The sequence below is a fragment of the Pinus tabuliformis genome, chromosome 4_2, assembly GCF_031772625.1.
Source record: "Pinus tabuliformis cultivar Carrire ecotype Pingquan chromosome 4_2, CPIR1, whole genome shotgun sequence".
Taxonomy (NCBI): Eukaryota; Viridiplantae; Streptophyta; class Pinopsida; order Pinales; family Pinaceae; genus Pinus; species Pinus tabuliformis.
Window position 1 is genome coordinate 499136228 of NC_142304.1, and position 576716 is coordinate 499712943.

General features: G+C 39.0%; 2 protein-coding genes across 3 annotated transcripts; both read left to right on the forward strand.

Annotated features, from left to right (window-relative positions):
- The first annotated feature begins 72039 nt into the window (after positions 1–72039).
- On the forward strand, positions 72040–452814 carry LOC149170175 (putative uncharacterized protein YDL057W). Of its 2 annotated transcripts, XM_089428931.1 has the most exons (7): positions 72042–72412; positions 173494–173601; positions 258136–258218; positions 270865–270986; positions 339426–339590; positions 364472–364565; positions 452314–452814. In XM_089428931.1, exons 1-7 carry the CDS (start codon positions 72407–72409, stop codon positions 452561–452563), a joined length of 828 nt encoding a protein of 275 aa, XP_089285057.1. In that variant the 5' UTR covers positions 72042–72406; the 3' UTR covers positions 452564–452814. The 2 variants fall into 2 exon arrangements, with proteins under 2 accessions (XP_089285058.1, XP_089285057.1); XM_089428932.1 differs by lacking the exon at positions 173494–173601 and having other exon boundaries at positions 72040–72412.
- On the forward strand, positions 253193–255259 carry LOC149170176 (uncharacterized). Its single transcript, XM_089428072.1, has 2 exons — positions 253193–254345; positions 254537–255259. The coding sequence occupies exons 1-2, from the start codon at positions 253206–253208 to the stop codon at positions 255257–255259; spliced, it is 1863 nt and encodes a 620-aa protein (XP_089284198.1). The 5' UTR covers positions 253193–253205.
- Positions 452815–576716: the final 123902 nt, after the last annotated feature.

Below are 576716 nucleotides of genomic sequence, written 5' to 3' on the forward strand. Positions count from 1 at the left end.
TGGAAATGGGGTGTCTTGTCCTGACATTATCATGTGTTATCTTGCAATACATCTCCAAAATGTCTAAACCCATGAATCTGCTCAAGTCGGGTGACATGTGCATCCCTTTTTCATACCCTTCCTCATCTGGAGGACGGTTTGAGGTCTGTGATAATTCATATCCTAAATTGGTTGGAGATCGGCTGACTGGCCCTTTCATCCCAACAAAACCTTCCATTTGTCTCAACTCTCCACATGTAGTCCTTTCTCCTACAAACTCAGTGGGAAGAGACCTTGACTTTTTGGTCTACAATCCCAATATTGATTTGGTCCCACTCACCATCCACAGGGTGATGGAGTCCCCTAATGGTATTTCCATTAACTTGAGTTGTACATGAATATCATTGTTAAGGGGGAGGGATATGGGTGAGGAAGATACAAAAATACAACCAAAACGAGGACCTACATGATTTTCTATTTCAGATGTTGTTAATACTCAAGATCTTAGAGGGGACATTGCCAATTCAGGTGCCACATGATGAAGATTCTATCTATTAACATACGTGGGTTGAGGGATCCTTCTAAAAGAATTTCCCTTCTGTAACTTATCATAATGATGGGACCTGTTTTTGTACTAATACAGGAGGCCATCGTTAAGGGGGACAAGGCTCGAAAGTTTTTTACATCCATTTTCCTTGGGTGGTCAATCGTTTCGATAGACTTGATCAGACTTATGCTTACAAATGCTTTCCATGTATTTTTATGATTGGTTTCCCCCAGGGTATGCCCACCATATACACATTCTAAACATTTACATGTCATACCATGATAGAAAGTAATTCTTAGATCGTATGGATGCATGCGGTATTTTGAAGATGGGTTCCCTCATATTGGCAGGGGATATGAATCTCACTGTCTCTGGGGTAGAAATTTGGGGGTCTAATTGCAGATTGGACCCTTTGGGAGACATTAGTATTTTCTTTGAGAACAACCCGGTGGATATTTTCCCTAATCCCATTAAGTCGACATGGAATAATGGTAGGGTGCATCAACACAATATCATGAAGCATTTAGACTACTTTCTATTGAGAAATCTATGCTAGTAGAGTTAGGGTTAGATTTCTCTTTCTTGATAATTACTTGTGAATTATGTTGGCTTTTTTTTCTTCTTTCTTATATTATATTTCATAGAGAAATTACCAAATTATGTGTGTATTAAGATCACAAAAACACAAGACATAAGATGTAGGCACTATGTTAGGGAAAAACCCCTATTTAGGGGAAAACCCAGTCAAAATGTCTTCCTTCAATAGTTTTCTTGAGACTCTTCAACCTAGAAATAGACCTCCTCAAACCACCAAGTCAGCCTCCCCTTCCAACAACTTCGACCTTGAAGTAACAACACTTTGACCCAGCAAATGAAAGCAATAACAGTAGCAGTAACTCCGAATAGACAAGAACAAAATTCAATCTCCAAGAGGAATCCAAATGAGAGAGAGATAAATATCCCAAAATTTTGATTTTCTTTTTTTCTCCCTGTTTCTCCAACTTCTCACTTCTTTTAGCCTCCTTTCCTTCTTCGCACTTTCCAACTCTTTCTTCTGGATATCGAACTTATGAGTCAGTGAAACAATGCTTCAAATGAATTCAATTTGCTTGTATATATAGGCTTGAGGTGATGTTGAATTTCCCTGTTTAAGGCCAACTTGATCTCCTTGAGGCTGACTTGGTGTGGAGGTGTGAAATACCTAATTTGACTCAATAATAAATATTTTTGCATGATTCAAATGCTCAAAAAGGGTCTCATAAAATGCACAATGACTCTGTTGACTCAATATAAATCTTAGGAGTCCACAATGGGGACTTTGACTAATAAAGATGACCCAAGCATGAAACCCATGCTTTAATAAGTCATAGTAGTAATAATAATAATAAATATTTTTCATTCTTTTAACAAGTACATTACATAATGACTCAAAAAAAAATATGACAACCGAACCTAGTTACATTTTTCAACACTCCCTCTTAACTAGGGAGGTATTCATAATAACATATACAATTACAAGGAAGATCTCAAAACATATAAACTATGAAGAGTTTAGACACTGAAATGTCATGGAATAGATTCCTGACCAGGGTAATCTATCCAAGTTCCTCCAACAGTTTAGGCACTCACAATGTTATGGACTACACTCTTGACCAGGGCATCTATCTGGGTGGGACGAAGATGGACTAAAGCTTTCAGCCTCTCTAGGTACCATCAGGTCTACTTGCTAGCCATCAACCCAGGGATCCGGTGCATAGTTGAGGTCAGAGCTTCATGACCAGTGCCGCCCTCCCTACTTCGGTATCCATACAACAACACATAGTGTCGGCCATATGTCCTCCCAGGCAATGTGTCTCACACATAAAGCCTCGACAAATCTCTTCCAAACTTTTATCATCAGCAACGAGATCAATAATATCTACTAAACCAAGCATGTTTCTAAGATATTCAAATTTCTTATTAGGAAGAGACTTTGTTAGTATATCAACTACCTGATCGTCGATCAAGACATATTGTAGCTTCATAATCCCATCCTGCACCAAGTTCCTAATGTAGTGGAACTTATTGTTGATATGCTTCGTCCTAGCATGAAACACGGGATCTTCAGACATCTTGATGCAACTTTGATTATCATAGTTTATCACAGTAGGACCCAAAGGCTTCTCAAACAAATCTGTCAGAAGCTTCCTCAACCATACAACGTCCTTTCCTACTTCCCATGCAACCACATACTGTGCTTCAACATTACTCAAAGCAAGGAGATCTTGTTTTCTACTAATCCATGAGATCATGGCAGATCCAAAACTAAAGCATCCACCTGTATTGATTCTTCCATCGGTCTCACTACCACCCCGATTAGAATCTATGAAGCCAATCAGCTTGACTTCCTTGTTATCATACTTTAGGCAGTGATGTATAGTTTCATGAAGATATCTCAATATATGCTTGACAGCTATCTAGTGATCATGACGAGGCTCCAACTGAAACTGACTAAGAATATTCATAGAAAAACATATTTCCGCCCTAGTATTTACCAGATACATCATAGAACCCACCAACATGTGATAGGAGGTAGGATCTACGAGACTTGAGTTAGATCTCCTCAACTTCTTGAGATTGGTGATCATAGGAGTAGTCATGGACTTGGAATCCATCATCCCAAATTTCTACAACAACTTGATGATATACTTTCCTTGGCCCAAATATATCTCCCCGGGATTTTATCATACTTCCAGACCTAGGTAATAGTGCATCAATCCCAGATCCTTCATCTCAAATTCGGTTGTGAGCATATTCTTGCATTCTTGTATCCTTCGCTCCACACTTGTAATGAATAGATCATCCACATATAGTAGAAGAATGGATGGCTCATCATCCACAACCTTGTTGTAGCGATTGGGACTAGCAGAACTCTTCACGAACCCAATTCTTAGAAGGTATGAATCCATTCTTGCATACCATGCCCTAGGATCTTGCTTCAAACCATATAGGGCCTTCTTGAGTCTACAAGTGAGTATATTTGCTATTTACATCAAAGCCTTTGGGTTGTTGAATGTATACTTCCTCATCAATGTTCCAATTCAGAAATGTTGTCTTCACATCCATTTGATGGATATTCCATCCCATTCTAGCAACCAATGAAACCAAAGATCTAATGGTAGTATGCCTTGAGTGGGTGCAAAGGTTTCTTCATAATCTATGCCTTCCTTTTGAGAGAAACCCCTTGCAAAAAATCTAGCTTTGTATTTTTCTATACTTCCATCAACAACGTGCTTGATCTTGTAGATCCATTTGGAGGTGACAACTGATTTGTCACTAGGTCTAGGAACGATTTCCCAAACCCCATTCTTCATGATGGATTGATATTCTTTCTACATTGCCTTCTTCCATACTTCTTGATGAGCAACTTCTTCAAATGTAGATGGTTCAGCTTCAATCAATTTTGTCATATATGCAGCATATCCAGAATATCTTTTCGGCCTTTTACTTTCTCTAAAGGTTCCTTTCGTAGCTCCATGTCCTCAGGATCTTCAAGAGTAACTTTTAACCAATTTTTCCTCTTCCTTGTGTTTGGTGTGATCACAGGTTGAATAGGATCACTTGGTACTTCTTCTTCTTCTCTAATTCTAGATGAATTGTCGTGACGTAATTCTTCTTCTTCGAATATAGGTCTATCTTCATCGTCAAAAGCAATAGGAATATCCTTGGATATTTTATAGGCATGATTTTCATCAAATATAATGTCCCTGCTTACTTCAATATGTCTTCCTTCCTTGATGTAGATTATATATGCCTTTGAGGAGAGACTATAGTCAATGAAGATCCCTTTGATTCTTGTAGAATCTAACTTCTTTTGTTTGTCCTTTGGAATGTGGATATAGGCAGGACTCCCAAGGATTCGAAGATGGTCCACACTTGGTTTCTTCCCTGTGAATGCTTCCTCAGGTGTCATATTCTCAAGAATTCTACAAGGACTTTTATGTTGAATATATATCGCTATCATTGTTGCTTCTCCCCATAGAAATTTTTGGTAAGCCTTGATCAAGGAGCATTGTTCGAATACCTTCTTCAATTGTCCTATTCTTTCTTTCGACCACTCCATTTTGTTCGGGATAGCAGGGAACACTAAGCTCCCTCTTAATTCCTGCTTCTTTACAATATGCAATCAATTCTTTAGAAGTGTCTTCCCCACCATTGTTGGATCTCAAAGTCTTTATTTTTCTTTCGGTTAGGGTTTCCACTTCAGATCTAAACTCCTTGAATTTTTCAAATACTTCATCCTTTTTCTTGAGAAAGTAGATCCATGTCTTTATAGAATGATCATCAATGAATGTTACATAGTAAAGATGGCCTCCAAATGATTTGTCAGACATAGGCCCACACACAGCAAAATTAATGAGGTCTAATATTTATTTAGTCATCGTTTCACTATTTGAACATGGTTTTCTTGTAGTTTACCCAAAGAACATCCCTTGCAAACTCCTTCACAGCCTTATTTGATATTGGGGATGCCATGAACTAGTTGATTAAGAGAAGGAATAACCTTGTAGTGAAGATAGCCATATCTTCTATTCCATAGCTCAATGGGGTTGACTTCAATAGGAACTAGGGCTTGAGGGGGTGGTGTAATGACTCTATATAAGCTTCCTTCACGAACTTCAATAACCATAGATTTATCAATACTTGAATATTTTCCCTAAACCAAGACCTTTCCATCGACAAAAGCAACTTTATCCCCTTTATCTTCTAAGCAAGAAATTGAAAGCAAATTATTTTCAAACTTGGAACATATAGTATATTGTTGAGGCCTATTTTAGCTCCATTCTCCAGCTTCAAAGATGTTGATCCTAGGCCTCTAACAACATAGCTTTAGTTGTCTCCCAATTCCACTACATGAAAAGATGGTTTCTTTGATAGAGTTTGAAGTTGTTTACTTTCCCATATCATATGCCTTGATGCTCCATTGTCAATGATAAATGCATTATCATCATTAAGTGACCCTGTAAGTGTAGCTAAGAACCCCTAACTTTTGACCTTGTTGAATAAGTCACTTGAAGATCTTCTTGATCCAAATTCCTGCGATATTGAATCCCATTCTTATCATAGAGGGAGTAATCATTTCCTTCAAGCCAACAAAGTGATCTTCAATCTTATTTGACCTTAGCTTTGATACCATGTTGAGTTATTAATGCTAGTAGAGTTAGCGTTAGATTTCTCTTTCTTGATAAATTACTTGTGAATTATGTTGGCTTATTTTACTTCTTTGTTATATTATCTTCCATCAAGCAATTACCAAATTATGTGTGTATGAATATCACAAAAACACAAGACACAAGATGTAAGCACTCTGCTAGGGCAAAACTCCTATATAGGGGAAAACCCAGTCAAAATTTCTCCCTTCAATAGTTTTCTTGAGACTCTTCAACCTAGACAAAGACCTCCTCCAACCACCAAGTAAGCCTCCTCTTCCATAGTTTCGACCTCGAAGCAACAACACTTCAACCCAGCAAATGTCAGTAGCAGTAGCTTCGACTAGACAAGAAAAACTTCAATCTCCCAGAGGAATCCAAATGAGAGAGAGAGAGATAGCCCAAAATTTCAATTTTCTCTTTTTCTTCCTCTTTCTCCAACTTTGCACTTATTTTAACTTCATTTCCTTCTGCGCACTTTTACAACTCTTTCTTTTGGATATCGAACTTATGAGTGAGTAAGAGAGTGCTCCAAATGAATTCGATCTGCTTGTATATATAGGCTTTACGTGAGGTCGAATTGCCCTGTTTGAGGCCGACTTGATCTCCTTGAGGCTGACTTGGTGTGGAGGTGTCAAATACCTAATTTCACTCAATAATAAATCTTTTTACATGATTCAAAATCCCAAGAAGGGTCTCATAAAATGTACAATGACTCTATTGACTCAATATAAATCATAGGAGTCCAAAATGGGGACTTTGACTAATAAAAGATGACCCAAGCATGAAACTCGTGCTTTAATAAGTCATTGTAGTAATCATAAAAAAAAATAAAAAAAAATCATTCTTTTAACAAGTACATTACATAATGACTCAAAAAAATTTATGAAGACTAAACCCAGATACATTTTTAAACACTTTATTCTACATGATAATTTGCTGGAACTTTTGGGGTTTGTCAGATCTTGGGTCTATTTTCTTCAATGGTAGGGGGAAATATCCCAGTCTGGTCTTCCCTTTAAATTTAACCATTCTTGGTTAGAAGATCCGAGATTAAATTGATTATTAATACATGGACTAACTACTTGGTGTCTCTAGACAAATCTAGCATTTCACTTTGTAACATTGAGTGCAAATTGATCTCAAAAACTATTGCAAACAGTGTCAGGATGTGTCACTCGACCCACATATCCATTGAGTAATTTGGTTTTCCTAAGAACAAACAAATACAAGAAGCAATTGCTATTACTCAGGAAGCTTTGCACTCCATTAAAATATGCAACAAGGATGTAACGCCCCCCACCCCACATTTACCTAATTTCACTAGTCTGTTAGGGTAAACATGAGACGAAGATTTAATATGTCATGACCCACCCTCCAATATTTAGTTATGGAAGCGGGGCTGACAATTGACAACTCGCAGACATTCCTCAAGGCTTACAGGACACTTAAGGGCCAAAGAACCACCCCAAGTGGCCTAACCCTGAGTTGGATAGCTTTTTCAGTGACCTGGGCCCACAACCACATACACAAGCCTGCAAGGGTGTGATTATGACCCTCCAATAACATGCACAAGCCTGTAAGAGTGTGGTTATAGCCTAAAATCCTTAGTTCAAAGGGTGCGGTCCTGAGATCTAAACCACAATTCCAGGCCAACCTCGAGACCACTGCCCAGAAATTCCTGAGACTTTCCAAAATGATACCTAACCATGACAATCATTTTTTCAAACATATGGTGAACATGTAAACTACAAGTCATGAATGCATATATTATCATAGGAGTCTGAAACTTATCTGAGAATCACCAAGAAGGTCTAATTCCCTCTCATAAAAGTTGCAATAAAACTTGTTATCCCATGCATTCATTAACCATCAAATACTTATAAAAACCCGAACAAGTCATAGCTAGAGTACATTACAAATCCTTGCTTATAACCAACATATAACCAGATTATTAACCATGACATAACAACCATCCAATCATCACAACAACAAGTACAAATCCTTATAGATTACAATAGGAAAAAATCTCTTATTAACTTATGCAAATGCCCACCAAGTCAGAGACTTCCACGTATCACCCGACCATAGATTGGGCTAAACCAAATTTTTATTCCAATCAATCACCCCTGTGCCATATTCCAAGCATGAATGTGGGATCTCAAGACATAAACAACTAGGGATTCCTGGAGATTAAACCATCTCCACCCTTAGGCTATCGTGATCCCGCCAAAACCGGTCAAGAGATCACAAATCCAAAACAAGCTTGGATGCCTCATAGTTTCTTTACCATTACCTTGAGGAATTTGCATGTCACCACCCACATGTCGAGGGCTTCCTGAAGATTAAACCACCTCCACCCCTATCCCTTGGGAATTTTCCTGAGACCACCTCACTTGGTTCCAAAACCTTCTGAAAATTCAAAGCTCAATCGAGAAAAAAATCCCATCATGCCAAGGTTATCCAAGAAATGGAAAGGCAAGGCTGAAACCACTATCAAACCCAGAAAAACCCATGCCAATGATAGAAAATGAACCAAATACACACATGCATGTACCATGCATTCACACCTCAGCTAGGAAATCACATGTGCAAGTTGTTACCTACAAAATCCTCCTATTGAAGATGCTTGATCTAACCTTCCTTGCTTGTCCTTTGCTTTCCTTGTCCTTCCTTTACCTTCCTTTGATTACTTTCTACTCTTGGTGATCTTCTCTCTCTGAAACTAATTCCAAGCCTAAATGACAAAAAGCTAAACCAACAAAAGCTGTGAATTGATCCTCATAAGCCCTTTTATCGTTGAGGTCTCTATTTTTCTTCATTTTCCCTCTCATGCAAATATGTAACTTTTCATCTCCCTTTTATCGTATTTTACTTTATTTTCATAATTAAATGTCAATTAATGCTTCTTTTCTTTTCCAATTTCCTTAGCCATAAATAAACTGCAGTGACACTAGGATGTTTTGCCCAACATTCAGCTTAGAATGTGTGTCCCATGACCTTGGTATTATCCTTTTGCCTTTATTAACTTTAATACATGAAATTTTAACTCATGGTTGTTACAAACCCATCACCCTTAGGGGAACATCATCCTCATTATTCTATGACACCTATAACCAGCAAGACCACTGAAAACCACAACACATGGTGCTTTATAACTTATCTTGATGCAATATTTACCATAAACAACTGCTAAAAACCATGACCAGCATCATAAACATGACAATCATACCGCTTATTAGAGCTTTATAACATAGCTCATCGCAATATTTACAATAACAATCATACATAAATATGTACATATACCAAAACTCATTTTCCTCAACCGAAAAATAATGAAGGATACATAGCCCACATTTGATCGACCATCTCCCATGTAGCTTCTTCGGGCCCAAAGTGATTCCATTGCACTTTAACCTGCTAAATTGCTTTGCTTCAAAGCATCAGTTGTTTCAGTTGTAATATGCATTGAAGTTCTGACTGGAATTCTCCTTTTGGATCCACCTGCAATAGTGACCAGTTAATCACATGATCAACATGCTTCATGTATCTTTTAGGCAATGAAACATGGAAAACATACATCATGGACTTTCACTATTAGCGGTAGTGCAAGTTTGTAGGCCACTAGTCGAATCCTCTCAAGGATCTCAAAAGGACCACAATATTGAGGTGGAAACTTTGCACATGATCCAATCCTCAAGGAGCTCTTCTTGGGTTTGATGCACAAGTATACATGCAACCTAACCTAAACCTCCTTAAATGCCTTGTGTTGATCTGAATAACTCTTTTGCCTATCTTATGTTGCCTTTAGATTCTTCTTGATAACTTGTTGTGAGCCCTTGTATTGCACCAAGAGTGTTGCAACTCCCAGGGGCTCTTCAACTCTATTTATCAACCCAGGGTTCGTACAAACTTCAAGGTGACAGTGTTATATGCGCAATAGATGGGGTTCCACTCATGCCACCCTCAACTAGGACATTTGATCAATAGTGCTCCAACACCATTCCTCCTACTGAATTAGAATGAAAACGAGCTAATTAAGGTGAAATTTAGAAGCTACCTCTAACTATGAAAAGGGAAATGTTATTAACTTCAACTTGCAAATGTTATTTAATCAATTCATAAAGAGTCGAGAGCTACACTACTTGCAGAAAGGAAACTACATTATCTTGCAATCAACCATCTAGGTATCAAATCTACTTGCAGACAAGAAGCTAACCTATCAACTCATAACTCAAGATTCTATGTATCATCTATCTAGCTCACACTTTCATATCAATCAATGTTCTATTTGTGCCAAATCTATGATAAGGGAACTAACGCTATTATGTTTTGCAGTGAAGGGAAAGGAGGGTTTGGAGTGGCCTAGGAGCTGACCTTGATCATGGAGTCATAGTTGGGGGTTAACATCCTTCTAAACTGAGTTCAAATTCCAAAAAATGTAAACAATGGTGAAGAAACAGGCTGCTACAGCTGTGTTACAAGAGGCTGCTACATGTGCCCTGTATTGCTACAGGAAGGTTGCCGTGAAGGTTTAGGAGGTGGAAATGATGGGTTTAGGGTATGGAAAGGTCAATGGAGGTTGAGGTAAATTAATGAAGAGTGGCCAAAGCCCCTAGACAAGCTCAGAGCCTTTTGAAGGCTTGTTTTGCACTAGGAGAGATGCTCACAGTGGTCTCTGAAAATGATCTCATGAACAAAACTCTTAGGATATAATTTGGGATTCATAAGAGAAGGTGAGGAAGTACAAGATGGAGGCAATGAAGGTGCCTTTGTGTGCAGATCCAAATGGCCATGCAATCATCACATGCATATGCCCATTTATCATTGACAAAATGAAACAACTAATAGTGGAAAATATGAGTTGAATTTAAATGCTATCTAATCTATGCCAAAACTCTGATCTAATCAATAAATGAAATCCTAAGCTACAACAAGCACATGCAAACAAGATAACCAACATCAATCTTCATCTTAGAAATCATAAACATAATAATTTTGGACTGTGGTTGTAAATCCTTCTATTCATGCTCCCGTGAGAGATAAAGGTTGCAATCACAGATTTTTGATGATGAAATGAAAGAAACTAATAAGCACTCTAAACTAAAAAGGGATACAAATATACAAGAGGGACCTATGACGTTGGGGTTGGGCCCAAACCCAAGAGACTCGACACTCTGGAACTAACTCAGTGATGAACCAATAAGAAACTTCTCATTATCATTGCATCAATGTATAATACATCACATAGAAGTAAAAAATAACAGTGCCAAGTACTTGAGCTCAATAGCTATCTAGATGAAAACAAAACTCCCATCCTATTGAGCTCTTTTACATGTTTATTTATACAAGAGGGTAGCTACTAGCAGCTCCCTAAAAAATAAGAATATTTGTCTCCCACAACTCGAGAATGGTGGATCTTGTTCCTCGTTAATTACACTTTCTTAGCTTCCAATGACCTCATCTTGCTTGGATGTCAATGACCTCGAGTTGATGAGAGAGAGTGTTGTAAGCTTGGACTGATTGAAGGAATTAAAGAGGTGGACAATCCCCTGTAATCTCTTTTTGTTGTCCACTCTGAGCCCCTACATAGAAATCATCTAAAAAATGCTCAATTTCCTGCAATTAAACCATATTAGGCCACATGACATAGAAAACATCTTTTACCCTTCTCACTAAGCATAATATAACAAAAATTGTAAATAAATGTGAGAAAGAGATAGTTCTAAAGTTGGAGGATGGCATCATGACCCTTATAATGTACTTATTGATGAGCCTCATCATCACCCCTACTGAAATTGTTTCTCATCCTCTGAGAAACTCAGTCATCTATGTGCATCTCTTTCATGGCCCTAGTGGCCTCCCTGACATCCCAGGGTTCCTCAGATGGTTTGCCTTCTTGTGGATAGAAACCTGCATTCTTTTCTATTTTTCCCACTCCTTCTACTCTTCTGCTTCATCTCTTCCTTCCTGTAGGCCTAGCAGCAAGGGTGGACTGAGATTGAGTCCTATCCACTTAACTTTTAATCTTTGCATGATCCTCTTGTACAGGGGTGTCCTCTCCAAGGCATTCCTTAGCCTTTCAGGAGAGTGATATTCTCTGATCTGGAGGTTGTGGGGTAAGGCATGCCATCTCCTCTGGAAGGCTTTTTGTTCCCAACAACCTAAATGTGTCTTCAAAATGTAAGATGGCTTTTTCTTGGTTGGAAAGGTATTTAGGTGCTAAGTCGGCATCATTGGAGATGATGTTATGATTACCAATGACATTCATTTGGCTCATTAAATCTTCCCTGATATATAATGGATCCTTTTCCATGGCTCTCTTCACTTCCTCAGCTCTTGTCTCCTCATGAGTCATCCAAGATGCTAAGGCCATCAATTGTGTGTTCCCCAGTCTTGCATTGGGATCCCAAAAATTCATGTCAGTCAGAGTGAGGTTGTGTATGTAAAACTCAACCAATTTTGCTTTGTCCTCCATGCTAGCTTGGTTGAAAAATTCAATGAACTATTTGTAATCCTAAAAGGGTGTAGATCCATGTTATGCTAAGGTTTTGATCTGTAATTGTAGCCACTGCTATTTGAGAAAGAGTGCATAAGACTTGGATGGCTTTCTGCACTGTAATGCCTCCATGGAGAGGCTTGCCATGGTGGCAAGTTGGGTTTCTTTCTCCTGCAACTTCTCTCTCAACCACATATTTTCTGCCTGTAGCTGCTCCTTCATTGTGGACTCCCTCATTCTCAGCTCACTTAATTATTTTCTCATTTCAAGGACTTTTTCTTCCATGAGGCCCACATCCTCTACCTTCTTAGACTTAGCAATTTTCATCCACCTGTGGGTTCTTCCTCTTTCTATTTCTAGCTCATAAAAAAATGGAACTACAAATTTTTGGGGAATAATCCTCCCTCCTTCAATGAATTTGTAATATGAGATTAGGCTAGGTTGTGTACTAAGCTTCTGAAGTTCTGGGAAGTCCTCAAATTTTTGTAGGGAGGCTGCTACCTCCTGTAGCTATTGTGTCACATTTTTCCCCTCCTGTAGCATCCTTTGTCCCTCCTGTAGCATACTATGTTCCTCCTATAGCATGCTCTGCCCCTCTTGTAGCTTCCCTTTTTTTTCTTGTTAGAGGGTTGTTGGTGTCTTGGGTTGTTTGAAGGAGGTTGATCTCGTGGTGGACCTCCTTATATATGTTATAGGAATCTTTGTTGTGGGTTTCCAAGAGGTGACCTCTTTGATTTTTCCTTTAGTTGGACCCACCTCCTCTTTCTTGCTTTGGGAATCCTCAATTGTGATGGGGACCTTTATCAAAAATTGTGGCCTCCCTTGCTTGATACTTGTGCTTTTCCTGGGCTTAAAATATAGGGGGGCTTGCCTCTGTCTCTTATTTTTAGGTTTGACTGGGGTGCTTAAGGTAGCTAAAGTTGCAGCTACCTCCTGTTCAATGGTTCCTAGAGACAAACTTGTTTGTTTTGGGGGTATCTCTATTTATCTGGGATCAATAGCCCTCTCAGGACTTGATTTTTCCTGTTTCTTCCCCTATTTTTTTCATCTTGTTCTCCTCCGACCTCTACCTTTGGTTCTTATTCCTCCTCTGTTTTCATCTCTACTTATTTTACTGTCCCTCCTTCTTCTGTTTCTATTTCCTTTTCTTCTGACCCTACTACTTCTTCCCCTTCTGTCCTCGCCCCTTCTTCTTCCTCCTCTTTTTTTCCCTCTCTTTATCCAATACTAGAGGTTGGGGTCTCACCTGGTGTGAGGGTATGTGTCTCAATGAAGGCTTCTCTATCCATCTCTATGAATTTGGACCAAAGGACAGGGATTCTCAAATTTCTCAAGGCATCCACCACTATCAGTTTAATGAGGCCATGGTGGCCTAAATGTTGGTGTTTGCCCTCTCTCACTTTTGGATTCATGTCACTGATGCACTGCAAGAGGAAGTATGGCACACTAAGTCTTTGAGCAAGAGGCAATTCTTCCTGGAACCCGAGTTCATGAAGTAATATAAAGTGGTAAGCATATACCACACTCATTCTTCCCTCACAAGATATGTATTTCAGAATATGGTAGGCCACCTCATCCCAAGGATAAGGTAGGCTTTCCCTCCTAACTCCATTCTTTTCCTCAATAGGATTTTCATTGGCAGTGAAGAAATTATTTTTAGCAGTGACACTGGTGGCTTTGTCTTCTTTGCTCCACTTGATTCCTAGAGGTAGGGTTGTTACTCTGCTAATTATTTCAGGGTTGAGAGAGATAACCAACCCCCTCACCACAGTGGTGGCACTGTCCTCTGTTTGTGAATTCAGAGCCATGGAAAATTCAAAGGCAAGGTCATCATCATACCCTTTCAACAACTTGAAGAATCCTAGCCACTTGTGTCTTCTAAAAATGTCTACCACATGAGGGTATAGTTGGATTCTCTTGGTATATGAGGTTCCCTTCTATGCTCCACACCATCTCTTCTCTATGTTTTTAATTAAGTGGGGGAGAGATACTTCTTTTATAGCTTTAGTGTGTAATTCAATGGCAGCAATGAGTTAAAAATTCCTTGTTAATGACAATTGCTTACATTCCCATTACTCTAGTACTCGATAATACCTTTTAATTTCACAATTAGATTAACACTACCTGTATAATTTGAAGTGAAATTTGCATGCAATCTGATGGATGGATGAAATAGATGGTAGCACTTACTTTTTTTCAAGTAGTATGGGATGAAGGTGGTAATTCAGAGATCAATTTGAATCTCTGTGGCTTTACTCCACCTTCTCAACCTTCCTGTAGTAGTCTCTCGACCCTCCTATAGCAGTTGCAGGCTTGCTTGTAGCTCCTTCCTGTAGCAATTGCAGAACAGGGTTTGAAACTCCTTGATGGCACCCCAATCTTGTCCTCTCCCTAATTGTTTTTGAAATGAGCGATTATGCAAAATAAACCAAGCCAAGTACATAATATGCCATTTTTGGTTTAGGCTTGGAGCGTTGTGGTGACTTGGTAGTCACATGGGGTTTCCTCTTTTGGATCGTTGTCCCCACTTTGAGTAATTATTTCTCCTTTTCTCATAATCACCACCCACTATTTTTTATCCCAACTCAGCTGATGTGACATCTCCACATTGCATGAGTGCTTACCATCACTTTTAGTTTACTAGCTGAGGGTGGCCAAGTTAACTGGCCACCTCCAGCTTATTAAAACATCCCCTCTTGACATTTACACATTTTTGTTATTCACACATAGGGAGGAGGTAAGAGTTTTCCATACCTGTGCCTACCTCATGATTGAATTGCTGCAAGGATTTGCATGCTGAATCTAGACCATATCATTGGCATCAAGGGAGTTGACTTGTTGGCTTATTTCATGTGTATTTCTTTATTTCCCCTCATGATACTTGATTTTTGTGTTTGTTGTGTGTGCGGGTACCTTGTTAATGTTCAAGCTATTGCTGCTAGTGGAAATTCCTCCTGGGAGTGATATGAATACTTTAAAGTGGTCTCATAAATCTCCATAGCCCCTCTTATTGATGAGAAAAAAACAAGATCAGTTCTTTCTGTGATGTGTACATATGCTGCTACAGGAGGAGGTTTTCTTCCTATAGCAGGCCTTTCCTTTTCTAGTGGGGAATTCAATCTGCATCTAGGTGATGAGAGAAGTTGTAACAAGTCTTGAGGATAATGCTAAGACCATGAGGAAGTAGTTTAGACTTGTATAAATTAAGATGATGGCTTCTCTGTGTGTGTGTTTTTTTTCTAATTTTTAACAGGGGTAAGACAAAGTGAGTGAATAGTTAGTGTATTTTTGTGAAATGGGATGGATGAGTGATAGATGGATGATTAACCATGAGGGGGGAACCTTATTCATCATTTTCAAGTTCCACTTGAGGTTGTAGAGGCATTTCATCCCTAGGTGTGGGTTTCCCCATCCTCTGGCACCTTCACATCACAACTGTTGATATACCTTCTTGCATCTTGGTGGAGAATGGGCCAATATTAGCCAACTTGAAAAGCTTTGAAATTTGATATATTGGCAACAAAATTACCCCCACAGGGCCCATCATGGCAGGCTAAGAGGATGTCAAAGACTTCCTCTTCCTTGACACGTCTCCTTAAAATCTAATCTGGTCCTAGCTTGAAAATATTGCCCCCAATCTAAGCGAAAGGGGCACTTTTCCTTACAATTCTTCTCCTCTCTCTGCATGACATATTTGAAGGAAATCTCCTAGCAACTAGGTAGTTGGCTATGTAAGAAAACCAGGGAGAGAGCAATAAGATAGCAAATAGGTGCTCATCTGGAAGTTGATCGTCGACCATCCCTTCATCACGTGCAGGCAAAGTAAGTCTATACAAAAAATATGCAACTACATTTTCTTTTCCTGGCTTGTCCATGATAGTCAAATCAAATTGTTGTAACAATAACAACCATCTAATGATTCTAGCATTCACATCAGGCTTATTCATCAAATATTTAATAACTACAAGATAAGTATGCACAAAATTTTGTATCCAGTGATGTAGCGCGTAAATTTGTTTAAGGAGTGTACAACATCTAAGAGATCTTTTTCAATGACAGTGTAGTTCAATTCCGCCTTAACAAATTTTTACTAATGAAGTAAATGGCATAGGGTAACTTATCATCTATTTGCCCCAAGGTTGCCCCCACAACTTTGTCTGATGCATCAGTATGGATATGGAAAGGCAAGGCCCAATTGGGGCCCTTAAGTATGGGTGTAGTGGTCAATTTCTCTTTTAATATCTCAAGGGCCTCTTCGTAGCTACTTTTCCAACATAATTTTGAGTCCTTGGCCATCAATCGAAACAATGGTGAAGTTGCTTTATTGAAATCCTTTATAAACCTCCTATAATAGCCAGCTAAGCCCAAGAAACTCCTAACATCCCTCTACTTTTGAGGAGTAGGGACCCTTTTTATGATGGCAATCTTGTTTGGGTCCACTTGTATCCCTTCTTAAGATATTGAATGGCCAAGGACAATCCCTGCATTCATTAAGAATTCACATTTCTCAAGACTCAACAAGAGGTTCATTTCAATGCACTTTCTCAGGACTTTACCCAAATTAGAGAGAGCCTCCAGGAGGTCACACCCATAGGGATTGAAATCATCCATGTAGATCTCCACAAATTCATGGACAAGCTCAGCAAAGATGCTCAAAACTACCCTTTGAAAAGTGGCAGGGGCATTGCATAGAATGAATGGGAGGACCCTATAAGAAAAGGTACCCCAAGGACATGTGAATGTAGTCTTGTCTTGGTCCTCAGGGCTGATCTGGATCTAATTGTAACCATTGAATCCATCCAGGAAAGAGAATAAATTCTTCCCTACAAGACCATCTAAAACTTTATCAATGAAAGGAAAAGGGAAATGGTCTTTCTTTGTGGACTTGTTCAATTCTCTGTTATCCACACAGATCCTTCATTTCCCATTCTTCTTTGGGACTAAGACTAGAGGGCACAACCATTCACTATTTGGGATAAGGTATATGAACCCTGCATCCAAGAAATTTTGTAACTCTTCCTTAACTATGTCCTTGAGGGCTGGGTTCATTATCCTCTGAGGTTGGCACACAAGTTTTCATCCCTCCTTGATGTAGATGTGATGAGTACAAACTGAGGGATGCACCCCCTTCATTTCTTTATAGTTCCAAGCAAAGGAATCTAAGTGTTCTCAACATATTGCACAATTGCTCTTCCTAGTTGGCTGAGAGAGGGGTTAATCTTCAAGGTTTTAGATGGGACAAATTATACAAATTTGACATGGGCAGGACTTGGGTCAACTGAGCATAATTCAGTCCAAAGACTACTCTTAGATTCTTTCACTAGCTCATCAAGAGGCATGGTATTGGGGAGTTGGTTCTAAACGATCTGGTCAATGAGGTCATATTCATCAAGTTCCTACCTCCTATAACAACATCTAGGGTACAGATTGGGTAGGATGTTGTATGATACACTTCATCTTCCTTCTCCTCTTCTAGCCACAAGGGTAAGTCATGCTCAATGGATGGTTGAGCAGGTGGATATAATACCAATTATTTAGACAAATGTCCATTCTTAATGGTCATGTTCCCAACCCTTCAACTAATGTAAGCATTAGTAATGGTTAACCATGGCCTTCCCAATATGAGAGGATAGCCATTGAAATTGGTTTTTAATTGGAGAACCAAGAAGTCAGTAGGATACTCCCAAGAGTTGATGGAGTCCATGACATCGTCAACAACTCCCTCAGGAGCTACTATAGATCTATCTACGAGTTGCATCATTGTAGTGGTCTTCCTCAATGTTCCTTGGAGGTTTAGCTTTAACATGGTGTCTTTAGTCATCACATTGATGGCAGCCCCAAGATCAATCAAGGTATGAGGTACAATGATGCCATCAATGTGCACATCTACTATTGGACTCCTCTGGTCTAAATATTTTGGACAAATCACTCTCCCCAACATGAAATCATATAATTGACAAATAACATTGATGGTGGGGGTTGTCTCCTTTTCTTCTCCCAAGGTGTTTGAAAAAATTATCCTTGATGAGATTACTATAGATGGGAGCATCCTCAATATCCTGGAGAAGGGGTATTTTAACACACAAATTCTTCAATTCTCCCAAAAGTTCAATCTCTTCTGGGGTGTGTTGGCTAGGGTGGATCAATCTCTTAGGAAAAGGAGGTGGATTTACTTGAGGGGTACTCTCTTCCTTTTCCTCTTCAATTTCTTCAGGTGGAGATGGTGGATGGTTATCTGGAAGCACTCTTCCAAACCTAAGGTTGATCTCTTGGATCTCCACAACATAGGCAGGGTAAGATGTCTCTCCATTGTAGACCTATTGTGCTTGCTTGTTATTCAGGTTCGGATTGGGTTGAGCAGGCATCTGAGGTTGCTTGGGTGGAGTAGGATGAGTGAGTTGTGGTTGAGGTTGAGGTGGAGGTAGTAGAGCAGGAGGTTGGTTGAGTTGAGGCCTCCACCCTTGTGATGGGTTGTTCCATTGAGGAGGTTGGGGAGCATATGGCTGAAATGGTTGATTGACAGGTTGAGGAGGATATTGAGGAGCATAAGGCCAAGAAGGAGGTGTGGACCATGATGGATGAGTGGAAGAGTACCAGGGTGGAAAGGGTGCATTCTGGTTGGGATGGTAATAAGAGTAAGATACACCTTGCATGCCTTGTTGGTATGGCTGAGGTCCTTGAGGCCTCCTTTGATTTATAAAGTAGAGTTGCTCAGCCCCACCTTCTGCCCCTTGGTATATAGCTTTTAACCCAGGCAAATAAGGGAATTTATTTGTGGCATGGTTTTCCTCACAGATTGAGCAGACCTCTATGACATTTAATGGCAATTCATTTCTAGGGTGCCTTCTAGTGCATTTAGGGCAGAAAATGGCTAGGGCTCTCTCTGCTTCCTCTTGTTTCCTCTTGATTTTCACGGTATCCATTTGCAAAGAAAATGTATGCAACATTTCACTTTTAAATTCCTCCAACATGTTCCCAATATCATTCTTGATGGATGTTGTAGAAGGAGAGAAATTGGCCAAGCCTTGATTAGCCCTACCCTTCTTTCTAGCATCCCTAGAGTGATTCTTGAACACAGTTTTAATGTCATCATAGGATAACTGATAGATATATCCCCAGACAACATGTTGAGGGTCTCCAATATGTCTTCCCTAATCCCTTGGAGAAGAACTAGTTTGAGTGATTCAGGATCAAGGGTTCTTCTAGCCCTCCTATAACTGAGTTGAAATCTCTCCTTATAGTCTTCTAGGGATTCATCAAGTCCAAGAGTGATTCTAAATATTTCTTCCTTGGTTTCTTTGGACCTACAATAGTCCATGTACTTGCCATTAAAGGCTTGTTTCATTTGAGTCCAAGTAGTGATGTTACCCCCAGGCAGACCCATAAACCAACACAAGGTTGCATCCTTAAGGGTAGAGAGGAATAACTTCATCTTTTGGTCATCAAAAGCATTGTCATAGGTCCTACAAACAACAAAATATTCAAACATGAAGGTATCAAGATCCTCAAAGGTTAAGCCTATGAAGTGTGGAAGGGAAATAGGGCTTATATTCTTCATTCTAGCCTCTCCATTAGTCTCTTTGATAAGGAAAACCTCATTGTTCCTGTTTTCAACCATAGGTTGGGTAGGTGAAGTGGGTTCTTCTTCTTCCCTAATAGGTTCTTCAAATATTTCAGGTTGCTCACCTAGAGGGTCTTCTAACTCCCCTGTAGTTAGAGAGGGAAGCTGACAGTCACCGAAGAAGAGTGAAGGTTGACTTCTTGAGGGTGTGGGGGTGTTTGGTAAGAATTTTCCTTGAGTATCTCTACTCCTATGAGGCATGAAAGAAAAATTTATCTTTTTCTTTTATGTTACTTTTTCAAAACTGTATGAAAAACAGAAAACAATGCTTAAGTAGAAATAACATCTACCTAGACACCTCCCCAACAACAACGCCAAAAAGTGGTGAGCCCTGGTATTGCACCAAGAGTGTTGCAACTCCCAAGGGCTCCTCAACTCTATTTATCAACCTGGGGTTCATACAAACTTCGAGGTGACAGTTCTATATGCACAATAGATGGGATTCCACTCATGCCTCAACTAGGACATTTCATCATTAGTGCTCCAAGACCATTCCTCCTACTGAATTATAATGAAAACTAGCTAATGAAGGTGAAATTTAGAAGCTACCTCTAACTATGAAAAGGGAAATTCTATTTGCTTCAACTTGCAAATGATATTGAATCAATTCATGAATAGGCAAGAGCTACATTACTTGTAGAAAGGAAACCACATTATCTTGCAATCAACCATCTAGGTATCAAATCTACTTGCAGACGAGAAGCTAACCTATCAGCTCATAACTCAAGATTCTATGTATCATTTGTCTAGCTCACACTTGCATATCAATCAATGTTCTATTTGTGCCAAATATTTGATAAGGGAACTAACGCTATTATGTTTTGCAGTGAAGGGAAAAGAGGGTTTGGAGCGGCCTAGAAGTTTTCCTTAATCATGGAATCATAGTTGGCGGTCAACATCCTTCTAAACTGAGTCCAACTTGTAGCAAAGGTCAAAACTGGTGAAGAAATAGGCTGCTATAGGTGTGCTACAAGAGGCTACTATAAGTGCCATGTATTGCTACAGGAAGGTTCCCGGGAAGGTTTAGGAGGTGGAAATGATGGGTTCAGGGTATGGAAAGGTGGATGGAGGTTGAGGTAAATTAATGAAGGGTTTCCAAAGCCCCTATCCAAGCTCAAAGCCTTTTGAAGGCATGTTTTTCACTAGGAGAGATGCTCACAATGGTCTAGGAAAATGATCTCATGAACAAAACTTTTAGGAAAGAATTTGGGATTCATAAGAGAAGGTGAGGAAGTCCAAGATGGAGGTGGTGAAGGTGCCCTTGCCTGCAGATCCAAACATCCTTGCAATCATCACATGCATATACCCATTTATCATTGACAAAATGAAACAACTAATAGTGGAAAAGATGAGTTGAATTTAAATGTTATCTAATCTATGCCAAAACTATGATCTAATCAATAAATCAACTCCTAAGATACAACAAGCACATGCAAACAAGGTAACCAACATCAATCTTCTTCCAAGAAATCATAAACATAATATTTTTGGACTGTGGTTGTAAATCCTTCTATTCATGCTCCCATGAGAGAGATGAGGTAGAGGTTGCAATCACATATTTTTGATGGATTATTCTCTAATGAAATGCAAGAAACTAATAAGCACTTTGAACTAAAAAGAGATACAAATACACAAGAGGGACCTAAGCCACTGGGGTTGGGCCCAAACCCAAGAGCCTCAACCCTCTAGAACTAACTCAATGATGAACCAATAAGCAACTTCTCATTATCATTGCATCAATGTCTAATACATCACATAAAAGTAAAAAATAACAGTGCTAAGTACTTGAGCTCAATAGCTACCTAGCTGGGAAAAAAATCCAATCCTAATGAGCTCTTTTACATCTTTATTTATACAAGAGTAGCTACTAGCGACTCCCTAGAAAATAGGAATATTTGTCTCCCACAACTCTAGAATGGTGGATCTTGTTCCTCATTAACTGCACTTTCTTGGATAACAATGACCTCGAGCTGATGAGAGAGAGTGTTGTGATCTTGGGCTGATTGAAGAAGTTAAAGAGGTGGACAAACCCATAGAATCTCTCCCTATTGTCTACTCTGAGCCCCTACATAGAAATCATCTAAAAAAGCTCCATTTCCTGCAATTAAACCATATTAGGCCACATGACATATAAAACATCTTTTACCCTTCTCACAAAGCACAGTATAACAAAAATTGTAAATAAATGTGAGAAAGAGATCGTTCTAAAGCTGGAGGATGGCATCATGACATTTATAATTTACCTATTGATGAACCTAATCACCTAAATTTCCTATTCCATATCTTCCAAGATGCCCAGTCCAATCAGTACCATGTTCACCGAATCACTCCAATTGATGGTAGTATTACAACTCCACCCATAATAGCCTTAAACAGACTCGTCCTCAAGGACTCTTGATACTTGTTATTATATTCAAACTCAACTAGTGGAAGATACCCCTCCCACCTCCTCTGTTGGTGCATAACATGCATCCTCAACATGTCCTCAAGAATCCTATTAACCATCTTTGTTTGTCCATATGTTTGTGGAAGAAAAGTTGTACTAAAGGCTAACTTTGTCCCCAAACCTACAAACAACTCCTTACAAAATATGGAAGTGAACTTGGCACCTCTATCGGATACATTCTTCTTCAAAACACCATGCAATCTCACTATCTCCCTAATGAATACTCTAGCTACGTCACTAGCTAAATTAGTAGACTTCACTAGAGTGAAGTGAGCTACCTTGGTTAACCTAACAACCACAACCATGATGGAGTCGTGATGTCTATATTTCCTCGGTAAACATGTGATGAAATCCATGGAAATCACCTCCCATTTCCATTCCAAAATCAGATTCAGTTGCAATAAACCACCTGGATGCTTGCACTCTGCTTTTACCTGTTAATAATCCAAACACCTTGCGATGAACTAATCTACCTCTTTCTTCAAATTCAGCCAATAGTAGAATTTCTTCTTAGTTGTCAAAGTCTTTTGATATCCTGGGTGACCTGAATACGGTTTGACATGAAAGTCCCTCAAGATAAGATTCTTGAGTAAACTGTTGTCCGACACATAGATCTTGTCCCTAATTCTCACCAAACCATTTGTCATAAGATGATAATCCACAGCGTGATCACTTGTACTTTGTTGTTGTAACCTATGCTTAAGCTACTAGTATCTATAATCCTGGTGCCTCGCTTGCAAAATTTGTTCTTGCAAATTTGTCCCATATGAACTCATAGTTGTAATGTGATTTACCTACACTCTTATGCTAAGAGCATTTGCAACCCTATTCTCTTTATCCTTGATATACGTGATCTCAAATTCAAACTCACTAAGCATGGCGGACCATCTAGCTTGCTTGGCATTCAAATTAGGTTGGTCAAATAAGTATCTCATCCCATTATGATCACTCATCAAAACAACCCTCTTGCCAAGGAGATAGTGCCTCCACATATTCAATGCATGAATAATTGTTGCCAACTTAATATCATAAGTCACATAATTCTTCTCATGCTCATTTGGTTTCCTTTACTCATAGCATACTACTTGTCCCTCTTGCATCAAGACTCCACCAAGTCCTCTCTTTCAAGCATCTGTACACACCACAAAATCTTTATCTGGATCAACAATCTTCAACACCGGAGTATTTGTAAGCAATTTCTTCAACTGCTCAAAACAAGCTCAACATTCCTCTGTACATTCAATTTTATTTCCTTTCCTCTGTAAATATGTAATAGGATAGGAAATCCATGAGAAGTTACTGATGAAACTCCTGTAATAACTTGCTAACCCCATGAATGATTTTACTTCATCCACATTTCTAGGAGCTTCCAATTTCATGATAGCTCTGATCTTTTCTTGTTCCATTGCTATACCTTCTTTGGAAACAACATGTCATAACTAATGAACTTATGTCTGGAAGAAACTGCACTTACTAAGCTTGGCATATAATTAATGCTCTCTCAACAGTCTTAACATTTGATGCCTGGTATTTTGCATGCTCTTCCTCGTTCTTAGAATATATCAATATATGATCAATGAATACTATCACAAACTTGTCTAGATAAGGATGTAACACATTATTCATCAAACACATGAAAGTAGCTAAAGCATTAGTAAGACCAAAAGGAAATACTACAAAATCATAATGCCCATACCTAGTTCAAAATGCAGTTGTGTAAGTGTCCTCTTCTTTCATGTGTACCTGATGATATCTTGATCTCAAATTAAATTCAAGAACATTGTTTCTCCATTCAACTGATCAAACAAGTCATCAATCCGCAACAAAGGGTACCTATTCTTGATCGTCACTTTTTTCAACTGCCTATAATCAATGCACATTATGAGAGCATTGTCCTTCTTCTTTACGAACAACAGTAGTGCACCCCAAGGTAACACACTTGACCTAATGTATCCATTGTCAAGCATTTCCTTCAACTGCAACTTCAGTTCCATTAAATCTGGAGTGCTCATCTTGTAAGGTGCCTTTGATTCTGGTGTTTCTCCTGGTATTAACTCAATAAAGAAATCCACTTCCTTGTGAGGCGACAACTTTGAAATCTCTGCTTGAAATACATCCTCAAACTGCTGCAAAACTGGATACCTCTTCAAGACTTCTACATCCTCAATATCCTTACCTTTGTCACTGGAAATATGAACTACAAACAATACACACCCTTTCCTGCAATTGTGCTTAGCTTTCATAGCTATAACCATTCTCATTGATGTAGGATTCTTCTTTCCCTGCAAGATTATCTTCTCTCCATCATCATCCAAGCACTTGATAACCTTCTCATAACAATCTACCTTAGTCATGTGAAAGTGCAACCAATCCATACCTAGAAGCAAACTATATGATCCCAGTGGAAGCACATTTATATTTGGTGATGTATGCATACCATTCATATCAAATGCACAAGCTCTCACCCAATCATAAACTCTTTTCTTACTACCTGTAGCCAACTGCATCAATCAAGACTCAACATGCACTTCTTTTTCTCAAACCACAGTTATCCACCAGGTCAGGATTAACATAACTATAATTAGATCAAGGGTCAATCAAAATGGAAACAACTCGATAACAAAATTTACCTTCCATCTCGATAATGGATGCCTGGTGATCCAACTGCTTGTTATCAAATGTTGCATAGATTTAAGGAATGCTTTAGACCACATCCCCAACTATCTACACCTCCTTAGCACTGTAGATCTGAGGTCTTCCACCCTGATACAACGAACAATCCTTCTTGCGATGGTCTTCGCCATAAATACAACACTACAAAGGTTCTCTGCCACTACCTTTATTCTGCTTCTCTCCAAGCTGATGTCCATGTCCCTTCTCTACCGCATTAAATTTCTTGTAAGCATAAACATTTTCTTTCTCACCTCCATCATGAGGTCTTCCCTTCTTTGATGGCCACTTTCCTTTAGTCTTATCATTCCCTTTCCAACCCTACTTAGACTCAAACTAACGCTTTGATTGCTCATAACAGTGCTTCAAATTTCTAATGAATTCCTCTAGCGACCGAGGCTCATCGTACTCAATTTGATCCTTGAATGTTAATGGTAGTCCATTGATGAACCTTTGAAATTTTTTCTTATTATCCTTGAGGTAAGGCACATACCTCAACAACTCTAGAAACTTAGTCGTGTACTCTTCATTTTTCATAGATCCCATCTTCAACTCATATAACTCCTTGGCCTTACCATCATAGTATCTCTGAGACAAGTACATATTTACGAAGAGTCTTTTAAACTCATGCCAACTCAATTACTCTGTCCTAATGCCTCTGATACACTTCACATCTTCCCACCAAATGTTTGGTTTCCCTTTAAGGCTGAAAATAACTATCTTGGATTTCTTTTTCTCTGTATAATCATGTAGCTCAAAGAACTTCTTCATCCCAAGCAACCATGCCTCTTCATTGTCTGGTTTCTTCAAATCTCCATCGAATGTAGGTGGCTTGGATTTCTTAAACTCATCTGCCAGCAAGTATCCCTTCTCACTCCTCCTGTAAGAATGATAGTGATGATGACCATGATACTTGTTTAAACCAAAGATAGAATAGAACCCGTAACCACTGCCTCTCATGTCAAGTGTATCCAAGAACCTACCATCTATGTCTGTGTCATCCCTTTCCTTCATGTACCATCTATGAGACCTACTACTATATCCCCTATTGGTATTTTCCTCTTGTCCATAATTGATCCATGGCTATCTCTGTCTCTCCAAATCTAACAAACTCTGAAGGATCACTTCATTAACCTCCGCTTGCTTTTCATGTGCCCTGGCAAGTCTTTCCTGTGACTAAATTATTTTGTCATTATCAGCCTTGCAACTTATGATTTTTGCCTTTAGAATTCTCAAGGTATCTGTTATGTCAGGAGAGTACTCATCTCTTGGCATCTCATCTGATCTATAAGGAGATCCTCGTAAACTGTAATCCACCATTTTGCTAGTCATCTATGCTTTTCTTCTTCCTGCAAACATACCATGTCAGATAACCAAATATAAACATAATCAACATACCTCGGTAAAGTTCAGGGGAGGCTATCTTGTTTTCAAAATCAATCCAGATTAGCATGATGCATATATATACATAATCATATCAATGTATCGACATCGTGCATGATAACACTAACTGCATACAATGACCTCATGCACGATAACCATAACCATGACAATACACACATGACAACATTCATCTATCCCATCCAGTGCAAGTAATTGAACCATGCTCTAATACCAATCTGTGGTATCAGATATCACCCAAAGAGAGTGGAACCCGCTCTGATACCAATATGTAACGCCCCCACCCCACATTTACCTAATTTCACTGCCCTGCCAGGGTAAACATGAGATGAAGAGTTATTATGACATGACAAGGCCTCCAATCTCCAGTTATGAAAGTGGGGCTGACAAATGACAACTCGCATACATTCCTCAAGGCTTACAGGACACTCAGGGGCCAAAAAACCACCCTAGATGACCAAACCCTGAGTTGGATAGCTTTTTTAGTGACGTGGGCCCACAACTGCATGCACAAGCTTGCAAGGGTGCAGTTATGACCCTCCAACCGCATGCACAAGCCTGTAAGAGTGTGGTTATAGCCCAAAATCCTGAGTTCAAATGATGAGGTCTCGATATTTAAGCCACAATTCCAAGCTAGCCTCCAGACCACTACCTAGAATTTTCTAAGACTTTCCAGAATGATAAATGACTTAATGACAATGATATTCATACAAAACTTGAACAAGAACTTGACCTAACCAGGCCTAACCATGACAATCATTTCATTAAACATATTGTGAACATGTAAATTACAAGTCATGAATGCATATCTTATTATGGGAGTCTGAAACTAATCTGTGAATCACCAAGAAGGTCTAATGCCCTCTCATAATAGTTGCAATAAAACTTGTTAGCCTATGCATTCATTAACCATCAAATACTTATCAAATCCCGAGAAAGTCATAGCTAGAGTAAATCACAAATCCTTGTTTATAACCAGCATATATATAGATTATCAACCATGACATAACATCGATCAAATCATCACAATAACAAGTATAAGTGCTCATAGATTACAATAGGAAAATAGTTCTTATTAACTTCTACAAATTCCAACCAAGTCAATGATTTCCACGTATCACCCGATCATAGATTGGGCTTAACCAAATCTTTATTTCATCCAATCACCCCTGTGCCATATTCCAAGCATGAATGTGGGATCTCAAGACATAAACAACTAGGGCTTCCCAAAGATTAAACCACCTCCACCCTCAGGCTATCACGATCCTGCAAAAACCAATCAAGAGATCACAAAGCCAAAACAAGCTTGGATGCCTCAGAGTTTCTTCACCATTACCTTGAGGAATTTTCCGGTTGTTAACCACACTTTGTCAACAGTTCAAAAAGCAGGGTACAAATCAATGGGCAAATTTTTTTTAAGATCAATGTCATCATTCAACGTCAATTTTATCATTGTAAACCCAAATTTTGCATTTATTGTAAATGATGTTATTGCGACCATTTAATTATGTAACAACACCTAAGTAAGCCTCTAATTTTGGCAAAGGATTTCATCATAGGAATTTTTTTAAGCTCACCGAATTATGTGTCTTTCTAAACACAAATAATTGTCAGAATTTTTCTTCCAGCTTAAATCCCATAGCTAGGGTGGAATTTGTTGACAAGCTCTTAGGTGAGTCCTAGTGTTATACTGAGTCATTTGTCAAAGTGTTTTTGAGAATAATTTAAGCACATTTGGCTAAATTATTTTATTACAAACATACTTGGTCTAGACTAGATCATATTGTGTTGTAGAATTGGGTAAATTATTACGAGTCTATGTCTAAAGGTATTTTTCCCTTTCAAGCGTTGAATTAATTAAAATATCTTGATGTGAAAATATTTTGGTGCATGTTCGCTCATATTTAGACACCGCGGCTAAAATATTTCATGGTGGAAAAAAAATATTAGTCCCCTCTAGTGTCAATTAATTAAATTGTCTGGCTAAATTAAATTAAAAGCTTAATTAATTTTGAGTCAAAAAATAATTATAGAGAAAATAAATTTCTCTCAAAGTGGAAAAACGAATTTTAGAAAAAGTGGTCATTCCCAAGGAAGAATTAAATTGACAAACCCAATTCCAAGGTAGAAAAATCACAAGAAATTCTTTGGGGCAATATATATATATATATATATATTTTAAGAAAAATATTTCTTCTGGTCCAATTAGTTGAAGAAAATTCATGGGTCCAAAAAAAGTCAAAATTTCAAGGTCCTTTATCAAGGAAAAAAACATTTTTTTAGTAAAAATTGAGCTTATGGACCGAGATGATTAAGTCAAAAATGATTTTTTGAGGAAAAAATGTCAAAATTATATTTTTTTGACCATGAAAAAAGGAATTATTATGGAATTGGAATTTCTTCATCAAGATCAAGGGATGAGATTAATTTTTGGCATGGATCAAGAACTAAGTAGTTGTTATTATCCAGGATTAAGTAAAAAATGTGCAACTTCTTGGACCTAGTCGTTTTCCACTTGGAGGGGGATCTAGATCTCTCTATTTTCTATATAAGGAAGCTATTTACTCCTCATTTGCGACAGGAAATTTTGTAATCAAGCTCTGCTAGTTGTAATACTTTTTTTTATCAATAAAGCAAAAAGTCTTTGGGGTTTACTCTTGATGGTGTTCCTCTTCAACTTTCTTGTGATAATGTTTTATGGATCATGTGCTTAATACTCTATTGAAAGAATTTTATAAATTATTATTTCCTTAGCCATTTGTTTGATGAATTATTTACACATGTATCTTGTATTAGTTGATGGGTTTTGGAAAAACATTTTAACTTTATCTATCTAGTAGGTATCTCTAAATTTCGAAGGTTATTATGTTAGCTACACCTCTATTGATCTAATAATTTGATTTTAAGTGTGTAGAGACTTCAAGTATTCAGATCTTGGGTGCAAGGGGAAGACTTCGACTATACCAACCCACTCTCAAGTCAAGAAAACTCAAGATCCCATTTGATTAAATTTCATGATTGATCTAACAATTTGATTTGCATGGATTTTGGCTATTGCTCACCCATAAAAAAATAAACAAATAAATAAATAAATTTTCTCGTATCTGCTTAAATTTATTTGTGCATTAAAGAATAGATATGCTTATGAGAGCCATAAGTCATTGTGAATATTATAGATTATTCTTATAAACAAATTTTTATCTAACCATTATTTTCTTTTCTTTTTTTTGTATATAATTGTTGGGGTTTTGTTCCTTTATTTGAATTTTCCTATAAATCTAGAGGAAAACCTTGGGTTTATTTATTTTGCAGGTCCCTTCACTTTGAATTTTTGAAGGACTGGCCCTCATAAACTCTAGACGGCTAAGAATTTAGCAGTATCACATCCTTGGGAAGACGTCCAACAGATTTGATAAAGTCACAATGGTTTTCAGCCTTAGGCTAGCTCCTCAAGGGGTTTATCCACAAGTTTGTAGCCTTTTTTCCTCAATGCATTCCCTATTCTGAAGGCCACAAGCCTTAGAAGGGCCTATTATGTTACAAAATCAAAATTTTAACAAGGGTTTGATCGATAAAAATCTTGCATATAATTTCTAATTTTTATTTCATCAATTGTGGCATCAAATTTGACCTTTGCATGCTCGTTCACTGATTTCTAAAGACTGAATGTTTCATTATAAAATCATTAAGGGCAACCGTTATGGTTCAATCCCATCCAAAGGCCTTGAGGGGGTTCAATCCCTCATTCTGTGGTTGATTTACATCAAGATAAGCTTTTTTAAAGGCAGTTGCAGGCCTTCTGAATCCTTAGAGGTTGAAAATTTGTTTGTATACATTATACTAAGGCTCCTGAAAAAAATTTGGAGGTTGATTTACCCTAGTTGTAGGGTTTTGGAGGGCCCATTTTCACCTTTTTTTATTTTCATCCCTCTGACCTTAATTTTGCAAGAAGATATGATTCATCTCTTAAATTTTTCTTTAAATGTTTGAAGAGAAAATACCATTTGCAAACCTTGAATTCATTGCAATTTTTTTAAGGCCTCAAAATATTTTGTAAGGGCCACTTTACCTAGGTCGCAAGCCTAGGGGGTGTCTAATTTTCCTTTATGTATTGATCCCTCTGATCCTCTTTTTGCAGTAAGATCTAACACTTGTTTGTAGGGGTCACTTTTATCTCTTTAAAGGATTTTTGCATAAATTTGTGGTTTGAGATTAACCCTATTAATATTTCACTGCCTCACACATTCTTGAAGGATACCGTGGGCCTAGAAAGCCTCGAGTCACAGTGGTCATAAGCCTCAAACATGGTGAAGCTTTCTCACACTTGAAACATACACTTATTAAGGGTCTATGCATAAATAATTAAAGGTTTGAAAGCATTGCAGGTATAGTGTGGCTTTTGTGGTGTAAACATTGTGATTTCAGTGCTTGTTTTGATAAACCAGCCTTTAAGGAAGGACACAAGGATTTGAATCCTCAATCCTCTCCTTAGATTGACATATTTCCTTATTACAATATGTTTCAGATCTGAACATTTTATTGCAGTGTGCAATCTCAAGAAACATAACAATAAAAATATCCTAAAAACACTCTAAATCAACACATAATAATCACAGGAATAATCTAAAGTGTTTGGCTCTTATTCCTTGACTCATCTTGTTTATTTGAGGACTGTTTGATTCTACAACTGGTTGGTTTTTAAGCTACAATGGTATTTCAATGGAAACTTTACATTGATTCTAGCATCAAATTTAGTTATTAAGCATTGGATATTGTTCCTTGCATTTGGTGGTTAATTTTGAACTGATCCTGTTGATTGATATATACTTATAGTGGATTGTAGTAAAATTATATGTGTTGAAAGTGGTATTTTTCAGGTCTGTTTCACTTGTTCTAAACATTAGAGTTTATTAGTGTGCCTGAAGTGTAGTAGATCAATATTGGCATTAAGTTTTCCCTCGTTATCTTATTAAATCATCATGGATAACATTTTCTTCTAGTTAGATTACTAATCAACTCAATTTAGGGCCATTTCTCCTCTACCCTTGAGTTTTTTTTCTTCAGAACTGTGATTTCATTATCTTGTAGGAGTAAGCTACTAATACTTTTTTGCAGGACCTTTGGAGGAATGTTGTTGGCCTATTTCGTTTTTCCACTCAGAAAAACCCTTGGGAATTGAATCACCGGTATAAGGTGATTGTCTAACTTTAATGTCATTATATTGCAAGACCCTTTGTCACAAGATTTCAAGTTCCTCTTGCAACAAGGACCTGGCATTCTCATCATCTTTTGAATTTGAAGATCTTGCTCCTTAGGCCAAGAAATTTATTGTTGTCATCATCTTGTTGGAAGGTTGAAGTCATTCATAGTTTTATCCTTGAAGCAATTTTGAACTATTTTAAGTGGATCTTTTGAGAGAATTTTTGTTTGAAAGGTTATGATCTTGTTGTAAATTTCCTTGAAGAAAATCCTTTCTTCTCTATATAAAGGGCATATTCTTTGTAATTCTCATTAATAAACGATAATTTTTTCTCTTGGGGAGCTTGGGACTTATATCCCTTGGCATCCTCCATCTCCTTGTTTCACAAGGAGAACGAACATACTAACTCACTTCTGCCTACTAACTTGCTCTTTTGCATTTGCATTCTAACTCCATTGCATTGCATCCTACATTCTAGTTCTTTAAATTGCATTTCTACTTGATCTAAGTGCCTTTGAGTATCTTGCCTCTTAAATATTAAGTAGTAGTTTCATTTATAGCTTGTTAGAAATCTCATTTGCCATCTTATAAGTTGTGGAATTTCTTAAAATTCTTGCTTGTTCAATTGTCTAATAAGTAAGAACTAATAATCACACTATTTTCTAATAAGGCATTTGTGGTTTTGCTCTAACATCTAACATCATTGTTTCATTGAGTTGTTTTGGAACACTGTCATAAGCTAGTAATCTTGTTCTTTTGAAGTACATCTCATTGTGATTACAAGCATATTGGAAAATTTTCATTTGGAAACACCTTGATACTAGTGTCTCTCATTGAAGCATTGATATCTCATTTTTGCATTTTGCATCTCATGTGCATCCTCAAAATTTACCTCCAAGCCTAAACTTGGTTGAAAGAAAATTAGGACCACCCCTCTCACTTAGCTTGCAAAGGATAAAGCCTCTTTAGTGGTTAACACAATGACCTTGCAGTCATCAGAGCCATAGTATCTGCAACGCCGAAGGCATTGAGTGGTTAGATCTCAAGGGGGGGGATCGTTAATCAAGCCTCAACTTGTTTCCCCTTGCTTTCTCTCCAAAACTTACTTTTGAGACTACCCTCAAAATAGTTGGGATAAGTGATTTGCCTTGTTAGGCATATTATTTAAAATCAACCAATATTTTGCACTCCACTTAGTTTAGTTTTGCATTTCATCCTTCTAATTTTTCATCTCTTGTGGTATAAATATCATTGTGGGCATTATATCTTCTTTACAATACTGTATTGTGGTCCTGTAATCATCTTTTAATCATATTTCTCACTGTCTATTTACATTGTCATTTTTACCTTGAGCATTTTCTTGAAAGTACAAGTTATTTCTATTATGCAAGTTATTTTTATTTGCTCATATTTGATATTGTGCCATCTCTAACTCTTCTCGCAACATTGTTGATATTATAACTTGAACACTTGTTTACTTGCTAGTATCTAAATTTCCATTGAGCATTGTAAAGGCATTGGTATGTTACGTTTATATCTTATATTTGCCTTATTGATCCCAATTGAGCTTATCTTAATATACATTGCTCATAAACTCTCATACTTGCTTTAATTAATCATCAAGTTACACTAATGATAATTTCCTTGCCCTTAATCTCCTAGACTTGTTGTTTCAACAAGTTTCCATTCATTGTCATCCTTAGGGACTACCCCCTTAACTTAGCTAGGAGAGAATCTAAACGGAGTGAATAGGGATTTAGAGTGATGTCCCATGTTCTCAGCATTGTGCCTTAGGTGTACACTTCAGGTGACAACACATGTCTCCACCCACTTGTTGAGGCCCTCCAGGAGATTAAATCACCTCCACCCCCAACCCTTGGGAATTTTTCTAAGACCACCTCACTCGGTTCCAAAACCTTTTGGCAATCCAAAGCTCAACTGATAAAAGAATCCCATCACACCATGACTATCTAGGAAATGGAAAGGCAAGGTTGAAACCACTGATAAACCCGACAAAACCCATGCCAATCACAACAAATGAACCAAATACACAAATGAGTGTACCATGCATTCACACCTCAGTTAGGAAACAACACATGCAACCTATTACCTGCAACATCCTCCTATTGAAGCTACTTGATCCAACATTCCTTGCTTGTCCTTTTCATTCCTTCTCCTTCCTTTGCCTTCCTTTGCTTGCTTGTTTGATTTCTCCTCTTAGTGCTCTTCTCTCTCTAAAACCAATTCTACGCCAAACTGACAAAAAGCTAAACCAACAAAAGCTGTGAACTGGTCCTCAAAATCCTTTTTATAGTTGAGGCCTCTATTTTTCTTCATTTTTCTTTTAATTTCCCTCTCATGCAAATATGTGACCTTTCATCTCCCTTTTCTCCTATTTCCTTTATTTTCACAATCAAATGCCAATTAATGCCTTTTGCCTTTGCCATAAATAAATCGAAGTGACACCCATTAGGATGTTTTGCCTAACATACAGCTTGGAATACGCATCCCATGACCTTGGTCTTATTCTTTTGCCTTTATTAACTTTATTACATGAACTTTTAACCTGAGGTTCTTACAAAGGATGCCATCATTTTAAAGCTTGATCTACACCGAACATATGATAGTGTGGATTGGACCTATCTATGGTTGATTTTACTTAGAATTGGACTCACTGTGAAGGTGGCAAAATGGATTATGGCTTGCATCACATCAATGTCATTTGATGTTATGGTAAATGGTATTCCATCTATTTTCTTTCGTGCATTCAGAGGTCTTAGGAAGGGTTTCTTGTTATCTCCATTGTTGTTCTTACTAGTCATTAAGGGCTTGTTACTGCTCAAACTAGCAGGGGTCCTAGGAGGGGATCCTATAGAGCAACTACTAGGTCAAGTGGAAACAATGGAGCAATAGTCAATTGTCACCTTAGCTATAGCTCCTTGCTCTTTACAGACTTTCATCGATGAGAGGAGACCTGATATAAGAGGAATCACAAGGATGAATATGTCAATAAATGGATGGAGAGTGATTCATAGAGCCTATTCACAAGAGAGGCTCAATTAAATGGTTTACTTGCTTAAGAAGCAAGGTGATGGGATCTCTAAGAAGGGCTAAGAGGATACTTAAGCTTGGTTTTGGAGAATATTCCTTGACAAGAGGTGTCCTAGACCTAAGAATCCTTAAGCAAAAGTGACTTCTATGTGATCCTTGTAGAATTTGAGTTGTGAGGTTGCGGGACCACAAAGAAACCAAGTGGACCCAAACGAGGTCAAGGGTGTGGAGTTAATAAACAAAAGAGGAGCTTGACCTGGTTAGGGAGGAGAATAGGATCAAAGAACTATTTTTCTTTTGAAATTTGAATGCAATGATCAAAATGAAGACACTAGTTCAAATCAACCTAGGGAGAGAAATGATCCTCGAGCTAGAGCTTGCGATATCTCAAGATTCCACTGTCAGATTGTGCTCAAACTTGGAGGAACCCTTAAGAAGACCCCAACGCAGTTGTGGACCAATTTTCAAGGTGTTTGAATAGCTACAAAATATTTTGCTCGATGCCCTAGGTGACTTACTAGGATTAGGCATAGAAAGAGAAGAAAAGGTGTAAAATAATGTTATTTTGTGATCACCTTTGGACTATATCAATGCTTAGACTATTGGGAGAATGTAGTCTAATGGAAACAGTGTTTAAAGATGCTTAATTCCAATCAAGGAGTTCCCCAACAACTTTGCATGACAAAAGCAGAAACCAGGTTACAAGGGAAACTTTATACTTCTAATGATTTGCAAATGATGACTTATTAAGATAATGCATGAGAAATCATGTATCCCTAGGACAATAATCCATCATACATTTCAACAATCAATATGAAAAATCCATCACAAAGACAAGGTCAACAACTTCACATAATCCCAAGAGTAGCTACACTAACTCCATGAATGAAAATATTCCATAGATCATTTTATGAGACAAAATTACAAGACAAGCATGAAAGTAATACTCACAGCGTACAATGAAATTATTCCAATCACCGAGTGCAAGAAAAACAAAGCTCTAAGATAGAAAAATCAAGATCTTCCAAAGATCAAAATGCATTAGTTCTCCATTTCTTCCATAAAAAGGACCAACAAAAACTCTAAAAGAAACAAATGATCCAAATTCAAGTGATGATGAGAGAAATGAATGAGCCTCTCATCTATTTATACAATCCATAAGGGGGTTCGAATAGCCTAATTCACCGAATAATGCCCCAAATAATAAAATAATGTACAATAACGATATAACTTGGTGACAAGCCCACCGAGATAGCTCCAAAATAAAAAGATAAGCCTCTCAAGAGGGAAAATTAGTAAACATAATGAGTCGTTGGGCAGTTGAGAAGGCCTAGTGGAGTCCAAAGTGTGCCAATGTGTGATAATAGAACACAAACAAACTGATTGAGGGGTTGGCCCCTTAATATCCAATCAAGTCACATGTGGTGTCCCCAAGTGGGTGCGGAGGCACAATGACATCCTCCTGGGTCTCCAAGTGGATCGATAATGCCTGTAAACCATCTACAAGGGCTAATATGATGACATAAGCCCTCCCTTTGTCTCTCGTAGAGAGACACGTCCTCATTTGGACCTTGGAAACTCTGCCAAGTGTGTGGTACAAGTGTGAAGTCAGTTGGGCATCGTGATCAAGGTGCAACATCTTCATCCAAAAGGTGGAACACGAGCAATCATTGAATGGTGCAGGGGATCCATGAAGTGCTCCCTACTATGGTGGAGGCCCATGGATCTCTATGTTGCTAATGTGACCCTCTAGAGGGCTTGGACCCTGTATAGGGAGACCAAACCCCAAATGGAGACCCACCTACAATCTTGCATAAGATCAAATACATATCCTCGCCTTCCAGTACAACAAATCATTAGAGTAATCAAGTAAAATAGCTTACAAATCATGAAACACAAGTGGACACTTCATAATGCCATGCCCTTCCATAAGTGGGCTTTGGCATGTACATGTGTCTCCAAGCTCAAAGGGGGTTAACCAAAGACCCTATTAGGTGGTTTTAGCCTCTAAAAGGGGTGAAATGTCCATGGTACATCGATCCAATAGTAGGTGGCATGTGATATAGTGATGGAATGAAATGGGGGTGAAGGGGAAGCTCTAAGCCACATGCCATGGTACAAGGATAGCTAATATGGGGAAACCCACACTTGAGTATATGAGTGTAGGAGGGAGAAATAATGGTACATGAGTTAGCCTCACCTTTGTTTTTCCACCCTTCTTCATATGGCTTTTGCCTTTTATTGATTTTTCCTTATAATTACTATGAGGCTTAAGGGGATGAGAGCAAAATGTGTAGGATACAACAATAGATACCCCACTTTAGGTGGGGTAGTTCGTTTCCCACAAGGGGTTGGGACAATCATGGGTTCCTTAATGATGAAGGGGGCTCATCTAGGGCCCATAGGAACCAGGGTGATGACCATGGATAAGGGGTAGAGCTCATGTTTGGCTTTTGCCCACATGCTAAATTTGTATGTCCCGACCATCTTCTACATTTTGTGGTACATCTCCGATTGAGAGTGGCCAAATTATGCTTTTTCTTTTCTTTTTAAATGCATCAACTTCTGGGGCATCTTTCTAGCCCCGACCCAAGGTGTGGACAAGGGGAGGGGGAGGCTAACCCTATGTGGACTAGTGGACCTAGATGAGAAAATAAATGAATAGGGCTAAAATGAGTGGAATGAAAGTGATGTAGGTGGTATCAGGATGTAAGACCACACAAACAGAATCAAGATTTCCCATGTAGTGCCAACCCAAAAGCCAAATGGTCAGTAAAGGAGATCGCACGGGACTAGGATACAAGGGTAACCACGAAATCGGGCAATGGAGACAAGCATACAAGCCTAACGCATTCTTTCCTCCGAATCCCCCCACCAATTCATGCCAAAAAAAGTGCCCATGACAAGTAAGGAAAATTACTCAACTATTCCAATGAAAATCCATACCCTTGGGGTCGGGAGGCCGACCATCTTTTTCATTTATGGTACAATTCCTATTTAGAGTGGCAAAATATGTTTTTTACTTTCTTTTTAGCTGCATCAATCTTCGAGGCATCGTTCCAGGCCTGACCCAAGGTGTGGACACGGAGAGGGGGAGGCTAATTCCTTGTGGACCCAGTGGACAAAATGCGCACCCAAATGGGAAAAATGATGAATGGGGTCATAATGAGCGGAAGGGGAGCAATGTATATGGTATCGTGAAGTGGTACTACGCGACCAAAATCAAGGTTTACCATGTAATGCCATCCCTAAAACGTAGTGGCCAATAAAGGAGATCCCACAAGACTAGAATACAAGGTTAACCCTGAAAAGGGCAGAGGAGACAAGAGTACAGACCTAGTCCACTCTTTTTGCCAAATCCCCCCATTAATACCTACCCAAAGTGTCCACGATAAGTAAAAAAAATACTCAATCACAAAATGATAAGCCATACCTTCGGGTTTGTAAGGCCCACCTTCAAGCATACAATCATAACAGATGGGCGAGGGATCACATGACTGGCTCAGGTGGTGGAGAAAATGGCAAATTGAACTATTTGGTATCTGCAAGGAGCTGTTGGCTGTCGGCTAAGGACCATCTAGGATAAAATTTTCTCCTCTGGGTGTCACCCACTAAGTGGTGGGTAACTAGGCCTTAGTAGGAGGATTTTAATGGATAAATAATGAGTTCTTTTTCAAGGGCTTTGACTTACGAGACAAGTATCTATTACATACCTAATGTTTGTGGATAATGTTTTACTTTTTGGAGAGCTATCGGTTGATCATTAGACCCACTTACAACTTATCATATCCACCTTTGGTGTTGCCTCTGGTTTGAGAATGAACTTCTCCAAATCAGAGCTCATATATGATTCTACAAAGCTGGAACGAGTAATGGGGATTTATGATATTTTAGGTGTTAAGTCACAATTTATGGAATAGGGTTTCAAATATTTGGGGTTAAGGATGAAACCAAACCGATACCTCCTAGCATACTAGCAATGGCTCAGCAACAAATTCAATGTTAGATTAAATAAGTGGACTCACAGATGGTTGTCTCTTGGTGGCAAATTAGTGCTTGTCCAATTGGTTCTGCAAAAATTCTCGGTTTACTAGATGCACATGTGCAGACTTCCTAAAGCGACTACCAAGCATATTGATTCAATAATTACACACTCCATTTGGTGAGGGCCTATGGAGTGAAAGAAGATTTATTTGGTTAGCTTTGATATTATTTCTAGAAGGAAATAAGATGGAGGGTGGGGTATCAAAAGGATTGAATATTTCATATGCGCTTTGTTGGCGAAAAGATTTTGGAGGGCTATCTCTGGATCTGGTATTTGGCACGAGATTATAAAAGGCAAATATATGAAAAATAGGAGGCCTCACGATTGGTTGAGAAAGGGTGCTTTTGACACTAGGCAGTGATCAAGCACTAGGAAAGGCTTAATGTCGACCAGGCGGTGGACAATTGAGAATATTCGGTGTTACATAGGACCAGGTGAGGAAGCGGTGATAAGCATAGACCCAGTATATAATATGCTGAACACAGATATGCTACCTCTTCAAATCATAAATTTTTTTTTACATGAGAAGGGCATATTTAACATTGCACATATTCTTTCCCCACCGCAGGTGATACATAGGACCAGGCGAGGAAGCGGTGATAAGCATAGATCCAGTATATAATATGCTGAACACAGATATGCTACCTCTTCAAATCATAAAAAAAAATTAGATGAGAAGGGCATATTTAACATTGCACATATTCTTTCCCCACCGCAGGTGATTATGCTCTGTGACGTAATGCATATTTTTACAACTGCTGAAAGGGAATGCCACCTGGCCTCCCATCTACCCTCGTTAAGTCGACATGACATCACATTTAACTACTAAGTGATGCGAGCATCAATGGCAATCGATTGGTAGTATGCCTGGTTTAATCTCAACATGATGTATTGGTATAATTATCTGGAATGGTCGTCCACGTGAGTGGCAGGGTTCATCACCCTGCGTGAGCACATGCCTTTTAAAGAAATGCCTCAATCTCAATCCAATTCCATCACCCTGCAAGTGAATTTAGGTATGACAGGCGTAATTCTCCATAGCAATCGCGGTTTCATTGGTGGTTTTATCGCACCCTATACCGACATTGAGCATAGAATGGGTAACTCAAGCATGGTGTTTAAGGGCTATGTTGCGACTCTCCAAGGATTCCTCTCTGTTGGTCTCCCATTCATGGAAATTCCAGAGCTCTCTCCAACCCATGTGGTTATGGCTAGTTTAATGGCTCACATCACACAACTCTCTCACACAATTTTTGTCTGTCAAGTGATATGAGGTTCATTCTCCAACAAGGTCTTATCTATATCAACTATTTTCTCTCTTGAAATGAAGATGGCCCGGTTGAGATTTGTATGCAGTGTTCTCTTTTCACACAGGGATCTTTTCGTGGCTCCATCCCTGAAATTGAGCGCATGGTGGAAATTTTGTATATGGTGAAGGTGTACCCAGTTCTTAGAAGCATTATCAACTTGGTGGCAACGACACACTTTCTTGGTAAGGTATTCTGGTCCTAAGCCTATGCGGAGTGTGCTGGTAATTGGATGTGTCCGACTAAGGAAATTACGTGGCTGGCTAGACTCACCAGCATGTCGTGGCTGGGTGATGGGTTCGGTGGTTGTAACTGGGTGACGGGACCTGCGTTCGTGGCGGCAATTCCTATTTCCACCCCCATTGAAACATAAATGCAGCCTGACATGCAAGGGATATAGCAGTTCTCTTGTATTTATGTTTCAATGGGGTTGACTTTGGCATTTTAGCAACAAAGCAACTGCTATATCCCTTGCATGTCAGGCTGCATTTATGTTTCAATGGGGTTGGAAATAGGAATTGCCCGTTCGTGGCTATGGAGCATCGTGTTCTGGCCTCGAGGCTTCATACTGTAGTTGGTCAGCATAACATGCATCATAGTCAACACCACAATAATTGCAAAGGATCTGTGAAGGGTCGCAGGTAGAACACTTGCTCCGGGGTCGAGAATCAGTGGAGCCAGGTAACCTGTCTCCTTAAAGATGAGCTTGGCCTCACATTGATTAATTCGTAGTCTTGTGCCTAGAAAATTTCGTTGTTATATCGAACTGCTCTAAATGTATACTCTGTATTCCTGGAACTTCGACAGTTGGCAAATAGTTAGCGAAGGCCTGCGTGCTTGTCACCCGTGAATACCATTAGCATAATTGTTGTAATGTCTGATGATCTGATTAGGAATAACCTTAGCAATCTTAAGACATTAAATTTGTGTTACTGGTCTGGTTTCCCATCGGGCATACCAGTAACACAAAGCCACATCCGACGTAATACTTTCTTGACATAATGACTAGGCAAAGCTTTACAAAAAAATGCACATATTTTTTAAGGGATGTGATCCTTCACACCTATATCCCATTTGCATTCAAATGAATGCAGAGGATCTAGGCATGGGAAATGAATCCTCTAATCATTGGAACAGATATGTTCAACTTTAATCCATGTCGGGCATTTCATTAAATCTAGACAATGATAAACTATGTTGGCAGGTTGGCTCAAGGAATGAAAAAAACATCGGCAATGGTATTTACAATCACATCTCAGACACTCTTTCCTTATTGGCCATCAATGGGGCAACCCAGAATCACAGTTGCAGTTGTGGCAGTTGTGGCGCATGCCTTGCGATTAATACAGACCTCATTTACCATTTTAGTTGGAATGACGGACATGGCACTAATAATAGAGCAAAGATTATTGCTTTATGGGGTTTATTGTAATGGGTTAGGTGTCTTAATCTTGATGTCATGCACATTTTTGGCCATTTTCATGTAACCATAGATTGGATTAATAATAGGTCTACATTCACCCCTCCACATGTGGTCATTGGATGTAAAGGATCTTGATGCAGGAGCATCCGAGTGAAGAGGCGACAGTTGGGAGATGTTTTTTATTTTCGTTTTATTTTGACAGATAGAGAGGAAAACACTTCAAGTTTTTGTTTCATTTAGTTTCATTTTGTGTCATTTTAAATTAAGGCTGAATCAACCATTGTTAGTTTTTAAATTAGACAAAATAGGATTAGTTAGGAACTTGTTTGAAGAAATTGTTTAGTAACTGAAAAGTAACTGAGGAACAGTTCCTCAAACTGTAAAGGAACTGTTGATAATGTATTGAAAAGGAAAAATCAGAGATGATGGAAGGGCTGCCATCCAGAGAGGAGAGAGAGCCCAGAAGTTGTAACCCAAAATTATTTGAACTTCTATGATAGCTAACAATTCAAAATCTGTCATTTAATAAAGTAGATTAAATTTCATTACGTTCTCTGTGCATAGATGTCTCAGGCATCAAAATGAAAGCAAGACAGTGAAACCATTTCTTTTCAAAGATTCGAACAAGCATCGACAAGCATATAGTAACAAGCAACGTTTCAAGACCGAGAATCAAACAGAGGTACACCAACACATAGATTTCATTTCTCAACAAAACAAACCCCAGGTACTATTACATTCCCTGTACATGGCATTTTCATTTTTTTCGTTCAATAAAAATTCACTGTACAAAATCGTGAAGGGTTCCAAACCCATGAAACCAAAACACATTACAGTCCACAGGCTATGCCTAAATCTTCTAGCGAGGGCATGAACACCTCAAAGATCACATACAGATACAAAGGACCCAAAACATCAAGGGTATAGCCGAGTCACAACAAGAGCAAGCGACATAACAACTGCTGCAAAACTAGACACACAACAAAGCAAGCAAGAAACCGCTATAGCTACGGAAAGACCCTACCCGGGTTTCCCTAAGCCCGCAAACAGTCCCCAGGACGAAGCTGTGGAGCAGCGCTTCCCTGGAAGGGCCTGCACACCACCACAGAGCAGGGCAGCGGTTAGTATTGAGCCACAAAAATAAAAAAGATAACAGTGAATAGCTAACTGGAAGGAGAACGAGGACCTTACCTGGAGAAGAACTGTTTCGAGATGAAGGACGAGAGCCGAGACCCACAACAGAGGGTTTCCACCAGTGAATGAGCCATGAACATGTTCTACCTGCTCACCAAGGAGCCAGAGCGTTAGGACCTTTAAAAATAGGGAATGAAATTGAAACCAGAAGGAGGAGCTTACCAGGGACCTGAGATTTGCAAAGCTGAACCATAACCAGACCCCACATCAACAAACAAATCACCACAAAACGAACAGAAACGAGCTCGAAGCAAATAACAGAGACAAACAGACTTGCGAGAGGAAGAGGACCTGAAACCCTCCAAACACCAGAGCAATGAGTCACTACAGAGAATGAGCAGAGGCATAGCAATGACAGACCACGGAGAACAAGCAGAGGCATAGCAACGACAAACCACGGAGAACGAGTAGAGGCATAGCACCAATAAACCACAGAGAACCAACAAAACACATTAAACCGCCATACGGAGCAAACAGGGCACAATACTTACCATCCATCGCGAATACCAGGCGAGAACACAGAGCACCTGCAGAGCAAAACCATCGCACAGGAGAAATGACCTCCAAAACCCCTCGGTGAAAATGATAACCCTTAGTCGCAAGCCGAGGTCAGTACAGAGGGCGGGCAACAAACATTAAACCGCAATAAAGACACACACCAAAAACCCTGCCACCAAACTTAACTCGAGACCGAAGAATTAAACGGTCAATAGCCACGCGTCCCTCCTTGGGATCGCCACCAAATCCACTCGATTCTGGGACTTTTCCTACAGTTTAATTTTACCCATTTGCATAGGGCATTCAAGAGTGTTGCTAATAGATTGTCAAAGGAAGAACTTGCAATGAATCTGAGCTTCATCCAATTCACTGTCTACTAGTAGAGATGCCACATAAATTGCAGTTTCTTCCCTTTGAGCTAATGGATCGATCCACTCTTTTGTTTTTGTTTTGTTTTGTTTCGTGACACAATTGTATGGTTTTCCGTCCCACATTTGTTGGGCCTTATTGTAATGCCTACTTAATGTTGGTATTGTTAGTAGAATTGTTGTATTGTTCTTTTTTATGAGTCTCCTGACCATCTGAACTGGTGGTTTTTTGACATATAGTAAATATTGACATGTGCAAGTTTATTTGTGTAGATGGACTCAGTTGATCTATGCTTAGACACCATGAGGCAGAATGCTTGGAGGTGCATATGTCTAGCAGTATACATGTAAACATGATTTGATTTTTTCTTAATGAAAACATGTTCGATTTTTTATTTTTTTGGTAAAAAAAGTCTTATATGATTAAAGCAAAGAAAGTTGGAAGTTATGACCTATTTCATCCACACATTCTAATTTTCCAATCTATCGATGTATCTAAAGTAGTTAGTTCTATATGACTAAAGCAAGGAAAGTTGGAATTTATGACCTATTTCATCCATAAATTATATTATTCTTAATTTTCTAGTTATATCTTGGTATTTCAGAATATTTTCTTGTTACAATAAAATCTCATTATAGTTCAAAATCAACATATAGAATAAGTGTAATATGCAGATGCAAAAAGTAGTTGATAATTTTAAAGTATAGATATATATATATGAAACATACATCTAAATTAAACATACTTTAACATAATTTTAAATTAATATATATTAAAAATTAATATAAAAATTTAACACAACAAGAATTTCTTCATAAAATTAAAATAAAATATTTTGATTTTAAAGTGAGTTATAATTTTTGGGCAAGTAGTATTGATAAACCATGATATTGTAACAAAGCTTATTTATTAGCAATTGCACTAAATGTTGCAAAGGAAACGTCATAAGGCAGTAGCATAGGAAATAGTAGCATTAAATTGTTACTCTTCCATGATAACAGTGATGTGAGTAGAATTTTGGATCTTAGTTAAAGAGATGGGTCTCAGGAATTTCATCATTGACATTATAAGAGTATCCACAATATCAGGTTCTCTCTTTTTGGTTATTTAGTGTAGTTGCCAAAGAATGCACTGTAGAGATAGCAAAGATCTTTATCCTTAGCAATTATTGACCATAAGACCCTGATTTAGTTTTTTGGTTAAACATCCATATGTATTTGCACTTGCAACACTTGTGTTTGAAGTATTTGCCTACTTGAATGGTTGGAATTTATCCACACCCTATTTATATATGCCAACCTTATTTGGGATTCAAGATTTCTTGCAATTGATATAGCTCTCTTGTGTTTCATTCAAATCCATTTACATTGTTCCCCAATTCAAACTCTAGGGATAAATTATAAGAAGATCAAGTTGAAGCCAAATATGAAACTTTGAATTGAAGGATGTTGAAAATCTCAAATTACCATACTCTACCAAAGTATGGTAAATTGAATAATGAATAGCAACATATTTGGTCTTTGAATCCTAGAAATAACTATGAGCGTAGACTAGGATACCAAAGCCCTTTTAATTGATGTTATCAAGAGCCCACAAACAAGTGATTAAAGTTTCTTTGGAAATTCAAATGCATATCCAAATAAAAATCTTCATGAGTTCACTTTTAACCATGGTTACTAAGTTTGGCCGTACTGCCGAAAAAAATTCAAAAATTTGCCAGTTTGATTCGATTTGCGAATTAATACATCAATTCAAGTTCGGTACGGTGTATTAGATATTTAGTTCACAATTATATGTTCACGGATTAAAGGATTAACGATTAATATATGAAGGCCATTGCAGAGTTCTAATCGTAATTAGAGATTTAGCTATCCATTTACGGTTCAAAACCTTTTCAGATCTATGAAATGGCAAAGATTATGGTTAACATGTCATTTTATGTAGTAAGAATTTTACAGGAAATTCCTCAGCAGCGTCGTAATTAGAGATTTAGATTTTCATATACAGTTCAAAACCCTTTCGAATCTATGAAATGGCATAAGATTATGGTTAATAAATGATAATGCGAGATGTCATTTTATGCAATAAGAATTTTACAGGAAAATCTTTAATGAAGTATTTAAAAATCTATGATTAATAATGTATGTGGTAATTATTTGTTCATAAAATAAAGTAATATAAATTTGTAGATTTATCAAATTTAAACAAATATATTTTAATAAGTAGAAATATTGCATGCATTATATTAGTGAATGAAATTTTGTTTTTAAAATGGATTTTTTTTATTGAGATTTTGAATAAGTATTAAACTACACATATTAACATTTTATATTATTTTGAGTAAGTATTAAATTACATAGATTAACATTTTGTATTATATAAAATAATAAATGTTGTTACTATAAATTATAAATTAGAAGTGGATTTGGTTTGATAAATGAATAATTAGTAATTGATAATATAAGTGTATATTTTTAAAGAATGTTTGCACACACTTAATATACCATTTCATTATGAACATAAAATACTTGATAATGTGGAATTTATGTGGTTCATTGTAATATAGGATATCTTGGAAATTCACTTTATATTAAATATCATATAATTTATGGTGTAGGTGGATGAATGTATTAATACAAAAATCCTTAAAACCTATTATCTTACTTGCTATTTTAAATATAAAATTAAGTTAATTGGTCTAATATATAATTTTATTTGCAATATTTATAATTGAAATAATTTTAAAAGAGGTTTTGTTGTTTTCAATGTTATAATTCCATATTGAATTTTAAGTAACCAAATTTTTTTCGTACGGAATCGAATTCGAACTCAAACTTAGTAACTATGCTTTTAATTAATAAAGTTTTAACACGTAACATCCTTCATAAAAGAAACTAATTAGTTAGTTCATGCTCCTTGGTTCTAATTTTCTTTTCAAAGAACTCCACGTAAAAATAAAGGTAATTTCAAAATTATTGAATGAATTTAAAGAGAAACACTTCTTTGAAAAAATTGATGAGATTTGTAAAAATGGACTTTAATACTTTCTCAACCTCTACCTTTTTTTGAAAACTATTTATATTACTTTAAATTTTTCAATATTTGATGGAATTAAATTTAAATTTTATATTAAAACTAAAGTTATAATTAATTTGGGAATTTGAAATTCAAATATAAAATGAATCATATATATTGTATTTAGCTAAAACTTTATTTCAAAAATAATTATGATTCCAAGTTGAACCAAACAAATTTGAAATGATAAAATTGAAAGTATTCAAATTTAAATTTCTCTTAATGAATATAGATGACACTTAAAACAAAAATTCTAAGAGAAAGACAAAGCATTATTCATATAAAAATTACAAAAGCTCTTGTGTGGTGTGAATTCATGTTATCGCACAAGAGTATATAATCTCAGACATCACAAAATACTAAATTAAAGAATAATTTAGTATTTTAGATTACTTTTTGACAGTATAAAGAATAATAAAAAACAAAAAACAATGCATTGATGAAAATGGGATTGGAAAGTGTTATAAAAAATAATCTAAGGAGTTGCAAGTGGTATGAAAATAATTTAAAAACGGTGAAGATGTACATTTCAACAAAAATGAAAAGTTGATAAAGATGGAGTTGGCTATGTGCAAATGGGATTGGTAATGTGAACTTGCATCAATGTGAATATAAGATGAAGTGTATCCATATCAAAGAAGATAGAGGTAAACCACACCTCTACCTAAACCAATGAACAAGGTCAAGGGGAACCTCACCTCTACTTAAACCAATGAACATGATGGTCAAGGTGGGTGCAACTTAAAATTTGATGGGATATGTGTTACCTGCAATCTACACCCCACAAAAAAGAAATAAAAGTTAGAAACACTAATTGCATATAAAATTATATGTCCATGTGTTTTATAGTCTCATCGATAAGGCGTGCATTAGTTGTAATTTACAATTCAAACACTATAAGTCAAAAGTAGAAAAACTAATGATATGCTAAAATGTAAATGTATTTTATGTTTTTTATAGTCTCTCATTTATATAGGTATTTACCTTAATTACTATATTAGTATAAACACACACACACACACATATATCAAAAGGAATTGACAAAAACTTCCAAAATTTTCCTTGATGTATTAGACATTAAACTCGTCAATTGTCTCCACAAACAAAAGTTAACATAACTTTATTTGTATAAATACAATAATTTGACTTAACTTGACTTTTCTTTGATTAAAAACTCACTAGCATAGAATATCTGGCACTTTTAAATAATTCAAATGGAATGTAAGAAAGTCTGGTACTTTTAACTAATTCTCAAAGTTAACAAGGAATCTTCTCTTGTAGTATTTGACTAGATAAACTACTGCTACTTTGAATGGGGTCAACACGAATCCACTATCTCCATAAATTTTCCAATAGTATATCTACTCTGACTTCTTATAAGGAGATATTTGTATTCAACTAATATCACTACTTTTGGAGAGAGATCAACACGAATCAAATGTTGACAAATTCCCCTCAACTAATTCCACTATTGGAGAGGGATGGTCACAAATCAAATGTCAACAAATTCCCCAAAGGAACAGACGCATCTGTTGAATATTTGTACACATCTGGAAAAATATAACTATTAAATACCAAATTTCAATATAAATATGTACTTTATAGGCATAATTTGTTGCTTTGATTTACAAGAAATTGTATGTGCATATACAAGAAGATGTATGTGCATATTGACTGATTTAAATAAATTCCATTATTGGAGAGAGATTGACATGAATCAAATGTCAAAAAATTCCCCAAAGGAACATAAGCATTTGTTGAATATTTGTAAACAGGTGGAAAAATATAACTATTAAATACCAAATTTCAATATAAATATATAATTTATAGGCACAATTTGTGGCTTTGATTTACAAGAAATTGTATCTGCATATGAATTGATTTAAATAATAAATCATCGATATGTTTATACTAAATTAAAACCCTTACTAAGCGTGGAACATGGGCGTTGAAATCTGCACTTTCACCCATTTCCTCAAATATTTATCAAACCTTTTTAAAAGCAGAGAGATCAAATAAAAATTCATACAACTTGTATACACTCATGGAACATTTCAACCACTCCCTTGAATATTTATCAAGCCTTTTAAAGTAGATAGATCTGATAAAAATCCATACAACTTGGATACACTCATGGAACATGGAGGGATTGTCCTGAAACCTGCAATTTCCACCATTCCCTTGAGATTTATCAAGCCTTCTAAAACAGATGCTAGAGGTTAGATAAACAAATACAGTTTGAGCACATTCAACATGTGGACTAGTTTTCTCATAAATAATTAATATGCTTCAGTCAAATGTTCAACCTTGGAAGAAAATCACATCAAGGCTCCAGGTAGGTGCATATCGCTAGTAGCTACGGTTTCTGAATAACATAGTTGAAATTTCATGGGCCATCCAAAACAGGTGTGAAATCTTCCTATGTAAACTTAGAAATAACGTGAAAGAGATTTCAATGCCCTGAGATATGTGATTACCATGAATTGAGGCAACAAACAACCTAACGATTTGTATCACTGCCATTTTTCATCGTACAACTAGAGTGTACATTCATCTGAACCGTAACTGGAGTGAGCACAGTTGATCATGTGATGTCACACCAATGTTGGTGGTCAATACCAGTCTTTGGAAGTGAAAGGCACAACAAAATACGGGGAAATATATCTCGCCAATCTAGATTAAAAGGGCTTAACCCATCAAAATACACGAGTAAAATTTAGCCTACTGAAGCTGAGAATAGATCTCACATGTAAGGGAGAGATAAGTGAGGACTATACGATTTTGGAGTCTTTCACTAATGAATTATTTTTTTTTGCCAAATCGTGGTCTTTATTATTTAAAATGTGTTTTTAACTACATGTATGGATTCAACAACATGAAAAACCCTTGGAGAACTCTAACTTGTGATTGAAACAAATACTTTTCGATTCTGGGCAAATTAGACCGAAAAATACATTAAAAAACCCTCTGAAACATATGACATAAATATCACTCTTATTGACCAAAAAATTAGTTTTTAAGTTATGAATATAAATGCATAATCACTCCAGTACAATATTTCTATTCAAATTCTAGATGCAAAGAATTTACATTCTCTTAATAAACATTTTATGCCATTGTTGAACTCTTTGCAATAGAGTCTACACAAATTTGGTCGTTTTCTCTATAAGAAATTTACACTTCACATGAAATAATAAGTCCACATTATTGGGGTCATACACAGAGTAGCTAACAAATGTTTTTTCTTTTGTTTGCATATGCACAATGTGGGTCTTCGAATTTGTGGTGAGCCTGCATATGAAATCTTCTAAATGGCTCTGCATGTTGATAAAGGCGAAGAGGGTATCAAAACAAACAAAAAGTTAAAACAAACCCTACGCAACATTTATCTTCAACAATCCATATTCTTAGTCGATTGATAATTCTCAAGACTTATGAGGAAACAATAAATTTCAAACTAAAACCCAACACAAAGCCCTAGTTATTCCTGCCCTACTATTAAAGGGAAATCATGAAAGGTACCTACTGGCATGGGTAGGCATGGTGTAAATCTGGAAAAAATTCTGATAGTGATCACATTATGATTATCCCAAACAGGAATAACTTAAATAATTTGTTTAACCACAAGCTAGCACTACTTTGTTATTGTTGGCCGGAAGAGAATAGATCAACGTTGATGTCATTGTTGAACTCTTTGCAATAGATTATGCACAAGTTTTGGCAATTTTTCTATAACCAATTTACAGTTCATGGGAAATAAAAAGGCCACATTATTGGGGTCATACATAAAGTAGCTAACATACATTCCTACTTTTGTTTGCATATGCACAATGTGGGGCTTCTAATGGATGGTGAGCCTGCATATGAAATCTCATGGTGTCCACAATCTTCTAAATGGCTTTGCATGTTGATAAAGGCGAAGAGGGTACGAAAACAAACAAAAAGTTAAAACAAACCCTACGCAACATTTATCTCCAACAATCCATATTCTTAGTCGATTGATAATTCTCAGGACTTTTGAGGCAGCAATGTGGCCTTCATCCTTGGTTTCCATGCTATGTAAGGACTATAATATTCTTCTTGTTATCCCGGGCAGCATTACAAGCAAGTTCCAAAACCTCAGAAGTAATATATTCAAAAACAATAGTGAGGTACACCAGAACACCAACCCTGACACACTCTACATACTTTTATCCAGAAGGAACCTGGAAATTCTTCCTACCGAGAATTGCAAGCCATCCTTCTGCGACTTGGACACAAACTTTGTAGACTTGGCCTTCCCACGACTACCTTTTGCAACAGAAGAACTCATTTTGCAGGGATTTAGACTCAGGAACCAAACCTCATATTTTGTGTTTCCTTATTGGATTGGCACTAATCTCTATTTCCTTCCATCACCTCTTTGATATCCTAAAATAGTGAAAAAGTTGTTTCACTAAAGCTACATTCACATCACCTTATGCCTCATTAGTAATCCTACTAAGGATAACCTTATTGAGCCATAGGAGAGTTAGTTAGTGAAGATATGTTTCTTAAGTGACAATGGTGATTGTCATAGTATTTCCCTATGGGGTTGTGCCTTGTGGATTAGAGCTTTTATCATCCAATACAATTTGAAGTGTAATAGGCTTGAATCAAGATGAAGAATGCATACCACATGGAGCAATAACCTATGTGTAATTGTTGGCTTTTAGGTTGGTCTGACCAAAGTTCGATCCTTTACTGCGCAACAACAAAACCCTCAATCATTGGCCCTTTCGAAAACAACCTGCAAGCATATCGCAATCTCACCCGAAGTGACTATGGGAGGATGCAGAACCAAGTTTTTGTAGCCTTGAGGGATAATGCGATGTGGTATTTTTATGTTTTTTGATACTTAACATCCATAGATTACTTCACATTCATACATTACTTCACCACATTACATTCATCACTTAAAACATATCATATAAACCGTTAATCATTACTGCGTTGTAATAAAATGCAATTGTAATAAAACTATTATGCTACAATAGATAATAAGCAAAGATACAAATGAAGTCATTGATTTTACTGTGGTTCATCCCAATGAGGGACTACATCCAAAAGAAATGATGCTTATAATAAAAAATTTGTATAACAAATAGTTCTTAGCCTGTGCACTCAGCTGTAGGCAATCCACACACTCAGTGATGGACTTAGGCCTTTGCGCACTCAGTCGCAGAGCCTCACCTTCCTTCCAAAGTACATATCAACAAGATACAACCATAACACAGATCTGGATCATAAGATGATATATCATGATTCTCATCTTTATTATTCATCCCTATATACTATTACATCGAGGAATATATCATTCCAATACCACAGTCCATATGCTATGGACTCCCCTTATATAAGCTACTATGGTCCTAAAACCATTCATCATATACAAAATAGTATTATTTTACAAAAAGGGAGGGGCGTCGACTTGCTCCGAAGCCCATATACTGCACGGTATATCTACTACGTGGTCCATTTTGGCGCTCCGCTGCTTTACTGCACGATATATCTACTACGCGGTCCATTTTGGCACTCTGCTGCTCTACTGCGCGGTCCACTTCGTGCTTCGCTGCATCTTTTACTTCACACTCTGCTCCCCAAATGCGGAGTCTTCATCAAAATCTAGGCGAAGTTGGGTTGCGCCCAAAAGGCCCCCAACACTCACAGGTGACTCGTCCCAAGTCACTCAGCTGCTTTGCCTCCTATTTTTGCTGCAATGTTGTTGTAGGCTTGATTGAACTGTTGCAGAGATTCTGTCACCTACTTTTTCTCGTTGTGTGCTTTCTCCAACAGTGTCGTTGTCACATGTTCTACAACCTTCTGGACCAACATTGTTTCCCTTTGTCGAAGCTCCTGAAGCTTCTCATCCACTGCTTATGATTACTGGAGAGCCTCATCCTACCAAGGCTGTGTCTTGTTTATCAAAATATGCTCCTCCTACTTTAGTTCCTTAATGTTCTTCTGCAGGGCCTTACTCTCATTGATTTTCACGAGCCTTCGTGAGATTGGTAAGGTCTTCGCAGATGCCAAAATCTCTTCTAACTGATGTTGCTTCTGCTGCATTTCTTCCTGTAGTTTCTGTACATTTGGATCTTCCTACAACAAAGTCCAAACTTGCAAATTTTCATCTAACAACTTCCCATAGTCTGCCAATGTTGCAGAGATGTTGGTCATTGCAGTCTTTAGGTCAGTCTCCCTTTGATCTCTTACTTCCTATGGCGTAGTTGGCTGCAGCTTCATTTTTAGCTCACTAATATGCATTTCATACTTAAATTGCACTTCGGCAATTTTGTCCTTATACCCCTTCACTGCAAGGTCGAGATTTGTGACCTTTTCTTCCACTGGCTCTTTATCTTAGACATCAAGGTCCATAATCTCTTTACATGTGGCTTCGACCACCTCCTTAATCTTCTGGCATTCCTATGCCATTTGATCCTTTTCTTGCATCACCAACTTGAGTTTTTGCCACAATGTAGCGTGCTATTTCTCTACCTGTATATTCAACTGCGACATATGTTGTTCCCGCAGCTTCAGTTCTTCAATTATCTCCATGTGCAGCTTGTGTAGTCTTGGCAGCAACATTGTTGTGATGTTCATGTTGATGTGCTTCCATTCTTTAGCCCGTCGTTGCAGTTCAACAGATTCAAGCTATAAGGCTCCGACAAGTATCTGTGCTAGCCTCGCTGCAAGCGTAGGCTCTATCTGCCTTTCTGCTCCAATCCCTTCCTCTATCTGTGCGGGCTACCTGATCGCCTGTGACAATATCTTCAATTCTGCGATGCGCTCTACAACACTGGTCAGAAGTGCGTCGTAACGATATTCTACTCTGTTCCAGGATTTTGTTATTGCTTCCTGTATCTTGCCCTCAATTTGATCTAAGTCATCTTTAATAAGGACCATGAGATCATTCGTCTTATCGGCCTTCTGCTTTTTCTTTTTCTTTGAGGCAACTTCTCCCTATGCCTTCCTCTTTTTCTTTGAGGCAACTTCGCCCTCTGCCTTCCTCTTTTCTAAGGTAGTTTTTTTTTTTTTGCCTTTTCTGTCTCCTTAGTCTACTCATCTCCCTCAAGAGGATCTTGTTGACCCTCATCATGTAGCTCTTCCTCCTCTGACTCATGTTCATCTTGCTCCTTATCTTTGCCACTGGATTCGCCATGTTGCGAAGTGTCCACCTCTTCTCCTTTTGTCTCACTGTCTCTTATTACCTCCAGTAGGGTCATCCATTCTTCGAGCCATTCCTATATCTGCACCACAAGATCGTATTCAGTCACCATATATGGTAAGGCATGCCATTTATTCTTTGTATCCCTCCGCGCATGTATGTTTACTTTGTGAAAATATGCTTTGAACTTCGCCACAGATCTATATTGCTCGTATAAGCTTGGCGAGAGTCGGGATGTTGGTTCACTAGCATATGTAAATCCATGTCGTATAGTACAAAAAATATTATTTTTCTTATGCACACGACGCGTTGGTGGTAAACCACAACGAAGCATACCTCGCGACTTCACAGGTATCTGTAGGCACCTGAGGGAACTACGACTCCTCTGGTTCTCTCCATGCCAACATAGCAATAATCAAGATCAACCAAGCATAGTGGAAAGTTGTACCTTTCTCCTAGACCTCGTGACAGTCGTCCAAGAACTCCTTGCATAGGTATCCGACCTAGTTATACTGAACCTCATTGGCACACTGCATGACTAACGACACCACCAACGTAGGAACTTCGTTCGCGCGACATTTCCTCATAATCTTCTTGGCCAATATGTGCGTCGTGAAGTGAACTACTTGGTCGCTGATCGAATTTATGTCATATCCCCTTTTTCCTTTGACTAACCCAAACTTTTTCTTCATATTTTCCACTACAGCACAGTCCTGATCCTTTCCAACGAACTCCTCCACGGGGTTTTGTCCTTGGTATGGCAATCTTGTGATCCTCCAAATCAGCATAGCGTTTATGGGGATCTTATTATCGAACCATAAATTTCCATCGTGCACCAGCACGAGCAACTGCCTCACACACATTGTGCTCCCCGCACTTCTACCAAAGTGCGACACGTTCAACATATTTAGCAGTCCTGACTGTGTTAACCTGTTCGCCCATTGTTGTGGCTCTAACCTCGTCACTCCGTTGTCCCGGTAATGCACCTATTTCAAATATCGATCTAGTGCAAACTAAGGGTACTTCTTCCTATCGTTAAAATCGTAATCCGCAAGCTTCAGCTGCAGAATTTTTCCTAAAACTTCTCCTTTAAAGGGTACTACTTCCAGCAAGAAGGGTGTAAATGTGCCATACTTTGCATCCTTTGATTATTTTACTGGTTTGGCATTTGGTTTCCTTGGCAGGATGTATGGTGGTAGGGGTGATAAAAATATTGTGCCACCTTCCTCCGCCTATATCTCCTCCACTTCTTCGTCACTGTCTTTGACTAGCTCGGGTTTTTGCTGAGGTTTAGCGAGTTTCTTATCTTGTTTCTTCTTGCTCCTCACTTCCTTAGTCAGATTCTTTATCGACAATCTCCTCTGTTTCTGCGGTGATGGTGATGCTACTTCAAGCATATGAGCTAGCGTTGCAGGCGTACCAACGATTGCTGCAACGACTGCTTCCATGACTCCTTCTATGCCTCTTTCGTCGAATATATGCACAAATTCTTCAGTTGACAAAATGTTCATGCATAAATTCTCTGCAATTTCTTCGCACTATGAACACTCGAGCTCTCAATTCAACAAATGTCTTGACTGGGTGAGAGGCAGCTTATTTATAACAATTCTGAAATTCAAACCCCATCATTAGATTTTATTTTTGTCCAGATTGTGTTCATATTTACTCATTAATTGCATATCTATCCTTAGATTTTGCCAATTTGTCCTCATAAATGCAAGTTTCTGTGTATTTTTCCCTTTTAACGGTCATATTTCTATTTTCCGACGAACTTCGACGCATTCCACATTGTCGCACACATCCCATTTTCCGTCGCGGCTCCTACGAACTTCAACATACTCCAGACTATAGCGAAGAAACTTCCTACATCGAAGCTCTTAGTAGCGTAGTTTATAGTCCAATGGCCACTTTCAACTGCAGTTGGCACTAAGACTTTTCTTCTTTCTTCCTCAAGGCGAAGCCGTAGGGACAGGGTTGTCCATATGCAACTTTAATCTACTACCATTTACTCTTCCTTGAATCAACTCTCCATTTAACTTCGCTAACTAAACTACGCCTCCATCAGTAATATACTTGATAACATATGGGCCTAACCAATGCATTTTGAATTTTCCTGGGAACTTCACAAACTTACTATCATAGAGGAAAACAAGGTCTCCTATCCAGAACTTCTTTTGCTTAATATGCCTATCATGCTAGGCCTTTTATCTTGCTTTTTGTACTTTTTGATGGAATCCTACTATAAATCTATCTTCTTCCAAAACAATCAACTGCGACATTCTTTCCTCCATTATGTCAGGGTCTGCCATATTTGTAAAAGTTGTAATCCTTAGGCTAGGCACAATGTATTCCATGGGAATCACATCTTCTTGCCCATAAACTAATCTGAAGGGTGTCTGACCTGTTAACTTCTTGCATGTAGTTCTATAAGCCCAAAATATTGTTGGAATCCTAAGGTCTCAATCATCTCGGTTTACATTGCATACCTTAGTCAGTGCATTTTCCAAAATCTTGTTAAATGCTTCCACAGTTCCATTGGCTTGAGGGTGATAAGGAGTAATTTTTTGGTGATAAACTTGGAATTCCCCAGTCAATGCTTCAATGGTTTTATTCAGAAAGTGGGGACCTTGGTCACTCATCAAGATCTTTGGACACCCAAATATAGACATTATGATTAAAGAATGAACTTCGCAGCAGTCTTTGCGCTGCAATCTCTTACTGGTTGTGCTTCGACCCATATTTTCAAATAATTAGTTGCAATAACTATGTACCTCACACCAGTCCTCTTTCTAGGTGGATTGATAGGTCCAACAAAATCAATAACCCATTTATCAAAAGCCTATAATGTAACCTATGGTACCAGTGGCATCTCATCCCTTCTTGAAGGTTTTCTTGTTCTTTGACATATATCACAAGCTCTGCAATACTCCTTTGCATCTCTATGTAGTATAGGCCACCGCAATCCTGCTCTTAAAATCTTCTGCGCAGTAGCTTCTCCTACATAATGTCCACCAATTGCGCCTTCATGAGCCACTAATTCTTTCTTCTGCTTCGTAGTATATTCTGAAGGAGCCATTTGTCTGTTCAAAAACTGAATAATGTCTGCAAAATGATCACCTGCAACTCTAATTGCAAATAACCACACATTAGGGAGATTATCTTCTATGCTGGTTGGTTCTTCACATGTTTCCAATCTTGACAAATGGTCAAGTCTTGCATTCAATCTTCCTGGCTTAACAATAATTTCAAAGTCATATCCTTAGAACAACAATAACCATTTGCAAATATTCCCTCCTAAAACAGGCTTATTAACCAAATACTTTAATGCAAAATGATTTGTAAACATCTTGGAATGTGACCCTAGCAAATGATGTCTAAACTTTTGCAAGGAATATACCATTGCCAATCCTTCCCTTTATGTGGTTGTGTAATTCTTCTCTGCCTTAGATAGTTTCCTACTTGCAAAAGCTATAGGATGATCAATTTCTCCTACACCAAGTTGTGTTGTATCACTCCTAAAGCTATACAAGAAACATCCACATGTACACGAAATTCCTTATTCCAATAAGGAAATACTAGTATAGGAGCAACTACCATATTTTCCTTCAATATGTGAAGGCTCTTTTGACATTATTCATCACATTGAAAAGTGACATCTTTCTTCAACAATTTTTCCATAGGCACAGTAATCTGAGCATATCCTTTGATAAACTTTATGTAATATCCTGTATGTCCCAATGTAGTGCGAAGTTGTCTTACTGTCTTTGGTGGAGGTAAGTTCACAATGATAGCAATTTTCACAAGGTCCACCATCAATCCTTGCTTGCAAACAATATGTCCCAACAATATACCAAAATGTACACAAAATATGCACTTCTTTAAGTTCAAGGAGATCTGATATTGTCTACATGTATCAAGCATAAGTCTTAAACTTCCAGTATGTTTGCTTAACAACCCAAATATTTTCCAATCATCAAAGTATACCTCTAGAAACTTGTGGATATATTATTTGAAAGTTGCGACCACCACTCTTGAAAATATAGTAGGGGCATTCTTCAGTCCAAAAGGCATCATTGTGTATTGATATGAACCCCATTTTGTAGCAAAGGTGGTCTTATGTTGATCTTCAAGTGCAATTCTAATATGATGATATCCTGAAAATCCATCTGTAAATGAATAAACTTCCTAACCTCCTACATTGTCTAATACTTCATTTGTGAAGGGGGTAGGGAAAGGATCATGTAAGCATGCATCATTTAACTTCCTCAAATCAACACAGATCTTGATTTCTCCTTGAGTTTTCTTTTCTTGTACCACCATAGGACTTACCCATTTTGATTCTTCCACGGGTTTATCCAACTCAATTTTTACTTTCTCCTTATATTTCAAATTCAATCTGTAAGGTCTTTGCTTAACTGGCTTCGCTTCAGGCTTAAGTGGGATCTTCATAACTCCTAAATCTCCTATTATACCCTTAATTTATGAAAACTTGGTGGGAAACAATGCCTGATATTCATGAAGTTATTCTGTCACTTTTCTGACGGTTTCTTCATCCCAATAATCTCCTATAGTTGCAAACTTTGATTCCTCTTCTGATCCTATATTTACCTTTTTTGTCTTTACTGGCTTTGTTATATCTTGTATCTCTGGCTCAAGTCCATTTACTTCGCGGTGTCCTTCTGATTCTACTATGTTAATGTTGCGAGGATCTTCTTCTTCTTATGTAATAAGGTTGTAGCATTCTAGTGCATGTTCTATCTATGCAGCCTAATCAGGTTGCTGCCATGTCCTTGGAAATGAATTCTCAAAGATCTTCTTCTTAACTGTCTGAAGAGTTGAATCTATATATGGACAATCATGTTCAAAGCTAAATGTCAATATAAATCCATCAACCATATCTTCCCAACTTTCATTACCATGTCGAAGCTTAGTTTCTAAGTATCAGTTCTGAGGAATTGTCTCCAATGTATGAATGAACCCATGTACCCATTCTTGTTGTGGAATCTCCTTCCATGTTGTAGTACATAGCCGGATATGCTTCCTAGTACTGGTTTCACCATCATATTTCAACTCCATTTCTATGTTTATATGACCAATTCTTATCCACATCAGTCTTCAACATTCCTGCCAACCTTCTATATTCTTCTTATGTGTACCCCACAATCTAGTAGGAGTAGCTTTTAGGGCTATATCCAAAGCTAACAATCTTTGACTTTTTGGAATATGTTCCTCATAATCATCAAGAAAAACATTCACATCACCTAAGCCATCATAAGAAGGCAGGTTACATACCTCATATGTCATGCATCGAAGTCATTTAGTAACTCTTGCACAACGCCTTGTAGATACTTCATGTAGCCCGTTCTGCTAATTCTCCAATTCTTCTTCCGAGTCTAATGCATAAGAACTATCATGCACCCAAGTTAACTTGCCCTCTGTAGTAGGGTTAACAAAGTCATGTTCCTTTTCTGTCAATTGATAAATATTATCTATATCATTTGCGCAATACTCTTCTCTAACTGGCTCTGTATACCTTGTTCCTTCTGATGGATCGAAGGGAACAATTACCCTCATATTATTCCATTCAAATATCATTTGTCTCCTCTTTAGATTAGTTATAGCCATGTTATCAAATGCCCAATCAAGTCCAAGTAATGTAGGATAGAGGTTACTATCATCCACAATTTATATTACTTCAAAGTCAGTAGTAGTGCGAACTCCTTCAATGTCCACCGTCGCACCTGATAATCTTCCTAAGGGAAAGATATTTTGTTGATTTTCCATCCTTAGCTGAATAGGTGACCATTATAGCTTCGAATTACCCATTAAATCCCATGTCTGCTTCATCACAACATTAGCTTTAGATCCCAGATCTAAAATAACTTGATCCATCTCATAATCTCCTATTTGCGCACTAAGCCTCACTTCTCTTCATATTCTCTTCTACTGATGCAAATTGTTAGCTATGCACAACTCACTTTGCGGTATTTCTTTAGATGCACATGAATCTATCGATTCCTGAAGTCCTTCTCCAGCTTTTTGATCTCTTAATAACTTCATACAAGTTTGCAGTAAAGAGTTTTAAATGCCTTCTTGGTTCTTTGACTCTTGATCTTGTGTCAAAGCTTGTTTTTGTGTCGAAGATGATGCTATGTTGCAGTTACTTTTCTATTTCGGTTGTGCACTAGATGTCAAAGCTCCAACATCCATAAAGCTTCGCTTAGCTTCCATAAACACTTCTTTTTCCTTCCAAATATCAAAGACAAGAGCTTTTTCAATAGTCTTTCTAACCCACACAGTTTCATTTACTTTGTCATCACCGGTTGCAGTTCCACTTCTAGTAACAATATTGATTCAGGGATCATTAGTTCTTCTTTCGACAGTCATCATCTGGATATTCTGTGTCAATGGTTGGTTTCTCTTTTCTTGCATTTTTTCCATAAGTACCGGACATTTTTCGATTACATAGTCAAATGCTTTACAAATACTTACATGTCGTAGTGGGATTCTGACAGTCTCTTGCAAAGTGTCACAACTGGCCGTAGTTATAGCAAATAATCTGTCCACATCCTCGACCAGCTCCGCCACCTCGACCTCTTCCTTTATAACTGCCTCGACCATTGCGCTATCCATTATCCTCATGTCCATGTTCTTCTACTTACATTCTATAAGTGTCAGCATCGAGCTCCATCATTAGCTCACAAGCTTGACAGTGGTTCTCATCATGTCCTACCGATTTACAGAGCTTGCAATACAAGTTCCTGGAAGTCTTCACATATTTTTGCAACAAATAACAACCTTTTGATCTATGTTCGCTTCTAATTTTACATATCTCACACCCTAGGATGGATCTGACATTCAAAGGATTCAGTGCTCCACTAGCCATGTAGTTTCTGAAGAGAGGGCATTGTTCTTTAGAGTGGCCTTCTGATTTGCACTTCGTACACCACACTTATTCTCTGAATTCTTTGCTTTTCTTCATATCTTGTAACTGTAGAGTCAAATTTGCCAGTTGACTCTGAATTTGTTGCATACCTGCATTGGTATCTCCTATAGGCGAAGCTTCTAATTTCATTGTCAGTTCTAGAGCTTTGGCTTGAGTTTCTATCTTCTGTTGTGTCAAAGGCAATCTGATATGTGGCAACAACGCATCTATGAGCCATTCCTTATGTTGTTACGGAGCTATGTTGAAGCTCACCTGATCCAATAATACTTTGAATCTCTGTTCAAATTCCCGAACAAACTCAGTAGGCCTTTGTTTGATTTATTTTAACTCTGTGATACATTGCGATTTAGGCTTTGATTTCTTGAATTCTTTTACCAACTCTGTTTCCATGTCTGCGAATGATCTGCTCTGATTGCTTGAATACTTCATGTACCTTGTCAATGATATATCTCAGAATGTCATGATGAGTTGCACCTTTTTTATATTTTCATCATGGACCTGCTTCACTGTCCATACTGCTTCGCATAAAAACCAGAATTGTTCCGGATCTTGTGATCCAGTTCCTTTAAAAACAGGTAGCTTAATATCATCGACCATATTTATTTTCGGAGGGGGAGGGGGAGGGGGATTCATAAGGGTGGGGGGGCAGGGAAAACCAAAATCACCTTGATTATTATTTGATTATGGCTTCGACGAACTTTCAGGCTGGAAGGGTGAATACTGCGGTGTTACTTCAGGATTTTCAATGAGGCTTTCTTCATTTTCAGTTTCACTTAAAAGAGGTCTATAGTAATTTTCTATGAAAGTCTTAGGATCTTGGCCATGATATCTCTTTCTAGTGCCTATTCTATATCTTTTACCACTTTTCATTGTTCCAGTCTCTTCTTCAGATCTTCTCCCAAACATAAGTAAACTAATAATCTGACTGCATTCATAAAACTCCCTTTTCACACAAAAGCATCTTAACTTGGAGTTTGAAAGATCTCAAGTAGTTACCTCACAGTCCTTTGAAAAATTGTTGTTCTACTTCATTGTAGGACATAGCCAAGTCTACCTTGAACTCAGTAATGAATCCTCCCAAGATGTTATCAATCCATAAATCAACATCTCTTGAAATCCTATTGTCGGTGTTCTTGAGTCGCTGTATCAATTCAGGAGTCCACTCCTTAGGTTCATCTCCTTTAAAACAATCTTTTCTTTCGGTCAACCTTGATATCCACTCATACAACTCCACATAAAACGAACCAAAGAAAATTTCGTATTGATCTTCGAAAATATACTTTTGTAACCACCTTTCAGATGATAAACGAGGGTTTCTATTCTCTTGATCTACAAATTCTCGTTCCTTCTGTTCTACCCAATCTTGAATTTATTTCTTCGATGGATGCCACATAAATATATCCATCAAATAGATCCCGACCTAAAAACGAAACCATTTGATGGCTTTTAGGTTGGGCTGACCCAAGTTTGATCCCTTACTTCACACCATCAAAACCCTCAATCACTAGCCCTTTCAGTAACAACTTGCGAGCAGATCACAGTCTTGCCCGAAGTGACTATGGGAGGATGCAGAACCAGGTTTTTGCAGCCTTGAGGGATAACGTGATGTGGTATTTTAATGTTTTATGATACTTAACATGCATACATTACTTCGCATTCATACATTACTTTGCCACATTACATTCATCACTTAAAACATATCATATAAACCCTTAATCGTTATTGCGTTGTAATAAAATGCAACTGTAATAAAATTGTTATGCTACAATAGATAATAAGAAAATATACACATGAAGACACATATTTTACCGTGGTTCATCCCAATGTGGGACTATGTCCACAAGAATTGTTGCTTATAATAGAGAATTTGTACAACAAACAATTTTTAGCCTGCGCACTCAGTTGTGGGTTGTTTGTGTGCTCAGCTGCTGACTCAGGCCTCTGCGCACTCAACTACGGAGCCTCGCCTTACTTCCAAAGTAAATATAACAAGATACAACCATAACACAGATTTGGATCATAAGATGATATATGATGATTCTCTTCTTTATTATTCACCCCTATATACTATTACATTGAGGGATATATCATCTCAATACCACAGTCCATATACTATGGACTTCCCTAATACAAGTTATTATGGTCTGAAAACCATTCATCATATACAAAATAGTATTCTTTTACGGAAAGGGAGGGCCTTCGAACGACTCCAAAGCCCATATATCGCGCTGTATATCTACTGTGCAGGCCATTTTGGTGCTCCACTGCTCTACTTCGTGGTCCACTTCGCGCTCTACTGGATCCTTTACTTTGCAAAATGCAAAGTCTTTATCAAAATCTATGCCAAGTTGGGTTGCGTCCAACAATAATAGTTTGACATTGTGATAAAATATAAAACAAGGAACCATAAAACAAGTTATGGATTGCTTAAGATACCTTGCAAGAAAATGATTTAGCATGGTAGGCTATATAATTCTTCTTAGATAGAGTTTTGCATCCAATTTGATCCTCCAAAAAGCATCTATAACCAAAACATTTCTACTTTTGTTTGCATATGCACAATGTGGGGCTTCTAATGGATGGTGAGCCTGCATATGAAATCTTATAAATGGCTCTGCATGTTGATAAAGGTGAAGAGGGTACCAAAACAAACAAACAGTTAAAACAAACCCTATGCAACATTTATCTTCAACAATCCATATTCTCAGTCAATTGATAATTCTCAAGACTTATGAGGAAACAATAAATTTCAAACTAAAACCCAACACAAAACCCTAGTTATTCTTGCCCTGCTATTAAAGGGAAATCATGAAAGGTACCTATCGGCATGGATAAGCATGGTGTAAATCTGGCAAAAATTCTGATAGTGATCGCATTATGATTATCCCAAACACGAATAGGTTAAATGGTTTGTTTAACCACAAGCTAGCACTACTTTTGTTATTATTGGTCGGAGGAGAATAGATCGACGTTGATGTCATTGTTGAACTCTTTGCAATAGATTCTGCACAAGTTTTGGCATTTTGTCTATAACCAATTTACAATTCACGGGAAATAAAAAGGCCACATTATTGGGGTCATACATAGAGTAGCTAACAATCATTCCTACTTATGTTTTCATATGCACAATGATGGGCTTCTAATGGATGGTGAGCCTGCATATGAAATCTCATGGTGTCCACAATCTTCTAAATGGCTCTGCATGTTGATAAAGGAGAAGAGGGTACGAAAACAAAAAAAGAAGAAGGTTAAAACAAACCCTATGCAAAATTTATCTCCAACAATCCATGTTCTCAATCGATTGATAATTCTCATGACTTTTGAGGCAACAATGTGGCCTTCATCCTTGGTTTCCGTGCTATGTGAGGACTATATTATTCTTCTTGTTATCCCGGGTAGCATTACTAGCAAGTTCCAAAACCTCACCAACGATATATTCAAAACAATAGTGAGGTACGCTAGAGCACCAACCCTGACACACTCTGCATACTTTTGGCTAGAAGGAACCTGGAAATTCTTCCTACCGAGAATTGCAAGCCATCCTTCTGTGACTTGGACACAAACTTTGTAGACTTGGCCTTCTTGCGACTCCCTTTTGCAACAGAAGAACTCATTTTTGTAGTGATTTAGACTCAGGAACCAAACCTCATATTTTGCGTTTCCTAATTAAATTGGCACTAATCTCTATTTCCTTCCATCAACTCTTTGATATCCTAAAATAGCGAAAGTTTTTTCACTAAAGTTACATTCAAATCACCTTATGCCTCATTAGTAATCCTACTAAGGATAACCTTATTGAGCCATAGGAGAGTTAGTCAGTGAAGATATGTTTCTTAAGTGACAATGGTGATTGTCATAGTATTTCCCTATGGGGTTGTGCCTTGTGGATTAGAGCTTTTATCATCCAATACAATTTGAAGTGTAATAGGCTTGAATCAAGATGAAGAATGCATACCACATGGAGCAATAACCTATGTGTAATAGTTTGACATTGTGATAAAATATCAAAAAGGAACCACAAAACAATTTATGGATTGCTTAGGATACCTTGCAAGAAAATGATTTAGCATGGTAGGCTATGTAATTCTTCTTAGATAGAGTTTTGCATCCAATTTGATCCTCCAAAAATCATCTATAACCAAAACAATAAATTTCTCTACTACTTTTGGCAATTGTTATGGAATTGGTTTATACCAAACAAAGGGAAGTATTTCCTTCCATTCACATGATAATGAATCAATTGAGGTAGCAAATTGCACTATGATTCAATCATTATGTATATTCAATTAGAAACATTCAAAAATATAGAACGTCAACATCCCATGTCTACAACATAATTACAATCATGAAATACACAATGATATACACGAAGTGATAAGCACTTCATCTTTTGAAGCATGTCTTGGATTCTTGTTCAATAATGCATTATCTATTTTGGAACTTTGGGTTCATATTGGAGGTGATAAGGATGAAAGAGGTCATTGCAAAATAATATGTAATAAAGTTCCTTGCCCACATCTAAAAGATTCATAATCAAATTCAAAAAGCTTAATATAATAACATTCATTAAATTTACCCAAAAAAATGAACTACTCATCTCCTCAACTAAGAGTTACATTAAAAATGAATACAATAATAACCCATGATGATGTAATGATTCTCCCTATGATCTCCTTGAATGATGAATCACTTTTCTAACCTACTCATATTATTTATATAATTATGATTATATACACTTATTATTACAATATCATATATTTTTTAAAAGAAAATTTCACTTTAAAAACAAAACAAAAGCATGAGCATAAATCAGGTCAAAGCAACCTAACCCTATGGATTTTAATAACTTTTCCATTAGTTTGCTTGTACTTCTCACGCATGCAAAGTCCAATATATCTGATAAATGTAAATACATGAAGTTGTTGTTGTGGGAATTTTATACAGAGAACAATGCTAAGATGCTTAAAGGAGAGGGGCCCGTACCTGGGCTACAAAGGATAAAGTGTCTATTTCGTTCTTCCTCGTGCACATTTTGACAATAGAATTCTATGGAAATTCTGGTATTTTGGAAAAATGTAACAACCCTGGTGAAAATTCCATGTAATAAAAGTAAATAAAGTTAAAAATAATAACCACGGTTGATGAGACACTTATTCCAAGCTGAATGTTGGGCAAGACATCCTAGTGGGTGTTCATTTGGTTTATTATGGCTAAGGAAATTGGCAAAGGTAATAGCTACGGCTTTGGGAAGGAAAAATGACATTTTTGGCACATTTATTTATGAAAATAAAGGAAATTAGGAGAAAAGGAAGGTGAAAGGTCACACACTGCATGTGAGGAGGAAATTGAAGGAAAATAATGGAAAATGAAGAAAATAGATGCCTATTCATAAAAAGGCTTCAAAGGATCAGTTGGCAACCTTTTCTCAGTTCAGTTTTGGAGCTCTCTCATTATTCTCTCTCTCTCTCTCTCACTCTTGGACACTTAGAGTTTTCTTGGAGCATTTTTGCATTGGATCAAGAAAGGCAAAGAAGGCAAGAGGAAGCAAAGATCAAGCAGGGAAAGGCAAGATCAAACAGTTACAACGTGATTCATTGCAGGTATCGATTTGCATGTGCATTTTCCTTTCTAGATTTGTCATGCATGGTATTGCATGTGGTTCTTTTGCTACTGTGGCATGGGTTTTGCCAGGTGTAACAATGTTTCAACCTAGCCTTTCCATTTTCAGATAGCCATGGTGTGATGGGGTTCTCATGTTTTAGTTGAGTTGGATTGCCAGATGGATTCAAAGCTGAGTGAGTTAGATCTTTGAAATGATAGAACACATGGCCTAGTAACCCCTGAACCAGACTGTGGGTTGCTCTAAAGTCGAATTTTGTGTTGCCCAGATGGCTTAGGAATACTTGCCGGTGAATGGAAAGATATACGGTAAAGCTAAGAAGTGGTTTGCTCTTCGTTGGGCCTAGTAATCCCGGGTTTGGGATATGCGATAAAGCCTGGAGAGTGGGTCTCGGTTTAGGGCCTAGTGATCCAAGTTTGGATTGCGGTAAAGCCTGAGAGACTAGGAGGCAGGAAAATTCCTCACGGTGTAGGTGGAGAAATCCGATGGCATCCATTCTTGTTTGGCCTAGTGATCGGGTGGAGATCACGATAAAGCCTATTATGATGTGTTCATTGTGTTGGCCTAGTGATCTGGGATGGATTACGGTAAAACATGGTTTCTATTGATGAGGGTGAGGTAGTTTAACCTCGATATGCCTTGGTTGGTTCTTTTGGTTTGAGTCCCACATTCATGCTTGGAATATGGCATGGGGGTGAATGGCTGAAGAGAGATTTGGCTCAGCCATTCTATGGTCGGGTGGAATGTGGAAGTCCCATCTCGAGTTTGTTTTTTGCATCATTAATGAAAAGTTATTCCTCCTTGTATTTTTATGAGTATTTTGATGGATTATATGTGGTCTATATGGCTATACTTTCATGAGTGCTTCTGTTTTTATTACGCTGGTTATATGTGTGTTTTATGACAACAACTATTTATGGCTCTCAACATGTTTTTACTTGTAAATGAATGGATAATGTATCTATGGTCTAATAGATGGTAAAGCATAAAATGACATGAGGGAACAATGGTTCTTAGCAATTCTCAGATAAGTACAAGATCCCTATGTCTAATTCTATTGGTTACAACTGTAGATTACATGCTTGCTACATGTTTGATGAAATGCCCGTCATGGCTAGTAGGGGTATGATTAAGGTCTTGTTTAAATGATTACTTTTGCATCATTGTTTCCCTGTTCTTTTACTGCTCTTAAGTTATCATTCCATTCTTGGTAGTGACCTAAGCTCTGGGCCTAAAAAAGTGGCTGAAATCCTGGGGACATTGGCATAGAACTGACAAAATGAGTCTCTGGATGCTGGCAGGCAAGCCTGTGAGAGTGATTGTGGGTTTCTGGTTGCTGTCATGCCTATAGCATTAGAGTGACTAAGTCTTAAGTTGGTCAAAACTTCAGTAGGACCTAAGGGCAAGCCGTCTGAAGTGTTGGATTGGTTCTTGAGGGACTTGAAGATGATGTTGAATGTCTGCGTGTTATGGTTCCATCGATTCCACTTCCTTAAGGTCACATAGGAGGTCAAATCCAATCAAGTAAACTCTTGTCGCATGTGTTACCCTGGTTGGCATGGTTACTTGGGTAGATGTGTGAGGAGGGTGTTACAGAAAAATTGGAGAAATTTTCAACTCCAATCGATTCTATAAGGCACCACTTCCATGTTATTTGTCATTATGATAGTGTGCATTCTCTAAAACATGAAAACACTAAGCAATTACAAGGGAATGTTTCCTATAGCAATCCAAAAAATCAAATAACAAAAATAAAACGCAATTGGCTACCTCTTAAGTCAATTTTGGAAGCTTTTCCTTTGGCACAAAGCTTGAATCTTGCTTCTCTAAGTCCACATCGATATCCTTAGTATCCAATTTCTTTTCTTGAGGCCTCGTTGCACTTGTCTAGTAGTATTCTGAAGTTGTGAGGAGAGATGCATGGCTTAGAAACCTTGGAGTGTTGATAACCTTATGCATATTGCCTTTTTAAAATGAAGGCACGACCATTGCTGCCACCCACCAAGTTTATCAAAGCAAACCTGCAATGACTTGGATAACCAATTATTCTTAATCTATTGTATTTTTACTTAACCAGTAGAAGTATTCGTAACTAACAAGCAAAAGTATTTATTGTAATCCATCCATCCTCCGTAGCAGCAAAGCTATCAATCCTCCCAACAAAGCTATCAGTGGCAATTCCTTAGTCTAGTGGTAGTTGAAGAGTGTAGAGAGCTACATATTTATTTTTCCAACGAGTGAAGCCACTATTTGGCCTTAAGAAAGAGCATTATTTCTGTGGCCAGGCACATTCATGAATCGACTGCATAAGTGGGACATGATAATAGCATAAATGAGTGCATAGCTTGTTGTATTAATAATTGGACGATTATTCAAATGAATAAAGTCGGGTGTAAAGTATAATATAATAATGTGACATCATGATTGATAATGTTTATAACAATGTGAATAAAACATTGAGTATCTATTTCCATTATACCTTACTTCACCTAGATCGATTAAATGTTTCTTATGTTGGTGGTATTCTTCTCTCCAAACCCTAGTGGCTGGCTAGCCATTGCTTCCTCCAAATACAATGAGACTTTGACTTTAGTATCTTTGTTGAAAAAATGCAATATATTAGGATATTTGTGTTCTATATCTTTTGTGAAAGTGATGACCATTCATAAACACCATACAATAATTTCTCTGTCAGTGTCTCATCTCTTTAGATGTGATAATCTAATCACCAATGACACTACAGGGTGATTAGACATCACAATTGAAGTGCACATTGCTTTATTTTTGTGCCTCTTTATTATCATCATTATCAATTTTTGTGCCACTAATTTAAATATTTTATGTTAATATGGAATTATTATGTGAGTGGCTTTACTTCATGTCATGCTTTAAAGAATCTATTCTCACAAGTATTATCATGTCAGTGGTTTTAAGAATATATTAAAGGAAAAGTAAATGAATCATTTTGAAATCATAAAAAAAAGATAAATTCAATGAAGATATTATTTGCATGCATATTTGATTGTCTATTTGTATGGAATTTTTCAAAATAGTGACTAAATCATTTAATTTGTGTTATAGTATGATAAATTAAAAAAATAAAATTATTGTATATTTTTATGGTGTTGTCAAAACACTGATTACTTAGTTTAATCCGTGTTGTAATACAATAAATTAAAAAAAGAAGAAGTAATTTTGAATAATTAATCATTTAAATTGTAATTTTAATATTTTTTAGGTTCAAAAATTTAAATATTTTTATAGTTTTAGATTTAAATCAATGAAATTATAATATATGATGATAAACTTGTAAAATTTATTTTTTTAATAATAAAAAATTATGTCATATATGCAATAAAATAATAAAAAAATGTACAAAAATGAAAATAACCATATAAATAAATAAAAAACTACAATACAATTCAACCAAAAAAATTGGAAAATATTGCTCCAAAACCTTTTAATATTTCTTTTTGCTTTGCAGAAAACAATATGTAAGGTTGCAAACTATTGATTACATGTAACTAATTCACAATTTGTCTCTTACATATACCCAATTTTGTTTATATGATTTGACAACCATATACTTCCTTGATAGTTTCGCACTCTCATGCGACCAGTCATTCATCATATTTTTCAAGACTTGCAAGTAGAAACTCTGATTAAAAATAAATAAATTTTAATAACTATACGACAGTTAATCTTATTTTTACTGAGTAAGCCTATTTATATATAAATGTCTTTCGAATTAATCACATCATTATAATTTGGTCGACGTTTCAAACCAACTAATGTGGTTCATCCAGGACAAGGTATAATATATATTATATATGATATATTACAGAAGGTACAATTTTCAAAATACTGAGCGAAATGTAAACAAAACAAGAAAATGGTTAAATTTTAGTAATTATATTGCAGCTAAGTCTATTTATATCGTATATAGGAATTTTTTTATTTTCAACATTATACCATCTGCCATATAAAATTATTAAAAATGTGTTCACATGCATTCTCAATCCTTTGATTTATTAAAATTTACATTTTTCAAACATATAAATGTATCACTATTATATATCACCATTTTGAAATTAGAAAGTTATCACCAATGCTCAAACAACATAACTCTAATTACATTATCATTAGTCCGAGAGTTTGATAAGATGGTAGTGAGGTTAGCTCTCAGAATTACCCAGAACAGAGAGGATCTCTCAGATGGGTCTGGCAACCAACAACCATATGAGTGGTGGTATTTCCTTCATGACACCATATTAGGCATCAATAATTGATTGAACCTGCACTCCTACACTGGAGCCAACTCTACACTTTTCGCTTCCGAAAATGACAACAATGGGTGGCGTTGGAGCGACCCCAAGATTTCGTAATTGATCACTTACATTTTGCAGACCGGAGAGCAAGACAATGATTCATAGATGTAATTTCAAGAATGAGAAAATCAATCATATACATGATCAGAGGGATCAAAGAGATTCATTTCGTCAACGATCAGAAATAAATTCAGCGAATCCATTATTCACCCCACAAAAGATAGGCTGCTAAGACAATACATTTGTGCAGTTATTAACAGAGGCATTCACGCGTGGGCACAATTACTACTTACATAGCACATGAGGAGCTCCATTGGTTCCCTTTCAACGAGGGGCTCAGATCTGACGTCTACTTTGTCGGAGCTTGACGGAGCAACCTTGAAGGATTTATGAATAGATAGATCTTTATCATGTGAACTGGGGACTAAGAAGACTTCCCGGCAACCCCGGGAAGGATGCTAGTATAGCGATAGTCACACTTGTAAAGCGTGATCCCATCGGCTAAAATCCAGATGCAACAATCAAAAGAAACAATTGGCCTTGGCAAGAAGCGGTGCATGGTCACGTTCATCCTCTCTCTACAATCGAGCACCTTGAATAACAACAACTCCTTTGTTAACTTCTCTCTGGGCACAGATGATATGGGAAAATAGAATATATCCATGGGCACATATGATGAAGCCCAAGGAGCCGGTTCCAAGCATGCCTGAATCGCCGGTTGAAGAAAAAGTGGAAACCCCGACGGTTGAAGAAGTTGAAAAGCCAGAGGAGCATGAAATCGGTTGATAACTGCCGAACACAAGTAGTCGGTTCACAATTTAATTAGGAGTCGGTGGTAGAATCCAATGGCTAACATTTTTCAATCGTCTAACACTCAATCCAACGTTGCAGACGAGTACAGAGTGGTAGCTGGGGGAGTTCTTCTCAGAGGGGAACGCCTTATGACGTAACAAGTTAATAATATCCATGGTAAAATGGAGATAAATATCCATAATTAGGAATCTTGTTATATTGTAAATATTAAATTTCCATTTAAAAATATTATAAAATAAAATATTTTGATTTTAAAATAAGTTATAATTTTTTAGCATATAGCCATAATATTATAACAAAACTTAACTATTATAATACATTATTACAATTCAATTTAAAACTAGGAAAAAAAACAAAATACAGTAATCAACTCATTAAAAAAAATAATTTACATTTTAAAAATTAAAAATTATTTTTTAATTTTCAAAATATTTTATTAAATTACATATAATCTATTTAATGTTTGAGAATAATGTTTTTTAACCCAAATAAAAAAGGATATAATTTATTTAAATTTTGTAAATATAGGTTTTTAACCCAAATAAAAAACAATATAATTTACAAAAACATAGAATTCAGAACTCTAAATTTAAGAAATTCTCCATATAAATAATTTAATTCCAAACATAGATAAAACACCAAAACTCAAGAGAGATATTTGACCTTAGAGTTTGTTTCGATATTGAAAAGGGGAAATTTGTTTTCCATCCAGTTTTTAAAATTCGGACGCTTTCGACTGCATTACGCGGTTCGCGCCCCACTCATCTGTTGCTGCCTACAGGAATTAGGATTTTAAATTTCGCCATCAAATCCTGCAAAGGGTTCAATTCGAACTGTTCGCGGTGTATTACGTGGTTCGCGCCTATTCATTGGTTGCTACCTACAAGAATTAGGATTTTATCTTCTGCCATCAAATCCTGCAAAGGGTTCAATTCAAAAGAGATGAAGGATTAGAATTTATCTTCCGCCATCTAATCCTGAACAGGGTTTAATTCAAAGAAAATGAAGGTAAAAACGCCATATAACTATATTTCTGTGCATATTTCAATTCCATTGCAAGTGCTGAATTTACAACTTTGTTTGCTTTATTGTTAGAAACATTTCTCAGATTGTCGAACGTCTTAACAATTTGAAACGATTGACTGCAATTATTTAATTGTTTTTCCTTAAAATCGGGTTAATTATGGGAGTTTATCGTTATTAAATTATTTTATTCCGTTAGGAGGTACTCAATTAATCAGGCGAAGGGAATAATATATGGTTTTCAGTCAGACTAAGTGTTCTGTCAACTTAGCTTTTATTTCCCTCCGAATACAATTCGTCCACTCTCAATGCCCTAAGTGAGTGAGAGAGTGTGAAATTGCTCTCAATCCCCCAAGTGAGTGAGAGAGTGTGAAAGTGCTGGTACCTTGCCATCTTATCAATAATTTGCTCACAAAGAGCCAACATATCAGAAGGGGAATTTAAACCTAGAGAGGGTAACAATTTTTCCTATCAATCATTCACACTAACCCGATTGACAGCCTTTTTGGAGGAAAAAACGCAATTAAAAAGAGTGGGAAACACTCTCCTTAGATATATAGATGGTTGCTATGCTGCCCAGTACAATCTCAAGAATTCACCTTCGCAATCGATATACAAGATACGATGCATCTTAGAGACAACTACTCACCCCGGGTACCCTTGTCTTTTGAATCCTCAAGTACTTGTTCTCTGAAGTTACACATGAAGAATTTCAAACAAAACAGAAAAAATATACTCACCCCCATATACTTGTAAAACCCTCGGGAAGACTAAATGTCATCGGTTCAAATTCAATTGAGACTCTCAGGTTTACGAGTTATTATTGTTCTCGTAGTTGTGCCGCCCTACATTTGGAGATTCGTGGGAAGAGAGTCATCCCGTGAGGTAAAATCCTTGGGAGAAAAGAAAGATCATGGCTGACCCTGCATACAAATACTATAACAGTCACAAACAGACTTGTAGGTCTTAAAATGGGTGGATTCCATGGATTGTCGTTAATAATTCACGACCATTGACTTGTATGGTTAAGCTTACCCAAATGGATGTATAGTACTCAATAAAGTGGCTGTCTTCTATGTCATGCATGCTATTTTGTTCTAAGAGCACAACGTACCCTCCCTTCTTAAGAGATTCAGCCTCAAAGCATGGTGATCTATTATTGCTTTCGAAGGAAAGCTTTGATCTTCCATGTTGTTTGCTCCTCTGACAAGCCCTTTTGTTTGAGTCTATATTTTATAATTTTTCTTCTTATATCCTTTATGTATATTTCTTGTATATTTTTTGGTTCCATGGTAATACAACCTTTCTCATCTATCGTTGGTGACTCTTTCTAGCTAGTTGCCTCGTTCCAATTTCATTTTTATACATGAAACATGGGTGACATCATGCATCAACCCTTTGTTTGTTGGCAATGACTTGAATCTAATAAAGTTCAAAGAACTTTGGTTGGAGCTTGATCTTCCCTTTGTTATTTGGTGACATTGTTGTATATGACCATACTTTGGATGAAGACCATGATTCCCACTTCAAAGTTTCTCTTGCTACACCATTGGTTTGCTCGCTACTTCATGTGCTTTATTGCTATGCTAAGTTTGTCCTTTAAGACATTAACAATTTCTTGCCTTCTTTTGATTGAGTCATAAGTTGTTACTAGTTAGTACTCGAGATTCTTCAATGATTATGCATTTTATAGAGGAGGCTTATACTCATACAAGGCTCTAGATGCGCCAAGTTTGCGGTGGTGCGGCCCCCCCTCGAATTTGCTCATGAAGCATGCTCCGAGCAGGAGCGACCCCGGGAGCGCCCTCCTAAAAAAACTTGCACTCCTTGCCAATTCGGGAGCAATAGAGGTAGCTATTGAAGATTGGAAACATGAATTTTTTAGTGGGGCAACCTAATGTCAAAGCGTATGGCCCTAGCACTGATATGCAATTCATGGTAATGTTAAATTCTTAAAGTAAAAGTGACATTCTACTTTATCTTTTATTTTCATATTTTTACTTAAATTTTTAACATTACCATGAAATGACTTAGGATGTTTGAGAGTGTGGTTCCGACCTCATTAGATTTCATATGGAGAAAGTAGAAATTTAGATCTCAATCAAAATCCAGCAGAGTTATTAGTTTTTCAGGATTTTAGGATTGGGGGGATTGCAATGTTTCCATTGGTTTTTGTCATGTACTAGGGTATGGAACTCAGCACATGACTACTCAGATAAGTTTAAGACCGACATCAACATTGCAGAACCATTAATTCAAACAATTGAAAGTATTGGGCCATGCAATGTCATCCAAGTCATCACCAATAATGCTTCTAATTGTAAGGCAATGGGAGCAATTATTGATGATAGATACCCCAACATTTTTTGGTCTGGCTGTTTGGTTCACACAATGAACCTTTTGATGCATGATATTATTAAGATAAAGGAACCTTAATACAAATGGATTGGTTCATTGTACAAGAAAGGCAAGAAAATGATAATATTCGTTACCGATCATAAGAATACCCATGGCCTTTTCCGTTGTCACTCAAGGTTGGAGCTATTGAAGATAGCAAAGACTAGATCTGCTAACTATTACCTCACCTTTAGGTGCCTTTTGAAGGTAAGAGGGGCATTGGCTAGCATGTTATCAAGTAAATCATGGCATATATTAAAGGACAAGGCTGCAACGAATTTGACAATGAAGATTTTCAAGAGATGGAGGACACCGTTCTTGATGGTCACTTTTGGACAGGTGTGAGGAATGTTTTGCAGTTCTCCAAGCTCATTTATAACATGATCCGTTTTGCAAATACAAATGTGCCAGTGATTGGGGAGGTGTATGAGCAGATAGATAAAGTGCTAGGGAAAATAAAAGATATTGTTGGGCCGAAAGATCCCATCTTGTATGATCATATGCACAAACATGTGGTCAAAAGGTGTTCTACTCCATGCTTTGGCGTATGTCCTTACGCCAAATTACTACTCTCCATCTTGGTTGGCCCAACTTGCACCTGGGGGTGGGGTTAGGAGAAAATCCCATATAGATCTAGAGGCACAAAATGGGTATTGATCGCATTAGACAAGCTAGTGCCTGACATGGATGAGTGTGCCAGATTGCGTGGATAATTAGGCAAATACTTTAGTCGAACTGGAGTGTTTGGTTCTTTGCACGTTATTGATGATAGAGATAGAATGGATCCTATTGAGTGGCGGAACATGTATGGCTCTGGGGGACCTTTGGTAAAATTGGCAGTTAAAGTGCTTGCACAAGTAGTTAATACTTCTTTTGCAGAGAGGTGTTGGAGCACCTATAGCTTCATCCACAATGATAAAAGAAACCGCCTCAGTGAAAACCAAGCAAAACAATTGGTTTATGTACACTACAACTTGAGGTTGTTGACACATTATAGTGACCAAGCTCGATATGATAGAGCATATGTCACTTGGGATAACAACGCGGACAAGGACAATTTGGAGGATGAAACCTTAATTTGTAACAAGTGGAAGCAGAACTTATGAAAGATGATGATGAAGCAACAACAACAATATCAACAACCATGCCACCCCCATCATCCACTAGCAGTGCTTTAGTTGCACCAGCGTTGCCGCCACCTCCATCTGCAGCCTCATATGGAGGTCATGTGCCTTCTAGTTTTGGACGTGGGCATTCGAATATGCGGGAGGAGACTCCCAATAAACCACGAGAAAATAAATTAGAAATTTCTTGTGGCAAGAGGAAAATGTAGTAGATAATAGATTTACTTGTCTTTTATAGTTTCTAGTACTTTTTATAACTATTGAGTCTTTCATATTTATTATGGTATTTTTTATAAACAACATATGACAATTCAAAGTTCGAAGTTGGCAATTATAACTCATTGGTAATGAATTATGAATCTGATGCTTCGTGAAAGTTGAAACGTTTCATTTCATGTTTGATATTCTTTGTTATAGTTTGGTAATGGTTACAAGTACAAGTTTAGTGATGCCAGATGTTATATTTTGAATTTTGAAAATTTGAAACTTTAAGATTGATGAATCATGAGAATCGATATGTTGTAACTTGTGGACACGTGGTTGATGAAGATTATAAGTACTAAATGATTGATGTTATATGGTTTGGTCCATGATTTTATGTGTTTTAGATCTAATTCATCATTCTACATGCTTTTGTTGACATATATGTATCAAAATATATAAAAATATACATTATATAAAATTCGCTCCTGACCCGGAAGCTTCTGAAAATTGTCACTCCTCACTCCTGCTTCCAAGCAGCCTTGAGATGGGCACATCCTTGTTATTGAGGTTTATGCCACATTGTACTAGTATTTCTCCAAGTGCAACCATTTTTACTATCTACTTTTTTTTATCTCTTACATAAATTCTCAAGTTACCCCTCTAGGCATTTGTTGACTACTTTTGTTTGCTCATCAATTTGTTGGGTGTAGGCCATGCTTATGTTAGATGTTGTTCCTTGCAAATGGAAGGGTTCTTGTCAAAGGCCACTAGTAAATATTGAGTCCCAATCACATGCTATTATTTTTGGAAGCTAATAAAAATTGACGTATATTCTTTATAAACACTAGAGGACAAGCTTAGAGCCCTCTAGGTTAAGAGATGACCAACTTCACTCCCACCCACACAGAATATTACTTGATGGTAGCCTTACCAAATTCCAATAGGTAGAACTCAAGTTGTCCAGGGATTGGGACACAACGACATAGAAAGAAGGAAACTAGGTAGTGATTTGAGATCTCAAAGTCATCGTCTGTGATTTGGCCCCTCTGGGATACTCTTGCCCTTGGGCCAAATGATGGTCTTGCTCAGCTGGGGGACAAGTTAGGGAGAGTAAGCCCACCATCTCTATTGGTTGATAGAATTGTAATGATGTGCTTTGGTCTTCTCCAGGTACGCTTTGTGATGCAGTGGGGTCTTCTGACCTCCTTTTCCTCGCAGTGATGCATGCGAGCCCCATGCAGACACCACCCCCAGTCCATGGTACCATTGGGCATGGTCTTGTCGATAGGAGACAAGATTTAACAATGTCAAAGGATCCAGGGGGTTTCTTATCTAATATGGGTTCCCTCTAGCGCTAGGTCATTATGTTGTCATCAAATGAACATGTCAGATTGTTGTGGGTCCAATTCCATCATAATAGACCCCTCCTTTGAGACATCTACATTGCAGTTTGCTACTTCGCCCTAGACTCATTGCACTTCTTAGGGAGTTTGAGGGAGACCCTTTCCTTGATCTCCACATTGACATCTACCACTACACTTTTGGAGAACTCGTTCTTCTAGGTGACTTCAATGCTTGTATCGAAAATCTATAGGTATCCCTTCATGATAGAGCCAAGGATGCAATTTGTCTCTAGGAGTTAGAGCCATAGTCCGTGGGGCTTCATAAAAGTTCAAAGGACATTAATGGGCCCCTCACACATTATGCAAGACACCTTTTGCAACTAGATGAATCCCACAGGTTATTGATCTCGAATGGGCTCCCTTATTTTTTGGGTTTAGGAGATTTTACTTGCTTCCTCCATAGTGGGAGAGCCAGTGTGGTTGATTATGCCTTGGCCAACTAGGATCTTCTTCCATGTATCTGTCACTTTTTGGAATCCCACCTCTCTCTGGCATACCACACCCTTCTGACCTTCTCTCTCTGTACACACCTCCCCTTCCTCCCACCCCACCACTGCCCCATACCACCTTCCTTTTTGATAGAGATTACACCAACTCCTACAACACCTACCTTAAGGAGTTGCTCCCCCCATTTTCCACTTCAGATTACTTGACACAATCACAACCAAATGCAAGATACTTTCCATGGTCTTCATGGAGGTAATCCTTGAATGTTACTCCCACTTTACTCATCATCAAACCCATAAGCCTACCCCTGGATATTTTACACAATATTTTCGGGATTATGCATCACTAGGAGAAGATGTCCAAACAACCATGAGCTTTAATGAGTTTAGTAGCATTAAGTACATAAATAGGCCCAGGAGAACAAAACAAAACCATGATCTATTGCGCAATGTTGGGAAACTATCCATTCCCTCTTTCGATGGGTCATCCAAGTGTTTGACAAGGGTTTGGGTACAAAAGTTAGACATATACTTCCAACTTAACCCAATGTTGGAAGCAAAGGCTATCAAATTTGCCACCTTGCATTTGGAAGGGGAAGCGCATGAATGGTGGTACCATGGATTGGTCACCCTAGCACATTCTAGAATCACTTCCTACGAGGACTTCACACAAAGTGTGATAGATTGGTTTGATAGGAAGGATCTGAAGATACACTTTAGAGAGCTGGCACAACTCATGTAGACTGGGACACCAGAGTCCTACATTTCAGAACTTCAGTGGGTAGTGGTCATGGTGATAGAAATATTTGAGCAAAGATCGATCATGCTCTTCATGAAAGGTTTAACCGAACCCCTACATGGTTGGGTTGAGGCTTTCAAGCCCACTACCCTACAGGATGCCATCACCAAGACACGAGACATGGGAGATGCAGTACCTAAAGCTAAAATTCCATCCAAACCATTCATCCCTCAAAAGAAAAAATATAAGAATCCATTTCAAAGACAGTGGACTGGGAAGGATAGGTTGGATGATGAGACTAGGAGTGAACTGAGAAGGAAGAAACTCTACTTCACTTGCAAGGAACCCTGGGAACCAGGGCACAGATGCTTGGGCAAGGGGAAGGTCCACTTTATTGAAGTGGTCTTAGGCAACGATGATGAAGAGGATACAACACCAACACCAAGCAATGAGCTTAGCAGTTATGAAGAAGAGCAGTCCCTTGAGGACGTTAAAGGAGATGAGAAACCTTGGACAAGAATCAAAGGTGGTACTATCACCACTTTTTTTGGCATCCCTAGATATTACACATTCAGGATTAGGGGGGTCATATAGGGGCAACGAATCACAATTCTGGTCAATGGTGGAACTCTGCACAATTTCATCGATGCAACTTTGGTGGCAAGGAGAGGTATTCCTATAGAGGAGTTTGAGGGCTTCAATTTTGTGGTATTTGGTGGGTACAACATGACATGCATGCAGGTGATCCCACGTTTGAGCGTGACACTAGGTAACTATACATTCACCGATGATTTATATGTAGTAGATCTTGCAGAGATCAATGTCGTATTGGGGGTGCAATGGTTATACTCGTTGGGAAAATTCTCAATGAACTACCAGGTAATTGAGATGGAATTGAAGGTAACGAATGGTAGCAAGGTAGTATTGAGAGTTATGTCCAATGGCAGTCCTCGAATTGTATAAGCTAAGAGAATGGAGGCTATATTATGAGCCAAAAGTCATCCAATAGCAAGGTTATATTCAACTATTGTGGAATGGGCATGACTAGGTTTTTAGAGAGATTCCCCTAGGGATACCTCTTGATAGGGGCTTTGAGCACACCATAGAGCTAGAGGAGGGGTCCAAACCTATGATCACCACACCGTACAGGCACCTGAAGAAATTCAAGGATGAGATAGAGAAGGCCATCAAAGAATTGCTAGCTATGGCTCACATCAGACCTAGCTCGAGTCCATTTGCCTCATTAGTAGTTCTGGTGAAGAAAGATGGCACACGTAGGATGTGCATCGACTACTAAGCGATGAATAAGAAGACCATCAAAAATAGGTACCCCATCCCTAGAATCGATGATCTGCTCGATGAGTTGCATGGAGCAATATATTTCTCAAAGATTGATCTGCGGTTAGGTTATCATCAGATCCAAGTTCAAGAGCAACATGTGCTTAAGGCAACTTTCAAGCGCCACTATAGGCATTTTGAATTCTTGGTCATGCCATTTGGGTTGACTAATGCACTGACCTCTTTCCAGTCATGTATGAATCACATCTTCAACAAGTAGTTGAGGAAGTTATTATTGGTATTCTTTGATGACATCTTCATATACAACAAAACATGGAAGGAGCACTTGGGACATTTGGATGAGATTTTGGGTGTTTTGAAGGAACAATCACTTTATGGCAAGTTATGCCAAGGCATCAAAATGCGAGTTCGGGATGACCCAAATCCTTTATTTGGGACATATAAATAGTGCACGAGGAGTACAGGTGCATCAGGAGAAGACATGCCATACTGGATTAGCCCACACTTAGGAATCTTTCCTAGTTACGAGGATTCTTTGGGATTTGCAGCTATTACAAGCGGTTTGTCAAAGGATTCTCTCAATTAGGCGCACCATTGACAACCTTGACAAAGAAAGGGGCGTTTAGAGGGACATAAGAGTCGTATAGAGCATTTAACAAGCTCAAGGAGGTGTTGAGATCATGCTTGGTGTTGGCACTTCCCGACTTCAGCCAACCCTTTGTATTGGAGCGTGATGCTTCGGGTGAAGGGATAAGAGACGTGCTGATGCAGAATAAACACCCAATAGCTTTCAAGAGTCAGAAACTTAGGGATCCAAAGAGAGTTTATTCCATCTACGACAAAGAGATTCTCACCATTATGCACGCCTTGACGAAATTCAGACAATACTTGGTAGGGGGCATATTTGTGGTCAAAACATATTACAATAACTTACGACACTTCTTGGAGCAAAAGGACTTGAATGCAAGATAATAGAAATGGGTAAGTAAGATCCAGGCCTATGATTTTGACGTTGAGTATGTGAAAGGCAAGAAGAATGTTGTGGCCGATGTACTTTCTAAGAAAGTAGCCACATGTTCACTCATGGAGATACATAGGATTGGAAGGCCCACCACTTGGTGGAATATTCCAAAAACAAGTTTGCTTGTGATCTAATGGACAACCTAATCCAGGATGATAGGTACAAAATAGTATATGAAATCGTTTTCTCTAAAGACAAGGTATATTTGGTCCTTGAATTCATATCATTAAATCAATATAAATATGCCTGCCTATATGATTATTCATGTAGCAAATCCCAAAGCGAATGCAAACCCAATCACATGGAGGATAATGAGGGCAGAAGGTGGGAAAATATGGTTTCCATGCGAGGTAAGAGGAATCTCTAAGAGAAGGAACACGAGTCAATCTAGAAGTGTGGGCCCTTCCCTCTAAGTACACAATAGTGGAACGAATGATTGCCCTTAAGAACTTATCACAATCATTGCTTATAATATTGTGCTTTGTAGATGCCACAAGGTCATGATGAGAAGGGAACGAAGGGTGAGGGAAAGGAGTGCAACAAATAGGTTGCTCAATAGAGGGGAGGTCATGGAGTGATCACAACCCTGAGGGTGTGTCCAAGGAGATAAAGTATAGTTAATGAGGGGCTCCTTCGTGACACTATACTCAGAAGGGGGAAAGGGCTCATGGTCACTTGAGATCATATGACAGGGAGTGAGGGAATCACTCATGAATGACTCAAAATGATGAACAAGAAGGAAAGGTGTTGGAGGAGGTGAGGTATTGTGTTCAATGGGACTCATTTCCTGAAAATCATATCCTAAAGGCTCAAGTGATTTGGATATATTTCCAGAATCACGAGGAAGGTAGGTAGGAGCAAGGGACTTATCAATTCCCTCATCATTAGTATCAAAGATAAGGTTTTCCCAAAAAGGAGAATCAATTATTTCCAACTGCCCTCTTTTATGCAAGGGTAAATAATGATCCTCCTTTCTAAGGGTATCGATGGATATGCTATCATAAATAAAGGGCAAATCAATCCCAACTTCATCCTCCCTGTCGGTGTCATAAATGGGAGCACAATCAAATTGAGGACCAACAATTTCCCATTTCTCCTTTTCAATGTGGAGGTAATCTCCAATGTCATCTTCCAAGGAGCTCATGGGACCACCTTCCTCAAGGTTCTCAAAAGGAGAGTCATCAAGAGTAATATCTTTGATAAAGGTAAGGTCAGCCTCAATTTTACTTTCCATAGCCTCATCTTCCCTAATGCACGTGTTCACAAAATCATCCCCCTTTTTGTCATGCAGACCCAAGGGGGACTCATCTTTTTGTACATTATTTAGGTTCCCAAGGTCCTCTCCAACTTCTTTAGATTGATTCCATTCCTCACTTTAATGATGATCCTGCACACTTGAACTTTCTTCAATGTCACCTTAACCATCTAATTAATTACCTTTTGTGGGGCTTTGTGACTGATTAAAATATTTGTCATTGATTAGACCAGTCAGAATATTCAAAGCACAAGTTAGGCCAACAAAGTCAAGGAGACGACTAGGATCCTTCTCATAGGCACACCTCACTATGTCGAATTGCACTTGTGTTGACCTATGAAACTTGAGCACGAGTTCCTTATCCATATCTTCCAATAAATCTTGATAAAATTCTTTATATTTATCCACATTCTTTTGCAGTTCCTGAATGTCTTGGTCATTGAGTTATGCAAATCAAAATGTAGGACCAAGTTCAATCTCTCTTTTACAATAGTCCATATTTCATGATTTTGCATATAGGATTAAAAATGAAGTCGCTAGGGTGAATTAACGTGCTTTGATATATGCTTGCTTCACCCTACAAGCATTAACTTTGAAGCTCAATGAAGAACTAGGGCTTCGTTCTTCCAATGGTGTCGCTAATAATGATATGTCAATGTGTCGTATGGGGAACAAAACACACATTTCGTGTCCCCGACAACGACACCAAAATGTTACTGCTCAAACTAGAAGGGGTCTTAGGAGGTGATCCTAAATGGCAGCTGCTAGGTCAGGGGCAACAATGGAGTGATAACCCACTGTCACCTCAACTAAGGCTCCTAGCTCTTTACGGACTTTCACTGATGGGAGGAGACTCAGTATTAAGGGAATCACTAGATGAATGAGTTAATGAAAGGATGAGGAGTGATTCCTAAGGCCTATTCACAAGAGAGACTCAATTGTATGGTTTGCTTGCTTGAGAAGCAAGGTATAAGGCTCCCTAGGAAGGGCCAAGGGGATTTCAAGGGCTAGGGTTTGAGGATAATACTTGTAAGGAAGATACCTAGTCCTAGAAATCCTTGTGAAAACTTGGTTTCCAAGTGGTCTTTGTGAAATTAACTTCAATAGGTTGTGGGACCACACAGGACCAAGTGGACCCAAATTTAGGTCAAGGGGATGGAATTGATCAACCAAGGGTGTGCTTGACCTAATTGAGGGGGAGAAGTGGATCAAAGGAAAATTTTTCTTTGATTTTGATGCAATGATCCAAATGAGGTCACTAGCCAAGGGAAACCTAGGGCAAGAAATAGTCCTTGAGCTAGGGCTTGCTATATCTCGAGATCCCATCATCGGATTTGCTTCAAATTTGGAGGGCCTCTAGAGCAAACATCAACGTAGTTGTGGACCAAAAATCGAAGTGTTTGGATGGCTAGATTGTGAGATAATCGATGCCCTATGTGATCTATGTAGGCTAGGCCTAGAAAAAAAGGGATGTGAAAATAATAAGCGTTGAAAATGATCATCAATGGGGGATTAATGCCTTGTCCTTTGGGAGAGATGGAGTCAAGGAGAATTTGTAGTTTGGAATAGATTTCACATGGTCAAGGAGGCCTTCAAAAGAACTTCGCATGGCATGAGGGCATGAGGGAAGCAACTTCAAGGTCTTTGCACTTTGACTTGCAATATTTGATGACTTATCAAGATAAATTTTGACACAAATTATCTCTAGGAACATTCACTCATTCATGCATGACCCATGACATGATGCAACAGTATAAAAGATGAAATTCCCACAATTTTGTATAAGAAAAGCAGTAAATTCTGGCCTAGTATAGTGAAGATCCCAACAACATGCATGTGACAAAAGTAAATAACAAGAATAAAATTAAAAGAGCACTTTCATGTAAGAAAGAGTATATCCAATCATCAAGATATGCCAATAGAGAAGCTCCAAGACAAAATGAAAGAGATCCAAACATCAAAACTCATCTATTCATCCAAATTCGTCCTTCAAGAAGGATAGCGAAATTCTCACAAGAGGAGATAACCCAATCCAAGTGATGATGATCAAAATGAATCATTTCACTTCTATTTATACACTCTCTAATGAATTCGATTTAGCTAAATTGGCCTAATTGAGCCCCTAAAATAAAATAATGTGCATAATAACAATACTTTTGGTGACAAGCCCACCAAATAGCTCCATAATAAGAATAATTGGCCTCTCAAGAGTGTTGAATGATAAATAAAGTGAGTCGTTGGGCCTTTGAGGAGGCCTAATGAAGTCGAAGGGGTGCAATGATGTAGCAATGGACTCCCAACATAGTGGACAAGGGGTTGGCCCCTTGTTTTCCAAGCAAGAAACTGTGGTGCTCCCAAGTGGGTGTGAGGGAACAAGGACATCCTCATGGGTCTCCAAGTGGATCAAAAATGCTTGTAGACCATCTGTAAGGGCTAGGATGGTGATGTAAGCCCTCCCTCTGCAACAGGAGACATCCTCTAGACCTTAGAATGCCTACCAAGTGTATGGTGCAAGTGTGGAGTTGACTGGACATGGTGAATCAGGTGCATCATCCTCATCCGAAAAGGTGGAACACGAGCAATCAATGATCGATGCTGGGGATCCATGAAGTAATATTTGCTATGGTGGAGTTCCATGGCTCTCAATGCTCACCTTAAAAGTGCCAATGTGGTCCTTTGGGGGGTTAGGATCCCGTATAGGGAGACAAAGCCCCAAATGAAGACCCACCTGCAATCCTGCATAAGATCCAATACATCCCCTTGCCCTCTAATACCACAAGACATTAGAATACTCAAGTAATAAAGCTTACAAGTCGTGGGATCAATGGGCTAGTTCATGGTGGCATGCCCTTCCATAGTGGGCTTTGGCATGTATAAGTGTGTCCAAGCTCAATAGGGGGTTAGTCAAGGACCCTATTAGGTGTTTTCAACCTGTAAAGTGGGTGTCATGTCCATGATACATCCTTTAAATTGGTAGGTGGCAAATGATATAATAATGTAATGGAGTGGGGATTAGGGGAATCATCCTGACCACATGTCAAGGTTCATGGGTAGCTATAATAAGGGAAGCCCACACTTGGGTATGTGAGTTTAGGAGGGACAAAATTGTGGTACATGAGTTACCCTGACCTTTGTTTTTCCACCCTTCTTCGTAAGCCTTTTGCCTTTTATTGATTTTTCTTCATAACTGCTCGGGCCTCCTGGGGATGAAAGCATGATGTGTAATATGTAGCAATGGATACCCTCTTAACATGGGGCGGTTCATCGCCTACCAGGGGTTGGGGACAATCATGGGTTCCTTAATGATAGAGGGGGCTCATCTATGGCCCATAGGAACTAGGGTGATGGCCATGGATAAGGGATAGAGCTCATGTTTGCCTTTTGTCCACTTGCTAAATTTGTATGTCCCGACCATCTTTTGCATTTTGTGGTACATTTCCTATTGTGTTAATTTTAGGCATGTTCTATGCTTAGAGCAATTTACTTCAATTTTCACAGTTAGCTCAATATCTTTTCCAGATTAGCAATCACATCAACATTAAAGTAAACTGCAGATAGAACATGAACATAAATTGCAAAAGACAAGCCAAGACAAGAGGACACAAGATGTGGCGCTAGCCAGGGACAAACCCCAATGTGAGGAAACCCTTGATCAATTCTTCCTATATGTTCTTCAATAGTTCAGTAGAGAGAGAGAGAGAGAGAGAGATAGTACATTTACAACAGAAGTCAACACTTTGACTTATCTAGATAAGAGCATAGATTATCTCTAAGAAGATGATACATGAGATTAATTGAAGACATGCTGCTTCAACTGATTCTCCAAGGTGACTCCTTCACCTATCATTGTGCTGCATCTCGTCATCATGCTGCCCCTCACCGTGCTGCACCATGCTGCACCCATCATCACAATGTTGGACCTCATGATCACGCTGTACACATCATACTGCTGCACTGTTGTCCCATGTGTCATAACCATGTTGTCATACAACATGTCTCATGAGCTTGCAGCACCATGCTTGCCACTGCTTGCCACGCTGTCCATGCTGTACCATGCTTGCCACGCTGTCCATGCTGCACCATGCTCCTTTGTTACCATATCACAGTTGTCCCATGTATCTATACAACACTATGTACTTGCTGTCCATGCATCTTGGCAGCACCATGTAGCCCAGCTGTCCCATTGACTTTGCTGCACTAGTTAGTAGCACCATGTAGCCTTAGCATTGCTGTACTAGTCGCCTTGCTTGTTGCTGTCCATACTTGCTGCTGAGTAGCACCATGTACCCTTGCTGCTAAGTAGCACCATGTACCCTTGCTGCCATGTGTTGTTTCACCACGCTGCACTACTGCACTGCATCATTGGTTAGGGCATCACGCTACAACCCATCCTCTAGCAAAACAACCCCCTTATCTTGTAGCAAAACAACCTTTTAAAGACTGCGGTTCTCCAAGGGAATAACCCTCCACACCTGCGCTATTCCTTTTGGCTTTGTTTAACCCCAAATGCAGCACCAAGAAGTAGCCTAGTTGTTGGCTATGGCTTATGGCTTAACACAACAGCTGTTGTAGCTTTCTGCCTCCCTCCAATTCTTCACGACATTGCCCTAAAACAACATCAGTCTGTCCTTAAGCCTTGTGGCCCTAAAACCCTTCAATCCAGCCCTAGAACAGATCCGATGTACCTACAACAACTTGACTTCTCCTCCAGAATTGCCACGCTGCTCCTCGGCCTCCACACTTGCTGTTCCTTGGCCTAATCTGCCCAGCTATATACACTTGGAACAACCCTTAACTTACCCTCAAAACAACCCTTTCTCACCACGCTGTCAACAACAAACCCTCACTGCGGCCCATAAACAAAGATCCTTCTAGACTGCATAGATACCAACATTAGGGCTTCTCATTTGACTGCGTTAGGGCTTCTCACTTGACTGCGTTAGGGCTTCTCACTCCTAGATTTCTCTTCCACTAAAACCCAAGACATGGTGAGAAATCAAGATAGAAGTGTGTGTATGAAATGACTCTTAAGTTATCTCCTTTTATACTAAAGCGTTGAACACATGTGGAGTTTATTTGGTTGCTGGCTGACCTTGACGAATTGTCCTATAACACAAATAAATTCATAACTCCATGAATACTTATCGGAATTGGATGATCTTTAAATCAATCCTACACCTCTCGATGAGAGGGATCCAAGAAAATGATCAGCTGCCATAAATAAGATGAACCACATGGAGTTTGGCCCTAGTTGCCAATTTTAACACTCCCTCTCAACTAGGGAGAACTCCATTTGCAGATCCATTTGTCCGACTGTACTATCTCTACCATCAGTGCCCTGCACTGCTCTGCTTTGCTTTGTGGAGCCATGAAGAAGAAGAATTGATCGAGAATGTCTCATACCATTCTCTAATGACCTGAAGTCAGTTCCATATGAAGAGAGTGTGTCATACCACTCTTACTGATCCCAGATCAGTTCCAAGAGAGTGAGTCATATCACTCTTACTGACCCGAAGTGAGTTTTATTGATCCTAGATCAATATCACAAGAGAGTGTCTCAAACCACTCATACTGATCCCAGATCAGTTTCATTGATCCTAGATCAATGGAGGTCATCTTAGCATAGGGAGTATGATAGATACAACGATGCGTCCATCGATAGTACTACTATGGTCCCTAACCCCATTCTGGTCTGGTCTGGCTCAGTCAGCCTATCGGGTCTGGCAACCCCTTCCCTCTGGCATCCCCTTTCCCTTTACCTTGCTCATTGGCCAAATGAGAGGTACTTCCCATGAGTCCCAGATTGCATGGATAGGATGCCTCGATAGGAGAACCGCTCATCCTATCCCTAAGTTGCCACGGGGTATCATAGGGGAACGCTGAGCCATTCACCCTGTACATAGCGCACCATTAGGGGAGGGTGAGTTGCCCTATGGTCGCTTGTTGCTCCAATAAGCATCCCAAGCCCCCCGGAGCTCCCAGAGCTCAATGCATGCAACATGCAGGACCCTCATAAGAAGGTCTCTCAACGACTCCAAGTCGTTTGGGAAAGTCACAAATTTGACCTTTCCCTGGGGCTTTGACAGAATGTTTGTGAGCTGTACATCAGTCTCAATGCGATAGAGCCTCCTCGCTCATTGACGTACCATATCCCAGATAAGGTAGTATCTGATGTCTATATACTGGAGCAATCATAGAATACGAGATTCCTCAACAGTCGAATCCCTCCTTGGTTGACAAAGAAGATCATGGTGATATCCATCACGTGTACAAACAACTCACTGAAGAGCTTCCACAACCAGGGAACTTCACACGAGATCATACTCGTAGCTATGTATTCTGTCTAAGTGGTGCTCAAAAGAAACCATCTTCTGCTTCTTGCTCATCCAGGATATCGAGCAGAGCCCAAAGAGAACCAACACCCAAAAGTGTTCTTGCGATCCTCCACACTGCTTGCCTAGTTAGCATTCGGACAATCATGCAGCTTCATATTTCCGGCAGTGTATCTCGATCCATGAGAGATTGTGCCCTGAAGATATCTCAGAAGATTCTTGGCACCAATCCAGTGAGGCTCAATCATATATGAGCTCATCATACTAACTGCAAAACATATATTCAGACGGAAGTTCACCAAGAACATCAATGCGAATGAGTTTATGGAACTCAGAGGCATTTCCCAAATCAGGTCTGGTATCCCTACCACATAACCTCTGAAAGTTAAGCTTCATCGAGGTAGTTGCGGGCTTGTTGTTCACCATTTCAAATCCGGAATCCAACTCCCTCTTACTTCTGCAAATGAGAGGGTCTACACCTATCAGAAATAGGTTGTCCTTAGAAGGTGCCGGTATGAGAGGTCTATCATCCACAACCTTCGAGCAATGATTTGGATCGGCTTCACTCCTAGTGAATCTCAGCTTCATCAGACAGCTATCAATCCTCTCATACTAAGCCCAGGGTGTCTTGCTTCAAGCCATAGAGGGCTTTCTTCCAACTGCACACATGAGATTCCCGATCATGAATCTCAAACCCCTCGGGTTGTTCCAAACTTGTGGACCTGCTATATGAGGGGAATGTTCCTCTTGTAAGATTTTCCTTTGATACATCTCAAACATGTACCTTCATGCTCTTCTTGAATTCAGGCATTTCTGTCACCATTTGACTCACATCGGGTAGGGCCCCACAATAAGTAGACCTCCGGTGCTATAGATGAGATGGTCCCCAATGGACTTCATGCAACATGATACAAATTGCCAACCCTGAACTAAAAGATAAAAGCATCTTTGAAAATTCTATTTTCAAACACGTACCTTTCCATTGATGAATGCCACCCTGAAACCTTTGACTTCCATTGCCGAAATGGACACTAGGTTCTTCTTGCGATCAGGTACACAAAAGAGATTCTTGTAAATGAATTGAGTTACCCTGATTCAATTGAGGGGTAACATTCCCTACACCTTTTCCGGGATAGGTGGCATTGGCTCCAAGTATAATCCCACGATTGTTTCCATCTCTACCAAATTAAAGAGAGCACCCTTCTATTCGATGGAGTGCCTTGAAGCACTACAATCAATAAGCCAGATTCCCAAAGAATCTGAAGGAGAGGGCCAATAAGATAATGCTTCTTTATCTTATCAGAAACAACATTTGATTCTTCATACTTGGGGTTCCTTGCTTTCTTTGAAGAGTCGACTATCTTCTTGATGACCTGCATTACCTGTCATTCCTCCGATCATTGAAGATGTCCCTGGAATGATTGTTATCATCATCAAGTGATGTGTCCCTGCCATTCAGACACTCCTTCGCTTAATGGTCAAACTTATTACAAACAAGGCATTTGCCTTTGCTTCTATCCTTAGTGATCCGAATTTAAACAAGAACGCAACAAATTATAGAGATAACCATAAATACAGAGATGCAGTGGAAATAATACTTCATTTCATTACTGTGAATACTGAAATATGCTTATAACCAGAAATGAAAATAAGCCAGCTAGGGCGATGGTAGCTTATCTCTGAGAAGAGATGTGGCGGCTACATGCCTCTCAATTGTGTTACAATGAGGCTCGAAGGCCTATTTATTGTTGAGAAACAATGGAAAACCCTTAACATCCCAAAACCTAACCCTAGAAGATGAAACGCCAAATTGTGGGCCCTGTTTGGGTAAATTGGTACATCAATTCCCCGGGGTCGTAACTTTGGCATACGATTTTTGTTTGAGGCGTACAATAGCTCGTTAGAAAGATCTATCCGAGCACTACAACTTTGGGAAGAGCAACATTGGTCCATGGACCCATGTTGCTCCTAGATTTGCCAAAAAATGTCGTTTAGGGCCTCAAAACGGCTCCGGAAGTTTAGGACTCGAAAAACTGCTAAAAATAGTAAACTGTGCTACAATTTAGGAAATTGAAAAACTGAAAGAGACAGTTGTGGGGGTCCAAATGGGATAGGTGGGTGGCCACCAACATCCACCTGGATCATTCCCCCCCCAGGAAGCAATGGTCCCCATTGCGTTGAGTTTCTCCCTGAGATGAGGAAGCTTCTGCTGAGCTGGGTCTCTAGTGAGCTGTTCTGCAATCTCTGATGTGTCCAGTAATGGTGGGAAGCATGGTCGGTGATGGTCCACATTGAACACTCGGTGCAAGCGAAGGAATGGAGGAATGTTGTGCTCCAAAGCATTATTTCCCACAACCTTGGTAATGGTGTAAGGACCATGTCGGTGTGGTCAGAGCTTCTAATGGGCTCTTGTAAGGTGTTTTTTCTGCAGATGTAACCAGACTTTATTGCCCACTTGAAGCTTGTGTGGTACCCTTGTAGGTGAGGAGAAGTTGTTCCTGTGTTCTTTCATGACCGTATCCCTCTGTTGCTGCTGCTGCGTGGAGGAACCCTTCGCGGGGGTCATGGATGTGGTGACGATCTTCCCCTTACTTTGGGAGCGAACCAGACAGATGAATTTCCTAGTTTGGGAGATGAGCTTGCTGCCTTTCTTAGCAGTGATCAAAGAGGTGGCGGTAGGTGGGGCTACCTCCAGTATCCTGTATAATGAATCACCCAAAGAAATAATGACAGTGCGAGGCCTTGACTCATACATAGCATGTCACCTCCACAAGTATGGCTGGCCTAATAGTACATCACAAACATCCAGAGGTGTAACATCACACAATACCTCGTATGTGAAGGGCTTGATGCTGTAGGGAAGGCGACACTGCTGGCAGACTTTGAGATCTCGTCCTTCATGAAGCCACCCAATACTGTACGGTTGCGGGTGTGGTGTAGTCGGTAGGGCTAACCGCTTCACGACCTCTACTGAAATGAGGTTCTTTTGGCTGCCACTGTCGACAATGAATTGCAGTGGCGAACCCTTCACCCACATCTGTGAGTGGAAAATACGCTGTCCCTCCTCTGGATCTTCGGGTTCATTCTTTTGGATCTTGGCGGTGGCAACAGTGGCGCTGGGCTCCGCATCAATGATCTGCGTCCCTTTGCCATTCCCCTTGTGACTTGTCGGGTTCTGGCTCAGGGTTGGAACATGCATCTGATTCGGAAGCCTTCAACTCGGCTACCAGTGACTGCTTGGTCTGACACTCACTTGTGTTATGAGTGGGACTCTTGTGGAACTCACATCACTTTCCTGTGTCCTTCTTCGACTTCGGGGTGTTGTTCTTTTCTTGCGGCTTTGACAGGTTGTCTTGGGTCACCCCACCTTGGCTTTGTCCTTTGGTCTTCGGATTTGCAGATCCAAAGTCTCGCTTCTTCTGTTTGAACTTTTGCTCAATTTTGACAGCGTATCGGTATGTCGTGCCGAGTGAGGAGATGTTTAGGAACTCCATCTCTTCCTGGATGTATCTATGTAGGCAGCTGCGGTATTTGAGTACCAAATGCAGCTCAGAATCTTTAATACCCAATTGTGTGTGAAGGGTATGAAAAATGTTTGTGAACTCTGACACATCTTGGTCTCGTCCCTGCCATAGTGTGGTCCATCTGATGTATTTGTCCTCATAGCTTTTGACAGGGTAGTAATGCTCCTTGATGGCATCTCGGAATGAATCCCAAGTGGGTGCGGCTGAAAATAGTGAGTCTATACTTTCATTCTTTTGCTCACAGTAGGTTTCCCACCAGTCCTTGACGTAGGGGGTTGCTTTGAGAAGAGCGAAAACAATCTTTTCCTGACTCGAAAATTCATGAACAAAAAAATACCCATCTAGCAGATTTAACCATTATCTACGACATTTGCGTCTATTTGACCCTTGAAGATGGGGATTTCAAAATTAACTTGTACCTTAAACGGTGTGGCGTTTCCATAGTAGCTGTTGGAAGCCAATGCGTCGCCTCTGGGTAGTCGCTGAAGGATCTGAGCAAGGCTGTCCATCATCGCGTTCCTTTGTTGCTCGAGTGCTTCTTCGAGCAAGATTTTGATAGGATCTCCTGCCCACTCGTCTTTCTTCTCATCTGCCATAGGAGGCCGTCGGGGTTTGCGGGGCTGGTCTTGCAAAGGTTCGACTAGTTCAAGCCCTAACTCCTTATATCCCGACCTCGTTGGGGACATGCAAAGAAAAATAGAGAAAAAAAGTAGACCGCTCTAATACCACTGATTCGGATTTAAACAGGTACGCAACAAACTACAGAGATAACCATAAATACAGAGATGCAACGGAAATAATACTTCATTTCATTACTGTAAATACTGAAATATGCTTACAACCAGAAATGGAAATAAACCAGCTAGGGCGATGGTAGCTTATCTCTGAGAAGAGATGTGGCGGCTACATGCCTCTGAACTGTGTTACAATGAGGCTCGAAGGCCTATTTATTGTTGAGAAACAATGGAAAGCCCTTAACATCCCAAAACCTAACCCTAGAAGATGAAACGCCAAATTGTGGGCCCCATTTGGGTAAATTGGTACATCAATTCCCTGGGGTTGTAACTTTGGCATACGATCTCCATTTGACGCGTACAATAGCTCGTTAGAAAGATCTATTCGAGCACTACAACTTTGGGAAGAGCAACATCGGTCCATGGACCGATGTTGCTCCCAGATTTCCCAAAAAGCGTCGTTTAGGGCCTCAAAACGGCTCCGGAAGTTCAGGACCCGAAAAATTGCTAAAAATAGTAAACTGTGCTGCAATTTAGGAAACTGAAAAACTAAAAGAGATAGTTGTGGGGGTCCAAATGGGATAGGTGGGTGGCCACCAACATCCACCTGGATCACTTAGATCTAGACTTCCCACTGAAGTGATTTGAAGGCCATCAGAAACTTCCGTTGTGCCATTCTGGTAATATTCTTTGCTTTGACTTCACCTTGGGTGAATTTGAAGAGGGATGAGGAATCTATTGATCCTTTTGTCCTTTCCCAACTGTCTTCGGTGATTGCTCTTTCACTCTTGCTTGGGCTTTGTCTTCACCTCAACTCTTATACCATGTTAAGTTTAGGTATGTTCTATGCTTAGAGCAATTTACTTCAATTTTCACAGTTAGCTCAATATCTTTTCTAGATTAGCAATCACATCAGCATTAAAGTAAACTGCAGATAGAACATAAACATAAATCGCAGAAGACAAGCCAAGACAAGAGGACACAAGATGTGGCGCTAGCCAAGGACAAACCCCAATGTGGGGAAACCCTTGATCAATTCTTTTTATATGTTCTTCAATAGTTCAACAGAGAGAGAGAGAGATAGTACATTTACAACAGAAGTCAACCCTTTGACTTATCTAGATAAGAGCATAGATTATCTCTAAGAAGATGATACACGAGATCAGTTGAAGACACGCTGCTTCAACTGATTCTCCAAGGTGACTCCATCACCTATCATTGTGTTGCATCTCGTCATCATGCTGCACACATCATCACAATGCTGGACCTCATGACCATGCTGTACACATCATACTGCTGCACCTTATGCTGCACTGTTGTCCCATGTGTCATAACCATGTTGTCATACAACATGTCTCATGTGCTTGCAGCACCATGCTTGCCACTGCTATCCATGCTGTCCATGCTTGCCATGCTGTACCATGCTCCTTTGCTGCCATGTCACAACTGTCCCATGTATCTATACAACACTATGTACCTTGTTGTCCCATGCATCTTGATAGCACCATGTAGCCCAGATGTCCCATTTACTTTGCCGCACTAGTTAGCATCACCGTGTAGCCTTAGCACTGCTGTACTAGTCGCTTTGCTTGCTGCTGAGCAACACCATGTACCCTTGCTGCCATGTGTTGTTTCACCACGCTGCACTACTGCACTACATCACTGGTTAGGGCATCACCCTTCAACCCTTATCCTCTAGTAAAACAGCCTTCTAAAGACTACGGTTCTCCAAGGGAATAACCCTCCACACCTACGCTATTCCTTTTGGCTTTGTTTAACCCCAAACGCAGCACCAAGATGTAGCCTGGTTGTTGGCTATGGCTTATGGCTTAACGTAATAGCTGCTGTAGCTTTTGGCCTCCCTCCAATTCTTCACCACACTGCCCTAAAACAACATCAGTCTATCCTTAAGCCTTGTGGCCCTACAACCCTTCAATCCAGCCCTAGAACAGATTCGATGTACCTATAGCAACTCGGCTTCTCCTCCAAAAATGCCACGCTGCTCCTCGACCTCCACACTTGTTGTTCCTCGGCCTAATCTACCCAACTATACGCACTTGGAACAACCCTTAAGTTACCCTCAAAACAACCCTTTCTCACCACGCTGTCACCTACAACAAACCCTCACTGCGGCCCATAAATAAAGATCCTTCTAGAATGCGTAGATACCAGCATCAGGGCTTCTTCCTTGATAGCGTTAGGGCTTCTCATTTGACTGCGTTAGGGCTTTTGACTTGATTGCATTAGGTCTTCTCACTCCTAGATTTCTTTTCCATTAAAACCCAAGACAGGTGGAGAGAAATCAAGATAGAAGTGTGTATATGAAATGACTCTCAAGTCATCTCCTTTTATACTAAAACGTTGAGCACATGTGGAGTTTATTTGGTTGTTGGCCGACCTTGACGAATTGTTTTATAACACAAATAAATTCATAACTCCATGAATACTTATCGGAATCAGATGATCTTTAGATCAATCCTACACCTCTCGATGAGAGGGATCCAAGAAAAATATCAGCTGCCATATATAAGATGACCCACATGGAGTTTGGCCCTAGTTGTCAATTTTAACATATTGAGAGTGGCCAAATTATGCTTTTTCTTTTCTTTTTAGCTGCATCAACCTCTGGGGAATTGTTCTAGGCCTGATTCAGGGTGTGGACAAGGGGAGGGGGAGGCTAACCCCCTATGTGGACCTGTGGACACATGTGTACCCAGATGGGAAAATAAATGAATGTGGCTAAAATGAGTGGAACCAGAGTGATGTAGGTGGTATCTGGAAGTGAGACCACGCAACCAAAATCGAGGTTTCCCATGTAGTGCCAACACAAAAGCCAAATGGTCAGTAAAGGAGATCCCACGAGACTAGGATACAAGGGTAATCGTGAAATCGGGTAGTGGAGACAGGCATACAAGCCTAACCTGCTCTTTCTGCCAAATCCCCCTACCAATTCATGCCCAAAAGTGCCCATGACTAGTAAGGAATATTACTCAACTATTCCAATGAAAAGCCATACCTTTGAGGTCGGGAGGCCCAACTTCAAACATACATTCATAACAAATGGGTGGGGGACCAGATGGCTGAGAATCTAGTACATCGATCTATCTGGGGGCTGCAAGGGGTTGCCGGTTGAGGACCATGTAGGAGAGGTCTTTTCTCCTACATACACTACCCACAGGTGGTGGGTAACATTTGGCTCCAACTGGGACATGAGCTCTCGGGAAAGTGCGCTAAGCTATTCGTGCGGAAGGTCATGAGAACCCCAACAATCTCTTGTTTCTGCAGACCTGTTGCCTACACATATCAAAGACCAAGCATTGGGGCCACATGTTTTTGTGGTGTCTTATGATCACCCATGCTTAGTTTTAGGCCGGAAAAATAAAAAAGAAATTAACGTGCAAATATAATCTAAATGCAACTAATCTATCATGAGAATATCATATGATGTTAGTTCTAATGAGAAAATAAGCATGAAATGCATCCTACCCTAACATGCATATGACAAAGCTAATATTAAGTGTAATCATAAAGCAAGTGCAATCAACATATCATTAAATCAATATAAATATGCTTGCCTATATAATTACTCATGCAACAAATCCCAAAGCGAATGCAAACCCAATCACATGGAGGATGATGCGGGCGAGAGGTGGGAAAATATGGTTTCCATGCGAGGTAAGAGGAATCCCTAAGAGAAGGAACATGAGTCAATCTAGAAGTGTGGGGCCTTCCCTCTAAGTACACAATGGTGGAATGAATGATTGCCCTTAAGAACTTCTTATCACAATCATTGCTTATAATATTGTGCTTTGTAGATGCCACATCATGATGAGAGGGGAACGAAGGGTGAGGGAAAGGAGGAGTGCAACAAATAGGTTGGTTAAAGCGATGGTCACATTGGAGAGGGGAGCTCTTTGGATAGTTAATACAAAAAGACATTGATGTATTCAATCATATATATATTTAGTCAGATGATAAGATGATATTACGAGGCTATGGTGGCTCTCCTCTACAAGAGTTGACTAGCCATGAGCCCAAAAGACACGTCCCTTGGGGGTTGATGTCTATTCAAAATTAAATGACCTGTCTTAATTTAATTTACTAATTTATTAATGATTTTATTAATTTATTGTCACTATACATTATTTAATTTATATATTTGAGTTATGAATTTTAATTCATAACATTGCCTCTCCCTTAAAATTGCTTTGTCCTCAAAGCATAGGTAAAGTTGGGTGTTGTTGAACAAAGCACTCTGTCTCCCATGATGAGTCTTCCTTTGGTAGTTTCTTCCATTTGATGAGGTACTCTTAAATAGTCTTGGACCATAATACCTTCTCTCTGGTAGCGAGTATACCTTCAAGTTCTAAGATGATTCTTCCTTCTTCATCAGTCTCGGGTGTCTCTGTTTGAGCTATTTGATTTTGCGCCGTACTTTTTTGAGACTTGATACATGGATCGTGTTGTGGATTCGACAACTGCTTGGTAGCTTCAGTCCATAAGCCACGCTACTTATATTTTTGATTATTCGGTATAGGCCATAATATTTAGGTGATAGCTTATTTTTCCCTTGTTGTTTTAATGACAATTTCTTATAAGGTTGAAGCCTAACAAAGACCCAATCTCATTTTTTGAACTCTCTTTTTGTGCGATGTTGGTCGGCTTGTTGTTTCATTCTATTACGTGCCACGGTTAGATTTTCTTTCAGCAAGTTAATAATTCTTTGGTTTTCTTCTAAGTGGTCTTTTACTGCTTGTACCTTAGAATCGAGTAGTGCAAAATCCTTCCACCTGGGTGGTTCATATCCATATAAGGCTTGGAAAGGTGTCATCTTAGTTGAAGTATGATAGGTGGTATTATACCACCATTTTGCCAGGTGTAGCCACTGGGTCCATTTGTTTTGTTTGTCGGTGACGAAACAACGAAGATATGTTTCCAAACATTTATTTATGACTTTAGTTTGACCATCTGTCTGGGGGTGATAGGCTGAACTCATGTTGAGAGATATTCTTGCTTAGTGGCAGAAATTCTTCCAAAATTTGCCTTCAAATTTTGCGTCTCTATCACTAACAATGACCTTGGAAAACCCATGGAGTTTGTAAATGTTTTTACAAAACACATCCACAATTTGCTTAGTTGTGTTAGTTTTTTTTATTGCCATGAAATGGGCATATTTAGTGAGTCTGTCGACTACGACAAATATCTTGTCCTTACCGTCAGACACAGGTAGCCCTTCAATGAAGTCCATCGAAATTTCCTCCCATTTTTGATTTGGAATATGTAGTGGGTGTAGTAAACCAGGGGTTGGGATATTTTCACTCTTATTCCTTTGACAAACATCACATTCCGCAATATATTTTTGGAATTCCTTACTCATACCCTTCTAATAGAATGATTGACGAATGTTGTAGTAAGTTTTGAAGAATCCGACATGCCCAACTGCAGGAGAACTGTGAGATTCCCTTAGAATTTTCATTCTAAATTTGGATGTTGGGGTTAGGTAAATCCTACCTTTGTACCATAGTATGTCATTTTTCCATTCAAAATTGGCATATTGACTGATGTTTTCAATCATAGAACCGCAATTTGAATCCTTGGCATACTCGGCTCGTATTTCGTCTAACCATTCAGGAACAACTACCAAGGTGGCGCATATTGTGTTGTCTTCATCCTTACGTGAGAGTGCATCAACTACAACATTTTCTCTTCCCTTTTTGTGCAGTATTTCTAGGTCGAACGCTGAAAGTTTCTCCATCCACTTTTGTTGTTTTGTTGACAATGTTTTTTGTTGAAGTAGAAATTGAAGACTATTGTGATCAGTTCGGATTGAGAACTTACTTCTGAGCAGGTACTGTCGCCATTTCATTAAAGCATGTATGATGGCAAGCATCTCCTTTTGGTAAGTTGATTTCAAGCTTTCTCGTTTGTTAAGTTTCCTGCTCTCGAATGCTATAGGGTGGTTGTCTTGCATTAATACGGCTCCAATTCTGAACCCTGAAGCATCACATTCGACTATGAATGGTTTGGAGAAGTCTGGAGTTGCCAGTACCAGTGTGGTTGACATCACTTCCTTTAGATTCTCGAAGCATTCGTCTGCTTGGTTATTCCATTGAAAAGCGTTCTTTTTTAACAAGTTGGTCAGGGGTGTCATTAAATGTGCATAGTTTTTTATGAACCTTTTGTAATACCCAGTTAGACCTAAAAATCCTCTTAGTTTTGATACGTCCTTAGGTTTGGGCCATTCTTTGATTGCTTTGATTTTGGTGGGGTCCACTTTGACTCCTTCCCTGGATATAACGTGTCCTAGGTACTCAACTTCTTTTTGCCCAAAGGTACATTTTGATAACTTGGCATAAAATTGATTCTTCTCTAACACGGACAATACTTCCTCTAGATGTTTGAGGTGCTCCTTCCATGTCTTACTATAAACAAGAATATCGTCGAAAGAGACTAGCACAAACTTTTGCAAGTATGGGTGGAAAAATTCATTCATGGTTGCTTGGAAGGTGGCTGGTGCATTTGTTAATCCAAATGGCATAACCTTAAACTCATAGTGCCATTCGTGAGTTCTGAATGCTGTCTTTTTGACGTCTTCTATTCTCACTCGAATTTGATAGTAACTTGATCTTATATCTAATTTCGAGAAATATTCTGCGCCATGGAGCTCATCTAGCATCTCATCAATGAATGGAATCAGAACTTTATGTTTAATAGTAATTTTGTTTAACCCTCTGTAATCTATACACAACCGAAAAGATCCATCTTTCTTTCTGACCAATACCACTGGTGCTGCGTATGGACTTTTACTTTTCGTAATGATTCCATGCTTTAGCAGATCTTGGATTAGTCGTTCTATTCTGTTTCATGATGATGGGGGTAATGATACGACTTTACATTCATTGGTGTTGAATTTGGTTTGACTTCAATGATATGTTCAATTTTCCTTTCAGGGGGTAATTTCATCGGCAAATCTTGAAAAACCTTCTCGTATTTCTGGATTAGGGATGAAACTTTTGATTGTTGGTGAGTCCCTTATATCGATAATAACTATAACTATTGACATTGTGCAAGGAATACTAGGGCTCCCTTGCGAATAAGTTTTTTCATTTGTTGAGTAGAGATGACTTGGGTAGGTGGAGCTGGGAACCCAAACAACTTATACTTCCTCCCATCCGTTTTGAATTTAATGAACTGCTTTTGGTGATTTGTTGAATGTGTTCCTAGTGTTTGCAACCATTGTACTCCTAAAACGGCGTCTACTCCTCCTAGGGGAATTGTATAAAAACTGGACTCCATTTCGTATTCATTTAGTTGCATTTTGACTTTATGGCACTTTTCTACTCCATCTATTCGTTTATTTGCCACCATGACTTTTAAACCTACTATCCGGTAGGCGAAAATGTTCAGTCTTTTTGCAACATTGACATCTATAAAGTTGTGCATACTGCCTGAGTCTATTAGGACGATAACGTTTTGTTTCTTGATATAGCCTTTAAGCTTCAGTGTCTGTGTTTGCGCTGTCCATGTGATGGCTGCCAGAGAAATTTGTGGCATATCTTCTTCTGAATCTGAATTGGGGTTCTCATTTTCTTCACTGTTCTCTTCGTTGGAGCTATCTTCTGAAGATTCTTCTTCTTGTTTTGCTTCGCAGTTGTAAAGTTTTTGCGTCATGCATTTGTGCCTCGGGGAATACTTGTCTCCGCATGTCCAACACTTGCCATTCCTTTTTCTTTCAACATTAGACTGTTGCTTTCCTCCATTGCGCATTGGTGGTGGAACGTACTTACCATTGCTTTTTGACGATGGTTTACTTGACTTCCCTTGGAGTAGTTGTTTGATTTTTCATTACTGGCATATGGTGCTTTATGGAGTTTATATTCCTGTTCAATAATTATGGCTGTGTGTTTAGCATCTTCAATGGTTTGGGGTTTATATAATTTTAATTCTTCTCGAATGTAATCCTTAAGGCCACAACGATACATTTTTGATAGCTCTTTGTCTGAGATCCCCTTTGCCTTATCGCTAACACTTCCCATTCATGCATGTATTCACTTACCGATCCCTTCTGTTTGAGGTGAACGAATGTTTCATAAACATCATCCTCTTCTTCATTGTGAAATCATTTTAACAGGGCGTTTTTAAAATTTTGTCAATTGAACGAGCGAGCTGCACATTTGTTAGACCACCATAGGAACTAGTCATACGCTTCTGCTTCCAGATAGTTGGATGCGTTCATGACCCTTTCTTGTTCACCTATTGGCGGGTTTGCTCCGAAAATGGCGTCCATCTTATTTACCCATACAATGGTGCCTTTATGGTCCTTACCATCATCGTATTTGGGTAATTCTCTTTTAATTTTGAGGTAGTCTTTGTCGGAGAACTTCGTATGGCATTGACTTCCTTCAAACTGCACATGCAGTATTCGTGGCTTTTCGTGCATTGAAAATTCATGATTTGAAAAAAATCCGCCTTTCGGAGATTTTGGACTTTGTGTTTCTGAGTGATTAAAAGGTGGATTAGCTCCTCCCGTAGATTGGCTCATCATGCTCCTTATTGCTTTGATATTCTCTGCCATTTCGTTTTGACGAACCCCGAAATCATCTTGCTTCCTTTCGACCTCGTCAAGGCGCCTGCGTACTCTGTCGATTTCTTCTTGAAATTTCTTCGAATTATCGTCATTATCATTGCTTCCCATTTTGTTTTTCTTTTTCCTAGTGGACCTATTTTTTTTGTTTTGTTTTGTTTTAATTATTATTATTATTAAATAATTTAATTAATTAAATATCTTTAATTAATTAAATTAATTGAATTAAGTTAATAGATAATATAACTATACTATATGTTGACTGATACTTATAACGTGATACGACCAACCTTTTAACGTCTATTATGTATGTCTTGAGCTTGACCACGAACCGATATATCGAACATGAATTGACCCGACATATTATTCTGGTGTATCGAACCACCAATTTATACGCACAGAGCCACATACGAATCGGTGCCAGGACTCACACCTCTTGACCGTTGACCGAGGCACGATGCTTGGTGGCGGACGACACTTCTTTTTAACGGTTATGTGGATTCTTTATCGGTAGCAGGGACAGCGCCCACAGTTTGCAGCTTCCTTGTCGCTGGCGGAACAGTGGCCCGGCCTGATTGCTCAGTGGACTATATGTGGGGAGGTCCAGTGCTTGTATGTGGTATGTGATGGGAGTGGAGGCCGAGGCCAGTAGAACAATGGGAGTGCGGTGTACGTACGACACATGTGTCTATGATGTTCGGGAAGTAATGAGATTTGTCAGAGGCCCCAGAGGCTCTGATACCAATGTAGCACCAAGTTTGCTCTTTGCATAGTTAATACACAAAGATGTTGATGTATTCAATCAAATATATATATATATATTTAGTCAGATGATATTACGAGGCTATGGAAGTTCTCCTTTATAGGAGTTGACTGGCCATGAGCCCAAAAGACACGTCCCTTGGGGTTTGATGTCTATTCAAAACTAAATGACTTGTCTTAATTTAATTTACTAATCTATTAATGAATTTATTAATTTATTGTCACTATACATTATTTAATTTATATATTTGAGTTATGAATTTTAATTCATAATAGTTAGCCTCAATTTTACTTTCCATAGCCTCATCTTCCCTAATGCATGTGTTCACAAAATCATCCTACTTTTCGTTATACGGACCCAAGGAGGACTCATCTTTTTGTTCATTATTTAGGTTCCCAAGGTCCTCTCCAACTTCTTTAGATTGATTCCATTCCTCACTTTGATGATGATCCTGCACACTTGAACTCTTTTCAGTGTTACCTTGACCATCCGATTGATTAGCTTTTGTGGGGCTTTGCGATTGATTAAAATATTTGTCATTGATTAGGTTAGTCAGAATATTCAAAGCACAAGTTAGGCCAACAAAGTCAAGGAGACGGCTAGAATCCTTCTCATAGGCACGCCTCACTATGTCGAGTTGCACTTGTGGTGACCTATGAAACTTGAGCACGAGTTCCTTATCCATATCTTCCAATAAATCTTGATAAAATTCTGAATATTCATCCACATTCTTTTGCATTTCTTGAATGTCTTGGTCATTGAGTTTTGCAAATGTAGGACCAAGTTCAATCTCTCTTTCACAATAGTCAATTTTTGATGATTTTTGCATATTAGGATTAAAAATTGTAGGTTTTAACCCTGTACAGAAATTACCTGCATACGAATTCTTAAACAAAGAAAATAAACAATGCGAGAGCATAACCCATAAAACACATATGCACAGAGATTTTTCCCTGGATCCCAAAATCGGGACTACCAGCTTGATTTTTCATTATATTTCTTTCAATGTTACAATACATATTTATACATGCCGAAGCATCCAATACCATGGACCGAAAACCATCGCGTCCAATACCATGGACCGAAAACCATCGCGTCCAAAAAACATGTGCGAAAATCATGCACAAAACCATAGGTGGGTCTGCCCAACCTAACATATGGTCCAAAACCAAAATTTTTCGGGGCGCTGCCCCAGACCCCATAAAGTGGGGTTACGGGTGCCCTTCAAACCCCCTATTAACTACGTGGAAAGAATATAACACAACCCAACAATCTCCCACTTGTTGTTTTCTTTCCACAGGGGGCCACAGGAGAGCTTAGTCATTTTTTCAGCCCTGAGATTCCCATTGCTTCTCTACACCAAGAGAACTTCTCAGAGCTCACAGATTTTGTCAATGCATCTGCAGTATTCTTCAAAGTGTCCACCTTTACCAGCAACACCTTTCTGTCTTCTATCATATCCCTCACAAAGTGATACTGAACATCAATGTGCTTTGTCTTTGAATGATAAGCAGGGTTCTTTGCCAAGAAAATTGCACTTTGGCTGTCACAGTCTATTCTTATAGCTCCCTGTACTAACCCCATACTTGAACACAATCTCTGCAACCAAACTGCTTCCTTGCTTGCATGAGTGGCTGCCATGTATTCTGCCTCTGTAGTTGATAGTGCCACTACAGATTGTTTCTTACTCATCCAACTGACTGCACCTCCAAATAGGTTAAACACATACCCACTTGTAGATCTTCTCTGATCCAGATCTCCAGCCCAGTATGCATCAACAAAGCCATGAATATCCAACACTCTGTCCAATCCTGGTCTTCCTTGGTAGCACAAACCATAATCACTAGTGCCACGCAAATACTTGAAAACCCGCTTCACTGCTGTCCAGTGCTCCTTCCCAGGTTTTGACATAAACCTGCTCAATACTCCCACTGCATGTGCAATGTCTGGTCTAGTACAGACCATTGCATACATCAGGCTACCCACTGCACTTGCATATGGAACACCGGACATGTCCTCTTCCTCTTCTTGTGTCTTGGGACACTGTTCAGCAGATAACCTCACACCTACAGGAATAGGAACCTTCACCGGTTTACTATCCTGCATATTAAACCTCTGGAGTATTGTCTCGACATACTTCCTCTGGTTTAACCAGAGCTTCCTCTTTGACCGATCTCTTTTAATTTCCATGCCCAAAATATAGTTTGCAGCACCAAGATCTTTCATGTCGAATTTGGAGGACAATTGGGTCTTCAAATCCTGGATAATTTCTTTGTTATTTCCAACCAGCAACATATCATCCACATACAGGACCAGATAAATAATACGGTCCCAATTAATTTAAAATACACACAATGATCTGCTTTGCTTCTGGTGAAGCCAAGTCCCCGTATAAATGTATCAAATTTTTGATACCACATCCTTGGTGACTATTTTAACCCATACAGAGACTTCTTTAACTTGCATACCAGTTCTTTCTTACCCTTCACCGCAAAGCCTTCAGGTTGCTTCATGTAGATTTCCTCTTCCAAATCCCCGTGAAGAAATGCTGTCTTCACATCCATCTGTTCTATCTCAAAATCAAAAGCAGCAGCAACAGATAAAAGTAATCTAATAGAAGTTACCTTGGCAACATGAGAAAAAATATCACCAAAATCAATTCCCGGCACTTGGGAATAACCTTTTGCTACCAACCGAGCTTTGTATTTCTCCACCTTTCTTTCTGCATTTGTCTTCTTCTTGAACACCCATTTGCTGCCAATGGGTTTCCTTCCAGCCGGCAACTCCACCAGATCCCAAGCCTCATTTTTGTGCAAAGATGCCATTTCATCGACCATGGCCTCTTTCCAGAGTTTTCCATCCTCTGAATCCACTGCTTCCTTCACAGTTCTGGGATCATTATCAGTAACAGACAAAGCAAAATTTGAACTGAAAGCAGATGGACTATACCTTTTTGGCTGCCTTCTTTCTCGAACTGATCTTCTCACAGCCGGAGTTTGTGGCTCTTCATCTTCTGATTCCTCCTCTGCTGCAGAGTCTGATTCTTCCTCCTTTGGCTCAAACTCTATCTTCTCAGGTTCCTTTGGTTGGACTTCATGTTGAATAACATCTTTTACCTCTTTGAACAACACATCTCGGCTGTACACAACCTTCCGTGTGACTGGGTTCCAAAGCTTATAACCCTTTAAACCATCCTTATACCCAATAAAGATGCACTTTTCAGATTTACTATCCAACTTGGTTCGTTTCTCCTTTGGAACATGTACATATGCATCACATCCAAATACCCTTAGATGTGAAAGAGAGAGTTTCTTACCAGTCCATACTTCTTGTGGAGTCTTATCCTCCAACGCTGATGAAGGTGATCTGTTGATCAGGTAACATGCAGTATCCACTGCCTCTGCCCAGAATTCTTGTCCTAACCCGGCACCACTGAGCATGCTTCTTGCCCTTTCCATCAACGTCTTGTTCATTCTTTCTGCGACTCCATTTTGCTGAGGTGTATATGGAGTAGTCTTTTGCCGTGCTATACCACACTTCTTACAAAATTCTTCAAATTCCTTGCTGCAAAATTCTCCACCATTATCTGTCCTCAGCACCTTTATCTTCTTCTCTGTCTGATTTTCCACCAGAGCCTTAAATTCTTTAAACCTGTCAAAGATTTCAGATTTCTTCTTAAGAAAATATATCCATGTATTCCTTGAGAAGTCATCTATGAATGATACATAGTACACAGACTTACCCAGTGATGGAACCTTCACAGGTCCAAACACATCACTGTGCACAAGCTCTAATATCTGTTTCGTCCTCTTACCCCTAGAGGGGAAACTCACCCAATTCTGCTTCCCATATACACAATTTTCACAGAAATCAAAATCCAGAGAGCTATTATTCATACCTTCTACCATACCTTTACCATGAAGTATTCGAAGGCCCTTCTCTCCAATATGTCCAAGCCTTTGATGCCACAACATGGTCTTCTCTCTAGAGACCACTAGATTCTCTACTCCATTTTCAAGAACCATAGAACTATTGCACCCATCAACAACAGTGCTACCTTGCAGCTTGTACAGAGTTCCAATCCGAACTCCCCGCATTAATATCAATGCTCCTCGAACCATCTTGCATGTATCTTTCTCGAACACCGTCTTTACACCTGCATCATCCAACTTGCTTACAGAAATCAGATTTCTGGCCAATGCAGGAATATGTAGAACACCCGGAAGTGTTCTAACCCTTCCACCTTGCAACTTCAACTTTACTTTTCCCCGACCAATGATTCTAGCCTTCCTATCATCTCCTAAGAAGACATCACCACCATCATATTTCTCATACTCGCAAAACCACTCTCTATGGGGAGTGAAGTGAAAGGATGCACCTGAGTCAATCAACCATGCCTCATGATCTACATGTGTACTTGAAGAAGCCAGGTACACATCCCCACCTTCATCTGAGGTGGTTTTCGCCTCTGCAGAAGGAGCATCATCAGATCCCTTTCCTTTATCAGGAGCTTTAGATTTACAATCCCTTCTGAAGTGCCCTTCCTTTCCGCATTTCCAGCACACCACCTTTGTAGGTTTTCCTGGAGATTTAGATCTCCCACTCGATGACTTATTTTTGTTTCTGTTCTGGGACCGTCCTCGTACAGACAAGGCATCACCATTCTGGTTGTCCATATTTTTCCGTCTCATCTCCTCTGTCAGCAAGGCTGAGACTATTTCATCAAACTGCAAAGCAGTTGCATTGCTACCTATTGCAATAACCAGACTATCCCACGAATCTGGTAGAGAACACAACAGACTGATGCACTTATCTTCATCTGAAATTTTAATATCAACAGATAATAACTGACTTACCACAGTATTAAACGCATTCAGATGCTCTGTCACCGAGTCTCCATCTTTCATCCTCAGGTTATACAACTTTTTCCGCAGGAGCAGTTTATTCACCAGAGACTTAGATTGGTACAAAGTCCCTAACTTGACCCACAAAGCCTTTGCCGTAGCTTCCCCTGATACATTCAACAATACTGAATCCGAGACACACAATCGTATTGTGCTCTTTGCCTTCCGATCCAACTTCTTCCATTCTTCATCGGTCACTCCCGATGGTTTAGTGCCCGGATCTACCGCGATCCACTGATCTTTATCCACCAACAGATCCTCCATCTTGAGTTTCCACAACTCAAAATTCTGACCATTGAACTTCTCAATCTCCATCTTTCCACTGCTCGCCATCTTCTTTCACCACCAGAATCGATCTCGCAGACCTCCCACTGAACAGGGTCTACCACAGGCCCGAGCGAAACCCCTTAGCAACAAAGGCGTCCCCTTGAAGCCAAAACAACTCTGATACCAAATGTAGGTTTTAACCCTGTACAGAAATTACCTGCATACGAATTCTTAAACAAAGAAAATAAACAATGCGAGAGCGTAACCCATAAAACACATATGCACAGAGATTTTTCCCTGGATCCCAAAACCGGGACTACCAGCTTGATTTTTCATTATATTCCTTTCAATGTTACAATACATATTTATACATGACGAAGCATCCAATACCATGGACCGAAAACCATCGCGTCCAATACCATGGACCGAAAACCATCGCGTCCAAAAAACATGTGCGAAAATTATGCACAAAACCATAGGTGGATCCCCGGACCCCATAAAGTGGGGTTATGGGTGCCCTTCAAACCCCCTATTAACTACGTGGAAAGAATATAACACAACCCAACAAAAATGGAGTTGCCAGGGTGAATAAAAGTGCCTCGATAGATGCTAGCTTCACCCTACAAGCATTAACTTTGAAGCTCAATGAAGAATTGGGGCTTCGTTCTTCCAATGGTGTTGCCAACAATGATATGTCAATGTGTCGTATGGGGAACAAAACACATGTTTTGTGTCCCCAACAACGGCGCCAAAATGTTACTGCTCAAACTAGCAATGGTCCTAGGAGGGGATCCTAAAAGGGCAGCTGTTAGGTCAAGGGAAACAATGGAACAATAGCCCATTGTTACCTCAGCTAAGGCTCCCAAATCCTTACATACTTTCACCGATGGGAGGACACCCGGTATAAAGGGAATCACTAGATGAATGAGTTAATGAAAGGATGAGGAGTGATGGGAGGCCTATTCACAAGAGAGACTCAATTGTATGGGTTGCTTGCTTGAGCAAGGTATAAGGCTCCCTAGAAAGGGCCAAGGGGATTTCAAGGGCTAGGGTTTGAGGATAAGACTTGTAAGTGATCCGAATTGGATCCATGAAGATTATCACAGTACTATGACTGTATCAAATTAGGACAACAACTTCGAATTCAAGAGCACAGAGCGATCAAGAAGACCTTTAGACAGTAATAGTTGGCAGCCAGTGAGGAACGATGAGGACCTCGGTCAAAGCACGCTAACAGAGGCCCATGGAGACCGCGCAGGAGGCGAAACTGGCACTTGGGAAGTCCAGATCGGGAAAAGGAGGCCTCGCGCATCGCTGGGCAAAACCCCTCGAGAAGGAAAGGCCCTGAGTGCTTGGTCACATAGAAGCCGAGAAAACCGTGGGGAAAGCGCTAAAGGCTAAAGGCGGGACCCGTGCTCCAAAACCAGCAATATATTGGGGGCGCCCTTGGGCGGTAAGTGGATTTGGAGAAAAACAAGCGATTCCATTCAGCGCCTGATGCGTGGCAGGCGGATGAGAGAGAAAACCATCGCTCATCGCACGCTAACGGTTGAGCAAGTCAACCGCGCGAAATGAGCGAATAACGTCGGATCTGGGGGCTCCAGATCTAACGGCGGAGATCGTGCCTGATGGAGGAACCAGATTTAACAGGGGATTAAGCCGCGACAGAGAGAAGCTTGACGTCCGATTTGACCGCCGAGTTGGCGGATGACTCATTCCACGGTGTAACCAAAAAAAACCGAACCAACGAAGAAGAGCTGTCGTAGTTCGCAAGAGGACAAGTGGCTACTCCCTGTGAGCCGTTAATGATGACGCAGAGATAGGGAGCCCCAAGCGAGCAGTAGCAGGTGATCCGACGGGGGCGGAAGAGGAAGTGAGCAGTGATGAGATCAATTGGCTTTAAGCCCTGAAAAAACACAGAACAGAACACATAGAGAAGAGAACGAAGATAGAGAGCGAGAGCGAAGAAAAGACAGTGAAGCAAGAAGCAGAAAGACAGAGAGCCGAGCTGACTTGCAACATAAGGCAACATTGAGCAATCCCTGAGAGGATCTGTCAGGAATTGAGCACCACATTGGGCTCCTCCCATTAAAGACTAGAGAGGTCAAGACTTGGATAGGAAAAGAGTCTGTGCACTCTAGTGGCTTGGGGAATCCAAGAACCACCCTGCCAAGCAATTTTGTTTCAGGAGATTCAAATTGAGCTCCTCTTTGTAATTCTCTGCTTCAAAGACACAATAAAAGAAAGCCACCACTGAAAACTGGACCGGAGACGTACCCTTGGAGGATAGGGTGAACTCCTTATTAATTGTTGTGTTCTTGTATTTGCTTACTGTGTTTCTGTTGTTGTTTTCCATTTTCCAGTATCTGTGTATTTTGCAATTTGATCAATTCGTTGCCTAAAATAACATAGACACACACTAGCACATGAGTCTGTAATACCTTCATTCATAATAACTTAACTGAGGTCACTCAAGGGTGATTTTCAGATCAAGTGGTATCAGAGCTTTAGGCTGTTAAGGTTAAACAAGCTTGTGTTGGTTTAGCTGTTGAATGCTCACTAGATCAAAGCTCAAATTAGGAGAAGGAGAGTTGGTCAAAACTAATATGAAATTGGGAGAGTCTATCCTCGGAAGACAATGTCAGAGGAAGGTTCTATGGGGCCAGACCCTCAATTCATAGAAAGTTTCTTAGCCATAAAGTCCATGGTAGAAGAGATGTATAGGGACTTTAGAAAACACAAGGATGAAGATTCATCAGACTCTAAACAAGACAAAGGAGAAGATGAATCACATTTCCATGACCACTCAAAGGGAAAAGAGAAAGAGGAAAGCTTTCTCACACCTCCTAATAGCCCTGTACATAACAAGAAATCATCTTTGATCAAGCTAGATGTTAAATTTGATTTGCCTATATATGATGGAGAGTTAAATGCAGAAAAGTTGGACAATTGGATTAGACAAATTGATGTGTATTGCAGAGTGCAGAACATCGACTCAGACAAGAGCAAGATTCAGCTAGCAAGCCTATGCCTTGGAGGCACTGCCTTGGTTTGGTGGGAAGGCAGAACCCAAGCTGACATGAAAAGACATGGTAAGACCATCTCTGTCTGGAGTGAATTTGTTTCTGCAATCAAAAAGCAGTTCTATCCATTGGCCTACATGCAACAAGCCATGATGAGTTGGCAAACTCTTCGACAGTTGAAAGGGCAAAGTGTACAAGGGTACACTGAAGAATTTAGAAAGAGAGCATTGATTCTAGGAATCTCATTAGACTCACCAGAGACTCTGTTGAAGTACATTGGTGGTCTACACAGCTACATGAGGCATACCATCCTCATGTTTAATCCCACTAGTATAGATGAGGTATCTGTACAAGCTACTCATCTAGAAGCTAGAGGAAATAATGGAAATCCAGAAGTTGGGGGACCATCCCAACCCATTGCAAGCAAGAGCAAGGAGAAAAGAAAGCAGAAGTGGAAAGCAAAGAAGGCTAACACTGCACAAAAAAGCAAAGCCTCATGCACTCACTGTAAAAAGGATGGGCATGATGATGAGCACTGTTGGATTCTGCATCCAGAGCTGAGGCCTAAGAAGTTTGAGGGCAAGAAGAAGAAGACCACTGCAACTATTCAGAAAGATTTGGGGTCAGACTCGGGAGATGAAACAACCATTGTAGCCACAGGGATAAAAGGTAAGAATTCTGAAGCATCTACTAGTACTTCTACACAATCTGTTATTGATGAAGAAAATGAGAGAAAAAGACATGAGCTTTTCCATATTCGAGTTATTTCCAAACATCAAAAGATTGATACTTTGTTTGATAGTGGTTCACAAGTAAATTTAATCTCTAAAGCAATTGTAGAGAAATTGGGATTAGCAAATACACCTCACATGAAACCATACCTATTAGAATGGTTGAATGATAAAGCACAACTACAAGTGACTAGATAGTGCAAACTCAAATTTTCTTTTGGGTCAGCATTTGTAGATGAGGTTGAGTTAGACATAATTCCTCTGGATATATGTGGAATTGTTTTAGGAATTCCTTACTTGTATGATAGAAAAGCTATTTTCTATAGAGCTGAGAACAAGTATCTACTTGTCAAAGATGGAATCAAATACTTTGTAAGAGCTCATAAGCTCAAGAATAATTATACTCTCATAAACTCAGGGCAGATGAAAAGAATGATAAATTCATGCAAACAATTCTTACTGATGGTTGTAAAGGAAAAGAAACCTGATAAAACCAATGTATTTGAGGGCTGTAATGCTAAACAGCAAGCTGATTTAGAAAAGGTTGTTTCAGAGTATGATATCTTGTTTCAAGAACCTAAAGGTCTGCCACCCAAAAAGGAAATAGTACATGATATTATTTTGCAGCAAGATGCTCCTTTGCCTAACATTGGAATGTACAGGTTGTCTGCTTTAGAGAATGCTGAAATCAAGAAGCAGGTGCAAGAGTTGCTCGAGAAGGGGTTCATCAGGCTTAGCACATCACCATGTGCGTCACCAATCGTTCTGGTGAGAAAGAAAGATGGCTCATGGAGAATGTGCATTGATTACCGAGCACTGAATAAGATAACAATAAAAATCGTTATCCCCTTCCTCGCACAGATGATCTTTTAGATCAATTGAAAGAAGTTGTTTATTTCACCAAGCTAGACTTGCACAGTGGATACCATCAGGTCAGAGTTGCAGAACAAGATGCATGGAAGACTGCTTTCAAAACAAAGCAAGGATTATATGAATGGTTGGTTATGCCTTTTGGCTTAACTAATGCTCCTGCTACTTTCATGAGATTAATGAATGATGTACTCGGACCTTGTCATGATGATTTTGTTTTGTGTATCTAGATGACATTTTGATTTTTTGTAAAACGTGGGAAGAACACTTAAAGCATGTTAAGCAGACATTAGATGTTTTGAAAAGAGAAGAACTTCATGTTAAACTATCAAAATGTGAATTTGGCAAAACATCTCTAAATTATTTGGGTCATATAGTAGGGGGTGGTGACTTGAAAATAGATCCCTCTAAGGTGGCAGTCACTGTAAACTGGCCTAAACCCAAATCTACTACAGAAGTGAGAAGCTTCTTAGGGGCAACACAATATTGGAGGAAGTTCATTTCTAACTTTTCCTCAATTGCAGCTCCCTTACATGCTTTAACAGGATTGAACAAGGTGTTTCAGTGGGGAGGCAAACATCATAAAGCCTTCGACACCTTGAAAGAAAGGATAGTACAACACCTGTACTAGCACTGCTTGATCTGCAAAGACCATTCGAGATCCAAACAGATGCCAGTGACTATGCCATGGGAGTAGTGTTGACACAGCGTGGTAAACCCATATGTTATCATTCTAAGACTTTTAATCCTGCAGTAGTTAACTATCCTACATATGACAAAGAATTGTATGCATTAGTTCAGAGTGTGGAAAAGTGGAAACATTACTTAATGGGCAAAGAGACAGTGATACATACTGATTATCAACCACTTCAATATCTACACTCCCAAACTAAGTTGCAGCAATCAAGACACTACAGATGGATGGGTTTTCTACAACAATTTCATTTAGTCATCAGATATAAAAAGGGCATACACAATAAAGTTGCAGACATGTTATCTTGACCTATTATAAATGCATCTACTGTACTTAAGCATAATTCTGTTCTAAATGAAAGTTACATTGAACAATATGCTCAAGATATAGACTTTAAAGATGTATATGCAACTTTGAGTCAAGGCAAACGGGTAGAAGCATTGGATTATCATGTGAAGGACCTACTCTTATACCATTGTGGAAAGTTATGCATTCCACAAACTGAAAGAGTAAATATAATTAGAGAAGCACACACTTCTCTGATATCAGGTCACTTTGGGGTAAGTAAAATAGTTGCACAGCTGCAAAGATTTTGTTATTGGCCGAAAATGAACGAGACAGTTTCTAGATATGTAAGAGGGTGTGCTATGTGTGCTAAAAGCAAGTCCAACAATAGAAAACTAGGCTTGTACTCTCCATTACCAGTTCCTTCTCACCCTTGGGAAAGTGTTTCCATAGATTTTGTTGGAGGACTGCTTAAATCTAGGAAAGGTCATGATTATCTATATGTTGTTGTGGATAGGTTCAGCAAAATGTGCATTTTGATACCTTGTAATAAACAGATTACAGCTGAACAAACTACAAAACTGTTCTTTGAACATGTATGGGTTCATTTTGGATTACTCACTTCCATTGTATCTGATCGAGACACCCGATTTGTGGGGAAGTTTTGGTTGAGTCTGTGGGAACTGATGGACACCAAACTGAAGAAAAGCACAACTTTTCATCCACAAACTGATGGCCAAACAGAAGTAGTTAACAGGATAGTGATCCCGTTACTCAGAGGATATTGCAGCAAACATCCTAAGCTTTGGGATGAACATTTGTGTTATGTGCAGCATGCTTACAACAGAGTAAAACATTCTTCTACACAGAGATCTCTTTTTGAGACCTGTTTTGGTTTCACCCCAAGGTCTCCTTTGGATTTTGTCTTTGGTAAATATACCACAGTTGATGGACACAGTGATGTGGACAGGGCAAGTAGGTTCATTGAACGAATCCAAGAGATCCACCAGGCAGTACAGGAACAGCTGGAAAAGAGCCAAGCCAAATACAAGGCAAGGCATGACAAGCATCGGATGGAGCATAGTTTCCAAGTTGTTGACCAGGTCTGGTTGTATATTAGCAAGGACAGGATGCAAGGTGAAGGTAAAAAGCTAAAGCCCATTAGGTATGGACCTTTCAAAATACTTGAGAAAATTGGTGAAAATGCTTTTCGCCTTGATCTACCAACTTACATGCACATCTACTCAGTCGTAAATGCAGATTGCTTGAGATTGTTTGAACCCTCACTAATTGAGGATCCCGAAGAGCAGAGTCAATTGCCTTCTATTGATGACCTGCTACCTGAATATCTTAATGAATTGCAGGAAGACACAGTTTTGGACAGGAAGGTGAGGATGACGCGCAGAGGAGATGTTGAGTACCTTAGAGTAGGGCTCAAGGGTTCAAAGTCGAGCAGTGCAAAGTGGATCGAGATTGGACAAGTGAGACAACAGTACCCTCACTTAGTCGATGCTTGAAAACCAACTTTTGGTGGTCCAAAAGCTTTTTCAGTGGGAAGGCCGTGATCCGAATTGGATCCATGAAGATTATCACAGTACCATGATTATATCAAATCAGGACAAAAACTTCGAATTCAAGAGCACAGAGTGATCAGGAAGACCTCTGGACAGTAACAGTTGGCAGCCAGCGAGGAACGACGAGGACCTCGGTCAAAGCGCGTTGACCGAGGCCCATGGAGACCGCGCAAGAGGCGAAACTGGCACTTGGGAAGCCCGGATCGGGAAAAGGAGGCCTCGCGCATCGCTAGGCAAAACCCCTCGAGAAGGAAAGGCCCCAAGCACTCGGTTGCATGGAAGCTGGGAAAACCGTGTGGAAAGCGCTAAAGGCTAAAGGCGGGACCTGCGCTCCAAAATCGGCAGTATATCGGGGGCGCCCTTGGGCGGTAAGCGGATTTGGAGAAAAACGAGCGATTCCATTCAGAGCCCGACGTGTGGCAGGTTGACGAGAGAGAAAACCACCGCTCATCGCACGCTAACGGTCGAGCAAGTCAACCGCGCAAAATGAGCGAATAACGTCGGATCTGGGGGCTCCAGATCTAACGGCAGAGATCGCGCCCGATGGAGGAACCGGATTTAACAGGGGATTAAGCCGTGACAAAGAGAAGCTTGACGTCCAATTTGACCGCTGAGTTGGCGGATGACTCATTCCACGGTGTAACCGAAAAAAACCGAATCGACGAAGAAGAGCTGGCGCAGTTCGCAAGAGGACAAGTGGCCACTCCCTGTGAGCCGTTGATGATGACGCAGAGACAGGGAACCCCAAGCGAGCAGCAGTAGGTGATCCGACGGGGGCGGAAGAGGAAGCGAGCAGTCATGAGATCAATTGGCTTTAAGCCATGAACAAACACAAAACACACAAAGAAGAGAAAACACAGAGAGAAGAGAACGAAGACAGAGAGAGTGAGAGCGAAGAAAAGACAGTGAAGCAAGAAGCAGAAAGACAGAGAGCTGAGCTGACCTGCAACATAAGGTAGCATCGAGCAATCCCTGAGAGGATCTGTCGGGAATTGAGCACCACATTGGGCTCCTCCCATTAAAGACCAGAGAGGTCAAGACTTGGATAGGAAAAGAGTCTGTGCACTCTAGTGGCTTGGGGAATCCAAGAACCACCCTGCCAAGCAATTCTGTTTCAGGAGACTCAAATTGAGCTCCTCATTGTAATTCTCTGCTTTAAAGACACAATAAAAGAAGGCCACCACTGAAAGCTGGACTGGAGACGTAGCCCTGGAGGATAGGGTGAACTCCTTATTAATTGTTGTGTTTTTGTATTTGCTTACTGTGTTTCTCTTGTTGTTTTCCTTTTTCCAGTATCTGTGTATTTTGCAATCTGAACGATCCGTTGCCTAAAATAACATAGATACACACCAACACATGAGTTTGTAATACCTTCATTCATAATAACTTAACCGAGGTCACTCAAGGGTGATTTTCAGATTAGTAAGGAAGATGCCTACTCTTAGAAATCCTTGTGAAAATCTTGGTTTCCAAGTGGTATTTTTGAAATTAACTTCAATAGGCTGTTGGACCACACGGGACCAAGTGGACCCAAATTTAGGACAAGGGGATGGAATTGATCAACCAAAGGTGTGCTTGACCTAATTGAGGGGGAGAAGTGGATCAAAGGAAAATTTTTATTTGATTTTGATGCAATGATCCAAATGAGGTCACTAGCCAAGGGAAACTTAGGGCAAGCAACGATCTTTGAGCTAGGGCTTGCTATTTCTCGAGATCCCATTGTCAGATTTGCTTCAAACTTGGAGGGCCTCTAGAGCAAACATCAACATAGTTGTGGACCAAAAATCGAATTGTTTGGATAACTGGATTGTGAGATAATTGATGTCCTAGGTGACCTATGTAGGCTAGGCTTATAAAAAGTGGGAAGTGAAAAGAATAAGCGTTGAAAATGATCACCAATGGGGGATTAATGCCTTGTCCTTTGGGAGAGATGGAGTCAAGGAGAATTTGTTTGGAATAGATTTCACTTGTTCAAGAAGTCCTTGAAAACAACTTCGCATGGCATTAGGGCATGAGGGAAGGAACTTCAAGGTCTTTGCACTTCGACTTGCAATATTTGATGACTTATCAAGATAAATTTTGACATAAATTATCTCTAGGAACATTCACTCATTCATACATGGCCCATGACATGATGCAATGCTATAAAAGATCAAATTCCCACAATTTTGCATAAGAAAAGCAGTAAATTTCAGCCTAGTATAGCGAAAATCCCAGCAACATGCATGTGACAAAAGTAAATAACAAGAATAGCATTAAAAGAGAACTTACATGTAAGAAAGAGTATATCCAATCATCAAGATATGCTAATAGAGAAGCTCCAAGACAAAATGAAAGATATCCAAACATCAAAATTCATCCATTCATCCAAACTCGTCCTCCAAGAAGGATAGCGAAATTCTCACAAGAGGAGATAACCCAATCCAAGTGATGATTGTCAAAATGAATCATCTCACTTCTATTTATACACTCTACTGAATTCGATTAAGCAAAATTGGCCTATTTGAGCCCCTAAAATAAAATAATGTGCATAATAACAATACTTTTGGTGACAAGCGCACCAAATAGCTCCATAATAAGAATAATTAGCCTCCCAAGTAGGTCGAATGATAAAAAAATGAGTCATTGGGCCTTTGAGGAGGCCTAATGAAGTCCAAGGGGTGCCATGATGTAGAAATGGACTCCCAACATAGTGGACAAAGGGTTGGCCCGTTGTTTTCCAAGCAAGAACTTGTGGTGCTCCCAAGTGGGTGTGGGGGCACAAGGATATCCTCATGGGTCTCCAAGTGGATCGAAAATTCCTTTAGACCATCTGTAAGGGCTAAGATGGTGATGTAAGCCCTCCCTCTGCAACGAGAGACATCTTCTAGACCTTGGAACATTTGCCAAGTATGTGGTACAAGTGAGGAGCCGACTAAACATGGTGAACCAGGTGCATCACCCTCATCCAAAAAGGTGGAACACGAGCAATCAATGATTGGTGCTGGGGATCCATGAAGTAATATCTGCTATGGTGGAGGCCCATGGCTCTCAACGCTCACCCTACAAGTGCCAATGTGGCCCTCTGGGGGCTAGGACCTTGAATAGGGAGACCAAGCCCCAAACGAAGACCCACCTGCAATCTTTCTTAAGATCCAATGCATCCCCTTGTCCTCCAATACAAAAAGACATTAGAGTATTCAAGTAATAAAGCTTACAAGTTGTGGGATCAATGGGCACTTGATGTTGGCATGCCCTTCCATAGTGGGCTTTGGTATGTATTAGTGTGTCCAAGCTCAATAGGGGGTTAACCAAGGACCCTATTAGGTGGTTTCAACCTCTAAAGGGGGTGACATGTCCATGGTACATCTTTTAAGTGGTAGGTGGCAAATGATATATAATAATGGAATGGAGTGGGGATCAGGGGAATAATAAGGGAAGCCCACACTTGGGTATGTGAGTGTAGGAGGGAGCAAATCGTGGTACATGAGTTACCCTGACCTTTGTTTTTCCACCCTTCTTCATATGCCTTTTACCTTGTATTGATTTTTCTTCATAACTGCTCGGGATAATATATAATATGTAACAGTGGATACCCCCTTAAGGTGGGGTGGTTCATCGCCAGCCTGGGGTTGGGACAAGCATGGGTTCCTTAATGATAGATGGGGCTCATCTAGGGCCCATAGGAATCGGGGTGATGGCCATGGATAAGGGGTAGAACTCATGTTTGGCTTTTGCCCACGTGCTAAATTTGTATGTCCCGATCATCTTCTACATTTTGTGGTACATCTCCGATTGAGAGTGGCCAAATTATGCTTTTTCTTTTCTTTTTAAATGCATCAACTTCTGGGGCATCTTTCTAGCCCCGACCCAAGGTGTGGACAAGGGGAGGGGGAGGCTAACCCTATGTGGACTAGTGGACCTAGATGAGAAAATAAATGAATAGGGCTAAAATGAGTGGAATGAAAGTGATGTAGGTGGTATCAGGATGTAAGACCACACAAACAGAATCAAGATTTCCCATGTAGTGCTAACCCAAAAGCCAAATGGTCAGTAAAGGAGATCGCACGGGACTAGGATACAAGGGTAACCACGAAATCGGGCAATGGAGACAAGCATACAAGCCTAACGCATTCTTTCCTCCGAATCCCCCCACCAATTCATGCCAAAAAAAGTGCCCATGACAAGTAAGGAAAATTACTCAACTATTCCAATGAAAAGCCATACCCTTGGGGTCGGGAGGCCCACCTTCAAACATACATTCATAACAGATGGGCGAGGGACCAGATGGCTGGCTCAGGTGGCAGAGAAAATGGCACATTGAGCTATCTGGGGGCTGCTGGCTGGCGGCTGAGGACCATCTAGGAGAAAATTTTTCTCCTACATACACTACCCATAAGTGGTGGGTAACAGGGACAATAGAGCACAAATTTGAGGTGGGAGACTTAGTTTTCCTAAGATTGCAGCCATATAGACAATCTTCACTCAAGAAAAGCAAAGCAGAGAGACTAAAATCAAGATTTTATGGGCCTCACACAGTATCCTGATGGATTGGTGAAGTAGCATATGAGTTGGCATTGCTAGAAGGAAGCAACATCCACAATGTCTTCCATGTATTATTCCTCAAGAAGGTCATCGGTCATTAGGTTACTACTTTAGTTGAGCTACCCCCCTTAGACAAGGAGGGGTACTTATAATTGATTCCAGAAGCTGTCATTGTTGTTCGAGAGAGACGATTGAGAGGTAGAATGATCTCAAAATATCTCATTAGGTGGAAGGACTTACCTGAAGAAAACGCTACGTGGGAAGGAGAATAGATCTTGCAACACCCGAATTTGCAATTGCTTGAGGGCAAGCAATGTCGGGAAGGGGGTACTGTAATGTCTTCTAATTAATTGGCCCAAAGGGAGGACGAAGTAGCCTATATAACCCCATAGGCTATAGTCATTTGTAAAGTGGGAAACCCCTTATTTGATGTTATTGGGGTAACATTAGATAATTTGGGGTAAATGGATGAAAACTTGTAATAAAAGCCAAATTTGGGTCAAAATGGAGGAGAACTTGTTAGCCCCTCAAATTAAAATTAGGAGGTGTTGTATCTATTTCTTGAAGATAGTTTTTGGCTGGGAAACTATGCCAAGAAATCAACTCAACCTACTTTAGGCTCAAGCTGGCCCTTGAACCAGAGGGGCTCCCTCAAATGTTACGAGGCTAAGTGATTGTTCATGGCAATGAATAGTAGCCTTTTAAGCACAATGACCAGATTTAGGGGTTTGTTGAGAGGTGGTTGCCTAGGGTTTCAGATCTTTGCTTAAAATAAATAAAACTTTCCCTTTTAGAGGTTTAACTAGCAGGCCCTGGATTCAACCTTGTCAGATACCATTGAATTGAAAGTGATGAAAAGAAGATTGCAGAAGAATAACCAACAACCAGACACCCATCCTAAGTATATTAACTATCTGCTATAAAAGAAAAGTGCATAGAATATCATTCAATGGCTCAATAACAATACAGTTTGGAATTCCATAGAAAGCAACAATCTTCAGATGCAGAGGAACTAATATAGACAAATTGTCTATTTAGTTTGCTCAGTTATGAATATAACTTTGTGAGGGGAACCAAGGGAGGCTGATATTTAGCCTAACCTATCTTTATGATCCACACAATTCAAAATTTATTAAGAAAAGATTATGGAAAATACAAGAAATTACATTCAGAGAGAAAACACACTGCCATAAGCTGAAAAAAGGAATCTTCGTATTAAGCTTGCAGAAAAGGAAAGTCTTCAAATATGGATTACAAATTTTCTGAGCCCAAAATCCAACCCTTATTACATTCCAAATGATAATACTTATAGAAAAATAAAGCTACTAATTGTTACTAGCCTTTAGGAAATTAATCCTATCAATAAACTAAAATAAAAATAAATCCTAATTTGTAACAGGAATTCTGGAAAACCCTTGATTGCTAAATGACTGCCTGTATATGCTCATTTAATCTCTTCGACTTGCTGATCCTTTGCCATTTAAAACTGAAGTTGTTGAAGCTGTTCCCTAAAAACCTGAAGCTGTTATGTAGCTGTCTCCTGAAATTCTGTTAATCTTCCTTAAAAAAGGTCAACTCTGCCACCTGTCTCACCAGCTGTCACACAACACCTTTTTTCTCTTACCAGAAAGAGTATCCTCATTTGAGGAAGAATAACTCAAATCAAGATCTCAAGCATTCTGCTTGTCTTCAGCATCTCTTCCATCATCTAATTCGAGAGAACAACATGTGCATTTCTGAACACTTGGTTTTTTAGCCCTCCCCAATACATTTGTGGATGTAGATTCTTCATATAATTTCAAGCTAATAACTTCTATCACAGAGAAATTCTTAACAATCCACAATTTCCACCATCGGATATGAGAATAAAGAAAACTCTTCCCCAGTAAGATGGATTCAGGTATCTTTCATCTCTTTAAGTACATCAGGGCTGCTTCTTTCAACAAATCTCTCAGCAATTTGACAAATGAATTCTCCAAGAATAAACCTTCAAGTATGTTTCGCAACTCCTAGATCCATGGTTTTGCTCCTGTAGATAATAACAAAATATGTATAGACCCATCAACTAAACTTCTTCAAGCTGGCTGCTACTCTTCTTTGCAAAATGTGCTTTTCCCTGTTACCAATATAACAACACTTTGCTAAAACTTTTCATCAATGTTTGCCAGTTCACTAGATGTAGGAAGATCCCCAAGTTTAATTTCTATTTCAAAAGAATCTTTGCAGCTTGACAAGAACATTTCATCTTGCACCTATGCTGTGGTGAATTGCAGTTGTGAAAACTTGCATAGAAAGCACTTCCAGTATAACTAGAACTCTCCTTGATTAGCTGAGGGTCTGTAATAGTTAGTCTTGCAGTAGAGCCAAACCAGATAAGAAAAGGGCTACTTGCTTGATGCACCATTTTCACCATATCTTGGCATTTCCAAGAAATAGCTTATACTGAGAGCCTCTATTCCTTGTGATTCGAAATGTTTCCGTATTTGGAGAGGCTTTCACCATACAAATTGTATAACTTTCATGATTTTTGTAAAAACAAGTACAACGGAAGCTACTAAACAATAAATCCACAGATTTCCCTTCTTTATTTGAATAAGTCTTCGTGCATCCACAATTTTAACAGCCATTGGATTACATAATGTTCTCAGGGCAGAACATGATATATGTCATTCACCTTCGAGTGAATTGGATAGGTAAACAGTGCGTCATTGTGTTTCTGTGCACAGAGCCATGATGAGCAATTTCGCTCTGGCATTTCCATTTGTAGCCCCATGTTTTATTGGTAGAGTGGTTTTCATAAGCGAAATGCGGAAGGGGGTGTAGTGTTATCCAATTTAATGCAAGGGGGGTCTGCTATTCACTTGAATGCGCCACATATCCTTTGTTGGTTTGGAGAAACAACTTATCGTGGAACCCCCCTCAGCCCCCCCACCCTCCCGACCTTATTGTTAAATTTTGGATGGGCAAGAGGATCTGCTTTTAAACGCCAACCATCGATCTTCGAGTGCCAACACCCACCTTTGAAAGCTGTAAGCGTTCTATTGAAAAATTTAAAATTGTTCAGCTCTTTCATACTGAGCTTCACCAATGCACAATAGACACCTGGTTGACTTGAAACCCATCAAGAGCTCCACAACAAATTGACACAGCTATAATATGCTCAAAGGCGACAACATATATCTACCATCCTCATCGAACAAGGCCTTTCCTTACTCTTCCTTTTACACAGTAAAAACTATTAGATCTGGATCACCATCGTTGCTCTTTGTAACTGTGATTTTGTAAGCAGATCATCGCTTTCAATGCTCACTTTCAAAACTTGAAATGCCAATGAAACCCAAATAAACCATAAACCAAATTGACTTGAACAAAATTTCATATTTCTGGCACATTTCTGATCCTCTTAGATTAGCCATTTTCTTGGCTATTTTCGTACTCAAATTTTACTTGTGCTTCTCCTGGTTTTCTCTGCAAATCATTGCACAAACCACTACCATTTAATGGCCTCTCAAATAGCAGATTCAATGAACCTTTTACCAAGTGAAATCATACCATTTTCCATGGCCAATTCATGCTAATATTTACTGTGTTTTGTTTGCTACTTCCCCAATGAAATCGTGCTTCTGTCAACTGCTTTTTGTGGCCCTTCAATACAATGATTTGATGGGTGTCTTACCAACTAAAAATATGCTCCCTTCTGCTGTGACTTGGTTGGTAAATTCTCATGGATCCAATGCTAGTGAATTCATTCACCTCAGTGCTGTGGGGGAGTGCCCTCCCCCCTGAATCTGCTCCGGAAGCACGCTCTGAGCGAGAGAGCATCGAGAGCGTGCTCTCGCAAAAAATATTCACTCCCAAGCTTTTTTTGCAAACTTTTTCGTAAAGACGTTCCAAAAGATTTTTTTTTTTCAAAGAAACAAGAATTTGTTAGTGGGACAGCCTAATATTCAAGCCTATGGCCCTAGTATTGATATTTAATTCATGGTAATGTTAAATTCTTAAAGTAAAAGGATGAAAAAATTTCATCATTTTACTTAAATTTTTAACATTACCGTGAAATGGCTCAGGATCTTTGAGAGTGGTTTCGACCTCATTGGATTTCATACGGAGAAAGTAGAATTTTAGATCTCACTCAAAATCTAATAGACTTATCAGTTTTTCAAAATTTCAAGATTGGGGGATTGCGATGTTTCCATTGGATTTTGTCATGATCTAGGGTATGGAACTTGTATTTAATCAAGAGCACCAAGCCCTCTATGTACCTTTGATGTTAGTGACATTGGTTGTCGAACTCCTTTATCATGACCATACTAAAAATGTACCCATCACTCAAACAAAATCTTGACTTGACATGCCACATTTTTTCTATCTTATGTTAATGCTTAGAGGGTGATATTAATGACAAGGATCCCAAGATAGGCAATGATTTTGATGATATGTAGGTATTTGTTGTAGCATGATTTTTTTGGATGCTAGAGGCCATGTAGAGCCTATTTGCTGATGTATTTTTGGTTCAAAGATGGATTGTTGACGTATGAGGTTGACGAAATGGGGTGGTAGTCTGGAATTCGACTACCGGTTAGCTTTAGAGCCAATCAGCTGTGCACTAACAAATTCTGTACGTGGATTTTCCCCCTGAGGGTCTCGCTTATCTAACCAATCACTGTCGGTCCCTCTTTGACTTTTCCCTTTGTCAGGCGCTTCAATCTATGCCGTTGATTTCACTTCTCCAATACCAACGGATATCGCGTCGTTTGCTCACCAACTAACCCGGACAATCTCCACCATCGATGTGACCCGTCCAATCGAACGGTTGTCGTGCAATCTGGCGCAAATTCTTGCAAGACCAATATCAGGTCGAGAGTGCGCGAGAAAAGTAGTTTTCTCGTGCTATGTGTCACCCACTTAGGCTAATCGCGTGAAATATAGGAATACTGCTTACCACCTTTATGGCGCACGAGATACCGCTTACCACTTTCCAAATACTACACACGTGCTTAATTCATATTTTAAAAAAGGCGCTTTAAGGAAAGGTTTAGCGCTTAAGTACAATATTAACTCTTAACACTAGTCGACTGTGATTTATAAATTAATTGTTTAAACAGGGAAATATACCCGATTAGGGTCTAGAATGCCGATACACAGCTACAAATGAATTTCTGCACCAGAACAGTGCGTCCACACCACACTTCAATCAATTATTCAATAAAATGGAAATTACAGAGTCTTGGCTCTCTCGACTCAATTACAACAGTTTGTCTGACTTCTGTTTCAATTTCAAACCCTATCTCTCATTCAAACTCTCGCTTACTCACTTTGTTCTTGATCATCTAATCTCGCCGCCATTACATTCTTTCCTCATTTATGAATGAAATCCTATCCTAACTGCATTGACAACTCAATCTCTATTTTTATCAACTCAACCATTAAATCCCTATTCTCAAGCTCTGATACACACCTATACTAACAACTTATCTCCTATTCTAAAAATAATACAATATTCTAATTATTACAATAATTGGAGTAAAGATAATTTTCGAGAGATCCAACCCTCTCTACTAAGAATTGATTTTGACCACTCAGGTCAATGAAATTCATCTCTTGTTAGCCACAACATGTGAACATACAATCACATTGTTGGCTAAGTCCGGATGCTCCTGCATCAGACTCCCGGGGAAAAAAATATCTTTATCAAACTTTCAGGATTTACTCCATACTTTTGTAATTCTGCTGTTGTTATCCAACTAGCATCTTCCACTGGCTGTCCCTTCCATTTGACTAAATACTGAAAATAAACTTGTCCTCTGGTTCTTTTGGATACTCTTTTCTCCAAAACAGCTTCCACCTCTTTCTTGACTATCGTTGGCATTTGTTCTTCCGAATTTAAAGTTTGAACTTCATCTCCTGCAGGTTCCTTCTGTAGCTCTGACTCTGTCTCCTTGTATGGATACAAATCTGCAACATTGAAGATAGGTGATATTCCAATCCCTTCTGGCAATTCAATTTCATAAGCATTAGTTGAAAACTTCCTCACAATTTTGCATGGCCCTATCTTTTTCATCTTTAGTTTATTATAAGTCCCAACAGGAAATCTTTCTTTTCTCAAGTATACCATCACTAGATCTCCCACTTGGAATTCTTTTTCTCTCCTCCTCATATCAGCTCTCTGTTTGTATTTTCCACTGCTTTCCTGCAATCTGTCTTTGACATCTTCTTGTAGTCTCTGCATCTGCTCTGCAAACTCTTCAACTTTTGCACTTCTTGTCTCCTGTTTACCCAAATTTCTGAGTTCATACACACCTCTTGGATTCATTCCAAAAACAATCTGAAATGGACTCATCCCAGTACTTCGGTTTGGAGTGTCATTATAAGCAAACTCAGCTTGAGCAAGTGCTAAATCCCACTACTTAGGATTGTTATACACTAAACTTCTCAATATGTTTCCCAAGCTTCTGTTTACCACTTCGGTTTGTCCATCTGTTTGAGGGTGATATGTTGAACTAAAACTAAGGTTGGCACCTAGTTTCTTCCAAAGAGTTCTCCAGAAATGCCCAACAAACTTTGTATCCCTATCAGACACAATACTTACAGGCAATCCATGTAACCTTACAACCTCTGAAAAAAACAGATTAGCAATATGTGTTGCATCACTAGTCTTTTTACATGCAATGAAATGTGCCATTTTGGAAAATCTATCTACCACAACATAAATGGAATCATTCCCTCTTTGAGTTCTAGGTAACCCCAAAACAAAGTCCATACTAATTGCATCCCATGGTCGGTCTGGTATTGGTAATGGCTGGTACAATCCTGTATTTTGGCTTCTCCCTTTAGCATGTTGACAGATTCTGCACTTCTCAACAAATTTCTTAACATCAGTTTGCATCTTTGGCCAATAGTAAAAAGCATTTACCTGAGCAAAGGTTTTATCTTGTCCAAAGTGACCAGATAATCCTCCACTATGGTTTTTCTTGATTATGTTTTCCCTCATAGAACATTTGGGAATGCACAATTTGTTACCTTTAAACAGTAAACCTCCTTGGATAAGATAATCTAACCACTGACTTCTATTATGAACTATTGGATTTTGTACAACTGCATAAATATCTTTGAATTCTGCATCATCTTTATACATATCAACCATTTCTTCAAATCCTACAACACCAACTCTTAATTCTTGTACAATGAAATTTACCTTGCTCAAAGCATCAACAACTTTGTTCAACTTACCACTTGTGTGTTTTATCACAAAAGTAAAACTCTGTAAAAACTCTACCCACTTGGCATGTTTCTGGTTCAATTTTCGCTGGTTGTTTATGAACTGTAATGCATGATTGTCAGAATATAATACAAACTCCTTTGGTAGCAAATAATGTCTCCATTTTTTTAAAGCTTGCACAATAGCATAAAATTCTTTATCATAAGAAGAATACTTCTTCTTAGCTTCATTTAGTTTCTCACTAAAGTAGGCTATTGGTCTCTGTTCCTGACTTAAAACTGCTCCAATTGCAACTCCACTAGCATCAGTTTCAACTTGGAAAACTTTCCCAAAATCAGGTAAAGCTAAAATTGGTTTCTTTGTAATTTTCTTCTTCAGCGACTTAAGTTTTCGGTCTGCTGCTTCTGTCCACTTGAATGGCTGATTAGTCTCTTTGATTGTTTCAATAATTGGTGCACAAATTTGACTAAAACTTCTGATAAATTTTCTATAAAAACTTGCAAGACCATGAAAGCTTCTTACCTCAAATATGTTTCTTGGAGTAGGCTAGTTCCAAATTGCTTGGACTTTCTCTGGATCCATTTTCAAACCTTCTTTAGAAACTACAAATCCCAAATAGATTAATTCTTCTTTCATGAAACTACATTTCTTCAGATTTATCAGTAGTTTCTCTTTCTGCAGAGTTCTTAAAACCAACTTAAGATGCTCTAGATGTTCTTCTTTGCTTCTATTGAAAACTAGAATATCATCAAGATAAACAATGACAAACTTGCCTGCATATTCCTTCAAGACTTCATTCATTAATCTCATGAATGTGCTAGGTGCATTAGTGAGTCCAAAAGGCATCACTAACCATTCATACAACCCACTATTTGTTTTAAATGCAGTCTTCCATTCATCTCCTTCTCTAATCCTTATTTGATGATATCCACTCTTCAGATCTATTTTAGAAAAATACTTTGACCCACTCAAACAATCCATCAAATCATCCATGCGTGGTAAAGGAAATCTATACCTGATAGTAATCTTGTTTATGGCTCTGGAATTTGTACACATACGTCATTCACCACCTTTCTTTGGACTGAGCACTGTTGGTACATCACATGGACTAAGATTCTCTGATTAATCCCTTATCCATCAGTTCTTGTACTTGTCTTCCAACTTTTGCATTTTCTTGAGGAGTTAACCTGTATGTTGCTTTGTTTGGCAAACTTGCTCCAGGTATTAGATCAATATGATGACTAATACTCCTGATGGGTGGTAATGCATTTGGCAACTCATCCACAATAATATCAACAAAATCATTCAACAGAGTTTTGATTTCTTCAGATAAATCATCTAAGTTTGTGGAAGTTAAAATTACCTTAGGTCTCCTTATGACAACAAAATGCATCTGTTCATCCTTCTTGACTTCTTGCAACAATTCTTTCCCACTCATCAGCATAACATTGTTTCTAGGCGCTTCTTTGCTTGCTTCATTCTTCAATGGCAGTAACATGTGTTTACTTCCATCCTTTTCCAGAGTGTAAGTATTTCTTCTCCCATCATGAATAGCTTTCCGATCAAACTGCCAAGGTCTTCCCAACAACACATGGCATACATCCATTGGCATTACATCACACAATATCACATCCTTATAAGTACCAATTTGTGTCTCTACCTTGCATTGTTTGCAGCCATGATACTTTGTAAGGAGTAGGGTGTACTATTTTCACTAGTCCTAACTTGTCCACCATTTCTGTAGAAACAAGGTTATCAGTGCTTCCACTATTAATTATTACTTTACAACATTTTCCTTTGGACTTGCATGTAGTTCTGAATAAACTCTTTCTCTGAGCTGCTTCTCCTGTCTCTTTCTCTGCCTTAAGCAATACCCTTTTGAACAACAAGGATTCTCCTACTTCAGGTGATTCTTCCCTGTTTGCAATTTAAGGTTTCTCTTCCCTTGCCTCAGCCACATTCACATTCCTCTGATTTGTTACTTTATTATGAGGATAGTCCCATGATCCATGTCCCCATTCTCCACATGTGTAACACCGAATTTCTCTTCCTCGGCCTCTTCCTCTACTAAATTCTCCTCTCTGTGGTCGTCTACTACTTTAACCTCCTGCTTCACCCTGAGGGTGCTGAAATCTTGATCTGGTAGCTCCTCTACCTCTCGCTGAACTTTTTCCTCTATTCCTTTGATTTTGCTTCCTCAACATCTTCTCTTCTGCCTTCAAACTTGCTGGATAGGTATTTTCAATTGTCTTCAGACTCAACAAGCTGATTTTATCCTGTATGTCATATCTCAAGCCATTGATGTACCTGGCTACCTTTTCTACATCATCCTCTGCATGTCCTATTCTAATGCTCAGCTTATAAAACTCTTCTGTGTATTCTTTAACAGTCATTCCTTTTTGCCTCAAATTTTGTAACTGTCTGAAAAGATTTAACTGATAATCTTTTGGCATAAATTTAGCTTTCAATCTACTTACCATTTTATCCCATTGTTTGATCTTGGACTTCCCTTTTCTTGCTCTGGATGTTTGTAATTCATTCCACCAAATAGCTACATGACCCTTCAATCTGGTAACTGCAAATTTCACCTTCTTTTTGTCATCAACTTCCTCGTAGTCAAAATACCTGTCTAATGAACTGATCCAGTGAATCAACTCTTCTACATTGAGATTCCCGTCATACAAAGGTATTTCTACCTTTGGTCTTCCACTTGCTTTGGCCAATATCTTGATAACTTTGGCAACTTCACTTTCATCCTCTTCTTCTTCCTTAGAAGATTCTTCTGCAGCATTGGTATCTCCTTCATTAGGTGCTCTCCTTTGAGCAATCTCCATTGTCTCCATCTTTGTATGCAGATTTCAGATCTCATCCAGCAGAACTGCATTTGCTACAGGTCTCCCCCGACCTATTCCTCCTCTCCTTGATGGCATGTTTACTGTAGCAAAACTTAATCTCTGTGTTGATGAAATGGAGTGGTAGTCTGGAATTCGACTACTGGGTAGCTTTAGAGCCAATCAGTTGCGCACTAATAGATTCTGTACGTGGATTTTCCCCCTGAGGGTCACGCTTATCTGACCAATTACTGTCGGTCCCTCTTTGACTTTTCCCTTTGTTAGGCGCTTCAATCTACGCCGTTGATTTCACTTCTCCAGATCCAACAAATATCGCGTCGTCCGCTCACCAACTAACTCGGACGATCTCCACCGTCGATGTGACCCGTCCAATTGAACGACTGTCGCGCAATCTCGCACAGATGCTTGCACGATCAATATCAGGTCGAGAGTGCGCGAGAAAAATAGTTTTCTCGTGCTACGTGTCACCCACTTAGGCTAATCGCGTGAAATTTAGGAATACCGCTTACCACCTTTAGGGCGCGCGAGATACCGCTTACCACTTTCCAAATACTACCCACGTGCTTAATTCATATTTTAAGAAAGGCGCTTTAAGGAAAGGTTTAGCGCTTAAGTACAATATTAACCCTTAACACTAATCAACTGTGATTTATAAATAAAGTGTTTAAACATAGAAAAATACCTGATTAGGGTTCAGAACGCCGATACACAGCTACAAATGAATTTCTGCACCAGAACAGTGCGTCCACACCACACTTCAATCAATTATTCAACAAAATGGAAATTACAGTCTTGGCCCTCTCGGCTCGATTACAACAGTTTGTCTGACCTCCGTTTCAATCTCAAACCCTATCTCTCACTCAAACTCTTGCTTACTCACTCTGTTCTCGATCATCTAATCTCTCCGTCATTACATTCTTTCCTCTTTTATGAATCAAATCCTATCCTAACTTGCATTGACAACTCAATCTCTATTTTTATCAACTCAACCATTAAATCCCTATTCTCAAGCTCTGATACACACCTATACTAACAACTTATCTCCTATTCTAAAAATAATACAATATTCTAATTATTACAATAATTGGAGTAAAGATAATTTTCGAGAGATCCAACTCTCTCTACTAAGAATTGATTTTGACCACTCAGGTCAATGAAATTCATCCCTTGTTAGCCACAACATGTGAACATACAATCACATTGTTAACTAAGTCCGGATGCTCTTGCATCAATTGCACTTGATGCTGTTTTGCTTATGTGCACTGTTACATGCTATATAAATGAGAATTTGTAATTTGTGGACCCGTGGTTGATGAAGATTATAACTACTAGATGAATGATGTTATATTTGTTTAATCCATGTTTTTTTTTTCACTAATTCATCATTCTACATGCTTTTGTTAACATATATGCATCAAAATTTATACAAATATATATTATATAAAACTCCCTCCCAAAATCGCTCCTGGCTTGGGAGCTTTTGAAAATGTTGCTCCCTGCTCTTGCTTCCACTCCTGCTTCCGCAACCACTCCCAAGCAGCCATGGTCGTCCTTTTATATTGTATTTTGGTGGACAAATCACCTAGCAATAACGAACGTCTTGGCTCTGCCATTGGTGTCTATAATTGCAAATTAGTGATATTACCTCTTTGCCTTTACAAATTGGATTCTTTCTTCAACCTTCACTAATTTCATCTTACTGGACCCTTTAAAAAACTCCAACAACTTTTGAGAATTAAAGTAAAGTATCCTGTTGTGTTTTGCCCAAAATGGTGGAATATTGCTTAAAGAGTTGTATTGGATGACCGTAGTTGTCCATACATTTGCCTATGTTCTTTCTTTCTTTGGGTCAAGAAGCGTGCTCATAATGGGTTTGTCATTAGTATCCCAGGAGATGAGAACACCCAATAAGGAAGAAGCTGGCAAAGCTAAAAAATTTTAATGAGTCATTTTGCCAAGAAAATGTTACTACAGGGAAGACCGCAAAGGGAATCTATAAAAAGGAGAGAGGAGAATCATTTTAATCATCATGGGTTTTTGATATTTTTGATTTTTGGGCTGAGGCTCTTGGTGGGTTTTAAGACCCCCTTTTCTCTAGTTGGTTTCGGTGGTGAAAGATTCGACCCTAGACAATCCATCTCTCTTTGCTATACTTAGCATAATTTCTTAGGTACCGTTCATTTGTTTGTGGCAACAAGGGTTTGAGGGAATGATTCTGTGGCAACGGGGTTGTGGGGCATTGTTTTGGGCAAGTAAATTATCACTTAGACATCATCTGAGGCAGCGACCCATCTTCAAGTGCTCATCTGTGGTAGTGCAAGAATTTTGAGGCTCATTTGGACAACAAATCATCTCGCAGGATCCCTCTATGACAACGAGGACTGGATTAAACTCTACTGTAGCTGCGGGCTACCCTTGAAGGATTCTTTATGGCAGTGGGTCATCCTTAAAGGTCAAATTTGAGGAGGCAAAATCATTTCTGAGGTTATGTTGAGGACAAGGGATCTGCCTGAGGTGGAAACTGTGGCAACAAAACCCTTCTAAGGTCTAGTCTGGGCAGTGTGGTACTTCTAAGGGTCGGAATTTCCCTTTGAGAGGTAGTGAGATGGTATGTCACAAGGTTCGACAGACTTCAAAACCATGAGGTTTGGAATTCGATGAACCTAAAAAAGTATGTTGAAATTCTTTATGGCAGTGGGTCATCCTTAAAGGTCAAATTTGAGGAGGCGAAATCATTTATGAGGTTATGTTGAGGACAACGGATTTGCTTGAGGTGGAAACTGTGGCAACAAAACCCTTCTAAGGTCTAGTCTGGGCAGTGTGGTACTTCTAAGGGTCGGAATTTCCCTTTGAGAGGTAGTGAGATGCTATGTCACAGGGTTCGACAGACTTCAACCATGAGGTTTGGAATTCGGTGAACCTAAAAAAGTATGTTGAAATTTGTTCAGGTTTGTTCAAGTTCGATTTAAGTATTCTCTTCCTGCGACTAAAGCTCGTGCTCCACGATGATGGTTGGGGTTCATATGTGACATGAAATAAAGCGCTTAATAGCAACAATAATGGCCATGTGCAGTCAATGGTCGATTTGTGGTTTTGCGCTGGTGGTCTGTTTGTGGTCACTAGCATTCCCTCTCGAGACGACACTTTAATTTCTTGAAATTGATTCCGGTTTCATTGTCTATTTAGAAAAAAGCTATTTTTCCTGAGTCGATGTAGGGGGTCATCTTCCCTGTATGTTGGTTTCTCTGAAAGCCCCACAGTAGGGATAGTACTCTTACTTTAGATCTCTTCTTGAATGGTTCATGACGCACAATACTTGCTAAGGTTTTGCAAATGGGTAGCAAGCTAAGTGGGCTTGATTGTGGGGAAAAACTCCATAGTTAAGCACGCTTGAGCCAGAGGCGATCTAGGATGGGTGACCTCCCGGGAAGTCCTGGTTATCGGGTGCAAGCCTCGGAAGTGATGATTGACGCTATGTGATTCATTTCACTAGTTTCAATCCCATTTCTTCACCCCGGTGAGCATCACCCAATGCAATGAGTGCTAAGTGAACTATTCAAAAATCATGTCAAATTAGTTAGTTACGACTACCTCTCATGGAAATGGTCATATGTGAATGACTTACTTAACGCAGTTGAATCCCAAAAATGATATCTAAGATAAAAATGATTTGTGAACCTGTGCAACACGTTCGTTCTTTATGGTGAAGCAGATAAGCCAACAAGTTAAGCTACACATAGGTATAAGGTAAGTTATATATATATATATATATATATCTATTAAATATTATATATTAATTATACATACTGCAAATAATTTTATATATGATATAAAGTAATTTACATTAAAAATATATTTACGGATAATTATATATCTACATTAGTTAATACATTATATAATTATTAAAAATTTAATACACACACACACACAAAAATCTAATGACAAATATCATTCGAACTTTATTGAGAAATTTGAATTTGAATCGAACTTTATCGTTGTCGAACTCGAATTCGAACCCGAATCATGTGACATTAGAAAGATGGTATATTTGAGAAGCAAGGAAACGTAGGAAAACTTGCCCTGTAGTAGCACAATTGGGATCACCGTTTGAGACAACAAGGAAGCACTTAGGGCAGCGAAGGAACCTACAATCCTGTGGCAGCCAAGGTCGAGGTGTTAGCAAAATAAATAGAGTTCGCGTGGAATGGGACAAATTGGCTGAGTGAGACTAAACAACAAGGTCAAATGCAAGGCAGAACCCTAGCTGGCTATAAGGTTAGATCAATAGTATAGAGGTAGCAAGAGCTTATACAAGTAGTACTAGATGGTGAATTAACTATAGTATGTTGTTGTAAGGGATCATGAACTTGTAACTTTTGAATTGGTTTGTTTGTATGAGTTGTTAGTGGAATCAATATTGGCTACACTGTTTATTGCATTCAATACTATCTCTGTTTGCAAAAATTGAAAGAATACTGTTATACTAGAACACAATTTTTGTCCTGTGCTCTTTTCAACCCTAAGGGTAATTTTCCACTAAGGGACACTATAGAGCCATTATTTAGAAGTCTTGTCATTGCTCTCCAAAGGTTTATAGTTGCTTTGTAGACTTCCAGAAAGGGTTTGACACAGTTCCGAGGGAGGCATTATTCTAGAGGCTCTGTGACATTGGCATATTTGAGACTCCTGGTAGCCATCGTGAGACTGTACAAGTCAATTTTTGACACCTCAGGATGGCACATGACATTTTTGACTTATTCTAGAGTACTATCGGGGTAAAATATGGGTACATTCACATCACTTGGACCTCACCTCTGATGAGCCTGGGATTGAAGATGTCCTTCTACCAAGAACAATTATAGGACTTGTGGGATGGGATCATTGTTCGCCCCCCATATATGTATAGACATTGGATGCACTCGCTCAAAATCCCTTTGGGATAGCCCCGAGTCGGTTCTCATTGACTTTGGAATGAGATGGACCATAACCTATCTAATTGGGTTTTGAACCGACCCCCAGTTTAAGTGTCAAAAAAGTTTCCAACCCCACAAGGTATAAACTTTAAGGCACAATGCTCAGAGCAAGGGATGCCATCTATTCCCCACTCTTTCCTTTTAAGCTCTTTCCTAGGTAAGCTAAGGGGGGTAGTCTCTAAAGAATGGAAAACTTTTTTGAAACAACAAGTCAAGGAGATCTAAGGCAAGGCAATTATTCTATAGATAACTTAATTTAAGATTAATTAACAAGTAATATTATTATTGAGCAATGTGGATGTAAAGGTAGATTCAGTTAGATCAATGTGACACTTATTGAGATGAAAAGAGGAAGCCTTAATGCCTTAATGCTCAAATATAAATTATAGTACTCGCACAATAAATAATATATCAAGTTAGAAGATAGCAATGCTGTAAGGTAAGGTTAGTACAAAATTATGAGCAATTAGAAATATGAACAATGAGATATAACTTGCAAGGAAAGAAAGCCTATACCTAAAAAATGCTTCAATGATATTTGAAAGAGAACAAGCATGAAATTAACAAGTACAAGGATACAAGATAGAGATTGCAAGTAAATTAATTATCCCACGATTCCAATTACAAATAGTCGATGCAAAAATGAAGATGCTAAATGAATGAGTGCAAGACTAGTCTATATGTGATGCGAGAGTCTTGCTTAATTTTAAGTTATATGCCTAAGGTGAAGGCCTTCGCCTCAATTGTTAATACTTGTCTTAGAACAAGATTGTTGGAAGAAGTGCTGGGGAAGGAGGCTAAGGCCTCATTAACGATACCTACCCAGGGCTTCTAGCAACCCAAGTGACTCCATTCCTATAAGGGACTCAGCCATAAGAGAACTGCAAGGTCACTCAATTTAACTATTGTTTAAGGGTCAAGCTCCTCAAATTGAATAGTGGAGAAGGTTGCCCTAACTTTCTATTCAACCAAGCTTATGCTTGGAGGTAGATTTTAAAGATGCAAAAATAAATCTAAGATGCAAACTAAATGCAAATGCAATGTTTCAATGAGATTGTAATATCCCGTTTCCGGGATATCCCTCAAACCCAAGCAAACTCCAACCAAACACGTCCAAATGATATAGTAACCGGGAAGCTCAACCTGATAAAAATAACAGTGGTGCAATATATAATAATGTAAACATGAAATATAAGCAGATACTCAAGAAATGCAGAGAGAAATGCTAAGCCATTTTATTATACTGAGTAATGGAATGAGTACAGGAGGTGATCAGAAAGATGGCACCTCGACTTGCACAAGGCAAGTGAAGAAATACACTCAGAATAGCAAAGGAATGGCCTCTCTCTGAACTGCGTCCAAGCTGCTGGAGAACTGCCGTGCTGCTGCTACTGCTAGAAATCAAATGAGGATTTGGGGTTGTTCCCCTCCTCAGAAAATGCTGAAACTCTAGAATCAGACTCTACTCAAGAAACCCAAAAAAACCCAGAAAGCTTTTCTGAAATAGCCGACCCCCGAAAATCACCCCCTTGGGGATCTACGCTATCCCTCAAGGCTCTGCGCTGCCACTGAATAGAATCCACCAAAACTCAGCCTGAAACTCTGCCAAAATCCTCCAATATGCAAGAGCTGATCCTTTGCTCAATCTCCCAGCTCAAATCCTCCACCAAACCCCCAATCCGGAACTCACACCAAAGGAACCGCGTCCCTCTCTCTCAAGACCGCACAGTCCTCAAATGCTCAGCTCCTCCACAACTCCAAAGATCAATCCTACTGCAAAAGACTGCTGAAAACTACCTTGCCCGAGTAGGCACTCGAAGTCCCCCGGGGCTAAGGGTGAGATCTCCGAACGGAGACACTCAATGCACTAAACAGTGTTGCAGATAGGCTAAACAGCCAGCGTGCTCCAAGTCGAAGTGACTAGCTCAAATGCACATAACCAAATGACAAAATGAGGAGGCTCCTCTCTCTTTTATAGCGTTTACCTCTCTCAATCCCAAGGCCTACCTCCTTCAACGTAATCCCTCTCTTGCCACGTGTTCCTTTCCATCTGCGCAGTCCCTCCAAGTGTCTGTGTGGGCTCCATTTCTGCGTGGTCTTTTGGCCCCCTTGGCTCCCCTTTAAGTCACAACGTTGTGCTACTAGGGAGTGACTTTATTCTAAAAATGAGTTATGTCCCCTTTTCATCACCTTTTTATTTATAAATAACTATAGAAGGCAAAATTGAGCAAAATCGAATATTCCAATTAGCCATGGCTAATTAGGAATATTACAGTCTCCCCCGGCAAAATGTTGCTTGTCCTCAAGCAACTGAAGTGATGGATGCTGCAAAATTTTCTCACTCTCCCAAGTGGCATCCTCATCCGGTAAATTCTTCCACCTCACCAAGAATTCCCGGACCGTCCTGCTCCGCAGCTGCCTCTCCCTGGTATCAATAATAGCCTCTGGCTGCAACACCAAATAGCTCATCTGTCACTGTCACATGCTGCCCCAATACCTTTTTCAGGCATGATACATGAAAGACGTTATGAATCTCGCTGCCTTGGGGCAACTCCAACTCATACGCAACCTGTCCAATCCTGCGTATCACCCTGTATGGCCCATAAAAGCGGGGCTTGAGCTTCTCAGCCCCCTTCTGCTTCAGTGACGACTGTCGGTATGGCTGTAATCGTAGGTAGACCAAGTCCCCTACCTCAAACTGTCTCTCCACCCGACCCCTGTCGGCATACAACTTCTGCTGGTTCTGCGTTGTAGCCATATTATCCTTGAGAGCTCGGAGAATATCTTGACTCTCTTGGATCCAAATCTTGGCTCTCGGAGCCTTGCTAGCACCAAACATCATGTCAGCAAAAGATAAGGGATGATATCCATACAAAGCATAGAATGGTGACATACCAATGGACATGTGATGTGTAGTGTTGTCGCAGTACTCCCCCAGATGTAGCCACTTCAGGCATGCTCGCTACTGCCCATTGGCATAGTTACGCAAGTAGCCCTCCAGCCACTTGTTAACTATCTCTGTCTGCCCGTCCGTCTGTGGGTGATAACTGGTACTCGGTGTCAACTCCGTGCCCACCAACCGGAGAAGCTCTTGCCAAAACCCGCCCAAGAAACAGTTGTCCCTCTCACTGGTGATGGTCTTAGGAAGACCATGTAGCCTGAAGACCTCTCTGAAGAACAGCTCGGCCACTTGCGCTGCTGTGTAGTGTGCGGATATGGCGAAAAAATGAGCATACTTTGTCAGTCGGTCAACGACGACAAAGATGCAATCCTTGCCATGTACCATGGGCAACTCTGTGATGAAGTCCATCGAGATACACTCCCATTTCCCCTTCGGAATGCGAAGAGGTTGTAATAATCCTGCGGGATGGCTCATCTCCCCTTTGTTCCTCTGGCAAACATCGCACTCCCGGACATGTTGGAGTACATCCTCCTTGAGGCCCTTCCATGAGAACCTCTCTCTAGTGGCCTTGTAGGTTTTAGTAAACCCTTGATGGCCGGCCAATGGTGAGTCATGTGATGCCTGAAGTATCTTCTTCTTGAGTTGAGATCCCTCAGTCAAGAAGATCCGGTCCCTGTAGTAGATGATCTCATCGACCACCCTGTACCTGTCATCTGCCACCTGCCCATCCAGAACCTCAGATGCAAATCTGTCCTTGGAGTATTCTACTAAGAGTCGAGCCCTTCAGTTTGCGTCCAAGCTCATAGAGACAACGTGGCTGGTCTACGTGAAAGGGCATCTGCTACCACGTTGTTCTTACCCTTGACATACTCAATATCAAAGTCATATGCTTGGATCTTACTGATCTACTTCTGCTGCCTCTCCTGTGGCTGTTTCTGCTCCAAAAAGAACTTGAGGCTGTTGTGATCAGTCCTCACCCTGAACCTGTTACCCACTAAATACTGCCGGAACTTGGCCAATGCATGCATGATGGCCAGCATCTCCTTGTCATATATAGAATACAACGTCTCGTGCGGAAGGAGCTTCCGGCTCTCAAAGGCTATAGAGTGACCTCCCTGCATCAAAACTGCGCCGATCCCCTCCCACGACACATCACACTCCAAAACAAATGACTGCGTAAAATCTGGCAATGCAAGCACTGGGCAGCTGCTCATAACCTCCTTGACCCTGTCAAAGGCTCGCTGTGCTGTATCTGACCAACTGAATGCCCCCTTCCTCGTCAGATCTGTCAGGGGTGCAACAAGCTATGAGAAACTCTTGACGAACTTCTGATGGTAAGTACAAATGCCAATGTATCCTCGAAGTTCTGTCACGTTCCTTGGCTCCGACCAATCTCTGATGGCCCTGATCTTCTCCTCGTGGACCCTCACTCCGTCCACCCCTATGATGTGTCCCAAGTATAACATCTCCGTCAACCCAAACTCACACTTGGAGAGCTTGGCATAGAATTGTTGCTCCTCCAAGATGCGCAATACCGTCTCAATGTGCTGGAGATGCTCCCCCAAGTCCTGCTGTAAATGAGGATATCATCAAAGAACACCAACACAAACTTCCTTAAGTGACTGCAGAAGATGTGATTCATGCAAGACTGTAATGTAGCTGGGGCATTGGTTAGCCCGAAGGGCATCACCAAAAACTCAAAGTGCCCATAGTGACACCTGAAGGCGGTCTTGGGAATGTCCTGTTCCCTCACGTGAATTTGATGGTACCCAGATCTCAAATCAATCTTTGAGAAGAACCATGCTCCTCTCAACTCATCCATCAACTCATTGATCCTGGGCATGGGGTACCTGTTCTTCAGTGTCTTCTTATTCAGGGCCCTGTAGTCAATGCACATCCTCAATGTGCCGTCCTTCTTCACCAACACCAGGGAAGAAGCAAAAGGACTCGTGTTCGGCCGAATGTGCCCAAGAGCTAGCAACTCCTGAATGGCCTGCTCAATCTCATCCTGATAGGCCTTGGGATGCCTATAGGGGGTAGTAATCACTGCTTGTATGCCCTGCTCAAGCTCAATGGTGTGCTCAAACCCCCGGTCCGGTGGCTATCCTGGCGGAATCTCCCCAAATACTGTGGCATACCGGTCAAGGATGGACTGTATCTCTGGGTGCACTGTCTGCCCTGTAGTCCCTGCCTCTGATGCACGCAGCTCCACTGCCCACTCTATGTCTCCCTTCCGGAAGACTGCCTCCATTCGATGAGCCGAAACAGTTTGAGGCGGATATGTGTGCTGTCCTCGTATCTTCTCATGCCTCCCTGTCTTCTCATCATCCCACTCCATCTCTAGGGCCTTCCAATCTGTCGTGACCTTCCCTAGAGTGATAAGCCACTGAACACCCAGTACTACGTTGGTGTCCGAAATATTGACCACGAAAAAGTGGTCAGTCAGTGTGTAGGTGCCCATCGTCACTGATAACTCTGGAACATAACGAGCACACAACATGGTCTGATCTCCTGTGATCAAGACTGAAAATCCATGAAAGCTCTCTGTCTGTATACCTCTCCGCTCAACCATCTGTGCATTGATGAAGTTGTGGGTTGCCCCACTGTTAACCAAAACTGATACTCGCTGGCCACGTACTGCCCCCCATACGCGCAATGTCAAATACTTGGGAACTCCTCGCAGTGTTGCAAGGGCTCCTCCGGTAGGTGCAAAAGCTGCACCACCTGCTGCTGGTGGTGGAGGCGGCAAGGGACCATGCATGACATGACTATCTCCTGCCTCCACATCATCCTCCTCATCCTCTTCCCTGCTTTTCTCGGAGAAACCTCAATAAAATGTCCTTTGCCAGCAGCACATCTATGCCCCGGTGCCCACGGCTCCTGACAGGTAAAGCACAACCGCTTCTTATTTAACTCCGTCCTGGCATCATCATCAATCTGTGCCCGTCCTAGATTCCCCTTTGGAGGCGGAATCCTCACGTCCTTCCCCTTAGGCTGGAAAGCCTGTCTTTGGGGGTAAGGTGTCTAGGTCCTGGGTAAGGCATCCTGTAAGCCTCGGGTCCTGCTGATAGCATCCTGGAGTGTGGCTGGTCTAGTGGACCTGACTAGGCCCCGAAGTGGCTCTGCTAACCCCTCAACAAACATGTAGATCCTCCGTGCCGTGGATAGATCTGGCACCATCATCGAAATCCTCAAGAAGTTTGCAATGTAGGTCTCTGGGCTCCCTGTTTGTTTGAGCCTCGTCAACTCAACAAAGTGCTGCTTTGGATCCCTCCGGTCAAATCTCTCCATCAATCTCCTGGTGAACTCCGCATATGTCGTCACTGTGGAGTGTCCGAGTGTAACCATCCCATGGAACCACCAATCCTGGGACTCACCATCCAAATGTAATGTCGCCACCTTGATGGCTTCTGCCTCCGACATCTGGTTAAGCTGGAAATAGATGTCCAGCTTCTCTACGCAAGACCTTGCCGAACTGTTTGATGAACCATCAAACGTGGGCAAGTGGAATCTACTAGCTGTGCGGTGGGTGTCTCCATCGTGATAATGTCGATGTCCTCTGTGATGGTCGCGAGGTCTACTATCCCGCTGGAGCTGAATAAAGTCTCTGAATGAGAGAGCATCCTTGAATTCCTGCCCATATGCCTGGTACTCTGCAAAATAATTGCCCATATGACCGGGCTCTGCCTCCTGCTGGGCTCCAGCTCCCATGTCTGCTCCTAGGAAAGTGGGCATGGTAGAGCATGTAGGGGCATGTGAGGCCATCTGCTGAGTAGTGTCACGCTGAGTGGCACCTTGCTCTGGAAAATGGTGGGATGTACCTGATCCCTCACCAACCTGGAAAACCTGTGGGTTCTCACGCTGTCTAGCCTCCACCGCCGTGAATCTCTGTCCCATCACCTCGATCTACCTCAACAGATCCTGCACTGATTTGAGGAGCATGTTCGCAAATCTCTTCCTGTCCTCATTTGCCATCGGATCCTCCTGCGTTGCGTCCACCATAGGCTCCTCCTGTTCTGCGTTCACCACAGGCTCCTCCTGTTCTGTGTCCACCACCCGAACACAGTCTCCCTCTCCGTAGGTGTTCTCCAACCTACGCTCAGTGTCTCTGTATCTCCTACCTCTGTAACAGATGTAGGGCTTTTCCCTTGGTGTCATAGATTGCTAGCTCCACAGGCTGAGTCAGATCTATGCTCTGATACCGCTGTAATATCTCGTTTCCGGGATATCCCTCAAACCCAAGCAAACTGCAACCAAACACGTCCAAATGATATAGTAACTGGGAAGCTCAACGTGATAAAAATAACAGTGGTGCAATATATAATAATGTAAACATGAAATATAAGTAGATACTCAAGAAATGCAGAGAGAAATGCTAAGCCATTTTATTATATTGAGTAATGGAATGAGTACGGGAGGTGATCAGAAAGATGGCACCTCGACTTGCACAAGCAAGTGAAGAAATACACTCAGAATAGCAAAGGAATGGCCTCTCTCTGAACTGCGTTCAAGCTGCTGGAGAACTGCCATGCTACTGTTACTGCTGGAAATCAAATGAGGATTTGGGGTTGTTCCCCTCCTCAGAAAATGCTGAAACTCTGGAATCAGACTCTACGCAAGAAACCCTGAAAAACCTAGAAAGCCTTTCTGAAATAGCCGACCCTCGAAAATCACCCTCTTGGGGATCTACGCTATCCCTCAAGGCTCTGCGCTGCCACTGAATAGAATCCACCAAAACCCAGCCTGAAACTCTGCCAAAATCCTCCAATATGCAAGAGCTGATCCCTTGCTCAATCTCCCAGCTCAAATCCTCCACCAAACCCCTAATCCGGAACTCACACCAAAGGAATTGCGTCCCTCTCTCTCAAGACTGCGTAGTCCTCAAATGCTCAGCTCCTCCACAACGCCAAAGATCAATCCTACTGCAAAAGATTGCTGAAAACTACCTTGCTTGAGTAGGCACTCGAAGTCCCCCGGGGCTAAGGGTGAGATCTCCGAACGGAGACACTCAATGCACTAAACAGTGCTGCAGACAGGCTAAACAGCCAGCGTGCTCCAAGTCGAAGTGACTAGCTCAAATGCACATATTCGAATGACAAAATGAGGAGGTTCCTCTCTCCTTTATAGCATTGGCCTCTCTCAATCCCAAGGCCCACCTCCTCCAACGTAATTCCTCTCTTGCCACGTGTTCCTTTCCATCTGCGTAGTCCCTCCAAGTCTCTGCATGGGCCCCATTTCTGCGTGTCCTTTGGCTCCCTTGGCTCCCTTTTAAGTCACAACGTTGTGCTACTAGGGAGTGACTTTTTTCTAAAAGTGAGTTATGTCCCCTTTTCTTCACCTTTTTATTTATAAATAACTATAGAAGGCAAAATTGAGCAAAATCGAATATTCCAATTAGCCATGGCTAATTAGGAATATTACAGAGATAGTATTAGAACAATAGGCTTCAAAAAAATGTCTTCAAGAATTGTAGCAATCCCCTTATGATTAAGATAATGAGCACAAAGTTACGATGAGACTCTAATCAATGAAGCAAGTCGATATCCACTCAATGAAATAAAGAAAGACAATTATATCTAAACGAAATAACACAAGTGCTTCAATAGAGGTTAATATGCTCAAAGATGAAATGTATTATTGATATGTTGATAAAGAGTATCACTTCACTTATATTATATTTTTAAAGAGTGTTTTAGAGTAACAGAGAAAATGTAACTTATACAATGAAACACGATTATATATGATGAAATTACTTATTAGATATAATTGCAAAAATGACTTTAATCTAGGATGCAAATAAGATTAGGATACTCAATGTAAATGAGGTCAAGTAATGAAATGAGAACAAGACAATTAAAATCTAATGCTAATGACAACTAGATCTAAGAATTAAGCAAGTTAATTAATTAGATGAAGTAACGTAAAGGATTAGTGACTAAAACCAAATGCGAAATGGTGAATTCTAATCTAAATCTAAACTAGCCGCTTGGAAAAGGAAATACTTTGTGTAAGAAAGGAAAAACCCTCAAACACTCACAACCTGGAAAATAAGGTATTGAAATGCGCACGACTTCCTCAAAGATGTAGATCAGATTTGCTTTGAAACCTCAAGCAACGTTACCCTTTAGATTAGACTTTGCAAATTCAAAAATTTTATTGAAACCCATCAAAGGATCTTGTCAAAACCCTGGTTGCTTGGGAAAGAGGGATACTCTTGTGCAAATGAGAAAGACAACCTCCAATAGCTCACAACCAATTGAGAAAAGCCCACGAAAAATTTAAGATAAATTCCAATTTTTTTGTTTTGTTTTGTTTTTGTTATGAGTGAAATCTCAATTCATTTCTTCTTAAAAAATTAATCGATCCAAAGGCTAAACGTTAGGGTTTATATGCAGAGAAAAATAGGAGATTTCTCCTACTTGCGGCTAGGAGAAAAAGCCTCAAGAATCCAAAGACGACTCCTCAAAAGATTTTGATCCAACAAAAAATGCCCAAGCCAAAAAAAATGCCCTAAAAAAGTTGGTCATAAACCCTAGCCATCCAAACCCTAGCGCAGATGGAGGGTTTTGACTTTGAACAAATATTTGGCTTCCAAAAATTTATTTCTCTTCAGATCCAAGAGCCTCCACCTACAAACAAAATGATTATAAAGCAAATTGAGATAAAACCCTCGCTCTTCAGCTAGATCTGCAAAAAACTTCAAAAGACATGTATATACAAGAAGAATGGATCTATAATGGTTAGAAAATATTTACAAAATAATTAGAGAATATTTACAAAGTAAATTTACAAGATTTACAAGCAATAAGCTCTAAATTAGCAGATTTATTCATTTAAAGCGCAATATAGAGAGGAAAGATCAAGATAAATAAGTTTTGATTTAGAGCAAATGGCAAGAAAACCCCTTCTTATTTTGAATGATAAGTCTTCCGGTGATCCCACTATGGGTTCCTCAGCTTCTATGCCCTGAATAGTTGGTTAATTCAACTGAGAATGTCCCCAGTTATCCAAGATCTGATCAACACAGTTATTTTCTACACACTTGAAAAGATTTTTGTTAGATCCATAGAGATTTGAATAACACAGTGATAGAGGAGTCTAAGGGTTTAACCGAAAACCAATAAATCTATTCTATCTAAAGTGTTTCTCCAAATCTAAACAATGATGCAAGATAATACAAATAACAATAGTTAATGGAAATAACAATATTAAAACATTAGTACAACATGAAGCACAATAGTGCAGAGAGATATTACCATATAACTAAAGAATAATGCCATAGCTTTGCCCCCAAAGACTTTATTTTATTGCTCAGAAAATATATTACAAAAGTATCTGAGCTTCACTTAACCAAGAGCTCAAGATTTTTCATGTTACAAATGAGGAGCTTAGAGCTCAATTTATAGAAACAATGAGAGATCTAGATCTCTGTCCAAGTGAAAACGACTAGGTCCAATGAGTTGCACAAAGTTGACTCAATCCCAGAATAAAATGGCTAGTTGAATGCTTGATCCATGTCAAAATAATCTCGTCCCTTGATTAAATTCGTTGATCTTGATGGAGGAACTCGATCTCCCTTGAAAAGTGAGCTGGTTTGACCAAATATTTGATCGTGGTCCAAAAATATTTTTTCCAATTCTTTTTCTCGAAAATCCCTTGTTCAATTTAACCACCCTAGTCCAGAAATTTGATTTTGCTTGAAAATATACTTTTTTATGGACCAATCAAATTTTTGTGGGATTTTTCTCTTTGGTAATGAGACCTTCACTTTTATTTTTCCTCGGGAAAGTTCACTTTCTCCAAAAATTCGTTTTTCCACTTGGAGAGAATTTTATCTCACTTTTTTTTTTTGGCTATTTTCTGGCTAATTATTTGCCTTCTTTTGCTGGAAAATAAAAAATATGACTTGAGATGGTTATAAACATGCTTTTCCACCCTTAAGGTGTGTCTAGATAGAAATTTTAGGAGTTGAGGTATAATTTTAAGTATCATATCCCCTAGACTCTTAATAGACATCACTTTTTTACATAAAAAATTACATAAAATCCCATTTAGAGGGGGGATTTTGACAGTTAAAAAATGACTTCTAGACTCAACCAAATTCTGCAAGACTTTAGATATGATATAGTAAGGCAATTTACATGGACTCTATGCACTAGGATTTACCTAAGACATCACAACCAAGCCTCGACTCTAGCTTTGGGGAATGTGTGGCAGAAAAAACTCAACCAATTATTTGCAATTGAAAAACACAAAGCCTCGACTCTAGCTTTGGGGAATGTGTGGCAGAAAAAACTCAACAAATTATTTGCAATTGAAAAACACAAATAATTAGTTGAGGGAAAAAATTCCCTAGAGTGAAACTCTTTGGTAAAAATTATAGGCTTACCTAGATGTGTTACATGGCTTTATAAACATGCTAGAATCATTTTTACATCATGGCCCACAATGCTACAGAATTTGGATTACAACTGAAGACCAAAAGCTGCAATGCTGATGATTATTTTTGAAAAAATTGACTGCTCTAAACTATACTCTGCTCATGGGGTAGTTGACACTTGAGTGGTCAACACCTTCAAATCAAATTCTCAAAACCCCAGAAAATATACTATTGGAAAAAATAATAGTTTGCTGCTGCAAACCTTGTGGCAAAACTATCTTTCCCTCAAAGTTTCTTGTACTCTGATACTATGTTAATTTTTAATACCATGTTTGATTTATTTTCCTTCCACAATTATTTTATGCCTAGAAATTATTTTACTCAAATAAGATTATGAAAATTGTTGGAAAATAAACATTGGTATTTTTAACTTTTAGAAATAAATTGTAGTAGAAATAAAATGGGAAAATCAACCACAAGAACAACAAAAAATTCCGCCTAAACAAATCTTCCTTTACTTTATTAACTTTGGAAAATTAGGGCCTTGACCCATAAAGAAATACGCTAAAAAGGCCACATTTTGAACCTGGATTTTGGCCCATTGGATTTTTTGCCTCTAGAGAAATTCAGCCTTTGGAAATTTGACCCTTCTTAAAAACACTCAGCCCTAGCAAATCTCGGCTTTCACTTGTAAAAAATCGGCCTCCACTTATATGACTTGCGCATTGGGAAACTTGGTCTCCATTCCTCGATGCGGATATGGCTGGAAAACTAGGCCTCTTTTCACAATCTCTTCTTGCACAGAAAACTCGGCCTCTCTCTCCCAAGTCTCAGCCTTTCTCTCCAAAGTCTTGGCCTCTCTCTCCCAAGTCTCAACCTTTCTCTCCAAAGTCTCGGCCTCAACAAATTTCTCTTTTGGAAAACCCTTGCTGCTTCTCTTCAATTGTTGAGCATCTTACTCCTTGAGGAAATGGCTTTCTCTGTTACAATGTGTCTTTCACCTCTCCCTTAGGCTTATTTTATAATTTCGTTACGCCAAATGCCTAACCCTAATCTCCTAAATGATCAATGGCTATGATTAGATGTTATTCCTTACTTGAGATCAATGGTAGAGATTAGATCTAAGTCAGTTAAATAATTTAATTATTTATCCTTAGAAACTTGACTTAATAGTCGACATTAATAAATTAGATAATTAATTTACTTTTCCCGAGTTAAACTTAGGAAAAAAATCATAAGAATCACCTACTCCTCTCAGAGCAAGCATCTTAAGAGGTAATCTAACATCTTTTGCATGCTAGACACTGAGCTATGCAGAAGCACCTGTCTGAGCTAATAACATCAACACTAACCCAAAACCTCAATTTACTACTTCAATATATTATTTGTAATGATATCAAAATAATTATTATCATTTTACCAGTATAATCTTCTATGTTTTCACTTTCTAATTGTTGTTGAGTCACCTCAATCAGAGATCTTGATCAAATATATGATAGTTTTAAATTAACATACCTTTTAAAACCTTGTTCTGGAGTCTGTCCTTTTGGCTGACCTTTCTTATGGTGTATCCTTGAAATTTTGCCCTTATGAGTCTAAAATTCTAGCATGTAGTAGTATGATATTTGTCTCTCCAATTGCACAGGTCTAACCAAAATTTGATGTGCCAAGTGAAAGTTATGATGAATTTACCAAAACTTGTTGATTTTTGGCCTCTTCTTGAGAGTGAACTTGTATATCGTGTTCTGTGTCCACTTTTTCACATATGATTATGAAATTTTTACTAGGATGACTCATTTGAAATTGTTTTTTTGGATTATCCACAAATCCTAACTTCCACAAGGTATATCTTAAAAGATATAATGAATTAGAATCTAAAATTTTAATCACTTGTACTTCACTATTTCTCCACAATATCCTCAAAATTTCGTGGTCTAAAACTTTCTATAATGAAAATTGTAGCGAAAATTCCAAGATAACTTGTTTGAAGTAGCAAAACCCAAGGATCGTATGCCCTGATACCAAATGTTATGATCCAAATACTCAAAATAGCATAATAGACCATAAGTACACACCATGTACGCCAATGTGAGTGTGGAACACAACTCTTGGATATACAAGAGAGATAAGCTACACAATAACTCCTTAAATAATTGGAGAACTTCTTCCAAATACCCAAATACTTGATACATCCGAATCACATGTTCTCAATAGTGACTACATGATCCCTATATATACCTATTCACACATTGCACATGTGGCCCCTTTATTATTAAGCCAACCTTATTACATATACATTTACATATTATATGCACATTTAACTGTGAAAATTCGGAATCCCCGAATTACCACTGCAGCAACTGATTAAGTTCCATCTATTAATTACTGAAAAAATTATTTATTGTTTCCTATAGTAAACACCGAAACTAAGACACTGCAGTCTTCACCAATTTAAATTATAAGTGGAAACAAGAAAATGAGCAAGAAGGAAATACACAACACATTACACCGTTGCTTTTGGACAAATGTCCCCGAAAATCCCCAATGCGGGAAAATCGGTGTAGCAGTTGAAGGTTTTATCATTAAGCATTAGTAATTTTGAGTACAATTCATTGGATGCCCAACTGGCTTATTCAATACAGAGAGAAACTGGGCAAAACAAATAGTGAGATGATCTCACCCTGTCACTAGAAGAACTGACTCTGATCTCACTGGAATTGAGCCTCTACGTCCCTTCTGCATCAGCCTCTGTGCAAAACTCCGTCAACCCCACGCAGTCTCTGCGTCACCTCTGCTGGGATTGCACTGCCCCTCCTTCTGATCCTTTGCTGGCTGGAAACTTCAGCTCTCAGCCTCCCGGTCTCACACCCTGACTCCCGGCTTTTGAAACTCGATTTCCTCAGCAGGAATTTGATCTCCCTCTCAGGCTCTGTGCTGCCACAACGTAGCTTTGCGTGGCCCAACGTCAGCCTCTCTAGACGTCATTCTGCCCTCTCTGCCTTGTACTCTCTGACCAAGGAAAAACTTTCATCTGAATACTATCTTTGCCCCTCACTGCAAAAGATCACTTCGAATTCCTTTTCTGACAACTGCTGTGCTTCAGAAATTCGATCTTCTGATCTCCACTCGACGTGTTTTCCAAATGCCCCTCAGGCCTCCTCTTATAATCCTTCTGTTGAGAACCAACAACCCAGATTAGATTCTAATCAATGGCTCATATCATTTTGGCTTGGTCCTCGTCTTCTTCTAGAAGTTTCACCCACAGTTATATTAATACCCTTTAATTATTTTAATTTCCTAAGTTTAGGCTTAGTCATTCATTAAAAATAATTAATTATTTTAATAAAACTGATTCCGGTTTGAATTTTCCAAAACGATTTCTGGGTATTGTGGAATACATGTGTCCAAGCCTCCCTGCAAATTTTGAGGCTTAGAGCACATCTGATGCTACTAGAAATCAACACTCCCTCTTAACGATGAATGTGCTCTAGTAATGCAACCTGTTGAAGCATTACTTTGACTCTAAAACATCTCCCTCTGGGCTGCTTATTGCTGCCCATCAACTACTGCGCAAATGCTACATTTGTACTGCTGCTGACACTGCATCTGTACTCAACTCCCTCTCAATTTCTGCATTTGTGCTACTGCTGGCCTTGCCACTGCCAACACTGCAACCTTCTCCAACCACTGTTGCTACTGCATCAGCAACGGAAAAACATCCAAAATTACTGAATGTGTGTTCAATATGATGCATCTTGTTGTTGGAGTTCTGACTACTGCTAGTCTCTGTGCTGACCTTCTGAAGCTTCTGCGTTGCCACTGACTCTGCTCTGTGCCAATTACACTGCTACCAACTCTAGCTTTGTGCTGCTCAGTTTGTGGCGCTCCTAGCCACTGCAACTGTCACTCCAGCACCCCTCTGCACCAATTAACATTGATCCATACTGCTACTTCTGATCTAGGCTCCTGTAGCAAGGTATTGATCCAAGAGGTGGACTCCTCAAGGATCCTGCTCATCTGCAGTTCTTTCGAACTACAGTTCTATATCACCCCACCTTTGGGCGATTGGCAAACTCCTCCTCGATCTATGCAGATGCAGCCTTCGGATCATGCTTCTCGTCCTTCTTCTTGAGAGGTCACTGTGTAGCGTAGTGACCAAGTTCGCCACACCGGAAGCACTTGACCTTCGAAATATCTTTCTTCTTCTTCCGCTGCTCTTGCTGCCCCTTATATGTGAGGGCTGCGTTTTCATCCTCCTCCTTCAACTTCATCCCACTACTGCTGCTGCTACTGTCAAGTTTGCACTTGACTAAGTCTCTCCTCATCTATTCTTGTTGAAGAGCGGCCCACATCCCTTCTCAATTTGACAATCTTTCTCTGCCCAGCATGCTCTAGACAAACACTTGCCATTCTTCTAAGACTGAATTTAGAGCCATCCTCACCATCTCGGTAGGCTGAGGTGTTGACACCACAATTGCCAACTCGTCTCGGGTTTCTTGAAGCTTTGCAAGGAATGGATCAATGCGTTCCCCCTTCTGCATCTGCGTGGATCTCATCTTCTGCTTCAAGTACATCTCTTGTTGCTCGGAAGATCCCTGATATAGCGCGGACAAGGCATCCCACATCTCCTTGGCAGTCCCTTTGCCTGAGATGTGACATACTACATGATCCTTCACTCTGTTGAGGATCATCCGCTTGGCATTCATCATCTCTCCCTTGTACTTTTTGAGCGGATCTGGATCCGTGGGCTCAACTACCACACTGTCGACGTAGATCTTGAGAAAATGTTCATGTAGAAGGCATGACATCCTCGCCTTCCAGATCACATAGTTGGATGCACCATCCAACCGATCCCAATCTCGCAATCCACTATCTGCCACGTTTGCCAATGAAAGAGTTGAACTGCTTCCTCTCTCCTCTGTGCAACACTGGGCTAGCCTATAGACTCCCTGTTGGAGTTAGTAGATCTGCTCCTCTTTGTTGTTGATCAGCAATAGAGAAATCGAATTCCTTGGCTAGGGATTCTCCGAGGAAGAAATTCCCTCAACAATATCTCCCTTCTTCGTTCTGAATATTTTCTGCGCCAACAATTGCTGCAGAAAACTGCGTTGCACCAGAAAACCGCCTCTCCGCTGAAGCTGCTGCGCTGCTCCCTCTGACACTGGCAAAACTTCGATCTGGAAGCCTTACCTCTTTGTCGACTCACTCAGAGTGAGACCTTCCTCGAAAATCTTTGCCCTCTTGGCCTGGAGTGCGCAATCCCTTCAGGGATTTGATTTGCTGCTCATGTAGCATTTCGCCCATCCTCTTCAGCGTTGGGCTTTTCTAGCTATGTTCTCTTGTTTCACCTGCAGCTCTAATACCATGTGAAAATTCGGAATCTGCGAATCAACACTGCAACAACTGATTAAGTTCCTTCTATCTGTTAATTACTGAACAAATTATTTACTGTTTCCTACAGTAAACACCTAAACTAATACACTGCAGTCTTCACCAATTTAAATTATGAGCGGAAACAAGAAACTTAGTAAGGAGGAAATACACAACACATTACACCGTTGTTTTTGGACAAATGTCCCTGGAAAAACCCAATGCGGGAAAACCGATGCAACAGTTGAGGGTTTTATTATTAAGCAATAGTAATTTTGAGTACAATTCGTTGGATGCCCAACTAGTTATCCGATACAAAGAGAAACTGGGCAAAACAAATAGTGAGACGATCTCACCCTTTCACTGGAAGAACCGGCTCTGGTCTCGCTGGAATTGAGCCTCTGCGTCTCTTCTTTGTCAGCCTCTGCGTAGAACTGTGTCAACCCCACGCAGTCTTTGCGTAACCTCTACTGGGACTACACTGCCCCTCCTTCTGATCCTTTGCTGGCTGGAAACTTCAAGTCTCACCCTCCCGGTCTCACACCTCGGCTCCCGGCTTTTGAAACTTGATTTCCTCAACAGGAATTCAATCTCCCTCTCAGGCTCTGCGCTGCCACAACATAGCTCTGCGTGGCCCAGTGTCAGCCTCTTTGGACGTCATTCTGCGCTCTCTGCCTTGTACTCTCTGGCCCAGGAAAAACTTCCCTTCGGATACTATCTTTGCCCCTCATTGCAAAAGATCATTTCAAATTCCTCTTTCGGCCACTGTTGTGCTTCAGAAATTTGATCTTTTGATCTCCACTCGGTGTGTTTTCCAATTGCCCCTCAAGCCTCCTGTTATAATCCTTCTGTTGAGAACCAACGACCTAGATTAGATTCTAATCAATGACTCAGAACATTTTGGCTTGATCCTCGTCTTCTTCTAGAAGTTTCACCCACTGTTAGATTAATACCCTTTAATTATTTTAATTTCCTAAGTTTAGATTTAGGTCTTCATTAAAAATAATTAATTATTTTAATAAAACTGTTTCCAGGTGGTATCCCAAAACGATTTTTGGGTATTGTGGAATACATGTGTCCAAGCCTCCCTGCAAATTTTGAGTCTTAGAGCACATTCGATGCTACCATAAATCAACATTAACCCCATATATGCTCCCATTTTGGGTAATATCATATACAATTAACCTCATATATGTCCCCCTTAGGGTGATATCACATCTCATGCATAAAATAACAATACATAGAGACAACTCCTCAACATGCGTGCAAAGCAGTGGAGTGCCCTAAGGAAATAGCTCAATCCAAGCTCAAGAAACTCATCTCCAATGTGAACCTTAGCCTACAAACCCATGTGTTCTAGTAGAGTGGCTACCATGTGGTCAAACTGCCATTGTATAATGAAATCATTATGAACATATTTGCATAAAGGGTGGTGCTCCATCTAGACGAAGATATATATCATAATAATGTGAAATAAACAACAAATATAACCTCATGAGCTAGGGTGCTATCACTAGTCTAGGAGGATCTATCCACATCAAATGCACCAATAATTACCTTTAGAAGCATGTAAATGGGGTCAATAAGATAAGTACTTGAATAAAATAATGTCAACCGTAAAGATTTGCCATCATCATGTGAAATAGAATCCCATGTACTAGAAAGACCACCCCCAAGACCAATTTGTACCACATTATCATATGCATCATATCAAACCATATTATTCATCTTGGAACCATTTGAAAAATGATACCTCATGCTAGAGATGTCATCATGCCATTGAAACACATCAAGGTGCGACTAGTGCTCTTTAAGTAATATATCTCTAGTCAATCAATGGTGCTCTTGCTAGGTTGTAGAGGCATATGTAAACCACTTTGCAAAATCCACTCACCTCTCGACATCACTCAGCTAATTGTAGAGGCAGTTAGTTAATAGAACCATAAGGGTAATGCTAGAGAATGTGTGTGCATCCATAGCATAACTTCTATAACTACTATCTAATAGTCAATCAATGCCATCAAAAGGTCTATCCTGTGCAACTAAATTGTGATAAAAGTCACGAATATGACCTCATACAATATGAGGGATAATAGGATGCATCCCTAGGACAAGGATATGTTTCCCATCCTCAAAATGACAAAAACATTCCCATTTTTGGTGGATGTCCCTTGACCCATCAAGGGATGTCTCTAGTACAAGTCTCAAAAAAACATCCGAAATCCCTATATATAATATATATATAAAGTAGATCAATAACTTTTTTTTATTTTTTTATTTTTTATGTGAGACCAACAAGAAAACTCGAGGCGCATCTCTGCAACGTCCAATAAGAAACTCTAGTTATCACTACTGTGCCCATTATATTTGCCCCATTCATATTTCCTTGTCATTTTGTAGCTTGTCTCTCACCTCTTGTGAGTAGCATAAGCGAAAAATATTGAGCTCTATTGTGAAACTTTTTTTATTGGTGCTCAAAAAAAACTATTTTGAGAAAAACTCTTCCATCCAGGTTCTTTTTTTTAACTTACGAGTTACAAAGCCCAGGTAAAATCCCCAAGTACTTCCCTTCATTTTGAGAATGATGCCTATTAGCCATCCATATGCATGGGTAACCCTAGGAGAATCTTTTCTCCTATGATGGAGTTTTCCCCCAACAACCCCTACCATGATCCACAAAATAACAACCTCATATGCCTCATGCCCACTCTTTGGTCAGTTCTTCCACTTGACTAGCCTATTCATTCAACGAAGAGGGGGTCATCTCTTGTGAGGCACATTAACCATTTTCTCATGAAAGTTATTTCATTTAATGTTTTTGGCATTCTCGTATGGATCATGGATTGAAATTGGATCATAGACCTTGATGCTTGGGGTGTATACTTGTTCGTTTATTTCACCTGGGTGGTAATCATTTGTCTCTAGTTCGATGTGACCTTAGGGATTTTTTCTTTCACTATCTAGGAGGGGCATAAATAGGAGACTCTGATTACAATAGTCGTCCATGTTGCTCATACCTAATATTTGTCATGTTTTCCTTATTTGTCCTCCCATCTTTTGACTGGTCGTTGTCAGTCGCTTGTGCTGGTTCCTTGTATGCATTATCTTATGAGAAGGGGTTGTAAGTGTTCGAGGTTGATTCCCTTGTAAAAAGGAAAAAATAGGAAAAAGAAAAGAAAAAGCATAAGCCAAATGTGGAAATGCGTAAAGCAAATGAAAAGCCAATTTAGCTTGAGCTCTATCACTTCTTATATAGCCACTCGCCTATAGAGTTCCATGCATTTTTCATGTCTATCAAAGTAAAAGGAACTCTCAAAGGGCATCCCGCCCTCGATGAAGTGGTAAATTGTCCATCATTAAAGGAGGATTATATTTTCTTTAGATATACATTTAATCTTGTTAAACAGGCCAATGAAAGCAAAGGAAAGGGCAAATAAGGGGCTTCAGAAAGCAAAGGTGAGGGAAGGTAACTCAAGCAACTAAGTGCTCCCTTTTGTAGGGTGCTCATGGATGATTGTTTTACATAACCTAGTATAAGAATATGGCACCTTTAATGAAGTAAAGCTCAAGCCATAACATCTATCGATTGAAAGGGTCACCCTAGGAATTGTTCTTTCCCATAGGATTGGAAGCACCTAATAGGGGCATATGATAACCCTCCCATACTTAAATTTAGCAACTTGTATACTGTCACTGTGAAAATTTCTAAACTGAAATTCTACTGCAGCAACTGATTTATTTCACCTACTTATTATTCACAATAAGTTATTTACGAAATCCCTTCAACAAATATTAAAATAAATTCTACTGCAGTTATCACACAATTACCTAGAGAAAAATACATGCACAAGAACCAATCACATCAACACAGTTGTTTTTGGACAATTGTCCCCGGAAAAACCCAATGCGGGAAAACCAATGCAACAGATGAAGGCTTTATTAATATTCAATAGCAATTGCTTTTACAAGGAATGATTTTACAGAGAAACTGAAAGAAAACACCTGAGACTTTCCCTTTGAGACTTTCTGACACTTTGGAGACCCTGCTCCCACTCCTGCGTCACCTCTGTGTCACTCTGCATGGCTCAGCGTGGCTCTGAGTGGCTCTGCGTCCCTCTGTGTTAGCCTGCGTGAGGGCTATGTCTCTCCTTTGGACTGCGTCTCTCTCTGCGCTGTCTCCCACTGTCCTTGCGTCACCTCCTCCTCAGTCACTGCCTGCTGTTGATGCCCTCCTCTTCCTCCACCCTGCAACTCTCCCTCTGAAATCGATCTCCTTTACTTGAGAATCGATTTTCCTTGAGATACTAAGTATTTGCCGGTGTGTCTCCAAATGATCCTTAAGTCTTCTCTTATACTTTTCCTGCTGATGAATCAATGACTGAGATGAAGTCTCTAATCAATGGCTAAGATTAAAACAGACTTGATCTCGTCTCTTAGAAGCTTCTCACCGTTATTTTATTAATACCCATTAATATTTTTATTTTCCTAAGTTTAGACTTAGGAATCCATTAAAAATATTAATTATTTTAATAACTCCTCATCCGGATGGAATTTCTCAAAACGATTTCTGGGTCTTGGAGACCTCATGTGCCTTAGCCTCTCCAAATTTCAAGGGTAGATCACATCCGATGCTACCAAAAATCAACACTCCCTCTTAGTGAATGTGCTCTAGCAATGCTTCACCATAGAAGCATCACACTGATCCTCTGCATCGGTCCTTTGTGCTGATGCCTAGCATGCTGCCCCACATCGACTGCACTATTGCTTCTTGTATTGTTGCCCATGACATTGCCACTACCACTGCTGCATCTGTACTACAACTCCCTCTCAACATGCCACCAATCATAGACTATACCAGTCATGCGTTTTTCCGCTGGGACCATATTGGATAAATTATCCAATTTTGTTGTAATCTGCATCTGATACAGAGCACCTATCCAAATCCAGATTGATTCTCCAGGGTTTGAAGAATTATCCAAATCTAGAATATAGCCACTTGTATTGGCAGCATACAGATCTTCTTCAACACGTGGATACTTATTCACTTCTTTCAGGATATGAGCCTTGTTCTGGTTATTTATGGATGGCAAGATAAAAGAAGGAAATTTGGAGGCAGCTTGATCAAGGGTCATCACTTCTTTCTTTGAAACAAAAGGTTTATCTGTTTTATATAGTTCCTTTTTTTCACTGGTTAGTTTTCCAGTGTTCTTTGAAGTGGACTCTTCTGTACTAGTCACAGTTACTGCTTCTTTTGATTCTTGTTCTTCCTGATCCCAATAATTGGGTGCACTCATATCTATTTGAAACTTAGGGATTTCTTTAGCCCTTTTCTTCTGTCTCCTTCTTCTTCTTTCTTCCTTTTTTGATTTTTCTAGTTGTTGCTCATCATGAAGCAATTTAAGGTTGGCATTTATTAAATCAGCTTGTCTACCCAAATTATCTAGAACATCTTCAGCATGTGAACACTAGGTGGTTAGATAGTTTCTTATCTGGTAGACCTGTTCTAAATCGTTTGGATTTTGTGAATTTTGTTCTAGTAAAGGGGCGCAGTCAGCTCTTGTTGCTGGCTGTCTGGCATTGGATGAAGAAGTACAGAATTTTGTCTTGGGTGGCCATTTCCCTCCTTTGATAAATCTACGATTTGCAAACTGAAATTCTTCTACAGGTGGTGTATGACTAACATATGTACGAAACATCTTATTTACAACAAAGAAAGGTTTTTCTTCTGGTATGTACAATTGGTTTGTAGACAGCGGTGTACTAGTGGAAGAACTGGCTTTGTCTAGTGAAGGAATATGACGGTAAAATGATTTTCTACCACTGACAAGAGGTTGTTCATTTTCTTGAATTGCTGGTAACACATGTTTTTTTGACATGACTATAAGCCGAGGTACTTTTGGTCTATCTGAAAGAATTCTAACACGACCATCTGATATAGACATTCTTTTAATATTGCTCTTCGAACTGTCTGTGGTTGCTAGAGATTTATATTGTATATAGTATATACCAGTCATTAGGCAAAGCTTCTTTGTCATAATGAATACCTTCTACTTGAGCATTGCTCACACCTACAGCAACACAATCTTTTAAAACTGGCTGTCTTAGTTTAGGATGTACAGTATTGGTCAGCTGGAAAGAGGTTTGGATTAACACAGATAAATATTCACTGTCTTGAACCATTTATAGACCTTGTACTCCCACTAAAGCTTTCCAACAATCTTTTAAGTGAACATTAGACAAACTAATGGCATAATCTGGATAGATCGTGCCATATTGACATCCCGAGGATAGATTTCCAAGTATTGTTCCGATCTGGTTATCATCATATATGTTATGTTTGGTGTCGAAGACTTTTGCTATACAAGGAGTATTGAGACCATGACAGAATAATGGAGCTAATCCAATTCTAATTCCCTCGAAATGCAAATAGGAGAATTTCTTTTCAGCAACATATCTTCGGAATTTTTTAATTTCATCTTCAGAAAACAAATTGAGACCAACAATTTGTACAGATGGACTTGATATTTTTATCTTTAGTTCAACTTCTTTTAGCCAAACTTTTTTGGATAGACTAAACAAAGATGGAACAGGATAAACTTCTTTAGAGCTCAAAACTAGTGGGTTCCAACTTTCTGGTTCTTCAACCTTTTCATGTTCTACACTGTCAGATTCAAGGGATCTACAATCTACTTCAGATACATATTGTCTATCGATATTTGAGAATGATCTTAAGAAATTGGCCATGTTGAACTTTTACAATCTATTTCAGAGATTGACTGAAGCAGCTTTTATCTACACAACACTTGTATTACAAATGCTTTTCGAAGGCTTCTTGGCTAACTTCAGACTCTGTCTATAGAATGTATCGTGTCCAAGGAATGAGCTATGGCTCTGATACCAAGATAGACAAAAGAAGAGGCAAAATGGGGTGATTGACAGACGAAGAGCGCGCGGAGCGCGCAGCACTGTAGCAAGCTTTACTAAACTGAGCACAAAGAGACAATGTAACAAAAGCCTCGATATAAGAAACTTACTTTTGATCAATTTCGAAGATGATTGAAAGAGGCGACAACAAATCTAAGTGGGTTACTTCTCCTCAACCGAACATGTGCGCGGAGGGTCGACTCCGACTCGGTATCGACTCGGCCGGCTCGATTTCAATGACTCGGTCGTTGTAAAAAATACATTAAATATTTATTTTTTATAAAAGCACATAATTTTAAAAATTTTCATTCATGTTTCCAAACACACAGCATTAGAATATAGATAGAAGACAACATATGATCAAAGTAGGCTTATGAATATATCCATTATATCAAAATGGCACCTAGTGCACTGTCCAATACATACACGATGATGATATAGAGATCAAAACAAAAACACATAACCAAGGAGGCTAGAAATGGCCTCTACAACAAAAGTCTGTGACTAGTACTACTGGCTACTGCTAGAGTTGCTAACATCATCTGGCTTAGTGTTAGTTGGGAGCGGGAGCGAAAGCGGGGAGTGGGAGCAAAAACGGGAGCGGGAGCGACATTTTCAGAAGCTCCCGGTTTGGGAGCGAATCCCGGAGGAGTTCGACAACCAATGTCACTAACAGCAAGGTACATAGAGGGATTGGTGCTCTTGATTAAATACGAGTTCCATACCCTACTACATGATAAAATTCAATGGAAACATTGTAATCCTCCAACCCTGAAATCCTGAAAAACTGATAAGTCTGCTGGATTCTGAATGAAATCTAAAATTCTACTTTCTCCATATGAAATCCAATGAGGCCGGAACCACTCTCAAACATCCTGAGTCATTTCATGGTAATGTTAAAAATTTAAGCAAAAGGATGAAAATGAAGATTAAGGAGAATGTCACTTTTACTTTAAGAATTTAACATTACCATGAATAGCATATCAATACTAGGGATCAGAGTCAGATAGGGAAACCCATGAGTCAGACAGGGAAGCCCAGGGAGTCCCCAAAAATTAAAAAAAATGAAAAAAAGCCTTTTTTTGGGTTCACTGGCCGCTGTATGTAACCCAACTGGGTTGATATGGACTCGGCGGAGTCTGCCAGGTTAATACCGAGCCGGTCGAGTTGTGTAACAACTCAGCCGGCTCAGTATTAACCCGACCGGCCAAACCGGTTCAATGGCTGGGTCAAATTTTTTTTGACCGACTCAGACCAACTCGGCCGAGTCGGTTCCAAGCCGACCGGGTTTAAAAACACTGGTCCAGATTGGGCAGACGATGGGGTTGCAGGAACAGTTTTGTGCTGAGGAGCTGCCGGAAGGGTTTTCTAGGGTGGTTTCAGCCAGGAGATTTCTCTCAAACTGTGAGGTATAGCTGCTAAGGAAATTCTTTGTTGGGTAGGCTAGTTACGGCACCCAGATTGTACTTTGATATTGCTTAATAAGAAAGCCCTCAGATAGCTGCTTCGATTTTCCCGCATTGGGTTTTTCCGGGGACATTGGTCCAAAAATAATGGTGTCATGTGGTGTGTTTGTTCTTGTTTCTTTTAGTTGCTGATTTGTAATATGTTGAGCATGAATTGGTGTAAATTTCCAATATTTACTTTATAAATAACTTGTTAAAGAAAAATTAACAAGTAGGTAGGAATAAATCAGGAAAAGCGCATGAAGGGTTTCTAAATTAAGTAAACTTAGAAACTTCAATAACTGTGGCTTAGAGACAAATGTAGTTGTGTATGCTTTGGAGGTCCATATCTAAGGTTTATATTGCAATGAGCTCATATTCATACATATGCTAAGTATAGTTTGATGAACCAAGCTATTGAGACAAGGTTGTATTTGACAAAGTTATGCGATGCTTGCAAATCAGAGTTTGTATGCTTATAGCGACCAAAGTTTGAGGTAATTGGCTTGGCGCCATATCGTATTGTGTTTCCTAAAGCAGAAGTTGCGATAGATTAAGGCTGGGCATAGGACATATTTATGGCAAATTGGATTGTGCATGTGGGCATGAGTCAGCAGTGACAGTAGAGACATTGACAAGCAATATATTAACAGTATCGGTCGGTGACTATTGGGCAGAAGCCGAGATAGTGCAGTGACAGTGTGTGTTTTGACAACAGTGATACAACGACTATTGATATTTTTCAGAGCAGTTGATTACATACTAGTTTTTTTGTGTCAAGCAGGGGAGCCTCATTGGGTTCGAATATTGTATGCATACTACTGTCATTGGTGCCAAAGCCTCAGAATGTTGAGTAAGGATAGAGTATGATTTAATGAATTGATAAGTAAACAAGTGATAAGTGAAAACTTTAGAAATTCTCACTGTAGATTAAACTGATTATGCAATGTACTAAAGCAAAATACTTAATCTACTTCTACAATCAAACTTGCGGAAGCTTAATCGATTTTCAGCAAGATCAAATAGAACACATATAACAGAGAAGAAGATTCAATCACACATGAAACATAGAAGAATACTCTGGGGAAAGCCTCAGTGAAAAACCCCACTATCTGTATTATCATACAAGTGGAAATATCTCAGGATTACACAAAACTTTAGCTCTCAAGCTATCTAGCTCTCAATACAATCCCTCACTACTGCTCATAGACAGAATAGACAACACATATGCCTTCTCCTCTGTCCTCCAAGCCTCCCATTTCTTCGCGTAGTTTCTCTTGGGTCCTCCAGCTGTAACCTGTGTGTTTCTCACCTCACACATTGCTCTGACCTTTGTAGTAACTGTGCAATCTTCAAGGAATGAATTCCTTTTGCATGCAAGAGGTATTCTCATAGGAATATTCTAGCAACTGATAATACACTGTCCTTGCCTTTAATCTCAACTGGGTCTTTGTTTGAACTGGCATGCATGAGTTATTTATGAGAGAATATTCAGTTATCTGGAGAACATTAGTTGCATGCATGCATGCATTAACTGATTGAACTCACAATTAGTTCCTTCAATTGTTTGGAACTAATTTAACTGGACTTAACTCAGTTAACTGAGTTAACTAATTACAACTCAAATACAACTCATCCTTATCTTCTTAATTAAGGGATAACTTCCTCAATCAAAGGGATAACTGTTGCATGTCTTCACAAAGACTTCATGTTTGATTTTCACTAACTAATCTACTTAAGATGAATTAATTAATTATTTCTTCAAACAGCTGGTGAGACTAATTTGAATTTTAATTCTCAATTTTAATTAAAGGACAAATTAAAATTGGAATATATGCTGGAATGCTATCTATGGAAATGCTATATTTACCATTTCTATTTTTAGCATTTCTTGTTGCTATTTTCAACACTCCCTCTCAACAAGAAAGGGATTATCTGCCACCCTGATCCTGTTTCTGTGAAACTCGAATTTACACTTTGACAATGCCTTAGTCAAAATGTTAGCATCTTGCTCCTCGGTTGAAATATATTGCAACAACATGATCCTCCTCGCCATACAGTGTCTGAGATGATGATACCGAATGTTGATATGCTTGGACCTGTCATGAAATACTGGATTCTCAGAGAGTTTGATACAACTCTGATTATCACAATAGATCACAGTTGGATCCATTCTCTGATCAAACAAATCAACTAGAATTTTCCGCATCCAAATGGCCTCACATGCTGCTTGGCTTGTAGCCATGTATTCAACCTCTGCTGAGCTAAGTGCAACTGACCTCTGTTTCCTGTTGTACCAAGAAACTACAGTTGAACCAAGGTTGAAAATTCCTCTTGATGTGCTCTTCCGATTTGATGGACTCCCTGCCCAATCTGCATCTGTGAAGCCCTGTAGCTTCACTCTCTCTGACCGTCTATACCATAATCCATACTGAGATGTGCCTCTGAGGTATCTCAAAACATGCTTAGCTGCCTTCCAAAACAGCTTGGTAGGCTGAACCATAGCTTGACTCACTTGGTTCACCACATAGCACATATCTGGTCATGTGTTCACTAAGTACATTAGTGAACTCACAGGTTGCCGATACATAGTAGCTTCTACTACTTCTCCTGAAGTAGCTTCTATTTATAGCAATGCTATTTTTAGCATTTCTTGTTGCTATTTTCAACACTCCCTCTCAACAAGAAAGGGATTATCTGCCACCTCGATCCTGTCTCTATGAAACTCGAATTTACACTTTGACAATGCCTTAGTCAAAATGTTAGCATCTTGCTACTCGGTCGAAATATACTGCAACAACATGATCCTCCTCGCCACATAGTCCCTGAGATGATAATACCGAATGTCGATATGCTAGGACTTGTCATGAAATACTGGATTCTTAGAGAGTTTGATACAACTCTGATTATCACAATAGATCACAGTTGGATCCATCCTATGATCAAACAAACCACTAGAATTTTCCGCATCCAAATGGCCTCACATGTTGCCTGGCTTGTAGCCATGTATTCAACCTCTGCTGAGCTAAGTGCAACTGACCTCTATTTCTTGTTGTACCAAGAAACTGCAGTTGAACCAAGGTTGAAAATTCCTTCGGATGTGCTCTTCCAATTTGATGGATTCCCTGCCCAATGTGCATTTGTGAAGCCCTGTAGCTTCACTCCCTCTGACCGTCTATACCATAATCCATACTGAGATGTGCCTCTGAGGTATCTCAAAACATGCTTAGTTGCCTTCCAAAACAACTTGGTAGGCTGAACCATAGCTTGACTCAGTTGGTTCACCGCATAGCACATATCTGGTCGTGTGTTCACTAAGTATATCAGTGAACCCACAAGTTGCCGATACACAGTAGCTTCTACTACTTCTCCTGAAGTAGCATCCTCCTTCCTCCAGTTACTTGCTAGAGGAATCTGCATGGGCTTGCACTTCTCCATATGGAATCTCCCGAGTATCTCATTAGCATACTTGCCTTGAGACACAAACACTTCCCCATCCTTTTCCCACACTTCCATGCCTAGAAAGTAGTGCATGAGACCCATGTCTTTCATCTCGAACTCTCTTGCAAGGTCCTCCTTGCAAGACATGATCAACTGATCATCACTTGTCAATATCAGATCATCAACATAAAGGACAATGATCAGCTGCTTACCTTCCACCATGATGTGGTACAAGTTCGCATCCGCTTCACTCTTTGTGAAGCCCAACCCGGTGAAGTAGTTGTTGATACTGGTGTATCAAGCACGAGGTGCTTGCTTCAGCCCATAATGCTCTCTTAAGCCGGCACACATGCGACTCACGATCGAAGGTCTCAAAACCTTCTGGCTGCTCTATGTACACCTCTTCCTGCATCCGTGCTGCTGCTTGTCCTTTCTCCCAGGACTCCATCCGCACTACAACTCTCATCAGGTTGCATCGTGCTGCCCACTGCTGCACTGCAACTCAGTTACTGAGAAGTAAGTAACTGATCTCCCAACTGACCTCCCTGTTAGGCTAGAAACACCCTCTGATGCTGAAGTTCCCTTTGCCGCTCCATCCGCATCTCTCTCTACCGACTTAGCCAGTCCTGCTACTTCTCGTCGGGGCTCCTGTAGCAAGGTCTAATCAAAGAGGCTGGGTACCTCAAGGATCCTGCCTCTATTTCAGCCTTCTTGGGACTATCACTTCACATCGCCCCACCTCCCACCTGGAGGTATGGCTGCATGTGATCCCTTTGCTTACTTCTCCAATTGTGGCTCCTCTACAATTGTCCGAGACTTCTTCTGGGGTTGCATGTTGAGAGGTAATGTACTCTCCCTCTCAACCACCAAGTCTCTAACCTTTGCCTTGCTCCTCAAGGCTTTGCATGCATCTTGAACCTCAAGAGCATATAGGTTCTTGACTCGTGAACCGATCTGCTTCACTTGTCTTGTGGTGATGTGTCTAAGGAAAACTTTTCCCTTACTGAAGACAACATCGTAGCCTTTGTCCTCCAACATCGCGATTGATACCAAATTCTTATTCAGTCCAGGCACATACTTCACATCTGTCAAAGTAATAAGAGCTCCATGCTCCCTTTGAAAAGCAACCGTGCCTACTCCTGAAACACTATAGTTTTCATCATTACCCATCTCTATGCGCATCTGGAGGTCTTTCTCCTCCAAGGTACTGAACAAACTCTTATCACAGGTCATGTGGAATGAGGGCTCCACTGTCAGGAAAGCAACCACAACCCATCATCGATGAAACCATGCATGCGATGAGGGTAAAATGCAATTTGAACTGAGAGGCCAATGCCTCACCTTCAGATCCTTCCAAGGATCCCTTTTTGGACTTCTTCAATGGACAATTAGTTGCATAATGGCCCACCTCATGACAATTATAGCATCTCACTTTAGATTTGTCAATCTTCTTCCCACCATGGGAAGAATTTGATTTGGAATGAGAATCCTTCTCCTTCCCTTTACTTGCCTTACTCGCTAAGGCCAGATTTTCTTCATCCTCTTTGGATGAAGAACCATCTCGAGTTCTCGTCTTGATCTCCTCCTGCATGAGATCTGACCACGGTTGTTCCCAATCCGGTTCTCTCTTCCATTCACTGAGTCCTGGTAGCTATGCCAACTCTTAGGAAGATTGAGGAGGAAGACTCACCATATCATCATCGACTGTCGTGATTCCTACACTTCCAAGCTCATCTTTGCAGGTGGTGAGCTTGTTTAGTAGAAATTGTGTTGCCCTTTTCACACTTGATTTTCCGAAGCTTGTCCTTCAGCGCCATCTTCCTCTGATCGCTGCTGTTCTGATATAGGTCCTTCAATGTCTTCCACATTGAAAACAGAGTCTCCTTCCCATGGAGACTCGAGACAATATGGTCTCAAACTCCCTCGAGAAGAATCCTCCTCACTCTCGCCACACATTTCTTCCATTCCGCCAATTCTTGGGCATTAGCTGCTGCTGGCTTTGGGACTTCCTGATCAATGAAGTCCTTCAAACCATTGTCCTCTAATATCGCTTCCATGCGATCCTTCCATGCTATGTAATTCGAGCTGCCATATAGGGCATACTCGAGTCTCAAGCTATTGAATGCGATTGGTGAATTTTGAGACGTGATAAGAAATCAATTTTGTACCTACATTCAAGAACTTCAAACTTCTCCCTTCTCCCTTCTTTGTATACTGTTCTCCGCTTTGATCACCTTTGCTCTGATACCATGTAGAAATTCTCACTGTAGATTAAACTGATTATGCAATGTACTAAAGCAAAATACTTAATCTACTTCTACAATCAAACTTGCGGAAGCTTAATCGATTTTGAGCAAGATCAAAGAGAACACATATAACAGAGAAGAAGATTCAATCACACATGAAACAAAGAAGAATACCCTATGGAAAGCCTCAGCTAAAACCCCCACTATCTGTATTATCATACAAGTGGAAATATTTCAAGATTACGGAAAGCTTTAGCTCTCAAGCTATCTAGCTCTCAATACAATCCCTCACTACTGCTCATAGACAGAATAGACAACACATATGCCTTCTCCTCTGTTCTCCAAGCGTCCTATTTCCTTGTGCAGTTTCTCCTGGGTCCCCCAGCTGTAACCTGTGTGTTTCTCGCCTCACACACTGCTCTGACATCTGTAGTAATTGCGCAATCCTCAAGGAATTAATTCCTTCTGCATGCAAGAGATATTCTCATAGGAATATTCTAGCAATTGATAGTACACTGTCCCTGCCTTTAATCTCAACTGGGTCTTTGTCTGAATTGACATGCATGGGTTATTTATGAGAGAATATTCAGTTATCTGGAGAACACTAGTTGCATGCATACATGCATTAACTGACTGAACTCACAATTAGTTCCTCCAACTGTTTGGAGCTAATTTAACTGGACTTAACTCAGTTAAATGAGCTAACTAATTACAACTCAAATACAACTCATCCTTATCTCTTTAATTAAGGGATAACTTCTTCAATCAAAGGGATAACTGTTGCATGTCTTCACAAAGACTTCATGTTTGATGTTCACTAACTAATTAACTCAAGATGAATTAATTAATTATTTTTTCAAACAACTGGTGAGACTAAATTCGAATTTTAATTCTCAATATTAATTAAAGGACAAATTAAAATTGGAATATATCCTGAAATGCTATCTATAGCAATGCTAGTTTTAGCATTTCTTGTTGCTATTTTCAACACTCCCTTTCAACAAGAAAGGGATTATTTGCCACCTCGATCTTGTCTCTGTGAAACTCGAATTTACACTTTGACAATGCCTTAGTCAAAATGTCAGCATCTTGCTCCTCGGTCGAAATATATTGCAACAACATGATCCTCCTCGCCACACAGTCCCTGAGATGATGATACCGAATGTCGATATGCTTGGACCTGTCATGAAATACTAGATTCTCAGAGAGTTTGATACAACTCTGATTATCACAATAGATCACAGTTGGATCCATCCTCTGATCAAACAAACCAACTAGAATTTTCCGCATCCAAATGGCCTCACATGCTGCCTGGCTTGCAGCCATGTATTTAACCTCTGCTGAGCTAAGTGCAACTGACCTCTATTTCTTGTTGTACCAAGAAACTGCAGTTGAACCAAGGTTGAAAATTCCTCCTGATGTGCTCTTCCGATTTGATGGACTCCCTGCCCAATCTGCATCTGTGAAGCCCTGTAGCTTCACTCCCTCTGACCGTCTATACCATAATCCATACTGAGATGTGCCTCTGAGGTATCTCAAAACATGCTTAGCTGCCTTCCAAAACAGCTTGGTAGGCTGAACCATAGCTTGACTCAGTTGGTTCATCACATAGCACAAATCTGGTCGTGTGTTCACTAAGTACATCAGTGAACCCACAAGTTGCCGATACACAGTAGCTTCTACTACTTCTCTTGAAGTAGCATCCTCCTTCCTCCAGTTACCTGCTAGAGGAGTCTGCATGGGCTTGCACTTCTCCATATGGAATCTCCTGAGTATCTCATTGGCATACTTGCCTTGAGACACAAACACTTCCCCATCCTTTTGCCACACTTCCATGCCTAGAAAGTAGTGCATGAGACCCATGTCTTTCATCTCGAACTCTCTTGCAAGGTCCTCCTTGCAAGACATGATCAATTGATCATCACCTGTCAATATCAGATCATCAACATAAAGAACAAGGATCAACTGCTTACCTTCCACAATGATGTGGTACAAGTTCGCATCCGCTTCACTCTTTGTGAAGCCCAACCCGGTGAAGTAGTTGTCGATCCTGGTGTATCAAGCACGAGGTGCTTACTTCAGCCCATACAAAGCTCTCTTAAGCCGGCACACATGCGACTCACGATCAAAGGTCTCAAAACCTTCTGGCTGCTCTATGTACACCTCTTCCTGCATTCGTGCTGCTGCTTGTCCTTTCTCCCAGGACTCCATTCGCACTACACCAACTCTCATCAGGTTGCATCGTGCTGCCCGCTGCTGCACTGCAACTCAGTGACTGAGAAGTAAGTAACTGATCTCCCAACTGACCTCCCTGTTGGGCTAGAAACACCCTTTGATGCTGAAGTTCCCTCTGCCGCTCCATCTGCATCTCTCTTTACCGACTTAGCCAGTCCTACTACTTCTCGTCGGGGCTCCCGTAGCAAGGTCTAATCAAAGAGGCTGGGTACCTCAAGGATCCTGCCCTTATTTCAGCCTTCTTGGGACTATCACTTCACATCGCCCCACCTACCACCTGGAGGTATGGCTGCATGTGATCCCTTTGCTTACTTCTCCAATTGTGGCTCCTCTACAATTCTCTAAGACTTCTTCTGGGGCTGCATGTTGAGAGGTAATGTACTTTCCCTCTCAACCACCAAGTCTCTAACCGTTGCTTTGCTCCTCAAGGCTTTGCATGCATCTTGAACCTCAAGAGCATACAGGTTCTTGACTCGTGAACCGATCTGCTTCACCTGTCTCGTGGTGATGTGTCTAAGGAAAACTTTTCCCTTACTGAAGACAACATCGTAGCCTTTGTCCTCCAACATTGCGATTGATACCAAATTCTTATTCAGTCCAGGCACATACTTCACATCTGTCAAAATAATAAGAGCTCCATGCTCCCTCTTAAAAGCAACCGTGCCTGCTCTTGAAACACTATAGTTTTATCATTACCCATCTCTATGCACATCTGGAGGTCTTTCTCCTCCAAGGTATTGAACACACTCTTATCGCCGGTCATGTGGAATGAGGGCTCCACTGTCAGGAAAACAACCACAACCCATCATCAATGAAACCATGCATGCGATGAGGGTAAAATCCAATTCGAACTGAGAGGCCAATGCCTCACCTTCAGATGCTTCCAAGGATCCCTTCTTGGACTTCTTCAATGGACAATTAGTTGCATAATGGCCCACCTCATGACAATTATAGCATCTCACTTTAGATTTGTCAATCTTCTTCCCACCATGGGAAGAATTTGATTTGGAATGAGAATCCTTCTCCTTCCCTTTACTTGCCTTACTCGCTAAGGCCAGATTTTCTTCATCCTCTTTGGATGAAGAACCATCTCGAGTTCTCGTCTTGATCTCCTCCTGCATGAGATCCGACCACAGTTGTTCCCAATCTGGCAGTTTCTCTCTTCCATTCACTGAGTCCTGGTAGCTATGCCAGCTCTTAGGAAGACCGAGGAGAGCAAGACTCACCATATCATCATCGGCTGTCATGATTCCTACACTTCCAAGCTTATCTTTGCAGGGGGTGAGCTTGTTCAGATATGTAGAAATTGTGTCGCCCTTTTCACACGTGATTTTCCGAAGCTTGTCCTTCAGCGCCATCTTCCTCTGATCGCTACTATTTTGATATAGGTCCTTCAATGTCTTCCACATTGAAAACAGAGTCTCCTTCCCATGGAGACTCAAGACAATATGGTCTCAAACTCCCTCGAGAAGAATCCTCCTCACTCTCGCCACACATTTCTTCCATTCCGCCAATTCTTGGGCATTAGCTGCTGCTGGCTTTGGGACTTCTTGATCAATGAAGTCCTTCAAACCATTGTCCTTTAATACCGCTTCCATGCGATCCTTCCATGCTATGTAATTCGAGCTGCCATCTAGGGCATACTCGAGTCTCAAGCTATTGAACGCGATTGGTGAATTTTGAGACATGATAAAAAATCGATTTTGTACCTACAATCAAGAACTTCAAACTTCTCCCTTCTCCCTTATTTGTATACTGTTCTCCGCTTTGATCACCTTTGCTCTGATACCATGTAGAAATTTTCACTGTAGATTAAACTGATTATGCAATGTACTAAAGCAAAATACTTAATCTACTTCTACAATCAAACTTGTGGAAGCTTAATCGATTTTGAGCAAGATCAAACAACACACATATAACAGAGAAGAAGATTCAATCACACATGAAACAAAGAAGAATTATGGAAAGCCTCAACTAGAAATCCCACTATCTGTATTATCATACAAGTGAAAATATTTCAGGATTACACAAAGCTTTAGCTCTCAAGCTATTTAGCTCTTAGTACAATCCCTCACTACTGCTCATAGACAGAATAGACAACACATATGCCTTCTCCTCTGTTCTCCAAGCGTCCTATTTCCCTGTGCAGTTTCTCTTGGGTCCTCCAGCTGTAACCTGTGTGTTTCTCACCTCACACGCTGCTCTGACCTCTGTAGTAATTGCGCAATCCTCAAGGAATGAATTCCTTTTGCATGCAAGAGATATTCTCATAGGAATATTCTAGCAATTGATAGGACACTGTCCCTGCCTTTAATCTCAATTGGGTCTTTGTCTGAACTGACATGCATGGGTTATTTATGAGAGAATATTTAGTTATCTGGAGAACACTAGTTGCATGAATGCATGCATTAACTGATTGAACTCACAATTAGTTCCTCCAACTGTTTGGAACTAATTTAACTAGACTTAACTCAGTTAACTGAGCTAACTAATTACAACTCAAATACAACTCATCCTTATCTCTTTAATTAAGGGATAACTTCCTCAATCAAAGGGATAACTGTTGCATGTCTTACAAAGACTTCATGTTTGATTTTCACTAACTAATTAACTCAAGATGAATTAATTAATTATTTTTTCAAATAGCTAGTGAGACTAAATTTGAATTTTAATTCTCAATTTTAATTCAAGGACAAATTAAAATTGGAATATATTGTGAAATGCTATCTATAGCAATGCTATTTTTAACATTTCTTGTTGCTATTTTCAACAAAAACTAGGGTTTGACAATGTATATGATGTAAGCAACGCTATTGTGGTAGTAGACTTGACAAAATTATATATGTTGCTAGGGTATGATCTTTTGAGCAAAGGAAGTTATTATTACTTTTGACGACCTAGTTTCAATGTTGCAGATCAACAAAGTCAACAAATTGTTTTGATACTTATTATTTTTGAGCATAGGTGGATCCAATCTGAAAATTGTGAAATATGGTTTGCCATAGTGAGCTGAAGGTTGGAGCCTTCAGGGCAAGTGACAGCTTGTTAAGCAGCGTAGCACGGTGGTGCAAGGCAGGAGAGTGGAGTCTTCTTTAGGTTAGAGCCTGAGAATACTTCAGGGTGGTAGGTTGGTGCTAGAGCAGGTTGGATCCTACACATGGTGTCAAAGCATCCTTCCAGTTGGAGCTGGTATGCCAAGGTGTTCGAATGCCCTTTAGGTTGGAGCTTGTAAACCAGGGCTTTGGAGCGTCCTTCCAGTTGGAGCTCGTAAACAGGGTGTTGGAGCATCCTTCCAGCTGGAGCTGGTAAACAGGGTGTTGGAGCATCCTTTCAGTTGGAGCTGAAAAAATTGGAAGTTAGAGCTTCCCTTTGATGTAATGTTTTGAAGACCAATATTAAGAAGCGTTTGGTGGTTTTTCTCCCATAAGGGTTTCCACCTAAAAATTTCTAGTGTATTGTCTTGATGTTGTGCATTGTTGAATGGTGTTGTTTACTGTTCATGTGATGTGATGTTGGTTTATATTTGAACTAATGCTAATGTTAATTTAATGCTTTGAAGATTAAAACTTAACTATTTGAAGAGAAATACTGATTCACCCCGCTCAGTGTTTCCAACAAGATGTTAAAAATTGTTTTTGATAAGTAAAAAGATTGTTTTACGTGCATTTTGCAGCCATCTTCTAGGGCTGATGTCATGGGTTTTATTGTTGTTATATGCATTATTAACTGTCAAATATTGCTGCAATTTATTTCCTAAATTGTTTTTATATTTGGCCTTCATTTTACATTTGTTTATCATAGTTTCAAGGGCTTAACTTGTTTCTGTTATAACTTATATACTGTTGTATTGCTGTTAATCACCGATCTTAAACCCTAGTTTATAGCAGCTTTGAGTACTTTGTTGTTTTGTGTGTTTGGGAACCCTGTTTGAGCCTCCTAGGTCAACCAGAGCCTATAGATTGAGACATAGCTATCTTGAATCCAAATCTGGAATTTACTTCTTCATCCATCTCAAACCCTAGCTTGTTATACCCATTTCTGGTAGATATTCATTGTAGGATCTTTAGGGGGCACTTAACTTAATTTCCTTGGGTTACTTTATCCCTGAGCCCTACCAAGGAAACTTCCCTTCTGTTGGATTGTGCCCATCACTAAAACTGGGGGAGTAGTTAGTGAGGTGACAATGGTGACACTCTTGTGTGTTGCATATTGTCTAGGTGTTTTAGTGAGGCTTTGCAGTCTGTGCTAGAGTTTGCTGTAACAGTACCCAAGGTAAACTTTATAATTTTCAGGGTGCAAGGGCAATCGACAATAAGGCTTGAAGCCATTACAACAATATACTTGTTATGAGCTCAACATGTCACTTGTGGGAATTGAACTTGAGTGAGGAGGATAACATTTCTCCCAACCACCCGAGATAAACCCAAGTCACACCATTGAAGTGATTTATCTCAGTTGGGAACATATTTTCTACTATGGCAGCAAAGATAGAGAGGATTAAACGGATTAACAACTTCAAATTTTCAGATTTCTGATTATCAGTCTTATTAAGATTTTCTGACTTGTGCTTTTCAAATTTCAGATTTTTCATTTTTCTTTACTCCAATTTTCACATGATGTCTTCAAGGAATGCTCTCAATCCCTTGTGGAAATACAAGATGGTAACAGGGCCGAAGAGTGGAGGGGGACAACAAAAATTCAGTGGTTACTTTCAATTGATGAATTTGAATCCTGATTTAAGTTTAATGTTCATTGTTGAGTCTTGAATCGTTTTATATGATAGAGAATTAATTTTCAATCATAATATTTCATGTTTTAATTTTTTTATTTGTTGTAAGGTTTAGTTCCAATTCTTTGAATTTTAAATTATTTTCACATATATAAAATTTCATATGTGAAGCACCTCGATGCCCCCCAGCACTGTTATTTCAAAATATGGCATCCCCATCTCTGTTGGCATGGCTGCAGCTGCTTTCTTTATTGCTCACTGGCCGAAGGGTTGCAATGTTGTTACAATGATGTTGGTTGACTGCCACAATGGACAGTTCATATAGGACAAGTTTTAATAATAAAATATGCAAAACCTATGAAAAGTTTACTCCTAGATATTTCTGGAATTCAATATTAGACCGGGATTTAAGAATGGAAGGATGCAGGGATAACTTTTCTGTATGGCTAGGAACTAGGTCAATTTTTAGGGGATGAAAAAATAGTGATTTTAGGAGACAATACAAGAGACAAAATCCATAAGTCACAAACATAAGTTTTTTTATTGTTTTGTGTTCAGGGGGACGTTTTTATGTTGGTTTAAGGTTAGACTTAGTTATGGGTAGGTTAGTAGAAATAGTTAATTGTTAGTTTTAGTTTTTGGGAAACTTTCACCCTTAAATCTTTGCAACTTTGTGAGGCTGTCAAGGACATATTCAGGTCATTGACATCCCTTGTATTGTCTGGGGATTGCCCTTTTTCAATACGTGATGTTCTTCTTGCCTCTCCATCACTGGCTATGGAAAACAGTGGGAACAGTTCTACACCTCTAGAGAGGCATCCCTATATTTCACTGATAAAGAGAGCACTATGCATTTACTCACTTCAAATCTACAAGAAGGTCCTCACAAAATCCAAAGACAACATTGGTAAGATGAAATCATGCAAATATCTTTTGATGCAAAGTAACCTCCTATACATTTTCAACAAATATAACAAGTCACAATAGCGATAATAGCTGGGTGTAAGGCATGAAAGCAGATATATATTGTACTATAAGTACAAAATTCCAATGGAATGATAAAATATTAAAATGTTCTTGCTTTATTAGGAATTTAGGATTTAATGTGGCTGGGTCCGCTTGCACTAGCCTTTACTATTATTATTACTTTACGCCTTGATGATCATGGTCAGACTGCCACTCTTGGCTACAAAATATACTTGTTTGTATGAGGAAACATAAATGACTTAGAAAAGTATAACATTTTGATCACAGAGGACACCTTGGTTCCTTGATACATTTTGAATGCAGTTAAAAATAAGCTCAATGCATAGATATAGATTTGAGAGCATCAACTCATAATTTTTCATTGGATCTACTTGGCCAAGAACTAGAAGTCAGTGATTATTATTGGTCCACTCTTACTATGCAATGAAAACATGAATACTTTAACCTGGAAAGGTAGTTTGCTAGATGAGGTGGTTGCAAAGAAAGCATATTTTGGATCTTTCTTAATAAAGACTTGATATGGTTCTTATGATAGATATCGTATAAGATAAGATTTGATATTGCGGGAGATGTTGATATCCATTATTGATGTGAGATTTACGATAACTATTTATTTTGGTTCTTTCTTCTAAACTTAGAATTCATTGTTTGGGAGTGCTTGTTTAGGAGAGAGTGATAGTTACAAATAATCATGGGGAGAAATTGGTTGGAGTATTGGACAATGTTGGTTCGACTCAACTTGTAGTCCTTTGCCATGGATTTAGATCCTCCAAGGTAATAAACTATGATTTTTCTTGGTATCTAATGTACGATGTTTCCTACCAAATGTCATAGTTAATGGTTATACAGTCTACTCTCACATCCCAATCATGATGTATTGTCTTTTAGTTTCTGAAAGGTCTAAATGAAATCTATGTTGAAGGACATTGACTAAAACTCACAGACTTATTTTGAGAACAAATTGGAGCCCTTGGTTCAACTTATGTATTTTTAGTTAATGTGAAAAGACAGACAATCTTTACTATGGTTTCAATATGTAGTTGCACATGAAAATTAAAGTTTCATGATTCATTAATTCAATAAACGATGGTGAAGGTTGTTGAGGCAATAGATACATCATCCAAGACACTCATTGACATTCGGTAATCTCACTTTATTTTAACCATATTTTTATACTATGCCAACTCCTGAATAATCTTCGTGATTAGCTATTGTTATATTTTATTGATTACATTTTCATTTGCTATAATAATATTGACAGTGATGCTTTTCATTTTGGTTTCATATTGTATATTATTTGTTTGCTTCATGATCAAGGGTGTATGCTGTGATCATCATATGCCAAGCTAAGTGTCAGAACATTGATAATAGAGTAGAATTTTGTCCATGTGGGTGAATCACGGAAGTATCCAATTATCTGGTTGTAAGAATCATAGGTGGCAGCATTTTTTGGTATTAGTATAGTGACCAAAAGAGTACAAGGTTTTGCATGAACCAACAACAACTATTGAAGTGCAAATCAACTATCATACTGTTATAAAGGCCAAAAGACAGGATCTCCAACCAAGGACTCGTACTGATACTTTAATGTTTAAACATTAAACTAAAGTGGACGTATATATATTATAATTAGAAAGTTAAGAGGCTATTCGATTAGAAATTGTATTGCATCAATGTCACTTTATGTTGTTTTTCTTACTCCATCACTACTGTTTTATCGTATATGTTACTTAATCCTAGAAGCCTTCCTTAAATACAGGCTTATTTACTTATGTTTAGGTAATTTTCACAAGTTAGTCAGTAGTCATGCCATTTTATGGATTCATTAAGCATCATTACTCTAAATATTGTCGAAGCTAGAACAAGATTTGTGTTAAGGGCCAAGGCTATTAGATAGCTGACTGAGGCGATAAAACTCATATCATATGATGAGAAAATGTCCATGTATCAAGTGACAACCAAGATTATTCATTGAACCGAAGAGAATGGTTTTTCAAATACTGGTTTCATCAATGCATCCATTGTAATTACCATTGTTTTTAACAAAATTTCATCTTCTCAATCACCATTCCTTATATAGAGGGTTCAAGGAATTGACCAACAATAAAATTTGATTCAGGTATTACAAAACTCACTGCAATTTATTTCACATTAGTTTCTTGTAGGTTCATTTTCCTTTTCCCTTTGTCTCAAACTACTAGTGATCCTTTTGTCGACCAAAAACTTTGATTCCTTTGTCATTTGCCTCTAAATGATGCTTGTTAAATCTCCTAACCCTAGTGCATGGTTTATTACTTCCTAGTAGATCAGATCTACTGAATAAAAACATGGCTAGAGATTTAACTTAAACATTCAGCAGAAACAAATTAAATCAACCAATCTCAATCATACATTAGCACACACAAATTTTTTCCCAATCAAACAAGTTTTCATTAATAACTCAAAACCTACTCAAGCTCCCTTGCTGGGAAAATGGCCCTTTGAGGAAATTACATATACAACAATATCCAGCTGATTAAGCCCTAGATTTGTCATTTGATCTTCTTTGGTTGATTTGGATCTCCCTTCTTACTCCTTGCACCTTCCCCTGATCGCGCACACTTGAATGGAAGTACTCCACCCAAGCACTAAGATCTCACTCTCATTGTGTCTTGTGCTCAAGATGTCATTTGTGTCTTCTCCCTTAGCCTAGCCCTTCTTTTATAAGCTTGATTTATGACATAATCCACAACCCTAGTGTCCAAAGTGATTGATGGTTGAGATTAGATCACAACATCACTTGAGATTTGCAGTTGAGATTCATCTAATTCACTAATGGAAAAACCTTTGCAGTGTTGAATGGTGTTGTCATTGATGTCGACATTTGTTAATGAGCACACTTAATATTTGTCTGAATTACATCAAGTTGGAAGCTCCACTGAAGGATGGCTGGAAACCCTAGCTCTAGGGTTTGGGTTCCCTACATTAAGGACGTACCCCACACTTGTTGATTTTTTGAAGAAGCAGATCACCAAGTTTTCCTTGGAGATCCTCGTCCTTGGATTCTCCTTGTCGAGTTGTTTCCAGTGGCATGTGGCACATCTCAAGTAGCCTCACGGTTTGAGAGATATTCTCATTTGAAGCACCTAGCTTCTAGGCAAAAACCCCAGAGGCACACCTCTGTTGGACTAATATCTAGGGTCGACATCTAGCACACCTCTAGTGATTAAATCTAGCACACCTCTGTTGGACTAATATCTAGTTGTGGCACTGAGCTGTGACTATATGCTATACACAGATACACAGTGAAATCCCAATATAACTACGCTAATCTCATAGAAACAAGTTGAAGGATATATGACAAACAAAGTCATAGTTGTTTGGCATCTAGCATAAAGCTTGTAGATGTGTTAACATTAGATATAAGATTTGCCAACATTACAAAGTGTATGGGATATATTTGTTCACTTAAGATCTCAAGTTTGAGGGTCCCGCCGGAATGATTGAATTGTATTTTGACTATTTTCTATCGCATAATTAGGAGCCAAGAAAAGTTCACTTTATGGCTATATGAGAACGAAATGACTCAAAAATGAAGGTTTTGGTATGGTTTGGATGATGAGACATCAATATTTTATATGTGAAGTCCCATAAAATTTTATTTAAGTTCGACTTTACATTCTATTGAATGATTAAGTCTAATTTGTAGTATTGTTATTGAAAAATTGCACATTTTGTAGAAGAATACCTTGATGTGAACAATTTGTAGAACATCTAGTTTAATGCATGGTTATGAATGATTTTGGGCCAAACAAAATTATGAAAGAAGAGTCTCAAAATATGTGTCGAACAAAAGGGAAGGATTGTTTTGACAATGCCTAGGGTTTGAGATAGAAGAAGAGGTTTTCATGTTTTTGTTGGGACAATGTAAGGCTGGGCACAGGACAGAATGGTGGCACCTAAGATTGTGCTTGTGGACACAATTTAGCTATGTCAGCGGTGGCATTGTTACAGGATTGTGATGTCAAAAGCAAAGACAGTGCAGGTCATCATGTTAGTGGATTGGACATACTTTTGCTAGAGTTATTGATAGATAATCTATACGACGAGTAGTGTTGGTTATAATTGTGGAGCTATGGTTTCAACTGCGCATTGACATTTACAACTAGGGTTTGATATACAACTTGAACAGAGATAGTAGTAGTTGATATTGACAACTAGAGTTTGATGTATAGAGGCAGATTTGATTGACAAAGTTCGTGTTGCAGTTCTCTTGTTTACTTATATTAATTTAGAGCATAGGTGGATCCAGTATGGAAATTGTGAAGCGTGGTCCGCCCACTGATCAGGGTGGCAGGGTGGTGCAAGGCAGGAGAGTGGAGTCTGGGCTGTAGGGTGGTGCAAGGGCAGGTTGGAGTTTGCATAGAGCATTGGAGTGTCCGACCAGTTGCAGCTAGTGAACAGGGTGTTGTAGCATCCATCAAGTTGGAGCCTGTAAACTAGGGCGTTGGAGTGTCCTCCCAATTGTAGCTAGTAAACAGGCCATTGGAGTGTCGTACAGGTTGGAGCATGAAATCAAGGGGTTGGAGCCTCTTTTAGTTGGAGTTGAAAACTTGATGTAAATCTTTTTAAAGACAAATATTAAGAAGTGTTCGGTGGTTTTTGTCCCAGAGGGATTTCCACCTAAAATTTGTTGTCTACTATCTTGATGGTTATGCATTGTTGAATGGTGTTGATCATTGTTTATATGCTATTGATTTATGTTGATGAAATGATAAAGATAATTAATGCTCTGTGAAGTTAAAAATACTAATTGATAAGAAATATTGATTCACCCTCCTCTCAATATTTCCGACATGCATTTCATTAGATTAAGTCACTTTATCTTATAAAATGACATTACTTTAATCACTGAAGTAATTGCTAAGGTCAAGGGTGTATTAGGAGACTTTTGCACACCCAGACACTTAGGCTTGTGCATAAGTACTTGACTGAGTTACAAACATGAAAACTCCCTCTTAGCGAGGGAGGTATTTCCTAAAAAGCCACTCGAAACTGGCTATCCCTCCAGTCCTAGCACAATGTGCTTCTTCATAGGCTTGATCTCCTTGATTGTGCTCCTAAGAGCCTCCACATGCTCTTGAGCATTCCTCAATTTTTAAACATGTTTTCCTGTCAATTTGTATAAGTTGCTCTCTTTAACCTCGATAACAACTATTGTGTCTAGGCTAGACTTCTCTATACAAATGAACACCTGCCCATTCCTAAATCTAACCTCAAATTATCTATCCTCCATGACTAATACCGAGAGCATGTTTTTCTTTAGTCCTAGCATGAATAACACACCATTGGCTTCCAATACCCCTCCCAACTCTTGTCAAAACTTAACTGTTCCAACCCTTTTGCATTGCATACTTGGCATCATTACCAAGCTCCACATGTAAATTTGGCACAGTCCTTGTTAGATTACTAAATAGCTCTCGTGCCTCTATTATATGGCGTGGCACCACTATATAGGTACCAAGTACTCTTGGTGTTGGTGTTGGTAGATAGACAAGAGATAAATGGGAGGTCCTTCTTGAACTTTGCTGCAAATTCAAGCTAAACTTCTTTTGATATTGCTTCCTGTTGCAACTTCCCTTTTCCCTTCTTCTCCGAACACTCTGATGCATAGTGCCCACTCTTGTGGCAATTGACGTGCATGATCTTACTCAAGTCCTCCTTTCTTGGTTGAGAGGTTGCCCCTTTACTGTTACCCCTGGAACCTTTTTCTTTGCTTTTATGGGCCATATCGGCCAAGGTCAAGTTCTCCTCTTCATGTTCTTGCTTGGCAACGTTAGAGTCCTCTTGAGTATCTTCCTGGATGCAGTTGTCCCAAAGCCTCTCCTAATTAGAAAGGTGCTTCGGGGTGTAGATTCCTTTGACAAATGGTTCCTATGACTTGGGAAGACCATTTAGTGCCATATTCACTAGCTTTATGCCCTCCAGCTTCTCCCTAATGACTGTAAGGTAATCCCATGTTTGGGTGATCCTCATGAGGTATGTTGACCACTATGTGTCAACGACCCATAGCAGTACACTCCATTTTTCGCAAAAGGGATAGTGCCTGATCGATGTGTTCCTGCCATCCAGCTAACGTCATCAGCATGAGGATCATCTTATAATGTAAACCCCGTCTGCATGTGTATAATGTAAATAATCTCAGCAGGTCCGTGTCGTGTATGTAATCACCTAGGTAAACCTACTTTTCTGGTGACGATCTACATTCTTGGAGGTTTTTTGTCTCACTGATCCATTCTTGGGTGGTCGGCAGAGTTTTCCTTCAGCCTTACCCAAAGCCGGAGTGGATTTTGTCCCTAGGATCTTAGGAGAGTCCTAGTGTTTTAGATCGAGTCTAAGTAAAAGTGATTTGAGAATAATCCTAACTATTTGGTTAGGTTATTTTATTACAAATTGCTTGATTTGCTAGATTATATTTGTCGCAGAATTGGGTATTCTGTGAGGGTCATTTTCAGATGGGTTTTCCCCCTTGTAATGTAAAAAATGTGAAAATCATGATGTAAAGTGTCCTGAGGGTTGGAAAAATAATTTATCCCTTCATAGGTTAATTAATTAAATTTTTTGGCCAAAATTAATTAAAATCCTAAGCCAGAAATTTAATTAATTCTAGGTCTTAGGTAAATTTAAATTCTCCAGGGCAAAATTCGTTGGTCCTTAAAAAATTAAATTTTAAGAGGTCCAAGGACTGAGGTAAATTAATTATTTTACTAAATTTTTAAGCCTTTGCTCCTTGGGGTTAAGTCAAAGTCAAAATTTTGAAGAAATTAATTAAAAAATTTAATTTTTGAATTAATTAAAATTCATTTAATTGAAAAATTCGAATTTCCTCAATAAATTAAAATTTCGACGGATGGGATTAAAAGAAATTTTAATCCTCATCAACGGTCGAGATTGCTTCGGCGAGGATCACTTGAAGTAGCCGTTGGAGGATTTATCTTTAAATAGGAGGTCATTTTGTCAGTCAGGATTATCCTATCTCTAGATCGTGTACTAAGCGACAAGCTCTCTTGTAATCTTTTTATGAGCAATAAAGAAAGACTTTGGGGTTAATTTATGCTGGTGTTACTCTTCGTGGAAATATTGTAAGATGTGTCATTTTCATGCATAGATTTCTTTTTAGCCATTGATGTAGCTTTCTGAAGAGTGATTTGAGTACAGGTATCTTGCTTAGTCGCTAGGGTTTGAATGATAATTTAAGTTTTGAATATAATAGCAGGCATCTCTATTAAATCTGAATTTTATTATTGTTTTCTCGCTCTATGTTGACGGTTGAATTGAGTTTTGCAGGGAAATCCTTGATTATTAGATCATCAGGCGTTCGGGGAAGTTCTTGGCTGAACCAGCCAACTCCCAATCCGTGTTTTCTGAAGAGCCCAACTTAGATTTGATTCTGGGCTTATCATAAGATATTTTTTATGGGTGATGCATAAAGGGTTTTGAGCTTAGTACTTCCTCTAAAATAAATTTAGTGCTAAATCGATAGATCAGGCTATTGAGAGCCTCTGATTATCAGATCTGGAAGCGCAGTTGGACCCACACTCCCTAGATCTGATAGATCTGCCATTCATGTACAGAGATCTGTAATTAATTTTCTTCAGTTTTATGACTTGGGTTTTAGTTTTTTGGGTGATTGTCTATATCGTTTGGGTGTTTTATTGTTGTCCTGCAGCTACAGATCTGAAAAAGAAAATTGTGCAAAGTCCAGATCTAGGCCCTGGAGGGTAAGATCTGGATCTGTGAGGTTCATCAACATAATTCTGCAGGGAGATTATTCAAGTAATTTTACAGTCTAAGGGTTTTAAGAGCTTCAAATCTGAAAAATTTTGTAAGATCTGGGAATTTCGTAGCAGGTGAATTCAAAATTTTAATTAAAATTTCCAGAAAGATTTCAAAGGGTTTCTGGGATTTGTTCCTTGGTTTTTGGGTTTCATTGAGCAAAGTTGATTTTTTTTAAAAACCCTCTTAGCCATAGAACTTCTGCCTGCGTTTGGGGTTTCTCCTCATTTCTGCACTTGTACGCTGCCGCCAACCCTACAATAAAAAAAAAACCCATAGTCCATACGCTGCTCCTTCCCATCTCTCCTTGCCTTACGTTGCTGCCATTGCTCCCTTTGTCCAACTATCCCATCGCTGCAGTCTTTCCCTGCCATTGATATCCTTTCCTTGCTTCAACCTCCGTCTACCCTCAGCCCTCTTCGCGTTGCCTGCCCTTCACGCATTCTGCTCCATTGTTGCCTTATCCCTCCACGAAATACCCTCAACCTGCCTCGTTCTGCTATCCATCTGCACGCTGCCTCCTTACCTGCAGCCTCTCCTTTCCACCTGCTCCTTCCTCCGTTGCCATTGACTTGCACCTGCACAACAGCAATAAACTTTCGACTTTCATTCCATGTATGCGATCTCATTTGTATTTTCATTTAGAGTTGGGGTTAGATTTACATTTACGTTTTCCTTTTTTTTCTTACTTTGTGCATTCATAGGGTTGGGTTAGGTGTGATGTATTATAGCTTTATGAATTTTATTTTGTTTTGAATTATTTTGATTTTGTTTTTTTATTTGATCTTTTTATTTAGTTTGTATATGGTTAGGGTTACTTTACTTTTATTTTCATTGTGAGATATGCATTTGGTTTAGTTTTAGGTTAGTAAATAGCTAGGGTGTGTATATTTTTTTTTAGTTTCATTAAAATTTTAACTTAGGACTTTAACAAATAAAATAAAAAAATCATTTTTTTTTTTCATTTAAAAAATCTAAAAACTTTTAAAAAATTAACCTTTTCACATTTTATTTTTCTTTCTTTTATTTCTGATTTAAAAAATTCAATAAGTCCTAAAAAATAAAAAATAAAAAATTCCAAAATTTAAAAGAATTTCTAAAATAAATATAAAAATGAAATAAATTACGGGGTTTTCGCTTAAACATTAAAATTTTTAATGTGGCCTATGGCCCATTAAAAATTTCGATTTTTTTAACCCGTTGTTTGTTTTTTTTTAGTTATCGCCTAAGGAATAATTAAAATTTAAATTTGAAGTTCCTTAGTGTTATTAAATGTATTTTTCTATGGTCAACGTGCAATAAACGTTTTAAATCATGTTTGGCTATTGTAGAAAGTTAATTGAATCTAGATCTAGGCAGTTAATGAAAATAATTTTAGATCTGGAACCATCTTGCATGTTAAAGTTTTGGGCATTTATATTGATTATTCATGATTGTCATTATTCGTCACATATTGGAAAATTGTTCTGGATAACTTGTTTTACTTAATCTATGGTTAATCGAACATAATGCACTGGTCTATAATTGTTTCTGTCTTGTGGTCGTGTCTTGGTTACATTAACGTTTAATCTGTTCATTTGAATTTATCGACATTCGTTTACAGTTCATCAAGTTCTCCATCATTAAAATCTCCTAGAGTCTGTTTTTCATAGGCTATTCTCATCCATTTGCCTAGGGACTACCCCCCTTGACTTGCCTAGGAGAGAGTCTAAATGGAGTGAGTGAGGATCGAGAGTGACAACCCTTACTCTGAGTGTTGTCACGGTGCCTAGACACTTTGTGCGACAACAAGGTAATTGGTAACATTATCTGATTTGAACATCTGAATGAATTGACCTATTTCTCAAGATCATCCTTCTGTTCATATGATTGCTCAGGAACATGTCCATTAGAGCTTTGTACATCTCCCTTTCCATTTTCTTTTTTTCCAAATGAGCAATCAGGCGATCTTTCACAATGCCCATGATGACACACTGAGCTCTAATGTCCTTTTTGGGGGTTGTCAACTATGCTTGATCTATTGGCGATTAGATCTCCTTATCCACAATCTCCCAAAGATCATTCTCCTTCACCGACAAGGTAACCCTTACCTTCAAGGGTAGGAAATTTGATGCTCCATCCCATTGGTCCTCAAATCTAAGAATAGTAGCTACCGTCTTTGATTTGATTGAGTGTAGTGTGCTTAGTCCTTCAAGCACCCATAAGAATAAATCACTAGTTTATAGATCCCTAAGATCTCCTTCATGGATTTGTGTTTTGGTCCTTTGAAACACCCATGAAAAGATTTGTTTCCAAACACTCCACTAGTACGATAACCCTATCTCCTTGTGAAATGTGAACTCCATTAATCGTCGCGGGTTGCACTGGCACTGTCCTTTGTACCAGTTGTCAAATCTGGTCCCTGCTATCCACCATGATGCTATAACACTTGTATCATTGATTTCTAGGGGCTTTTGTACTTGTACGGTCACTTACGATCTGTATGACCAACTCTTCTTTCCTCATGGCACGATACTTTGTGCTGTCTCCTTGCAGCACCAATGGTTCTTTCTCTAGAACTTGTACATGCAGCTTGGATGTTGTTGATCTCTCGTGAGTGGCCTATCAACGATTGGATGGAAACACGTTGGACATGTCTCAACCCATCTACCCTCCAATGCGCACTATTCCTCTTCTCTTTGCGACTGTTGTATTACTGTGGCTTAGACCTTCATGCCCTGCAACTTGGTGGCTAACTCGACGGTGTTTTTTGTGATCGTGTTTGCGATTGTTGGCGGTGTCTCTTGGTGTTTGTTTGGATAACGACGATTTTGGTGTTTATTTGGTTGGAAGCTGTCAGTTAGAGCTACCAGTTGGTTGTTGGCAACAACTTTTGCACATAGCACCATTTGACAGACCATGGCCCTAGCTGTCCTGCTTGTCGGAAATCTTGGACTTTGACTTGTGTGTGATTGATGTTGTTCCTCACACTTGCCAACTGTCTTCCGATCGCTGCTCAACGTCATGGCCCCTGTGGACAATTATACTTCGACACTCTACCTGATCCTAGCTGTTGCTCAACTATTCCTTGTTGGTAATTGTTGCTGCCTCGATAACCCTGCCTCGCTGGTCATGGCTCTTATGAATTGTCAACATTGACTGATAATGGCGGCTAGTGACAGTTGTGGCTGGCTAGGTGGCGACAAGGCTTGACACCTTGTTGAACCTGTTTGGTTCTTGTTTTTTTATTTTTATTTTTATTTTTTAAAACCTTTATCTTCAACCTGGATCTCTACCCCATACCCCCCTTGCATAGGAAAAGTTTTTTAATTTCTCTTCACCTGCTTTTGTGTCGTACCACCATTCTGCCTGATTCCCCAACTTGCAAAATAAAAATTGTGTCTTGTACAATTGTTGGCCCAAACCAGCCTCTCAATGTTTGTATGAACCTTGCACTTGGTGATTCTGAGATTCGCTTCCTTCAGAGTTGATGCTGTGATACCATGTTAAATTTCCTAATCCTAGTGCCTAGTTTATTATTTCGTAGTAGATCAGATCAACAGAATAAAAACATGGCTAGAGTTTTAACTTGAACATTTAGCAGAAGCAAAATCTCAATCACAAATTAATACAGAAATTTTTTGCCCAATCAAACAGTTCGTTAATAACTCATAACCTACTCAAGCTCCCTTACTGGGAAAATAGCCCTACGAGGAAATTACATATACAACAATGAACCTGCATTTGATCCAACTAATCAAGCCCTAGATTTGTCCTTCTTTTTGTCTGGCTGATTTAGATCTCCCTTGCTGCTCCTTGCACCTTCCTCGGACCCAACACACTTGAATGGATGTCTTTCTCCACCCAAGCACTGAGATCTTACTCTCACTTTGCCTTGTGTGTCTACTCCTTTAGCCTAGCCTTTCTTTTATAAGCGTGAGTTATGACTAAATCCACAACCCTATTCTCCAAAGTGATTGACTATTGAGATTAGATTTCAACATCACTTGAGATTGATGCTTGAGATTCATCTAATTCACTAATACAAAAACCTTTGCATTTCATTAAATTAACTCATTTTATCTTATAAATGAAATTATTTTAATCACTAAAGTAATTTCTAAGGTTAAGGGTGTATTAGGTGACTTTTGCATGTTCAGACACTTGGGTGTGTGTAGAAGTATCTGCTTGAGCTACAAACATCAACAATGGCCATTTATTGAACTATCTTTTATAGGGGCTGATAAAAGGAACCTTATTATATGCTTAGTATTCACCTATATCCCAAACCATATTCAATTGCATATCATAAAGTCTATCATTTTTTACTAGTTCACAAGACGCCAATCTAAGTGGGCTTTAATCCCTTGACATAATACAAGATGTAATCCTAAATTTCTTAAACATAATATAAGTGGTGCCTTTTTTCCAAAAAATGTCTAGCAATTTTTTTATACTGTTGATTTAGAAGGTTCCTATTAATTTGAAGATTTCCCATTATACAAAAACAATAGGAATTTAATGACATAAAATCACTTGTTTGTAATTTAATTCCACATTATTAACAATTAAGCTTGATCAATTTTTAAACTGAATTGAAATATTGCAACGAGCATAGATGTCGATGATGTATATAATAAAAGTTTTGGATTATTAAATCTTATTGCATGCGAAGAGTCTCAAAATGGATGATTCGAACTGGAAAAAATGGAGCGAAATTTATAGAGATAATAGGGCATATAACTCGAGTATAAAAATCTTCAAGCTATGAGGGCTGCATAAACTTTGAAGTATTAGAAGATTTGAGTATGGAGCAAGCCCTTGTTTTGAATTGTTGGCATGGTTTGACCATGCTATGGCACATGTTCTCTTGTAGGAATAAAAGAGTGAATAATTAATGAACGTCATCTAAGTGTGTTACTGAATAAATTCCACAATATTGATTAAAAGGTACAATATGGATATGTATGTTGCTCAATTTATCTTTTAACATTATTAATGGAAGTCTAAATAAGCAAAGGAGAGGTTGCTTAATTCAAAGAAAGATAAAAACCATTGGAAACCTCTCAATTTAGCTATTGGATTAGAAAAATAGGCCTTGGATGAATTTGCTGGTCCTAACAGGAGATATTGTTTTTTTGCGAGTTTAAATTTATCATTATTATAAGCTTTCTATGAAAAACCGAAACATCGATAATGGCAAAAATGGGTGATGTTGTAGGCTTGTAGAACTAGAGCTCTAGAAATAAATCCCATAACAAGGGAATTTCTCTTATAAAAGGGCATCAATATTTGTTCACTGACACAGAGCTAGGATTTGCGTTAAGGAACAAGTCAGATTAGTTGTAGGGTTATTGCAAAGAAGAATTAGAGGGTCTAACGACCTTTGATCGCTATTGTTGACTAGTGACTTCCATGTGGACCTCTAGAAGGTTACGATGAACAAAGTTGAGGTTATTGCAGATTTTGTGTCACCCCAGGGATGAGTGCTTTGACACTAAATTTATAGTTACATAGTTTTAATCAAGGTTTTGTATGCTGGAAAAGGGCAACCACATGTTTAATTTTGGATTATTTGTCCTTGTGACTTCACAAATTAGCAATTTAAAGTGAAATTTAAAAAGAGTATTGCTTGCCTATAGTAAAGCAAAGAGAGAGGCCATTGTCTCCTCATCAACCTCTTCACACTTTAGACCAGCTCTCCTTCGGCATGAAGGGGGGCCTCCCTATGGTAGGATTGCTAAAGCTTAAACAATAAGAGCTCAAGGCGTGACAAGTGGGGATGTAACAAAACACTTATTGTAATATAGGAAAATGAAAATATGATGGGTAGATCAAGCCTAGGGGCTATCCATTGGTCATGTAGGATCCAACTATCAATGATGCTCTTAGTTTTGATTAAGGCATAGAAGCTTTGAATTAGACCAATGTACAATTTTCCTTAATTTATTAATATGAGATATGAAATATTCTTGGAGAAATCATTTAAGAAGAACCATTGAAGATAATTTGGGGGTGAGCTTATCAAATGGAGAAAGTAAATTCCAACGAACTTGAATTGAGAAATTTGGCATTCACAATGACATTTCCATGAGGTAAAATCAAAAGTATTGATGAGTATTAATATTAAACTGGGTTAGAAGGTTCCAAAAGTCATGTATCAAGCCAAATCTAATCTTAGCCGTTGATTAGAGATTTAATCTCGGTCGTTGAAGGACCAACAGGAAAAGTATAAGAGGAGGCTTGAGGGTCAGTTGGAAGATACACCGAGTTGATCAGTTAGTTTGATTTCTGGAGCGGGTTAGCTGAGAAATTCGAACTAGTGGTCTGGAGAGAAGCAGGAGGCAGCAAGTACGGAACAGAGATTCAGGATCAGCAACAAAAGACCAACACAGAAGCAGGAGAGGTAGACGGAGAGCCTTTCAGGCAGACGCAGAGGCAGCAAGAGACTGTGCAGTCACTAGAGGGCCTGCGTGGGTGACGCAGAGAGGCCCAGGGCTGACGCAGTCACGCAGGGGCTGACGCAAACTGTTTGGGAGCTACACAGAGGTCAGGCAGGCTGACGCTAGGATTGGGAGAATTGCTAGGGAATTTCTCTCTGTTGGGTAAGCCAGTTTGGCACCCTATTGTACTGATGAATTGCTCAATAATAAAATCCTCCCTTGCTACATCGATTTTCCCACATTAGGGTTTTCTGGGGAATGTTGTCCAAAATATCTGTGTCGATGTGTTGATTCTTGTGCATGTGTTTGTTTCTGTATTATGCTGTGATGTCTGCAACATAATTTATTTTAATGTTTATTGAAGGAATTTTATAAATAAGTTATTGAAAATAAGTAGGCAAAGTAAATCAGATGCTGCAGTGATAGAATTTTCACATGGTATCAGAGCAAGTAATTAGAGACAGGAAGGGAAAATCAGTTATTGGTTGAGACCATGATGCAAAGGTATCCATGTCAGGGGACTCACACAGGTTTTTAGAAATTGCACAAGAGAAAGAGATTTTGATTTCTCTATGTTGGCTTCCAGGCTAGAAGAAGAAGTGGCTTGTATGACTAGTTTTGCATCATCAGAAGTATGGTATATAGACAGTGGAGCCTCTTGGCATATGACGAGAATCAGGGAATGTTTCTTAGAATATCGAGAAGAGAAGATGAACTTTCAGATCACCATGGGGAACAAGGCAAAGTGTACTCCAGTAGGGAAGGGTACCATAGTTTTTCAAACAGAATCGGGAGAACAGTTTCGTGCTACAAATGTGGTGCATGTACCAGGATTGGGGATGAACTTACTTTCCGTGTTGCAACTTCAAGGCAAGGGCTATGATATCTACTTCATTAAGGAGAAGGTATACATCAAACACCCAAGCTGGAAAAAGAAAGTACAAATCAGGATTAAAAGTAACAGGTTGTATAGATTACAACTAAAATCACCAACAACACTAATAGGCAGTCATGGAGACAAGGACTTGAACGAACTATGGCACAGAAGAATGGGACATTTGCACCATGGAGCTCTTAGAATTCTCAGGAGCACTGTAACAGAAGTTCCGGATCTTAGTACGGAACGAGATGATGTATGCAGAGGATGTGCTCTAGGAAAGTATGCCAAGGCAGCATTTCCTAGGAGTAGACACAGGGCCAAGAGTGTACTAGGATTAATACACTCAGATATCTACGGACCTATGTCCGTCAAAGCTCTTAGTGGTGCCAAGTATTTCCTTACCTTCATTGATGACCACTCAAGGAAAACTTGGATTTATTTTCTGGAAACCAAGGACGAGGTTTTCTATCGATTCAAAGAGTTCAAGGCTCTGGTGGAGAATCTGGCTGGGAAGAAAATAAAAGTTTTGCGGTCAGATAATGTTGGAGAGTATGTCGATAAGGACTTCACTAATTTTTGCGCTAAGGAGGGCATCAGAAGAGAGTGGACAACTCCCTACAATCCGGGGCAGAATGGAGTAGTAGAAAGGAAGAACAAGGCTATTGTAGAAGTAGCTAGGGCCATGATGTATGATCAGGATATGCCAAAATTCCTGTGGGCAGAAGCATGCAACACAACAGTCTATGTTCAGAACAGGACTCCTCATCGGGCGTTAGGCAAGATTACTCCAGAGAAATTTTTTACAGGGAAGACACTTGAAGTCAGTCATTTCAGGATATTTGGGAGTTTAGCATATTGCAGCATGCCCGAGGAAAAGAGGAAAAAGTTGGATCAAACTGCGGAAAAGGGATATCTAGTGGGATATAGCGAGAATGCTAAGGCATACAGAATCTATCTTCCAGGGAGCATGAAGGTGGTAGTTCGACGAGATGTAAAGTTCATGGAGGACAAGGCTTTCAAAAAATCTCGTGAGATGCCTTCCGAGGAGCAGTCAAAAGAGGAGCCATTTTTTAAACCTCTTCAAGCAATGAAAGTAAAGAATTCTTCCTCGGGTCAGGAAGATTCACAAGATGAGGAGGAGGAGCTAACAGAAGCACCTGTTGGCAGAGGAAGAACTAGCAAGGAACTTCGTCAGATTCTGTGAGATGCAGAGGACTTCATCGGTGCACCAAGAAACAGTAAGAGGGAGCGAAAACAACCAGAAAGATATCAGGCATTAGTAGCTCAGGATGGGGAGCCTGCCAGTTTCCAGGAGGCAGCTCAACATCAGATTTGGCTGGATGCGATGGTAGAGGAGTACAACTCCATTATGGTGGACGATGTTTGGGAGGTAGTGCCAAGGCCTCAAGACAGATCAGTGGTAGGTTCGAGATGGATCTACAAGATCAAATATGCTATGGACGGCAACGTTGAGAAATATAAGGCCAGGTTTGTGGCTAAGGGGTCTGCTCAAAGGAAGCAATTGACTACGAAGAGACTTTTGCCCCGGTAGCCAGGTATACATCTATTAGAACCGTGATATCTCTTGCAGCTTAGGTGGTGTGGGAGATTCATCAGATGGATGTCAAAATAACTTTTTTGAACAGAGTAATAGAAGAAGAGGTATACATTGAACAACCAGAGGGATTTGAGACACATGAGAAGAAGTCTCATGTATGCAGGTTGAAGAAAGCCATGTATAGGCTGAAACAGGCACCCAGAGCATGGTATGGTAGAATTGATGGCTACTTGCAGAAGATGGGATTTGTCAAGAGTGACGCGGATCCAAATCTCTAATATCTAGTTGTAGGGAATGAGCTGCTGATCTTAGTATTGTATGTGGATGATCTCTTTCTGACAGGATCATCCAGGCTCATTAGGGATTGCAAGATGAATCTAGCCACAGAATTCGATATGAAGGATTTGGGACGAATGCATTATTTCTCGGGGTTGGAAGTTTGGCAGCAAGAGGGAAAGATATTCCTTGGGCAACGGAGGTATACTACAGAAATCCTGAAAAGATTCAAGATGGAGGACTATAGATCCATGGCTACTCCAATGATCACCAACTCGAAGAGGATTGATGCATCAGAAGACAAGGATGTTGATCCCACCTTATACAGGCAGCTCATAGGGTCCCTGATGTATCTGGTCAATACCAGGCCAGACATTTGTTATGCTGTCAACACCCTTAGCAATTTCATGGTGGAACCAAAGAGGGCGCACTGGGCAACAACTAAATATGTTCTCAGGTATTTACAGGGAACAGTCGATTATGGACTCTTGTACACTAGGAGTAAGGATATCAGATTGAGTGGATTTATTGATGCAAATTGGGCAGGAAGCTCAGTGGATTGGAAAAGTACTTCTGGGCACTGTTTCAACATTGGATCAGGAATAACTTCCTGGCGCAGTAGGAAACAGAAGTCCGTGGCACTGAGCTCATTCGAGGCAGAATATATGGCAGCAAGCACAGCTTCATGTGAGGCCATATGGCTTAGAAAACTGCTTGTGAACCTATTAAGAAGGAAAATGGAGGCGACTAGGATCATGTGCGATAATCAGAGTTGCATCAAGCTATTTGAGAATCCAGTGTTTCATGATCGGTCAAAGCATATTGATATCCGGTGTCATTTTGTCAAAGACTGTGTCCAACGAGGAGCTGTACAGTTGAGCTACACTCCTACAGGAGAACAGGTGGTAGACATCCTTACTAAGGCCCTTGGAAGAACCAAGTTTGATTATTTCAGGGAGAAGATGGGGATGATAAAGAATCCATTTCAGTAGCAGAAATGGGTATGATGTTGTAGTGCAGATGCAGTGTTGGGAAGATGGACCAGCAACAACACGGATGTAGAGGGAGCAACAATACAGGATGCAGCAGTGCAGAGGATGTTGGGCAGAGAGGCTTAACATCAGCACATGTACGGATGCCGTATGATCAGAGTAATGCTCAGTGTGGAGTATTACTAGAGCACAGTCGTCGCTAAGAGGGAGTGTTGATTTGGGGTAGCATCGGATGTGCTCTAGCCATGAAAATTGGTAGAGAGGCTAAAGCACGTGAGATCTCCAAGACCAGAAATGGTTTGGGTAGATTCTAATCGGTTTGGGAGATATTAAAATAATTAAAATTTTTAATGGAGTTCCTAAGTCTAAACTTAGGAAAAATAAAATATTAATGAGTATTAATATTAAACAGGGTTAGAAGGTTCCAAAAGTCATGGATCAAGCCAAATCTAATCTTAGCCATTGATTAGAGATTTAATCTTGGCCGTAAAAAGACCAATAGGAAAAGTATAAGAGGAGGCTTGAGGGTCAGTTGGAAGACACACTGGGGGAGATCAGTCAATTCGATTTCTGGAGCGGGGTTAGCTGAGAAATTCGAACTAGTGGTCTGGAGAGCAACAGGAGGCAACAAGTACGAAACAAAGAGTCGGGATGAATAACAGAAGACCAGTGCAGAGACAGAAGAGGCAAACGCAGAGCCTTTTAGGCAGGCATAGAGGCAGCAGGAGACTGCATAGTCACTAGAGAGCCTACGTGGGTGACGCAAAGAGGCCCAGGGCTATAGCAGAGTGTCTGGGAGCTACGCAGAGGTCAGCCAGGCTGACGCTAGGACTGGGAGAATTGCTGGGGAATTTTTCTCTTTGTTGGGTAAGCCAGTTTGGCACCCTGTTGTACTGATGAATTGTTGAATAATAAAATCCTCCCTTGCTGCACCGTTTTCCCACATTGGGTTCTTCCGGGGACTGTTGTCCAAAAGATCTATGTCGATGTGTTGATTCTTGTGCATGTGTTTGTTTCTATATAATGGTGTGATATTTGCAGCAAAATTTATTTTAATGTTTACTGAAGGAATTTCATAAATAACTTATTGAAAATAAGTAGGCAAAGTAAATAAGATGCTGCAGTGATAGAATTTTCACAAATAGGGTAGTGTGGGAGGGGAATGATGCTCATCCCTGCCCCCTCCTCAGGGATCATGACAGGGGAATGACTGCCTCGGGAAGGAAACAAATGGAAAGAGAAGGCACGACCTTTAGAGAATGACAGAAGTGATAGAACAAAGTGCACGCGAGGAAGCTTTGTGAATGGAGAGAGCAAAGTGTTTCCAGAGCTAAGTTGATCCACTAAGCTGGTCTGGAATGTCTGAGGGCCAATGTACAGAAACTTAGAGTGTTATTCCTCATATCTCTAGTACCGAGGCTACTGGATGATGAAGTCTAAGCTTGAATGGTGAGAGGGAAGCTCATGACACTTGAACTACTTGGTGCTTGCTGTTGGCTGAGGAACCACTTGATAGGGCAATCCAACCAGTGCATTGATTGCAGGGGAACCTATAAAAACACCTGTTCAGTGGACTACATATTGCTGCAATGCTTGCTAAGAAAGAACAACTGAGGAACCACCTATATAGTAGCTTCAACCTCTTGAAGTTGCGCAGTGGCCATTTGAGCCTTAGGTCAAGCCTTGCGTTTTAGCCAGAGAGCAAGTGAGTCATTGTGGTGCTTGCCTTGGGGTTGTGAAACCCCCTGGAGAATGGACTTCTTCTCCTGGGTATGTGACTTAGCCTTGGGTTTGAATTTTCCTAAGCAAGCATCCCCTTAGACTTTGGATTTGGCTCCGGGGTGGTCAACAACAAGGAGAATTGCAGTGCAGCTGGCCTATGGTTGGGTGGAGAGTTGAAGTCCTTTCTTCAGTTGCCAACCATCTTTAAACGCATAGATAAGTGTAAATTACTTGTGTATATTGTCTAATGGATTGTATCAATTATTATCATATGTGAATGATGAAATGCTTTATGAGTTTATAACTGTAAATGAAAGCCTATGCAGTGAAGCCCACTGTTGTGCTCATGATTCAAATATTATTATTCTGTGTATTCAAGAATCTGATGTATGTTGGCACTGTGTTGTGCATGGTTATATTCATGCTGAATGCAATACCATGGGTTTATGAAACATTGTGAAAGATTACATATATGTAATTCAACCTGTTTCGTATTGGTTGTTCTGTCTACGTTAAGTGTTTGTAGCTTCATACTCCTTAGGACTTCAAGTTGCTAGTGGAAGCGAGGCAGTTGTCATATTGCTCGTAGACATTACCTTGTATATCTTCTATGTTTTATGCGTATGTTGGCAGATCTAGGAGGTGACGAAGTGTAGGCTTGTTTTATGTGGGTGAGAGACCTAGTGGTGGGGTTCAAAGGTATCCCTAAGGGGAACTTACCTTACTACCCTCCGCTCTTCGCTTGTTGCTACTCATGGCACGGTGCATCCTATAAGAGCACACCGACGGGTTAAATCAATGCTATCAGAGTTCTAAAGTTGAACCACGAGGCTGCCTTACCACTCATCGCCCACCGTTACTAGCATCTTGTTTGATGATGACTGTCACAACAGTGAGATTTGTGGCGGTGTAACATGTTACATGGGTCTAACTGCAGGACCCACTAAATTGATTTGTCAGGACCGTGTGGGCTCCACATGACCGTTTTAATGACATTTGCCTTTGTTGATGGGCCAAAACTTCAATTTAGTATAACTTCTTATTTGGGGCTCATATCGAAGTAAGAGTGACAGCGCCGGAAAGCTCTCGATGAGCTGAACACGACGATGGCATTAAGAGTGAATTCCACAGACTTGTAAGAATGAGGTTTTTGCTAACCCCATCTTTATAACAAATCTTGGAGGTTGGTTTAAGTTACCAAGTAACATCTCTCACATCCTGAGGGTGGTGTTACTCTAAGAGGGGTGGCGTTTGGTTGCATAGTGGTATTAGAGAAAATGTTCAACACTCGACCTGAATAGGCTCACACACACAATATAAACATTTAATTGCTTTATACAGGTATAGTTGATATGATTGTTGGCTAGCAAATTGTCGATATGTTGTTTTATTTCAAATCGACATGCTAACTTGGGATTTGAGTTTTTTTTTCTAGCCAGTTCAAATCAACATGATTATTGCCATTATACCAAGGTGATGAGTAAATTTACTGCTTTTGTGCTTGGTTTGACTAATAGTCATGTGTGTGCAACAACAGAGAGAGAGATATAAGAAGATACAAAATTCCAACAAGAAATAAAGGAAGGAGCAGGAGAAGGAGCTCTATCTCAAGCTTAGGAAGTCAAAATTCTCTCTCTCACACATGTGTGAAGCTGCTAAACTGCTAGAAGGGTCGAAACTTCAATTCTGTCGCTGGGCCGGAATTTTGCTACTGGGGTTCAAAATTCTGTAGCTGGGAAGTTGAATTTATGATTGTTGCTGCGCTAAAGTTGTTGGATAATAAGAGACTACTAAATCATCTTGGAAGGTTGACTTGGTGGAGGAGGAAGGTCTGTTGGTCTAAGGTCTTAGTCTATCTCATTTTGAATTACTGAAGAAAGAGCTCTTGACTGGGTTTTCCCCTATATAGGGGTTTTAGCCCTGGCTGAGTGCCTACATTTGGTGTCCTTAATCTTTGTGTTTTGGTTTTGGTAATTGCTTGATGAACTAAGATGAAAAAAGAACATAAGAAAGAACATAAGAATTGAAAGATATCACAAGTAATTATCATCATAAAAAAATCTTTTTGCCTTTCCGATTTTCTAACATCGTATCAGAGCCAAGGTGAAGAAGAAAGAAAAAGGCGGGTTGAAGATCTATTGAGGAAAAAGGATCATATAAGGAGATAAGCCTCCAATCTACAGGAACTATGTCAAACTCAATGAAGGGAGAAAACAAACTAGATGGTTCCTCCAACTACAGGGCTTGGAAAAAGAGGATAGATCTCATTCTCGAAAAGAACAAAGTTTTGGATCCTGTTCAAGGAAAAATCAAGAAGCCTACAGATCGCAGAAAAAACAAAATTTAGAGAAATCAAAATCTTGGCTATGAGCCTAATAGTGGATGGAGTTAAAGACAGCCTAATTTTGTACATATCCAACATAAATTTTGCTCAAGAAATGTATGAGGGTCTCTCCAAATTGTTCATCATCAAGAATATTGGTCAAATAACAAGCCTCAAGAACGAATTAAAGACTATTAAGATGACAAAATATGATACTATATCATCCTACTTTATAAGGATATCTAGAATTAGAGATGAACTCCAAGCAATAGATGAAGTTGTCCCAGAAAAGGAGCTCGTACTTACTACTCTTTTAGGACTAGCAAAACCTTGGAGTGCCTTTGCATTAGGTCTTAACAGTTGGAAGGATACTCCAACATTTGAACAAATGTGGAATGCATGCAGTCAAGAAGAAGCTCGAGTATCATTAGTAAATAGCAAGGAGGAGGATGAAGAAGAAAATACTTCCAATGCTTATTCCGCTCATCACAAAAAGAAAGTAACATTCAAAAAGTACAAAGGACCAAAGAAGAAAGTTGACTTATCCAAGATTGAATGTTACAATCGTCACAAGATGGGTTGCTACAAAAGCCATTGTCCAGAGAATCCAAGTAATAAGAAGAGAGAAAGGGAACATGCGAATGTTGCTGATGAAGCTCCACCTAAGAAGAACAAGACTGAAGAATCAAAAGTCAAGGACTTATACTACTAAGTCCTCTCTCTCACTTATCCCTCTTTGTCTTCTATTTTTAGTTTTGAATTGTTTTCCTTTATGTTTTGATGTCTAGAGTTTGTAGGTTTAACATATCTTGTTAGAATATTTTCTGAATTATTTTGATGAATTATAGGTATCCCTCGAGATTGGATGAAGAGGGAGCCTTCACCATTTTACAAAATATAAGTATTTTTGTTCCTTGCATCATCTTTTCATGTTTGGTTTCCTCCTCACATCAAGACTTGTTTATATTATATGCTAATAACCTTTCTCTTTATATTTTCCTTGGTTAGGAAAGCTTGCTGAATACTCAAGGGTTATGGAGGAGACTTCAAAGGATAAACTTGAAGCATGGAAGAAGTTCTATTGAAGCTCGTCAAGAATTGATGTCCTACAAGGTTTGTTAAGGAAGAACTTAAGGCATGTCTTAGACTATAAGCTTTGTTATAAAGTTCTCTTCATGTAAAAAGTACGATCATTCTTTTGAAATTTACTTTACATTACTGACATCGTTATGTCTAGGGTTTTGAATCACAAAGATTCTTGTTTGGGTGATTAATCATTAGATTGAATTTGCCCTCATTATATTATCATTTGATCATTCTTATGGAACCCTAAAAGGTTCACTATAAAACGCTAACCTAAGGGTGTGTCAATTTGGATTATGAACCTTAGTCTACTCAGGGTTAATGAAATCTAGAAAACCTATTCATTCTATGTTTATGGTTTTTGGTATTGTTATAGAAACCCCGATTCTTTAGGGTTTGCTATTAATGTCTAAGTTATGTATTGTAACCCTGGATCTTTAGGGTTTGGTAAATTAAGGTTTATGAACAAAACCCCAGTAATGACTATAGTAAGATCCTAGGAATGAAACCCTAGGTACATATTTCTTTGTCTATTCGAAACCTTATGTTGATTTGGGCTAGCATCAGATATGCTCTAGCCATGAAAATTGGTGGAGAGGCTAAGGCACATCAGAACTCCAATACCCAGAAAGGGTTTGGGCAGATTCTAAACAGTTTGGAAGATATTAAAATAATTAATATCTTTAATGGAGTCCCTAAGTCTAAACTTAGGGAAAATAAAATATTAATGTGAATTAATATAAAACTGTGTTAGAATGGTCCAAAAGGCATGGATCAAGCCAGATCTAATCTTAGCCGTTGATTAGGGATTTAATCTCGGCCGTTGATTTGTCAACAACAAAAGTATAAGAGGAGGCTTGAGGGTCACTTGGAGAACACACCAAGAGATCAAGATTTTGACTTTTTGGGGCTGGGTTTGCTGAGAAAGTTGAGAGAGTGATCAGAGTTGCAGCTGAGGGGCAGTGAATACAAAAGCAGAGAGGCAGAGATAGCACTGAGAGGATCAACGCAGTCGCTGGAGAGAGGGACGCAGAAGCAGCCAAGGGTTCACGCAGAGCCAGCGAGGAGCTGTGCAGTGCCTCAGAGGGCCAGCGTGGGTGACGCAGAGGGCTACAGGGTCAACGCAATGCCTCCAGAGGTTGACGCAGGGCAAGCCGAAGTGACGTTGGGCTAACGCTGGGCCAGAGAGAGGCTGACGTTGGGGTTTTGTGGGGCAGATTGGAGTTGTGGAGCTGCCGGAGTGTTTATCTGGGGTTTCAACCGAAATATTTGCTTTCGAGTAGAGAGGTACTACTGCCGAGATTTTTCTCTGTTGGGTGAGCCGAATTTGGCACCCAGATTGTATTTTGAAACTGCTTAATAAATCAAACCCTCAGATAGCTGCACCGGTTTTCCCACATTTGGTTTTTTCGGGGACATTAGTCCAAAAACAAGGTGTCACTTGTGTGCTTGTTTCTAGTTCCTTCAATTGATGACCTGTGATGTGTTAAGCATGCATTTGTATTTATTTCCAGTATTTACATGGTAAATAACTTGTTAATTAACAGAACAAGTAGGTAGGAATAAATTAGTAAAGTGCATGAAGGGTTTCTAACGTGTCAGACTTAGAAATTCCAACACCCTAGTCTGGTCAAAATTGTTTTATATCTAACATTGATGTATTAATGTTTGTGTATTGGATTTATTTAGTAGATATTGTTGTGAGATGATAATGCATGGTTATGAAATCCTAGATATATTCAAATATGCTAACTTAATTGTTGATACTCAAGTTCTGATATGTAAAATCTAGGGTTTGTAACAAAACCCTTGTAGAGACTGATATTCTAAGAGATAATAATATTGTTTTCAATTGTTGATATGAATTTGGTTTGATGATAAAATCTAGGGTTTGCAACAAACCCTAATAGAGTCTGTCATACAATTCTAAAAGTAATATTGAAGCCCTAGATGTATAATACTATGAGTGGATTGTAATTGGATTAAATTGCCGATATCTAAGGCTTTGTGTCTCGACAATAAAGTCTAGGGCTTTGTGACAAAACCCTAGCTAGAAATTGAAGTTCAATATGTCTCTTGAATACTTCCATTATAGTAATATGATTTAGTTAACTTCACACTTTCGTATATTTGTACTTTGTTGTACTTGCTATTAAAGTTTTGCAAGTACATGGTCTTCAAGATGTGGAAGATGTTCGTGATTGAAGATGTTCATAATAATGAGCCTGATGAAAGGAAGCTATAAGAATGATGATGATCAAGATGACTTTCATGCCATAAGAAAGAAGAAGCCTTGAAAGAATGAAGTTTCTTTAAAGTTATGAAGCTGATCAATCTCCCCAAGTTGAGAGGGAGTCTGGATAGAAGAAAGGGTAGATCTCCCCAATTAAGAGGGAGGACATATTATGACAGTGAACACCTTAAAGTAAACAAAAGTACTATAGACAAAAGACTTGAGAAGATATGAAGATATATTTGGTGCTGCTGATGAAATAAAAGAAGGAGAAAGCCTTTGACAAATTATATGTTGATATAAGCAACATCTGAATGAATGAGGATCCCGAAGGTTTGTGTTTACTTGTATGTATATTTGAAAGTTTATTGCTGATTGGGTTTGTGTTTGAACGGATAAATCTCTCCATAAAAGGATGAATGTTGATTTCTGTAGCATCGGATGTGCTCTTGCCTCGAGATTTTGCAGAGAGGCTAAGCCACATGCATTCTCCAATACCCAGAAATCGTTTGGGAAAATTCCATCTAGAGATGATTTAATTAAGATAATTAACTTTTCAAAATGGTTCCCTAAGTCTAAACTGAGGAAATTTGGTTAATTAAAGGGTATTAATTAAATCAGGTGTGAATCTTCTAGAAGAAGACGAGGATCAACTCCTAGTTAATCTTAGCCATTGATTATGTTTTAATCTTGGCCGTTGGTGCTCCAACGAGACATTATAAGTACGAGTTCGATGGGAACTTGGAGAACACACTTGTGCAGCTTGATTTTGTTGGGAAGTCGATTTCTTGAGTAACAACTGTGAGTTGCCGGAAGTGACTTAGTAAAGTCGAAGCAGTGAGAGAGGGGCTGACATAGTAGACCGGAGGAGAGTTTTCCAGATCTGAGGAGTGCAAGGCAGAGAAGACAGAGAGAGGTTCAAACAGGCAACGAAGAGTTTTAGAGGGAGTCCGAGATTCAGCTGGGAAAGTCGAATTCCAAAGCCAGAAGCCGGGGTGTGAGACCATAGGGCTAGAGGATTGAAGCTAAGTTACCAGAAAACGGATACGGGTACGGGGTTTGAAACGGATACGGCAAATTTTCAAAAAATCTGGATACGATACTGCAGGAAACGACACATAATATATATATATTAAAAATAAAAAAATTCATATTACCATTCATATTTCAGAATCTAAATTATCATCTATGATCTATCATGATTCATGATTCATCATCATCAATTCAAGTTTCAACTTTCAAAGTTTCAACATATGCCATATGGCATAAACATTCAACATTGCCATCATCATTAACGATTATTATAACATTCATGATTCAAGTTTCAAGTTTCAACATATCATCAAGTTTTTGTTTCAAATTTCAAACATCAAGTTATCTAATATCAAGTTTCAAACTTTCAACATGACAAGTTACACAAACACCATCATTACCAAGGTCCAAAACTAATAATGCATACTAATTACTACATACTATGAAAGTACAAAATGAACTATGACTGGCACTGGGCAGTCTACTATCATTACTCATAATTCATATGATTGTTCAAAAGTTTAAAAGTTAAAAGTTAAAACACCATCATAAATTACATTTACATATCATCAAATATGTCTTCATTCATGCCACTATAATGTTCCACTTCCACATCCTCTCTAGAAGTGGCATTGGGAATATTGCTGCCATGTCCACTTGAAGATGCACCTATTCCCAGTGATGGCTCCGAATCAAACAAACTCATGTGAGACATGGCATTCAATGTCATATCCAAGTCGGGCAACTCTGGTTCCACGTCCCATAATTTGTTGGGCCCAAATTTGTATTCATCTCTCTTGTGTGATAGAAGGCGAAGGTTTGAATGAACATACACTAGTTCCTCAGCCTTCTTAGAGCCCAATCTGTTTCGCTTCACTGAATGGATGAAGCCATATGTACTCCAGTTCCTTTCTGCTGAAGAAGAACTAGCAACCTGTGACAAGACCTTGATGGCCAATTTTTGGATATGTGGAAGTGCCCCACCATAGAAGTTCCACCACTCAATTGGACTTAATCTGCTTTTGTCCCGCATACACTCAATATCACAACCCCAACCCTCTGATCCCACAAAATGAGAAAACTGTGCACGAATCCGAAGCCCAATTTCAGGATCTACAAAAAGCTTTCTAAAAGCATTTTTAAATCCTTCTGCGACTTCTGGGTCTTTGTTTGGTGCGCTTCTTTCTGGATCATGTAGCAACTCTGCAGCATAATATTTTGGATTCAGTGCATAGGCTAAAAGGTGCAATGGGGTGGTCATCTTGTTCCACCTTTTGGTCAATATATCTTTTACTTCTCCGTAAAAGATTTCATCTGGGTCATTCTCCTTGGCATTTATAACCAACCTTATCTTCTCTATCATGGAATCAATGCCCTCATACACCTCTCCCAGATTAGGCATATCTGTGTCAAACATACGGAAAATCCACAATTGGCTTAGTAAATGCCAAGAGGTACTCCACCTTATCCCACCATTCATCATAACAACCAACCGTTTCATTGCTTGTGCTCTATCAGATTGGGATTGCTTCCATTGATTCCAAAGAGAACTGCATACCATTGATTGTAATGCATCTTTCACCTGCATGAGCCTTGTTAAGACTATGATGTGAGAAGCAAATCGAGTCTTAGCAACCTGCGGGTGTCAAATTGCCAATGTTTCAAATTTCAATCAATTTGAAAAATCATAATTTGATTGAATATTAATAACCTATTATGATTCACGAATCATGACATTTGAGAATCCAATTTAGATATTTGAATTTAGAGTCACAAATTAGAATTTATGAAATATTTAATAAACTTTAAACTTTAAAGTTTAAAGTATATGTACCTTAAGGAGCTCCAACTTAGCAAATTCCCTGTAGATGCCTTGGGACATGTGGTGGTTTGTGATAAAGGCTTGAATTTCTTTTGCCTCTTCAAATATTTTTCGAATCCACTCAATTTGCTTCCCCAACTTGCTCAACATGAGGTTCAATGAATGCACAGCACAAGGGGTCCAAAAAATGTGTTGATATTTGCCTTCAACAATTAGGCCTGCTGCTCTACACACCGTTGCATTGTCAGTTATTACCTGGACAACATTTTCAGGCCCCACCAATTCAATTGCTTCAATCAAGATGTTAGCAATGAATTGAGAATCTTTCATCTGCCCTTCACAATCCACTGCCTTCAAAAACATTGCCCCATGTGGGCTTTGAGCAATCACATTGATCAAAGGCCTATTTCTTTGATCTTTCCATCCATCAGAAATGATGGACACCCCTGAAATGAGCCATGAATCACGAATGGGGGCTAATTTAGCCTCCAAATCTAACTTTTGAGCACTCAACAATGTGGTGCGTATCTTCTCATATCCAGGGCTCTTGTACCCTCTTGGGGCTTCATTCAAACATTTTACCATCTTTGCCCAGTAAGGAGATCGCACAAGGTTAAAGGGAAGGCCATTTGCATAAATGCATTGGGCTACAGCTGCATCTGCTATCTCTCGAGCATCATTATTAAAACTCTTCTCAAGCGGTCCCAAATTTGACCGCTTTGACCGAACAATTCCATGAGAATAGAGTGGAGGCTTTGATGAAGATGCTCCCAACCTTGTTGGGTGTTTTAAATGGGAGGCAGGATTTGCTTCATTTGCTTTAGCATCTGCCTCGTCTTGTTCTCTCTGATATTTTGCAATTTTTACCTTGCTTAAACCATTTCCATCTTTCCCATTCTCTTTATGTGGGCCACTACATATTCGAACCCCATTGTTTCTTAACCCAAGCAAATGTGCTTTAACCCGTGTGTATGACCCCTTAAACTCCTTTTTACACTCACTGCAAACCCATGCCAATGATCCACCTCCTTGGATCTTCCCAACAGTAGTGACATATTTCCAAAGTGGTGACTTTGGATCAACTTTCTGGGTTGATTCAGTTTCCTATGCCACTTCCTCTGCCTCAGTCATGGCTGAACTTGAAGTTGCCATGAATGATGATGACATTTACTGAAACTGAAAAAAGAAAATTGACAAATATCAGATATGTATTTTACTATTTAAAAAAAATTTACTTGGTCATTTCTGGATGTGACAGTGAACTGTGACAAGTGAAACTGAAAACTGAAAAAAGTGAACAGTGACAGTGAACTGTGAGTCTGTGACAAGTGAAAACTTTTCACTGAAAACTTAAAAGTAAAACTGAAAACTGAAAAAGTTAAAACTTTAAATTTACAAGGCTTGTAGCCTGTAGGTTTACATTTTCTAATCTTCTTTATAATATATATCACTGATTACCTACAGCAGTAATCACAATTGTTAATGAAGATAAAAACTGTTGTTCAGTGTTACTGTTCACTCATTTTTAATCACTGTTTGCTGCTCTTTTTACTTTGACGGTTATATCATATGCTGGTTGATTTTGAGTAGAGGATGAAATGGCATTGTTAAGATCTTTTCGCTGGTTCTATGCATCAATGTGGTAGGTTGGAATGGTAATGTTTATCACTAGCTGACTTTTGCTTTGCATTCCAAGCTTCTTCATCAAGTTAGGTTTCAACTTTCGACTCTATTTGCCAAAAGGATATGCCACTTCGTCTTTCTTATCTTTTCATCTGTTACTCTAAAGAAAAATCATTAAACACACAAATCATTATTCTGATTTGCAAATCTGTGCTACTAAACAAATTAGTGATTTGATCTTATGGAAACCCTCCTTGTGCTGAAGAACAGTCTGCCTAAAATGAAGGGAGGTTCTATTGAAATGACAGCAGGTTGAACTTCCAAGAGTTTTCCTAAATTCCTTGGGTTTGTACCCAAAAGATTGGACTTATCATGTGTGCAAATCCAAGAGGTAACAAGGTTGAAACTTGAGACTCTAAAGTTAAAACTACCAGTTGTAAATGTTTCTTAATTGACAGCAAAGCAATAACATTAATTAGGGATCACTACATGGCTTTCACACTTCAGCAAATAAACCATTGGTTCTATGAAATTCTGTTAGTTGATCTTGACAAAGGAATTATGATATTATCTGATGATTATGATGGTCTGAGACTCGAGTGTTCACTTACATTGTTTGACAGCAATGATATACGGTATACCACAGAATTGGCAATATTATTATTCAGAGCATTTGGTCATTTTGTGAGGACGTTTGATGGATTATAGCCAGCTACAGCTTACGATATTTGCAGACCTCTCCTTCATATACAGCTGAACAATCATGTAAATCTGGAACTCTCACAACAGTTTGTGGTGATGACATTTCAATGTGGTCTAATATTTCATTGAGCATTTGAGAGTCTCACCCTGTCATTAAAATTTTAAATGAAACAAGACGATGGAAACAAATCTAAGATTCTAAACAGCTTTGAACTTTGAAGTCGAAGGAATGTGGTACTAGTTACACCGTTACGGTTACGTTACATAGATATTATGTCACCAGTGACCAAAGTAAAGCTATAGAAGTAACATACGTATTACTATTAAGTAGTGACTTCAACGAATCAACAGCAGTAAGTAATCTGAAATCTCACGTGATATGAAGTAACAGGCTACAGCAGTAAGTAATCTCCCGTGCGGCGTGAACAAAAACTGAAGTCTGAAACTTGAAAGTTGTTACAGTGATCCAACGAACTCAGCGGCGGCAACGAACTCAGCTCTTGTCGTTTAGGGTTTAGAATGAATCGTTTAAAGTTAAAAAGTAACTTCAAGTCTTCAAAATCTAAAACGCTAAATCGGAAATCCATAAAATCTGTTCCCGGCAGGCGCCCAAGTTATCAGCATGAAACGTATTGATTTTTTTTAAAAACGTTTTACGATTTTCTGGAACATTTTACGATTTGTTAAATACGTATCAAAAATGGCTGAAACGTATCGTTTTTTTTTAAACGGGAGGGTTTTCCCATGAAAACGCCTGAAAAACGGCTTTAAAAAATCCGAAACGTTTTGGAATCAACAAAAACGTATTTCAGCCGTTTTTTTGCCGTTTCTGGGGTGAAAACGTATTAGAAACGGAAAACGGCGTTTTGGCCCTTCAGGGAGCCGTTTCCGGTAACTTAGGATTGAAGTTCCAGCCAACAGGAGATCAGAGGAGGAGGTGACGCAGAGGTCAGAGACAGTATGCAGATTTGCGTAGGTTGACGCAGAGGTAGTGTGGGGCCAACCGTCCAGAGTCGGGATCAGATTTGGATCAACAGTGACAGTGTGAGATTTTTCTCACTATCTTCTTGTCAGTATTTATTTGTATGAGATTGCCAGTTTGGGCATCTAATGATTTGTACTCGGATTACTACTACATAATAAATAAAACCCTCAGCTACTGCACCGATTTTCCCACATTGGGTTTTTCCAGGGACATTTGTCCCAAAACAACAATGTATATGTGTGTGTTTATTTCTCTCTAGTGCAGTATTTAGTTTCCACCGTATTTTATTTTGTGTAGGCTGCAATGTATGTATTTTAATATTTCCCGTAGAAATCTGCAAGTAATTTGTTCAAGTCATTTAACAAGTAGGAGAAATATCATCAGTTTGCTGCAGTAGGAAAGTTGAAGTTTAATATGTCTCTTATCGATTATGAATCTAACTAGGCTTAGGTATTTGGTGTATAAAGTTTGAATGCTTGAATACTACCATTATAGTAATATGATTTTGTTAACTTCATGCTTTCATATATTAGTACTTTGTTGTACTTGCTAATAAGGTTGTGCGGTTACATATCTTCAAGAAATGGAAGATGTTCGTGATTAAAGATGTTCAAAATAATGAGCATGATGAAAGGAGTTATAAGAATGATGATGATCAAGATGACCTTGATGCCATAAGAAAGATGAAGCCTTGAAAGAATGAAGTTTCTCTGAAGTTATGAAGATGATAAATCTCCCCAAGTTGAGAGGGAGTAGGGATAGAAGATGTTGAAGGAAATATAACTAGGTTTGGTCTTCATAAATGTACTTTTGATATTTGTACTTATTCAAGGAAAGAAATATTAATTTTATAATATATGTCAATGAGTTTCTTGCTCATTGAAATAGGTCTAGTACATGTTAAGTGCTATAGGTGAGTCAAGGAGTCAAAACAAATTGATTGAAGACCTTAAGGGCATGTTACTCCATGTATATGTTTGTATAAGAGTCAAAGGATAACCCTCCAAGCAAGGTCAAGTCTCCTCCAAAGCAAAGACACCCCCAAAGAAGCAATCCAAGCTATATATGTCAACTCGGCCAACAGTCTTTTAGTCGGCCTAAAAGGAGGGACAATCCTCTATATATAGAGGCTGTCAACTCCATTATAACGTCAACCAAGCATCTCTGAAATCAGCGAAGGATAGAAGCTGAGAAGAGAGAGGAAAAGACAAGTCTAAAGGGTCTCCTAACTGCAGCGAAGAAAGGAGAAGATAAAGCAAAGGTGTAGGACTGTTTCTAGGGCCAGAAACATTCACACGTGCGAAGAAAGGGAGGGTAAATCTGCGGGTATAACAACAGCTAGAGAATAGTCCAAGAATCATTATTGGTTGGGCTAGAAATTAGGCCTATAAGACCACCCAAGTCAAGCGAAGAAGTCTCTCTCTCGAATGAAGGTGAAAGGACCCTAAACTACAAGGATCCCTGCCACACGTGCGAAGAATTTAGGGCTGTTGTATAGTCGTATTGAGTCTGCTCCAACATCTCAAGAAACATCTCGTTTGGTCAAAGAAGGAAGAAGTCTACTTGAGAAAAGGGCATCACTAAGTCTAGAAGAGTAACATCTCATATAAAGCTCTCTCAAGAAAGGTCTATCTCTAAACAAGCAGCAAAGGAGGAGGACGAAGTGCTAGGGAGAAGAGCCTTGGAAGAAGGAAGTCTATGTGCGGGGAACAAAGTGTAGAAAAGAGGAGAGAACTTGACTTGTGCTTGGAGGACATCCTAGTCAAGGGTCAAGGGTTTGACATTGATCAATAAGAAGCTTCAATAAGAGAAACTTACCGAAGGGTTTTCCTCTCTAAGAGAGAGGTTTTGGCCCTGGCAGAGAGCCAAAATTTGTGTTCTTGTCTTTATGTTTTTGGTAGCAGTTTGATGAAACACGCACACTAATACTAAGAAGAAGTTCAAGCTAAGATAATTGTAAAAGTGCTTCAGAAATTGTTGTCAACTGGACAAGAATCCTAATACACACTAGTGCCCTTGATTCTTCAACATGGTCTCAGAGGTAAGGTGACACATCAAGGAAAGGGCATCTCAAGAACACTCATCAAGGAAAGTGATCTACATAAGTTGAAGCATCTAGCCAAGAAGTCTCAATCACTTCAAGGACAATAAGGTCTACCATCTATCATTCATCAAGGAAGACTACAAAGCAAGAAGAAGAGCCTTACACAAAGGCACCTACAAGAAGAGAAAATCAAAGAAGGACCTACATCAAGCTACAAGTCATCAAGCAAATCTTATCATCAAGTCAAGTCCACTTGGAGAAAGCAACTTGAAGAACATCAAGATCTAAGGAAGGCAAGCCATCAAACCTTCAAGGAGAAAGCAAGTCTACTACATCTCAAAATCTATCAAGTAAGTATATGCCCCCTTCTGAATATACAACAATGTCTTTTTGCAAGGAGAGCAACAAATTGGTAGGGACCAATAACTTTCTTGCATGAAAGAAGAGGACTGATTTACTTCTCAAGGAGAATGAACTCCTAGAACACATCAAAGGGAATATTAATATTCTTGCTAATGAACAAACTCAAGGCTTAGCCAAGTACAATAAGGATGAGACAAGAGCTCAAAGGATTCTAATAGAATCCATCAAAGACTCTCTCATTCCTTATGTCTCCAAACTTGAAACATCAAAAGAAATCTATGATAAACTAGTAAAGCTATTCTTAGTAACCACAGCTGGAGAACTGATATCTCTACGAAATGAATTGTACAAGATAAAGATATCAAAGGAAGGAATAGCTCTCTACTTCATGAAGATCTGTGAGATGAGGGATCAACTTCAAGAGCTAGGGGATGTCATGTTTGATAGAGAAATGACAACCTTAGTACTCAATGCTCTACCTGAGGATTGGGGCAACTTCGCATCAAGCATATATGCCAAGAAGGAAGCCACCCCACTAAGTGAAATGTGGTCTCTATGCAAGATAGAGGAAACAAGACTTAAAGTAAAGGAAGATGTGGGATCAAAGGAGAAAGCATTTGCTACCATGGCCAAGAGAAAGGGAAAATTTGGCAAATTTGGTCCACGAAGAACAAACAACAAAGATATGTCCAAAATCCAATGCTATGGATGCCAAGAATATGGACACTACAAAAGGAATTTTCCTAAACTAAAGAAGGACAACAACAACAAAAGAAAAAGAGAAGAAGCTCACATGACTCAAGAGGTGAAATAAGAAGAAAAGAAGCAAAAGAAGGAAGATCTTCCAGATCTCTACTATGACTAAGTCTACTTCTTTACCTAAAGTCTTCTTTCAAAACCTTGAGTAGGATAGGAGCATGTAGGAATAGAATAAAATTGCATGGCTAGAAACATCTTCTAGAATCTAGAAGCATGAAGTAGATAAAGTTATAGATACTCATGTAGAAAGAGCATTTATAAATGAGAACAAAATTCATGGTTAGAAATATCTTCTAGAATATAGGAGCATGGTAGATATTGCTCAAGATATTCATGTAGAAGGAGCATACCTAGAATAGGACCTCATCCACAATGAAAGAAAATTGATCATGATTAAGAATCTTAGAATACCTCCATCATCAAAAGGAAAGAAACATTTGTAGGGTAAGGGTCTTCAAGATCCTCTGATGGAATCTTCAAAAGAAGATTCATAAACAAAAGCAGATGTCTCATCGGGAATCCCATTCATGGGATTCAAGAAAAGGATGATATGCAGGCAAGCTAAGATGAAGCAAGAAGAGCCACACCAAGGACAACCAAATAAAGCTATGATGATCAAAGGAGAATCAAGATGAAGCATGTATGCATCAAAGTTTAGTCATGTTATCATTTGTATATTATTGAGTCGTGGGAATAGTTCTATAACATGATCAAGTAGGAAAGAATCTCTTTCACCAATGACATGCTCGAAGGCATGTACTACAATACAACGAAGGTCAACAAAAGAAAATACTCACATAAGGAGTATAAGATTGTTGACTGAGAAGCAGGTAAAGAAGAAACGCTGACTAGTCCTAGAAGCAAGCAATGAAGAAGTGCTCTCACAAGGAGCAAAAGGTGGTTGACCAATCTATCCAAGAAGAAGCGAGGAAAGAGATCAAGCGTGTGAAGAACATCATGATCATCAAGAATCACTATCTGACAAGATATTTTGAAGACATCTCTCGAAAGAAGGAATGACAACTCTGACAAAGGAAGAGAAAGATCAAAGGAACCTTGACCCCTGTGAAGGCCTTGGAGATATGAAAGGTGCAGATAATAGATAACTGATTCTACTCTACGAAGATGTCATGATGAAGAAGCCATCTAGCAAAAGAACCATTTAATGTTGAAGCAATATCAGGATGAAGTCATGAAGGACTACTAGATCAAAGCATGGGAACAAGCAAGTTCAAAGAAGAATCCATCTGAAGAGTAGTCCGAAGCATAAATAAGATGACAAGGAATAATCAGATGACAAGACAACCTGATATGTGATAAGAAGGCCACTTTCCACGAAGGAAACAATGACATGACAAAGAAGGAAGGAATGTGATCGATGGATGGTGCCCTACCAAGAAGAAGTTTGAACAAAGACTTCATGACATCGAAGGAAGGAAGGAGTTCAAGCAGTTAGAGGACCCATGAAGAAGGAGTTGCTGATGTGTGGACAAGTCCCTAGCTAAGAGGGAGTTATAACAAGTTCCCAATTACAAAGGAACTTGGACAAGTACCTTGTCAGAGGATACTTGGACATGTCTTCCTCAATTGAGAGGAAGTGATAGATGCAACATTCTTGTCTTCACTTGGGAAGAAAGAATGGGAGGATTGGGTAATCATCTGGCATTCGATACTCTTTGAGGATGTGTAGGGAATCCGAGACAAGAGTATGCACGAGGACTGATATTCTTTGAGGGTTGGGAATGCAAGATAAGAATTGTCCTAGAAGGTCATACTTAGTGAACACCCGGGTGGGTATGTACCTTGAGAGACAATGACTAAGGTGTCTATAAGTCATTTGTCTCGCCAACATTGTGCTTTGATCTATTGAGAGATAAAGCTGTCAGTCAAGGCCTTGCTGTGGAAGCAATGTTGGTCACTATGATGCTATAACAGATGGATTGCCAATCCGGTTTCTCTTATGTGAATTCTTCAAGATTGAAACATAGCCAAACACCTTGTAATGTTGTATGAATACCTCCCTAGTTAAGAGGGAGTGTTGAAGGAAATGTAACTAGGTTCGGTCTTCATAAATGTACTTTTGATATTTTGTACTTATTCAAGAAAATAATAATGTTCCACCAAGACTTCGGGATGGGGAGACGCGGGTGCGGGGAAAACAAGTACCCCTTACCCCGGATCGATGAGATTTTTGATCAAGTCAAAGGGGCAACAGTATTTTCTAAGATTGATTTGCGATCTAGTTACCATCAGATCAGAATTAAAGAGGAGGATATCGCAAAAAGAGCTTTCAGAACCCGGTATGGACACTACGAATTTGTAGTGTTACCTTTCGGGTTGACTGATAAGGACCCTTTAGGGGGCTCGACTGTTAAGGAGAGGAGAGGAGGCGGAGGTTTTGATAAGTAAGAGTTCAAGTTCTAGGTCTAGTTTGAGGTTCTAGGGCTGGTTTCAATGAGCTGCTATGGGTAATGCCAACTAATATGTTAGGGAATGAATAGTACAAGGGGGACGTGTGGGAGTACCCTCAAATTTTAGGGAAATTTAGGGGGGACGGGGGGACGTCAGGGTATAGATATATTTTTCCTTTTTAATATATGTATATATATATATATATATATATATATATATTTCAAATTCATATTCAATAATGAAAGCATAAATACAATGATACATACATAATTGAATTAAATAATGAAATACATTGATCCATACTTATCATCCTTACTAATACATAAATGATTCATCCATAGACCACGAGATTCAATAATGAAATACTCTAATCCATATTCATTATTCATTATTCACCATTCTGGAATCTACATTGATTTAAAAATTAAATTCATCATTCATAATTCTAGATTCTAAATTGATTTAATATTAGAATTCATCATTTATCATTCTAGAATCTAATTAGTACTAAGCAAAATAGACTATAATAGATACTGAAATCTGAATACTGGAATAGTAAATTGATATAACTAAAACTCAAAAACAGTGGAGTGATGGGTCTAAAAGTCACTCTAAAGTACAAAGAGGGCTTGGTGCTCTTGATTAAATACAAATTCCATACCTTTGTACATGACAAAATGCAATGGAAACATTGCAATCCATCGAATCCTGAATTCCTGAAAAACTGTTAAGTCTGCTGGATTTTGAGTGAAATCTAAAATTCTACTTTCTCCATATGAAATCCAATGAGGTCAGAACCACTCTCAAACATCCTGAGTCATTTCATGGTAATGTTAAAAATTCAAGTAAAAGGATGAAAATGAAAGATAAAGGAGAATGTCACTTTTACTTTAAGAATTTAATATTACCATGAATTGCATAGCATCAGTAGGGAAATATGGTCAAATACTAGGTTTTCCCTGTCATAAATCATTGTTTACAAGCAAATTTAATGGGGGGCGCATAGCCCATATTGAGGGGCGTCCCCCACACTGGGGAAACGTCCCCCCTTGCGTCTCCCCGCGTCCCCCCAAATGGGGGACGTGGGGAAACGTTTCCCCAGACATCCCCCCGTCCCGGGTGCGTGGGGTGCGAGGGGTGCGCACACTCGACCCTGGGGGACGCGTTCCCGTGGAACACTGGAAAATAAATATTATTTTTATAATATATGTCAATAAGTTTCTTGCTCATTGAAATTGGTCTAGCACATGTTAAGTGCTATAGGTGAGTCAAGGAGTCAAAAGAAAATGACTGAAGACCTTAAGGGCATGTTACTCCATGTATATGTTTGTATAAGAGTCAAAGGATAACCTTCCAAGCAAAGTCAAGTCTCCTCCAAAGCAAAGACACCTCCAAAGAAGCAATCCGAGCTATATATGTCAAGTCGGCCAACAATCTTCTAGTCTGCCTAAAAGGAGGGATAGTCCTCTATATATAGAGGTTTTCCACTCCATTATAATGTCAACCAAGCATCTTTGAAATTAGCTAAGGATAGAAGCCAAGAAGAGAGAGGAAAAGACAATTCTAAAGGGTCTCCTAAGTGCAGCGAAGAAAGGAGAAGATAAAGTGAATTTGTAGCACTATTTATAGGGATAGAAACAATCACACGTGCGAAGAAAGGGAGGGTAAATTTGCTGGTATAACAACAGCTAGAGAACAATCACACGTGCGAAGAAAGGGAGGGTAAATTTGCAGGTATAACGACAACTAGAGAACAATCCAAGAATCATTATTGGTTGGGCTAGAAATTAGGCCTACAAGGCCTCCCAAGTCAAGCGGAGAAGCCTCTCTCTCAAACGAAGGTGAAAGGACCCTAAACTACTTGAGAAGGAAAGTTAAAGAAGGAAGAAGTCTACTTGAGAAAAGGACATCACTAAGTATAGAAGAGGAATATCTCATATAAAGCTTTCTCAAGAAAGGTCTATCTCTAGACAAGCAACAAAGAAGGATGATGAAGTGTTGGGGAGTAAAGTGTCAGAAGAAGGAATTTTATGTGTCGGGAACAAAGTGCAAAATAGAGGAGAGAACTTGACTTGTGCGTGCGAAGAATTTAGGGCTGTTGTACAATCATATCGAGTCTGCTCCTACATCTCAAGAAACATCTCGTTTAGTCAAAGAAGGAAGAGGTCTACTTGAGAAAAGGACATCACTAAGTATAGAAGAGGGACATCTCATATAAATCTCTCTTAAGAAAGGTCTATCTCTAGACAAGCAACAAAGAAGGAGGACGAAGTGCTAGTGAGCAAAGTGTCGGAAGAATGAAATCTATGTGCCGCGAGCAAAGTGCAAAAAAGAGGAGAGAACTTGACTTATGCGTGGAGGACATCCTAGTCAAGTGTTTAGGGTTTGGCATTGATCAATAATAAGCTTCAATAAGAAGAGAGGTTTTGGCCTTGACAGAGAGCCAACATTTGTGTTCTTGTCTTTATGCTTTTGGTAGCAGTTTGATGAAACATACACACTAATAATAAGATGAAGATCAAGCAAAGATAATTGTAAAAGTGCTTCACAAATTGTTATCAACTGGAGAAGAATCCTAATACATACTAGTGCCCTTGATTCTTCAACAAAGGAAAGGGTATATCTCCCCAGTTAAGCGGGAGGACATATTATGATAGTGAATACCTTAAAGTGAGCAAAAGTACTATAAACAAAAGACTTGAGAAGATCTGAAGATATATTTGGTGCCGCTGAAGAAATAAAAGAAGAAGAAAGCCTTTGACAAATTATATGTTGATATAATCAGCATCTGAATGAATGATGATCCCGTGATGAAGGAAATGTAACTAGGTTTGGTCTTCATAAACGTACTTTTGATATATGTTATTTAAGAAAAGAAATATTATTTTTATAATATATGTCAATGAGTTTCTTGCTCATTGAAATAGGTCTAGCACATGTTAAAGTGCTATAGGTGAGTCAAAGAGTCAAAAGAATTATGGTTAAGACCTTAAGGACATGTTACACTAGGTATACTTATGTATTAGAGTCAAAGAAGACACCTCCAAGCAAAGTCAAGTCTCCTGCAAGCATGTGGCACCATCAAAAGAAGCCATGCGAAGCAAAGAAGTCTAGTCAGCGTGATGGTCACTACGTGTCAATGACCCATAGCAGTAAACCCCCTTTCTTTCGCAGAAGGGATAACACTTGATCGACGTGTCCATGCCATTCAGCTATCATCATCGGCCTGATTTCCAATATGTTATAATGTAAACCCATTCTGCATGTATATGATGTAAATAATCTCAGCAGATCCGTGTCATGTATGTAACAACCTAGGTAAACCTACTTTTTTAGTGACGATCTACATTCTGGGAGGTTTTTGGTCTAGACTTTCACCGATCCATTCTCGCATGGTCGGCAGAGTTTTTCTCCATTCTTACCCCAAAGCTGGAATGGATTTTGTCGCTATGATCTTAGGTGAGTCCTAGTGTTCTAGATCGAGTTTATGTAAAATTGATTTTGGAATAATCCTAACTATTTGGTTAGGTTATTTTATTACAAATTGCTTGGTCTACTGGCTTATATTTGTGTCGCAGAAATGGGTAGTCTTTGAGGATCTATTACAAATGGATTTTCCCCCTTATGATGTCAAAAATATGAAAATCATGATGTAAAGTGTCATGAGGGTTGGAAAATAATTTTTCCCCTCATAGTTTAATTAATTAAATTTTCTGGCCAAAAAATTAATTAAAATCCTAAGCCAGAAATTTAATTAATTCTAGGTTCTAGGTAAACTTAAACTTTTCAAAGGCAAAATTCGTCGGTCCTAAAAAATTAAAGTTTAAAAGGTCACAGAACTAAGGTAAATTAATTATTTTGCCAAATTTTAAACCTTTGATCCCTGGGGGTTAAATCAAAGTCAAATTTTTGGGGAAATTAACTCAAAATTTTAATTTTTGAGTTAATTAAAATGCATTTAATTAAAATTTTCGATTTTCCCCAAATATTTAAATATTTCGACGGATGAGATTAAAAGAGATTTTAATCTTCAACAATGGTCGAGATTGCTTTGACGATGATCACTCGAACTAGCCGTTGGAGGATTTATCTTTAAATAGGAAGTCATTTGTCAGTTGATCCATCCGATGTTTGAGTCGTGTGCTAAGCAAAAAGCTCATGTGTAATCTTTTTTTGGATAATAAATGAATTCTTTGGGGTTAAATTCTGCTGGTGTTACTCTTCATGGGAATACTGTAAGATGTGTTGTTTTCATGCATAATTTTTTTTAAAGCCATTGATGATTGCTTTTGAAGAGTGGTTTGGGTACAGGTATCTTGCTCAGTCGCTGGGGTTTGAATAATAATCTAAATTTTGAACATAATAGCAAGTATCTCTATTTGTCTGAATTTTATTTTATTTTCTCACTCTATTTTGATGGCTAGATTGAGTTTTGCAGGGAAATTTTGATTGTAGATCCTCGGGCGTTAGGGAAAGTTTTCAGTTGGACTAGCCAACTCCCAATCCGTGTTTTCTAAAGAGCGCAACGAAATTAATCCCTGGCTTATCATAAGAATTTTGCTTTATTAATGCATGGGGGTTTCAAGTTAACACCTTTAAAATTTAAAATATTTTAATTTACATGCAACATAATGGATGGTAGATATCGCTGATTAGAGCCTGTAGTTTGTAAAATTTGTAATTATTTTTCTAACATGGGTTTCTCTGGGTTTTAGTTTTTATCATTGTATATATCGTTTGGGTGTTTTATTGTTGTCGTGCAGCTACAGATCTGAGGAAGAAATTTATGTAGAGTCCAGATCTAGGCCCTAGAGGGTAAGATTTGGATCTCTGGGGTTTATTCACATAATTTTCCAGGGATATTATTCAAATTTTTGTAGTCCAAGGGTTTAAAATTTCTTGGATCTGGAATTTTTCATAGGGGTTTCAGGGATGAATCTGAAGCAAAAGGATTTAACATTTTAATCAGAATTTTTGGAAATAATTTAAAGGGTTTTCTGGCTACCATTTAGCTGAGTTTTCCGATCTGCTCGCTGGGTTTTCAATTTCGCTGCAAAATTTCGATTTTTTATAAAGAAAACCCTTTCTTTTTCTTCCCTTTGCTGCTGCTTGCACTTTCCATCTGCTACCCAAGCTTCCTTCTCTTCTCCGTCCCTCAAACCCTGCTCGCAGCCGTGCCATCCTACTCGCACCTTCATCAACATGTCCATCTTTAAGTCTCCTAGAGCTTGTGCTTCACAGGCTATCTTCATTCATTCATCCCAAGGACTACCCCCCTTGACTTGTCTAGGAGAGAGTTTAAATGGAGTGAGTAAGCATTAGAGTGACAACCCTTACTCTAAGCGTTGTCACAGTGCCTAGACACTTTGTGCAAAAACATTTGTTGGCGCCATTGTCGGGGACAAAGTTTTCTGTCCTTGGTCCTCTCAATCTCTTCTCATCATCTGATCCATTCATCTTCATCTCATTTTCATCATATCGTCTTTTGTGTCTAAGTTAGATTTCTCTCCGAGTGGCAACTCCACTTCCTTCATTTCATGCAGGGGCGTGTACTAGGAGGAACCCAAGCAACTTGGCTAATCTTGCTCCAGATCTTGAAAGGGCTCTCAGAGCTTGATTAAACAAGCTCTCTTCTCGTACACTCCTTGATAATCTTGGCTAGGAAGCTCTCTGTGACATCCATTCACTCTTCTTGAATCCTCCTGTTCCAGACATCATGGATATCTATGAGCCTCTTAACTTTGCTAACATCCAGGGTTATCCCCATAACTTTCCTAATAATGGTCTAGACAAGCTACCTGCTTTCCAAGGAAATAATGCAATCACTGTTAAAAATCATTTATATGCTTTTCATACTTGGTGGGCTAAATTTGCTCATGCTCATAATTATGAGGATGTGCAAATGAAATGCTTCGTCTTGACCCTTGAGCAGGATGCTATGGATTGGTTTAGGAATAGGCCTGATCATAGCATTGATTCATTTAATTCCCTCCTTAATGCTTTTAGAGAGATTTGGTGACAAGAAAGAAGATCGATTTCTAGCAAAAGCCATTCGGGTCATTAAAAAGAAAGAAAATGAAACTTGTGAAGAATTTAATAAAAGGTTTAATTGTATGCTTAAAGAGATATCTACTGATTACAAGCCAACTGAGAAAACGCTTCTAGAATATTATCTCGATGCTTTCAATCCTGACACTTCTTATGAGCTAAGAAGGACCAATCCTGGTGACTACAAGGCTTGTCAAATCACAACTAAAGAGCTGGAAAGAGATAAGAAGGCTTTTGGAAAATCTGAAATTCCTGGGTTTGATAGATCCGCTGTTAAATTAGAAGAACCTAAAGGAAAAGAAAAGGAATTTGAAGAAGAACCTATGCAAAAATTGCTTAATAAGCTAGGAAATATGGAGTTAAATCAAGCTAGGATGATTGCTGATCATGCTAAGGAGATAACTACATTACAATCTAGGTTGATTCAAATGGAAAGAGCTCAAATGCATCAACCTAGGGGTCATAATAATAATAATAATAATCGAAATAATTGGTAGAAGAAAGGTCAATCTAGTGAGCAGAGGCCTCCTCACCCTCTCGAAACGAATAATCTTGTGGAGGAGACCCTGCCTTATTGTTGAGCATGTGATGAGCTTCATGAAGAAGCCACTTGTCCTATTATCAAGAGAATCATGCATCATGAGATCCCTGGGACAAGCAACTAGATAAATGTGGTTGGTAAAGAATATTGTTTGTCGCAGAAAAATTGGGAAGAGGTCAAGGGAAATAGTTAATCCATTAGACCTTTCACATCTTCGTATAGTATCAATAATTTTGGTCAAGAAACTGATGTCTTAGTTAAACTCTTTGGTGACAAACCTCCACCTGAGCGAGTCCTTGAAATCGCTAAGGACAAGGGGTTAATTTATCGAAGGAGAAATAAAAATGATAATCCGGTTAATGCTCGAAGTCTTAACTTTGGATTAGCTTCTGGAATGAATATTGATCTAGGAGGTTGGTTTAATAACTCTAAAGTTTTGGTCCCTGTCATTGAAATAGTAAAGATCCCCTCCCAAAGGACTAAGTTATTGAATGCTATTAGTAGCACCCAAGTAAATGCAACTCAAGAGAAACCTCCTGAGTCTTTCTATTAGGATGCTCCCATATACTTCAAGAGTATGGATTTTGATAATAAAGAGCAGTCTCCATTTTTTATTATTTTGCTTGTGAACAGTTATCACTTATGCAATCGTATGCTTGACTCTGGTGCTTCTGCTTGTGTGATGACTAAGAGAGTCATGGAACAACTTAAGGATATCTAGGCTGTACTATAACATATGTGCCATGGATTCGAAGAAAATTGAAGTTCATGGGTTGATTAAGGACTTAGAAGTCCATCTGTCTATCTACGCCGATATCATGATTGTCATGGACATACTTGTGGTTTATGTGCCTAATGCTTGGGGTATGCTGTTGTCTAGGAAATTGGCCTCTGTTTTAGGAGGAAGCATACAAATGAACTGGTCATATGCTATGATTCCTTGCCCTAATGGTCAAAGATATCTTAAGTTGAACAAAGAGCCTAAAAGGAGATTCCATGTGGAAGATCCTAAAAGTCCCCACAATGAAATCATAAGTGAACAACCTAGCCTGGGGAATCATGCTATCCTGTCTAATTCTATCATTCCCTTGGAGGCCAAGGTTGAAGAAAAAATGGGTAATTTAAAAGATAAGGTTTGGTATTTATACTTTGATAGTGCAACATCTAGGCATGGTAAAGGTGCGGGGATTGCCTTAAAATCTCCCCTTGGTCATATTTTCAAATTTGCCTATCGATTAGAATTTGAAGCGACCAACAATGTGGTTGAATATGAAGCCTTATTGTTGGGTATTGAATTGGCAAAAGCTTTAAAAGTCAAATGGATAAGTATTGAAGGTGATTCAGATTTAGTTATGATGCAAATTAAAAATAAATTCACATGTAAAAATCAGAGATTAAAAAATTATAGGAATGCTGTGTGGGATACCATGGAGTATTTTGATGCCATTAACCTTGAATCTATCCCAAGGGAACAAAATAGTTTGGCCGATGAGTTAGCTGTCATTGCTTCCATCTGATAATTTAATCGAAGATAAAATTAAGATGGAAATTGTTTTTAGACCTTCTGTCCCAGATAATTCTGAGCATTAGCAAGTCTTTGATGATGAAAGACAAATGATTCCCTTCTTGGACAATTTGGATGAGTTTCAAGGTTTTCAAGTAAATTACAAGGAGGATGGACCTGATATCGATGAAGATATTTTAAATCCTGCTCCTCGGAATGTTGTTTCTGTTGAGCAACACTTTGATCGGCATGATGCTGTTAAGAAGAAAGAGGGAAATAAAATTGATCCTAGAGAGTTTGTTGAAGTAAACATTGTTGATTTGGGGTAGCATGGGATGTGCTCTAGCAATGAAAATTGGTGGAGAGTCTAAAGAACATGAGATATCTAAGACCCAGAAATGGTTTGGGGAAATTCAACCTAGTGAAGCAGATATTAAAATAATTAAGATTTTTAATGGGTTGTGTTGACCACTACGTGTCAACGACCCATAGCAGTACAACCCCTTTTTTTGCAAAAGGGATAGCGCTTGATCAATGTGTCCGTGCTGTTCGACTATCATCATCAGCTTGATCATGCTATATTGTAAACCCAGTCTGCATGTGTAACTTGTAAATAATCTTAGAAGATCTGTGTCATGTATGTAGTCGCTTAGGTAAACCTAATTTTCTGGTGATGATCTACATTCCGGAAGGTTTTTTGTCTCACTGATCTATGATCGGCAGAGTGTTCCTTTAGCCTTACCCCAAAGCCGGAATGAATTTTGTCACTAGAATGTTAGGGGAGTTCTAGTGTGCTAGATCGAATCTATGTAAAAGTGATTTGGGAGTAATCCTAACTATTTGGTTAGGTTATTTTATTACAAATTGCTTAATCTGCTAGATTATGTTTGTGTCATAGAACTGGGTAGTCTATGAGGGTTTATATCAAATGGGTTTTCCCCCTTGAGATGTAAAAATGTAAAAATCATGACGTAAAATGTCTTGAGGGTTAGAAAAATAATTTATTCACTCATAAGTCCTAGGTCTTAGATAATTTTAAATTTTCCAAAGGCTAAATTCGAGGGTCTTTTAAAAAATTAAATTTTAAAAGGTCCAGGGACTAAGGTTAATTGATTATTTTGCTAAAATGTTATGTCCTTGGTCCTTAGGGTTAAGTGAAAGTCAAAATTTTGAAGAAATTAATTCAAAAATTTAATTTTTTGAATTAATTAAAATGCATTTAATTGATAATTTCGAATTTCCTTAATAATTTAAAATTTCGACGGATGAGATTAAAAGAAATTTTGATACTCATCAACGGTCGAGATCACTTTGACAAGGATCACTCGAACTAGCCGTTGGAAGATTTGTCTTTAAATGGGAGGTCAGTTTTCAGTTGAGATCATTTGATCTTGGAGTCGTGTGCTAAGTGAAAGCTCTTTTGTAATCGTTTTTCATGTGCAATAAAGAAAGACTTTGGGGTTAATTTCTGCCGGTGTTACTCTTCGTGGAAATGCTGTAAGATGTTTTATTTTCATGCATAGATTTCCTTTTCAGCCATTGATAGTAGCTTTCTAAAGATTGGTTTAAGCACAAGTATCTTGTTTGATCACTGGGGTTTGAATGGTAGTTTAAATTCTAAATATAATGGCAGGTATCTCCATTAAATCTGAATTTTATTGTCGTTTTTCTCTCTACGTTAATGGTTGAATTGAGTTGTTGAGGAATTTTTTTGATTTTGGGATCATTGGGCGTTCGGGGAAGTTTTCAGTTGGACTAGCCAACTCCCGATCAACATTTTCTAAAGGGCCCAGCTTGATTGAATCCCAGGCTTGTCATTAGAACTTCCATTGTTGATGCATGAAGGGTTTTCTCTGAAGCACCTCACTTTAAACTTAAAATAAAAAAAAAAAATATGTGTGGCATAATGATAGATCTGGCTACTTAGAGCTTTTAGCTTGTAATTACTGTAATTATTTAACTGGGTTTTGGGGTTTTAATTTCATCATTGTATATTTTGTTTTTGGGTGTTTTGTTTTTGTCATCACAGGTTGCAGATCTGAAGGAGAATTCTTGTTTGAAGCCAGATCTAGGCCTTGGAGGGTAAGATCTGGCCTCAGAATCAGCTCTTGCAGGGGTATTTATTTCAGATCTGGAAAAATTTTGCGGGGTTTCATCAGACAAATCTGAAACAAGATGATTTAAAATTTTTATTAAGATTTCTGGTGATTTTAAAGGGTTTTTCGGGGTCATCTGTCCGCTGCTGCCAAAATCCTCGCATCCACAGACCCTCTCCTGCGTTCCAATGCCATTTCTCCGTGCTGCCATCACAACCTTTGAAACCCCTCTGCTGCCAACACTCTTCCAGATCTGCGTCCATTTGCCGTCCAACCTGCAAAATAAACCTCAACTCCCCTCCACACAGTGATCTCCTCCACCTCCGTGCTGTCCGATTGACTCCGTCCAGCTCCCTGCACGCAATCACCTAACTCGTTGTCAGCGCATCCATCTGCACGCTGCCATCCCTGCGTTGACCCTTCCTTCTTCCCTTTCCATCGAGCTTCCTCACTGCTCGCAAACCCGCATTCCCCGTTGCTCACCCTTCATTCACGCCGTCGAAGTTCTCTCATGCCTTTGTCATGACTTGCACACACCATGAAACAATAAAAATTCGATTTCTTTGCTATTATGTGTGGTGAAATTTAGATTTAGCTTCATTCCGCGTTTTTGTGTTACATATAGTTTGGTATAGGGTCCATGTATTTCATTTTTTGATTCTACCATTTTTCATTTTTAAAGCCCCGATTTTAATTTTTCTAAATTCAAAGGGTCCTAAAAAATAAAAGAAAAGGGGAATTAGGTTTGGAGTTTGTTTTAATTTTGTTTCTTTTATTTTGATATATTTTTGACTTTGATGTTTATTTAAAATCACAAAAAATAAAATAAAATTAAAAAGTAAAAATAAAGGTTTGATTTTTGGTTTCATTTAAATTTATTTGTTTTAACTTTGATAAAAAATTCTAAAATTAAAAATATAAAAATTCCTTAAAAAAAATAAAAATTTAGCTTAGCACATATTGAGAAATTCACCTAGGGGATAATTAAGCTATCAAATTTAAATCTCCTTCTGGGTGTCTTATTGTGTTAAAGCTGTTGTGGTATCAGTATTTATCATTTTACTATAGTTAAATGTGCTTAAATTTCTATATTTGAGGATTAACTATTTGAAAGTGGTAAATAATTCTAGGACCTGAACTGGTTAGCTTTAAAAAATTTCATGGTTGATCAAGGTATTTGTATCTCTTGAATTTTAATTGCTGAAGCATTGTGCATCTGTTGAATATCTTACATCTATCTATCGTCATTGCTTGGATTATTTAATGCTCATTATATGCTAGACATTTTGGCAAATATTTTCAAGCAATTGTTAAAGAGTTTTTCATATTTCTATTTCCTAAGCAATAGTAGCTAATCAATTACTTGGTTTTCATTAACTCCATAAGGCACTGGTATTAATCATTTAAAATTTAATCTAAATCATCGCTAAGCCTTAATCAAGTATTTGATTGCCTCACTGTGTCTCCCGAGCCGGTTGATTCCCAGCTGGTTCTCCTTCATCCTGTAGGGTCTACCCCCCTTAGCTTGCTGTAGGGAGACAGCTTAAATAGAGAGATCGGGGATCAGGGTGACAACCCCCGATCTAAGCATTGTCGTGGTGCCTAGACACTCTGTGCGACAACAGGTTCCTAAGTCTAAACTTAGGAAAATAAAAATATTAATGGGTATTAATATAAAATTGGGTTAGAAGGTTCTAAATGACATGGATCAAGCCAAATCTAATCTTAGTTGTTGATTAGAGATATAATCTTGGTCGTTGAAGACTCAACAAAAAAGTATAAGAGGAGGCTTGAGGGTCAGTTGGAGATACACTAGAGTGATTAGTCAGTTCGATTTTCTAGAGCGGGGTTTGCTAAGAGAAATCGAACCAGTGATCAGAGTTGCAGCGAGCGCAAGGTAGAGATAGTGTCGGAAGACTAGCGTAGAGGCAGAGAGGTAGACGCAGAGCCAAAGGAAGCTATGTAGAGGCCAACAGTAACTGCGCAAAGGCTGCAAAAGTGATGCAGAGGGCTAGAGAGGCTGTGCAAAGCCTCAGAGGGCTGACGCAGAGGGTTTCAGGCTGATGCAGTGCTTTAGAGTGGGTTGGAGAGGGTTTCATGGAGAAGAATTTCAAAATATCTTCTTCCGAAGAGAGGTATTACTGCCATATTATTTATCTCTGTCGGGTGAGCCAGTTTGGCACCCAGTGTACTAAAGAGAAGCTGCTTAATAATAAAACCCTCAGACCTGCTGCACCGGTTTTCCCAAGTTGGGTTTTTCTGGGGACGATTGTCCAAAAATAATGGTGGTCCCTTGTGTGTTTGTCTATTTCTTTCAGCTGTTGATTTGTTGACACTGTATTGTGTTTATTTCAGTGTTTATATGGTTAAATAACTTGTTAGTAATTAAACAAGTAGGCAAATAAATCAGAGAATACAGATAAAATTTCTAACGGGTAATACTTAGAAATTTCAACAAACATTGGTACATATAAAGATCCTAGAATTATTAAAATTGGTAAAGGTACTAATGAAGATGAAAGAAAGAAATTAATAAATTTACTTCACAAGTATAGGGATGTTTTAGCTTTTTCTTACGATGAATTAAAAGGCTATAGGGAAGATGTTATGGAACATATTATTCCATTAAAGGATGAAAATGCTAATAAGTCATTTCATCAGAAACTTAGACAAATAAATCCTAAATTGGCCCCTTAGTCCAAAAGGAGCTCACAAAGATGCTCGCTGTTGGAATTATTGCTCAAAGTAGACATTCTACATGGTGCTCAAATTTGGTGATCGTTAGGAAAAAGAATGGTACAATCAGATTGTGTGTCAATTTCAGAAACCTTGATTTAGCCTGTAAAAAGGATAATTACCCTTTGCCTAATATGGAGACCATGTTGCAAAGAGTGACGAGATCCAGGATGATGTCATTGTTAGATGGTTTTTCCGGATATAATCAAGTCTGGGTAAAAAAGGAGGATCGACATAAAACGACTTCACCACACCATGGGGACATTTGAATACATAAGAATGCCTTTTGGTTTAACGAATGTTGGGGCTACTTTCCAAAGGGCTATGGACTATGCTTTTAAGGGTTTAATTGGAAAATTCATTGAAATATATCAGGGTGATCTTACTGTTTTTTCTAAGAATTGTATTGATCATATACGTCATCTTAGGCAAGCTTTTGACAAATGTAGGGAGTTTGGCATTTCCTGAAATCCTGCTAAGTCTATCTTTGGGGTAATTGAAGGGAAGTTACTTGGTCACATAATTTCAAAGGATGGGATCAAGATTGATTTTGAAAGGGTTGAGGCAATTCAAAAGATTCCTATCTTAAATCCCTCCAGTCCTTCCTAGGAAAAATAAATTTCCTTAGAAGATGTATTCCGAATTACGCAAAATTAGCAAAGCCTATTCAAAACGCAAAATTTCTGTGGAAAGAAGACAATAGAAAGGCTTTTCAAGAAATAAAGAATGTTGTAGCCAAAGCTCCTGTTTTAATCAATCCCGATTATTCCAAGGATTTCATGATTTTCTCTTTTGCTTCCCAGGATGCCATTGTTGGTGTCTTACTTTAGAAAAATAAGGATGGGCAAGAACAACCTATTGCTTTGATTCCGCTGTCAAAGATATATTAACTCAAACTGATTGCTTAGGAACCCGTGCTAGGTGGGTAACGAAAATTCAAGAATATGATTTGGAAATTAAACCCACCAAGTTGGTCAAGGGTCAAGGTTTAGCAGAGATGTTAACTGAAAATAACGAGAAAGCTCTTGGTTTGATTTGTCTTAACGATTCATCTTCACCTGAGCTGCAAAGGTTAGGAGAGCATGAATGGTACAAGGATATTATATATTACCTATTGAATCTTACATGTCCTAGCCATTTAGTTGCTCATAAAAGAAGGGCTCTTAGATTAAAGGCTTCTAAGTATTACCTCATGAAGGATGGCCTAGGGTGGCGAAATCCAGAGGGCATTATACTTGGATGTGTTGATGAAATTGAGTCTAAAAAGTTGATTTCCAAGTTCCACTCTGGATTTTGTGGAGGGCATTACATTGCCAGAACTACTACCCACAAAATCCTTAGAGCTGGATATTACTAGCCTTCAATTTTTACTGATGTGTACAAATTAGTAGGAAGTTGCTAGTCCTGTCAACTATTCACTGGGAAGCAGAGCTAGCTGCCCTACCCCTTCAACCTGCGGTTGTTGAGGCTCCTTTTCAACATTGGGGTTTGGATTTCATAGGGAAATTCCATGAAAATTCTAGCAGAGGCTACTCATGGATTTTGATCGCTACTGATTATTTTACAAAATGGGTAGAAGCCATTCCAGTTAAGAATGCCACTGAAAAGGTTATTATGGACTTTCTTGAAAATCAAATAATTACTAGATTTGGTGTCCCTGCCAAGATCACTATTGACAATGCTAAGGCTTTCAGTTCTATAGAAATTTCATCTCTCTGTTTTAAGTACAACATTGTGTTATCTCATTCATCAAACTATTATCCTCAGGGTAATGGCCTGGCTGAGTCAAGTAATAAAAATCTTATAACCATTATCAAGAAAATAGTGGGAGATAACAAGCGATCTTGGGACAGTAAAATCAAGTATGCTTTGTGGGCAGATAGGATAACAAAAAAGAAAGCTACTGGTAAAAGCCCCTTTGAATTAGTCTATGGTCTGGATGCAACTTGGCTAGTGCACCTTAAGTTGCCAGCTTAACAACTCCTTCAACACTTTACTAACGATAAAACTGCTGTCCAGAATAGAATTGATCAGCTTGTAGAGTTGGATGAAACTCGTAGGAAGGCTTTTGATAATATGTATAAGAATCAATCTAACATCAAGAAAAGATTTGACAAAAATCTTGTCCTAGATCTTTGCAGGTTGGAGATATGGTCTTGTTGTGGGATCGAAAGAATGAAAAACTAGGAAAGCATAACAAATTTGATAGTTTGTGGCTGGGACCATACATCATTCGAGGCATTGTTGGACCCAACTCATTCCATTTGAGCACGTTGGAAGGCGAACCACTGGATTTACCCGCGAATGGCCAAATGCTCAAATTGTACTTCAGAGAGGACATCTGATGCCACTGGGCATCCTTTGTATTGTATTCCTAACCCTACACCCTTTCATTTCAGCATTTCATTTTGTAGTTATGTCAGATTTATGTTTTTCATGTTATTAAGATAGTTAATAAATGAAGAGCTTATATCTTTCTTGTGCTTAATATTATATGATGATTTTTGGATGGATGCTACTTATGTTATCTTGTGTGTTGCATGGATGCAGATTTTGGATTTTCACATTTCTCCGGTGCAGCAATGTGTCCCCAAGTAGAGCTAGATATTGACCACTATGTGTCAACGACCCATAGCAGTACAACCCCTTTGTTTTGCAAAAGGATAGCGCCTGATCGATGTGTCCATGCCATTCAACTATCATCATTGGCTTGATTTCCAAGATGTTATAATCTAAACCCATTTTGCATGTATATGATGTAAATAATCTCAGTATATCTATGTCATGTATGTAACAACCTAGGTAAACCTACTTTTCTAGTGACGATCTACATTCTGGGAGGTTTTTTGTTTCACCGATCTATTCTCGAATGGTCGGTAGAGTTTTTCCCCAGTCTTACCCCAAAGCTGGAATGGATTTTGTCGCTAGGATTTTAGGCGAGTGCTAGTGTTCTAGATCGTGTCTATGTAAAAGTGATTTGGGAATAATCCTAACTATTTGGTTTGGTTATTTTATTACAAATCATTTGGTTTGTTGGCTTATATTTGTGTCACAAAAATGGGTAGTATGTGAGGGTCTATTACAAATGGGTTTTCCCCTTTATGATGTAAAAAATATGAAAATCATGATGTAAAGTGTCTTGAGGGTTGGAAAAATAATTTATTCTTTTATAGGTTAATTAATTAAATTTTCTGGCCAAAAGATTAATTAAAATCCTAAGCCAGAAATTTAATTAATTCTAGGTCCTATGTAAATTTAAATTCTCCAAAGGCAAAATTCGCCGGTCTTAAAAAATTAAATTTTAAAAGGTCTCGGGGCTAAGGTAAATTAATTATATTTCCCAATTTTAAACCTTTGATTCCTGGGGGTTAAATCAAAGTCAAATTTTTGGGGAAATTAACTCAAAATTTTAATTTTTGAGTTAATTAGAATGCATTTAATTAAAATTTTCGATTTTCCCCAAATATTTAAATATTTCGACTGATGAGATTAAAAGAAATTTTAATCTTCATCAACGGCCGAGATTGATTTGACGAGGATCACTCGAACTAGTCATTGGAGGATTTATCTTTAAATAGGAAGTCATTTGTCAGTTGATCCATCTGATATCTGAGTCGTGTGCTATAAGCAAAAAGCTCTTGTGTAACCTTTTTGTGGATAATAAAGGAAGACTTTGGGGTTAAATTCTGTTGGTGTTACTTTTCATGGGAATACTGTAAGATGTGTTGTTTTCATGCATAATCTTTTCTTAAATTCATTGATGATAGCTTTTGAAGAGTGATTTGAGTACATGTATTTTGCTCAGTCACTGGGGTTTGAATAATAATCTAAATTTTGAACATAATAGCAGGTATCTCTATTTGTCTGAATTTTACTATTATTTTCTCACTCTATTTGATGGCTAGATTGAGTTTTGTAGAGAAATTTTGATTGTAGATCCGCGGGCGTTAGGGGAAGTTTTCAGTTGGACCAACCAACTCCCGATCCGTGTTTCCTGAAGAGCCCATCGAAATTAATCCCGGGCTTATCATAAGAATTTTGCTCTATTGATGCATGAGGGTTTCGAGTTAGCACCTTTAAAATTTAAAGTCTTTTAATTTACGTGCAACATTATGGTAGATCTCGCTGATTAGAGCCTGCAATTTGTAAATTTTGTAATTACTTTTCTAACATGGGTTTTTCTGGGTTTTAGTTTTTATCATTGTATATATCGTTTGGGTGTTTTCTTGTTGTCGTGTAGCTACAAATCTGAGGAATAAATTTGTGTAGAGTCCAGATCTAGGCCCTGGAGGGTAAGATTTGGATCTCTGGGGTTTATTCACATAATTTTCCAAGGATATTATTCAAATTTTTGTAATCCAAGAGTTTAAAATTTCTTCGATTTGGAAATTTTCATAGGGGTTTCAGAGATGAATCTAAAGCGTAAGGATTTAACATTTTATTCAAAATTTTTGGAAGTATTTTAAAGGTTTTCTGGCTACCATTTAGCCGAGTTTTTTGATATGCTGGCTAGGTTTTCGATTTCACTACAAAATTTTGATTTTTTTTAGAGAAAACCCTTTCTTTGTCTTGCCTCTGCTGCTGCGTGCGCTTTCGATCTGCTATCAAAGATTCCTGCTCTTCTACGTCCCTTGGACCCTCCTCGCAGCCCTGCCATCCTGTTCGCAGCCTCAACGCTATAGCTTCATCGCCCATGCAACCTTTTTCTAGCTCTCCTCACCTATTCGAGCCCCTCTACCACCTTTGCTGCACCTGCAAAAAACTCTTGCATGATAAATTATTCTAAGATCTAGGATTTAATTGCTAGAAACTCTTGCATGATAAAGTTTTGGACTATTTGTCACATCTATAAACTGCTTTGGATAACTTGTTTTTATATAGTCTATGGTTAATTGAATATAAAGGCACTGGTCTATAATCATTTCTATCTTGTGGTTGTGTCTTGGTCGTATTAGTGTTTGATCTATTCCTCTTAGTTAGCCAGGAGTCATTTGCATTCGTCAAGTTGTCTATCTTTAAGGCTCCTAGAGACTGTGTTTCACAGGCTATACTCATTCATTCACCTCACGGACTACCCCCCTTGACTTCTTTAGGAGAGAGTTTAAACGGAGTGAGTAAGGATTAGAGTGACAACCCTTACTCTGAGCGTTGTCGCCGTGCTTAGACACTTTGTGCCACAACATGGCCTATAGTCAGCGAGTTGGCCTTCAAGTCGGCCTTATGGAGGGACAATCCTCTATATATAGAAGCTGCCCACTCCCTCATAACATCATAACTCATCTTGAAATTAGGGAGGTAAAGGAAGCCAAGAAAAGGGTAAACGAAGGACGAAGAAGGGGTCTCCAAGTGCAACGAAGAAGAAGGGTACACAACTGAGTTTAAGAGGACTGTTTCTAGGGCAAGCTGCAACTGCATGTGCAAAGATAAAGAGGGTATCTTTGCTGTCATAGCAGCCCTCCACCACAGTGATATATATCTCATTGGTTGGGCTAGAAAAGTAGGCTTATAAGGCCTCTCACTCAAGCAAAAAGGAAGCTCACTCAAGCGAAGAAGAAAAGAGGACCTCCACATAAGAATCTTGAAGGAATCCCCTCACACATGCGAAGAAACAATGATACATTGCTGTCATATCAGACCTGCAACTATATCTCAAGAAAGAGCTCGGTTGGAGGAAGGATAAAGTACTCTTCATATGTAAAGGAATCTACCAAGGAACAAAGAGGAATATCTCTTATAGAAGAAACATAACAAGGACTACTATCAGTTGTTGGAAGAAGGATGAAGTGCCGAGGAGCAAAGTGCCGGAAGAAGGAAGACTAAGTGTCGGGGAACAAAGTGCAGAAAGGAGGAAGGACTTGACTTGTGGTTGGAGGATATTCTTGTCAAGGGTCTAGGGTTTGGCATTGATCAATAAGAAGCTTCAGTAAGAGAAATTTACTGAAGGTTTTTCCTCTCTAGATAAGAGAGGTTTTGGCCCTGGCAGAGAGCCAACATCACATGTTCTTGTTCTTATGTTTTTGGTAGCAGTTTGATGAAGTACACAAACATGCATTAATAATAAGAAGAAGGTTAAGCTAACAAGAAAAAGTAAAAAAACTCCACAAATTGTTATCAAGTCAAGAAGAATCACACTACACCTAATTGCCCTTGATTCTTCAACATGGTATTAGAGCTAAGGTGACACATCAAGGAAAGGGCATCTCAAGAACACTCATCAAGGAAGGACATTAAAAAAGTTGAAGCATCAAGCTAAGAAGTCTCAATCACTTCAACGACAAAAAGGTCTACCATCTATCATTCATCAAGGAAGACTACAAAGCAAGAAGAAGAGCCTTATATAAAGGCACCTACAAGAGGAGCAAATCAAAGAAGGACCTACATCATCTACAAGCCATCAAGCACATCTCATCATCAAGCAAGTCCATTTGGAGAAAGCAACTTGAAGAACATCAAGATCTAAGGAAGGCAAGCCATCAAGTCTTCAAGGAGAAAGCAAGTCCACTACATCTCAAAATCTATCAACTATATGTCCCCTTCTGAATATACATCAATGTCTTTTTGCAAGGAAAGCGACAAATTGGTAGGTAGCAATAACTTTCTTGCATGGAAGAAGAGGACTCATTTACTTCTCAAGGAGAATGAACTTCTAGAACACATCAAAGGGAATATCACTATTCTTGCTAAGGAACAAACTTAATCCTTAGCCAAGTATAATAAGGATGAGACAAGAGCTTAAAGGATTCTAATAGAATCCATAAAAAACTCTCTCATTCCTTATGTCTCCAAACTTGAAACATCAAAAGAAATCTATGAAAAACTAGTAGAGCTATTCTCGGTAACCACAACTAGAGAAGTGATATCTCTACGAAATGAATTGTACAAAATGAAGATATCAAAGGAAGGAATAGCTCCCTACTTCATGAAGATCTGTGAGATGAGGGATCAACTTCAAGAGTTAGGTGAAGTCATGTCTGACAGAGAAATGACAACCTTAGTACTGAATGCTCATCTGAGGATTGGGGCAACTTCACATCAAGCATATATGCCAGGAAGGAAGCTACCCCACTAAGTGAAATGTGGTCTCTATGCAAGATAAAGGAAATGAGACACAAAGCAAAAGAGGATGTGGGATGAAAGGAGCAAGCATTTGCAACCACGGCCAAGAAAAAGGAAAAATTTGGCAAATTTGGTCCACGAAAAACAAACAGTAGAGATATCCAAAATCTAATGCTTTGGATGCCAAGAATATGGACACTACAAAAGGAATTGTCCAAAACTTAAGAATGACAACAACAAGAAAAGAAAAAGGGAAGAAGCTCACATGACTCAAGAACTGAAAGAAGAAGCAAAAGAAGGAAGATCCTTCGGATCTCTACTATGACTAAGTCTACTTCTTTACTTAAAGTCTTCTTTCAAAGTTTTGAGTAGTATAGGAGCGTGAAGAATAGAATCAAATTGCATGGCTAGAAACATCTTCTAGAATCTAGAAGCATGATGTACATAGAGTTAAAAAATACTCAGGTAGAAGGAGCATTTTTAAATAGAACAAAATGCATGGTTAGAAATATCTTCTAGAATATAGGAGCATAGTAGATATAGCTCAAGATATTCATGTAGAAGGAGCATAGCTATTATAGGACCTCATCCACTATGAAAGAAAATTGATCATAATTAGAATCTTAGAAGATCTCCATCATCAAAAAGAATGAAATATTTGCAGGGTAAGGGTATTCAAGATCCTCTGATGGAATCTTCAAAAGAAGATTCATAAACAAAAGCAGATGTCTCATTGGGAGTCCCATTCATGAGATTCAAGAAATGGATGATATGAAAGGAAGCTAAGATGAAGCAAGAAGGGCCACACCAAGGACAATCAAATGAAGCTAAGATGATCACAGGAGAATCAAGATGAGGTATGTATGCATCAAAGTTTAGTCATGTTATCATATGTATATTATTGAGTCATAGGATTAGTTCTATGACACGGTCAAGTATGAAAGAATCTCTTTCACCAATGACATGCTTGAAGGCATGTACTACAATGCGATGAAGGTCAACAAATGGAAATACTCACATAAGGAGTATAAGATTGCTGACGAAGAAGCAAGAAGAAATGCTGACTAGTCCAAGAGGCAAGCAATGAAGAAGTTCTCGCACAATTAGTAGAAGGTGGTTGACCAATCTATCCAAGAAGAATTTAGTGAAGAAAGAGATCAAGCATGTGAAGAACAACATGATCATCAAGAATCACTACTTGACAAGATACTTTGAAGACATCTCCCGAACGAAGGCATGACAACTTTGACAAAGGAAGAGAAGGATAAAAGGACCCTTGATACCTGTGAAGGCCTTGGAGATATGAAAGGTGCAGACAACTGATTCTACTCTATGAAGATGTCATCGTGAAGAAGCCATCCAACAAAAGCACCATTTAATGTTGAAGCAATATCAGGATGAAGTCATGAAGGACTAGTAGATCAAAGCATGGGAACAAGCAAGTACAAAGAAGCATCCATGTGAAGAGTAGTCCGAAGCCTAGACATGATGACAAGGAATAATCATCTGACAAGAGAACTTGATATGTGACACGAAGGCCACTTTCCATGAAGGAAGCGATGATTGTTGATTTGGGGTAGCATTGGATGTGCTCTAGCCATGAAAATTGGTGGAGAGGCTAAAGCACATGAGATCTCCAAGACCCAGAAATGGTTTGGGCAGATTCTAACCAGTTTGGGAGATATTAAAATAATTAATATTTTTAATGGAGTTCCTAAGTCTAAACTTAGGAAAAATAAAATATTAATGGGTATTAATATAAAACTGGGTTAGAAGGTTCCAAAAGTCATGGATCAAGCCAAATCTAATCTTAGCTGTTGATTAGAGATGTAATCTCGGCCGTTGAAGGACCAACAGGAAAAGTATAAGAAGAGGCTTGAGGATCAGTTGGAGAACACACTGAGGGAGACCAGTCAGTTCGATTTCTGGAGCGAGGTTAGCTAAGAAATTCGAACTAGTGGTCTAGAGAGCAGCAAGAGGCAGCGGGTACGGAACAGAGAGTCAAGAACAACACCAGAGGACCAATGCAGAGGTTAGAGAGGCAGACGCCGAGGCAACAAAACTGCGCAGTCATTGGAGGGCTTGCGTGGGTCTGGGAGCTGACACAGAGGGACTGGGAGCTGCACAGAGGCCAGCAAGCCTGATGCTGAGACTGGGAGGGGCCGATGCAGAGAGTCTGGGAGCTGCGCAGACGCCAGCAAGCCTGACGCTGAGAGTGGGAGAAGTGCTGGAAAATTTTTCTCTGTTGGGTAAGCCAGTTTGGCACCCAGTTGTACTGAACAATTGCTGAATAATAAAAATCCTCCTCTGCTGCACCGATTTTCCCGCATTGGGTTTTTCCGGGGACAATTGTCCAAAATATCTGTGTTGATGTGTCTGATTCTTGTGCATGTATTTGTTTTTGTATTATGGTGTGATATCTACAACATAATTTATTTTAATGTTTACTGAAGGGTTTTCATAAATAACTTATTGGGAAATAAGTAGGTAAAATAAATCAGTTGCTGTAGTGATAGAATTTTCACATGGTATCAGAGCAAGTAATCAGAGACAGGAAGGGAAAATCAATTATGGGTTGAGACCATGATGCAGAGGCATCTACGTCAGGAGACTCGCACAAATTTTCAGAAAATTGCACAAGAGACAGTAATTTCGATTTCTCTATGTTGGCTTCCAAATTGGAAGAAGAAGTGGCTTGTGTGACTAGCTCTGCATCATCAGAGGTATGGTATATAGACAGTGGAGCCTCTTGGCATATGACGAGAATCCGGGAATGTTTCTTAGATTATCAGGAGGAAAGGATGAATTTTCAGATCACCATGGGGAATAAGGCAAAGTGTACTCCAGTAGGGAAGGGTACCATAGTTTTTCAAACAGAAACGGGAGAGCAGTTCCGTGCTACCAATGTGTTGCATGTACTAGGATTGGGGATGAACTTACTTTCCGTGTCGCAACTTCAAGGCAAGGGCTATGACGTTTTCTTCATCAAGGAGAAAGTATACGTCAAACACCCGAGCTGGAAAAAGAAAGTGCAGATTGGGATCAGAAGTAACAGGTTGTACAGACTACAACTAGAATCACCAATGGCACTAATAGGCAGTAACGGAGACAAGGATTTGAACGAACTACAGCACAGCAGAATGGGACATTTGCACCATGGGGCTCTAAGAATTCTTAGGAACTCTATAACAAGAGTTCCGAATCTTAGTACAGAATGAGATGATGTATGCAGAGGATGTGCTCTAGGAAAGTATGCCAAAGCAACATTTCCTAGAAGTAAAAACAGGGCGAAGAGTGTACTAGGATTGATACACTCAGATATTTGTGGACTTATGTCCACTAAAGTTCTTAGTGATGCTGAGTACTTCGTCACCTTCATTGATGACCACTCAAGGAAAACTTGGATTTATTTTTTGAAAACCAAGGACGAGGTTTTTTGTCGATTCAAAGAGTTCAAGGCTTTGGTGGAGAATCTGACTCGGAAGAAAATAAAAGTTTTGCGCTTAGATAATGGTGGAGAGTATGTCGATAAGGACTTCACTGTTTTTTGTGCTAAGGAGGGCATCAGAAGAGAGTGGACAACTCCTTACAATCCAGAGCAAAATGGAGTAGCAGAAAGGAAGAATAGGACTATCGTAGAAGCAGTTAGGGCCATGATGTATGATCAGGATATGCCAAATACTCGTGGGCAGAAGCATGCAACACGGCAGTCTATGTTCAGAATAGAACTCCTCATCAAGCATTGGGCAAGATTACTCCAGAGAAAGTCTTCGCAAGGAAGACGCCTGAAGTTAGTCATTTCAGGATATTTGGGAGCTTAGCATATTGCCGCATACTCGAGGAAAAGAGGAAGAAGCTGGTTCAAACTGTAGAGAAATGATATCTAGTGGGATATAGCGGGAACGCTAAGGCATACAAAATCTATCTTCCAGGGAGTAGGAAGGTAGTAGTTCAACGAGATGTGAAGTTCATGGAGGACAGGACTTCCAGAAAATCTCGAGAAATCACTTCTGAGGAGCAGTCAAAAGAGGAACTGTTGTTCAAACCTCTTCAACCAACGGAAGTAAAGAATTCTTCCTTGGATTAGGAGAATCATAGGAGGAGGAGCTAACAGAAGCACTTGCTGGCAGAGAAAGAACGAGTAGGGAACTTCGTTAGATTCTGCGAGATGCAGAGGATTTCATCGATGCACCAAGGAACAATAAGAGGGAGCGAAAACAACCAGATAGATATCATGCATTAGTAGCTTAGGATGGGGAGCTTGTTAGTTTTCAGGAGGCTGCTCAACACCAGGTTTGGTTGGATGCGATGGTAGAGGAGTACAACTCCACAATGGTGAACAATGTCTGGGAGGTAGTGCCAAGGTGTCAAGACAGATCGATGGTAGGTTCAAGATGGATCTACAAGATTAAATACGCTATAGACGACAATGTGGAAAAATACAAAGGCAGGTTTGTGGCTAAGGGGTATGCTTAGAAGGAAGGAATTGACTATGAAGAGACCTTCGCCCTAGAAGCCAGTTATACATCTATTAGAATCGTGATATCTCTTGCAACATAGACGGGATGGGAGATTCATCAGATGGATTTCAAAAAGGCATTTCTGAACGGGGTGATAGAAGAAGAGGTATACATTGAACAACTAGAAGGCTTTGAGACACATGAGAAGAAGTTTCATGTATGTAGATTGAAGAAAGCCTTGTATGGGCTGAAGCAGGCACCTAGAGATGGTATGGTCAAAATGTCGAATTGATGGCTACTTGCAGAAGATGGGATTTGTCAAGAGTGACGCAGATCCAAATCTCTAACTATTTGGTTGTAGAGAATGTGCCTCTAATCCTAGTCTTATATGTGGATGATCTCTTTCTGACAAGATCATCCAGGCTCATCGCGGACTGCAAGAAGAATCTAGCCACAAAATTTGACATGAAGGATTTGGGATAGATGCATTATTTCCTGGGGTTGGAAGTTTGGCAGCAATAGGGGGAGATCTTCTTTGGACAAGGGAGATATGCTACAGAAATTATGAAGAGATTCAAGATGGAGGATTGTATACCCATGGCTACTCCAATGATTACCAACTGGAAGAAAAATGATGCATCAGAAGACAAGGATGTTGATCCCACCTTATACAGGCAGCTCATAGGGTCCCTGATGTATCTGGTCAATACTAGGCCAGACATTTGTTACGTTGTCAACACCCTCAGTCAGTTCATGGTGGAGTCAAAGAGGGCGCACTAGGCAGCAACCAAACATGTTCTTAGATATTTATAGGGAGCAGTCGATTATGGACTCTTGTACACCAGGAGTAAGGATATCAGATTGAGTGGATTTACTGATGCAGATTGGGCTGGAAGTTCAGTGGATCAGAAAAGTACCTCTGGGTACTGTTTCAACATTGGATCAAGAGTGACCTCCTGGTGCAGTAGGAAATAGAAATCCGTAGCTTTGAGCTCAGCTGAGGCAGAATATATGGTTACGAGCACGACTTCGTGTGAGGCTATATGGCTTAGAAAATTGCTTGTGAACCTATTAAGAAGAAAGATGGAGGCGACTAGGATCATGTGTGATAATCAGAGTTGCGTCAAGCTCCCTGAGAATCCAATATTTTACGATCGGTTAAAGCATATTGATATCTGGTGTCACTTTTTCAGTGGCTGTGTCCAACAAGGAGTTGTACAGTTGAACTACATTGCTATAGGAGAATAGGTGGCAGGCATCCTCACCAAGGCCCTTGGAAGAACAAAGTTCGATTATTTCAGGGAAAAAATGGGGATGATAAAGAATCCATTTCAGTAGCAGAAATGGGGGTGATGTTGCAGTGCAGTAGTAGTCAGCAGTAGCACGATGCAGCATGATGAGAAGAGGTTGCAGTGTAGATGCAGTGTTGGGAAGAAGGACCAACAACAACACGGATGCAGAGGGAGTTGCAGTGCAGATGCAGCGTTGGGAGAATGGACCAGCAACAACACATGCAGAGGGAGCTGCTGTACGGATGCAACAGTGGCAGAGGCAGAGCCATGGGCAACAATATAGGATGCAACAATCTAGAGGATGTTGGGCGGGGAGGCCTAGCATCAACACAGGTACCAATGCCGTATAGTTAGAGTGATGCTCAGTATGGAGTATTACTAGGGCACAATCCTCGCTAAGAGGGAGTGTTGATTTGGGGTAGCATCGGATGTGCTTTAGCCATGAAAATTAGTGGAGAGGCTAAAGCACATGAGATCTCCAAGACCGTGAGATGGTTTGGGCAGATTCTAACCAGTTTGGGAGATATTAAGATAATTAATATTTTTAATGGAGTTCCTAAGTCTAAACTTAGGAGAAATAAAATATTAATGGGTATTAATATAAAACTGGGTTAGAAGGTTTCAAAAGTCATGGATCAAGCCAAATCTAATCTTAGCTGTTGATTAGAGATGTAATCTTGGCCATTGAATGACCAATAGGAAAAAGTATAAGAAGAGGCTTGAGGGTCAGTTGGAGAACACACTGAGGGAGACCAGTCAGTTCGATTTCTGGAGCGGGGTTAGGTGAGAAATTCGAACTAGTGGTCTGGAAAGCAACAAGAGGCAGCGGGTATAGAACAGAGATTCATGAACAGCACCAGAGGACCAGCGCAGAGGTTAGTGAGGCAGACGCAGAGCCTCTTAGGCAAACACTGAGGCAGTAGAACTGCGTAGTCACTGGAGGGTCTGCGTGCGTGATGCAGAGAGGCAAGTGCTGGCGCAGAGGTCTGGGAGCTGCGCAGAGGCTAGCAAGCCTGACGTTGAGACTGGGAGAAGTGTTGGAGAATTTTTCTCTGTTGGGTAAGCCAGTTTGGCACCTAGTTGTACTGAAGAATTGTTGAATAATAAAAATCCTCCTCTGCTGCACTGGTTTTCCCGCATTGGGTTTTTTCGGGGACAATTTTCCAAATTATCTGTGTTGATGTGTCTGATTCTTGTGGATGTATTTGTTTCTGTATTATGGTGTGATATCTGCAGCATAATTTATTTTAATGTTTATTGAAGGGTTTTCGTAAATAACTTATTGGGAAATAAGTAGGTAAAATAAATTAGTTACTGTAGTGATAGAATTTTCACAATGACATGACAAAGAAGGAAGGAAAGTGATCGATGGATGGTGCCCTACCAAGAAGAAGTTCAAATGAAGACTTCATGACATCAAAGGAAGGAAGGAGATCAAGCAACTAGAGGACCCAAGACGAAGAAGTTGCTGATGAATGGACAAGTCCCTAGCTAAGAGAGAGTTATAACAAGTTCCCATTTGCAAAGGAACTTGGACAAGTACCTTATCAGAGGATACTTGGGCATGTCTTCTTCAATTGAGAGGAAGTGGTAGACACAACATTCTTGTCTTCACTTGGGAAGAAAGAATGAGAGGATTGGGTAATCATTTGGCATCCGATATGTTGATTTGGGGTAGCATCGGATGTGCTCTAGCGATGAAAATTGGTGGAGAGGCTAAAGCACATGAGATCTCCAAGACCTAGAAATGGTTTGGACAGATTGTACCCGGTTTGGGAGATATTAAAATAATTAATATTTTTAATGGAGTTCCTAAGTTTAAACTTAGGAAAAATAAAATATTAATGGGCATTAATATAAAACTGGGTTAGAATGTTCCAAAAGTCACGGGTCAAGCCAAATCTAATCTTAGTCATTGATTAGAGATTTAATCTCGGCTGTTGAAGGACCAACGAGAAAAGTATAAGAGGAGGCTTGAGGATCAGTTGGAGAATACACCAGAGTGATCAATCATTCTATTCTCTAGAGTGGGGTTTTCTAAGAAAGATAGAATCAGTGATCAGCAGCGAGGGGCAGTGAATACGTAGCAGAGAGGCATAGTTGGTACCAGAGAGACAGTGCAGAGCCGGGAGAGGTTGACGTAGAGGCAGCTGGGTGCTACACAGAGGCAGCCAGGAGCTGCGTAGAGCTAGGAGAGGCCAGCGTGTGAGACTTAGAGGGTCTAGGGGCCGACACAAAAGCTCCAGAAGCTGACGCAAAGGCTAGTAGAGCTGACGCAAGGCCAAGAGGCAGTGCTGGAAGGATTTTGTGACACAGACTGGGTGCTGGTGAGTCGGGTAGGGTGATGTAATCCCTATCAGAGTGACGTAGAGCAATAGAAGCTGCAAATTGTTGCTGTGGGATCGTTCATCCAGTTTATTTCGTCCGAATATCTATCTCCGAGGAGAGCTACTACTGCCAAGGGCATTCTCTGTTGGGTGAGCCATTTTTGACACCTTGGTTGTATTCTGAAAACTGCATAATAATAAACCCCTCTGAATAGTTGCACCGGTTTTCCTGCATTGGGTTTTTCCGAGGGCAGTGGTCCAAAATAATAGTGTCACTTGTGTGCTTGTTTTCCTTCAGTTGATGTTGATACTGTACTTGTGTTCATTTTTAGTATTTACATGGTAAATAACTTGTTAAGTAATTAAACAAGTAGGAAGAAATAAACTAGATAGTACAGGAAGAATTTCTAACGGGTTAAACTTAGAAATTCCAACATGGTATCAGAGCGTGGTTGCAGATCACAAGATAACTGAAGGCATCAACTAGAAGAGCAGTAGCAGCAGATTTAGTTGTCCCGAGTGACAGAGCTGATCTGTGCAGAAGGCGACAGAGGAAGGAGTGACACAGAGAGACTGCGTCATCATTCTAGGCCAGAGAAAGGCAACACAGAGGCTAAGGGAGGCAGAATCAGGCTCACGCAGAGGCCAGGAGGGCTGACGCAGTTGGCTAGGGGAGTTGATTTGCCGGTGCCGGGATTGCGCAGAGCCAAGTGGCTCAATCCTTCAGTTGTTGGGGCATAGGAGGCTGTGGGTAATTTGTGGAGCGAAGCTAGTGCGGTACTATGGTCAGAACAATACCTAAAAGGGCAAGACCAAGGAGGAAGGATTTCCAGAAGAGAAATCAAGACTCAGAGGGCGTCAAACCAAGAACTTTCAAACGAGAAGTTGAGAGACTCAGTAGGAGTCGAACAAAGGACTTCCAGGGGGGAAGTTAAGAGACTCGGAGGAGTCGAACAAAGCACTTCCAAGAGGGAAGTTTAGAGACTCGGAGGAGTCAACAGAAGAGCAACATCATGGCCGTGAATGGACTGAGAGATCAGGATAGGTTGGACAGAGCATCCAACTTCGTGGTTTGGAAGGCTAAGATCTTGTCCATTCTAGACAGATATCGCATCGAGTAGTTCGCCTTGAAAACAATAGCGATCTCAGTTGACCCAGCTGAAAATGAGAAGTACGAGGAGGCAATGGCCAGGGTGAAGTGCATGATCCTTGACTTGGTCAAGGATCATGTTGTGCCACATATTGTCGAGAAGGACACGACAAATGAGATGTGGGATGCCCTGAAGAAATTGTACCAACATACTTCCGTGCAGAGGAAGATGTTACTTGAAAATCAACTGCGGTCATACCAGATGCAGAAGGGAGAGCAAATAGATGTCTTCCTCGGTCGATTGAAGGAGATCCGTGACCAGCTAACTTCCATAGGGGCCACGCCAGATCAGGAATTGATGGTGAGGACCGCATTGAATGTAGTCTCAGAGGATTGGGAGGTATTTGTCCAGAGCATATTAGGCAGGTCGAGCCTTCCAGATTGGGAGGAACTGTGGGAGGCTCTTCGTCAAGAAGAAATCAGACAGGCGACCGAGGCAGGGAATAGCGGAAAAGGGGTCAGAATCAAGGAGGAAGAAGAGGATGCAACTCTAGCATCTGCGGGAAAGTAGGAGACGAGAAAGAAGAAGTACCTCCCCAAGGTCAAATGCTCCCATTGTGGGGAACTGGGTCATTTTGCGAAGCAGTGTCCTAGGAAGAAGAGTAAGGGAGAGGCTTCTGAGACGAAGGCAACACCAGCGAGGGCAGAGAATGAAGTCGAGGAGGATGACAATTGTGCCATGAGTGCTCATGTGCCACTTGAGAGAAAGTGGGGAGACATCGAGCTGTAGTCAGACGGACTACAGGCGATGAGGGGTAGGATCCTCGAGGTACCCAACCTCTTGGATTATACCTTGCTACGGGAACCCTGAAGAGGAGTAGCAGGACTGGCAGATGTCGGTAGAGACGGATGCGGATGAAGCGACAGAGAGTGATACAGTGTAGGAGTCCCGGGATAGCGCAAAGGCTAGCATGATGCAATAGTGCGAGATGCATGAAGTTGTTGCAGCAGTGCAGAGGTCAGTTGATGGAGCAGTTGTTAGTGGCAGAGGGAGCTTCAACATCGGGAGTGTTTCTAGCCTGATAGGGATGTTAGATGTTGGTTGGATCAGTTACTTACTTCTGAGTGACTGAGTTGAAGTACAGTAGCATGATGTAGCATGATGAGAGGGGGATGCAGAGCAGATGCAGTGCTGGGAGGATGGACCAGCAGCAGCATGAATGTAGAGGGAGCTGCCGTATGGATGTAGTAGTGGCAGTGGCAGGGCCATGGGCAGCAATATAGGATGCAACAGTGTAGAGGATGTTGGGCGGAGAGGCCTAGCATCAGCACAGGGACCAGTGCCGGATAATCAGTGTGATACTTAGTATGGAGTATTACTAGAGCATAGTCCTCGCTAAGAGGGAGTGTTGATTTGGGGTAGCAATGGACGTGCTCTAGCACATGAGATCTCCAAGATCCAGAAATGGTTTGGACAGATTGTACTCGGTTTGGGAGATATTAAAATAATTAATATTTTTAATGGAGTTCCTAAGTCTAAACTTGTATTTATATGCAACATTGTGGGCTTGAGGGTGCAAATTAGATGGCTGGCCGACCTTGACAATTTGTCCATAATCAAAATAAATTTATAATTCTATTTGTACATGTCAAAATGAGATGATCTTTAGATCAATCCTACACCTCTCGGAGAGAGGAATCCAATAAAAATATCAGCTGCATCATATGAGTTGTCCAAGGTGAAGTTTGGCCCTAGTTGACAAATTTAATACTCCCTCTCAACTAGGGAGAACTTCACCTGCTAACCTATCTGACAATCTGTACCATCCTTGTCTCTTCTCTCCTTTGCTCTGCTGAACCATGAAGAAAGAAGAAATGATCGAGAATGTATCATACCATTCTCCACTGACCCAAAGTCAGTCTCCAATAATAAAGAGTGTCATACCACTTTTAACTGACCCGAAGTCAGTTTCAATTATCTTAGATCAATATCAACATCCTAGCATAGGGAGTACGGTAGTACACGATGCGTCCATCGGTAGTACTATGGTCACTATCCTCATTTCCCTACTCATTGTCCAGATGAGAGGTACTTCCCATGAGTCCCAGATTGCATGGGTAGGATGTGCCGACAGGAGAAGGTGAACCACTCATCTTGCTCATATGCCATAGGTGAAGGTGAATCACTCATCCTATGCATGTCTCAACATGGGGTATCACAAGGGAAGGTGAACCACTCATCCTGTACATCGCGCACCATTAGGGTAGGTGAACCACTCACTCTATCGTCGCTCATCGCTTCAAAAAGTACCCCAAACTCCCCAGAGCTCCCAGAGCTCAACATCCATCTCACATGGGACCTTCATAAGAGGTTTGTCCACGACTCCAAGTCGTTCATGGAAGGTTAAGAATTTGACCTTCCCCAGGGGCTTCGTAAGAATATCAACGACCTGATCATCAGTCTCAATGTGATGGAGCCTTATTGCTCCTCGTTGTACCATATCTTGGATAAAGTGGTACCTGATATCAATATTCTTGGAGCGGTCATGAAACACGGGATTCTCAGAAAGACGAATCCCACTTTGGTTGTCGCAAAAGATCAAGGTGGTATCCAACACATGTCCAAACAGCTCACTAAAGAGCTTCCTCAACCAAACAGCTTCACAAGAGTTCATACTAGTGACAATGTATTCAGCCTCAGTGGTGCTGAAGGCAATCGACTTATGCTTCTTGCTCATACATGATATTGAAGCAGAACCCAGAGAGAAGCAACATCCAGATGTGCTTTTACGATCCACCACACTACCAACCTAGTTTGTATCAGAGTAACCATGGAGCTTCACATTCCCGGCAATGTATCTCAGTCCATAAGTGATTGTGTCCTGAAGATATCTCAAGAGATTCTTGGCAGCAATCCAATGTATGTGATGAGGCTCGACCATAAGCTAACTCAATGTATTCACTGCAAAACATATGTCTGGACAGAAGTTCACCAATAACATCAAGGCCCCCACGAGTCAACGATACTCAAAAGGATTTCCCAAATCGGGCCTAATAGCGCTTCCGCATAACTTCTTGAAGTTAAGTTCCATCGGAGTAGTCACGGACTTGCAGTCCACCATCCCAAATCTTTAAAGTAGCTTCACAATATATTTTCCTTGAGAAAGGAAAATCTCACCGGATTTTCCCTGACCTGTAACCCTAGGAGATAATGCATCAGTCTTAGGTTCTTCATTTCAAATTTGGAAGCCAACACCCTCTTACATTGATGAATAAGAGGGTATTCACCTGTCAGAAAGAGATCGTCCACATAGAATACCAAGATGTAAATCCCAGCTTCATTAGACAGCTATCGATCCTCTCATACCAAGCTCGGGGTGCTTGCTTCAACCCATAGATGGATTTCTTCAACCTGCATACATGTGTCTGATGATCTTGAACTTGAAACACCTCAGGTTTTTCTACATAGACTTCCTCTTTAAGTGAACCATGCAAGAAGGCAGTCTTGACATCCATCTAGTGTAGATTCTATCCTTGCGAGGTAGCAAGGGCTATAATCGAACCTATGGTGGTGTAGCGGGCAACTGGTGCAAATATCTCATCATAATCCATACCTTCATTTTGAGAGAAGCCTCAAGCAACAAATCTGGCCTTGAACTTTTCAGCACTTCCATCAGCTCCATGCTTGACCTTGTAGAGCCATTTCGAGGTGACAATAGATTTGTCCTTGGGTCTAGGGACCACATCCTAGACATCATTCTTCATAATCAACTCATACTCTTTGTTCATTGCATCCTTCCAAACTTGGTGCTTTGCAGCTTCTTCGAATGTGCAAGGCTCAGATTGAACAATGGTGCTCATTGTTGAAGAATCTAGGGCAATTAGGTGTGAAAATTTCTGAATCTAACACATCAGAAACACCTACTACAATATCTGGTTTATTATCTCGTATTTGTTCTTTACATTAACAAGTTATTCATATGCATAAATATTGAAATAAACACAATTGTAGCCTTCACAAACATACAGATCAACATCTGAAATAAATTGAGAGAACACAAGGGACACCATTATTTTTGGATAATCGTTCTCGAAAAAACCCAATACAAGAAAACCAGTGCAACAGATATGAGGGTTTTATTATTATGCAGATTTCTGAATACAAATAGGGTGCCAAAAATGGCTCACCCTTCAGAGATTATCCTCGGTAGTAGTACCTTTCTCCGGAGACAGATATTTCGGCTAATCAGCAATCGGATGATTGGCCCCACAGTAACTTTGACTGTTCCTCAACTGGACAACAAAAGCTGCTCCAAGCTATCTTTTGGAACTGCATCACCCTCTACGGGCTGCGTCACCCTCGTACGGCTCTGCGTCAGCTGATCAGCTCCCAGTCTGTCCCACAGAATCACCTCAACGTAGCCTCTTCAGCCGAGCGTCAGCCTTGCAACCCTCTGCGTTGCTTGCGTCAGCTTTACGACTTTCTGCGTCCTTTGTGCTGCTTGTGTCAGCGTTACGGCCTTCTGTGTCCTCTGCGCTGACCTCCTTAACCTCTGCGTTAGTCGTGGCTGCCTATGCGTTAGCCTTCCTAGGCTCTGTGCTGTCTCTCTGGCACTTTCTCTGCGTCTCTGATATGTATTTTCGGCTTCCTGTCGAATTGCCCCTCGCTGCAACAGGTCACTAACTTGATTTCTTAGCAAACCTTGATCCAGAAATCGAATTGACTGATCAACTTGGTGTATCTCCAGTTGACCCTCAAGCCTTCTCTTATACTTTTCTTGTTTTTGATTCAACGGTCGAGATTAAGTCCCTAATCAATAGCTAAGAGTAGATTTGGCTTGATCCTCATTATTTAGAACTTTCTCACCCATATTATATTAATACACATTAATATTTTAATTTTCCTTAGTTTAGACTTAGGGTCTCATTAAAAATATTAATTATTTTATTCTCTCTCCATCCAGGTGGAATTTCCCCAAATGATTTCTTGGTCTTGGAGATCTCATGTGCTTTAGCCTCTCCACCAATTTTCATGGCTAGAGCACATTCAATGCTACCAAAAATCAACATTAGGTATAGTAGGATTTTTCTAGACTTGATAACAATTTGTGAAGCTCTTTTACAATTTATCTTGTTAGCTTAACCTTATTTTGTTCTTATTAATGCATGTGTGTTTACTTCATCAAACTGCTACCAAAAACATAAGAACAAGAACACAAGATATTGGCTCTCTGCGAGGGAAAAACCTCTCTCTTAGAGAGAAAAACCCTTTCGTAAATTTCTCTTATTGAAGCTTCTTATTGATCAATGCCAAACCCTAGACCCTTGACAAGAATATCCTCCAAGCACAAGTCAAGTCTTTCCTCCTTTCGGCACTTCGTCCTCCTTTCGACACTTCGTTCTTCTTACAATTGTTGATAGTCCTTGTTGCACTTGCTCTAGAAGAGACACTTATCCTTGATCTTTAGTGATACCCTTTACTTGTGATGGTCCCTACCTTCTTCTTGACCAACTGAGCTCCTTCTTCAAGGTGTAGATGCAAACTTGATATGACTGTCCTGCAACCCTAAATTCTCCCACGCGTGGGAGGTTTCCTTGAGTATTTGGTTCCTTTCTTCTTCAATTGAGAGAGTCTCTTCTTCGCTCTAGTGAGAGGCCTTATAGGCCCAAGTTTCAAGCCCAAACAATGAGAAGTATGAGATTGTTACGTTGCTTCTGTTATGAATGCAAAGATGCCTCCTTCTCTTGTACGTGTGACTGTGTTTTACCCTAGAAACAGTCCTTCAACCATCAGTGATGACTTCTCCTTCTTTGCTGCACTAGAGGCTCCTTATACTCGTCCTTTTTCACCCTTTTCTCGGTCTTCCTTGCTCGCTGATTTTAGAGGTGGATTGCTTTTTGTTTGAGGGAGTGGACAACCTCTATATATAGAGGACTGTCCCTCCTTTAGGCAGACTTGAGGCCGACATGATGAATGTACGCTGACTTGAGTTTCCTTCATCATCTTTGCTCCTTTGATGATGTCGTTGCATGGAGAGGACTTGTCTTTGCTTGGAGGGATATTCTTTGACTCCTATACAAATATGTACATGGTGTAACATGCCCTTAACGATCTTCTTTTGACTTTTTGACTTCCCTATATCATTTTAACATGTGCTAGACCTATTTCAATGAGTAAGAAACTCATTGATGAATATAACAAAAGTAATATTTCTTTTCTTGAATAAATACAAATATCAAATGTACATTTATGACAACTATACCTAGTTACACTTTCTTCAACACCCATTGCAGTTAAGTACCCTTGGTACCTATTTGGCTTCTTGCTTTTACGAAATGTCCCCCTAGGTGCAACATGTCTCTCGACATCTTTGATGGTCTCCCTAAGCCATGAGGGTCTCCTTTTTGAGGAGGGCTCATGAGGGGGTGGATCAATGGGATCCATTAGTCCTTCAGTATTAGGCATTGGCTCATCCTGCGGTTGTCCCTGCTTTCCTGAATCTGTTTCTTTGTCCTTCCTTGGAAGAGGAAGGTTACTAATCTTCCCAAGGGTAGCATCCTCATTGAATGTGACATCATGACTTATCTCCACTTCTCTTTGACCAGGCACATAGATTCTATATGCCTTAAAAGTTTCACTGTAGCCCACAAATGTTCCTTTCTTTCCAGAAGCATCCAATTTGCTTCTCTTTTCTTTCGGCACATGAAAATATACGGGACTACCAAAATTTCTAAAGTGAGAAACATTGGGTTTCTTCCCGGTGAAACTTCTTTGGGAGTTTTGGAGTCCAATGCTTGATGAGGGCATCTATTTTGAACATACACGGCGGTGTTTGTAGTTTCGACCCATAAGAACTTCAGAAGGCTTTGATCATGAAGCATGGCACGAGTGGCTTCTATTATTGAACGGTTCTTCCTTTCAACAACACCATTTTTCTCAGGGGTATATGCAGTAGTAGTCTCCCTCTTAATGTCATCTTCTCTACAATAATTATTGAACTGATTTGATTCATATTCGGTTCTATTATCGGTCCTCAATATTTTGATCTTTTTCTCGGTTTGATTTTCGACCAAAGCTTTGAAAGAACGGAACCATGAGAATACTTTGTCCTTCTTCTTCAAGAAATATATCCAAGTCTTGCGAGAGAAATCATCCATAAAGATAGCATAATATAAATATCCTCCTAATGAGTTCACGGGCATCATACCAGATAGATCAGAATGAACCAATTGCAATATGTCGGTAGTCTTGCTATCACTTGAGGGGAATGGTCCCCTTGTATGCTTTCCTTCGGCACACCCCTGACAAACACCTTCATGTTCTACTTTAAATTCGGGCATACCTGTCACCATCTTCCTCACATCAGGTAGAGCCTTATAATGTAGATGAGCAAACCTCCGATGCCATAATTCAGATTGAAGTGATGTGTCACAAGACATAGCTCCCAATGGACTTCCTCCAACTTGATATAGGCTATCAACCTTGAATCCAAGTGTAAATGCATCTTTGAAATTTTTATTCCACACACGTACCTTTCCATCGATGAATGCCACCTTGAATCCTTTGTCCTCCATCGCCGAGATAGATACCAGGTTCTTCTTTAGATCGGGTACATATAGTACTTCTTGTAGATGAATGGTGTTACCTTGATTCAATTGAAGAGTAACATTCCCAACTCTCTTTACAGGATAGGTAGCATTGTCTCCCATGATAATTTCTAAATTTGTATCCTTTTCATTCAAATTTGAAAGAGCTTCCTTATACCCAATGAAGTGCCTTGAGGCACCATTATCAATCAACCAATTTCCCAAAGTGTCCGAAGGAGATGCAGTGGAGAGGGAAGATATAAGATAAAATTCTTTTTGCTTGCTATCAACAACATTAGATTCATCATACTTGGTGTGTTATGAATAAATATATAGGAAATAATGTAAATGATAATAATTAATAATGATTAGTTAATTAGTAATGAGGTTGAAGAGTCATGCCTGATGAGAGATGACTCTCCATGAAGAGGCACTTGCACAGTATATAAGCAGACCACTCGCTCTCATTTGTATCATCATTCTTATTCATACATTTAATATATAATATTTGTATTTTCACGGATATCTTTATATTCCAAGCCTTTTGGAGTAATTAATCTAAAGAAGGAACTTTGTTCGCTTCATTTGGTATAAGAGTTGTTTGATGTTTTGGCGCTTAACCACTGCATAGAGAGCCAGTCTGATCCGACTCTTGGCCATCAACATTCGTCAATGTTGTTTCCGTATAGTTGAAGCGTTTTTGCTCAGAGTTGGAGTTTCTCCGTTTCTCAAGCCCTTAGCCAATTAAAAAAGAAAAAAAAGTCGATATATATATATATATACATATATCTATATATATATATATAGAGTAAAAAGAAAATATATATATATATATATATAGATATATAAAAGATATTAAAAAAATTATATAGAAAAAAATATATATTAAAAAGAAACCACTTACCTTCGGTCACTGTAGCGATACATTCGCAGCAACGAACAACCTGCTTCACCTGTTCCCAGCTGTTGCCACTGCTATCAAATGGTGAACCCCATCGTTGCAGTCCAGCCCAACAATCACCGTGATAGCAACCCTCCTTCACCAATTCCACTGGACACCCTGAGCCGTCACTGAACCTTTCGCAGCTCCATTGAACTCGACTTTCCCTCCGTTCGCTCAGCTATCATCCCATCATACACGCACAACCATCAATCTTCGTTCACTCTTCCACAACGTAAGTTTGCATTCCCTATTGCCAACGATCGCCTAACAAGCCCGACACAACGCTACACCGGTTCCCTGTTGCTTTACCCAATGCCATCTAATTTGGCCACCATCTGAACAAGCCACATCAGAAACTGATTGAAAACACCATTGACATGACCATTGGCCTATAACATGACTACGACTCCTCGTTAGCCATCTTTCTGCCACTGATCGCCATCACTGTCGTCTCACATTTTTCCTTCTGCCTTGTTAATTCGTGTTTCCAGCGCCATTTGACCAGTCCATCCTTCAATTCGGATATGTTGCCACCATTTCCAAACAATCACCACCTTTTAAATTAATTGAATCTGAAGGTTATACAAGTGATTACATATATTTAACCCAAGGATATTAAAAAAAAAGAGGGGAGAAATATTATATATAAAAGGAATTATTAAAAAAAAAGTCACTATATATTGAGAAGAAATAAAAAGTTAAAAATACAAAAATAAAAATAAAAAATAAAAAAGCAAAAACAAAAAAAAGAGAGGAAAAATATTATATATAAAAGGAATTATTAAAAAGAAAAGTCACTATATATTGAGAAGAAATAAAAAGTTAAAAATACAAAAATAAAAATAAAAAATAAAAAAGCAAAAACAAAAAAATAATATTGTTATCTATATATATATATATATATATATAAACATTGTTGAAAAAATAATAAAAAATAAAAAGTATTTATAAAGATAAAAGATTACCAAGGGAGAAATTGTTGATAAAGTCAAATTATTATACTCCTAAGATCATAAAGGGGTATTTGTGAAAGTATGAAGGGAGGAATATATTATTTTTCAAGTCAATTCAAGTCAATCATTTATTTCAAAAAAAAAAAAATGTAATAAGGATTTAACGTTGAGGTTCGAAGGAACAATAAAGTTTTGAAGAAAAAAATATGGATTTTTTTTCAAAATTCTGTTCTGTTCAGAGGGATATTCTAATTGTCGAGAGCCATTCCGAAGTCAAAATGTGGTTTGTAGAAATTGTTACAAAACTTTTACCTTAGTCGAATATCTAAGTGATGCACAAAAACAATCAATTGCAAGAGATATAGAAGAATTAATGGCAACATGTAAGCGATAACATGCTGATTTTAACAAGGAAATGAAGAAAACAAAATCTACATTGCAAGTTGAAAGCCCATCATCACTCCTACCAAACGATGTAATCCAGTGTACCAAGAAATTGCAGCTAGAAGATCAAGAGAAAAGCAAAATAGCCAAACTTCGGCAAAACAAGAAAGCGTTACAACACGAACATAAAAATCTCGTGGATATGCATTACAAGGAAGTAATGTAAAAGGATGAAGAAATCTCTTGCCTCAAGGACCACGTGGAAAATTACTTTCACAAGTGAAGAAGACTAAGGTCACAACGAAAGAACTCAAGAAACACTTATTAGAACAAGAAGATGAAACTTTACGCTTAAAGAACCTTAATAATAATTTATTAGAACAAATCAGAGATCTAAAAGACGAAAAACTTAAAAGTCAAAACATTGAAAATAAGGTTGATGAATCAGAAACCAAAGAACTTTTACGTCTGAGAAACCATAATCAAAGTCTACTCACTCAAATTAATAAACTTAAGGATGATAAGAAAGTATTAAATGACAAGTTAGAACAATTTACTCAAGAAGAAGTATCGAAATCTCCTGTCGTAATTGTCCAAGTTGAAGATAAGGGAACTAATACCGATCCAGTGAATATCATAACTCAAGAAGAATGAAAACTAGTTGAAGAAAAGACACACTTAGATGTTGCAGTTCAGATGATAAACACCCCAAGTGAAGGTTCTGTAGCCAACTCAACAACATTGTCACCTGAAGGAAATAAAAAAATTTGCACACACTTAATAAGGGAAAGTCAAACCAAAAAAGTTCCCTATCAACATCCAAATCATGAGAGTAGACAACTCAACCATGCTACGTATCGAGACCATTTAGAACAAAAACAACAAACTGATGTTCCGAAGAATATTGATGTAACCTCAATCTAGTCCTATGATGACAAGTCGTTACAAAATTCCAGTGATCAGAATATTGCACAGAAGATTAATCTAGGATGGTCTGATCCCTTCTTAGTGCGACACTTTTGTTTATCACTTAGAAGATCATATCAACTTGTATTGACGAAGATGATTGTTCCAAGACGAGAAGACATTCGAACTCAAAAAAGAGATCAAGCCTTTTTCATCGACAAGCTTTGAGGACAAAGCTTTTTGAGGAGGAAAGAAATGTTATGAATAAATATATAGGAAATAATGTAAATGATAATAATAAATATTGATTAGTTAATTAGTAATTAGGTTGAAGAGTCATGTCTAATGAGACATGACTCTCCATGAAGCGGCACCTGCATAGTATATAAGCAGACCTCTCGCTCTCATTTGTATCATCATTCTTATTCATACATTTAATATATAATATTTGTATCGTCATGGATATCTTTATATTTCAAGTCTTCTGGAGTAATTAATCTGAAGAAGGAACTTTGTTCGCTTCATGGTGTTTCTTAATCTCTTGGGAGGGTGTCCATTTCCTTGATAAGGAGTAGGAGCATTCCTTTTTCCTCAGTTGTTGAATTTGCCATTCCTTTGATTGTTGTTGCCCTTGAAATTGTTGTTGTTGTGGTTGTCATCATCATGTGGTGTATCCCTTCTATTAGGACACTCCCTAGCAAAGTGGCTAAACTTGTTGCAAATAAAGCATCTTCCCTTCCTTCCATTTTTGAAACCTGATCTTCCTTGACATTGCTTGTTTGAACATGCATTGTTCTTCTTTTTAGCATGAGTGGAGAATGCAGTAGGATCATTCCTATTTGAAGGCATATCTAGTTCCATCATCCTTGTTTCTTCTTGAGAACATCTAGTCAGCAATTCTTGAAAATCTGGAATTCTATTGTTGTTAAGAATGGTGGTGTTGAACATGTGCCATTCACGAGGAAGTCCTCCAAGGGCAATGAGAGTAAGCTCCCTATCAGCAATAGCTTCTCCAATCAAAAGAAGATCATTTTTGATCTCAGTACTCCTCATGAAGTAGGATTGAATGTCTTCGTTTCTTCCCTTCTTTATATCCTTCAGCGTGTTCTTGAGGAAAAGAACTTGGTTTGCATTGCTAGATTTGAACATGCCAACCAACCTGTCATATATCTCCTTTGATGTGTTCAATTTGGAGATGTAAGCAACTAAATGCTTATGAATAGAATCCCTGGACCCTGATGATCTTCTTGGCTTTGACTTCACCTTTCTTGTACTTTGTCCTAAGTTACCGGAAACGGCTCCCTGAAGGGCCAAAACGCCGTTTTCCGTTTCTGATACGTTTTCACCCCAGAAACGGCAAAAAAACGGCTGAAATACGTTTTTGTTGATTCCAAAACGTTTCGGATTTTTTTAAGCCGTTTTTCAGGCGTTTTCATGGGAAAACCCTCCCGTTTAAAAAAAAACGATACGTTTCAGCCATTTTTGATACGTATTTAACAAATCGTAAAACGTTCCAGAAAATCGTAAAACGTTTTTAAAAAAAATCAAAACGTTTCATGCCTGATAACTTGGGCGCCACCGGGAACAGATTTTATGGATTTCCGATTTAGCGTTTTAGGTTTTGAAGTTACTTTTTAACTTTAAACGATTCATTCCAAATTCATATTATTCATTCTAAACCCTAAACGACAAGAGCTGAGTTCGTTGCCGCCGAGTTCGCTGCCGCCGCTGAGTGCTGCCGCCGCTGAGTTCGTTGGATCACTGTAACAGCTTTCAAGTTTCAGACTTCAGTTTCTGTTCACGCCGCACGGGAGATTACTTACTGCTGTAGCCTGTTACTTCATATCACGTGAGATTTCAGATTACTTACTGCTGTTGATTTGTTGAAGTCACTACTTAATAGTAATACGTATGTTACTTCTATAGCTTTACTTTGGTCACTGGTGACATAATATCTATGTAACGTAACCGTAACGGTGTAACCAGTAGCACATTCCTTCGACTTCAAAGTTCAAAGCTGTTTAGAATCTTAGATTTGTTTCCATCGTCTTGTTTCATTTAAAATTTTAATGACAGGGTGAGACTCTCAAATGCTCAATGAAATATTAGACCACATTGAAATGTCATCACCGCAAACTGTTGTGAGAGTTCCAGATTTACATGATTGTTCAGCTGTATATGAAGGAGAGGTCTGCAAATATCGTAGGCTGTAGCTGGCTATAATCCATCAAACGTCCTCACAAAATGACCAAATGCTCTGAATAATAATATTGCCAATTCTGTGGTATACCGTATATCATTGCTGTCAAACAATGTAAGTGAACACTCAAGTCTCAGACCATCATAATCATCAGATAATATCATAATTCCTTTGTCAAGATCAACTAACAGAATTTCATAGAACCAATGGTTTATTTGCTGAAGTGTGAAAGCCATGTAGTGATCCCTAATTAATGTTATTGCATTGCTATCAATTAAGAAACATTTACAACTGGTAGTTTTAACTTTAGAGTCTCAAGTTTCAACCTTGTTACCTCTTGGATTTGCACACATGATAAGTCCAATCTTCTGGGTACAAACCCAAGGAATTTAGGAAAACTCTTGGAAGTTCAACCTGCTGTCATTTCAATAGAACCTCCCTTCATTTTAGGCAGACTGTTCTTCAGCACAAGGAGGGTTTCCATAAGATCAAATCACTAATTTGTTTAGTAGCACAGATTTGCAAATCAGATTAATGATTTGTGTGTTTAATGATTTTTCTTTAGAGTAACAGATGAAAAGATAAGAAAGACGAAGTGGCATATCCTTTTGGCAAATAGAGTCGAAAGTTGAAACCTAACTTGATGAAGAAGCTTGGAATGCAAAGCAAAAGTCAGCTAGTGATAAACATTACCATTCCAACCTACCACATTGATGCATAGAACCAGCGAAAAGATCTTAACAATGCCATTTCATCCTCTACTCAAAATCAACCAGCATATGATATAACCGTCAAAGTAAAAAGAGCAGCAAACAGTGATTAAAAATGAGTGAACAATAACACTGAACAACAATTTTTATCTTCATTAACAATTGTGGTTACTGCTGTAGGTAATCAGTGATATATATTATAAAGAAGATTAGAAAATGTAAACCTACAGGCTACAAGCCTTGTAAATTTAAAGTTTTAACTTTTTCAGTTTTCAGTTTTACTTTTAAGTTTTCAGTGAAAAGTTTTCACTTGTCACAGACTCACAGTTCACAGTCACAGTTCACTGTCACTGTTCACTTTTTTCAGTTTTCAGTTTCACTTGTCACAGTTCACTGTCACATCCAGAAATGACCAAGTAATTTTTTTTTAAATAGTAAAATACATATCTGATATTTGTCAATTTTCTTTTTTCAGTTTCAGTAAATGTCATCATCATTCATGGCAACTTCAAGTTCAGCCATGAATGAGGCAGAGGAAGTGGCACAGGAAATTGAATCAACCCAGAAAGTTGATCCAAAGTCACCACTTTGGAAATATGTCACTACTGTTGGGAAGATCCAAGGAGGTGGATCATTGGCATGGGTTTGCAGTGAGTGTAAAAAGGAGTTTAAGGGGTCATACACACGGGTTAAAGCACATTTGCTTGGGTTAAGAAACAATGGGGTTCGAATATGTAGTGGCCCACCTAAAGAGAATGGGAAAGATGGAAATGGTTTAAGCAAGGTAAAAATTGCAAAATATCAGAGAGAACAAGACGAGGCAGATGCTAAAGCAAATGAAGCAAATCCTGCCTCCCATTTAAAACACCCAACAAGGTTGGGAGCATCTTCATCAAAGCCTCCACTTTATTCTCATGGAATTGTTGGGTCAAAGCGGTCAAATTTGGGACCGCTTGAGAAGAGTTTTAATAATGATGCTCGAGAGATAGCAGATGCAGCTGTAGCCCAATGCATTTATGCAAATGGCCTTCCCTTTAACCTTGTGCGATCTCCTTACTGGGCAAAGATGGTAAAATGTTTGAATGAAGCCCCAAGAGGGTACAAGAGCCCTGGATATGAGAAGATACGCACCACATTGTTGAGTGCTCAAAAGTTAGATTTGGAGGCTAAATTAGCCCCCATTCGTGATTCATGGCTCATTTCAGGGGTGTCCATCATTTCTGATGGATGGAAAGATCAAAGAAATAGGCCTTTGATCAATGTGATTGCTCAGAGCCCACATGGGGCAATGTTTTTGAAGGTAGTGGATTGTGAAGGGCAGATGAAAGATTCTCAATTCATTGCTAACATCTTGATTGAAGCAATTGAATTGGTGGGGCCTGAAAATGTTGTCCAGGTAATAACTGACAATGCAATGGTGTGTAGAGCAGCAGGCCTAATTGTTGAAGGCAAATATCAACATATTTTTTGGACCTCTTGTGCTGTGCATTCATTGAACCTCATGTTGAGCAAGTTGGGGAAGCAAATTGAGTGGATTCGAAAAATATTTGAAGAGGCAAAAGAAATTCAAGCCTTTATCACAAACCACCACATGTCCCAAGGCATCTACAGGGAATTTGCTAAGTTGGAGCTCCTTAAGGTACATATACTTTAAACTTTAAAGTTTATTAAATATTTCATAAATTCTAATTTGTGACTCTAAATTCAAATATCTAAATTGGATTCTCAAATGTCATGATTCGTGAATCATAATAGGTTATTAATATTCAATCAAATTATGATTTTTCAAATTGATTGAAATTTGAAACATTGGCAATTTGACACCTGCAGGTTGCTGAGACTCGATTTGCTTCTCACATCATAGTCTTAACAAGGCTCATGCAGGTGAAAGATGCATTACAATCAATGGTATGCAGTTCTCTTTGGAATCAATGGAGGCAATCCCAATCTGATAGAGCACAAGCAATGAAACGGTTGGTTGTTGATGATGAATGGTGGGATAAGGTGGAGTACCTCTTGGCATTTACTAAGCCAATTGTGGATTTGCTCCGTATGTTTGACACAGATATGCCTAATCTGGGAGAGGTGTATGAGGGCATTGATTCCATGATAGAGAAGATAAGGTTGGTTATAAATGCCAAAGAGAATGACCCAGATGAAATCTTTTACGGAGAAGTAAAAGATATATTGACCAAAAGGTGGAACAAGATGACCACCCCATTGCACCTTTTAGCCTATGCACTGAATCCAAAATATTATGCTGCAGAGTTGCTACATGATCCAGAAAGAAGCGCACCAAACAAAGACCCAGAAGTCGCAGAAGGATTTAAAAATGCTTTTAGAAAGCGTTTTGTAGATCCTGAAATTGGGCTTCGGATTCGTGCACAGTTTTCTCATTTTGTGGGATCAGAGGGTTGGGGTTGTGATATTGAGTGTATGCGGGACAAAAGCAGATTAAGTCCAATTGAGTGGCGGAACTTCTATGGTGGGGCACTTCCACATATCCAAAAGTTGGCCATCAAGGTCTTGTCACAGGTTGCTAGTTCTTCTTGAGCAGAAAGGAACTGGAGTACATATGGCTTCATCCATTCAGTGAAGCGAAACAGATTGGGCTCTAAGAAGGCTGAGGAACTAGTGTATGTTCATTCAAACCTTCGCCTTCTGTCACACAAGAGAGATGAATACAAATTTGGGCCCAACAAATTATGGGACGTGGAACAAGAGTTGCCTGACTTGGATATGACATTGAATGCCATGTCTCACATGAGTTTGTTTGATTTGGAGCCATCACTGGGAATAGGTGCATCTTCAAGTGGACATGGCAGCAATGTTCTCAGTGCCACTTCTAGAGAGGATGTGGAAGTGGAACATTATAGTGGCATGAATGAAGACATATTTGATGATATGTAAATGTAATTTATGATGGTGTTTTAACTTTTAACTTTTAAACTTTTGAACAATCATATGATTATGAGTAATGATAGTAGACTGCCTAGTGCCAGTCATAGTTCATTTTGTACTTTCATAGTATGTAGTAATTAGTATGCATTATTAGTTTTGGACCTTGGTAATGATGGTGTTTGTGTAACTTGTCATGTTGAAAGTTTGAAACTTGATATTAGATAACTTGATGTTTGAAATTTGAAACAAAAACTTGATGATATGTTGAAACTTGAAACTTGAATCATGAATGTTATAATAATCGTTAATGATGATGGCAATGTTGAATGTTTATGCCATATGGCATATGTTAAAACTTTGAAAGTTGAAATTTGAATTGATGATGATGAATCATGAATCATGATAGATCATAGATGATAATTTAGATTCTGATATGAATGGTAATATGAATTTTTTATTTTTAATATATATATATATCTATATATATATATATATTTATTATGTGCCGTTTCCTGCCGTATCGTATCCATATTTTTTGAAAATTTGCCGTATCCGTTTCAAACCCCGTACCCGTATCCGTTCCCATATCCGTTTTCTGGTAACTTAGACTTTGTCTTAGCAGCAGCAGGTGCATTTGAAGGAGGTTTTGAAATCTTTCCCTGCCCATAATCCATAACATCTTGCTCTTCTAAAGTCAAATCAAGAGACATCTTCCATGCATGATAATCAGACTTATCATGAAGCTTATCATCAGACTTGAAGTAGGATGTGGAGGCCATTGAATCTTGTCCTTGATCAGTGATTGCTCTTCTTAGTGATTGCTCTTCTCACTCTTGCTTGTGCTTTGTCTTCACCTCAGCCATGTTAAATTTAGATAACAATGGTATGTTCTATGCTTAAGAGCAATTTTACTTCAATTTTCTTATTAGCCCAATATCAATATCCAGTTTAGCAATCACATCAACATGATAGTAAAATGTAGATAGAACATAAACAATAACAGTAGAAGACAAGCCAAGACAAGAGGACACAAGATATGGCACCAGCCAGGGACAAACCCCAATGTGGGGAAACCTTTGATCAATTCTTCTTATAATTTTTCAAAAGTTCAGCAGAGAGAGTACAATATACAATTTTCACTTTCCCAATCAAAGTGAAATCTGACCAGTCAAACAACAGTAATAGAAAGCCCTAACCAGAAAGTCAATGCTGGTCAACAGGGCAGATTTTGACCTCCAAAATAGCTTGGTCAAACTCGGTCAACTCAGCCTCCAACAGCTAGTCAAATCAGCCCAAAAACAGTCCGAAAAAGTCCAGTCAAATCTGGTCAACGAAAGTCAACACTGCAGCAAACCCTTCTGCAGTCAACACTGGTCAAACAATGGTCAAACAGCCTCGATTTCTGTGCCCAGAAATGCGGCCTACCCAAACAGAGATCCCCCACACAAAACCAGTCAAAACAGGTCAACGCTGGTCAATGCAAGTCAAAACAACCCTCCTGCAATTTCAGTCAACACTGGTCAACGCAGGGACAGAAAACCCTTCTCTTCTTTGCACGTGTGGAGAGCTGCCTCTGAAATTCGTACCCAATCAATGAAGGAGAGAGAAGAATGAGTGTGGGATGAGATGACAAGATGAGGAGGCTCCTTGTATTTATATGCAACGTTGTGGGCTTGAGGGTGCAAATTAGATGGCTGGCCGACCTTGAAAATTTGTCCATAATCAAAATAAATTCATAATTCCATTTGTACATGTCAGAATGAGATGATTTTAGATCAATCCTACACCTCGGTGAGAGGAATCCAATAAAAATATCAGCTGCATCATATGAGCTGTCCAAGGTGAAGTTTGGCCCTAGTTGCCAAATTTAACAAAGTCCTACTTCTAAAACATTGGATCTATGCCCACTCTATCACCATCCTGCTTGGCTATTTAAACTCTCCTCCAAAATTCATTTAATAGTTGTGAGAGACTAGGCGACTACAACAATTAAGTTTGTCGAATAAGACCCTTCTGGGTTTACACAGAACACTAACCTCATACTGTTTCAGCAAGCAAAACTGTCATCCAACAACATTGAACAAGTGAATCATGTCTACTGTCTATCAAGGGGCCACTTCACACGCAAACCTTCCTCTCCCCCCTCACAAGTGGTATGTCTAAACTCACCCTAACAGCATTTGTTGATTAAGGATCTAAACCAAAATCTAACGGTTTTGACTTTCTATGGGAAGAGGATATCTGGTTTGATCACCTAGTTAACATTCCAAATAAGGCCTTGCCTTTGATTTCATGGGTGCCTCTAAATTTTCTATGAGTAGTTCAGAAGTGAGGGTAGTAAGATTGCTGATTTGTTTCTTATTAATGCTATTCTGCTATGGTTACTTGCATCCATCTTCTTATTCTTCTAAATTATAATGGTTATACTTTGCATGAGATTACTATATGTTTGATCTTGTTTGTAGCTTGCTCTGTGAATATGCTAGTTTAAATGTTTTAAAAGATCTGGGAGTTTGTGATTTTCTCAGGACGATGGCACTTTGGTTAGCCTGGCATCTTCATTATCAAGTGAAGGAATTAGCACCTTCCGTTTTGACTTTTCTGGAAATGGGTAAGATTTGTGGTTCAGCTAGTTTCCATGGTATTTAAGGTTCAATTGAATGCCCTTCTGTTATTCAATTTCTATGGCAATGTGAAGTCCATCCTACTTTCTCTCCTTGAGAAACAAAGAGATTTATTTTCTCCTGCCTTGGTACTTATGATCTGGATAAGGCATCTTTTTAGTTTTATTACTCATGATCATGAAAATACCTTTGGCGATTCCTTTGAAAGTAGATTCTGTTTTTTTTTTTTCCTCTGAAAAAAAATGTAATTTCACTACTAAAAACAAAATTACATTATGTAGATTCGTAAATACAATATTGGTATCTAAAAGTTCAATGTATATAAGGATCCAAGGAATCTGCCTTAAGCTTATTACATCTAACCAGTGACCACAGTAATCCACTTAGGAAAAACTTCAAAAGTTGTCTATTCTTTTCGAAAACTGAATCCAGTAAAGTTCAAAGACATATCCCAATGTGGTCTAAATGCAGCCCTGACTTATTACATTCTTTCTCATAGTCATAGAAAAAATAGACAGTCATCAGTCACCCTCTAGGGTGTTTGAGCCATAGTATATAAATAAAACCATTAGGTGAAGAGTCCCAAGGCATGGTCTGCAAAAGTAAGGGATCGGGATCATGTTTATATACTTGCCCATCTTTGATGTTCTCACAGATGCCAAGTACCTAGAATAAACTGCAGACCATCTTTACATAAGGCATCTGCTTCAGTATTTCGCTCCCTGTAGACATGAATGAAAGAGAGTTCACCAATATCTAATGTGTAATTCATAATTTGTTCATAGATTGGGTGGAGTAGAAAATTTCTCGAAGTGTATTCCCTTCTCATCCATTTTATGACCACTTGAGTATCTGCCATCACTTGGAGATTTTGAACCCCCTTCTGAATAACCAACACTAAAACCAGTTTAAGAGTCTTTGGTTCTGCCTTGTTGTTTTCGCACAGCCCAAGTCCAGCTTCTTTTTTCTTGTTGGCTTGACCCATAGGGATATGCAGAGGCCAAGTCCAGCGCATCTGTGGAGATACACTGAAGCTTAACTGCTCCCTTCTAGATTGTGTCTCTGTTGAAGTGACACTTGATATCAATATGCTTGGACTTGTCATGGAACATTGGATTCTGAAAGAGTTTGATAAAACTCTAATTATCATAGTAGATCACCATTCGATTCAACTCTTGATCAAATATCCCTGTAAGCAATTTGTGAAGCCAAATGACTCCACAAATCGCCATACTCACTACCATATACTCTTCCTTGGTTAAGTTGAGTGGTATTGAAGTCAGCTTCCTATTGACCTAGGATATTAGTGTTGATCCCATGTTGCAGCACCCTGAGGTGCTTTTCTAGTCTGTGGCACTACCTGACCAATATGAGTCTGTATATCCTTGCAGCTTCACTCCATCACTTCTAAGATACCTCCATACTCCACTGTACCTGTCAAGTAGCTGAGCACATGCTTTGCTGCTACCTATTGCACCTTCCTTTTCTCTACCATAAGTTGGCTCAAGGTGTTCACAACAAAACATATATCTGGCCCGGTGTTTACTTAAATACATCATGGAACCACCTATTTGTTGCCTGTACGACTTGAGAGCCACCTGAATGAATCTGAAGCCACTACCTTTCTTCAGAATGCTGGTCACATGTGTAGCCATAGGACTATAGTCCTGCATCTGGAATTTGTTGAAAAATGTGTAACTAGGTTCTGTCTTCATAAATATGAAATGTACTTTTGATTTTTGTATTTTGTAAAATAAAAGAAAAAATATTATTGTTATTGGAGCATGGGTTTTATGCTCAAGGTCTTTTATTTTAGAGGTCATAGAGGTCAAGCACCCATTGAGTGCTTGTAGGGTTTGTTGTAGGTCAAGAAGTCAACAGAGTCATTGTCATAAGTTGAAGACCCCATCGGGCACATTGTAACTTGTAAAGAAAATTATTTTTGTAATTAAAAGTGTCAAAATACCCTTCAAGGCCAAGTCGGCCTGGCAGCTAAGAAGTCGACCTATTTTGAGGAGCCACATCCACCTTGAGAAGCCTATATAAAGGAGGGAACTCGACCTCCTTGAGACACATTCATCTCACATCTCATTCAAGCGAAGGAGGAGCAGAAAAAAGGCTAGCGAAGAAGGAAGAGGACAAAGGAAGAAGTTTCTAGGCTAATTCTATCTCACACGTGTGAAGAAGGAAGGCTAGGGTTTGTTGCTTCAAGGTCGAGATTCTCTATTTGTTGAAAGAGGATCAAAGTTGCTGGAAGAAGGGCCTACTAGGTCACATTCTAGCCCTAGACAAGGAAGCAAAGCAAGCGAAGTTGTTGGGAGGCCTTGGAAGGCTAAATCGATCTCACATGTGTGGATACAACAATAGTTGTTGGGGGCCAAAAATTTCAGACCTGCAATAGAGGCCAAAATTTTGAACACGACTCCAACTGCTCTCTAGATGATCGTTAGTCCTTCAACACATCAACACATCAAGACTCCTATAGAGTTGCTCACAACTTAGCTTGCGAAAAACTCTCATCTGCGCACAACCATTCCTCAGCTCCTTTCGGACTTCTTGCCCATTAGCTGCTCCTTAGTCCTTCAAGGACACAACTCTTAGGGACTTCTTCCCACTAGTGCCTTCTTGTGTTACCTGATGAAGACACACTTGGGGCATGGAGGGTTGCCACCTATCACTGTCAAACGTCCTTCTCCAACAATGAACTTGGGTTGATGTAATATGCTCCCTTGACCTCCTTCCTTCGTCCTTCAAGGATCAATCTTGAGCTTACAAATCTTCACCCTTCTTACAACTACCAAAGTCCTTGTCCCTTGATCTAGGGCTACTAAGACCATCTACTTGCTGCCCTCCTTACAGCCTTAGCATGACCTTCCAATTCTGTCCAAACTAGGGCCCTAATCCTGCACCTTTCCTCCTTGAAGACGACACCTTCTGCTCACCAAAACACCTTGGAATCTGAGCTGTACCTTCATGTGGAACTTGAATTTGGTTAGGGCATACTTTCCCCTGAATAAGACACAAAATCTTCGGATATACATGCCTCCTCTTGCTACGCTCTTGTTGGAGATGACTGTAACGTTGTTAAGGAAGCCTAGTAGGTCACTTGGCCTCCCTAAACAAGCCTTCTTCCCACCTGCACTCACAACAACAAACCTCGGCCTACAACAAAGAACCTACCTCTGATTTTTATGCCCAAAACAATCCCAAATAGACTCGGCCTAGTCTCCCACAGACCCTCCTTTCCTCGTTGCATTTCTCTGCCCAAAATGTAGCCCAAACAATCATGAAAACATGCCCTAAACTTCTTCCTATTCCCTCCTTAGTTCAGGCATCTAGGGTTGCGGCTTGTTGAGTGTTTCAGCCTCTAATTTCAAACTTCACATGAAATAAAGAATGCTATGACTGGTGAGGAATGAGTCTTCTCCTCGCTCCTTTTATATCTTTTCTTAGGGTGACGTCCAGTTTATCAAGAGGGACACCTCATGCTAGGGCCGACTTGATTTTGAGACAAATTCACCCACATAAAACATTAAAAAATTAATATCTTCACGTCTAGATGGACTCTCACAATGCTTGAAGTTGCCCCTTCCTCCTCTAAGTGTGCACTATCATCTCCAAGTGCCATGTCACCATATCTCCTCATGGTTTTGGCCCACACCTCTGGGTACAAAACCTCCACTTTGGGTTGTAAACCCACAAAACACTTTTGTGTTCCCATTCCTTCAAAACCCTAAAGCCTATGTTTGGAGTACCTCCAAAGATGCAAATCTCAACACTCCCTCTTAGCAAGGGAGGTACTTCCAACACTAGGAAGTCTCCATTAATATCACTGACGACACTAGCCCATCTGGCGTCCATCACTGCAACATACTCTTTAGAATGAACCATGCTATCTCGATAGTGCCTTTTCCTCATCTCATCTGAACTTGAAGACCTCAACACTTCGATAGGGATGCTCCCAATGAAGCTAGACTCCCTTTGAGTCTACATGATCTCCACTGGCTCAACCTGATACTGATCTCGTGTCCTACAAGGTTACTCCGAGCTGTGGCCAAACATAGGCCATCATCACCGCAACCTAGTCTTGCAAGCACTCATCCTCCTGGATCAAACACAACATGTGCACATCCCTCCAATCTTGGATATGCAACATCATGATCCAATGAAGAAACTAGCCTGCCAACATCCAGTCCATCACATGAAGCAATCTCTATCATACCTATCTCATCCCTGCCGAAGCAATCGTTGAGTTGTCCTAACGATCCTTGGCAAATCATAGGAAGTTCATGATCAACAATCTGCCCTACAACAAACTGTTGTTCACTAGACTCACCACCAATGCACTAGAACTCCCATCCAATCTCCCTGCCAAGCCAGTGAAGACCATATCTCCATGTCTTTAGTTGAACTCTTTGCTCCGTGGTCTAGATTATCTCAGCTCCCTCTGAGCTGCTTCACTGTGCACATTCTGATTCATTGGCCCTTCATAGTATCTCTGATACCATGTTGTTTTTCCACAATACTGGAATCTAGGTTAGGGTCTTAGAATCACTGGCACTACCAATCCAAATATCACAACAGATTACTTTGCACAGCGGAACAATAAATAGTAGTAAATCAACACGTGCACAAATATAGACAACTTTTTACAATTTTTCAATGCCCAACTTTGTTATATTAACAAACTTATAATACAATTGTCTAGGGCTCACGTACTAGGGATAATGGCCCTCATACATCCAGTGATACAAGGTAACTAGGACTTGGTGTCAACAACTATGGCAACCAAACTGCCCGAACAAGATACACTAACCCTCTGTCTAATGTAGCGCGCTCTCTCAGCTCCTCTTGGTCGTATCTTGAACACATCTGCCTTGTCCTTTGGCTTCGATTTGCAGCAACTCCAACCTACCTCTATCAATGAACCATCTCCATTAGGTCATTGAACACGACTCCCACTGCTCTCTAGCTGATCGTTAATCCTTCAATGCATCAACACATCGAGACTCCTGTCGAGTTGCTCATAACTTCGTTTGTGAACAACTCTCATTTGCCCATTGTTGTTCCTCAGCTCCTTTGGGACTTCTTGCCCACTAGCTGTTCCTTAGTCCTTCAAGGACACAACTCTTATGGATTTCTTCCCACTAGTGCCTTCCTGTGCTGCCCGATGAAGACAGACTTAGGGCATGGAGGGTTGCCACCTATCACGGTCAAATGCCCTTCTCCAACAATGAACTTGGGCCGATGTAATCTGCTCCCTTGAATTCCTTCCTTTATCCTTCAAGGATCAATTCTGAGCTTACAAATCTTCACTGTTCTTACAGCTGCCAAAGTCCTTCTTGTCAACTGATCTAGGGCTATTAGGACAATCCACTTGCTACCCTCCTTACAGTCTTAGGATGACCTCCTTCCAATTCTGTCCAAACTAGGACCACAATCTTGCACCTTCCCTCCTTGAAGACGACATCTTTTGCCAACCAAAACACCTTGGAATTTGAGCTGTACCTTCCTTTGGAACTCGACCTTGGTTAGGGCATACTTTCCCTGCATAAGACACAAAATCTTCCCATGTACAGGCCTCCTCTTGTTGGAGATGACTGCAGCCTTGTTTAGGGAGCCTAGTAGGCTACTCGACCTCCCTAAACAGGCCTTCTTCCCACTTGCACTCACAACAACAGACCTTGGTTTGCAACAAAGAACCTAGCTCTGATTTTTATGCCCAAAACAACCCCAAATAGACTCAGCCTATTATCCCACAGACTGTCCTTTCCTTGTTGCATTTCCCTACCCAAAACGCAGCCCAAACAGTGATGAAAACATGCCCTAAACTTCGTCCTATTCCCTCCTTCGTTCAGGCATCTAGGGCTGTGGCTCCTTCAATATTTCGGCCTCCAATTTCAAACTTCACATGAGAGAAAGGATGCTATGATTGGTGAGGAATGAGGCTCCTCCTCACTCCTTTTATATCTTTTCTTAGGGTGATGTCCAACCTATGAAGAGGGACACCTTATGCTAGGGCTGACTTGATTTTAAGACAAATTCACCCACATAGAAAAATAAAAATTAATATCTTCACTTCTACATGGGCTCTCTCAGTGTTTGAAGTTGCCCCTTGCTCCTCTAAGGGTGCACTACTAGGTTGCACGAAACGGGGAAATAGGTACGAGTTTCCGAAACGGGAACCGATACGAAACGCGACCTCCCCAAATTTTGGAAACGGGGAAACGCGAATATATATATATATATATATATATATATATCTATCTATCTATATATATATATATATATATATATATATATATATTAGGACATTTAAGAAATATGTGCAATCACAAAGCATATGTGATACATTCTAATTTATGACATTATGATAAAATTGTCAATTGTCAATGCATAAACTATAAGTCTCTAAATTTACCTCACTTTTACTCATGAATGATCACATAATGAAAATAGAAATATCCAAAATTAGTCACGAGAAATTTCTAATTTCTTGTCTTGTGCTTGATTGGGAGTCTCCTCCTACATAGTCAAACAACCTTAGTGCTCTTGATTAAATACAAGTTTCATACCCTAGTACCCTACATGCTCTTCATTATTGGGAGGCTCCCCTGCATAGAGGGCTTGGTTCTCTTGATTAAATACAAGTTCCATACCCTAGTACATGATAAAATCCAATGGAAACATGGCAATCTCCCCAATCCTGAAATCTTGAAAAACAGATAAGTCTGCTGGATTTTGAGTGAGATCTAAAATTCTACTTTCTCCATATGAAATCCAATGAGGGCGAAACCACTCTCAAACATCCTGAGTCATTTCATGGTAATGTTAAAAATTTAAGTAAAAGTGATATTCTCCTGTAAAAGTGATATTCTCCTTTATTTTTCAATTTCATCCCGTTACTTTAAGAATTTAACATTACCATGAACTGCATATCAACACTAGGGCAAAAGTCCACTTTTATAACTTTAGACAGGCATCTAGAAGCAACTAGAAGTCACTAGGATAACCTAAAAATAAATTAGAAAACAAATTAAAAAAAATAAAAAATAAAAAAAACACTAGTAAAAAGCTGAAACGTGAGTCGTACGGCCCTTAAACGCGTTTCAGGCTGTACTGGCCATGTTTCAATTTCGTGAAACGTGGCAGTACAGCCTCAAACGCGTTTCATGGCCGTACCATACACGTTTCAACATTTCGTACCCGTTTCCATACGGAAACACCCCCTTGCCCTACGTTTCCTGCAACATAGGTGCACTATCATCTCCAAGTGCCATGTCACCATTTCTCCTCATGGTTTTGGCCCCACACCTTCGGGTACAAAATCCCCACTTTGGTTTCTAAGCTCACAAAACACTTTTGTGTGCCCATTCCTCCAAAACCCTCAAGCCTAGGGTTTGGACTCTGCAGTACTTCCTAAGCTGCAAATCTCAACAATTGCTAGTTCACAAAAAGGCCAAAATTATTGTCTTCATGGAGGCCGAATTGAAAATTTTAGTGGGAGGCTGAATTGCATTTTCTAGGGGGCGGAATTGGTATCTCCAAGGAGGCGGAATTGACAAGTCCAGGAGGAGGCCAAATTGCATTAATTTTCCAGAGGGCTGAGATCATCTTTTCTTGGAGGCCGAATTGGTTGCTGAAGCCGAGTTTATTGCCAGTGTTGAGTTTCCTTTTGCTAGAGTTTCAGGAGGGCCAAGCCCATCGTTTCTTGAAGGTTGAATTCTTGTTAAGACCAAATTTATTTACCAAGACATGAGTTTAATTTGCTGGAGCAGAGTTTAATTATTGGAGGCGGAGATTATTGCTAAAGGCTGAAATTCAATTGTTGAGGTCAAATTTTCATTGCAGAGGCCAAGCTATTCTTCTAGGCCGAAATACTGACTGTCAGAAGGCTGAGTTGTTGCTGCTGGGGACGAGTTTCAGGAGCTGAGTTAATTAGGAAGCATTACCTAGGATTATATTGCCAGGTTCCTTACAATTTTGTGTTATAATTTCAGAAAAGAGTTTTAGATCTTTAAACTCTCCTTTGGTGAATGCAATAAAGATAGGTTTTCCCCAAATTGTTATTACACTGTTTTATTGAAAAATGAAGATTTTGTGCATGGTTGTAGCATTTATCGATTTTATTCGTACTTATTAATATAGTTTGCTAAGACATTTGTTGTTTTTCTAGTATATCTTTGTTATCGCTAGTAAATTTCCGAAAAGGAATATTACAATTTTTTTGCTGTTATACGCTATTGCATGATGTAATGCATATCATTAAAATCATAACTTATAACAACATTTCTTTTGTTTATTAGGGTTGGTGGAAATTGTATTTGAACATCTGTAAAATCTTATCTTGGCCTCCAAGGCTTCATCGATAGCTTCTTCCATAATCGTTAAACCCCTATCACCCTTGAGCCTTCCTTTATTGAAGATCTTTCTAGGTGATTTTATTTGCGAGATTTTAGAGAGCCATTTGGCTTGGAAACCATAGGTCATGTAACTCCCAAGTGTTGGTAGGGAAGCCTCCCTTGTTGGGATAACATGTGACCACAAAACAACAGGAGAGAGTTCACTAAGGTGATAATGGTGGTTGACCTCTTTCTGTTGAAGTTTCTAAGTCTAATAGTTAGAAACCCTCCATGCACTTTACTCATTTATTCCTACCTACTTGTTCTGTTAATTAACAAGTTGTTTACCATGTAAACACTGAAAATAGATACAAGTGCATGCTCAACACATTATAGATCATCAACTGAAGGAAACAAAAACAAACACACAAATGACACCATTATTTTTGGACTAATGCCCCCGGAAAAACCCAATGCGGGAAAACCAGTGCAGCTATCTGAGGGTTTTATTATTAAGCAGCGCTTTTTTGAGTACACTGGGTGCCAAACTGGCTAACCCGACAGAGATAAAAAAATTTGGCAGCAATACCTTTCTTCGGAAACAGGTATTTGGAAAGCTTGCTCCACGAAATCCCTCTCCAGCACAATCTGAAGCTCAGCGTCAGCCTTGCTGGGCTCTGCGTCAGCCTACTGAGGCTCTGCGCAGCCTCTCTGGCTCTCTGCGTCACTCCTACAACCTCTGCATGGATGACGCAGGCCCTTCTCGCTCTGCACAGTCTCTGCTGCCTCTACGTGGCTCCCTTTGGCTCTGCGTCCGCCTCTCTCTGCTTCTGCGCTGGTCTATCAGCATTGTCCCTGCCTCTCTGCCTTGTACTCACTGCCCTTCACTGCAACTGATCACTGATTCTATCTCTCTTAGCAAACCCCGCTCTAGAGAATAGAATGACTGATCAGTCTGGTGTGTTCTCCAAGTGACCCTCAAGCCTCCTCTTATATTTTTCTCGATGACGAATCAACAGTCGAGAGTAAGTCCCTAATCGACGGCTAAGATTGGATCTGGCTTGATCCATGTCTTTTGGACCATTCTAACACAATTTTATATTAATTCACATTAATATTTTAATTACCCTAAGTTTAGACTTAGGGACTCCATTAAAAATATTAATTATTTTAATATCTCACTAACTGTTTAGAATCTGCCCAAATCCTTTCTGGTTATTGGAGATCTCATGTGCCCTAACCTCTCCACCAAATTTCGTGGCTAGAGCACATCTGATGCTACCCCAAATCAACAGTTGCCATAAGGCCTAAGTTGCCTAGTTAGGCTTTGGACTAGGCTACTAGATGTTGCTGTAATAGGTTGTATGAGATTGTCAACTCCGTCTTGATCCCTGCTCCCTTGCAGAAATCCTTGAAGCCACTGGAAGTGTATTTACCCCCATTGTTGGACCTTAAGACCTTGTTCTTCCCTTCCGCTTGATTTTTCACAAGAGCCTTACACTCCTGAAACCAACCAAAGACCTCATCCTTGCTCTTAATAATGTAGATCTAGGTTTTCCTAGAAAAGTTATCGATGAATGTCACATGGTACAAGGCTTCTTGTACTAATGTCATTGACATCGGTCCACACACATATAAATGAATTAGATCCAAGATCCCCTTGGAGTTGTGCTTGCTGCTTGGGAAAGCAACCTTGGCGTTCTTGACACACCCTTCGCACTCTCCTTGTTGCTCGATGCTGAGATTTGGAAGACTAGTGACAATTTCCCTTAGAATTGGCAGTGTCCTATAGTGCAGGTGTCCCATCCTCTTATGCCACAACTCACACTGGTTGTCATAGTTACACACTAAGGCTTGCACTAGTTTACCTTGTAACTTGTATAGATTGCCCTCTCTAACCCCAATGGCCTCTGTTGTGTCAAGGCTAGATGCCTTCGTACAAATGAGTACTTTCCCTTTCTGAAACATAATAACCAAACCCCTGTCCTCCATAACTGGGACTGAGAACATATTCTTCCCAAGGTTTGGTACATATAACACATCCTTGGCTTCCAACGAACCACCTGACCTGAGTTGGAACAAAATTGTTCCCACCCCCTTCATTACATACTTAGCATCATTTCCAAGCTCCACATGAATATCTGACTCCTTTTCTGTCAGACTGGTAAATAGCTCCTGTGCTGTTGTCATGTTATGAGATGCACCCCTGTGCAAGTACCATGCATTCCTAGTGATTGTGCTAGTAGAAAGGCAAGAGACTAGTGATAAGTTCTTTTCAAACTTTGCAGCAAACTCATTGAACTGAGTTTTTGTTGATAAAATGGTGCTGCTAATTACTGCAATTTTCGCTTATCCTTCTTCTCTGGATACTGCGATGCATAATGTCCATTTTTGTGGCATGTGAAGCACTTGATCTTACTCAAGTCCTCCTTCCTCGAATGTGAGGTTGACCCGTCACTTTTACCCTTTTCGCTGGAACCCTTTCCTTCGTCCTCTTTCCCTTGAATAACAAGGGCAAGTCCTCTTCTCCTCCTTGCCTCTTGGATTTGGACTCCTCCTGAGTTTGTTCCTGGATGCAGTCATCCCAAAGCCTCTCAAAAGTGTGAAGTTTCTCTCGGTCACTGATACCCTTAATGAATACTTGTGCTCACAAAGTTCCACAAACCATTCATTTTTAAAACTATGGTTATTCACTCCTTTTGGGGATTGAAGTTAGCCACCCCATCCAACCTGTCTTCATACTGCAAACTACTTAGTGATGCCATCTCACAAATCAACTTAGTAAGTTGGCTAGAAAACCCAGCTGGAAAATTTTAAAATAATTCTGCCGCCTTAAAAAAGAAGAAATTTGTTGCTGCTAACCATAGTGATGTCAGATCTCTCCTTCAGAGTTTTCTAGAGCTCTGATACCATGTTAAATCTCGTAATACTAGCCAAGATTTATTTTCTTGCAATGATAATTTATTCTCAGAAATTTATTTTATTATCCAAATAAATTCTAAATTATTGAAAAATAAACTAGTATTTTAACTTCCAAAAATTAATATGCAGCAAAAATAAAACTAGAGAGAGATCAATCACATTACAACAGTTAAACACCCACAACAATTCTCCTTCATTAACTAATCTCAGTAAAATCAGGGTTTGCAAAAAGAAATTACAAGGAAATATGCATTTCCTGGAATCTGTAACTTGGCCACATTGGATGGTTTGGTGCTAGTAATTTCGGTCCACTGGAAATCAATTGCTAAGGAAATTCGGCCTAGAGAATTGGCCCACCTCTTCACCAGCAACTCGGCCCTGCTGTTAGCCCCTCGCACAACCTCTGTGCCTTAGGAAATTCAGCCTGACAATTTGGCCTTGCAATCTCCAATAATTCTGCCTCTCGGAAATGCTCTTCAATCCACCTGCACTCTTCCTCCTCCCCGCTACAGAGTAGCTGAGTCACTCACTCTAGAGAAAATCGCTTTCTTTCCTTGTGTGTCTTCACCTCTCCCTTAGGCTTATTTTATAATCTTTGTGAAGTGATAGGTCCAAATCCCTAACCCTAATCTCCCTTCTAGAAGATCTAGGAGGTCAATGGTTGAGATCATTTCTAAGGCACTTAGATATTTTAATTATTTATCCTTAGAAATTGGCCTTATAGTGCAAAATAGTTAATTGACTTTAATTATTGTACTTTCCTAAGTTATACTTCGAAAAGAAGTCAAAAATCACTTACTCCACCAGTCAAGCTCCTAAAGAGGCAATAAATCATCTTCTACATGCTGAGACACCAAGCCTATGCGGAAGACCTTCCAAAGCTACCACAAGTTTCAACATTTACCTTGCAAGTAGGCGCCATAAGTCAATATGATTTTCATGGAACACTTAAGACATTGCACTGTCTCCTTAAGTTTCCAGATTGTGGAAGGTTAGCCTTCACGCCAAGTCCTCTTTTTAATGGCATCTTTGGCGATGAGCATTATTCCTGTTCTGCGGTGATAAATACTGATAGTCTCTAAACATAACCTGTTAAACATAGTTCTATGAGTTGCTTGATTTCAACAGAAAGACAACTTTTGTTATGTCCTGTTAGTCACAAGTGATTTTTGTTTTGTTCTACCTTTGTGTCTATTTGCACTTGTAATTTTCCTTTAACAATTCTTAAAAACTTCAGTTTTTTGCTTTCAGCAGTAGGTAGGCACATATTAAATTTCTTTAATTTTGAAGTAGTTTTGTGGTTCTGAATTATTTTTATTATTACTTATCTCTAAAGCCAACTGGATTATTGAACAATGTTACTTTACAGGGAAAGTGAAGGCCAGTTTTTATATGGAAACTATTGGAAGGATGCTGAAGATCTACGAGTTGTAGTTCTCTATTTTAGGGGGAAGGGACATAAAGTTAACACTGTCATTGGGCACAGCAAAGGTAATGCTTTCTAGCTGATGATTGGAGCTATTCTTTTTAGATATTTTAGATAGTAAAATTAATTTCAGAAGCTTTGCTGGTTGTCATTTTTGTTCATGGTAAATCGATAAGTGGATGATAAGCAGATAGGATAAGCTGATGTTGTCAATCGCTAATGACCTTCTCTTCCCTCCTACTATTTTTAAACCTGCAAGAAAATCACTATTCCATCTCTCTAGTTGCCAAATTAATAAAAGTCATTATGTTAAAGCTGAGTTAACTAACTCATTTCTTAGCGAGATAGACATATCAGACTCAAAAGTTTCATGGACCATACCTTTTGCTGCCTGTTACTGCCTAAACTAGCATCTAAGTGGAAAAGCTTGATGCACAGACGCAACCTTGGGAGAATGCATAGGAGTTGTATGATGCATCACTATCACCTCAATACAACCTCCTCTACACTTTTGGTTGGCTCTCAAGAGGCCAAGGGTGGTATCCCTTAGATATACATTTGATTATAATGAGAGCCCAAGGAAATCGGGAGAACGGATGGGAGTTTTATGATGTATCACTATCAGCTCAACACAACTTCCTCTACACTATTGGTTGGATCTCAAGAAGGCCAAGGGAGGTATCCCTCAGATATACAGTTGAGTATAATGGGAGCCCAAGTAAATCGTCAATATGATTGGACTAAGAGATGCAAAGAATTACTTTCGTTAATGAAATAAATGGATCCCACAACAATATAACAATCTAAACATAAAGGATCCAATTACTCAGTGGTATAATGCTTTAAATTGATTAATCCTTAGTGAAGTAAGCATATATCATATCTATCCATTTAGATGCGAAAATGATCAAGGAATTAGTGGATTAACTCAAAATCTGATTTATGATATATAGTAAAGGTAAATTTCCTGATTTTGAGCCTAAGTGGCAAAAACCACTTGCTCAATTTCTTTAATGATGCAATGCTAAGCTTGAAGAGATGAATTACAACTCTATTTGATCATATGCAAGGGAAGTGTCAGATTTCTAAGAGATCTATTAATAACCCAAGTTAATAGTAAATCCTGAAGCAATGAACTTGGGTTCATTAAGAAGTCTACAACTTGCAATAAACCTAAACTATGCTTTAAGGACAACTTTAAGTGAAAGATAAACCATGAGAGATGCAAACTTGAAGCAAGACAAATTTTATCTTAATGTGTGAAGCTTCAAAATAAATTCCAGTTTCTGTTTAGATAAAGACTAGTCTATGTTGATTTTTGTAGCATCGGAAGGTATTCCCACATGCCTAAGTCGGCCGGAAAATCAAAATCAAAATTGTTTTTGGAGCATGCAGTTGGCCTGGGAAGACAAGTCGGCCTAGCCACATGAAAGGGTGTGTCTCTTGGGGTATTTTACCCCCGTTCGACTAGTATATATAAATGATGTGACATTTCATTTTTTACACCAAAAATGAAGAGCAAGAAGGACTATTCTCATGTGGAAGAGGGCAACAAGGAGCCATAGCCATGCATGAAGGAGGTCGAGTTAAAGGGAAGCAAGAGAGAGGCCATAGGTTGCAGGAGCTGTAGGGTCTGCCACAAACTTTGAAGAGGACAGGCCGAGGCCTATTGGATGTTGAAGGTGGCCATGGTTTGACTAATATTTTGACCTGGATATTGGCACATATTCTAGACAAATTGTTGATTTGTAAAGCTCATTGAAGAATAACTTCCCCTAAAGAAAAATTGTTGGGTTTTCTTCCAAGGTTGGGTTTCCCAGGGTATCTTTCTATGATTTTTATTGTTTCCGCTGCATTTACTGTTGAGAATTTATGAAGTGTAAATAATTAGGAAGTAATTATCTGGCAGAAATTGTATTCTATTGTACATCTTGTAGAAAAATTCAACATGGTATCAGAGCTTTGTTGAAAGAGCAACCATTGAAGTCAGCGTTAGAGACAAGTCTTCAACAACTTGATTGGATGGTTGCAAGTCTCAAAATGGAAGACGGGTTGAATGGTGTTACAAATCTCCAGAAGGAAGTTATTTTAGAGTCAGAGGGAGCTGAGGAGAAAGTTCTTGTTTCTGCTCTTTTAGATTCCATTACAAATAGTGATATTTGGTTGGTGGATAGTGGTGCTTCTAGACACATGACAAGTTTTTAAGATTCTCTCACCTATCTAACTGAGAGGGTGGACTATACAGATTATTAGAACAACTAGCCTAGGCATTGGTGCCCAAGGAGAAGAAGAAAAAGGATATGTCAAAGGTCAAGTGCTTCATTTGCCATAATTTTGGACACTATGCCTCCTAGTGTGTTGAGAAGAAAAGGAAGAGAAAGAAGAATGTATCAACAATCAACGTTGATGATGATGATGATGATGAGCACCCACCTCAAAAGAAGTCACAGATTTGTTAGAAGAGGAGTTGACAATCCTTGACAGTTTCTCCTTTAATCAAGAGATAAGTACTTCCTATCATATTTTTTTCTCCCTTTATTATTGTTATTATTATTATTATTTTTTGTTTTTGGTTAGCCTCTTGTCCTTGTATTCTTTGTTCGGTGATAATTTTTCTTCCATGACCTCCTGAATGGAGTTTGCAAAAAGGAAGAATAGGTAGGGTGTGGAGATTGCTAATGCAATGATTTATGCAACAAATGGCAATGTCGAGAAGTAGAAAACAAGGTTTGTGGCAAGAGGGTTCTCCCAGAAAGAGGCGCTGGACTTTAAGGATTTTTTTTACTTTAGTTAATGTGAAAATTCCGTAAACCGGAATCCCTACTACAACAACTGATTAAACTTCTCCTATTTGTTAATTTTTGAAACAAATTATTTACTGCTTCGTACAACAAATATCGAAGATAATACACTGCAACCTACACCATTTAAATAATATGTCCAAAACAAGAACAAAACAATAGAGAAAGATACAACACAAATGACATAGTATTTTTTGGACAAATGTCCTCGGAAAAACCCAATGCAGAAAAACCAGTGCAACAGATTTGAGGGTTTTTATTACTATGTAGAAGTATTTTGAATACAATCTCTGGATCACCTCCTGACAATCCAATTACAGAGAAAATCACTTGGCAGAAAACACTGGTGAGATTACCTCACTCAACACTGCTAGTCCCGGCTGATCTGGCAGCTGAACTGCGAGTTCCCTGGCTACTTCTACGCTGCCCCTGCGTGGGCCCTGCGTCAGCCTCTAAGCCATTGTGTCAGCTCAACTGAGAATTGATCTTCCTTTAGAAGCCTTTTCCAGGCCTCCCAACTCAGAGACGTTAACTCCTTCAACAAATTTGGACCTCTGCACTGCTCTGCGTGGGCCCTGCATGAGCCCTTCCTGGATCTACGTCACCCTCTTTGCCCTTTGCGTTGCCTCCTCTGTGTGTCTCTCTGCCTCTTTGCTGAGTATTCTTGGCTCTGGAGAAGATCCTCTAGCCAAACTTCCTCTGCCCCTCTCTGCACAAGCTCACTATCGAAATTCTCCCGGCAGCTGCTCTGCTTTAGAAAATCGAACTTTTGAACTCACTCTGTGTATCTTTTCAAGTGACCCTCAAGCCTCCTTAAATAATCTCCTCATTGACATTCAACGACCCAAATTAAAAGCTAATCAATGGCTAAGATCATTTCTGCTTGATCCTCGTCTTGTTCTAGAAGTTACACACAAAATTTATAGTAATACCCTTTAATTATTTTATTTTCCTAAGTTTAGACTTAGGGTCATGTTGACCACTACGTGTCAACTTCCCATAGCAGTACACCCCCTTTTCTTCGCTTGATTGACGTGTCCGTGCCATTCGACAGTCATCGATAGCTTGATCATATTATGTTGTAAACCCAGTCTGCATGTGTGAATTGTAAATAATCTTAGCAGAGCTGAGTCATGTATGTAAATTGCCTAGGTGGACCTAATTTTCTAGTGATAATCTACGTTCTGGAAGGTTTTTTGTCTCACTGATCCATGATCGGCAGAGTTTTCCTTCAACCTAACCCCAAAGCCAGAATGAATTTTGTCATTAGAATCTTAGGGGAATCCTAGAGCGTTGATCTGCTAGATTATAGTTGTGTCGTAGAACTGGGTGGTCTATGAGGGTCTATGTCAAATGGGTTTTCCCCTTAAGATGTAAAATTGTAAAAGTCATGATGTAAAGTGTCTTGAGGGTTAGAAAATGTTTTAATCCCCTCATAAGTCCTAAGTCCTAGGTCCTAGGTGATTTTTCCAAAGGCTAAGTTCGAGGATCCATTTAAAAATAATAAAAAAATAAAATTAAAAAAATTAAACAATAACTAAAAAAATGAAAAATAAAATTTAAAAAAAAATAATAAATTAAAAAAATAATAAAAAATAAAATAAAATAAAATTTAAAAAATAAATTAAAAAATAAACAAAAACTTGAAAAATAAAATAAAATAATAAAATAATAATAAGTCAAATTTTTGAGTAAATAAATGCAAAATTTTAATTGTTTAATATATTAAAATGCATTTAAAAATTCGACAGACGAGATTAAAAGAAATCTTGATCCTCATTGACGGTCGAGATTAGTTTGACATGGATCAGTCGAACTAGCCGTTGGGAATTTTTCCTTTAAATAGGGTGCTAGGGGTCATTTGAGATGAGATTTGATCTGAGAGTCTGGTGCTAAAGAAAGCTCTCTTGTAGTTATTTTTTGTGCAATAAAGAAAGACTTTGGGGTTGAAAATCTTGCTAGTGTTACTCTTCTGGAAATGTTGTAAGATGATTTATTTTTCTGCATAATTTTATTTTCAGCCATTGATAATAGCTTGATGAAGATTGATTTAGGCACAGGTATCTTGTCTAATCTCTGGGGTTTGAATGATAGTTTAGATTTCTGAAATATAATGGCAGGTATCTCCATTTGATCTGGATTCCACTATTGTTTTCTCCCTCTATGTTAATGGTTGATTGTAAGCTGTGCAGGAAATCCTTTTTTTAGATCACCGAGCGTTAGGGGAAGTTCTCGGCTAAATCAGCCAACTCCCTGGTTGTGTTTTCTGAAAGAGCCCAGCCAGTTCTTGATCCCGAGCCTATCAATTGAAATTTTTTTTATGAATGCATGAAGGGTTTTTCTAAAGCATCTCACATTAAATTAAAATTCTGAAAATATTTGTGGCATAATGAGAAATCTAGCTATTTTAGAGCTTGCAGTTTGTGAATATTGTAATTATTTAGTTAGGGTTTTCAGTTTCGTTTCTTGCACATATTATTTTTGGGTTTTCTTTTTTTTTTTTTGGCAGGTTGCAGGTACAGGTTTTGAGAAATATTTCAGGGTTTCATTCAGACAATCTGGAGCAGCTGATTCAAAACTTCATTAAGATTCCTGGAAAATATTTAGAGGTTCTGGTGGAAGTTCTGCAGATTGATTGCTTGGTTTCTTCTGAGCAGGAAGATTTCGATTTTGTTTCGAAATTTTCTTTTGTGATCTGGGTTCGAATTTTAAAATCTGGAAAATTTCTGGGTTACTTCCTGCTGCTCCAAACCTCTTCCAAACAGTTATTGAATCCCGCAGTCATCTTCACGCCCTCCATTCTGCTACCCAAACACTGCATTAAAAATAAAAATAATAAAAAAATAAAAAAAGACTCCGTCCATCCCTCAGTCATCTCCCTCCTCACGCAGCTCTTTTCTCCCTCCTTGCTGCTGCGGCTTCATTCCATTTCCACGCATTCATGCAACAACAAGCTTCCTCTGCTCATTAGCCCATCCGTTGCCACTTTCCGTCCCACGCTGCTCCAATTATCTGCTCGGCTCCCTGCAGCGGCATTCCTTTTCCTCACTGCATCTTCTACTTCTAAACTCGACCTTGCTCGAATTTCTTTCCTCCACGGGTTTGCTGCCAAACATGCGTGCTGCCCACAGCTCCAACGCTGCATTCTCAACCTATTTTCTTCTCCGTACAACCCTCTCCACGCAGCTATAACCTGCAAAGCCATTTTCTGAGTTGCCTCATTGAACCAGCATCGCTGTCCTCTGTCTGCTGTCAAAAACTCTCCGCCGTCACAAACCTGCAGAGACAATAAGAGCACGTTTCGATTTTTTTGTATATACGGGCGAGGGTTATACATTTAGTTTTATTATATGCGTAGGGTTATGTTAAATCCCTTATGCGTTTAATTTAGTTTTTTGTTCTCCATACGTTAGGTTTATTATCTTTTATTTGGTGTGATTTTATTTTAAAGTTTGGCTTTTCATTTGAGTCTTATGTTATGATTTAAATGAAAAAATAAAAAAAAAATAAAAATAAAAAGTGAAAAATAAAAAGCTCCTATAGATTAGTTTTAGATTTATTAAATTGTTTAGTTTTTTTTAGATTTACTTTTCTTTTAGATTTAGCTTTTGTTTAGATTTTAATTTTAAAAAATGATATCAAAAAAGTTAAAAAAGGGTTAGGTTTTTTTTGAGGATTTGTTTGGATTTAAATCAGATTTAATTTTTATTGATTGATTTTAAATAAAAAAAAAAAAAAATCAAAATCAATAAAAGAGATAAATAAATAAAAAATTTCATAAAAAGTTAAAAATTTTCTTTTTACTTTTTAGAGTTTAGTTTAGATTAGATTATATTTTTTATTTATTTAGGATTTTAGTTTTGACTTAAAATTTTATAATATATATATATATATATTAAAAAATATTTTGAAAAAGCTTACCAAAAAATTTGAAAATTCATTTTTTGGAGTTTCTTATGGTATTTATGTTCCATTTCTCTATAGCTAAATGCATTTAAATGTTTATTTATAAGTTGGCTATATGAAAGTGGTCGCTGGTCAGCGTTTAAATTTTATGATCATTTAAAGCATTTATTTTTTCATGAAGTTTAATCGCTGGATCATCGTTAAAGCGTTGTGCATTTGTTGAATATCTTACATCGCTTGGGTTATTTGATGATAAATGATTGTTTTACATGGTTTATACTTCTGCAACATTAAATAAATAATCATTTAATCATTAACTCCATAAGGCACTGTCCTTTTAACTTAGTAAAATCAAATAAGTGCTTGTTTTCCCTCATGTCTCCCAACCCAACTGGTCCACAGTTGGTCATCCATTGTCCCATAGGGTCTACCCCCCTTAGCCGTGCGAGACAGACTTAAACGGAGAGATCGGGGATCAGGGTGACAGCGCCCTGTTTGAGCGTTGTCGTGACAATCTGTGCGACAACATTTTTTGGTGCCGTTGCCGGGGACAGAGTTTTTTTTTTCCTTGGTTTATTCGACATTCATCATTATTTATTCTTTCTTATTTTTCATTTTGAGCTGGCAGAGTCAAAATTTTTTGGCATCATCTCATCTTTTACGCCATTCATTAGCTTGTCAAACGGCCAACATTCTTTTGCGTCTTTTGATCTTTTCATCACCTTATCTTTCGTCATATCAACAACTTCTCTTGTTTGGGTGGCGACTCCATTTTCTTATTTTTCCCAGACAAGAAGCCTCCCTCATATCTGCTTGTTGGTTGCTTTTTGGATCCTAGAATTAGATTCATTGTTCAAGTGGCGACTCCACTTCTTTCATCTATTGATTTTCTTGAGCAGAGATCTCGTTCTATCATCCATTTGGTCCCTCGTTATTCATCATGGATTATTCGTTTAAACCATGTCATTTCACTGATGACCTCCATGATATTTCGGAATTGGCCATTTCTAAATTACCTTTGTTCTCAAGTGGTGATTCAGTTGCTGTTAAAAGGCATCTAGGCGTGTTTACTCATATAATGATCATATATTGTAGAACCCCTCAGTATAATCATGAAGATGCGTCTTTTTGTCCTTCCTTTAGAGGGTGATGCTTTGAATTGGTTTAACAATTGTCCTAAGGATTCTTTCACTTCTTTACAAGACATTGTCAATGCTTTTAAAGATAGATATGGTGATCCAGACAGCTCGCCTTGTGCCCCTAAAATTGTGGAAAAGAATGAAAGTAATCTTATAAAAGGTCCAGCTGTCGACGAAAGATTTCAAGACAATTCTTCATATCAGAATGTGCCATCCACCTGTACCATTGCAGATCAAATCCATGATAGTGGAAAAGCAGGGACAAATGACAATGAAAAGGAAGATCAAAGGCAAATTATACAAGAACTAATGCTGCTAGTAAAAAATATGGAGATCAATCAAACTAATTATGCCAATGATGTGAGAACTTTATGCACCCACCTGGAAAAACGTAATAGGGAGATGGAGATCATGCAAAATCAGCATACTAAGGAAATTGAGGCCATGAAGATTAATCATGACACAGAAATTAGTTTTATGCAAAGCAAGTTGTCAGGCTTAGAGGAAAATATAATGACCATGAAAGCTAATCATGATAGAGAAATTAATTCTATGCAAAACAAGTTATTAACTATGGATGAAGAAATGACTATCATGACGTTCGATCATAATAATCAGTTAGCTACCATGCAAGCAAATCATAAGGAAGAGATAAACTCTATGCAGCATTGCTTGATGACCATAAAGGAAAAAGACGATATATTAATAAAAGATATGGAAGCTAATCAGGTATGTCTTTAGAAAAAGTTATTGACCATGGAAGAAGACCATGCCAGGGAAATCAGTGCTATAAAGGTTGAGCACTCTAGTCAGATGGATGCCATTAAAATACAGTTTCAGAAATTTCAACAGCAATTGGAAGATGAAAGAAACCAGGGAACGTCAATAGATCAGGAGCCTCCTTATCTATTACAACAAGCTCCATCTTGTTATGAGGTCCTTTGTTCCATTGAAAAGTGGATAAATGAAGGTGACCTGGATAAAAGGGAAATTAATAATCATGTTGATGCTCACACGGTTAATCCACCAGTCATTGAAGATCAAGTTATAACTCATGGCACCTGTGAGATTGATCCATCATCCTTGGCAGGGCAAATGCAGAATGAAGAAAGACATGTCACGCATATCTTACATACTTCATCTGAGAGCTTTGAAGCAGAAAGTTCCACGTCATCAGTGATACAGCTTGCCACGAAGAAAAAGCCCAAGAAAAAGAAAACGAGAAGAAGATTTGATACATGAGACGGCCGTGAGCAGCATGATTTTCGGATAGGAAAAAGTCCTACCATATGCCGAATTGGACATGGCACATCCGACAAGCAACCGACAGATTTGCCTGAAAGCAGGGAAATGCTTAGTATACACTATATTGAACACATCTGATGCCATGGGGCATCTTCTGTATTTCTAACCCTACTCCTTGTTTTTTCAGCATTTTCATTTCTGTTTTAGGATTGGATTTACTTTTCATGTTGTTAGACTAGTTAATAAATGAAGAGCTTATATCTTTCCTGTGCTTAATGTTATATGATGATTCTTGAATGGACACTACTTATATCTGTTGTGTGTTGCGTTGATGCAGATTCTGGATTCTCACATTCCTACAGTGCAGCAACATGTCCCCAAGTGGAGCTAGATGTTGACCACTACGTGTCAACTTCCCATAGCAGTACACCCCCTTTTCTTTGCAAAAGGGATAACGCTTGATTGACGTGTCTGTGCCATTCGACAGTCATCGACAACTTGATCATATTATGTTGTAAACCCAGTCTGCATCTGTGAATTGTAAATAATCTTAGCAGAGCTGAGTCATGTATGTAAATTGCCTAGGTGGACCTAATTTTCTAGTGATAATCTACGTTCCGGAAGGTTTTTTGTCTCACCGATCCATGATTGGCAGAGTTTTCCCTCAGTGTAACCCCAATGCCGGAATGAATTTTGTCATTAGAATCTTAGGGGAATCCTAGAGCGTTGATCTGCTAGATTATAGTTGTGTCGCAGAACTGGGTGGTTTATGAGGGTCTATGTCAAATGGGTTTTCCCCCTTGAGATGTAAAATTGTAAAAGTCATGATGTAAAGTGTCTTGAGGGTTAGAAAATGTTTTAATCCCCTCATAAGTCCTAAGTCCTAGGTCCTAGGTGATTTTTCCAAAGGCTAAGTTCGAGGATCCATTTAAAAATAATAAAAAATTAAAATTAAAAAAACTTAAAAAATAACTAAAAAAAAAAAAAAAAAAAAAAAAATTTAAAAAAAAATTAAAAAATAAACAAAAACTTGAAAAATAAAATAAAATAATAAAATAATAATAAGTCAAATTTTTGAGTAAATAAATGCAGAATTTTAATTGTTTAATATATTAAAATGCATTTAAAAATTCAACAGATGAGATTAAAAGAAATCTTGATCCTCATCGACGGTCGAGATTAGTTTGACATGGATCACTCGAACTAGCCGTTGGGAATTTTTCCTTTAAATAGGGTGCTAGGGGTCATTTGAGATGAGATTTGATCTGAGAGTCTGGTGCTAAAGAAAGCTCTCTTGTAGTCAGTTTTTTGTGCAATAAAGAAAGACTTTGGGGTTGAAAATCTTGCTGGTGTTACTCTTTTGGAAATGCTGTAAGATGATTTATTTTTCTGCATAATTTTATTTTCATCCATTGATAATAGCTTGATGAAGATTGATTTAGGCACAGGTATCTTGTCTAATCTTTGGGGTTTGAATAATAGATTAGATTTCTGAAATATAATGGCAGGTATCTCCATTTGATCTGGATTCCACTATTGTTTTCTCTCTCTATGTTAATGGTTGATTGTAAGCTGTGCAGGAAATCTTTTTTTTAGATTACCGGGTGTTAGGGGAAGTTTTCGGCTGAACCAGCCAACTCTCTGGTTGTGTTTTTTGAAAGAGCCCAGCAAGTTCTTGATCCCGGGCTTATCATTTGAATTTTTTTTTTTATGAATGCGTGAAGGGTTTTTCTAAAGCATCTCATATTAAATTAAGATTCTGAAAATATTTATGTGGCATAACGAGAAATCTGGCTATTTTAGAGCCTGCAGTTTGTGAATATTGTAATTATTTAGTTAGGGTTTTCAGTTTCGTTTCTTGCACATATTATTTTTGGGTTTTCCTTTTTTTTTGGCAGGTTGCAGGTATAGGTTTTGAGAAATATTTCAGGGTTTCATTCAGACAATCTGGAGCAGCTGATTCAAAACTTCATTAAGATTCCTGGAAAATATTTAGAGGTTCTGGTGGAAGTTCTGCAGATTGACTGCCTGGTTTCTTCTGCGCAAGAAGATTTCGATTTTGTTTCGAAATTTTCTTTTGTGATTTGGGTTCGAATTTTAAAATCTGGAAAATTTCTGGGTTACTTCCTGCTGCTCCAAACCCCTTCCAAACAGTTATCGAATCCCGCAATCATCTTCACGCCCTCCATTCTGCTACCCAAACGCTGCATAAAAAAAAAAAAAAAAAAAAAAAAAAAAAAAAATAAAAAAATTGCATCCATCCCTCAATCATCTCCCTCCTCACGCAACTCTTTTCTCCCTCCTTGCTGCTGCGGCTTCATTCCATTTCCACGCATTCACGCAGCAACAAGCTTCCTCTGCTCATCAGCCCATCCGCTGCCACTTTCCGTCCCACGCAGCTCCAATTATCTGCTCGGCTCCCTGCAGCGGCATTCCTTTTCCTCACTGCATCTTCTACTTCTAAACTCGACCTTGCTCGAATTTCTTTCCTCCACGGGTTTGCTGCCAAACTTGCGTGCTGCCCACAACTCCAACCCTGCATTCTCAACCTATTTTCTTCTCCGTACAACCCTCTCCACGCAGCTATAACCTGCAAAGCCATTTTCTGTCGCTGCCTCATCGAACCAGCATCACTGTCCTCTGTCTGCTGTCAAAAACTCTCCGCCGTCACAAACCTGCAGAGACAATAAGAGCACGTTTCGATTTTTTTGTATATATGGGCAAGGGTTATACATTTAGTTTTATTATATGCGTACGGTTATGTTAAATCCCTTATGCGTTTAATTTAGTTTTTTTTCTCCATACGTTAGGTTTATTATCTTTTATTTGGTGTGATTTTATTTTAAAGTTTGGCTTTTCATTTGAGTCTTATGTTATGATTTAAATAAAAAAAATAAAAATAAAAAAAAAAAATAAAAAAAAAAAAACATAAAAAGTGAAAAGTAAAAAGCTCCTATAGATTAGTTTTGGATTTATTAAATTGTTTATATTTTTTTAGATTTACTTTTCTTTTAGATTTAGCTTTTGTTTAGATTTTAATTTTAAAAAATGATATCAAAAAAGTTAAAAAAGGGTTAGGTTTTTTTTTAGGATTTGTTTGGATTTAAATTCAGATTTAATTTTTATACATTGATTTTAAATAAAAAAAAAATCAAAATCAATAAAATAAATAAATAAATAAAAAATTTCATAAAAAGTTAAAAATTTTCTTTTTACTTTTTAGACTTTAGTTTAGATTAGATTTTATTTTTTATTTAGGATTTTAGTTTTGACTTAAAATTTAATATATATATAAATTAAAAAATATTTTGAAAAAGCTTACCAAAAAATTCGAAAATTCATTTTTTGGAGTTTCTTATGGTATTTATGTTCCATTTCTCTATAGCTAAATGCATTTAAATGTTTATTTATAAGTTGGCTATATGAAAGTGGTAGCTGGTCAACATTTAAATTTTATGATCATTTAAAGCATTTATTTTTTCTTGAAGTTTAATTGCTGGATCATCGTTAAGGCGTTGTGCATTTGTTGAATATCTTACATCGCTTGGGTTATTTGATGATAAATGATTGTTTTACATGGTTTATACTTCTGCAACATTTAATAAATAATCATTTAATCATTAACTCCATAAGGCACTGGTCTATTAACTTAATAAAATCAAATAAGTGCTTGTTTTCCCTCGTGTCTCCCAACCCAACTGGTCCACAGTTGGTCATCCATTGTCCCATAGGGTCTACCCCCCTTAGCCGTGGGAGACAGACTTAAACGGACAGATCGGGGATCAGGGTGATAGCCCCCGGTCTGAGCATTGTCGTGACAATCTGTGCGACAACAGGTCACATTAAAAATAATTAATTATTTTAATAAAACTATTTCTAGGTGGAATTTCCCAAAACACTTTCTGGTTTCTTTGGAATACATGCGCCCAAGCCTCCATGCAAAATTTGAGACTTAGAGCACATCCGATGCGACCAGAAATCAACACTCCCTCTTAGAGAGGAATGTGCTCTAGCAATGCAACATGTTGAAGCATTACTCTGTTATGTAACATCTCCCTTTGCGTTGTTGATGTCTTACATGCGGTCCACTAACCACTGCACAAATGCTAGATATGGATTGTTGCTGACCCTGCCACTGTCGACATTGCGTTCGTACTGCAACTCCCTCTGAATATTTGCATCCGTGTTGTTGCTGGCACTGACACTGCCAACTGCCTTTGCACTGCAAACTGCTGTTGCTACTGCATTAGCAATGACAAAACATCCCAAATTACTGAACTAATTGTGTTTAGTATGATACCATGTGAATGCTGGAACGTGACTGCTACTAGTGTCTGTGCTGACCCTATGAATCTTTAGCACTGCTGCTGACCTCTGCTTTGTGCCATCTGCACTATTGCCAACTTTACTCTGCGCTGTTCAGTTTCTAGCTGTCCTAGTCACTGCAACTGTCTCTCCGACACTCCTCGGCACTGTCCGACACTAGTCCATCCTGCTACTTCTGATCTGGGCTTCTATAGCAAGGGATTGATCCGAGAGGTGGGATCCTCAAGGATCCTGCCCATTTGTAGGTCCTTCAAACTACAGCTCCAAATCAGGCCACCTCCCCCCTTGGGGTATCTCGACTGTCATGGCGAACCCCTCCTCCTCGATCTTTGCGGGGCAGCCTTCGGATCGTGCTTCTCATCTTTGTCCTTCTTTCTGAGAGGACACTAAGTTGCGTAGTGACCCATCTCACCACACCTGAAGCAATTTATCTTCGAGATGTCCTTCTTACGTCTCTGCTGCTCCTGCTGCCCCTTCGATGCAAGGGCTGCATTCTCCTCCTCCTCCTTGGGCTTTGACCCACTACTGCTGCTTCCGTCAAGCTTACACTTGACCAAGTCTCTCCTCACCTCCTCTTGCTTGAGAGTTGCCCACATGTCATCCCAATTCGGCAAAGTCGCCCTGCCCAGGATACTCTGGATAAAGACTTGCCACACATTTGAGACAGAATTGAGAGCTAGTCTAACCAACTCAGAATCTTGAGGTGTAGACCCCACAACTGATAACTCATCATGGGTCTCTTGAAGCTTCGTGAGGAATGGATCCACACGCTTCCCCTTCTGCATCTGTGTAGATCTCAGTTTCTGCTCAAGGTAGATCTTCTACTGCTCGGAAGATCCCTGATACAACATAGACAACGCATCCCACTTCTCGTTAGCAATCCCTCTACTAGCGATGTGACAGACTACATGATCCTTGACTCCGTTGAGGATCATTCTCTTTGCCTTCGCCATTTATGACTTGTACTTCTTCAATGGATCTGCATCTGCAGGCACAACCACCACACTGTCGACATGGCTTGAGAGCATGCTCATCTAGAAGGAATGAAATTCTTGCCTTCCAATTGACATAGTTGGATGTTTCTTCCAATCTATCCTGATCCCTCAATCCACTGGTTGCCATCTCTGCCACAAATGTCGAAAATCTCCTCTCTGCTTCTTATTGTTGTTGCTTAGCCAATGAGAAAACAAACTTCTTGGCGGGAAGTCTTATTGAGGAAAAGTTCTCTGACTGTGCTTCTCTTCTCTTCTGACATCTTTCTGTCCAACAAAACGACTTGCAGAGAAATTGCGTCCCACCAGCTCCTCACGCCGAGGCTTCAGCGCTTCTCCCTCTGCCACGACAAGTTTTCGATCGGGTAGCCCTTCTCTCTGTCGACTCACTTAGAGAGAGACTGTCTCGAAAATCAGCCCTCCGGCTAGGACTACGCAAACCCTCAGGGGTTTTGAATCATTGCCTCCTGCAGCTTTTTCGACCTCCCTTTCCTGCTCAGCGTTGGGTTCTCTAGCACTGTTCTTCTTGCTTCACTTGCACTAGCTCTGATACCATGTGAAAATTCCGTAAACCGAAATCCCTACTGCAACAATTGATTAAACTTCTCCTATTTGTTAATTTCTGAAAAAAATTATTTACTGCTTCCTACAACAAATATCGAAGCTAGTACATTGCAACTTACACCAATTAAATAATATGCCCAAAACAAGAACAAAACAATAGAGAAAGATACAACACAAATGACACAATATTTTTTGGACAAGTGTCCCCGGAAAAACCCAATGCGGGAAAACCGGTGCAACAAATATGAGGGTTTTTATTATTATGCAAAAGTATTCTGAATACAATCTCTGGATTCCGTCTCGACAATCCAGTTATAGAGAAAATCACTTGGCAGAAAAGTTTGGTGAGATTACCTCACTCAACATTGCTAGTCCTGACTGACCGGACAACTGAACTGCGAGTTCCCCGACTACTTCTGCGTTGCCCCTACGTGGGCCTTGCAGTGGCTTAGACCCTGCATTAGCTTCTAAGCCACTGCATCGGCTCAACTGAGAATCAATTTGCCTTCAGAAGGCTTTTCTAGCCCTCCCGGCTCAGAAACGTCAACTCCTTCAACAAATTCGGACCTCTGCGTTGCTCTGCGTGGGACCTACGTGAGCCCTTCTTGGCTCTGCATCACCCTCTCTGCCCTTTGCGCTGCCTCCTTTGTGTGTCTCTCTATTTCTCTGCTAAGTATTCTTGGCTCCGAAGAAGATCCTCTAGCCAAACTTCCTCTACCGCTCTTTGCACAAGCTCACTATCAAAATTCTCCCGGCAGCTGCTCTGCTTCAGAAAATCGAACTTATGAACTCACTCTATCTATCTTTCCAAGTGACCCTCAAGCCTCCTTAAATAATCTCCTCGTTGACATTCAACGACCCAGATTAAAAGCTAATCAATGGCTAAGATCATTTCTTCTTGATCCTCGTCTTGTTCTAGAAGTTACACCCACAATTTATATTAATACCATTTAATTATTTTATTTTTCTAAGTTTAGACTTAGGGTCTCATTAAAAATAATTAATTATTTTAATAAAACTGTTTCTGGGTGGAATTTCCCAAAACGCTTTCTGGGTTCTTTGGAATACATGTGCCTAAGCCGCCCGACAAAATTTGAGACTTAGAGCACATTCGATGCTACCAGAAATTAACAGTCATTGGATGGTCAATATTTAAAGAAGGAAATTGTATAGATTGTTCAAACATCCAGAATTGTGCCATATGACCAAAAGAGCTTCTAGTTCTAATGGAGTAGAAAATTAGGTAGAATGGAAGGAGCAACCTTCTAAGAGGATATCATGAGTTGAGATTGTCAGATGCTCATAGACGGGATGTCTCTAGGAGCTGTATGCCTTCTATGAAGGGACCATGTTAGGCAAAAGAGTATGCTTCAGACACAGAGGGAGCAACTGTGGCAGAAGGAGTTGCTTATGTGACAAAGGTAACAACCTTGATTAACCACGGATCTGCTTCAGTGTCTGAGAGAGTTGACATTGGAGTTTAAGATGAAGGATCTTGGCCTGATGCATTGTTTCTTTGGATTGGGAGTGCGGCAAAGACCAAATGAAATCTTCCTTGGAGAAGGGAAGTACATTGTCTAGATTTTGGGGAAATTCCATGTGATGGACTGCAAGTCCATGGCTACACCTATGGTGACCAATATGAAAAAGCTGAGTGATTCTACTTCAGATTCAAATTTGGTGGATCCCACGATGTACAGGCAGTTGATTGAATCCTTGTTGTACTTGGTTAACAGTTGGTTGTATATTTGGTCTATAGTAGACACCTTGAGCTGATATATGGTTAAGCCGGGGTAGACATATTGGGTTGTGACAAAGCATGTGTTGAGTTACTTGCGTGGTACAGTTGCATATGGTTTGAGATGTGTCCTATGTGGTGAAGTGAGGTTGCATGGCTATACGGATTTAAATTCGGCTGGGAGTGCAGAGGACAGAAAGAGCACCTTAAGGTGCTGGGTCAGCTTGAGATCAACTATGATATCCTAGTTTAGTAGGAAGCAAATCTCTGTCGCAACTCAGTACAACAAAGACAAAGTATATCACAACTAGTGCCACAAGTCATGAAGTAGTGTGGCTTTAGAAGCTACTTGCAAGGCTATTTGATCAAGAGTTGGAGACGACCTTAATATTTTGTGATAATCAAAGCTGTGTTAAGCTTTCGGAGAATCCAATTTTCTATGACAGGTCTAAGCATATTGAGATCAAATACCATTTCATCTGAGACATGGTGCATAGAGGAGTAGTGAAGATCCAAATATCCACAAACAAACAGATTGCGGACATTCTCACCAAGCCTTTTTCTAGAGCAAAGTTTGGATACCTCAAAGACATGCTTGGCGTGATGTCGACCTTGTTGAGAGGGAGTGTTGATGTCTTTGTAAGATCGGGTAGACCATCTTCTGATGGGCCAAGACTTGGCTGGGTCATGCTAATTTGACTAGGGGAGATGGATAAATTCACTTGCGAAGCTAGAAGGACTTGGCTGGGTCATTTGACCAGGGGTGAATGGCGTAGGGCAACTACAAGCTTGGACAAATATTCTCCTGTGAAGCTAGAAAGACTTGGATGGTGTTGACCACTTTGTGTCAGCCACCCTATAGCAACATACATTTTTTTAGAAGGACTCCATCATGTTCGAGCAGTCAAACATCCAGATATCATCATTTATCTTTCAACATTTTATCAGAGTTGTAATTCCAAATTTTGTAGCCCTGTGGGCCTTATTGTAAAAATGTTTCTAGTATGCTTATAGAGCCTTGTACAAACATCTAGGTAGCCTATGACCCTTAGCAAAGAGTTTCCTCTAGGGAGTTTTTAACCCTCCGCTAATTATTTGCGTTTCCGAACCCAAATAATTTACAGAGTTTTTCTCCCATGCATCCCCCAAAGCTAGAGTGGGGCTCGATGGTAAGGTCTTAGGTGAGTCCTAGTGTTATCAAGTCTATGTATAATTATCATACTAGATCATGTATCTTGTGTCGCAAAATTTGGTTAAGTCTAAGTTTTTATTTTAATTATCAAAATTTCCATTTGGTCAGAAATTTAATAATTATCTGGATGTAAATTGTGAAATCAAAGGTTTGTAAAAGTCGAAGGGGGTAAGTACTCATAATTAGAACCTCCATTCCTCAACTTGGTGTTTAGACACCTTTGAGGGTTGAATTATGTCTTTCCCCTCAAATTATTTTTATTTTTGGTTTTCTTGCAAAAAGAGGTGAAATATTAGCCAGAAAATGGTAAAAAAAAAATTACAATTGAGAGAAAATAAAATTCTCTCCAAGTGGAAAAACGAATTTTTGGAGAAAGTGGTCTTTTCCGAGGAAGAATTAAATTTGACAAACTCAATTCCAAGGCAGAAAAACCCACAAGAAATTCGATGGGGCCAGAAAAGAATTATTTTTCAAGAAAATTAATTTTCTGGGTTTAGTTGGTTGAAGAAAATTCATGGGTCCAAAAGAAATTATTTTTTCAAGGTCCTCCATCTAAGAAAAATTGAACTTATGGACCAAGGTGGTTAAGTCAAAAGTGATTTTTTGAGGAAAAAAGTTCAAAATAATATTTTTTGGACTAGGAAAAAGGGGTTTATTATGGAATTCGAATTTCTTCATCCAAATCAAGGGACAAGATTTAATTTTGGCATGGATCAAGCATCAACTAACTGTTATTCTCCAAGATCAAGTCAAATTTGTGCACATCTTTGGACCTAGCCGTTTTCCACTTGGAGGGGGATCTAGATCTCTCTATTTTCTATAAATTGAGCCTGAGGCTCCTCATTGTAACATCTTAGGATGGTGTAACTGGCTTTGAAGCTCTGTAATATTTTTGGATAATAATATCGAAGTCTTTGGGGGTAAAAGCTACGTGTGTATGTCTTCATCATGCCATGGTAAATTTATTTTAATGATGTGTATTTAAATTTCTACTGGGTTTTAATTTGTTATTTCAATAGCCATCTGGATTTGTTGTAGCTTGTTTGCTCGTGCATTTGGATTGGGAAACACATTTGATTAGGCGGATCTAGTGGATCCTTATTTGGATACTAGACTTCCTTTTAGTTGTGCTAACCCATCCCTATTGAAGGTAACAAAATCTTTGGAAGTTGTGTAGAAAATCTTTTTTGATCAGGTATCGAGGACTTGGGGAAATTCTTGCTTGAATCAACCAATGTTACTTGGGAGTGGGAGCGAAAGCGGGGAGCGGGAACGACATTTTCAGAAGCTCCTAGTTTGGGAGCGAATCCCGGAGCGTTTTTTTATATAATATATATATTTTTTATATTTTGATACAAATATGTCAATAAAAACTGGTAGAATAATGAATTAGATATAAAAAACATAAAAAAACATAGATTGAACCATACAACAACAATCATCTAGAAGTTATAACCTTCATCAACTACGTCCACAAGTTAGTTACAGAGTAACATACAACATATTGAGTCTCATGATTCATCAATCATAAAGTTTCAAGCTTTCAAAATTCAATATATAACATTTATCATCATTGATCACCAAAGTTGTACTTGTAAGCTAAGTGTAACCATTACAACAAATAATATCTAACATGAAATGAAATGTTATAAAATGAAATGAAATGAAACAACCTTCAACTTTCATGAAGCATCATATTCATAATTCATTACTAATGAGTTATAATTGCCAACTTCAAACTTAAATTGTCATATATTGTTTAAAAAAATATCATAATAAATATGAAAGAGTCAATAGTTATAAAAGTTACTAGAAACTAGAAAAGATAAGTAAATCTATTATCTATTTCTTATGCTTGGGCCTCTTGCCACCTTGAGAAATGTCTAATTTTTTAGTCTTGTTGGAAAATCAGGGTCTTTGTCATTAATATCACCCTCTAAGGATTAATATCCAGAGGTATCTTTGTCATTACCTCTGTATCTGTATAGGGATCTTTGTCATTAATATCACCCTCTAAGCATTAACATAAGATAGAACAAGCATAGCATGTCAAGTCAAGATTTTGTTTGAGTGATGCGTACATTTTTTGTAGGAATTTACAGGGTAAGTTCCTCAGACAGAACACCAAAGGACACCGCTCACACACAGATCACAGATCAATACACCAGTGTTTTGACGTGGTTAAAACCCTCAAAGAGGGAAACAGTCCACGGCCTGAGCCAACGCGGCCACTTCAGGCAATTTATTAATAAAAAAATGAAATTTTACATAAGCTTCTCTCATGAACGGTTACCCTACAAATGACCCTCCATGCTCTTTAAATAGAGATCATGGACCAATCGGGTGTTAAGCCACGGATCAAGTGTCGGTAATACCAAGGAGAGAATGAACCGTCGGATCACTACATATCGTGACCGTCGGATTGTAAGTTACAAAATGTACATAGTAAAGAAACACACTTTACCTAACTCTATACTAGACCAAGTTATACTTAACTATTTCCTATGTGTCGGAATATCCTAACATCCCCCCTTAAGAACAACTTGGGATAGGATTGAAGGATTTACAAGTATGACACAATAGGAGAAGGAAGGAGGCACTAGAGCCTATCCCCCCTTAGTGACAACTTCCTGAACTTCAACCATAAACCGAAGTTTAGTAAACTTCGCCTCTGTGAGAGCCTTTGTAAAGATATCTGCAACTTGATCATCTGTTGAACAATATTGCACTTCAAGAACATGGTCGTGAATGAGCTTTCTGATGAAGTGCATGTGCAGTTCAATGTGTTTGCTGCGCTGATGTTGGACTGGGTCTTTGCATAGTTGAATGGCACTTTGATTATTATACCAAAGTTTAGTTGGATGTTGCTGCTGAAAGCCAAACTCTGACAGGATTTGACGAAGCCACAAGGCTTCCTTACTAGCTTCTACGGCACCACGATACTCTGCTTCTGCTGAAGAAAGAGAAATGGCACCTTGTTTCTTGCAAGCCCATGTAATAGGTCCTGAACCAAGAGTGAATACATAACCTGCAGTAGACTTCTAATCATCAGGGTCACCAGCCCAATCGGAATCAGTGAAACCAACCAATAGAGGAGATGCTTCGGCACTGTAATGAATCCCAAACTGAACTGTACCTCGAACATAACGAAGTATTCTTTTAGTTGCTTTCCAATGACTTTCATGTGGGTTTTTCATAAACCGAGCAACAAGGCCAACAACAAAGGAAAGGTTAGGACGAGTATGGGTTAGATACAAAAGTTTTCCTACAAGCTTATGGTATAAGGTAGCATCAACTTCAGGAGAAGTACAAGTGACTGAAAGTTTGACTCCAGACTGAAAGGGAGAAGGGGCTGGCTTACAGTCTTCCATGTGAAAATGGCGTAGAATATCACAGGCATACTTGGACTGGGAAAGGGAAATACCTTCCTTGGATTGCAAGACTTGAAGACCAAGAAAATAATGTAAGTGTCCTAAGTCTGTCATTTCAAACTTCCTTTTAAGGCTAGACTTCACATGGTTTATAAGGTTGGGATCACTACCAGTCAGGATAAGATTATCAACATAAAGAACAAGAATGATAAGAGACTTGCCCACTTTCTTGGTGTAGACAGTATTTTCAGAATGACACCTAGAAAAGCCATTTTCTAAAAGAAAGTTATCCATTTTGGCATACCAAGCTCGAGGAGTTTGCTTGAGGCCATAACGGGATTTCTTAAGTCGACATACAAGGCTGGAGTCTGTTTGTATAAAGCCAATAGGTTGTTCCATATAGATTTCTTCATGCAAGTCCCCATGCAAGAAGGCAGATTTAACATCCATCTGATGGACTTCCCATTTGAAAGAGGCAGCAAGGGAAAGAACAAGGCAGATAGAGTTCATTTTGGCAACAGGGGAGAAGGTTTTAGTGTAGTCAATGCCTTCAACTTGTGAAAAACCCTTAGCAACAAGACGAGCTTTATGTTTATCAACGTTCCCATCTGGTCCATACTTGGTTCTGTAAACCCATTTGCATCTAACAAGTTTTCGTCCCTTTGGTAGAGGAACAAGATCCCATGTATCATTTGCCAATAATGAATGATATTCTTCATTCATAGTTGCTTCCCAATCTGGATGGCCTGAAGCTTCTGCAAAGGTGTTAGGATCATAATTCACTGAAGCTTGAGCCAGTAAAGAAGAGGCTCTATCAAACTGAGAACGTGTACGTCGCTGATCTGTAGGATCACCAGCAAGATCACCTGCTGCATCCCGAGTAGCACGGACCCATTTTGGAAGCTGAGGAGCTGAAGGAGGATCTTAAGAAGGTGGGGGAGGATTTTCATCCTCGCTTTCATCATCTGAAGAAGAAATATTTTCAAAAGTAGAAGAGATAGGGAGAGGTGGCACATCCGCCGAACTAGGTTCGTAGGCCGATATATTTTCAGCAAACTTTACATCTCTTCTAATGATAACATTTTTGGACTTAAGTGGAATAAGTCTATATCCTTTGACATCTTCAGAATATCCAACAAAAATACATTTTTCACTCTTAGGTTCTAAAGCTTTATGTTTCTCATCTGGAATATGGGCCCATGCTTCACTTCCAAAAACACGAAAGTGACTTACATCTGGTTTAATTGAGCTCCATGCTTCTTCTGGAGTGATATTCTTTAAAACCTTAGTAGGAGTGCAATTTATTATGTAATTTGCACAGTTAATTGCTTCTGCCCAATAATTAAGACTAAGTCCTTTAGATTGAAGCATACAATTAGCCATTTCGTTTAAGGTGTGTTAAGTTATGGTATGTTCTATGCTTATAACAGTTTACTTCTTTTTCTTATTATATTCCACCGATTAGCAATCACATGTACATAAAGTAAAGTGCAGATAGAACATTAAACGATCGACAGAAAACAAGCCAAGACAAGAGACACAAGATGTGGCGGCTAGCCAGGGACAAACCTCACAATGTGTGGGGAAACCTTTTGATCAAATCTTCTTTTATCTTCAATAATTCAGCAGAGAGAAATAGTACAATAAATCTGATTCATATCAGCAGTAGCAAACCCTAGATCAGTAGCATCAGCATTAGCGGTTTCATTATCAAACTAGGGCAGACCATATCTCACAAACCGACAGTCAGATTGACTTCATTCCACCACCAAAAGTTTCGGCTTCCAGAGGAGGTTCAGATGAACCTACAGCGCAGTTCAGATGAGGAGATCTTCTAGGCCACGCAAGTCAATCTTTACTTCTGCAGTTGCAGCTTCAGTTTCAGTAGTTTCCGGCTTAAAACTAGGGCAGTCGATATCTTGCAAACCGTTCGTCGGATTGACTTCATTCCACCACCAAAAGTTGCGGCTTTCAAAGGAGGTTCAGATGAACCTACAGCGCAGTTCCAAAGAGGAGATCTTCTAGGCCACGCAAGTCAATCTTTACTTTTGCAGTTGCAGCTTCAGTTTCAACAGTTTCCGGCTTCAAACTAGGGCAGTCGATATCTTGCAAACCGTTCGTCGGATTGACTTCATTCCACCACCAAAAGTTGCGGCTTTCAAAGGAGGTTCAGATTAACCTACAACGCAGTTCCAAAGAGGAGATCTTCTAGGCCACACAAGTCAATCTTTACTTCTGCAGTTGCAGCTTCAAATTCAACAGCTTCCGGCTTCACATGTGTGAGAGAGAGAGACCCATTTTAGCGCAGTAGAGAAGAGACTCATATCTACGCAGTAGAGAGAGTGAGATGTGATGAGATGAGTGAGTCCAAATGAGGAAAAGTCCTCTTATATTTATACACAACGTTGGTGGGTGAATGGATGCGACTGTTGGGCTTCTAAGCCTACATGAGTTGTAGGTCGGCTTGATAATAATTCCATAATCAAAATAAATTCATATCTCCATGAATACTTATCGGAATTGGATGATCTTTATATCAATCCTACACCTCTCGACGAGAGGAATCTAATAAAAATATTATTAGCCATGAATAAGATGACCCACATGAAGTTTTGCCCTGGTTGCCAATTTTAACACTCCCTCTCAACCATGGAGAACTTCATCTGCAATTTGTCTATCGGTCGTTACTATTCATCCATCAAATGCACTGCCTTGTACAGCTTGACCCTTGCCCTGCTCTGCTCTATTTTGCCTGTTCTGCTTTGTCTTGTTCTGCCCTGCACTGATCTGTACTGTTTTGTTCTGTTCTGCTCTTCTCTTGCATTGTTCTGTTCTACTCTGCTTTTGTCCGAATTATGAAGAAGAAGAAATGATCGAGGATGTATCATATTGACTCAAAGTCAGTCTCAGAGTATGTACCACTGGTCCCAGACCAGTCTCAACCAACCCAAAGTCAGCGTCATAGTGAGTACAACTCCAATGGTCCCAGACCAATATCATCCTCCACTGACTCAAAGTCAGTCTCAGAGTATGTACCACTGATCCCAGACTAGTCTCAACCGACCCGAAGTCAGCGTCATAGTATGGTACAACTCCTACCACTGGTCCCAGACCAGTATCATTGATCCCAGATCAATGGAGGTCATCCTAGCGTAGGGAGTACGGTAGTTACAACGATGCGTCCATCGGTACTACTATGGTCCCTAACTTCATTTCCCTGCTCATTGATCAGATGAGAGGTACTTCCCATGAGTCCCAGACTGCATGGGTAGGATGCCTCGACAGGAGAACTAATCAATCCTGTCCTCACAGGAGAACACATCAATCCTGCTACAATTGCCATGGAGAACACATCAATCCAGGCCTCACAGGAGAACACATCAATCCTGCTACAATTGCCATGGAGAACACATCAATCCAGGCCGCCATGGAGAACACATCAATCCAGGCCTCACAGGAGAACACATCAATCCTGCTACAATCGCCATGGAGAACACATCAATCCAGGCCTCACAGGAGAACTAATCATCCTGCTACACAGGAGAGCAAATCATCCTGTTCCACAAGAGAGCGAATCATCTTGTCCCACAAGAGAGCGAATCATCTTGTTCCAGTGTGCACCACCAGGGGAGGGTGAGTCACCCTGTGGTCGTATGTTGCTCCAGTAATAACCGCAAGCCCTCAGAGCTCCCAGAGCTCCCAGAGCTCAATGTATGCAACATGCAGGACCCTTGTACAAGGGTTTCTTACCGACTCCAAGTCGTTTGGGAAAATCACAGATTAGATCTTTCCTCGGGGCTTTGACAAGGTGTATCAACTTGTACATCATCTTAATGTGATGGAGCTTCCTTGCTCATCGACTTACCATATCCCAGATGATGTCTATCTGCTGAAGCAATTGACGAATACGGGATTCCTCAATAATCGAATCCCACCTCTGGTTGTTACAGAGAATCACAGTGGTATCCAATGTAAATCCAAACAGCTCACTGAAGAGCTTTCGCAACCAGACTGCCTCACACGAGGTTATGCTAGCAACAATATATCCTGCTTCGACGGTGCTCAAAGCCACCGACTTCTGCTTCTTGCTCATCCAGGATATCGAAGCAGATCCCAAGGTGAAACAGTACTCGGAAGTGCTCTTACGGTCCACCACACTGCCTGCCCAATCAACATCAGTATATCCAAGTAGTCTCACATCTCCGGCAGTGTATCTTAATCCATGAGAGATTGTGTCCTGAAGACATCTCAGAATATTCCTGGCATCAATCCAGTGAGGCTCAACCAAATATGAGCTCACAATGCTAACTGCAAAACATATGTTCGGACGGAGGTTCACCAAGAACATCAATGCAAATGAGTTTTTGAAACTCAGAGGCATTTCCCAAGTCTGGTCCGACATCACTACCATATAACTTCTAAAAGTTAAGATCTTCGAGGTAGTCACAGGCTTGCAGTCCATCATACTGAATCTTTCCAATATATTTACCACATATTTTCCTCGAGATAGGAAAATTTCCCTTGGCTTTTGCCACACTTCAAGTCCTTGGTCCTTCATTTCAAATTCAGAAGCCATCTCCCTCTTACATTTGTGAATGAGAGGGTTTGCACTTGTTAGAAAGAGGTCATCCACATACAACACCAGTATGAGAGGCTTGTCATCTTCAACCTTAAAGTAAAGGTTAGGACCAGCTTCACTCCTAGTGAATCCCAGCTTCATCAAGTAGCTATCGATCCTCTCATACTATGCTCGGGGTGCTTGCTTCAGCCCATAGAGAGCCTTCTTCAACCTGCATACATGAGATTTTCAATCATAAATCTCAAATCTTTCAGGTTGCTCCACATAGACCTCTTCTTTGATAGAACCATGCAAGAACGCGGTCTTAACATCCATCTGATGTAGGTTCCATCCTTGTGAAGCCACAAGGGCTATGATCAAGCGGATGGTCGTATATCTGGCAACAGGTGCAAATATCATAGTCTATACCTCCCTTCTGGGATAAACCACGAGCAACAAAACGAGCCTTATACTTTTCCGTGCTTCCATCTGCTGCATGCTTTATCTTGTAAAGCCATTTGGAAGTAACAACAGTCTTGTCCTGGGGTCTGGGAACTACTTCCCAAACATCATTCTTTATGATAGACTCATATTCTTCGGTCATAACATCCTTCCATACTTGATGCTTGACGGCATCTGAGAATGACGAAGGCTCATTTTGTATGATCGTGCTCATGATGGTCAGGTATCCTTGATACCTATTAAGTTTCTTACTTTGATGGAAGGTTCCTCAGGGTGTAGCATGTCCTTCAGCATCATCAAGTATCCCCCTAAGCCATGAAGGCCTCTTCCTAGAAGAGGAAGGCTCATGAGGATGGGGATCAATCGGATCCATGGGTTCTTCTACATCAGGCATTGATTCATCAGCCTTTTCTTTCGGTTCCCTGCTGTCGGCTTCTTGAGAGCTCCTCAAATTCGGAAGATTGTTCACCTTGCTGAGAGCCATATCTTCGTCAAAGGTGACATCATGAGTAATTACGACTTCCCTTTGACTGGTTACATAGATTCTATAGCCTTTAGTATTTTCACCATAGCCCACGAAAATTCCCTTCTTTCCAGATGCACCCAATTTATTTCTTTTCTCTTTCGGCACATGAAAATATACAGGGCTTCCAAAAATTCTGAAATGAGAAACATCAGGTTTCTTACCAGTGAACTTTTCTTCAGGAGTCTTGGAACCCAATGCTTGATGAGGGCATCGAATTTTGTACATATACGGCAGTGTTTGTAGTTTCAGCCCATAGAAACATCAGAAGTCTTTGATCATGTAGCGTGGCCCAGACAGTTTCCATCATCGTGCGGTTCTTCCTTCCCACCACACCATTCTGCTCAGGAGTATGTGGTGTAGTAGTCTCCCTCTTAATGCCAACCTCAGGTATGCCTGAGTGAACCAATTGTAATATATCAGAGGTCTTGCTTTGGCTTGAGGGGGAATGGTCCCCTTTTGAGCTTTCCTTCAGCACATCCTGGACATACACCTTCATTCTCTATTCAGAATTCGGGCATCCCTATCACCATTTGTCTTACACCGAGTATAGTTTTATAATGAAGGAGGGCAAACCTCTGATGCCAAAGTTTGGACTGAAGAGATGTGTCATAAGACATGACACCTAGCAGACTTCCATAGACCTGATATAATGAATCAACACTAAACCCAAGAGTAAAGGCATCTTTAACATTATTTTTCCATATACATACCTTGCCATCGCTGAAGGTTACCTTGTAGCCTTTGTCTTCCGTTCCCGAGATGGACACTAGGTTCTTTTTGAGGTCAGGTGCATTTAATACATCCTGGAATTTCTGGCCTTCTTGAATGCTTGTCCTCTTCCTTGATTCGCAGCTCTCCTCTTACCTTTGCTGTTGAATTTGTCATTCCTTTGATTGCCATCAGAGGGATTTTGATCATCGTCCTAGAGTGAGTCCTTTCTATCAGGGCACTCCCTTGCATAGTGACTTGCTTTATCGCAAATGTAACATCGTCATTTTCTTCTAGCCTTAGGTCCAGCCTTTCCTTTTGATTTAGTCCTGGAATTATTTATTTTCTTTGCATGAAAAGAAAAGGCAGCAGGAGGACCTTTAGGCAAGGGCATTTCCTGCTCTTCTACCCTTGTTTGTTCTTGAATGCATCTAGCCATTAATTCCTCGAAACTAGGAATTACATTATTGTTCAGAAGAGTAGTCCTGAACACATACCATTCAGATGGTAATCCTCTGAGAGTTGTGAGTGCCATTTCTCTGTCAGTAATGGTTTCCCCAATAGATAGGAGATCGTTGTTGATCTCGGTGATTCTTAAGAAGTATGCTTGCATACTTTCATCTTTACCCTTCTTGATTTCCCTCAACTTATTTCTAAGAAACAAAACTTGATTTGCATCATTAACATTAAATAAACTCACCAGTCTGTCGTATATTTCCTTGGAGGTGTCTAGATCAGAGATGTAGGCCACCAAGCGCTTGTCGATAAAGTCTCGGATGATCTTCTTTGTTTTGACTTCTCCATTTTTTCATTTGTTCCAGGCAGCAGCGGATGCATTTGATGGAGGCTCAACAATATTGCCCCTCACATGATCCAACACTCCTTGATTCTCGAGGGTTAGATCGATAGACATCTTCCATCTGTGATAGTCAGCTTTCTCACAGAGCTTGTTTTCAGCAGGAAAGAGTGTTGAGGACCCCATAGTTCTTTTAGGATAGCCTTGCCAATATTCTCTTCGATGATTGCTCTTGCTCTTGCTCGGGCTTTGTCTTCACCTCAGCTTTGATACCATGTTAAGTTATGGTATGTTCTATTCTTATAACAGTTTACTTCTTTTTCTTGTTATATTCCACGGATTAGCAATCACATGTACATAAAGTAAAGTGCAGATAGAACATTAAGCGATCGACAGAAAACAAGCCAAGACAAGAGACACAAGATGTGGCGGCTAGCCAGGGACAAACCCCACAATGTGTGGGGAAACCCTTTGATCAAATCTTCTTTTATCTTCAATAATTCAGCAGAGAGAAATAGTACAATAAATCTGATTCATATCAGCAGTAGCAAACCCTAGATCAGTAGCATCAACATTAGCGGTTTCATTATCAAACTAGGGCAGACCATATCTCACAAACCGACAGTTAGATTGACTTCATTCCACCACCAAAAGTTTCGGCTTCCAGAGGAGGTTCAGATGAACCTACAGCGCAGTTCAAATGAGGAGATCTTCTAGGCCACGCAAGTCAATCTTTACTTCTGCAGTTGCAGCTTCAGTTTCAGCAGTTTCCGGCTTCAAACTAGGGCAGTCGATATCTTGCAAACCATTCGTCGGATTGACTTCATTCCACCATCAAAAGTTGCGGCTTTCAAAGGAGGTTCAGATGAACCTACAGCGCAGTTCCAAAGAGGAGATCTTCTAGGCCACGCAAGTCAATCTTTACTTTTGCAGTTGCAGCTTCAGTTTCAACAATTTCCGGCTTCAAACTAGGGCAGTCGATATCTTGCAAACCGTTCGTCGGATTGACTTCATTCCACCACCAAAAGTTGTGGCTTTCAAAGGAGGTTCAGATTAACCTACAGCGCAGTTCCAAAGAGGAGATATTCTAGGCCACGCAAGTCAATCTTTACTTCTGCAGTTGCAGCTTCAAATTCAACAGCTTCCGGCTTCACATGTGTGAGAGAGAGAGACCCATTTCAGCGTAGTAGAGAAGAGACTCATATCTGCGCAGTAGAGAGAGAGAGATGTGATGAGATGAGTGAGTCCAAATGAGGAAAAGTCCTCTTATATTTATACACAATGTTGGTGGGTGAATAGATGCGACTGTTGGGCTTCTGAGCCTACATGAGTTGTAGGTCGGCTTGATAATAATTCCATAATCAAAATAAATTCATATCTCCATGAATACTTATCGGAATTGGATGATCTTTATATCAATCCTACACCTCTCGACGAGAGGAATCTAATAAAAATATTATTAGCCATGAATAAGATGACCCACATGAAGTTTTGCCCTGGTTGCCAATTTTAACAAGGTGCGATTCTTCCTTTCAGCTACACCATTTTGTTGTGGAGTATATGGAACAATACGTTGCATTTGAATTCCATTCTCAGTGCAAAAGTTGATGAATTTGTTGTTAACATATTCTCTGCCATTATCAGATCTTAGCTTAAGAATTTGATGTCCAGATTGTTTTTGAACAAAGGCCTTAAAGGCCAAGAACATGTTAAATACTTCATTCTTGAGTTTTAAGAAGTATACCCAAGTGCGTTTGAAGAAATCATCAATGAAAGTTAAGAAATACTTGTAGTCGGAGAATGAAACAATTGGAAGTGGACCACATAAATCAATACGGACGAGCTGTAAAGGGGCTGAGGCATGCCAAGAGGCACGTTTTTCAAAACTATCCTGATGATGTTTTCCAAGTACACATCCGGAACAAACACCATCTCTGCAAGATACCATTGGAAGACCTGTCACCATATTTTCTTTACATAGATTCTGAAGAGAGCGATAGTTTAAGTGACCAAATCTCTCATGCCAAAGTTTGCTCACTTCATCATTATGAGCAACAAATACCGAGGGAAGATTTGATGACCCAAAGTTGTGAAACTTATACAACCTTGTAGAATTATCAGCAATGCCAGTAGCTAAAATCTGTCTAGGATCTCTCAGGTCCTTAATTACAACATCGTGAGGTGAAAATTCAACGATTTTACCTTCACCTGAATGAGTTATCTAATATACAGATAGAAGGTTGCAGGATAAGGTTGGAACACATAATACATCATTAAATTGACCATTGTCTATATGAATAGTTCCAGTCCCTACAACACTAAGAGATCTATCATCACCAACATATATATTTTTGGTGTTACAATCATTTAAAGAAGAAAACATGGCTTTGTTTTTGGCCATGTGATAAGAAGCTCCAGAATCAATGAGCCACTCATGAGAATGAGAAGAAGAAGATACATTTAGTGCATAGCCAGACCGAGATGCTTGACAACCACATGCAGAAAGTGCCATTCCTGAAGATGAAGTTGAAGTTGAAGAGTGCTCCAAATGGATATTATGCTTCTTCATTGCTGCTTCCAAGGCTTCCATCTTCGTAAAGCATTTGGATTCTAAGTGGCCATCTCGATTACAAAAGTTGCAATGTCTATCAGTCTTCTTCCCTTTGTTTTATTTGTCTTATCATTTTGTTGAAATGATTTTTCATTTTGAGGCTGAAATTGCTTAGGACCCTTGTTTGGTTTATGACCATTCCTTTTAGGATACAACTTTTTATGATTCTTTGAATTTGGTTACTGCTGGGTGGGTAACGCTTTCTTAGAAGAGTTTCCAAGATGAAGAATACCAAGATGTAAGAGTTTTTCTTGTTCTCTTATTAAAGAATCACAAAAGGAATCAAAGGAAGGGGACTTGTAGGCTTGTCCTTGAGAAATGAAGGCTTCTCTTGTAGAATGGAAGGTGGAAACAAAAACAGAATAGGCTGGTCCCAACTTAGTAAGAATGGAGCAGATAAGGCTACTATTTTATTTCTTAACCTTTACACCTTCCAAGAGAAGTCTAAGGGTCTTGAACTTGGACAAAAAATCTTCAATGCAAGAAAAATTATTGGGGTCCAATGTAAGCAACTCATTTTCAAGTTGATGGGCTTTAAGTTCATTTTTAATTCCAAAAACTTTAGTGATCTGTTTCATTGCTTCCTCAGGAGTATCAAGTTCTGCAATATGGAATCTAAGATCGGGAGAAATAGACATCCCTATCAACCCAGGTGTTTGATCTTGCCTATTTTCCCATTTAGCTGCCTTATTTTCATCTTTCGGTTTGGTTTCTTGGCCTGAGGCTATTCTATAGAGACCTTTATTTCTAAGTAAATCCACAATGTAGGACCACCATTGAAAGTAGTTGGTGCTGTCAAGATTAACTTGGCATGGACTTTCCATTTTAACAGAAACTGAAGCTATAGATGCTGAAACTAAGTGTTCCAATGGAAAGATCTCGAAAAATTAGGCTGGTTCAAAAAAAAGGGCTCTGAAAACGGTTTCCGGATGAAGAAGTTATGGCTTTTTGAAGAAAATTTGATGAAGATGCCGACGAAGTGCGGGAATGTGCGGAAATGAAAAATCCGCCCCCACAAAAAGGAGACTTGAACTCAAGACGTCTACTCTCATAAATTAGCTTTGGACCAAGTGAGCTAAACTAAAAGTTTGAGAGAGAGAGAGAGGGGGGAGGGGGCGTTCTTTTTAGTCACTGAAGCTTTGGGTTGCGTGCTTACTTTGAGAAAGCTTTTTTTTCCTACAAAACATAAAACACAAAACCCAACACGGACATACAAAAAAAAACGAACCTCACGGCTCGAAGTTAGCTTTAGCCGGAAACTAAATATTTTCCTCAATGTTTCTGATTTTCCGAGATCACACTAAGGCGTAGCGGAAAAGAGCATACGCATGAGAAAAATCCTTCCTTTCTGTTTCTGATTTGCCCAGATCGCACAGAGTCGCGGGGCAAAGAGCATACGCAGAAATGAAAGGTATAGATCCGGTAATAAAAAAAGCTAAATAAACCGAAACCGAAATAAACAGAGAAAATAACTGTAAACTGCAAATAAACACTGTATACCTCCAGATCTTAAAAATGACGTAATTAGGGCTACCGGAAACCTTTTCGCGTGAAACAAAAGGGGTTCCTCACTGAAACAGATGCTCCCAACACAATAGAGTAGTCCTCTCGGCCCGAAAGTAGTCAGAAACAGTAGATCTAGGAAACGACAGTCGGACGCAGTTCTACCGGCTTCAGATTTGGATCACCAACGGACGCGGCCTTCAAATAGCTCTGATACCATGTAGGATTTACAGAGTAAGTTCCTCAGACAGAACACCAAAGGACACCGCTCACACACATATCACAGATCAATACACCAGTATTTTGACGTGGTTAAAACCCTCAAAGAGGGAAACAGTCCACAGCCTGAGCCAACACGGCCACTTCAGGCAATTTATTAATAAAAGAATGAAATTTTACATAAGCTTCTCTCATGAACGGTTACCCTACAAATGACCCTCCATGCTCTTTAAATAGAGATCATGGACCAATCGGGTGTTAAGCCACGGATTAAGTGTCGGTAATATCGAGGAGAGAATGAATCGTCGGATAACTACATATCGTGACCGTCGGATTGTAAGTTACAAAATGTACATAGTAAAGAAACACACTTTACCTAGCTCTATACTAGACCAAGTTATACTTAAGTATTTCCTCTGTGTTGGAATATCCTAACATTTTTAGGAGGGTCATGATAGAGGAGTTCGACAACCAATGTCACTAACATCAAGGTACATAGAGGGATTGGTGCTCTTGATTAAATACGAGTTCCATACCCTAATACATGACAAAATTCAATGGAAACATTGTAATCCCCCAATCCTGAAATCCTGAAAAACTGATAAGTCTGCTGGATTTTGAATGAAATCTAAAATTCTACTTACTCCATATGAAATCCAATGAGGCCGGAACCACTCTCAAACATCCTGAGTCATTTCATGGAAATTGAAAAAAATATAAGTAAAAGGATGAAACTTTAAGAATTTAACATTACCATGAATAGCATATCAATACTAGGGCCTAGACTTGATCATTAAGCTGCCCCACTCAAAAATTATTTGTTTCTTTTAAAAGAAATTGCATCTCAAACATTACTACAAAAAAAATTGCAAAAAAGGCAAAACTCTCCCGAAATCGCTCTGGAAAAGGCAGGGAGCGAAATTTTTTTTAGGGAGCGCGCTCTCGAGTCGCTCCCGCCTGGAGCGTGGATTGGGAGCGGGAGCGGGGGGGGGGGGGGGAGCGCTCCCCCGCAACTCTGGGATCAACTAAGTAGTTGAGTCAAGCATTTGAAGTAATTCTTGTTTGGATCTTCATCTCCTTGGCCCATAGCAACTAAGAATCCATAGTGGGACATTTCAAAGGCTCATCATAAGATCTGTGAAGGGCATTTCTTGTCTTTTACGCTACCAATATCACTCATTTTAAAATTAAACCTTTCACTTATTCTAAAGCACTTTCATTGATCTATCTGCTATTCCTAGAGCTATATTATCTGATCTATGGGTGGAGGTGTCCTCGTGCCCATAGATTAGACTTGTATATTATTTGTAAATTACTTGTAAATATTTGTAAATAAATTTAACCATTGTATATACTCTAGATTTAGTTTGTGTGTACATATTTGTGTTGGATTTTATTTTGATTTGCAGATTTAAGAACTAATGTGCAAATGTTTTGGCCTCTTGGACAAAGGAAGATAAAATACTTGAGGGCCAACCATTCCTCCCTCCTTGTGATCCGGGTTATTAATCTTCTTGTGAAATTTTGAGAGCCGCAATCCATATTCTAGTTCCTTCTTGAAACCACAAGCTTCCCTTCATTCCTAAATTAAAAAATGATTGAAGGGTTTGAGGCATATAATTTTCATGAATTATTTATAAGGGTTTTGTTTTGACTTGGTTTCTTTTTGCAGGCCTTGGAGAAGTTTTAGGGAGGCTGCATGCTTTTCCAACCTCTAAAATCGAAATTTATTGGCATACTTTGAAGGGTTTCAATTTTTTTTTTGTTGTTTTGACTTATTTTATTATAACCACAAGGGGTTTGTTATTTACATATTTAATTTTTCTAACCCTTATTCCACTTTGAAATGGTTAGCGAATTATTTTAAGTCCTTGATTTGTCGACAAAAGTCTTCAACTTGGATATTGTAGGGATCTATTTTTTAAGGTCTTCAAATTATTCCTAAATTTGTATGCAGGCTGCAAATATATTTTCAGCATAAACCTACATAGATGCAAGGCCTAGAGGGTTTGATCTCCATTGCTAACAAATCTAATTAGCCCTTGATATGCTTTGCAGAGAAAGACGAGGTTTTTTGTATTGATTTGGAGGAGCTTTACAACCTAGAAGGGATGATATAATTATAAAATTTTTAAGGGGGATGCTAACATTTTTTGAGGGCTTTCTCTGGAGACCGCTAACTTTCTGAAGGTTGCTATATACCCCTAGAGAGGAAGTGATTCCTAGCTTGAGCGTTTTGCAAAAGGGTTAAAATTTTTTGAGTGTTTGAACCTTTCATTGTTAAGAAATGAACCATTAAAATTATTTTAGTCTTTTTCTGCCTAACCATGAACTTTTGGGAAGTCGTCTACATTCTCTGAAGATTTCCCTTTTTCTTGAAGTCGTCTGCAATTTTTCTAAGGTCGGTTTGCCATTTGGGCTTTGTGAAATTTCAGAGCTGAGATTTTTACTGCCTTCAAATTCTTTCAAAGAGCAAAATCGATTTGAGGAACCGTCGTCATTTTGGGAGTCATTCATCTTTGCCACAAGCCTGGAAGATGCTGTTCTCTCTCTCTTGCACAAGTTTCCTTGAACATCCTTTAGTTTGAGCGAGAACCCTGGCACCTTTACAAAGAAAGTGAAATAATAAATTTTTGTGACAGAAAATTGATTTAAGCTTAGGAATTTATCATTCTAATTTTTCCTATTTGCAAGGTTTATTAATACCTAAAATTTGACGTCAAAATTTAAATTTATGTGGACTTCATTTTGGGGAAGTTGATTTCCTTAATGGGACAAATATTTCTCTTTATAAAGTGGTTAAATTATTATTATTATTATTTTTTAAACCATATTAAAATTTATCCCATATTCAACCATATGAAATTTCTCCTTAGTGGAAAAAACCATATTAATTTTTTTTATCTCCATTCCACTTTGAAGAAAAGTTGCTCGCTTTTTATTTGAGAGGAATATTCTCATTTTAATCTTCAAAAAGTTATCATTAATGTTTTGAGGAGTGACCTTAAATTTCTATTTGTAAGTCACCCTTAAACATTCAAAGGGGGGTTTCTTATTTGTAATTTTAATAAAATCATTTTTTTTAGAGGGAGCTTGGGGTCCCCACCCCTTGGTATCCTTGTCTCCTCTTTGGAGGAGACATTTCTTGTGTTGGTGACTAACTCCTTTCTTTATTACATTTGTCTAGAGTAGTTTTCACTAACTTGTATCATTGTTTTTAATTTGCATTAATTAAAGCACTTTATTTAATTATCACCCTTTTGGTCTAAATAACCTTGTTTATCATTGAATAATTTCCATTTGGCTAATAGATCTAAGCTACAATTCTATTGAAGTTGCTTATCATCAATTGGAATAACTATTAGTGCCCTATCATTCATATATGCTCTTAAAATTATTAAAAGACATATCATAAGTGAAGTGAATTAATAAACCTAATCAATAATCATTTCGCAATAAGAGCAACCTCTATTTAAAAACACTTGTGTTATTTCCCTAACCCATTGAGTAGTCTTAAGAATTGCTTCATTTAAATCATAAACCAGTAATCTTGTGCTCTTAAGTAATTATTCTAAATATTGGTTACAAGTTTTCCCTATTGAAGCATCTTGTTGTAATTTAATCGCATTGAAGCATTTGCATTTTTACGTACATCTTAGACTTAGATTTGCACCCTAAAATTTACCTCCAAGCATAAGCTTGGTTGATAGATAGTTAGGAACACCTTCTCCACCCAATTTGTGACAGTTGACCCTTGTATAACAGTTAAAACAAGTGACCTTGCAGTTCTCTTCTGGGCAATCCCTTGTAGGAATGGAGGCGCTTGGGTCATTACAACCCCCCTGGAGGTATCGTTAATGAGGCCTTAGCCTCCTTCCTATGGACTTCTTTCTACAACCTTGTGTCAGACTTGCTTGAAAACAATTGAGGATAAGGGTCTCATCTAGATTAGGCATTTAACTAAAAATAACCAAGATCTTGCATCTCACATTAGATTAGATCTTCAATCTCATCTTGCATTTGATCATTTGATAATTGGAACTCTAAGCTAAATCTTATAATTGCAATCTTGTAATCCTTTTGAATATCATATGAAAGCATAAGTTTTCTTGCAATCGTTCTTAAGTTGTTTAATGCTCATATTTCTTGTTATCTTGATCTTTGATACTAACATCCTTATTGCAGCACTGCTTAGCTAGTACTTGAGATCTTTTGTGCGAGTGATATAATTTGTGTTGAGCATCATTCATTAGGCGCTGGTCTCTATTTCATAATCTTGATATTGCCTCATTGATCTCAATTGTTTCATCTTGTTAAGATATACTTTGTTCACTTAATAATAACACTTGCTAATCTAAATTCAAGTTGTCTAGAGAGGGTAGTGGTCTTGCCCTTAGTCTCCTAGGACTTGTTGTTCCAACAAGTTTTCCCCTCGTCATCATCCTTAGAGACTACCCCCCTTGACTTAGCTAGGAGAGAGTCTAAACGAAGTGAGTAGGGATCAAAGTGACAACCCCTACTCTGAGCAATGTGCCTTAGGTGTAAACTTTAGGTGAGAAGGGCTGGGGCATGCTGATTTGAGTAGAGGGGATAAATGAAATTCACCTAAGAAGCCAGAAGGACTTCGTTGGGCCATGCTGATTTGGCTAGGGGTGAATGGTCCAAGGGCAGATCCTCTCCTGAGAAGCTAGATGGACTTGGCTGGGCCATGCTGATTTTACTAGAGGAGATTGATATATTTACCTGAGAAGCCATGAAGGGCATTGGCTGAGGAAAAGCTGAGAATGATGTTGTTGCTTGAGGAAGTTGAGGTGTGGGAAATTGTAGAGAGTGCAATAGAACTTCCCACTGATCCAGTTCAGTTGGCACACTTCAACAAGCAGAATGTGAAGGCAAGGAGAATCATTCTTGATGCTATTAAAGACCACCTATTCCCTCATGTGACAGGGAAGAAGTTTGCCCATGAGATGTGGGATTCCCTATTAAAATTTCACCAGAGCTCCAATGAGAATAGGAAGATGGTGTTGCGTCAGAAGTTAAGAAACACCAGGATTGTTGGAAAATGTAACTAGGTTTGGTCTTCATGATTGTACTTGAAGTCAAATTTTAATGAGAAGAATTTTATTATTAATTTAATTGACTTATTAAAGCATGGGTTTCATGCTTGGGTCAATGGTTATAGGTCAAGCCTCCATTGTAGGCTATAGGATTGAGTCAAAGTCAATTTAATGTTTGTACTCCTCCATCAAGTCATCCTCTCCAGCAAATTCTTCAAGTCGGCCTCAAATAAGTTATCTACAAGTCGATTTCCCTCAATATATTCATGTTGGCCTAATATAATAGACACATCTCTTCATATAAGTCATGTCGGCCCATTAATGATGGATGAACCACTATATATACCCAACTAAGCTTGTTGCATTTGATCATCTGTGGAGCTCGCATTTCAGAGTTAGTTTTGGAGGTCTCTGTGGAACAGTTCAGTGGTCTCTGTGGAATAGTTTCGGAGGCCTCTATGGAACAGTTTGGTGGTCTCTGTGGAATAGTTTCGGAGGTCACTGTGGAACAGTTCGATGGTCTCTGTGGAATAGTTTTGAAGGTCTCTGTGGAATAGTTTGGTGGTCTCTGTGGAATAGTTTTGGAGGTCTTTGTGGAACAGATATTCAGTACCTTGCATTGCAGAGAAGTTTCGGTGACATCACAGTTATGTGAGAAAGATGACATTTCAGATTGATGGTATCACAGTTCGGTGACCTTACAGTGATAAGGTTTCAAAGTGATGATGTCTCAGCATGACAAGAATTTGGTGCTCACACAGTGACGTAAATCTTGTGAAAGGAAGAACAAGGATGACTTGATGGAGGAGTCTCTAGTCTAGTTTGTAATGGTCTTGGTCATCTCATCTTGAATCTACTGAAGAAAGAATTTATGACTGGGTTTTCCCCTTGAGGGGGGTTTTGCCTTGGCAGCATGCCTATATCCTGTGTTTTTTCCTATTTGTTGCTTGGCATTAATCTTGATGATAAGAAAAGGTAATTAAGAGAACGAATACTAATAAGGAAAATATCACAAGTTAATGTCATTAAGAGGAAAATCGTTTAAACTGCCTAACCTATGGATTTTGCAGCATGGTATCGGAGCTATGGTATTGGTCAAAGGCAGTTTTGGGCTAATGAAACTAAAGAAATCACTTGGAGCACGGAGATCATCCGAGCTCCTGTAGTGAATTCCATTAGTTTCAATGCTGCTACACAAGTGAAAAAAAAATTCGGATATCACAAGTGTGCTCTCGGCATAATCATAGGCAGAAGAAGAAGGGTCTCAGTGTCATCTCAATGACCATATCAACACAGTCTCGGTGCTTCCACAATATTATGATCTTGTGACCTCAACTCGATGCTATTTCAGTAATGATAATACAATATATGAGACTCGGTTCTATCACAGTGGTGATATCACAGTAAGAAAGGCTCAATGCTATTTCAAAGAGGTCACAATACCACTACAATAATAAGGGTTCGATTCCATCACCATGAGAAGGTTTCACTGTCAACACAGTGAGAAGGTCTAGATGCATAACAATGATGCTATTACAGTAATACTCTCATAGTGAATTGATGCTAGTACAAGGATTTCATATTTCCACAGTTTAGTACCTCCACAGTGACCACAGTTTCGGTGAAGTTACAGTCATAAAAGAATTCAAGTTCTATGATATGTGGTCAAAGTTTTGATATGATCATAAGCTGGAGCATAATTAAGAAGCAGTAATATTTATAAGAACTGAAACAGTGATAAGGGTTCACCACAGCAAGAATCTTTCGCTACCACCACATTGTCATCATTAATGATACTACGCCACTCCTTCTACAACAACGAAGATTAGGATGATGGATATTATTAGTGTGTAAGAAGTATGCAACTTTTTAATGGACTGTATCATCACATGAACTATCTGAAGTCTGTCCTTACAAACTCAAGCACAAAGGAAGCACTCTTTTAGGATCTGAGTATAAGGAAGAAAGTAAGTATTGTTACTACAACAAGGTTAATAAGCTCTCAGGAATCAGAGGTATGTAAAATACAAGGTAAGTATAATCATAAAGATTTTCAAATATATCTGACTTCAAATGGTACATATCTAGTCCAGGATGAAATTGTAATCCCTAGATAACATGCATCCTTATCTTCTAGAGTTTACAAATAATCTAGGATTTCAAGACTGAAAGAAGGAATAACCTTTTTATAGGATTCCGTCCTCCATGGTTATCTAGAAGATCTAACTTGAGAGATTAAATCATGTTCTTGGTATCACGTGTTTCGCTTGAAAGTATGTATTACAGGTATAGAAGAGCATGACTTGCTGAATGATCAAGGAGTATGAAAGAAGCCCTCACAAGGCAAAGTATTGGAGATAAAAAGGTTTGTCAAAAAAAACAAAGGTATGCCTTAAATTATGAATCATTGATCTTTTCACAATAAAGGTTTATACATTTGATATTCTACATTACTAACATTGATATGACTAGCTGTATTGAATCATAATGATTCTTGTTTAGGGTGATTCATCTCATGATAAATCTACCCTCCTCATATCTTTGATTATCTGTATAGAACCCTAGATTGGTTCTGTGAAAAACCCTAAGTTAAGGGTATGTTACTATTAATGTGTGAAACCCCTAAAACTACTTCGGGTTATTGATGGAGAAATTGCTATTATGATTTGATATGTTTGGGGTTTGTGGTATGATCATGGAAGCCCTAACTTATTAGGGTTGAAAAGATGTTGTGTGAATTGCTGAACCTTCGAAGTTTTGATATTGTAGGGTTTTCTTTACTTTGCTATGAAACCCTAGATCCTTAGGGTTTGATTGCGCAAAACCCTTGTTATGTATTTAAGGTCCTAGGAATGAAACCCTAGGTATATGTCCTCTTGGTTGAATCCCTAGCTTGGTCTAGATCGGTACATGTCTAATATGTTAATATTGCTCGCCATGTGTTATGCCTATAATTGACATATGATGAACTTATGATGTGTTGATGAATTCCTTGACATATGTGGTGACCTAAGTGTTAATGGTCATGAGTACTAGGGTTTGGAAGCAAGCCCTAGTCAAAGTTTGATGATCTAGGATGATGTTGTTTGGAAAATCTAGGGTTTAGTAACTAAACCCTAGTAGTAGTTAAAATTATCTAGTCTGGAATTTATGAGTCTATATAGTGATTGCTGAAAATTTGAAGATAGAAATCTAGGGTTTACATCAAACCCTAGTAGATGCTAGTCATGATGTTGATTAAGTTGTGATTGGTTTTGTTTGTTGAAGCTCATGTATGAAGTCTTAGTGAGGAGTCTAACATATGAATTCTGAAGGTTGTTAGATTCATTGATCTGATTTGTTTCTAGGGTTTGCTATATAAAGAAACTTGTCATTAAAAGAATATTGAAACCCTAGATATAATGAGTTTGATATCTTGATGAGCTATGAATGTGATTTAGGGTTTGTAACTAAACCTGGGCAAGAAGTTGAAGTATAGTCTCTTGTTGATTATGTTTGTAAAGTCTAAATGCTTCCGTTGTTATAAGTTTTTGATATGGCTAACTTCATGCTTCTATAATTTTGGTTGTACTTGCTATCTAAGTTGTGCAGGTACATCATCTTCAAGTTGGTGAAGATGATCGTAAAGTAAAATTGATGTGATAAGCATGATATATGAATGACTCTGATAAGAAGGATGGAAGCCATGAAAGATTTTCTGATGTCGTAAAGAAGAAACATAACTCCCTAAGTTAAGAGGGAGCTTGGATGAAATCTCCCTAGGATAAGAGGATGGTTGCAAATATTCCTTGTATAGAACTGATTAGATCCTCTCCATTTAAGAGGGAGTGACAGGTATGATTCTTTGCTTCGCGTGTCATGCACTAGACCAGGACTAACAACCGTAAGTTTTAGTGAAGGCTAGGAGTAGGAGAAGGAAATTTGAGAATGCATTTTGTAGCACTGTTCAAAGAAGGAAAGCAAGATCTAATTGAAGAATATGTTGCTGCATATGAAGTAGGAAGGAAAGTGTATGATTGAGGAATCTTTTGTCAAAGATCAGTTGATAGTCCTACTATGAAAAGTTGAGAAGCAACATCAAGTTGTCTCGAAGACCCCAAAGGTTTATATTTGATTATGTACATATGAAAGTATATTATTGATTAGGGTTGTGTTTGTACAGGTGAATCTCTCGAAGGTTTTGATAGCATGCTGGTTACCAATCAGTTTGATTGGGAGAGATTGGTTATCCTTGATCTGTTGGATCTAGGAGTGTTGAGGCTTTGTGAGTGAAGCATTGCCTGGGAGGACATCTGGCTGGCACTTTGTGTTGATGTCTAGGTTCCAAAGTTGGTAAAGGCAGTGTTGATTATAGAGCTCTGTTTTTGCATACACACCTGGATTTCTGGGTTGGTGGTTAGCAAGTAAGCCTGATGGTACCTAGAGAGGCTGAAAGCTTGAGTCCATCTTAGTTCCACCTGGATAGATTGCCCTGGTGAGGAATCTAGTTCGTGGCATTGCGGTGCCTAAATTGTTGAGAGACTAATGGATAGATCGCCCTAGTCAAGAATCTAGTCCATGGCATTGCGGTGCCTAAACTTCTTCATAGATGATGTGGTTTGAGATCTTCCATGTACGTCTCTGGTTATATGTAAATATGGATACCTCCCTAGTTAAGAGGGAGTGTTGGAAAATGTAACTAGGTTTGGTCTTCATGATTGTACTTGAAGTCAAAATGTAATGAAAATAATTTTATTATTAATTTAATTGACTTATTAAAGCGTGGGTTTCATGCTTGGGTCAATGGTTATAGGTCAAGCCTCCATTGTAGGCTATAGGATTGAGTCAAAGTCAATTTAATGCTTGTACTCTTCCATCTAGTCATCCTCTCTAGAAAATTCTTCAAGTCGGCCTAAAATAAGTTATCTACAAGTCGGTTCCCCTCATTATATTCATGTCGGTCTTATATAATAGACACATCTTTTCATATATGTCATGTCAACCCATTAGTGATGGATAGACCACTATATAAACCCAGCTAAGTTTGGCATTTGATTGCCTGTGGAGCTCGCATTTCAGAGGTAGTTTCGGAGGTCTCTATGGAACAATTCAATGGTCTCTGTGGAATAGTTTCGGAAGTCTCTGTGGAACAGTTCGATGGTCTCTGTGGAATAGTTTCAGAGGTCTCTGTGTAACAGTTCAGTGGTCGCTGTGGAATAGTTTCGGAGGTCTCTGTGGAATACTTCGGTGATGTCAGGACAGATATTCAGAACCTCGCATTTCAAAGAAGTTTTGGTGACATCACAGTTAGGTGAAAAAGATGACATTTCATATTGATTGTATCACAATTCAGTGACTTTATAGTGATAAGGTCTCACAGTGATGATGTCTCAGCGTGACAAGAATTTGGTGCTCACACAGTGACGTAAATCTTGTGAAAGGAATCACAAGGATGACTAGATGGAGGAGTCTCTAGTCTAGTTTGTAATGGTCTTGGTCGTCTGATCTTGAATCTACTGAAGAAAGAATTTATGACTGGGTTTTCCCCTTGAAGGGGGTTTTGCCCTGGAAGTGTGCCTATATCCTGTGTTCTTTTCTATTTGTTGCTTGGCATTAATCTTGATGATAAGAAAAGATAATTAAGAGAACAAATACTAATAATAAAAATATCACAAGTTAATGCCATTAAGAGGAAAACCGTTTAAACTGCCTAACCTATAGATTTTCCAACAAAGATGACCAACACTGACATGGTGACCTCATAACTCTCCAAGATCACACAGGTGAGATATGAGTTGGTTGCAGTTGGAGAGATTATCCTTGAGGACTCGTTGGTTTGGATGACATTGGATGGTTTTCCCAGGTAGTGGGTGTGATTCATAGATGTCATGGTTGCCAAAGAGCATTTTCATGATTGGAGGAGGATGTGGGATGATTTCATCTAGGGGGAGACCGAGAGGAGTGCTAAGAGTGGCAACCAGTGTGCTGGGGTAGGTGAGGACGAGAATGTTGTCCTCGCAGCTAAGGGCAAGCAAAAGGCCAAGAAGAGGTCTTCTAGTGGGGCCAAGCAATAGACGGGGAAGCAAAAGGCCAAAGAGAGCATGGGCAAAGTGAGATGCTTTGCTTGTAAGAAGATGGGTCACTATGTTTTTCAGTGTCCCAACAAGAGTGGGAAAAGGAAGTGCGTAGCAACTTCAATAGAGGTGGATAAGTTTTTTGCCAGGTTTGACACAGAGTTTTCTTTAGTGGTGAGTCTTGCCACTAGTGTCACATCTTCTAGTGTTTGGTTTGTGGACAGTGAAGCTTTGTGTCATATGACTATTTTGAGGGATCACTTTACAAATCTTATTGAGGATGATATAGACTTGGAAGTGGTGCTAGGAGATAACTCCAAGGTAAGCGCTGTAGGAGTTGGGACTGTATCCTTTTAGAGGGAGTTGTCGCCTCCCTTGAAAGTGATAGAGTTATCATATGTTCTAGGGCTAAAGAAGAACTTGATTCAATCTTGAGTATTGAGGATAGGTGATATGTAGTGGTTTTTCGGGATGGACAGGAGCTTATGTGTCCCAAGGGATCCAATATCACTTGTGTTAGACTGATTAGAGTCCACACTGGGAGACTTTATAGGTTCATGTTTCAGCCTACTAGGGCCTTGGTGGCACAAACCAACAACAGTGAGTTGTGCGAGATATGGCACAAGAGGATGGCCCTCTTGTGTTGGAATTTCTAAGTTTAACCTGTTAGAAATTCTTCCTGTACTATCTGGTTTATTTCTTCCTACTTGTTTAATTACTTAACAAGTTATTTACCATGTAAATATTGAAAATAAACACAAGTACAATATCAACTTCTACAGATCATCAACTGAAAGAAAACAAGCACACAAGTGACACGGTTATTTTTGGACCAACGTCCCTGGAAAAACGCAAATCGGGAAAACTAGTGCAGCTATTCAGAGGGTTATATAGTTATGCAGTTTATCTGAGTACATCTAGGTGCCTAAACCGACTCACCCGACGGAGAAAAAAATACGGCAACAATACCTCTATATTTAGAAACAGGTATTCAGAAAACCTGTCCCATGAAACCCTCTCTGACACAACTGAAGCTTAGACTTGGCCCTTCTAGCCTTTGCGTCAGCCTCTTGCTGATCGGCGTTAGCCCCAGGACCCTCTGCATCAGCCTTTTGAGGCATTGCGCAGCCTCTGGGAGTCTCTGCATCACTTCCTCTGCCCTCTGCGTGGATGACGCAGTCTCTGTGGGCTCTGCGCTGCCTGGACTGACTACTGCTCTCGCTCTCTCTGCTTTTGTGTTAGTCTCCCAGTATTGTCCCTGCCTCTCTACCTCGTACTCACTGCCCCTCGTTGTTGATCACTGATTCAACTTTGCTTAGCAACCCTGCTCTAGCAAAATGAATGACTGATTACTCTAGTGTGTTCTCCAACTGACCCTCAAGCCTCTTCTTATACTTTTCTCGTTGGTCCTTCAATGGTCAAGATTAAATCTCTAATCAATCGCTAAGATTAGATTTGGCTTGATCCATGACTTTTGGAACCTTCTAACCCAATTTTGTATTAATACCCATTAATATTTTATTTTTCCTAAGTTTAGACTTAGGAACTCCACTAAAATATTAATTATTTTAATATCTCCCAAATCGGTTAGAATTTGCCCAAACCATTTTTGGGTCTTGGGGATTTCATTTGCTTTAGCCTCTCCACCAATTTTCATGGCTAGAGCACATCCGATGCTACCTCAAGTCAACACTCCCTCTTAGCGAGGACTGTGCTCTAGTAATACTCCACATTGAGCATCACCCTGATTATCCAGCATCAGTCCCTTTGCTGATGCTAGGCCTTCCCGCCCAACATCCTCCGCACTGCTGCATCTTGTACTGCAGCCCATGGCCCTGCCACTGCCACTGTTACATCTGTACGGCAACTCCCTCTGCATCTGTGCTGCTGTTGGTCGATCCTCCCAGCACTGCAATTGCAATGCATCGCCTCTCATCATGCTGCTTTGTGTTACTGCATACTGCTACTGCACTGCAACTCAGTTATTGAGAAGTAAGTAATTGATCCACCCAACTCTGACATCCTTGTCAGGCTAGAGACACTCCCGATGCTGAAGCTCCCTCTGCCGCTAACAAGTGCTCCCTCTACTGACCTCTGCGCTGCTGCAACAACTCCATGCATCTCGCACCGTTGCACACCTCTCTATGCCATCCCGCATTGCTACAACTCTCGCGTTCCTCTAGTACTGTTGCAGCCTGCTAGCCTCGCGCTATCCCGGGACTCTTGCACTGTAGCACTCTCTGTCGCTCCATCGCATCTGACTCTACCGACATTCGCCAGTCCTGCTACTCCTCTTTGGGGCTCCGGTAGGAAGGTATAATCCAAGAGGTTGGGTACCTTACGGATCCTGCCCCTCATTGCCTATAGTCCTCCTGAATACAGCTCGATGTCTCCCCACTTTTTCTCAAGTGGAACATGAGCACTCATGGCACAGTCATCATCCTCCTCGACTTCTTTCTCCACCTTTGCAGGTGCGGCCTTCGAGTCCAAAGCCTCTCCTTTGCTCTTCTTCCCAAGACACTGGTTCACAAAATGACCCAGTTCCCCACAATGGAAGCACTTGACCTTGGAGAGGTCCTTCTTCTTCCTCTTCTCCTGCTTTCTCGCAGATGCTAGAGTCACATCCTCTTATTCCTCCTTCTTGATTCAAGGCCTAAACACACTTAAAATAATTCTAATCTCACTAACAATTCACCTAAGGAATTAAATATTAATTTTATGGTTGAATTAATTGCACATAAGAGAAATTTGGAGGATTGTTGGGTAATTTCCAGATCTGATATGTTTGCTACAGCCATCTAAAATCACCTACAAGAGTGGTAAAATAACATAACAGTGTCGTATAGGCAAGCTAGCAGTCATATTTTATCATTGATTTATCATTTGCACTCATTGGGCTTGCATTACTTGCCATATCTTGTAATTTCTTGAGGGCTGTTATAATAATGAGAGGTCTGATATATGTTGCATAAGGTCTGATATAAGCATTACAATGGTATCAAAAGTTGATGACAGTATATTAGTTTCATTTGGCATTGGTTCCTTGCAACCTTGTGCATCTTAAGTGAGTGTTTGCTAGTGAAATCGATTGTTTTCCTTATGGCTGCTTGTGCAATCATTATCTCTTGGCTGCCATCTCTTGCATTCCATTGCATTTGCATTCTTGCACTCAAGCTTAACATTGTTTTCATCCTCATTAATATAAATAAGTGCTTTAAAAGGCTAAAGTGAATTGGTGATTGTTGCATAAGATTGGTTTATTGCTCTAGAAAATAATATAGATGATCAATGCTCTCTTCTCTAATTGATAGCTAGCATCACTGTGATATTGTTTCCAAAAGAATATCTCTAATTGTCATTGCTAAAAAGGTAGATAATTGGATGATTGGTCATATTGCTTCTTGTGGACATACTAACATTGTGTATTGCAAGTGAGCTTCATCTCTAAGTTTGTAATCTTGCAAATCTAATCACTATTAAAGCACTACAATTGGCAATCTTAATCATGATAAGAGTAACCATCTAAATAATCTCATGAAGTTGCTAATTGTGTTTAAAGATCACCATCATCTAATTGGCATTGTTGAAGAGACATTGAAATTTTATGGTCATTTCATGAGCAATTGCCAATTGTGATCTTGACAACATTTTTGGTGACATCTATTTTGTTCATTGAGAACTTTCTTGTGGTGAAGATTTTCATTATACATTGTTAAATACTTCATTGTTATAAATTGAATATCATTGTAATTTGTCTCTAAGTACTTAAATAATTTAACAAATTCACCTTAATAGTAGTCACTCATTTTTGCACTTGCATTCTAGGTTTAGGCTTGAATTAATTAATTTACCTCCAATCATAAGCTTGGTGGAAAGACTCTAGAACCACCTTTCTCATAGAGCTTGTGAAGTCTAGACCCTCTTTAGTTTTTAACACGGTGACCTTGCAGTTGTCACTAGTCAGAGCCATAGTCTTTGTAGCGTTAGAGATATAGGGTGGTTAGATTTCCAGGGGAGGTGTCGTAATATAGCCATTGCTATCTTTCCCTGGGCTTCTCTCCGCAACCTACTCTACAGACTAGTTTCAAAATAACTAAGGGAAATGATTCATCTAGTTAGGCATCTAACTTAAAATTAACCAAGATCTTGCATATCACTTAATTTTAGGTGTTGCATTCCATATAGGATAGTGAAGCATCCTAAAGAAACAACTGTTCATCCGGTGATGTTAATTCTAGGTATGTTCTATGCTTAGCGCAATTTACTTCAATTTTTCATATTATTCCAATGACAATATTCAGATTAGCAATCACATTAGCATGATAGTAAAGTGTAGATAGAACATAAACATAAATCGCAGAAAACAAGCCAAGACAAGAGGACACAAGATGTGGCGCCATCCAGGGACAAACCCCAATGTGGTGAAACCCTTGATCAATTCTTCTTATATTCTTCAATAGTTCAGCAAAGAGAGATAGTACATATACATCAGAAGTCAACACCTTGACTTGTCAAAATGAGAGCAAAGATCTTCACCATGAAGATGACATAATGAGGTTGCAGATCTGAGGACATGGACTGCAGTTCTGAACTTGGGTGAAGGCAAACATTCTTCCAAGGTGATTCCATCACCATGCTGCACTTCATTACACTATGCTGCACTTCATTATACTACATCCATCATCACTATGCTGCACCCATCATCACTATGCTACACTTCATTACACTATGATGCACTTCATTACACTATGCTGCACTTCATTACACTATGTTGCACTTCATTATACTGCATTCATCATGCTGTCATCTACACTCAATGCATACTGGAATGGAACAACCTTAGTTGCTTGCTATGGCTTGCAACCTAGCAAAGCAGCTGGCTATAGCAATAGCTTCTTCCAACAAGTCTCATGAACCCTTAATTCATGCCCAGACATAATCCTGATAGAACGTTGTCTCCTTCACTAATTCAAGCTGCATTTAGGGCTCCATTGGTATGCTTAGAGTTTCCTTTAACTGTGATTAGAGACCTCTCTGTTGACTGCAATATTAGGGCCTCTTTCTAGCTGAGAATTCAAACCATACTTGTTGAGGAAAGGCCTTCTCTGGACAACGTACAAACACAGTGATAGGAGACCTTCATTGGCAGTAGATAAGGGCTACATCTGTCAGCGTATGGGAGTCTAACTGCTGCATAGATTGGGGCCTTCATGAGCTAAGAACAGATCCTTTAGACAGCGTGAAAGGGGCACCCTTAACTGCGGATTAGAACACCCTTGAGGACTGCGGCTAAGGTAAGGTTAGATCATACATATACTGCGTATAGGAGCCCTTTCTTGACAACGTTTAGGGCCTGTCTTCCATAGCTGATTAGACCTTCTTTCTACAGTCATTTAATAGCATCTATAGGGCTACATCAGTCCCTCTATTCTCTGCGGCTAGGGCAAATAGGAGCCTCATCAATCTGCGGATTAGGGCTCCCAGATTAGGCTGTGTATGAGTGCCTCTTGACTGCGTTTAGACTGCAGATTGGATCCCTTCCTTAGACAGCATATAAATCTCTTCCTTGACAGCGTTAGAACTTCTCCTTGCTGCACTTATAGAAGCCTCCTCCATGACTGCGTTGAGGTCTTTCTTTCATGAATGCTAGGGCAGCGTTAGGGCTTCTTCATTAGGGCAACGTTAGAGCCTCTCCATTAGGGCAGCGTAGAGCCTAGGGCACTCCCTCTAGATCTGTCCTTCATCAAAACCCAAAACAAAAATGAAGGGAGATCCCAAGAGCATGTGTGAAAATGACTTGAAGGCCACCTCTATTTATAGTAAAATGTTGAGGACAGGTGGGGGCAATTTGGTTGCTGGCTGACCTTGACGAATTGTCACATAACACAAATGAATTCATATCTCCATGAATACATGTCGAAATCAGATGATCTTTAGATCAATCCTACACCTCTTGACGAGAGGAATCCAAGAAAAATATTAGTTGCCATAAATAAGAAGATCCACATGGGGTTTGGCCCTAGTTGCCAATTTTAACAGGGGACTTGGTAAATAATTTATATTAAGCAAGCATTTTGACTCCATTAAGGCACTGGTCTCTCAAAGTAATCTAATCTGATCATTGAACTTGCTAAATTAACTAAGTTGCTAGGCCATTCAGTTGTGTTTCTTGTGAAAATTCCTAATCCTCAAGGAACCCCTATTGCAGCAAATCTGAATCTACTTCACCTACTTGATTTTTAACATACATTAACCAAGTTATTCTTTCTGAATACTGAAGCAAATTACTTTTGCATCCTACACTTAATTAAATATTTGATCTCATCAAACAAAAAACAAAGCAAAGAACAACATACATAGGACACACTTATTTTTGGACACAATAGTCCACGGAAAAGCCCAATGCGGGAACACTGGTGCAGTAGTTCTGAAGGTTTATTATTATGCAGGAGAAATATCTAAATACAAATCTAGGATGCTCATCTAGCAATCCTTTACAGAGAAAATACTAGCGGAAAAATATGAGTGAGTTTTACCTCACTTCACCTGACAGAATTCCGACTGATCTGGCACAAGATTGGCTAACCCCGACTATTTCTGCGCTGGCCCTACGTAGGCCCTACATCAGTCTTTAGGCTCTGCGTCAGCCCTGCATCAACGCCTCTTCCCTTTGCGACATCTATCCCGATTGTTTCGGCAATTCTCGACAGTTCTGGTTGTTCCTGACAGTTTTGGATTCTGGGTGACAGGCAACTTTTCTGCTCTGTGCTGGCCCTTCTGGCACTTCGTCAGGACTGCGTGGGCCCGGACTAGCCCAGTGTCAGCTCTTGCGACTTTTGTGCTACCTTTCTGCAAGCTCTCTCTGCCTCTCTGTTAGTATTCTCCAGAAAGTCCTTCTACCGGATTCTCACTGCCCCTCTGCTACTGAATGATCACTTAGTTCGAATTCTCAGCTTCCTAGCCCCAGAAGTCAAACTATAGATGAATTCTCTCTCTCCATGTCTTTCCAAATGAACCCCAAGACTCCATTTTATACTTTTCCTATTGAGTCTTCAACGACCAAGATTAAGTCTCTAATCAACGGCTAAGATTAAAACATGACTTGATCCACCTTCTAGATCATTCTCACCCATATTTTGATTAATACCCTTAATATTTTAATTTCCCTAAGATTAGACTTAGGAACTCCGTTAAAAATATTAATTATTTTAATAAAATACAATCCGGGTGGAATTTCACCAAACTGTTTCTGGGTTCTTTAGAACTCATGTGCCTTAGCGTTTCCACCAATTTTCAAGGCTAGAGCACTTCAGATGCTACCAAAAACGAACACTTCCTCTTAGCGAGGAAAGTGCTCTAGCAACAATGTCCACCTGCATGCTGCTCTGTTTCTGAAGCACCTCCTCTCTGCACTGCTGCTGCCACCAACACTGTGCTGCTGCTGCTTCTGTACTATTGCCCATGACATTGCCACTGCCACTGTTGAATCCATACTACCGTTCCCTCTCAAACGCTGCATCTGCTATGCTGCTAGCACTACCGCTGCTAACATTGCATTCGTACTGTTGCTCAATTGCTAAGAGAAGCAACTGAAAAACATCCAAAATTTGCTGAACTTAACTGTGTTCAGCATCATATAATAAATGTTGGTATCTGACTGCTGCTGATTCTGACCCTCTGAATCTTATGTGCTGCTGCTGACTCCTGCACTGTGCCAACTGCACTGCTGCCAACCTTGCTCTGCGCTGATTAGTCTTTGATCCTCAACCACTGCATATGTCCTCCAAACACTCCACTGCATCATCTGACATTGTGTCCATCTCGTTACTGCTGAATCTTGGGCTCCCGTAGCAAGGAATTGATCCAAGAGGTGGACTCCTCAAGGCTCTTGTCCACATGTAGTCCTCCCGACTACAGCTCAATATTGCTTGATCTCCCTCCTGGAGATGCGTGGGCACGCATGGAAAACTCATCCTTGTCAATATTTGCTGAAGTAGCCTTAGGATCATGTTTCTCATCCTTATCCTTTTTCTTCAAAAGACACTGGGATGCATAGTGGCCCATCTTGCTACAACTGAAACATTTCACCTTCGAAATGTCCTTATTTCGCTTCGACTTCTGCTCTCCCTTAGATGCTAGAGTTGTGTTCTCCTCCTTCTTCGTCTTTGTGCCACTCCCATTGCTGCCACTGAGGTTGATCTTCACTAGGTCCCTCCTTAACTCTTCCTGTTGAAGAGCCGCCCACATCTCCTCCCATGAAGGTACTTTTTTTCTGCCCAGTATGCTTTGGACGAAAACTTGCCATTCATCCGAGACCCCATTTAGGGCTATCCTCACCATCACGGTTGGCTGAGGAGTGGACCCCACTGTAGCAAGCTGGTCTCTAGTGCCATGAAGATGCTGAAGATAGAGGTTCAACCCTTCTCCTTTGTACATCAAAGTCCGCTGCAACTTCTGCTCCAAATACATCTTCCTCTGTTCAGAAGAGCCTTCATACAGAGAAGACAAGGCTTCCCACATCTCTTGGGCTGTATCCTTGCGTTGCAAGTGTGGGACCACATGATCTTGAACTCCATTGAGAATGAGCCTCATCGCCTTCCCTGCTCGGCTTTGTACTTCTTCTTTTGATCGTTGTCAGCAGGAACAACTACACCACTTTTGGTGTAAGCCTTGAGATCATATTCCTCCAGAACAGCTAAGATTTTGGTCTTCCATATGACATAGTTGGAAGCACCTTCCAACCTGTCCTGATCTCTGAGTCCATGTGATGCCATCTTACCCAACTGTCGAACTAACTCCTCTAGTCACTGTTTAGCACTGCTCAATTGCTCAACAAGTGAGAAATTCGAACTTTCTGGCAGAAAGTTCTTTGAGGAGAAAATTCCCCTTCTATGTGTCTTCGTTCTTTTCCAGCGGATTTCTGCCTCGGCAGAAACTGCGCCCTTCAAGTACTGCGTTGAGGCTCTGCGTCACTCCCTCTGCTTTTGCAAACTCATGAACTGGAAATCGTATCTCTCCGTCGTCTCACTCGGAAAGAGATTTCCTCGGATCTGCTTCCTGACAAGGACTGCACAATCCCTTCAAGGGGATTCGAATTGCTACCAAGTGCAACTCTTGGCATCACTTCTCAGCACCGAATCTACTCTTCTTGTTTCAAAATCAATGGCTTTAATACCATGTGAAAATTCCTAATCCTCAAGGAACCCCTACTGCAACAAATCTGAATCTTCTTCACCTACTTGATTTTTAACATACCTTAACCAAGTTATTCTTTCTGAATACTGAAGCAAATTACTTTTGCAACCTACACTTAATCAAATATTCGATCTCATGAAACAAAAAACAGAACAAAGAACAAGATACATAGTACACACTTATTTTTGGACACAATAGTCCCCGGAGAAACCAAATGTGGGAAACCGGTGCAACAGTTACGAGTGTTTATTATTATGTAGGAGAAATATCTGAATACAAATCTAGGATGCTCATCTAGAAATCCTTTATAGAGAAACCACTGACGTAAAAATCTGAGTGAGTTTTACCTCACTTCACCCGACAAAATTCTCGCTGATCTGGCACAAGACTGGCTAACCCCGACTATTTTTGCACTGGCCCTGTGTCAACCTTGCGTCAGCTCCTCTGCCCTCTGCGTCAGCCTTGCATCGGCTCCTCTGCGCTCTGCGTCAGCTATCTCGGCTGTTCCGGCAGTTCCCGACAATTCCTGACAGTTTTGGATTTTGCGTGACAGGCAAATTTTTTGCTCTGCGCTGGCCTTTCTAGTTCTGCGTCAGGACTGCATGGGCTCAGACTGGCCCAACATCAGTTCTCCTAGCTTCTGCGCTGCCTCTCTGCAAGCTCTCTCCACCTCTCTGTCAGTATTCTCTGGAAAGTCCCTCTTTGATTCTCACTGCCCCTCCACTGCTGAATGATCACTTAGTTCGAATTCTCAGCTTCCTAGCCCCAGAAATCGAACTCTAGATGAATTCTGTCTCTCTCTCTCTGTGCATCTTTCCAAATGAACCCCAAGCCTCCATTTTATACTTTTCCTGTTGAGTTTTCAACGATCGAGATTAAGTCTCTAATCAACGGCTAAGATTAAAACATGACTTGATCCGCCTTCTAGATCATTCTCACCCATATTTTAATTAATACCCATTAATATTTTAATCTCACTAAGTTTAGACTTAGGAACTACATTAAAAATATTAATTATTTTAATAAAATACAATCCGGGTGAAATTTCACCAAACGGTTTTTGGGTTTTTTAGAACTCATGTGCCTTAGCTTTTCCACCAATTTTCAATGCTAGAGCACTTCCGATGCTACCAAAAACTAACATTCAGAATCGGGAGGGTTTCTAACCTGACAAGGATATCAGTAGTTGGGTAGATCAGTTACTTAATTCTCAGTAACTGAGTTGTAGTGCAGTAGTAGCAGTGGTAGTGCTATAGGCAGCACGATGCAGCATGATGAGAGAGAACTGCAGTGTAGATGCAGTGTTGGGAGGAAGGACCAGCAGCAACCTAGATGCAGAGGGAGCTGTCGTACAGATGTAGTAGTGGCAGTGGTAGAGCCATGGGCAGCAATACAGGATGCAACAGTGCAGAGGATGTTGGGCAGGAAGGCCTAGCATCAACACAGGTATTGGTGCCGTATAATCAGGGTGATGCTCAGTGGTGGAGTATTACTAGAGCACATTCTTCGCTAAGAGGGAGTGTTGATTTGGGGTAGCATTGGATGTGCTCTAGCCATGAAAATTGGTGGAGAGGCTAAAGCACATGAGATCTCCAAGACCAAGAAATGGTTTGGGGAAATTCTGCCAGGTGAAGGAGATATTAAAATAATTAATATTTTTAATGGGTTCCTAAGTCTAAACTTATAAGAATAGAAATATTAATGGCTATTATTATAAAACTGGGTTAGAAGGTTTTAAATGACATGGATCAAGGCAAATCTAGTCTTAATCGTTGATTAGAGATGTAATCTCGGCTGTTGAAGACTCAACAGAAAATGTATAAGAGGAGGCTTGAGGGTTAGTTGGAGATACACCAGAGTGATCAGTGAGTTCGATTTTCTAGAGGGGGGTTTGCTAAGAGAAATCGAACCAGTGATCAGAGTTGTAACAAGGGGCAGTGAGTGCAAGGTAGAGGCAAAGATAGTGCCAGAAGACCAATGTAGAGGTAGAGAGGCAGACGTAGTGCCGGAGGAAGCTACGCAGAGGCCAGCAGTGACTGCGCAGAGGCTAGAAGTGCCTGCGTGAATGATGTAGAGGCTGCAGAAGTGATGCAAAGGGCCAGAGAGGTTTCGCAGAGCCTCAGAGGGTTGACGCAGAGGCCAAGAGGGCTAGCGCAGTGCTTCAGAGTGGGCTGGAGAGGGTTTCGTGGAGCAGATTTTTAGAATATCTGCTTCCGAAGAGAGCTATTACTGCTAGATTATTTCTCTGTCGGGTGAGCTAGTTTGGCACCTAGTGTACTCAAGGAAAGCTGCTTAATAATAAAACCCTCAGAACTGTTGCACATGTTTTCCCAAGTTGGGATTTTCCTAGGACGATTGTCCAAAAATAACGGTGTCCCTTGTGTGTTTGTCTATTTCTTTCAGTTGTTGATCTGTAGATGGTTGAGACTCTATCGTGTTTATTTCAGTGTTTATATGGTTAAATAACTTGTTAGTAATTAAACAAGTAAGCGAAATAAACTAGAGAATACAGATAAAATTTCTAATGGGTGATACTTAGAAATTTCAACATCATTTAGAGTAAACAAGATAGCTGAAATACAATAACGACATATGCATCAAACATGCTGGCTCTGTTATATTAAGAAGTGAAAGTTCCAATCATACAGTACAACCATGACCGACCACTAGTCCTGATAGCGGAATGTTACAGTCACTGCCACTTGCTCCTCCAAAGAGATGTACTAGCTCTGCACTGTGGAGAAGCCAAGGCTCATTACAATACTCTCCAAGCTTTCTCTAAGATAATCCTATCGGAAGCTTGGCTGACCAAAAGCCCTTACAATGAGTTATGAGGGACTATATATAGCAAAGGGTGGGGTGACCCTTGACATTCCCCCTTTGTGACTATTTATCTACCCTCATTACTCTTCAACTACTCTGACTGTTACATTCAGCTATTGACACTTGAACTTCCACTTGACAAGACGTTACATACAATCTGCACATGTACCCATGTGAGACAAAATAGGCTTGAGCAAGCCATGCAAGCTATCACTAACACTCGGACAGTTGTGGTGAGACCAACTCTTTGACATACTTGCGATGATCAACGCTGGCGAACTGATGCCAAGCTTGGTCGTCTGTGATGGTGTCCGTGCGCTCAATGGTGACATCTTGCTGAAAGCGAACTCTTGCCTCCGTTGCATCCGGGTACACTGATATGGCTCCTTTGTCCAACTCGTCTGATAACATGCGCATCATCGTCTTGAGTGCAGCTGGACCAACAACATACTGATGCATAGTGTCTGTGCTAATCTCCAAGTGTGTACTGGTGACCATGCACATCAACTTGTCAAAATACATGTTCAACGCCAATCGGACTTGCTTCTTGTCTTCGCCTCGGTGAGTGTGCCAAATGGGTGGAATCGCATGCGTGCGCACAATGACATCCATACTCTTGAATACCCTTGCATGCTGTCGACAACACTGCTCACCCTGTCTGCTCCATGTCAGCTACTAGATGGGTCTATAACCTGCATGGGCGTAGTGTCATCAGTTTGTGCATGTTGCGCCTCCTGCTGTACAAGTTCCCACAACAACTTCTCTTGTCGGTGCAACTCTTGTTCTTCTTTGAGTTGCTGCTTCAACACTTGCAACTCCTTTTCTGTTTCTCTCTCTGCCTTCGTGCGATCCTCTTGTCGCACCGTCGCCTCATAGCCTTAATCTCCAAAGCTGCTTTCATCACATGTGGGTCTGCTTGAGCTTGCAACTTTGTTCCGCCTCTGCGCTGTCGACAACCTTCCTATTGCATTTGTCACATGCAGGTGTGCTACCTTCTGCTTCTGCTGATGGTGTTGCTTGTTGTGACACCGTTGCTATTTCATCTAGATATCCTTGCCCATGAACAACTTGATGTCTTCATAGATAGGCAAGTTCATAGACACTTGATCGACTGCATCCCCAATTGCGCTCTGAACGGTGTGTTTGACTTTGCTCTTTTGGAAGCCATTGTACCTGTGCTGCTGAGAGGCAGACGAACACCTGTGATACTTGGAGACATAGCAACACTCATGGCAAGGAATCTATCAGTTGAAAACCAAAACAAACTGAAGGATTGGCATGCAACATACCTGTGTGACTATTTGTGAAGATTGCGCAATTTTCACCGGGGTGCTGGGAGACTGACTACCAAAACTATGCAAGGCACAGTTCGGGCTATCAGGAGGCTGAATGACTGCTGGAACTATGCAATGCACAGTCCGGCTTGGCCTGCTGAGGACTGAAACTACACAATGCGCAATTTTAGTCAGCAGTGACATGCAAACCAGTAAACTGCATTCCACAGCTTTTGGGGCCAGCAAGGCACTGCCTCCCAGAATTGCACAATGCAAGCCTAGAGGTCAGCGCTGGGCCAAATTTGCGCAATTTCTAGAGGGAAGTCAAAGCCTTCACTTCTAGAAATGCGCAATGCTAGCCAGGTAAGGCAATGTTCGGGCCAAGGCAGCGCAGACTCATTGACGGGCAACTGAAAACATGAGAAGTTTGAATGCATTGTGATACTGAGTGTAAAAAAGAGTGAATGATCATGCATGCAAACAGTAGGTGCAGGATTCAAAAAATGGGAAAGCATGCATGTGTGTGAAGTGAGTCACCGCAATGGTGACCGTCGGTGCAAAAGTAGTGTCATGCATGCGACAGCAGTGAGATGTGAACAAAAATTGAAACGGTGCTTCTACAAGCTAACATACATCAAAATGACAACAAGCGCTTATTGAAATCAAACAAACAACACTCACACAAAGCGAAACACAAAAAGCGACAGAAATGCAGCGCAAGACATGAAAAGTAGACTTCCCATGAAACTGTTAAGCTGAAAGTGCCAAAGATTCCTGGATGCAATGTGGGATGTCAGAGCTGCAAGATCGATGTGAGGAATAAACTCTGCAGTGTCCGATTGATGAGTTTTGATAAGATTGAGGTTATGATGCGCATGCCACAAATGTAGGAAAAAAACGACGCTTGGCGAGAGGTTTCTAAAATGAGCTTTGCATCTAACCTCCAACTGCTAAGAATAAAACCCTAGATCTAGGGATGCCTTTTGCATGCTGCCTTTTGCTATTTTGGGAAGAGCAACCCATGCATACAAATCAGTTTTGCTCGGTCCTGGAGGGAACCGATCAACTTGAAGGCACATGCAATAGCCTGCTTGACTGAGAGAGGGATTTGCACAATTTCTGAGAGGAACTGGGCTGGCTGTCCCAGAGGGATTGCGCAATTTTTGGGAGGAGCAGGTGACTGCTGCCCAAAATTGTGCAATTTCTGGGCTGAGCTGCAGTGCTAGCTAGATTGCGCAGTTTTTCCAAGGAAGCTTGTCTGACTGCTCTGCGCAATTTTGGAGCTCAGCAGTCTGCCCAACTGATTTTCACAATTTTTGGGCTGAGCTGCAGTGCTAGGCTAGATTGCACAATTTTCCCAAGGAAGATTGTTTGACTGCATTGCGCAATTTCTGAGCCCAGCAGGCTGCCCAACAGATTTACGCAATTTCTGGAGGGAAGGTTGGTTCCCCTCCAGGATTACTCAATTTTCGGAGGGAGTTGCTTAGCGAGCAACTAGCCCAAGTCTGGAGTGGCAGCTTGTAAGGGGAGTGAAGCAAACTAATATGCATGGGCTGGCAAGTAGCTAAAAAACCAATGAAGCCTATGTACTTGACAGTGCAAGACATGCTGCGAAGATGGTTGGTAGGGAGGCTCCAAAATGAAGTTAAAGCAAAATTTTGGAGGGTGACTGTAGCCGCTACAATAGTACCTCCGGTTACTGCTTCAGTGTTGGATCAGGGATGGTCTCTTGGTGCTGCAGGAAGTAGAATTTAGTAGCATTGAGCTCAGCAGAAGCTGAATATATGGCATCCAACACAATGACGTGCGAAGCTATATGGCTTAGGAAGTTGCTCGTGAGTTTGTTTAGAAGAAGATGGGGGCGACCAGTGTTTACTGTGACAATTAGAGTTGCATAAATCTCTTTATGAATCCAGTATTTGATGATAGGCCGAGGCACATTGATATCAGATCTCATTTCATCAGAGATTGCGGTTAGCGTGGGGCAATCTTGCTGCAGTATGTTCCCACAGGACATCATGTAGTAGACTGTTGATTTGGGGTAGCGTCGGATGTGCTCTAGCCATGGAAATTGGTGGAGAGGCTAAAGCACATGAGATCTCCAAGACCCAGAAATGGTTTGGGGAAATTCTACCTGGTGAAGGCGATATTAAAATAATTAATATTTTTAATGGGTTCCTAAGTCTAAACTTAGGAAAATAAAAATATTAATGGGTATTATTATAAAACTGGGTTAGAAGGTTCTAAATTACATGGATCAAGCCAAATCTAATCTTAGTCGTTGATTAGAGATTTAATCTCAGCCCTTGAAGACTCAACATAAAAGGTATAAGAGGAGGTTTGAGAGTCAGTTGGAGATACAATAGATTGATTAGTCAGTTCGATTTTCTAGAGCGAGGTTTGCTAAGAGAAATCGAACAAGTGATCAGTGTTGCAGTGAGGGGCAGTGAGTGCATAACAGAGAGGTAGAGATAGTGCCGGAAGGCCAGCGCAGAGGCAGAGAGGCAGATGCACAGCCAGGAGGAGCCATGCAGAGGCTAGAGTGACTGCGCAGAGAGGTAGAGGGCCTGCGTGAATGACGCAAAGGCTGCAGAGGTGACGCAGAGGCCCAGAAAGGCTACGCAAAGCATCAGAGGGCTGACGCAAAGGGTTTCAGGCTGACGCAGAGGCTAGGAGGGTTCATGCAGTGCCTCAGAGAGGCGTTGGAGAGAGTTTCATGGAGTAGACTTTCAGAATATCTGCTTCTGAAGAGAGGTATTACTGCCAGATAGATTTCTCTATTGGGTGAGCTAGCTTGGCACCCAATTGTACTCAAGAAAAGCTGCTTAATAATAAAACCCTCAGAACTGCTGCATCGGTTTTCCCAAGTTGGGTTTTTCTAGGGACTATTATCCAAAAATAACAGTGTCCCTTGTGTGTTCGTATATTTCTTTCAATTGATGATCTGTAGATGGTTGAGACTGCATTGTGTTTATTTCATTATTTATATGGTTAAATAACTTGTTCAATAGTTAAACAAGTAGGTGAAATACACCAGATAGTGCAGGAAAATTTCAACGGGATAGACTTAGAAATTTTAACATGGTATCAGAGCACTGCAGATCACAGGAGAGCTGAAGGCACTAGCGGAATCAGAGAATTTGCACCAGAAACAATTGTCCCGAGTGACAGAAGTTGTTCCTAAGCAGAAAGCAACAGAGAAGGGGTGACACAGAGGGCTTGCGTCACCAGTTCGAGTCAGAGAAGGGGCCAACGCAGAAGCGGTGAGAGGCAGAAGAGGCTCACAAAGAGCCACGTCATCCTGCTCAGCCAAGTAGGAGTGACGAAGTTGGCTAGTGGAGCGATTCAACCACTGCCAGGATTGCGCAGAGCCTAGAGGCTCAGATCTTCAGTTGCAGTGGCATGGGAAGTTGTGGGTGGATTGTGGAGTGTGAAGCTGGTGGGGTGTTGTTGCTGTTGAGGCAGAACAATACCTAACGGGACAGAAGCAAGGTCGAGGGAGTCACTACCTAAGCGGATTTCTAGCCAAGAAATCTAGATCAGTGTCATAGGAGCAAAGGAGATCGGAGAGGTACGATTCGACTGTGGGCAGAAGGATTTTCAGGAGGGAAATTGAGACTCAAAGGGAGTCTAGAAGAGAACTTCTAGGAGGGAAGTAGAGACTCAAAGGGAGTTGAAGAGAGAACTTTCAGGAGGGAAGTAGAGACTCAAAGGAGTCTAAAGGAAGAGCAGAGATGGCCATGAACGGACTGATTGATCAGAGTAGGCTGGACGGGGCGTCCAACTTTGTCATCTAGAAGGCTAGGATCCTGTATGTTCTAGATATACATCGCATCAAGGCTTTCGCCTTGAGAACCGTGGCTATTCCAGTCGACCCAGTTGATAATGAAAAGTATGAGGATGCGATGGCCAAGGCCAAGTGCATAATCCTTGATGGGGTCAAGGATCATGTAGTTTAGCATATTGCTGAGAAGAATATGGAAAAGGAGATGTGGGACACCTTGACGACATTGTATCAGGGCACTTCCGTGCAGAGGAAGATGCTACTGGAGAATCAACTGCAGTTGTATCAGATGCAGAAGGGGGAGCAGGTAGATCACTTCCTCAGTAGGTTGCAGGAGATTCAAGACCAACTGACTTCCATAGGGGCCACGCCGATCAAGAGTTAATGGTGAGGACCGCCCTGAACGCAGTCTCCTAGGAGTGGGAGACATTTGTCCAAAGCATTTTGGGTAGAGCGAATCAATCTTCCATATTGGGAAGAACTGTGGGTAGCTCTTCGCCAAGAAGAGATCAGACGACTGACCAAGGCGGGAAGTAGTGGCAAAGAAGCCTGGGTCAAGAAAGAGGAGGAAGAGGATGCGGCTCTGGCATTTGCGGGGTAGCAAGGGAAGAGGAAGAAAAAGGACCGCTCCAAGATTAAGTGCTTGAACTGTGGGGAGCAGGGCCATTATGCAACCCAGTCTCCTAGGAAGAAGAATAAGGGAGAGGCGTCTGACTCTAAGGCAACACCGGCTAAGGCGGAAAAGGAGGTAGAGGATGATGACGATTGTGCCATGAGTGCTCATGTACCTCTAGAGAAGAGGTGGGGAGACATCGAGATGTAATCAGGAGGACTACAGGAAATGAGGGGTAGGATCCTTGAGGTACCCAAACTCTTGGATCATATCCGGCTACGAGAGCCCCGAAGTGACAGTAGCGGGATGGTGGATGTCGGTAGAAGCGGATGTGGATGGAGCGGCAGAAAGTGATAGAGTGTAGTAGTCCCTGACAACGAAGAGAGGGTTGCAGCAGTGCGAGAGGTACAAAGGTGGTTGCAGCAGTGCAAGAAGGCACATAGGTGTTTGCAACAGTGCGAGAGGCACAAAGTTGTTGCGGCAGCGCAAAGGGAGCACAGGATAGTAGCAGAGAGAGCTTCAACATCAGGAGGGTTTCTAGCTTGACAAGGATGTCGGTATTTGGGTAGATCAGTTACCATCGTCTTAGTAAGTGAGTTGTAGTGCAACAATAGTAGTGGTAGTGCTATGGGCATCACGATGCAACATGATGAGAGAGGGCTGTAGTGTAGATGCAGTGTTGGGAGGAAGGACCAGCAGTAGCACGGATGCAGAGGAGCTGCCGTACAGATGTAGCAGTGACAGTGGCAGAGCCATGTGCAGCTGTACATGACGCAACAATGCAGAGGATGTTGGGCAGCGAGGCCAAACATCAGCACAGTTACTAGTGCCAGATGATCAGAGTGATGTTCAGTGATGGAGCATTACTAGATCCCATTCCTCGCTAAGAGGGAGTGTTGATTTGGGGTAAGATTGGATGTGATCTAGCCATGAAAATTAGTGGGGAGGCTAAAGCACATGAGATCTCTAGGACCCAGAAATGGTTTGGGCAGATTCTACCCGGTTAAGGAGATATTAAAATAATTAATATTTTTAATGGAGTTCCTAAGTCTAAACTTAGGAAAATAAAAATATTAATGGGTATTAATATAAAACAGGGTTAGAAGGTTCTAAATGACATGGATCAAGCCAAATCTAATCTTAGCCGTTGATTAGAGATGTAATCTCACCTGTTGAAGACTCAACAGAAAAGGTATAAGAGGAGGTTTGAGGGTCAGTTGGAGATACACCAGAGTGATCAGTCAGTTCGATTTTCTAGAGCGGGGTTTGCTAAGAGAAATCAAACCAGTGATCAGAGTTGCAGGGAGGGGGCAGTGAGTGCAAGGTAGAGAGATAGTGCTGGAAGACCGGTGCAGAGGCAGAGAGGCAGATGCAGAGCCAGGAGGAGCCACGTAGAGGCCAAAGTGACTGCGCAGAGAGCTAGAGGGCTTGCATGAATGACGCAGAGGCTGCAGACGTGACGCAGAGGCCCAGAAAGGCTACACAGAGCATTAGAGGGTTGACGCAGAGGGTTTCAGGTTGACGCAGAGGCCAAGAGGTCTAATGCAGTGCCTCAGAGAGACGCTAGAGAGAGTTTCGTGGAGCAGAGTTTCAAAATATCTGCTTCCGAAGAGAGGTATTACTGCTAGATAGAATTCTCTGTTGGGTGAGCCATTTTGGCACCCAGTTGTACTCAAGAAAAGATGCTTAATAATAATATCCTCAAAACTGCTGCACCGGTTTTCCCAAGTTGGGTCTTTTGGGTGATGATAGTCCAAAAATAACGGTGTCTGTTGTGTGTTTGTCTATTTCTTTCAGTTGATGATCTGTAGATGGTTGAGACTACATTGTGTTTATTTCAATATTTATATGGTTAAATAACTTGTTTAGTAATTAAACAAGTAGGTGAAATATACTAGATAGTGTAGGAAAATTTCTAACAGGTTTGACTTAGAAATTTCAACACAAACATACTCACGAAAGCTCTAGGGAGAGCTAAGTTCATCCAGTTCAGGGAACAAATGGGTATGGTGGAGAACCTGTTTCAATAGCAGAAACAGATGGATTCTTAGTTGCAGCAACAACAAATGAGAGGGAGTTGCAGTGCAGATGCAGTAGTTGGCAACAACACAACAAGGTCAGTAGCAACACAGAAGCAACAAATATCAGAGTTGCACAGTAGATGGTGGGCAGCAGTAGCCAGACATCAGCAGCGTGATAGGATACGGTGCAGAGACAAAATGTTGTGGCAACAATTGTAACACTAGAATACTTTCCTTGCTAAGAGGGAGTGTTAGTTTTTGTAGCATCGGATGAGTTTTAGCCACGACATTTGGTGTAGAGGCTAGAATATATGTATTCTCCATTACTCATAAATCGTTTCTAGAACTTCCACCTAGAGATGACTTAATTAGATTTATTAATCAAATTTTAATATTTCCTAAGTCTAAACTTAGGAAATATGATTAATTAATCAGAATTAATTAAGTCATGGTGTGAATGTTCTAGAAACTCACACAGATCAACACGGAAAGAATTTGGGCCATCGATTATCTTTTAATCTTGGCCGTTGGTTCTCCAACAGAGGATTATAAGAAGAAGTCGATGGGTAGATGGTGAACACACTAGTGCAGTTACTCAGTTGCCTAGGCTGAGTGATTTTCTCAGTGGCTGAAGTTCAGCAGAGGAGATAGAGCCAGCGGGTGAGTTGTAGGGGAGAGAGAGAGGGTATCAGCAGTGGTCCGGGAAGTGCAGGACGAATTCAAAAAGAGACAATGTGAGGAGAGACGCAATCCACTAGAGCACTCCACAGTCACTGCGCAGAGGGTGATGCAGAGATACCAACATATGGGCAGAGGGTCCATCTCGGGGTCAGGGAGTCGCTGTGGAGAGTGAGAAATTTGTTACTAAATTTCTCTTAGTATTTTTCCTCTGTTTTGCTGTTTGAATTCTTGTACTTGAATTACTGTTGAAAAATTAATAAAGAAGCCCTCAACTGCTGCACTGGTTTTCCTGCATTGGGTTTTTTCGGGGACAATTGTTCAAAAATAACTGTGTCAATATCTTGATGTGTGTGCTAGAATTTCTCTAATTTTCTAGCATTTATTTTTCTTCTATAGTATTTGTTTTGTGAAGGCTGCAATGTATATGTTTCAATATTTACCATAGGAAACTGCAAATAGTTTGTTTAATTAATTTAACATATAGAAGAAATATTATCAATTGTTGCAGTAAGATTTCGGTTTTCGGAATTTTCACATAGAAAGGTCCTCACTGTCCCTTAGATATCTCTTCAATCTCCATCCAAGCTTACCTCCTTTCTATGGTCTGAATTTCAGAGCAATCTGAGCTTGATCATTGATCTAATGCGAAGAGCCTACACACGTATTTATAGTGGTTGCCCTCTATAAATAAGCCGTCCTGAACTTGTCGAATAGGTGTGTCTATTTGAGGTGAGCCAACATGAGTTCTTCCATACAGTTTGGAGGCCGACTTTGAAGAGGAGGACTATGCTTGTCTTTGGAGGGCTTCTAAACACTTTCATAGACTCATAAACATTTGACACATGCTCAAGAAGAGCTCTTCATACATGACATTAATTCTTTGACTCTAAAGATAAATCCTAAGGCTCTCAATGGGAGCCATCTAAAATAAACCTCTTTCTCATGAAACCCATGAAGCAAGACATTACAAAAATAATTTTATTTTCTTCTTTACATCATTTACAAAAGTCACAATTACATGTCATTATGAAGACTGAATCTAGTTACACTTTTCAACAAATTTCACCCTAACTTTGGGGTTTACGCTGGAGGGAAAAAAATCTTCCGATTAGCCGTGTTTAGAAACACAGGTAATCAATGAGGTTAAAATCCTCCTAGGATAAAATTCGTGATCAAAATTATAGGCTTACCTAGGTTGTTACATATACTGAAGGTCTTATTAGGATCATTTACATCATACAACTTGCAGAATGGGTTTACAATGACATGTACATTGTTGATAGATGACCTGATCATGTTGAAAAAATGGGCACTTCCACTTCCTTGGAACTTTGACAAAATGTGTGCAACAAACAACAACAACACCAAAGCGAACGCCACATATAGATTCAATGACACACATAACCATGCGATAAAACATAGGTGCACCTTGACGTGGGTTGGATTGGCCCATACACCGGTGATCACCCCTACATAACCAAGGCTCCTCCAAATCATGAATCCTCTTGAGGTCCATTTGGAATCTCTCAATGCTATAGAGGATAGGCCATGGCCTACCATCACAAGGCCTAGGATACCTAAATACAAAAACTTACATGGTTTTCTCAAGGCTTTTGACTTGTGACCTTGGGCTTACAATGGTGATAAATGCAATGTGAAAATATATGTACCCTTGTTGACATGAATTGTAAGAATTGGCTCCAATTGTGGGACACATGCTCTACTCGAGAGGATGTGAGAACCCTGTAATATTCCACTTGTCACCTGAAACAATATCACAAGATAGGCATAAATTATTGGGAGGGAGTCAAACCGAAGTCTTATCCCTTCCTAACATGGCAATAACTCAAATGAAATCATAACAAACTAGTAAAAAACTGCTTAACTGATGTAATGGCAATAACATAAAGCAAAATATGCAACTAATCTAGCAAATGTAAATAGCATCGCATCAATGAAATGAAATCATACGAGCATCACTTATGCCTTAAACCCTAGGCCATAAGTATCTTTGATAGCCCTCTTGAAGAGCACGATATTCCTTGTCTTCTTCGATGGAAATTTTGTCCTTAGTTTGAGTGCCCTTACTCAGCTTATCCATTTGTCACCTTCGAAGCATAGCATTAGAATACCTATTAGGTGACTTATACTGAGAAGCCTCCTTTGTGGTGAAAATCTACTAAAGAGCAAGAGGTGGAGTGCTATGGTGAGAGTGGGCCTCCGCGTCATTGTTGCTCTTTGGTCTGGCTTCTCATCTTGTGAGGCCTCTCACAAGACCTGTTAGATTTTGAGGCAACAGGTCCCATGGAGGATCACCCTTCAAAGGCCTTGTTGGTACAACACAGTCCTAATAATTAGTAGCATTTCCTTCTTCAGTGGGGCTTGACAGAGAGTGTCAAGCTGGAATGTGGCTTTGGTGCAGAAAAACCTTTTGCCGAGGTCACTAACTCTACTTGGACCAAGCATACCTTGAACCGGGGTACCAAATATGGGATAGAAGTACCTACTGGTCCATGAAAGCGAAAATATGGAAGTAAGCACTAAACTGGCGAGATTGAGGAAGCCTTCGGGGCACTCTCAACGTGTTCACTTGAATCAGCAGAAGAAAAATTCATCTCCGTGGAAGAGCAATCTGCTCCTACATCCCTAAACAAAGATACAAACTAATCTGTCAGTGTAAATCACAGGTCTTCGTGGTGTATTATATCTGCAGTTGGGTAAGTTCTTTCTCGGAGATATCTCCATCTTTAGTAGGATGAATATTACTAGCTTTGTCCTTTCGCTGAATCCAAATGTGGGGCACCTCCAAAACATACTTTGAGAGCTTCTCCTGCAGGTTCCGTGGTTTCAGTCACATCATGGCCACTTTTTACTGCTGACAGATCCACTGCTTGTACCTCCGTGTAGGATGTCTCTTTCAAAAATATAGCATAAACCAATTGCCTTGATACCTACAAGGAATCAATTGTCATCTTTGGATTTAGATCAAATGTTCAACTCAAGGACAAGAAAATGGCAAATATGATTTAATTTGTAACTTGCTAAATTATAATCTTGTAGTTTTTTTTAAACCTTTGCATTGCGAAAATTGTAATCTTTGTTTTTTTTATAACAGCATATTGGTGGATAAATTGTGGCTTTGAATCACCAAAGCTATGAGAATTTCCCATTAGAGTTTTGAGTCATCCTTATAGTGCTTCAAGTTGTGACTGAAATTTGTCAATATTTGAGCACATCCACACCAAGACGCAGAATAGGTTGGAGCATGAGCAGTTGGAGAAAACTGGTTTTCATATACTACTGCCTACGCTTACAAAACAATTATGACTGAAGGACATGGATCCAATTGTACTTAGATAAGATTGATTTAGAAGCTGATGGGGTCATGGAGGATTTTTATCTTGATTATTTGAGTTGGCTTGACAAAGAGGACGATGATATTTCCTGCACACTGATATTTGAGCACTTGACACATCGACATCATAGTTTCCACATGAGACAATTAGTTTAGGAGCAACTAGGACTACATGGCCTAGCTATTTGAGGGCATACGCTATGCATTTTCGTAGATGAGACTCAAGAGGTGAGACTCGAGATTTTGGCTGTGTTAAATTTGTGATTGTCTTGATTCATGTGGTTGAACTGTTGAACTTGGTACTATTTGAGGGATTGCAATCTATTTGATTTTTTTAAAAATTTTTGTTTGACAATTGTCAACTGTCAAATTTTATATTATCTTATTTGATGAGATGAATTGATGGATAAATTGTTGTTTTACAGATTAAATGGATTGGAAATGTTATTATTTTTCTGCACAATGTTTGCTGTATTTTGGGATTTCTTTTTCAATTTGCTGAGTTTCATGGAGTATTTAACTGTGTTTTTCCTAGCCCCATGCTGGCCAACTTTTACAGTGTACAAGTCTCAACTTTGATAAGAACACAAAACATACAGCCTTCAAAGGTTTGATGATGGAACAAAAGTATCACATAAATTCCTGGATTTCAGCAACATATTTTCATTTGAGAGATTTTTGTTAGAAAACTGCAAACATGGAAGATTGATAACAGGGCTTTACAAAACATTCATGTCAACATAAATTTACTTCTGTTCTCATGAGCCAGGATTTTGTTGTACAGCCAAGAACTAAGTCCTTGTCTTACATGAAATGTCATGTCGGTTCATTACATTACAAGTGCTTTGGTGTGAGTGAAAAATGAAAGAGCTAATGTTTTTCTGTGCATGCTTATGGTCTCACCATTAATTTACAGAATTTTAAATATTTTAGATGCATGTAATGGAAATTTACGGAATTAAACTTTATTTATGACCACATTTATTTGCAGGTGGCAATGCCGTGTTGCTTTATGCTTCCAAGTATCAGGATATTAGCACTGCAATCAATATCAGTGGACGATTTGATTTGGATAAAGGCATAGAGGGTCGCTTGGGTAAAGATTTCAAGCATAGGATCAATCAATATGGATTTATTGATGTAAAGGACAAGTCTGGTAAAGAATCCTACACTTTTGTTAGAACAGTCAATAGGGTTGGAAAATAGCCTCAGTTGATTAAAACATTTGGTGAGTTTTGAGATTGGTATCAGTATTCATTGAATTCAATTATATATATATATATACAATGAGTGCATTGTCAATGTATTCAATTCTATATATAATATGTGCAATGACCGCATTGTCAATGTGATGGCCTGAATGTCTGTAGTGTACAATAGTCCTTTTGAGTATGGAAATGAATGATGTCATTCACAACAGATAATAGTGCTAATATGATCTTGTCAAACCTGAATTTTGACTGGTGCATGTCAACATTGAAAGTTGAAGCAAACAAAGTTCCTTCTACAAATTAATTACTCCAGAAGACTTGGAAAATGAAATTATCCATTGAGGATATAAATATTATATTAAATATATGAATAAGAATAAGAATGATAATGATTTACAAATGAGAACGAGAGGCTTGCTTATATATTAGGCAAGTGTCTCTTCATGAAGAGTCATGTCCTATTAGACATGCCTCTTCAACCTAATTACTAGCTTAACTAACTATTATTTATGATTATTATCTTTTACATTATATTTATATTATTTATATATTTTATTCGTTACATTGCCTTCTTCCTCAAAAAGCTTTGTCCTCAAAGCTTGTCGATGAAAAAGGCTTGATCTCTTTTTTGGCTTTGAACGTCTTTCTCTTTCGGAATAGTCATCCTCGTCGATACAAGTTGATATGATCTTCTTAGTGACAAACAAAATTGTCGCACTGAGAAGGGATTGGACCATCCCAGATTAATCTTCTGTATAGCATTCTAATCATTGGAATTTTGTAACGACTTGTCCTCGTAGCACTGGGTTGAGGTTACATTACTCTTCTCTGGAACATCAGTTTGTTGTTTCAGTTCTGACTGGTTCAAATATGTAGCATGGTTGATTCGTCTGTTCTCATGATTTGGATGCCAATATAAAGTTTTTAGATTTTCTTCTAGGGAAGATGTTGTTGAATTGGTTATGGAACATTTACTTGGGATGTCCATTGTCTGAACTGCAACATCTACGTGTGTCATTTCTTCAACTGACTTGTCTTCTTGAGTTGTCATATTCATTGGATCGGTATTCGTTCCTTTATTTTCAACTTGAACTGTTGTGACTGGAGATTTCGATACTTCTTCTTGAGTGACTTGTTCCAACTTATCTTTTAATGCTTTCTTATCCTCCTTAAGTTTCTTAGTTTGATTGAGCAGACTTTGATTATGATTTCTCAGACGTAAAAGTTCTTTGGTTTTTGATTCATCAACCTTATTTTCAGTGTTTTGAATTTTAAGTTTTTCATCTTTTAGATCTCTGATTTGTTCTAATAAATTTTTATTAAGGTTCTTTAAATGTAAATTTTCCTCTTCTTGTTCTGATAAATGCTGCTTGAGTTCTTTCTTTGAGACTTTAGTCTTCTTCACTTGTGCCAGTAATTTTTCGACGTGGTCCTTGAGACGAGAAATTTCTTCGTCCTTTTCCATTATTTCTTTGTAATGTATATTCACAAGATTTTTATGTTCGCATTCTAGCACTTCCTTGCTTTGTTGAATTTTGGCTATTTTTTCATTCTCTTGATCTTTTAGCTGCACTTTCTCGGTACACTGGATAACATTATTTTGTGGAAGTGATGATGGATGTAGAGAATCAAAGAAGGAATCCATTCTTTAGAGAATCGAAGAAGGAATCCATTCTCTTTCTCTTCTCAATCTGTCGCTCAATTATTGTAATTAATTGTTCTATATCTCTTGTGATTGATTGTCTTTGTTCCTTACTCATGGATTCTATATTTTTCTTTTTCTTCACTTCTTTTATCTTTTTTTTTTCAACAATTTATTTATTTCTATTTTTTTTTTTTTTAATTTTTATATGATATATTCTCTCTCCTTTTTTTTTACTCTCTTTTTATATAATTTCTCTTTTTTTTGTATATATTCTTTTAATCTATAAAATATATTTCCACTTCTCTCTTATAAAATCTAATATATATATATATATATATTTCAAATATTTTCTTCTTCTTCTTCTTCTTTTTTTGTTCACTCTTTTAATAAATTTTTTATATAATAATAATTGTTTTTGAATATATATAATTGTAAATTATATATATTATATAATTTTAATTTATATATATTATAAAATTATAATTATATAAAATTTATATACTTTTTTGAGACCCGCTTTTCCTTTTATATGTAACTATATAAGGCTTATATAGTATCCCTTTTTATAATTATAATAATATTTTTTTCTCAGAAAATTTGGATGAGACGTGACTCTTGGTACGGTCACAATCTTTAGATTTGAACGATTAAAATTATTTAGATCACACCTTTTTTCTCCAATGTTATCAAAATATCTTTTACTTTTAAAATACCATGGGCAATTACCATGGGTTGTTTCTAAAACCTCGGTTAATGTTCTCCACGTAAAATGTAAAACTTACCACTGGTTTCTAAAACCACAGGCAATTACCATTGGTTTCTAAAATACCATGGGCAATTACCATGGGTTGTTTCTAAAACCTTGATTAATGTTCTCCACGTAAAATGTAAAACTTACCACCCGTTTCTAAAACCACAGGCTTCTCCATGTAAAAAGTCTTAAATATACTTGAAAAGGTTCCCGCTTATCTTTATTATGCACTTTTTATCAATAATGTAAAACCTTTTATATATATATATATATATTTTTTTTTCACTTCTTTTTTGTTTGTTTAGAATATATTATTTCCTTTCCTATTTTTTTTATATACCCTTCTTCTTTATTCTTTATTATTTTAATTTATATTTTTAAATAGTAGGAAATGGCCAAAGACCTAAAAAATGGAGAATCTCCCAATGTGTGGCAAAACGCTTCAATTATGACAACGACAAGGTTGATGATAGGTTGATAGCCAAAGGCCTGGTGATCAGCCAAACGTAGCTCTGATACCAAATGAAGCGAACAAAGTTCCTTCTACAAATTAATTACTCCAGAAGACTTGGAAAATGAAATTATCCATGGAGGATATAAATATTATATTAAATATATGAATAAGAATAAGAATGATAATGATTTACAAATGAGGACGAGAGGCTTGCTTATATATTAGGCAAGCGTCTTTTCAGGAAGAGTCATGTCTTATTAGACATGCCTCTTCAACCTAATTACTAGCTTAACTAACTATTATTTACGGTTATTATCTTTTACATTATATTTATATTATTTATATATTTTATTCGTTACAAAAATGGTGATTGTTGGTGCAAAATCTAGCGGCCTTGGAGAGAGGCACCCTACAAGGTTAACACTAGACCAAGTGACAACAATGGGGTGATGGTTCACTGTCACCGCAGCCAAACCCTTCTGCGCGTTGTAGATTTGCACTGATGGGAGGAGTCCTGGTATGTGTGAAGGTCACCTAATGGGAATTCTAAGGTTAGGGTACAAGGTGATGCAATGAGGGCTTCTATAAGAAAGTCACAATTTAGGCTAAAGGATCCAATAAGAGGCAATTCAGTTTCTTGATAGAGGTCTATTAGATGAGGCATAAGATCTAGGGCTTGATTAGTAGGTTGAGTGTTGGGATGGCCAAAGGTCAAGGCAAGGAGAAAGGGCTTCCAACAATGTATATGAACAAGATCAAAACACATGAAACCCTCAAACAAGCCCTTATGTTGAAGCAAGACCAAACTAGGGTTTACCCTAGGGCAAAGGAGTTTATGGACAAAATTGAAGGGATGGCCACCAAAAGAAGACATTTTCTGGTAAATGCAATCTTCTTGATGTTTAGGCTTTTCAATTCCACAAATGCACCTTGCCTAGGAATTCACACCAAGCCCTAGTTGGTGTGTTTGGCCTTAAAGGGGCTTGTTGCCTCCTGTCACACACACCTAAGTTAGTGAGAAAAGCCGTTAACCCCACAATGTGTGGTTGATGGCAAATTTAAGTGATGGGGTTGTCACCCATTCCCAACTCTTTCTCCGTTTAAGCTCTCTCCTAGGTAAGCTAAGGGGGGTGGTCCCTAAATGGAAAACTAAGTTAAAAGGGGGGATGTGAGGTTTCTAGGAGATGTCAAATTTGGATTACTTGAGATTATGAGCAAATATAATGAGCAATATGAAATGAAATATACTTAAATAATCATCAACACATGAATCAAAGATTAGCATACATAAAACCAGTGCCTTCAATATTGCTTAAAAATAAATAATACTTGCTCAAGAAAAATGAAGTGTTTCAAATTGAAACACAAGTAACCCTGTCAATCAAACAAAAGATGTTAGCAAGATATGATATCACATGCAAGATATAAAATTTTCTTTCAAGAAATGCTTTCAAAATATATAATCATTCACAAATCCAAAGCATGTAAGGAAGCAATATAGAATGACTTGCAAAGGAAACAAGTTAAAAATTTACTTGCAAAAATAAACAAGATGATACTTGCCTAAATAAGATAATCAATTCAAAACATTTTCATCAATGACAAGTACATGAATAATTTGCAAGTAAAATAATAAAATGTGTTAGCATGAAATGCACTTAAACTAAGATTAAATGCAATTATCTTGGTTAATTTTAATTTAAATGTCTAGTCTAGGTGTGACCTTTTTTTCGACTGTTTTGAAACAATTCTCTTGTGTAAGTTGTGGAAGGGATCCAAGGAAAAACAACCAAGCTATATTAACGATACCTCCCTTGGACTATCCAACACACCCGATGCCTCCAACGTTGTAGAGACTGTGGTATTGATGACTGCAAGGTCACTGTGTTAACTGCATAAGAGGGTCTATGTCCCTTAAGTTGATGAAAGAAAGGGGTCCCTAAGAGATGTATTTCAACCAAGCTTATGCTTGGAGGTAAATTTTTAGTAAAGATGCAAGCTATGCTAATATTAAAGAGAAGAGTTTATGGATAAGACATGTATTTGATCACTTACAAAATGGACTAGTGCCTCATTCCTTTGGAGTATGGAGTCTATGATTTGATCGGACAACTAAAAAGTTTCTAAGGAGGACGAAATCTTGATGCCCTAGCACCAAAACTCAAGCAATTATCTATGCAATGGGTTAAGGAATTTCCATGGGAGAGCTAGTGAAGGTTCACCACTAGGATATTCATTCACATGTCATTCATGAGTAATGCATGCAATAGTGACATCTAGATAACATTTAATAAATTTTCAACAAATTAGGGCACAATAGCAAACTCTCGATTCAACATATTCCATACATTAGACATATAGAAGAATAATATTCAACAATAGGTACACTTATAAGATAACGTGGAAATAAATTCCATTCGTTTGATCGAAAGAATAGCTCCAAAGATGAACAAATCAGCTCCAAATGTCAAAATACATTCATAGATCCAAATTCTCCACAAGATAAGAAGGTTGAATTAACTCAAGAGATCGAATTCTTTAAGTGTGTGATGATGATTTACAACAAATGTTCTCTCCTCTACTTATATGAGGAATCACAAAGTTAATTTTAGCCCAATGCCCCCCAAAACAATAAAATAATGATGCAACAACAAGTTAGGTCACAAGCCGAACTAATAACCAATGACAAAACACAAATGATTTCTCACACATGTGAGTTGTAGGGAAGAATGTGTTAACGTCATCCATGTGTAGCCCCCTTTAGGGCATGCATTGAGGGGTAAGGATGCCAAGTGAAGTATAGAAGCCCTCTAAAGTCGAGATGTGAAAGTTGGCCTTTACATTTTTGTCATTCTCTCTTTATGGCTCCCAAATTTCATCTTGGGTCAAAATGTGGTCTCATGGGTCTCCAGGTGGCCAAAATGCTTGTCTCTTCTCCAACATTTGGGGCTTTCATGGTGGTGCTGGCCATCCCGTGTCTGAAAGTGTGAGACCATCCTCCTCTGGGTCTTAGATCAAATGCCATCCTCTAATAGCGCTAAGCCAACTGGGGGCATGCTGGGTCACGATGCATTAGCCCAAAAAAGTCATCAATGTAGGGAAAAGTGTTGGAATGTTGTGGGTGCTGGAGGTGCCCTTGGGTATGTAGATGCTCTGCTACTTCTTGGAGTCCCATGGCTCTCAACACCTCACCTGTGGGTGTCAATATGCTCCTCTGGAAGACCTGGGCCCTAGTTAAGTTACCCAAGCATGGCTGTGGAGCCACCTGACAATTACACACAATATCTAGTGCTAGCAGCTACATCATTTGGTACATTTAATCATTTTTTCATCTAAGTGGACCAATCTTGAAAATAATGGGCAATTTGACATTTCAAATAAGGCTTCTCTTCCACAATAAGGCTTTGAAAATGGTGTTACCTCCCTAGGTAAGAGTGGTTAATTTTTTGCTTATGGCCATCATATGCTTTTTCTTGTTATTTTCGCTGCATCAACTATTGATTTTTGGTAGCATCGGATGTGCTCTAGCCTTGAAATTTGAAGGAGAGGCTAAGGCACATGAGATCTCCAAGACCCAGAAATCGTTTTGAGAAATTCCACCTGGATGAGGAGTTATTAAAATACTTAATATTTTTAATGGGTTCTTAAGTTTAAACTTAGGAAAATAAAAATATTAATGGGTATTAATAAAGATAACGGTGAGAAACTTCTAAGAGACGAGGATCAAGTCTATTTTAATCTTAGTCGTTGATTAGAGACTTAATCTCGACTGTTGATTCATCAACAGGAAAAGCATAAGAGAAGACTTGAGGATCATTTGGAGACACACCAATAGATACTCGGTATCTCAAGGAAAATCGATTCTCAAGAGAAGGAGATCGATTTCAGAGGAGAGTTGTAGGGTGGAGGAAGAGGATGGCATCAGTAGCAGTCCGTGACTGAGGAGGAGGTGACGCAGGGACAATGAGAGACAACGCAGAGAGAGACCCAGTCTAGAGGAGAGATGACCCTCATGCAGGTTGATGCAGAGGGACGCAGAGCCACTCAGAGCCACGCTGAGCCACACAGAGTGACGTAGAGGTGATGTAGGAGTGAGAGAAGGGTCTCCAAAGTGTCAGAATGTCAGAAAGGGGAAGTCTCAGGTGTTTTCTTTTAGTTTCTCTGTAAAATCATCCCCTGTAAAGCGATTGTTGCTGAAGATTGATAAACCCTCATTTGCTGCACCGGTTTTCCCGCATTGGGTTTTTCTGGGGACAATTGTCCGAAAACCACTGTGTTGATGTGATTGGTTCTTGTGCATGTATTTTCTTTGTGTAATTATGTGATAACTGCAGTAGAATTTATTTTAATATTTGCTGAAGGGATTTCGTAAATAACTTATTGTGAATAATAAGTAGGTGAAATAAACCAGTTGCTGCAGTAGAATTCCAGTTCAGAAATTTTCAAATCGACCTCCCAAGGCAAAGTTTTGAGCCCTACCCAGGTATGAGGGTGTATGGTACCAAATCCTAGAGAACCAATGGTTAGTTGAAGCTGAAGAAGGGAGGTAGACTATAGGGTTTATAATGTAAGATGGAGAGTGGTAAGTATGAAATAGGAAGAGATGGAACTACACTATCTCAATCAATGTTACTTGGGAGCGGGAGCGAAAGCGGGGAGTGGGAGCGAAAACGGGAGCGGGAGTGACATTTTCAGAAGCTCCTGGTTTGGGAGCGAATCCTGGAGCGTTTTTTATATAATATATATATTTTTTATATTTTGATACATATATGTCAACAAAAACATGTAGAATAATGAATTAGATATAAAAAACATAAAAAAACATAGATTGAACCATACAACAACAATCATCTAGAAGTTATAATCTTCATCAACCACGTCCACAAGTTAGTTACATAGTAACATACAACATATTGAGTCTCATGATTCATCAATCATAAAGTTTCAAGCTTTCAAAATTCAATATATAACATTTATCATCATTGATCACCAAAGATGTACTTGTCAGCTAAGTGTAACCATTACAACAAATAATATTTAACGTGAAATTAAATGTTATAAAATGAAATGAAATGAAACAACTTTCAACTTTCATGAAGCATCATATTCATAATTCATTACTAATGAGTTATAATTGCCAACTTCAAACTTAAATTGTCATATATTGTTTAAAAAAATATCATAATAAATATGAAAGAGTCAATAGTTATAAAAGTTACTAGAAACTAGAAAAGAGAAGTAAATCTATTATCTATTTCTTATGCTTGGGCCTCTTGCCACCACAAGAAATGTCTAATTTTTTAGTCTTGTTGGAAAATCAGGGTCTTTGTCATTAATATCACCCTCTAAGCATTAATATGCAGAGGTATCTTTGTCATTACCTCTGTATCTGTATAGGGATCTTTGTCATTAATATCACCCTCTAAGCATTAACATAAGATAGAACAAGCATAGCATGTCAAGTCAAGATTTTGTTTGAGTGATGCGTACATTTTTAGGAGGGTCATGATAGAGGAGTTCGACAACCAATGTCACTAACATCAAGGTACATAGAGGGATTGGTGCTCTTGATTAAATACAAGTTCCATACCCTAATACATGACAAAATTCAATGGAAACGTTGCAATCCCTCAATCCCTCAATCCTGAAAAACTGATAAGTCTGCTAGATTTTGAATGAAATCTAAAATTCTGCTTTCTCCATATGAAATCCAATGAGGCCGGAACCACTCTCAAACATCCTGAGTCATTTCATGGTAAAAGGATGAAAATGAATATTAAGGAGAATTTCACTTTTACTTTAAGAATTTAACATTGCCATGAATAGCATATCAATACTAGGGCCTAGACTTGATCATTAAGCTGCCCCTCTCAAAAATTATTTGTTTCTTTCAAAAAAAATTGCATTTCAAAGATTACTACAAAAAAAAAATTGCAAAAAAGGCAAAACGCTCCCGAAATCGCTCCCAAAATGGCAGGGAGCGAAATTTTTTTTCGGGAGCGCGCTCCCGACCCGCTCCCGAGTTGCTCCCACCTGGAGCGCGGATTGCGAGTTGGAGCGAGGGGGGGGGGGAGCGCTCCCCGCAACATATATCTCAATCAAGGTTTCCCAAGTAGTGCCCATCCTATACCCATTGGGCCATTAGGTGAGGTCCCACTAGACTAGGATGAAAGATTAACCCCCCCATTTAAGGTGAGGAAACAAAATCACAATCAATGCTGATTTGGGGCAGCATTGGATGTGCTCTAGCCATGAAAATTGGTGGAGAGGCTAAGGCTAAAGCACATGAGATCTTCAAAACCCATAAATGGTTTGGGCAGATTCTACTCGGTTAAGGAGATATTAAAATAATTAATATTTTTAATGGAGACTTAGGAAAATAAAAATATTAATGGGTATTAATATAAAACAGGGTTAGAAGTTTCTAAATGACATGGATCAATCCAAATCTAATCTTAGCCGTTGATTAGAGATGTAATCTCGGCCGTTGAAGGATCAACAAAAAAAGTATAAGAGGAGGCTTGAGGGAGTGTGTTGGAAATAACACTGAGAGGGGGGGGGGGGTGAATCAGTGTTATCAAATCTATAACTTTTTCATTTCCGTAGTCAGATTTATATACGCTACTTCATTGAAGGTAACTCGCGTACACGCAACTGTATTAAAGGCAACCAACGTATATCTGACAGACTTATGATTCAGTTAATTCATCATATGTTGATCTTTAATCAGTGCATGAGTATTTCATTAACCATATAAACAATAACTATGTGTAGTAATAACAAAACAAACCATCACACATAAGAAACACACATGAACACCAAGATTAAAGGTGGAAACCCAATGTGGGTGAAAACCACCTGCTGCTGTCGTCTCTGTCTTCTTTTAATAATAAGAATATTTGTTTACAATCTTGTATTGGTGCAGACTCATACCAGTACGCAGGCTTCTATCTGCAGAAGGTTGCAACCTTCTCTCATTTTCCAGCTTCTACTAGAAGGGAGCTACAACCCCCTAGCTCTTGTACTAGGCAATATGTTTACTAGTACGTAGGTGCCAGCCTACATAAAACTTCACTCTTTCACTAGGGACCACGTTTCATGAATTTTCAGACTGGATACTCCTGGCCCATATCAAAACATATGAAGACCTTGACTCATCAATAACCCATCATAAATTTAGAAATTCAAACTTCATCAACCAACATGCAGTTAATCTGAAACAATCAGATCACTGTCATTAGGACACTGTGTTGAACCCAGAAACCTGCACCAACATTCGGAACTAACTGAAAACCTCAAAAATTCATGTGTTAGATTGTATACGTTGCTTCAATGAAGAAAACCTGCGTGTATACGCCACTTCCTTCTGCCCAACCTGTGTATACCTCTAAAGATTCTGAATCATAAAGTCTTTGAATCACAAACTTACCAACCAACAGTATATTGAACAACAACTATCAACTTACAGAACTTTGCACAGGCAGGCAACAGAGAACACATTTTCTCATTTGTACAATCAATCAAATATCAACCTCCTTATGCATTCAGATTTACATTCAGATCTAAGAAGACTTCATTGACAGACAAAAATAGCAGGAGCAATAAATCAACAATACTGATCTGATAGATCAGTCATCTCTGAACATCATGCCTTTCTTTGGTATACGCTACTTGAAAGAACAGATCCTGTGTGTATACGCTCTTTGGCCGAGACGAACATGCTTACAGATCTGTAAATACTAAATATTGACTTAGAACTTTGCTGCAATTCCAGACTTCAGACAAACCTAGATCATGATAGATAACGAATAAAACAGGCTCAAAACATCAGATCTAGCCTCAACCAATATCAGATCATTCAAGAATAAGTCATTTCAAGTCTCATGATCTTGATCCAATATTGAACTTTAGGGTGCACATAAATATTTCAGATCTAGTTCCAAACATAACCCTACAACAAAAAATATATTTCAGATAGAAGTACTCCTTAGAATCTTATTCACTTGCACCCTTTGGTCTAATGATCTTCTCCTCCTTATATAGTTTTAGGTTTTTCTCAATACCTTGGAACAAAACCACTTAAGACCAATACCTTGGACCAAATACCTAGGGTCAATACTGTGGAGCAAATACCTAGGGTCAATACCTCAGATCAAATACCTTGGATCAATACCTTGGACCAAAATACCTTGTTTTTCAACATGTACGCGCTTTTCCTTCTGTGAAAGTGTGTCTACGCATACGCTTTTTTTGTTCTGTGTTCCTGTGTGTATACGCTACTTTGACAAAGTGAACCAACATATACCTCTCTTTCTTCAATCTTTGAAGTTTGATCTGTAATCCTTTGTTGTTAACCTATTGCACTGTGAACTGTCATCTGTGTGAGTTGCCATCAAGGACAACACTTGTATCATAATGCCAACAGAGTGATCAGTCATTCGATTTTCTAGAGCGGGCTTTGCTAAGAGAAATCGATTCAGTGATTAGATTGCAACTAGGGGCAGTGAGTACGAGGCAGAGAGGCAAAGATAGTGCCCAAAGACCAGTGCAAAGGCAGAGAGGCAGACATAGAGCTAGAGGGAGCCATGCAGAGGCTAGCAGGGACTGTGCAGAGGCCAGAAGGGCCTGTGTCATCCACGCACAGGCAACAGAAGTGACGTAGAGGGCCAGAGAGGCTACACAGAGCCTCAAAAGGCTGACGCAGAGGGTTCTAGGCTGACGCAAAGGCCAGGGCTGAGCTTCAGATTGTATTGGAGAGGGTTTTGTGGGGAAGACTTTTTGAATATCTACATCCGAATAAAGAGGTATTACTGTCGAATTATTTTCTCTGTCGGGTGAGCCAGTTTGGCACCCAATTGTACTCAAAAAAACTGCATAATAATATAACCCTCAGAATTGCTGCACCGGTTTTCCCAAGTTGGGTTTTTCCAGGGACAATTGTCCAAAAATAATGGTGTCACTTGCGTGTTTGTCTATTTCTTTCAGCTGTTGATTTGTAGATGGTTGGGACTATATTGTGTTTATTTCAGTTTTTATATGGTTAAATAACTTGTTAGTAATTAAACAAGTAGGCGAAATAAACCAGAGAATACAGATAAAATTTCTAACGGGTAATACTTAGAAATTTCAACAGTCAAAAACCATTTTCCTTATAGGTTACCCAATGATCCATGTCAAATGCCCAAATACAAACAAGCATAAGCACCTGATTGCAAAATGAATAAAGTACCTTTTGATCACAAGGCCACCTTTCGACATGTACTCTTGCCAAATGGGCGAGGAAACTTATGACTGATGCAGGTGGCATAGATATGAATGGAACATCATCATTGGCTATAGTGGCTGTGAAGGGTTACTGGCTAGGTGACTAGAAGAGATGCTGGGAGAAGAATTGCTCCTATGGGGTCGCCCAATATTTATGGGTAATAGTGATATCATAAGATTGGGTATAAAGATGCCTATTTCAAAATGTGAGACTTTATGATTATAGAAAAGGATATCAAAGCCTTTACTTGCATAATGATCACATCAATGAGTCGATAGAATGTTAGATAAAGGGGATTAGGCCTTAGGATTTGGTCAAGTATGAGATCTGTTGGTATAGTGGGCTATGCCAATTCTTGGATGCCATGTGTGTGATTCGTAATGAAGATCTAGATAATGGTCCACTATCATGCCTACTTGTAAACAAAGGTTGGACTTCACCCCTTCTAATCATCCCAAACAACTTTTTAGTTGAGCCACATGACACGGGACACAGAAGACATGAAGTTACAAGTATTTGAGACATGACACAATGAGCCCCCCATAACATAGACAAGGAGGACAAATTCTATATTATATATTAAAAAATATAAAAAATTAGTGAATTACACATTATGAAATATATAAAACCTTTACATGATGATGATACAATTTCAATCATGCAACTAATGCATATAATCAAAATAACATTGAGTGCAATCCATCTCTGAACCAAAAATATGTCAACAAAGAGGCCCTAAATGGTTTGTAGAGTCCAGAAAAAATAATGCTACAACAAATAACTAGTACCGCATATCATCAAATCATTGCCTATATTGGGATCCTCATCATCAATATCACCCTCTATGCATTAAATTAATATAGAAAAATCTTAGCATGTCAAGTTGAGACTCTGTTTGAGTGATGGGTACATTTTTACTATGGTCATGACCAAGGAGTTCAACAATGAATGCCACCAACTACAACATTGAGGTACATAGAGGGCTTGGCCTTCTTAAATACTTTCATACCCTCATACATGATAATCTCCAATGGAAATTTTGTAATCCTTCCAATCTTGAAATCTTGAAAACTGTTAAGTATGTTGGATTTTGAGTGGGATGTAAAATTCTATTTTCTCCATGTGAAATCCAATGAGCTTGAAACCACTCTCAAACATCTTGAGTCAATTAATGGTAATGTTAAAGATTTAAGTAGAAGGATGAAAATGAGAAACCTGAAATCCCCTCTAACATTGCTTAATTACCCTTAGTCGCACTCCAAACCTTTGAGAGCTCCAAAGTTGTGACTGAATTGCATGAGAATGAGGTAATAATTGATTTTAAGATGATTTTTTCACCAGACCCATGTCAAAGTTTTGGGACACCTGTAGGGCTCGTGTTCAACATTAGTCAAACTCGTTTCCTACGAACAGGAGATGAGTCAAACTCATGTCCTATGAACATGACACGAGTCAAACTCATGTCAGATACGGGTCAACCATGTGTTGTGCTCGACACGTGAAATGCTGAGAAATTGTAGCTGTGGTCGGTATTTTCATCGTCAAAATCAAAGGAGAAATAATTATCTTCTAGTTATCCAAGTTGGCCCTAGCTTGACAGGTGGGCCCCACCTCATGAAGGGCTTTGACCCAAGGTCAAAACCCACTTGATTGGTCTACTATGTATTGGCAACTCGACTCACCTCATTTAGAATCATCACAAGATCAATTTGGATTTGTTCTACAAGAAAACATTTGCTCACACATGCAAGGAAGAAGAAGCTAATTTGATTGGCGAGTTTGACTTTCTATTCTCTGTGTTGACCAATGTTGACTTGGATTCTTCTCTTGTTGTTTGACTAAATTTTTGAATAAGGTTGGAGGCCACATATTCTTGGTATCTTTGACCAACTGTTGATCGAGTTCTTGGAGTTGTTTCTGGGCATTGTTTGAGGTTTGACCGTAGGTCAAACTATGTGGTTTGATTGAGATTCTTTGAGCTACTTGTTGACATGGCAAATTTTCGCTAGGCCAACAAAGGGGAACCAACCCGATCGCAGACCCCGATTAGATCTACTTTCGTTTGGAATGGCTAGTTCCAACGGGTTTCAAAGGATCCCGTAAATTGTTATAGGTGATGAAAGATTGCTCTTTGGAGGAAGACTTCCATTAAATCAACAAAAGAAACAACTAACCTATATGTATCAAGTCCTATCTACATCGATTCTACCTACTTATGCTAGTCCTAACTATTATAATCTACCTTGCAAGAGCATAATAAAAGAGATTAAGCATCATATATAGATTCCAAGTCCAAATAAATCAATTACTGAGTTCACCGATGAACAAGGCTGTATTTAAGCTTAATTGCAATCTAATTATTCATACAAGAATACACATTCCTGTTTCTACAAATAAAACTTGCAATTGATGTTTAATGGAGCTTCGAATTAGAGACCGCTCATGAGTTAACCATGATAATGAATTATATTCAAATAACTAAGACTAGTCATAAGCTGTTTGTTATCACTGTGCACAAAAACAAAACATATATATCCTCATGCCAGTCACAACACCCTGATTCCAAACATAAAAAAAAAGGAAAATGAATCTGAAAAAAGGCTTCTTCTTGACCCAAACAGTCTTCTTTATTAGCAAAATAAATCAAACCCTGTTCTGCCCCTCAAAAAGCCCTTTTTCCATCTCTGGAGGTAATACTTATGCAGAAAGAAACTGACCCTCCGTCTTCCCCTGACTTTCCACCTTCCTGCCCTTTTCAATATACAAATTAAAATATACAGACGTAGAACGGTTGGTGAAACTGCTGACATGTCGAGGCCACATTTGCTGGAGCGTTTTATTTCCTGGGGGAAATGAATGGATGCCGATGGAAAGGAGAATGACTGCGTGTCATCTCTTCATGATAAACCCCAAGACAACATAACTTTCGGAATACACAGGCAACACATGGAAACCTGACCGTGAACGCCTAAGGCTGGATCTTAAATAGAATACACCCGTATATATAAACTCTTCGGATCCGCTCATGCATCCTTTACCCACAGCCATTCCTGATGCTTACGCGTCTGCTCTTCGATCTCGCTTTTCTTCTCTTGATCCTCGCCTGTAGAAATAATTAACATTAGCTATGATTATGAAAAATATGAAAGAAATGCCCAAAAGACAAATCTTGCCCTCATTAAAACTTTTATAAAGAGATGGACTATGTAACTGGGAGCTCTGTGTATAGTATCAAGCATTTTCGTTGTCTATAATATTCAATTTTTATTTAAGAATCACTTGATGGTATAAAAAGAGGTAAAAGCAAGAGGGAGATACGATAAAGGCATCTCGAAATAAAAAAGGAGCAAGTGTGAAAGGATTGGCCCCTGGTTCAGCCAAGGTTGCGATGCGATCAAGTCGCAATCACACATCGCAATGGGCAGTCACATGCAACATCACCCCTGGTTCTGCCGATTGCGATTTGCGATGGGTCGGACCCGAAAAATATATGCGTTGCGTTTAATAATCCTTGCGGGTCTGCCATATCGTGGAATGTTGAAGCTTGGGTTGATACACTGGTTAAGAGTGCTGATTGCGAGGTCTGGTGTGATCGGAGGCCTGATCGCATTGTAATTATTCATTGGAGATAGACCTTAGCCCTTACCCAATGCAAAATGCGATATGCGATGTAACAACAGACCCGATAGGATATGGACGCGATTAATTGCATTTGAAGTCCAGGAGGTCATCGCATATCGGATGCAAAAGAGGAATGTATAGTGCGATCGCGGAAATTGCGAGATTGCGACAACGATAGAGGCATGGTTGAGTCCAAATACAACCATAGTAGAGAGTGGGGGTTGGTTATATGTGTGGGTATAGAGTACCATGAAGGTTTATGAGGATTGAATAAGTCCCGATGAAAGGATATGAATGAAGGGCTAGACTGAGTTATAAATAAATCATTCCGCAGAGATTTATTAAGGGGGCCTTAACCATTCAGCTTTGAGGACATAATCCCATATGGCAACTCCCGTAAGAAACGAAAGATCAAACGTCTAGGGGACCCATTCAAATTTGCCACCAGAGCAGGTTTTAATAGGGTGGTGGTTGTGGCCACAACACTATTGTAGGACCGAATTTCGACCCCTTTGATCCTTTGTTGCAGGCCGAAATTCAGCCCCCTTTGACTAGACTTGACTGTGAGCAGAAGATGACTTTTTCCTCTCTTTTGACTGATTTGAAATGGCATTTATTGTGGTCAAAGGTTGATATTTTGATTGGAAAATTAGATGTACAAATTGGATGAATTGAACAATTTCTCATAAGGAAAGATTATTGGGATTTCCCCCTTGTGGGATTTTGCTGCAAGTAATTTTGGTGTCTCTTGTCTCATTGTTTCATTGTGATTTCTACTACTCTACTGAATTTTATGGTTGAAATTTTCTAAGTATAACTACTTGATGATTTGAATGCTCTAAGAAGAAAAATTGTATCATTGGAAGTAGTTATCAGATTGAAAATTATTCTAGTTTGTCTTGTTACTAGAAAATCAACATGGTATCAGAGGTTTGGTGAAGGAAAAGAGCATTGCGATCACTTTGAAGAAACCCTATCCTACATCTTCTTTCTTGATTGATCATCTGCATCATGAATTCCTTCATAAAGGCAAAAAAGAAAACTTGAAGGAGCTACATACTTCAGAGCATGGAAGACTAGAATTGACCTTGTTCTTGCAAGGATAAGGTCTTGGATATTGTGAAAGGAAAAGTTACTAAACCAATTATTGAAGCAGGAAAAGCCAAGTTCAAAGAAGATGACATCTCGACCATAATCTGTTAGAGATCATCTAATTCCTTATATTGCTGATCATGAATCTTCCAAGCAAATGTATGATGCTCTCATTGTATTATACACCATCAACAACATTAGACAATCTATGAGTTTAAGAAATTAACTTTGTGATGTTAAGATGACACAGAGTGATATAGTGGCATTAGACTTCATAAGGATCTCTCAATTGAGAGGTCAATTCAAGGCTATTGATGAAATTGTTCCCGATAAGGAACTTGTATCTACAATGCACGATGGTCTACCTGACTCCAGAGATTCTTTTGCATCAAGTATCAGTGGCCGAGAAAATACACCCACCTTTGAAAAACTATGGGTTGCTTTCACTCAAGAAGAATCTAGGCTCATGTCTAAAGGAAAAATTCCAAATCCAGGTGAAGATTCTCAAGCTTTTGCAGCTCACTCAAAGAATAAGAAAGGAAGAAGAAATTTTGGAATATTTCAAAGAAGCATAGGAAGAGGACTTGCTCCAAGAACTACTCTAGTTATAGGACATGGTCCACAAAGAATAACTCCTCCTCCCTCTCAAGAAAGAAGGGACATGTCAACTATTCAATGTTTTTGTTGCCAAGCATATGGTCACTATCAAAATAGGTGTCCTCAAAAGTATAATGATCGAAAAAGGAAAGGGAAGAAACATGCTTCAATAGCTGATCTTAATGAACCTTCATACAAGAGGAGGCCTAGGAATAAAAATATTGATGATGATAATTATTCCTTTTATTTTGCTCTCACAGGATCTATTGTAGGTCATGAAGAAATTTGGTTGGTGGACAGTGGTGCCTCTAGGCACATGACTGGAAGTTGTGATAATCTCTCTGAATTAGTTGAAAAGAAGATATCTCAAAGGGTGGAGCTTGGAGACAATGGCAAGTATGAAGTCAAAGGCATTGGTTCATCATCCTTCCAATTGGAATCAGGAGGTAATGTTTCTATTAACAATATTTTATACGTTCTTGGTTTGCAGAAGAATTTGTTATCCATTTCATCTGTTGAAGACAAAGGATATAAAATTGCCTTTGTTGATGGTCAAGTTCTAGTATGGAAGAAAGACTCCTCCTTTGAATTTGATAGAGTAATTAGTGTACAAATAGGAGGCCTATATCGTCTCGTTGGACGCTCATTTCAAGCTTTGGTACATAACACCTTCGATCTTTGTGAACTATGGCATTGAAGGTACACTCATTTCATTATAATGCTTTGACTAGAATGAATGATTTCGTTAAGGTGCACCTGAAATCAAGATTGAACATGATGGAGTTTGCAAAGGATGTGCCCTTGGGAAAAATGTCAAAGGACGATTTACTAGCAGTGATAGTAGGTCCAAAGAAATCTTGGAACTTATACATTATGATCTTTGTGGACGTATGTCTAACAAATCCTTGGGTGGTCATTTGTACTATGTCACTTTCATTGATGATTACTCTTGTAAAACATGGATTTATTTCTTAAAGACCAAGGATGAAGTGTTTGAAAAGTTTTAGGAATTCAAGGCACAAGTTGAAAATGCTACAGGAAGAAGGATCAAGACATTAAGATTTGACAATGGAGGAGAATACATATCCAAGGAGCTCATTGCTTTCTGCAAGGATGTTGGAATTAAGAGGGAGATGATAGTTCCCTACAATCCTCAACATAATGGAATTATCGAAAGGAAAAATAGAACTATTATGGAAGCTGCCAAAGCCATGCTTCATGATCAAGAGCTGCCTATATTTCTATGGGAAGAAGCTTCAAAGACAATTGTTTATGTTCAAAATAGATGTCCACACCGAATCTTGGAATATAAGACTCCTGAAGAAGTCTTCACAGGTGAGAAGCCCAATGTTGAACATTTAAGAATTTTTGGTTGTCTTGTTTATATTCATGTGCCCAAGGAGAAAAGGACAAAGTTGGAACCTTCTGAGAAGAAGGGAACTTTTGTTGGCTACTGTGAAAATTCAAAAGCCTTCAGAATCAATGTACCTGGACAACGATCAATTGAAACTAATAGGGTTGTCATTTTTGATAAGGATGCTACTTTGTGGAAGTCCAAAGTATCACAGTTGGACTGTGATGATGAGATGCAGGTGGCTCCTAAGAATGTGGAATCAAAACCTAAAGAGCCTGAACCTATTGAACAAGATCCTGTAGAAGACTCAAATGAACCACGTAAATCTATTGATCCACCAAGAGTCGTTGTACCTGAGACTAGAAAATGACCAACTTGGCTTGAAAGAACTTTAAAAGAAGAAGAAAGACATGCAGCACCTTATGGCACCTTCAGAGAAAGCAAGAGGCCAAAGAAGTATCCAGGTTATGCAACATTGTTATGTTAGATCATTGAGTCTAAGCCATCCACCTATGAAGATGTAACTGAACAACAAGTTTGGAGAGATGCTATGCTTGTAGAGTACCAATCCATTTTGAAGAACAGTGTATGGGAAATTGTGCCAAGACCTAAAGGAAATTTTGTTGTCTCTTCCAAATGGATCTACAAAATCAAGCATGTAGCTAATGGAAGCATTGAGAAGTAGAAAGCAAGATTTGTGGCCCATGGATTCTCCTAGAAAGAGGGAGAAGATTATGAAGACACATTTGCTCCTATTGTTAGGTACTCTTCTATTAGATCTATTATTGCTCTTGCTTCTATTACAGGTTGGAAACTACATCAAATGGATGTTAAAACTGCTTTTCTTAATGGAGTCACTGAAGAGGAAGTATATATTGAACAACCTCAAGGCTTTGAGATACATAATATAGAGACACATGTTTGTAAATTGAAGAAAGTGTTGTATGGGCTTAAGCAGACTCATTATGCATGTTAATCTTGAATCAATGGCTATTTGTTGAGTCTTGGTTTCACAAAGTGCAATGCTAATCCAAATCCTTACTTCAAAGTTGTTGAAGGTGAGCCCTTGATTTTTCTATTGTATGTCGATGACCTATCTCTGACAGGGGATGAGAATCTCATTGTCTAGTGTAAGAGAGAGCTGATTTCTGAATTTGAGATGAAGGATCTTGGTCTTATGCATTACTATTTGGGATTAGAAATATGGCAATAGCCTGGTGAAATCTTTGTTGGGAAAGGAAAGTAAATCATTAAGATCCTTAAGAAATTTGGCATGATGGATTGTATGTCCATGGATACTCCCATGGTGACAAATCTGAAGAAGTTGCGAAAGTCTGATTCTGATTTGGTTGATCCCTCTATGTATCGTAAATTGATTGGCTCATTGAACTATTTGGTTAACACTAGGCTTGATATTTTCTATTCTGTGAACACATTGAGCCAATTCTTGGTTGAGCCCTGTTGCTGCCTCAATTGCACACCTAGTTAATGTGGGAAAAATCCTCAACCCCACAAGGTGTGACTTGGTGGCAAACTAAGAGATGGGGCTGTCACCTATTCCCAACTCTCTCTTAGTTAAAATTAAGGGGGGTGGTCCCTAATGAAGGTTAGTGGATGAAATGTAAGTCTCTAGGAGATTAAATTAAATGGAAAGCTTATCAACAATAGTAAATTGATCCCACAATATGTAGAAGTAAAGAGATTTATGAGCAACTTTCAATAATTCATTTAAGAAAAAAAGGACATCATAGACTAGTGCTTAAATGATTAATTGCTCAAAGAAAATAATATATACTTGCTCAAATGAAAATGTAATTACAAACAATCCTACAAAAGAGAACAATGTTAGATGGAATATGGAATATCACTGCAAGATACCAATGGAATATTGTACTTGTAAAGAAATGTTCAAGTAAAAAAAATAATATCATTCCATGATCATAAGCATAAACATCAAGTACATGTGATAGCAATTTGGCAAGTAAAGTAAAGATTTCCAAGATGAAAGATCCATACTACTTTCAAAAGGCTACTTGAAAGAAGATAACTTGCAAATGAATTTCAATAAACGCAAAGTATATTACTTGCAATATATGAATAAAGATTGTACTTGGGAAAGAAAAGTGTTCAAATGACAAGAGATAACATCAATAAACAATGAGGCCATTCATCATGACAAGTACATGAGATAAATAGTATTGCAAGTAAATTTAAATGTATTCCAAGATGAGTTAATTAGCATGAAATGCAGATCTATCTAATGTGAAGTGCAATTATCATGGTAAATTTTAAGCTAAATGGCTATTTAGATGTAGCCTCTGTCTCAACTTTTTTGAAACAATTCTCTAGTGTGAATTGTGGATGGATACCCAGGAAAAGACATCGGAGTTGCTATTAATGATACAACCCGTGGAATATCCAACCACTCGATGCCTCCAATGCTGCAGAGACTGTGGCTTTGACGACTGCAAGGTCACCGTGTTAACCACAAAAGAGGGTCTATGTTCCTCATGTTGGATGAGAGAGAGGGGGTTCTAAATGTCTTTCAACCAAGTTTATGCTTGGAGGTAAATTAATTAGAGATGCAAATTAACACTATTGATGCCTAAATGAGATGCATGTGAACATTAGTGTCTCCAAGAAAGTGTAATGAGAGGATAACTTTCAAATGAAAATGAAATAAGAATAATTAACTTGATGTAAAGATGTAAAATCACAAGTTCTAAATGTGTTGCTTGCAATGAATTAAATTTGCTCAAAATGGAATAGCACAAGAAAATATTTCAAGAAATATTAATGACCAAAGTGCCATATGAACATGAATGATAATATTTGAAGCAATACTCATGAACTTGTAAATCAAAGTGAAATAGTTTAAATTTGCCACAATAAAATATTTGCTTGCTCAAACAAAACTTGCATGTATTGTGAGTGAGTTGTGCAAGTAAATGGAAATGGAAAAATGTAAACTAATATCAAACATGTGCTAGGTGAAAGAATGAAAATGCTATATTAATCATGCATGAAATGAAATCAGAAAATTAGAGCGACTATATAAAAGATTAGCCAATCCACACACCAAGTTTCTCCCTCTAAATGGAGAGAAGGGCTACCATGGGAAAAATTCCCAAGCTCCTACAAAAGAAATCAACCTTTTTATTGGATTAGTTACAAAGAGACAAGGGCAAAAGCTTAATGATACTATTTACTTGCCTTTTATCCATTTTATTTTTTTGATTACAAGACATGCTCTTCACGTGCAATGAAATACTAGATGTGCTAACAATCTAGACAAACCCTTTTCTAACACAAGAGAGCAACTCATTCATGAACTAAGAGACTTGACATTATATGTACTAAAGTTAGCATAGCTCATTAGTTGCAAAGAATATACATACCATATTTAACATCACCCGTCCTTCCCTTCGGAGATCTTGTCTTTGACATGTGTCCTTTTCTTTCGGCAGAGATACAAGGAAATCCCTTTTGGGTTGACTTCTTTGACAAACTTCACAGATAGGTTGACCTCATTGATATAGTAGGCCCTTCTTATATGTTTAGGAAAAGTATGATTTCTCCAAAGTTACAGAGAATATTGTAAACTTCAGTGTTGTAGAGAGCTTCAGATATCTTGTTGTTTTATGATAACTTGCATCATAATGTCTTTCTTGAATAATTTTTATACTTCTGAAATTTTTATGTTATTCTGGTCATGCTTCAGAGATGCATATACAATGAATTGTCTTGGGAATATCTATAACAAGATTCTTCCTTTTGAGCGAGGATATTTTAACCAGATTATATATCAACGATAGATAATTCAAATACCTTTTAAGAGACGAGTAATTTCATTTTTTCTTTTGATCTCATAACTGTTGATTTGTGGTAGCATCGGATGTGGTCTAGCCATGAAAATTGGTGGAGAGGCTAAAGCACATGAGATCTCCAAGACCCATAAATGGTTTGGGGAAATTCCACCCGGTTAGAGAGATATTAAAATAATTAATATTTTTAATGGAGTTCCTAAATTTAAACTTAGGAAAATTAAAATATCAATGGGTATTAATATAAAACTGGGTGAGAATGTTCTAAATGACATGGATCAAGCCAAATCTAATCTTAGCCATTAATTAGAGACTTAATCTCGGCCATTGAAGACTCAACAAGAAAAGTATAAGAGGAGGCTTGAGGGTCAGTTGGAGATATACCAAGATTGATCAGTCAGTTCGATTTTCTGGAGCAGGGTTTGCTGAGAAAATTCGAACAAGTGATCTGAGTTGCAGTGAGGGGTAGTGAGTACATAGCAGAGAGGCAGAGATAGTGCCAGAGGGCCAACGCAGTGATTGAGGAGGCTAAGCAAAGCCAGTAGGAGCCACGCAAAAGGCCAGAGAGACCGCGCAGAGGCTAGCAGGGCCTGCATGGGTGGCGCAAAGGGCCAGAGAGCTGATGCAAAGAGGCAGGGCGCTGACGCAGGAGGTTCCAGAGCTACGTAGAGGCTAGCAGGGCTGACGCAGAGCCTTGGAGAAGCACTGGAAGGATTTTCGTGGGGCAAACTTGCTGAATATATGCTTCCAAAGAGAGGTATTACCGCCAAATAGAAATCTCTGTTGGGTGAGCTAGTTTGGCACCCTAGTTGTACTCAAGAAAGCTACTTAATAATAAAACCCTCAGAACTGCTACGCCGGTTTTCCCAAGTTGGGTTTTTCCGGGGACAATTGTCCAAAAATAACGGTTTCCCTTGTTTGTTTGTCTATTATTTCAGTTGATGATTTGCGTATGACTTGAGATTGCATTTGTGTTTATTTTCAGTATTTATATGGTTAAATAACTTGTTAAGGAATAAACAAGTAGGTGAAATAAACTAGATAATGCAAGAAGAATTTCTAATGTGTTAGAATTAGAAATTTCAACAATAACATATATCTCTTTTCTAGGTCTCAGCCTAGATTCCTTTGTAAAACTTCTTATAATTTTTCACCACCATAAATTATTTACAAATGCAACCACAGGTTTGGATCTTCTATCTATGGTTACCACAAATTCTTTTCTTGTCACAACTAAAGCTATAGAGACTTTGCATATTACAGGACTTTGGATCCTTTGCATACCGTAGGAAATGCCCACAAAAGCTCGAGTTATCAAGACTCGCGTTGTTTTATGGTAACTTGCATCATAATGTCTCTCTTGTGCCTTGCATTATAGTTTTGAATAATTTTTATACTTCTGAAATTTTTATTTTATTCTGGTCATGCTTCAGAGATGCATATACAATGAACTGTCTTGGGAATATCTATAACGAGCTTCTTCCTTTTGAGCGAGGGCATTTTAACCAGATTATATCTCAGTGATAGATGATTCGGATACCTTTTCAGAAACGAGTAATTTCATTTTTTCTTTTGATCTCATAACATAGATCTCTTTTCTAGGTCTCGGCCTAGATTCCTTAGTAAAACTTCTTCTAATCTTCACCACCATAAATTATTTACAAATGCAACCACAGGTTCGGATCTTCTGTCTATGGTTACCACAGATTCTTTTCTTGTCACAACTAAAGCTATAGAGACCTTGCATATTACAGGAGTTTGGATCCTTTGCATAACTGAGGAAATGTCCACAAGAGCTCGAGTTATCAAGACTTGCATTGTATCTCCACAGGAACAGAAACTTCGCAGAACTAGCATCATATATATGCTTCAGAATCTTTGATATTCCTCATATGCTTTTTCACGATAGTTCTTCCTTAAAGGAGATAAGATACGATAGTACCTAGGAGAAGCTGAATAGATGCTTCTTCACGTAGAGACTGATCTTCTTACATATTATAAGAAATAAGACTGAACATTCACAAGCAGTCATCATAACGGCTGCATTGCAAGGATAAACCCATCGCTTGCTAAGCATTTTCAATCGAGGAGATTTTGTTGTCATTTTGAGATGTTCATACTATTGTTGTTCTGGTTTTTAGACAATGCTAAAGCATGGAAGTGTAAACCATAACAAACGTTTTCTGAACTTAATTATTCTCCATCGTTTTCTTGCATTTGTAGGGAATGTGTTATACCGTGTGACAAAAGAGAGTTTAATGGATCGGTTACTTACTGATACAAAATCAGCAGTACTTTCTATCCCTAAAAGTTGCAGGTTTGTAATGTTTTCTTTCATTTCAGTTTCAATAACTTCTCATCTTATTTGTGATTATCTGATTCCAGTTAAGATATTTTCAGTTGAATCAGCTCTTTTTATATTTTCAACTTAAAACGATTGAACTGTCTACCTGAATTCTTCAGATATTTAATTTAATCGAAAGCTGTTAGTTGACCTAAACTTTAAATTGAAAAAGGCCATATGAACTTGTCATGAAGGTCAAAATATCATTGTGTATTTCAAAAATCTTCGGTGTCTGGAATCTGTGAGAAAATTGTGGTTCGTTTGAAGAGGGAATAAAGTTTGGATTCTCTCAAAATCCATGTATATTGTTTATTATTCAATCACTTTTATAACCTTATTAGCCATCATATGCAGCCCAATATAAGATTACTTAGATCGTCAATTGTCATTCTCAAATAGTGATAGAATAATGTGCTTATGTTTCACCCTGCCCTTTCTGCCAGATCAATGACCTCAGATAATCTGGTTCAATGTCCCCCTTCTGCAAAGAATGCTCACGATTTTATAATAGCTTCTCCATATGTGAAATACCCCATCCACTCAGCAAATTGCAGTCAAACATATATATTTCCTTGGTTGGGTTATAGCAAGGTAGAAACACAGTATTTACTGCATGAGGGTTTGCCTTCAATAATGTAAGTGATGTATAGGTTTTCTGCTATCTAGGTTATGAAACGACAAATATGAACAGAAATACCATCTTCTATATATTGTGGATCAGACAGTTATGCAGTTTGCAACAGACTATTATCTGTACAGTTTTGTTTTACTTGGTTTCTGCATGCATCCATTGTTTCTTTGTGTTAATTTCTGTGTGCTATCATTATACCAATTCCGCTGCTTCATATCATTGTCTTGAGTTTATTATTTAAATTATCGAAAAGGTTAATCCCTTGTTTGTAGGGTTGATGGCATGGTCAGAAACGTTGTAGACCAATTCTCTTTGTATGTAGCAACCTGCAAACAATGTGCTAAAACAAACATGTGGTGAACAAAATTAGAACACAAACTATTCAAAACTACATAATACAGACATTGGCAAAATTGACCTTCCTTTAGATGGCATGGCAGAGTACACCATAAGGACGTAGGTTACACTTTTCAATATGTCATTGAGAAAACCCGCGTTATGCACTCTTGCTCGCTCTCATCTTACCTTTGGTTGCTTGCCTATCCTCTCCTCTTTTCTCTTATCCTTCTCACCCTCTTGACTCTACAGTCTATGCTATTTATTTATCTGGTGTTCTTTTCTTATTGTTGGTCTTCAACTGCCGTGTCTATGTTTCTTCAGCTTCCTGTCTTTTGTATTAATTTAGTTCTGCATGCCTGTTCATCTTCCAATCTCACATTACTTTTCACTCTGTAACTGCTCGCTTCATCTTGGATTCCAAGTGTGTGCTGTCAGAGTTGTGTTGCTTGTTTGTGACTTCTCCATCACTTTATCCTGTCTATGTTTCTCAGACCTGCACACTGCTTGTTTCCAACTTCTCTATCACTCTGCACAATTCTTGTTTCCAACTTCTCTATCACTCTGTGCAGTGGTCCCTGTGCACTTATCCATCTCCTTGCACATTCTTGCAGTGTCACATCCATGCATTTTCTTTTCCAACTTGGTGTTGTTCAGTCCTTTGGTGCACTTTGTTTCTTGTCGATTTCTACACAAGCCATCTACACTGAAATTGGGTCCTTGTTTACTCAGCATGCTTTATTACTCTACCTCAATTTTTATCTTGTAGTTTTGCACATTCCCGTCTGATGCTCCATTAGTTGATAATTATTAAACTCTGTTATAGGATTCCTGTTTACCTTTATTAATACTCTGTGGTTCTCTACCAATTCTCTAGACCATCCCCATAAGGGATATTGATATCAACAGTCATGAATACTAATTACATATGCTAAAACACATTTATCAGAGGTGTGTTGTGTTCTAGTATGTCAAATCAATTTCAAAGGCTTAAAATATTAATGAAACCTGTTACCCACCACCTGTGGGTGACACCCAAAGGAGAATTTTTTCTCTTACATTGTCTTCAGGCAGCAGCCAACAGCCCCTTGCAGCCACCAGATAGCTCGATGTGCCATCATCTCGACCATTTGAGCCAGCCATTATGCACCCTTGCCCATCTGTGATGATCATATGTTTGAAGGTAGGCCTTCCAACCCCGAAGGTATGACTTGCTGAGAAATCTAAGGGCTTGATATGATAATGATTTCTCTATCTTAGATAACTGCTTGTGAAGTATTTGTATCTTTTTCCTTAAGCAAGATCTTTTCATATGTGTATGTTTATTAACTTCATCAACCAGCTATCATGCATAATAAACAAAAGAACAATAACACAAGATATAGGCAGCAGCCAGGGAAAAACCTCTCCAACCTGAGAGGAAAACCCATGGTAATTCTTCTTATAGAATCTTCGCTTGACAAAATTTCCAAGACCCATACAAAGACCCTTTGACCAAAGTGTCTCCAAGATCAAGGCTAGAACCTTCTGCTACTGCTGTCCTCTGACCTGCTGTTCCATGGATCAGATCTGCAACTATAGATGGATGAATTAGCTTCCCTCTTCCTTCCTCCTTCCTCCAAGCTTCACTTGTCCAGCTGTTGTCCTCAACGCTTGCCTTGAAACAAGATGATCAGCTTCCTTGATGTGGACTGATCAGCAACCCTTGCAGCAGACCTGAAGATGTCACTGTCTTCCCACGTGTGAGTGAGCTACTTGATCTTGTAGCCTCCTCCTTGCCTCGCTATGCTTGGAGCTTCCTTCTAGACCAACAACCGAACTCTTTAGGCCTCAAATCAACCCTTATCATGAAGATGACCTAGGACTGTAATGCAGCCCTAATTGTGACCTGTTCCTTCGCATGTGTGAGAGGTTTAGGGCTCTTCTAGCCCTCCTAAACCTTCGCTCTACTTGTCTCTGCTCTTCAAACAAATCTGCCCTTCAAATGGACCCAAGATCGAACTCTTTCCTTGATGATGAGAGCACATAGGATGATGCCCTAGCCTCGCACATGTGGACAGAATTCCTGTGGTTATAGATGGCAGAACAGACCTTCTTCTTGTTGACCTGCAGCTCCTTGTGTTGACCCTTTCTTCGCACCCTTAGGCAGACTTCTTCGCATAGGGGGCAGACCAAATTGATGTGTTGTGAGTGTGTTCAAATGAGGGAGGATAGGCCCTTATTTATAGTCTTCTTAATGCTGCTTATGTAGGAATTTACAGGGTAAGTTCCTCAGACAGAACACCAAAGGACACCGCTCAGATCATAGATCAATACACCAGTACTTTTGACGTGGTTAAAACCGTCAAAGAGGGAAATAGTCAACGGCCTGAGCCAACGTGGCCACTTCAGACAATTTATTAATAAAAGAATGAAAATTTACATAAGCTTCTCTCATGGACGGTTAACCTACAAATGACCCTCCATGCTCTTTAAATAGAGATCATGGACCAATCGGGTGTTAAGCCACGGATCAAGTGTCGGTAATACCGAGGAGAGAATGAACCATCGGATCACTACATATCGTGACTATCGGATTGTAAGTTACAAAATGTACATAGTAAAGAAACACACTTTACCTAACTCTATACTAGACCAAGTTATACTTAACTATTTCCTATGTGTCGGAATATCCTAACATCCCCCCTTAAGAACAACTTGGGATAGGATTGAAGGATTTACAAATATGACACAATAGGAGAAGGAAGGAGGCACTATAGCCTATCCCCCCTTAGTGACAACTTCCTGAACTCCAACCATAAATCGAAGTTTAGTGAACTTCGCCTCTGTGAGAGCCTTTGTAAAGATGTCTGCAACTTGATCATCTGTTGAACAATATTGCACTTCAAGAACATGGTCGTGAAGGAGCTTTCTGATGAAGTGCATGTGCAATTCAATGTGTTTGCTGCGCTGATGTTGGATTGGATCTTTGCATAGTTGAATGGCACTTTGATTATCACACCAAAGTGTAGTCGGATGCTGCTGCTGAAAGCCAAACTCTGACAAGATCTGACGAAGCCACAAGGCTTCCTTACTAGCTTCTATGGCACCATGATACTCTGCTTTTGTTGAAGAAAGAGAAATGGCACCTTGTTTCTTGCAAGCCCATGTAATAGGTCCTGAACCAAGAGTGAACACATAACCTGCAGTAGACTTCCGATCATCAGGGTCACCAACCCAATCGGAATCAGTGAAACCAACCAATAGAGGAGCTGCTTCGGCACTGTAATGAATCCCAAACTGAACTGTACCTCGAACATAACGAAGTATTCTTTTAGTTGCTTTCCAATGATTTTCATGTGGGTTTTGCATAAACCGAGCAACAAGGCCAACAACAAAGGAAAGGTCAGGACGAGTATGGGTTAGATAAAAAAGTTTTCCTACAAGTTGACGGTATAAGGTAGCATCAACTTCAGGAGAAGTACAAGTGACTGAAAGTTTGACTCCAGACTGAAAGGGAGAAGGGGCTGGCTTACAGTCTTCCATGTGAAAATGGCGTAGAATATCACAGGCATACTTGGACTGGGAAAGGGAAATACCTTCCTTGGATTGCAAGACTTGAAGACCAAGAAAATAATGTAAGTGTCCTAAGTCTGTCATTTCAAACTTCCTTTTAAGGCTAGACTTCACATGGTTTATAAGGTTGGGATCACTACTAGTCAGGATAAGATCATCAACATAAAGAACAAGAATGATAAGAGACTTGCCCACTTTCTTGGTGTAGACAGTATTGTCAGAATGACACCTAGAAAAGCCATTTTCTAAAAGAAATTTATCCATTTTGGCATACCAAGCTCAAGGAGCTTGCTTGAGACCATAAAGGGATTTCTTAAGCCGACATACAAGGCTGGAGTCTGTTTGTATAAAGCCAATAGGTTGTTCCATATAGATTTCTTCATGCCAGTCCCCATGCAAGAAGGCAGATTTAACATCCATCTGATGGACTTCCCATTTGAAAGAGGCAGCAAGGGAAAGAACAAGGCGGATAGAGTTCATTTTGGCAACAGGGGAGAAGGTTTCAGTGTAGTCAATGCCTTCAACTTGTGAAAAACCCTTAGCAACAAGACGAGCTTTATGTTTATCAACTTTCCCATCTGGTCCATACTTGGTTTTGTAAACCCATTTGCATCTAACAAGTTTTCGTCCCTTTGGTAGAGGAACAAGATCCCATGTACCATTTGCCAATAATGAATGATATTCTTCATTCATAGCTGCTTCCCAATCTGGATGGCCTGAAGCTTTTGCAAAGGTGTCAGGATCATAATTCACTGAAGCTTGAGCCAGTAAAGAAGAGGCTCTATCAAACTGAGAACGTGTACGTCGCTGATCTGTAGGATCACCGACAAGATCACCTGCTGCATCCCGAGTAGCACGGACCCATTTTGGAAGCTGAGGAGCTGAAGGAGGATCCTGAGAAGGTGGGGGAGGATTTTCATCCTCGCTTTCATCATTTGAAGAAGAAATATTTTCAAAAGTAGAAGAGATAGGGAGAGGTGGCACATCTGTTGAACTAGGCTCGTAGGCCGATATATTTTCAGCAAACTTTACATCTCTTCTAATGATAACATTTTTGGACTTAAGTGGAATAAGTCTATATCCTTTGACATTTTCAGAATATCCAACAAAAATACACTTTTCACTCTTAGGTTCTAAAGCTTTATGTTTCTCATCTGGAATATGGGCCCATGCTTCACTTCCAAAAACACGAAAGTGACTTAAATCTGGTTTAATTGAGCTCCATGCTTCTTCTGGAGTGATATTCTTTAAAACCTTAGTAGGAGTGCGATTTATTATGTAATTTGCACAGTTAATTGCTTCTGCCCGATAATTAAGGCTAAGTCCTTTAGATTGAAGCATACAATTAGCCATTTCCTTTAAGGTGCGATTCTTCCTTTCAGCTACACCATTTTGTTGTGGAGTATATGGAACAGTATGTTGCATTTGAATTCCATTCTTAGTGCAAAAGTTGATGAATTTGTTGTTAACATATTCTCCGCCATTATCAGATCTTAGCTTAAGAATTTGATGTCCAGATTGTTTTTCAACAAAGGCCTTAAAGGCCAAGAACATGTTAAATACTTCACTCTTGAGTTTTAAGAAGTATACCCAAGTGTGTCTGGAGAAATCATCAATGAAAGTTAAGAAATACTTGTAGCCAGAGAATGAAACAACTGGAAGTGGACCACATAAATCACTATGCACGAGCTGTAAAGGGGCTGAGGCGTGCCAAGAGGCACGTTTTTCAAAACTGTCCCGATGATGTTTTTCGAGTACATGTCCGGAACAAACACCATCTCTGCAAGATACCATTGGAAGACCTGTCACCATATTTTCTTTACATAGATTCTAAAGAGAGTGATAGTTTAAGTGACCAAATCGCTCATGCCAAAGTTTGCTCACTTCATCATTATGAGCAACAAATACCGAGGGAAGATTTGATGACCCAAAGTTGTGAAACTTATACAACCTTGTAGAATCATCAGCAATGGCAGTAGCTAAAATCTGTGTAGGATCTCTTAGGTCCTTAATTACAACATCGTGAGGTGAAAATTCGACGATTTTACCTTCACCTGAATGAGTTATCTGATATACAGATAGAAGGTTGCAGGATAAGGTTGGAACACATAATACATCATTAAATTTACCATTGTCTATATGAACAGTTCCAGTCCCTACAACACTAAGAGATCTATCATCACCAACATATATATTTTTGGTGGTACAATCATTTAAAGAAGAAAACATGGCTTTGTTTTTGGCCATGTGATAAGAAGCTCCAGAATCAATGAGCCACTCATGAGAATGAGAAGAAGAAGATACATTTAGTGCATAGCCAGACCGAGATGCTTGACAACCACATGCAGAAAGTGCCATTCCTGAAGATGAAGTTGAAGTTGAAGAGTGCTCCAAATGGATATTATGCTTCTTCATTGCTGCTTCCAAGGCTTCCATCTTCTTAAAGCATTTGGATTCTAAGTGGCCATCTCGATTACAAAAGTTGCAATGTCTATCAGTCTTCTTCCCTTTGTTTTTATTTGTCTTATCATTTTGTTGAAATGATTTTTCATTTTGAGGCTGAAATTGCTTAGGACCCTTGTTTGGTTTAGGACCATTCCTTTTAGGATACAACTTTTTAGGATTCTTTGAATTTGGTTGCTGCTGGGCGGCTAACGCTTTCTTAGAAGAGTTTCCAAGATGAAGAAGACCAAGGTGTAAGAGTTTTTATTGTTCTCTTATTAAAGAATCACAAAAGGAATCAAAGGAAGGGGACTTGTAGGCTTGTCCTTGAGAAATGAAGGCTTCTCTTGTAGAATGGAAGGTGGAAACAAAAACAGAATACGCTGGTCCCAACTTAGTAAGAATGGAGTAGATAAGGCTACTATCTTCTTTCTTAACCTTAACACCTTCCAAGAGAAGTCTAAGGGTCTTGAACTTGGACAAAAAATCTTCAATTCAAGAAAAATTATTGGGGTCCAATGTAAGCAACTCATTTTCAAGTTGATGGGCTTTAAGTTCATTTTTACTTCCAAAAACTTTAGTGATCTGTTTCATTGCTTCTTCAGGAGTATCAAGTTCTGCAATATGGAATCCAAGATCTGGAGAAATAGACATCCCTATCAACCCACGTGCTTGATCTTGCCTATTTTCCCATTTAGCTGCCTTATCTTCATCTTTCGGTTTGGTTTCTTGGCCTGAGACTATTCTGTAGAGACCTTTACTTCTAAGTAAATCCACAATGTAGGACCACCATTGAAAGTAGTTGGTGCTGTCAAGAATGACTTGGCATGGACTTTCCATTTTAATAGAAATTGAAGCTATAGATGCTGAAACTAAGTGTTCCAATGGAAAGATCTCGAAAAATTAGGCTGGTTCAAAAAAAACGGCTCTGAAAACGGCTTTCAGATGAAGAAGTTATGGCTTTTTGAAGAAAATTTGATGAAGATGCCGACGAAGTGCGGGAATGTGCAGAAATGAAAAATCCGCCCCCACAAAAAGGAGGCTTGAACTCAAGACCTCTACTCTCATAAATTAGCTTTGGACCAAGTGAGCTAAACAAAAAGTTTGAGAGAGAGAGAGAGGGGTGGGTTGAAGCTTTGGGTTGCGTGCTTGCTTTGAGAAAGCTCTTTTTCCCTACAAAACAAAAAACACAAAACCCAACACAGACATACAAAAAAAAATAAACCTTACGGCTTGAAGTTAGCTTTAGCCAGAAACTAAATATTTTCCTCTATGTTTCTGATTTTTCGAGATCACACTAAGGAGCAGCGGAAAAGAGCATACGCATGAGAAAAAAACCTTCCTTTCTGTTTCTGATTTTCCCAGATCGCACATAGTCGCGGGGCAAAGAGAATACGCAGAAATGAAAGGTATAGATCTGGTAATAAAAAATACAAAAAGCTAAATAAACCGAAACCAAAATAAACAGAGAGAAAATAACTGTAAACTGCAAATAAACATTGTATACCTCTAGATCTTAAAAATGACGTAGCTAGGGCTACCGGAAACCTTTTCGCGTGAAACGAAAAGGGTTCCTCACTGGAACAGATGCTCCCAACGCAATAGAGCAGTCCTCTCGGCCCGAAAGTAGTCAGAAACAGTAGATCTAGGAAACGAAAGTCGGATGCAGTTCTACCAGCTTCAGATTTGGATCACCAACGGACGCGGCCCTCAAATAGCTCTGATACCATGTAGGAATTTACAGGGTAAGTTCCTTAGACAGAACACCAAAGGACACCGCTCACAAACAGATCACAGATCAATACACCAGTACTTTTGACGTGGTTAAAACCCTCAAAGAGGGAAACAGTGCACGGCCTGAGCCAGCGTGGCCACTTCAGGCAATTCATTAATAAAAGAATGAAAATCTACATAAGCTTCTCTCATGGACGGTTAACCTACAAATGACCCTCCATGCTCTTTAAATAGAGATCATGGACCAATCAGGTGTTAAGCCACGGATCAAGTGTCGGTAATACCGAGGAGAGAATGAACTGTTGGATCACTACATATCGTGACCGTCGGATTGTAAGTTACAAAATGTACATAGTAAAGAAACACACTTTACCTAACTCTATACTAGACCAAGTTATACTTAACTATTTCCTATGTGTCGGAATATCCTAACAGCTTATTAGGCCGACATGACTTGTCTTTAGGCCGACTTTACATAATGATTTAGCCGACATGAATATAACACATTTTTGCCGAAATTACAATGTCATTTTGATCTTCGCTTGGAGGATACTTTTACTAGCCATTTTTGTTAAAATTGGCAACTAGGGCCAAACTCCATGTGGATCTACTTATTCATGGCAGCTGATATTTTTCTTGGATTCCTTTCGTCGAGAGGTGTGGGATTGATCTAAAGATCGTCCGATTCTGACATGTATTCATGGAGATATTAATTTATTTGTGTTATGGGACAATTCGTCAAGGTTGACAAGCAACCAAATTGCCCCCACTTGTGCTCAACGTTTTACTATAAATAGAGGTGGCCTTCAAGTCATTTAGTCATTCATCTCTTGTGATCTTCTTCTCCACTCGTTTGGGTTTTGGTGGAAGGAGAAGACCCTAAGAGAATACGTTGGCCTAATGATGCCCTAATGCTTTCATGGAAAGCCCTAATTACAGTCAGGGATAAGCCCTAGGCGAGGAAGAGAAAAGGTCTTCTACAGTGCCTACGCTGCCCTATATTACAGTGAATGAAGCCAGCCCTATAGACACTGTCTTAGAGAAGGTATAGCCATGCACTAGCTACAGAGAAAAGAAGGATCTGGCCGTAGTCTTAGAAGGGAGCTCAAGCCCTAAACGCAATTTGTGTTCCATTGATTGGTTTGCATATCTACTAGTTCGTGGAATATAGAAGTTCGCAGGTGGCTTAATAACTCTGTATCAAACGCTGTCGCATCTCTGTTAACATATGGTATGACCGCAATCCCTTTTCGCATATGGTATGATCGAGTTCATTATGATCTCTAGTTCGCATAAGGTATATCCGTGTATGTCATAATCTCTGGCCTGCATATGGAATAATCGATGACTCGCTGAAAAGCACAGTCACGCTAGCATCAAATTTCCGTAGAACGTATGTAATTACAACACACTGTAATACATGTATGGTATACTCTGTGATTTGTAATTAACATCGCACTCATTGTATAAACTCGCATTGCACTCTGTTTGCATTATATATTATCACCACACTGTGTATGGCATGGTATGGCAAACAACATATGGTAGACAATGTTTCTTTGACATGGCAGACAATGTCATGGTATGGAAAACAACATGTATATACATGATATGGAAGGCAGTGCTTTGACATGGCAGATAGTGAACAACATGTATATACATGGTATGGCTGACGGGATTTTGGTATGGCAGACAATATATATATTATATGACATGGCAAACATAGTATCCATGACAGGGTAGTCTCCCCAGTGACATGATATACTAGACGTGGCAGACAACTTGATGTATCACGATCCACAATATGTATTCTTTGTTTCTCTTGATCGATACACTTTGTTTCTCTATAATATGATTGGCATCAAGATGCTTTGGTTTTCTTTAGGATATGACATCAACTCACATTGCTTCTCTGTATGGGAAGCATCATTGTATGGAGAGACCTATTTGCAGTTCACTGCTGCGCTAGGCCACAGGGCATAGGCAGCAGTGGAGACCTTTTTAGGAGATGTGTTCATAAGCAATCCTATAGTGCAACATGGTGATAAGTGCAACATAGTGAATGGTGCAACATAGTGCATAGTGACAGTGGTGCGGCATAGTGTAGCATGATGAATGGTGCAACGTAGTGCACAGTGACAGTGGTGCAACATAGTGCAGCATGATAAATGGTGCAGCATAGTGCACAGTGACAGTGGTGTAGCATGTTGAGATGCAACACAGTGATGAGAACAACTCTGTGATGGGTGCAACATGGTGATGGAATCACCTTGGAAAATCAGTTGAAGCAGTATGCCTTCACCTGAATTCAGATCAGCTACCTCATGTGGTATCTTCTTAGTGAAGATCTCTGCTCTTATTTTGATAAGTCAAAATGTTGACTTTTGATGTATATGTACTATCTCTTTCTTTGTTGAACTATTGAAGAACATAAGAAGAATTGATCAAGGGTTTCCCCACATTGGGGTTTGTCCATGGCTAGCGCCACATCTTGTGTCCTCTTGTCTTGGCTTGTTTTTTGCGATTTATGTTTATGTTCTATCTACATTTTACTATCATGCTAAATGTGATTGCTAATTTGGAATAGATATTGAGCTAATATGGAAAATTGAAGTAAATTTTCTCTCAGTGTAAAACATACCTAAACGTAACAATTTTTTTATTTGAACTTGCAGGAGACATTCCACGTGGTACTGCCCTTGAACTTGGAGACACAAACTATATGCTTTACAAGTGTAATTAGTTACATTAATGACACAAACCTATCACCTATGCTAGAGCTCTCAATGGGAGCTACTACAAACAAATTTTGAGTATGAAACCCATGACTCAAATTTTCAAAATATTTTGCTAGATATAATTTACATCATTTACAATGGAATGTGTCATTATGAAGACCGAACCTGGTTACACCTTCGTCAACACTCCCTCTTAACTAGTGATCCAAGAGGATCTTATCAGATCAGTTACAAAGGTTCATCGTCAGTGTATAGTGTCATCGTCAGCAATTCAGTCCGGTGTCGTTCAGTTTCGACAGTGTTGATTATGGTTCAGGTTATCGAGGTGATATTTATGGGTTTTCATGGTGTTCAGTTGATATGGTTTTGTACCTGGCTGTCGACATATGGTTGTCATTAGTTCTACCAGGATTTGGGTCGTCAATATGGGTTGACCATTCACCTCGCAGGAATTGGTGTCGACGTGGATTTGTCGTCATGTGATCGCAAATGCAACTTGTTGTAGAACATATGTGTGTGGGTGAATGCCACTTTGTGACAAATGATGTAAATGGTTTCTTTCCGATGTAAGGACAAAAACATAACCTAAAGACCTAAAACCCTAATACACATAAACCTAAGTCTACACCATACCTTACCCTAAGTCCTAACCTATCTGACCATATGGCAATACAAACCATGTATTATAAATATAAATCAAAACCTAAACCTATGTTCTAACCTATCGGGCCATATTACAACATTTCTATGTATTAAAACAATTCAAAACAATACATAAAACCCTATGTATAAACCATCGGCCTTATGTAATGAACATACAACATTATAAATTGTATAACAATCCTAAACCGCCAAATATAACCGCCCAGCGGGATCGTTATCCATGTGAGCAAGTGGTGTTAAGTTATGGTATGTTCTATGCTTATAACAATTTGCTTCTTTTTCTTATTATATTCCACAGGTTAGCAATCACATGTACATAAAGTAAAGTTCAGATAGAACATTAAACGATCGACAGAAAACAAGCCAAGACAAGAGACACAAGATGTGGTGGCTAGCCAGGGACAAACCCCACAATGCATGGGGAAACCCTTTGATCAAATCTTCTTTTATCTTCAATAATTCAACAAAGAGAAATAGTACAATAAATCTGATTTATATCAGCAGTAGCAAACCCTAGATCAGCAACATCAGCATTAGTGGCTTCATCATCAAAAATAGGGCAGTCGATATCTCACAAACCGACCGTCGGATCAGCTTGATTCCACCACCAAAAGTTGCAGCCTTCAAAGGAGGTTCAGATGAACCTACAACGTAGTTCAGATGAGGAGATCTTCTGGTTCATTTTGGTCAAACTTCACTTCTGTAGTTGCAGCTTTAGTTTTAGCAGCTTCCTTCAAACTAGGGCAGTCGATATCTCGCAAACCGTCCGTTAGATCGACTTGATTCCACCACCAAAAGTTGTAGCCTTCAGAGGAGGTTCAGATGAACCTACAACGCAGATCAAAAGAGGAGGTTTGATGGTCCATGCTGGTCAAAGTTTGGATCTGCAGTTGCAGCTTCAGTTTCAGCAGCTTCCGGCTTCACATGTGTGAGAGAGAGACCCTTTTCTGCGCAGTAGAGAAGAGACTCTTTTCTACGCAGTAGAGAGAGAGATGTGATGAGATGAGTGAGTGCAAATGAGGAAAAGTCCTTCTGTATTTATACACAACTGTTGATGTTTGAATAGATGTGACTGTTGGGCTTCTGAGCCTACATGAGTTGTAGGTTGGCTTGATAATAATTCCATAATCAAAATAAATTCATATCTCCATGAATACTTATCGGAATTGGATAATCAATAGATCAATCCTACACCTCTCGACGAGAGGAACCTAATGAACATATTTTCAGCCATGAGTAAGATGACCCACATGAAGTTTGGCCCTAGTTTCCAATTTAACACTCCCTCTCAACTAGGTTGAACTTCATCTGCAATCTTTCTATCGGTCGCTACTATTCATCCATCAAATGCACTGCCCTATACAGCCTGACCCTTGCCCTGCTCTGCTCTATTCCGCCTGTGCTGCTTTGTCTTCTTCTGCCCTGTACTGATTTGTACTGCTCTGCTTTGTTCTGTTCTACTCTGATTTTGTCCGAATTATGAAGAAGAAGAAATGATCGAGGATGTATCATACTAACTCAAAGTTAGTATCAGAGTATGTACCACTGGTCCCAGACCAGTCTCAACCAACCCGAAGTCAGCATCATAGTGAGTACAACTCCTACCACTGGTCCCAGACCAGTAACATCCTCCACTGACTCAAGGTCAGTCTCAGAGTGCGTAACACTGGTCCTAGACCAGTAATAACCGACCCGAAGTTAGTGTCATAGAATGTACCACTCCTACCACTGGTCCCAGGCCAGTATCATTGATCCCAGATCAATGGAGGTCATCCTCATGTAGGTAGCACAGTAGATACAACGATGCGTCCATCGGTACTACTATGGTCCCTAACTTCATTTCCCTGCTCATTGATTAGATGAGAGGTAATTCCCATGAGTCCTAGACTGCATGGGTAGGATGCCTCGACAGGAGAACTAATCAATCCTGTCCTCACAGGAGAACACATCAATCCTGCTACAATCGCCATGGAGAACACATAAATCCAGGCCTCATAGGAGAACACATCAATCCTGCTACAATCGCCATGGAGAACACATCAATCCAGGCCTCACAGGAGAACACACCAATCCTGCTACATAGTCGCCACGGGGTGTACATGTATACCACCAGGGGATAGTGAATCATCCTGTGGTCATATGTTGCTCCTAGAAGTACCCCGCATCCCCCCGGAGCTCCCAGAGCTCAATGCATCATACAGGACCCTCATCAGAGGGTCTTTGAACCCCTCCAAGTTGTTCTCGGAAAGTCAGGAATTTTACTTTCCAAAGGGGCTTTGTCAGAATGTCGGCGACCTGTTCATTTGTACCGATATGTTGGATCCTTATAGCTCCCCGCTGCACCATATCTTGAATATAGTGGTACTTGATATCGATATGCTTGGAGCAATCATGAAATATGAGATTCTCTGACAAACGAATCCCACTCTGGTTGTCACATAGGATCACGGTGGTATCCAATGTAAATCCAAACAGCTCACTGAAGAGCTTTCTCAACCAGACTGCCTCATAGGAGGCCATGCTAGCAGCAATATACTCTGCTTCAGCGGTGCTCAAGGCCACCGAATTTGGTTCCTACTCATCCAGGATAACGAAGCAGATCCCAAGGAGAAACAACATCCGGAAGTGCTCTTACGGCCCTCCACATTGCCTGCCCAATCAGCATCTGTGTATCCAAGTAGTCTCACATCTTCGGCAGTGTATCTTAACCCATAAGTGATTGTGCCACGAAGACATCTCAGAAGATTCTTGGCATCAATCCAGTGAGGCTCAACCAAATATGAGCTCACAATGTTGACCGCAAAACATATGTTCGGACGGAGGTTCACCAAGAACATCAATGTGAATGAGTTTATGAAACTCAGAGGCATTTCCCAAATCTGGTCCGACATCACTACCATATAACTTCTAAAAGTTAAGATCCTCAAGGTAGTCACAGGCTTGCAGTCCATCATACTGAATCTTTCCAATATCTTTACCACATATTTTCCTTGAGATCGGAAAATTTCCCCTGGCTTCTGCCACACTTCAAGTCCTAGGAAATAGTGCATCGGTCCTAGGTCCTTCATTTCAAATTCAGAAGCCAACTCCCTCTTACATTTGTGAATGAGAGGGTCTGCACTTGTTAGAAAGAGGTCGTCCACATACAGCACCAGTATGAGAGGTTTGTCATTTTCAACCTTAAAATAAAGGTTAGGATCGACTTCACTCCTAGTGAATCCCAGCTTCATCAAGTAGCTATCGATCCTCTCATACCATGCTCGAGGTGCTTGCTTCAGCCCATTGAGAGCTTTCTTCAACCTGCATACATGAGATTTTCGATCATAAATCTCAACTCCTTCGGGTTGCTCCATGTAGACCTCTTCTTTGATCGAACCATGCAAGAATGCAGTCTTGACATCCATCTGATGTAGGTTCCATCCTTGTGAAGCCGCAAGGGCTATGATCGAGCAGATGGTTGTATATCTGGCAATAGGTGCAAATATCTCATCATAATCTATACCTTCCTTTTGGGAGAAACCACGAGCAAAAATACGAGCCTTATACTTTTCCATACTTCCATTTGCTGCATGCTTTATCTTGTAAAGCCATTTTGACGTGACAACTGTCTTGTCCTGGGGTGTGGGAACTACTTCCCAGACATCATTCTTCATAATAGACTCATATTCTTTGGTCATAGCATCCTTCCTTACTTGATGCTTGACGACATCTGAGAATGATGAAGGCTCATTTTGTATAATCGTGCTCATGATGGTCAGGTATCCCTGATACCTATTAGGTTTCTTATTTTCACGGAAGGTTCCTCGGGGTGTAGCATGTCCTTCAGCATCATCGAGTACCCCCGTAAGCCATGAAGGCCTCTTCCTAGAAGAGGAAGGCTCAGGTGGATAAATAGGATCCATGGGTTCCTCCACATCAGGCATTGTTACATTATCTACCCATAGAAACTCCAGAAGTCTCTAGACAGCTTCCACAATCATACTATTCTTCCTTTCCGCAACACCATTCTGCTCAGGAGTATGTGGAGTAGTAGTCTCCCTCTTAATGCGAGCCTCAGGTATGCCTGAGTGAACCAGCTGTAATATATCGGAGGTTTTTCTTTGGCTTGAGGGGAATGGTCCCCTTTTGAGCTTTCCTTCAGCACATCTTGGACATACACCTTCTTTTTCTATTCGGAATTCGGGCATCCCTGTTACCATTTGTCGTACATTGGGTAGAGCTTTATAATGAAGGTGGGCAAACCTCTGATGCCAAAGTTCGGACTGAAGAGTTGTGTCACAAGACATGACACCTAGCGGACTTCCACCGACCTGATATAATGAATCAACTCGAAACCCAAGAGTGAAGGCATCTTTAACATTATTTTTCCATATAAGTACCTTGCTATCGCTGAAGGTTACCTTGTAGCCTTTGTCTTCCATTGCCGAGATGGACACCAGGTTCTTTTTGAGGTCAGGTACATATAATACATCCTGTAGGTGGATCATATTTCCTTGATTCAATTTGAGAGAGACATTTCCTACACCTCTTATGGGATATTTCATATTGTCTCCAAGAACAATTTCCAGGTTCGTTTCTCTCTATTAGATTATAGAGAACTTCTTTGTAACTAGTGAAGTGCCTTGAGGCACCACTATCAATGAGCCAAATTCCCATTGAGTCCGTAGGAGCAGAGGTAGATAGAGTAGCTGGTAGATAATATTCATCCTGCTTATTATCTACAGTATTAGATTCATACCTGGAATTTCTTGCCCTCTTGAATGGTTGACCTCTTCCTTGATTTCCGGCGCTCCTTTTACCTTTGCTATTGAATTTTCCATTCCTTTGATTGCCATGAGAGGGATTTTGATCATCGTCTCGGTGTGAGTCCTTTCTATCAGGGCACTCCCTTGCATAGTGACCTGCTTTATCGCAAATATAACATCGTCCTTTTCTTCCACCCTTAGGTCCAGCCTTTCCTTTTGATTTAGACCCGGAATTCTTTCTTTTCTTAGCATGAGAAGAAAAGGCAGCAGGAGGACCTTTAGGTAAGGGCATTTCTTGCTCTTCTACCCTTGTTTCTTCTTGAATGCATCTGGCCATTAATTCCTCGAAACCAGGAATTACATTATTGTTCAGAAGAGTAGTCCTGAACACGTACCATTCGGATGGTAATCCTCCAAGAGTCGTGAGTGCCATTTCCCTGTCAGTAATAGTCTCCCCAATAGATAGGAGATCATTCTTGATCTCAGTGATTCTTAAGAAGTATGCTTGCATACTCTCATCTTTACCCTTCTTGATTTCCCTCTGCTTATTCTAAGAAACAAAACTTGATTTGCATCATTAACTTTAAATAAACTCACCAGTCTATCGTAGATTTCCTTGGAGGTGTCCAGTTTAGAGATGTAGGCCACCAAGTGCTTGTCGATAGAGTCTCGGATGATTTTCTTTGTTTTGACTTCTCCGTTTTTCCATTTATTCCAGGCAGCAGCGGATGCATTTGATGGAGGCTCAACAATACTGCCTCTTACATGGTCCAACACTCCTTGATCTTCTAGGGTTAGATCGATAGACATCTTCCATCCATGATAGTCAACTTTCTCACAGAGCTTGTCTTTGGTAGGAAAGAGTGTTGAGGACCCCATAGTTCTTTTAGGATAGCTTTGCCAATCTTCTCTTCGATGATTGCTCTTGCTCTTGCTCGTGCTTTGTCTTCACCTCAGCTCCGATACCATGTTAAGTTATGGTATGTTCTATGCTTATAACAATTTACTTATTTTTCTTATTATATTCCACAAGGTTAGCAATCATATGTACATAAAGTAAAGTGTAGATAGAATATTAAACGATCGACAGAAAACAAGCCAAGACAAGAGACACAAGATGTGGCGGCTAGCTAGGGACAAACCCCACAATGTGTGGGGAAACCCTTTGATCAAATCTTCTTTTATCTTCAATAATTCAGCAGGGAGAAATAGTACAATAAATCTGATTTATATCAGTAGTGGCAAACCCTAGATCAACAGCATCAACATTAGTGGCTTCATCATCAAAACTAGAGCAGTCGATATCTCACAAACCGATTGTCAGATCGGCTTGACTCCACCACCAAAAGTTGTAGCCTTCAGAGGAGGTTCAGATGAACCTACAACGTAGTTTAGATGAGGAGATCTTTTGGTCCACGCAGGTCAAACTTCACTTTTGCAGTTGCAGCTTCAGTTTCAACAGCTTCCTTCAAACTAGGGCAGTTGATATCTCGCAAACCGTCCGTTGGATCGACTTGATTCCACCACCAAAAGTTGCAGCCTTCAAAGGAGGTTCAGATGAACCTACAGCGTAGATCAGAAGAGGAGGTTTGATGGTCCACGCTGGTCAATGTTTGGATCTGCAGTTGCAGCTTCAGTTTTAGCAGCTTCTGGCTTCACATGTGTGAGAGAGACCCTTTTTTGCGCAGTAGAGAAGAGACTCTTTTCTGCGCAGTAGAGAGAGAGATGTGATGAGATGAGTGAGTGCAAATGAGGAGAAGGCCTCCTATATTTATACACAACTGTTGATGTTTGAATAGATGCGACTGTTGGGCTTCTGAGCCTACATGAGTTGTAGGTTGGCTTGATAATAATTCCATAATCAAAATAAATTCATATCTCCATGAATACTTATCGGAATCGGATGATCTTTAGATCAATCCTACACCTCTCGATGAGAGGAATCCAATGAACATATTTTCAGCCATGAGTAAGATGACCCACATGAAGTTAGGCCCTAGTTGCCAATTTAACAAGTGGGATGTCAGAGCCTAACTGCAATCATATAACCGCAGGCCTAAAACCACGCGGGGACCATGTCCATGTGAGCAGTCGGAGTGGGGCGGTTGGAGAAGCCGCAACCTTGACCACATTGGAACCGTCAACATCAACTGTGGCCATGTGAACAGAGGAACCGCCGGAGTTCACCGCAGAGTTTAATGTAACCGCAGTGGAATCGCCAGGCTATAACCGCGGGTTAGCAACGACAATCACATGTGCTGTCAGCGCTTCCTCCGCCTGGTGACATGACAACTAACGGTTTTGGCTTTAATATATGGTTGTATTTGGGTTTTGTTGTGAAGTTTGTTTAAAACATTAATTCGAGGACCATGGTGTTATCCTAAGGAGTCAAGACATGAATGGACCGAGGCCCAAGAGCCCAAATTAGACCAAATGCATTCCTAAACTCATTGGAGGAAGTTCGAGTGCACCTGGTGGGTTTTAAAAGGCAGTTTGTTCATTGAAGGAAGAGAGAGAGTGGTTTTGGATTTTGTATGCAGGTTCTGGAGGTCATAGTCGTTTTTGTTTTCAGTGTAACAGGAGCATCCGGGATCGGAATTGGAAACTGTGACATGCATTGGAAAGCTGGTTCAGAGAGCTATCCTTTGACACTGACCAGAAGTGCCTGCATGCACATTTAGTTTGGTCAAATATCTGTGTAATCAACCTCTTCTGTTTCAATCCTAATAAAGCGGTCGCCCATCTTGAAAGCAGATCCGGAGACGTAGTCCATCAGGGACGAACTCCGTAATCAATCTTGCTGTTTGGTATCGCTGTGTATTTGCTATTTTCATTATTGTTTGCATCTTACTTAAGTTTTATTAGTTGTCGTAAAGTCTTTCTTCTCAAGCAGTTCTCTCGGTTTCCGCACTTTCAATTAACATTCAATTCATTAATGGCTAATAAATTCTACATCAGTTTTAACTTATGATTATTTTAGTTCAACTAGGGAGGTATTCATACATACATGGTACTTGGATAATTTTTCAAGTTCAGAGAAGAATTCCCATAAGAAGATCGGATTTGCAATCCATCTGTTATAACATCATTTCACCCAACATTGTTTTCATATAGCAAGGCCTTGACTAATAGCTCTATCTCTCACTTAGATCAAAGCACAATGTTGGCGAGACCAATCACTGATATACACACATCATCATTTTCTCTCTTAGGGTCATACCCACCCGGGTGTTCTCCGAGTATGCCCTACTAGGACTATTCTCATCTTGGATTCCCAACCCTCAAGAATATCGGTCCTCTTGCCCACTCTTATCTTGGATGCCCTACCACATCCTTAAAGAGTGTCAAATGCTGGATGATTACACAATCTTCCATTCTTTCTTCCAAACTGAAGACAAGAATATCGTGTCTAACTCTCCCTATTGATCAGGGATGAGTTCCAAGTTTCTCTTTACTCAGAAACTTTCTCAAGTTCCTTTACTCATAGGAACCTTCAAGAGCTCCCTCTTAAGCAAGGACTCTATCATCAGTACTTTATAGGCTCTTCTCATTGACTGATGATCCAAGACCTCGATGTCATCAATTTCTTCATGTGTAGGGTTCAACCATCCAACACTTTCCTCCATCATGTCATTCCTTCTTTCCTGGAAAGTATCCTCCTTGGATTTGCATTTGGAGCTTCCTTCATAGGGCCATCTATCTCCACCTTTCTTTCAACGGTGATTGCTTTAGATCATAAGGTACATAGTTGTGACATCCTTCACAACTCTTCTTACCATGGCCCTGCACACATACCCAGACTTATCCCAAAAGGTCAGAAATAAAAAACAAATCACATATTACCTTTTTGTTGATGGCCTTTTCCAGTGACATCTTCTTGTAGGTATCAACACCCTGCATACACATTGACATATCTCCCAAGGGTATCTGTAGTCAAGGGTCTTCATCTTTTCAGACTTCCATCAAAGTCTTCATATCTTTCTGGGAGATTTCCTAGTCAAATCTTCCTATTTCTCTGGATGTTGAATGCCTTCATCATGGTTGCATACTTCACGATCTCGAGCATCCTCATACCTTTTATTCCCAGGAGCTTCCAATCAGAGTTCCTTAATTGTAGTCAACTACCTCATACTCCATATGAGGACATATTATGTTGATTTTATTTGGTGTGACTTAAGCCTTCTTGCATCCTTTCAGAGGAGGAGATCCTTTTCCTCTTGATCATGCTTGATCCATGTTACCTGCAACCATATGACATGATATTATAATATTAAACACAAGTATACATACCTCATTTGTCTTGAATCATACTATGATTCTTGCAGCGGACTTCTTGAGGGATCTTTGACCTGTAACCGAGTTGACTTGATCCTTACAAGTTCTCTTGGTACCATCGTTTTGACTTAAATGAACTCGGATTCTTCACAGAGGATATTTTCCTGTAAAAACTCTTCAAAGATTCAGAGAACCAAAGTGTTCTCATCTTAGAATTTCCTACATATAGCAATCACATTCCTTCCTAGAATCCTTACATAAAGAAAATCAATATAATTTAATCATAACCATTAACAGTATTTCCAGAGGATTCAACATGTCCTCATACACCAATTGTTCATCCAAGGATGGTACGGAATACATAATCAGTTCATTCTTAAAAAGAAGTTACTTAGACAACACACAAGAATGTTCATGTATCACAACATGTCACTAAATGCTATGCAATCTGCTAACTAAGACCTATGAAAGAAAACAGGAGGTGATCTTTTAATCATAGTAAAGATCTTGTGGCTCCTCCTTCTTCGGCTTCTTTTCATTGTCTTGGATTTCTTGAGCGACATGAGCTGTTTCATGTTTCCTCTTGCCATTCTTCTTTTGCTTGGGACAATCTCTTCGGTAGTGTCCATATTCGTGACATTCAAAACATTGAATCTTTGACATGTCTTTCTTGGGATGTTGCTGGTGACCAGATCTCTCAAACTTTCCGAACTTTCCTTTTCTCTTGAACCTGGCAGCAAATGCTTGCTCCTTGGATCCAACTGCAATATCTTCCTTGGCCTTTAATGTAGCTTCTTCCACTTTGCATATTTCCCACAGATCATTGAGTTAAGATGCCTCCTTAGGCCATATGTTGGCTGTAAAGTTTCCCATTCCTCAGGTAGTGCATTCAGCACTATAGTAGTCATCTCTTGATCAGACATGATTTCTCCTCGTTCCTGCAACTGATCTCTTATTTCAGAAACCCTTATGAAGTATGGAGCTATACCTTCTTCTTTGTTGATCTTCATCTTGTATAACTCATTCCTTAAAGAGATTCCTTCTCCTGTAGTGCCAATGGAGAATAAATCTATCATTTTGTCATAGATTTCCTTGGCTGTTTCAAGCTTGGATACATAAGGAATTAGAGAGTCCTTGATAGATTCTATGAGAATCTTTTGAGCTCTAACTTCGTTCTTGTTATACTTAGCCAATTCTTGACTATCAGTAGGAGCAACAATTTTCTTTTGTACATGATCAATAACTTCTTGTTCTTTCAAATTGAGGTCAGTTCTCTTCTTCCAAGCAAGGAAGTTGGCAACTCCAACTAATTTATTGCTTTCCTTGCAAGAAGACATCTTTTCCAAGACTAGTTTTGCTCAAATAAATAAGATACTTACTTGATGTGATGATCCTTGAAGCTTGTCTTTTGATGGCTGCCTTGTATGAGCTTGAGGAAGCTTGTCTATCCTTGAATGCTAGGGAACCTGATATTTTATCCTTGAGGATCTGCTCTTCAATTGAAGTGAGAGGATTCTTGATACCTTCCTTGTATAGATCTACCGAAATAATAGATCTTGTCTTCTCTTTGATAGATCTTGGAGTTTCAGAATGTGCATCTGAGTCTAGCTTTTCCCTCAACTTCAACTGCCTCTTCTTTAATGTTCTTTATCAGCCCGCCCTTGATGTTCTACCAACCCTTTGATACCATGTTGAGAAACCTAAGGGCTTGATATGATAATGATTTCTCTATCTTAGATAACTGCTTGTGAAGTATTTTTTATCTTTTTCCTTAAACAAGATCTTTTCATATGTGTATGTTTATTAACTTCATCAGCCAGCTATCATGCATAATATGCAAAAAAACAATAACACAAGATATAGGCAGCAGCCAAGGCAAAATCTCTCCAACCAATGAGAGGAAAACCCACGGTAATTCTTCTTATAGAATCTTCACTTGAAAAAATTTCCAAGACCCATACAAAGACCCTTTGACCAAAGTGTCTCCAAGATCAAGGCTAGAACCTTCTGCTACTGCTGTCCTCTGACTTGCTGTTCCATGGATCAGATCTGCAACTATAGATGGATGAATTAGCTTCCCTCTTCCTTCCTCCTTCCTCCAAGCTTCACTTGTCCAAAATAGTTCACTTGTCCAGTTGTTGTCCTCAACGCTTGCCTTGAAACAAGATGATCAACTTCCTTGATGTGGATTGATCAGCAACCCTTGCAGCAGACTTGAAGATGTCATTGTCTTCCCACGTGTGAGTGAGCTACTTGATCTTGTAGCCTCCTCCTTGCCTCGGTATGCTTGGAGCTTCCTTCTAGACCAACAACCGAACTCTTTAGGCCTCAAATCAACCCTTATCATGAAGATGACCTAGGATTGTAATGCAGCCCTAATTGTGACCTGTTCCTTTGCACGCGTGAGAGGTTTAGGGCTGTTCTGGCCCTCATAAACCTTTGCTCTACTTGTCTCTGCTCTTCAAATAAATCTACCCTTCAAATGGACCTAAGATCGAACTCTTTCCTTGATGATGAGAGAACATAGGATGATGCCCTAGCCTCGCACATGTGGACATAATTCCTGTGGTTATAGATGGAAGAACAAACCTTCTTCTTGTTGACCTGCGGCTCCTTGTGTTGACCCTTTCTTCGCACCCTTAGACAGACTTCTTCGCATAGGAGAGAGACCGAATTGATGTGTTGTGAGTGTGTTCAAATGAGGGAGGAGAGGCCCTTATTTATAGTCTTCTTAACGCTGCTCATTAGGCTGACATGACTTGTCTTTAGGCCAACTTTACATAATGATTTAGCCGACATGAATATAATACATTTTTGCCAAAATTACAATGTCATTTTGATCTTCGTTTGGAGGATACTTTTACTAGCCATTTTTTTACTTGAACTTGGAGGAGACATTCCACATGGTTCTTTCCTTGATGTTGGAGACACAAACTATATACCTTACAAGTGTAATTGTTTACGTTAATGACACAAATCTATCACCTAGCCTAAAGCTCTCAATGGGAGCTACTACAAACAAATTTTGAGCATGAAACCCATGACTCAAATTTACAAAATATTTTGCTAGATATAATTTACATCATTTACAATGGAATGTGTCATTATGAAGACCGAACCTAGTTACACTTTCTTCAACATGACTTTCATTATGTAGTTGGGTATTTTTGCTTACTTGTCATGGACACTTCTGGGCATGGATTTGTGGGGGCATTTGGTGGAAAGAATGGGCTTGGTTTGTACTCTTGTTCCCTTGTCCAACTTGGGGGTTAACCTTGCATCCTCGTCCCAAGGGATTTACTCTTTTGACTACTAGCTTTAGGAGTGGAATTACATGGGAAACCCGATTTTGGTTGCGTGGTCTCGCTTCTTGACATCACATATATCACTCCCCTCTGCTCATTATAACCCCTTTTCACATATTTCCCATCTGGGTCCACATTTGTCCATTGGATCCACGACGAGTTAGCCTCCCCCTCCCCTTGTCCACACTTTGGGTTGACCCTGGAACGATGCCCTGGATATTGATGTAGCTAAAGAGAGTAAAAAGCATAATTTGGCCACTCTCAATAGGAAATGTACTATAAAATGCAAAAGATGGCCAAGACATACAAATTTAGCTCGTGGGAAAAAGCCAACATGAGTTCTACCCCTATCATCATGGCCATCACCATGGTTCCTAGGGCCCCTTATATTGGCCCCTTGCATCATTAAGGAACCCATGATTGTCCCAACCCCTGGTGGGTGATGAGCTGCCCCACATTAAGCAATATTCACTGCTATATCATTCACATCATGCACTTATTCCCTGGAGCCCTAAACAATTATAAAAGAAAAATCAATAAAAGGCAAGAGGCATATGAAGAAGCGTGGAAAAACAAAGGCTGGGGTAACTCATGTACCACGATTGCTCCCTCCTACACTTATACCCCCAAGTTTGGGCTCCCCTCATCATAGCTACCCTTGTACAATGGCATGTGGCTTGGAGCCTTCCTCGATGCCTCACTCCGTTCCATCATTATATCACATGACACCCGCCATATGACAAATGTACCATGGACCTATCACTCCCTTAGAGGTTGAAACCACTTAATAGGTTCCTTGATTAACCTCTTTTTTGAACTTGTAGACACCTGTACACTCTAAATCCCATTATGGAAAGGCATGCCACTATGAAGTGCCCATTTTGTTCCATGACTTGTAAGCTCATTTGCTCAATTACACTAATGATTTGTTGTACTGAAGTATGAAAGGTGAGGAGATGCATTGGATTTTATATATGATTGCATGTGGGTCTTCATCTTGGGGTTTGGTCTCCCCATACGGGGTCCAAGCTCTTCAAAGGGTCATATTGACATTTTTAGGGTGTTTGCTGAGAGCCATGGGCCTCTACTATAGTAGAGAGTAGATAGCCATGCCATGGGATCCTTCAGCACCATTCGTTGCTCGCTCGTGTTCGACATATTTGATGATGATGATGATGCACCTGGACCACCTTGCCCAGCTAGCTACACATTTGCACCACACACTTGGCAGTTGATCCAAGGCCCAGATGGGGTTTTGTCTCCCATTGTGAGACAAGGGAGGGCTTGCATCGTTGTTGTATCCCTTTGCATATGGGATACATACTTGTTTGATTCAATTGGAGATCCATGAGGATGCTTTTGTTTGGGATCCTCCTTGGAAGAAGCACTACAGGAGGATGTTTTAGTTTGGGATCATCCTTGAGCTCATGGATGAGTAGAAAGAAAGATACGATTGCTTTGAGTAGTGTTGAGGTTGAGTACATTGCAGCTTGTGAAGTAAGGAGAGAAGTTGTCTGGTTAAGGATGCTGCTATCGAACCTATTTGAAGGACCAATGGACCCTACAGTGATACATTGTGATAACACTACTTGTATATGATTGTCTGAAGACCCAGTATTTCATGGAAAGACAAAGCATATCAACAAGAAGTATCACTACATTCGGAAGCTAGTACAAGATGGTGTGTTGCAGCTACAGTATATCTCCATCGATGAGCAAGTAGCTGACATATTGACGAAATCTCTTCCTAATAAGAAGCTTGTGTATTTGAGAGATAAGCTTGGTTTGGTTGATGTATCCTCCCTAGTTGAGAGGGAGAGATTGGCACATCGTTCTTGCCTTCACTTGGGAAGACAAAATGGAAAATTGGGTAAGCATCTGGCATTCGATACTCTTTGAGGATGAGGCAAGGCATCCAAGATAAGAGTAGTCATGGACCGATATTCTTTGAGGACTAACTATCCAAGATAAGAATAGTCCAAAGAAGATCATACTTTGTGAACACCCAGTTGGGGTATGTACCTTGAGAGACAATGATGATGGTGTCTATAAATCATTGGTCTCGCCAGCATTGTGCTCTGACATTGTGGGGAGATAGAGCTATTAGTTAAGGCCTTGCTATATGACAATGATGTTTGTTATGATGCTAAACAGATGGGTTACCAATTCGACTCTTCTTATGAGATCTCTTCAGATTGAGAATGTCCATGTACCATTTATGAATACCTCCCTAGTTAAGAGGGAGTGTTGGAAAATGTCTAACTAGGTTTGGTCTTCATAAATATGAAATGTACTTTTGATTCGTGTAAATTGTAAAATAAAAGAAAATTAGTATTATTATTTTTGGAGCATGGGTTTCACTCTCAAGGTCTTTTATTTTATGGGTCAAGCACCCATTGAGTGCTTTTATCATTGGTCCTAGGTCAAGAAGTCAAAAGAGTCATTGTCATAAGTTGAAGAACCCATTGGGCACATTGTAACTTGTAAAGAAAATTATTTTTGTCCTTAAAAGTGTCAAAATACCCTTCAAGGTGAAGTCGGCCTAATTTGAGGAGCAACATCCACCTTGAGAAGTCTATATAAAGGAGGAAACTCGACCTCCTTGGATCACATTCATCACTCAATCATTCAAGAGAAGAAGGAAGAAGAAAAGGCAACAAAGGAGGACGACAAAAGAGACTTGTCTTTGGGCTATTTCTCTCTCACACATGCGAAGGAAGGCTAGGGTTTTTGCAATAGATCTAGGGTTTTTCCTCTACAGGTTCCATCTCAAAGAAGGAAAGTGTTGGAATTTCTAAGTCTGACACGTTAGAAACCCTTCATGCACTTTACTGATTTATTCCTACCTACTTGTTCTGTTAATGAACAAGTTATTTACCATGTAAATACCAGAAATAAATACAAGTACATGCTCAACACATTACAGATCATCAATTGAAGGAAATAGAAACAAGCACACAAGTGACACCGTTGTTTTTGGACTAATGTCCTCGGAAAAACCCAATGCGGGAAAATTGGTGCAACTATCTGAAGGTTTGATTTATTAAGCAGTTTCAGAATATAATCTGGGTGCCAAATCCGACTCATCCAACAGAGAAAAATCTCGGCAGTAGTACCTCTACTCGGAAGTAGATACTTTGGCCGAAACCCCAGATAAACACTTCGGCAGCTCCACAGCTCCAATCTGCCCCATGAAACCTCAGCATCAGCCTCTAGGCACTGCGTCAGCCTCTCTTTGGCCCAACGTTAGCCCAACATCACTCTGGATTGGCCTGTGTCAGCCTCTAGAGGCACTGCGTTAGCCCTCTGGCCCTCTGCGTCACCCACGCTGGCCCTCTAAGGTACTGCGCAACTCCTGGTTGGCTCTGTGTGAACCCTTGGTTGCTTCTGCGTTCCTCTCTCCGGCTACTGCGTTGATCTTTCCAGTGCTATCTCTGCCTCTCTGCTTCTGTATTTACTGCCCCTCAGCTGCAACTCTGATCACTCTCTCAACTTTCTCAACAAACCTAGCCCCAGAAAGTCGAAATCTTGATCTCTTGGTGTGTTCTCCAAGTGACCCTCAAGCCTCCTCTTATACTTTTCTCGTTGACAAATCAACGACTGAGATTAAGTCTCTAATCAACGTCTAAGATTAGGTCGGGCTTGATCCATGACTTTTGGACCAGTGTAACATAGTTTTATATTAATTCACATTAACATTTTATTTTCCCTAAGTTTAGACTTAGGGACTCCATTAAAAATATTAATTATTTCAGTATCTCCTAAACTATTTAGAATTTGCCCAAACCTTTTCTGGTATTGGAGATCTCATGTGTCTTAGCCTCTCCACCAATTTTCGTGGCTAGAGCACATCCGATGCTACCCCAAATCAATAGAAAGAAGGTCAAGCAAAGGTCACAAGAAGCCATCCTCAAGCTCTAGGAGGAAGAGAAATCGAAGCGAAAGTCTAAGGATGCCTTGGGAGGCTAAAAGAAGCTCACATGTGTGGCAACAACCACTGTAGGAGGGTCAAAAATTTCAGGTTTGCAATGAAGGTCGAAATTCTGCAGCTAGGGGTCGAAGTTGTGCTACTAGAAGAGATTTGACTGGGTTTGACTTGGACAAGGAAAGCACATCATCTAGAAGCGTTGTACTGGGTCTTGGAGGGTATTGGTCTTAGTATAGAGGTCTTGGAATTTGTCAAATGAAGAATCTATAAGGAAGAGAAGAGATTTGCGGGTTTTCCTCTCAAGTGGAGAGGTTTTGGCCTTGGCTTGCAGCCTATATTTTGTGTTCTTGTTCTTCTTGTTTTTGGTAGCTGTTTGATGATATACAAACATAATAATAAGTAAAGAAGCTAACAAGTAAGAAAAAAGGAAAAAAGCATCACAAACAGTTATCAAGAAAAGAGAAATCACTCTAATCATTGCCCTATAGATTTCTCAACACTCCCTTGGCAAGAAAGGTGTGCTAGTGATGAGCTACTCCAACACCCTGTCTCTGCATCACTCTCTGTATATGCTACTGATGTCTGATGACTGTGACTGCTTTTCACTGCCCACCAACCACTGTGCAACTTTGATGCTGCATTTGTGTTGCTGCTAACACTACTATGTTGTTGCGAACTCTACATCTGCACTGCAACTCCCTCTCATCTTTTGCTGCTGCTACTGCAACTACTATAGCTGAGAAGTGTCTGAAATATTGAATCAACTGTGTCTTTGTGCTGCATCTGTCTCTTGAGCATTTGACTGCTAGTAGTCTTGCACTATCTTCTGAAGAATCTGTGTTGCTGTTGACTCTGCCACTGAGCCTCTTGCTCTACTGTCAACACTGCTCTGTGCTCCTCAACACTCGACGGCAACTAGTCTGCAACTGTCACTCCAGAACTGACTGCATCAATTGACACTGATCCATCCTGCTACTGAATACTGTGGGTGTTGAGAAATATATAGGGCAATGATTACAGTGATTTCTCTTTCCTTGATAACTACTTGAGATGTATTTTAAGTTTTTCTTATTATTATGTTTGTATATCATCAAACAACTACCAAAACAGAAGAACAAGAACACAAAATATAGGTTGCAAGCCAGGGCCAAAACCTCTCCAATTGAGAGGAAAACCTGCAAATCTCTTCTCTTATAGATTCTTCAATTGACGAATTCCAAGACCTCTAAACCAAGACCAATACCCTCCAAGATCAAGTCCAACCTTTTTGGATGACGTGCTTTCCTTGAACTAGTCAAACCCAGTCAAAATCTCTTCTAGTAGCACAACTTCGAACCCCAACTGCAAAATTTCAGCCTCCACTGCAGACCTGAAATTTTCGGCCCTCTTGTAGTTACTGCTGCCACACATGTGAGCTTCGTTTTAGCCTTCCAAGGCTTCCTTAGATCTTCAGTTGGCTTTCTCTGACTTCTAGAGCTTGAGGATGGCTTCTTGTGACCTTCACTTGACCTTCTTGACTACCCTTCTTCAAGGTCGAACTTGTAGAGGAAAACGCTAGATTTGATGCGAAAACCCTAGCCTGCCTTCGTACGTGTGAGAGAGAAAAATACTAAATAGAGCAAAACCAACTCTTGTTCGTCCTCTTCCTTCTTTGCTTTCTTCTTCCTCTTCCTTCGATTGAATGAGTGAGAGATGAATGTGCTTCAAGGAGGTCGAGTTTCCTCCTTTATATAGGCTCTTCATGGTGGGCGTGGCTCCTAATTTGAGGCTAACTTGCCAACTACCAGGCCAACTTGGTTTTGAAGGGTATTTTGACACTTTTAAAGACAAACTCTTTTTTCTTTACAAGTTACAATGTGCCCGAAGGGGTCTTCAACTTGTGACAATGACTCGTTTGACTTCTTGACCTAGGACAAACCCTAGAAGCATTCAGTGGGTGCTTGACCTATAAAATAAAAGACCTTGAGCATTAAACCCCTACTTCAATAATAACAATATTATTTTATTTCCTTTTACAATTTACAAGAATCAAAAAGTACATTTCATATTTATGAAGACTGAACCTAGTTACACATTTTTCAACACTCACTCCTAACTAGTGAGGTATTCGTAAATGGGACATGGACATTCTCAATATGAAGAGACCTTCATAAGAAGATTCAGATTGGTAACCCATTTGTTTAGCATCATATCAACCAGCGTTGTCACATAGCAAGGCCTTGACTAACAACTATATCTCTCCACAAGATCAAAGCACAATGTTGGCGAGACCAATGATTTATAGACACCATCATCATTGTTTCTCAAGGTACATACCCCACTTAGGTGTTCACGGAGTATGACCTTCTTTGGACTATTCTTATCTTGGATAGTTAGTCCTTGAAGAATATCGGTCCACGACTACTCTTATCTTGGATGCCTTGCCTCATCCTCAAAGAGTATCGGATGCCATATGCTTACCCAATTTCCCATTTTGTCTTCCCAAGTGAAGAAAAGAATGATGTGCCTATCTCTCCCTCTCAACTAGGGAGGATACATCAACCAAACCAAGCTCTTCTCTCAAATACACAAGCTTCTTATTAGAAAGAGATTTCATCAATATGTCAGCTACCTGCTCATCGGTGGAGATATACTGTAGTTGCAACACACCATCTTGTACTAGCTTCCGAATGTAGTGATACTTCTTGTTGATATGCTTTGTCTTTCCATGAACTACTGGGTCTTCAAACAATCATATACAAGTAGTGTTATCACAATGTATCACTGTAGGCTCTATTGGTCCTTAAAATAGGTCTGATAGCAGCGTCCTTAACTAGACAACTTCTCTGCTTACTTCACAAGCTGCAATGTGCTCAGCCTCAAAACTACTCAAAGCAACCGTATTTTGCTTTCTTCTCATCCATGAGATCATGGAGGATCCAAAACTAAAACATCCTTCTGTAGTGCTTCTTCCGTCTTGCTCATTGCCTTCCCAGTTAGAATTTGTATATCCAATCCAATGTTATCAGAACCAAACCAGTGATTGAACCAAAAAACCTTGTGGACCAAGAAATGGTTGGAATTGGAGCGAAATCGGAAAAAACCGTAAAAAATACCGGTTTACCAAAAACAAAGAAAATATTCATATTTGAAAGAAAAAACAGATATATTCATGTGCGTCCGTATGAATCCAAAACATTTATACACAAATATGCAAAAGTTCTGATTTATATAACATGAAAAAAATCATTGAACGAAAAAATTACAAGCATCAAGAAGCAGGCTCTAAGAGGCCTTTATAGTCCAAAATAACATGATAGTATAATACTACAGTCTACAATACTACATGCGATAACTACAACAAGTCAATGATCAATCATTGTCAAAATCATCATCCTGATCATCCTCCTCATCCTCATTTGAAGAATGAGTAGCATCCAAGTGTGCAATGGGATTATGGCTTGATTCCCATATCCCTGACGCTGCTATTTGTGCTTCTAATGCATCTGCCTCTGCAACCTGTGGAGGTAGGTCCAAGTCCAACCAAGAAAGGTCATCATTGTCAAATGCTAGTGCTTGACTCTCCACAACCCATTTTGATGTTGGATCAAAGTTAGCCAAGACAATGTTGCTTGATTTAGGGGTTTTATTCAACAATTGTTTGTACCTCAACCTAAGGTTGTTTTGAACAAAAACCATGTCATTCAACCGCTTTTGTTCCAAACGGTTCCTCTTTTTAGTGTGTATACACTCAAACACACTTCAATTCTATTCACACCCTGAAGCACTACATGTCTTGCTCAATATTCGAATTGCAATTTTTTGCAATTGAGGGCATTCACCACCAAATTGTTGCCACCAATAGGCTGCAAAAAGAGTGGAAGGAAAAAAAGTATTAGCAAATGAATTTAAAAGTTGAAACAAATAATATAAGAATTTGCAAATTTTTATAGTTCTTACCTTGGGGACTCTTTGCTCTATTTCTTTCAGCCACAAAAATTCCAAAGGTACCGATATTCTCACTGAATTTCAAGATCTTGTTATGAATTTGATCTTGAGTCTTGGAATTTGAGACCATGTGCTCAATGAATTTATATAATCTCCCTAATACCTCCCCATCAGTGCCAAAATTTGTAGTGTAATGGTACCTTCAAAATTTAGAAAACAAAAACATATTCATCAAGTCAACAAAACTTAAAAGTTAAAACTTATAACTTACAAGCCATGAGGATTGAAATCCAAAATTACATACCTTGGATTTAAGTAGCCAACTGCATGTAAAGTTCTATGGAGTTGTTTGTTCTATTTTTCATTAATGATTCTCCATAGAGGAATGTACTTTTGTTTTTTATCCCCATATGCTGTCTTTATTTGTTCCTTGGCCTGATCCATGGCCTCGTAAACAAAACCCATGGCAGGTTTATCACTCTTCACCATCCACAAGACTCTAACAAGAGGCTCACTAAATAGCACAATCTCGTCTTCCTTTGACCAGTATCTTTTGTCAAATACTTGGTCAACCATCTGTTTCCCTTCAGCCTTTTTGCTCTACTGAGATGAGTTCCATTCATCACATCAAAACATCTTCCTCAAGTTTGATTTTTGTTAAAAAAGGGATCACAAAGAAAGAAAGTTTGTTGCAAATCGTGTGATGGCTGATCGAACAAGCTCTTTACCCGCTGTATGCTTTCTCATAAGGTTCAAAATCCATGAGTGGTTGTAAATGTACTTGGTTATGGATTTTGCTTCATCCAGACACTTGTTCACCCTCTCAATTTTGCCAATATCTTCAAGCATGAGGTCCAAACAATGGGCTGCACATGGAGACCAACAAATGGTGGGGTGTTTTTCCTCCAACATTTTTCCCGTTGCAGCATAGTTAGAGGAATTATCTTGTGATCACTTGTACAACATTTTCAACTCCTAATTCCATAACTACTTCATCTGAAAGACGAAATAGCAATTGTGCATCCTTCACTTGATCAGATGCATCAATAGATTTGAGAAACATGGTACTTTTTGGACAAGAAATTAAGAAATTTAGTATGGTGCGAGATCTACCATCTGTTCATCCATTAGACATAATTGTGCATCTTGTTTTGGTCCATGATTGCTTGAACTCTATAAGCTATTCTTGTATTCTTTGGACCTCATTTTGTAAAAGTGGCCCCTTGATATCATGAAAGCTAGGGCCTTTGAAGCATGCTCCACATGAAGCTATAACATCAATCATGGGCTGTTATTATGAAGAATTAGTATCATTAAAAGGTATGTTTACGTCATACCACCATATAGCAATGCATTCATATGCAACCTCCTTCTCTATCTTCTTCCATTTAATATCATGGGTTGGTTGATAACCAGGGGTGGTGCAGGGTACAAAGGAGTCAATCCATTTATGGGTTGTTGTTCTCTTCAAGTTAAAAGCATTTGAACTACCCTCTCCAACTCTAGTAGGGAAACTAGAGGAATCTTCAAAACTAGGCATATATTTTTCAAAATCAGGGTCACTAAGCATAACATCATCCTTTTGACTTTTGCCTATATATTTTTTAATTCTTTTGTTTTTCCCCTTTTCTTCGTTGTAGGCTTCAATTAGACTTTGCATCTCTCCTTTAAGATTACCAGAAACATTTTCACAATGTTTTACTTGCCCAATCCAATGTGCTAGGTGTTTTTTAATTCTATGGATCTCCCCACCCTTAAATTTCTTCCCACAATAGTTGCAAATTTTTATCTCTTGTTCATTTAAATGGCAGTGAACCCAAGTTGGATCATTCTTGTTTTTGGGGGCCATGACAACTTCTATAGGAAGAAATGAAAAATCTGCATAGAAAACCCTATGGTGTTTAGAATTATATGGATTTTTTTTTTAAGAGAAAAATAAAACATGAAGAAAAGCAATGAAATACTTGGAGAAGATTTGTAAATTTTGAGAAGAGAAAAAACTCCAACCAATCAGAAAATAAACTCTTCAATCAGTGCCAAAACTTCCCTCACAAATTTGCTAACAAAATCCCTCAAAATAACTCTGCAAATTTTAACAATTGTTGAGAAAAAATAGTAGAAAATAACAACCACAATTGTTTTTCCAAAAAAAGTTACAAACCTGGATTATGCATAAAAACACTAGGGTTTAAAATTTTTAGGGAAAAAAGAACAAATATTTGGAGAAAAATAGAAGAATAATGGTTGCAAAAATACCTTGATTTGCCCTCTTCATTTTCTAAAGAAAATAAATTCCAAAATCCTCCCAAATCAGCTCTAGAGCAAACCCGATAAATCTGCATAAAAACACTGGGTTTTTAATTTTTTTCGGAAAACAAGAACTATTTTTTTGGAGAAAAATGGAACAAAAATAGATGGTAAAAATTAGCTTGATTTACCCTTTAAATTTTTTAGATAAAATCAACTCCAAAATCCTATGAAATTGGCTAAAATCAGGCCTCTTTTAGGATTTAAATCTTGAAACCTAGTCTTGTGGGATCTTTTTTACTGACCTATTGGTTTTAGGGATGGTACTAAATGGGAAACCCTAATTTTGGTTGCGTGGTCCTGCTCCTCGATTCACATATATTACTCCATTTCCGCACATTACACCGCCAATCATCTCTCCTCCCACCTGGGTCCACATTCCTCCACCGGGTCCAGACAGGGTCAGCCACCCCCTCCCCTTGCCCCACATCTTGGGTCGAACCTGGACTGATGCCCGAAGTTTGATGCAGCTAAAAGAAAAAGAAAAACATAATTGGCCACATTCAACAAGAAATTGTACCACAAAATGCAAACGTTGGCCAAGACAAAAGCATTTAGCACGTGGGCAAAAGCCATGACATGAACTCTACCCCATTGCATGGCCATCACCTTGGTTCTTACATGGCCCTTGATGAGCCTCCTTTATCATTAAGGAACCCATGATTGTCCCAACCCCCGGTGGGTGATGAACTGCCCCACCTTATAAGGGGGTATCCACTGCTATACTTTATGCATCATGCTCTCATTACCTAGAGCCTCGAGCAATTAACCAAAGAAAATCATACAAAGGAAAAAAACATATGAGGAAGGGTGGAAAAATCAAGGCCAGGGCAACTCATGCACCACGATTCTCCTTCCTACACATTATTTACCCAAGTGTGGGCTTCCCTTTTATTAGCTACCCTTCTACCATGGCATGTGATCTAGGTTGCCCCTTTCCATTCGCTACTCCATTCCATCATTATGCCACATGACACCACCATTTGAAGGATGTACCATAGACATATCACCCCTTTTAGAGGTAGAAACCACCTAATATGATGTCTAGTTAGCCCTATTTGGAGCTGGGAGACATTAGCACATGCCAAAGCTCACTATGGAAGGACAGGCCATTATGAAGTGCTCTCTTGTTATCCATGGTTTATAAACTCTTGTACTTGATTTCATTAATGACTTGGTGTGCTGGAAGGCATGGGGACGCATTGGATCTTATGCAGGATTGTGTTGGAATTTCGAAGTCTAATTGTTAGAAATCCTTCCTATACTTTCTAATTTATTTCTTCCTACTTTTCTGCTAATTAACAAGTTATTTACCATGTAAATACTGAAAATAAATACAAGTACAGTCTCAACACACACAAATCATCAATTGAAGGAAAAACAAGCACACAAGTGACATCGTTATTTTTGGACTAATGTCCCAAGAAAACCCAATGTGGGAAAACTGGTGCAACTATCTGAGGGTTTTATTATTAAGCAGTTTCAGAATACAATCTGGGTGCCATAAATGGCTCACCCAATAGAGAATGCCCTTGGCAGTAGTACCTTAGTCGGAGACAGATATCAGGCCCGATCTGCCCCATGAAATCTCCCAGTGTCAGCCTCTAGGGTCTGCGTCAGCCTCTTTGGCCTAGCATCAACCTCTCTGGCCCAGCGTCAGCCTCTTGGGGCTCTGCGTTAGCCTTTGGAGCCTTTACATATCCCACGTTGGCCCTACTTAGGCTCTGCGCAACTCCGGGCTACCTCTATGTGGCCTCTGGCTGCTTCTGCGTGGCCTCTGGCTGCTTCTGTGTGGCTTCTGGTGGCCTCTAGCTAGCTCTGCGTCAACCCTCTCCTTGCTTCTGCGCTGATGCTCCCGGTACTATCTCTGCATCTTTGCTACTGCATTCACTGTCCCTCAGCTGCAACTCTGATCATTCCGGCGATTTCCTCATTAAGCCTCCTACCCCAGAAAATCGAATTCTTAATCAACTCGGTGTGTTCTCTAAGTGACCCTCAAGCCTTCTCTTATACTTTTCTTGTTGACAATTCAACGACTAAGATTAAGTCCCTAATCAACAACTAAGATTAGATTTGGCTTGATCCATGACTTTTGGACAATTCTAACTCAATTTTATATTAATTCAGCTTAATATTTTATTTTCCCTAAGTTTAGACTTAGGGGCTCCATTAAAAATATTAATTATTTTAATATCTCCCAAACTGGTTAGATTTTGTCCAAACCATTTATGGGTATTGGAGATTTTATGTGCTTTAGCTTCTCCACCAATTTTCATGGTTAGAGCACATCCGATGCTACCCCAAATCAATAGATTGTAGGTGGTTTCCATTTGGGTTTGGTCTCCTTATACGGGGTCTTGACTCCAAAGGGCTACATTGGCACATGTAGGGTATATGTAGAGAACCATGGGCCTCCACAACTGCAAACAACACTCGATGGATCCCCACAACCATTCAGAGATTGCTCGTGGTTCACCTATTGGACGATGAAGATACACCTGATCTGTCATGCCCAGCTGGTCCCAAAGTTGCACCATACACTTAGCAGATGATCCAGTATTGATTTGGGGTAGCATTAGATGTGCTCTAGGCCTCAAATTTTGGAGGGAGGCTTGGGCACATGTATTTCAAAAAACCCAGAAAGTGTTTTGGGAAATTCCAACCAGAGACAATTTTATTAAAATAATTAATATTTTTTAATGGAACCCTAAGTTTAAACTAGGAAATTAAAAATATTAATGGGTATTAATCTAATTGTGGGTGTAACTTCTAGAAGAAGACAAGGATCAAGCTAAAATGATCTTAGCGATTGATTAACTTTTAATCTCGGCCGTTGAATGTCAAGGAGAAGATTATTTAAGGGAGTTTGAGGGTCATTTGGATGACACGCCGAGAGATCAAGAAATCGAATTTCTGAAGTGAGAAGTTCTAAGGAGAAATTTCTGATTGAGTAGATTTTTTGCAGTTGAGGGGCAGGGATAGTTGTGTTGGAGTATCTTCTCCAAAGCGTAGGATACGCATCAGAGAGAGGCAGAGAGATACCAAAGGGGTTGATGCTAAGCTAGAAGGACCGACACAAAGCTTGACGCTGAGCCAGAAGGGCTCATGCAGAGGCAACTTAGTCACCCACACAGAAGTCCGAGTTTTGAAGAGGAGCTGACATTCCTGAACCGGGAGGGCTAGAAACTACTCCAGAAGGCAAGACGTTTCCCAGTTGAGCTGATGCAGAGTCTCAGAGAGCTCCACACATGCCCACGCAGTTATTGTGCAGGGGAAGCATAGTTGTAGCTGATGAAAGTTGATTCAGCTATCGGAACAACCGAGATTTGCTGGGAAGAGTGAGGTAATCTCACAATTCTTGTCTGCCAGTTGTATTTCTCTGTAACTGGATTGCTGGGAGGGCATCCAGAGTTGTATTCAGAAACTACTGCTTAATAATATAAAACCCTCAGAGCTGCTGCACCTGTTTTCCCGCATTGGGTTTTTCCGGGGACATTTGTCCAAAAGTAACGATGTCTATTGTGTTGTATTTTCTTTCTTGCTCAGTGTCTTGTTTCTACATATAATTTAATTAAGTGAAGTTTGCAGTGTATCTATTACGATATTTGTAGTATGAAACTGCAAGTAATTTGTTTAAAGGAATTTAACAAATAGGAATAATATCATCAGTTGCTGCTGTAGGGATACTGTTTAGGAATTTTCACATCCAGGACTTGCACGATGGTGTGGCATCACCTACACCATCATCCTAGCCCTTGCAGGCGATCTATAGGCATCTTCGATTTGTTTGGAGACCCATGAGGACACTTGTGTGACCCCACATGTCATTTGGAGCACCACGGGTTATTACAAGGGTCCAACCCCTTGTCCGCTGCTTTTGGGAGTTCAACTACACATTATGGCACATATGGACTCGACTAGGCCTCCTCCAAGGCCCAACGACATGCACTATTCATTATTCAACCTCTTGAGAGGCTTATTCTTTTGTTTATGAACTAGTTTGGTGGGCTTGTCACCAAAAGTTGGTTATTTTGCACATTATTTTATTGTAGGGGCTAATGTAGTCCTGATTAGCTAAATCAAACTCATTAGAAGTGTATAAATACAAGTGATGTGAATTCATTTTAGCATTATCACTTGGTTGAACTTGTATCTCTTTAGAGAAATTCACTATCCTTCTTGGTGGACGAAATTTTGGAGCATAGAATGAATTTTGATGTTTGGATCATTTGCTCTTGAATTGGAACTTTTTGTTTGGCAAATTTTTGATGGTTGGATATACTACATTTAAGTGCAATTTTAATGTTATTCTTTGCTCCATTTTTGTCATACATTGTTGCTGGGATTTCGCTATTCTAGGGCTAATTTGCTGCATCTATTATTGCGAAGTTGTGGAAATTTTGTTTCTAGGTAGTGATGCTTCATGTATGGGTCATGGATGATGAGTGAATGTTCCTAGAGATATTTCATGGTTGAAATTTATCTTGATAAGCCATCTATTTTGCAAAACGAAGTATAAAGTCTTTGACATTGCTCTCCTTTGCGCTAGTGCTAAGTGAAGCTAACTTTAAGGCCTCCTTCACTAAGAAAATCAAATCCGAATTCATCATCATTCTTGACTCTAATCTCCCCAAAGGATTAGGCACTGGTCTACCATAGATGATCACCCTAAAACTTATTTTTCTTCACCTTCTCCTCTTCTTTCTAGGTCTAGTCCCATAAGTCACCTAGGGTATCAAATATCTCACAATCTTGCCATCCAAATACTTCGATTTTTGGTCCACAATTGTGTTAGTGTGTCCTCAAGAAGCCCTCCAAATTTCATGAGATTCTGACAGTGGGATCTTGAGATATCGCAAGCCCTAGCTCAAAGACCAATTCTTGCCCTTGGTTTTCCTTAAGCTAGTTACCTCATAGGGATCATTGTGCCACCTTTCATTGAAATTTTTTTCTTTGATCCCCTTCTCTTCCCTGATTAGGTCAAGCTCATCATTGGTTGCTAAACCCTCCTCCCCTTGACCTAACCTGGGGTCCATTTGGTCTCATGTGGTCCCATTTCCTATCAAAGCTAACTTTTCAAGGATCACTTAGGAATCCAAGTTCCATAAGGATTTTGAGGAATAGGAAGCTCCATTGCATGACATACTCCCTAAACCTAACCCTCAAATCCTCATCAACCTTTCCTAGAAAAACCCTACACCTTGCTTACAAAGCAAGCAAGCCCTCATTTTGAGCTTCTCCTTGGAAATGGCAATTGGAATCATTTCTTATCCATTGCATTGATATATTCTTTGTAAGTGAGTCCTCATACCGGGTCTCCTCCCATTAGTGAAAGTCCGTAAAAAGTAGGGAGCCTTAGCTGAGGTGATAGTGGGCTAAGTCTCCATTGTTGCCCTTGTCCTAGCAGTTGCCCCTTTAAGATTCCATTTAGGATCCCTGTTAGTTTGAGCTGTAACAGAGCCCAAACTGAAGCAACCTCCAGATGTACTCTTTCTGTCTTCCACACTCCCTTTCCAATTTGAATCTGTATATCCCTGCAGTTGTATATCATTGTTTGAGAGATATCTCAAGCCACAATCAACTGTACCACGTAAATACCTCAAAATATGCTTTACTGCAAGCCAATGATCATGTCTTGGTTCCACCTGGAACTGGGTCAGAGTGTTTATTGCAAAGCAAATATCCGGCTTGGTATTAACCAAATACATCAAGGAGCTAATCAAGTTCCGGTGCATGGATGAATCTACCAAATTTGACTCAGAGTCTCTCAACTTTCTTAGATTAGTCACCATGATAGTTGCCATGGATTTACAATACATCATTCCAAACCTTTGCAGGATCTTGATAATATGTTTTCCTTGACCAAGGAAGATTTCACTAGCCTTCTGGCATACCTCTATCCTCAAATAGTAGTTCATCAACCCGAGATCCTTCGTATCGAATTCAAAGGCCAACTCTCTCTTAAATTGAATAATGAGATGCTCTACACTGTAAGAAATAAGCCATCAACAACAAATAATAAAATTGTAGGTTCATTCTTCTCAACCTTGATATATAGGTTTGGATCAACATCACTTTTGGAGAAACCAAGTCTTGTTAGGTAACCATCAATTTGGGAATGCCAGGTTCGAGGTGCTTGCTTAAGTCCATACAAGGCTTTCTTCAATCTACAAATGTGAGACTATTTCCCATGAACCTCAAAACCTTGAGGTTGTTCTATGTGCACTTCTTCCTCAATCACACCATTGAGGAATGTAGTCTTTATATCCATTTGATGTAAATTAGAATCCATAGAAAAAGAAATAGAAATAATAGATATAATGGTAGTGTAGCTGGCAATTGGAGCAAAGGTCTCATTGTAATCTTCTCTCTCTTTCTGGGAGAATCCTCTAGCCATAAATCTCACCTTGTATTTTTCAATATTGCCATCCACTGCATGCTTGGTCTTGTATATCGATTTGGAGGTCACCATTGACTTCCCTTCAGGTCGAGGCACAACTTCTCATACATCATTCTTCATAATAGATTGGTATTCTTCCATCATCGCATCCTTTCCAAACTTGTTGGCTAGCCGCCTCTTCATAGGTGGAAGGTTCAAAATCAATGAGATTAGTCATTAATGTTGGATATCTAGAGTACCTCTTATGTCTCTTGCTTTCCCTGAAGGTGCCACGTGGTGCTGCATGTCCTTATAGTTCTTGCAAGGTAGATCTAAGCCACGTTGGCCTCTTCTGTTGAAGGAAATGTAACTAGGTTCGGTCTTCATAAATCTACTTTCGATATTTGTATTTATTCAAGAAAAGAAATATTATTTTTATAATATATGTCAATGAGTTTCTTGCTCACTGAAGTAGGTCTAGGACATGTTAAAGTGCTACAGATGAGTCAAAGAGTCAAAAAAATTATGTTGAAGAGGTTAAGGGTATGCTACATTATGTATATTTATGTATAAGAGTCAAAGAAGACACCTCCAAGCAAAGTCAAGTCTCCTCCTAGCAAAGACACCATCAAAAGAAGCAATGGCACCATTAAAAGCACCCATCGAAGCAAAGGAAGTCAAGTCAGCCTCAAGGCAGCAAGTTGGCCTACAAGTCGGCCTAAAGGAGGGACAGTCCTCTATATATAGAGGTTGTCCACTCCCTCAAACGACAAGCAACTCACTCTGAAATCAGCGAAGATAGAGGACCGAAAAAGAAGTCGAGAAAGGGATGAAGAAGGAGCCTCTAGTGCAATGAAGAAGCAAGAAGGAAGAGCGAAGGTTTTGGGACTGTTTTAGGGCCAATACCAACCACACGTGCGAAGAAAAGGAAGGGCTATTTGTGGTTAGGACAACAAGAAGTCACCTCCCAACATACCTCATCGTTTGGGCTACAAATTGTTGATTTTTGGTAGCATCGGATGTGCTCTAGCCATGAAAATTGGTGGAGAGGCTAAGGCACATGAGATCTCCAAAACCCAGAAATCGCTTGGGAAAATTCCACACGGATTGAGAGATATTAAAATAATTAATGTTTTTAATGAGACCCTAAGTCTAAACTTAGGAAAATTAAAATATTAATGTGTATTAATATAATATGGGTGAGAAAGTTCTAAATAATGAGGATCAAGACAAATTTAATCTTAGCCGTTAATTAGGGACTTAATCTCGGTCGTTGACCCATCAACAGGAAAAGTATAAGAGGAGGCTTGAGGGTCAGTTGGAGATACACCAAGTTGATTAGTCAATTCGATTTTCTGGGGCCGGGCTTGTTGAGAAATCGAGTTAGTGATCTGTTGCAATGAGGGGTAGTTCGACAGGAGGCCGAGAATACATATCAGAGAGGCAGAGAAAGTGCCAGAGAGACAGCGCAGAGCCTAGGAAGGCTGACGCAGAGGCAACAAGGACTAATGCAAAGGCTAAGGAGGACAGCGCAAAGGACACAAAAGGCCGTAAAACTGATGTAGAGGTTGACGCAGGCAACACAGAGGGTTGCAGGGCTGACGCTGGGCTGAAGAGGTTGCGCTGAGGTGATTCTGTGGGGCACTGGGAGGTGATCAGCTGATGCAGAGCCATAGGAGGGTGACGCAGTTCCAGAAGATAGCTTGGAGCAGCGTTCGTTGTCCAGCTAAGGAATAGTTGAAGTCACTGTGGGGCCAATTATTCAGTTGTTGATTAGCCAGAATATCTGTCTCCGGAGAAAGGTACTACTGTCGAGGATAATTGATCCGGATTTAAACAAGAACGCAACAAATTATAGATATAACCATACATACAGAGATGCAACAAAAATAATACTTCATTTCATTACTGTAAAATACTGAAATATGCTTACAAACAGAAATGGAAATAAACTAGCTAGGGCGATGGTAGCTTATCTCTGAGAAGAGATGTGGCGGCTACATGCCTCTGAATTATGTTACAATGAGGCTCGAAGGCCTATTTATTGTTGAGAAACAATGGAAAATCATAAACATCCAAAAACCTAACCCTAGCAGTTGAAACGCCAAACTATGGGCCCCGTTTGGATAAATTGGTACATCAACTTCCCGGGGTTGTAACTTTGGCATACGATCTCCGTTTGATGTGCACAATAGCTCGTTAGAAAGATCTATCTGAGGACTACAACTTTGGAAATAACATTGGTCAATGGACCCATGTTGCTTCTAGATTTCCCAAAAAACGTCGTTTAGGGCCTCAAAATGGCTCCGGAAGTTCAAGACCCAAAAAATTGCTAAAAATAGTAAATTGTGCTACAATTAAGGAAACTGAAAATCTGAAAAAGACAGTTGTGGGGGTCCAAGTGGGATAGGTGGGTGGCCACCAACATCCATCTGATCATTCCTCGCCCCTTAGGACGCAATGGTCCCCATTGCGTTTAGTTCCTCCATTTGCTGAACTTGGTCCCTGGGGAGCTGTTCTGCAATCTCTGATGTGTCCAGTAATGGTGGGAAGCATGGTTAAGGGATGTCCAGATTGAACACTCGGTGCAAGTGAAGGAATGGGGGAATGTTGTGCTCCAAAGCATTGTTTCCCACGGCCTTGGTATTGGTGTGAGGACCATATCAGAGTGGTCTGAGCTTCTGATGGGCTCTTGTAAGGCGTTCTTTCTGCAGATGCAACTAGACTTTGTCGCCCACTGGAAACTTGTATGGTACCTGATAGTGCAATGATGTCCCTGTGGGTGAGGAGAAGATGTTCTTGTTTGCTTTCATGACCATATCCATCTGCTGTTGCTGTTGCGTGGAGGAACCCTTCGCGGGGGTCATGGGTGTGGTGTTCATCTTCCCTTTACTTTGGGAGCGAACCAGATAGAAAATGAATTTCCTAGTTTGGGAAATGAGCTTGCTACATTTCTCAGCAGTGATTAAAGAGGTAGCGGTAGGTGGGGCTAGCCCCGGTATCCTGTATAATGAATTACCCAAAGAAATAATAACAGAGCGAGGCCTTGACTCATACAAAGCATGTCGCCTCCACAAGTATGGTTGGCCTAATAATTCATCACAAACATCAAGCAGTACAACATCACACAATACCTCATCTGTGAAGGGCTTGATGCTATAGGGAAGGTGGCACTGCTGGCAGACTCAGAGATCTCGTCCTTGGTGAAGCCACCCGATGCTGTACGGTTGCGGGTGTGGTATGGTTGGTAGTCCTAGATGCTTCACAACCTCTGCTGAAATGAGGTTCTTTTGGCTGCCACTGTCGACAATGAATTGCAGCGGCGAACCTTTCACCCACATCTGTGAGTGGAAAAGAAGCTCCCCCTCCTTTGGATCTTCGGGCTCATTCTTCGGGATCTTGGCGGTGGCAACAGTGGCGCTGGGCTCCGCGTCAATGATCTGCTTCCCTTTGCCATTCCCCTTGTCGGGTTCTGACTCAGGGTCAGAACATACATTTGATTCTAAAGCCTTTAACTTGGCCACCAACAACTGCTTGGTCCGACACTCACTTGTGTTGTGAGTGGGGCTCTTACGGAACTCACACCAGTTTCCTGTGTCCTTCTTTGACTTCGTGGTGTTGTTCTTTTTTTGTAGCTTCGATGGGTTGTCTTGGGTCAGCCTGCCTTGGTTTGTCCTTTGTTCTTCGGATTCACAGATCCAAAGTCTCGCTTCTTTTGTTTAAACTTCTACTCGATTTTGATAGAATATCGATACGTTGTGCCGAGCGAGGAGATGTTCAGGAACTCCATCTCATCCTGGATGTATTTGTGTAGGCAGCCATTGTATTTGAGTACCAAATGTAGCTCAAAATCCTTGATACTCAACTGTGTGCGAAGGGTATGAAAAATGTTTGTGAACTCCGACACATCTTGGTCCCTTCCCTGCTGCAGTGTGGTCCACTTTATGTATTTGTCCTTATAGCTTTTGACAGGGTAGTACTGCTCCTTTATGGCATCCCGGAATGAATTCCAATTGGGTGTGGTTGAAAATAGTGAGCCTGTACTTTCATCCTTTTGCTCGTAGTAGGTTTCTTACCAGTGCTTGACATGGGGGGCTGCTTTGAGAAGAGTGAAAATAATCTTTTCCCAACTGGAAAATCATGAACAGAAAAATAACCTTTTAGCAGATTTAACCATTTATCTACGACATCTGCGTCTATCTATCCCTCGAATATGGGGATTTCAAAATTAACTTGTACCTTAAAGAATGTGGCACTTCCAGAGTAGCTGCTGGAAGTAGATGTGACGCCCCTGGGTAGCCGCTGAAGGATCTGGGCAAAGTTGTCCATCATCGCATTCCTTTGTCGCTCGAGGGCCTCTTCGAGCAAGATTTTGATAGGATCTCGTGCCCCCTCGTCTTTATTTTCATCCGCCATGGGAGGCTTTCGGGATTTGCACGGCTGATCTTGCAAAAGTTCGACCAGTTCAAGCCCTAACTCCTTATATCTCGACCTCGTTGGGGACATGCAAAGAAAAACACAGAAAGAGCAGACTGCTCTGATATCATTGATTTGGATTTAAACAGGAACGCAACAAATTATAGATATAACCATACATACAAAGATGCAGCAAAAATAATACTTCATCTCATTACTGTAAAATACTGAAATATGCTTACAAACAGAAATGGAAATAAACTAGCTAGGGCGATGGTAGCTTATCTTTGAGAAGAGAAGTGGCGGCTACATGCCTCTGAACTGTGTTACAATGAGGCTCGAAGGTCTATTTATTGTTTAGAAACAATGGAAAACCCTAAACATCCAAAACCTAACCCTAGGAGATGAAACGCCAAACTGTGGGCCCTGTTTGGGTAAATTGGTACATCAAATTCTTGGGGTCGTAACTTTGGCATACGATCTCTGTTTGACGCGCACAATAGCTCGTTAGAAAGATCTATCCGAGGACTACAACTTTGGGAAGAGAAACATGTTGCTCCCAGATTTCCCAAAAAACATCGTTTAGGGCCTCAAAATGGCTCCGAAAGTTCAGGACTCGAAAAACTGCTAAAACTAGTAATTGTGCTACAATTAAGGAAACTAAAAAATTGAAAGAGACTGTTGTGGGGGTTGAAGTGGGATAGGTGTGTGGCCACCAACATCCACCTGAATCAATAATCTCTGAAGGGTGAGCCATTTCTGGCACCCTAGTTGTATTAAGAAATCTGCATAATAATAAAACTCCCATATTTGCTGCACCGGTTTTCCCGCATTGGGTTTTTTCGGGGACGATTGTCCAAAAATAAAGGTGTCCCTTGTGTTGTCTCAATTTATTTCAGTTGCTGATGTGTATGTTTGTGAAGGCTGCAATTGTGTTTATTTCGATATTTATGCGTATGAATAACTTGTTAATGTAAAGAACAAGTAAGAGATAATAAACTAGATATTGCAGTAGGGGTTTCTGATGTGTTAGATTTAGAAATTTTCACATGGTATCAGAGGGATTGCAGATCATAGGAGGACTGAAGATACCAGCAGAAGAAATTTGAAAAATTTGTAGTAGAGGCAGGTGTCCCAAGAGACAACGTTGTTCCAGAGCTGAAGCAGCAAGCGAAGAGGTGATGCAGTGCTTAGAGGGTGATGCAAAGCTTGCGTCAGCATTTCGAGCCAAGGGAAGGGCCAACGCAGAGGCAGAGAGAGGCAGAAGACGCTCACGCAAAGCCACATCATCCTTCTCAGCTAGGTAGGATTGACGCAGTTGGCTAAAGGAGCAGATCCAACCTTCGCCGTGATTGCGCAGAGATTGAAGGACTCAAATTCTTCAGTTGTCGGGGCTAAGGAAGTTGTGTAGATTGTGATTTGAGGCGCTGGTGGGATGTTGTTTCTATTGGTGTAGAACAATGTCTAAGGAGACAAAACCAAGGTAGAGGGAATCACTACCTCGACGGATTTCAAGCCAAGAAATCCAGATCCGAGTTGCAGTTGCAAAGGAGGCTTGGAGAGGAACGGTTTGACAGTTGGCCAAAGGATTTCCAGGAGGGAAATCAGGACTTAGAGGAGCAGAGATGGAAGTAAACGGATTGAGGGATCAGGACAGATTGGATGGTGCTTCCAATTTTGTCATCTAGAAGGCCAGGATCTTGCCAATCTTGGATAAACATCGCATCAAGGACCATGCCTTGAAAACTGTAGCTATCCCAGTTGAGCCGAATGCTAATGAGAAGTATGAGGAGGCCGAGGCAAAAGCGAAATGCATGATCCTAGATGGGGTCAAAGATCATGTCATACCACATATTGCTGAGAAGAACACAAGAAGGGAGATGTGGGAGGCGTTGACCACCCTATACTAGGGATATTCCGTGCAGCGGAAGATGCTATTTGAGATTAGCTGAGGTCATATGAGATGTAGAAAGGAGAGGAGATAGATCACTTCCTCATCAGGTTGCAAGGAATTCACGACCAGCGTACTTCTGTGGGGTCTACACTAGATCCAAAATTTATGGTCAGGATTGCTTTGAATGTAGTCTTCGAGGACTGGGAGACGTTTCTCCAAGGCATCTTGGGCAGAGCGACTCTCGCTAGTTGGGAAGAGATATGGACAACTCTTCAACATGAAGAGATCAGGAGGTTGACCAAGGCAGGGAGTAGTGGTAAGGAAGTTCGAGTCAAGTAAGAGGAGGAGGAGGATGCGGCTCTAGCATCTGCGGGACAACAAGGGAAGAGGAAGAAGAAGGACATATCCAAGGTCAAGTGCTTCAACTATTGAGCGCTGGGAGATTATGCATCTCAGTGCCCCAGGAAGAAAGGAAAGGGAGAAGCTTCTGATTCAAAGGTAGCTCCAGCAAAGGCAGAGAAGGATGCCAAGACTGATGACGATTGTGCCATGAGTGCTCATGCGCCTCCTAGAGAAGAGGTGGGGTGACATAGAATTATAGTCGAAAGACTATAGAAGGGGGGTACGATCCTTAAGGTACCCAAACTCTTGGATCACATTTGGCTACGGAAGCCCTTAACGACGGTAGCATGATGATAGGTGTTGGATGGAGCAAAGTGGTGGAGTAGCAAGGCAAGGCTAGTGTACAAAAGTCTGTAACGGCGCGGCAGAGTTTACAGCAGTGCGAGAGGCACTGAGGTGTTTGCAGTAGCGCAGTGGTAGCTTCAGCAACATGAGGCTTCTAGACTGACCGGGATGTCAGTGTTTGGGGGAAGTCAGTTACCTACTTCTCCGTAATTGAGTTGTAGTGCAGCAGTTAACAGTGGCAGTGCTATGGGCAGCATGATGCAACATGTTGAGAGGGAGCTGCAGTATAGATGTAGCAGTGGCAGTGTCATGGGCAACAATACAGGAAGCAACAGTGCAGGGGATGTGAGGCAACAGGCCAAGCATTAGCACAGGTACCGATGTGGAGGATCAGTGTGATGTTTCTACAGTGAAGCATTACTAGAGCACATTCCTAGCTAAGAGGGAGTGTTGATTTTTGGTACCGTCAGATGTGCTCTATCCATGAAAATTGGTGGAGAGGCTAAGGCACATGAGATCTCCAAGACCCAGAAATCGTTTGGGGAAATTCAACACGGATGGAGAGATATTAAAATAATTAATATTTTTAATGAGACCCTAAGTCTAAACATAGAAAAATTAAAATATTAATGTGCATTAATATAATATGGGTGAGAAAGTTCTAAATAATGAGGATCAAGCCAGATTTAATCTTGGTCATTGATTAGGGACCTAATCTCGATCAATGAATCGTTAACAGGAAATGTATAAGAGGAGGATTAAGGGTCAGTTAGAGATACACCAAGTTGATCAATCAATTTGATTTTCTAAGGCGGGGTTTGCTGAGAAATCGAGTTAGTGATCTGTTGCAGTGAGGGGCAGTTCGGCAAGAGGCCGAGAATACATATCAGAGAGGCAGAGAAAGTGCCAAAGAGACAGCACAAAGCATAGGAAGGTTGATGCAGAGGCTGAGGAGACCAGTGCAGAGGACGTAGAACGCTATAAATCTAATGCCGAGGCTAACACATGCAACATAGAGGGTTGCAGGTTTGACATTGGGCTGAAGAGGCTACGCTGAGGTGAGTCTATGGGGGAGACAGGGAGCTGATCAACAGACGCAGAGTTGTAGGATGGTGATGCATTTCCAGAAGATAGCTTGGAGCATTTTTCTCTGTCCCGCTAAGGAACAATCGAAGTTACTGTGGGGCCAATCATCTAGTTGCTGATTAGCGAAATATTTGTCTCTGGAGAGAGGTGCTACTGCCGAGGATAATCTCTGAAGAGTGGGCCATTTCTGGCACCCTAGTTGTATTCAGAAATCTGCATAATAATACAACCCTCATATCTGTTGCACCAGTTTTCTCACATTGGGTTTTTCCGGGGACGATTGTCCAAAAATAACAGTGCCACTTGTGTTGTCTTAGTTTATTTCAGTTTCTGATCTGTATGTTTGTGAAGGCTGCAATTGTGTGTATTTCGATTTTATGCATATAAATAACTTGTTAATATAAAGAACAAGTAAGAGATAATAAACCAAATATTGCAGTAGGGGTTTCTGATGTGTTAGATTCAGAAATTTTCACACAAACTAGGCCTACTAGGCCTCATATCCAAGCGAAGAAGGAAGGATCTCAAGTGAAGGAAAGAGGAGCCATCTAACATTAAAAAGACCTCTCACACGTGCAAGAATTAGGGTTGCAGTGCTGTCACACAAAGCCTACAACTATACATCAAGAAGGAACTCTCTTAGTCTAGAGAAGGAAGGAGTATCCTTAGGTGAAGGATCTCACTAAGTACAAAAGATAAGTGTCTCTTCTAGAAGGACTACTAACAGTGGAAGGAAGAACGAAGTGTCGAAAGGAGGACGAAGTGTCGAGGAATGAAGTGCCGGAAGAAGGTGGACAAAGTGCCAGGGAAACATAGTGTAGAGAAAAGATATGACTTGACTTGTGCTTGGAGGATCTTCTAGTCAAGGGTCTAGGGTTTGGCATTGATCAAGAAAGAAGCTTCAATAAGAGAAAACTTACCGAAGGGTTTTCCTCTCAAGAGAAGAGAGGTTTTGGCCCTGGCAGAGAGCCAATATCTTGTGTTCTTGTTTTATGTTTTTGATAGCAATTTGATGAAGTACACACACATGCATTAATAAGAGAAGAAGAAGATTAAGCTAACAAAGACAAATTGTAAAAAGACTTCACAAATTGTTATCTAGTCCCGAAGAATCACTCTACATCACATTGCCCTAGATTCTTCAACATCTTCTTGATTTTAGGAACAACAACTGGATCCATTAGTTAACTAGGCCCTTCTGGCTCTTGTTGATGATCTACAGGATGTTCTGAAGTATTGGATGGACCTAAAACTTCTTCCTTGGAAGCTTCATGAAACTGGACAACCAAATATTCCCGAATGTCCAACCTTTGGTTTTTGTCCGGTGAACACTTCTTCAGGAGTCTTATCTTCCAAGAGTCGATGATGACTTCTATTTTGAATATGGACTGTTGTCGTGGATGCTTCACTCCGTAAGAACATGGGCAAGTCTTGATCATACATCATTGCCTTAACGAATTCTTCAATGGACCTATTCTTTCTTTCAGTAACTCCATTTTGTTGTGGATTGTAAGAGACTATCAACTCCCTCTTAATCCTAGCTTCTTTACAAGAGGCAATAAGTTCCTTGGAAGTGTATTCTCCTTCATTATCTAATCTCAGAATCTTTATTTTCTCTCCTGTCAAGATTTCTGCTTCAGCCCTAAATTCTTGAAACTTGTTGAAGGCTTCATCCTTGGTCTTCATGATGTAAATCCATGTCTTGCGAGAGAAGTCATCAATAAAAGCTACATAGTGTAGATCCTCCAAGATATTTTACTGGGATTGGACCACATATATCAGAATGAACTAGATCCAAAATTTCCTTGGACCTACTTTCATTGTTTGGAAAAGACTTCTTGACATTCTTCCCATGTGCACAAACTTTACATACTCCTTCATGCTCTATCTGCAATTCTGGAACATTTGAAACCATTTGATTTAAAGTTGGCAAAGCTCTATAGTGAAAATTAACATAACTTCTATGCCATAGTTCACATGGATTGATATCTTATGCACTAATGCTTGAGCTGTTTGTTTCAAGAGTTTGTACAGCCTTCCTTCACGAACTCCAATTACTCTTGCAGAGTTTATACTTCAGTCCTTTGTTCATACCATAGTTATCAGAACTGGACTGGTCATTGAACCAGTAGATCCCCCAGTCTAGGAACTAGTCAAAGATGTACGGAAACCGGTAAAAAAACCAGATGAAAAAACCCGTCAACCAAAAATACATAAAATATTCAAATTTTAAAGAAAAACATATATATTCATGTGCAGCCATATGAATCCAAATCATTTATACAAAAATAAGCAAAAGTTCTCATTCATATAGCATGTAAGGGTGCACACAACCAAAATAACACCTGGTGCAATCCATCTTTAAACAGAAAATACATCAACAAACAAGCTCCACATGGCCTCTAACACCCAAAAAAAAAAATATGCTATAGCAAATATGTTGAATTTTAGGTATGTTCTATGCTTAGAGCAGTTTATTTCAATTTTCATAGTTAGTTCAATATCTTTTCCAGATTAGCAATCACATCAGCATTAAAGTAAACTGCAGATAGAACATAAGCATAAATCGCAGAAGACAAGCCAAGACAAGAGGACACAAGATGTTGCGCTAGCCAAGGACAAACCCTAATGTGGGGAAACCCTTGATCAATTTTTCTTATATGTTCTTCATTAGTTTAGCAAAGAGAGAGAGAGATGGTACGTTTACAACAGAAGTCAACACTTTGACTTATCTAGATAAGAGCATAGATCATCTCTAAGAAGTTGATACATGAGATCAGTTGAAGACATGCTTCTTTCACTGATTCTCCAAGGTGACTCCTTCACCTATCGTTCTGCTGCATTTCGTCATCATGCTGCACTTCACCGTGCTGCACCATGTTGCACACATCATCACTATGCTGCATCTCATCATGCTTCATTAATCATGACTGTACCCATCATTGTACTGCATTATGTGCCATTGTTGCACCATGTTGCCATACTGACCTATGTGATGGCTGCATCTTGCTTGCTTGTTGTCCTTTGCACGCTTGCTGTTGCATGCTAGTTGTCCCTTGCATGCTAGCTGTAACATTGCATGCCCGGTGTATTTGCTGCTAAGTTGTTAAAATTGGCAAATAGGGCAAAACTTCATGTGGGTCATCTTATTCATGGTTGATAATATGTTCATTAGATTCCTCTCGTCGAGAGGTGTAGGATTGATATAAAGATCATCCAATTCCGATAAGTATTCATGGAGATATGAATTTATTTTGATTATGGAATTATTATCAAGCCGACCTACAACTCATGTAGGCTTAGAAGCCCAACAGTCGTATCTATGCAAACACTAATGTTGTGTATAAATATAGGACTTTTCTTCATTTGGACTTACTCATCTCATCACATCTCTCTCTCTCTACTATGCAGAAAAGAGTCTCTTCTCTACTGCACATAAAAGGGTCTCTCCCTCGCACATGTGAAGCCGAAAGTTGTTGAAACTGAAGCTGCAACTACAGAAGTAAAGTTTGACCTGCGTGGGCTAGAATATCTCCTCATCTGAACTGCTGCGCTGTAGGTTCATCTGAACCTCCTTTGAAAGCCGCATCTTTTGGTGGTGGAATCAAATCAATCCGATGGACGGTTTGCAAGATATCGACTGCCCTTGTTTGAAGGAAGCTGTTGAAATTGACGCTGCAACTGCAGAAGTAAATTTTAACCTGTGTACTAGAAGATCTCCTCATCTGAACTGCACTGTAGGTTCATCTGAACCTCCTCTGAAAGCTGCAACTTTTGGTGGTGGAATCAAGTCAATTTGACAGACGGTTTGCAAGATATCGACTGCCCTAGTTTGAAGGAAGCTGCTGAAACTGAACCTGCAACTGCAGAAGTGAAGTTTGAACTGCGCAGACTAGAAGATCTCCTCATCTGAACCACACTGTAGGTTCATCTGAACCTCGTCTGAAAGTCGCAACTTTTGGTGGTGGAATCAAGCCGATCCGATGGTTGGTTTGTGAGATGTCGTCTGCCCTAGTTTGATGACGAAGCCGCTAATGCTGATGCTGCTGATCTAGGGTTTGCTACTGCTGATATAAATCAGATTTATTGTACTATCTCTCTGTTGAATTATTGAAGATAAAAGAAGATTGGATCAAAGGGTTTCCCCACAGATTGTGGGGTTTGTCCTTGGCTAGTCGCCACATCTTGCGTCTCTTGTCTTGGCTTGTTTTCTGTCGATCGTTTAATGTTCTATCTGCATTTTACTTTAGGTACATGTGATTGCTAATCTGTGGAATATAATAAGAAAAGAAGTAAACTGTTATAAGCATAGAACATACCATAACTTAACATGGTATCAGAGCTGAGGTGAAGACAAACCCCAAGCAAGAGCAAGAGCAATCACCGAAGAGAAGATTGGCAAGGCTATCCAAAAAGAACTATGGGGTCCTCAACACTCTTTCCTACCAAAGACAAGCTCTATGAGAAAGCTAACTATCACGGATGGATGATGTCTATCGATCTAACCCTAGAAGATCAAGGAGTGTTGGACCATGTAAGAGGCAATATTGTTGAGCCTCCATCAAATGCATCCACTGCTGCCTAGAACAAATGGAAAAATGGAGAAGTCAAAACAAAGAAGATCATCCGGGACTCTATCGACAAGCACTTGGTGGCCTACATCTTTGAACTGGACACCTCTAAGGAAATCTACGATAGACTGGTGAGTTTAATTAAAGTTAATGATGCAAATCAAGTTTTGTTTCTTAGAAATAAACTGAGGAAAATCAATAAGGGTAAAAATGAGAGTATGCAAGCATACTTCTTAAGAATCACCGAGATCAAGAACGATCTCCTATCTATTGGGGAGACTATTACTGACAGAGAAATGGCACTCACGACTCTTGGAGGATTACCATCCGAATGGTACGTGTTCAGGACTACTCTTCTGAACAATAATATAATTCCTGGTTTCGAGGAATTAATGGCTAGATGCATTCAAGAAGAAACAAGGGTAGAAGAGAAAGAAATGCCCATGCCTAAATGTCCTCCTGCGGCCTTTTCTTCTCATGCTAAGAAAATAAATAATCCCGGGACTAAATCAAAAGGAAAGGCTGGACCTAAGGGGGGAAGAAAAGGACGATGTTACATCTGCGATAAAATAGGTCACTATGCAAGGGAATGCCCTGATAGAAAGGACTCACACCGGGATGATGATCAAAATCCCTCTGATGGCAGTCAAAGGAATGACAAATTCAATAGCAAAGGTAAGAGGAGAGCTGGGAATCAAGGAAGAGAACAACCATTCAAGAAGGCTAGAAATTCCAGGATGTATTAAATGCACCTGACCTCCGAAAGAACTTGGTGTCCATCTCGACAATGGAAGACAAAGGCTACAAGGTAACCTTCAACGATGGCAAGGTACATATATGGAAAAATAATGTTAAAGATGTCCTTACTCTTGGGTTTCGTTTTGATTCATTATATCAGGTCGATGGAAGTCCGCTAGGTGTCATATATTATGACACATCTCTTCAGTTCGAACTTTGGCATCATAGGTTTGCCCACCTTCATTATAAAGCTCTACTTGGTGTAAGACAAATGGTGACAAGGATGCCCGAATTCCAAGTAGAGAAAGAAGGTGTATGTCCAGGATGTGCTGAAAGAAAGTTCAAAAGGGGACCGTTCCCCTCAAGCCAAAGCAAGAGCTCCGATATATTACAGTTGGTTCACTTAGGCATATCTGAGGCTGGCATTAAGAGGGAGACTACTACACCACATACTCCTGAGCAGAATGGTGTGGCGGAAAGGAAGAACTGTATGATTGTGGAAGTTGTCTCTATGGGTAGATGATGTAAGAATGCCTGATTTGGCGGAACCCATGGATCCCATTTATCCACCTGAGCCTTCCTCTTCTAGGAAGAGGCCTTCATTGCTTAGGGGGATACTTGATGATGCTGAAAGACATGCTGCACCTCGAGGAACCTTTCGTGAAAGTAAGAAACCTAACAGGTATCAGGGATACCTGACCATCATGAGCACGATCATACAAAATGAGTCTTCATCATTCTCAGATGTCGTCAAGCATCAAGTATGGAAGGATGTTATGACCAAAGAATATGAGTCTATTATGGAGAATGATGTCTGGGAAGTAGTTCCTAGACCCCAGGACAAGACAATTGTCACTTCTAAATGGCTTTACAAGATAAAGCATGCAGTAGATGAAAGTACAAAAAAGTATAAGGCTCGTTTTGTTGCTCGTGGTTTCTCTCAGAAGGAAGGTATAGACTATGATGTGATATTTGCACCTGTTACCAGATATACAACCATCCGCTTGATCATAGCCCTTGTGGCTTCACAAGGATGGAACCTACATCAGATGGATGTCAAGACTGCGTTCTTGCACGGTTCGATCAGAGAAGAGGTCTATGTGGAGCAACCCGAAGGATTTGAGATTTATGACCGAAAATCTCGTGTATGCAGGTTGAAGAAGGCTCTCTATGGTCTGAAGCAAGCACCCGGAGCATGGTATGAGAGGATCGACAACTACTTGATGAAGCTGGGATTCGCTAGGAGTGAAGCCGATCCTAACCTTTACTTTAAGGTCGAACATGACAAGCCTCTCATACTGGTGTTGTATGTGGATGACCTCTTTATAACAGGTGCATATCCTCTCATTCACAAATGTAAGAGGTAGTTGGCTTCTGAATTTGAAATGAAACAGGGACTTGAAGTGTGGCAAAAGCCAAGGGAAATTTTCCTATCTCAAGGAAATATGTGGTGAAGATTCTGAAAAGATTTGGTATGGTGGGCTGCAAGCCTGTGACTACCTCGAGGATCTTAACTTTTAGAAGTTATACGGTAGTGATGTCGGACCAGATTTGGGAAATGCCTCTGAGTTTCATAAATTCATTTGCATTGATGTTCTTGGTTAACCTCCGTCCGAACATATGTTTTGCAGTTAGCATTGTGAGCTCATATTTGGTTGAGCCTCACTGGATTGATGCCAAGAATCTTTTGAGATATCTTCATGGCACAATTACTAATGGGTTAAGATACACTGCCGGAGATGTGAGACTACTTGGATATACTGATGCTGATTGGGTAGGCAGTGTGGTGGACCGTAAGAGCACTTCCGGGTGCTGTTTCACCTTGGGATTTGCTTCGATATCCCGGATGAGTAGAAAGCAGAAGTCGGTGGCTTTGAGCACCGTGAGGCAGTCTGGTTGCGAAAGCTCTTCAGTGAGCTGTTTGGATTTACATTGGATACCACTGTGATTCTCTATAACAACCAGAGGTGGGATTGGATTATTGAGGAATCCCGAATTCGTAGATTGCTCCAACAGATAGACATCATTTGGGATATGGTAAGTCGATGAGAAAGGAGGCTCTATCGCATTAAGATGATGTACAGGTCGATACACCTTGTCAAAGCCCTGAGGAAAGATCTAATCTGTGATTTTCCCAAACAACTTGGAGTCATCAAGAAACTCTTGTGAAAGGGTCCTTCATGTTGCATACATTGAGCTCTGGGAGCTTTAAGCGCTTGTTGTTCTTACTGGAGCAACATACGACCACAAGGTGACTCACCTTCCCCTGGTGGTGCGCACTAGAACAAGATGATTTGCTCTCTTGTGGTACAAGATGATTCACTATCTTGTGGAACAGGGTGATTCGCTCTCCTGTGTAGCAGGATGATTAGTTCTCCTATGAGGCCTAGATTGATGTGTTCTCCATGGCAATTGTAGTAGGATTGATTAGTTCTCTTGTGAGGCCTGGATTGATGTGTTCACCATGGCGATTGTAGCAGGATTGATGTGTTCTCCTGTGAGGCCTGGATTGATGTGTTCTCCATGGCGATTGTAGCAGGATTGATGTGTTCTCCTGTGAGGCCCGGATTGATGTGTTCTCCATGGCGATTGTAGCAGGATTGATGTGTTCTCCTGTGAGGCTTGGATTGATGTGCTCTCCATGGCGGCCTAGATTGATGTGTTCTCCAAGGTGATTGTAGTAGGATTGATGTGTTCTCTTGTGAGGACAGGATTGATTAGTTCTCCTGTCGAGGCATCCTACCCATGCAGTTTGGGACTCATGGGAAGTACCTCTCATCTGATGAATGAGTAGGGAAATGAAGTTAGGGACCACAGTAGTGCCGATGGATGCATCATTGTATCTACCGTACTCCCTACGCTAGGATGACCTCCATTGATCTGAGATGAATGATACTGGTCTGGGACCAGTGGTAGGAGTTGTACCATACTATGACGCTGACTTGAGTCGGTTGATACTGGTATAGGACCAGTGGTACATACTCTGAGTCTGACTGCGTGGCAGTGCAGTACTGGTCTGGGACCAGTGAGAGTGGTACATACTATGACGCTGACTTCGGGTCGGTTGACACTGGTTTGGGACTAGTGGTACACTCTCTGAGACTGCGATACTGGTCTGGGACTAGTGGTAGGAGTGGTACTTACTATGAAGCTGACTTCGGGTCAGTTGAGATTGGTTTGGGACCAGTGGTACGCACTCTGAGACTGACTTTGAGTCAGTGGAGGATGATACTAGTCTGGGACCAGTGGAGTTGTACTCACTATGACGCTGACTTCGGGTTGGTTGAGACTGGTCCGGGACCAGTGGTACATACTCTGAAACTGACTTTGAGTCAGTATGATACATCCTCGATCATTTCTTCTTCTTCATAATTCGGACAAACGCAGAGTAGAACAGAACAATGCAGAGCAGCGCATAACAGCGCAGAGATGTACAGATCAGTAGAGGGCAGAACTAGACAAAGCGGAACAGGCAGAATAGAGCAGAGCAGGGCAAGGGTCAGGCTGTACAGGGTAGTGCATTTGATGGATGAATAGTAACGACCCATAGACAGATTGCAGATGAAGTTCTCCCTAGTTGAGAGGGAGTGTTAAAATTGGCAACTAGGGCAAAACTTCATGTGGGTCATTGTTAAATTGGCAACTAGGGCTAAACTCCATGTGGGTCAGCTTATTTATGGCAGCTGATATTTTTATTGGATCCCTCTCGTCGAGAGGTGTAGGATTGATCCAAAGATCATCCGATTCCGATAAGTATTTATGGAGATATGAATTTATTTTGTTTATGTAATTATTATCAAGCCGACCAGCTCTTATGTAGGCTCTAGAAGCCCAACTGACGTGTCTATTCATCATCCTCGTTTTAGTATAAATAGATGAGGATTTAATATCATTTGCACACATCTCTTGTGATCTCTCTCCACGTGTTTGGGTTTTGTGGACAGAGAGATCTAAAGGAGAATACGTTTCTCTAAAGGCTGATCTAGCCTTACCCTAGCTGCAGTCAAAGAAGGCATACCTCGCAGTCATATAATAACACCACAACGCAGGGAAGACGAAGGAACGTTGTTTCTGTTATTCTTTCGGTTTTAAAGCAAGCAGTGGTTAGAGGTGTTGGAAATTGAAACTTTGAGCCATGGCAGCCTCGACAATGGCCGCCTTGCATATTCCACATTTACCATTGATGAGTCCGTCTTCAGCCGAGACCTCCATGAGTGCCTCTGGACGAAGCGCCGAGAAGCTGAGTCTCCCATCGCTGCAATCTCGCATGAAATGCGATCCGCAAGGATACGAGAGCGAGCTTTTATTGCTGATTCATGCCTGGCGGTCTTTCAACAGCACGCCGCTCTCAAATCAGCTTCCATGGGCAGTGACCCCGCTGCGGCCAAGGAGCTTGGAGATTTAACTATGTTTTTGGCTCATGTCGCGCCTTCTTATCCACAACATCTTGCTCACTATTCTAAACAGCTTATTGAATTATTGCAGATGAGCGGGCATTCGCTTCCTTCGGCTTTAAGAAGACAAATCACGCAGGCTCTTATTCTGCTAACGAATAGACAGGTGGATACGCTGGTCATTAAATGATATACGCTGTTCTTATACCCTGTTCTGGAAGCAGGGCAGAGAGACTCCCTACACACAATGACTCTCATATGGAAGGCACGGTCATAACCGTAGTCACGAGGACGTGAAGCTGCAATTAACGTGGAGCTGCAGTCACGAAGAAAGTCGCAGTCTTGGTAAGGGAAGCCGCTGTCATGAAGGCCTCAGTTAAGCCGCAGTGATGAAGAGTCTAGCCGCAGAAAGCCGCAGTGATGGAGAGGGAAGCCGCAGTAGCAGCCGCAGTCAAGTGTAAGGATGCCACAGTCATGGTAACCCGCAATAGCAATCTGGCAAATCAAGTCTCAGATAAGGACGTTGTATTTATATGAGTTCTGGGCTATTTATAGTCTCGGACATTACCATGGTGAGCCACTATCTTGATGAAGCCCTCTCGGTGGTCTCAACAATAATGGGTAGAAGAATTCATGACTGTGATCATTCTATACGCAGTCCCCTACTTGATGATCACTACCTTTGTCACGACTAAAGTCTAGACATGGTGTGAGGAGAAGGGTCAGAACAATACCATCTGGGCATAGCTACATATATCGTTGGTGAGAGAGAAAACAATACTCTCAGCGGTTCTGTCCTAGAAGATTGAGGAGACCTTAATCTCAGTCCACTGCTGGGCTAGGCCGCAGGCCATAGCCAGCAGTTGGAGGCCCTTTCTAATAGTTGCGTTGAAGAAAAGCAGCACTATAAGGCAGCATTATGAACAGTATGATGGGCAGCATAATGGGCAGCATTATGAGCAGCATGATGGGTAGCATAAGTGCATGATGACTTGGAGCATGGTCAGCAACATGATATATTGTAGATGGGCTGTGAAACGAATACATGGAGCATGGGCAGCAGCATGATGGGAAGCAAGATGAAATCATGTGCATGAGCAGCACAATGATACATTAGCATGGGCAGCACTATGAGATCATGTGCATGGGCAGCACAATGATACATTAGCAGGGGCAGCAACATGATGATGATGCACATTAGTTTGAGCAAGATCATGGACATGGACAGCCGCATGATGTAGTATGCAGTGGTGCAACTAGAGAACCAAATGCAACATGATGACAGGAGATGATCTATGCTTAGATCTAGATAAAGTCAAAGTGTTGACTTTTGTTGTCAATGTACTCTCTCTCTTTCTCTGCTGAACTTCGAAGATAAAAGAAGATTTGATCAAAGGGTTTCCCCGCACATTGTGGGGTTTGTCCCTGGCTCGCGCCACATCTTGTGTCCTCTTGTCTTGGCTTTTCTTCTGCGTTTTATATTTATGTTCTTTTTGCAGTTTATCGTAATGCTGATGTGATTGCTAACTGTAAAAATTTAAATAAATTGCTCTAGCATAGAACATACCGAAAATTAACAGTCATCTTATTCATGGCTGATAATATGTTCATTAGATTCCTCTCATCGAGAGGTGTAGGATTGATATAAAGATCATCCAATTCCGATAAGTATTCATGGAGATATGAATTTATTTTGATTATGGAATTATTATCAAGCCGACCTACAACTCATGTAGGCTCAGAAGCCCAACAATCGCATATATTCAAACACCAACGTTGTGTATAAAAATAGGACGACTTTTCCTCATTTGGACTCACTCATCTCATCACATCTCTCTCTCTAATGTGCAGATAAGTGTCTCTTCTCTACTGCATAGAAAAGGGTCTCTCCCTCACACATGTGACGCCGGAAGCTGCTGAAACTGAAGCTGCAACTGCAGAAGTAAAGTTTGACCTACATGGACTAGAAGATCTCCTCATCTGAACTGTGCTTTAGGTTCATCTGAACCTCCTCTGAAAGCCACAACTTTTGGTGGTGGAATCAAGTCAATCTGACTGACGATTTGCAAGATATCGACTGCCCTAGTTTGAAGGAAGCTGCTGAAACTGAAGCTGCAACTACAGAAGTAAAGTTTGACCTGCGTGGATTAGAAGATTTCCTCATTTGCACTGCGCTGTAGGTTCATCTGAACCTTCTCTGAAAACCGCAACTTTTGGTGGTGGAATCAAGTGAATCCGACAAATGGTTTGCAAGATATCGACTGCCCTAGTTTGAAGGAAGCTGCTGAAACTGAAGCTGCAATTGCGGAAGTGAAGTTTGACCTACGTGGACTAGAAGATCTCCTCATCTGAACTCCACTGTAGGTTCATCTAAACCTCCTCTGAAAGCCACAAATTTTGGTGGTGGAATCAAGCCGATCCGACTGTCAGTTTGTGAGATATCATCTACCCTATTTTGATGATGAAACCACTAATGCTGACGCTGCTGATCTAGGGTTTGCTACTGCTGATCTAAATCAAATTTATTGTACTATCTCTCTGTTGAATTATTGAAGATAAAAGAAGATTTGATCAAAGGGTTTCCCCACACATTGTGGGGTTTGTCCCTGGCTAGTCGCCACATCTTGCGTCTCTTGTCTTGGCTTGTTTTCTGTCGATCGTTTAATGTTCTATCTGCATTTTACTTTAGGTACATGTGATTGCTAATCTGTGGAATATAATAAGAAAAGAAGTAAATTGTTATAAGCATAGAACATACCATAATTTAACATGGTATCAGAGCTGAGGTGAAGACAAAGCCCGAGCAAGAGCAAGAGCAATCACCGAAGAGAAGATTGGCAAGGCTATCCAAAAAGAACTATGGGGTCCTCAACACTCTTTCCTGCCAAAGACAAGCTCTGTGAGAAAGCTGACTATCATGGATGGAAGATGTCTATCGATCTAACCCTAGAAGATCAAGGAGTGCTAGACCATGTAAGAGGCAATATTGTTGAGCCTCCATCAAATGCATCCACTACTGCCTAGAACAAATGGAAAAATGGAGAAGTCAAAACAAAGAAGATCATCCGGGACTCTATCGACAAGCACTTGGTGGCCTACATCTTTGAACTGGACACCTCCAAGGAAATCTACGATAGACTGGTGAGTTTATTTAAAGTTAATGATGCAAATCAAGTTTTGTTTCTTAGAAATAAACTGAGGAAAATCAAGAAGGGTAAAAATGAGAGTATGCAAGCATACTTCTTAAGAATCACCGAGATCAAGAACGATCTCCTATCTATTGGGGAGACTATTACTGATAGAGAAATGGCACTCACGACTCTTGGAGGATTACCATCCGAATGGTACGTGTTCAGGACTACTCTTCTGAACAATAATATAATTCCTGGTTTCGAGGAATTAATGGCTAGATGCATTCAAGAAGAAACAAGGGTAGAAGAGCAAGAAATGCCCATGCCTAAATGTCCTCCTGCGGCCTTTTCTTCTCATGCTAAGAAAATAAATAATCCCGGGACTAAATCAAAAGGAAAGGCTGGACCTAAGGGTGGAAGAAAAGGACGATGTTACATCTGCGATAAAGTAGGTCATTATGCAAGGGAATGCCCTGATAGAAAGGACTCACACCGGGATGATGATCAAAATCCCTTTGATGGCAGTCAAAGGAATGACAAATTCAATAGCAAAGGTAAGAGGAGAGCTGGGAATCAAGGAAGAGCACAACCATTCAAGAAGGCTAGAAATTTCAGGATGTATTAAATGCACCTGACCTCCGAAAGAACTTGGTGTCCATCTTGACAATGGAAGGCAAAGGCTACAAGGTAACCTTCAACGATGGCAAGGTACATATATGTAAAAATAATGTAAAGATGTGCTTACTCTTGGGTTTCGTGTTGATTCATTATATCAGGTCGATGGAAGTCCGCTAGGTGTCATATATTATGACACATCTCTTCAATTCGAACTTTGGCATCAGAGGTTTGCCCACCTTCATTATAAAGCTCTACCTGGTGTAAGACAAATGGTGACAGGGATGCCCGAATTCCAAGTAGAGAAAGAAGGTGTATGTCCAGGATGTGCTGAAAGAAAGTTCAAAAGGGGACCATTCCCCTCAAGCCAAAGCAAGAGCTCCGATATATTACAGTTGGTTCACTTAGGCATATCTGAGGCTGGCATTAAGAGGGAGACTACTACACCACATACTCCTGAGCATAATGGTGTGGCGGAAAGGAAGAACTGTACGATTGTGGAAGTTGTCTCTATGGGTAGATGATGTAACCATAGTTTTAAAAACCGGCCACAAAAACCGGTAACCGGTCTAACCGGCCGGTTAGAGGCCTGGCCGGTCCGAACCGGCCAAAAAACCGGGTTAGATACCTCATGTGCCCAGAAAACAGCCCTAACCGGTAAAAACCGGCCGGTTTAGGGCGGAACCGGCCGGTTTGTAGCAAACCGGCCGGTTCCGTCCTAAACCGGCCGGTTTATGGACAGCTTACCGAATTATGACAAAAAGTGCAGCGGTTTTGTGGTTTAGGGGTTTTGGGGGTGAGGGAAAGATATTTTCCCTCCAAAAACACCCTCACACTTGCTATAAGAGACCCCTCTCACTCTCATTTGTCTCACACCACTGATTTGGAGTGTTTGTGAGTGTTTGTGAGTTTGTTTGTGAGCTTGGAGAGTGTGGAGTTTTTGCTAAAGTAGTCATCTTGTAGTTGGATTTGGAGCTATTTTGGAGATAGTGTGTAGCTGTCAGTGGAGTTGCCATCTTCAAGAGGAGGCTAAGTGAGCTAGTTTGCATTTCCAGGTAAGGATTTGCACTTGATAATTCCTCATTTGAGTCTGCTGTCCATGAATTTTTTTTTTTGTGTTATAAACTTCTCACTTCTATGATCTACCATCCAGGGAGTCATCATGCCTCCAAAAGCCGAAGATACTGCATGGGCTCATTGTGATATGATTGATGGCAAAATGATCTGCAAATATTGCCAAAAATCCATTCAAGGAGGGGGTATTAACAGGTTCAAGCAACACTTGGCTGGGATAGGAGGCCATGTAAAGCCATGTGGAGCACCAAATGAAATAATAGGGCATATTAGGGCAGAATACCTTCAGAAGTTTGAGACTCAAGTCACTGAACCAATAGAGAAGTTTGTGGCTACACAGTTTGGGAGTCGAGACTCAACCAACTGAGTTTGATCATGATGACTGAGACTCATGAGAAGTTTCAACTTCAAGTGATAATGTCGATCACTATTATAGTATTACTATTATCATATATGTAGAGTCTAGACTGAAGTCTTGTAGTAGGCCACTGGCCCCATAGTTTGTAGGCTTTATTTTTGCACTCTAGTGGCCATTTAGAGCCTCATTGCTTATGTATTTTGTCGATGATATGTATTGCACTCGGTGCCATTTTGATATATTCACCTTTAAGGCTTTACATGGTATATCAATGAGCAATCTTTGCATATTTTGTCTCTATTGGCTTGGAATCATGGTTTTAAATCTTAAAAATAGTTTTTTTCATTAAAAAATAATTATTTAATGTATTTTTCTAAAACCGGTTCGTTTAGACCAAACCAGTCCCGGTTAGACCGGTTCCGGTCGGTAAACCGGTTCATTAGGTGGACCGGTCCGGTCACCGGTTCCGGTTTTAAAAACACTGGATGTAACAATGCCTGATTTGGAGGAAACCATGGATCCCATTTATCCACCTGAGCCTTCCTCTTCTAGGAAGAGGCCTTCATTGCTTAAGGGGATACTTGATGATGCTCAAAAGACATGCTGCACCTCGAGGAACCTTTCGTGAAAGTAAGAAACCTAACAGGTATCAGGGATACATGACCATCATGAGCACGATCATACAAAATGAGTCTTCATCATTCTCAGATGTCGTCAATCATCAAGTATGGAAGGATGTTATGACCAAAGAATATGAGTCTATTATGGAGAATGATGTCTGGGAAGTAGTTCCTAGACCCTAGGACAAGACAATTGTCACTTCTAAATGGCTTTACAAGATAAAGCATGCAGCAGATGAAAGTACAGAAAAGTATAAGGCTCGTTTTGTTGCTCGTGGTTTCTCTGAGAAGGAAGGTATAGACTATGATGTGATATTTGCACCTGTTACCAGATATACAACCATCCGCTTGATCATAGCCCTTGTGGCTTCACAAGGATGGAACCTACATCAGATGGATGTCAAGACCGTGTTCTTGCACGGTTCGATCAGATAAGAGGTCTATGTGGAGCAACCCGAAGGATTTGAGATTTATGATCGAAAATCTCGTGTATGCAGGTTGAAGAAGGCTCTCTATGGTCTAAAGCAAGCACCCCGAGCATGGTATGAGAGGATCGACAACTACTTGATGAAGCTGGGATTCGCTAGGAGTGAAGCCGATCCTAACCTTTACTTTAAGGTCGAAGATGACAAGCCTCTCATACTGGTGTTGTATGTGGATGGCCTCTTTATAACAGGTGCATATCCTCTCATTCACAAATGTAAGAGGTAGTTGGCTTCTGAATTTGAAATGAAACAGGGACTTGAAGAGTGGCAAAAGCCAAGGGAAATTTTCCTATCTCAAGGAAATATGTGGTGAAGATTCTGAAAAGATTTGGTATGGTGGGCTGCAAGCCTGTGACTACCTCGAGGATCTTAACTTTTAGAAGTTATACGGTAGTGATGTCGGACCAGATTTGGGAAATGCCTCTGAGTTTCATAAACTCATTCGCATTGATGTTCTTGGTTAACCTCCGTTCGAACATATGTTTTGCAGTTAGCATTGTGAGCTCATATTTGGTTGAGCCTCACTGGATTGATGCCAAGAATCTTTTGAGATATCTTCATGGCACAATTACTAATGGGTTAAGATACACTGCCGGAGATGTGAGACTACTTGGATATACTGATGCTGATTGGGTAGGCAGTGTGGTGGACCGTAAGAGCACTTCCGGGTGCTGTTTCACCTTGGGATTTGCTTCGATATCCCGGATGAGTAGAAAGCAGAAGTCGGTGGCTTTGAGCACCGTCGAAGCAGAATATATTGCTGCTATCATGGCCTCCTGTGAGGCAGTCTGGTTGCGAAATCTCTTCAGTGAGCTGTTTGGATTTACATTGAATACCACTGTGATTCTCTATAACAACCAGAGGTGGGATTGGATTATTGAGGAATCCCGTATTCGTAGATTGCTCCAGCAGATAGACATCATTTGGGATATGGTAAGTCGATGAGAAAGGAGGCTCTATCGCATTAAGATGTACAGGTCGATACACCTTGTCAAAGCCCTGAGGAAGGATCTACTCTGTGATTTTCCCAAACAACTTGGAGTCATCAAGAAACTCTTGTGAAAGGGTCCTTCATGTTGCATACATTGAGCTCTGGGAGCTTTGAGGGCTTGTGGTTCTTACTGGAGCAACATACGACCACAAGGTGACTCACCCTCCCCTGGTGGTGCGCACTAGAACAAGATGATTTGCTCTCTTGTGGTACAAGATGATTCACTCTCTTGTGGAACAGGATGATTCGCTCTCCTGTGTAGCAGGATGATTAGTTCTCCTATGAGGCCTAGATTGATGTGTTCTCCATGGCGATTGTAGTAGGATTGATTAGTTCTCTTGTGAGGCCTGGATTGATGTGTTCTGTGAGGCCTGGATTGATGTGTTCTCCATGGCGACTGTAGCAGGATTGATGTGTTCTCCTGTGAGGCCCGGATTGATGTGTTCTCCATGGCGATTGTATCAGGATTGATGTGTTCTCCTGTGAGGCTTGGATTGATGTGCTCTCCATGGCGGCCTAGATTGATGTGTTCTCCAAGGTGATTGTAGTAGGATTGATGTGTTCTCTTGTGAGGACAGGATTGATTAGTTCTCCTGTCAAGGCATCCTACCCATGCAGTTTGGGACTCATGGAAAGTACCTCTCATCTGATGAATGAGCAGGGAAATGAAGTTAGGGACCACAGTAGTACCGATGGATGCATCATTGTATCTACCGTACTCCCTACGCTAGGATGACCTCCATTGATCTGAGATCAATGATACTGGTCTGGGACCAGTGGTAGGAGTTGTACGATACTATGACGCTGACTGACGCTGACTTGAGTCGGTTGATACTGGTATAGGACCAGTGGTACACACTCTGAGTCTGACTTCGTGGCAGTGCAGTACTGGTTTGGGACCAGTGAGAGTGGTACATACTATGACGCTGACTTCGGGTTGGTTGACACTGGTCTGGGACTAGTGGTATACTCTCTGAGACTGCGATACTGGTCTGGGACCAGTGGTAGGAGTGGTACTTACTATGAAGCTGACTTCGGGTCAGTTGAGATTGGTTTGGGACTAGTGGTACGCACTCTGAGACTGACTTTGAGTCAGTGGAGGATGATACTAGTCTGGGACCAGTGGAGTTGTACTCACTATGATGCTGACTTCGGGTTGGTTGAGACTGGTCCGGGACCAGTGGTACATACTCTGAGACTGACTTTGGGTCAGTATGATACATCCTCGATCATTTCTTCTTCTTCATAATTCGGACAAACGCAGAGTAGAACAGAACAATGCAGAGCAACGCATAACAGAGCAGAGATGTACAGATCAGTACAGGGCAGAACTAGACAAAGCAGAACAGGCAAAATAGAGAAAAGCAGGGCAAAGGTCAGGCTGTACAGGGCAGTGCATTTGATGGTTGAATAGTAACGACCCATAGACAGATTGCAGATGAAGTTCTCCCTAGTTGAGAGGGAGTGTTAAAATTGGCAACTAGGGCAAAACTTCATGTGGGGCATCTTATTCATGGCTGATAATATGTTCATTAGATTCCTCTCATCGAGAGGTGTAGGATTGATATCAAGATCAAATAATTCCGATAAGTATTCTTGGAGATATGAATTTATTTTGATTATGGAATTATTATCAAGCCGAGCTACAACTCATGTAGGCTCAGAAGCCCAACAATCGCATATATTCAAACACCAATGTTGTGTATAAAAATATGACAACTTTTCCTCATTTGGACTCACTCATCTCATCACATCTCTCTCTCTAATGTGCAGATAAGTGTCTCTTCTCTACTGCATAGAAAAGGGTCTCTCCCTCACACATGTGACGCCGGAAGTTGCTGAAACTGAAGCTGCAACTGCAGAAGTAAAGTTTGACCTGCGTGGACTAGAAGATCTCCTCATCTGAACTGCGCTTTAGGTTCATCTGAACCTCCTCTGAAAGCCACAAATTTTGGTGGTGGAATCAAGTCAATCCGACTGACGGTTTGCAAGATATCGACTGCCCTAGTTTGAAGGAAGCTGCTGAAACTGAAGCTGCAACTGCAGAAGTAAAGTTTGACCTGCGTGGATTAGAACATTTCCTCATTTGAACTGCGCTGTAGGTTCATCTGAACCTTCTCTGAAAACCGCAACTTTTGGTGGTGGAATCAAGTGAATCCGAGAAATGGTTTGCAAGATATCGACTGCCTGAGTTTGAAGGAAGCTGCTGAAACTGAAGCTGCAATTGCGGAAGTGAAGTTTGACCTACGTGGACTAGAAGATCTCCTCATCTCAACTCCGCTGTAGGTTCATCTAAACCTCCTCTGAAAGCCACAAATTTTGGTGGTGGAAGCATGTCGATCCGACTGTCGGTTTGTGAGATATCATCTGCCCTAGTTTGATGATGAAGCCACTAATGCTGACGCTGCTGATCTAGGGTTTGCTACTGCTGATCTAAAGCAAATTTATAGTACTGTTTCTCTCTGCTAAATTATTGAGGATAAAAGAAGATTTGATCAAAGGGTTTCCCCACACATTGTGGGGTTTGTCCCTGGCTAGTCGCCACATCTTGCGTCTCTTGTCTTGGCTTGTTTTCTGTCGATCGTTTAATGTTCTATCTGCATTTTACTTTAGGTACATGTGATTGCTAATTTGTGGAATATAATAAGAAAAGAAGTAAACTGTTATAAGCATAGAACATAACATAACTTAACATAAGTACCATACAACTGTCCCAATGTTAGTTAGTTGTCCCTTGCATGTTGCTCTCCTTCGGAGACAGATGCTCTGGCAGTTCCAACAGTTCCTGGCAGTTCTAGTTGTTCCTGGTAGTTCCGGCAGTTCCAACAATTTTGGCTGTTCCTGGCATTTCCTGTAGTTCCGGCAATACCGACAATTTCGGCTGTTCCCGGCAGTTCCGGCTTCTTCCCTCTGCTTCCGCTTTCATACCTGTTCCGGCAGTTCCCGATAGTTTTGCTAGTTTCGGCAATTCCGGCCATTCCCGGCAGTTCTGGCAGTTCCGACAATTCCGGCTATTCCCGACAGTTCTCGTAGTTTTGGCAATTCCAGCTATTCCTTGCTATTCCAGTAGTTTTGGCTTTTCCCGACAGTTCTGGCTATTCTCGGTAGTTTTGGCAGTTTCGGCAATTCCCGCTATTCCCGGTAGTTCTGGCAATTCTGGCTATTCCCGACAGTTTCGGCAGTTCCGGCTTTTCCAGACAGCTTCGGCTATTCTCGGTAGTTCCGGCTATTCCCGATAGTTTCAACAATTTCGACTATTCCTAGCAGTTCTAGCAGTGCCGACAGTTCCGACACTTTTGGCTATTCCCGGCAGTTCTGGGTTTTCCCGGTAGTTCTGGCTATTTCCGGCAGTTCCAGCAATTCCGGCTTTTCCCGGCAGTTCCGAAAATTCCAGCTTTTCCCGGCAGTTCCGACAGTTTCGGCAATTCTGGCTATTCCCGACAGTTCCGGTTTTTCTCAGCAGTTCTAGCTATTCCCAGCAGTTCCAGCTTTTGCTGGCAGTTCCGGCTATTCCCGGCAATTCCTGGCAGTTCCGGTAGTTCCGGCTTTTCCTAGAAGTTCCGGCTATTCCCGACAGTTCTGGCAATTCCAGCTATTCCCAGTAGTTCTGATAGTTCCAGCTTCTGCCCTTTAGATTAGGGCAACGTTATCCCGTAGGATCTCTCCTCCTACTAAAACCCAAAGACAAATAGAGAGGAAGAGATCCCAAGTGTGTTGAAATGACCCGAAGGCCACCTCTATTTATACTAAAACGTTTAGCACAAGTGGGTTTTATTTGGTTGTTGGTCGACCTTGACGAATTGTCCCATAACACAAATAAATTCATATCTCCATGAATACTTATCGGAATCGGATGATCTTTAGATCAATCTTACACCTCTCGATGAAAGGGATCCAAGAAAACTATCAGCGTCCATTAATAAGACGACCCACATGGAGTTTGGCCCTAGTTCCCAATTTTAACGAAATACCTACATATCATCAAGATTATTGCGTCTATTTAGATCATTGTCATCAATATAACCCTCTAAGCATTAAAATAATATAGAAAAATCATAGCATGTCATGTCAAGATTTTGTTTGAGTGATGGATGTTTTTTTAGTAGGTTCATGATAGGGGAGTTCAACATTCAATGTCACTAACATCAAGGTACAACACGATCAACATGGATGAAAAGGGGTGAAGACTCAAATTTGAGTCTTATGTGCCAAACTGCATAGCAGTCAAATCCTACCCAGGTCTACCTAAGTTTAGTTTGTTGGAATTGTAGAGGTTACCCTTGGACGAGGCGACCTGGGTTAGGGCCTATTGCGGAAGGTAGAGACATAATTTGTCTCATGGAAACTCATGAACATGATGGTTGCAAAACTCCTGTGTTTGACGGTTATTTGAAGTTAGCAGTTTGGAACAAGGTAGTAGAAAATGGCAAAGGGTATGGGGGAATACTAGTTTTAGTGAAAGAAAAAGAAGGCTGTCACATTCAGTTAATTAAAGAAGATGCAAATAAACAATATTTATGGTTCAAAATATTAGAGAATGAGAATCACATAAGAATTGCAACATGTTATTTTTCCCCTCAAGTATCGAAAACTTACAAAATTAAGGGGCTAGACAGCAAGGATCTGTATGCAGCTTTAAAGCAAGATATTGTCGTGTACTCTCAGCAGGGAGAAGTTATTTTAGTGGGAGATTTCAATGCTAGAACATCAAATCATCGAACTAGTATTCTTTGTTGTAAAGGGGCAAAATTCTTCTAACACAAGAAAATTTTACTATCTTCAAGACAATGTTAGAGAGATTAATTGAAACGGAGAAAATTGGCTTTAAAAGCTTCAATAGTCATGAGTTAACAAATATAATTCAAAGTGCACTTGAAAACTGCAAAAGAGCAAAAAATAGGAAATCAAAATCAAATTGTTTTCCTGTAAATGCTTGGTTTGATGAGGAATGAAAAATGACAAGGAGAACCTTGAAAAAGGCAGGCAAGGAAAAGATGATTGTAAAGTTATATAAGAAGATACTAAAAAGGAAAAAAGATGAGTTCATGCAAACAAGGCGAGAAGAGTTAATATATCTAAGCAAGAATAACACAAAGCTTTTCTTTTCGGCAACATGGTAGAGAATAGAATCAGTAAGTGGGCAAAAGTAAAATAAAAGAGGGTAAGAGGACAAGCGGGTTTTAGGCTGAAGCATTCTACAGTGGATCATGGTATCACGTTGAGACACATTGTTGAAAAGGTTTGGGAGGACAAAGAAGAAATATTTTGCTGCTTTGTTGACTTCAAAAAGGCATTTGACACAGTCCCTAGAGATAAGTTGTGGTGTAGAATGGAAGAACTTGAAATTCCTTTGCATTATAGAGCCGCTGTCCATAGACTTTATGAATAGGTGAAAGTCAAAATTAGAACCTCAACAGGTATTTCAGAAAGCTTTAGAAGTGACATTGGAGTCAAACAAGGTTTCCCTCTATCTCCTACTCTTTTTGATTTATATATTGATAAACTGGAAGAGTGGCTAAATTTGCAAGGTGGAGATGGTGTTCGGTTGGGGGAGTTTGTGATAAAGCTTCTTTTATATGTGGATGATTTTGTATTGATTTCTAAATCAGCCCATGGATTGCAAATGCACCTATATGCTCTTGAGCATTTTTGTAGAGCAGTGGGGATGCAAGTCAATACTAGCAAGACCAAAATAATGATTTTCTCTAATAAAAGGAAGCAGAGCCAACATACGTTCTTCTTTGAAGGCAACATTCTTGAAGAAGTAAATGAGTACAAGTACCTTGGGATTGATTTCAACAACAAACTTGATTGGGAGGACTGCAAAAAGAAGAGAATTTTAGGTGGGTGGAAAACATTATATGCTCTTCAAAGCAGATGTAGAGAGGCAGAGTTATGGGATTGGAAAACAACTAAAGCGCTTTTTGGAATTCTAGTTTGTCCAGTGATGCTATATGGGTGTGAATTGTGGGCTAGTTGCACCCCCATCTCAAAATGGAAACAAATTGAGAAAATCCAAAAACACTTGATCATGAGCAAGTTCAAAATAAAAAGTTCGGTATCTTATGAGATAATGTTGAGTGAAATAGGAGCAACTCCCATTGAAGTGATTGCTATGGTGCGGCTCATAAGATATCTAAAAAGAATTGAGCAAATGGGAGTAGGCAGATGGCCTAATGTTATCTTCAATGAAGGCATGAGCGAAAGAAAGAAAACATGGATGAAAAAAAGCTACATATGGATGCAAAAATGGAATATCTACCTCAATGCATGTCCCACAAATAGCAAGGAGCTAAAGAATATTGTTATGGAGAGGTTTCGTAAATGAGTATGGGGAAAAGAGTTGGGTAGAAATAAGAAGTACTACATTAAGGAATTCAACCCTACGTGTGATCTACAACAAAAAGAGTTCATTGGAGCTAGCATTCCGTGGAAGGAAAAGGTTCTTATTGCGCAATTAGAAACCAACTCACATCAACTTCGGTGTGAAACGGGGCGATGGAAAAGGCCTAAAGAAGCTTAGCAAGAGTGGGTGTGTACATTTTGCACATTTGGAGCGGTGGAATCAGAAAAACATTTCATTTTGGAATGTGATGCTTTCAAAGACATCAGAGAAAGTTATGGGAATATGTTAGCATCAGTTTCTTGGCGTTGTCTTTTCAGCGAGGGGATGGTTGGAAAGTTGGGCTAGCTCATCGTCAATTTGAACAAGAAAAGGATTGAATTGAAAAAGGCGGAAAGCAGGGAACTAATAGTCCCGTAGTGTAATGACCTATCTATAACATAGAGAACACAAGAATATTAGCATGCATACGATGCATGCATATGATAGCTACATATGCATGTATCGCATGCACCGCATTAATATTTATATACTAAATTAACTATAAGTATTAAATATCATGACACTCCTTCAAATAGAAGTTATATTCACCCATCAACACCCATATTTCTTAATGCATCATGATTAATGAGCAAATACCAATGATATAAATTTAAAATGTATAACGTAAAAATAATTATAAAAAGATAGATGTTAAAAAATAAGTTAATCTTAAAAGATGGTTATATAATTATATATCTTAGAATATTAATAAATTAATAAAATGATAAAAAATAAATTAAAGATAAGGTACCTAGTATGAACCTAGGACCTTTATATTAAAAACAAACAAAAAAGAATATTAAACCAAAACTCATAATACGTGTCCATATACCTTTAAAAAGAAATACATATCACGTGACATGGGAAGGGTGTCACCATAAGGAGAAGCAGTGGGTTGTTGGTGGAGGGGGCGGCCACCGCCAAGAAACAGCATATAGGGGGCAGGGAACAGTTTTGGAGGGGAGGGGGAGCAGAAGAAAGAACCAAGGGAAGAGACATACTGAAGAGGGATGAAATTTATAAACTGGAGTTACCAACGGAAGGAGAGGCTTGTTGTTTTGAGGTTCTGGGCACGGGGGAACAATCTGCTTCAATTGAGAAGCTTACTGGACTGAGTATCGAGATTATGCTCAGTTTGGTTGGGTGGTTTCGGTCTTTTGGTAACAAAAGCGGGAGCAGCTTGAGGCATCATCAACCGCATGAATACAGGTAGGTACTCCATACCAAACTGAGTAATTTAGTTATATGAATGTTGGTTAAGTCATTTAAGCTGCAAACAGATTTGAAGAAAACACATATTATGTTTTAAAGCTTTACATTATGGGTTAAATGAATCAGAGCCTTACATTTGGTATCAGATGGAGGTTCAAACTCTCGGATCTATTAAGTCTATTAAAGATATGGGTGCCTGATTTAAAAATCTCTAAAAACAAAGAGTTCACTCAGAAAATATATAGTCCTTACAGTCCTTAAAATGAACTCTGTCTAAAAGAAGAGTGCATCATTAATCAAGTTAGCTAAAAATTTGAATAACTAATTCATTGACGGCCTTCCCTCATTATTGAACTAATTCAAATCCTTGTCCAATGATTCAAAACCATCGGCAGCAACTTTTGAGCATAGGTGCAACATGGTTAGATGACAATCTTCCTTTTTGTCATCCCTATCCTGCTTGGTGTTCACAAGTTGAATAGAACTTGTACTTTCTTGACTGTAGAGTTTATCTTCTTGGATTCTTTAGCTTCAATCCGAACATGTAAGCATCACCTTCTTATAGACATCGGAGGTAATTTATGGGAGCGAACTCCGTAGATACCATCAGGGTCATTAATATTTGTGGTTGCTGCCATCAGCACTGCTACATGATCTGGTAACTGCTCATGATGAGAAAAAAATTAGGATCACCTAATGTGAGAGATCCAAAATATTCTTCACACCAATGCTCAACATATAAAACATAATTGAAATATGAAGCACATCATATTGCAGTTTTGCCGCAAGAAGATAGTAAATCTGTTACTAGTAGACCTATGTAAATTTGCATTGAAAGTAATTCGTAGGCTGTTGCTTTGGCCACCACATTGGACATAATTAAATTCAGGAGAAATCGAATAGAAATCCCACTTTCTTGCTCGCCAAACTGCTTCATACTGCAATTTGATAAATTCCAAATCTTGCTGTAGGAAGTCCTTTTGGGAAGCCAGGCCTTGAGAATAAAGATCAAGCACATGACCGCAGCCAGTTTGTTGCACTGATTTCATGAGGCCTTCGTAGTATTTCCAGTCTAAAAATTCATCTTTGAATGGCAAATTATGGCATATATTTCCAGATAGAGAATGCCTTTGAGAATTATTGCTTGATAGTCCAGTAGTAAGATCTCTTCCTGTTGCCATCATCGTTAGAGCCGAAATGAAATTTCTCACACAATTTATGGAATATAATAGAGTCTTGGGTGCCAGAGAGTTTCACTGCACCGCGAGATTGCAAGATCACACGTTAGCTTCAATTACTCGCACCATTTTCCAAGCAATAAGGCAAAGTAGTGAAGGTGGATGTGTTATGTTTCTACAGCAATACGGGCCACCGAAAATTTATAAATGTTCTGCGTATGGTGTCAAGTATCCAGTTAACAAACTAAGCGTTGAGCCACGGGGAAATATCATAAAACAACCAGACGCCAATCACCTCCGTAAAATATGCCAACGTGTTATTATGTAGACACGTGTACCAAACCTGGATTATCGTGGCCGAGGAAATAATTTTATGAAGGTTCAGGTGTCAAATATATGTAAGTAACCACCGGGAATAAGAATGATGTTAACGTGGTAATGTTATAAGCCATATATGATATATTATATCGTAAATATATCATACGATATATATCCAACCATATCCAGCATTAAACTTACCATATTCAAATATGCAATATTTATGTCATATGATAACCGTGTAGAAGGCGGAAGGGTCGAGTAGAGGTTTGAACCACCGACCTTCCAAAAAAAAAAATCATTATATAAAATGCTACACTCCGCACCAAACCATATCAAAACGTGCCCACCTTTGTATTAAAATGGAGCAGGCCAGGTTGGAACCCGACCACCTCCACACAACCCATCGGGAACTGCCATCAACCCACGTGGCCACGCCTTTTTCGGACCAGAGTCTAAAAATGGACCTTAGACCAAACCTCGTTATCACGCTATCACATACACCTACATAAGAATTTCGATTATTCAACAACCATTCAAATATTAGCAAGCCTTATATGGATTTCTATTGTTTGCAACATATTTTTATTAAGGAGCGTAAGCCCGCTGAACAGAATCCGAACCATGTTAAATATGTGGTTATCATATAAACTATACACGATATATATTATATATCGTAATATATAATATATTTGATGAATTTATAATAATGAAGAATTATAATTTGATGAATTATAATTTAATGAATTTGATGAATTATAATTTAATGGGCCACATTCCATTTACGAAAATTATTCATTTTAATGAAGAAGAATACTGTTAGATTAATCAGTAAAGAACTTTAGTTATTATTATTTTTTTAGATTATGTAAAGTAGTGATATTATGTATATTGTTTACTATAAAGAGAAGATAGACTAAGTTGGCCTCTAATAATAAAATGATTATATTTGAATACTCTTCTTCTGCAAAAACAAAAATTGTTGTATTTCAATTAAAGGAAAGTCCCTTGATTTGGTGGGGAAATCTGGAAAAACAACAACACCTTACAACAGATAATGTTCCTTGGGAATTGATCGAGGAAAGATTCCGTGCAAACTATTTATCTACACATTTTCAAGAACAACAAGCTGGAGCCTTTCATACATTAGTTCAAGGTAATAAAACAATGGAGGAATACGAGATAAGGTTTATGGAGCTTGTGAAATACATTCACTACTTAGATTCTGATGAACGTCAAGTTGAACGCTTCATATTTGGGTTAAATCCTCGCATCAGGGCCTTGGTTAGGATGTGGAAACCATCATCAGTAGCCGAGGCAGTAGAATGTGGCCGCTATGCAGAAGAACATCTAGGAATCAAAAAGGATGTCGGCCCAGCAGAACCTCCACAATCAGGATTTTCAGGAAAGACTCCCCGAAATTTCTTCAGGGGAGGTAACTCAAGACCACCTTATGGTAATAGATTTACCCCAAGAAATGTAGGAACAAGAGCTCCCATGGCAGTTAATACTATAGCCGCTGAATCATCAAACACAAGTCCATGGAAATCTCGTGGTACTGCTAATAGAGGAAGAAATTCGAGAGGAATCGGTATGAGAGGGCGAAGCTCTTTATCTAGAAACTCACAAAATGATTCAAGAGGACTGACCCAGGTTAATTGTTGGGGATGTGGAGGACCACATTTTCAACGTGATTGTCCAGAAACTTCATCAAGTATATTGCATAGGACTGGAAAGGAACCAATACCAAATACCCAAGGCAATCATAGAATTCATGCATTAGTCAACAACAATCAAGCAGCACATCAATCCACTGTAGTGGAATCTTCAGGTATTATTAATGGTATAAAACTCAAAATCTTATTTGATATTGGTGCTACAAATAGTTTCATTTCGTCATATACATTAAACAAATGTGGCTTGGCAGCGCGCAGACAAAATGATTTCAGACAGGTAGAAATGACCTCAGGAGAATTCTAATCCATAGACTTAAGTGTGGATCAATGCAAAATTGACCTAGGGGTCTGTTCGACTAAATTGAAAGTTTATGTCACAACCTTAGGGACTTATGATCTTGTCATAGGTATGGATTGGCTAGAAGCTCATCAAGCTTGGGTACACTGTTATGGGAAAAGAATTCTAGGTATAAATGATGAAGGAGAAGCGATCCAAATTCAAGGTATCAAGAGAAAAGTATTTTTATGCTACATATCAGCAATGAAAATGAAGCGTTGCTTAAGAAAATGTTGTCAGGCATATGTAATTCAAGAAGTAAGTAAAGAAAAATGACCATCCTTAGAACAATATCAGGTGTTAGCCGAATTTTCGGATGTATTTCCAAAGGAAGTTCCAGGATTACCCCCTGAAAGAGAGCTAGATCTCACAATAGAATTGAACTCTGGTACTCAACCAATTTCTAAAACACCTTATAGAATGACAGCTCCGAAACTTCAAGAATTACAAATTCAATTGAAGGAACTATCGGATATAGGACATATTCGACTCAGTATATCACCTTGGGGTGCTCTTGTAATTTTTGTCAAGAAGAAAAATGGATCCTTAAGATTATGCATAGATTATCGAGACTTGAATCGAGCTACAGTAAAGAATCGATATCCTATGCCTTGAATTGATGATCTCTTTGATCAAATGAAAGGAGCTGCTGTCTTTTCAAAAATTGATTTTCGATCAGGCTATCATCAGCTAAGGATTTCTGAAAGCAATATTTCTAGGATTGCATTCCGAACATGCTTTGGACATTATGAATTTACTGTGGTACCATTTGGATTACCAAATACACCAGCAGTATTTATGAATCCTATGAACAGTGTTTTCCGCAAATATCTTGATCAATTTGTACAAGTCTTTTTAGATGATATACTCATCTATTCCAAGAGCATGAAGACCATTTACAGATAGTGTTATCCTGCCTCAGAAAACACCAGTTGTATGGAAAATTATTCAAGTGTTCGTTCTTTCAGGAAAATATTCATTACTTAGGTCATATCATATCAGGTGAAGGGATATCAGTAGACCCTGAGAAGGTAAAAGCAATCATGGAATGGCCAATACCAAAAAACGCACATGAAGTACGAAGCTTTATGGGTTTAGCCGGTTACTACTGAAGATTTGTGGAGGGATTCTCCAAAATTGCAAAGCCGATTACAACTTTTCAGCGTAAAGGTATTAAGTATGAATGGATTGAGGAATGTAATAAAGCATTCTTTGAACTCGAAAGACTACTGACCAGTGCACCAATCTTAAGAGTCCCTGATATGGACAAAGATTTTATGGTATGTACTGATGCATCCAAACATGGGCTAGGTGCAGTATTAATGCAGGATAGAGGAGTAATAGCGTATGTCTCAAGAAAGTTAAAGCATCATGAAGAACTTTACGCTACTCACGATTTAGAGTTAGCCACTGTAGTACTAGCTTTAAAGATTTGGAGACACTATCTAGTGGGGCAAAGTTTTACATTTAAAAGCGACCATCAAAGTCTACAATATTTGTTCACCCAAAGAGACTTAAATGTTAGACAAAGACGATGGAGTGAATTCTTAAGTGAATATGACTTTGGAATAGCATATATTAAAAGAAAAGAAAATGTAGTGGCAGATGTTTTACGCAGAAGACCCTGAATATTCTCCCTCATACCTATCAAAGTAGACTTAAGGCAATGAGTACTAGAACATCTCATAAAAGATAGCTGATATTTAAAGGGAAGATCTAGTCTTGAAAGTAAAAAGCCAAAATAATCTAAGTTTGAAGGATATGAACTAGAAGATGATGGAATCTTACGATTTCATAGAAGGATGTATATTCCTGATAATAGGGATCTTCATGACACCATTCTTAAGGAAGCCCACAGAGTAGTATATTGTGCACATCTTGGAGTAAAGAAAATGTATACGGATACCAAGAAACTCTTCTTCTAGTCGAGCATGAAACGTGATATCATTCAATTCGTTGCAAGATGTTTGGATTGTCAACAAGTAAAAGCAGATCATTGTCATCCAACGGGTCTCTTACAACCTCACGACATTCCTATGACCAAATGGGAGATCATTTCTATGGATTTTATCACTGGGCTACCTCTTACTTCTCAAAGACACAATGCCATTCTGGTAGTAGTGGATAAATTAACGAAAAGCGCCCATTTCATTCCCGTAAGAGATACTTACAAAGTTGCTGACGTAGCTCGAGTATTCATAAATGAAATTATCAGATTTCATGGAGTACCTAAGAAGATTATATCAGATAGAGATTCACGATTTACTTCAAGATTCTGGACTTGCATGCAGTCAGCCTTAGGAACTCAATTAAATTTAAGCACAGCTTATCATCCTGAAACTGATGGGCAAACAGAAAGGGTAAATCAAGTACTTGAAGATATGTTGAGGATGTATGTTATGGATCAGCAATCGCACTGGGAAAAGTATTTATCCTTAGTCGAATTTGCATACAATAACAGTTATCACAGTTCAATCGGAATGCCTCCATTTGAAGCATTATACGGCAGACCTTGCAGAACACCGTTAAGTTGGGACAAATTAGAAGATTGAGTGATAGTAGGGCTAGAATTAATCTAAGAAATGGAAGAGCAGGTAAAACAAATTAGACAGCGGTTAAAAGAAGCACATGATAGACAAAAGAGTTATGTTGATGCTCACAGAACTGATAGGAAGTATGAGGTAGGGGATTAGGTTTTCATCCGCATCAAACCGAATAAAAGTATTATTCGATTCGGAAAAGGGACAAAGTTATCACCCCGATTTATTGGACCATTTAAAGTCATGGAAAGAGTTGGACTTGTCGCCTATCGTCTTGCATTGCCACCTCACTTGCATAAAGTTCATAATGTATTTCATGTATCTGTATTAAGACATTACATAGCTGACCAATCTCATAACCTTCAATGGAAGGAACTACAGGTATCGGACGAAGGAATCATATCGGTCGAACCATTATGTATACTGGAACGTAGGGTTTGATAGCTCAGGAATCGTCTGGTAGACCAAGTTAAGGTCTAGTGGGACAAGTGTAGTCCTAGATCGGCTACTTGGGAAGATACGAAAATCATATGTCAAAAATACGCCAACTTGTGTCAAGTTTGAAGAACTTTAAAGTTTAAACCATGTTTTTTATATATTTACTTTACTTTAAATTAGAGACTCAGAACCATTTTAGAATGATCACATATAAACGTGAATTTTTTTTATGATATATTATCCGTTTAATTCCACTGGTACGTGGATACCAAGACGGAATATGTTATTGATCTTACTAAATTATAGCTATCAAAGTAAAGTTTAAATATTTGAGTAATTTTGCTTCTGATGGGAATTAAGATATTATAATTTTGTTTCATTTATGCATATCAATATGATTGATGAGATATAAATCAAAGAATGATTACATTTTAATATGAAAGCTGATGACATGAATAGAATATGGCAAAGTATGTTATATTGTAGTTGACATGTATGAAGTATACATAAGTTAATTGTTTTTGAATATGTTAATGCACATTTTATAAATGCAAGGACAAGTGTTTATGATTGCAGATAATATCCGTTACCAAAATGACCACGTGATGACAGAAACTTCAGAACAATTAAGGCTCAAAGAGATTCCATGATAGGGTATTAACCTTGATTCTATTGGGAGGGGTGGAGGTGTTGCCCATCGTTTATCCTCCGAACCTTGGAGTCATGGGAGGACTGTGCGAATCATGCTCCCCTAGACGTGTGATGATGACTGCCGGATGCCTACTGGGAATCAAGTCGGTATAGCCAACGCTACCATCCTTAGAGTTTATGAATGGTTAGGTCAGTATAACTGACGCCATGGCATACTCCAGTAGAGGACGGATAGGATGGGGGCAGAAGAGATTAGGAAGGATAGGATGATTTTGTAATAGCTTGGGAACCTGATTGAAGTAAAGCATGATCATTAAATTGATAAACCTAGAAGTATTCAAAACACCAATTTTTTAGTTTCCTCACATTAAGTAATAATTTAACCTCGATACACAATCCTAAGAAGAATGTACTAATTGCTATCATAAGTATTCATATAAGATAAAAACTCTAACTTTCGGGCGAAGTTTTCTAAAGGGGGGTGTATATAACGACCTACCTATAATATAGAGAACACAAGAATATTAGCATGCATACGATGCATGCATATGATAGCTACATATGCATGTATCGCATGCACCGCACTAGTATTTATATACTAAATTAACTATAAGTTTTAAATATCATGACACTTTTTCAAATAGAAGTTATATTCACCCATCAACACCCATATTGCTTAATGCATCATGATTAATGAGCAAATACCAATGATATAAATTTAAAATGTATAACGTAAAAATAACTATAAAAAGATAGATGTTAAAAAATAAGCTAATCTTAAAAGATGGTTATATAATTATATATCTTAGAATATTAATAAATTAATAAAATGATAAAAAATGAATTAAAGATAAGGTACCTAGTATGAACCTAGGATCTTTATATTAAAAACAAACAAAAAAGAATATTAAACCAAAACTCATAATACATGTCAATATACCTTTAAAAGGAAATACATATCAACGTGACATGGGAAGGGTGTCACCATAAAGAGAAGCGGTGGGTTGCTAGTGGAGGGGGTGGCCACCGCCAAGAAATAGCATATAGGGGGCGAGGAACAGTTTTGGAGGGGAGGGTGAGCAGAAGAAAGAACCAAGGGAAGAGACATACTGAAGAGGGGCGAAATTTATAAACCAGAGTTACCAACAGAAGGAGAGCCTTGTTGTTCTGAGGTTTCTCGGCACGGGGGAATAGTCTGCTTCAATTGAGAAGCTTACTGGACTGAGTATCGAGGTTATGCTCAGTTTGGCTGGGTGGTTTCGGTCTTTTGGTAACAGATTCAAGAGCAGCGTGAGGCATCATCAACCGCAAGAATACAGGTAGGTACTCCATACCAAACTGAGTAATTTAGTTATATGAATGTTGGTTAAGCCATTTAAGCTGCAAACAGATTTGAAGAAAACACATATTATGTTTTAGAGCTTTACATTTCTAGTTAAATGACTCAGAGCCTTACACATAGACTATTTTTAGTCTCGTGGACGTTAAAATATCATTTCATTTCATATAAAGGGTTTGGTGCTCTTGATTAAATACTAGTCCATACCATCGCACATGAGAAAATCCAATGTAGTGTTGCAATCCCCCTAATCCTGAAATCCTGGAAAACTGTTAAGTCTGTTGGATTTTGAGTGAGATCTAAAATTCTACTTCTCCATATGAAATCCAATGAGGTCAAAACCACTCTCAAACATCCTAAATGAAAGATAAAGGAGAATATCATGTTTACTTTAAGAATTTAACATTACCATGAAATTCATAGCAATAGCAGGGCCATATTCTTAAATATTAGGCACTTATTCTAGGCTAGTGCCCAACTAAGGCAAACATTAAAAGAAAAAAGGAAAAACAGGCCCTATTTGTTGTGTTTTACTTGACTTTACCATACCGAACTGGACAAAACAGTTCAAGTAATTGGTTCGAATCTTTTTTTGCCTCAAAATGGTCGGACCAGTCTAAACCGACCAGTGCGGTTTGATCCTTATAACACTGGGCCATACAAGGATTTTACCATCAACAAATGCTACTCTATCTCCTTTACCTCCCAAACATGAAATAGAAACCAAATTCTTCTTCAAACTTGGTACATATAGTATGTTGCTAAGATGAATGTTTTCACCTTATTCCAACTCAATGGAAGTTTTCCCAATGCCTTTGACTGTATAATTGTTGTTATCTCCAAAATCTACCTTTTGAGATAATTTATTTTCCATCAGACTGTGAGATTGTCACGATATCCTATCATGTGTCTTGAGTCACCACTATCTACCAACCGCATGTCATCGCTATATGCAACGGAACTTGTAAGAGCATAAAGGTAGAAGAAATCTCTATTACTTGAATCTTCATTCTTGGGTTTCTTTGGATGTTCATCAATGTCTGTTGTGGTAGCATGTTGCTTTCCCTTTCTCTTTCTATCATTTGATCTTTTAGGACAATGGCTTCTATAATGACCAAATTTGTGACAATGATAACATTGAACCTTTGACATATTATTCTTCCCTTGAGGAGCAAGTCTTCTACCTTCATTTCTTCTTTGGAAGCCAAACTTCTTTCTTCCTCCAACCTTCTTGGATCATGCTGCAAATGCTTGAGAGTCACCTTCTTCAGATCTTTGAATCTTTCCTTTTGATATAAGTCTAGATTCTTCTTGAGTACATGAGATCCATAGTTCTTCAAAACTTGGAATCTCCTTCTTGCCACAAATACTAAATGCAAACAAATCCCATGAGTCGGGAAACCATTAATTGTTGTAGTCACAAGTTCTTTATCAAAAATGATTTCATCAATTGCTTGAAGTTGATCTCTTAGTTGAGAGATCCTCATGAAATATGAGGCCACAATATCATTTCTTGACATTTTAACATCATGAAGAGCTCATTCTTCAAACTCATTGCTTGACCAATGTTGATGATGTATAATCCAACTAGGGCATCATACTTCTTCTTTGAAGTGTCAAGATTTGTGACATATGAAATCAAGTGATCTTTGATAAAATATACAATAATACTTCTAGATGTGATTTCTCCTTCTCATATTTTTCTTTCCCTTCATCGTCTGAAGGTTTAGTAACCTTTCCTTTCACAATATCCAAGAAATCATTATTCGCAAGGATGAGGTAAATCCTTGTTTTCCAAGCTCTGAAATTATAGCTCCTTCAAGCTTGTTCTCTGACTTCATAGAGGAACCCATGGATATAAACAACAATCGGATTGTAGATGTAGGTTTCTTCAAAGGCTCTTCCTTTAACAAAGCTCTTCAAGAGTGATCTAAATATCCTTTCCTTTACCAAAGCTTTGATACCATGTTTATTTTTCAAGTTCAATAGATACAAGCACTAATTTCTGAAAACTAATAATTACTTCTAATGATGTAGATATTCTTTTAGCACTTCCAGTTTATCATTAAGCAATTATACTTTAGAAATTCAGCCATAAATGCACAAGGATAGTTGAGATCACAATGCACAAAGACAACACAAGATTTACTTTGGGAAAACCCAGTTGGGGGAAAACCCAACAACCTTTTCCTTGAGAATTTTTTCAGTTCAACAAGAGATACACCTAATTTTTCTAGTCAACTATGATGGTCAATATGACCAACAATCCTATGTTCAAACCTGGTCAAACAATCCTCTTGTCAATTCAATCTTCTGCCCAACAAACTCGGCCTTCCCTGATTTGTCTAGGAATAAATTCGGCCTCCCAGAAACTGCCCAGAAACTCGTCCCTTCTGCCTAGAATATGCTTCCTAGAATTTCAGCCCTGCTACCCAGAAACTCGACCCTTCTTCCCAGAATACGCTGCCCAAAATTTCAGCCCTACTGCCCAGAAAGTCATACATGTGAAGTTAGAGAGAGAGAGAGAGAGAGAGAGAGAGATGCTTGAGATGGATTTGTTATTCTTGTCTTTCTTCTTCCTTTGCTTGGATGATCAGAGTATATCTTCTTTGTGTGAGAGGTCGAATGGTGCCTTGTAGAGGAGGTCGAGTGCCATATATTATAGTGTTCTGCCTCGCCGAATGGGTGTCTTTTTGCTTGGGGCCGACTTGACTTGAAGGAGGGCCGACTTGATAATTTTGGAACCACAAATTCAAATTTTTCTCTTTTGAAATTGACATGAAGAACATGTCTTATACTTATCATTCCATGGTCTAATCAATAAACTTGACATGGAGAACATGTCTTACATATTCATTATATATTTCAAGGGCCAAAATATTAATTATGAACACTGAACATAGTTACAAAATTTGATAGTCACTAGGGTTTCTAAGGGAAGCAAATAGTCTTGCACCCTTCTTCATCCAAGGTTCTCTTATCTTGACATCAACCTAATTGACTCCTTTTCCCAATTGAATGAAGGCACTAATCTTGTTGTGTAGATCAATCTAAATTTTCTTATTTTTTTCATTTTAGGGTAGCTAGGGTTAGGGTTTGGTCTAAACCTGCATTTAAGAGCATTTTTGTACCTATATGTTGTTGTCCTTTTGGTAGGACTTGCATCCATTAATATTTAAAAGGAAAATTTTCATTTATTCCATATTTTACCATAAAATTTGAAGATGAGGTTTACGTTAATGTTGTTGTTTTGTTCATTTTCAGCCATTAAAAGTAGTTGACCTATCCCTTGCTTACCCCTTTGATGGCCTTCAAAGCTTTGTTGAATAGGGTTTTGCATGCCATAATTCTACCTATTATTGAAATCCTAACTTGTAAGAACCCTTTCTTAGTTTACTGGAGTTGATAGAAAGTGTATTTGAAGATCTGTATATCTTATCTTAGCCCCCAAGGCTTTATCAATACCTTCTTCCATAACCATTAAGCTCTTATCAGTCCTAAGCCTTCCTTCATTGAAGATCTTTCTAGGTGATGTTGTTTGCAAGACCCTTAGAGAATCATTTGTCTTAGAAACATTAGGTCATCTAACCTCTAAGCCTTGCTGGGGAAGCCTCCCTTGTGGGGGTAATATCTGACCACAAAACAATAAGAGAAAGGCCACTAAGTCAATAGATGTGGCTGATCTTTTTGTTGCCCTAAGAGCTATGTTTCTTAGTGAGTCTTTGCACCATCCTACTAGTTTCTGTGGTAACAGGTCCTCTTCCATAGACTTTTCCTTAGACTCAATTAGCCCCTTGATTGAGAAAGAAACTAGTCCACAATTATGTCAATTCCTTTAAATATCCAAATTAAACCCTAATAACTTTTTTTAAATGTTTTCTAGGATAAACTAGGGCTAAGTTATGGCAAAATCTGCATTTTACAATTATTTACCTTTGACTTTATAGTCCTATGGTTATGCTTTGCATGTACTAAATTGATAAAGTATATCATTTTTCATGTATTTTTTCAGCCATTAATTAGGGCTGACATCTAGGGTTTTTCTGGTTTTTTAATTTGTTTTGAGCTGCTGAAAATCTGTTGTAATCCCTTTTCTAATTTACTTGTTAAATAGTCTTTGTATCTCATTTGTATATTATCAATTTTAGGCTATTTTATTTTTGTTTTTTTATAATTTTTGATGTTGTGATTTTATTAATTATAAACCCATAGCTTATAACAACAATTTGTAATATGTGTTTGGGAACCCATTTGAGACTCTCTACGACTTGCTACGACTTGCTAAGCCCTCTAGATTTAGCTAGTGTCCTTTGAACTTGTTTTGGAATTACACCTTATCTCACCCAGAACCCCAATTATGGAACATATATCCTTGGGTGTGTTGTATAGTAGAACCCTTAGGTGGTATTTAGCTTGGGAGCACTTGGGTTATCTAATCCTCAAGATCTGTTGGGGAAGCATCCCTTGTGGGGATAGTATTTCGACCACAGAACAGTAGGGGAATGTTTGCTAAGGAGATAGTGGTCACTGATCCCATTGCTGCTCTTATCTAGAATGTTTAGTGAGGCTTTGCACTATGATGCTAGGTTTTGTAGTCACAGTTACCTTGTCCCGACCGGCTTAAGTAACTAACAATGCTCAGAGTAGGGTGCGAGTTGTCCTCTAATCCAACGTCCTTGTTGCCAACTTCCCCAACAGATGAGCCTACTAGCATGGTTTCGTATCCCCCCTCTTGATGCTATTCTCGTATTATATGATTGTGCTCCCAATAGCGTGGCTTCATACCCCTTCTCTCAATGCTATTATCCTATTTTATGATCGTGCTGCCAACCTGGATTTTAGATCATTTCCTTGAAGAAAAATAAAATCTTTGTAATACAACAAACTTGCATTGTTCAGAATTTAATCCAGCCAAATGGGTTTTGTGAGGGCAGCAGCTCAATTCTATGTATGGTTTCCCTTCAATACCCAACAAATGATTGGTAATAGGTACCATGGATGAAACACTGGGTGCTTTATGGTGTTGTGTTGTTATATATCGAGAGGCTTTATAAACAGGCCCAGATGACCACACAATTGTTGGCCTATCGTCATTGTTACACATCCTTGTTCTACAATGTTTTGAATTCTCAAAAGTTCATAATATTACCATGTGTAATGATTACAAATTTGTTAGGTGGCTTTTTTTTGTTCCATGGTTGACATGGCAAAATCTATGGATGTTTGTACATGTTAAGTTAAGAAGTATGCCATAAAATTATTGAGAAGGTTGATGAGATTTATCCTCATATTTGTTGTGAAGTACTTTGTAGGGAAGGGACATCACATGTATATTTTTTGTCTCTTTCCTCCCACAAATTTTATTTAATGCAATTGATATGGCTTTACATTGTATTGTGATTCATTTTGATTGCATTTTTTAGACTGCAGCATTCTACATGGGATTTAAACAAATAATTTCTCATATTGGTTAGGTGGTCAGGTTTTGAAGTTAGTGAAACATTTTATTCATGTATTTCCATTTTCTTTTAACAAAAAACGTGAAGGGTGATTTTAGTTTATATTTGGATATGGAATTCTGTAGTTATGGGAGTCTGATGAAACTGCAAACACATTTCACAGGGTTTTGACTATTCATGGCTCCAGGGATGAAATTGTTCCTGTAACAAACGCGTTTGAATTTGATAAGTTTATTGCGAATCACCAGCTTCATGTTATAGATGAAGCAGATCATAATTATACCTGCCATCAGAATGAAGTAGCATATGTTGTTCTAAAATTCATTAAGGCTAGTTGGGAGGCATCTACTGACAAAATAGATCACTCAGTGCCTTGTCCAACAAGAAGGAACATAGTTTCTTGCAAACTATGATTTTCTCTCAAAATTCTCAATAAATAAGCAAAGTAATGTTTAGACTAGAAACAACATTGACTGTATAGTCAAATTTCTATGTCCCTATTTGTTAGTGATCATGTCAGCAAAACAATCATTATTTTTCTGAGACATGGACGCAAAATAGTTCATCCCATTCCTAACTTGGTTGATTCTTATATTGGTAGGTACACATATAGTTGTTAAGAAATGCTTCCATCTGCTAATGTTTACTCTACCATCCATGAATATTGATGGCTTTTATAGTCCAAATCACTGCTAGCTTGAGGACTTGGTTATGATCTAGTAAAGGTTGTATTGAACTAGGCAAGAGTTATGTATTATATTTAAGCATTGCATATTGTAATGTACCTATATTCATAAAGACACCATCATCATTATCATGAAAAATAACAAATATTGAGCATGTAAATAAACAAGTGAAACCACAACATATAAACATGCATAACTATATATGTCCTAAATACTGAGTCAAGGGGTTACAAATAAACCTAACACTGAAACTCTCTATTGTTGTGATCATGTACACACCTTTGTACATTGTGATTCATATAAGCCCATTTACAAGTTCTGAGATGTGCTATACGATCAGCCAGCAAAGTCCTCGAAGAAAGGCATGGTTTCTATATGACCTCACTGTACAACATAACAAATAAGTACTAAACTATATTTTCAAGAAAAAATATGCTTGCGTCCTTTTCGGGAGATTCTTATTGCTCTTTCGTTTCTGTATCAGCTAGTCAAAAGAAACCAGACATCCAATAAGGAATTAGGACTATGAAATGCAAACCTGAACAGTAATTTCAATCTGGATCTGAAGTAATCCTCATTACATTCTAATTGTACAAACATTTTTACCTAGGAGTCTTGTTATTCCATATCTCGGCATTAGGAAATCTGGACATTAAACCCCTCTGTACACCATATTAAGCCCAATGAAATTTTGTATAATTGCATTAATCCTTGCTGGAATTGTGAATCTTAATTATCAATGATAATAACTCATGTGTTTCAGATGCAATTAACAAATGCAACAACCTATTTCCCATGAGAAAAATGGGCACTATAGAAGTTAGGTTGGAGTGAACACTTGTGATAGGTTTAAAAGTTTAATATTGACAACTTCTTCACTTAAACTAGTGCTACTATAGTACTATTTTTAAACGAGACTGGGTATTTCTGTTTGAACTCAAACAGTGAATTCAAGAGTTATTGATAATAACATTGCATCTACTTTGTCTATACAACTGTAATAAATGAAACCAACGGACATGTTACATGGCAATTTCACCTTCTTAAGAGTGCTTTGAAATGCAAAGGCATAGTGTTTGTATTTGAAATGGATAATACATTCTCCATTCTAACAAGAAGAAGAAAACAGATAACAAAAGAAGATCAGCACTCAAACACACAAAATGAGGCATTAAATAGACAGGGGAGTGTACTTTCATGACCATCCTAAATAATTAGATCAAATAACAAGACCCAAACCTACAATTCCACCAACAAATTCAAGATTTGTAGAAGCACCATAACCAAACCCTGATTCTGAATAAATTATCAAAATCAGAACATTGATTTAGAAATACGATAATTTCTTTTCAACTTAGGTTTGGAGCATACATCCATTCTAATAAGCTTGGCATAGTAGGTAAGGAAGTTCACTTTGAATTTACCCATTCCATTAAATTCCCCCCACCATATTCACCATAAAAGCCACTGCTTGGTCTCGCCACTAATTTCGACTTTGAATGGCCTATTTTTATGACATTCCAAGAATATTGAAGCCAACACCACATCCACAGTTTATAGGAAAGCATTGGGAATTATTAAATGCCTTAACCATATTATACTTTGCGAGGCATGCAGTTTTCCAGCAACAATTTTAAGCCATCTATAAAATCATCCACCCTAAGTATTGCATGTAGGAATAGGAGCTGGGGTTAGCTGGTAATCATTTTCTTATAAATGGCTATGGAGGCTAAAATAGATAATCTGATGAGTTCCTTCAGCAAGGTTAGATTCAACATGTTAAAAGCAACCCTGTGTAGACATAGTCACAATAACAATAGAGGCTAAAGAACAACCAGCAAGTTTAAGAAAACCAACAGAATGAAAACAAGTTTAATAGTTCTAGATAAAGATAAAAAATGAAAAAGATAAAAGACAATTTTAGAGCACCAGAGCTTATAGAAATTAGTTGTAATTATTTAGAAGTAAAATATTTTAAAGAGATATTTCTAGATAAAGATAAGATAATTTTATTAATGTCCAACAAATGACCATAAAAATAGGTCAATGGGATTGCATCCAACGTGGGGTACAAGTGCAACTCCTTGAAAGCACTAAAAAAACATAAAGAAAGAACAAAACAAGTTGCAGTGTTGTCATCACATGCATATAAAAGACCATGGCACGCCACAAAATAATTAATAGCCTACCAAGAAAGAATGAGTGAGATAGGAAGATCTGGTGATAGAGCTAAATATGTCAAGGGCTCGAATCTGAAGAACTTACTTGTGTGAAGACTAAATACCAATTGCTTTCTTTCATGGTTGCTCCATCTCTTAGTATGGCAGCCTTAAATTTTCCAAGCAAAACCCTTTTTCTGTTCTCCTCTCTTTTGAAAAAAATCAAGTCTCTCCTCCCATTTGATTTTTTCTTCGTTTGCATGAATCCAAGATGACAACAATCCTAAACCAATTTCCTCAATGTTACAATAATGACAAGATTAGTAGAAAAAAAAAAGACAAAATTCTAGGCATGTAAAAATTCTTACACCAATGCCCCACCTCCTCGCCTCGCATTCCCCCCCCCGCCACCTTTCCCCTTTTGTGGTATCATAGCTCCTTTAGGTGCTCATGCTTACCTATTCTTGGATCTTTTATTAATTGATAATTACACATTGGGTTAGCATTCTCTCTTTTCGTTTGAAAATGATTTTGATTTTGAGTTAGCTAAGTCTAGGGTTCAAACTTAACTTTGTGCTTGTTGGAGACCTACATTTTTCATGTGGCTTTAGAGAACAATATTGTTGGCTTATGGATTTTAGCTCATCACTCGTGATTTGCCTATAATTATCATGGTGACTTGGGGCATTGCAAATAACCTCCTCCCTAAGAGGGTGGGTCAGTGGGGGCAAGCGGGAAAATGATAAAATCTCATTAATTAACCCTTGTTTGCCTGAAGAAAAAGTAGATCCTACTCATATGTGCATCCATAGATTGCTACACATATTATAACACTTGGGAACTTGCGTCAAAAATTAACACAATTCCCAATGATGTACATAAGATACGGTAAAGTTTAGATCATTGGAAATCTGGAACGAAGACCAATGGGACACCTTGGGATATGAAGCATGAACATTAAGGGTCTTGAATGCATGATAGATTATATGAATGAGTCGAAAAGGGTCTTCTATGTCTCTCAAAATTTATTGATAAATACATAGAGAATCAAGGGCCTTGAGCACACCATGAGTTGTATGAATGAGTATAAAACGGCCGTTTGTGTGTCTTGAAGTGTGAATAAGTACAAATAAGATTAATTTGCTTTGAATAATTCCTATTACATGATTAGTTAGGCTTGTTATTATGGATAACCATATGAAACCTACATGAGCATCTTGAAGTTTTAAAGTAAAAAATGGTAATTTGAGTACAAATCATTTAATTATCACTAAGAGTGTTTGATCTTTGTTCTCCTTGCAATGTTATATTTTAGGCCAATATACTTAGTATTTTATTTCCTATCTCACCAACAGGGGAGTTTATAAATTCCATGACCTAAGTATTTCCTTTGTGGAATTCAAAATTATATATTTCAAGATTTCCATTGTGATCCTTTTACATTATTTGAATGGTTAATTACTAGTCATAAAAGTCACTTGATTTTGACCCTAAAAGTTTTTTTATTCTAATCATTATTACATTAGGACTAAGACCCAAATATTTAGAGATGTGGATAGAATTGCTTTGAACTTAAAAAAAAGAAGATAAAAATGAGTAGATGATTTGACTAACAAACATGGAAGTCCTAAAGGTAAAAAAAGTATCTTTGTATGCAAATATTTAATAATGTGGTCATGAGCTATTAGTCTAATGACAAAGGGGTTTAAGCATTTTATGTACATCTAAATTTCCATCTTTATGAACCCCATTTGTGTTAGGGAATATCTATGCCTACTACCATTTGGATGTTTTGTTTATGCTTGTAATTGATTGATATTTAGCTACATACTAAATAAATAACGAAGAAAGTGCAATGGCTTGGTGTTGTGAAAGAATTACATCTTTGCATCGATGCTAAAATAGTTGAGTTATGGAGGAACTCGTTAAAATGACATCATAAACAATCTTATCATGCAGATTATAAATGTAAAATATAGGTTTTATGAAAAGCGGTTTTGAATGGAAAATTTTGATTTAAATTAATGTCAAAAGCATAGTGGTGCCATTCATTGTTCTCTGATCCCATATTCTTTTAAAAAGTTTAGTTATTTGAAAGTAATATTCTCTTATTTAAGCTTTTATAAATCAATAGCTCAATTCTTTCGTAAAATAATTTTGTTATACTTTGAAGGTTTATGTTATTTATGCATGTCTAACAAGTCTATATAAAACGTTTTCTACAATACACAATGAGCTCTTACAAGATATACAAAAACCTTAAATTGTGATCATAAATAATTTTTATTTGTTTAATGAAGGTTGTTAAATATCATTAAAATCTTTAAAACATCATATATTCACATTTTGTCAATTTGGCACCATTAAAAAAACTCAAGTAATATTCATGAATGTCATATGCTAGTTCAAAATAGTTAGATTTCTTTTGTTTTGCCAAATAAGTAAAGACTAGTTTTCGAATAAACTATTTATAAATTTAATATCATATTACACAATGTGGGTTCACTATTGGAAGTTAAAATCATGTCAAATGAAAATCAATTCATTATAGTTAATTTACCATCCTACAACTTTTATCCCTTATGAGAACTAAATTTAAACATTGTTTCATTTATTCAATGTAGCAACACAATTTGTAGTTTGTTGTATTTTAAAATATAAAATACACAATGTATTGTAAATAATATTTTTATTAATAAGATGAATGTACAGAGATGATTGAATGTTACAATGAGGGCCTATTTATATACTTAGGTTGGTGCCCCTTCATGAATTACCATGTCCTTAGAGACATGCCTGTTAATTAACTAATCATTAATTAACTATAATTATGATTATTATTTATTCATTTATATTTATTTTATTTTTATATAAATTATATTCATAACATTTCTCTTCTTTTCAAAAAGTTCTGTCTTCAAAGCTTAATTGCTTCCAATATTTTCACTTTCCCACGTTATTCCTGCACATTGTGTAAGTGGTATTATTGAACCATTTCAATTTCCTCGTTTTTTTAATTAATGTGTGTGTGTGTGATGTTATATTTTAGGCCAATATACTTAATACTTTATTTCTCATCTCACCAACGAGAGAGTTTAAGATCCATATTCTCTCAACTACCAAAATTAACCAAGATCTTTTACTTTTGTGATGTTAGCATAATTGCATGTAAAAGTGTATGAAAAACTACATGTGCAAAATTTAAAGAAAAGGAAACATAAAGACAAGTATCAAATCAAAGCACACTCACAACTTGATAACGGAGTTCACCTCGTGTGGGCTACATCTTCGGGCTCGATGTCAAGAGTGGGGAGGTCGCGTCATTAGTTGCTGCAAAATGATGATGAGTACATGATGTGTTCTTTGTCAATACAAGGAAGAACTCCCTTAACTAGAGTGACATGTCTCTCCACGAGATGTTTTTATAAGCTCTCTTTCAGCATGACAAAATATCAAATTCTCACATGAAGTGGCATACAAGGGTCCAACAAAATGGCTAACAAGGATCTCAAAAAATCATCATCTCAGTGAAAATCAAAAGAAGACATGGCATCAATGCATCTTATACTTCCACTTTCGAGGACAACTTGAAAATGCACAACTCGACTGAAAAAATAGACATCACGGTTGAATTCTCTAAGAAAAATTATGAAAATATGATAGTAAATTTGACTCCTTTTTGACTTGGTCAAATTTGAGCTCCATAGGAATCTCAAAGATTTTCTTCTGTGGGTTCACTCAAGTTTGGCTACTCAGATGAAAAAACTGATCACATCTTTGTGTTCCTTGCAAAAAACTGAGAAAAATGAGTATAAAGTTGGCTTGGTTTTAAAACTGTCAATTTTGGGCCTTCAGGGAATCTTTTAGATTCCATTCAGATTCATGCATCAAGGTTCCGCCCTCAACATTTTGCTTTTTGAAAAATACACTACTCAGATCAGAAAATTGATTACGTCATTAGACTCCTGGCAGAATTCTGATTCATTTGAGTATAAAATTCGCTTAATTTTGCTTTTATCAAAAAAATCAAACTTCAAGGGAATCTAAAGATTACTCAACATTTTGTGAAAAAAAGAGTATTCTAGGGAATATTCCCTTAAAATATTTTCCTCGAACTGCGTTCCTAAGGCTAGGTCTTGGGTCCACTCCTTCAGTACTTCATTATGTTGGGGGAATGGGAAATCCAAGTTTAAATAAAAAATGTGATGTTAATTTCAATGTGGCCTGTCGAGCTATTAGTGGGCGAGCTAACCTTGGAGGGCAGAGATCTCGGGTTCAGGTCTGCGGGCCTCCCCGATATAACATTACATTTTGGCATGTTTTGTTTTTAATTGGGCGTTGGTTAATGTTTTGTTATGTGGTTTAATTGGGTCACCCGTTGGTGCGCTGGCCCATTGAGCCAGGCATGTTCGATCCCCATCGACCTCCAATTATGGTTCGCTGTTGGTCGTGGGCCGAAACGATTGACCAATATATATATATATATATATGGTCTTTGGGGGGTTCGTGGGGGTGCACCCTGCTACCCCATATTTTATTAATTTTTTTTAATTTTTAGAATGACTTGTTCAAAAATCGTTGGCCAAATTTTGGGGGTCCCTTGCAAAATTAAGTAGGTGACAATTTCACCATTTTCAACTGCCGAAAACCATCACTGTTAAGTGCCATTTTGTCACTTGTTTAATTGTCGTCAAATTTAGTCGAACTTCCAATTTTAGCGGACCTCTATATTTAGTTAGCACTTTGCTAAATTTAACGAGTGAGACATAGTTGACGAAAACTTTGATTACGAAGATCTTGAGCATACGAACTCAAATTTGAGTATCCTTTACGATGTTGGAATCAGGATGATGAGCTCTACGTTCTTGTCCTAGTTTCGACGAAATCTGAAGACCTTGAATTTTGAGTCTTTCCAAAGCTACCTTTAATTTTCTAGCCTTCCTAGAGCTAGTGTGATTATTCCTCCCCACTGAGGAGTTTTTGTTCCTCCAAAAGCTTGAACACAATATGCAATTTGTTGTACCCTTGGTTGCACAATAAGTGCCTTAATGGACCACAATTCTTTCTCCTTCATCTTTGTTCTTTAGAGCTATAAGTGATGAACTGACACTTATATTCTATGCAAATTTGTAGTACATCCTGCGAAATACATGTTCAATTATATGACCTATCATGATTCAAGCGAACCTCATATTTGCTAAGCGTTTATAACACTCTTTGGTCAAGTTTACATCAAAATCATAATAGAAACTTATAGAAATTAATATGTAGATTTTAAACTGCTCATGAAATTTACTAAATCACAAGACTAGAAGCTACTCTACTCATCTGTGGATGCAAATTCACGATCGAGAACACAAATCATTAACATGCATCAAGATTTAACACACATACATGGATTTATCTAGGGGAAAGCAACTACTCAAACCCCCTTACTATATGTATTGCATTAATCGAAGAATCTGAATGAATATAATATGATTTGCTCAAGCTTGAGCTCAACTTGCACATGTATCTTCCATCCTTTGTTTCACTGGCTGACCTTGGCCAATATTTCGCCAAAATTTCGAGCCTCCAAGCCCCTATTTTCTTGTGTTATTCCCTTGGAATTAGGCCCCTATTAATCAAGAAATTCACTAATTTGGATTGCGCAATTCCTATAGGTACTCCTTTGACTGCATGCATGACTTGTACAACTTTGATTAGTTGACAACTGATATTACACTGCCCACTCCCATCTCAACTAAGTAACTTGAATTCTTTGCATGCATGAATCAATTTCGGTTGATTGATCAATTGTTAAAATTGGCAACTAGGGCAAAACTTCATGTGGGTCATCTTATTCTGGCTGATAATATTTTTATCAGTTTCCTCTCGTCAAGAGGTGTAGGATTGATATAAAGATCATCCGATTCTGGTAAGTATTCATGGAGATATGAATTTATTTTGATTATGGAATCATTATCAAGCCGACCTACAACTCATGTAGGCGCAAAAGCCCAACAGTCGCATCTATTCAAACACAAACGTTGTGTATAAATATAGGAATTTTCCTCATTTGGACTTACTCATCTCATCACATCTCTCTCTCTCTACTGCGCAAAAAAGCGTCTCTTCTCTACTGCGCAGAAAAGGGTTTCTTCCTCACACATGTGAAGCCGGACGCTGCTGCAACTGCAGTAGTAAAGTTTGACCTGCGTGGACTAGAAGATCTCCTCATCTGAACTGCGTTGTAGGTTCATATGAACCTCCTCTGAAAGCCGCAACTTTTGGTGGTGAAATCAAGTCAATCCAACGGATGGTTTGCAAGATATCGACTGCCCTAGTTTGAAGGAAGCTACTGAAACTGAAGCTGCAACTGCAGAAGTGAAGTTTCACCTGCATGGACTAGAAGATCTCCTCATCTGAACTGCATTGTAGGTTCATCTGAACCTCCTCTAGAAGCCGCAACTTTTGGCGGTGGAATCAAGCTGATTCGACAGTTGGTTTGTGAGATATCGTCTGCCCTAGTTTGATGATGAAGCCGCTAACGCTGATGCCGCTGATCTAGGGTTTGCTATTGTTGATATAAATCAGATTTATTGTACTATTTCTCTCTGCTGAATTATTGAAGATAAAAGAAGATTTGATCAAAGGGTTTCTCCACACATTGTGGAGTTTGTCCCTGGCTAGCCGCCACATCTTGTGTCTCTTGTCTTGGCTTGTTTTCTGTCAACCATTTAATGTTCTATCTACACTTTACTTTATGTACATGTGATTGCTAATCTGGAATATAATAAGAAAAATAAGTAAACTATTATAAGCATAGAACATACCATAACTTAACACGGTATCAGAGCTGAGATGAAGATAAAGCTTGAGCAAGAGCAAGAGCAATCATCGAAGAGAAGATTAGCAAGGCTATCCTAAAAGAACTATGGGGTCCTCAACACTCTTTCTTGCCGAAGACAAGCTCTGTGAGAAAGATGACTATCACAGATGGAAGATGTCTATTGTTCTAACCCTAGAAAATCAAGGAGTGTTGGAGCATGAAGAGGCAATATTGTTGAGCCTCCATCAAATGCATCCGTTGTTGCTAGGTACAAATGGAAAACTGAAGAAATCAAAACAAAGAAGATCGTCCGGGACTCTATCGACAAGAACTTGGTGGCCTACATCTCTGATCTAAACACCTCCAAGGAAATCTACGATAGACTGTTTGGTTTATTTAAAGTCAATGATGCAAATAAAGTTTTGTTTATTAGAAATAAGCTGAGGGAAAACAAGAAGGGTAAAAATGAGAGTATGCAAGCATACTTCTTAAGAAACACCGAGATCAAGAACGATCTCCTATCTATTGGGGAGACTATTACTGATAGAGAAATGGCACTCACGACTCTTGGAGGATTACCATCCGAATGGTACGTGTTCAGGACTACTCTTCTGAACAATAATGTAATTCCTGGTTTTGAGGAATTAATGGCTAGATGCATTCAAGAAGAAACAAGGGTAGAAGAGCAAGAAATGCCCTTGCCTAAAGGTCCTCCTGCTGCTTTTTCTTCTTATGCTAAGAAAAGAAATAATTCTGGGTCTAAATCGAAAGGAAAGGTTGGACCTAATGGTGGAAGAAAAGGACGATGTTACATTTGCAATAAAGTAGGTCACTATGCAAGGGAATGCCCTGATAGAAAGGACTCACACCAGGACGATGATCAAAATCCCTTTGATGGCAATCAAAGGAATGCCAAATTCAATAGCAAGATAAGAGGAGAATTGGGAATCAAGGAAGAGGACAACCATTCAAGAAGGCTAGAAATTCCAGGATGTATTAAATGCACCTGACCTCCGAAAGAACCCGATGTCCATCTCGGCAATGGAAGACAAAGGCTACAAGGTAATTTTCAGCGATGGCAAGGTACGTGTATCGAAAAATAATGTTAAAGATGCCTTTACTCTTAGGTTTCATGTTGATTCATTATATCAGGTCGATGAAAGTCAGGTAGGTGTCATGTCTTATGACACATCTCTTCAGTCCGAACTTTGGCATTAGAGGTTTTCCCACCTTCATTACAAAGATCTACCCGATGTAAGACGTATGGTAACAGGGATGCTCGAATTTCGAGTAGAAAAAGAAGGTGTATGTTCGGGATGTGCCGAAGGAAAGCTCAAAAGGCGACCATTCCCCTCAAGCCTAAGCAAGACCTCCGATATATTACAGTTGTTTCACTCAAGCATATCTGAGGCTGGCATTAAGAGGGAGACTAGTACACCACATACTCCTGAGCATAATCGCGTGGCGGAAAGAAAGAACCGTACGATTGTGGAAGTTGTCTCTATGGGTAGATGATGTAACAATGCCTGATGTGGAGGAACCCATGGATCTTATTTATCCACCTGAGCCTTCCTCTTCTAGGAAGAGGCCTTCATGACTTAGGGGGATACTTGATGATGTTAAAGGACATGTTGCACCCCGAGGAACCTTTCGTGAAAGTAAGAAACCTAACAGGTATCAGGGATACCTGACCATCATGAGCACGATCATACAAAATGAGCCTTCATCATTCTCAGATGTCGTCAAGCATCAAGTATGGAAGGATGCTATGACCGAAGAATATGAGTCTATTATGAAGAATCATGTCTGGGAAGTAGTTCCCAGACCCCAGGACAAGAAAGTTGTTACTTCCAAATGGCTTTACAAGATAAAGCTGTAGTAAATGGAAGCACGGAATAGTATAAGGCTTGTTTTGTTGCTCGTGGTTTCTCTGAGAATGAAGGTATATACTATGATGTGATATTTGCACATGTTGCCAGATATACGACCATCCGCTTGATCTTAGCCCTTGTGGCTTCATAAGGATGGAACCTACATCGGATGGATGTCAAGACCACGTTCTTGCACGGCTCGATCAAAAAAGAGGTCTATGTGGAGCAACCCAAAGGATTTGAGATTTATGATTGAAAATATCATGTATGTAGGTTGAAAAAGGCTTTGTATGGGTTGAAGCAAGCACCTCGAGCATGGTATGAGAGGATCGATAGCTACTTGATGAAGCTGGGATTCACTAGGAGTGACACTGATTCCAACCTTTACTTTAATGTTGAAGATGACAAGCATCTCATACTGGTGTTGTATGTGGATGACCTATTTCTAACAAGTGCATACCCTCTCATTCACAAATGTAAGAGGGAGTTGGCTTCTGAAATTGAAATGAAGAACCAAGGACTTGAAGTGTGGCAGAAGCCAAGGGAAATTTTCCTATCTCAAAGAAAATATGTGGTGAAGATTCTGAAAAGATTTGGTATGATGGACTGCAAGCCTGTGACTACCTCGAGGATCTTAACTTTCAGAAGTTATATGGTAGTGATGTCAGACCAGATTTGGGAAATTCCTCTGAGTTTCAAAAACTCATTTGCGCTGATGTTCTTGGTGAATCTCCGTCCAAACATATGTTTTGCAGTTAGCATTGTGAGCTCATATTTGGTTGAGCCTCACTAGATTGCTGCCAAGAATCTTCTGAGATGTCTTCAGGACGCAATCTCATGGATTGAGATACACTGCTGGAAATATGAAACTGCATGATTATTCGAACGTTGATTAGGCAGGTAGTGTGGAGGATCACTGGAGCACTATTAGTGTTGTTTCTCTTTGAATTCTGCTTCGATATAATGGATGAGCAGGAAGAAGAAGTCGGTTGCCATAAGCACCGCCGAGACCAGATACATATCTACGAATATGATCTCGTATGAAGTTGCCTGGTTGGGGAAGCTCTTCAGTGAGCTGTTTGAACACATACCACTGTGATTCTCTGTAACAACCAGAGGTGGGATTCGATCATTGAGGAATCCCGTATTCGTTGGTTGCTCCAGCGGATAGACATCATATAGGATATGGTAAGTCGATGAGCAAGGAGACTCCATCACATTAAGATGATGTACAAGTCGATACACCTTATCAAAGCCCCGAGGAAACATCTAATCTGTGATTTTCCCAAACGACTTGGAGTCGTCAACAAACCCTTGTACAAGGGTCTTGCATGTTGCATACATTGAGCTCTGGGAGCTCCGAGGGCTTGCAGTTGTTACTGGAGCAACATACGACCACAGGGTGACTCACCCTCCCCTGGTGGTGCGCACTGGAACAAGATGATTTGCTTTCTTGTCGGACAAGATGATTCGCTCTTTTGTGGAACAAGATGATTTGCTCTCTTGTGTAGCAGGATGATTAGTTCTCCTGTGAGGCCTGGATTGATGTGTTCTCCATGGCGATTGTAGCAGGATTGATGTGTTCTCCATGGCGGCCTGGATTGATGTGTTCTCCATGGCGATTGTAGCAGGATTGATGTGTTCTTCTGTGAGGACAGGATTGATTAGTTCTCTTGTCGAGCCATCCTACCCATGCAGTTTGGGACTCATGGGAAGTACCTCTCATCTGATCAATGAGCAGGGAAATGAAGTTAGGGACCATAGTAGTACCGATGGACGCATCGTTATATCTATTGTACTCCCTACACTAGGATGACCTCCATTGATTAGGGATCAATGATACTGGTCTGGGACCAGTGGTAAGAGTTGTACCATAATATGACACTGACTTTGGGTCGGTTGAGACTGGTCTGGGACCAGTGGTACATACTTTGAGACTGACTTCGTGTCAGTGCAGTACTGGTCTAGGACCAGTGAGAGTGGTACATACTATGACGCTGACTTCGGGTCAGTTGAGACTAGTTTGAGACCAGTGGTACACTCTCTGAGACTGCGATACTAGTCTAGGACCAGTGGTAGGAGTGGTACTTACTATGACGCTGACTTCGGGTCGGCTGAGACTGGTCTGGGACTAGTGGTACGCATTCTAAGACTGACTTTGAGTCAGTGGAGGATGATACTGGTCTAGGACCAGTGGAGTTGTACTCACTATGACGCTGACTTCTGGTTGGTTGAGACAGGTCTGGGACCAGTGGTACATACTCTGAGACTAACTTTGAGTCAGTATGATACATCCTCGATCATTTCTTCTTCTTCATAATTCGGACAAAAGCAGAGCATAGCAGAACAAAGAAGAGCAGTGCATAACAGAGCAGAGCCGTACAGATCAGTACAGGGCAGAACAAGACAAAGCAGAACAGACAGAATAGAGTAGAGTAGGGCAAGGATCAGGCTATACAAGGCAGTGCATTTGATAGATGAATAGTAATGACCGATAGACAGGTTGCAGATGAAGTTCTCCCTAGTTGAGAGGGAGTGTTAAAATTGGCAACTAGGGCAAAACTTCATGTGGGTCATTGTGTGGTCTAAAATTCGGATGCAAATTAGAGTTTAATTTAATGTCAACCCGGGAAGGTAAACTTAGAAGTGCTTATCTAAAATATATAGATCTAGAAAGATTCCTAATAACTAATCAAGCCTAGATCTAACAATTGTTTGAGATCTATGATTCTCTTACAAGAATACTTTCTACAAGATCTCTTCCAACATTAGAACATCTAATAAGAAATTAAAAGCTGAAATGAAATAAACCTAGATCTAATAATTGTCTGAGATCTTACGGTTCTCTTACAAGAACACCTTCAAATAAGATCCTTCCAATATTAGAACATTTAAGAAAACTTGAAAGCTGAAATCAAACAAAAACATAAAGTAAATTATAAACAAATAAGCATGCAAGTGAGGCCATGGGGGCCCTCCATAACTCCACCAGCACACCACTTCAATGGAGACTCAGATGTAGAAACAAAATTGAAGTATAATCCTTTATTCCAAAATTCTAAGATTACAAAAACTTCCAGATTACAAATGGAGGAGATTGTACTCCTATTTATACAATGGGATGAGTAACAACTCATAATGATCATCCACTAATCTACTTTCCCATTATTACAAAATATGATCCCACAAATCTTTCAAGTATTTTTAACTACTTTCCCATTATTACAAAATATGATCCCTTTGAATCCTCCATAAATATCTCACATATCTTGGATAAGATATGCCAACCAAATCCTCCATGATCTTCTCCTTAGGAATTGGATAAGATATGCCAACCAAATCCTCCATGTTTTTCTCCTTAGGAATAGGCTTGCATAATTATCTCCTTAATATGGTGGAGGAGATATGGATAAGTCTCTTGGAATTAATTCTTCACATATTTCTTACACATCACAAAACTCACATATTCTTGAGATATATATAAAAATATGTATATTTTCTAATAATTAATCATAAATTCACTTGTAATACAAAAATGAATAAAATGGAAAATAAGAAGGTGAAACCCAAATGTATGTATGAAGATGATTTGATAAAAGGTTAATGGGATGATGAAATGTAAGAAATAGTGAAGAAAAAGGTGGATGAAAATATGACATTTGTAAGTCCCAACATCCTTCCCAACTGAACTTGTTGCATGTCTTCATGCAACCATGCATGGGTCTCTTTAAGAACATTTGGCATCTTGAACAACTTTGGCTTTACATGATGATGTCTTTAATAATGAATGTTTCCAGGATATGTGAAAGACATGAGTAACAACTTACATTTTCTTATGGTTGGTTCTTGTGTGACAATCATGAATACAAAGAATGTTGGTTCTTGTGTTAACAACATTCATTTCGTTTTTTGTTCTCTTTTCTTCAATAATAATGTAAACACTCATTGGAAATCATAAGCTATCAATGTGCATAAGAAAGCCCTTTTGTAATATTAATGAAGCATGCCAATATTGCGTATGAAGCAAAGTGCAACAAAGTATCATTGGAAAATAAATGTTGGTGAATGGTAAATGAAAAGAAATGGAGTGATAGTGGTGAAGAAATGGAATCATGGAAGTGAATATGTAGTGTGGTGAAGAAATGGAATCATGGAAGTGAATATGTAGTGAATATAGTTTTCCCCCCCTCAACTGAATTGGTTGCATGTGCTTATGCAACTTGACATGGCTCATGAAAGGAAATGTAGCATGGTGAGGTAATTTTCCAAAATATTCAAATTAGCATATAAGGAATTGCATGATTAAAGATTAGAAAACAACATACCTCTATTTACCCAAGAATGATGAACTATGCAATAGGAATGTAGTTGCTGCTGCTGCTGGATCAGGAAAATGTGACTGATGTTGTTGTAACTAGATTCTGGGAGATGAAGGAATCTGAACTGCTGATGCTGAATCATGGAAAAGAGAAACGCTGAAAGTGGAACTGTGGTACTCTCATAGATCAGAATGAATGTTGCTATAACTGCTGAGGGAGTTGTGAAAAAGTGTATAGTCTTCACCCGCTACAAACCCGATGGTACAATTCTAAACATGCGAATGAATGTGTCGATGTCGAGCATGAATAGAAATCATTGGATTACCGGCCATTGATGTATGCCATTAACCAATGCGAGGCAACTCACCATTGATGTCAATGAGTGCCAAGGTACCGAGTACATCTTGCGAAGTGCGAATGGATGTGTTGAGGTCGAGCCACTTGCAAGATCTGAAGATCAAGGGACATTGATGTATTCCTATGATTGTTAGTGAGAGAACTTGTCATTAAGGCATGCAAGCCTCTAGGTACTCAAAAGGAACTCTAGTCTATTTCCCAGATAAGGTGTTGATGTCGATGGGGCAAGACTTGTTGAAAGGTGGGCCTTAAGGAATCCCACATCAGTCAACGCAAGTTTGTACAAAAAGATTTGGTAGGACTATAAATGGAAAGAACTCACGGACAAGCAGTGTGGATCAGCATGGCGAGGAAAACAAGGCAATGTAATCATGGAAAGGGAATGACTTCGAGCGTCCAAAAATGAATGTAAGGAAATGCATGGTGTATGAAGATGAACTCTTGCTGTGAAAAATGGATATGGAAATGTCATGCTTTATGGATTTACAATTGGTGGAATTCAAAATCTGCATCAAAAATGGAGGTGCAAGGTAGTGGTTGTGGATTTGGATTTGTCTTTAGAATTTTTCATGAATTGTAGTCTTTGGAAGGCCAATTTTCGTCACAATGTAATCTCCTTATGATCACTTGATTATCCTGTAACCTGTAAAAAAAAATTGGCAGAAAGAAAACATAAGTGTATTCAAGAAGAAATGGCCATTTCCTTCATGATTCTTGCGCAAAAATTTCATACCAAATAAAACATATTAAGGACAATCAAAGTGTTGAAATTGACTTAATCATGATATTAAAATCAATCCATTTTAAAATAACCATGAAAAGTAATACTGCCTGTCTGTGTCAGATGAAATATGCTTGGCAAAAAGATTGGCATTAGAAAGATCTGTTGTGTTCTGCATATTAGTATGTGATATAAAAGCATTCAACAGAAATATGTTATGCCAACTTGAAGCTATTGAAACAAGATAATCATCATTTATAGAATTCTCCAAATGTTTGATAAATCGATCCTCAAAATTTGTTTCCAAGTGTTCCATTTTTTATTTTCAGACCTACATGAATTTTGTGAAAAATAAAATTTATTTTATTTTTTTATTTTTTATTTTCTTAAATAAAAAAACAAAAGAATGGAATTCAAATTTATTTTTTTTAATAACAAAATAAAAAAAATCAATTTTTTTTTTTAAATAAAGAAATTAATTAAAAACTAATATAGAAAATTTCTAAAAATAAATTAACACTAAAATGGATTTTTTTTTCAATATCCTAAAAAACACACAAAATCCTCTAGAATCAATGAAAAATCGGCTTTTATGTAACTTTGAATTCCTCTGCATATTAATTGTAAAAACCGTTTTTTCTTCATGCAGTTACCAAAATAGGGTCCCGAAGAACCACGATTTCCTCTTAGACCGTTAGGAATTTAAGCAAACGATTTCTGGGTTATATAATTCATTCTATTATGGAAAAAACCCATGTCTTCGTTTGTCTAGATTTGCCCTGGTTTGATCACAAACTGCTTTTCAAAACTGACATTTTTAAGGGGTTGCGTTTTGAAGATGATCTTTTTCTCATTCACAAAATTCTTTATTGTCGCATTGCAGATTAGTTCTCCAGCAAGAGTATTTTTATTGGAATAAATCAATAGATTTTCTGATCTTCCAGATCGCACAAAGCGCGGGAAGAGAGCATACTAATCTCTTGATTTATTTTTATTTATGCAGGTTAGCGTGGATGGATAAAACACAATTAAGATCTGCGACAAAACCTTGCATTATCTACACTCTTTTTGCAATGTCACGGGGGCATTTAGACTCTCGGAAGACAAATCTTTCCGATAATCAGGCTCCTGGCTCACCCGTGATACAGAAACAAGACATAGAAATGCAAAGATGAAGCAGTTCTTTTTATTCATGATGATTTATTTTTGGAAAACAAAACTAAAAACTTCTAATGATAACGACTTCTAATGACTTCTAATGAGATCTCATTTTTATTTTTCTAATCTATTCTACATTAACTTAAAAGATGTTTTATTTTCTAAGTAAAAGCATGCTTCCAGTGAAGCCATCTACGGACTAAAAATTCGAACATGGTCACATAAAGATTTAAAAATTTTACATTATGTTTTGCAAGTATGTAAGAATCCTGTCTTAGAGTTGGCTCAAGGTTATTGTCCTTGCTCTCCAAGAAGCACCTGTTCAACATTGTCAAAGTCCTCATCCGTAGATGGATTAGTGAGAAATGGGGGGTTTAAAATAAAAACTGAATTTAAATTATCTATGTGTGAAAATGAAAAAAAAGAATGCTCCAACTTTGAACTCCTTTACGAACCTGTTGTTATGAAACCAGCTCAAGAAAAGATAGAAAAGAAAGATCAACGCCTTAGAATTCAGCCTCTTCGAGGGGGCAACCTCCTTTACATTACATAAATGAACAATTCTTGGATGATACAAATGAAAAACCTCCTTTCTATATATAGGAGTCTAAGTGTCACAATATAATCCAGCCGACCTAACAATAATATTATAGGCACAAAAATAACAATAGAGGGATTCTATGTGGCACAATATAACAATATGGGGGTAATAGGGGCACAACAATATAAATAAGGGGTATAACTACAATAGTAATGGGGTAATCACTAGTATTATAGGGACCCAACATGCCCCTCTCCTTCAAAAAAGTGTTGTCCTCAACGCTTGAGTAGTTCTGGATACTTCTGCATAAAATTCTCATCCTCCCATGTGGAATCTTCAGCGGATAAGTTCTTCCACTTGATAAGATACTCTGAAATTGATCGATTTCGTAGCTGTCGAGTTCTTGTTTCTGTGACTGCTTCCGGTTCCAATATAATTTTTCCTTCCTCGTCAAGTTCTGGCAATATTGTTTGAATTGGGAGCTTGTCACCTATAACCTTCTTTAAACATGAAACATGGAAAACTGGGTGCAATCGAGAAGCTGCAGGAAGCTCCAATTTGTATGCCATAGTACCAATCTTTTGCAACACCTTGTACGGACCATAATACTTTGGTGATAATTTATTATCCTTCTTAGCTTGCTTTAGGGACATTTGCTTATATGGTTGTAGCCGTAGGAATACCCAATCACCTACATCAAAACTTCTTTCACTGCGATGTTGATCTGCCTGTTGTTTCATTCTATTTTGTGCCAACACGAGGTTATCCTTTAAGAGTTGGAGGACTTGTTGTTGATGTTCGATGTGATGTTCCACTGCCTGAACCTTAGAATTTTCTCTTAAATATGATGTGATGGATGGTGGTTGATACCCATAAAGTGCCATAAATGGGGTCATTTTTGTTGCTGTATGGAAGGAAGTGTTATACCACCATTCAGCCAGAGGCAACCATTTGACCCATTGTGTCTGTTTATCAGATACAAAGCAACGAAGATATCCTTCCAAACATTTGTTTACTATCTCAGTTTGCCCATCAGATTGAGGATGATAAGATGAGCTATGAGCTAACTGAGTACCAAGACAAGAAAATAATTCTGTCCAAAAATTTCCAGTGAAAATGGGATCTCTGTCACTTACAATAATCTTTGGGTTTCCATGTAGCTTTTGAACTGTTTCCATAAATGCAGTAGAAACTGTACTGGCTTTAAATGGATGTGATAATGCACAAAAGTGTGCATACTTGGTAAGTCTGTCAACTACCACCATGATGACACTCTTTCCCTCAGACTTGGGTAAACCTGTGATAAAATCCATTGAAACCTCCTCCCAACGTTGGCTTGGAATGGATAAAGGTTGTAATAGACCCGGTGTCTTAATTGTTTCAACTTTATTTTGTTGGCAAACCAAACATTCCGCCACAAACTTTTGAATATCTGATTTAAGGCCATCCCAAAAAAATTCCTTCTTAACCCTGTGGTAAGTTTTTAAAAATCCTGAGTGCCCTCCTAAGGGAGAAGTGTGCAATTCCATAAGAATCTTTTGTTTTAGCTGGGAATTCTTACAGAGGTATAAGCGATCTTTGTACCATAACGAATCATTTTTCCAGCTAAATGTATCAGAAGTACTGGAATCTTGTTGTAGCTTTCGAATAAGTGCCCACACTTCTTCGTCATTCTTCCATTCCTCCCTTGCTTCGTTTATCCAATCTGGTTGGATAATAGAAATGGCACACAACAATGCTTCCACATCCTCATCCTTTCTTGAGAGTGCATCTGCCACCACATTTTGCTTCCCTTTTTTGTAGATGATTTCAAAGTCATAACCCAACATCTTTGTGACCCACTTTTGTTGCTCTTCAGAGGATAATCTTTGTTCTAAAAAGTATTTAAGGCTATCATGATCCGTTTTTACCTTGAAGTGTCTTCCCATTAGGTAGGGTCGCCATTTCTTAAGTGCATGGAGTATTGCCAACATTTCCTTCTCATAAATAGCTTTGCTTAAAAACTTTCCCTTGATTGGACGACTTTCAAAAGCAATGGGTCTTTCATCTTGCATTAGAACAGCACCAATTCCATTTCCTGAAGCATCACATTCCACAATAAAGGTTTTTGTGAAGTCCGGTGTAGCTAAGACCGGTGCTTGGCACATTGCCTCTTTAAGATGTTCAAAGGCCTTTGTTGCTTCCGGAGTCCATGAAAATGAATCTTTCTTCAATAATGTTGTTAGAGGTGCTGCTATTCTCCCATAATTCTTAACAAACTTGCGATAATACCCTGTCAACCCAAGAAATCCTCGCAGATGCTTTATGGATGTGGGGATTTTCCATTCCTTAATGGCTTTAATTTTGCTAGGGTCTACCTTAACTCCTTCATGAGATACAATATGACCCAAATATTCCACCTCCTGGACTCCAAAGAAACATTTGGATCTTTTTGCATATAATTGTTTCTCCTCCAATAGTTGTAGCACCCTGTCAACATGTTCAACATGATCCTTCCAAGACTTGCTGTAGATTAGTATATCATCAAAAAATACTAACACAAATTTTCTAAGGAATGGTTTGAAAATTGAATTCATCAAACCTTGAAATGTTGAAGGTGCATTGGTAAGGCCAAAAGGCATGACCAAAAATTCATAATGACCCTCATGAGTTCTAAATGCCGTTTTTGGAATGTCTTCAATCTTCATTCTGATTTGATGATATCCCGAACGAAGATCCAACTTGGTGAAGTAAATTGATCCATGCAATTCATCCAGTAATTCATCAATGACAGGAATGGGGAACTTATCTTTAATAGTGAGCTTGTTGAGCTCCCTATAATCTGGACACATGCGCCATGATCCATCCTTCTTGTGCACCAATACTACTGGAGCTGAGAAAGAACTTTGACTCGGTTGAATTATACCAGCCTCTAGCATTTCTGCAACCATACGTTCAATTTCACTTTTTTGGACATAGGGATATCTGTACGGCCTGATGTTTGGAGGAACACTTCCTGGAATCAGATGAATAGCATGATCATGATCACGCATAGGTGGGAGACCTTTGGGAGTCTCAAATACCTTGGAATGATTGTCCAAGACTTTTTGGAGATCTGGAGAAATAGATGATTCCAATGTGGAAACATCTAGCGAACATAATTGTGCAATTACACCTCTTTGCTCCTTTTTTAGAAGCTTTGTCATACCATTAGAGCTGATTATCTTTCCTGGTTTCCCTGCAATACCCCTTAATTCAACTTCCTTTCCTTCCGCAGAAAATTTGATGAAAAGTTCTTGAAAATTAAAAGCTATTGTACCCAAGGATTGTAGCCATTGGACTCCTAGTACAACATCAGCACCTCCCATTGGAATGGAAAGCATTGGGCTAGTCAATACATATTCTCCCATGGATAGCTTGATATTATGGCACTTTCCAGAGCAATTTATTGTTCCTCCATTTGCAATCATCACTTGACACTCTGGTGCTGGATATAGGAAGCAATTCAATTCTTTTGCTACCCTACAATGAATAAAATTGTGGGTGCTTCCTGAATCAATCAACACTATTACCTTTTTCTTCTTGATTTGTCCTTCTATCTTGATGGTTTGAGGAGTGGTAATTCCCGCCAATGCATTACAAGATATGGTCGGATTTATTTGTTCTTCATCTAGGCTTTGTTCCTGGAATATATCCTCTTCTTTTGACCTTTCTTGCTCCTTTTCTTCTTCCTCTTCACAATCTATGTAGAATAATTTCTTCTCAGCACACTTATGACCTTTTGTGTATTTGCTATCACAATTGTAACAAAGCCCTTTTGCTCTTTTTTCTTCCAATTGTTGTGGTGTCAACCTTGTAGGTTGTGGAAGACTATGGGCAACACTTCCGTCTTTATAGTTGTGAATGGTATGCTTCCTAGTTGCCATAATTTTGCTTTCCATTTTTCTTGCTAACCTGAATGCCTTCTCTAATGAATCAGGTTCCCAAAGGCGCACATCATGTTGGATATTATCCTTTAAAGACCCTATGAACACATCAATCCTATGCTCCTCTGGAATATCTTTTACCCTTATGTTCAATTTTTGGAACTCCTCAATGTGCTCCATTATTGAACCCTTTTGTTTGAGACTTATCAATTGGCTAAAAAAAGTGTTGCTTTTTGTATCCTCATAATGTGCTATCAATTCTTCCGTAAAAATTGCCCAAGTGATAAATTGTTTACGAGAACAAAGCCATTGATACCATACAAACTGATTTGGTTCCAAATATAAAGTTGCCATACGTACCTTTTGTGTGTTTTGCACATTATTGAGATCGAAGAATTGCTCCATCTGTAATATCCATGTGGCGGGATCCTTGCCATCAAACTTCCTCATATCGATTTTTGGAATATGGTGAGTCTTCGATCCAACATTAGAGTCTATGGAATCATGATTAACATTTCTTTTGTTCTCATCATGAGTTTCCTTTACTACCTTTTCACCATTAGTAAGTATTTCTTGTAGAAAATTTGTCAAATCTGTCTTCAAATCTGCCATGTCTGTCTTCAAATCTGTCTTCAAATCTGCCATGTTTGTCTTCAAATCTGTCTTCAAATCATCCATCTTAGCTTCCATGCCCTTCATCTTAGATTCCACGCCATTTATCTTAGATTCCACGCCATTTATCTTAGCTTCTGTTAGCTTTTGTGAGCGTGACATTTGTTGCACTTGTTCTTGTAATTTTGATATATCATGTAGCATTTCTTCCTCTTCTTCATGAGTCATGCTAGAGCTTTCAGGTTCCTTACTAGGTGTTTGCATTTTCTTTCCTCGGGGCATCAGTTACCGATAATAATGCTTTACTATGCCCTTTGAATTTCGTTAAACCAAGCTTACACAAAAATTAAAAAAAAAACTACACACCTTTTTTCACTTTATAGAAGCCTGATATTGAATCTGATGTATCTCTGTAATTTCAGATCATCCAGTTCTGAAATTGCAACCTGTAGTAGCCTTCTGCGTCCTCTTTCCAATGCCACAAGTCTGAGCCCAATTGGATTCTCCAAGGAAGAGTTATGTGAAATCTCCCACAGTGACTTGCTTTTAGACTGGTTCAGTAGAGCGAACTTGTACGACGTGCCACGAGTCACTGTTTCAACCTTTGAATCTGAAAACCACATACAAGAAACTACAGTCCGTCCTCTTTCTGTACCTTTTTACGAAATTTCAATCCGATCCTCAGAGAGAAAGTTATGACGATTTTCCCCAGGTCACCTGTTTTGAATGTAATTCAGGAGTCTGCAAAAAGACCAACTTCCTCAGATCATATCTCCGAAAATATCGCGCGAAAAGCTCTGAAATTCGGACCCAAGGTTCAGCGCCAATTCTTCTCAAATGGGTTTTTTTTGCGACTTCTGAAACGTCACAGAAAAAAGGTTATAGCGAAAATTCCACGATGACCTGTTTGGAGCAGCGAAACCCTAGAATCCAAAGCTCTGATACCAAATGTTATGAAACCAGCTCAAGAAAAGATAGAAAAGAAAGATCAACGCCTTAGAATTCAGCCTCTTCGAGGGGGCAACCTCCTTTACATTACATAAATGAACAATTCTTGGATGATACAAATGAAAAACCTCCTTTCTATATATAGGAGTCTAAGTGGTCCCAATACAATCCAGCCTACATAACAATAATATTGTAGGGCACAACAATAACAATAGTGGGCTTCTATGTGGCACAATAGTAACAATATGGGGGTAATAGGGGCACAACAGTATAAATAAGGGGTATAACTACAATAGTAATGGGGTAATCACTAGTATTATAGGGACCCAACACCTGCTGTCACCAAGTTCCACAAATTAGTCCATAAAAACAAATGCATAAAAACAATTACTAAATCCTTCTAGTTGCACTTCCCCGGCAACGACGCCAAAATGTGTGGTCTAAAATACGGATGCAAATTAGAGTTTAATGTAATGTCAACCCGGGAAGGTAAACTTAGAAGTGCTTATCTAAAATATATAGATCTAAAAAGATTCCTAATAACTAATCAAGCCTAGATCTAATAATTGTTTGAGATCTATGATTCTCTTACAAGAATACTTTCTACAAGATCTCTTCCAACATTAGAACATCTAATAAGAAATTAAAGGCTGAAATGAAATAAACCTAGATCTAATAATTGTTTGAGATCTTACGGTTCTCTTACAAGAACACCTTCAAATAAGATCCTTCCAATATTAGAACATTTAAGAAAACTTAAAAGCTGAAATCAAACAAAAACATAAAGTTAATTATAAACAAATAAGCATGCAAGTGAGGCCATGTGGGCCATTCATAACTCCACCAGCACACCACTTCAATGGAGACTCAGATGTAGAAACAAAATTGAAGTATGATCCTTTATTCCAAAATTCTAAGATTACAAAAACTTCCAGATTACAAATGGAGGAGATTGTATTCCTATTTATACAACGGGATGAGTAACAACTCATAATGATCATCCACTAATCTACTTTCCCATTATTACAAAATATGATCCCACAAATCTCTCAAGAATTTATAACTACTTTCCCATTATTACAAAATATGATCCCTTTGAATCCTCCATAAATCTCTCACATATCTTGGATAAGATATGCCAACCAAATTCTCCATGATCTTCTCCTTAGGAATTGGATAAGATATGCCAACCAAATCCTCCATGCTTTTCTCCTTAGGAATTGGATAAGATATGCCAACCAAATCCTCCATGCTTTTCTCCTTAGGAATAGGCTTGCATAATTATCTCCTTAATATGGTGGAGGAGATATGGATAAGTCTCTTGGAATTAATTCTTCACATATTTCCTACACATCACAAAACTCACATATTCTTGAGATATATATAAAAATATGTATATTTTCGAATAATTAATCATAAATTCACTTGTAATACAAAAATGAATAAAATGGAAAATAAGAAGGTGAAACCCAAATGTATGTATGAAGATGATATGATAAAAGGTTAATGGGATGATGAAATGTAAGAAATAGTGAAGAAAAAGGTGGATGAAAATATGACATTTATGAATCCCAATAGTCATTTTATTCATGCCTGATAATATTTTTATTAGATTCCCTTCGTCGAGAGGTGTAGGATTGATATAAAGATCATCCGATTCCGATAAGTATTCATGGAGATATGAATTTATTTTGATTATGGAATTACTATCAAGCTGACCTACAACTCATGTAGGCTAAGAAGCCCAACAGTCGCATCTATTCAAACACCAACGTTGTGTATAAATATAGGAGGACCTTTCATCATTTGGACTCACTCATTTGATCACATCTCTCTCTCTATTGCGCAGAAAAGAGTCTCTTCTCTACTGCGCAGAAAAGGATCTCTCCCTCACACATGTGAAGCCGGAAGCTGCTGAAACTGAAGCTGCAACTGCAGAAGTAAAGTTTGACCTGCGTGGACTAGAAGATCTCCTCATCTGAACTGAGTTGTAGGTTCATCTGAACCTCCTTTGAAAGTCGCAACTTTTGGTGGTGGAATCAAGTCAAACCGACAGACGGTTTGCAAGATATCCACTGCCTTAGTTTGAAGGAAGCTGCTGAAACTGGAGCTGCAACTGCAGAAGTGAAGTTTCCCCCGTATGGACTAGAAGATCTCCTCATCTGAACTGCGTTGTAGGTTCATCTGAACCTCCTTTGGAAGCCACAAATTTTGGTGGTGGAATCAAGCCGATCTGACGGTCGGTTTGTGAGATATCGTCTGCCCTAGTTTGATGATGAAGCCACTAATGCTGATGTTGCTGATCTAGGGTTTGCTACTGCTGATATAAATCAGATTTAGTGTACTATTTCTCTCCGCTGAATTATTGAAGATAAAAGAATATTTGATCAAAGGGTTTCTCCACACATTGTGGGGTTTGTCCCTAGCTAGCCACCACATATTGTGTCTCTTGTCTTGGCTTGTTTTTTGTCGATTGTTTAATGTTCTATCTGCACTTTACTTTATGTACATGTGATTGCTAAGATGGAATATAATAAGAAAAAGAAGTAAATTGTTATAAGCATAGAACATACCATAACTTAACATCAATTAACTGGATGATTACTCAGTGTGAAAAAAGTTACACACCCTTGTCACTTAGTGTGAAAAAATTTACACGCCTTTGAGTGAACCTCCACTAGTTCTACTAATAGATAGAACTAGTTACACTAACAATAACTCAAATTAACTGAAATAGATTGCTACAAATTAGCAATCAATCATGTAGAATTGAACTCAAGTACCTCTAACTCGAATTTACTGAGTTAACTGAGTGACAAGAGCCATGCATTAGCGGGATTTTGAGGTCTAAAATGGGCCTCCTAATGAAATTATAAAATAATACCGGAAATACTAAAATAAGATTAGATTACATCATCAAATTTTAGAGGGAAAAAAAGAAAAAACTATTTTTTCAACTTATCTCCCAATGGGTTTTCTCAAATTTCGAGTGGCAACACTCATTGGATGAAAATTTTGATTCTTCATCCAAGGAGTACCCATGTTGCATATTTTTGATGGATCCTACTACACGAAAAAATGAGAAACACATGAAAAGTGTGATTGCAATCATGTTTTCCCATATATTTTTCATTTTTCGTGTAGCAGGGTTCATCGAAAGTATGTAACATGGGTACTCCTTGGATGAGGAATTAGATTTTGCATCCAATGAGTATTCCCACTCGAAATTTGAGTAAAACCTTAGGGAGATAAGTTGAAAATACGAGTTGAAAAAGTAGTTTTATTATTTTATTATTTTTTAATTTTTTAATTTTTTTACTCCAAAAATGGTGAATCACCCCCCATGGTTGATATCATCATTTTGAATCCTATTGGTTCTTATAAATTTTATTTTGGTTGTACATTTTTCTTAGGAGACCCATTTTAGACCTCAAAATTCCCCTAATGTCACTTCAGTTAATTACCTCCAAGTATTTTACTAAAATTAAAATTCGAATTTTCTCCTAATTTAATCAAGGAAAAATTATATTAGGAATTTCTTGTTGTATTTTCAACATTCCCTCTCAACAATAAAGGGATTATTAGATACTCCAATCCTGCTTCTATGTAACTCGAATTTTCCTATTGACAAAATATTTGTATCCTGTTCCTCTGTCAGAATGAACTGCAACAACATAATTCACCTTTTCACACAATCTCGTAGATGGCGATACTGAATGTCTATATGCTTGGATCGATCATGATTGTCATAGTAAATCATTGTAGGATCCATATTCCAACCAAATAACCCAACAAAAATCTTTCTTATCTAGATAACCTCACATGTTGTTCGACTTACAGCCATGTACCTTGCTTCTTCTCAGCTGAGTGCCACTAATCTCTGCTTCCTGTAGTACCAAGAAACTGTTGTTAACCCAACACTGAAAATTCCTTCTGAAGTGCTCTTCCTTTCTGATGGACTCCCCGCCCAATTTGCATTTGTGAAACCTTACAACTTCACTCCCTCTGTCTGTCTGTACCAAAGACCAAATTGAGTAGTGCCTCTCAGGTATCTCAACACATGTTTTACTACCTTCCAATACAGTTTGGTTGGCTTAACTAAGTTGGTAAACTGCATAACACATGTCTGGTATGTTCACCAAATACATAAGTGAACCCATATGCTGCCTATAAATGGTAGCCTCCATTTCCTCACCTAAAGTGACATCATCTTTCCTCTAGTTTTTAGCTAGAGGAATGTCCATGGGTTTGCTTCTATCAATGCAGAACTTCTTCAGTATCTTGTTGGCATACCTACCCTGAGAGACAAAAAATTCCCCATCTCTCTGCCATACTTCCAAACTGAGGAAATAATGCATGAGTCCCATGCCCTTCATCTCGAACTCTCTTGCAAGGTCCTCCTTGCAAGATCTGATCAACTGATCATCACCAATAAGGATCAAGTCATCAACATATAACATAATAATCAATAATTTACCTTCTACCACAATGTGATAAAGGTTTTCATCTGCTTCACTTTTGGTGAAGCCCAAACCAGTGAGATAGCTATCGATCTTGGTATACCAAGCACAGGGTGCTTGCTTGAGTCCATACAATGCTCACTTGAGTCTGCACACATGCGACTCTCTGTCGAAAGTCTCAAACCCCTTTGGCTGCTCAATATACACCTCTTCCTCAATAACTCCATTGAGGAATGTTGCCTTCAAATCCATCTAGTTGATCTTCCACCCCATCTGCACTCACAGCACTAGAATTGACATGATGGATGAGTACCTTGCTACTGGAGCAAAATATTCTCATAGTCAATTCCCTCCATTTGAGAGTACCCCTTGGCCACAAATATGGCCTTGTGCTTCTCTATGCTCTCATCTACTGCATGCTTTACCTTGTAAAGCCATCTTGAACCATCCACTGATTTGTCTATTGGTCTTGGGACCACTTCCCAAACATTGTTTATGACAATGGAATCATATTCCTCTACCATAGCATTAACCCACACTGGTTGTTGCATTGCTTCCTCGAATGAGGATGGTTTTGTCGTAACTAGCTCACTCATCAGAAACATCTACCCAGTATACCGATCCGGTGACCTCCTCTACCTGTGTTGTGATGTGGGTGCTCCCACAAACTCTCTAGCATTCTACAATAATTTGTCAGCTTCCCTAGCTCGCATCCTTTCTTCGCTAGATGTCTTTACTTGAGTGGATGTCTCCACTCTCTCCTCTGCTTGTGGCTGCTCCACAACTTCCCGCGGTTCTTCCTTTAGAGCCAAAAGCTCTTATTCATGCTACAATTGAAGCTCCCTCTCAAGGGAACACCTCATTGCCTTCTCCTCATCAAACTTCACATTCTGTCTGACCATTGTCATCCTGAGGGATGGCAAGTACACTTGATAGTTGAGAGGTGTATCAATGTACCTCACAAATATTCCCAACTCTGCTGTCGGATCTAGTTTTTTCCTCGCTTCCTTGGAAACATGATAGTAAATTGATCATCCAAAGATCCTAAAGTGTGAAACATCTGGTTTCTTCCTTGAAAAATCTTCCTCTAGTGTACTCATGCCAAGAATCCTGTTGGGACTCTTCTTCTGCAAATAGACCATTGTGTTGCATGCTTTAGCCCATAGGTGTAGAGGTAGGCTTTGGTCATGCAACATTGCTTGTGTTTCTCCCACAATACTTATGTTCTTCCTCTCAGCCACCCCATTCTGTTGTGGGTAATGAGGTGTTGTCAACTCCCGTCGAATGGCTTCCTTTGCACAAAAATTTTTAAACTCATTCGACATGTACTTGCCACCGTTATTGCTCCTAAGAGCCTTCACTTTCTTGTCAGTGCTTTTGTCAACAAGTGCTTTAAACTCAACAAATTTGGAGAATGTCTGGTATTTCTTCTACATGAAGTAGATCCAGCACATTCATGAGAAATCATCTACAAATATAACATAATACATGACATACATCAGAGTGGATCCTTTAAAGTATTGCATGCGCCCTACTATCCTAATCATTGAAGGTGGATTTTGTGTACTTTCCCAATGTACACCCTTTGCATGTATCCCATTTCTCTAGTGCTCCATTGGGAAGCTTGTAGAAATTTGTTGCATGATCTTCAAAGCGCCATGATGCAAGTGGCCAAGTCTTCTATGCCATAATTCACCGACATCGCAGCTCTGCACCTTCTTTGCTTTTGTGCTCAATGTTACACAATCTTCCACGTCTAATTTGTAGAGGTTCTTCACTCCAACTCTAATTTGCTTCACTTGTCTCGTGGTGATGTCTCATGAAATCCTTCATTTTGTTGAAAATCACATCGTAGCCACAGTCTTCCAACACTGCAAAATAAACTAGATTCTTCTTCAGACTCTGTACATACATCACATCCTTGAGCCTGAGAGGGGAGCTAGAATCCCTCTAAAAAGTAACGGTACCAATGTTGGTCGTGTTATACCTTTCATCATCTTCCATATCGATGTGCATATGGAGATCCTTCTCCGCCAAGTCACTGGAAAATTCTTTGTTCCTCATCACATGGAATGAGGCACCACTTTTGAGATACCACACACTACCCATCATTGTGCTTACCGTGCATGCAATGAGGGTAAAATCAAGTTCGAACTGTGAAGCCAAGGCTTCACGTGATGCTCCTTCTGCGGTCTTCTTGCTTGCTTTCTTATGTGGATATTTCATGGCATGGTGTCCCAGTTCATGATAATGAACGCACTTGATTTTCAACAAGTCTTTCTTCTTCTCGCCTTGACCAAATTCTGCTTTGGATTGGGATTTATTCCCTTTCTTTTTCTTTGCCTTTCTAACCAAGGCACAATTCTCCTCATCCTCGACCTTGGATGAAGTCCCATCTCTGTTGCTCCACCTTATTTCTTCCTGCACTAGATCAGACCATAATCGCTCCCAACTTGGTAGTTTCTCTCTACCATTTACTGAATTTTGATAACTATGCCAACTCTTGGGAAGGCCCAAGAAGGATATAGCTACGATATATTCTTCAGGAATAGTAACAACGACCTCAGCAAGTTCATCACGACATGTTTAAACTAGCTTTGGTACTATGGAATTGTTTCATTCTTTTGCATCTTAATACTTCGAAGCTTGTCTTTGAGTGCCAAATTCTTATGGTCACTATTGTTTTGAAACAACTCAGTCAGTTCTTTTCGTTGGTGTCCAAGTATGAATCATGCAATTCACCCAATCCTCTTTGAATTTTCAACCCAGGGTTCTACAAGTTATTTCAAGGCTATCGTGATTGTATGTGCATGCCATAGTATCCCTACCCAACATTGAACATTAATTATAAATTCATCAATGTGTAACAACACACAATATTGTAACAACAAATAAGAGTAACAACAAGTAACAATTGTAACAACAATAAGAGTAACAACAATTAGGACTCACAACAACACACCGATAAACATTCACAACAACAATAAACTCATAGAAATAAACCTAAACACACATCTAATCCAACAACACCTAGGCGGAGAGTGGGCCCAACTCCCTGATCTGGGCTATGGCGAGATCAACGAATCACGATATGCTCAGAGGATCAAACTTTCATTAATTAAATAAATATTACAAGTATGATGTTACAGACTTAGAGTATTTCTCATGTAACTTTAACGACTCTTAATAGTGATAGCTTTCACAGCTCGCAACTCTACTTTATACATTTTGTCAATAATACAGTTCCTAGAATTACGACATTGTCTGCCTTTAATTACATGGTGGTTTTCAAAACCAAATAGAATGTAAAAAATAACAGCGTGTCAATCGAGAGATCGATTCACCGTTGCAACCAATATTCAAGGATAGTGTTGCCAACTTTGACGATATCATCCAGTGAATCACGATCCTGGTCATTCTCCCTTCAAATATGCAGAAATAACTGAATTAGCAAGCCACTTAGGTAATAATCCCCTACAACTATGCTTCATTGACCAATAAACCATAAAGACATGACAAGAGGTATACTTGTGCGTTTTAAGATATCTATTAGTGATTATTGGCATGAAATGGGTAAAAATAATAGGGTAAAAGGGTGAGTAAAAGTATGCAAATCTAGCCACCAACATCTCCCCCCAACTAGCCTTACTACATGTGCTCATGCAATTCGTCGCATGTGCAAGTTTGGGTTAGAGCTGCGATGATCAACATGAAGTTGTGTGAGATCATATTTTGCAGACATCTCTATTCCCAGAGGCTTATATCCATATGTCTGGATGACTTCCTTCCACCAGTCCTCGTCTACCTCGTAAGCTGGAGTGTACTAATCAGCTAGAAGCCCAATAATGGGAAATCGAAACCTCAAACCCATCCATTGAACCCCATGAAGTCGCATGCATGCAATATACCAAGGTACCCTGTTTAGAGCCCGAGCAAAATTAGGGGCCCCAAAAGGCTCACGTATCTTGACAGTTGATGACGATAACATCCATCGTTTCTGGCAACATTCCCGAGCCTCCTCTTGACAAGTAAAGATTTGTTTTGTGCATATATCAACGCACCATTTCTGATTTTCCAACATCTGTTCTTTCCGTCCCTCGATCCCTAAGAGGGTTTCGTGTCTGTTATAAACATTCACAGACTGACAATTCTCCATCCAAATGAAAAGTGGCCTATTTTCCTAATTTTCTTCAAACGTGTCAAAGGCCTTTTTCCATTTAACCTGATTAACTGTGTAGGAGGTAAAGGCTCTCAATTGAATGTCTCCTACGTATGGCACTGGGTTAAATGATTGATCATTGCCCAAAAAATAATCATGCATGTACAACTCGCACATCAAGTGTTGATCCAGAATATTGTGGCATCTCAAGATGCGCAAAAACTGTGTTGAATCTTCCATCTCATGATTGAGCTCATGGCAGACACTTTCTAAACAAAAGAATAGATATTGTTCATGGATGAACAAAGTGTAGCTATGACCAGGGGGTCGGCAAGCCATTACCTGTTGTGCCAAAGTAAACATTTCTTCTTTATCAACCTTTAATATCTTCACCTGTTCTTCTAATCCCTAAATTCGCTTATGTTGTCTCTCCTGCTTCCACTTTTCCTTATCTATCTGTTCTATGTAGCTGAAGACTGTTTTCGCAGCTTTCTTGTGAATTTCCCTTATTCCTTCCAGGTGGGCTTCTAAAGGAATGGTCCCTCGTTGAAGGCGAGTTATTGTAGCTTGCCACTTTTGAATTTCTATAGTCATGAAAAACTCCCATGCCTCGATCACATGCAAAAACAACTTTGTCTATGTTGCTGCTGAAGTCGTGGGCCTATCTTCGGTCTGTGCTGCCACTAAAACCGTTTTAGGTCGGGGCTTCGCAACGTTTTTCTTGTGCTTCCTCACTCTTCTTCGTAAGCATCGTACCTGTTTTCTCAATTTAATGATTTTCAATTTCAACTGCATTTTTTCTCTGAATTGTGACTAATATCTTTCCTTAAGAGGGGGTCTCCTTTTTGCACATTGCTCGATGAACTCTTGTTTTAAAGAAACTTCTTCCATAGGTCTCATAGCTAGTCCAGGGTTTAGCGGGTTGACATTGACAAAGTCATCAACTGGTTCTTGTTTTACTCTGATTTCTTCCGTTTGTTCCTCGACTTGGGGAACAACCTCACCATCTCCTTCTCCAGGTCTCAGGACCTCTACGCCTTCCCTCTATGGCTCTGGATTCACTGCAAGATCTGGTGGAGTAGTGTCTTTGACACCCTCTTCTTTTGGTTGCTCTGCTGCGCAACCATCCTCTTCCATATATTTAGGAATGGTTCTTAGCCCTTGCGGGCCAGTCTTGTCAGCAACATCCTCTTCTATTTTCTCAGGAATAGTCTCTAGCCCTTGCAGGTTAGTTTGATCAGCAACATCCTCTTCCATCTAATCAAGAATGGTTTCTAGCCCTTGCAGGTTAGTCTTATTAGCAACATCCTCTTCTAATGGTTATGTAGAAGTAGTACCAGCCATATCTTCTTCATTTTGTCCTTCGGCCGGTATTGATTCTTGTGTGGCAGTGTCGACCACCAACCCTTCAATTTGCTCAATTATTTCACCAATCGACACTGGTTTTTGAGTAACAATGTCGATACTGGTGCCTCTAACCATACCAAACAAATTTTAGGATTAGCGGAGAAGCTTTTTCTTTCTCCATGCATCTAGAGGAACAAGATTTCCTTACCCCTTTTGGAAAAGATGCAAGAAAAGGAGAACGAGTCATAATTTCATCAATTTCCATTCTCTCAATGCCTGTTGACACAGGCCCTCATCCTTCTTCCTCTATGTTCACTGGTTGTTTTATATTCCCTTTTTCTCCTTCTGCCCGTGCTTCTTCCAAATCGTCCTTCTACCCAACAACCGACACTGGCTCTTGTGGAGTGGTGTCAACTGCGGCCCCTATTTCCTCCAAAGGTTCCACACTCATTTGAGCAAGTGGTGCTAGCTCTTGTGTGGCAGCACCACCTATATTTCCATACAAAAGTTCTTCAACTACTTGGATAGGTGGTGTTGGTTCTTGTGTGTCAGCACCACCTACATTTTCAACCAAAAGTTCTTCAATTGCTTGAATAGGTGATGTTGTCCCTTGTGTGTCAGCACCACCTACATTTTCAACTGAAGGTTCTTCAACGGCTTGAACATGTGGTGTTGGTTCTTGTGTGTCAGCACCATCCGTAACTACATCCAAGGGTGCTAATTCTCCTCTTAAATTGGTAGTCAACACTAGTTCTTGTCGAGAAGTGTCGACTGCACTCTCTTCTATCTCCATTGCGTCTATTTTTGTTGGGCCAATAGACGATGTTGGAACAACATTGTCTGTGGCCTCTTCTTCCGCTGTTAAGTCTTTTTCCTCCTCCCTTGCAGGCAACATACCTGCAAGTTCTTCCTCTACTAGCTCAGTGAATTATGGCCAAGCCACGGAGGTTCGAGATAGAGCATGCACCACCAATAATCTAACCAACCCATGATTTGTGAGAACTGCTAATGGTTGTCGAGACCAATGGGCAGATTGCACCATTAAGTGAAGGTTGCTCCATAGGAAGTATGGCATGTCTAAAGAATGAACCTGCGCATGCCAAAACCGAAGGCATGCAAGGAGTTTGAAATGATATTTAAACAATGTAGAGAAATGACCTTTGCAGGTAACATACCTCATAACAAAATACACCACCTCAGCCCATGGGTATGGTAGAGATTTACGATCATACCCTCTTCCTTTTTGGACCGCTATCTCCCCAGCCTGCAAAAGCAATTCTGGAAACTTTGGCAGAGGAGACTTTCGAGAGAACCATTTCTGACCTCCTCGTTGCAACTCACTAGCAATTGAAATAACTTCCTCCATGACAGAAATATCCATCCCACGAACTCTAGAATTATTTCCTTCCAGGTTTAACGTAAATTCAACTATGATGGCTTCATCAAATCCTTGTAGCCTCTCAAAATACACATGCCAGCCTGCGTCCAGAAGACTTGCCAAACATCTGCATTGCATTGAACCCGCTCTGCGTTTTCTGGTTTGTGTCTCATAGCCTGCCTACCCATTCTGCAACAGCTCTGTAACAACACTTCGAAGTAACAACAGGCCATCGAGGAGGAGTGACGACAAGTAGATTTATAGTGAGAGAGTTGTGATAGTGATGGGGTGCAGTGAGAGTGAAAACCGGGAGGATAATGGTGAAATGCGGAAAAATCCATAGTGGATAATGGTAATGATGAGTGGTAATTGTGGTAATTACTTTGTAGCGTTGGAAATGGTGTTCATTAGTACAATAGTACTAACTTCAAGTCCCGATCCATATGGGTAACTGTGCGAAGTATGGTGGAAAATCATGGAGTGTACGCACTTAGCACAGGGTTCAATAATGATAATGACAATTCATTATTGTAGTTTAATTATGGCATCTTTTTCATTTATTATAGTACCTCCCCCCAACTAAGTTATGACCATCTGCAGTCATATCAAGTCATGTCACATGAATTATCAATCAAATCCACAAAGTCGATCGAGGACGTACTTAGCAACTTACCTTGATGGAGTAACAACAACGGAGGAGTAACATCACCAAAATACTTAAACAAAATCGTGATAGAGTAACAACACTAAAATACTTAGACGAAATCGCAATGGAGTAAAAACACTAGTGAAGTACTTAGACAAAACTACCATGATCAGAGTAATAGCACTAGAGGAGTAACAGCACCAGTGAAGTACTTAGACAAAACTACCACGATCAGAGTAATAGCACCAGAGGAGTAACAACGCCAGTGAGGTACCTGCAAGAAAAAGATTGATAGAGTAGTAATAGCATTATATATGTGTGTGTGTGTGTGTGTGTGTGTGTGTGTGTGTGTGTATGTGTATATATATATATATATATATATATATAATTGCTTTCTCTTCTTTTTTTCTTTTTTTTAGATCAGGGGTGTAGAGGAGGAATTCCCCGCACTAATGACTTCAAAACCAGAGTTATCAGAGAGATATTTAATAAAGGAGTCCCTTGAAGCTAGACGGTGATATAATATGAGGTGATGTCCATTCACGAACAAAGGAGTATGTGCCTCATCGATTGTTATAAGTCTAACAGTCCCATTATCGAACATCATGTCAATTTCATATGGTCCCATCCACCTAGAGCAGAGTTTTTCCTTAAAATCCTTGAACCAAGAATCATAGAGTAATGCCCAATCTCCTCTTTGAAACACCTTTTTCTTAATGAATTTGTCGTGCCATTTAGTTCGTTGTTGCTGGATTGCAGCAGTATTCTGGACAACTACCAAATAAATTTCATCCAACTCATTCAATTGTTCCAGTCAGTGTTTCTGGGCTTTTGAAAGATCTAAAACTACTTCAAGGGTTGTCCTGAGCGTCTTAATTTTGAATTCCACTGGAAATAAAGGGGATTTCCCATAGACAAGCTCGTATGGTGAAAACCCTGTTGTGTTCTATCATGTTGTTTTATACGCCCAGGGTGCCTCAGGAAGATTTTCAGCCCAATTCTAGTGATGGTTTGCTATAGTCTTTCTAAGAATATTCTCTAGTACCTTGTCTGTGTTTTCGACTTGACCATTTTCCTGAGGGTGATATGGAGATTTTACCCTATGCTTGATTCCATAATTTTTCATAAGTCCTGCTGTCAGATGTGATGTAAATTGTGCCCATCCATCTGAAACTATCTCTCTAGGAGATCCATACTGTACAAGAATTTCTTCAAATAAAAAGTCTGAGACAACCTGTTATGTTGCTTTCACAATAGCCTTGGCCTCTGCCCACTATGTCATGTAATCCGTGCAAACCAAAATGTGAATTTTCTGCTGTGAAGGTGGATTAAATGACCCAACAAAATTGATAGCCCATTTTCAAAGGGCTCAAGAGCTAGTTGGGGTTGTAACGGAATTTCATCTGCCCTATGAGGCTGACCCATACGCTGGCAACTATCGCACCCTTTAACATATTTCCTTGCATCACGAAAAATAGAAGGCCAATAGTACCCCATTTGTAACACCTTATGACCTATTTGCTTATCTGCAAAATGTCCCCCATAGGGGCCATCATGAGCAACTTTTAGGACATCGTAGATGTCATCACCACTTATGTAGCACCAGATTTGCTGGTCAGATCCTGTCTAAAAGAGATATCCCTCTATCCATGAATAACGAGCACTATGATGGGTAATTCTTCGATGTTCTTTGTAAGGCAAGTGTTGAGGCACTTTTCTTGTAGCAAGATAGTTAACAATATCTGCATACCACAGAGTGTGAGTAGAAATTGCAAAAAGATGTTCATCTGGAAAGCTATCCTCTACAGGTTTACCTTCATCATTAGTGTCCATCCTAGACAGGAAATCTGCAACTACATTATCCTTCCCTAGTTTATCTACAATGGTAATATCAAATTCTTGAATTAACAGTAATCATCTTGTAACGTAACCAAGGGTTATTGGTTTGTTCATCAGATACTTGATAGTTGTATGATCAGTTTGCACGAAAGTAGTATACCCTGTGATATAATGTCGAAATTTATTAATAACATAAATGAAAGTAAGAACTCCTTTTCAGTTACTGTATAGTTTAATTCAACAGGGGTAAAATTCTTGTTGACATGGTAAATTGTGTACAGTTTCTTGTTTTCTTGTCCTCTTGATGCCCCAAAACCACCCCTATTGTTGTTTGAGAAGCATCAATAGAGATGTGAAACGGGAGCTTCCAGTCAAGGCCGCGTAATATCGAAGCCTTGCAGACTAGTTCTTTGATTTCTACAAAAGCTGCTTCACATTCACCTGTCCACACAAATTATACATCCTTAGGTAGAAATTGAAATAGTGGGAATGCTATTTTAGAAAAAAATCTATGAAATTCCTATAATAGCCAGCATAACCAATAAAGTTGTGTACCTGTGTCGATATCTTAGGTGTAGGAAATTTTAATATTACCTCTACCTTCGCAGGATCAACCCGAATTCCTGCAGTTGAAATCAAGTGTCCTAGCATTATTCCTTCTTTCATCACCATATAACATTTGACTGTACTAAGAGAAAATGTGTTTGCTTGCATATTTCAAGTACTTTCTCTAATTTTTTCAAATCTTCTGTAAAGGAATCCCCATATGGGGTAAAGTCATCCATGTAAATCTCAACACTATCACTAACTCGATTAGAGAAAACTCTTAATATTTCCCTTTGAAAGGTAGCAGGTGTGTTACAAAGGTAAAATGGAAGGACTCGATAGGAAAAGGTTCCCCAAGGGCATGTGAAGGTAGTTTTGTCCTAATCCTCAGGAGCTATTTGTATCTGATTGTATTCGCTAAACATGTCCAAAAGGGAGAAAAAATCCTTCCCAGCTAATGTATCAAGAACTTGGCCAATAAAGGGTAAGGGAAAATGGAATTTATGAGTTGATTTATTTAGTTCATTACAATCAACGCAAATCTGCCACTTGCCATTCTTCTTAGGAATAATGACCAGTGGGGAACCCATTGACTGTCCGATATCGGATAAATAAAACTCACATCTAATAGCTTCTGTAATTCATCTTTGACTATGTTTTTAAGGCAATATTCATTCTTCTTTGTGGATGCCTAATAGATCGACATTCCTCTTTAATGTATATATGATGAGTACATAAATCAGCAAGGATGCCTTTCATATCGGTATACTCCCAAGCAAAGGCTTATTTATGCTCCAGAAGGACTTTCAGCAGTGGTTCAGATTGGGAGTGTGAAAGGTCAGGATTAATATTCAATGTTTTCCCAGGAACACTATTACGAGGTACAATTTCAGGAATTTTTCTATTGTTTCTAGTTCAATATCTTCCTAAACATTGCAACTCATGACAGTTTCTAACAACTGACGGGTTGAGTAAAAAACGGAGTCGGGACTACTAAGAAAGGTGCTAATGGCATCGTCCTCTGTTTCATCTTTAAAATAGAGAGCCTTGCTAATGTTAAGGATGGGTCTAATTTCTTCATTCTCATATTCAGGCTCTTTGGTAAGTAGAGACTTTTGTATCAAGGTGAATATGGGTTTATTTGATGAACTTGGTTCTGCAAGGGGGTAAAGGATAAGGTTCTTTGTAACTTCCCCATTGGATATTACCATGTTTCCATACCAACACCCAATGTAAGCATCTGCGGTTGCAAGCCAAGGTCTTCCTAAAATCAAAGGATGCAGATTGGGTATATAAAACCAAAAGATGAACGGGTACTTCCACGAGTCTACCAAAATAGTGATATCTTCCAGCTTCCCTACCGGTCTAATAGTAGACCGATCTGCCAATTCTAGGATGGTGGGAGTTGGTTTAAGGTTCCATAGACCCAAGGTAATCACGGTTGTAGAGTTTATAACATTAATCATTGACCCCAAATATACCAGTACATTTTGGATATCCACCCCATTAATCTGCACTGTCAGAATCAGATTCCCAGGATCCCCATATTTGACAGGTATAGATTTCCCCAACATTGTATTTAATAATTTACCCATGAAATGAATAGTAAGTGGGTCCTTTGGTTTTTTGGCAGGTTTCTTAGAACAATATTATTTAATTGTCTTAGCATAAATCAATAAATCCTTCATAGCCTGAAGTAACAAAATTTTAACAAATGAATTCTGCAATTCCCCTAAAAAGTCAAATTCACGACAAGGACTTGGTTTGTTCAAAGATAATCTTTCCGGATAAGGTGGACCATTCTGACAACCTCTAGTAACAACAGTTTGTGAAGGGGTTTGGTGCTTTATAGGAATCTGTGTTGGCTCATCCCCTATTGTTCTATGTTATGGTTTTGAGACTTCATCATTGGTATGTTCAACAATTATAGGTGAAGTCTGAGTATTGACCACCCAACTAGATCGAAGATTTAATTCGGTACATTCCATAGTGGCAATACTATATGCAGGGAGGTTGAGTGTATCCACCTATTGATCCGCTCTATTTTTTGGATTTGGATTGGATTGGATAGGCAATTGAGGACGAAGAGGAGGATTACTAGTGGGTGCATTAGCAAGCAGTTGTAGTTGTTTTTGTGGCATAGGTTAGGAGAACTGTCCTAAAGGAGGAGGAGGAGGTCCATGCCAATTCTGGGGCCATGAAGAATTTCGACCAGATTAAGGGTACCAGGGTTTCCAGGGCATTGGATATTAGTAAGACTGCAGCCAAGAAGGTGAAAAAGATACAGACTGCTGACCAAAATTCATATTATTAAAATACTAAGGCGGGTCTTGTTATGAAACCAACTCACAAAAAGATAGAAAAGAAAGATCAACGCCTTAGAAATCAACCTCTTCGAAGGGGAAACCTCCTTTACATTACACAAATGAACAATTCTTGGATGATACAAATGATAAGACCTCCTTTCTATATATAGGAGTCTAAGGGGTCATAATATAATCAGAGCTGACATAACAATAATAATGTAAGGGCACAATAATAACATTAGTGGGATTCTATGGGGCACAATAATTTCAATATGGGGACTAAATGGGCACAACAATATAATAAGGGGGTTTGTACTAATAACAATAAGGGGTTACACTAGTAGTATAGGGACCTAACATGCCCCTCTCCTTCAAAAATTGTTGTCCTCAACGCTTGAGTAGTTCTTGATGCTTCTGTATAAAATTCTTGTCCTCCCATGTGGAATCTTCAGTGGGTAAGTTCTTCCACTTGATGAGATACTATGAAATTGATCGATTTTGTAGCTGTCGGGTTCTTATTTCTATGACTGCTCTAGGTTCCAATATGATTTTTCCTTCCTCGTCAATTTCTGACAATATTGTTTGAACTGGGATCTTCTGCAACTTTTGAATGAGTGGCCACACTTCTTTGTCCTTCTTCCATTCATCCCTTACTTCGTCTATCCAATCTGATTGGATAATAGAAATAGCACAAAACAATGCTTCCACATCCTCATCCTTTCTTGAGTGTTCATCTACAAAAACATTTTGCTTCCCTTTTTTGTAGATGGTTTCAAAGTCATAACCCAACATATTTGTGATCCATTTTTTTGTTCTTCTAAAGATAATCTTTTTTCTAAAATGTATTTAAGATTATCATGATCCATTTTTACCTTGAAGTGTCTTCCCTTTAGGTTAGGTTGCCATTTCTTAAGTGCATGTAGTATTGCCAACATTTCCTTCTCATAAATAGCTTGCTTGAGATGTAGCCGTAAAAATACCCAATCGCCTACATCAAAACTTCTTTCACTACGATGTTGATCTGCCTGTTGTTTCATTCGATTCGACACCAAAGTGGAGTTATCCTTTAAAAGTTGGAGAACTTGTTGTTTATGCTCGATGTCATCTTTCACTGCTTGAATCTTTTTCTTCTTGATATGTCCGTCTATCTTGAGAATTTGAGGAGTGGTAATTTCTTCCAATGCATTACAAGATATGGTCAGATTCATGTCTTGATGCTCGATGTGATCTTTCACTTCTTGAAAATTTTTCTTCTTGATATGTCCTTCTATCTTGATATTTTGAGGAGTGGTAATTCCGGCCAATGCATTACCAGATATGGTTGGATTCATTTTTTCTTTCTCGATGTGATCTTTCACTACTTGAACCTTTTTCTTCTTGATATGTCCTTTTATCTTGAGAGTGAGGAGTGGTAATTCTTTCCAATGCTTTACAAGATATGGTCGGATTCATTTCTTCTTTCTCTAGGGTTGGTTCTTGGTGTATATCCTCTTCTTTTGATGTTTCTTGATCCTTTTCTTCCTCCTCTTCATAATCTATGTAAAATAATTTCTTCTCAGCACACTTATGACCTTTAGTGTATTTGCTATCACAATTGTAACAAAGCCCTTTTTCTCTTTTTTCTTCCAATTGTTGTGGTGTAAACCTTGTAGGTTGTGGAAGGCTAGGAGAAAAAACACTTCCATAATTATAGTCGTGAGTGGTGAGATTCCTTGTTTCCATAATTTTGCTTTCAATTTTTCTTGCCAACCTGAATGCCTTCTCCAATGAATCAGGTTCCCAAAGACGAACCTCATGTTGAATGTTATCCTTTAAAATCCCTATGAAGACATCAATCCTTTGCTTCTCTGGAATATCATTTACCCTTATATTCAATTTTTGAAAGTCCTTAATGTGCTCTACCATTGAACCCTTTTGTTTGAGATTTATCAATTGGCTAAAGAAGGTGTTTCTCTTTGTATCCTCATAATGTGCTATCATTTCCTCCGTGAAAATTGACCACGTGATAAGTGGTTTACGAGAACAAAGCCCTTCATACCATAAAAATTGATTCGGTTCTAAATATAAAGATGCAATACGTACCTTTTGTAACAGTTTCACCTCATGTAGATCAAAATATTGTTCCATCAGTAGTATCCAATTTACCAGATCCTTGCCATCAAACTTCCTCATATCATCTTTTCTTGATTTTAGGAGCTCGATATTGAAATGACTGTAACTCTATAATTTCGGATCTGTAAGGTCTGACATTGCCACCTGCAGTAGCCCTCTGCGTCCTCTTTCCAATGCCACCAGTTTGGTCGAAAGCAGATTCTCCAAGAAAGAGTTATGCCCAATCTCCCAAGATGACCTACTTATATACTTTTTTCAGTAGAACGAACTTGTAAGAAGTGCCACGTGTTACGTTTTCGACCTTCAGACATGAAAAAAATACACATAAAATTACAGTTCGTCCACTTTTTGTATCTTCTGATGAAATTTCAATCTGATGCTCAGAGAGAAAGTTATGATGATTTTCCCCAGGTCACCTATTTGGGATGTAATTCAGGGGCCTGCAGAAACCCTAAATGTCTTGGACAGTGTCTTTGAGAATATAACGAAACAAGATTGAAATTTGGTCCCGAGGTTCAACATGATTTCGTCTCAAATGGGTTTGTTTTCGCTTCTGAAACATCGCAGAAATTTTTTTATAGTGAAAATGCCACGATGACCTGTTTGGAGCAACGAAACCCTAGAATCCAAAGCTCTAATACCAAATGTTATGAAACCAGTTCACAAAAAGATAGAAAATAAAGATCAATGCCTTAGAAATCAACCTCTTCGAGGGGAAAACCTCCTTTACATTACACAAATGAACAATTCTTGGATAATACAAATGACGAGGCCTCCTTTCTATATATAGGAGTCTAAGGGGTCATAATATAATCATAGCCGACATAACAATAATAATGTAAGGTCACAATAATAACAATAGTGAGCTTCTGTGGGGCACAATAATAACAATATGGGGACTAAATGGGCACAACAATATAATAAGGGGGTTGTGCTAATAATAATAAGGGGTTACACTAGTAGTATAGGGACCTAACAAGTCTTGAGGCATACCTTGATTCATGTTCGACGGTCATGGTTGCCATGGTTTCCTTGATCCCATAAAATAAAGCTGATTTGTTTCTTCATTTGTTCCCTGAAAGACTGCCTTCAATCCATGAAGAGATAGACAAGTGCTAGTGGAATGACTCTATTCACATATCGTACAAATCTCCACGGAATTTAATGGAAATTCCTTCAACAGCTGCTTCTTCCTGCATGGAGGGCAGAAAATAGACATGGCCTTCCCTACTTCCATGTGCTTCTGCTTTGCCTGCAACATGTCTAACTGCAATGATAATGTGCTCAGGATATTGGTGCTCAGGTTGTCCAGCAGATTCCCAATTTCGGCCTTTGTAACTCCACCACTGGATGTTTTGAGAGTTCAGATTTCCTGCCTCTGTCTCACAGCCCCTCGTGAACACTTGATGCATAATTAGCAGATGGTATCAAATTCTTCCTTTTATATATCTCCTTTCCCTACTACTTTCAATAGCTCCATATATTCCTCCCTCAGTGCTTTGAGAACGATGATCTTCAAGATATTCTTATCCAGGTAACTATGGTTTGATCTTTGCAAACTATATTGAAATGTTCCACAAAATCTTCCATATTCTCATTCTCTTGCGGCATAATCTTAAAAATTTCTTCCCTTACATCTCGGGATTTGCAGTAGTCCTGATATTTCTCGAGGAAAATCATCTTCATATCATCCCATGTAGAAATAGATTTCCCCCGTAAACCCATAAACGATATCAAAGATGTGCCCTTCAAAGTAGCGGGGAATATCTTCAATTTCTGAACATTAGAAATATAATTATTAACTGAATATAGATAAAAGGTTATAATGGAATCTAAATAATAAAGGTTTATTATAACTTAAATCATTTCAACTACTAATCCTTTGGAGAAAAAATATATTATTACTATTTATTATTTTATTTTATTCAAAGGCTCAATTATTAATACTATATTATTAAAAGTGTAAGAATAATTAAATTAATAATTTTCGAAGAATAACTAGCTTATTTAGTTAAGTTAATATTTATAATTAATTTTTATTTGTATTTATTTAAAGGCTGAAATATTAATATCATAATATCAAAAGTATAATTTGTTAGAAGAATAACTAATTTATTTAGTTAAATAATCCAATTTATTTAATAATAACCCTTAATATTATATAAGAAGTAAAGGTCAATTAAAGGAAAAGAAAAACTAATTTTGATTTTTAATCAGTTCTCTAAACCTCGAGGAGAAAGGAATGTGTCCAGATCCTCGAAAATAAGACCATGGAAATTAGGTAGTGTTTTCAAAGGAATAGGTTTCATAGGCGCATCACCTCTGATATCTCCAATTGGAAATTCAATTGAAAAAGTTGCAGGAGCCATGAATAATTGCAAATACCCACTTGGAATCTCAACATGTTCTAGCTCTAGTTGTTCTATAACAGGTGATTGAAATTTTTTAACAACACTCCCTTAATCAAATGGTGCCAATAATTCCCTCAAATATTCTTCCTCTGAACTTGAAATATGTAGTTCCTCAGATCCTCTGCTTGCTACTTCTTCTTCCCTGAATTTCACTTTTGCTACTAGAGGAGGTTTTGGTTGTGAAATTGATCCTCCTCCAGATCTTGTATGAGATCTTACCCTAGTAGCAGCTCTTGACGATGCTCCAGACACATCCCTTGAGATGATCTCTTAGGTGTACGTTTTTGTGCCTAAATCAACCCCTTTTCTTTTCGTGGGTCTCCCTTTGCCGCTTTTATTAGTGTCTATGTTCATACAATCAAGAAATAAAGGGGAAACATTTAAGAAAATTAAAAGCTCAAGACCTGGAGCAGGATAAGAACTTCCCTCCCCAGGACAAGAGCGTGGCCGCTAAAGAAAACAAGAGAAAGAAAACAAATCACCAAAATCAAGCTCAAGACTTGAAACAGGGTGAAAAATAAAACTTCGCTTCCCAGGATGAGAGAGAAATACTTATGAAAGCAGAACAAAGAAATCTAAAGCTCCAGACATGGAGCAAGGTGATAAAAACTCCCTTCCCCAGGATGAGAGAATAATCTTAAAAAAACGAGAAAAACAAGAAACCAAACAACCAAACAGTCTAATACTCAGGACCTGGAGCAAGGTGTAAGCTTCCTTCCCCAGGACAAGAGATCAATCCTATGGTCAATATTGGTCGTACTTTCACGCCTTTGATAGCCTCCCTGGAAATGACGACAAAATGTTGGTGTCCAAGTATGAATCATGTAATTCACCCAATCTACATTTAGTTGTCAACCCGGGGTTCCACGAGTTATTTCAAGGCTACTGTGCACTGTATGTGCAGGCCAGAGTTTCCCTACCCAACATTGAACATAAATTATAAATTCATCAATGTGTAACAAGAAGAAATATTGTAACATCAAATAATATTAACAACAAGTAACAACTATAACAACAATTAGGACTCACAACAACAAACTGATAAACATTCACAACAATAATAAACTCACGGAAATAAACCTAAACACACATCTAATCTAGTAACACTTGGGCAGGAAAGTGGGCCCAACTTCGTGAACAAGGATGTGGCGAGATCAATGAATCACGATATTCTCACAAGATCAAATTGTCATTAATTAAAGAAATATTACAAGTATGTTGTTACAGAGTCAGAGTTAGATTATTTCTCGTATAATCTTAACAACTCTTAACAACAATAGCTTTCACAACCCGCAACTCTACTTTATACATTTTGTCAATAAAACAGTTCCCATAATTATGACATTATCTGCCTTTAATTACATGGTGGTTTTCAGAACGAAACAGAATGTAAAAGATAGTAGCGTGTCAATCGAGAGATTGATTCACCATTGCAGCCAATATTCAAGAATAGTGTTGCCAGTTTTGATGGTATCATCCAGTGAATCACGGTCCTAGTCATTCTCCCTTCAAATCTTCAAAAATAACTGAATTAACAAACCGCTTAGGTAATAATACCCTACGACTATGCTTCATTGATCAATAATCCATAAAGACATGACAAGAGGTATACATGTTCATTTTAAGATATCGATTAACCATTATTGGCATGAAATGGGTAAAAAGAATAGGGTAAAAGGGTGAGTAAAAGTATGCAAATCTAGCCACCAACACTTTCCACATCACGAACAAAGTCTCTTTCTCGTGGATATTCAAGACAATATGATCTCGAACTCCCTCCAATATGATCCTCCTTGCTTTATCCACATCATTCTTCCACTAAGAGAAATTCTAGGCATCAGATGTTGAGGTTTTTGCAACAACAGTCTTGATGTATTCTAACAACCCATTATCATCCAATACTACCTCCATTTGGATCTTCCATGCCACAAAATTTGTGGTTCCTTCCAAATCATACTCAAGCCTGAGTCCATTTGAAATCCATCTTCTCATCCTTGGAGAATACCTGTAACATTGATCTTCAAATTTGAACCTCCTGTATTGACAACTTTGAATTCTCTTCTCTATTGTGAATCTAGCTCTGATATCATGTAGAAATTAATGTGTAGATTCTAAATTGTTTGTGAAGTTTATTAAATCACAAGACTAGAAGCTACTTTACTCATCTACGGAAGCAAATTCACAATCAAGAACATAAATCATTAACATGCATCAAGATTTAACACACATACACAGAGATTTATCTAGGGGAAAGAAAATTCTCAAAACCCCTTACTATTTGTGTTGCATTAATCAAAACATCTAGATGAATACAATATTCTCTTCTAAAGCTTGAGCTTAAATTGCATGTGTATCTTCTATCAACTGCCCAATTGATTGACATTGGCCAATACTTAGCCAAAATTTCGAGTCTCCAAGTCCCTATTTCCTTGCGTCGTTCCCTTGGGAATTGGACCCCTATTAATTAGGAAAATCACCAATTTGGATTGTGCAATTCCTATAAGTCCTTTGACTACATGCATGAACAATACAACTATGACTAGTTTACAATTTATAGTACACTACCCTTGAACTCCAATCTCAACTAGGTAACTCAAATTCTCTTCATACATGATTTAACTTAGGTTAATTGATCAATTAACTGGATGATTACTCAGTGTGAACAAAGTTACACACCCTTAACTAAACCTCCATTATTTCTACTAATAGTGAGAACTAGTTACAGTGACAATAACTCAAATTAACTAAAATATATTAGTAAAAATTAGCAATCAATCATGTAAAACTGAACTCAAGTGTCTCCAACTCGAATTTACTGAGTTAACTGAGCCATGTCACCTCAGTTAACTACTTCCAAGTATTTTACTAAAATTGAAATTGAATTTTTCTCATAATTTAATCAAGGAAAAATTAAATTAGGAATTTCTTGTTACATTTTCAACAAAACCAATACCCCAACTATCAACAAAAGGCCAAAAAAATCATCATGTTGAATTCATAAGTGATGACAAACATGTCATCACTTTTACAATCATTTCACAAGATATGATTTACAAAATGCAGCCACGACAAGCTACTATATCTAGTAAAATCATCTTTCACTCAACAAAGTAAATGCACCATCCTCCTTTAGTTGGTTCACTTGTTCAAAAGCTCCATTGGTTAGTTCCTGCATAAGCGCTTTGTCCTTCTTTAGTTGTTTCTCTGAATGGATCTCCCAACATGTGGTTCTTGATTGTCCACCTCTATTGCAATGACTGCAAAAACTCTTCTTCATTCAGACTTTCCTAACCTTTCTCCTTCCTTGATGTGGACAAGGCTCTTCATGTCTTCTCCTTTTTCTTGTTGCCATTATTTTCCAACACTTTCCAGAAATAGCATGGTTATACAAGCCACAAAAACTACATGGTTTTCTATGCCACAAATTTTGTTCATCATTAACAATATACCTATAATCAAAAGGAATATTAGCATATTGAGTCTTTTTATACCCCACTTGGTTGTCTCTAGTGCAATCCTGTCGATGAGAGATTGCCTTAGATCTTCTTCTACAATGTTCACTATCATGGGAAGTTTGTGATGTATTCCCATCATTCTATTTCCTTGATGATTTCAACAATGGCTTGGATTCTTTTTTTAAAGAACCCCTTGCTTTTGTTGCCTTCAAGCATTCTCCTTCAATGGATCCCAATCGTGAAATGGGTATCTCAAGGCTTCCAACAGATATAACATCATGTGAAAATTAAACTAAAGAACTATCAACACTGTTTATCTCAATTTTTGTTTTTGAAGTGGTTGATGATGGCTTCACTAAGCCTCTATTGCACTTCAACTTTTTCAAGGCGTCCTCCATGGCTTGTAATTGAAGTTGTAGTCTTTACTTATCTTCTTCTGATTCTTGTAAAATTCTCCTCAATTCAACATTCTCTACTTGAATTCTCTCATTGATCTCCTCATTTGAATGATGAGAAGAAGATGAAGAATAATATTTAACCAAGGATGGAGATGGATCATCGTCCGCTACTCTCTCTTTCTCCTATTCCTATTTTGCCCTTTTCTCCTCATAATATCTTCCATGCTTGCCATCCCGTAGAATGCCTTGTAGAGATCTTTGTGATCCTCCATTTTCTTTCTTGTTTCACGTTCAATCTCTATTTATCATTCACACTCACAATTCACATCAACAAGAAGACCACTCTGATACCAAAATTGATTCATATTCTCTCAGCTACCTGAATTAACCAATATCTTTTACTTCTGCGAAATTAGGAGAATTGCATGTGAAAGAGTATGAAAAACCACATGTGCATACTTTAATGAAGAGAAAACATAAAGAAAATAATCAAATCAAAGACACACACAACTTGATAACGTAGTTCACCCAGTTTGGGCTACGTCTCCGGGCATGGCGTCAAGAGTGGGGAGGTTGCCTCATTAGTTGTTGCAAGATGATGATGAGTACATGATGTGTTATTTGTCAACACAAGGAAGAAATCCATTAACTAAAGTGGTATGTTTCTCCATGAGACATTCTTCTATAAGAACTCTCACTCATAAAAAGCTTGCATTCAACATGGCAACATATCAAACTCTCACATGAAGTGGCATACAAGGGTCCTCCAACAAAATGGCTAACAAAGATCTCAACAACAAATCATCATCTCAGAAAAAAAAAAAAAAAAAAAAAAAAAAAAAAAAAAAAAAAAAAAAAAAAAAAAAAAAGACATGGCATCAATGCATCTTATACCTCCACTTCTTGGGACAACTTCAAAATGCACAATATTGCTAAAGAAACAAATAACATGGTTGAATTCCTAGCAAAAAATCATGAAATATGATTGTAAATTCGATTCCTTTCTAACTTGGTCAAATTTCGGCTCCCTGAGAATCTCAAAGATTTCCCAAAAATTTTCTTCTACAGGTTGATTGAAATTCTACTACTCTGACGAAGAAATTGATCATACCATTGTATTCCTTACAAAAAACTAAAAAAAATGAGTATAAAGTTGGCTTGGTTGGCCTAGTTATGAAACTGTCAATTTTGAGCCTGCAGGGAATCTTTCAGATTCCACGCAAATTCTTGCGTCAAGGTTCCAACTTCATGGTTCCACCCTCAACATTATGCTCCTTAAAAATGCATTGCTTAGATCAGAAAATTGATCACGCCATCAAACTCTTGGCAAAATTCTGATTCATTTGAGTATAAAGTTGTTATGATTTCGCTTTTGTAAAAAAAAATAGCCTCCAAGGGAATCTAAAGATTCCTCAACATTTTCCAAAAAAAGGAAATTCTAGGGAATATTTCCTTACAATATTATCCTCCAATCGCATGCCCAAGGCTGGCTCTCGGTTCCCCTCCTTCGGTCCTCTGTTCTGTCGGGCAAATGGAAAATCCAAGTTTAAATATAAAAAAATGTGACGTTAATTTCAATGTGGCCCATTGGGCTGTTGGTGGGTGAGCTAATCTTTGAGGGTGGAGGTCTCGGGTTCAAGCTCGTGGGCCTCCCCTATATAATATTTAATTTTTTCATGTTCTGCTTTTAATTGGGCATTGGCTAATGTTTTGTTATGTGGTTTGATGGGGTCGCCTATTAGCGGGCAGGCCCACTAAGCTGAGCAGGTTCGATCCTAACCGACCTCCAATTGTGGTTGGTTATTGGCCGTGGGCCGAAATGATTGACGAATATATATAATATGGTTAGGGGTTGGCGGGGGTGGCAACCCGCCACCCCATATATAATTTTTTTAAGAATGACCTGGTCAAAAACCACTGGTCAGATTTTGGGGGTCACCAACAACATTAAGTAGGCGACAATTTTTCCATTTCCGACCGCTGAAAACCGTCTCTGTTAAGTTCCATTTTTTTGCGTGTTTAACTTCCGCCAAATTTATTCGGACCTCGAATTTTTGCAGAATTCCAAATTTAGTTGGAGCTCTGCTAAATTTGGAGAGTGGGGCCTAGTAGACCAAAATTTTGACTGTGAATATCTTGAGCATACAAACTTGGATTTGAGTGTCGTTTGTACCATTAGAATCAGGATAATGATTTCTACATTCTGGTCCTAGTATTGATGAAATTTGAAGACTTTTAATTTTGAGCATTTCCAAAGCCACCTTTGATTTTTGAGCCTTCCTGGAGCCACATGGATCATTTTATACGTTCCATGTCCTAAGTATTTCCTTTTTGGAGTTCAAAATTATATATTTCAAGATTTCCATTGTGATCCTTTTATATTCTTTGAATGGTTGATTACTAATCCTAAAAGTCACTTGACTTTTACTCTAAATTTTTTTTATTCTAATCATTATTACATTAGGACTAAGATCCAAATCTTTAGAGATGTGGATATCATTGCTTTGAAGTTTTTTTTTTTTTAATATAAAAATGAGTAGATGGTTTAACTAACAAACATGGAAGTCCTAAAGGTAAGAAAAGTATATTTGTATTCAAATATTTAATAATGTGGACATGAGCTATTAGTCTAATGACAAAGGGGTTTAAACATTTTATGCACATTTAAATGTCCATCTTTATCAACCCCATTTGTGGTAGGGAATATCTAGGCTTACTACAATTTTTATGTTTTGTTTGTGCTTGTAATTGATTGATATTTAGCTACAAATTGAATAAATAATGAAGAAAATGTAATGCCTTGGTGTTTCTATTTAGATACAAATTGAATAAATAATGAATAAAGTGCAATGGCTTGGTGTTGTGCAAGAATGGCATCTTTGCAACCATGCTAAATAGTTGATTTATGGGGGAACTTGTTAAAATTACATCACAAACAATCTCATCATGTAGATTATGAATGTAAAAGATAGGTTTTATGAAAAGCGAATTTGAATAGAAAAGTTTGACCTATATTAATGTTAAAAGCACAACAGTGCCATTTATTGTTCTATGATCCCATATTCTTTAAAAATGTTGAAGAATCTAGGGCATCTGGGTTATAGTGAGATTCTTCTAATGATGATAACCATTTGTGAGGTACTTTTACTTTTTCTTATTATCGCAATCTTCTCTTATTAGTTATTAGAGTGTGTTTTCTTACTTCATCAAATAGTTACCAAAACAAAAAGAGACAATAACACAAGATGTTGGCTCTCAGCCAAGGAAAATCCTCTCTCTCCTAGAGAGGAAAACTCTTCTGCAAATTTCTCTTATTGAAGCTTCAATTAACAAATTCCAAGCCCTAGACCCTTGACAAGTAGATCCTCCAAGCATAAGACATAGTCTCTCTTCCTTTTTTCCTTCAATCAATTCCTTCTTCTGCTTTGCACCTTGACCTATTCCTTCGCACTTCTTTCGGAAACAAATGGATCTTTTCCTGGAAACTGTAGAAACCCTAGGTCTCCTTAGAAACCTCTTCTTTGGAGTCTTCCTTTCCTTCTCTACTTCGCTTGGAAATCTTCCCTTTCGTTGACACTTAGGCTAGAGAATGAGACCTTCTTTGAGAGATATTTCTGAGTTGAGAGGTTGATCCTCTCTACCCTACTGCAACTCTAATTTCTTCAAACGTGTGGCTGATATAGACTTGTACTTGGCCCGTTTTCTTGCTTCTTTCCTTCGCTTTAGATGAGACTTACTTCACTTGAGGTGGAAGCCTATTTGGAGCCTCTTTCTCACCTAAAACACCTCTTCTTATGTTACCACACTTAGGGTTCTGTTATGACAACAGAATGACCCTTCCTCCTTCACACGTGTGGCAGATATTAACCCCAAAACAACCCTCCCAAACTTGACTTCTCTTCCTTCTTATTTTTTTCCCTAGAATCCCCTCAATGCTCCTTTTTCACAACTCTTTTTTGTGCTTCCTTCTTCGCTCATTTTAGAGATGAGTAGATGATGCAGTGGTGAGGTTGAACTGCCCAATATATAGGATTTTGTCCCTTCTTTTGGGATGACTTAATCTAGCGAGGCCGACTTGACTTTAAGTGCACCAAAATTCATTTCTTTGAGCCAACTTGAAGAGGAGACTTGTCTTTGCTTCGGAGGATCATCCTAAATGTATTTATTTGACACTAGTACATATGTTTACATAGTGTAACATGCCCGCATGGGTCTTCAATAATTACGTTGACTCTTTGACTTTCCTAGAAGTACTCAAATATGTGCTTGACCTATGCAATGGGCAAGAAACTCATTTTACAATAATAATTCTTTTCTTTTACAAACACAAAGATCAAGATTACATTTATGGAGACCGAACTTAGTTACACTTTCTTCAACAACAAAAAAAGTTTAGTTATTCGAAAGTAATATTTTCTTATTTATCTTTCATAAATCAATGGCTCAATTATTTCATAAAATAATTTTGTTATAATTTTAAGGGTTATGTTATTTCTCCATGTCTAACAAGTTTATATAAGTGCATTTCTACAATACACAATGAGTTCTCACAAGATTCCTCAATGCTCCTTTTTCACAACTCTTTTTTGTGCTTCCTTCTTCGCTCATTTTAGAGATGAGTAGATGATGCAGTGGTGAGGTTGAACTGCCCAATATATAGGATTTTGTCCCTTCTTTTGGGATGACTTAATCTAGTGAGGCCGACTTGACTTTAAGTGCACCAAAATTCATTTCTTTGAGCCAACTTGAAGAGGAGACTTGTCTTTGCTTCGGAGGATCATCCTAAATGTATTTATTTGACACTAGTACATATGTTTACATAGTGTAACATGCCCGCATGGGTCTTCAATAATTACGTTGACTCTTTGACTTTCCTAGAAGCACTCAAATATGTGCTTGACCTATGCAATGGGAAAGAAACTCATTTTACAATAATAATTCTTTTCTTTTACAAGCACAAAGATCAAGATTACATTTATGGAGACCGAACTTAGTTACACTTTCTTCAACAACAAAAAAAGTTTAGTTATTCGAAAGTAATATTTTCTTATTTATCTTTCATAAATCAATGGCTCAATTATTTCATAAAATAATTTTGTTATAATTTTAAGGGTTATGTTATTTCTCCATGTCTAACAAGTTTATATAAGTGCATTTCTACAATACACAATGAGTTCTCACAAGATATAAAAAAACACTTAAATGATGATCATTCGTAATTTTTATCTGTTTAATGAAGGTTGTTAAATACCCTTAAAATTTTTAAAAATTCATATATTCACATTTTGTCAATTTGTCACCATTAGAAAAACTCAAGTAATATTCATGAATTTCAGTGCAAAATAGTTAGATTTCTTTTGTTTTTCCAAATGAGTAAAAACTATAGTTTTCCAATAAACTATTTAAAAGTTTAATACTATATTATACAATGTTGGTTCACTAATGGAAGTTGAAATCATGTCAAATTAAAATCAATTCATTATAGTTGATTTAACATTCTACAACTTTTATCTTTTCTGAGAACTAAATTTAAAGACCATTTCATCTATCCAATATAGAAACAATATTTGTATCTTGTTGTACTTTAAAATGTAAAATACACAATGTATTATAAATAATGTTTTTATTAATAAGATGAATGTACAAAGATGATTCATTGTTACAATGAGGGTCCGCTTATATACTTAGGTTGGTTCCTCTTCATGAATGACCATGTCCTTAAAGACATGCCTCTTCATTAACTATAATTATGATTATTATTTATTCATTTATATTTATTTTATTTTTATATAAATTATATTCATAACATTTCCCCTCTCTCCAGAAAGCTTTGTCCTCAAATCTTAATCATTGATAATTTCTTCACTTTCCCATGTCATTTCGACATGTGTAAGTGGTATTATTGAACCCTTCCCATTCCCTTCTCCATTTATTTTTAATTAATATTATTATATAAATATTAGTTATTATTATTATTATTATAATACTAACCTTATAAAATTAATAAATAAAGTGACTTTATAGTTTAATAAAGTAACCTTATTATAATTTCATAAGTCACTTTATGATTTCCTAATTGATTAATTCATTTTTATTTTTTATTCATTTAATTAAATTCATTTTTAAAAAAATGTGTGAATTGTATGGTCGTGTTTGTTCAATTTTGTACGTGTCGGGCATGGATGATCGGCTTCAAATTCATCTTCTTGCTCAATTTCATAGGAATGGGAATGCCTTTACCACTCGACATTCCTCACTACACAGTTCCAGAACTGTGATGACTCCATTTTTCATACAGAATTGATACAAAACCTTCAAAACATTTTCCAGGGCTATGCATTGCTCACCATATTCTTCATTAATCCTTATCATTCTTGAAGCCATGAAAAATGTGAGAATACTTACAAATATGATTTATGAGTGTACATAGTGCTTTAGATAAGGGATCTACTTTACATGACGAATTGTCATAACCTCTTAGGTGATAAATATTTGAGCTTTTTAACATGCCCGTGATGGAAATCACAGCGCCTCTTTGGACCTTGACATGCTTTGACAAGAGAAAGGTTATAAGATGACAAACGAGGGGTTAGTTGTCAATCCTATCCTTGTAATCCCTATCCATTGATGTCATGACATTCAGTTTCCTTATTTGGGGATTGTAGGAGGAGCTAATGTCTGCAACTACTATATTAATGTTGTACTATTGTAGTAGGATGATTTATCACCACAAATTTTAAGGAAAAATAGTCCCTCTTTAGATTGGACTGGAGACATCATTACTTTCTTAACAAGGTGATCATCCACTTTCGAAAAAAGTTTCAGAGGTATTTCACTCTGGATATCACCGCTGAGCATCACCATCAAGGAGTTTTCAAAACTTTCAAATCTATAGCATATGTGTCCATTAGGTAAGCGAACAATCCCTATTTGTATTTTATAGAGAATGCTATAATTTTTTATTTCAAATATGTTATGCTCTTAACCTGCAAGATGATACCAGAATACCAAATATGCAAAGAAATATACCCAGAACATAGAACAATGAGAAATAACAGCAAGTATTTTATTATTCAGAAAGCAATGTTCACTTGCCTCTTCGAGGGGGCAACCTCCAATAGAGCTGAGCTCAATGACAAAATAAGACACGATGCTCCTCGAGGGGAGTCTCTATCCTTTATATATGATTCATACATGCAATACCATGGGGCAATACCATGGTTCTTATTAATACCATCTATCTAATACCATGGCCCATTTGCAACTAATTGTGGTCCCTTCATTAAATGCGGGTTAACCACTTACAATTATTAATATGGGCTTTATTGACTCTTTACTTAACTATAACTATGACTTGATCCTATTACAATAAATAAGGGGGTTAGGGTTGGACCCTAACATGCCCTCCCCCATAAGAATAACCTTGTCCTCAAGGCTGAAGCTGCAGAAACTGCTGAAGGATAGTGGCTGGTTCCCAGGTTGCATCTTCCGGAGAGGTGTCTTTCCACTTGACAAGGACTTCCTTGATCATGCGGCCACGCAGGTGCCATTCTCGTGTGTCAAGAACTTGTTCAAGTTGGAGCTAGATTGACCCTTCTTCATCCACTTCAGGTAGACTGGTTTGAATTCTGCAATTGTTCCCAATCACTTTCTTAAGGCATGAGACATGGAAGACTGGATGGATTTTTGCAGTGGGTGGCAAAGCTAGCTTGTAGGCAACTTCTCCAATGCGCTGAAGTACTTGATACGGTCTGTAGAATTTTGGAGATAATTTCTGACAACCCTTGTCTTTGAGTGATGTTTGCTTATATGGTTGTAGCATCAAAAATACCTGATCCCCTTCTTGAAATTGGCATTCTAAGCGATGTTGATCTGCCTATTGCTTCATGCAGTTTTGGGCTTGATGAAGATTCTCTCTAAGGTGGGCTAGCATGATTGTGCGGTTTTGTAGGAGTTGATCCACTACTTGTACCTTCGAGCATCCCTTGATATAAGAAGTAGGGGAAGGAGGGAGTTGACCATAAATTGCTTCATATGGAGTCATTTTGGTGGTGCAATGATAGTTGGTGTTATACCAACATTCGGCTAGAGGTAACGACTGTACCCAGAGATGTTTCTTTTCTGAGTGAAACACCTAAGGTAGGTCTCCAGAAATTTGTTGACTGATTCAGTTTGACCATCAGTTTGTGGATGATAGGAAGTACTGTGTTGTAGATGGGTACCTTGTAGCCAGAAGAGTTACTGCCAAAATTTACTAGTGAAGATGGGGTCATGATCAGACACAATGGAAGTGGGCATGCTATGTAATTGAAGATCTGATCCATGAAAGATTGAGCGACCAAAGTCGGTGTAAAAGGGTGGGGTAGGGCGCAAAAATGAGCATACTTAGAAAGTCTGTCCACAACCACCATGATGACTGACTTGTTTCCTGACTTTGGAAGACCCATAATGAAATCCATATAAACCTCCATCTAGATTGAGGCCGGAATGGGCAATGGCTGTAAGGTGCCGGGGATTTGACTGTTTCTCCTTTGTGGCGCTGACAGACATCTCATTTAGCTACAAAAGTAAGAATGTCCTTTTTCATGCCTATCCAAAAAAATTATATTCAAGTGCGAGCATACGTCTTCTGAAAGCTTGAATGTCCTACAATGGGAGATGAGTGCAACTTCGCCAAAATGCGGCTTTTGAGGGTGGATGTTGGTGATATTACGACTTTGTCCTTGTAGCGAAGAATCTCATCCTGCCATGAGTAGCCCTCTGTGGAATTTGGATCTGCCTGCAATTGATTAATGAGTTGGGAGAGCCAGGGATGTGAAAACCATTCCTTGCGAGCCTCTTCAATCCATTCTGGAATGGGAAGGGAAATTGCAAGCAGGGTACTTTCCTCCTCAAATTGGCAGGATAACGCATCTGCTACAATATTTTTGCGCCCTTTCTTGTAAATTATCTCATAATCATATCCCAGCATTTTGGCGAGCCATTTATTTTGTTGTGGTGAGGATAGGCGTTGCTCCAAAAAATATTTAAGGCTTTGATGGTCTGTGTGGATTTGGAAACGTCGCCCCAATAAGTATGGTCACCAGGTATCTACTGCATGTAAGATGGCCATCATCTCCTTCTCATAGGTAGATTGTCCTAGATTCTTCCCACTTAGTTGTTGGCTCGTGAAGGCCAAGGGTCGACCTTCCTGCATTAAGACCGCCCCAATACCCGTACCAGAAGCATCACATTCAATCACAAAAGATTTGGTGAAGTCGGGTAGTGCTAAGACTGGAGTGGAACACATGGCATGTTTGAGAGCTATAAAGGCCTGTTGTGCTTCATCATTCCAGAGGAATGAATTTTTCTTGAGGAGTTGAGTGAGGGGCCTAGCAATGCGACCATAATTGCGGACAAATTTGTGATAGTAGCCTGTGAGACCCAAAAATCCTCTCAAGCTCTTCAAGGTCTTTGGTTGAGGCAAATCTTGCATTGCCTAGATCTTTTTGGGGTCCACCCTGACACCTTCATGCCCCACAATGCGGCCCAAATACTCAACTTCTTCCATGCCAAAAGAGAACTTGGACATCTTGACAAATAATTTATGTTGGTAGAGCAGTTGCAAGAGTAGATCTACATGCTGAAGATGTGTAGCCCAGGTGTGATTGTAGATGAGGATGTCATCAAAGAAAACAAGGAAAAATTTTCTGAGATATGGTTTGAGCAAGTGGTTCATAAGGCTCTCAAAAGTGGATGGGGCATTAAAAAGACCAAATTGCATGACCACGAACTCATTATGGCTTTCATGAGTTCAGAAAGCAGTCTTTGGAATGTATACTTCGTTCATGTGAATTTGGTGGTAGCTTGAGCGAAGGTCAAGCTTAGTAAAGAATTGAGCCCCATTTAGTTCATCCAGCAAATCATCGGCAACCAGGACGAGAAATTTATCTTTGATCGTCAACTTATTGAGGGCCCTGAAGTCTGGACACATACTCCATTCCCCATCTTTTTTGAGCACCATGACCACTGGCGATGAATAAGGACTAATGTTGGGACGAATGACGCCTGCTTCCAAGAGTTCCTTGATTATTTTTTCAATTTCATTCTTTTGGGCGAACGAATATCTATATGGGTGCACATTTGGTGGTTGGGCCCCTGGGACCAAATTAATGCTATGATCATGTTCCCCTCTTGAAGGTGGAAGCTCATGAGGCTTGTCAAAGATTGGCAGGTGGTTGTTTAAAATCTGTTGCATCTCAGGATGAATATGAAGAGAATTGGGTTCGAAGGCCTGGATGGCATTAAATTGGGCTATAACTCCATGGTGGCCCTTTTTTAACAATTTTTACATCCAATGTGAGCTGATGATAGAGGGAGCTCCCGCCCGGAGTCCGCAGAGTGTATGTGTGTGATTGTTCTGCTTAAAGATCATATATAACTCCTGGAAATCCATTGTGATTGGGCCAAGTGTATGAAGCCATTCAACACCTAGGACAATGTCGCACCCTCCCATGTGTATGGCAAACATGTGGGTCTTTAACTGATAATCCCCCATTTGAAGTTTGACATTTTCACAATGGCCTTCACATTTCATTGTCCCCCCATTAGCAATTTGGACCTGGAAGTTAGAAACTGCTCAGAAAAAACAATGCACTGCTTTCGCGACTCTTTGATGGATAAAATTATGTGTACTGCCACTATCAATCAAGACTACTACTGGGCGATGCTTAATAAAACCTCTGATTTTGAGAGTTTGGGGAGAAGAAATCCCTGCCAAAGCATGTAGCGAGATAACTGGTTCTTCAGGTACATTGTCCTACTGGTTGTCCTCTTCTTCCTCCTCTGGTTCCTCAAGTGGTGGGGCTTCCTCCGATGAACTGTGATTAGTAGCATCAATTTGAAAGAATTTGGGCTCCTTGCACTTATGCCCGGGGGAGTATTTCTCATCATAGTAGTAACACAAACCTTGCTTTCTTCTTTCTGCCATTTCTGTTGGTGACACCTTTTGAACCTTGAGTGTTTGGGTAGTGCTTTGAGCCTGTGTGGGGCAACCCTTGGCGATGAAATTTGGGCGATTTGATTGGGCCGCTAACGCACGTTCTACTTCACAAGCTATCCTGCAAGCATGTAGCCATGAGCTAGGGTGGTGCAGTCAGACGTAGGCTTGTATGGCTTCTTTGAGACCACTGAAAAAACATTCCACGTAGAACTCATCAAGTAGACCTCCAATGCGGAAAGCTAAGGCTTCAAAGGCTGCAATATATTCGTTCATTGTTCCTATTTGTCGGAGCTTAGTGAGACGACCCAAAAAATCATATTCATGGTCAAACCGATCCATAAGAGCTTTTTTGAATGTCTGCCAAGTCAAGGGCCTTCCATAGCAACGTTGATGCCATTGCCACCATTGCCATCTTTCATTGTCCAAGTACATGATACTCACACTAAGCTGAGTCACATCATCCAGGATGTAATTCAGTGTGAAATATTGCTCCATTTGTGCTATCCATGTGGCCGGGTGAGAGCCATCAAATTTATACATGTCTAGCTTGGGTGGTCACAGATGGGATTGTTGGTGGGTGCCAAAGAGGTGAAGAGACTGGCTAGACTTGCCCTCAATGTTTTTTTTTTCACTCCGAACGAAGTTTTACTCCTTTCTTAGGAATACTGCAGTAGTCGAATCCCAGAAATGTCAATGCTGCCCAAAGTCCTGTTAAAATCACGCCCAGGTATAGGAACCCACACAATTAGTCAGATATGAATGGCTGATATGATAGATCTGGACGGTGGAATTGATTGCTGTTGCGGATCTGATGGATCTGAATGGCTGATCTGATAGATCTGAACAGTGGAACTGATTGCTGCTAATGCGACAAAACCCCACTTGCGAGATCTAATCTGCAAAGCTTATGCGTGATCCAGAGATAAAGAAGGGAACTATGGTCTCCAGGAGTGTCAGGTGCTACAGATCGCAATATACATAAGGGTCTGACAGTAGTACTCGGCCCAATTTTTCAGGGCACTAACCAAGGAGGATCAACCGTACCCTTAGCCATACAACCCAACTACCCTATCGTACACGTGAGTAATCTCTCCAAGTGCTGTTCTCGGTGTACTGTAGCAGCAAGACGGCCGACGGTTTATCTATGGTGAGGTTTCAAGGGAGCTATGGGGCTTTCGATATACCCAAAAGGTACTTGGAAGACAGTCCGTGCGCGGTTCTGTCTAATGTGCTACTACTCGAAGGGGTACCCATAGGGGTTACAAGGGAGTCCAACAAGCCTGACCACCTCTTATATTTCCTACATGCATGCCTCCCCAAATCTGTAGGTTTATGTGCTCAACGACAGATCCCGTGGTTTAAAGACGCCGGAACACATCTCTAGCTAAAAATTGGAGATCCCACTGGCCTTGGAAAACGCTCTGATACCACTTGTTATGCTCCTAACCTGCAAGATGATACCAAAATACCAAATATGTGAAGAAATATACCCATAACATAGAACAATGAGAAATAACAGCAAGTATTTTATTATTCAGAAAGCAATGTTCACTTGCCTCTTCGAGGGGGCAACCTCCAGTAGAGCTGAGCTCAATGACAAAATAAGACACGATGCTCCTTGAGGGGAGTCTCTATCCTTTATATATGATTCATACATGCAATACCATGGTTCTTATTAATACCATCTATCTAATACCATGGCCCATTTGCAGCTAACTGTGGTCCCTTCATTAAATGCGGGTTAACCACTTACAATTACTAATATGGGCTTTATTGACTCTTTACTTAACTATAACTATGACTCAATCCTATTACAATAAATAAGGGGGTTAGGTTTGGACCCTAACAAAATACCTTATGTTGTCTTTGCAATGGGGCGTGGAAAATACCCTTACAGTTGGGAAAGTCAAAGCTGAAAAATGGTGTCCAATCCTCTTTCAGATATTGGCATGCGAACTCTATGCGACCTTTGTAGAATCCTTCAATTGGAATAGTTTCTACTCAATATCATGCTCCAGTATCTTGAATAAACAATATTATAGAATGATCATGCTTTTTATACCAGATATTACAAATGGGTATAGGGAGTTCCAACCATTTTATAATTCCCTTCCTCTCTCGGTCAAACACTCTCAACTGTGAATTTCTCTGATATTTCATAGACACCATAAACATCAACTAATAAATTATACACACTACTATGATGTCTTTGTATTGTCCACTACCACATTCCTTGAAATGATAATTATGAAAGACATTTCTCCTTCTGCAATCATGAGAGGTTTCTGAATTGAATGTTCTCTTAAATTGTTTCCTAGGCAAGAATTAGATTTCTGAGTTATAAAAAGTCTTTCTTGAACACCTGTATCTTGTGATGGTTCATATCCTTTTCCAAATTCATATAAATTTGAGCAATAAATTCATGTGATTGAGAGTGAATTCTTATGGCTAATTGGTTTACAGGTTCATCTTCCTTGCTTTCTGCTATTATCTCATCCCTTAGTTTTTTTTTTTTTTTTTTTCTCTCTCTAATACTACTTTCGATATATGTTCTCTTGTAGATACACCCTTAACAATCCCATGTTGTCCTTCACTAAGAACATCTTCGAATACTGTAAAATGGTTTTTAATACATTCATAATTGGGTTCTAGATTTTCATAGTTCATAAAGAGCCCTTCAACAACTTTTGTGGGCATCTGTCTGGGAAGTGTCTCCATAATGTATTTTTTGATCTTCTTAGGATTCTTTTGGTTTTCTAGTTGATTCCTTTTGTTTGGAGAATATCTAACCCCATCATTTCTTGGTTTACAGTGTGAATTTTATCATTTTCAACAATTTCCCAACTAGTAGATTCATCTTTATCATCTTCTTCAACAATTTTCTCACTAGCAATATCAGTTTTAGTTTCTTCATATTCAGTTGTCATATACCCACTTTGATTATCAACCTCATTTATGTCACCCTAAGGAGATCTTAGTTCAACATGTTCAACATCATTTTCTAGGGTAGACCATTCTTTATTGTTAGTCTCTTTCATGTCAATGTCCTCTTCCATTATAGATGTTGAATATGTTTCAAGATGTTTTATTGATTTTGCAAGTATTTCTCTCATTTCCAATAATAATTCTTGTTTAGTCATATGGCCATAATCTTGGGAATATGTTCCCATGATTTCCGGACATAAATTTTAATGGATGAGCAGTGCAACGATTAGTCGAGGAACAAACTACTCGAATACCACTGTAGCAACAAAAATTGTAGCTTGTTGTACTTTAAAATGTAAAATACACAATGTATTGTAAATAATATTTTTATTAATAAGATGAATGTACAAAGATGATTGAATGTTACAATGAGGGCCCACTTATATACTTAGACAGGTGCCCTTTCATGAATGGCCATGTCCTTAGAGACATGCCTTTTCATTAACTAATAATTAATTAACTATAATTATGATTATTATTTATTCATTTATATTTATTTTATTTTTATATAAATTATATTCGTAACATCCAATGGCAAGCTTCGAGTGGGAAAAATAAATGTTTACCTCTTTAGGAGCTTGGTAATGATTCTTATATCGACCAAATAAAAAATTAAACCTAAAATGCCACTACAACTTCTCTCTATCTCTTATGAGAACCAAATTAAAAAGCCATTTCATTTTTCCAATAACAAGCTCTGAGTGGGGGAGAAAAGCTCTGCAACCCTAGAAGCTCCATGCCATTGAAATTCCCAAACCCTAAGGTCATAACCTGCACTTCCTTACAACTTCATCAGGATTGATAGATAGTAAACCGCTAGACAGAACGTGATGACAAAAGCAGACCGGGGGGGGAGATCCCCTCCTACCGGGACGTTACGACAGGAGAATCAAGCCAAAAAACAAAAAGCCATCCGCATGCCCAAGAAACAACTAATCTGACAAATGGCCCAGTCCTCAGAGTGTGATGGCAGGCTAGAAGCAGGGGGCAGTGTCTGCCATGTGTAACAAAGAAACCCAGATTTGTAATCCTGATGAACAAATTGGAAAGATACCGCAGCTTCATGAAGGACCATGTGATGATCTGCAAGTTCATAGGTGTGTGGCCAATGAAGAAGGATCTAATCAAGTGGATACAACAGAAATGGAAACCCAAAGGCCATATCGAGCTCAAGCTGGGAGCCAGAGGATTCTTCACGGTAATATTCTCAAACCTGCAAGATAAGGAAAGAGTATTTGAAAATGGCCCCTATTTTCATTATAATGCAGGCCTATTCATGCGATACTGGGAAGAATGTTACAACCCTGATAAAGAGAAATTCCTGGTAGCCCTAGTTTGGGTTCGACTCTTTGGACTCCCAATGGACTTCTGGGACCTAGAAATTTTGGAGGGGATTGGAACATAGTTACCGATCAAATGGGAACTATTGCCTTAAAATGGGTACTCGAGCCCAAAAATCCATTAAAAAACACCTTGAAATCGAAAATTTTCAATATTTTTTAAAAATAACAGTAAAAAGCAATAAAAACCATTTTGTTTGGTGTAAAAAACAACTTGAAATCGAAAAGTGTTGATGCTGGAATAATGTTTTTTTTTCCAGGGTACATTTTCAACACTTTTTAGTAATGATGTTAAAAACAAAATATCATGACTCTGAAAAACTTTAAATTTCCAATGATTTTCAAGCATGACATTAATGATAAAATATCACATCTTTGAAAAACCTTAAAATTCCAACGATTTTTAAGCATGACATTAAATTTAAAATATCACTTCTTTGAAAAACCTTAAAATTCCAACAATTTTCAAGCATGGTGCTAAGAAAAAATATTTATAATTGTTTTCAGCCATAACATTAAAGATAAAATATCACGACTTAGAAAAACATTAAAAATCTTGACAATTTTTCAACAATGGAATTAAAACCAAAGATTATGACTACAAAACAATCTTAAATTTTCAAAATATTTTAAGCATGACATTATGGAAAAAATTTATGACTAAAAAAACTTTAAAAATGAACACCTGAATGAAAGAGTTATTATACCAAGAGTAATTTTTTTTAAATGCTAAATATATAGTGAATTTGAAATCTCAGCCTAAGGCAACTTGATACATTGCGAAAAAAATTTAAAAATCAACTATCAAATTGCACATAATGAGATTGGGTTGCTAGACATGCATCGACACATACCCTAATCTATATATATATATATATATATATATATAAACAAAAATTAAAATATTGAAAAAAAACAAAAATAAAAAATAATAACAAGTAAAAGAAAAAAACATGACAAAAAAATCAAATATAAAAAATATATAGTAATGACATAAGAAAAAAATTATAAAATGTAAAAAAAATTAACCATACCATGTAAAGAAAAAAAAAAATCAACATTAACTTCTAAAAATGAAAAATTTAAATAAATAAATTAATTAATTAAAAAAAACCATATTTTAAGTTATTAAAAAAAGTCATTTAAAAAAATGTTAAATAATTACCCAAAAAATTCAAAACAATTAAAAAAATAAATTTAAAATTAAAATTATATATCTATATATATATATATATATATTTAACTTATATATAAATAAATAAATAAATAAATTTAAAAAATAAAAAATAAAAATAAATTTACAAATTAAAAATAAAAACAATATAAAAAAAGGACAATTACAAAATACAACCTCACCCCCCTCTCCTCCCCTCCCTCTGCTCCCCTCTACCCTCCACCACCCGGCCCTCACTCCACCCGCCGCCCTCACCCCCCTGCCCTCTCCACTCTCGGCCCTCCTCCCCTCCCCACTCTCGGCCCTCTACCTCCCCCCTTACCCACTCCGGTCCTCCCCCTTACCCACTCCGGTCCTCGCCTGGGTCCCCAGCCAGCGACCTCTTGGTTGCTGGCTGTGGGCCCAAGTAGGGAGGGGAGCGGGTAAGGGGGTGAGGGAAAGGCCCGATAGTGGGGAGGGTAGGCAGCTGAGGGCGAGCAATGGGGTGGGTGTCGGGTGGAGGAGGGGAGAGGGGAGCGAAGGGAGGGGCAGGGTAGAGGAGAGAGGGGGATGAGGCCGGGGGGTGGGTTGGGGACCAAGTGGGGAAGGGGAGAGCGGATGGGAGGGACGAGGGTGAGGGCGGCAGGTGTGGTGGCGGTCGGGATGGGGAGGTGAGAGGGGAGGGTCGAGGGTGCGGAGGGAAGGGGGGAGAGGAGACAGGCGAGAGGGGGGACGGGTCGGGAGTGGGGTGAGGGAGGGTCGAGGGCTGAATTTTTCTTTGAAGTGTTTTTGTAATTTTTTTAAAATTGTTTTTTTTTTAATTTTTTAATATTGTTTTTCTTTAATTTTTTTTTAATTTTTTGTTTTTAATTGCTTTTTTAATGGTTTATTTTTAATTGTTTGTTTTTTAAATTATTTTTTTAATTGGTTTATTTTTTATTTTTTATAGTTGTTTTGTTTTTTTTAAATGTTTTTATTTAAAAATAAAATAATTATTTTTTTATAATTGTTTTGAATTTTTTTTAAATTATTTTTAAATAATTCTTAAATTTTTATTTTATTTTATTTTTATTTTATTATTATTATTATTATTATTTTAACTCAAAAAAATGTTGTTTGATTTTTTTTTGTGTGGATCAATTTGCTTTTCTTTAAAATTATATATATATATATATATATATATATATCTTCCTCTTCTTTTTTTTTCGTTAGTTTTTTATTCAATTTTTTTATTTTTACGAGTTAATTTTCGTTTTTTTAACATTTTTTTTTTGTCATGATTTTTTATATTTTTACTTTTATGTTTTATTACTAACCTGTTTTTATTATTTTTATTTTGTCACGCTTTATGTTTTAATTTTATGTTATATATATATATATATATATATATATATATATATATATATATATATATATATATCTTCTTCTTCTTCTTCTTTTAGTTAGTTTTTTATTCAATTTTTTTATTTTTACGAGTTAATTTTCGTTTTTTTTTACATTTTTTTTTTGTCATTATTTTTTATATTTTTACTTTTATGTTTTATTACTAACCTGTTTTTATTATTTTTATTTTTGTCACGCTTTATGTTTTAATTTTATGTTTTATGTTTTTTTTTTTTACATTTTTATAGGTTTTTTGTTTTTTGTTTTCTTATATATTTTTATGTATTTGAATTTTTTTTTGCCATGTTTTTATTTATTTATTTATGTTTTATTACTAACACGAAAATCACTAACATTTAAAAAAAAATTATCTACAAAGTGTAAAAATTAAGCCCTCTAAACAAAAAGGGTTGATGCTCATCGACACTTTTCAAAATCAAGATGATAATCACTAACAAAAAAATAAAAATGTTCACACTTGATACATAAAAAAATTTAAAGTGTCAAAAATAAGCCCTCTAAAAAAATGTGTTGATATTGAATCAACACTTTTCAAAATCAGCATGAAAATCACTAACATTGAAAAAAAAAGGTTCATACTTGACACATAAGAAAATTTAAAGTGCCAAAATATGCTTAAAAAAAAGGTGTATTCTGGCATCAACACTTTTCTAAATCGAGGGATTTTTTGCTACCTCAAAAAAACAAGTACCAGTTCACTTTCTTGTTTGATTAGTAACTATGTTTTGGGAACACAATAGGAAAATTTGTTAAAATAGCTGAAACCATAAAAAGAGGCCACTATACTTCCTATGCTATAATCTGCGTGTATATGAATATAGCAAAGCCCATCCCTGAATTAGTAGATCTAGAATACCATGAAGACATCTCGCAAGAAACCCTGGACTATGAGCATATCCCATTCAGATGTCGAAGGTTCCATGAATATGGCCACTTATTTAAAGAATTCCCATTGAACTAGGAAGGCCCGAAGCTAAAAGAAAAACAACTGAAACCCCCATAGGAAGGAAATGAGGGGTTCCAAGAGGTTAAGAACAAGAATATGCCACCAAAGGGATCCCAAAACCCAGAAAAGGACAACCAATCTCAGTCGAGCAATAAAAACAGATATGAGGTACTGCAAGAGGAAGAAGAAATAGAAAATGAAACCCAACTCATGGATTACTAGGAAAAAGGAAAAGAAAGTAGTTCAAGTCATGCAAAAACAACACCAAAGCGGAAAGCTCAAATAGATCTCACAGATAAAGATGAACGGGCAAGGATGGAAACCACTACAATGGAAATCAACCCAAGCAAGGGGGATGAGCTAAGAATGGAAGAGGAAGTTCTAAAGAAATTGTTAAATGAATGGAGGCACCTAGACGAGAGATTTATCCCAGAGGACCAAAAGAAATTGTACAAGGAGACCTTCCAACAATATAAGGCCAACCAAGGACAGAGACAAGTAGAGATCACAGAGAAACTGGGCATGCACCAGGAAAACCCCCATGAATTTCAAAACAAAGCAAAAGGAGGAAATAAAAGAGGAAGGAGAAATTTACAGGAATCAATATAAATAATGGGAGAGATGTTGGTGAACATGGGCAAGGTGGTATTGCTATCAGCGGTCTACCAACAACTTAAAAAATCTACCCAATGATAGTAATATCTTGGAACATAAGAGGCTTAAACAACCAAGGAAAACATAGATATTTAATGGATCAATTGAAAAAATAAAAGCCTCAAATAATGCTTCTCCAAGGAATCAAGATAAGAAGAGAAACACTAGAAGAGATTCTAAGTAAGATGAAACCAAGGTATGAGGTAGTAGCAATGGATGCAAAAGGAAGTGCAGGAGGCATAGCAATAATCTAGAACCCAACTAAGGTAAAGCATATTATTGGATAAGGATGCAGCATATCCTCACAGGTTGTTTCCGAAACATAGGGGCAAAAGAATGGTTCATGCTCTCAACAGTCTATGGACCACATATTCCAATATAAAAGGACAATTTCATTAAAAATATAAGGACCCTAAACCAAATGCATTATGAAAATATTTGGCTGATTGTAGGGGACTTTAATTTGATAAGATATTTGGAGGAGAAAAAATGAGCGATTAGAAGGGAGGAACCCGAAATGGAACAATTTAGGGAGATCCAAGAAGAGCTACATCTGGTTGATATCCCAAAAATCAATGGAATGTACACGTGGAACAATAGAAGAGGAGGAAACATGCAAATAGCATCTCACCTAGACAGATTCTTGGCAACTAAAAACTTAATCAGCAGAGATGTATACTACGAGGCATCCATCCTGCCATGTATGGGTTCGTATCATTGGTCGATTAGACTGGAAGTGGATATGAAACAAGGGAAAACCAAGAGACCCTTCAGGTTTTAAGCATTTTGATTAGGATATCCGACTTTCCTTGGAAAACTGAAGGAATGGTGGAAAGAAAGTGAGAAAGAAGGAAGAAACCTAATGCATACATTCCAACTCCATCTTAAAGAACTCAAAGACAAAATTAAAAAATGGAACAAAGAAGAGTTTGGTAACATCAAATAGGTACAGGAACTGCTACAGACAAAGATGAGGAAGGTGCAACAATAGATAATAAATGATGGAACAATTGAAACCCTAGTGGAGGAAGAAGGACAACTGCTAAATAGATTGGAGGAAAGGAGGCAGCAGGAAGAGATCCTGTGGAAACAGAAATCAAGAATTCAATGGCTGAGGAAGGGGAAAGGAACACTATCTTTTTTCATAAAGTGATGATTCAACATCGTCAGCATAATATGATCTTCTTCCTAATGGACCAGGAAGGAAATCGCCTCACTCAAAAGGAATACATGGAGAACCTGTTGGTCCAACACTTCCAAAATTTGTGGATAGAACCTAATATAGATGTGGCAGAGAATATAAACATAATAACTCTGCATATTCCCCAATTAGTGAGTAGGGATCAGAACCTAGCCCTAAGGGAAATCACTAAGTCTGAGGTGGAAGATGTTATCAAAGGCCTAGCGAAGAACAAAGCTTCGGGCCTGGATGGGTTTACAGCAGAGTTCTTTCAAACAACTTGGCTGATCATAGGAGAATATATCATGGCAATAGTGGAGGAGTCTTGACACAATAAAAGAATGCATCCAGCCCTGAACTCCACCTTCCTAGCTCTTATCCCCAAAACAAACCACTCGGAAGAACCTCAAGGATTTAGACCAATAGCTCTCTGCAATGTAATATATAAAATTATGGCTACAATCATGGTAAACCGCCTCAAACCTATCCTACCTAGATTAATCTCTTAAGAGCGGACCAGCTTTATCAAAGGGAGGAAAATTGTGGATGGAATAGTTATGGCTCAAGAGGTGATCAATTCCCTAAAAAGTAAAAAATCTAAAGGCATGATGATAAAACTAGATTTATCAAAAGCTTACGATCGCCTGAGCTGGAATTACCTGCAAGGAATTCTAAAAGTGGTTGGCTTTGATCCTAGATGGATAAACTGGATCTATTCGATGATCTTGACCCCGGTGTTCTCAATCCTTCTCAATGGAGCTCCGACAGAGGCTTTTAATGCAACAAGGGGGCCAAGACAAGGCGACCCAATGTCCCTGTTCTTGTTCATATTGGCTGCTGAAGGACTAGGAAGATATGTAAAAGAAAAAGTGCAAAGCGATTAATTTACATTTCTTCGAATGTGGGGTAATGATTTGCCGTCAACACATCAACTATTTGTCGATGACATAATGATTTTTGGGAAAGAAACCCTCAAGGAAGCCAGAACCCTGATGGAAATCTTGAACGATTTCATGAGTGCCTCTAGGATGGAGATTAATAAAGATAAGTCGAACATCTTCTTTTTCAATACAGCAGCCCAATCCCAAGCTATTCTAGCAAGAATCATGGGATTCTGCATAGGTAATCTCCCCTCGAAATACTTAGGGATCCGGCTAAGTCTTCACCCAATTAGAGTGGAAAAATGGAAGACTCTTCTGGTGAAAATCCAAGGGAGACTGCAAAACTCGACCTTCAGAACTCTGAACATGGCAAGTCGAGTAATATTGTTGAAAGTAGTGCTCCAGTCAATTCCGATCTACCAATTATCTAGTCAAGACGTCCCTAAAACAGTGTGCCAAGGGATGATTGATATATTTAAGAAATTCCTATGGCAGGGGCCAAACACAAATAAAAATTGGGCACTGTTATCCTGGTATTGGGTCAGCAAATCGATAAACACAGGAGGGTTGGGCCTCAAAGACCCCTATATTTTAAACCAGGTCATGGGGGCCAAGCTATGGTGGAGATGGATTCATGGAGGAACAGACCTATGGAAAGAAATATGGGGGAGAAAATATTGAATGCCACAATCGATAGAAGGAAGGCTAAGAGTCCAGGAAAATATAAAGGGGTCGGCTATATGGAATCTGGAATTAGAAAATAGAGAACTGATAAGAACTCATAGTTTCTGGGAAATAAGGGGAGGAGACAAAGCCAAATTCTAGAACGAGGCATGGTAGCAGAGAGAGAAATTACATAGTAGGCCAGATCTGGTGGAAATATGCCAATTTACCAATAACCCTGCAAATCAGATAGTGAAAAATTATTGGGGATCGGACACAGGGGAACATTGGAGAAAATGGAAGCAGAAACAAGACTAGCTGGATGCTCCAAAATCTATTCAGTGGGCAACCTACGAGAAGGAGATGGAGTCTCGAAAAATAGCAATATCGGAAGGACCAGATATAATAAGATGGGGATACAGAATAAAAGGGATGTTCACCATACAAGAAGGATACCACCTGCAAGCAACACACCATCAACAGCAAGGGCCACCCATATGGGATCGAATCTGGAAGGACAAACTATGGCCGAAAATAACTTTCTTTCTGTGGATAGTCCGACATGGTAGAGCACTCACTTGGGACCAACTACAGATGAGGGGGATGCATGGACCATCGGTTTATTTTACATGTGAAGGAGAATCAAAATCATTGGAACATCTACTAAACGCCTGCAGTTACAGTGAGGTGCTATGGCAATATCATGAGCAACTATTCGGCCTTAGCGACAGGGATCAAACAAGCATGAAATTAACAATGGAAAAATGGAGAAGGAAGCCTTACCAGAATCCCATTCTGAACTAAGCCTGGCAGATATCCCTTGGATTCCTACTCTGGGCAGTGTGGAAGGAAAGAAATAGAAGAATTTTCAAAGGGGAAAAGAGAACAATAGTAGAATTATGGGGAATGACAATCCAGAATATCAGAGAAATGATCTTAGCAGAGAACTGGTACCCATAGGATTGGGAAACCAACCCTCAGGAAGGTCGTATATTGGCAAGATTAAGCCTGAATCCTAGCATGCTGAATAATAACTCATGGAAACAGAAACATCCTCCCAGCGAATCCCCAAACACCTTCATGTTTCTCCAGGAAGACTTCATCAAACTTAACTTCGATAGAGTAGCAAAAGGGAACCTAGGGGCAACAAGCTCCAGAAGTGTTTTCAGAGATTTATAAGGCAATACCATCCACTTATATGCCATGGATTGTGGTATAGCAAGCAATAATGAAGTTGAGCTCTATGCATTGAAGCGAGGGCTAGAAATTGAAAGAAGATAAAGGTTATAGAGAATAGAGGTGGAAGGAGACTTGTAACTGGCAACATAAATGGTAAAAAAACTCCAGCAAGGAACTAGATGGGAGAAAATTTGCCAAAGTTGGAGGACGGCATTGTTCCTTAAGAGTCCAATTTCCTAGCTATGTAGAAATTGTGCTTAAGACATTAATGTTTAAAATTATTGTCACTTAATTGTTAGTTGTATTCTTAAATGAAGGACCTAAAAGACTTAGTTTTTAACCCTTAATACTCAGGTGACATGAAAATCTCATAATTACATTTGATTGCTGAATATAAATGATGAATGAAGAAAGCTTGAAGAAGTCAGAGACAATATGTTGTTTTACACAGAATCTACTATCTGTGACACTTGGAGAAGTTAAAGATAATAAGTTTTCTTACACATAAACTACTATCTGTAACTTAGAAGAATTGCAAAGGTAGGAACTTCAAGTATGGGGGTGCTCTTTTAAGGGATTTTAACTTCATTTACATAAGAAAATAAAGACCTGCAGCTTAATTACCATACTTAAAAGAAGAAAACATATGATGACACATAACAGAGAAGTCACAAAATCATACCCAACAATGTGTCGAAAACTTCTGATTCTTGCATTAATCAACAGTTTTATCAAGAATACAGTGGCCTAGTCTCTAGGTTCTCCAAAGTTTGAACCCTTTCTATGTAAATTTTCCTCCTTTTAAACATTATGAGACAGTTGGTAATCACCAAAACTGTCAAACTACTTAACTATCTCCTAACTGCTTAAAGTAAAAGTTATTGTAGAATATTACAATGGAGGGTAAAGACACCTCATTCTCAAGAAAATAAAATAACAGGAAGTAACGGAATTTAGAAAACTGATGATGATTGTTCGTTGTTCAGATCTATGGCTTAGCTGCTGATGGAGTTTCTTTGATGATGTTTTGATAATGGTTAAATTGTTTTAATACAACAAACTGCATTTTGAAAAGACTCTGTGCGTGGAGTTGGGCCCACGTATGTATCGAGAGTGTTCCGATTGGCGGAAACACAAAGAAACCCGACTAATTACCATTGCCTTTGGAATTTTAGTCGTTCGTCTCTAACTTTGGTTATTTTGCTAAAACAGCGAAATTGGTTGATTTACGTGAAATATGGAAAATCACAGAACTGAAAAGGATTTAGACTCTGGTTCATAAAATTATCATGTCCGCTTGAGCTGTGCGTGATCACTATCCAATCACCTAGTCAATGGATGGTCCGATCCTTCGGAATTCATCGAAACTTTAAACCTGTTGAACAAAACCTTATCACGCCTATTTTTTTCAACAACCCTTTAACACCCACACAGACCCAATAAGAAATAAAACTACCAATTCAAGATTTATCGGGTCCGATTTTAAAAATAAAACCCGATTACTTTTCGACGTGATATCCGTCAAATCTCGTCCCTTTCGATGAACGGTTGTGATTGATCCGGACTTCAACATATTAGACTGCATTTCATACACCATCGCATCCGATTTCCAAAATAAACCTCGTCCATGTTATCCACGCGACTACCGTCGGATCTGTGGCCTGTTGATCGAACAGCCCAGATCTTCTCACGGGTTTATCACTTTCAAAAGCCATTAATAATATAAAATCAACCATTTCTTTCAAATCTCCGCATTTCCTTTTATTTCCGTTATAACATAATATTTGGTTTTTCTTTCATATTTTTTATTTTCTTTCATTTTGTGATAAAACTAAAAATAAAATTAAATAACAATGGATGCTACAACAAGCGACATGGCTGGTCTAGGAAATAGGAAATCTAATACAAAGGATAGACTACATTGTCTCGACGCATGTCCATGAGAGCTGGAAAACAGAAGTGGAGCAATGGGCAATACAGGGTAGGGACAGTCGTTAAGGTGGGCAGAGGCAAGAGCATATGGCTAGTTGGCATGGCAGGCAGAGGGAAGAAGGCAAGGACAGTTGGCACGGAAGCTGGCAAGTGGCGAGGCAGAAGAAGGCAACTCACGACAAGAGCAGCCGACAGTAGGCAAATATTAATGATCTGCATATATGGGAAAGTTAGTGGAACCCCATCCTGAGACCCTCATGCGAGAGGAAGGGCAGCGAACAGAAGATCAGATCACATGGTATAATTTTTGGGAAGCATGCTGGGCAGGTGGATGAGAAAAAAAATGGAAAGAAGGCAAGGATGAGAAACATTTGCATGCAGAAAGAAAAGGCAGGACATGTAGCTGAAGGTGGTAAGAGTCGAGGGTTGGAGGACGTCGAGTAGCATTCAACTTTTGATTGTAAAACCTCGTATGTTCCCTCTGCTTTCACTTATGATTGTTTGGAAAACATGAATTGGCTCCTGCAAAGAATTCATTTAGAAAGAGGCACTGAAGTGAATCTGGAAGAAGAACAATGGTTAATTTTAATGGTGTCCCCAGTTGATTTAAATGCTGAGGCCTCCCGGTATTCTTGGGTAATTGGCTTGTCAATCTGGGGGGAGATTGACTAGCTCACCATCCAGGCAAGGGGGGTTGGGACTCCTAATTTTAGCCTCAAGGTAGATAGGTTCTGGGGTATAAGAAGAAGGTTGAGTCGAATTGCGGCCAACAGGGTCATCCTAAGTGGTTTCAACTGCGTCTTTAGGAAATCTTTATTTAAGCTGTTAAGGATGGGTATGTGGATAAAGAAGGAAGGTGTCACAGATAATTGCGGAAGGCTAGAAGTTTTACCTACCCTTGGCGTCTCCCTCGGCCCGTCGGTAGGGCTGCTTTTCCTCAATCCAGAGTCGATCCTGAACCTAGAAAAGGTATGCAGAAGAAGGTGCAGTAACTCAGGCTGAAACTGGGGAAGGGAAAACGCCCAAAGTGGGCTTTTTCTTAGCTCCATTGAGGGGACCCAATGGTGAAGGGTAGGACTTTCATGGATTGGGATAAGAATAGTTGTCTGGTGGGAAAATGAGAAGCATTGTCTTGCCCTCTGGGGTGAAAAACCCCGAGGAAGAAAGAAACTTTGGAAACCGGTTCGCAGGGTCGGGATTATAGTAGGGTGGAGGTGCAGGGAAGTCTTGCGGGAGCCGGACAGAGGGGCTATTCAATTTCTCATGGTAAGCACCCAGGACGATGGTACTGTTACTATCCTTCAAATCTTTGAGGGGAGAGTGGGGAACATGGGTGTAGATGGGGGTCATCACAGTCTTCAGGGCATGGAGCAAATGGAAGTGCTTGCTCCTAAGAAGTCTCATCTGGATTGGGGGAAGTATGTGGGGAATCCTGAAAGGATCGAGGCCAATTCTCAGGCCGAGTATCCAAACAAGAACATAAGGAATGATGTCAATTACAAGACCAACTTACAAAGCACAAAATATTATGAGTTCACTATGGTAAATTTGATGACGGTTTATAATGCTTTATTTCTAGTTTCTGTTATAGGTAGCTTAAAAACCAGAGTGCAAAGGACTCTGACGACTCGGCACTTGAACCACGCTAGTGAGCACCAAGCCCCGGTCTAGGCGATCCTCTTGGATAGGAAAGAAAAAATAAGAAAGAAGAATTGGATGGCAAAAGAAACCGGGAAGGAAAGGAAATAGAAGACCGGGAAAGACGGAAAAAAAGATGAAAGGTTTGGAACCGACTACAAGCAAAGGACCGAGAAAAAGAGGCAGGAAAACAAGGAAGGAGAGTGTACAGAACCTTACCAACGCATACTACGTAGGAACCCCGGCTGAGGTGAAAGCTACTATCTTCGAATGGGAAAGTGAACTAAACACAAACATCGAAAATCAAGAGATCGAGGCAGAGGAATGGGAAACAATCGTTAAATATCCAAGTAACACTAGAGGTCGCCAAACGTTGTTTCGCCAAACCATCCAGTAGTATTGGGTCATGAAAAACATCCTAGCCCGTGCTATGACAACCTATAAGGAAAGAGAAGACTTGGAGGAGGATAGACCAATAGAGCCAAGTATGAAGGACCTGTAGAGGGAGATACAATCTCTCCAAATGCAATTGTACCACAACAACCTTACTCTGAATAGGATTGAACAGAGTCTCCAGAATATGATGAGAAGTGAAGTTCCAAGTTCAAGCACGAAAGCCCCAGCCCCAGTTGATTCTTTAGATGAATAAAGTAGACCAACTAGTATATTTTTGTCTAGATGACGGTTATCATTTACTTTTTTAGCAAGAATTATATAGATGATAAAGTCGCTAATGTAGCATGGATGGTAAAAAAAAAAACTCTTTTCAAATTTTGGACAGTGTTTGATGCAGACAGGTGGTCAACAGACCTGTTTTACTATGGGCAGGTTGAGCCCACTTGCAGTTTTGTTGAAATCAAACTTATTTTCATGAAATATTAATAGAAAAAGGGATCTACCAAGCTTATACAAAAAAAAAAACAAGCTCTGAGTGGGAAAATAAATTTGGTATTTCTTAGGAACTTGGTAATGAATCTTATATCAACCAAATAAATTAATTAAGCCTAAAATGCCAATACTAATTGCCATGCTAACTAATTGTGTAAGTTGAGACACTAATTATCAGCCATGGTTAGTATAGTTACAAAGTGATGCCATTGCATGTGAAAAATTAGCTTTAGTATTGTCTAAGGATCTACTTAGTAAATGGTACATGTTTTAAATAAGCTTAAAGGTGAGAATGAAATTCAAATTACACCTATAGCTAAAAGGAATATAAATGCCACCTACACTTAAACTATTGCAAGACGAAGCAATAAAACTTCAAAATAAAGGAATAACTCATCTTTTCAATCTAAGGCTACCATAGTTTTACTAGTAGAAAATCAAGATTTAAGATTTCATTGCCTCAGAGGGTAAATGGCCCTCACAATAATACTTTGCTAACTATGTAATTTGATTATTTGAAAATAATTTTAAGACTTCTCCATCAAGTAAAGATTGCATAAATAAACCAAATGAAAGGATGTTTGATTAATTTTTACTTGCTAGCTAGCATTAAATCCCCAATGGTATAATCACCAACTACAATGTTTCTTTTCAACATTATGGATAAGAGAATCTCATATAAATAATTTGATGACCATTTTAGTCATGTTACACACCACTAGTGGGTGACACCCATAGGATAATTTTTCTCCTAGATATGTCTTCAGTTGGTAGCCATCCCCTTGCAACCACCATATAGCTCAATCTTACACCTTTATCCACCACTTGGTCCAACCATTATGTGCCCTCGCCCATCAGTTATGATCATGTGTTTGAAGGTGGGCCTTCCAACCCCGAATGTATGGATTTTCATTATGTAATTGGGTATTTTTGCTTATTTATAATGGACACTTTTGGACATGGATTAGTGGGGGGATTCGATGGAAATACTTCGCTTGGTTTGTACTCTTTTCCCTTGTACCAACTTGGTGGTTAATATTGTATCCTAATCCTGTGGGATCTCCTCTATTGGCTACTAGCTTTAGGAGTGACACTACATGGGAAACCCCAATGTTGGTTGTGTGGTCTCGCTTCCTAACACCATGTACATCACTCCCCTTGGATCATTATAACCCTTTTCACTCTTTTGCCATCTAGGTCCACACTTTTCCATTGGGTCCATAAGGAGTTAGCCTCCCCTTCCCCTTCTCCACACTTTGGGTTTGGCCTGGAATGATGCCCTAGAGGTTGATGCATCTAAAATTAAAGTTAAAAGCATAATTTGGCCACTTACAATAGTTAATGTACCATAAGATGCAAAATATGGCCAGGAAAAATAATTAGCGCATGGGAAAAAGCCTAACATGAGCTCTACCCTTTATCATTATGGCCATCACCTTGGTTCCTAGGGCCCCTTATGTGAGCCTCCTTGCATCATTAAGGAACCCATGATTGTACCAAACCCTGGTGGGTGATGAACTACCCAACTTTAAGGGGGTATGTCGGGTTGTGTTATATTCTTTCCACGACTAGCCTACGTAGTTAATTGGGGGGTTATAGGGGGGGAGGAGGCCCCCCTTCGTTGCACAGATTGCGTAGTGGGGGGCTCACAGGGGGGGCAGCAGGCCCCCCTGTCTAGGGGGTTTGAGGTGGGCGGGGCGACGCCCTGGGGAATTTTTTTTTTTGGACCCTATATTAGGTGGGCGAACCTACCTATGGTTTTGTGCATGGTTTTCGCACATGGTTTTGGGCGCGATGGTTTTCGGTCCATGGTATTGGATGCTTAGCATGTATATATATGTATTGTAACATTGAAAGGAACATAATGAAAAATCAATCTAGTAGTCCTGGTTTTGGGATCCAGGGGAAAATATCCGTGTATATGTGTTTTATGTGTTATGCTCTCGCATTGCTTATTTTCTGTGTTTTAGAATTCGTATGCAGGTAATTTCTGTACAGGGTTAAAACCTACAGGGTATTCACTGATATATCATACACATCATGTTCTCATTCCCTGGATCATTGAGTAGTTAAAATAAAGAAAAATCAATAAAAAGAAAAAGACATATGAAGAAGGGTGGAGAAACAAAAGTTGGGGTAACTCATGTACCACAATTTCTCCCTCCTACATCTATACACCCATGTGTTGGCTTCCCTCATTATGGCTACCCTTGCACCATGGCATGAGACTTGGAGCCTTCCCTGCTGCCCCACTCCATTCCATCATTATTTCACATGAAATTGACCATTTGATGGATGTACCATGTATTCCCTTAGAGGTTGAAACCACTTAAGAGGGTCCTTTATTAACCTCCCTTTTGAGCCTGGGGACACTTGTGCATTCTAAAGCCCATTTGGAAGGGCATGCCATTGTGAAGTGTCCACTTGGGCCCTTGATTTGTAAGTTCATTTACTCATTTTCACTAATGAATTGTTGAATGGGAAGGTGAGGAGACACATTGGATCTTATACAGGATTACATGCAGGTATTTTCCTTGGGTTTGGCCTCCCCACATGGGATCCAAGCCCTCTAGAGGGTCGTGATGGCACTTGTAGGGTGAGCATTGAGAGGCATGGGCCTCCTCCACAATAGAGAATTGATTACCATACCATGGGATCCTTCAGCACCACGTTATGCTTTCTCGTACCTAGGTCAGGTAGAGATGATGTTATACTTGGACCACATTGCTTAGTCAGCCACATACTTGCACTAGACACTTGGCAGTTGATCCAAAGCCCAGATGGGGTTTTGTCTCACCTAGGGAGACATGGGAGGGCTTGTATCATCATCCTATTCCTCATTGATGGAGTATTGATATGTTCAATCCAATTGGAAACCCATGAGACCATTCAGGGTGCCTCACAACCATTTGTGAGCACCACAGATGTATTGCTTGGAAACCAATTGGCCAACCCCTTGGTCATCAGTTTGAGAGCCCTCTTCTTCATTTTGGCACATGAGGGACATGTATTTGCCTTCCAACGACACTTTTCACCATGGTTCTATCATTTCAGACTCATTACGAAGGCTTGTTTTGTACCTTAGAGTTGTTTTTAGGGGATCATTAGGCTAATTATACCCATTCCAACTATTGGAGGCTCATATAAATTAGAGAGGAGCCTAATTTATTGAACATCATCAATTGGATTTCTATTTCTCTTGTGAAAATAACTCGAACCTGCAATTTTGGATGAAATTTGGATGTTGGGATGCATTTTAACATTTGGAAAGTTTTCGCTATCTTTTCTTGGAGATTCCTTTTGCAATGTTAATGGTTGGATATACTCTCATTGTCTTGTAAGTGTTGTTCTTTTCACTTTCTGGTTCATGGATACCTGGATCAGTGGGCAGCCGCTACGTCCAGGGTTGTTCAACACTGAGTGGACGCCACCCGAAGGGCATCAACACCCCTCAGCCTATTTACTGACCTGACCCCAAGAGCTTTCGATAATTGACCCTGTGACCTCCCCTTAGCGAGGCACTTGATTTGACCAATTGAGCTACATTGTCTTGTAAGTGTTGTTTGATGCTCTATTTTACTTTGTTTAATGTCTAATGTATGGAGTTTCATTCATGATGCTTAATGTGCCCTAATTCAAGGTAAATTGTGAGAACATTAAAATTATCAGAAGAATTGCATTCATTTCTCATAGTAAGTGATGAAAGAATGTTCCTAGAGGTCAATATTGTGTATTTCATCCTTGAAACTCCATTAAACATTGTCATCGAAGTATAAAATCCTCTTGTAGTTTTGTTTTTTCTCCTTCTAGGGCTAGCGAAGTTGCATAGGTCTCCTTGATAGAGTGAAAAACATTAAATCAAAGTAAGCCTTGGCTCCATATTTCCCAATAGGCAGGCACTACTCTAGAAATCCTTGGTGATCATATCACTTAACGAAACATCATTATTTCACCTTATTTTTTCCTACTCATTTCTTTGTCCCTTCAAGAATAGGTAGCCCCTATAGGGCTTGGTGCGAAATTCCCTAGGAGCGAGATCTTGCAAAACTAATCCGAAAGTCTTTTGCGTTGGTGTTTCTTCCAGGTCTCCTCTAATTTTGGGGTCATTCTCATGGTGGATTTCAAAATATTTAATGCCATATTCTTCGTACCAAATGGGAACCCTTGAGACTACCTTGACTTGGGGATTTCCTTAAGGTTCATGCTTAACTACTTATTGAAGTACACCATACAAATCCTTTTCTCTTAACTACCCCTACCTTGGATGAACCCGTATTTTGGCATATACATCAACCATGGGTCTCATGTAACTATCTACTACAAGGGGTTTTTTGTGGAAATCCTTTCTAGCTTATCCCAAAGCATGCACCATTATTGAGCCTTTCCATTAAATGAGCCATCTCACCTCGCTTCAAACTTATCCTAGGAATATCTGTCATAAGTGAGGGATACTGGGACTCCTCCTGTCAATGAAAATCTGAGAAGAGAAGGGGACATAGGCTGTGGTGACAGTGGGCTTTGTTCCAAATTTTTGTTTGTGCCCTAGTACTTGTCCCTTTAGGTCCCCCCTTTAGGACCCTTGTTAGTTTGTGTGATAATATTATTTGGTGCCATTGTGGGGGAAACAAAACATGTGTCTTGTTCCCATATGATGTTATTGACATATATTTTGGCGACTCAATTGGAATAACAAAGCCCTAGTTCTTCAATGAAATCCAAAGTCAATGCTTGTAGGGTGAAGCAAGAATCTCTTTAGGCACCTTTAAATTCACCTTGATGACTCCTACATGACTGATATGCATAACTTGATATGATGTATTTCTTAGATGATTTCCCTACCTTGGACATCGTTTCCTTTCCTAAACACCATAAGAATATCACCTAGACTATCACGGGGTTCCCAAGTTTCATGGTGATCAACTATTTGTAGTTGATCTAGTGGTAAGATTTGCCACATATACCTCAAAATATGAATTGGTTCATCATGATGCTATTTACGAGATCTCTCCATGGTCATAATTCATGGTTACATAATTTCAAACCTAGGAGTATCTCATCTATTGAAGCATTGTTTGATGGATTTCTTGAACATTTCAGGCATGCCAACCATTGGATATTCAGAAGGAAGCCTTCATTGAACATCATGAAGATCTTGGGAAAAATTATCCCACTTCCCATTTCAACTTTGATATCAATGATTAATTACATATTGAAGAGGGGAAATGGTAAGTTCATGGGCATCATTTTGTCAAGGGCCCTATCTATGACACTGATGATGATGACCCTTGTATTTCCTCATGATCCTGGGAATGTAGTTGAGTCTCATATGATCCCTATCCTCAACCCTTCTTACAATATCACTAATAATAAGTAATTATCTTCCTCTCCTAAGTGTGATCATCATGGGAAACTTGTTGGTTGTGTCTATGCATGTCATTAGCCTCCCCGTCCTTCTGATCTTGATGTTGTGGTGGCCACAAAATCCTGTATAAATGATAGAGGTTGTGATGTAGACAATATACTTATCTTTTGGTTGAAGGAGAGGATCCTATAGAATTACTTGCATAATTGCATTCCATTTTCACCCATGATCCTCCATGTGTGGTCATTTTATTTTCCCACCTCCCACCCTTGTGACCTTTTATATGGTCATTCCTACGCATACCTATGATTTATTGCATAAGTAAAATTATAGGCAAGTATTATCACATTAATCTAATGATATGTTGGTTGCATTGGATTTATTATTACACTTAGCATTTGCTTGATGTAATATCCATGTTAGGGTAGGATCCATTGCATATTGGTTTTTGCATTAGAACTAACATCATATTATGTTATTATGCTAGATTAGAATGCATTTAGATTAAAATAAAATTTAGAATTTTATTTCCTATTGATTTTTAGGACTAACGAAAGCATGGGAAGTTAAAGGATTCCATGAAAACATGTTCCCTCGTGTGCTTGGTATTTGGTGTGCATATAATAGGTATATGTTCCCAAGATATTATTGGTGTTCTCATGACCTCCTGTTTGAGTACTTTTTGCATTCTACTAAGAGTTCATGTCCCAGTTGGATCCAAAATGGTTACCCACCACTAGTGGGTGACACCCATAGGAGAATTTTTCTCCTAGATATGTCTTCAGCCGACAACCAACAACCCCTTGTAGCCACTAGATAACTCAATGTTCCACCTTTTGTTTCCACCTACCAACCACTATGTGCCCTTGCCCATTTGTTATAATCGTATGTTTGATGGTGGGCCTTCCAACCCCAAAGTTATTGATTTTCACTATGTAATTGGGTATATTTTTCTTGTTTATGATGGACATTTTTTGACATGGATTAGTGGGGTGATTTGACAGAAATACTGGGCTTGGTTTGTACTCTTGTTCCCTTGTCCCAACTTGGTGGTTAATAGTGTATCCTAATCCCATGGGATCTCCTCTATTGACTACTAGCTTTAGGAGTGACATTACATGGGAAACCCCAACTTTGGTTGTTTGATCTCGCTTCCCGACGTCATATACATCACTCCTCTCGGCTCATTATAACCCATTTCACTCTTTTCTCATTCAGGTCACATTTTTCCATTGGGTCCACAAGGATTTAACCTCCCCTTCCCCTTGTCCACACTTTGGGTTGGGCCTGGAATGATGCCTCAAAGGTTGATGTTGAAAGATGCAACAAGAAGTCTCAATTTGATTTTGCCTTGGTCAAATTGAGAAAATTTGAATTTCCACATCAACGGATAACTTGGATGTAGATAACTTGTGTGTCATGGCTTGTGTCACCTAGTTTACTTAGTAAATTCAAGTTAGAGGAGTTGGAGTTCAGTTAAGCATGTGTGATTGCTAATTCGTAGCAATCAAGGTCCGCTATTTCAAGTTGTTTTTAGTTAAACTAGTTCTAACTATTGGAGGAACTAGTGGAAGGTCAGTTATGCAGTGAGAATTCAGTCTAACTCAGTTATCATCTAGTTAATTGATAAATCAGACCAAAATATCTAGTGCATGCAGAGAATTCGAGTTCCCTAGTTGTGATGGAGATTCTAAAGCAGTGTAACATTAGTTGTAGACTAGTCTTGAGTGTACAAGTGTTGAATGCAGTTAGATGATCAACCTTGGGAATTGCGCAATCATTTTGGAGGAAATTCCTAAATAATAGGGGCCCCATTTTCTCGAGAATTGTGCAAGGAAATAGGGGCTCAAGTAGAGGAAAAATTTGACTAAGTCTGGGTCAAAGCTTCTCAGTGAGAAGAGAAATAGGTTATTCACTTGTAGGTTGAGCTCAGATTGATCTAGTAATTGCAACACATCTCTATTCATCAGATTAATGCAAGCAAACAAAGCAGTTTTAGTAGATTGTTTTCCCCTAGAAAAAATATTGTGTTCATGTGTCCTATTTCTCATTGCATGTTTGTGATTGATGTTCTAAATTGTGAATTGAATTTCGTAGAGAAATAAAGTAGGTTTGTGTCTTGTGATTTTGATTGAAATTTCATGAGCAATTGCAAATATACACCATAATTTTTACATGGTATATTTAGAGTAGGATTCACATTACAACATGAATTTCAAAGTTTTTTATCAGGAGGATCGAATTTGCAGTTCAGTGTAGTAGGATCTCTTCAGAGTTGGGAAGATGACCTTCAACGAGCTGAGGCTAGATGGAAGGATGCTCTAATTTCATTGCATGGAAAGATCGCATGGAGGTGGTGTTGGATGAAAACGAATTGCTAGAATACATAAAGACAAATGTTGCAAAATCACAGGCATCTGATGCACAAAACCTAACCCAATGGAAGAAAGATGCAACCAAGGTGAGGCGAATAATATTGGAGGGAGTACGGGATCACATTGTCTCAAATATCCATGGGAAATAAAATCCATTTGCAATGTGTAAAGTACTGGCATAATTGTTCGAGAATATTAGTGACCACAGGAAGATGGCGCTCAAGGATAAACTTTGAAATATCAAGATGCATAAGATTGACACTATCCCACAGTATCTGAGTAAATTTACACAAGTTCGTGATGAACTTAGTGGGATTGGTGTTAATGTTGTAGAAGATGACTTGGTAAGCCTAGCCCTTCTAGGCCTTCCCAAGAGCTGGCATAACTACCAATATTCAGTGAACAGGAGGGGTAAACTACCAAATTTGGAACACTTATGGTATGATTTGGTACATGACGAAATAAGGAAAAATACCAGAGATGGGACTTCATCCAAGGGTGAGGATGAAGAAAATTTTTCATTGGTTGGAAAGGTAAATAAGGGAAAAGGGAAGAAATATCAAACCAAATCAAAATCGATCCAAGGGGGTAAGAAGAAAGATTTGTCCAAAATTAAATGCTTCAATTTTCATGACTTTAGGCACTATGCCATGAAGTTTCCACACAAAAAGTCGGACAAGAAGACCTCGGGAGGAGTTGAAGGTGAAGCTTTGGCTTCACAGTTCAAGCTTGACTTGATCCTTAATGCATGCATGGCCATCATAGTGATGGGGAGCGTGTGGTACTTGGACTCAGGGCATCGTTGCACATGACAGGGTGTAGCGATTTTTTCAATGACCTGGAGAAGAAATATCTCCAAATGCATATTGAGCTGGGGGACAACGCAAGGTACAATGTGACCAATATTGGTATAGTAACCTTTCAGAGGGAGTCAGGATCCCCTCTTCGACTCAAGGATTTCATGTTCGTTCCAAGCCTAAAGAAAAATCTCATCTCTATAACAATTTTGGAAAATTGTGGTTATGATGTGATCTTCATCAAATGGAAAGCATTCTCGACACACATGGCCACTGGATAGGTGAAGTGGATTGAGGTTCATATGAAGAACATGTATGAGCTAGGTGTGGAAGATTGTGTTGCATTAAGAAGTAAGGAAGAGAAAGTGAATAGTCATGATGTCGATGAACTTTGGCATAGAAGACTTGGCCATTTGTATCATGGAACCTTAAATATTAGGTAACAAATAACCGCTGGCCTCCCAAAGGATCACTTGAGCAACAAGATGTATGAAAGGGATGTACCTTGGGGAAGTATGCAAAATCCACATTCCATGATCGAGAGAACAAAGCACATGTAGTCCTAGAAAGGATCCACTTTGATGTTTGTGGATGTTTCTCGGTAGCATCCATTACCAGAAACAAATATTTTTTCATTTTTATTGATGACTTCTCAAGGAAGTGTTGGATCTTCTTCATGTGGAAGAAATATGAGACATTCTCCAAGTTTGTAGAATTCAAGGCACTAGTTGAGAAATAAATCAACAAGAAGGTGAAGGCTCTCAAAATAAATAATAGAGGTGAGTATGTTTCGAATGAATTCAAAAAATTTTGTGTGAAAGAAGGAATTCAAAGAGAGTTGAAAATACCCCACAACCCATAGCATAATTGGGTAGCTGAGAGAAAGAAATGTAGCATTGTGAGAGTTGCGAGGGATATGTTGCATGGCCAAGACCTACCTTTGAATTTGTGGGCTAAGGAATGCAACACAATAGTCTATTTACAGAACCAAATACTCAGTTGATTCTTGGTATGATTACACCGAAGGAGGTTTTCTTGGGGAGAAAGTTACATGTGCCGCAATTTAAGATTTTTGGAGCCTCTGTTTACTGCCATGTCTCCAAAGAATCAAGGAAGAAGCTTGAGATGAAAACAAATTTGGGGGTATTCATGGGTTACAAAGAAACTCCTCACAATTACCATGTGTACTTACCTTCCCTCATAATGACAGTTGTGTAAAGGGATGTAAAGCTTGATGAGGAGAAATTGATGTGGTGCTCTCTTGAGAGGGAGCTTTAAATCCCACCAAAAGAGGACCTTTTATCTCCAAAGGAGGAGCCTCAAGAAGTTGTGGAGCAGTCAAAAGTAAAGGAGCAGAGAGTGGAGACATCCACTCAAGTAAAAACGTCTAGAGAAGGAAGAAAAAAAACCAGGGAAGTTGATGGACTTGTGTAGGATGCAAGGGAGAATGGGGGAGCTCCTTCAAATTTGCGCAGGAAGAGGAGGTCACCTGATTGATACACTGCCTACATGGCTCTGATGACTGAGCTTGTAGAGATTGAGCCATCCTCTTTAGAGGAAGAAGTAGAGAAATTTGTATGGGTTGATACAATGGTGGAGAAATATGAATCCATTGTAAATAACAATGTTTGAGAAGTGGTCCCAAGATCGATAGATAAATCAAGTATGGATTCGAGATGGATCTTCAAGTTTAAGCATGCAGAAGACAGAAGCATAGAGAAGTATAAGGTTGGATTCATAGCCAATGGGTACTCTCAAGTTGAGGGAATTGACTATGATAAGATCTTTGCTCATGTAGCAAGGTACTCATCCATTAGATCATTCATTGCACTAGTTGCATAGATGGCATGGAAGATCCACCATATTGATGTAAAAACAACATTTCTCAATGGATTTATTGAGAAGGTGTACATCGAGAAACTAGAAGATTTTGAGACATTTGATCGATATTTTCATGTGTGCAGACTCAAGCGAGCATTGTACGGTCTCAAACAAGCACCCCGTTCATAGTACACCAGGATCGAAAACTATCTCACTGGTTTGGGCTTCACCAAAAATGAATCAAATGCAAATCTCTATCATATCTTGGTATAAGGTAAATTGCTTATCATTTTCTTATATGTTGATGATTTGATTTTAACTGGTGATGAGTAGCTGATCATATCTCACAAGGAGGACCTTGCAAAGGAATTTGAAATGAAGGACATGGATCTCATGCACTACTTCCTCAGGTTGGAAGTATGGAAAGGTGATTGGGAATTGTTTGTGTGTCAAGGAAAGAATGAAAATGAGATACTTTAGATATTTTCGCATGGAGAGTTGTAAACCCATGGAGACACCTCTAGTGACTAACTGGAGGAAGGAGGATGCCACTTCAGGTGAAGAAGAGGATTCTACCACTTATCGACATCTAGTGGGTTCACTGGTGTATCTTGTGAACAAATGACGAGATATGTGCTATGCAGTCAACCAGCTGAGCCTAGCTATGGTTAGGCTGACCAAATTATATTGGAAGGAAGCTAAGCATGTTCTACGGTACCTTGGAGGCACTACCCACTTTGGATTATAGTACAAACAGACAGAGGGAGTGAAGTTGCATGGATTCAAAGAGGAAGATTTGGAAGGCAGTCCATCTGACTGAAAGAGTATATCACGTGGAATTTTTAGTGTTGGTTCCACAGTGGTTTCCTGGAAGAATAGGAAGCAAAGATGTGTGGTGCTCAGGTTGGCAAAAGAAAAATACATGGTTGCATGTCAAGCAACATGTGAGGCAATCTAGATGAGAAAGATAGTTGTGGGATTGTTTATTCAGATGATGGATCCAACTATGATCTATTGTGATAATCATAGTTGCATTAAGTTGTTTTAGAATCCTGTATTTCATGATCAATCCAAGCATATAGATATATGGTATCACCATTTATGGGATTGCGTACAGAGGCAGATAATGTTGCTACAATACATTCCGGTAGAGGAACAAGACACTAGCATTTTTACAAATGATTTTTCAAGAGGAAAGTTCGAGTTCCATAGGTGTAGGATAGGGGTGGTTGATAATCCCTTTCTTGCTGAGAGGGCGTGTTGAAAAATGCAGCAAAAAAGTCTCAATTTGATTTTTCCTTGGTCAAATTGAGAAAAATCGAATTTCCACATCAATAGACAACTTGGATGTAGTTAACTTGTGTGAAATGGCTTGTGTCACTCAGTTTACTTAGTAATTTTGAGTCAGAGGAGTTCGAGTTCAGTTAAAATGTGTGATTGCTAATTTGTGGTAAGCAAGGTTAGTTATTTCAAGTTGTTTTCAGTTAAACTAGTCCTAGTTGTTGGAGGAACTAGTGGAAGGCCAGTTGTGAAGTGAGACTTCAGTCTAACTCAGTGATCATCCAATTAACTAATCAATCAACCCAAAATTTCTATTTCATGCAAAGAATTCAAGTTCCCCAGCTGTGGTGGAGATTCCAAGGCAGTGTAACATCAATTGTAGACTAGTCTTGAGTGTACAAGTGTTGCATGCAGTCAGATGATCAACCTTGGGAATTGTACAATAATTTTGGAGAAAATTCCTAAATAATAGGGCCTAATTTCCTTAGGAATTATGCAAGGAAATAGGGGCTCAAGTAGAGGCAGAAATTGACTAAGTCTAGGTCAGAGCTTCTCAGTGAGCAGAGAGAGAGCTTATTCATTTGCAGGTTGAGCTCAGATTGATCTAGCAATTGTAATACATCTCTATTCATAAGATTAATGTAAGAAGGTAAAAGGGTTTTTAGCAAATTGCTTTCCCCTGGAAAAAATATTGTGTGCATGTGTGTTATTTCTCATTGCATGTTTGTGATTGATGTTCTAAATTTTGAATTGAATTCCACTGAGTAGTAGAGTAGGTTTGTGTCTTGTGATTTTAATTATAATTTCATGAGAAGTTGCAAATCTACACCATAATTTATATAGTTGATGTAGCTAAAAAGAAATTTAAAAGAATAATTTGGCCACTTACAACAGTTAATGTACCATAAAATGAAAAAGATGCTCGAGACATAAAAAAAATAGCATGTGGGGAAAAACCAAACATGAGCTCTACCCCTTATCATTATGGCCATCACCCTGGTTCCTAGGGCCCCTTATGTGAGCCACCTTGCATCATTAAGGAATCCATGATTTTCCCAACCCTTGGTGGGTAATGAACTACCCAACCTTAAGGGGGTATTCATTTTTATATCATACACATCATGTTGTCATTCCCTGGAACCCTGAGTAGTTAAAAGAAAGAAAATTCAATAAGAGGAAAAACACATATGAAGAAGGGTGGAAAAATAAAGGATGGGGTAATTCATGTACCACAATTTCTCCCTCCTACATATATACACCCACGTGTGGGCTTCCCTCATTATTGCTACCCTTGTACCATGGCATGTGGCTTGGAGCCTTCCCTATTTCCCCACTCCATTCCATCATTATTTCACATGACACTAAGTATTTGATGGATGCACCATGGACCTATTACTCCCTTATAGGTTTAAACCACCTAATAGGGTCCTTTATTAACCTCCCTTTTGAGCCTGGGGACACATGTACATTCTAAATCCCATTTGAAATGGCATCCCATTGTGAAATGTCCACTTGGGCCCCTGATTTGTAAGCTCATTTACATATTTTCATTAATGAATTATTGTACTAGAAGGTGAGGAGACACATTGGATCTTATACAGGATTGTAGGTGGGCCTTCGCCTTGGGGGTTTGGCCTCCTTGTAAAGGATCCAATCCCTCTAGAAGGTCATGATGGCACTTGTAGGGTGAGCATTGAGAGTCATGGGCCTCCTCCACAATAGAGAATTGAATGGCATACCATGGGATTCTTCAACACCACATAATGCTTGCTTGTACCCTAGTCATGCAGAGATAATGATGCACTTGGACCACATTGCTTAGTCGGACACATACTTGCACCAGACACTTGGAAGTTGATCCAAGGCCCAGATGGGGTTTTGTCTCACCTAGGGAGACATGGGAGGGATTCTTATCATCATCCTAGCCCTCATTGATGTAGTGTCAACATGTTCAATCTAGTTGGAGACCCATAAGACCATTAAGGGTACCACACAACCATTTGGGAGCACCACAAATGTTTTGCTTGGAAGCCAAGGGGCTAACTCCTTGGTCATCAGTTTGAGAGCCCTCTTCTTCATTTTGGCACATGAGGGACATGTATTGGCCTTCCAACGACCCTTTGCACCATGATTCTATTATTTCAGCCTCATTAGGAAGGCTTATTTTGTACTCTTGAGCTATTTGGTGGGCTTTTCACCAATTATATCGTTATTTTGCACATTAGAGTTGTTTTTAGGGGCTCATTAGGATAATTAAGCCCATTCAAACTATTGGAGGCTCATATTTATTGAACATCATCACTTAGATTTCTATTTCTCTTTTGAAAATAACTCGTACATGCAATTTTGGATGAAATTTGGATGTTGCGATGCACTTTGACATTTGGAAAGTTTTTCTTGAAGCTTCCTTTTGCAATATTAATGGTTGGATATACTCTCATTGTATTTTAAGTTCTCTTTTATGCTTTATTTTACTTTGTTTAATGTCTAATGTATGGAGTTTTGATTCATGATGCTTAATGTGCTCTAATTCAAGGTGAATGTGTGAGAACATTAAAATTATTGGAAGAATTGCATGCATTACTCATAAGAAATGATGAAAGAATATTCCTAGAGGTCAATCTTGCGTATGCCATCCCTGAAACTCCATTAAACATTGTCATCAAATTATAAAATCCTCTTCTAATTTGTTGCTTCTCCTTCTATGGCTAGCAAAGTTGCATAGGTATCCTTGATAGAGTGAAAATCATCAAATCAATGTAAGCCATGACTCCATATTCCCCAATAGAGAGGCACTAGTCTAGAAATCCTTGGTGATCGTATCACTTAATGAAAAATCATTAATTCAACTTATTTTATCCTCCTCATTTATTTGTCCCTTCGAGAATAGGTAGCCCCTCTAGGGCTTGGTGCGAAATTCCTCAAAAGTGAGATCTCGCAAAACTAATCCGACAATGTTTTGCGTTGGTGTTTCTTCTAGGTCTCCTCTGGTTTTGGGTTCATTCTCATGGTTGGATTTCAAAAAAAATGATGCCCTACTCTTTGTACCAAGTAGGAACCCTTGAAGATACCTTGACTTGGGTATTTCTTGAAGCTTCATGTTTAACTACCTATTGAAGTACGCCATACAAAGCCTTTTTTTAAACTACCCCGACCTTGGATGAACCCATATTTTAGCATATAAAGCAACCCTAGGTCTCATGTAACTAGCTATTACAAGGGTTTTTTCATGGAAAGCCTTTCTATATTCTCCCAAAGCTTGCATCGTTATTGAGCCTTTCCATTGAATGAGCCATCTCACCTTACTTCAAACTTATCCTAGGAATATCCATCACAAGTGAGGGATACTAGGATTCCTCTCGTCGGTGAAAAACTGAGAAGATAAGGTGACAAAGGCTATGGTGACAATGAGACTTTGTCCCATATATTTTTTTTCCCTAGTAGTTGTCCCTTTAGGTCCCCGCTATAGGACCCTTGCTAGTTTGTGTGGTAACAATTCCTTACTAGGAAAACATATTCAAATTTGACTAGAAATAAATTTACGTCTTAAGAAAATAAAATGTGATAATCTAAAACAACTAGTCAAATGAAATGTAACTTAAAGCTATAGCTAATCAAATGTAATGCAATTTAAAATCTACAAAACAAATAACTGATATCTAACATAAATTTAGAGAAAAAAAAAGAAATCATTTAACTAATAGATATATGCACAATAGAAAACAAGATATTATGTACACATAAAATCAATACATATGGCTATAGTATAGGGCCCTTTAGACTTGGCCTATGCATAGTCAAAACCACTAACTGTTGGAACTCATAATTGATATATTGAGAGAATAAAAAAATGTTATATAGCTCAATTAAAAGTTTATGTGTGGAGTATTGATCCCTTATATTCTATTATCCATAGGTATTTATACAAATAAAAATAAAACAAACAAAGCTATGATTTCTCCTTGGAGTAACTACACATTCGGGTGGACTTTAAGCATAGTTAAATCGATCCTTGAAATGAGTGATCTTCTGTCCCATCACGTGTTCTAGAGAAAACATGAAATTTGTCCTTGCTATTGTGTTTATCCTCTCACTGGCATTGTGTTGAGCAAAGCATTGATAATGGGCTTCCTTTTTCCTTTTGTGAATCAAAGAGGAGTTGCATCATGTCATGAAGTTGAGGATTAAAACCCATGTTTGCAATTTTTATGGGAGAGTTTGTAACCAACTCAATGGATGAAGAATTACCATAATGATTGTATTCCTGAAACTTATGGTAAAGTAATTTTTTTAAACATTTTTATATGTTGACTACTTAAATTAAGATAAAATAGTATAAATACCTCTTTGTGGTTTTACTTTTCTTTATTATAGGTAAAAATAGTCAAAATGTGTAAAGATGGAAAAATCGAGAGTAAATAATCTTAAAATGGGCAAGGTGTGTTTGTTATCTACATGATAAAATCAAGTACCAACATTTCCCCCAAGTAGAATTCGTTTCAAAACCTCATGCAATCTATACTCAAAATTTTGACAATATTGTGTTCACTTTGTCCACTATTCAAATAGCCTTTGTTGCTTGCAACAAAAATCCACATTGGATGTGGATCCTATGTGAATTGGATTCCTTGGCTTTTGCATTAAAATATTCACCTTGAGATTTTGATAATTTAGTTTCCTTTTTTTACTTGAACCATTAATATGCTTGTTTGGTCAATGAGGCGTTTTCTTTCTTTAATATTTTATGCTCCTCTTTTAGCTTGTCATTTTCTTCAATTACCTCCATGTTGTCTTGCAAGCACCTTGTTACACAGTAATTTGTCACCGTTTGTCACCGTCCCTGTTACCCCTCTCCTGCACTTTGGAGGACTCATTCCGGGACCTGTGAGAAGTGACATAACTTGAAAACACTTGCATTATGTTCCCCTAAGTATGGACTTCATATGCCCTGAAGACATCTCTTGCAGAATATCCTTAAAAAGTTCCCTTTTTCCATTAGCGCGGATCCACAGTGTATTACTCACGCCAATGGGGGAAATCCTCCAAAGAGGTCGCACCAGTTGGCGCTCTGTCTCAGATCTATACCCGCGCCAACCGAGTTTGGGAAAGATTTTTAACAAACGCACGCGCGAAAGTTTTTTCCTTTCGACTCATGAAGCTTTTTAAGGATAATGCCAATCCCATGGATGTCAAGATTCATTGTATCTCCTTTTCCTCTATCCATAATCGCTTTTTGAGGATAAACCCAATCCCATAGATGGTGTGATTGATCTTATCTCCTCCTCCTCCATCTATAAAAGCTTGTTCTGTTGCATTTGAAAAGCTAGTTCGAGCATAGGGAGAATTATACTTTCAGAAGTCTAAGAGATTGCTGTAAGAGTCTTCTTTGCATTCATAATCAAGGAGAGAGAGGCTTGTTCCCAATTCCGACAAGCTCTGCAAGACATATGTAGCTGATCACCCAGCCAAAGGAGGATTTGACGTCAGAACTATGGTTGTATTCTTCTTTGTTGTTTATCAATAATAGATGACTATGATTATGGTTCCGCTCTTGTCATTCATTGTAATGATGTTTGAGTTATATCTTTTCTGACCGATATATAATTGCATCTATTGGATTTTATGCTTGTATTTGTGTCGTTCTTTGCATGTGCAGGTCACGAAGATCGTGAGGATCGTGACCGACCGGAGCAAAGGAACGGGAGTGTCGACTCTTCTGCAACACTAGCGTTGGAATCCAAGTAGGCTCTCATCATTTACCTTTAATTTGTAATTAGGAACTTGCGTGTTAGCATTGTTTGATTGTTGCTAGACCCATTTTGGGCTAGTGGGGATCGCCTCTGTCCGCAGAGGGGATTTACCTCGCCAACAATTTGGCGACTCCACTGGGGAGTTAGCTTGTTGTTTGATTTGTAAACTTTAGACGGAGCCTGAAGTACGGCCAGATAGCCTTCGAAATGCTATTGCTTTGCATTAGCGAAGTAGATCAATGCCACTTCAGTCAATCTCCGGTTTGGTTTACGAACTAAACAACTTGGAGTTTGTCTTGTCTCTTTGGTTTTCTCTTGTTTTGATTGCTTAGATAGCTTTCTGGGTTGGATTCTTTGCTGTCTCTTGCTGCCTGGTCTGTCTGGATACTGCTGGCCTAGTCTTGGATTGCTTGTTTTTTATTTTAGCATAGAAAACTTGATTGGCGCTCTTTTTTGCATGACAGTCGCGCCAATTGGCGCCACTTGTCAATGTACAGCCCGCGCCAATCCTCAATTGGCGCTACTTTTAGCCTGAAAGTCACACCAGCTCAGGGAAACTTTTAGAGTTTGCTTGTTTTGAGCCTTCCTGGATACTATTTTTCAATCACTTGAATGTAGTAGAGCCTTGTTTGATTGGTTTTTGGCCTTTACCCTTTGGATGTTTGCTTTTTTCCACCGATTTCACATTTTCAGCCCTAGGGCATCTAGTGGCTTTGTGCATCGAACCTTCCTCAGGAGTTTTGGTCTTTTGTCGGTCCAGTCGACTTTTTGGTTATTCTCTTGCACTTGTTCAGTGATTGTTAAGCTTTTTATTGCGTTATTCGAGTGATTCACTTCTTTTTCACTTGGATTTTGCTTGGCTTCGTTTTGGGCTTAGATCACATAGCTCATTGAGGTCTTTGTGATTTTTCTTGGTTTGAAAGATTGCCTTGGTGTTTCAGGGACTTCATTGTGTTTTCATTGAGTGAAATTTGTTTCTTTTACTCTTTGTTATTATCTATCAAAATTTGTTTAGTGCATTTTGCCATCGAAAAGAAAATGAACAATCTCTTTTGCGTTACAGTAGTTAATGGAAATTAGAGCTTTTCATTGTTATTAGCGATTAGTGACTTTAAAGAAAAGTTTCATTTATTGCCATTAGCTGCATTAGAGTCATTGTTGATTGTTTTATGATCATTTTGTTTGATTGAAAGATCTCAACTCTCTCGTAGCTAGCGTTCATCGAATGAAATGATATATTTTGGCATATAGCTTGCATTTAGGAAATTGTGAGAGATTACATACGGTAAGATCTGGAAATTGAAACCTAATCAAAGATCAACCGTAAAATGAACTGAATAAACTTAACAATGCATTGGAACTAAATGCATACATCTAGAGGTCTAGGCTAGAGACGTGTTCCGGCGTCGTTAAACCTAGTCACTGTTGTTTCACATTAAGGTTGGGTGATTCCTCCTTTTATGACTCAATAGTGTTCTAGCACGGATTTGTGCTCCCACGTACCGTCGAGTATATGGGGAGACCCCACTAGGTTACCATCCTTTATCCACAGGAAGCCGTGTTTGCCGCCTTACAAGCTGTAACGCACTGAACACAACATTCGGGAAGATTGACTACCGTACGGAAAGTCCTTGGTTTTCATATGATTGCCAAGGTGTATATGTAGTTTTACGGATTTGTTTGGTAAACCCTTTGCCTAGTTTCTCCAGAGTAGTCACTTTTGATCCTTTTCGGACTCCCTAAAAGAAAAGGCACATCTGAGCATTTTGTCACTTCGGCTCATTAAAAATTCGAAGGAGACTAGAGTCATCTTTTTGTCCTTTTCTTGACTCTTAAAAAGTGAAAAGGTCAAGTTCGGTTCCTTTATCTTAAAATTTATTCGGCCACAATTCACATTTACCCGGTTAGATCTTCTTTGCGTTAGCTTGAGTAGGCTTCTTTTTCGATTGCAACTTTTCCGGGATTCACCAACCCAGGGATCCCCTCTGACGGAAACCCTGGTCATTTCGCTCCTTTTGGGAATGTTGGTGCTCCTTACATGGCAACGTTGTCCCTCCCAGGGTTAACTATTGGGTTGCCTGTTTGGTTGTTTCCAACCTCTTTGGTCCCTACCGTCTCAACTTCTGGTCAATCAGTCCCTCCACCTGAACAACATCATATTGATTCTAAGGTGGACCTCTCCCCTTCTTCGCCTGCTTCTATGTCCTCATCTTCTACTTTGCCTGGTGAAAGTCTCGATTCGAGTAACCAGGTGGCTAAGAAGAAGAAGAAGACGAAGAAGAAGAAGTCTCCTAAGGGAGAGGCTAAAAGTGCAGCTACTCCCTCGAGTACACCTCCAACCGGGCCACCTTCTGCTCCTTCGCGGAAGGTCAAATTTCCTTGTAGATTATGCAAGGAGGACCATCTTCTTCGTGATCATCTTGGCATTCCCAGGGTCTTAGAAGTATGGTCTCGTGATCCGGCCCTCCCCTCATCGTGCTCTAGAGCTCACGGTGATGCTACCCTATCAGCTGGAAATGGTAAAGGAAAAGGGAAGATTCGAATCCCCTGTAGACTCTGTGAAGGCAATCATCCCCTTCACATTTGTTCACTCATGGATAAAGCCTGTGTTGTCTTGGAAAGTCTCACAACTCCTTCACCCCAACTATCCGTTGGCTATCAACGTCTCTCTGCAGCCACAGATCGTTCCCCTGCTGACAAAGAGATTGACCAAGATTCCTCTCTTGTCCAGCCTCCTCTTCCTGAACCTGGCTCTGCCAAGCCTGTTCCAGACCAACAATTGATCGGAAAGAGTGTCAACTTGAGTTCACCACCCGTCGACCACTCTGTTTCAGAAGAGCATCATTCCCATGTTCTTCTCGTCTCCTCAGATTCTCCTGCGCCCGGAAATGATTCTCCTATCCCAGCTGCTCCCGAGAGTCCTGCTTTGGTCCTTTTAAAGCAGGGGGGCAATCATATGATTCCCCCACCAAGTAGTTCAGTCGTTTCCTTCGACTGGAGTCGTTTGACTACCTCCCGCCTTCCATCCCATGTGCCTTTCTGGGTCACAGTACACGCCTATAATAAGGCGATACCTGGCACTGTTTTGGATGAGGGTGCATCTGTCAGTCTTATGCCTGCCACTACTTGGCAAGCTTTGGGTTCCCCATAGCTTGTGCCCGTCGCACCGAATCAAATGGCTTTTGACGGAGGAACTAGTCAACCATTAGGGATCCTTCCAAAGTTCCCTATTACTTTGGGAGGCAAAACCGTCTATATAGACGTATCGGTTACCCAAGGTGCTTTAGATTTCAGTCTTCACCTTGGTCGTGACTATGTATATGCCATGGGGGCCTTGGTCTCTTCACTTTTCCATGTGGTTTGCTTTCCACACGATGGAAGAATCATGACTATAGATCAATTATCGTTCGTTTGTCCCCGAGTCCCTCCTGCGTAGTCGTCATCCCCTCCTGGTTTTCATCCACCAGTTGCATCTGCCCCACCACAGATCAACTACGTGGCCACTTATCCCATGCCTATATCCAGTGATGCCGCCGTCATGCATAGTGTCCTAGGGGAATTGGGTCCTAACTTCCGAGATGTTACCCTTCCACCTGGAGTGGCACTCTTGGAAGCCCCAACTTCCTGTTCATTCTAATGAAGTTCGGGCGGAGCATAGTTCGTTTTTCTATGTCAAGCTCCTTGAAAAATGAAACTAGGTCTGGCAGAGCATAGTTTGTTTTCCTATGTCAAGCTACGTAAAAAATGAAACTAGGTCTGGTGGAGCATAGTTCGTTTTCCTATGTCAAGCTCCTTAAAAAATGAAACTAGGTCTGGCGGAGCATAGTTTGTTTTCCTATGTCAAGCTCCTTAAAAAATGAAACTAGGTCTGGCGGAGCATAGTTCGTTTTCCTATGTCAAGCTCCTTAAAAAATGAAACTAGGTCTGGAGGAGCATAGTTTGTTTTCCTATGTCAAGCTCCTTAAAAAATGAAACTAGGTCTGGCAGAGCATAGTTCGTTTTCCTATGTCAAGCTCCTTAAAAAATGAAACTAGGTCTGGCAGAGCATAGTTCGTTTTCCTATGTCAAGCTCCTTAAAAAATGAAACTAGGTCTGGCCGAGCATAGTTCCTGATCTTGTGTCAAGCTCATTAAAAAATGAAATAAGGGTTATGAGGATAGTTCTTTTCCTAGGTCAACCTCATTAAAAAATGAAACATCTCCTCCTTTCCAAATCGAGTCTTTGATTAAGATCTCGTAAAATACAAGTCGAGTCTTTCATAGATCTCGAGAGTGAACCTTCATTCCATCCACTTTGTTGAATGCAATGAAGCTTGGGGGCCATGTACCTCATTTTGCGTTATTATGTTGGGGGCATGCGAACTTATAACAAGCATAGTTTTTCGTTTCAAGCTTGTGTAAACATGAAACCGAATCCAAGCAGAGTTCTCCATGGTTCAAGCTTGTGTAAAAATGAACCCATACCCATTTTACATCTCGTGATTGCCGTTATTTCGCTAAATTCTGTTAGATGAGCCTTGGTTGTTTCATTCCATTGCTACCATCGCTTTGGCTGATCATATGCTTTCACTTGGTTGTTTATCCTTTCCTGAGGAACCGCAGCGATGAGTGGTTTTATTAGCGAACCTCTTGACCATTATATGTTTTGAGCAATTCCACCATTTCCGGAATCAGTTGCTACCCTTTATACCACTCGTTCCTCTAGGACGAGTCTCCTTTTAAGCTCTTTTCTGACTCGTAAAAAATGAAAAGATTGCCGAGTATTTTTCCCTTTTTGACTCATTAAAGAGAATAAAAATGGAGGTCTGCTTTCAGCTCTTTTCTGATCGTTTAAAGACGAAAAGATTGCCGAGTTATTCCTCTTGACTCGCTAAACGTAAATAATGGGTGGTCATCTTTAAACTCTTTTCCGACCGTGTAAAAATGAAAAGATTGTCGGGTCCTTGTCGTTTCAGGCTCGTTAATGGTTATGAAACGACGTGATTTCGGTCGCTTTTCTACTTTTTTAGGTCGAAGTCACTAAACATGAAAAGTACTCCTCGATCATAATGGTCGGGTGGTTCTTTCGAGCATTGTTTTATACTTTTTCGGGCTTGAGAGACACAACTTTACGAAAAAGGACACCCTTGGAGTTTTCTTTTATGTTGTTTTTTCAAACTCTCTAAACATGAAAAGACGTCGAGTTCTTCCTCTGTCAGACTCGTTAAAACCTAATGACATTGGATTCTGTCAAAATGATGCCTCACAAGCATATGTTATCCCCGTCAAGCTTGTTAATAAAAATAACTGGGGTACTCGCCAGAAATGGTGGGGTAAAATGGAACCATAATTATTGTCGTGTCGGTAGTATGTCGCTCTTGAACATGGCACTTGTCTGCTTTCGTGTCTGGGTGGGGACATCTCATCTAGTTTTTCACTTGCCTCCATGGATTTGGGTGATCCTGTTTGACCTCTCATTTGCTCATTGCCTCGTCACCATGACCTTTGATCCATTGATGTCAGATACTGCCAAGTCCACTGTCGTGCTGCCGATATGTTCAAGAGAAGTTGACCCCTGCAAAATAACAACCTCCCTCTTATAGCTCACATAATTCTGATTCACCACAACATTCTTCCTTTGTATCGTGTCGATGATGTGGGAAACACTATGGCCCACCTTCGATCAAGGTCACTTCCTGTCGACTTCAGCTCATTATCCAGGAAGCTGATCTAGAGACTCCCTTCTGGTGCCTTGGAGCCTGCATGCCTCAATGGCAGGTTCTTCATGTTCGACGTGAGGTTTTCATCATTGGCCTCCGATCGAATGATTCTACGGGTGTTCGACACCAGCTCACTGATTCACACGCTGTAGATTGTACCTATAGTACCTTGAGGGCCATTGTCATTATTGGTGGTACCTCTCGCGTCTGTTAACAGTTTTCATTATTGACTGGTAATCAAACGATGTTCATGCATGTTCGACTTCAACTCATGTATTCGCATGCTTGAACTTGTACTTTTGTTCGGGTCGAGATGAAGCACGAGACCCTGGATTTTGTCTGTTGGAATCTAGGCTGTGATTTTGTGGATTATTGTGATTATTACATGACTCATTCACTGGATGGCTGTGACCATGCCCGACTCTATTCATCGATCCTCACCGGATGGCTGTGCCCATACCTTGGATCTAGATTATTATGTACTCTGTTATGGATGGCTGCGCCCATACCACATATATCATGTACTTGAGATATCAGTTGTACCTCTCTATGCAGATTCTCTGGCGGCAGCATTTTCAGTTGCATGTGTTCTTGTAAAGCATTTCACCCCTCTCTCTCTCGGGCCTCATGCTTTAGGGGGCATCTGTTACACAGTAATTTGTCACCATTTGTCACCGTCCCTGTTACCCCTCTCCCGCACTTTGGAGGACTCATTCCGGGACCTGTGAGAAGTGACATAACTTGAAAACACTTGCATTATGTTCCCCTAAGTATGGACTTCATATGCCCTGAAGACATCTCCTGCAGAATATCCTTAAAAAGTTCCCTTTTTCCATTAGCGCGGATCCACAGTGTATTACTCACGCCAATGGGGGAAATCCTCCAAAGAGGTCGCACCAGTTGGCGCTCTGTCTTAGATCTATACCCGCGCCAACCGAGTTTGGGAAAGCTTTTTAACAAACGCACGCACGAAAGTTTTTTCCTTTCGACTCATGAAGCTTTTTAAGGATAATGCCAATCCCATGGATGTCAAGATTCATTGTATCTCCCTTTCCTCTATACATAATCGCTTTTTGAGGATAAACCCAATCCCATAGATGGTGTGATTGATCTTATCTCCTCCTCCTCCATCTATAAAAGCTTGTTTTGTTGCATTTGACAAGCTAGTTCGAGCATAGGGAGAATTATACTTTCAGAAGTCTAAGAGATTGCTGTAAGAGTCTTCTTTGCATTCATAATCAAAGAGAGAGAGGCTTTTTCCCAATCCCGACAAGCTCTGAAGACATATGTAGCTGATCACCCAGCCAAAGGAGGATTTGACTTCAAAACTATGGTTGTATTCTTCTTTGTTGTTTATCAATAATAGATGACTATCATTATGGTTCCACTCTTGTCGTTCATTGTAATGATGTTAGAGTTATAACTTTTCTGACCGATATATAATTGCATCTATTGGATTTTATGCTTGTATTTGTGTCGTTCTTTGCATGTGCAGGTGTCCATTCACGAAGATCGTGAGGATCATGACCGGTCGGAGCAAAGGAACGGGAGTGTCGACTCTTCTACAACACTAGCGTTGGAATCCAAGTAGGCTCTCATCATTTACCTTTAATTTGTAATTAGGAACCTGCGTGTTAGCATTGTTTGATTGTTGCTAGACCCATTTTGGACAAAATGGGTCTAGCAACAATCAAACAATGCTAACACGCAGGTTCCTAATTACAAATTAAAGGTAAATGATGAGAACCTACTTGGATTCCAACGCTAGTGTTGTAGAAGAGTCGACACTCCCATTCCTCTGCTCCGGCCGGTCACGATCCTCATGATCTTTGTGAATGGACACCTGCACATGCAAAGAACGACACATATACAAGCATAAAATCCAATAGATGCAATTATATATCGGTCAGAAAAGATATAACTCAAACATCATTACAATGAACGACGAGAGTGGAACCATATTGATAGTCACCTATTATTGATAAACAACAAAGAAGAATACAACCATAGTTGTGACGTCAAATCCTCCTTTGGCTGGGTGATCAGCTACATATGTCTTGCAGAGCTTGTCGGGATTGGGAACAAGCCTCTCTCTCTTTGATTATGAATGCAAAGAAGACTCTTACAGCAATCTCTTAGACTTTTGAAAGTATAATTCTCCCTATGCTCGAACTAGCTTGTCAAATGCAACAGAACAAGCTTTTATAGATGGAGGAGGAGGAGATAAGATCAATCACACCATCTATGGGATTGGGTTTATCCTCAAAAAGTGATTATGGATAGAGGAGAGGGAGATACAATGAATCTTGACATCCATGGGATTGGCATTATCCTTAAAAAGCTTCATGAGTCGAAAGGAAAAAACTTTCGTGCGTGCGTTTGTTAAAAAGATTTCCCAAACTTGGTTGGCGTGGGTATCGATCTGAGACAGAGCACCAACTTGCGCGACCTCTTTGGAGGATTTCCCCCATTGGCACGAGTAATACACTGTGGATCCGCGCTAATGGAAAAAGGGAACTTTTTAAGGATATTCTGCAGGAGATGTCTTCAGGGCATATGAAGTCCATACTTCGGGGAACATAATGCAAATGTTTTCAAGTTATGTCACTTCTCACAGGTCCGGAAATGAGTCCTCCAAAGTGCGGGAGAGGGGTAACAGGGACGGTGACAAATGGTGACAAATTACTGTGTAACACACCTCATTCTCTATTTTATTCTACTTGTCTAATACTTGTATTTCTTCAATCTGATTTCTTCAGCCTCCTAATCTTTTTTTTTTCTTCTTCATATATGAATTAGAGACCATAGGAGGATATGTTACTTGTTTAGGCTCTTGAGAATGCATGGGGATGCCTTTTTTAGTGGTGGTGAAAGTAGAGAAAAGTAAGATAATAGGGTAATAATTGTGTATGAAAAGTATCGTTACAAAGACTAAAGTAAAGAGTAATCACGGTCTAATGGATTTTGAGAAAAAATTATTTAAAATAATTGGTATGATTTCTATTATAATAATAATGATCATAAAAAAAAAATAGAGGTATACTATTTTATTTTATTTTTTTCATTAAAAATATTAAAACAATAAAAATTATATGTATCAACCTTGATTATACTTCTTGCTTTAGTTGAATGACTCCTAGTATCTTTATGTAATAGATTGATTGATTCTCGATGTAGTATAATTTTGAATTTATTGTATAGTGTAATATTTAATTGCTTGTTTTAATGATACTTTGGTCGCTTGTTGTAATTAACTCACTTCCTGTTTGTGATCAATTTATAATTTACTTGTTTCCATTTGGATTTTTTATTAGTTTTTTTTTCATTTATGATTGGACTGAGAATTTTTTTTTGGTCCTTCTCCTTGAGACTTCATATGAAGTACTAAGTCGTTAGATTGAAATACAACATTTTGTACAAATTTTATATATAATAGTCACTGAGTTCCTCTTGAAAAATAATTGTTGAGATTATTTAACTTGTAAATGTTCTCCATAGATTAGTGTTTTAATCTTAAATGGGGTTTCATTTGTACCTTTAAACATTGATTATAAGATTTTGACAAATTTGGTAATCACCAAGCATATCTTTATTGAGAATTTTGTTAGCCAATTTCTTGGTTTTTCAACAAAAATTCAAGTCTAGTTTGTGCTAGAAACATGGATTTTCACAACTAAAAAATGTATTGTTTTTTTCTTTTTCCTTTTCATATATTTCTTATAATTATCATTTTTTTTATTTTTTTGAAAATTAAATTTTAGGATGGAAGAGAGAAAAGAATACTACTCTCTTCACCCACGACTGGCATCTCGGCTTGTTGAATTAATAGGGAAATAAATTCATCATGATTGATTGGCTTATCATAGAGTTTCGATCTGTGACAATTGAGAAAAAATGAAACTTCTTATTCATCAACTATTTTTATCTTCACAAAACCATTTTCATAAACTGAACCTCATTAAGGAAAAGACAATGAATAGAAAACTTCCCCTTTAAATCATTGAATTTGGAGTCAAGGAGTAAAATGCAATCACCAACTCTGAATTACTTTCTCTTGATAAATTTATCATGTCATTTTATATATTGTTGATAAATAAAAGTAGTTTATTGTAGAACACCTTGTTGCATTTATTTTAGTTCATTTTGTTGCATAATTATTTGCTTTTGTCCCTCAGACATGTCCATTCCTAATTCAACTGCAATTATGAAAGTTTGAATTTGAAATTCAATTAAGAGGACTTAATTACCATACACCAATTCATAGGGAGTGAAAATAATAATATTCTTCCATGTTGTCCCGTAGGTCACAAAGCTTCTAGAAATATATCTACCTAGTATTTCTAATGAAGTTGGAATGTCTTGGTCATGATTTCTTCCAAAAATTTATTTGTAGATTCCACCTAACCAGTGTCTTGTGGATGACAAGGAGAAGACCTCAATGCCTTATTTTTGTATTTTTCAACAATTCTCTTCATGAGCTTAGAAGAAAATCATGCTCCTTGGTCGGTAACAATTTCTCTTGGAACCCCAATTCTGGAAAAAAAAATAAATAAATAAAAATAAAATAAATAAATATATATATATATATATATATATATCTATATATATATCTCTTCAAACAAGAAATTGACTACTAATTGTTCACTTTCTCATGTCAAGGCTTTTTCTTCCACCCATTAGTTAACATAATCAGTGAAAAATAGTATGTATAATTTTCCTTTTGACAAAGGATAAAAGGGCCATACAGAATCTAGATCCCATTTCTTGAAAGGCTTCATAAGAATTTATGGCTAAAATGGCATCTCATATGTTGTCCTTGGTCAACCCATTCATTGACAACTATCACAACTTTTGACATATTTTTTGGTATATCTAAATAGAGTTGGCCAATAGTATCCCATACAAAGCACTTTGTAAGAAGATTTTTTTCTACAAAATTCCCACCACATCATCATGACATGCTTTTAAAATATCAAATATTTCATCATCTTTAATACACATATGAATTATCACATCTGGGTTTGTATAGAAAAGATCCTCTTTGATTCATGAGTATTTGGCACTTTTCTTAATAGCCCCCTTTTTTTTCTCTCATGGTTAAAAATACAATGGTAATTTATTGTAGATAAATAATTAGCTACATTTACAAGTCGTAAAGAGTTAATGGATACAAAAAAATTCATTTTCTTACGAGACTGAAATAATGTCACTAGGATCACTAATGTGAGATAAATCTTGCCACTAGATTTTCCTTTCCAGGTGGATTTAGGACAATGATGTTAAATTCCTACAATAATAATAACCATCTTGTTATCATACCATTAATTATAGGATTATTCTTAAAGTACCTATTAGTATAATGGTCTGTATGGACAAAGAATTTGTAACTGGTGGTATAATGTTGAAATTTATTAATGGCATAAACATCTACCAACATTTCCTTTTCAGTAACGATATAATTGAGCTCAACATGAGTAAATTTTTTATTAGTGAAATAAATAGCATAGGTTGGAAGGTTTTCTTTTTTACTTAAAACTACTACTATTGTTGTATTAGATGCATTTTTAGAGATGTGAAATGATAGAGTCCAATTTGGACCTCTCAACACTAGTGTTGTTGAATTTTTTTCTTTAAGTGTTTCAAAAACAATTTGATATTTAGTATTCCAATAAAATTCAACGTCTTTTTTAAGTAATTCAAACAATGACAAAGCTATTTTGTTAAAATTTTCTATAAATCGTCAATAATATCTTGCATAACCAATAAACTTCTAACATCTCGTTTTGTCAATGGAATTGGTAATTTGTAACTACTTCTATCATCACTACATCCAGTATTATTCCTACAATAGACACATGATGATAAATTACAACTCCTTTAGTTAGAAACATAAAGCATTTTTCATTGCGAAGTGTTATGCATGTATCTAGGCATCTTATTAGAACCTTTTCCATATTAGCTAAAGCTTCTTTAGAAATATATCCATACACCAAAAAATTATCCATCTAAACCTCTACACAATTATGTATTAAATCAACAAAAATAGCTAGGAATGCTCTCTGAAATGTAGTAGGCGCATTACATAGTTCAAACGCTAGTACTTTATAGGCATATGTCCCCCAAGGAAATGTATAGACCATTTTATCCTGGCCATCTGGAGCTATTTTAATTTGATTATAGTCACTAAATATATCAAGGAAAGAAAAATATTTCTTTTCTACTAATGTGTTCGGGACTTGATCAATGAAAGGTAAAGGAAAGTGATACTTTAGAATTGCTTTGTTTAATTCTTGGTATTAAATACATATTCATCATTTTCCATTCTTTTTAAGGACAACCACAAAAGGAGAAACCCACTTGCTATCTAAGATAGGATAAATAAAGTCTACTTATTGTAATTTTTTTAGTTGTTTTTTTATTATCTCTATTAAAATTGGATTCATTCTTCTTAATGGTTGTTTAACTGGTCTAACATTATCCTTTGTATAAATATGATGCATACACATATTTGGATGGATACTTTTCATAACTATATAATTCTATAGATAGATGTCTTTCAGATTAATCACATAATTAGGATTTGGTCGACATTTCAAACCAACTAATGTGGTCCATCCTCAGGACAAGGTGAAGAATCAATCAATCTTAAGGAATAAATAGTATGGATGCATCATTGCCCATAATTAGTTGTTGAAAACTAGCCGTTGGTAAATTAGTTATTAAAAAAAATAAAATATATTTGCTTAAAAACTAGCTGTTAGGAATAAAAATAAAAATAAATTATTAAAATAATCAAAATATCAAATATTGGTTTAGAAACTAGCTATTAGGACTAAAATAATAGTATATTAATTTTAAACATCAATTAAAGTGTTAAAATAATATGTATTTATTTAAAAACTAACTGTTTTGAAATATAAAATGAATGAAAAGGAGGAAACAAGAAAAAAGATTCATGAAAACAATAGAACAAATAAAATGAAGAGCTATAAATAAAATAACCATGGAGAGGAGTTGGAGGAATCAAAAAGTGAGAGTCGGAGTCCAACTCTTACTTAATTTCCAACCGTCATCCCTATTAAGATTTTTGGTATGTCTTTCAATCTCAATCGCTTCCCTAAGCTTCCTATGGTGGAAGTGATCAACCCTCCCAATGACTTTGGACTCTTCAATGCATACATGGTGTTTGTTTTCTCTACATGCTCAGCTAGGGATGATGAGCAGGATCGATTGTGTCTAATATCTGCAGCATGCTCATGGATTCTCTGCTTAATAGACCTACATGTCTCCCCAATATAGGGAAAACCACAAGAGAAGGGAGCATGGTAGACACCCTTCATGTCTTTAGGGTCAATATGGTCTTTAATAGATCCCAGCGAATTATTAATGGTATGGAGAGGCCTAAACGAGGAAGTGACATTAATATTATTAAGGATATGGGCAATCTTATCTGTGGTTCCTTGGATATATGGGAGATGAAGCTTAGAGACAAGATCAACATGAGAAGGTTTAACTCTTGGAAACTTGCACGCCTTGTGAAAGGCCTTGAGGCTTTGAGATCTTCCATACCCATTCTTTCTAAAAACCTCAAGAAGATGAGATTTCTCTTGTTCAAGGTGGTTATCATCAAAGATTCTCTTGTTTAATCCCACTCATCAACCCTAGCCGAGCATGCAGAGAAAACAAACCACCATGTCTGCATTGAAGAGTCCAAAGTCATTGTGAGGGTTGATCACTTCCACCATAGGAAGCTTAGGGAAGCGATTGAGATTGAAAGGAATGCCAGAAATCTTAATAGGGATGACAATTGGAAATTAAGTAAGAGCTATACTCCAGCTCTCACTTTTTGATTCCTCCCGCTCCTCTCCATGGTTATTTTATTTATAGCTCTTCATTTTATTTGTTATATTGTTTTCATGAATCTTTTTTCTTTTTTTCCTCCTTTTCATTCATTTTATGTTTCTACCTTGTTTTCCCCTCTTTCTTTCAATTTTCTGAATTTTATTAATTTTGAGTCTTTTTCTTACTTTTATTTTGAGCATTACTATTATTAGGTCTCTTAATATATCTAATAGTTTTTTTCTTGTTAACCACCCCCCTTTTTCATTTTTATATTTTGATCTCTTTAGCTTGGGTTCTCTTCATTGTTCTTAAGTATATATTTGATTAAAGTAGCCCTAAATATTTTTATAAACTGATAATATCTAATTAATTATTAAAACATTAAATTAGAATATTGACTCAAAAATAGATTTAAAGACTTTGATATAATGAATAAAATATTTTAAAACGGTTAATTTTTAAATAAATATATATTATTTTAACACTTTAATTAATGTTTAAAATTAATATAATATTCATTTAGTCCTAACAGCGAGTTTCTAAACCAATATTTGATCTTTTGATTACTTTAATAATTTATTTTTATTTTCCTAATAGCTAGTTTTTAACCAAATATATTTTATTATTATTTTTAACTAATTTACCAACGGCTAGTTTTCAACAGCTAATTCTGGGCAATGATGCATCCATACTATTTATTCCTTAAGATTGATTGATTCTTCACCTTGTCCTGAGGATGGACCACATTAGTTGGTTCGAAATGTCGACCAAATCCTGATTATGTGATTAATCTGAAAGACATCTATCTACATTATGGATCACAAAAGTCTTAGATCTGACATTATATAACTCTACGCAAATGCCTTAGAATACTTTTGTAACAATTGAATTAATTGTTCTTCTTGAAACTTTTCTAAAATAATCCACCACTATGAGTGCATAACATTAACGAATCTCGATAGAAGTATAAGATCATTGAAGATTATAAGACATCTGACCATGCATTCACTCTCTCAGCACACCCACATTCACCTTGATATGATGGTAGCATTGGTTCCCCTTTGGTTGTCATACTCCATGGTTAGTTTCCCTTGCGGGATCATTAAGGCACCTCATTATTATTCACAGTGATGTATCGTAATGAAGGGTGAGGATAGTATTAGGGTGAGTCGACGTCCCTCCTCGAGCCTTATTTTATCACCTGATACCTCCAATGAACACGATTCATATCAAGATATAATGAGTTTGGTGGGGTTAATGTGCAGGAATTATGCCTCTAATGCTTCTCCTCTCCTCCCAGTCAGCATTTGGCCCTTTTTTAAGTTTACTCTGGTTGTCTCGGTGTTGGAATGTATGCATAGAAATTGGATTGGTTCTAGGCCATCCCCGACCTCCCCATCTCACAGGATGGTCATGGCATCTACAAAGACCCCTTGGTCTCACCGCGTTCATCTCGCCTTCCATTCAGCTTCTATGTTTCATCATCATCCACAATTTCTAGCTATAAAGGTTATTCTTAGGTGAGGACACAATTCTATCCCTTTTCCTTTGCCTATGGTGAATTCAAGGGTGATAGAGCTAAGTTAGGCAACCTACACAGATTTTTTGATGCTCAGTATGAGAGTACAACCTTTGTTAGTGGTTTATTTCCAATGAGCATTGACATACCCATCCCTAGTTATTACAAATCCCAATTCACATGTTACAATCTTTCTAGGATTGCAATTAGCACACAATTTCTCCAATTCACTTGATCAATCTTCCTCTCTATGGAAATAAGTTGGTTCCCACAAGCAACGTGTGACTTAGACACTGGCTGCATTCAGTGGCATTGCCGCCTGAAAATCTGGGTTTCCTCTTCTCAAGGAATTCAGCTGAGGGTTCAAGGTCTTGTGTGTTAATTTTTCTTATGGCTATATTGTTCTTTGCTTAAGATAATTTCATTTCATTATTTACATATTGAATTCACCCCACATCATCATAACATTATTCAACTACATATGAAACTATATAGAAATAACAATATCATCATGAATGCAATGGAACATAAAGGAATGATATAAGAAAATCATTCACACATAGAGACACCAATATTGGTCAGAGACTAGGGAAAAAGCCCACAAGGGGGAAACCCTTTCAAATTATTCTTCTTATTAGATTTTCGTTGAATGTTTAAGAAAATAGAGAGTACAATGATCCATATCTTTAACCACCAAACTATCCATAAAAATCAACTAAACAACATTCAAGAGATGAACCCAACAATGCTAATAATCAAAACCATGATTCAGAAGTTTGCAGTCAATTGTCGCCAAGTGTCGGATTATGTGGTCAACTGTAAAAATCAAACCCTAGGTTCCAATGACATGGAGAGAGATATGTGTGTGTGAATGAAACCCTCCAACCACATTCATAGTTTTGCATGCATGTGGTTAAAACCGAAAATATCTTGTATCATCCCTGTCGATGAGAACCAAAAATGCTAATCACACGTGCGTGCTTCGAACCCTGCAATTTCATACCTGAGAAAACCAACTTTCGTGAACTAACCTCGAACATGTGTGAGTCAAAACAAAGAAAGAAGAATGATTGATTATCTCCAAATGAGGGTCACTTGACTTGTATTTATAGCCATTCAAGGGTGTCCATTTTCTCTTTTGGGTTGACCTTTCTTTTTTTGTGCAGATGGGGGTTTCCATATTAAAATATATTTTTCATTAATCAAATTAGATTCTCCCAAGGGATATTAAGGATCTTCCTTGAAGAGGAAGATTGTCCAAAGGAGGGAATTTGTCCCTGATCTACCAAAATTAACACTCCCTCTTAGCTAGAGAGAAATTACTAACTACAACACATGTCCCATCACATTCAAGTTGTCAACAAATGTCGTCACTGCATATCTCGGCTGGTCTCTGCTCAACTTTGCTTATTGTTAAATAAAGTGTAACTAGGGTCGGTCTTCATAATGACATGTAATTATGACTGATGTAAATAATGTAATAAAGAGAAAAAATTATTATTGTAAACTTGCTTCAGGGGTTTCAAGAGCAAGTGATTTTAGAATAATACGATTTGTCATTTAGAGTCTAGAATTAATGTCGTGTATGAAGAGATCTTCTTGAGCCTATGTTTAATGTATACAAGTCTATAGAAATGTCTAGAAGCCCTCCAAATACAAGCACAATCCCTCTTGAATAATTCGGCTTGCAAATTGAATTAAAGGAAGATCATGTCGCCTTGCATCAATAGACACATCTCTTGACAATGTCACGTTGGATTAATATGTGGGTCGAACTACTATTAATACCTAGCTAAGGTCTTTGCAAAAGGGCAGTGGAGAACTCATATCCTTTTGAAGTTTTGGATGGTTGTCACAAAAAAGGGTTTCATATGCTAGAGTGAGGTAATTTTGAAAGCCTATCCATGGTGTAGTATGAAAATATCTCTGTGTTTTTCAAATGGGTACCATAGAGATGAAGTCTCAACCTCCTCACAATCTTGGTGATCATTGTCTCGGAATACTAGATGCAGTCATAGTCTCGACATATTAGTGATGAGGAGGATCTCGATGATCCCACAGTGACACACTCTGCCTTGACATACATTCTAGACACAGTCATGATATCGACATAGTTGTGATCATGGTTTAAGTCACGATCTTGATAAAGATCTCGGTGCAACTCTCCTGAATGCATATACATATCTCAATATAGAGATCCCATTATCTTGATGAAGATCTCAGTGAAGGTGTAGTAATGGTGCAACAATAATGATATCAATGGTGCAGTAGTGATGGCCTCGGTGTTGCTGCAGTGATGACTTCAGCAGCAGTGATAATGATCCCAACAATGATGAAGAAGAGGATTGTTGTCTTGGTCTTGGAGTGGCCAAATAGGTCAAGGGTCATGGTCTTGGTATTCGTCAATTGGAATCTATATAAGAAGAATTTTTGCAGGTTTTCCTCTCAAAGAGTGAGAGGTTTTTTCCCTGGAAGAAAGGCATCTTGTGTTCTTGTCTCTTTTTTTTTTGGTAACTATATGATGAAGTAAGAAAATAAAATCTAATAATAAATTAATATTGTTCTAATAAGAAAGAGTAAAAAGAACCTCACAAATATTTATCATCGTGAGAAGAACCTGATTAACTTGATTTCCCTTGATTCTTTAACATGGTATCAGAGCTAAGGTGTTAAATTCAAAGGAAGGGCATAAAAGAGACACTCAAGGATCAAGTTTCAAGAAGGGAATCAAAGAAAGTTGAAGGGATTTGTGTTTCAATATTTACATCAAATATTGGAGAATAAATCTACAAAAACAGTCTACAACGACAAGGGATTTTGTCTATATAATCAAGGAGACAGTCTACAACAACAAGGTAATTTAGGATAAGTACTACAATGAGAGTGATTTGGATCCTTATCTAAAGTTCTTGGATAATTTCATAGTCTCATACTACCCACAGTCTCGGTGCTATGATGTTGGGATCTTGATGCCACAATATGATTAAGTAATATCAGTCAAAAGATGAAGTCACGATGCTAGATCAGAGTGCTCAGAACTTGGGTACATGGTAGAAGTTTCGGTGCCTCTCACAGTCTCGGTTTATGTCATATAATGATCTCAATAATATCACAATGACATTATTTCAACATACCAGTGAGAGTCACAACCTCAAACTAAATCCTTTTCTATCAAAAATACAATCTTGACAACTTAAATTCCCATAACGTGATGATAGATACTCGATGGCATATTGTTATGAAACCAGTGCAAGAAAAGATAGAAAAGATAGATCAACGCCTTAGAATTCAGCCTCTTCGAGGGGTAACCTCATTTACATTACATAAATGAACAATTCTTGGATGATTCAAATGACAAAACCTCCTTTCTATATATAGGAGTCTAAGGAGTCACAATATAATCCAGCCGACCTAACAATAATAATATAAAGCCACAAAAATAAAAATAGAGGGATTCTATGGGGCACAGTAATAACAATATGGGGGCAATAGGGGCACAACAATATTAATAAGGGGTATAACTACAATAGTAATGGGGTAATCACTAGTATTATAGGGACCCAACATGCCCCTCTCCTTCAAAAAAGTGTTGTCCTCAACGCTTGAGTAGTTCTGGATACTTCTGCATAAAATTTTCATCCTCCCATGTGGAATCTTCAGTGGATAAGTTCTTCCACTTGATAAGATACTCTGAAATTGATCGATTTCGTAGCTGTCGAGTTCTTGTTTCTATGACTGCTTCCTGTTCCAATATAATTTTTCCTTCCTCGTCAAGTTCTGGAAATATTGTTTGAACTGGGAGCTTGTCGCCTATAACCTTCTTTAAACATGAAACATGGAAAACTGGGTGCAATCGAGAAGCTGCAGGAAGCTCCAATTTGTATGCCATAGTACCAATCTTTTGCAACACCTTGTACGGACCATAATACTTTGGTGATAATTTATTATCCTTCTTAGCTTGCTTGAGGGACATTTGCTTATATGGTTGTAGCCGTAGGAATACCCAATCACCTACATCAAAACTTCTTTCACTGCGATGTTGATCTGCCTGTTGTTTCATTCTATTCTGTGCCAACACGAGGTTATCCTTTAAGAGTTGGAGGACTTGTTGTTGATGTTCGATGTGATGTTCCACTGCCTGAACCTTAGAATTTTCTCTTAAATATGATGTGATGGATGGTGGTTGATACCCATAAAGTGCCATAAATGGGGTCATTTTTGTTGCTGTATGGAAGGAAGTGTTATACCACCATTCAGCCAGAGGCAACCATTTGACCCATTGTGTCTGTTTATCAGATACAAAGCAACGAAGATATCCTTCCAAACATTTGTTTACTATCTCAGTTTGCCCATCAGATTGAGGATGATAAGATGAGCTATGAGCTAACTGAGTACCAAGACAAGAAAATAATTCTGTCCAAAAATTTCCAGTGAAAATGGGATCTCTGTCACTTACAATAATCTTTGGGTTTCCATGTAGCTTTTGAATTGTTTCCATAAATGCAGTAGAAACTGTACTGGCTTTAAATGGATGTGATAATGCACAAAAGTGTGCATACTTGGTAAGTCTGTCAACTACCACCATGATGACACTCTTTCCCTCAGACTTGGGTAAACCTGTGATAAAATCCATTGAAACCTCCTCCCAATGTTGGCTTGGAATGGATAAAGGTTGGCAAACCAAACATTCTGCCACAAACTTTTGAATATCTGATTTAAGGCCATCCCAAAAAAATTCCTTCTTAACCCTGTGGTAAGTTTTTAAAAATCCTGAGTGCCCTCCTAAGGGAGAAGTGTGCAATTCCATAAGAATCTTTTGTTTTAGCTGGGAATTCTTACAGAGGTATAAGCGATCTTTGTACCATAACGAATCATTTTGCCAGCTAAATGTATCAGAAGTACTGGAATCTTGTTGTAACTTTCGAATAAGTGCCCACACTTCTTCGTCATTCTTCCATTCCTCCCTTGCTTCATTTATCCAATCTGGTTGGATAATAGAAATGGCACACAACAATGCTTCCACATCCTCATCCTTTCTTGAGAGTGCATCTGCCACCACATTTTGCTTCCCTTTTTTGTAGATGATTTCAAAGTCATAACCCAACATCTTTGTGACCCACTTTTGTTGCTCTTCAGAGGATAATCTTTGTTCTAAAAAGTATTTAAGGCTATCATGATCCGTTTTTACCTTGAAGTGTCTTCCCATTAGGTAGGGTCGCCATTTCTTAAGTGCATGGAGTATTGCCAACATTTCCTTCTCATAAATAGCTTTGCTTAAAAACTTTCCCTTGATTGGACGACTTTCAAAAGCAATGGGTCTTTCATCTTGCATTAGAACAACACCAATTCCATTTCCTGAAGCATCACATTCCACAATAAAGGTTTTTGTGAAGTCCGGTGTAGCTAAGACCGGTGCTTGGCACATTGCCTCTTTAAGATGTTCAAAGGCCTTTGTTGCTTTCGGAGTCCATGAAAATGCATCTTTCTTCAATAATGTTGTTAGAGGTGCTGCTATTCTCCCATAATTCTTAACAAACTTGCGATAATACCCTGTCAACCCGAGAAATCCTCGCAGATGCTTTATGGATGTGGGGATTTTCCATTCCTTAATGGCTTTAATTTTGCTAGGGTCTACCTTAACTCCTTCATGAGATACAATATGACCCAGATATTCCACCTCCTGGACTCCAAAGAAACATTTGGATCTTTTTGCATATAATTGTTTCTCCTCCAATAGTTGTAGCACCCTGTCAACATGTTCAACATGATCCTTCCAAGACTTGCTGTAGATTAGTATATCATCAAAAAATACTAACACAAATTTTCTAAGGAATGGTTTGAAAATTGAATTCATCAAACCTTGAAATGTTGAAGGTGCATTGGTAAGGCCAAAAGGCATGACCAAAAATTCATAATGACCCTCATGAGTTCTAAATGTTGTTTTTGGAATGTCTTCAGTCTTCATTCTGATTTGATGATATCCTGAACGAAGATCCAACTTGGTGAAGTAAATTGATCCATGCAATTCATCCAGTAATTCATCAATGACAGGAATGGGGAACTTATCTTTAATAGTGAGCTTGTTGAGCTCCCTATAATCCAGACACATGCGCCATGATCCATCCTTCTTGTGCACCAATACTACTGGAGCAGAGAAAGAACTTTGACTCGGTTGAATTATACCAGCCTCTAGCATTTCTGCAACCATACGTTCAATTTCACTCTTTTGGACATAGGGATATCTGTACGGCCTGATGTTTGGAGGAACACTTCCTGGAATCAGATGAATAGCATGATCATGATCACGCATAGGTGGGAGACCTTTGGGAGTCTCAAATACCTTGGAATGATTGTCCAGGACTTTTTGGAGATCTGGAGAAATAGATGATCCTGATGTGGAAACATCTAGCGAACATAATTGTGCAATTACACCTCTTTGCTCCTTTTTTAGAAGCTTTGTCATACCATTAGAGCTGATTATCTTTCCTGGTTTCCCTGCAATACCCCTTAATTCAACTTCCTTTCCTTCCGTAGAAAATTTGATGAAAAGTTCTTGAAAATTAAAAGCTATTGTACCCAAGGATTGTAGCCATTGGACTCCTAGTACAACATCAGCACCTCCCATTGGAATGGAAAGCATTGGGCTAGTCAATACATATTCTCCCATGGATAGCTTGATATTATGGCACTTTCCAGAGCAATTTATTGTTCCTCCATTTGCAATCATCACTTGACACTCTGGTGCTGGATATAGGAAGCAATTCAATTCTTTTGCTACCTTACAATGAATAAAATTGTGGGTGCTTCCTGAATCAATCAACACTATTACCTTTTTCTTCTTGATTTGTCCTTCTATCTTGATGGTTTGAGGAGTGGTAATTCCCACCAATGCATTACAAGATATGGTCGGATTTATTTGTTCTTCATCTAGGCTTTGTTCCTGGAGTATATCCTCTTCTTTTGACCTTTCTTGCTCCTTTTCTTCTTCCTCTTCACAATCTATGTAGAATAATTTCTTCTCAGCACACTTATGACCTTTAGTGTATTTGCTATCACAACTGTAACAAAGCCCTTTTGCTCTTTTTTCTTCCAATTTTTGTGGTGTCAACCTTATAGGTTGTGGAAGACTAGGGGCAACAACACTTCTGTCTTTATAGTTGTGAGTGGTATGCTTCCTGGTTGCCATAATTTTGCTTTCCATTTTTCTTGCTAACCTGAATGCCTTCTCTAATGAATCAGGTTCCCAAAGGCGAACATCATGTTGGATATTATCCTTTAAAGACCCTATGAACACATCAATCCTATGCTCCTCTGGAATATCTTTTACCCTTATGTTCAATTTTTGGAACTCCTCAATGTGCTCCATTATTGAACCCTTTTGTTTGAGACTTATCAATTGGCTAAAAAAAGTGTTGCTTTTTGTATCCTCATAATGTGCTATCAATTCTTCCGTAAAAATTGCCCAAGTGATAAATTGTTTACGAGAGCAAAGCCATTGATACCATACAAACTGATTTGGTTCCAAATATAAAGTTGCCATACGTACCTTTTGTGTGTTTTGCACATTATTGAGATCGAAGAATTGCTCCATCTGTAATATCCATGTTGCGGGATCCTTGCCATCAAACTTCCTCATATCAATTTTTGGAATATGGTGGGTCTTCGATCCAACATTAGAGTCTATGGAATCATGATTAACATTTCTTTTGTTCTCATCATGAGTTTCCTTTACTACCCTTTCACCATTAGTGACCCTTTCTTGTAGCAACTTCTTCAATTCTTCCATGTCTGTCTTCAAATCTATCTTCAAATCGTCCATCTCAGCTTCTACGCCTTTCTTTATACAATCAATCTTAGCTTCTACATCTTTCTTTAAACCATCCATCTTAGATTCTGTTCCTTTTTGTGCAAGTGACACTTGTTGCACTTGGTCTCGTAATTTTGATATATCATGTTGCATTTCTTCCTCTTCTTCATAAGTCATGCTAGAGCTTTCAGGTTGCTTACTAGGTGTTTGCATTTTATTTCTTCAGGGCATCAATTACCGATAATAATGCTTTACTATGCCCTTTGAATTCCTTCAAACCAAGCTTACGCAAAAATTTAAAAAAAACTACACACCTTTTTTCACTTTGTATAAGCCTGATATTGAATCTGATGTATCTCTGTAATTTTGAATCATCCAGTTCTGAAATTGCGACCTGTGGTAGCCTTCTGTGTCCTCTTTCCAATGCCACTAGTCTGATCCAAATTGGATTCTCCAAGAAAGAGTTATGCACAATCTCCCACAGTGACCTGATTATAGACTAGTTCAGTAGAGCGAACTTGTATGAAGTGCCACGTGTCACTGTTTCGACCTTTGACTCTAAAAAATATATACAAGAAAACTAACGTTTGTCCTCTTTCTGCACCTTCTTACGAAATTTCAATCCGATGCTCAGAAAGAAAGTTATGACGATTTTCCCCAGGTCACCTATTTGGAATGTAATTCAGGAGTCTGCAAAAAGACCAACTTCCTCAGATCATATCTCCACAAATATAGTGAGAAAAGCTCTGAAATTCAGACCTGAGGTTCATCACGATTTCTTCTCAAATGGGTTTTTTTTGCAACTTCTGAAACGTCGCAGAAAAAAAGTTATAGTGAAAATGCCACGATGACCTGTTTAGAGCAGCGAAACCCTAGAATCCAAAGCTCTGATACCAAATGTTATGAAACCAGCTCAAGAAAAGATAGAAAAGATAGATCAACGCCTTATAATTCAGCCTCTTCGAGGGGGAAACCTCCTTTACATTACATAAATGAACAATTCTTGGATGATTCAAATGACAAAACCTCCTTTCTATATATAGGAGTCTAAGGAGTCACAATATAATCCAGCCGACCTAACAATAATAATATAAAGCCACAAAAATAACAATAGAGGGATTCTATGGGGCACAGTAATAACAATATGGGGGCAATAGGGGCACAACAATATTAATAAGGGGTATAACTACAATAGTAATGGGGTAATCACTAGTATTATAGGGACCCAACACATATAGAAGTGGATCATCTACAACATAGTTCTCAGAAATAGGTGATGATTGTAGCAAGTGACCTTGATGCTCTATGATTCTAGATGATGTTGAATACTACAAGGTTCCATAGTCCACTTGTGTGATAGCAATACAATGCCATCTCAAGTATATCAACATTTTTTTAATCACAAGGATCAGATGTATAAGTCAAAGTATCCTGAAGGCAATAAGGAAAGCTTATTATCATTACTACAAGGATCTCATCCAGAGGAAGCATCAATGCATCTGCCTCAACCACTTTCAACATGATCAAGATGAATATTTCAGCTTCACATGAAAAGTAAGTATTTTTAATTCTTTAATCAAGTTTGGTTAAATGACTTCGTTTTTGCAAGGAGATCTATAAATTGGTTGGGTCATCAAAATTCCTTACATAAGAAAGGAGGATAGGTATAGTCCCCAATAGAGAAGTCATTGATATCTATGGAAAAGTCTCTGAAGGTCAATAATTGTTTGAATGCATGGAAAAGGGATCAAGGGACTCATAGGATTTTTATCAGTCAAAGGTCCTCTCATCCCTATGTAGAAGAGGGGACATCAAAGAGATATATGAAATGATAGAAGATATATTATCTGAAAATGCAGTAAAGAAGGTCATATCACTTAGACCTGTTCTACACAAAATTGAAGGCATAAAAAACGAAGGGATATATTGATAATATCTCAATTGGGGGATCTAGGAGAGGTGATAAGAAGATAATCATGATTGTTCTTAAATGCACTAAAGTTACCTAATTCAACAACTTGTGGTCTCTATGCTAGACAAAAAAAGACAAGATGAGGGCAATAGTGTTGAAGGTTAAAGGACTCAAACATTTTCAGGAAGGAAAGGGAAGTTTGGTCGTCAAACAAGATAGAATAGTATAGCTAAGATTCAATGTTATGTAAAGAAAGTTCATGTCACTAGAAATATGAAGGAAGTTGAAGAAAAGGACCAAGGAAAGAGGGAGTAACAAATCTCTACTATGATTGATATGGTATCCCTCAGAAAATGGTCTTACCATAAGCTCCTAAATCTTTTGTTATAGATATGACCATGATAAATAATAAGATGCATCATGGAAGCATTAGAAACAAGAGCTTGTAACATCACCATGGAAATCATGAAGGATAGAAGGAACTAAATCCATGGTAGTCAAACATGAATAATATAGCTCTTGGGAACCTCATTGTACATTGAAGGAAAGGATGAAGTCATCCAGGACAAGGCTTATCATACATCAAGTCAAAAAGGAAACATTTGCCAGATGGGGATATGCAGGATCCTCAAGATTCTTTGATGAAATCCTCATCAGAGGGTTCACTAATCTAGAGAGGAAGAAAATGTTTCATCGGGAACTCCAACTTGTGGAATTCGTGGAATGATGGTATGATGACATGAGAAATGAAGCAGATCAAGAGGTTGAAGATCTTTTCAATAAAGGAAGTTGTTGGAAGAATCCTAGATGACTTAAAGATAAATGAGGTATGTATGCTTGTATTTAATATTATAAATTCGTGGTGTATGGTTGTAGGTAACATGGATCACTACTTCTATCTTGAGAAGTGTGATCAAGGGAGAAAATGATCTCCTCCTCTGAAAGGATGTAGGAAGGCATAAGTCACACTAGATGAAATCAACATAATATGTCCTCATATGAAGAATGAGGTGGTTGAATACAATCAAGGAACTCTGATTGGAAGCTCCTCGAAATGGAATGTGTAAGAAAGGAAGAGATCGTGAGATATGAAATGATGATGAAGGTAATCAAAATCCAAAAGACCAAGAATATTTGACTAGGAAATCTCCCGGAAAGATATGAAGGCTCTGATGGAAGTTTGAATAAGATGGAGACCCTTGATAATGGATATCTTTGGGAGATGTGTCAACATGTATGCCAGATGTTTATACCTACCAGAAGATGTCATGATGAAGAGCCATCTCATAAGGTACTATTTGATTTAATTTTACATTTTGATTTCTTGAATAATATCTGGATGAGTTCATGCAGAGTTACTAGAACAAGAGTTGTAAGCACAAGTACAACTAGAATTCATGTGGTGAATGGAAATTCCTGGAAGAGGCATGATGAGAAAGAATTAGCCATATGAAGAAGGTTCTAGATATATACCAAGAAGGCCACTTTCCATGAAGAAAGGAATGACATGATGAACTAAGGAGGAAAGTAATCGATGGTTAATGCCCTACAAGGAAAACACTCGATTGAATTTCATGACATCAAGGAAATAAATTGATCAAGTAGTTGAAGGACCTATGAAGAAGAGTTTGTTGATGCAAAGGAGAGTCCCTAGTTAAGAGGGAGCTCTGACAAGTCCCTAATTAAGAGGGAGCTTGGGCAAGTTCTCGGTCAGAAGGAGCTTGGGTACATTCCTTTACAAGAATGGGAATATCTTCCCTAGTTGAGAGGGAGATATAGACACAACATTTTTGTCTTCATTTGGGAAGAAAGAATAGATGATTGGGTAATCATCTGGCATCATATGCTCTTTGAGGATGTGTAGGGCATCCAAGATAAGAGTAAGCAAGAGGACCGATATTCTTTTAGGGCTGGGAACCCAAGATAAGAATAGTCCTAGAAGTTCATACTCAGTGAACAACTGGGTGGGTGTGTACCTTGAAATACAATGATGAAGGTGTCTATAGTCATTGCTCTCACCAACATTGTGCTCTGATCTGATGAGAGATAGAGCTGTCAATCAAGGTCTCGTTGTGGAAACAATGTTGGTTACTATGATGCTATGTAGATGGATTACCAATCCGATCCTTCTTATGAGAAATTCTTCAGATTGAGAATGACCAAGTACCATTATGAATACCTCCCTAGTCAACAGGGAGTTTTGAAGAAATTGTAACTAGGTTCGGTCTTCATAAAGACATGTAATTATGACTAATGTAAATGATGTAATAAAAAGAACAAAATTAGTATTGTAAACTTGATTCATGGGTTTCATGAGCAAGTGATTTTAGAATAATAGGATTTGTCATTTAGAGTCTAGAATTAATGTCATGTATGAAGAGATCTTCTTCAGCCTATGTTTAATGTATACTAGTCTATAGAAATGTCTAGAAACCCTCCAAATAAAAGCACGATCCCTCTTGAAGAAGTCAACCTACAAATTGAATTAAAGGAAGATCATGTCAGTTTGCATCAATAGACACATATGTTGACATTGTCATGTTGAATTAATATGTGGGTTGAACTACTATAAATACCCATCTAGGGTCTTCACAAAAGGGCAGTGGAGAACTCAGATCCTTTTGAAGTTTTGGATGGCTGCCACAAAAAAGGGTTTCGGATGCCACATTGAGGTAATTTCAAAAGTCTATCCATGGTGAAGTATACAGACATCTCTATGTTTTTAGGATGGGTACCACAGAGATGAAGTCTTGGCCTCCTCATAGTCTTGGTGATCACTGTCTCGACATTCTAGATGCAGTCATAGTCTTGATATGTTTGTGATGAGGAGGATTTTGGTGATCCCACAGTGACACGCTCTATCTCGGCATACATTCTAGACGTAGTCATGATCTCTCAGCATGGTTGTGATCATGGTCTCGGTCATGATCTTGATGAAGATGTAGTGACAAGGTCATGATCTTGATAAAGATATCAATGCATCTCTCAAGAATTAATTTACATATCTCAGTATAGAGATCCCATTGTCTTCATGAAGATCTCGATGAAGGTGTAGTAATGGTGCAACAGTAATGATCTCGGAGGTGCAGTAGTGATGGCCTCAGTGTTGCAGTAGTGATGACTTCAATACCAGTGATAATGATCCCAGCAATGATGAAGAAGAGGATTGGTGTCTTGGCCTTGGAGTTGCAAAATATGTCAAGGGTAATGGTCTTGGTATTCGTCAATTTGAATCTCTATAAGAAGAATTTGTGTGGGTTTTCCTCTCAAAGAGTGAGAGGTTTTGGCCTGGGAAGAAAGCCAACATCTTGTGTTCTTATCTCTTTTGTTTTGGTAAGTATTTGATTAAGTAAGGAAACACACTCTAATAATAAATGAAGATTGTGCTAATAAGAAAGAGCAAAAAGAACCTCACAAATAGTTTTCATGATGAGAATATTTTGATTAACATGATTTCCCTAGATTCTTCAACACTTATCTCTTCTTATCTTTGCTTGTATTTTCTCATATGTTGAACACTCTCAAATCTAAAAGAAGAATAATTTTAGATCGAAGGGGAGTCTAAGCTACCATACTCTATTCATCGGGGAGCCACTACTACCACCTAGAATCATTACCAACAGGGAAATCAATGCTACTAACTGGTAACATCAGATAGTTTATCATCATGGAGCCTAGCTCGACCTGGAACCACATCGGGGATAAAATCTCAACCTAGAATACAATGACAATGAGGAAGTTTGTTAGGTCCCTATAATACTAGTGATTACCCCATTACTATTGTAGTTGTATCCCTTATTAATATTGTTGTGCCCCTATTGTCCCCATATTGTTATTACTGTTCCCCATAGAATCCCTCTATTGTTATTTTTGTGCCTTTATATTATTATTGTTAGGTCGGCTGGGTTATATTGTGACTCCTTAGACTCCTATATATAGAAAGGAGGTTTTGTCATTTGAATCATCAAAGAATAATTCATTTGTGTAATGTAAAGGAGGTTGCCCCCTCGAAGAGGCTGAATTCTAAGGCATTGATCTATCTTTTTTATCTTTTTATGAGCTGGTTTCATAACATTTGGTATCAGAGCTTTGGATTCTAGGGTTTCGCTGCTCCAAATAGGTCATCGTGACATTTTTGTCATAACCTTTTTTCTGTGATGTTTCAGAAGTGAAAAAAAAAAACCCATTTGAGAAGAAATCGCACTGAACCTGGGGTCTGAATTTCAGAGCTTTTTACACTATATTTACGGAGATATGATCTGAGGAAGTTGGTCTTTTGGTAGACTCCTGAATTACATTCCAAATAGGTGACTTGGGGAAAATCGTCATAACTTTCTTTCTGAGCATCGGATTGAAATTTCGTAAGAAGGTGCAGAAAGAGGACAAATTTTAGTTTTCTTGTATATATTTTTCAGAGTCAAAGGTCGAAACAGTGACACTTGGAATGTCGTAAAAGTTCGATCTACTAAACTAGTCTATAATCAAGTCACTGTGGGAGATTTGGCATAACTCTTCCCTAGAGAATCCAATTTGGATCAGACTGGTGGCATTGGAAAGAGGATGCAGAGGGCTACTGCAGGTCGCAAGTTTAGAACTGGATGATCCGAAATTACATAGATACATCAGATTCAATATCAAGCTCCTACAAAGTGAAAAAGGGTGTGTAGTTTTTTTTTAAATTTTTGCATAAGCTTGGTTTGAAAAATTAGTTTGAAGGAATTTGAAGGGCATAGTAAAGCATTATTATCGGTAATTGATGCCCTGAGGAAAGAAAATGAAAACACCTAGTAAGCAACCTGAAAGCTCTAGCATGACTCATGAAGAGGAGGAAGAAATGCAACATGATATATCAAAATTACGAGACCAAGTGCAACAAGTGTCACTTGCACAAAAAGTAACAATATCTAAGATGGATAGTTTAAAGAGAGATGTAGAAGCTAAGATGGATTGTTTAAAGAAAGGCGTAGAAGCTAAGATGAATGACGTGGAAGCTAAGATGGACGATTTGAAGATATATTTGAAGACATATTTGAAGACAGGCATGGAAGATTTGAAGACAGATTTGACAAAGTTTCTACAAGAAATGCATACTAATGGTGAAAGGGTAGTAAAGGAAACTCATGATGAGAACAAAATAAATGTTAATCATGATTTCATAGACTCTAATGTTGGATCGAAGACCCACCATATTCCAAAACTTTATATGAGGAAGTTTGATGGCAAGGATCCCGCAACATGGATATTACAGATGGAGCAATTTTTCGATCTCAATAACGTGCAAAACACACAAAAGGTATGTATTGCAACTTTATATTTGGAACCAAATCAGTTTGTATGGTATCAATGGCTTTTCTCTCGTAAAAAAATTATCACTTGGGCTATTTTTACGGAAGAATTGATAGCACATTATGAGGATACAAAAAGCAACACTTT

Excerpts from the sequence above, each read along its gene's own strand:
- LOC149170175 (XM_089428931.1), top strand. Across the intron at positions 270,987-339,425 it reads TGTCATTGGGCACAGCAAAG|GTGGCAATGCCGTGTTGCTT; the intron begins GTAATGCTTTCT and ends ATTTATTTGCAG. Across the intron at positions 339,591-364,471 it reads TGATGTAAAGGACAAGTCTG|GGAATGTGTTATACCGTGTG; the intron begins GTAAAGAATCCT and ends TTGCATTTGTAG.
- LOC149170176 (XM_089428072.1), top strand. The coding sequence starts at position 253,206 with ATGGCAACTTCAAGTTCAGCCATGAATGAGGCAGAGGAAGTGGCACAG. Across the intron at positions 254,346-254,536 it reads CTAAGTTGGAGCTCCTTAAG|GTTGCTGAGACTCGATTTGC; the intron begins GTACATATACTT and ends TGACACCTGCAG.